Source organism: Caretta caretta, chromosome 3 (genome assembly GCF_965140235.1).
Source record: "Caretta caretta isolate rCarCar2 chromosome 3, rCarCar1.hap1, whole genome shotgun sequence".
Taxonomy (NCBI): domain Eukaryota; kingdom Metazoa; phylum Chordata; order Testudines; family Cheloniidae; genus Caretta; species Caretta caretta.
The window spans coordinates 50,528,573-51,105,288 of NC_134208.1; the positions used below are offsets into that span (position 1 = coordinate 50,528,573).

General features: G+C 41.6%; 2 protein-coding genes and 1 long non-coding RNA gene across 11 annotated transcripts; 2 read left to right on the top strand and 1 right to left on the bottom strand.

Annotated features, from left to right (window-relative positions):
- Positions 1-6,160: 6,160 nt before the first annotated feature.
- LOC125634449 (isoaspartyl peptidase/L-asparaginase) lies at positions 6,161-264,369 on the top strand. Of its 9 annotated transcripts, none has more exons than XR_012667583.1 (12): positions 6,784-7,096; positions 18,660-18,880; positions 75,010-75,152; positions 119,819-119,982; positions 215,892-216,010; positions 238,701-238,811; positions 241,869-241,931; positions 254,067-254,211; positions 256,039-256,827; positions 256,950-257,142; positions 259,453-259,721; positions 263,989-264,071. XR_012667583.1 is itself a non-coding variant. In XM_075126507.1 (9 exons), exons 2-9 carry the CDS (start codon positions 18,688-18,690, stop codon positions 264,064-264,066), a joined length of 996 nt encoding a protein of 331 aa, XP_074982608.1. In that variant the 5' UTR covers positions 6,783-7,096; positions 18,660-18,687; the 3' UTR covers positions 264,067-264,191. The 9 variants fall into 9 exon arrangements, 5 of the variants coding, with proteins under 5 accessions (XP_074982604.1, XP_074982608.1, XP_074982607.1 ...); XR_012667584.1 differs by having other exon boundaries at positions 256,039-256,228; positions 256,739-257,142; XR_012667585.1 differs by having other exon boundaries at positions 256,039-256,228.
- Positions 153,823-156,853, top strand: LOC142071518 (uncharacterized). The gene is made up of 2 exons (XR_012667586.1): positions 153,823-155,320; positions 156,265-156,853. It is a non-coding gene; the product is annotated as an uncharacterized LOC142071518 (long non-coding RNA).
- A 210,933-nt stretch (positions 264,370-475,302) lies between the features above and the next one.
- LGSN (lengsin, lens protein with glutamine synthetase domain) lies at positions 475,303-501,548 on the bottom strand. The gene is made up of 5 exons (XM_048846240.2): positions 501,484-501,548; positions 500,708-500,819; positions 491,808-492,813; positions 479,385-479,563; positions 475,303-476,502 (listed from the first exon to the last, which is right to left on the bottom strand). The coding sequence occupies exons 1-5, from the start codon at positions 501,546-501,548 to the stop codon at positions 475,303-475,305; spliced, it is 2,562 nt and encodes an 853-aa protein (XP_048702197.1).
- Positions 501,549-576,716: the final 75,168 nt, after the last annotated feature.

A 576,716-nucleotide genomic window follows, 5' to 3' on the forward strand; every position in this document is an offset into this window, starting at 1 on the left:
AACTCCTAGAGAATAAAAATGAATGGTACTGGGGTACAGAACATGAGAAGGTTTAAAACAACAACTGATGCAAGAACTAGTGTTAAAGTTCTATGTACCAAAAAGACCTGTTAAAGTTTCAGCAGATGTTTCACAATCTGGGCTAGGTGCAGTGATTTTACAGAGGATTGTTGGCAACCACTGGCATATGAATCCAAATCAATGACTGAGGAAGAAACCAGATACGCACAGCCTCAGAAGATGCTTTTAGGAATATTACTTGCTTGTGAGAGATTCAATCAGTATATTTAAGGACAGATAGTGGAAGTTGAAATGGACCACAAGCCCCTGATAGTGTTATTTAGCAAACCGCTAAATGACTGTACCTTAAGGATTCAAAAAATGATGATAAAGCTGCAAAAGTATGATTGTTTGTGACCTACATACCCGGTAAATTCATGTTCACTGCTGATGCGCTTTCCAGAGCAGTGGCTTCCATGAAACCAGAGAAGACTTCAGAGACAGGGATGCAAGCCTATGTAGATCTGATTGCAAAGTCAATTCCCGTAGCTAACAGGAAACTGCAACAAATAAGAGAGGGAATGGAGAAAGATGAATCATTGGAAATCCTTAAAGAAGTGGTAATTAAAGGGTGGCCTGAAGAAATAAGCAGTTGCTATCCAAGTATAAGAGCTATTGGAACTGTAGACATGAACTTACTGTGATAGATGAGGTGATTTTCGAGTAAGGTTGTAATTCCAATGAGCCTCCAAAAAGAAATGCTACATAAGATCCATGAGGGTCATTTAGGAATTGACAAGTGCAAACAATGAGAACGAGAGGTGCTCATTGGCTGTGGATAAAAACTGGTTTTTATGCTTGAAATACAAGCCATGCCAATAGGCAGAGCCACTGAGACCTCATCCAGTTCCACAAAGGCCTTATGAGAAGGTAGGCACTGACATTTACCTGGCAATCAAAGGATTATTTAATAGTCACAGACTGCTATTCTCTGTATCCAGAAATTTGCACACTGAACAGTACTAATAGGAAGTCAGTGATAGCTGGCATGAAGGAAATCTTCTCCAATCATGGAATTCCAGATGAAGTCTTTAGCGATAATGGACTGCGATTTTTCAGTGCAGATTTTTGGCAATTTGCCATAGATTGGGATTTTCATCACAAAACATCAAGTCCAATCAAATGGATTTGTGGAAAGGTCTATATGGGCAGTAAAGAACCTTATGAAAAAGACTTTTGTCAGTGGGGGTGATTTGTATAAACCTTTATTGGTTTACCAAAGTATACCTCTGCAGAATGGCTTTTCTGCAGCTCAGCTGGTAATGGGAAGAAGGACCCAATCTAATTTACTAATTACTGATAACCTGCTGAAATCTCCGAACAATGAAACTATATGGAAGATGAAATCGCAAAATGGGGAAGAGATGGCCAGCCCTCTGTGGAGATAGAGGTGGTTAGGGACTATTTAGAAAAGCTGGACGTGCACAAGTCCATGGGGCCGGACGAGTTGCATCCGAGAGTGCTGAAGGAATTGGCGGCTGTGATTGCAGAGCCATTGGCCATTATCTTTGAAAACTCATGGCGAACGGGGGAAGTCCCGGATGACTGAAAAAAGGCTAATGTAGTGCCAATCTTTAAAAAAGGGAAGAAGGAGGATCCTGGGAACTACAGGCCAGTCAGCCTCACCTCAGTCCCTGGAAAAATCATGGAGCAGGTCCTCAAAGAATCAATCCTGAAGCACTTGCATGAGAGGAAAGTGATCAGGAACAGCCAGCATGGATTCACCAAGGGAAGGTCATGCCTGACTAATCTAATCGCCTTCTATGATGAGATTACTGGTTCTGTGGATGAAGGGAAAGCAGTGGATGTATTGTTTCTTGACTTTAGCAAAGCTTTTGAGACGGTCTCCCACAGTATTCTTGTCAGCAAGTTAAGGAAGTATGGGCTGGATGAATGCACTATAAGGTGGGTAGAAAGCTGGCTAGATTGTCGGGCTCAACGGGTAGTGATCAATGGCTCCATGTCTAGTTGGGAGCCGGTATCAAGTGGAGTGCCCCAAGGGTCGGTCCTGGGGCCGGTTTTGTTCAATATCTTCATAAATGATCTGGAGGATGGTGTGGATTGCACTCTCAGCAAATTTACAGATGATACTAAACTGGGAGGAGAGGTAGATACGCTGGAGGGGAGGGATAGGATACAGAAGGACCTAGACATATTGGAGGATTGGGCCAAAAGAAATCTGATGAGGTTCAATAAGGACAAGTGCAGGGTCCTGCACTTAGGACGGAAGAACCCAATGCACAGCTACAGACTAGGGACCGAATGGCTAGGCAGCAGTTCTGCGGAAAAGGACCTAGGGGTGACAGTGGACGAGAAGCTGGATATGAGTCAGCAGTGTGCCCTTGTTGCCAAGAAGGCCAATGGCATTTTGGGATGTATAAGTAGGGGCATAGCGAGCAGATCGAGGGACGTGATCGTTCCCCTCTATTCGACATTGGTGAGGCCTCATCTGGAGTACTGTGTCCAGTTTTGGGCCCCACACTTCAAGAAGGATGTGGATAAATTGGAGAGAGTCCAGCGAAGGGCAACAAAAATGATTAGGGGTCTGGAACACATGAGTTACGAGGAGAGGCTGAGGGAGCTGGGATTGTTTAGCCTGCAGAAGAGAAGAATGAGGGGGGATTTGATAGCTGCTTTCAACTACCTGAAAGGGGGTTCCAAAGAGGATGGCTCTAGACTGTTCTCAATGGTAGCAGATGACAGAACGAGGAGTAATGGTCTCAAGTTGCAGTGGGGGAGGTTTAGATTGGATATTAGGAAAAACTTTTTCACTAAGAGGGTGGTGAAACACTGGAATGCGTTACCTAGGGAGGTGGTAGAATCTCCTTCCTTAGAGGTTTTTAAGGTCAGGCTTGACAAAGCCCTGGCTGGGATGATTTAACTGGGAATTGGTCCTGCTTCGAGCAGGGGGTTGGACTAGATGACCTCCTGAGGTCCCTTCCAACCCTGATATTCTATGATTCTATGAAAGAAAATCAGAAGTGGAAGCAGAAATATTATTTTGACAAAAGTCCCCATGATCTTCCATCTCTTAACCCAGGTGACAGACCAGGGATCGGCAACCTTTCAGAAGTGGTGTGCCGAGTCTTCATTTATTCACTCTAATTTAAGGTTTTGTGTGCCAGTAATACATTTTAACCTTTTTAGACGGTCTCTCTCTATAAGTCTATATTATGTAACTAAACTATCGTTGTATGTGAAGTAAACAAGGTTTTTAAAATGTTTAAGAAGCTTCATTTAAAATTAAATTAAAATGCAGATCTTATCAGTTTAGTGCAGTGGTTCTTGTGAGATGCCCTTTCTGGTCGTGCGAGACATACGAGATTATTTTAGAAAGTAAATCATTGAAAACACAAATTAAGCACAGGCACATAAGTACAACTACTTTGTTTAATCAAACCTATGTATTTATTAGCATTATACATTTTTTAACGATTACTGTAATATACAACATTTTTAAGCTTTCAAGTTTTTAAGCTAATTGTAGTGTAATTTTTTATAAGGAGTGAAAGAACATATTTTGAGAACTCCAGACCATCAGCGGGCTGAGCAGGGCTGGATGTAGTCTATTAACTTGCTCCCCATAGGAAAGTGCTACTTACCATGTACTATTTACATCTGCCAGTCCTGATGCTCTGAGCGGCATGGTAAGGGGATGGGGAACAGGGGTGTTTGGATAGGCAGGGAGTCCTGCGGGGGGGGCTGTCAGGGGTCGGGGGTATGGATAGGGGTTGGGGCAGTTAGGGGACAGGGAGCAGGGAGGCTTGGATGGGGCGGTGGGATCCCGGGAGGCAGGGCCGGCTCCAGGCACCAGCTTTCCAAGCAGGTGCTTGGGGCGGCAATGAGAATGGGGAGGCAATCCATGTTCTGCGGCGGCAATTTGGCGGCAGTTCCGCTGCTCTTCCCGCCATGGCGGCTTTTGTGCAGCAGCTCCTCCGCTCTTCTGGGGGTGGTGGCAATTCAGCGGTAGCTCTGCCGCTGCTGTGGCGGCGGCAATTCAGCAGCGACTGCTTGGGGTGGCAAAATTGGTAGAGCCGCCCCTGCCGGGACGGGGTGGTCAGGAGACAAGGAGCGGGGGGGGGGAGAGGTTGGATGGGTGGAGGGTTCTGAGGGGGGCAATCAGGGGGCAGGGGGTCCTGGAAGAGGGTGGTCAGGGGACAAGGAGTCGGGGGGTTGGATGGGTCAGGGGTTATGAGGGGGGCAGTCAGGGGGCGGGAAGTGGGCCGGCTGTTTGGGGAGCCACAGCCTTCCCTACACCAGTGCAGTGTATTAAATTTCTCCCTGTAGGAAAATGCTACTTATGGTGTACTACTTACAGCTGCCAATCCTGCTGCTACGCAAATAGCACTTTCCTACGGGGAGAAATTTAATACACTACACTGGCGGGCAGAACCCCAGACTGGCAGAAGCCCGAGCGACTCAGCCTGCCACCAGTCTGGGCTTCCGTGTGCTGGCTCCTGACAGCCAGGGTCCTGGCCGCCGGCCCCACTCAGCCCGCTGCTGGCCTGGAGTTCTGTCCACCCAGGCCGGCAGTGGGCTGAGCAGGGGTGGCGGCCGGTACCCCGGAAGGCAACACTATGCCAGTAAAAATCGGCTTGCGTGCCGCCTTTGGAACATGTGCCAAAGGTTGCCGACCCCTGTGATAGAGTGTGCCTGAGGAATCACACCTCTAATACTGGGGGCCAAAGGGGTACCATTAAAGAACAGCTGCATCCAAGGTGTTATATAGTCCCTTTGATTATGGCAGGATCTGTCTGGATCTAAGAGTAATTGCAGAAAGTTCTAATACGTTGACAGTAAATGTGGACTTTGGTATTTCCCATCTGACTGATCCTTTATCATCAACCCACAAAGGAGAAACTGTCAAGGAACAAGAGAACAACTCAGACTCTAATGAAAGGCTGATACTGAGAAGAACAGTATCAGATTGAACCTCCTGAAAGACTCATAGAGACTTGCTAACCTGCCTGAAGAAAGGGTGTTTGAGAAAAGTGAGTGGCAAAGACTCACTTAAGAGTGATGTGCTGGTAACCTCTCTTCTCTAGTTTCAGAGCAGTAGCCGTGTTAGTCTGTATCCGCAAAAAGAAAAGGAGTACTTGTGGCATGTCTCTAAGGTGCTACAAGTACTCCTTTTCGTCTCTTCTCTAGCTAATTGGCACATTGTACTACATGGGCTGAAAATTTAATGCATGTGTCATTAGATAGTTGTTAGCTGTTATTTATATATATATATATATATATATATATATATATATATATATACACACAAGAGTTAATTTGTTTTTCTTTAAGACGGAAGATGTAGAAATATGTTTGTAGAAGATTATAATTTTTAGATACTCCCTTATAAGGGACAGTATTATCAACATGGGAATTTGTAGATGTGCCCTGGAGGGGAGGGTTGGGAACATCGCAGGGCTTTGTGCAGCAGTTCACCAGAGATGCTCTCCAGCTTGTTTTATTAAAATTTTATTCCTTTCCCATTCACTGGTTTGTTATTTAATGTACCCCAAGATCATTGCAATTTTGATTTAAATCAATCCACGCTACATCAGCTGTGAAGAACCAGCAGTGCAGAGGAGTAGAGCCTGCCATAAGAAGCACATGAGGATTTTGAGGTTGTTGGGGGATTAGGGTTCCCAACCCACCAAGATTTTCTTGGAATCTCCAAGAATTAAAGATTAATCTTTAATGAAAGATTATGTCATGTGACCAAACATTCAGGAATATACCCAACCAAAACTGGCAACCTTATGGTGGATGTAGCAATGAAAGGGTAAAGGAACGGGCAGGAGCAAGTTAGGGGAGGTAGATGAGGCTCCTGCTTTTCTCCTCCAATTTAGAACTCTGGGCAATTAAACTTATCCTGAAAATACTAAGAGTAAATAGCACTGCTATTTTCATTTATTTATAGGAATTCTGGCATTCTAAAGGTCCACAGAGATTTGCTATTCCTGCAAGTAGGCAGTTTGCAGCATTTTGTAAATAAGCAATGTTAATAATTGATGTCATAATAGTTCTGTGAGGACTCGTGACTTGGGAGGTGAACAGCTCAGAAAACTTCATTTTAACTGTCTGAGTTTTAGTTATACATTTACCAGGCTTTGATAATAGTTAGGAAATACACAGACAAAGGCTGGCATTCAGTTTTGGATTTGGAAGTCTAGGATTAATACTTATCTGTGCTGCGTTTTACTCACATTTATTGTGTTCAGGAGTCTTCTAAGAACTGTATGAGGCAGAGCTGTTTGTGTGACTTGAAGGTAAGTGTGCTTTTTAAGAGTATTGCTATTTTGTATTATATAATCAGGAATGTGTCTCTTCCGTAACGTTAGCTCAATCCGGTTCCTCTAGCTTGTATATCAAAGTTATTTGGTGATTATATTTAAAGAAAAAGAAAACAAATAGACATGGAGGAAATAATGGAGGAAATTAGCTTTCTCTTCTGCTAGGGATTCCTTCTTGCCTGAGTGGGGTCCTGTGCCCTTTTAGCAGTGCTATTCTATGTAGTGCACTCTCCTGAGAGAATAGTTCAGGGCCTATATTCTTTTTGTGAGCTATACAATATGTGTTCTGCCATGCCAGCCTCACGTGAGGTGGATTTCTAGTATCCCTGGTGGTAGCAGTCTTGTGTGTGCTTCTGTCTCTTTAAGGCTGGTCTGGAGGAGTGGCTCACACAGGGCTGTCTTGGCCTGGAAATTGGCAGGAGGAAGCTGTTCTGAGCTGTGGCTGAGGGCTGTAGCTGCCTATTGTGCTGTGCTGCTCACCCCTCCCTTTCACATACACCACTCCTTTTCTGAGCCTTTTTCCCAGATCCGTAGCAGCCTTTCCCGGCTTTGGTTGGCTCACTGCCCACTGCTTCTTTGCTGCAGCTGCGGAACTGCTTATAACTGAACCTCTCCGCTCAGTCACCCTTTAATTCTGTGCCCCTGAGCAGACCCAGCAGACAGTCGGCCTTCTCTTGGGCCTCTGCTGCTGCAGTGCTGTGCAACAACTGCCCTATCTGCTGCTTGAGTGCTCTGGTTCCTACCCCAAGGTAAGTCACAGAGGGCAGCTCTCTTCAGACCTACCTGGGATCAGCTTTTGGAAGGGTGTTATGAGGTAGCCCTCATCTGCAGTATTAACTGAGTTAACTGACCTGGGCCTTTCCCTTGTATTTCCTCCTCCCCTCCCACTATGCTGTATAGGACTTCAGGTAATTCAAGTCAGGTCAATCTGTGCAAAGTAAGTGTTCATTACAACATGATGTTGTAGGTAACAGATTGTTTATACACTGGTGCCAACTTCTTATGGCGCCCGTGGGTGCTTGCGCCCTGCCCCCATTCCAACCTCTTCCCCCAGAGTCCCAGCCCCAACTCCGCCTCGTCCCTGTCCCTATTGGACCCCTCCCCAAATCCCCGCCCCAGCCCCACCTCCTCCCCTGAGTGTGCCACGTTCCCCCTTTTCCCCATTCCCTCCCAGTGCTTGTTTCGCAGTGGCAAACGCTGGGAGGGAGGGGGAAAAAGCAGGCACGTGGCGCACTCGGGGAGGAGGCAGAGGTGGAACAGAGGCGCAGGTGAGCTGGGGCGGGGATCTGCCAGTGGGTGCAGAGCACCCACCAATTTTTCCCCTCAGGTGCTCCAGCTCCGGAGCTCCAGCCTATGGGTGCTCCAGGCCCGGAGCACCCACAGAGTCAGCGCCTATGGTTCATAAGTGTATTGAGCCGAAATTATTGATGTCATAATTAGGATGGTGCCCTGTTATACTGCATGCTGTACAGACATAAATGTAGTTTTTCCTGAAAACCTTACAGTGCAGTTTAAGACCAGGCATGACAAGTGAGTGTAAGAAACCATACTTAAAGGCGTGTGAAAAGAGTGGAGGGTCTATCACCCGCCCCCTGCCCCAAGGTCACTTCTGCTCTGCCAGCCCCCCTTGTCAACTCTGTCCCCCTGCCTGCCCTTTCCCTTAACCTCTGCTCCTTTTACAGCTCCTAACATTCTACATCCACCTCTCCCAGGCCTAGGGGGAGGGTATTGCAACAGGTTTCACTCTCCCCCTTCTTGGACCTGGTATTGCGGGGAAGGCTAGCAGAAGCATAAGAACATAAGAATGGTCATACTGGGTCAGACCAAAGGTCCATCCAGCCCAGTATCCTGTCTGCCAACAGTGACCAATGCCAGGTGCCCCAGAGGGAGTGAACCTAACAGGTAATGATCAAGTGATCTCTCTCCTGCTATCTATCTCCACACTCTGAGAAAGTAGAGGAGCTGTTCTGTTGTTCACAGGAAAGGAGGAGAAAAACAGAGCTTCCCTGATCTCCTGGGCTCTTTCTACTTCCCCTCTCCTCCAGGGCGAGGGACCCGGATGGCTCCTCTGCTCTTCCCCCCTCCACTGGCTCAAGGGAACTCTGGACACTAAGAGTAAAGCTCTGCTGTGCAGGAGATAAAACTTTATCCAGGGGTGGTCCCAGACTGTGGAACTAATGGTCATCACAAACCCGAGTGCTACTGGTTCCAACTCAAGTTTGAGGCACAGTTCTTTGACTTTACCTTCTCACACACACACACACACACACACACACCAGATATTTAAAAAAAAAAACAATCTACCAAAACAAGACAAAGTGCACATGCTCTACTTATCCTCTCCCGCAGGGGGAGGAGAGAACAAAACACACAACAGATGTTAGTCATGTTGCTTAATGACTTTCTTGAAGGTGCTCAGATATTATAGTGATGCATGTGATATAAGGACCTATATAGACTAAAACAGTGTCAATGCCTGAGGGGAGAGAGCTCTACCTGCTTTCCACAGCAGCCCAGGAGGCTTTCCCCACTTGCCCCAAAATATAGGCAAGTGGGGAAAGCCACCAATTGGAGCAGGTTTTTCCTCAGGCTGTACGAAATGTGTGTTCCCCTCCACAAGCCAACTTGCTTATTTGAAATTTTATTTTCTGGGTCAGTGACCTGGAAAGCTTTAAGCACTGACACTGGGAGAAAAGGGGTTAGAAAGAAGAAAGTTTGCTATAAGCGCATGTGGGTACAAAGGTAAGCAACTGCACAACTTTGATTAATGGTGATTTTTTGGAGGATGGAGCAAGGTACAAAGTGAGACTTTGGTGAAAGAGGGAGTTGTCATCAGTTGACGGGTATGTGTGCTCTCTCAGTATGCTGTCCCAGCCCTGTGCAGATAGTTGGTTCAACAGACCGCAATAGTACTCTGACTGCTCCCCACACCAAGGTGCAACCTGGAACTGGGGTACCGCTGAGCCCTGTCTCACCAGCCTGGGCTCCCTCTCATACTGTGCCTGACAAGCTGCAGACCTCTCCCAGTCCTACACTCACACAAACCTTTACACCAGCAGGGACACACTCAGCTGCAGTTACATGAAGGCTTCTCCCCAGTTCCACAGCCTAGGAGCCCAGAGCTGTACCATCTTGCCCTGGTCAAAATCCTGAGCAGTATAAATGTATTACCTAGTCCACCCCTCCCTCTATGTGGAGAGGACAATGCCCCAACCCCTGTGCCTGAGCAGATTCCTCACACACTTCAAGCAAACCATACTATTTTAGGTATAAATATAAAACAAGTTTATTAAATATGGAAAGATAGATTTTAAGTTATTACAAGTAATAGTGATTATAAGTGATAGCAATCAAAGATGGCTACCTAAGAAATAAAATTCCAATCTAAGTCTTATAAACTAGATAGGATTTGAATCAAGCAGTGTTTCACCCTGTTAGATAGAACAAACAGTCCATCAAGCATCCATACATGGGCAGGGCTTCCTTCTTTCCTGCCTGGGACCCTCCCCAGTTCAGCCTTTGTTCCTAAGACGTTGTGTTGTAGGGGAGTGAGGCCCTGTCATGATGTCACTTCCCCCTTTTATATCTTGTTCCAACATGCTGGAAAGATCTTTTGCTGTGACTTGAGTCAAACAGTTCCCATTGTGTAGTGCTATCTCTGAGAGGTTTCTGTTGTCCCCAGTTCCTGGGGTAATCCTTGTGAGGGTGTGTATCTCCTCAACAGGCCATCAACATTGTTTGGCTTTTTTATTGTTGTACCTGAAAGGCTGCTTGTGCGTGTTCCCATCCTCACATGTTTCAGTAGCACATACATAGCAAAAATTTATAACTTCCTATACAATGAGAGCACACACAACTTAACAGGATATTAATGTTCAACATACAAAAACTTTTAGAATGATACCTCACAAGGCATATGTTGTACAAAACATATCAATATCACCATGGTGAATATAAGGTGCAGAATGTCTCTTTGGGGCAGAGTGTCATAAGTACTACCCAGAAAGAAAGACCATGGCACTGTTCAGTGACAAATGCTCTTGGCCAGGTTTATTGCCCTCAAGGCACAGTCCCAATTCCTTGGATCGGTGGTTACAGGTAGGCTAATACACGAGTATCTAATGGCAAGGAGTGGCTCAGTCATGAGGTACCCCAACATTTATAGACTGAGACAAACAACTTACATACCACCTTTTGTATTTCATGACATCTGCTTGTTACCTCCCCTTATATCTTGCTCCAGGTGTCTCGGGCAAAACATCCCTAGTCATCACTTCCGTCAAACCCTCTTATCTGGTGTTAGGTCAGGACGTACCTTCGTTAATCTTTTGAAGTGTGTTCACACGCGTGCCCAGTGTCTGTTGCTTCTTAGGAGTGCCTGTGTTCGAGCAACACTAGCAGTGCCCTTGCCAAGTTCATGTATCAGACAGTGAACCTTGTAAACATCTGCTTTAATACATGGATTTAATATGGTTCAGGCCTCAGATCTTATACCAGGCCCAGTGCTCCAGGCTCTCTCTCCCTTTCTCTCCCCTATAGGAGTATACAGAAGAATAGGACAGGTTAGAATAATGCATTTTTGCAAGTTAGTGGGAAGATAGTGGAAGAACTGTAATAGCTAGCCACACACAAATTCTATTATGCCTTGTTAATTTTCCATCAGTTCAAAGGCCTATAGATGGAAACCTTGCTCAACCGCAAAATAAAGAAAAGTAATTTAAGCTGAGAAGTATTTTCAAAATGCAAGTAACATGTAGAGTGCTGTAAACTCTTTGAAACTATGAGCCAAATATTTAGGGGCAATTTAAAGCTTTAACATACAAACTGCAGTCATAAGAATCCCTTCACTACTAGCTGTGCACCTGCTGCCATCATCAGCTGAGAACATATTTAACTTTAAAAAAAAATCAGAAATAATAGTTTATCTACTGACAGTATAAATAACACCAACTATTACTATAACGAAAAGCAAGGTCAGGAAAAAAAAAACACTTTCTTCTGTTTTCCTCCTCCATTTCTTTGGGAATTTGACTGTGCTTTGTGTCTACTTAGCCTATACTCCTTCCTCCGCAGATTCAGTTTGCAGCTGATCTACATGGGCAGGCACCTTCACTTACTGTAGTTGAAATAATTATTACTGTTATAACCTGCAGGATTGGGGTTTAGTCCACTTCCCCCATTTGTTTGTGGTTTTCACACAGCAATGTGAGACAACACATTTTAAAACCAGGAAATTGTAATTGTAAACTCACAAGTATTGTCAAGTGATTGATAACAAGTGTAACACCTGGGTAGAAGGGTGGACTCTACATAATTAGCCATACCCAAATCTGTTCATAGCCCCTGTTCCAGGGCTCTGTTTATTATCCCAGAAAGAAACGGTAGAGAGACAATATAAAATAACAATCTCATTCTCAAACTAGATTGTGCTCCTCAGCCTTCTGTAGCTTCCCAGTCAGAATCTCTACTCACCCTAGGTGGATCCACTTCATAGTGCTCTGTTGTATTTCAAGGGGAATGTTCTCCTCTAAACCCCTAATTGATATCATCACCTGATTTTGCCTAGCTAGGTTAGATGATTCCCAGCACCTGTCTGCTGGGCTCCTCTCCAAAACAGGATTGGGTGCTCCTCCCACTATTACAATGTGCAGAAACTTTTAACTCATATTTTTGAACTGATTATATCTCATTCTATGCTGTCCTTTTAACATTCAGCTAGAATCCATGGACTTCTAGGACAGCATAGCAAGTTCAATTTATTTTAAACTGTTCAGAACTTTTGGTTGCTTTGAAACATTTTATACACAAAGGTCTAAATTTATGTCTTCCTAGTGAAACCTATCTAGTGTTCAGTTAAATAATTGCTTTCCCATATCTGAGGAGAAATGGTTAAGGAATAAGTTTTGTGCTTGAAAATTACAGAGCGGGTGAATGGGGTGTTAAACAAACCAAGTGCAGGGTTACTGATATGCAGATAAATGGGGAGAGTGACATGGAGAGGGACAGCAAGGGGGTGCAAGGGAAGGGGAAAGAGATGGAGATGGGGAAAGGTCTGCAAAATGAAAAAGACACTTTACAAACTGATTTGTCTGCCTTTCCAATTTCTGCCTATGCAACTCCTGAGAGTTTATTCTAGGTAGAACTGGTAGTGCTACCTACATTTAAGATTTTCCAATACTTCACATTATAAACGTCTGTTTTCAATTTCTTATATTTCTGCCAAACTTCAACCGTTCAGGTTGAAACAACACCACTTTAATTCATTCCCAGACCATTATGTGTCCTGTATGTTGAATGAAGTCCTATGGAAAAAATAGTATGTGATCATGTAATAAAGGCTTTATCATGATGCATTTACAGAAAGGAGGGGAAAATTAAGATTGCCTTAACCCTAGCATTTCCTAACTTTTGAATGCTTGACTTTGTAACCGTAATGTTCTTTTAACATAGTTTGTGTATGTAATTTGAATATATAGGAAGACTGTTTATGTAATATACATTTCATTTTGTCTGGAGTTTTGGATTTTCTGGTCTATTTAACCTCACAGATTATGCAAACTTTGAAACAGTTGGCTGCGACCCAGTAGGAAAATCACGACACCTAATGGGACCCTTCTGATCCACCATAAAAGTATGATAAGGGATAAAACACATCAGAAAAGGACCAGCATTCTAGTAAACATACTGTTGTGACCACTGCTTTGTCAGTTGTCACATGCTTTGAATTATATAGTGCACAAAATTCTGTATAAATGTACATTCTAATAATTACATATTCAGGTATTCACCATTGAATGTACAATCCTTCATTCAGACTATCAAATCAAAATTGTGTTCTCTCCAGGAGTACAACTCAGAATGCAACCTGCCCTCTGGAATTTATGACCTGGGATTAGATCCAAGAAAGTGGGGTTCTGAAATTTGTATTGTTTAGGAATTTTCACTTTTCTCTTTAAGGAAATGGGGGTTTCCCTCCAAAGTTGGGTTGTGAGCGGAAGCCCTAATAAGAATGCTTCTAGTAGACCTAGATTGGATCACTTAAATTGCAGTGCCAGCCTTCAAGAGTTAGTAACCCATAGGAGACAACAAAAGGGAAACGGTTACAATTTTTCAAAGCAGGAGTCAGTATTAAACTAATGGAGAAGCACATAGCTCTGCGATTACACATCTGTGCCCCTACCTACTGTCATGAGTCTTCTAGCACTTTCCTGCTTGAGCCATGCACCCCTGCTAACTACATTCCCTTCTTGCCCATCCTGCTTCACTCTTCCTTCCACGCTTCTAAGGATATGTCTATACTGCAATTAAAATGCTGAACTGGCCTCTGCCAGTTGATTCAGGCTCCCAGGGTTTGGGCTAAGAGACTGATTAATTGTGGTTTATACGTTCAGGCTTGCCTCTGTGAAGTGTGAGGGTCCCAGAGCTTGGGCTGCAGTTCAAAACCTGAATGCCTACACTGCAATTAAACCCCTTAGCAGGATCCCTGGGCGCCCGAGTCGGCTGGCATGGGCCAGCAGCGTATTTTTAATTGCAGTGTAGCTATACCCTTTGTGGAATAATGTCCCTAATCCTGTATGCTACACAAGCTTATTTTTTTTCTTATTTCCTCTCCCACAATAACCCACATTCCTGTCCAAAACATACAGCATCATAATTACAAACAGCAACATAGAGATTAAATTCTTTTCCATTAAAGTGAATGGGATTTTTGCAGTTTACTTCAATGGGGCCAGCATTTCACGCATAATGTGTACAATGGGAAAACAAGCAATCTCTTAGCACTTCCTGAAGCCTTACTTCTCTGTGCCTAATATCATGTCTCTGTGCCATGTCATATTTAGTTTTCCATACTGCGAATAGCACATACTGTTTAGTGTTATGTACATAATAGATTGCAAGCTCCTGAGAAGCAGAGTTGCTTGATTCTTTCTGTAAAGCATTTTAGCCATATGTTGTGAATTTTATAAAGATACTAAATTATTGTGCTGTATATAGCCCACATACGCCTTAAAAATATAAAACTCCACAATTTAAATGCAAAACTTTTGTAAGAGGAAAAACAAGTCCTGACTTTGGTTTTGTTCACTCAGATTGCTATATTGAAACTGCTTTAGTTATAAGAAGTAGCATTTCTGTAGAGGAATGATAATTTTCTTCAGTATGCTTTGACTTAGAAGTAATGAAAATAAGGAAAACTTTTCATAGTATCCTAACAAAGGCCCTGATTCAGTAAAGCATTTAATTACATGATGAATTTTCATCATGCGTTGAACTACTCACATGCTTGAAGTTAAGCATGTGCTTATGTAACACTGACAGACCCTGGTCGTCGTCAGGTGGGATCCAACCTGGGACCTCTGGAGCTAAATGCATGAGCCTCTACTGCAGGGATTGGCAACCTCTGGCACACAGCCTGCCAGGGTAAGCCACCTGGCGGGCCAGGCCAGTTTGTTTACCTGCCGCATCCGCAGATTCGGCCGATCACGGCTCCCACTGTCCGCAGTTTGCCACTCCAGGCCAACGGGGGATGTGGAAGTGCTGGGGCCGAGGGATGTGCTGGCCAGCGCTTCCTGCAGCCCCCATTGGCCTGGAATGGTGAACCGCGACCAGTGGGAGCTGCGATCAACTGAACCTGCGGATGTGGCAGGTAAACAAACTGGCCCGGCCCGCCAGGGGGCTTATCCTGGTGGGTCGCGGACCAAAGGTTGCCGATCCCTGCTCTACTGCCTGAGCTAAAAGCCATGTGGCCCTTAGCTAAGGCTGTAAAGCAGACTCATTAATCTCTAAGTGGTCTTGGTGCCACTAGAGGGGATAGAGCACCACACCCAGGAGCTACGTGGGTTACACTTACATGCTGTGCTGAATTAGGGCTCCAGGGAGGATGTCTAATTTCGTTCATACACTAAAATTATTATGTAACACTTGTAAAGACCAAAGAAAATATTCAACTACTTGAATTGGCAAGTAGTTGGATTGCAGATTAGTAACAAAATTACAAATGTAATAATAGTTTTTAGATCCTTTTAAAAATTAAGATTTAAATTTAAGATCCATTTAAGATCCTTTTAAAAAATACATTAAAACTAAATTTTTCTTGGAGAAAGTTTTGACTCACTTTGTCTGGCTCTCATATCAAAGGTACTGCATAGAAAAAAGAGGTTCACTGTTGTAAAGCATTTGCCATAAATTGTTTGGAAATAAATATAATTAAGTGATTGTAACCATATAATCCTGACACAGGGAAGAAAGGTAAGCAGCAGGATACTGATCACACAAGTCAGGGTAGGAAAGCTATACCTAGAGAGAGAGAGAGCAGGGTTCTCACCGCTCCATGAAGCTTGAATTGATCAGGGGTCCCAGGTGGTGATGGAGCTGAGGGTCCGGAGTGCTGGAGTCGGGCAGAACCCCAGCACGATCAGTCAGGAGAAGATGAAGTCCCAATGAAACTGATGCAGATTTTGGATCCAGGCATCAGAACACTTACTTGTGTATGGATAGGAGTTTTTGTAGAGAAACAACAATGGTTCAAGGGAGAACACTAGATTTGTTTATGTGTAAACAAGGGAGTATACCAAAGTTGTTTTGTTCAGGCTAGTCCATGGGATCTGATCATTCCTTGCTTTGGGCCATGTTCCTTGAAGGGAGCTCACAATGCAATTAGGGAGCTTCACTATTTTGGATACCAATAAAGGATTTATTACTAGAATTGGTCTGATAACAACTGAGCTGGGTGTGTGCAGGCGTGGGTTCATTAACATGTGGACCAGAGATCCCCATCATGCAGTGATTCCCTGCTTTTCTGATCCCAGAATTCCATGCGGTTCTTTCCTTGGAATCTCTGTTCTCGATTCTATATGCTAATGGAGATGCCTCCTTGTCCCATCTTTGATGCAAATGAGGCTAGGGGAGTTTCCTTAATCCTGTCATCCTTATCCTAGGGCTTTATGTGTGTCTCCCACTGCCTTTTCATTGCTTTTTGTCAGTCTTTTTTCTGATGCAGATTTGGTTCAAGCAGAGGCTGGGGAGTGGGAAAGGTCTTTCAGGAGTCAGACAGGCTGGGTACTGTGTCTTGGTTCCCCAAGAACACAGAGCTGCTAGGTAACACATCTAATTAAGCAGCAGTATTTGCCATTATCACTGAGCTTCATTATAGTCTATGAAAACATGCCAATGTTATGATGATGAAATCAGTATAAATGCTTAAATCAGGGATCTCAGACTCAACTCACCATGAGGGCCACATGAGGACTAGTACAATGGCCCGAGGGCCACATCACTGAAACCTTTTCATACAATGATACAAAAGTATAGTCAAAAATGAAAAAAGTGAAGAGTAATATAGTATGCTATTAAAAGTCAACGTATTAACTTTTTAAAATCTGTAATGTGAAGAGGGGTTTTAATAAAATATAAACACTCAGTAATGCACCTCACTCAAATGATACAAATGCATTTACTTTTAGAATTAGTTTGGTTAAAGCCCCCGCCCTCTGCCCCAGGCCCTGCCCCCAATTCCACCCCTTCCATGAGGCCCTGCCTCTGCCCCGCCTCGTTCCATCCCAACTTCACCCCCTCCCTGCCCCTATTCCAACCCCTTCCCCAAATCCCCGCACCAGCCCCGCCTCTTCTCTGCCTCCTCCCCGAGCACGCCGCATCCCGCTCCTCCCCGGATAGTCCAAAGCACTGCCAAACAGCTGTTTGGCAGCGGGAAGTGCTGGGAGGTAGGCGGAGGAGCAGGGACGTGGTGCGCTTGGGACGGGAGGGGAGCTTGGCTGCTGGTGCAGTTGGTGCCTATGGTGGGCTGCAGGAAATAACTCCCTGGGCTGCATACGGCCTGTGTGCCACGTGTTTGAGACCCCTGGCTTAAACTATAGTGGAGTGCCAGCTCTGTTACAGTTTAGAGTTAAGACCAGCTCTCTATTTAAAACTGGACTCTTCTAAGTGCTCTAAAACACTCTGATGTGTCATCATGGAATTACCCCTGAGCCTGCCTAAGCCTGATGACTCATCCCTGTGCCAGCAAGTGTAATAAATCATCAGAGCCAATTACTCCAGTTCTTGTGATAGACCATTCAACCAGGGTTCAGCCAATTCACATGTGAAGGCCCAACCATGTGATCCCACTAAGGTATATAGGCTCCTAAAACAAACTGTCTCTCTAGTGTACTTAATGTTGCTATGTGGTTGGGAATGTTTCAATTGTCTAGTAGTTTTAACAGACAGCAGCTGTGCTAGCTAGTCTCTACTCCTTCCTCACCTGGCTGCTAGACAATTATGTTACAAGAATGTTAGGCTTGCAAGGACCAGTCATCAAAAGTTAGGAATGTTAGAGTTAAGTTTGACTGTGTATGTGAAACAGTAATTTTTAGAGGTTTACAACTCAACCAAATCTGTGTGGATTTCCATGGGGACAACATATGGCACCACTTTGATCCCAGGTATACCCCCATCCAAATTTCATGTTTCTATTCCAAAGCCTGGAGGTAATAGAGCTCTTCAAATAAATGTTTAGGAAACTACTTAATGTTGGGAAAACTACTTATTTCCCTTTAACCTTCTTACTAGAAATACCTGAACTGTCTTCACTGAAGCTTCCAAAAGAATTCAACATGAAGCAGAGAGCAAAGATGGAAACTGTAGGTCTGAAAGGTTAAATTATGGAAAAGTTCCACTGAGAATAGGAGCTTAAAATGGAAAGTGTTAGGTATTCTTACCTAGAGGTATTGCTTCCAATAACATAGCATTTTAAAAAAATTGTATTAGAATTATATTTGTTGAAACCTGGTGACATATTTCACATGACATTTTGTGTCTCAGATTTTGTTTTTCTATGTAATTTGAAAAAAAACCCCTTTTTTTACATTAAAATGATGTGAAACTTTTTATTTGAATTTCAAAGGCACTCTTGCTCCAAATTTGCCTGTCAATTGAGGTTTGATCTCTGAAAGATAGTTTAATATGTTAATAATTCTGTAATTGTGTCAGCCTCAATCCTCTAAGGAGATACACACAAATAAAAGGGTTTGCTTACTCAGAGCTTCCTGTAAAATCTATTTATTGTGTAAAAACAGAAGAAGTGGGGGGATGGGGAGATAAACATTAATCTTTGATACTTATAATGCAAGGAACTATTCAGAAACTATGGGCCTGATCCTGTAACTAGACCCACCAGGTTGGAACTCTACACATGTGCCAACACATACAGAGAAAGTAGGATTTGAGGCCTAAAAGATTAATTTCTTAATGTTCCTGAATGTTGTTCTGATGTGCAATATTAACATTAACATGAAAAGGACCTGCTTGTTTCAACAGATACATCATCTTTGCCAATCTGGTTAAAATGGGCACAAATCCTGTTCTTGTAGTCCATGGTGGAGCTTGGGCAATACCAGATGAGTTTGCTGAAAGAAGCATCCTGGGAGTGAAAAATGCAGTTAAGAGTGGCTTTGCAGTGTTGGAAATGGGAGGAAGTTCAATGAAGGCTGTAGAAATTGCTGTGCGGGCCTTAGAAGATGATACTGTGTTTGATGCAGGTATTGTGATTTAAAAAAAAAACAAACTCTTAAATACTTTAAATCATCTTAGTTTTGATATATCCACAATGTTGCCTCAAGAGTTCTCTCCATTTTGTGTTTATCTTTTATTCTGCTTCTTAAGTGTTGTTACATCTACCCACCAAAGATCTTTATTTACACATTTCCTATGGAGCTGATTCAGTGCTGGATGATATGTTTCTTCTTTGTGCTGTTCAGTGATTGCTATTTTTTCAAAAAGTATTTACTGTTGTATGGGTGGTTGAGAGATTTATAGCTAAGGTTGGATTTTAGCAGATATCCTCTTGCTTTTTAGCAAGGGTAGTGAACAAAACTTTGAGGCTTTTTGATGTTTTCTCTCAATATTTTACAATTCAATTTCAAGGTTTAATCTGTTAAATCAGAGTTCCTAATAATATGAGTCCACAAAACAAGAAAAAATCCTATAGGTTAATAAATGTTTAAACAACTGCCATTACTGTGATGCTTCCCAGGGGTATGCAGGGTTGTGAGGCACCTTGCTACCACCTGACCTTAGCATGAGGGAGCCTTGTCTGTGGAGCCTTGCGTGGATATAAAATTTATATTTGTGGTTACAAAATGGATATCTGCAGGGCTGAACCATGGGGCAAAAGCAGCAGCATGTCAGGCCACTGCTCACAGGAGCCAGCACCCAGCCAAGGCTCCTCTGACATGGTTGTACTGTCCCCAGCCCTGCCCATTGGGGCTGGCACCAAGCTCACAGGCAGCTGTCCCTGGTCATACTAGTGTGTGCAAGTGGCTCATATGCTCCCGGAGAGGAGACGTGGACTGTTGTGTGGAAGGGATTGCTGTTTGGGAGTGTGTGAGTCACTTTGTTTATAGAGAAAGCAAGTATAAGTTTATTTAATGCACAACAGAGATTCAAACTATAGCAAGCAGAAATATTGAAAACAAAGGGCTAAATATAAAATAAAAACTTAACATGCATACTAGAGCCTAAACTTAACCACCAATTCACTGCCGGTATATAGAGCAAAACCTCACCCCAAATCCGGCCAGCCAGGCTTGACTGGGATCTTCTGTTCATGAGACAAGTCGAACTGTCTTCTTGCCTCCTCAGTGGAAAGATCCAGAGTTTGTGCACTTATGCACCTCTCTGCGAGCTTGCACCCAGAGGTCCCTGGGTCCATAGATGCCGTGTTTCTAATCAGCCGGGGTGTGCTCCTCCCCCTGACCCATTTTGCTTTGGTCCCATCCCACTCCACCCCTTTGCCCCAAGGCCCCACCCCTACCCTGATTCTTTGCACCCCTGCCCCACCCCTTCCCCTTCCCTGAGCACACTGTGCCCTCTTTCCTCCCCTCAGTGCCTCCTGATGCTGCAAAACAGCTGATCCACAGCATGAGCTTGGCGGTGGGAGGGAGGTGGAGGTGCTTATCTGTGGGGCCCACCAGTGGGCAGGAGGTGCTGAGAGGAGGGGGAGGTGCTGATGGGGGGCTGCCAGTGGATGCTCAGCACCCACCACTTTTTCCTGCGGGTGCTCCAGCCCCAGAGCACCCATGGAGTCAGTGCCTGTGCCTGGGTCCCAGTTAATTAATCTCTCTGTGAATAATGACAGCCACTTAAAAACACAAGGTACCAGGGACTGCTTCAGCTTGATGGGAAGGATGTTTTTTTTTGCTAGGGTATAGATGATGATGTGCAGTTCCATTCATGGGCTGGGTAACCTCCCACCTAGAGATCATCAACTTCAGGACATCATGGCATGGAGGGGAGGCTGGAACTGGGCCTGAACTGGGAACAGGATTTGGACAATTGCTGGTGCTGCAGTCAGACTTTGGTTGTTCTGGAACCTGCTGGCCACAAGTCCCAGCACGTGCTAAAACAGGCCCCTCTACAGCTGGTGCTCTTCTTGCTGTTGCAGGTGGTCCTGCCACTTACGGCATGGCAGTGGGAGATGCAATGCACAACCATCCTCTCCAACATGCTGTCATCTACAGCCTGATTCTTCCAATCCCATTCCAACACCTCTCTGCAGATTGAAGAGGTGGTCAGATCTCTTGATGAAATCCCCATGCATCTTCATCAACATTTATTCCTTCTACATCCAAGGTTCTGGATCCTGGTGTTGTCCTCCCAGGTGAATGCCTCACTTGCATTGAGAATAGTATATTTTTCTGTCTGGAGGGGATAAAAGTTTTTCCTCTTTAACTTTCTGCATCACAGGCTGGGAAAAATGACAAGGGTTTTCTCCTGGGCATTCATTCTCCTCCATCTCTGCGTTTCTCTGCCTTGAAGCTGCTTGGTCCTCAGGATCCTCCCCAACTTCGCAATGAGAAAATCTGTATTTAAACTTTTTAATTTAAAAAAGCAGTTTGAGGGCTTGGGTGTGTCAAGCAACAGCAGAATGGTACTGGTGATAGGGTTAGCCTGTGGTGGCACTGGAAGATGTGAACTTGCTTGAGATCCCTGCGTGGAAGAGAGAACACTTTTTTTCCCAAGCCTCTGGGAGAAAACCGTCCCCCTGTGTCATTGAGTTGTTCTGTTGTCTGGGGTGACTGATGGGCAGATTAATGACTGGAGGGCTTTCTCAAGGCATAGTATTGCCAGCTGGTCAAGTGTGGCGTTGCATGTGCTTCCTGCCTCAGTTTCTTCCTCCCCCAATTTTTCTTTCTCTCTCCCCGAGAGCTTCATATAGCTCATCTCTCCAGCTGGGTCACTCTCAAAATTCAGTCCCTTTTCAGGGTAACAGAAGTCCAAACAACCCAAAAGTATTCTCCTCTTCAGCCCACCTCTGGACTCCCTGTAAGTGCCTGCACTCTGGGGCAGAACACTGCCTCCCATGCTCTTTCCCTGGAGTCCCCTCATAGTCCCAGCCATTCTGGGTTGCCTTTCAGTCTCTCTGGTTCAGTTTCCCTGAGTCTCAGGCTGCTTCTCTAGAATCTTCCAGCCCCTACTTCAGGTGTCTCCCAGAGGAACCTAGCTTGCTCCCTCAAACTGAGTTTTCGTAGTCCTTTCAAAGAAATCAGCCAGCTGATCAGGACGAGCTGCGGTAGGAGAGAGTAGTTAATCCAACACAAATGTGTCTGAGCCCAGCTACCCTTAAATGACCACTCAACCTGTGACAAGTGGACGACTGAGCTACAAAAAGTGGAAGGATGAAAAAATTTCTCTGCTAAGAAACCTGATAGACCGTTTGGAGTTCCTGCTACATGAGAAGGACTTCTGCATCATTATGAAGGGTGGACTAACATTTAGACCAATTTAGACCTAGTTCATTATCCAGTAGCTTAAAACCACCATAGATTCCATTGGAAGAACTGACATGGATCAGAGCCCTTGTGGAGATGGAGGATGCAAGGTGAGTGATCTCTGGTAAACTTATTAGGATGCAAGTAGGTTCTTTTATTATTTTTAATATGTCTTTGGAGTAAAATATGCTTGCTCAGAAGGAACCAGGTGGTAACATAACATTACATTGTGTACCATCTCTGAGGGGAGAAGCAAAATAGGCCTGCTTAGGCAGACTGTCTTTTTCTGGGAATAATACAGTGAGGGCAGGGAACTCTTCAGCCTTGAAATACACTGGTCACCAGGGAGAGAGATTCAGATCTCCACCCAAGAAAGGCAACAGCTAGGAGGCCGGAAGGCTGAGAGTGCTCATTCTTTTCCCTCCCCTCTCTTTCCTCTCAGTACACATGCTCATGTTTGATTGTTGCCTCTTCAGTTTCAGCCTTGCTACCACTGCTCGACATACCTCTTGCATGGTGTCACAGTTCAGGGCAACTGCACCTGTATTTCCCCTTAGTGGTCCAGCAGGGGCAGCTGGATGTTGGACCCGTATTTCTGACAGACTTTGCAAGTGCTCTGGAACTTGATATTCCACAAGCCAGGAAACAGACCTATTCCCTAAGCCAGTGTTATTTTCTGAAGTTTGGGCTGCCCTTAAAAATGCTAATGCCAGTTTGAGAAAAAGCACGCTGCTATGTATGCCCGGTGTAACTATGCTTGTCTCTGTGTTTGCTGGCCTTGCTTGTCTTGTATTGCATAAATACCCTACCCTCCCGCATACAGTACCCTGCACGACTGTAACAGGCGGTGGTGGCCTTTTTTGTTGTCTATCTCTCTGACCATATCAACAATGTTGAGTTATTCTCTTACTCATCTGAGGCAATGGTTGTCCTTCTGGTCTGTTCCTCCATCTCCTCCCCAAAGGGATTGGGCTGGCTGTATCACAAAATGGTGAGTGTCTGCTCTGCCTTAGTCAAGATTGCTGTGGACAGCCCTAGTTTCAGCTCCTCCTCTGAATCCTCAGTACTTGGTTGCCTCTACCCCTTGCATCCTGGACACGTCAAGTGCCCAGGGTACATGGTCTCCCTGCTTTGGGCACTGCTGAGCACCCAGTGCAGCTCCTGATAGAAAAGGGGAGTTCAGGGCTGGGTGTTGTGGTTCTTTGCCTGGCAGTACGGATTCTTCAGGAATTTTAACTTCTGCTGGCGTGAAGGTCCAGTTTGGTGGATCTCTTCGTCTGACTTACTGGAGATTCAGTTATTAGTCTTGCACTCAAATACATATGTCTTTCTGGCCTCACACTACATGTTCTCAATAACTTTGATGTCTGCCTCAGTCCAAGTAGAAGCATGCTGATTTGCTTTTCTGGATGTCATATGATTTGAATAAGTGCAACAGGAGTACTATACAGATGTTACAGTTATAGAAAGTTGTGTACTAAGGTAGGGTCCAAATACCAAAGCAGGTTTTTTATACTGCCTGGAGTTGACTTTAAGCCTGGTATGATAAACATGCCAGAGAGCGTTCCTTCAAAGTAGGAGACCAGGTCATGGTCTTAAAGGCGCTCCAGGCCCATAAAATGGAAGCATCGTGGGAAGGGCCATTCATGGTCCAGGAGCGCCTGGGAGCTGTTAATTATCTCATAGCATTCCCCACCTCCAACCGGAAGCCTAAGGTGTACCATATTAATTCTCTAAAGCCCTTTTATTCCAGAGAATTAAAGGTTTGTCAGTTTACAGCCCAGGGAGGAGACGACGCTGAGTGGCCCAAAGGTGTCTACTATGAAGGGAAATGTGGTGGTGGTGTGGAAGAGGTGAACCTCTCCATGACCCTTGGGCGTATGCAGCGACAGCAGATCCAGGAGCTGTGCACTAGCTACGCGCCAACGTTCTCAGCCACCCCAGGACTGACTGAACGGGCATACCACTCCATTGACACAGGTAATGCTCACCCAATTAGGGTTCAACCTTACCGGGTGTCTCCTCAAGCTAAAACTGCTATAGAACGGGAGATCCAGGATATGTTACAGATGGGTGTAATCCGCCCCTCTGAAAGTGCATGGGCATCTCCAGTGGTTCTAGTTCCCAAACCAGATGGGGAAATACGTTTTTGCGTGGACTACCGTAAGCTAAATGCTGTAACTCGCCCAGACAACTATCCAATGCCACGCACAGATGAACTGTTAGAGAAACTGGGACGGGCCCAGTTCATCTCTACCTTGGACTTAACCAAGGGGTACTGGCAGGTACCGCTAGATGAATCTGCCAAGGAAAGGTCAGCCTTCATCACACATCTCGGGCTGTATGAATTTAATGTACTCCCTTTCGGGCTGCGAAATGCACCCGCCACTTTCCAAAGACTTGTAGATGGTCTCCTAGCGGGATTAGGAGAATATGCAGTCGCCTACCTTGACGATGTGGCCATATTTTCGGATTCCTGGGCAGACCACCTGGAACATCTACAAAAAGTCCTTGAGCGCATAAGGGAGGCAGGACTAACTGTTAAGGCTAAGAAGTGTCAAATAGGCCTAAACAGAGTGACTTACCTTGGACACCAGGTGGGTCAAGGAACTATCAGCCCCCTACAGGCCAAAGTGGATGCTATCCAAAAGTGGCCTGTCCCAAAGTCAAAGAAACAGGTTCAATCCTTCTTAGGCTTGGCCGGTTATTACAGACGATTTGTACCGCACTACAGCCAAATCGCTGCCCCACTGACAGACCTAACCAAAAAGAAACAGCCAAATGCTGTTCAGTGGACCGGAAAGTGTCAGAAGGCCTTTAACAAGCTTAAAGCGACACTCATGTCTGACCCTGTACTAAGGGCCCCAGACTTTGACAAACCGTTCCTAGTAACCACAGATGCATCTGAGCGTGGTGTGGGAGCAGTTTTAATGCAGAAAGGACCTGATCAAGAATTCCACCCTGTAGTGTTTCTCAGCAAAAAACTGTCTGAGAGGGAAAGCAACTGGTCAGTCACTGAAAAAGAATGTTACGCCATTGTCTACGCTCTGGAAAAGCTACGCCCATATGTTTGGGGACGGCGTTTCCATCTGCAAACCGACCATGTTGCACTGAAGTGGCTTCACACCGTCAAGGAAACTAACAAAAAACTTCTTCGGTGGAGTTTAGCTCTCCAAGATTTTGATTTCGACGTCCAACACATCTCAGGAGCTTCTAACAAAGTGGCTGATGCACTCTCCCGTGAAAGTTTCCCAGAATCAACTGGTTAAAATCGTCCTTGAGATGTGGAAAATATTGTTAGTCTTTATGTACTTGGTAGTATATTTAGAGATGCATGTGTCTTATTAACTCTGTTTTCCTAGAGCTCCAGGAAGAAATCCCAGCCAGTGTTTCACCCTAGCTGAGATTTGGGGGGCGTGTCATAAATATAAAGGGAAGGGTAAACCCCTTTGAAATCCCTCCTGGCCAGGGGAAAGCTCCTCTCACCTGTAAAGGGTTAAGAAGCTAAAGGTAACCTCGCTGGCACCTGACCAAAATGACCAATGAGGAGACAAGATACTTTCAAAAGCTGGGAGGAGGGAGAGGAACAAAGGGTCTGTGTCTGTCTGTAGTCGTCTTGGCCAGGGACAGAACAGGAATGGAGGCTCAGAACTTTTAGTAAGTAATCTAACTAGGTATGTGTTAGATTATGATTTCTTTAAATGGCTGAGAAAAGAATTGTGCTGAATAGAATAACTATTTCTGTCTGTGTATCTTTTTTGTAACTTAAGGTTTTGCCTAGAGGGGTTCTCTATGTTTTTGAATCTAATTACCCTGTAAGATATCTACCATCCTGATTTTACAGGGGGGATTTTTTTTTTACTTCTATTAAAAGTCTTCTTGTAAGGAAACTGAATGCTTTTTCATTGTTCTAAGATCCAAGGGTTTGGGTCTGTGGTCACTTATGCAAATTGGTGAGGCTTTTTATCCAACATTTCCCAGGAAAGGGGGGGTGCAAGTGTTGGGAGGATTGTTCATTGTTCTTAAGATCCAAGGGTCTGGGTCTGTAGTCACCTAGGCAAATTGGTGAGGCTTTTTACCAAACCTTGTCCAGGAAGTGGGGTGCAAGGTTTTGGGAAGTATTTTGGGGGGGAAAGACGCGTCCAAACAGCTCTTCCCCAGTAACCAGTATTAGTTTGGTGGTGGTAGCGGCCATTCCAAGGATAACGGGTGTAATATTTTGTACCTTGGGGAAGTTTTGACCTAAGCTGGTAAAGAGAAGCTTAGGAGGTTTTTCATGCAGGTCCCCACATCTGTACCCTAGAGTTCAGAGTGGGGGAGGAACCTTGACAGCTTTTCTGGATGTCATATGATTTGAATAAGTGCAACAGGAGTACTATACAGATGTTACAGTTATAGAAAGTTGTGTACTAAGGTAGGGTCCAAATACCAAAGCAGGGTTTTTATACTGCCTGGAGTTGACTTTATAGAACTAGGGATAAGTAGGTAGACCCAACAGAGGCCCCAGGGGTAATTTTGGAAAGTTGTGGGGGGATGTGTCCGTACAGCAAATAATAGCTCAAGTGTCAGCAGCACTTGATCTTCAGCGGCCCCAGCTCAAGTTTAAAGCACCACCGCTTGAGCTAGAGATTTTTCTGTGTGGATGGGAGTCAGGTTGGGGTAACACTCAAGTTATATCTTGAGTTAACTTTGCAATAAAGCCAAGGATGTATTCTAAATGTTCATAAGTATCCACCAGGTCCCAGTCCTGTAAACTCAAATGAACATGCTTAACTTTACTATTGTGAATTGTTGCATTGACAGCAATTGAGTTACTCACAGTAGTAAATATAAGCACATATGTAAGTGTTTGCAGGATCAGGAACTAATTTTGGGTGCCTCCATTTTTTAAGCTTGATTTTTTTAAGCTCAGCATCCAAAATCTTACACACTCACAAGAGCACTAAAGAACATTCTTTCCTGACTACCTCATGTAAAATGTCAACTGTTTCTCTTTGCGTTTAATATAAGTTGGAACAAAGAGTTTATGAAGTTTGATATTTATTTTCATTTGATTTTTTTCCTTTACTGTTCTGTAATGTGAAAAAGCCCGTTCTGTTTTGTGACATAGTTAAAGTGAAATTATTCAGTTGTCACTGTGGTGTCTCTAATAGCTGAATTCTGCTGTACTACAAATAACAGGGATAAAAATATTCCCCTTCTTTTCTACTTGCCGGAAGGTATAGTAAGGAGAGGATAGAATTTGACTTAACACAAGGAAGTTTAAAGTTGCCCTCTGGCAGGCAATTCCCCATCAGACACTCTGTACCCTATTTTTCATCTCTCATTTTTCAACCCAATTGATTAGCTAGAGTTATTTTTATTTTTACTTCTGATTGGCAGTAGGAGAGAAACACTGAAGAAATATTTCTTTCTGAGAAGTAGATGGGCATAGATGCAACTGAGGGTAAAATTTGACCCACCATCACTTTCCAAAGTTGAACCAATTAAGTTCCACTAGGAGATAAGCAACAAGATGCTAACAAAATGAAATGCACAACCATTAGTAATAATAATAATGAAACCCCATTCCACTGTTCACCAATCTTTCTTTCCCTAATCCTTATGTGATTTTTTTTTGTGACATTCCCCTGGTGTTATCCGGACTGGTGATCTGCTAGCTCATTCCAATCCTTGACTCTGGGAGCCAGCCTTACCCTGCTCTGCTGTGAGAACCCCCACTCTTGGGCTGTTCATGCACAGCCTCTGGCATGTAAGCTGCTCCTTGGATTGTGCAACCAAATGATACTAGCCAATATCTCCAGTCGCAGACACAACCCTAGGAACCTCCATCTTGCAGTGTCCAGTTATGCCCACTGGACGCTACAAGCTTATATGAGTTTATCAATTTAACAAAGAAATTGATGTGTACCAGGCTTGTTATCCCAAGGGGAGTCTCTGACATGCTTCAAAACAAACTCACGGCTTCAGGTAGAATAAAGAAAGATTTTAAATGATTATAAGTCAAAGCATAAGTCAGATTTGGTCAAATGAAATAAAAGCAAAACACATTCTAAGCTGATCTTAACACTTTCAGGGCCTGTACAAACTTAGATGCTTCTCACCACAGGCTGGCTAGTTGCTCTTCAGCCAGGCACTCCCTTTTGATCAGCGTTTTAGTCGCTTGGTGGTGATGTTTGTAGATGGAGGTGGTAGAGAGAGGAAGAGCATGGCAAACATCTCTCCCTTTTATCATGTTCTTTCTTCCTTCTTGGCTTTGCCCCCCTCCCACCCCCTTCAGAGTCAGGTGAGCATTACCTCACCACAGTCCCAAACTGACCAAAGGAAGTGGAGTGACTCACTCGAGAGTCCTTTGTTGCTGCCTAGGCCAGTGTCCTTTGTTCTTGTGAAGCTGGGCTGGGTTTGTCCTCAGCAAGCCCTGATGAGGTGTGAACTGCCCCTCTGCTCTTGGAGAGTTCTTGCCTGGGCTTGATTTAAGCCATGAGGACACATTTTCAGCCTCATAACTATATACGTGAAATTACAACCTATAACATTATAGGTTATAACAATGCTCAGTACATCATGAGCCTTCCGAAGTCACCCAACATGACAAACTTTGCGTTAGATACCACACAGTCATATTATAAGGATGAACATGGGGGTGTAGGGTGTTCCCCCGAGGTCACATTTATCATTTCCAACTCCCACCCATTTTGCTTTCCCTCCATTCTTTGTTTTCCCCCTTCTTCTCACTCCTATACATTTTCCTCTCCTCTCGCCATGGGCCTTAGGGCATGGCTACACTTGCAGATGTAGAGCACCAGGAGTTAAACCAGCCTTTGGAGATCGCAGCAGGGAAAATGCTGCAGTGTGTTCACACTGTCAGCTGCAAGAGCAATGACGTGGCCACATTAGCAGCTCTTGCAACGCAGTGCATTGTGGTAGGTATCCCAGTGTGCAAGTGGCTACAGCGTGCTTTTCAAATTGGGGCGGGGGAGGGATGGGGTGGATGGAGTGTGAAAGGGCGTGCGTTGTGTGTATTTGGGGGGAGAGACTGTGTTTTGGGGCACAGAGAGTGTGTCAGCATGCAGTCTTGTAAGTTCAGTTGTGGCAGAGGGAAGGGAGAAACCACAACATCAGCCCCCACCCCCACGTCTCTCTCTCTCTTTCTCACACACACACACACACACGCCTGCCTCTGCAGCAGAAGCATTTCACAGTAATGGTTTGCTTTGTCCCGGAGCAAATAAGCATGTCGGCTATCAGAAACGGAGATTTGAAAAGGGGTATCAGGATAACTGCAGCTGAGTTCAAAACAATGACAAGAGTGGTCACTTGACTTCAAGGGATTCATAGAATCATAAAATATCAGGGTTGGAAGGAACCTCAGGAGGTCATCTAGTCCAAACCCCTGCTCAAAGCAGGACCAGTCCCCAATTTTTGCCCCAGATCCCTAAATGGCCCCCTCAAGGATTGAACTCACAACCCTGGGTTTAGCAGGCCAATGCTCCAACCACTGAGCTACCCCTCCCCCCAATTATGGAACATTTCTAGAGGCCATTCACAGCACAGTAAAGCAACATGTTGTCCACACTGACACCCGGGCGTTTCAGCCAGGGCGCAGCAAGCTTTATGCTTCTCGTAGAGGTGGATTACCAGGAATGCTCCAGCTGCAGAGTCCAGGCACTCTACCTGCCTTGCCAGTATGGACACCTCAGGAGTTAGGGTGCCCGGGGCTGATTTAATGCGCTCTAACTTGCAAGTGTAGCCAAGGCCATAATCATAAAGATCCAGATTGCTTGTGTGTAACTTGTAGCTACATTTTTCCTTCCACTCCCCAGTCTTCCATCTCCACACCTCAGTTTCGCTTGTACTCCTTCTTTATCTTCTTTATTTTCCCCCTTGTGTTCTCTCTTTCAAACAAATATTAGGACAGGCCTTTTTTGGAGCTGATTAGGGACTTAATTAGAGAGAGTGCCCAAATTTTGAGGTCTTTTAAAGTTAGTTCAGTTTCAGGGAGGAAAGGCAGATTAACATCAGAGCCAGTGATGATTCATCAAATGAAATTCAGGAATGGAAAAAATGTGACACACACATTCTTTTTTGAAGAGAGCTCTTGGTCTATCACCTAGCATTTTAATTTCTGGGATCACATCTTTCCCTATTATTCATTCCATGTTTCTTTCCTTTCTTGCCATTATCCTCCCTGTATTTCTATTTCTCCACATATCTTCCTGTATATTGTGAGACTTGTGACAAAAGAACAATAGTTAGTAATATTTAATTTTTCTTCTTAAAGACCCTGATCTTGGAGTCATGTTAGTGTGTGAAAACCTCAGCTTTAATTCTTTTTAAAAGAATGTTTCTAGACACTATGGTGGTGGAGAAAAGCTTGGAAATGTAAACCCTAAATGCTCAAAAACTAAAAGGCAAGTAAAGTCAGCTAGTGAACCACCTGGCTGGGTGCAGTCAAAGGTGGCAGTAGAAAAATAAAGGAATCTCTGAGAATATACTTAATTATAAAAGGAATTTGATAATCAGCGTACTTTCAACTCCCAACTCTGGAATAAATAAATAGAAAATGTTGGAACTGAAACGTCAACCTTTTAGACACAATATATGCCTCTATATAAGGCCCTGGATACTGTTCCTTATGGTACCTATAGTCCCAGAAAAAGTATTCCACAAGAAGGAAGCAGACACATTAGAGGAACTGAATGATCACTTATGTTGATGATGTCCTCGTCTGGAGAAACCAGAGAGAGGCATGATGACTTAAGTGAAGATGCTTTGAAATGTAAAAACCAGTATGCCAGGTAGCACATTAGAGCTCAACTGTCTGAGAAATGTTAACTCAAATAAGGCATTAAACAAAATGACACCAAAATAGAGGCTATTTGTGCATGTGCCAATGCCTTAGAATATACAGAAAATGCAGGTTTCTCAAAGTGATCTTTCCTAATTCCTGTCACAAGTGTCCATAGTTATTAGGCCATTTTAGTGCCTAATTCAAAACCTATGAAGTCAGCTGAATTACATTTCAAGGGAAATCATTCATTTTAGCCACAAAATTACTTACAAAAGCAGACCGAGAGTGTCTTTCTATAGTGGCTTTTAATTATTCCTGCAGTAATTCTTTATAGCTTGTTCAAATGCAGTTTGTTTAGTTTAGTTTGCTTAGTAATCTGTACCAACCAATAATACAACATACATTACATAAAATGTGTCTGTTCTGTAAGTGAATGAGTATGGAACCAACTTTCCTGTATATATACTCACAATTTTGAATTAAAAAGTCACTTTCCATAAATACTCCTCAGTAGTCACTGAAAACTAGCCATTTTAGTGAACATGCCTGACAGTAAAACAATTTGCTGGAATAGCTGTAAAATGGATTACAAAAGAGGTTTGGACACAGCTGGAGTGAGTTTGTTTGAATTCATTTAAAATTGTTTGCAGTATTCACCCAGTCCTAGAGGATGAGGATTTATTTGCAGGAGGCCACATCAGCCTACAGAGTATTTGAAGTACTAAGTCACAGAATTATAGAAGGTGATAACAAAATTGATAAAAAGAAATAACCCTTTTCACACCACCTAATTAACCTGTGAAACTCATTGCCCAAATATATCACTGGGGTTTTGAAGGTATTAAAAAAGGACCGCTATGTGGAGAGAGGGTACAGCAGCCAAAAATCCTACAGGGAGCGTTAGGAAGGTTTGCCAGAATAGAAAGCTTTCCAGATGACTTTCTGAGCCCAGCAGCCATTTTCACAGCTGTAGCTCTCTAGGAGGCTGTGGGGAAGACTGCATAGAGCCATAATAGTGTAAACAAGTTAAGTAGATGTTATTGGGAATGGGAGGGAAAAGAGCAGGTAAATATACAGTTAGATAGTTCAGGGCTCCTACTGGACCTCATGCAAAACTGTAGGTGGCTCTCAGGTTCTTTGCATACTAGGTTAAATTCTAATGCACTTAAGGAGTTTAGTGTACAAATATTTAGCTGTGCATGTATGTACATCTCAGCCACCCTTTGAGATACACGTTACTCCCAGGCCAGCTCTGTTGAATAGCAAACTGTCATTTACTTCAATGAAAGCAGGGACAAGGGCTGATCAGAAGAGGTCACAGGATTTCCCCTCCCTCCATTCTGAGATCATTCAAAAATGGCTGAATTTTACTTGCTGAATCTTTCCAGATCAAGTTCCCTTTCTGCAGAGAAATTAAATTTTGGCTTGAAAATTAAAAATTTCAGCAAGTTTGAATAAAAAGAAGGGGTTCTAACAAACTGTTTTATAGCTTTAAATCTAGCGGTTTGTAGGAGAAGTTTAGTAAAAAGAACCAAGAAGAAAACAGATATGAAGCAACAGTTTGTGGTACGAAGAGAGTCTGAGAGTAAGTCTACTTCCAGCTGGGAAGTGTACTCCCAGTTTGATGAGACATACCCATGCTAGTTCTAATTGTGTTAAGGCGCTAACACTAGAGGGTAACTGTGGCAATGCACATGGTGGGAGGGGCTAGCCATCCCGAGTATGTAGGCATCCAACAGACCAGGCACGTAGTCGGGTCAGCTAACCCTCTTGCTGGTCACAGTGCTGTAGCTACACTCTATTTTTAGGTTTCAGAGTAACAGCCGTGTTAGTCTGTATTCGCAAAAAGAAAAGGAGTACTTGTGGCACCTTAGAGACTAACCAATTTATTTGAGCATGAGCTTTCGTGAGCTATGAAGTGAGCTGTAGCTCACGAAAGCTCATGCTCAAATAAATTGGTTAGTCTCTAAGGTGCCACAAGTACTCCTTTTCTTTTTACTCTATTTTTAGTGCACTAGCTTGACCAGAACTGGTGCAGGTGTGTCTCCTAAAGATAGGAATTGCACCCTCGGCGTGAAGTGTAGACATATCCATAGTTATTCTATTCAAAAGTAAATTATGTAGTTCACATTTCTTTCCTTGGATAGCTCTGTGCAGCAGGAAGCAGCAGAGATTCAAAGTAAAAGTTGGACTAGAAATATTAAGATAATTAGTAACTGATTCAGGTCCAGGAACAATTTTTTCGGCTGACCTCCATTTGTACATATAAATCACTCGTGTGCCCAACTTTTTGCCTACTCTCCTTTACAAATGGTAGAATCTAGAGACGTAAAATATATTTATATACATGTAAGCGGGGGAATAGTCCTGTTATCGTGGGGAATTTTCCTGGCTTCTGTACTACCCTGGTGAAGTGGGCTAGCAAAAGGATCTGAGTCCTTGCTCCCACTTCCTTTACCCAGTTGCCTCCCTGCCCTTGAGGACTCCCCTTCCACTCTCTTGCCTGGCAGAGTTCTCGTAACCCCAACAAGGCTGGGCCCAGGATTCCTGGGGGCTCGACCCCCAACCCTGCTGTGGTCACCTAGGACAGGGGCTAGGGTGTCCCTACTCCGGTGTACTCTCTCTGCACTGAGCACTTCTCTGACCCACTGACCATTACATACAAGTTAAAGCAAATGCAAGTTATTCAATCAACAATTAATTTTAAAAAGAATAAGGAAAAATGGGAAAGGTTAAAGGAATCACATCAACCCGCTCTGTGGCAGGCAACATCACAAACAGCGTCTCTGGAATGTCAGGGCAGTTCACAGTCTGTTCCTTGTAAGTCCCAGGCCTTCTTCTCAGGCCCTGGCTGTGCTGCAGGGATGCTGTGGGTTGGACACTTGCTCTGGTGGTGGCCACATGCTCTCAGGCTCTAAGTGGTAGGACCCTTCTTCCCAGTGTTGCCCATGCCCTGTCAGGGTTATGATCCAAGCCTGGCCTGCAGAGCCTCTTGGCTGAGGTGTCTCCCTGTGCTGGGCCTGCTTCCCAGGGTCCCCCTCGCTCTCCCCAGCTGCTCACGACACCCAGCTCCGGACTGCTCCAGCCCTAGCTCCACCACTGTCTCTGCACTGCTGCTGTTGCTCTGCCTGCAGCTCCTTGGGCTGCTTCTTTAACCCCTCTGCCTCTGGTTTCTACAGCTCTGCTCCCAGGACAGGTCTGCTCTGCAGGCTGCTTCTGTGACTCTGCTCCAGCACTGACCTGCTTCCTGGGCTGCTTTTCTCGCCCCTCTGGCTCTGGTTGCTGCAGCTCTGCTCCCAGGAAAGGTCTGCTCTCTCTGGGTTGTGCCTCTGGCTTTGGGTCTGCAGCTCTGCTCCCAGGACAGGGTCTGCTCTCTCTGGGCTCTCTGGATCTGGCCCAGCTCTGCTCCCCAGCTTAGCTTGGGCACCTGCTTTCTCCTTAGCTCGGCCCCACTCTGTCTGACCTATGTAATTCCAGCTCACACGGAGGATGGCACCTCCCTGGCCTCCTGACTCCCTGATTAGCCTGCCCGCCCCGTCATTCAGGCTGACTTGGAGCATTGGCCTCTCCCCATTGTTCCTAGGGATGATCAGTCTCAGGGTCCTGATTCCCCATTGACCCTTCCCCCTTTTTAGTACTGGGAGCTAGCAACTAAGACACCCCCACTGAATGTTAGTAAGGGGGCAACAGTCCCCTTACATACACACCAACTGGAAAATTTGGTCCCCAATATAGCATTTCAACCCCCCTAATAAGACCTACATTACTGCCTTATGCTCAGACACATGACACATTGAAAAGTATTTAAAAGCTGCAATGAACAGAAGCAGGTCAGATACCTCTGAAATGTTCAATTTACACACAAACAGGCAGACAGCCTGTAAACCATAAGTGAAACCAATTGTAAACCTCTCCACTATGGTCTATAATAGCCTAATAAAAAAGTAGCACTACAGCAGAGCTGATAGTGGAGATAAGCCCCTAGCTGTTCTGACAGTAGATGTTATACAGCTCAATTGAATAAAGGATCCCATTTTTGTTTAAGTTGGGAATGTACTGTATGCAGACCGTTTGCAAAGAAGGGCCTGATCTTTTCTTCTTTTAACATGCAGATATTGTACTGTATTAGATTAACCACTTCCTAAATCACTATTTCAACTAATTTGTGTCTAGGCATCTGTCAAGCTTCCTTCCCCACTCTGAACTCTTGGGTACAGAAGTGGGGACCGCATGAAAACCTCCTAAGCTTACTTTTACCAGCTTAGGTTAAACTTCCCCAAGGTACAAAATTATTTTACTCTTTGCCCTTGGATTTCCACTGCCACCACCAAACTTTATCTGGGTTCCTGAAAAAATGGAGTTTGGACACGTCTTTCCCCCAAAATCCTCCCAATCCTTGCACCCCACTTCCTGGGGAAGGTTTGGTAAAAAATCCTCACCAATTTGCATAGGTGACCACAGACCCAAACCCTTGGATCTTAGAACAATGAAAAAGCATTCAGTTTCCTTACAAGAAGACTTTTAATAGAAGTAAAAAAAAAATCATCTCTGTAAAATCAGGATGGTAAATATCTTACAGGGTAATTAGAGTCAAAACATAGAGAATCCCTCTAGGCAAAACCTTAAGTTACAAAAAAGACACACAGACAGGAATATTCATTCTATTCAGCACAGCTATTTTCTCAGCCATTTAAAGAAATCATAATCTAACACATACCTAGCTAGATTACTTACTAAGTTCTAAGACTCCATTCCTGTTCTGTCCCCGGCAAAAGCATCATACAGACAGACACAGACCCTTTGTTTTTCTCCCTCCTCCCAGCTTTTGAAAGTATCTTGTCTCCTCATTGGTCATTTTGGTAATGTGCCAGCGAGGTTACCTTTAGCTTCTTCACCCTTTACAGGTGAGAGGATTTTTCCTCTGGCCAGGAGGGATTTTAAAGGGGTTTTACCCTTCCCTTTATTTTTATGACAGCATCATTGCCTTCTTTATCAGCTATCACAAACCTAAGGCCCCAAACATCTGAGATAAACCATGCATCTATGAACTTTTGTATGATAGGATATTGGATTCTGGATCTCCTTATTAGAGTCAAATGAACAAACACTTGCTCAGTCAGTATGCATAAGTCATTACTGTGATTGAGCTAAAGCTATGCAGACTTTACCATTTTTTTTAGCAGAATTACATACAAAAGTTTGTTTTTCTATGTGATTTTTTTCATTACCACTCCTCACCTCCACTGATTTTAATTAGTAACTGTTTTAATGAAATCAATATTTTATGGTGAATACATAATTTTTTTCTGTACGTTTGATTTAAGAGTCATTGTGGCTTTGACAGTTTCACTCAAAAAACTTGTCTGCATTTGTTCTGAAGGAGGAAGGTGGGAGTGAAAATTCCTGAATTTGGAATGATTTTGTATTTATTTACATGTCTAGTTTAACTCCGATCAGCAGTGCTTTATAATGGAAATTGCTTCATAAATCGCAACATATTTGAAATATGATACCCCTGAGTTGGTCGTTGGCAGCAGAGACAGAAACTAGGATCTCTGAATCTAAAAGTATGGCTTCTGATACCTGAACTAGAAAAGCAGAGATGGGGACAGAGAGCTATGCACTTTCCAAGACTGGAGAAGCTTGGCCCCAGCTTCAGCAGTTCACCCAGTTCAAATTCCCATATGTGCCACCACTTGTAACCTGACATGCCTGGTACACCCTTGGCAGCAGGGTTTTAACCTGAGAACTCTGGATCTTAAAGCATGAGCTTCTGCTACCAGAGCTGAGAGAGACAGCTCTGCTAGCTGAAAAGCAGCATGCTCGTCATCATCTGAGTGTTCAGCCACTAATGGGGGTCTGAGGACCACACTGAGTAAGCGTGGGTTACACTGTGAGAGTGGAGCATGCTACTGAGGGTGCTGATGTCTAGAACTCCACGCCACTTCTGCTGGCTTACACAGAACTATCTCAGAGATAAGCTGAGCTTTAACAAAACATCCTGTGAAAGGTAGAAATGACTATAGCATGGGTTGGGTGTGGTTTTTCCTTCCATTTGGTTAACCTGACTCACTTCTCCCCTTTTGCTTCTCTCAGCCCTACATAGTGTATGCCTTATTATTCTCCATAATACCTGTGGCAGCTCTCTAAAGAATGTCTATTATAGGTAGGTTCTGACAAACAGCAAGACAGATTATAGAGGAAAAAAAAGTGCACAGTGACTGTCTTTATCTACAGCTTGAAGATTGGTCTGTATATACAATATTGCACTGTGAAAGTAGAAAACTGTATGTGTCTCTGTGGGTGCCATTCAAAAATCAATATTTACCAATAGTTAACACATCACAATACCTGAAATATTGATGTTTTTCTTTTATGAGAAGGGCATGCTGCAGTTTCTCAGATATTGCTTTGTGATAACTCTTGGTAAGAATTTACTGTTTATGTCAACCACTCTACTACAATGCATTGCCTGAGATGGTTGAGCTGAAGGTAACAAGTTTGTCTGTACCATTATTCTCTGTGAAGTACAACAGAGGACATATTAAGGCCAGCAAAATAGATTGTGTTTAATAAAAACACAATAACTGATCATTAGGCTTTCTGCCCTGCACTTGGCCATGACCATCTATCATGGATTAAAGATGTTAATGTCCCTGTGTACACTAGAGTTTACAAACATTGTGGTTTAAAAGGTGTCAGCTAGCAAATTTTGTTACACTCAGTTGTCTGATATCGACAGAGATAGAGTGGGACTGCTTTAACCCTAATGTCTGTCTTTTCTTCCTTATTTTAGTAGTTCCTCGATTTGGTGTCCTCATCCAGACATTTACAACAACTAAAATGTTCTGTAAGTTTAAAGTAAAATTACTACTGAGAAACACAGGGAGAAAATAGTGATAGTCATATAATTCTGTCAGGTGGACACACTGAAATTTAAAAAGATCTCCAAGTATAAATTATATGGCTCTGTAGGAGCCCCCTTGTGGTGTGGCAGTCTCCCCTGCCTCCATTTCCCTTTGACGTTCAGGAATAATCTAATTATACTGTCTTTAAAAATGATATACGCCACCCTCCTGAGGAGGTCTAATTTATTGAGCATTATCTAGTTCCCAAAAAGACCCACCCCCATTTTGGTCCTCCTTTGGTTAAGGGCTCCAAGGTCCTCCTCTGGACTGTGAGTTTCTTGGCCTGCCCTCCCTGGTGTGCAAACTCTCCCCTTAATTTCACGATTTCACAGCCCTTCTTTTGGGGATTGTGACCTTGCTGAATTCTTCCTCTCAGTGGACTATTCTTGACTAGGCTTGGAGCCTGCTTTTTAATTCACTTGGCCAGTCATCTAACCATTCCCTCTAGCCTTCCCAGGTGGGTCTAATGACCCAAATTTCTGTCTCGGCTGACTGGGAGAGAGGGGAATCTTGCTCCACCATCCCTAAAAGTCTCCTGGTCTCAGGGCCTGTGTGCAGTCTGGGCGTTAGCAACATGATGCTGTAAAGCAGTTAAAGGAACACCCAAATTGTGTGCTGTGTCACATCACCATGGTAACTATTGGTTTTGATTATTTTAATCTGTTTGTAATACCGTGATAGATTTATTTTAAATGGAAATTTAAACTCCAGATGATATTTCCCATCAGAGCAGAGTATCAGTTTTAAAGTAGGTCCTATTTGGGCTCTAAATAATACATTGCTTTAAACCAATGATTCAAACTTAAGTGTGAAATGTTAAATGAAGGCTATAGTTTAAGATGAAATTTAGGAAAACTAACTGGTTCTCTTTATAGGACATTAAATGCTGAGACAGTCACAAAAATTTATGTGATGATATTGACTCATTTATATAAAGATGCTGAATGTAGTTATAGGAGCAGCTATTAAAATATTCAAAGTCATCTGCTTACGAAAGGACAGTAATAAAAACATTCAATTTCTTAGTGGAATAAAAAATGGGATACAGGTATTGAAAAATGGAAAAGAGCCCCTAAATAAAGCTGAGAGGTCACATTTAATAACAGACTTAATAGAATATAAAACATTGAGAGTAACAGCTCAAATGGTTATAAGAGGAAAAGGAATATATTGGCATACATTTTACTCAAGTATTAAATTTAGTGCTATGGCTCCTAAGATAATGCACAAAGTCAAGACTAAAATTAGGGAACTAAAATTGATACTTAGGGCCAAATTTTATCCTTGGACTTGCATGCACAACTCCTGCTGTCTTCAGTGGGAGTAATTTGCCATCATTCAAGAACAGAATGTGTCTCTTTGTATAAAAAAAAAAAGCTAATTTGCAAATAGCAATGTTTGTAGGGGAGGCGGACAAGTACATTCTTCTAAGGAGTTCATTATTAAGGATTTCTTTTCCCATTTCCTCCCTCTTTTTCATCACTAATGCTAGATCTAAACCCTCTTAGAGTCAGTGGGGTTCCTTGTATTGCCTTCAGCGGACTTTGGATCTTGTTCTAGGACCTCAAGATTATTAAACAGGGGAAAGTATGTTGATGTAATTATAAGAATTTAACTTTTGAACCTTCTGATTCAGTTTTTAAAATCCCCAAAACATTTTTAACCTTGCCACAATAAGTATGTGAGAGAGGCCATATTGGGTTAGACCAGTGGTCCATCTAGCCCAGTATCTTATCTTCCAACAGTGGCCGGTGCCAGGTGCTGCAGAGAGAATGAACAGAACAGGGCAGTTATCAAGTGATCCATCCCCAGTCTTCCAATACCAGGTTCTGGTGGTCAGAGGTTTAGGACCACCCAGAGCATGGGGTTACATCCCTAGCCATCTTGGCTAATAGCGATTGGTGGACCAAACCTCCCTGAACTTATCTAAGTCACCCCATATTAAGATATACAACTAACAGCATATGAAATAACTACACATACTTGTGAGCAAGAAAACATTGTTGCAGGAACTTGGGTCAAATTCATCCCTTGAGTAAAAGTACCAAAATCAATGGGTTTAAACTAGGGATGAATCTGGCCCCTTAAATTTAGAATTTTCTGACTTATTTATGTTTAATGTCTCAAACATAATATTAACATAGAACTTTTATTTCATGTTTTTAAAGACAGAAGCAAATTGAAAGAGAAGAATAATCAAAAATCTTTTGTTAACTTAATTGAGTATCTTGCCTTCCAAAATAGCTGAATAAATGTTCTGGAAGCTCATTATATTAGTGCTCTGAAATAAATTCACTTCTGAACCAAGAGAAATCAAATATGCTACTGAAGATAAAGATGTTAGTCTTGAAGAGCCATTTCAACAATACCAATAAGTGCCTATTATCTATCTTTCTTTCTTTCTTTTCGTGCCTAACACTCTCTTGGACATTATTTTTGAGAAAGTTCAATAAATGGAAAACAGGGGTTTAGAAATGAGTGCCAGCACAACTGTAACCATAGTGCTGCTATAAGAGACTTTTAGATGTCTAATTTAATTATTCAAAACTCATTTTGCATATGGGGATCCATTATGCTAGGCATTGTACAAACACAAAATAAATGTCAGTCACAGTTCTACATTGCTTAATAGCATATCCGTGAAATTTAAGAACTATGCGAACATTTGGTACCTATTGTGGAAATGGGACTAGTCATCTTCAGGTGAATTTAATAACTGGGGGCGAAAGCTGTGGTGAAGGTGAAAAACTGATGGATGTCACATCTGTCACTCTGAGAAACTGAAGAGATCACAAATAGGGCTAAATCTCATATAGGTTTATTGGCAGGACATGAAGGGGATTGTGACAAGTATGGCAATATCCTGGATAAATGTTATTGAATTAAGTTTAATTATTTCAGGAGCTCATTGTATTCAAAACACAAATGTTTGTGTTACTGTGGGATTGTATGTAACTTGTCTAGGAGACATGGCTAATGAGCTTCAGAGGACTCTTTTACACAATAGGCTAAGACAAGAATGAACGTTAGTTGGGAGGGTTTCCTAGAAAATACTTGGGAGGAGGTGAATACAAATGCCCATTTCTGGACCTGATCTTTTGAAGCTTCGCCCTGGGGAGGAAATCTACATCTACGAATTACCTATGCCCAATATCAAAAGGACCAAATGGCATAAAGAAGTAACTCAGATTCATGGGGCTTCTTGTTGTGAGCAAAAGGAGTTATGAACTTCTGATCGCAGGAAAACCCTGAGTGGGGGGGGGAAGGGGGGGGGGAAGGATTTAAAGGACAGTTCACTGGCCAGTGCCTTTGTTGGAGTTAGGGGGTGATCTCTGATAAGGTTATCAGTATGCGTGTAGGTTCTTTTACAGTTTTAATGTTTTCTCCATTATACTCTTACATTAAGAATAAATGTGCTTGCTTATAAAGTGCTGTGTGGTAACTTAATTGTGGTCAATACACCATTACCATCGCTGAGGAGAAAAGTAAAGCAGACCTGCTTAACTGGCCTGCAGTCTGATTTTGCTGGGTAGGCAGGGAATTGTGCAGCCTGAAAATAACCTGGTCAGGAGGAACGGAGTTGGGTGTCTCTGCTCAAAAGAAACTCCAGGCCAGTCAGCCTCACCTCAGTCCCCAGAAAAATCATGGAGCAGGTCCTCAAAGAATCAATCCTGAAGCACTTACATGAGAGGAAAGTGATCAGGAACAGTCAGCATGGATTCACCAAGGGAAGGTCATGCCTGACTAATCTAATCGCCTTCTATGATGAGATTACTGGTTCTGTGGATGAAGGGAAAGCAGTGGATGTATTGTTTCTTGACTTTAGCAAAGCTTTTGACACGGTCTCCCACAGTATTCTTGTCAGCAAGTTAAAGAAGTACGGGCTGGATGAATGCACTATAAGGTGGGTAGAAAGTTGGCTAGATTGTCGGGCTCAACGGGTAGTGATCAATGGCTCCATGTCTAGTTGGCAGCCGGTGTCAAGTGGAGTGCCCCAGGGGTCGGTCCTGGGGCCGGTTTTGTTCAATATCTTCATAAATGATCTGGAGGATGGTGTGGATTGCACTCTCAGCAAATTTGCGGATGATACTAAACTGGGAGGAGTGGTAGATATGCTGGAGGGCAGGGATAGGATACAGAGGGATCTAGACAAATTGGAGGATTGGGCCAAAAGAAATCTGATAAGGTTCAATAAGGATAAGTGCAGGGTCCTGCACTTAGGACGGAAGAACCCAATGCACAGCTACAGACTAGGGACTGAATGGTTAGGCAGCAGTTCTGCGGAAAAGGACCTAGGGGTGACAGTGGACGAGAAGCTGGATATGAAGGCCAATGGCATTTTGGGATGTATAAGTAGGGGCATAGCGAGCAGATCGAGGGATGTGATCGTCCCCCTCTATTCAACATTGGTGAGGCCTCATCTGGAGTACTGTGTCCAGTTTTGGGCCCCACACTACAAGAAGGATGTGGATAAAGTGGAGAGAGTCCAGCGAAGGGCAACAAAAATGATTAGGGGTCTGGAACACATGACTTATGAGAAGAGGCTGAGGGAACTGGGATTGTTTAGTCTGCAGAAGAGAAGAATGAGAGGGGATTTGATAGCTGCTTTCAACTACCTGAGAGGTGGTTCCAGAGAGGATGGTTCTAGACTATTCTCAGTGGTAGAAGAGGACAGGACAAGGAGTAATGGTCTCAAGTTACAGTGGGGGAGTTTTAGGTTGGATATTAGGAAAAACTTTTTCACTAAGAGGGTGGTGAAACACTGGAATGCGTTACCTAGGGAGGTGGTAGAATCTCCTTCCTTAGAAGTTTTTAAGGTCAGGCTTGACAAAGCCCTAGCTGGGATGATTTAATTGGGGATTCGTCCTGCTTTGAGCAGGGGGTTGGACTAGATGACCTCCTGAGGTCCCTTCCAACCCTGATATTCTATGATTCTGTGATTCCAAAGATAGAATCCTAAAAGAGTGGGGCCTTCCTGGACCATAGGGGGCAATACAGGTGCAGTGCCCTGGAGTGAGAGAGATATCTTTTTTTTTTATTTTGTTTACTACCTCTCCAATTCAATGTTTGTTGGATTAAGATCACCAATAAATTACATGAAGAATTAAAGTGCAGGTCCGTTCAGAAAAGTGACCACAGAAGTGGCATTCTGGGATTCCATGTTTATTTTTCTATTGACTGAGTTTAAATTTCCTCGGTTTATAATAACATAAGAATAGCCATACTGGGTCAGACCAAAGGTCCATCTAACCCAGTATCCTGTCTTCTGACAGTGGCCAATACCAGGTGCCCCAGAGGGAATGAACGGAACAGGTAATCATCAAGTGATCCATCCCCTGTCATCCATTCCCAGCTTCTGGCAAACAGAGGCTAGGGAACCATCCCTGTCCATCCTGGATAATAGCCATTGATGGACCTATCCTCCATGAATTTATCTAATTCTTTTTTGAACCCTGATATAGTCTTGGCCTTCACAAAATCCTCTGGCAAAGAGTTCCACAGGTTAACTGTGGGTTGTGTGAAAAAGTAAGTAAAAATATATTTTTCCAAACTGCTAGCCTTGCAGAATCAACCAGGAACCTGAAAAATCTGCTTGGTTCTTTCTTTCTAATACTTCATCCCCGGTAATAAAGTGTCTGAAGCCAGATTATGCCTTCTCTTACACCATTTTCTTGTGATTATGCCCTCCATGTAACCTGTGCTTTCCTATTGCCTTTAGTGGGTGCAAACACTACTGGTGGTTGGCTCTGTGTTTAGAATTTAGAAACAATTCTACTGATGATATGAAAGAAGGAATGGAATCCAGCTCAGTCCTTTTTAAATGGTAGGTAATCCCAATAAAAAGGAGTAAAAGCATATTTTTTTCTCTAAAGTAAGCAGGATCAGCTCTGGATACATGCAGGCAGCAGATCTGATTAATAACAACATGTAATATTCTTCAGGCTCATTTCAGAGTAGTATGGTACTTTTAAATGAAATCCTGTTCTTGGATTTTAATTACATTGTAAAACTTTGCATTTTTCTCCATTGGGATTTCAAAGATTTATAGTTAATTTCCTGGGAAATAGCCCTTAGAATGAGTATTTCTCGTGATGAAATATTTGATGAAGGTGTGTAAAAGAATAAATGTTCATTCATTTGGGGAAAAATAGAAATAGGTGGAAATGAGATGTAAATTTAGGCAAGAATTGGTTAAAAAACTGCTTGAGCCTCCTGGAAAACTTTTGAAAATCCTTCAATTTGTAAACAATTCTACTGTCCTACTTTCATTGCTTGTTACTTAGGAACACATTCTGTCTAAATCCTATCCTTTTGGGGAAAAATAGTGATCTATTTGTGTGTTGTGAAATTTGTGGTGTATTTCCAGAAACTTGCATGTTGCAATGGTGGCAGAATATCCACCGTATCATGACTTTCCTCATATGCAGTTTGGCTATGTGCATCTGTCTGCGTGAGCTTTACAGAGCTACATTTAGAAACATCTGGTCATTCTTCAATCAATAATTAGAATCAGATCTAAAGTTAAACCTAAGTGTTTATATTAAGTCCAGGTACCTTATTCAGCCTTGAAAAGATAAAAGTATGTAGCTTTTAGATATTTTTTAAAGTAAACTGAGAATCTTTGTGACAGAGTTATATTTATTTGAAGTCAATGGGAGTTTTGTCATTGCCTAAATGATACCAAGCTTTAGCATTGTAAGATCTTCCCAATCCCTGAATGACATTGCTGTAGCAATCCAATATATAGTACACCCGTTTTTTCTGCATTGTAATGAAATATTAAGCAAAGCAAATTGCTAAATATTGTGGCATGCTGTGGAAGTTGCACCTGAGGTGGTGCCCTTCCAGCCTTGGTATCAAACCTTTGACATCTTAAATCAGTGTCCTTCCAGATTAAGACTAAGCAAGGGGAGATTTGTAACAGTTTAATGCTGCCCAAACTTAAATGTTGTAAAATGACATGACATGGCCAGCTTCGCTTCAACCAAGCCCTCATTTCTTTACCTAGGTATCAGAAAGGGCTCTAAACATCTCAGAGGTCCTCAAGAGCTACTGAAGTCACATTTTTCACCCTGTGAGCACATGCTTCCCTAAGCCACATTTTTCCCTTCTGAGGGACTAGCATTTATAGGCACATGTAATCAGATTTGTTGGGGGTATATTTTGCTTCCTAGTCCCTGCTATAATTATAGAAATGTAGGTCTGAAAGGGATCACAAGAGGAAATCTAGTCCACCCTCCCATACTGAGACAGGATTAAGTAAACCTAGACCTTCCCTGTTGTATTTGTAACCTGTTCAATAAACCCTCTAGTGACATGGATTCCAGAACCTCCATACATAACCTGTTCCCACAGCCTCCCTTTGTAACCTGACCCCACTTGATAAATCCTCCCAGTTTGACAGCAAACCATTGAAAACTAATCTATCAGGTTGTTTTTTCAACCAAATGTGCATCCACTTTATAGCATAATCACTTCTTTTTTTCTCAGGTGCATAGGTGTATTATTCCTATCTGTTGCCAATTCTTGTGATTTTTATCACAGGTCTCAGGATATTTATTTCTGGAGTAATTTGAAAATGTGAGAATCTAATTTTTCATTTTAAAACAAAAATAGGTTTTAACTCTCATAGTTGTTGTGGGGGAAAAGCTTGAAAATGTGACGCTGGGGTCCCTGAAATATCCCAAAAACCTGAAGGCAAATAAAAAAGAACCATAATGTTCTCTTTAAAAATCTTGTGAATTTTAAGTCAATATCATGATTTTGGGGGGCCTGACTCATGAGTTTTGAACACTTAGGGTTGCCAAAACTGATTGTGGGTCATGTCACACCTAGTGTACGTTTTGTACATGTTGTCAGAAGCAGGGATCCTAGAAAACCTTATGGCACAGAAAAACTTGGAATTTGCATTTTTCTAGAGAATCTTTAGTTTTTAAATTTTGTGAAAAAATAAAATCATATAAGGTAGAACCCCATGCCACCAGCATGCACACAAGAATATGGGATATTGATACTTTAGCCCCAAGTGGTGGGGTTCCGGCTGTCAGCCCCAAGGGGGCGGGGTCCCATTTTTAGATTTCATTTTAATCGCAAAATCAGAGAGTTTTTGTTTTTTTATCGTGGAAAAGTAGGATTCCCAGTCATAAGTCAATTAGGTGTGGTGATTTATTGAAAGATGCAGATTTTAGGAATCATACAGTAAACTACAACCAAAAAGCACATGTGTGAGCTGCCTTTCATTGTATCTTTCAGGACTGGTTCATGCTGCAAAATGATGCAACTCTTTTTAGAAATTTGGATGAACAATTTCAGTTCCATTGGTCACATGAACTTTTACAAAATTATTTTTTAAATGGCATCCTGTTTACTTATCCCAGAAGTTTTTACTGAACATGCAAAATTAATTGCCAGGAAGTTCATTTTTTTCATGCATAGAGAAGTTTCTTTCCATCATAAATGTGGATTCTGGTCTGGGTAAAATGAATACAATTTTCCTTCACATAACAAGCAATATTAGATTAAAATATATTTGCCATTGAAGAAAATCTTTTTGTATCTCTTCATAATCCATTCAGTGGTTTGTAGATCCAAACTTCTTCAAAGAATTTCAGAAATCCACATGATGTCCTTGAGCATTACATTGTTCTTTCAGGTCTCTGATTTAGCTGACAGATGTGTACAAACACATCAGAGTGGACAACACCTTAATGACTATGCAGCTGCAGATACTTAAGAGCACATGCTAATCCTACAAAGCTTGATATTTTATTTATACTATAAATATTCTCCAATATCATGTTTTTCTGTTGATAAGATCTTTTTTCTCCCTGATTTTAACTGCTTTTGTTCAAAGTACTCTTCTTCTCGGTACTTTTACAACACATTTGTGGAACATGTGCAGATAACCATCCTTTTTGGAGGACAGAAATATATCAGTGGATCTTCAATTAAGTCTGGAAGCTGCCCTTGTCCCCCTAAACACATACATAAAGCCAAATTTCAGAGCTCTGCAGTGTCTGCCTGATGGTATCATGTAGCCTTTAGAGTTTATCTTCCCTGCTGATTATTCCCCACCAGAAGTCATAATCCTGTTTGTGATATGATAATCATTTCCACAGAAACCAATTTTGATGCCACAAACAGGAGATTATGACTTCACTCATAAAATAAACAGCAGATGCCGTTTAACTCTTAAGAATTAGAAATCCTGTTTATCTACATACATCTCTAATTAAAAATATTATAAGGCAAGATATGAACCGTTCCCCACCACAAAAATGTATGTATATTTATTATTATTCAAAGTTGTCCATGAGCATGAGTAGTCTAGTTTATAAACCATACAAAAGTAAATTTTACTCCTTTGTCAAAGAAAACTATAATTATGTTAAGCTAAATTATTAAAACATTAATTTTAACTCCTTATTAATTGTAATCTAGAATAAATTTTAATTGAATATAATAATAGTAACAATGATAATTTAAGTACTGGAATAGGTACATAGGAATTTTTCTTTTTTAATATTATATAAAGTATATTAGATACTGTAAATGCCTGAGTTTAGTGTTGGATTTGGGACAGGTTTCAGAGTAGCAGCCGTGTTAGTCTGTATCCGCAAAAAGAAAAGGAGTACTTGTGGCACCTTAGAGACTAACAAATTTATTTGAGCATAACCTTTCGTGAGCTACAGAGCTCATGAAAGCTTATGCTCAAATAAATTTGTTAGTCTCTAAGGTGCCACAAGTACTCCTCTTCTTTTTGCGGATTTGGGACAGGCTCCTTCAATAGTTTATTCTACAGTGTTTTTAGCAGGCAGCTGTTTTATAAATGTAAAACTTGTGAAAGTGATTATCTTGTCCAGGGGTTCTCAAACTTCATTGTACCGCAACACCCTTCTGACAATAAAAATTACTACATGACCCCAGGAGGAGGAATCAAAGTCTGAGCCCATCCGAGCCCCTATGTCCTGGGTGGCGCAGCCAGTGCCAAAGCCCAAGTGCTTCAGCCCCAGGTGGAGGGAGTGTAATCTGAGCCCCGCCAGCCAGGGCTGAAACCCTCAGACTTGGGCTTTGGCCCCGGGCCCCAGCAAGTCTAATGCCAGCCCTGGCGACCCCATTAAAATGGGGTTACGACACATTTTGGGGTCCTCACCCATAGTTTGAGAACCACTGATTTTGTCTGACACTTTGAGTCCATATTCATATAAAATAGAAATTCTCATCACATAAATAGTACAGTGATGGAAATATACCTATGCAAAAAAGTCAATAAGCTAGGTATGGATGTGTTCGTCTTGGAAATGGGGATTTGTAAGAATGAAAGAGCTGATTGGATTAATGCAGCTACTGTATTGAGGGTAACAATATCTGTTTTTATTGCATTCTGAGACAGAATGTTCTTAGTCAATTCAACTTGTGTTCCTTGTCAAAATGCAATAAAAAGGGGTATCTCACATTTATATTCAGTGCATGAAAAGTCTTTCAGTGGGTAGCTCTTTGTTAAGAAAAACCAGAAAGCAACAAATTGTGTTTTGTAAAATATTGATTGACGTGAACTAAATTAGAGATTGGCTGAACCAGTTTGGGTATCAGAATGGGGTGCATGGGCACATTATACACACTTACTAACCACTGCTCACAAACCATCTTCCTGCTGAAGGCAGGTCATTTAGTTCAAATGGCTTTCTAAGCCTAATGCCAATAAAATACAGTTGAAATGGGAATGTGAATCAGGGGAGAAGGGAGTTTTTCTTTGCTTTTGCATGCTCCTCAAACCATTTTTATATCTTTTGTAATGATTCTCACTTTTATGAAAATAAGCCAATCCATTCATCCTGACTATGTTACTTTGTAGCTCATTCTTAATTTTTCCCCATTTATTGTTTTTCATGTGATAGTCACCTGATCAGAATTATTTATAATTTAATATTAAACAAGGCTTCCACTTGTCAGGCTGGGGTAATAGCTGGAGGAGAGACTGTGATGGGTTCCTTCCCACTCTTCAGGGTGCCATCTAGGATTGGGGTACCACTGAGCATGCCTGACCCACCATTCTGGGCTCCCTTTACATTGTATTGCTGAGGCAAGCCAGCCAAGCCCTCCCTCGGGCTTCAGACTGCACTTTACCAGCACAGATACAGCTATGGGCACACCCAGCTGCCGCTATACACACACATGCTGAGATCAGCTCTGCATGGGAAGGCTCAGCTAAGGAATTGTCCAGTACTCAAGTCCACACCCCACTCTAGAGGGTAAACCCAAAATTGTGCTATCTTGTGCTGCCCAGAGAACTGTAGAGCGTAAGCTCATGAAATTCGCTCCCTCCCTCAATGAGGAGAGAGAGATATACACAGCTTTCTGCCCCAAATTGATTTCCCCACACACTTGTTTTAGATAAAACTACAGCAAGTTTATGAAATACAAAAGATAGATTTTGAGTGATTATAAGGGATAACAAACAGCTCAAAGCAGACTACCTAGCAACTAAAACAAACGCACATTCTAAGCTTAATATACTAAAGAGACTGGTTATAAGTAGCAAATTCTCACCCTAAATGTTTCAGGCAGATTGCAGAGGTTTTTGAAGGCAAGCTGCACTTGCTTGCAGCTTAAAACTCCATATATTCCATTCACAGGTTAGACCACCCTCTAGCCTGGGTTCAGCCCTACTCCCCTAGTCCAGTCTTTTTTTTTTTCAGGTGTTTCCAGAAGTCCTCTTTCTTGGGTGGGGAATCAATGAAGAACCCCTAATGATGTCCCTCTCTTGCCTTAAATAGTCTTTGCATATGGCAGGAGTCCTTTGTCTCCCAGTTTGATTCCCAACCCCGGTCAGTGGAAAAACACTAGTGTCAAGGTTCCTTCCTCACTCTGACCTCTAGGGTACAGAAGTGGGGACCTGCATGAAAGACCCCCCTAAGCTTATTCTTACCAGCTTAGGTTAAAAACTTCCCCAAGGTACAAACTTTGCCTTGTCCTTGTACAGAATGCTGCCACCACCAAGCATTTTAAACAAAGAACAGGGAAATAGCCCACTTGGAGATGTCTCCCCCCAAAATACCCCCGAAGCCCTACACCCCCTTTCCTGGGGAAGGCTTGATGATAATATCCTCACCAATTGGTACAGATGAACACAGACCCAAACTCTTGGATCTTAAGAACAATGAAAAATCAATCAGGTTCTTAAAAGAAGAATTTTATTTAAAGAAAAGGTAAAAGAATCACCTCTATAAATTCAGGATCATAAATACTTTACAGGGTAATCAGATTCAAAATATAGAGATTCCCTCTAGGCAAAACCTGTTTTTGTGTCTTTCTGTAACTTAAGGAATACACATTCCCTCCAGCACAGCTTATTTTGCAAGCCATTAAACAAAAGAAAATCTAACACATTTTCTAGCTAGATTACTTACTAACTTTACAGGAGTTGGAAGGCTTGCATTCCTGATCTGTTCCTGGCAAAAGCATCGCACAGACAGCACAATTCCTTTGTCCCCCCCCCCCCCCCCTCCAGATTTGAAAGTATCTTGTCCCCTCATTGGTCATTTTGGGTCAGGTGCCAGCGGGATTACCTTAGCTTCTTAACCCTTTACAGGTGAAAGGATTTTGCCTCTGGCCAGGAGGGATTTTATAGCACTGTATATAGAAAAGTGGTTACCCTTTCCTTTATATTAATGACAACTAGTATTATCATAGAGTCCAGTACCAGGTGACCTGATCACATGTCCCTGCAGCCATAACTCAGAGGCTGTTTGTAGCATCCCCAGGAAGACGTCCGGGTGAGAGATTAGCATCTTCAAAGACCTGTTGTTTTCCCTAATGTCCCTTCCCAACCAGCCATCCAGACTGATTGCATTTTGACTAGTGGGCATTCCCCAGGTGTAAACACATTTGTAATAGATGCATAGACAATATTTCTAACTTCAGATACAAAAATGATACATGCATACAAATAGGATAATTGTATTCAGTAAATCATAACCTTTCCAATGATATCTCACATGCCTCATCTTGCATGAAATACATCATAGTTATGCCATAATCGTATCATAATAATATCTCGATGGAGGTATCTGTGACACTACTCCCCATAATCTTCAAGAAAAATATAAGGCTGTAAAGGACATACTTTTGGTGAATCAGTGGGTGACTCTCTTTTTTTGAGTTGGCACAGTACAAATGTCCCATCATAGTGCTGAGGGAGGATTAGCCATTATAGAATCATAAGACTGGAATGGACCTCAATAGGTCATCTAGTCCAGTCCCCTGCACGCATGGCAGGACTAAGTATTATCTAGACCATCCCTGCCTGGGGTTTGTCTAACCTGCTCTTAAAAATCTCCAATGATGAAGATTCCACAACCTCTCTAGGAAATTTTTTCCCATGCTTAACCACCATGATAGGAAGTTTTTCCTCATGTCTAACCTAAACCACCCTTGCTGCAATTCAAGCCCATTGCTTCTTGTCCTATCCTCAGAGGTTAAGGAGAATAATTTTTCTCCTTCCCTCTTTTAACAACCTTTGAACATGTTCTCTAGTCATTCTCATGGCTCTTCTTTGGAACTTCTCCAATTTTTCAACATCCTTGTTGAATTGTGGACCCAGATCCAGACATGGTATTCCAGCTGCGGTCTCGGCAGTCTCAAATACAGAAGTAAAATAACCTCTTTACTCCTACTTGAGAATGTATTCAAGGATTGTATTAGCTCTTTGGGCTACAGCATCACCTGGGAGCTCATGTTCAGCTGCCTGTCTACCATGACCCAAAATCTTTTCCAGAGTCACTGCTTCCCATCTTGGAAGTAGCTTGTTCCTAGGGGCATTCATTTACATTTAGCCATATTAAAATGCATATTGTATGCTTGTGCCCAGTTTATCAAACAATCCAGATAGCACAGGATCTGGTCCAAGAGGTGAATATAGCTGGACCACTTGGTAATAGTGACAATGATATAATTAAATTTAATATCCCTGTGGCAGGAAAAACACCACAGTGGCCCAACACTGTAGCATTTAATTTCAGAAAGGGGAACTACACAAAAAGGTAGTTGAACAGAAATTAAAGGGTACAGTGCCAAAAGTGAAATCTCTGCAAGCTGTGGGGGAACTTTTTAAAGACACCATAATAGAGGCTCAACTTAAATATATGCCCCAAATTAAAAAACACAGTAAGAGAACCAAAAAAGAGCCACCGTGGCTAAACAACAAAGTAAAAGATGCAGTGAGAGGCAAAAAGGCATCCTTTAAAAAGTGGAAGATAAATCCTAGTGAAGAAAATAGAAAGGAGCATAAATGCTGGCAAATGAAATGTAAAAATACAATTAGGAAGGCCCAAAAGAATTTGAGGAACAGTTAGCGAAAGACTCAAAAAGTAATAGCAATTTTTTTTAAGTACATCAGAAGCAGGAAGCCTGCTAAACAACCAGTGGGGCCACTGGATGATTGAGGTGCTAAAGGACCAGTCAAGGACGATAAGGCCATTGTGGAGAAATTAAATGAATTCTTTGCATCGGTCTTCATGGCTGAGGATGTGAGGGAGATTCCCAAACCTGAGCCATTCTTTTTAGGTGGCAGATCTGAGGAACTGTCCCAGACTGAGGTATCATTAAAGGAGGTTTTGGAACAATTTGATAAACAGCAGTTAAGTCACCAGGACCAGATTGTATTCACCCAAGAGTTCTGAAGGAACTCAAATGTGAAATTGCAGAACTACTAACTGTAGTCTGTAACCTATCATTTAAATCAGCTTCTGTACCAGATGACTGGATGATAGCTAATGTGACGCCAATTGTTAAAAAGAACTCCAGAGGTGATCCCGGCAATTACAAGCATCTACACCTGACTTCAGTACTGGGGAAACTGGTTGAAACTATAGTAAAGTACAATATTTTCAGACATATAGATGAACATAATTTGTTGAGGAAGAGTCAACGTGGTTTTTGTAAAGGGAAATCATGTCTCACCAATCTACTAGAATTCTTTGAGGGGGTCAACAAGCATGTGGACCAACGGGATCCAGTGGATATAGTGCACTTAGATTTTCAGAAAGCCTTTGACAAGGTCCCTCACCAAAGGCTCTTACACAAAGTAAGCTGCCATAGAATAAGAGGGAAGGTGCTCTCATGGATCGGTAACTGGTTAAAAAATAGGAAACAAAGGGTAGATACAAATGGTCAGTTTTCAGAATGGAGAGAGGTAAATAGTGGTGTCCCCCAGGAGTCTGTTCTGACCAGTACTATTCAACATATTCATAAATGATCTGAAAAAAGGGATAAACAGTGAGGTGGCAAAAAATGCAGATAATACAAAATTACTAAAGATAGTTAAGACCCAGGCAGACTGCGAAGAGCTACAAAAGGATCTCTCAAAACTGGGTGACTAGGCAACAAAATGGTAGATGAAACTTAATGTTGATAAATGCAAAGTAATGCACATTGGAAAGCATAATCTCAACTATACATATAAAGTGACGGGGTCTAAATTAGCTGTTACCACTCAAGAAAAAGATCTTGGAGTCATTGTGGATAGTTCTCTGAAAACATTCATTCAATATGCAGCGGCAGTCAAAAAAGTGAACAGAATGGTAGGAATAATTAAGAAAGGGATAGATAATAGGACAGAAACTATGATGTTGCCTCTATATAAATCCATGGTATGCCCACATTTTGAATACAGTGTGTAGATGTGGTCGCTCCATCTCAAAAAAGATATATTGGAATTGGAAAAGGTTCAGAAAAGGGCAACAAAAATGATTGGGGCATGGAATGGCTTCTGTATGAGGAGAGATTTATAAGACTGGGACTTTTTGGCTTGGAAAAGATATGGTTAGGGGGAGATATAATTGAGGTCTATAAAATCATGACTGGATTAGAGAAAGTAGATAAGGAAGTGTTGTTTACTACTTCTCATAACACAAGAACTAGGGGTCACCAAATGAAATTAATAGGCAGCAGGTTTAAAACAAATAAAAGGAAGTATTTCTTCACACAGCACACGGTCAACCTGTGGAACTCCTTGCTAGAGGATGTTGTGAAGGCCAAGACCATAACAGGGTTAAAAAAAACCTAGATAAATTCATGGAGGATAGGTCCATCAATGGCTATTAGTCAGAATGGGCAGGAATGGTGTCCCTAGCCTCTGTTTGCCAGAAGCTGGGAATGAATGACAGGGGATGGATCGTTTAATGATTACCTGTCCTGTTCATTCTCTCTGGGGCACCTGGTACTGGCCAATGTTGGAAGACAGGATACTGGGCTAGATGGATCTTTGATCTGACCCAGTTGGGCCATTCTTATGTTCTTATGTTCTCTATATCCTTGACCTGTCCTCTTCATTATTGACCACTTCCCCAATTTTTGTATTATATGCAAACTTTCAGTGATGATTTTATGTTTTCTTCCAGGTCATTAATAAAAAAAAAAACAACAACATAGGATTAAGAACTGATCCCTGTGGGACCTGACTAGCAACACACCCATACAATAATGATTCTCCATTTATAATTATATTTGAGACCTATCAGTTAGTCAATTTTTAAACCACTGAATACATGCCATTTTAATTTTATATCTTTCTAGTTTCTTAATCAAAATTTTGTGCAGTACCATGTCAAATGCCTTGAAGAAGTATAAGTATATTACATCAACACTATTACTGTTATCAACCAAACTTTTAATCTCCTCAAAAACTAGTTTAGTTTACATTATTTATGATACTTCATATTACACTAATAAATGTTCTGTAGTTTATCTTGAAATAGTAATGAAGTCTAAGAAATATAAAACCTCATTACAGTACCCTGCTATTAAATTTGTGTTGAGAGGAGGGAGATACCACCATTTTTCTGTGAACAACTTCCTCCTCTTGCCTCCTAACTGCCTTTTCTCTCTCCTCATCCTTTCTCGAAATATAAAACCTCATTACAGTACCCTGCTATTAAATTTGTGTTGAGAGGAGGGAGATACCACCATTTTTCTGTGAACAACTTCCTCCTCTTGCCTCCTAACTGCCTTTTCTCTCTCCTCATCCTTTCTCTGTCTGTTATCAGAGAATCTCTCTCCTTTGACTTTTCCCCTCTGTATTCCAGTGCATTAATGTTTTCCTATTTTGAATAAATCATTTTACTCCTCTTTTCTCTTTTACCCTGTCTACTAACTCCTTTTTGTCTGGCTATGCTGGAAGGAGGACAGGAGACACTGGATGTGCTTTAATTGGGTCACAACTTTATTCTTAAATGTCTGGATGTACACCACAGATAAAAGCATACAGTGCAGGTAATCATAGCCACCGACTCCATGGGTACTCCAGGGCTGGAGCACCCACAGGGAAAAAATGGTGGGTGCTGACCGACAGTCCCCCATCAGCTTCCCCCCACCCTCTCAGCACGTCCCGCCTCCCAGCGGGCCCCATGCCTCCTGCTTGCCGTGATCAGCTGTTTTGTGGCATGCAGAAAGTTGGTGGGGAGAGGAGAGGAGCGAGGATGCAGTGTGCTTGGGGAAGGGGGTGGAACTGAGTGGGAAGAGGCCGGGTGGGGGTGGAGCAGTGGTGGGAAGAGGCATAGTAGGGGTGGGGTCTCAGGGGCAGGGTGGAGTGGGGGGCATGGCCTGGAGCAGAGCCAGGGTTCGAGCACCCCCTGGTACTTTGGAAAGTTGAGGCCTGTACAGTTAATCCTATAATCATTTCACTTTTTATACCCAGGGGGGCTTCCATCATCCCTCCCCCTTACCCATCTTGGTCCCCAGCCACACTGCTGCTGGGTCCTAACCCCCCCCCCAATGAGACTTGGGGGGGGGTGGCTCCCTGCTATATCAGTCACAGGAGCCCCGAAACCTGCCCTTCACTATTTCTGCTCCTTTAAAGAATACCTCCTTAAAGTTCTTTGCCAATCCATATTATCTGATCACTCTATCCCCACCCTACGGAGTACCTGCACTGGACATCCACACCACATTTACATAATGAATTGTGACATCATAGCCTAACTTCTATTTCATGTTTGCCCAATTTAGCACCCCCAAATCTGCTATAGTGAAAGTGAAAAAAAAATCACTTTGCCTTGGCAAATCTGGCTGTGATGGAACAATTCATTTCCAGCCCCTGAAGTAAGAAGCGACTAGTGCACAGTGCCCAGAGCAGATCCTGACAAAATCCAGTATTTCACCATTTCCATGGGTGGGAGTGTGGGTGCTTCTCTGCCTGGTCCAGGTAAAAGAGGGCTTTTCCTACACTGGCATTGACCTATATAGTCCCCCCTCTCTTCCAGTTACCCGTGAGGGTGGGATATATCAGCGTCCCCTTGCTAACCTGTTCTGCAGCTGAAGCAGAAGAAAATTAATCCCAGGCTCTCTAGCCCTTAAAGAGGCGCAAACCTTTTCCAACAAGCCAGACAACGGCCCCCACCACTTAACATGCGATAAGGTCATTATCTCTAAGTGATAAAAGAGTGAGTCGATACAATGTCTTTCTTATGCTGTGACTTGCCCTCCTTCACCTATCTCCTTGATACTACCCAGATTGGCTTCTGCTCACAACAGACTGTGCACTGAACGAGGCAGGGGTCCTGTTCAAAAGTAGTATGTGGACATGTAATTAAAGGTTGTGTCATAATGTATAAGCCCAAGGGGGCAGAATTAAAATTGCACAGGAAATTTGGCATTTCCTTTCTTTTGAGTGCTGGTCTTTGCAACCTAAATGTAGCTTATGGGATACAATTTCCTTTTTAAAAAAAGGAAAAACATAAAAACAAATTCTCATATGCACAACTGTAACATTCTATGATGCATCATCGTTGGGGTTTCAACCCTGAATCTTCATTCAGCACAGACTTCTACCACTTGAGCTAGAGGACTACCTTTGTAATCGGTCATCAGAAAAAAACCATTATCCCAGAGGGGGGATATGCTAATGATGCCAAGTTGTCAGTGTAGTCGAAGAAGGCCTGGCTCTGTTACCTTACCCCCCAAATTCATTATCAACCCCAGGAATGAAGGAATGGTATCAGCTAGCAGAAATATGCTTCTATGGTGTAATGATGAAGAAGCTAATCTGCAGTACACTCATAGTAGAACTCTGGCCAGGGCAAATGGTGTTGGACAGTGACATGACACTAGAAAAACTGTGATGATGTCCAAAACCAAAGTATGTCCAGCAGCAGCAAGCCAGGATTAGAAAGATCAAGAGGAAGCAATCATACACTGATGGTAGGTTAGAAATGTTCATGATACTTAATGGAAGAGAGAACCGCAGCAGAGGGAGAAAAGCAAATGTGCTATAGGGCGCACATAGGTTCAAGGAAAGCCCTAAACCTTTGCTGATGCTTTAATAATCCATTGGTCTATCCTATTACAGAATGCCATCCAAGATGCTATTTCCCATGACTGTCAGTGAAACGGCCATTTTTAGAAGTTGCCATTCATTCCCTCATACAAGACAATACAGATACAGTCTCTTTGAGGAGACAGCAAATCATAGTATACAGCAGTTCGTCTAACAGTGACTTAGGCCACATCTGTACTATGAAGTTAAGTCGACTTTATGTAAGTCGACATCAAACCTCTGATTTAAGCAAGTCAATCTTGTGTGTCCACACCACGCTCATTATGTTGGCAGCGTGCATCCTCACTAGCAGCGCTTGCATGAATGCACGGACCACTGCACTATGAGTAGCTATCCCACAGTGCATATAGCCAAATGGAATTCTGGAATTCTGAAATGCAATGCCTTATGTGACTAAAACAGTTGGCGCAGGTGGTTATGGGAACATGGTGTTAGCATCCCATGATGCACTTACCTCCCTGCGTCCCTGAAATCAATGGCAAACCAAGGCTTTTTCATCCCTTTTTTCAAAAGCTTGGGTTAGCCCTGGACACCATAGCATGATAAGCATGAACCCTGCTCAGCTGTACACTCTTGTTGTGAGCATTGCAAATACCTCACGCCTTATCCTGCAGTATTTCCACAGCTGAGACAGGAGCTGTCGCGCAGAACAATGTGATGCCACGCAAGCAGTCCTGCTGCAAGCCATAGAGCAAAACAATTAGTGGTTGCTAGGAACAGTAACGCCTCAGCTGAACACAGTTGAGCACCATTTCTGGTCCTTCGGAAACAAGCACTGACTGATGGGACCAGATTGTAATGCAGCTATGGGATGACAAGCAGTGGCTGCAGAACTTTTGAATGAGTAAGGCCACTTTCCAGGAACTCTGTGCAGAGTTTTCCCCAGCCCTGAAGTTCAGCAATACTAAAATGAGAATTGCTCTAGCAGTGGAGAAGCGAGTCACAATCACTCTGTGGAAGCTTGCAATGCCAGCCTGCTACCGGTCCATGGGGCATCAATTTGGAGTGGGTAAATCTACCATGGGATCTGTTGTGATCCAAGTTTTCAGGGCGCTCAACAGACTTTTGCTAAGAAAGATAGTGACTCTGGGCAACGTGCAGACATAATGGATGGTTTTGTCCCAATGGAGTTCCCTAACTGCAGTGGGGCTATAGGCTGAACACATATACCTATCTTGGCATCAGATCAAGTTGCAAAAGAGTACATAAGCCAAAAGGGATACTTCTCAATGGTGTTGCAAGTGCTGGTGGATCACACGGGCCATTTCACCAACATCAAAGTGGAATGGTCAGGAAAGGTGCATGATGCGTGCATCTTTAGGAACACAAGTCTGTTCAGAAAGCTGCAAGCAAGGACTTCCTTTCCAGAGTGCAAAATAACCATTGATGATCATGAAATGCCAATCATGATCCTGGGAGACGCAGCCTACCACTTGCTTCCATGGCTCATGAAGCCATACACTGGCAGCCTGGACAGCAATAAGGACCAGTTCAACCATAGGCTGAGCAAGTGCAGAATGGTAGTGGAATGTGCCTTGGGGTGTTTAAAAGACCGCTGATGCTGTTTGCTTGCTAGACCTCAGTGAAAGCAATATCCCCATTGTTGTTGCTGCCTGCTGTGTGCTCCATAATATCTGTGAAACAAAGGGAGGAAAGTTTCCATCGGGGTGGGGGATTGAGGCAGATCGCCTGGCAGCCAATTTTGAGCAGCCAGATGCTAGGCAATAGGAAGAGCACATTGAGGGGCTCTGTGTCTCTGTTAGGCTTTGAAGACCAGTTTCAGCAATGAGCCAGAGTAATGTGACAGTAATCTGTGTTGTTCCTTACCAAACATTCCATTGCATTTTCTCCCCTGTAAACTCCACCCTCAACCAACCACCGTGTGTGGAATGAATAAAGAGCCTTTTCTTCACAATCCATTTAGTATTATGATGCACACAGACAGCAAAAAAAAGAAAGATAACCTGGGGCAGAAGGGCTGATAACACTATGAGGGGAGAAACAAGGACAGCTTGCTTACAGATTCACTGCAATAACAATCAAAGGTCTGGGAATGGGTGCCTTCAGTTCCCTGAACCTTCCCCTGGCGTTGAGTGCAAGGGATATCTAACTCTCTCTCCCCCACCCCGCCTCATAGGACATTTGGGGTAGAGGATTGAGAATTGGGCAATGATGACAGGAAGTTCAGCAAGACTGCAGAGGGAATCTAACAGCCAGCTCAACCAGATGCCTCAACATGTCTGATTGCTCCTTCATAATCCTCAGCATCTCATCCTGAGTGGCGTGCTTTTGTTCCCTGCATGCTCTCCTGTCCTCTGTCCATGTCCAGGTTCTCGGACAGTGAAATCCTCCATGCTCTGAGCTCCATCTTTTCAGTCTTGGAGGTGTGCATTAACTCATTGAACATATCCTCCTGAGTCATCCCTGTCCACTTAAACAGTCTTTTTCGGAGAGCACCACCTGCGTAGCTGCAGTGGCCACTGATACCCATTACACTTCCTTTTTTGTTCAGATTAAACATAAAAATAATAGCATGTAACCCCTACCGTTTTATTGGAAATGTGCGTGCACGAGAGGTGCCTTCCCCGGCATCACACTTAGACGCCAATTGGTCCTGTGAAGGGATGGGCTCCAGGGTTAAAAACAGTTCTTGGCTGTCAGGGGTACTGGATCCTCCACTTGCCTGCCTCCCATTCCCCTCCTCCTCCTCTTCCTTGTCAACAAGTCCTCCTTGTTGTTGACCTAGGTGGCCTGGGACTCCTGGGAGGAATCCACTTGCCTTTTGGGGTAGTGGTGGGGTTACCACCGAGAATCGCATGCAGCTCCTCATAAAAGCAGCAAGTCTGTGGGGCAGTACCAGAAAGACTGTTCATCTCACTTGTCTTCTGATACACTTGATGAAGTTCCTTTATTTTCACATGGCGCTGCTGCATGTCCCTGGTGAAGCCCTTCTCTCCCATGGCCTGCTTGATCTTGGCATAGATGTCAGCATTTCTTCTGCTGGATCAGAGCTCTGCCTGCACAGACTCTTCTCCCGACGCAGGGATAAGACCCACCACCTCCTGTGTTCTCCATGCTGGCATGCGTTTGCGGCCTTGAGTCTCTATGTTCAGCTGTGCTGGCGAGCTCTCCATGCTGACGAAACAGGAAATGAAAATTCCCTGGGCTTTAACAGGGGAGGGGCTGATTCCTGTGTACCTGGCTGACGTACAGTGGAGTGCAAAGTGCTCTGCAGAGCAGTCACAGCGGAGCACTGAGAGATACCTCCTGGAGGCCAGTTCATTCTAATTATACAATAAGGTGTCTACACTATCTCCATGTCAATCTGTGGATGTTGAATCAAGCGCTTTACAGGCAACTTAAGTCTGTGGATGGGACTCGGTAGTGTAGACACATACATTATTACATCGACTTAATGTGGCTTCCTAACATGACTCCTAAGCTTGTAGTGTAGACAGGACCTGAGTAGTCTTCAAGAGAGAATCAAATATTCCAAATAACATTTTTCCTTATGACGCAGCAGACCTAGGAAAGGATTGAAACTGTGACTATATACACAAAGACACTTGTCCAAGATCAAAAATACCTACTGCTTGTTAGAGACGAGCCTCTCACCTCCAGAGCGCCTCCATATGTTCAGATGAAGTGTTGCAGGGTTTTTTCACTTTAGCACCCTGTGACAGAATTTACTTCTGTGTTCACACCCTACACACTATTGTAATAACTTTGTACAAGCCATATTTTATCAGATAGCATTTGAAAACTCATAATTCGATGGTCAGTATCATTCTGGTAAAATGTGTGTGGCAACACTGTATATAAAGTTATACAATTTCTCTGTATGATATTATTAACACATGTTCCAAACCCCACAGCCCTACTCAAACTGAGGTTGTAAAACAGGTCTATCCTAAACAGAGGAATGTGTGCTCTGTTTAATTTGCATTTAAGCAGTAAACAGAGTCGTCAAGCAGGAAGCGAAACAGAGAAAGCTCAAATAGATGAGAAAAAGCAGCAGGGAACATCCTTCCACATAGACTGTGTCTCCTGATGCCCATCTGGAAATATTTTTCAAGAGAGGGACTGAAACTATAAAAAAATTAAGGACAGGCATCCCAAGGGACCCCCTCTCTATTCCTATCCATTTCATTCATGGCACCTGAAGTGACAAAGGAAGCATTTATTGGACTCTGGGAGAAGGGGTCCTAATCTACAGAGTTTGGTCAGTAAGACTGCTGTAAGCATGTGGTGAGAAACTTTGCTTGAATTTCTGGAGGTGAGAGGCTCGTGTATAACAAGTTAGGTATTAGTAAATATCTTATTTTATTGTTCTTGTAACTATTTTTGACTTTTATGTGACATTATTTGTACTCACTTAAAATCTATCTCTTTGTAGTTAATAAACTTATTTTATTGTTTTTTTTTTCTAATTCAGTGTGTTCAAGTTGAAGTCTCTCCATTTGGGGTGACAAATTATGTGAATATTATTCCTTTAAAGGAATAATGGATTCAAGAGATCTGTACTATCCAGAAGTGGGCAGGGCAGTACAAGACATAGGTTTTTCGGGGGAAATCTGAGAGAGGGGAGTGTTGGGCTCACTCTGCAGTATACGCAAGGCTGGTATGAGCCAGAATGTATCCCAAGTGTGGCTGGCAGGTTGCAGTTACACGCAGACACTCAGGATGTGGCTTACATGCTGGAAAGCTGTGTTTGAGTGGCCCAGGTGGGAGCTATTTCAGCAAGGCATTGTAAGGCACCCAAGGTTGCAGGGCAGGAATGACACAGCTACTCATTAATCTGGATTGTGCCCTGGTATGTCACACACCTCTTTTAGCCATTCCGGTTCCACAGTGATCTGTTGTTTTCCATGTTATAACCCTTCTGTCAGATCACTACTCAGTCCGTTTCCCCTTCCAGGGAAATAAAAAAAAAGTCCAAAAATAGGACACTCAATATCTAATGGCCTTCAAGTCTGTCTCCCAACATTTATCTGGAACTTGTAATTCTTGGCCTCTTTTACATTTTTAACCTTGTTGCACACACACCCTTGGTTTGGGGGAGAGGCAGGGGAACCCAGGCCCACAGTCTCCTCTTGGTTCCAGCCCAAGGACCCTGTTTTCGGTGGATAAGGACTCCTACACTTCCCTGAGCTGCTCCTAACTTCACCCTTCTTGTCAACATCTTCACCAGCTCTCTGGAGTCTGCTAGCCCTGCCTGCATTTATGGATCCTCATAGCTTTTCCTTGGCCAGCTACAAGGGTACTTTCTCAAAGACAATTCCCACCCCTTTTCTGTAGCAGCTGAGACTGTATTCTGAGCAGTCCCTCTGTCTCTTACCTTTTAAAACCATCAATATCTCCCTTCTGCAAACAGGAGTTCCCATTCAGACCTCCCTTTGGGTCTGGGTTTGTCTCTCAGGCCTCTTGTCTTTTGGATAGCCAGACCTTCCTTTCCTCAAGCAGGAGTTCCCACACAGCCCTCTTCCTGGAGCCAGTTTTTGTGTCTCAGACATCTTGCACTGGAATAGTCAGCTTCCTTCAGCTGAACACCCTTTCTTATTAGCCTTTCAATCTGGAGAGTTCAGTGGCTCATCCTTCTCTTGTCAGTGTCTGCCCTCCCTGCAAGGGAGGGAGGCAGCCTTTATGCTAACCCTTTTCTCCAAAATTTTCAACCCTGAATGGTTGGGGAAGAAGGGAGCCTTGTTCTGCCCACTCTGCCAGGCTCCTAATCCCAGGCCTTTAAAGAAACAGTACCTATCTTTCTCCCAATCTTTGATTATTCCTGGGACCGCTTTTTCTCTAGCCGTATTCTCCACAGGTCCTCATATAATCTTTATTGGGTCTTTCAAAATCCTTAAAGGGCCAAGTGAGTCGGTGGGGTGGGCTGAGCACTCGGCACTAGTACCCTTATGAGGAGGCCACCCTGTCACACTTGGTCTTAGTGGAACGTCCGGACTGTCTTGATGGCCAGATAGCCAATGAGTTTCCTTCATATTAACTTCAAGAGTTTTCTATTAATGGGTAAGGCTGCATTAATAAGGGAATCTGGGCTGGGTGACTCACATACAGCAATGTGGGAGCTCTTCACAAATCATGAAAAAAAATTAAGGAATTCCCAGGGATTGTTTGAGTGCTCAGAAATTTGGTAACCTGGATGCTCTATACGTCCTCAGATACTGAACCAGATAGACATCTACATGTATACACCTGCAATTGGTCAGCTCAGTCCATAGTAAAGGAGTGCTCCTGGATTCTTCAGTGACACTAAGCTATCACACAGCAGCATCCATGAGTAATGCCTACTATCTTTGGCTTGTTGGAAACTTCTGTTCCATCTTAACCGATGATGACCAGACCTCAGTTATGTATGCCTTTGTCATCTCCTGTCTGGAATACAGCAATGCTATATACCCTGGCATGGAGTCATCAGCCTTTAGGAAATTCACACTGTAGTCTCCTAACCAACACAAGCTACTGCAAGCACATCTGGCCTGTCCTCTGTTCTCTACACTGGCTTCCATAGAATATGGACTCAAGTTCAATGTCCTAGTCGTTATCTTTAAAGTGTTCAATGGCTTGATCCAGGCTATCTAAAAAATTACCCAAAACTCCAGGATCAGGAAGCATGGTTGACAGTTCTGCTTTTTGGGCACAATGGGACTCACAAGGTTTAAGCTTATCTGTGTAGTAAACAGAGTTTTCTCAGGGGCCAGTCTGAGACTATTTAATGAACTCCCACAAGAACTAAGGACCATCACAAACCTCTCCTTCTGCCTAAACCAAACACTACACTGAAAACCATTATCCCTCCTGACAAGAGGATGAGAGAGAGAGAGAGAGAGAGAGAACAAACCATGTGACCGATGCTTAATGGATTATTGGAAGGCGCTCAGATATCACAGTGATAAGGGTTGTAGAAGAACCTATTTAGAATATAATTGAATCTACAGTAGGGATAGATATGTCTAGCTCATCAGCTGCCTTTGAGCTTGCCCACTGTCTTTAGTATCTCTCTGAATGTGTATCTCTGACTTCCTGTACTAGCTAGCCATGGGTAACCTGGTGACTGTAACAAGCATCCTGTCTGTAAGAGAATAATAAACCCCAGAGAAGCAATGTCTGCCTCTTTTTAACCAGAGGATCAAGGACTGTTTCAGATAATAAATTTCCATAGGAGAACAGGATGTGGACTAGAGGCTAGCTTTAACACAAGACATGATGTTAACAAAGTGGTTTTCCATGGAAGGAAATGTTTTGGTTAAAAAGGAAACTTGTATACTGTAGAAAAGCAAATGAAGTGTGAATCCTATAATTCTAACAACAATTGGAGAGTTTTTTTGTCAACCAGAAATATTTTAATGTCACTATAGATTCTGTGAACTTCAAACTAATGTCTAATCAGTCAATATCATCTTCCTAAATTATTTAGTAAATGCACAAAGATAGATCGTTTGATAATACCAGAAGCTCAGCAGTGGGTAAAATTGATTGAATGCACTTTGAGCATGAATAAAAGAGTTTATGATTTATTGACACTCTGCAGATTAATCTGAAGCCACACTGAGCAGTGAAGCAGAGTAGTAAGCTTGATTTGTAGGAACTTTAAGAACAATCTGACAGGAAGGAAAAGGAGTTTGATCATGCTTCTTGACATAAAGTATTTTTGGTAGTTTCCAGTGATTTTGTAAAATGTTACATGTAAATGATGGAAATTGTTTTGTAATGAGTCCTTTAATGCAGTGCCTATTGTAGTTCCATTATTCAGTTTAAACTATGAAACCTATCACTTTAAAAATACTAAAGAATGTATAGAAAATTGAAAAAAAATGAGTAATCCAGACTCACCATATACTATTATAAAATTGGTAGTCAAAGTGATATGTTAATAATTACTGTATATGGCTACTAATTGATCATTCATCACTGGTAATACAAATTAATTAGATTTAGCAATCTAACCCACTTTTTCAATTTTATGAACTCCATCTTTAAATTTTACCTTGTAATATTAAAGGAACTTAATCCTGACATGAACGTGAACTAAAAACTCACATCAAAACATCACTGAAATCTGGATTTGAATTTTGTAACTTTCCGATTCCATAGCTTTTCTTTCCAATTTTAATCCATCGATGTGTTTTTCTGTGAATGAGTCTGGATAAAAATTTGGATTATTTCTGTTCTGTCTACATAAATGGGGTTTAGATGACATTGAGAGATTTGTGTCAGTTTCCAGTGACTTTTAGATTTGAGTACTACATTCATCGAAAAATATACAAGGTAAATCCATCATAACAAGTAATATGGACATAGGGATCATGGGGGCAGTCACGCAGTAATAGTTATTAAGTGTTTGTGATAAAATATATTTTTAATCTTTCTATTTTGTTGTTGCATGAGTATGTGAGGCAGTATTGAAATAGTGATAGGTGAAAAGTTATCTTTAGAGAGGATATATATGAGATCCAACAAGAATATCTGGGATTTATTTATTGCGAATACATATTTCTTCACAAAGAGGGATTTCTCAGAGCACGCATGAAGCTTCAAAATACCATGGCAAAAAGACCAACTCAATTCAATTTCTCTGAGCAAGTACCACACTATATAGACAATTAAGTCGTTTAGCTGGGTCTTGTAATTGAAAACAAAAGTTCTATTTGAAAATCCTGCAGAATATTTCCATTTGACGGATCATCTTGACAAATGTAATATTTTCATTCAGAATTTGGTGCTGTTCATTTGCATTATCAAATAATATAGAAGAAAACATTTTTAAATGGAAATATGGAATGCGTTTCGCATTTTCAGAATAGAATAACAGTTGTGAATTTGACACATGATATGTCATAACATGAACTTTATCTTTGCATAGCAATATCCACACAAAATATTAGTTTCATATCTGAATGCAGTCTACCAATGCAAGAAAAATAATGTATATTACACATGGTCACAATATATAACAGAGCAAAATCTCCAGATGTAGAAGGTAAGAATAAACAGGAACACTGTGGATAAGTTTCAAGGAGAATGATTGAACACAAGGAAACTCAGAGGCTCAGGGAGTAAGTCTGATTTTTATTACAAAGGTCAGGTGTCATAGGGCAGAGAGAAGAGACAAGTCTTGAAATAGGATTTTGAAAAAGTCAGGGAGTTAATTAAGCACAGAGAGGCTGTTCCAGATGATAGAGCAGCATGAAAGAAGAACATACCACCAACTGTGAAGAGACGAGAAGGGAAAACAAAAAGAACTGTGATATTTTAGGAGTATATATTGCAATCTTGAATATAAAACAGGTGAGGTCAAAAAACTAGAGTGTGAATCAAAGGAAAATCTTAATGTCTGGGGACCATATTCAGACCTTGTATAAGTGGGTGCAAGCCTGTTGACCTGAGTTTAGCTGTACTGCTCATACCATTTCTGAATTTGGCCTTTGGAGGAAGATTTTGTTTCTTGTTCTGAAAAAGACAGAAAGTTAAAGAGGATATTGGGAAATGGAATTTTACATTTCCATTTTTAAATACAGCAGAGAAAAGACATGACATTTTGTTTCTAAATTAATTGAAATTCAGAAGTGGGGACACAGAGACAACCACAGATAGCTGGCCAACTAATCTAAATATAAAAAGAAAAGGAGTACTTGTGGCACCTTAGAGACTAACCAATTTATTTGAGCATGAGCTTTCGTGAGCTACAGCTCACTTCATCGGAGAGGGTGAGAAAACCTGGATTTGTGCTGGAAATGGCCCACCTGATGATCACTTTAGATAAGCTATTACCAGCAGGACAGTGGGGTGGGAGGAGGTATTGTTTCATATTCTCTGTGTATATATAAAGTCTGCTGCAGTTTCCACGGTATGCATCCGATGAAGTGAGCTGTAGCTCACGAAAGCTCATGCTCAAATAAATTGGTTAGTCTCTAAGGTGCCACAAGTACTCCTTTTCTTTTTGCGAATACAGACTAACACGGCTGTTACTCTGAAACCAATCTAAATATAGTGTCTATAGCACTTGCCATCTGATTGCAGGCACTGAAAATTGTACTTCTATGGTTCAGCCTCACTGGCTTGTCTTGAAATGAAATAGATTTTTTATGTTCTGGGAACTGGGGTTCAAATGATCTACTGTCTTCCCAGATGACTATTATTATTTACATAAGACAATAAAAATGGCCCTACTGGGTCAGACCAAAGGTCCATCCAGCCCAGTATCCTGTCTTCTGACAGTGGACAGTGCCAGGTGCCCCAGAGGGAATGAACAGAACAGGTGATCATCAAGTGATCCATCCCCGTCACTCATTCTCAGCTTCTGGCAAAGAGAGGCTAGGGACACCATTCCTGCCCATCCTGGCTAATAGCCACTGATGGACCTATCCTCCATGAATTTATCGAGTTCTTTTTTTAACCCTGTTATGGTCTTGGCCTTCACAACATCCTCTAGCAAGGAATTCCACAGGTTGACTGTGTGCTGTGTGAAGAAATACTTCCTTTTATTTGTTTTAAACCTGCTGCCTATTAATTTCATTTGGTGACCCCTAGTTCTTGTGTTATGAGAAGTAGTAAACAACACTTCCTTATCTTCTTTCTCTAAACCAGTCATGATTTTATAGACCTCAATCATATCTCCCCTTAGCCGTCTCTTTTCCAAGCTGAAAAGTCCCAGTCTTATAAATCTCTCCTCTTACGGAAGCCGTTCCATACCCCTAATCATTTTTGTTGCCCTTTTCTGAACCTTTTCCAATTTCAATATATCTTTTTTGAGATGGGGCGACCACATCTGCACACAGTATTCAAGATGTGGGCGTACCATGGATTTATATAGCGGCAACATGATAGTTTCTGTCCTATTATCTATCCCTTTCTTAATTATTCCCACCATTCTGTTCACTTTTTTGACTGCCATTGCACATTGAGTGGATGTTTTCAGAGAACTATCCACAATGACTCCAAGATCTTTTTCTTGAGTGGTAACAGCTAATTTAGACCCCATCATTTTATATGTATAATTGGGATTATGTTCTCCAATGTGCATTACTTTGCATTTATCAACATTAAGTTTCATCTACCATTTTGTTGCCCAGTCACCCAGTTTTGTGAGATCCTTTTGTAGCTCTTCGCAGTCTGCCTGGGTCTTAACTATCTTTAGTAATTTTGTATTATCTGCAATTTTTGCCACCTCACTGTTTATCCCTTTTTCCAGATCATTTATGAATATGTTGAATAGTACTGGTCAGAACAGACTCCTGGGGGACACCACTATTTACCTCTCTCCATTCTGAAAACTGACCATTTGTATCTACCCTTTGTTTCCTATTTTTTAACCAGTTACCGATCCATGAGAGCACCTTCCCTCTTATCCCGTGGCAGCTTACTTTGTGTAAGAGCCTTTGGTGAGGGACCTTGTCAAAGGCTTTTTGTCTTTTCAAGTGGCCAGAAATCTTTTAGATGCCTGCCAGACAAGTAAAAACATGATCACAGGCCATAAAGTGCATACCATGTTTGACTGAGGTAATACTACAGTGTCTTAGCAGATAAGATTGGGGGGAAGAAGAGAAACACAAAAAGTAGACAATAAAATGACATGATTGCTCCATTAGGCACATACATCTTGATAGTTAATGATTTCGGTTCTTCTGAAATTATCAGCATTGCCCCGCCTCTGATGTGCAGCGAGTTATATCTAAAGGAGAAAGTATGAAAGGCTACATCCTTAGATTTCAGGCAGTCAGCACGAATAGCACTTAACAAATAATACTCCATAGAAAATATGAAATAAAAGCTCCATTACTAAAATATTAAGATTTTTCTGGTTTTGGAAAGCTTGTTAGAAAGAAAATTAATATCTAATATCATTTACAACCCCCCATTCTGAGAAATCAGGACCCAAGTTCTGTCTCACAAGCTGAGGTATGGTCAAACAGTCTTAAAGAGATGGAGAAAGCATGAGACTGCATTTTGGTCTGACTTTGTTTCCTTACGCCTAATCTTGTCCCCAAGCATCTTGTTTGGAGGACTACATCAGATGGTGAAGAGCTGTACAGAAAGAAAACAAGGCAGTCAGAAAGTGAGGAAAAGACCAAAACATTGAAGGAAATGGAGATTTGGGCATCGTCGGCATTGAATTTATACTCAAGGCTGAATTTAAAGTTAATGTGATTACTGCGGAGATAAAGGAATAAGGAGACATGCCTCGGGGACCTAATTCACCCCGGGTGTTCGCTACGTCCCACCACCCAACACAGATGTAATGAGGTCAAGTGGTGTCCGAATAAGATAAATAAGAACTACTAATTATTCCTCAGGTAAGGTTTTTAATGATTTTCGACTATAATAACAGCATAAACAAAACAGAAAAAGAAAAAGCAAAGACCAATATTGGATAAGAATTCATACAAATGGCAAGTTATATTGGAGACAAGTACACATAAAATTACTATTCATCAAAGAGCTAATGAATGACAACCGTACATGCATTTGTGTTGACAATTTATACTAAAGACAAGCACAAGTACATGTAAAGCTATTATACACCAAGAAGCTAGTGAACAACAACCTCACGTACACTCGTCCTGATAGGTTATACAGAAGACCCTGAAGACCAGCATATCATCCATCCTTTATCTATTGCTAGTTTTATCCTATAGTATCGATACAACTTGAGATCAATTCCGCTCGAGCACTCAGACTTCTTTACTCCATAGACTTAACCTGCATTCGTCCGAAAATACGTTACCCTTCAGTCGGCCATTTTTCGCACTGGCCAGGTACAGACTGTCGAGAAGTGCACGTCCCTTCGGTTCAGGGGGTGTGGGCCAGGTACGTAGTATGCCCAAGACACACACTGGCTTTGTGCCTTCGATTTATCTGATCTGTTGGTCGTGTTTCAAAACAGATCAACCAATCAGGGTGGACCACATTGCTAATATGGTCAGTGTGGTTGCTCCAATTGTATAATTGATGCATACTTATCTCCTTATAGCCAATTGTCAGTTAATCATATAATTCAGGCCTATTTATCTTTTGTAGCCAATTGAGTTTTAAGTGTGGTTAATGTGGGTTTGCTTATTTCATAGGAGTCAGCAAAAAGTTGCCTGGTTGTAGCACATCCTGACCACAAGTCTTAACTTCCTTTTGCAAAGCTTGCTTTTTAGAGCTTCCAGAAGTTTGAGGCCTAACATTGACAGTACTTTTGTTCAGTTTAAGCTTGACAATACAGTTCTTCAAATTATTCACAATTACAGACAATCATAGAGGTAGAGAAGAAGAATTGGTCAAAGAATAAGCACTTGAAGGCACTACGTGGAAATGTCACATGAAAGAGGAGTGTTTAATAACAATCACAAACAACAACAACTACAACAACAACCAATAGTAGTTGGAGGGGTAGAAATGAAAGCAGAACAGCTAAATGCCTGAGAAGTTCAGCAAACGATCCCACACTGGGAATGTCATGCTTAACAGTTGTAAAAGTAAGGTCACCCAAAGGTCAGGATGGATGATAAGGAGGAGTCCTAGTTAGAAAAGCCGAAAAGGTAATTAACTATGCATAGAAGAGCAATTTCAGTATGTTGGAAAGGGAGGAAGCAATCAAATAAGTTGGTTTAGAAGAGGTTTTTAGATATACAAGAACATCATTTTTTTCCAAGACCATACAAAGAGGGAACTCTGGAGATAAGCAAAACTAGTGGAGAATCTTACTACTCTTGAGACATCTGCAAACGTGATAAAAATACACACACATCTAAAGCACATGCTGTGCAACATCAGTCTCTGTACAATAAATTTGCTAAATTCCCTTTCTATCAGTAAACTGCAAAACCTATTAATACATTTCTTCCAACCCTCTTGCACCTTTTGATGCAATAATTTGGTCCCCACTGTAAAGGTTTCCATTTGCAACTATAACAATTTCTGGATATTCTGGGTAATCAGAAGAAAAGTTCATTCCCAGTCACCATTGGAGGGACAAGGAAAAGGTTAAAAAAATCCCACAAATGAAAACACAATGAAGTTACTGAGTTCCTGTTATATTTGCAACTATAACAATTTCTGGATATTCTGGGTAATCAGAAGAAAAGTTCATTCCCAGTCACCATTGGAGGGACAAGGAAAAGGTTAAAAAAATCCCACAAATGAAAACACAATGAAGTTACTGAGTTCCTTTTTCTAGCAACCTTCTCCTTCTCTTTATGGTTCTCCACCAACTCTTTTCCCTAGCTTTTCATGAGACTGAATTCATCCTAAGTGCAGAGCTCTTCTCAGATCTTGGGAGCGGGAAGAGTGTATCTCCACAAACCTGCACCCCATAGCCTTGGCAATATTTACAGCAGCTGAAGGGCTGATACAGGAGGCAGCTGTTCCACCTCCTCAAGCTTTATACCAGTGGAGAGTTCATCTATGCAGAGGGAATTAATTGCTGGTAACCTTCAGGCAGAGTATGTCCACTTTGCACTGGCTCTGTGACTCAAAGGGTAAATCTACACTGTGCAGTAAGCCCAGGCTCTTACTTGGGTTTGGTCTCAAATCCCCCTTCCAGCCACACACAAATTACTATGATTTCAGTCATCACGCAGGACCTTGGTCTTAGGACCCTGCTTGGGGGATAGGTCAGAGCCCCAAGTCCCTCTGTGGCTTGAATGCAAGTCTTATAATTTTGCAGTGTGGACACAGATATAGCTGCAGACCTGAGTCAGAAAGTGAGTGTAGTGCAATATGAATGCTTTGGCACAGCTGTGAGACCTGGATCCAGCAATTGTAAGTCCAGATTTTCAATGCAGCATGGATACTCAGGTGTGGGCTTGGAAACCACAGCCCTGGTCCCACAGATGTTGGTTTACAGTGCAGTGTAAGCATTTCCAAAGTGGCCTGAGTTGACTGGAGAGCTGGCCCTGTATTTTTTAATCATGACCACCATCCTGTCCCCAGTTTCTTCCAATCCATGTGATCATTATTCAATACAAAGTTCACCAATAAAAGTAAATTTACCGAAGTGAAGATGGTAAAAAAAATGTGGAAGAGGTCAGAATACCTGGAACAGTCAAAACTCTGACATGGCTTTTGGAGACGGTTGTGAATCCTGGCCACTGTGTGTAGACCGTAGTTTGGGACACAAGACAACAACCTGTATCCAGCTGCAGCACATCGTGAGAAGTGTGGGGGGACCAGAGTTTTCATCCTGTGAAAAATTTTGCATTTGGAATGTCATGTTTTAAAAAGTCAGTTTCAGCAGCCAGCTCCTTGGCTTCCTGGTCAGCTCACCATCTGCCAACTTGCCCGCCTGTTAAGTGGACAGCCCTGGGAGCCTGCTGCCTGGGAAGCCAGGAAGCCCAAGGAGTTGGCTAGCTGAGTTAGTACTACCCAGGAAGCAGGACAGCTAGGAAGCCTGCAACCCAGGGATTCTGGCCATTTAGGTACTGGCCAGGTAAGTAGCCACCACTGACTGGGCTGGGCAACCCACCCACCTGCAGGCAGACAGCTGGGGAGCTGTCCAGCCTGGGAGCCAGCTTCCCAGGTAGTCTGGAGAACCTAATAGTCCAGAAGCCTGCCAGGCGAGGAGCTGGGCAGCTGGGAGGACTGGCAGGAAACAGGTTAGCCTGCTTGCTGGGTTTCCATCAAAAGTTTATACAGAATCTAATTGACAGAAAGTTTTGATTCTGCAAATCAGCATTTACCAACACGAAACTGTTCTGCTGGAAAATTCTTGACTAGCTCTATTCAAGGTGGGTTAGCATTCAGAAGTTTATAGAGCACTGGGGACCTGGCTATTTTAAGCTCCTTTCCCAATTTTCACCCACAAAGAGTGGTGCCATTTGGTTTCTTGAGCACTTCTTAGCATGAGTGTGGTTTTCTGAATTAGGGCTTCAGAGTTTACTTCTTCCTACTGTGGGAGTTGCATTCCATCCTGAAGTTCATGCTCTCTTGTCCATAGAGTTGGACCTCTTGGTTCAGGGATTAAGGCATTCTCACTAGAACCACTTGAGTCCTGGAATTTCCTCCCTCATGCATTCTGCCCAAGTCCAAGTTTGGTGATTATTATTTTTAAGGGTACAAGTCAAGATACTTTTTCTTAATGGCTTTTTCTTAATTTGTGCCCTTAGCCTGAGGGTATCCCATCAATAAGATAGGTGGCTGGTTTGTGCTAATTGCTAGACAGATGTTGATTTTAATGTCTGTAAAGTGCTCGGCTATCATGAACATAAATAGAATATCAACAACCCAAATAAACAGCTTCATTTGTACTTCTTCCTTAACTTTTATATTTTATTTCCCCCTTGTTGTTACATTGAAGTCCTTTGCTTAACTGCCCAGCTATGTCATGTACATCAAGTCTGGGAAGGATTTGTTTCTCCATTTAATGTTTTACTTATAGGAGTTACACGTTTATAGATACCAGCCCCTAGTGTTATGATACTATTTTAATTTAGAAGCAGATGACCATTATTTCACTGTAAGCCTTTTCACAGATTTATTGAGTCATAAACCTGATGGTGCTTTAGGGATGCTTTCAAAGCAGAGAAATGAGAAACATTAGTGGGAATGTTTGAAAGAAAAGTGTTGCTGGATAGTCTAGAAGTTGTTTCAGGTTTGTAATAATTTTGGGGGTGAATCTGAGTGCTTATGCAAGTGACTGATAGTGTAGGTGCATGGCATATTGTGTATATCTTCCACACAAGCTTTGCCAGTATATCCTGCCAGTACTCCTCAGTTCTGACAAAAAGAAAAATTGTGTATGCAGTAGTGTTGTAGCCACGTCAGCCCCATGATACTAGAGAGATAAGGTGTGTGAAGTAATATCTTTTGTTAGACCAACATCTGTTGGCGAGAGACACGAACATAATGGGAAAGTGAGTATGTTTCCCAGATCCAGAGAAGAGCTCTGTGTAAGCTTGAAAGCTTGTCTCTCTCACCAACAGAAGTTGGTCCAGTAAAAGATATTAACTCACTCATCTTTTCTCTCTAATAAAAAAAAAATCTTGACATTCCAATCTGGGCTTGCCATAAGCAAAGACTAACAATTGTGCCATGGTTTTCCAACATGGGAAAAATGCCCACTGCTGCCTAGATTGACCAAAATCACTACACATGTTAAAGGTTATGGCCCAATTGAAAATAATAATTAATAATAATAATATAGCTCCTCCCTCACTATACAGTACTTTTTTTCACTTACTAATAATATCTTTGTGGGAATTTTAGTAAGGCCCCATTTTACTGTTCATTTTGCTTTACACTGATTTTGCATCTTTATTTTTCCTATTTGGATAGAATTCTTCACAGCCATAATAGCCTGTTTGATAATGATTATGTGTGTGGTTCTATGTTTAAACAATGCTGAAGGGGCTCTGAATCTACTCTTTTAAATGCCCCAAAAGCAGATAGCTTAGAAGCATATTAGAAATGCAAAGTGTTGAAACTTGACAATAGTAATCAGTTTTGCCTTGTCTCTAAAATAGTCATGTTTACCTCAGTAGTAAACATATTTCATGTATTATAAATATCTTCCTACATTACTAGAGTTGCTCTATGATCATCGATACTCTTATCTGATTACCTAAAATGTTGAGAAGGGACAACAGTCAATACCACTGGAAAAATGCAATGCCTAACAGGGTTTATGATTTTAGAAACAAGATAAAAGCTTTATGACTCAAAGAAAACAATCAAATGCTTTTTTTGTAGCCACAAGCATCATATTTACTTAAAGGATTGTGACTATAAAAGCAAATATCTCTTACAGGAAGCCAGGACAAAAGCTGTCAGAGAACAGGGTAGTAAATAGCTCTGAAATTGTTTTCTCTGCTTCATTTCAAAAGCTTAAGGCTAAGAATGTTTGACCTTTTACAAATGGAATGGTTTCCTGCAGGTCATGGTGCTGTACTGAATGCTGATGGTTATGTGGAACTTGATGCAATCATCATGAATGGTAAAACTCTTGCTGCTGGTGCAGTCTCCTGTATCAGGAACATTTCTAATCCGGTGGCGTTTGCTTGTTCAGTCTTGGAAAAGGTAGAGAACTTTTATTTTCTTCATCTGTGCAGTTTTAATTCTAATGTTTCTTGACAGGGGGACAAATAAGATTGTGTAATTGTTAAAAATGCTCCAGAAAATGTAAAGGGGTCAGGGAGAGAAATGTTAAGTTAAACAAACAAACAATCTAATTAATCACATTTGTTGTCAGTCATTTGTCACCATCACAAATTAGTGAAATATGTAAGGTGTTTCAACTGAAAATTATATTTTTATTTTAGCATTAATAATTTAAAATGTTAATGAATTTTTTGCTGATTAAAGGCCAAATCTTTGTCCCACTGAGGTCAATGGAAGTTTTTCTGTTGACCTCAATGGGATCAGACTTGGCCTTAACTGTAGACAATTTTTATTTTTTGGTTTGTTAATATTTCCTATGTAAGCTAATGCTTTCTTCCATACTGCCCCTTATGCATGGAACTAATCCATTAAAGACATTACTTGTCTTCCTTCAAATTCCTCCTGCAGACTCACTCCTGCTGTGAAACCTACAAAAATCAGCCAGCTGATGATGACTAGGTTGTGCAACAGTTAAGGAAATATCTATCTATCTAGCAATTGATCGATCGATTGATTGATCTATCTATCTGTGTCATGACCCCTGTTAATCTCCCATTGCCACTAACCATGGCAGACACCAAATCTGACAATATGCACTGAGAACACAGGAGAAATAGACATAAATGTCATATACAGGGCACCTAAAGTCATCAGTTTCAATGTGGAAGGATTATTTGCAGAGAAGGCTGATGTTCTGTCTGGTATAAAAGCATATATCATGCTTGCAAGAAAGAGAGAGACAGCAGCCCCAAAAATCCCTAGCATGTATATTTCTGTGAACATAAAAAGCAACATCTGTGGCAGCACAATACTTGTACTGGACAAAAGACGGGTGAAAAACACTGCTGTGAAACACTGTGCTACAATGGAACTCATCATGGTTGAACTTGATAAAATAGCAGTAGTTTCTGCTTACAAGCCACCAGCTGAACAGTTGGCCTGGCCAGCCAACTTTCCCCTGTCAGAAAAACCATGCCTCATCATAGGGGTCTTCAATAGTGTCAACACCATCTGGGATACCCCAACAATGACAACAATAAGGAAGGATTTGAGAAGTGGGCAGCGCCAAACAACTTGATTTTGCTCTATGACTTCAGTGACAAATATATCTTCCAAAGCACATGATGGAACAAAGAGTACAATCCCAATGTACCCTTTGTTGTTCATCAAAATACAGGCAACTTCAAAAAGGAGGTCATGGCAGCAATTCCAAGGTCAAAGCATAGACCAATAAGTGCTATTAGAGGCTATAGTACAGCCCAGAAAAACAAAGTATCTGCTAAAAGAAAAGGAGTACTTGTGGCACCTTAGAGACTAACCAATTTATTTGAGCATAAGCTTTCGTGAGCTATAGCTCACTTCATTGGATGCATACTGTGGATGAAGTGAACTGTAGCTCACGAAAGCTTATGCTCAAATAAATTGGTTAGTCTCTAGGGTGCCACAAGTACTCCTTTTCTTTTTGCGAATACAGACTAACACGGCTGTTACTCTGAAAAGTATCTGCTGTGATTCAACTTTAGAAAGGCTGACTGGGAAGGCTTTACCTCTGAATTGGATTTATCCATCTGTGATATTACTCTGGCACATGAGTGTTATGGAGAATTTGTCTCCCTGGTGTGAAAGACTTCGTCAAAGTACACCCCTATGGCACACTGGAAATTATTTGTACCTGGGCTTTCAGAACAGACCAGCCAACAATCTAAAAAATATTCAGAACTGTTTGACTTGGATCTGTTTGGTGAAGAAACCATTGGACTCAGGAACATGCTTATATGAGAGAATAGAAAGGATCAGTGTGACCATTGGAGGGAGATGGTTGAAACAACAAACCTGTGCTGTAATAGGAAACTAAAGCCTGGGCTAACATTTGCAAGCTGAACCCTGATGGACAAAACCCCAAATTCATTGCCACAGTCTCTCACAGACAAGTTGCACACGAACGCACCCTAAATGGTCAGCCAGCCACAAAGCAAAACAGAAAAAGAAACAAGTTAAGCAGGAATGTTGTCCACTCCTCAGACAGCAAAGTGCACAATGAGCAACTCAACACTGAGACACTTATAATAGCCATGAAAACTCTGAAATGTGGAAAAGCAACTGGACTCCATGGTGTATTTAATGAATGATTACTGCATTTTGTCACAAAAGTGCAGAATTGGATGTTTGACTTCTTTAATTCTTGCGTGGAGACAACACAGACCCCCAGGCTGTGGAGACAGGCCAAAGTGATTGCACTATTCAGACCACATAAAGACCGTAGCTCTGGAAAGAGTTATCACCCAATATCCTTTTCTCAACCTAGAAGCTATATGCACAGATGATCATGTGTAGAATAGAGCCAATAGAAAGAGCAGCTGACTGATGACCAAGCCTATTTCAGCCCATCTCATTCATGCTAAGGCTAAGTTGCAACCCATCTCAGAACATCAAAGATAGTTTCTCAATCTGAAAAATTACAGGGTCTGTGTTTGTTCATCTGCCAGCTGCTTACGACACCATGAACCATTGTGCACTTCTACTGAAATTGGCAAGAATTCTGAGAGGAAGCAAAATGGTCCAGGTCATCTACTCCCTGCTTGAGAATCAATGTATTTTTGCTGAGATGGATGTTCAGAAAAGTCAATGGCATACTCAACAGAATGGATTGGCTCAAGGTTCAGTGTCATCACACTTGCTGTTTGATGTCTACAAAAATGACCGACCAGAATTCCCTGATATGTAAAGATTCATTTATGCAGATCACCTTTGCATCACCACCTAGTCAGAAAAATTTGAGGACATTAAGTACACTCTAAATGGTTCTCTGAGTGTACTTGGAAAATATTATCAGACATGGTTCTTGAATGCTATACCTCGAAAGACACAAGTGTGTTCCATTCACCTGAAACACCATCAGGCCATGTGAAAACTTCAGATATCATGGCACGGTACAATCCTTGATCGCTATGAACATCAAGTGTACCTTGGGTTCACATTAGACTGAATGCTGACATTCAAAGAGCACATAAAGAAGCTGAAAAAAAGTGAACTCCATGAATTGTGTACTCCAGAAGCTGGCCAACACAAAATGAAGAGCTGACCCCTGGAAAACTTCGAGCAACCAGTCTCACCTATGTTACTCCGCTTCATAATAACATGTCCTAGTATACTTAAGCCATTCACATATAATTGATACTGAACTCAATAAATCCTGTAGGATCTTCACAGGGACATTGAAACTGACTCCCACACTGTCGCTGTACTGTCTTCGAGGGGTTGCACCACCATTAGTGAGGTAGGGTGCCTTCAGTACGAAGGAGAGACAAAAACAGGTGCATGATCCAAGACATCCACTGCATGGACACATGCCACCACTCAAGAGGCTGAAGTCCAGAAATAGCTCTGTCTGAAAATCCTTTACCCCAAAATACCACTGTGGAAGGCTACATAGTAGCAAAATGGTGGGAAATGCTGATGATCAGTGAGAACCTGGTTCCTTCTGTCACTGTTCCTTCCCCACTCTGAACTCTAGGGTACAGGTGTGGGGACCTGCATGAAAGACCCCCTAAGCTTATTCTTACCAGCTTAGGTTAAAACTTCCCCAAGGCACAGATTTCTTTCCTGCCTTGGGAACCAGTTTAGGTTAAAAACCTGGTAAGCTGCCACCACCAAGTGATTTGTACAAAGAACAAGGAAAGAGCCTACTTGGAGACATCTTCCCCCAAAATATCCCCCCAAGCCCTACACCCCCTTTCCTGGGGAAGGCTTGATAATAATTTCCTTACCAATTGGTACAGGTGAACACAAACCCAAACCCTTGGGTCTTAAGAACAATGAAAAATCAATCAGGTTCTTAAAAGAATAATTTTATTTAAAGAAAAGGTAAAAGAATCACCTCTGTAAAATCAGGATGGTAAATACTTTACAGGGTAATCAGATTCAAAACATAGAGAATCCCTCTAGGCAAAACCTTAAGTTACAAAAAGACACAAAACAGGAATACACATTCCCTCCAGCACAGCTTATTTTACAAACAAACAAAAAAAAACCAAAAGAAAATCTAACGCATTTTCTAGCTAGATTACTTACTAACTTTACAGGAGTTGGAAGGCTTGCATCCTTGATCTGTTCCCAGCAAAGGTATACCCAGACAGACAAAACCCTTTGTCCCCCCCCACCCCCCGCTCCAGATTTGAAAGTATCTTGTCCCCACATTAGCCATTTTGGGTCAGGTGCCAGACAGGTTATCTTAGCTTCTTAACCCTTTACAGGTGAAAGGATTTTGCCTCTGGCCAGGAGGGATTTTATAGCACTGTATACAGAAAGGTGGTTACCCTTCCCTTTATATTTATGACACCTTCAGAACGAGTCCCTCCAGGCACTGATCTCAAATGAAAATACTGATATACTCTCGAGTGAGAGCTGGGATGGCAAAGACTTGTGACAGTGTGACCCAAGTGGAAGCTAAGGAATGACCCAAATGTGAATGTGGAGATTCTAGGGAAATGCTTGAACACTGCCCCCTAACAACATACTATACACCTGAGGAACTATTCACAATAAGTTACAACACTGTATTTTAGCTTGTTGCTCCAAAACTGAAGCCACGAAGATGATCAAATATTTAATAGATAACCAATTCAGTCACATGATCCTTTTTTCATTATCCTCAACCTAAGTTCTTGCCTTCTCTCCTCTTTTTTGATCACACTTCTTTTTTAACAAGTTCTCTCAATTTAGACTGAAAGTGCTTTGGGGAAAGAATCGTGTTTTTGTGTGTGTTTGTACATCACCTGCTATTGGTTTGTCTTTCCTACCTGCTAGGGTCTGAGTCTTAAATTGGAATTTGATTCTTATGTTTCCTTCTCCAATTTGTTTCCTTCAAAAAATCCAGGTTTTGTATCAGGGTGTTCCAAACGATCTTAAGCTCCCATTACTACCATAAGATAATAATCTTGTATGTTCTCAGAGGTTTCATTCCATAGTATATTGAGTTGTTGGAATTAATACTTTTCTTATTTCACATTGCATATTGTATCTTTTATATGAATTACTGTATTGGTTCTTGGAAAATATATACATGTAGATTTTGAGAAATCCAAAGAATGCGATAATGTGAAGATTATATTTATTACTCTATGAGGGGACTAGAAAAACTGAAATGACACAATGGCAAAGAAATAATTCATATAATGTGTTTTATAATAATTTATTTATAGAAAAATACAGAACTATCTGGTGGCTGATGTAAAAAGGATCTACCTAAACAAAGACTTGCTTCAAAATATCATGTGCTGCAGCCTCACCCCAGCCTCACCCCAAGAAATATAGTTCCCTAGACAATTTTTATAATTATAATTAAAGTTGCTCATTACTGTACTAATTACTCAGTATTACTGGTAACACTGCACAAAGAAAGCACTTCAGATAACAATTTGCTGCTTTGATGACTCCATAAGCTAGGGTCATAGTTCACACATCAGATATAAGCATTAGCATGGAATGAATTGCTAGACAATCTTCTTTAACTTTCTTCTTAAATGAGATAGTTAGAGATGGTATTTAAGAAAAAATATCGTTCATACACTTAACAGACAAAAACAATTGTAAAGTAAACAGAGAAAGATTGTCACGAGAACCAAATGGAACTAGTTTCACTGCTCAAATAAAATCAGTGTTCTGGTGGCTGTTCTGTTTCTAAGTTTTGAAAGTATATTGTTCTAGCTCAAGTGCAAGTAAAATATGATCCTTAAAGATTTTATTTTTATTTTTAATTCAGCTTGCCATAAAAGTGGCTCACAGAAAAAACAAAATGATAATTACACCAGCAAAATTTGCATCTCTGTAGTTAAAGGGCTTCCAGCATTTTCATTAAATACTTCTGTTTTCATAGTCTACAAAAAATACATTGTGGTCATAATCTGCCATAGAACAGATCAGAAGAAAAATGCTTATTTTTGTAAATTAAAGTTTGAAGAAAACACATCAGACTCTTTAGTTATAGATCATCAAAAGAATAGAAATGCTTCCCATTCCCACCCCTCCTTTTTTTTCACTTTTTACAGTTTTTATTAGTTTTCAAAATATAGAAATATTTTTTTCTGGCAAAGCAGTCTGATTTATAAGTAAGATGCACCCACTACGGAAGGACCCAAGTTGCTCTGCACAGAAAACACTGAGGATGTTTGTCTTGGCCCATGGAAGTCAATGACAGTTTTGACAAAATTTCACCCGGGGACTTTGTGGGAGCAGGGGAATCCAACCATATTGGGGCAACTGGCAGAACTGAGAACTGGTTTTGGTTTGTTATACATATTAATATATAATAAATTGTTTGTGCTATACTGTTGGTAGCTGAACATTGTATTTATCAATAAAAAAGGAAATGAGAGATGAAAGGAAAAAATATAAAAAGATGGATCATGCTCTGATATTTTATGGGTATATGATTAGAAACAGGATCAAATTATATGAGTTATTGTTATCTTTCTACCTGTATGTAACTCCTACCAGGGGCTTGCAGTTTTTTTCCTTGCTATAACTCAAATCTGACCTTAAAATCATACATTTTAGTAATACCTGTGAGATACATATTTGGCTAACAAGAGCAAGCCTCTTTATGACAGATAACCAAATCTTGCAGTTATTACTCCTTATGCAGGGAAGTTTCTCATTGGCTTAAAAATGAGAAGAATAACCATAAACCATTCTTTTTTCTAAAGTGTACATTATTAGCTTATCATATATGGGCTACAGTATTATAGGTGCTGATACAGTGGTGATGGGCATGGTATAAAACTTTAGTTTGGAGCTATTATAGTCAAGTAGATCAAAATCAGCTTTTAAGAATATCTTTACATTCATAAATGACAAGTGAAACCCATTTCAGTGTATCATTACACTATTTATAAGTGTAAATATATTTTTAAAAGAGTGCCCCCACACATTTCTTTTTAAATCCCACAATTCTGTGGGTTCAAGAACATGTTAGGCTGCTGACCAAAATTACTTGGACCATCCTTCTCTGTGGTGAGGATGTGAGATGCTGCCCATGTGAAGAAAGCTCAGGTGATTAAGCATCTTGCCTTCTGGCTGTTTTGCATCCTGAATTTGTGGAAACATCCACTTTTCCTTCCTATGGGATGCAATCTTCAGGGCTTTATAGCCATAGTATCCTTTCCTGCACATCCCATGGCTGAATCTCCTTTCTGGCAGAACAAACATAATTTTGTCAAACTGTGTGGTAACTAGGAGAAGTGCAGAATAACTTTCTGCCTATCCAAGTGGTAGTTTGTTGGTGAAGCTTCCTTCTCGCCTGTGTTTCCTTCCCTGTTGTGGCCCAACTTCCCCAAAAATGTCAAAGGAGTAATCTGAAAAGGAGAACTGAATCTGCTTCAGGCCTTTACACACAAAGATTCATGAGCTTCCTTGAGGATATGCCCTAATGAATGCCCAGAACTTTTCAGTACAGAGGTCATTCCAGGCCTAATTTTAGGACACCAGGTAATAGAAACTTGGGTGCAGGTCCGTCTCTGTCTCTGCCAAGCTCTGTGCTGCATAGTCCAGTGCCTTTTGGGGAGACCAAAACAAATAAATAAAAAGCAGGATAGAGCCATTGCCATAGCTGGCATCTGTTCTTCTCTGAATAAATGTGGTGGTCCCTTATCCCTCCTCCTCAAATGCTCGACATCAGGCTCTTGTTGAGCCATGACCCATAGCTTTTGAACAGGATTTGCTACTATCCCCCATAAGAACATATTTATCTCCTCTACCATGTTAATTGGACATGTGTTACTAAATAAATTATATAAGGGCCTTGATCCTATAAGCTGTCCAACGTGGGTGGACCCACATGCAATAGGAAGCCCTATTGATGTCAGTAGGGTTCTGCTTAGGCAGACTCCTGCACCTGTGCAGGAAAGCTTGCAGGATAAAAGCCATAGCAACTTTCTGTAAACTAATCTGCTGCTTCTTCTAAGATCTAGGAATTATTTTGGGGAATTTCTATGGCCTGTGTTATACGGGGGGTCAGGCAATGATCACAGTGGAGCCTTCTGGGCCTTGGAATCTATGAATCTATTATTTTTATGTTAAAACATCAGGGTTTTCACTCACTAAGGGAGATTTAAAACCCTAATATATATGAAACCCTATCACAATTTTGCTAGAACAGCCCTGGATTATTCAAACTATTTATCATCAACCATTACAGCAATTCATTCTGGGGTTAAGCTAATGAAGGAGATAAATATAAGACGGGAAAGAGAGAGAGAGAAAGGGAGAACATTTAATTGAATTTCATTTGTCTGACAGTCTTAATTCCTTCATACTTCATCCTTCTCTTCCTCTTGAACATCCATCTCAGCAGAAGCTTGGCCAGCATTGGGACTGGCAAACCTAAATTAATTCTTCATGTCCCCTGGCAGCCATCCTTTATGTACCAACAATTTTAGGAAGTTTTAAAGAAGTGTCAAAGGTTTAGGTCATAAATTAAAGTATTAGCTCAAATGCAGTCTTTAACTATGCCCAGTATAGAAATCCTAGCTATAGGCCAAATTGTGGTCCAGCTGGAAATGGCTACCTACATGAAACTTATCAGCGTGGAAAGGGAAGCAGGCTCTGGGAGCCTCTATGTACTCCTCTTTGTGCAGGTGGGCAGAAGATGATGGGGACTGCGTGGAGCTTCGGATCCCCTTGACAGTACACCAACCACCATAGCTGCATTACCATGCTGGGGAAAGTACATTGTGCTAGGTGTTGACCAGGTACAGTTTACTGACAGCTAGGAGCAGCAGAAGGAAACAAAGATAGATTGTAAGTTGGAGTTCCTGGGTGTTTTAGTATCCTTACCTTTGATTGGGTTGCAAAGCCACAATTGAAACCTATATGTTTTCTTATTAAAACATACAGGGTTCAGGGTTTAATGAAAACCTACAGGTTTGATGGCTACAGGAGCGTGACACTACTCCTCCATATTCTTCATAGGGATATTGTTATGATATGATTATGGCATAACTATGATGTATTTATACCAGATACGGCATGTAACATATAATTGGAAAGGTCACGATTTACTGAATATGCTTATCCTATTTGTATGCCTGTATCATTTTGGTATTTGAAGTTAAGAATATTTTCTATGCATCTATTACAAATGTCTTTACACCTGGGGAACACCCACTAGACAGAATGCAATCAGTCTGGATGGCTGGTTGGTAAGGGCCATTAGGAAGAACAGTAGGTCTTTGAAGATGCTAATCTCCCACCTGGGAACTTTCCTGGGGATGCTGCAAACAGCCTCTGAGTTATGGCTGCTCTGACCCTACAGGGACAAGTGACCAAGTTACCTGGTACTGGATTCCATGATAATACTAGTGTTTTTCCACTGACTGGGTGTGGGAATCAAACTGGGAGACGAAGGATTCCTGCCATATGCAAAAACTATATAAGGCAGCGGAATGATATCATCAAGATTCGTTCTTCACTGACTCCCTGCCCAAGAAAGAAGACTGATCGAAACACATGAGAAACAGAAAGACTGAACTAGGGGGAAGGGCTGAACCCAGGCTAGAGGGTTGTCTAGTCTGTGAAAGGAATAACTGGAGTTTTAAGCTGCAAGCAAGTGCAGTTTGCCTTCAAAAACCTCTGCAATCTGCCTGAAATATTTAGGGTGAGAATTTGCTACTTATAACCAGTTTCTTTAGTATTTTAAGCTTAGGATGTGTGTTTGTTTTAGTTGCTAGGTAGTCTGCTTTGATCTGTTTGCTTTCCCTTATTATCACTTAAAATCTATATTTTGTAATTAAGAAACTTGTTTTTGTTTTGTCTAAAACCAGTGTGTGTGGATAGCTCAGTGGTTTGAGCATTGGCCTGCTAAACCCATGTTGTGAGTTCAATCCTTGAGGGGGGCCAGTTAGGGATCTGGGGCAAAAAAAAAATTGGAGATTGGTCCTGCTTTGAGTAGGGGGTTGGACTAGGTGATCTCCTGAGGTCCCTTCCAACTCTGATATTCTATGATTCTATGAAATCATAATTTGGTACAGAAAGCTGTGTATATCTCTCTCTCTCTCCACATTGAGGGAGGGGGTGAATTTAATGAGCTTATGCTGCACAGTTCTCTGTGCTGTGCAAGATAGTAGAATTTTGGGTTTACCCTCTAGAGTGGGGTGTGCACTTGAGAACTGGACAATTCCTTACTGAGCCTTCCCATGCGGAGCTGATTTCAGTGTCTGTGTGTTTCTGCAGGTGGGTGTGTAGGTGGATGTGTCCCTACCTCTGTGCTGGAGAAAGTGTGAGCCCAGGAGCATATCTGCAGCTTGTCACAGCATTATAGGATGAAAGGGATCCCAGGCTGGTGGGTCAGGTGGCCTCAGTGGTACCCCAGTTCCAAGCAGCACCTCGAAGAGGGGGAGACCTGTCACAAGGAGAACATTTTAAAATCTCTGGGTTCAAGTCTGATTTCTTTGTCAAGAGGGATACAGTCCAAAAGAATGAGAAAAAAGACAGTGGAGGGTGGGTGAGGTAGAAGATAGCTTCTGGAAACTTTGGGTCAATATATGTCCCTCTCTTTTAATGTAGGTGGTCCTCTATTGGGCCATTCAGGAAGTAGGGAAAGAAATTCAGCTAGTAAACATTGTGTGAATAATCAGAAAATGGAAAGATATTAAAAGCCTGTTGTTTGCCATAATATTATGGAAACTCTGTATTCTCCTAAAAGAATTCTAGCAATAAGAGTAGTTATTTGCAAGCCACGTAAAAAGAAAGTGAGATGTATTACTCATAGCTGAAATTTATTTAAATTGAGTTATTGTTTAAATATAGAAAAAATATATCTTTTTATCGTAGCAAAGTTGATCTAAGCTTTAACATGCTGAAGAGCAGTACAGAGCCAATCTGCATTGCATAAAATATCAGCAATAAGGCATTTATTTACTCTGAGGAAGATATTAATTTAACCCTTCAAATAGACATATAGGGGGTGAGATCCATGATTGTGTAAACTGGTATTTTCTTGAAGTCAATGTGTGGAATATGCAAATTTATACCAAGTGAGGATCTAACACTTTTTTTTTTAAATATAATTTTGGTGTATGGTCTTTTACCAGTTGTTTCTGTTTTTATTTAAAGAAATGTGTGCACCTTCTCTCCCAAACACATTAACACAGAGTAATATTTCATAAATCTTAAGAGGCTTTTCTTTCCTTTATTTGACAATGTGGCATTCAGCTTTAATACAGAATGTACTGTTTGGTTGTTCAGGTAGTGCTGAAGCTTAACAATCTAATTGCCAAGCAATTACAAAGAAATCAATGTAGATAATTTTGCAGCTTATCTGCTGTGTAGGGAACTAAAGGAAAAGCTAGAATACTTCAAAGCATGTAGTGCTGTATTCAGCCAGGACACTTTAAACCTGAAAAATGAAATAAGGATGTATTCTAGAGGCAACTATGAAACCTACAGTGAAAGACCTTGGCCTATCAGTGGCCTGACAGATAAGCTTGACTGATTTAGATTAAAAATTCATCAGCTTCTGATCAATTACCCTATCAGACTTCATTCCCCTATGCTCTGTAATAGTAATATGAAGCTAGCCTATCCTGACAAAGAAAAATAGTATTAATAAGCACTTTAATATTTAAAGTTTCATTGTCTTAGTAATAGTCCAGATTTAGAAAGCATTTTTCCCTTGACAAAATGGCAAATCACCATTAAAATATTATTTTCTAAAAATATCATCGAGTCTTAGAAAACATTATTTTGAAAGAATTGGTTTATTGCACAATACTGTCATCAAAGACTAAGAGCCTTACTATACATTTTCTGAAACATAATTAAAAAGTAGAGTACTGCATTGTAGAGATATATTTTTGTTTGCTTATTTCAACTTTATAATTAAAAAAAACTCATGGGAATTTTTATTTAGGTTTTGAACAAAAACATAGCAGGTTTATTTAATTTGCATCAAGAGCAAAAGAATAATTTCCCAAATAAATTTCACAGATTGCCCACTATAAATAATACTGATTGCTCCAGCTTAACTTCCTGAAAAGAGAACCAGGAAGATCAGAGAGAAATGGGTGTGAATTGTCCTCAAGTGCTTTTCATGCAGTAGTTGACTTCTTTTATTTTAGATCTTTTCTCTTTAAATATGACACACACTCTGGTTTCTGTTCCCAAATGCAGTTAAAAAAAATAACATGTTTTTACATGGTGAGATGTCGAAATATGATTTTTAGCTTGCAAGTTATATATGGACACTGGGAAATTTTCTTTATATGTACAAGAGCTGATCTGAAGATAAGCATTTGGATTTTGCATGGGGTATTACTCAAGAGGGTACTCGCAATCTACATAGGTATGCTGCTTCCTCTCAAAACAGCAGAGACAGATTTAATTGCCACATTATACAATCAGACTCCAGCTCTCTTGTACCCATTTAGTCACTTTATTGTTTAATTCTGCCTTCTCTCCCTTTCTTTAAGTACTAAAACTGAACAAATGGAGGAGAAAAAAAGAAAATAAAGCTTTCATTTATTAAAAATGCAGCTCTCCTCCTACTTCTGAGCTGTGAAATCTCCCCAGCCTTTGTATATCTGCAGCCGTGAAGCTTCACTCTAATTCAAATAGCTAAAAATAAAAAATCAGCACATCTGTGGAACACAGGCTTTGGCATATTGTGGCCCTCCCACGCATCCCTCTCTCTGGCTTCTGCACTGATCTGGTTGTTAGGAAGAGCCTCTCATTTACAATACCCACAGTGCCTTTTCATAGTGCTGGCTTTCTCTGGCTACATGACAGGCCATATCAAGTGATGATCATATGTGGTGATCATATCAAGTTCTCACTGAAGTACTGATCATGACTCCATGAGAAACCCGGACCAGAAGTAAATGGGTAACGTAACGTGGAAGTCTACAGTGCTGAGAATTCAAAGACAGTAGCCAACATGAAAGATTGTTTTGATAAAATCTGTGTTCTAGTGTATAAGTCTGACATAAGAATGAAAAAGAAGTTTATTTACTCAAATGTAGCTTTTTAAGATCTAAGATAACTTCTCTGAGCAACTTAATATTCAAAGCATGAGTGATCGTGTCTATACCTAGCTGACTACACAGACATGACCTATCATTTTCCTGAGTTGAACTTTAAGAAGGAATGCTTGCATAAAAGATTAATGTGTATTAAAGGACAAATTTTGCCCCTGCCTCCCTTGCTGTGGAGACGTCCATGTACAGTTCCACTGTCTAAGGGGGTAGTGCAGGTTTCCAGCTTTACAAATGGTACACACTCCGGACATGACATAGAGCTCAATTTGCAGAGGGTAAATGGGCCTGGTGGGGAAAAAAAATTGCTGTCCCCACTCCTGAGTTGCTCCAGAAGTATCTAGTGGAAAGCTTGGAATCTTCCAGATAAATTCACTTTGGAAAACAATCTTGTAATAGCTGCAGTGAGAATTAAAAATTTAGCTGAAGACTCTGTATCAGCATGACCTCTCCATCTTCAAGTCTCCTTGCTTGTGGTGCTAAAAGTAGCAAATTAGGGACAGAAAAAAATAGAGAGAAAAAACTACTTTCTGGTGAAATAATTGTTCAACTGATTTTGTAGACAAGACCTGTGAGCATGTGTAGCACAAACACTGTACTTTAGCAGCTGGTCTTAAACCTCAATTCTGATTTCAGATCTACAATATGGATATCCAAATTTTGAAGAAGTTATTTGTTGGAGGGACATGCCAGACCTCGCAGGCAGAATTGCTCATCTGCTATTGTCCAGGTAGCACAGGTCTCTAGATTTGTATCTCTCCTCTCCAGAGCCATAGGTCCACGAAAAGCAGAGATGGAGCTGAGTTGTAGAGTTTGTCATGGGGATAGGAAGGGTGGGTATGGAACCTCTGTTACAGGTCTGGCCTATCCAATAAAATGGGGATAGGAAGGGTGGGTATGGAACCTCTGTTACAGGTCTATCCAATAAAATGCAACACAATTTCCTTTTAATTAAATATTTCTATCGTGCTGTTAATATGCACAATCCATTACAGAGTATTGAAATTACAGGGTCCCTGCCTTTGTTTGGCTCAACATATTGTATTTACAAACTGCACGTGCTCTTTTTTCTGATTTCTGAAGCATACGAGGAGCCAATTTATTAACCATAATTTATTATAGACACTTGGGAATAAATACCTTGAGTCTTTTCTGATGTGTAGCCAATTGAGAAAAGTCTGTCTGTATGAGGTTTTACATACTGTATCTGTCAGTTAAATCAGAGATCCAAATGCAAAATACAGCACTTAGGGATATAATATTGAATGTGGCATTCCATGGAGGACTCTAGATCCATTAATCAATGAATGGGGGAGCATACTCATCCAGATATGGCAGATCCAGCAGTCCTTACTCATTGTTGTAATAATGATAGACAGTTTACAATTGAACAGTGAGACTGAAGTACATCAGTCACAAAAACACAGTAGGCACTTTTATGTTCATAGGTGGAAGTTACCTATAATGTTTGATGTAGAACATAAATATGGAAAACCCCCTTTGTAGCCAGATTCATACACACAGAGAAAAATCAGTGCTGTAAACTCCACAAACTTTTCAATGCACAGAAATCTAACACAATTTCTTTGCAATGCACATCTTTCCTCCAAAGGATCCGCCTGCACAGCATTTTGGAGTTGCAGGAGCGAGCTTCCCAGCCCAGATCCACAGACTCGGGTTAGTGGGGTTCCCACTAGTGCCCTAAAAATAGCTGTATAGACAGTCCTTTGATGTTGAAGCTTATTCTGGAAGTGAGGCTCTGATGCTCCCCCCCTCTCTAGGTTTCAGGATCTGAGCTCTATGCAGCTATTTTTAGAGTGCTTGTGTGAGCTCCACTAGCCTGAAACTGTCAATCCAGGCCGAGAGGCTCATAAGAACATAACAGCCAGACTGGGTCAGACCAAAGGTCCATCTAGCCCAGTATCGTGTCTTCTGACAGTGGCCAGAGGGAATGAACAGAACAGGTAATTATGAAGTGATCCATCCCCTTCTGGCAAAGCTCCTGTGGGTTCCAAAATGCTGTGCAGACATGCCCAAAGAGGTGACATTTTGCACTTAAAATTTTACCCACCACTCAATTATTTATATTACTTGGGTGCCTGATTTGACCACTGAGATTAGTTAATATTACATTGAAACAATCTGTCCAGTAAACATGAAAACTTTAGAGAGTTATTGGACCAAACCTCATTGAAGTTGGTGGGTGTAACAATCTCTTTCATTAAGGGTAAATGTAAAAAAGCCATTACGTTCCTTTATGTAACCATGTAGCTGAAACAATAGGAGTACTATCCAAAATGCAGGGACATGGCAAGGCTTGGGTAGAAGCTGAATGGCATGACCCAAAGGGTTTCCCTAGGGACCAATGGAGCTAACTATAGAACTGTGTTTGTCTGTGAGGGAAGCCAACAGAGAAGACAGAAAGGAAGCACCACCCTCAACCAAAGAAACACTGGTTAGTGTGGTCCTCAAAAAAAGCTAATTAGAGTGCTTTTGGGCAGAGTGTTGGCTGAAACAAGCTTAGGTCTGTGAGCAAAGAATCTGTCTCCTGTTATTTGATTCCTCCTGTTTCAGGGAAACAAGACTGTGTAAGTTCTTGGAAATAAATAGGATTTCATTAAAGATACCAGACTCCATCAGCAATTTCTCCTCCTAATGGAACAACCCACAGGGTCCTGAACTTGACTAACCGCTTGGTAAAAAGGTGTAATATTATTCACTAAGTCATCTGTGTGGGATGTTTCACAAATACATATTTGGATTCTGTTCTTTGGGTTGTTAAGATCAATAAAGGATCTCTGCTTTTGATTTCAAAAACTTTGAGAAGAAAAAGTATAAATACAACCTACTGCAATTGTCAAAAGTTCTTACTACTAGAAAGCACAACTTAATCTTAGTTCAAATGTATTAGTCCTTCAATACTGTCAAGGTTCCTCCCCCACTCTGAACGCTAGGGTACAGATGTGGGGACCTGCATGAAAAACCTCCTAAGCTTCTCTTTACCAGCTTAGGTCAAAACTTCCCCAAGATATAAAATATTCCACCCTTTGTCCTTGGATTGGCCGCTACCACCACCAAACAAATACTGGTTACTGGGGAAGAGCTGTTTGGGCGCGTCTTTCCCCCCAAAATACTTCCCAAAACCTTGCACCCCACTTTCTGGACAAGCTTTGGTAAAAAGCCTCACCAATTTGCCTAGGTGACTACAGACTCAGACCCTTGGATCTTAAGAACAATGAACAATCCTCCCAACACTTGCACCCCCCCCCTTTCCTGGGAAATGTTGGATAAAAAGCCTCACCAATTTGCATAGGTGATCACAGACCCAAACCCTTGGATCTGAGAACAATGAAAAAGCATTCAGTTTTCTTACAAGAAGACTTTTAATAGAAATAGAAGTAAATAGAAATAAAGAAATCCCCCCTGTAAAATCAGGATGGTAGATACCTTACAGGGTAATTAGATTCAAAACATAGAGAACCCCTCTAGGCAAAACCTTAAGTTACAAAAAAGATACACAGACAGAAATAGTTATTCTATTCAGCACAGTTCTTTTCTCAGCCATTAAAAGAAATAATAATCTAACATGTACCTAGCTAGATTACTTACTAAAAGTTCTAAGACTCCATTCCTGGTCTATCCCCGGCCAAGACAGAATATAGACAGACACACAGACCCTTTGTTTCTCTCCCTCCTCCCAGCTTTTGAAAGTATCTTGTCTCCTCATTGGTCATTTTGGTCAGGTGCCAGCGAGGTTACCTTTAGCTTCTTAACCCTTTACAGGTGAGAGGAGCTTTCCCCTGGCCAGGAGGGATTTCAAAGGGGGTTACCCTTCCCTTTATATTTATGACAAATACTATCTCAATACTGTCTCTTAAAAGTTCATCCTAGCTTGGGTTCTAATAATGTACAGTATTGTTTAATAAGCAATGTCCAAGCATTATTCAATAGGCATTCAGTAAGTCACATCTATACACTAGCTGTAGGCTTCAAAAAATGAATAGAAGCAACTATCAATGGCTCAACCAACCTCAATTTTGACAGCCCAATCCTAAAAATAAATGTTCTGTTTTAGCAGAATGCATTTTAAAACATAAAATATCATTTGGAAAGGGAGGAGGGCCAACCTTGACAATGTCCCTGTAATTCTCCTCAGGTACTGGACATTTATGAGCCATAGCTAACAAACTTCCTAATAATGTTGAATATGAACCCTGAATAACTTTCTGTTCCCTTTTATAGTCTTCACTTAAGCCCCACTGAATTCAATAAAAATATATTCCTTACTTTGTAAGACAACTGTAGCAACCTTTAATACAAGAAATATTTTCTTATATTTTCTAAAGTAGTGTAGGTTCTTGTGCATTTATTACAAGCTGTATAGAAGCAGAGTTCAGTCTGTCAAAGCGGATGTCCATTCTAAACCTCTTGATCAGACACTGTTAGGGACGGCAGACAGTAGGATCTGTCGGAATCTTCCAACAAAGAGAGAAGACAGAATTTGAGATCATTTTCTAGAATGAACGGGTTTTGGTCCTGTTTAGACAATACTACCTGCCATTTGAACAATGTATTTGATGTTGGACTCTGGGTTTTGTCCACTCTACCTTATTGTCAAGAGGCTCTGCATTTTGTTTAAATAGTGTGCTATGTACATTTAAACTTAGAGTACAAGTGATAGTATTAAGGCCAAAATTTCAAAGTTCCTCCTATTTTTTTGAATGTGCAATTTCATACCTACTATTCGCATTGCAAATTTTAAAATCTGGCCTTCAAGTTTTACTTTTCCCAAAGCAAAGCCATTTACTGATTAGCCATAAGTATTGCACAAGATATCATTCAACAAATTAAACAAGATATTGATAAATGCTCTTACAACAGTAGTTCAGAGCTCTCTGCAAAAAACTTCCTAAATAAATACATTCACCATTCAAATGCTTGCTGTATAAATGTGTGAATAAAAAGGAAGTATTTACAGTGAAAAATTCAATCACAGCTAGCTTCACAGCTGTCCATCAACGTTCAGCAATGTTTTCCTACAGAGCTTCTGATGTGTTTGTATGCTTTTCCGCCCAATGAAAGATTTAAAAATGGTACTGTACTTTTTCTTGCCATTCTGGTCAATAGAAGGCAACTACAGTTTTATTGCATGGGTCAAACAGCTATTTTAACACTATGGCTATGTTCTAGTTGGCAATTGGGAAAAAGTGTTAATGATTCCTCCCAGCCCTCACTGAATGCATATATAAGCATCCCATTACAAAAAGTAAGAATAATCAGTGCTGGGGTATGTATGTAAAGACTATTGCCATATCAGGGAACATAAATCAATAAAGATGTGTACCATGCCTCCTTGCTTCTAGTCCGTACCCCAAACTTCTGCAGGCTCTTGACATTATTTTCAGGAGCCATAATAGGGACAGCCAACTTTTCATTGTGCTCCTGCCTCTGCTCTTGTATTTTCAGGCATCCATCAGTAGCACCTGCCAGAATTTGACCCTACATTCCCCCCCCTCCCCCGCTAAGATTCTAGCAATAAAAAAAAAAATCCAAATCCATGATAACCCTTTACCCAATGCTTGAAGTTACGGTACCTTTCTATCCTTATGTAGCTGCAGTATTCCAGACTAAGAGGATTTTCATCCTGCCACGTGAGTGACAAATGGTAAATGGACCAATTACAAAAGCTATAGATTCCTGCCAGTCAAAGGCTCAGTTTGTCCTTCACACTAAATACTCCAGATTGCATTCTGCTTAGGCAAAGTCCAGATGACCTCTCTGTCCTGTGTGAGTTTTCACTCATTGAAAGGAAAATGTAATGGAAAACTCGAAAGAAAGAAAAACAGAAAGAAGTGTCTAACCTGCTTGTCAGGGCTCTTTTCTATCAGCAGTGTTTTTGTCCTGATTGGCAGAACAGACAAAGAACATCACTCACAGACATAAAATGTTTTAGCAGATTCTCCTCTGTGTGACTGAAGGAGCAGGTGAAAAGTAGTTGGGCTGAAGCAAGACACAAATCGGAAAATGTAGGAAACTATAGGAAAGGGTGGCTCCACCTTCGGATCCTGGTCCTACCTGCCCTAGGGCAACTCACAGGACTTAAAACTTTGTTTTAAAAAGTCGTGGCTGATACATGGGTGCAAAGACTATGTCTGTGCTACAGAGGCACAGCTGGAGCTGTGCCGTTGCAGCATTATAGTGTAGACACTTGCTGCAGCAATGGAAAGGTTTTTCCATTCCTGAAGCTAATCCACCTCTCCAAGAGCGGTAGCTAGGTCAGTGGAAGAATTCTTCCATCAACCTAGCAGGGTCGACACTGGAGCTTAGGTTGGCTTAACTATGAGTCTCAGGGATGTGAAGTTTTCAAACCCCTAAGCAATGTAGCTAGGTTGACCTAAGTTTTAGGTATAGACTAGGCCAGGGATTGACAACCTTTGGCATGCGGCCCATCTGGGAAATCTGCTGGCAGGCCGGGACAGTTTGTTTACCTGCCACGTCCACAGGTTCAGCCGATCACAGCTCCCACTGGCCGCAGTTTGCCAATGGGAGCTGCGGGAAATGGCACAGGCCGAGGGATGTTCTGGCCACTGCTTCCCGCAGCCCCCATTGGCTTGGAACACTGAACCACAGCCAGTGGGAGCTGCGATCGGCCAAACCTGTGGACGCGGCAGGTAAACAAACTGTCCCCACCCGCCAGCAGATTTCCCTGATGGGCCGCATGCCAAAGGTTGCTGATCCCTGGAATAGGCCAAAGTAAAGCCCCAGGGCCCTTCCTTTCCCTCATATTTGATTCATTGATATACCTTCTGATGTACATGAAGACAGCAAGCATTGGTCTAATTCCAGCCCAATTAGATGGAAGCAAAGCAAAGAAAAGAAAAGCATACAAATGCTACTGTTTCCTTCTCCTAGAATGAAGAGAGAAAGTATTTATCTTTCTCATTTGAAGAGTCATCCCTAAAAACATTCCATCTAGATGGCATAACTCTCTAATTAAATTGGGTGTTCAGGTTCTTCTTCTGACACCATAAAAAATCTAGAAAAGTTGATAAAAATTCTTTGTGACACAGTACGAACAAACCACGTTTTCACAGTTCTATCTGGCCTGGAAAAACAATTATGGAAAAATCATATACAAAAGGAGAAAACTGAGGTATTGGGGCTTTGTTCTGAAAACTGATTCAGTTGTAGTAGCCTTGCCTAGGAAATCATCCGTTCCCAGAGGAAACAAGGTCTCTCTACATAATCTACTGGAGTGAAAGATTAAGGTTTTCATGTATATGTTATATTTGTAGTTTAAGGGCAGCTTTCATTTTTTTCCTCCTTTTTGTTGGCACAATTCTCTTATTTGGATTAAACATTCTGGGAAACAGGAGCTAGTTAGAAATGCAATAATAAGTTAAATGGAGTTACTGTGGCAGAAATGTTTCATATTAATTCAATTCTTGATCAGTTTAGGAGTGTAACAAAGAGCATAGTTAGTAATGTGCATTGCTAGCCATTTCTGTGCATGTTATGGATGTGACCAGCTCCTGATCATCTGATATAAATGGGAACTATGATAGAAAGTAGAGTATCTCCAGAGAAATATGCTATTTTGCCTTCAGGAAACATACACAAGTGGATGTTTTCACAGAGTCTTTATTAAATTAGTCCTTGTACAGTTTTTTGTGCAAGTTTTCTGGACCTCTTTTATGTGTTTGGTCCAGCATCCTGACTTGAATTAAATAAATATTAGCAAAAAAAGTAAAAGTAGGTTCACAGAGCAAAGACACTATCCTTATTTGTTTCTGTCAGGTTCCTAGAACACTTTGAACACTTGAAAATAATGAAGTAATAGAGCTGGTCAGAATATTTTTGTCAAAAAATAATTTCAGCAAAAATTTGCTTTTTGTCATGAGGGTGTGGGTAAAATCTTCATTTTCAGGTTTGAAAAATCAGAAGTCTAACACCAAAAATATGTTGATAAAATTTTCCATAAATGTCATTGTATTTGTCCTGCTTTACAATCGAAGAGCTTGGTCCTAAAGCCCTGCCATGATGGCCTAGTAAAGTCAATGGGGCTCTTAGCATGAATAAGCATTCCAAAATCAGGACATAAATTTAACATGCTGTGAAATTTGTGGCTATTGATCAGAATGAACTCTGATTGAGGGCCTGATATTGCTGGCAAAACTGCCATGAGTGTCAGTGAGATCAGCATCTCTCTTTATGACCTCTTCTCTCATATTCCTTCTTCCAGCTGCTTTGTAACTCCCTGGCATGCCTTCTGGGTTTTTAATAATTTTTTGTGCCTTCCAAATGGCCATCCCTAGCATGTTGAGTTCCTGCATAGACAGCATCTGCTTTTTTTGGTTTACTTGACCTGGAAGGCCATGGGTATTTTCTGCTGGACCAGACCTTTAGAGATTACATCATGCTCTTAATCATTTAACACTGTGGGGCTTTTAATTACTTGAGGCTTTCTCATGCAATATTTTGTTTAGCTGTTTTGGGGGCTATATACCTTTTAGTTGTAACACAAGTCTGCTGCAACTAAGGTTCTGATATAATGTATTTTAATATGCCACATCCACGTCCCCCTCCATGAATAATATTTGCATATGTTTAGGTTTCAGCTTCTGTTATATTTTTATTACACTGAATTATACCATTTAAAGAAGATTATATCTATCCATTTAATACAGACACAAATGTTGGTGGCCGTATTGCAAGTAACTAGCAGGCAAACTCCAGCGACTGTGTAGCATCACCACACCCCCAGCACCCGGCCCTGTGGCACAGTCAATTGCTGGATCAGGGCCTTAAAACATAATTTTTATTATAGTTTAGTAAATGACAAACCTACAAAAAGTCTATTAGGATGATGAAGAAAACACAAACTATTTTTTAGACTTTATGGCATTGTATATATCCAGAACATAAAAAGTGCACAATCTTGTACATTTGTCATGTAATAAACTACCCCCAGAATGAAAAGAGTTCTCTTTTCTGACAAAACATAAAAATCTACTATAAGTTCTGTGTTTTACTTTTGTTAAATACAGAAATAAACTTAATAGATCATTTCATTTAATTATTTACAAAACCATGACAATCTGACATCACCTTCTATTTGCTGTATAGAAACCATATAATTTATTTATCCTTTATCAGTTTTAAAGTGAGAGGACTAAAGATAATATTTTGTTTTACTGTAGATCAAAGCTTGAATAAATATGTTACAGATTTCATTGTATATAGATAGACTAAAGCAATATTTTTGACACAATCAGTGACAAAGTCAAGCTCATCAATCTGTTTTCAACAAGTAAAAGGTCCATTTTCAGATTTAGGTTGCAATTTAGAATGAGATGAATGACAAACTCTTATGTTTGTGATTTCATATAACCATTGAAGAAGATAAATATGGGACAGTTTTTGGTTATTGGCAGTATATTCTTGTCTTGATGTGCCATACATGGGCTTTTTACATACCTACTTGCCACTGGAGTTAATGAAAATTATCGATGTAACTGTTCTTTTATTATCATAAAACATAGGGTTAGAAGGGACTGCAAGGGTTATCTAGTCTAAGGGTATGTCTACACTACGGAATAAGGTCGAATTTATAGAAGTCGGTTTTTTAGAAATCGGTTTTATAAATTCGAGTGTGTGTGTCCCCACAGTAAATGCTCTAAGTGCATTAAGTGCATTAACTCGGCGGAGCGCTTCCACAGTACCGAGGCAAGCGTCGACTTCCGGAGCGTTGCACTGTGGGTAGCTATCCCACAGTTCCCGCAGTCTCCGCTGCCCATTGGAATTCTGGGTTGAGATCCCAATGCCTGATGGGGCTAAAACATTGTCGCGGGTGGTTCTGGGTACATATCGTCAGCCTCCCGTTCCCTCCCTCCCCCCGTGAAAGCAAGGGCAGACAATCATTTCGCGCCTTTTTTCCTGAGTTACCTGTGCAGACGCCATACCATGGCAAGCATGGAGCCCGCTCAGGTAACCGTCACCCTATGTCTCCTGGGTGCTGGCAGACGCGGTACGGCATTGCTACACAGTAGCAGCAACCCCTTGCCTTGTGGCAGCAGACGGTACAGTACGACTGGTAGCCGTCATCGTCATGTCTGAGGTGCTCCTGGTCGCCTCTGTGAGGTCGATCAGGAGCGCCTGGGCAGACATGGGCACAGGGACTAAATTTGGAGTGACTTGACCAGGTCATTCTCTTTAGTCCTGCAGTCAGTCCTATTGAACCGTCTTATGGTGAGCGGGCAGGCGATACGGACTGCTAGCAGTCGTGCTGTACCATCTTCTGCCGAGCAGTCATGAGATGTGGATGGCATGCAGTCCGTCTGCTGCCAGCCAAAGATGTAAAAGATAGATGGAGTGGGTCAAAACAAGAAATAGACCAGATTTGTTTTGTACTCATTTGCTTCCCCCCCCTCCCCTGTCTAGGGGACTCATTCTTCTAGATCACACTGCAGTCAAGATGCAGCGAGGTAAATCTAGCCATGTATCAATCAGAGGCCAGGCTAACCTTCTTGCTCCAATAAGGACAATAACTTAGGTGCACCATTTCTTATTGGAACCCTCTGTGAAGTCCTGCCTGAAATACTCCTTGATGTAAAGCCACCCCCTTTGTTGATTTTAGCTCCCTGAAGCCAACCCTGTAAGCGCCCCTCCCAGCGTCAGAGCAATGGCAAACAATCGGGCATCTGAGAGTGCTGTCCAGAGCAGTCACAATGGAGCGCTCTGATGGGGCTAAAACATTGTCGCGGGTGGTTCTGGGTACGTGTCGTCAGGCCCCCGTTCCCTCCCTCCCTCCGTGAAAGCAAGGGCAGACAATCATTTCGCGCCTTTTTTCCTGAGTTACCTGTGCAGACGCCATACCACAGCAAGCATGGAGCCCGCTCAGGTAACCGTCACCCTATGTCTCCTGGGTGCTGGCAGACGCGGTACGGCTTTGCTGCACAGTAGCAGCAACCCCTTGCCTTCTGGCAGCAGACGGTGCAATACGATTGGTAGTCGTCCTCATCGTGTCCGAGGTGCTCCTGGCCGCGTCGGCTGGGAGCGCCTGGGCAGACATGGGCGCAGGGACTAAATTTGGAGTGACTTGACCAGGTCATTCTCTTTAGTCCTGCAGTCAGTCCTATTGAACCGTCTTATGGTGAGCAGGCAGGCGATACGGACTGCTAGCAGTCGTACTGTACCATCTTCTGCCAGGCAGGCAAGAGATGAGGATTGCTAGCAGTCGTATTGCACCATCTTCTGCCAGGCAGGCAAGAGATGGGGATGGCTAGCAGGCGTACTGTACCATCTTCTGCCAAGCAGCCATGAGATGTGGATGGCATGCAGTCCTTCTGCACCGTCTGCTGCCAGCCAAAGATGTAAAAGATAGATGGAGTGGGTCAAAACAAGAAATAGACCAGATTTGTTTTGTACTCATTTGCCTCCTCCCCTGTCTAGGGGACTCATTCCTCTAGGTCACACTGCAGTCACTCACAGAGAAGGTGCAGCGAGGTAAATCTAGCCATGTATCAATCAGAGGCCAGGCTAACCTCCTTGTTCCAATAACAACGATAACTTAGGTGCACCATTTCTTATTGGAACCCTCCGTGCAGTCCTGCCTGAAATACTCCTTGATGTACAGGCACCCCCTTTGTTGATTTTAGCTCCCTGAAGCCAACCCTGTAAGCCGTGTCGTCAGTCGCCCCTCCCTCCGTCAGAGCAACGGCAGACAATCGTTCCGCGCCTTTTTTCTGTGCGGACGCCATACCACGGCAAGCATGGAGCCCGCTCAGCTCACTTTGGCAATTAGGAGCACATTAACCACCACACGCATTATTCAGCAGTATATGCAGCACCAGAACATGGCAACGCGATACCGGGCGAGGAGGCGACGTCAGCGCGGTCCCGTGAGTGATCAGGACATGGACACAGATTTCTCTGAAAGCATGGGCCCTGACAATGCATGCATCATGGTGCTAATGGGGCAGGTTCATGCTGTGGAACGCCGATTCTGGGCTCGGGAAACAAGCACAGACTGGTGGGACCGCATAGTGTTGCAGGTCTGGGACGATTCCCAGTGGCTACGAAACTTTCGCATGCGTAAGGGCACTTTCATGGAACTTTGTGACTTGCTTTCCCCTGTCCTGAAGCGCATGAATACCAAGATGAGAGCAGCCCTCACAGTTGAGAAGCGAGTGGCGATAGCCCTGTGGAAGCTTGCAACGCCAGACAGCTACCGGTCAGTTGGGAATCAATTTGGAGTGGGCAAATCTACTGTGGGGGCTGCTGTGATGCAAGTAGCCCACGCAATCAAAGATCTGCTGATATCAAGGGTAGTGACCCTGGGAAATGTGCAGGTCATAGTGGATGGCTTTGCTGCAATGGGATTCCCTAACTGTGGTGGGGCTATAGATGGAACCCATATCCCTATCTTGGCACCGGAGCACCAAGCCGCCGAGTACATAAACCGCAAGGGGTACTTTTCAATAGTGCTGCAAGCTCTGGTGGATCACAAGGGACGTTTCACCAACATCAACGTGGGATGGCCGGGAAAGGTGCATGATGCTCGCATCTTCAGGAACTCTGGTCTGTTTCAAAAGCTGCAGGAAGGGACTTTATTCCCAGACCAGAAAATAACTGTTGGGGATGTTGAAATGCCTATATGTATCCTTGGGGACCCAGCCTACCCCTTAATGCCATGGCTCATGAAGCCGTACACAGGCAGCCTGGACAGTGGTCAGGAGCTGTTCAACTACAGGCTGAGCAAGTGCAGAATGGTGGTAGAATGTGCATTTGGACGTTTAAAGGCGCGCTGGCGCAGTTTATTGACTCGCTTAGACCTCAGCGAAACCAATATTCCCACTGTTATTACTGCTTGCTGTGTGCTCCACAATATCTGTGAGAGTAAGGGGGAGACGTTTATGGCGGGGTGGGAGGTTGAGGCAAATCGCCTGGCTGCTGGTTACGCGCAGCCAGACACCAGGGCGGTTAGAAGAGCACAGGAGGGCGCGGTACGCATCAGAGAAGCTTTGAAAAACAGTTTCATGACTGGCCAGGCTACGGTGTAAAAGTTCTGTTTGTTTCTCCTTGATGAACCCCCCCGCCCCTTGGTTCACTCTACTTCCCTGTAAGCTAACCACCCTCCCCTCCTCCCTTTAATCATTGCTTGCAGAGCCAATAAAGTCATTGCTGCTTCACAGTCATGCATTCGTTATTCATTCATCACACAAATAGGGGGATGACTACCAAGGTATCCCAGGAGGGGTGGTGGAGGAGGGAAGGAAAATGCCACACAGCACTTTAAGCACAGCACTTTAAAAGTTTACAACTTTAAAATTTATTGAATGACAGCCTTCTTTTTTTTGGGCAATCCTCTGTGGGGGAGTGGCTGGTTGGCCGGAGGCCTCCCCACCGTGTTCTTGGGCGTCTGGGTGTGGAGGCTATGGAACTTGGGGAGGAGGGCGGTTGGTTACAGAGGGGCTGCAGTGGCAGTCTGTGCTCCAGCTGCCTTTGCTGCAGCTCAACCATACACTGGAGCATACTGGTTTGGTCCTGCAGCAGCCTCAGCATTGAATCCTGCCTCCTCTCATCACGCTGCCGCCACCTTTGAGCTTCAGCCCTGTCTTCAGCCCGCCACTTACTCTCTTCAGCCCGCCACTTACTCTCTTCAGCCCTCCACCTCTCCTCCCGGTCATTTTGTGCTTTCCTGCACTCTGACATTATTTGCCTCCACGCATTCGTCTGTGCTCTGTCAGTGTGGGAGGACAGCATGAGCTCGGAGAACATTTCATCGCGAGTGCGTTTTTTTTTCTTTCTAAGCTTCACTAGCCTCTGGGAAGGAGAAGATCCTGTGATCATTGAAACACATGCAGCTGGTGGAGAAAAAAAAAGGGACAGCGGTATTTAAAAAGACACATTTTATAAAACAGTGGCTACACTCTTTCAGGGTAAACCTTGAAAGTTAACATTACATACATAGCACATGTGCTTTCGTTACAAGGTCGCATTTTGCCTCCTCCCACCGCGTGAACGGATTTTGGTTGAATGCCAGCAAACATACACTGCAATGCTTTGTTCTACAGTGATTCCCCAGTACGTGTTGCTGGCCTGGAGTGGTAAAGTGTCCTACCATGAAGGACGAAATAAGGCTGCCCTCCCCAGAAACCTTTTGCAAAGGCAGAACCGCAAATGCCAGGGCAAAGTAATCCTTTCACATGCTTGCTTTTAAACCATGTATAGCATTTTAAAAGGTACACTCACCAGAGGTCCCTTCTCCGCCTGCTGAGTCCAGGAGGCAGCCTTGGGTGGGTTCGGGGGGTACTGGCTCCAGGTCTAGGGTGAGAAACAGTTCCTGGCTGTCGGGAAAACCGGTTTCTCCGCTTGCTTGCTGTGAGCTATCTACAACCTCCTCCTCATCATCTTCTTCGTCCCCAAAACCTACTTCTGTATTGCCTCCATCTCCATTGAAGGAGTCAAACAACACGGCTGGGGTAGTGGTGGCTGAACCCCCTAAAATGGCATGCAGCTCATCATAGAAGCGGCATGTTTGGGGCTCTGACCCAGAGCGGCCGTTCGCCTCTCTGGTTTTCTGGTAGGCTTGCCTCAGCTCCTTCAGTTTCACGCGGCACTGCTTCGGGTCCCTGTTATGGCCTCTGTCCTTCATGCCCTGGGAGATTTTCAGAAAGGTTTTGGCATTTCGAAAACTGGAACGGAGTTCTGATAGCACGGATTCCTCTCCCCAAACAGCGATCAGATCCCGTACCTCCCGTTCAGTCCATGCTGGAGCTCTTTTGCGATTCTGGGACTCCATCATGGTCACCTCTGCTGATGAGCTCTGCATGGTCACCTGCAGCTTGCCACGCTGGCCAAACAGGAAATGAGATTCAAAAGTTCGCGGTTCTTTTCCTGTCTACCTGGCCAGTGCATCTGAGTTGAGAGCGCTGTCCAGAGCGGTCAGAATGGAGCACTCTGGGATAGCTCCCGGAGGCCAATACCATCGAATTGTGTCCACAGTACCCCAAATTCGAGCCGGCAACGTCGATTTAAGCGCTAATCCACTTGTCAGGGGTGGAGTAAGGAAATCGATTTTAAGAGCCCTTTAAGTCGAAATAAAGGGCTTCATTGTGTGGACGGGTGCAGGTTTAAATCGATTTAACGCTGCTAAATTCGATCTAAAGTCCTAGTGTAGACCAGGGCTAACCCACTGCAAAGATGCAGGCAGATGGCTATCCAGCCTCTTTTTGAAAACTTCAAGTGAGGGAGCTTCCATGACTTCCCTAGGCAGCTTGTTCCATTGTCGTACTGTTCTTCACAGATAGATTAAATCACAGGAAAAACTTCTTAAATCTGCTATGCTATAGTTTGAACCCATTGCCTCTTGTCCTGCCCTCTGTGGCAAGAGAGAACATTTTTTTCTCCATCTTTTTTATGACAGTCTTTCAAGTATTTGAAGACCACTATAGTGTCCCCACCCCTTTAATCTCCTCTTTTCCAAACTAAACATACCTAGTTCCTTCAGACTTTGCTCATAGGGCTGGCATTCCATCCTTTTGATTATCTTTGTCACTTGCATCTGGATCCTTTCTGGTTTCTCTACTTCTTTTCTATACAACAATGAGCAAAGTACTCCAGCTGAGGCTTAACTAGAGCTGAATAGAGCGATATGGTCACCACCCATGACTCTCACGTTATGCCTCTGTTAACGCAACCCAACATTGCATTTGCTTATTTTGCAACAGCATCACATTGCTGACACATGTTGAGGTTGCAATCCACCACCACTCCCAGATCCTTCTCAGCAATACTGCTGCTAAGCCAGTTATCCTGTTAGCCATTCTGTATTTGTGCATTTGGTTTTTCTTTTGTCTTTGTTGAATTTCAGTTTATTGTCTATAGCCCAGTTCTCCAATTTATCAAGATTCCTTTGAATTTTAGTTCTATCCTCCAAAGTATTTTCAACCAGTGTTTCCAGCCCCCCTCCAGCTTTGTGTCATATTTGATCAGTATGCTCTCTATTCCTACATCCAGGTCATTAATGAAGATGTTAAGTAACACTGAGACTGTATATAGCGAGACTGTAAGTTTATTGCTTTATTTCAAAGACAAGATCAGTTCTAGATGTTAGGGGGCTTATTCCTTCACCCACTTACTTCCCTGGTCCTTCTTGCATGAACAGAGAGCAACAATACCCGAAGTCCAAAGGTGCAAACAATTCAATGTTTATTGAGGTGAACTTCCAGCAAGCATGATTCCAGTTTCCTTCCTTAGTGTCCCCCTTCCCAGCTCTGACACCACAGAGCCTTACAACTGTGTCCCTGTTCCCATTCCTGCCCTTAGCAAAACATTATTCCAATTTCCCCACCCCCATTCCGTGTTCCCATTTCCCTCCCATACCCACTCACTTCCTGATTGACTGCAGATTATATAGTAAAACTTGAGTTCTGCTTAGCTATACCTTAACCAATCATTTTACTGAAATTTAATTAACCAATCCTAACATTTTGTAACATGATTATGTAACCAATTATATCCCATCACCTTAATTAGTTTACACCCAGCAAAATTAATTATACAGCAGACAGAAACAATCACAGAACCAGACAGAAATTATACAGATACACAATAGGGATATGGGGACTACAGTGATAGAACAACAAAGAAATGAGGATTTCACATCCCAGCTATTGATAAGTGAGTTCTTGCCAGACAGGATACTATCAAACTAAGTTTCCTTTTACATTTTCTAGGCACTTCCCTTTCTCTGGAGGCAATAGGCGTTATCAGGACAGGATTGTATTCCTAACAGCCCAATAGCACCTTATTTCAATGTGACTAGTTTGAAATGTGAGGATGTAACCATTCGCTTCCCAGCTTATGGCTGCCTTTGCTGCTTAGCCAAAGGCCTTAGCCTAAGCACAGGGCCTCAAACTGTCACAGTAAGAGAAGGACCTTACGCCGGCAGTGATTTTAATTCTTTCTTTTATACCTCTATAACTAGCTAAGTGATAAGAATTCACCTAAATTCTTAGAGTATAGGCCTTTACAGACAGGTCTGAATATCTATATCCTAACACTAGTGTGGGACACCTATGTTGATATCTTAGTTGCAATTGTTTTTCCTGTAGTTGTTTTAAATGTACAAGTACTGAAAGACTAGAGACATAGAATATTTTATTGACATAATAAAGAAGAACCAAGCTTTTGTCTTCAGAATTCTTCAGTCTGATTATTCGTTCAACTCTACTAATAATGTATCTGAGAATATATTTTTTTCCTTATTGGTAGTACCCATGGGAAACATTAATCTCCAGAATAATTGAGAAACACTGGCTAAAGTGTTAGTTTTAAATGACACATTAGTAGCTGTCATTTAAATTGATAGTTAGAGACATAATTGAGAGTAATGGTCAGAAAGTAACTGCTCTGTCATTGAATTTTTAGTGCTTTGTTAAATTACTGATCTAATGCAACCTGCACCTTGCTATAGTGTATGATCATAAGATATCAGAACCTTTTTAATATGAAACATTTATGGGAACTGGTATTTAAATCTTTTCTATTTTCATATCTTAGTCTCAGATGCTGTACTTCCTGTGTAGAATACTAGATGGATGGATGGATAAACCAATCTTTCAGTGGAAAGCACAATTTCCTGCAGGACCCGCAGTGTAGGACTCACTCCATTGCTGAGATCCTGAAAGGAACCAATAATAGGTTTTTATTACAGTATAGTGTGTCCTCCTGACATACGTCCTTACACGTTATGGCAGAAACCTGGACACTGTTAGGTGTTTGGTTGGTTGGGTTTTTTGGTTTGTTTGTTTTTGTTCCCCTCCCATTTCATTCCAGTTACAGGCATTTGGTGAGGGGGATCCTGAACTCAGGTCCCCAGTAATTGTCAAAATATATATATCTTGGGGGCACACAAATAGGTGCCCTCAGTTAGGTTCCTAAGTCCACATTTAAGTACCTAAATAGCACCTGATTTTCGAAAGCACTCAGCAGCTCCATTGAAGTCAATTGTTCGGAGTCAATAACCTGTGGGGAGCTCAGCATTTTTGAAAATCAACCAGTTTATTTGAATGCCTAAAAATGGAGTTAGGAACCTAACTTTGGACATCAGTTGTTGTTTTTTTAAATCTTTGTCTCAACACCCAACATATGGAGCCATTATGGTCTTGAAATATAGTCATTGCTGATAAAGTCTGCAGTTGACACAGATTGGTGGAATAGTAAATAATGATAAGGACAGATAATTTCTAAAGAGCAAAAAGGATATCTTAGTAAGCTGAGCTTACTCAAATAAGCATTGTTTTAATACAGCCAAATGTAAACTTTCATATCTGGGAACAAGGAATTAGGTCACATACGAAGGAGGACTGTATTCTGGAAAGAAGTGACTCTGGAAATGCCATAGATGTCATCATGGATAATCAAGTACACCCAAGCTCAAGTGTGAATCTGCCTGTAAGAAGGATAATGCGATCCTTGGATGTATAAAAAGGAGAATATCAAGCAGGAGTAGGAAGTTAGTATTATCTCCACATATCACACTGTTGATATCATTCCTGTTATACTGTGTTCAGATCTGGTGTCCTCATTCCAATTTTTTACATCCTTTTAAAAGAGAGTCACAATAATGCTATTAATGACAATACCTGTCTTACAGTGAAAGCCTTAAGAAGCTCTTATATATCTTATTAAAGAGAAGGTTAAGATGTTAATTGGCATAGTCTATAAGTACCTACACAAGGAGAAGATTGCAGCAGAGGGCTCTTTAATGTAGCAGACAAGGGCATAATGAGATCCAATAGCCGTAAGATGAAGACTAGAAATAACATCCTAATTTTTTAGTGAGTTTTATTAACTTCTGGGGCAAATACAATAAGATTTGGGGTTTGATTGATAAATTACTGGCTAAAACTCTATGGCTTCTGTTATGCAGGATGTTAGACGTCTACGTCAAATTGTAAACAGCATTTGTTTTGTGATTTCCTTTTGGATTGCAACCTTCCCTACCACTTTCACTTTGCATTGAAACCTCCATCTTGGGTTAAGATGTCCTAGGGATGTTGAAAAAACAATCAAAACCTGACAAGCACAGTCTATTCTGGACACTGTGTGTTCATGCCAAGAGAGGGATACCTCCTGAAGAGCTAAATGTGAGAGTCGTCAACTATAAAAGACTCTCCTTTACTCCACATTGGAGGGGCCCCTGACTCTGAATGGACTCTTCACAGAAATCTATCTGAAGTGGGTCTGTAATCATGTGTTCTAAGCACATGGCTGAGATAACCACCTCACCCAGAGGTGACTGTTTTTTCTGAAAAGGTTGTGGTTCTCAAAACACAGTGACCCACCTCATTGCTTGAAACAGAAGACCCCTCTGGAGAGAGTGGAGATGGGAGGGAATTTCCATAAAGGACTTGAACCAAACCCAGGGTCTCACAAAGTTGGGGGGTGACATAAGACTGAGGTGGATTGCTTTCAAAAGTTCACTTTCCTTTGATCTGTATTTTGTGTGTCTTTTTAAGTGTAAAATGTGTGTGAATTTAAGAAATTCCTTTGCTAAGCCTGTGTTTCTAGGATTTACTACCACATTGTCTCTGAAGGGTATGTGTTGGCATCCTTTTGTCTGCGAGAGACAGTGGGAATTGCAGCCTATGATGTCGATGGTTTGCAGTGTCTCATGTGATTGAATAGTCCAATCTGAAATTTGCATGATCTGTGGCAGTTATTGCAAATGTATGTATCTTGGTTGGGAGCTGCTTGCTTCCTGTAGGCTCTTTTCTCTTCAGGCTGTAGGAGCTAGCTTCTGTCATGGACTTTGATACCCTGATGGAGACAATGGCGCCATTTTGTTACGAAGGGTATAACTTTGAAGGGTATAACTAGGAAACCAGAACTTCTACAGGAGAACATGTCTAGGCAACTCAAAGGTTCAGGGGGGCAGATGCTCTGGTTCAAAAACTAGACAGCTGGATTCCAGGGTTGCACTGCTTTGTAGAAGGGTGTCGGAGATGGGCTCTACAGTGGGGGGTTTGTGTGGGGGTTGAGGACCCTGAAATAGGAATAGTGATCAGCTATTACCCAGACTTAAAGTCAGACATGTGCTTAAGTAGCTCGCTGGATTGGTGACTCAATCACATTACTAAATGAAGGACTTTGCATATCACAGTATATTTTCTAAAAGACCAATTTCAGTGTCTTTGGTCTCCAGCTTTTATTGTTAAAATTAAATGTAATCAAAGAACATATTAAATAGTTGACTATAATGTATTTTATTAAGAAGAGCAACTTCACATATCAAATGTTTGCCAGAACTCTTGAAAGCAATCCACCTCAGTCTGTTGTCTCAATCACAACAAAACAAAGCTTTAATTTGAAGTACTGTACTTCTGACAATATTAGGACAATCCATAATATTTCAAATGGGACAGGCACCATAGTTGCTTGTAGTTCCACTATTATTACAGATTCCTAGGTATGAAAAGGATTGATGCATAATGATACTCTTTATTAAAAGGCACTTAGGATATGTGTCCTAAAAAATATGTAAAAAATAAATCTAATTTAGTTTGACACAGAAATGGAAATAGCCCTGTGAAGTAAATACACTATATTTGCATATTAACTCAGTCAAAATGTAAAGTTCAAAAATTAAAATATGTAGAAATGCTCTTTCAGTTAACATTGCTACATCTGGCAATGTATTTTTCAATGTGTCATTTAAGACAGATTTTCATCCACCTGCATATGGCATCCAAAATGAGTGTAACACATGGTTTTTGCATAGCAGTTTTAGTGGATGTAGCAGGTGGATTCATCCTTAAATCTTTTTATTACTGTATATAAAGTTTAGTAATTATTAGGGCTGTCAAGCAATTAAAAAATTAATCATGATTAATCGTGTGATTAATCGCACTGTTAAACAATAATAGAATATCATTTATTTAAATATTTTTGATGCTTTCTACATTTTCATATATTGATTTCAATTACAACATGGAATAAAAAGTGTACAGTGATCATTTTATATTTATTTTGATTACAAGTATTTGCACTTTAAGAAAATAAAATAAATAGTATTTTTCAATTCACCTAACACAAGTACTGTAGTGCAATCTATTTATCATGGAAGTTGAACTCACAAATGTAGAATTATGTACAAAAACCTGCATTCAAAAATAAAACACTGTACAATTTTAGAGCCTGCAAGTCCACTCAGTCCTACTTCTTGTTCAGCCAATTGCTCAGACAAACAAGGTTGTTTACATTTGCAGGAGATAATGCTGCCCTATTCTTATTTACAATGTCACCTGAAAGTGAGAACAGGCATTCTCATGGCACTGTTATAGCTGGCATCCCAAGATATTTACATGCTAGATGTGCTAAAGATTCATACGTCTCTTCATGCTTCATCCACCATTCCAGAGGACATGTGTCCATGCTGATGATGGGTTCTGCTCGATAACAATCCAAAGCTGTGTGGACTGACACATGTTTCATTTTCATTTTCATTATCTGAGTCAGATGCCACCAGCAGAAGGTTGATTTTCTTTTTTGGTGGTTCAGGTTCAGGTTGTTTCCACATCAGAGTGTTGCTCTTACAAGACTTCTGAAAGCATTCTCTACACCTACCTCTCAGATTTTGGAAGACACTTCAGATTCTTAAACCTTGGGTTGAGTGCTGTAGCTATCTTTAGAAATCTCATATTGGTACCTTCTTTGCGTTTTGTGAAATCTGCAGTGAAAATGTTCTTAAAATGAACAACATGTGCTGAGTCATCATACAAGAGTGCTATAACATGAAATATATGGCAGAAGGTGGGTAAAACAGAGCAGGAGACATACAATTCTCCCCACAAGGAATTCAGTCACAAATTTAATTAACACATTATTTTTTTAATGAGCATCATCAGCATGGAAGCATGTCCTCTGGAATGGTGGCCAAACCGTGAAGGGGCATACAAATGTTGAGCATATCCGACATGGATATACCTTACAATGCCTGCTACAAAAGTGCTATGCAAATGCCTGTTTTCACTTTCTGGTGATATTGTAAATAAGAAGAGAGCAGCATTATCTCCTGTAAATGTAAACAAACTTGTTTGTCTTAGTGATTGGCTGAACAAGAAGTAGGACTGAGTAGACTTGTAGGCTCTAAAGTTTTACATTGTTTTATTTTTGAATGCAGGGATTTTTTGGTACATAATTCTACATTTGTAAGTTCAGCTTTCATGATAAAGAGATTGTGCTACAGTACTTGTGTTAGGTGAATTGAAAAATACTATTTATTTTGTCTTTACAGTGCAAATATTTGTAATTAAAATAAATGGAAAGTGAGCACTGTACACTGTATTCTGTGTTGTAACTGAAATCAAAATATTTGAAAATGTAGAAAATATCCAAAAATATTTAAATAAATGGTATTGTATTGTTGTTTAACAGAACAGTTAATCATGATTAATTATTTTAACAGTGTGATTAATCAGAATTAATTTTTCTAATCGTTTGACAGCTCTATATAATACTAAATAATAATAGTGTGCCTCAAGTACTCCTTACAAGCTTTCTTCAGTTAGGAGAAGCAAATATCCATTTTACATGAGGTGGAGTAGTTGTAGCTCAGTGCTCCTGAAAACTGCAGGTTTTGTTACTGGTGAAATGCTGTCGTAGAAGGTGATATGATCATCACTGGCTGTCACGTCCCAATTTTCTTGATAGTGACATTTGGTTGATCTTTCCAATGAAATGGGATGAGACATTCTCTCAGGAATAGGTGCTTGGCTCTGACCTGGATTAAGTTATTCTGGGTTGATTAGCCAGTTCATTTTTCAAGATAGTAAATCAAGATTTTGCAGATTTTATAACAGAGGAGAAGAATGTTGCTTGGGCCTCCTTTGTGGTCACAGAATGAAAGTATGTGAACTCCTTCCACTGTCTGCAGGGTTCTGGATCCAGTATCCATTTCCAAGAATTTTCCCTTAAGGGTATAGTTTATTACATGTTCAATTTGCATGGTTTCACAATGATGAAAATTGTTGATTAGAGTGTGAAGTGTGAAGAATGCCATGATTATAGTGGTAGTTGTATGAATACATGTGGAACTCTTTAGCATCCATAATTCCTTGGTCCACCATATGCCCATCAGGGCAGCAAAGTAATGCAAGTATTCATCTGCATGTGCCATGTATTTGTACCATCACATCACTGTATCCTCATGTATATTGCAATAAAGGGACATAATTATAAGGCCCAGATACTTTGCTTACCTATTTTTGTGTGAGAAACAGAGGTTTTTGGATTGAAATAGTAGTACTGATGCAGTCATTATGTTACCAACTCTTCTGTATCTCTTCTGCATGTCCTTACGCATATTCTGCTGACAGCCAGATGGTATTTATGCCACCTGATCTCTGGGTTTAACAGCTGTCTGGAGTTCAACAGCACCCCTTCTATTCACAGTACATTCTGTAACATTTGTTCAGTATGCTAAAGCTGTCTTCTGAGCTGTATTCAAAACTAGATTACTGTATGTATTGGATTTTGATCTGTATTGGTAAAGATTCCTCACATGATTTGAAGGCTGCATTCTTTTTTACATGGCATTTGCATGGATTATTCCCTGTTAATCAAGAGTGATATCCTAAGGCCATGTGATACAATGATGATGAGTGCTGTACAAATATCTTGAAATTGAAATGGATGAATAAATACATAAATGCCCCCTGAGTGCTTAGTTTGGTGTGTGGCAACCTCATCTAGAAGCATTAGTGACATTGCTAGGTCATTACCTACTTTGGAATTAACCGTTGGGTGCCTCATTGAATCTATCCATTATATAAAAGAAGCATAGACTCTGGTGTCATGAACATACGGTGTTTGTTTTCTGTTACATCAATTACACGAAGGCTGCTAACACACTACATCTTGGCTGCTTTATAGTATTAATAACCCAGACACAAATATTGCTGCTTTACATTTCTGCTTTTCTTCATTTTGAGTAATTCCCTTGGAATACCAAAATAATGTTTACAAACACATATGGACATTGTGTTAATATAGTACATGCATTGTAATTGCAAGACATTACAGAGCCTTGCAAGTATCTATTACCAGCTGCACAGTTACCATTTTCCCACTGTGTAGCTGGTTATGCACTTTATTTTCATGATAGCCAGACAGTGAGAACCTATCTTGCACACTTAAATGGAACATGATAGTTATGTTTAAGCCCAAGCAGTAATAATTATCTCCATTGAGCGTCAGGTTCAAATCTTTCTTTGTATTCCTAATATACCTATAGCCATTTTGTTCATTTGCAGAAGTTTTCATTTACCTTGCTCAGGTCATGGCATAAATATAAAGGGAAGGGTAAACCCCTTTGAAATCCCTCCTGGCCAGGGGAAAGCTCCTCTCACCTGTAAAGGGTTAAGAAGCTAAAGGTAACCTCGCTAGCACCTGACCAAAATGACCAATGAGGAGACAAGATACTTTCAAAAGCTGGGAGGAGGGAGAGAAACAAAGGGTCTGTGTGTCTGTCTATATGCTAGTTTCTGCCGGGGATAGACCAGGAATGGAGTCTTAGAACTTTTAGTAAGTAATCTAGCTAGGTATGTGTTAGATTATTATTTCTTTTAATGGCTGAGAAAAGAACTGTGCTGAATAGAATAACTATTTCTGTCTGTGTATCTGTTTTGTAACTTAAGGTTTTGCCTAGAGGGGTTCTCTATGTTTTGAATCTAATTACCCTGTAAGGTATCTACCATCCTGATTTTACAGGGGGGATTTCTTTATTTCTATTTACTTCTATTTCTATTAAAAGTCTTCTTGTAAGAAAACTGAATGCTTTTTCATTGTTCTCAGATCCAAGGGTTTGGGTCTGTGGTCACCTATGCAAATTGGTGAGGCTTTTTATCTAACATTTCCCAGGAAAGAGGGGGTTGCAAGTGTTGGGAGGATTGTTCATTGTTCTTAAGATCCAAGGGTCTGGGTCTGTAGTCACCTAGGCAAATTGGTGAGGCTTTTTACCAAAGCTTGTCCAGAAAGTGGGGTGCAAGGTTTTGGGAAGTATTTTGGGGGGAAAGACGTGTCCAAACAGCTCTTCCCCAGTAACCAGTATTTGTTTGGTGGTGGTAGCAGCCAATCCAAGGACAAAGGGTGGAATGTTTTATACCTTGGGGAAGTTTTGACCTAAGCTGGTAAAGAGAAGCTTAGGAGGTTTTTCATGCAGGTCCCCACATCTGTACCCTAGCGTTCAGAGTGGGGGAGGAACCTTGACAGGTCATCTGTGTGGTTGGGCTACTTAGACGCATCACAGTTAAGACTTTTGTAAGGAGTTAGACTTAGTACTGTATGGCATTCGGATTGAAAAATTAGCACTATACAGTATCAATAATGCACATATTAAATGGAATAAGAACTGGTTGACAGACCTCAAAAAGTAGTCATTAATGGGGAATCATTGAGTAGGGATGTTTCTTGTGGTGTTCCTCATGGATCAGTGCTAGGTGTGGTTGGAATGCTGCATACAGTTCTGGTATCCACGTTTTGAGAAGCATGTGGAAAAATTGGAGCGGGTGCAGAAAAGAGCAATAAAAATGAATTGAGGGCTGGAGAAATTGCCTTACAGTGAAAGACTTAAAGAAATTAATCTGTTTAGTTTATCAAAGAGAAGATTGAGAGATGACTTGATTACAGTTTATAAGCACCTTCACAGGGAGAATATATCCGGTACTAAAGGACTCTTTAACCCTGTATAAAAAAGGCATAAACACCAGTGTTCGGAAGCTGAAGCCAATCAAATAAAAATTGGAAATTAGGCACATGTTTTTAACAGAGGGTGGTTAATCACTGGAGCCAACCTCCAAGGGACGTGGTGGATTTTCCATCTTTTGATGTTTTCAGATCAAGACTGAATGTCTTTCTGGAAGATATAATTTTGCCATACTCATGTTATTTAATGACTGGTGATATACAGGAGGTCATACTTGAGGATTCAGTGGTCCCTTTTGGTCTTGAACTCTATAAATACAATCTACGAGCTCCAGAGGGAGGAGGATTTCCCATGGTCACAGAGGTTTGCCTTGTCAATCTGTGATGTAATTTGTGAGGTGTGAGGTGATTTGCAGTTCTCCACAAAGGGAAAGACAGTGAGTCAGTGTGTTTATGTGTGGACTGAGCTGCCTGCAGTCCTATGCTGCTATGGTGACCAGGAGTCTCAGAGAACAGAGTTCTAATGATAATTGGACTTTGTTGTACAACACTACCTTGTTGTGACATCAGAATAATGAGCTGGTACACCAAAATCAGCTGGCTGCAGCACATAAATGGTATGTCACAAATTAAGTGTGAATCTAACTTGAAAGTGTTACGTTTTTTCAGACTTAGTCCATATTTGATTTGGCTGATTGCTCAATGATTGTTGTTAATGTGAGCCAGACCTGATCTATTAACTGGCTACTAGCGTGTGTGGATCCCTGTTCATCCCAGCATTCCTTGTCCAGGTATTCTATACATGATGCATCACTTCTGGTTGTCTCAGGCTGACTGCCTAATTTATTGTGACTTGTCCTGGATGTAACATGTGTGTTCTCATGTGGATTAACTGGATAAAGAACTAATCAGCTGCTCTGCGTATTGAGCTCCCAACATGTTATAGCAGCTGGCTCAAAGTGTTCATAGTGTCGCCTCTGCAATTTTGAATCTGCCTGGTGGCAGGAGTGCATGTACCATAGAAAGAACCAAATTAGCAAATAGTAAATTGCTTAGGTTAGCCTTTCACCACCATGAATGATGTTTGAGTCCCACTATCAGGACAAAGCATTGTTCGTGTCTGTGGGACTCTTACATAAACCAACTTCCTGGCTATATGGATTCTCCTCTTTTTAAACTATTATAGGCTGCAGCTACAATGGCATCCAAAGATTGTAATCTCATCAGGCCTGTTTCTTCTGCCTGCTGTTTCTACTATCTCTTTCCCTTTCTCTCCACAACCCATTTCTTCCTTCTGTTCTGTAACAGTAATTTAGCTTGTGGCAGTATTTCAAAGTAGGAAATGAGAAAAGGAAATGTGGAGAAGTGATTGAACTTGTTGGCCGGGGAGGTAGGTCGGGGAAGGACTTCAGGCTTCAGATGCAAAGACAAACTCATATTTAAAAAGGAGAAATCCCTATAGCCACTGTGCTAAAGGAAAAGAGAAATGGGGGGAAAGATAGTGAAAATCTTCCTCTCACATACACATTCCTCTTTTTTTTTATTTACATAAGGGATTTCTCTGATTTACTGAGGATCAGATCCTAGCTATGCACCACTGAGAGCCAGTGCACAGTTGTGGTAATACCAGCAAAAGCCCATACAGATCAAGGCTTTGGACAATCACTGTCCATAGCCATAGGTTATTAAAAGAGCCTACAAATGACTAACCTCTTGTAGCTGATAGCTATGTTGTATAGCAGAGAGTCTTGGCATAGTTAGTCCCATTCTTGTGCTTTTCTGTGAGCTTCATAGGGACACATCTCACTTTGCTCTGCTGCCATTAAACCTCAGTCTGGGGGGTGGGGGTGTATCATCCCTTAATTTTGTGGCTTTTATAGAGATCTATTGCTTATAATGTATCAGGCTGTTTCTGAAACTCTCATGTTGCCATAATGCTCATCAAATTATCAATAAGTTGGCTATTGGCAGAATAGTTCCTTTCTTAGGACTGCTGTTGGATATATGTCCTGATTGGTTGTGCCCATGTCCCTTTCCATAGCTAACTGTGGTATTGTTCTACCATCCTCCATTTGTGTCCTCATTGGCACTGTACAATGAGAGTGTCCCTTCCCTAATTGTTCATGTGATACATATTGCTGATGCTCCTACAGTGAAGCAGGTGTTAGTGGAAAATAGCTGCTGTAGAGTATTTAACATGACAAGGCTATGAATTATGCAGATTTTACCCCAATTATCTTCACTCACTGCCCTTCATATGCCCTAGTTATTCTGTGATAGGCAGTGAAAGGAGTATGCAAAGAGAAGACACCCTATCACACTCTGCCTGGGCAGCACATGATATAGGACATCTGCAAACACTTACCTGCAAAACCAATACGCCTTGCGTTTTCTAGGCACAAACTCACTGCCTAATAATTAATGTCAGATGGGATTGGCTGCATTGTATTGGAATATAGTATCAGCATATATTTGAAAAATCAAACCATGGCTAAAACAAACCCTGTGACATCAAATAAACATTCCAGTACTACGAAATGTGAGTATATAAAATTTGCCTGAAATGTTATAATTTGTGTTTGAAGTATTAACAGAATCCACTGTGTTTTAGAGCAATACAAATTCCTCAAACAGTAATAGAGCATCTCTTTAAAATGGATTCAACTTGGTGATGCAGCATGAACATCCAGAATAACAAGACTGTTGTATTACTCTTCTCATTGCCATTCTACTTCTGCCCCAGGAGAGAAATTAAAATAGTTCCTGAAACATATAGCAAAGCTATAAACCATGTGAAGCAATATCAGCATTTCCCAGAAGCTCTATTTATTGCATTACCAAATTTTTTATTCATGAACTTTGTTCTAATTGTGTTAGTATCAAAGTATATTATTTTTATTGATGATAATAGTGTATGAAAGTAATTATGCTAGTGATTTTAGCATATTAGTTTATTTGTAATACTGATAAAATATAAGCTTTAAAAATGCATAACAAGTACAATTTTCATATTACATATGTATACAGTTTTGCTTCCTAGATGTATCGTAATATTGTTGTAGGGCCTGAGCCTGAATTCCTTGTGCACCTAAATGTCATGTTTAATTCAGTGAGACTGTTAGGGTGCACAAAAAAAGAAAGAGTGGGCCTATAACCCACTGTAGTGGTTTTTTTTTATTCCTGTACTTCAGTTGTAAACTCTTTGGGGCAGGGACTGTCTTTTTATTCTGTGAGTGATTCTCCTTCCTATGTGCTACAGTCAGGCAAATTAATAATAATAATGGAAAATCTTTCTGCCAATGAGATGCAGGCTGTACAGTATTCTCTGCGCCAACAGAAGCCTTAGCACTTTGAATAAAACACTGGAAAATATACAATAAGTATTATTCTGTATTGCTAGGGAGATGGACTGGATGATCTAGGAGGTCTTTTCCATCTGTCATCTATGATTCTGTATAAACCTAATCAAAAAATCATTGGTCAGTTGAAAGACCCCAATTTATTTGAATGGGATTTGAATCAGATCCTATAAGCATTTCAGACTTTGCATTGCTTTTTCTGTGAGCATAAATATATTGTAAAATGTTCCAGTTAATTCCAAATAACAAAATGTTTCCATTGTACTGCACGTGAATCTTAGGAGTATTTGATAATATGAACTGCATTTTATTTTTACATATTATTTTAGTACAAGGAATGTTCAAGGGTAGTTCCAAGAAATATGAGCTTGTATTATTTAAAGCAGACTATAAAAAAATCCATAGTACCTTCAAACCTATATCAACAAAAGTGTTATAGATAAATATTAGACTGAGGAACTTGATAAATAAGTTCAGCAACTTGTATTAAATCTGATGCATACTCTCATGGGAAGTTGTTTGACTGAGAAAATTCATGTATAGTAGTACAGTTACAAGTTTAACCACAGATTTGACTCAGAGGTTATGGATTGTGTTGCATAATAGGTAGGCTGAGGTCATTTATCACTTCTCTGTCATGCTCATTGGTTAGCACGCTGGGGCTGTGGTGCTACATATCAAATCCCTAATCCATTTGTGTTAAGAATGACATTTGGGGCTTTATCATAATGATATGTTAGTGTTCCTCCAATACAGTTTTACAAAATGTGACTAGGTTGTTACAGGATTATTATATGGGGCAGAAGCCAGTCAGAAAAAGTATCTTTAGACTGATAAATAATACAGAATTTTCAAAGTGCAGGGTTCTTTTTACCTTCACTCTTTTGAAGTTAAATAAGACTTGTCCTCTAGTGCTGGAGTAAAGTGAACATCTATATTCACCAAAATTTAGTTTTACATCCACACAATACATTGATAGTTTTTGTTTACTTATTTTTATATTTACAGACTTCATTTTCCTATCTAAGCCAGCACATTGCCTGCAAAGTATTTCTTCAGTTGAAATATTTTTTTCATGGGATGATTTGAGAAACAAGTAAAACTGATACTGTTGAAAAATGTTGTTCTTTCATATTTCCAACCAAAAGGAATTTTAATTACACTAATTCTAATTCTTCAACACTTGTGGCTAGGACAAGCATCACCATCCTTTATATAAGTACGTGGGCAGAATGTGACTCCTCCATTTGGGGAGACAGGGCGCGCCTGGACCTAACTGACCTAACTCACTCAAATAATGGTCCAGATCTTTCCTGCTCCTGCCTCAGGCTCAAATCCTCCCTTTTCCCTCAGGGTAGAGAGTAAAAGAAGAGTCACTCTGTGGCTACTGCTGTAGCCCCATGACTGTAGTGGCTGCTGCTTGCCCCACAGGGACCATGTCAAACCTATCTTTCCTTTGTGTTTGGAAAATGCTTAGTGTATTCTGGGCATTACTACAGTCTAATTAGTAAGAATGTATCTTTCCGATCCTGTTGCTCATGTCCCTGATCTATAGGACATGCAGAGAGTCACCACAGAGATTGGATTTATAGTGGACTTGGTATGTGGACCCTCTGTGCAGGGTCCCCACATCCTGCTCCATTACCCCGTGCAGATGAGTAGAATAACACCAGTTCTGCAGAAGGCCATTGAGTAGAGAACAGGATTTCCTTCCATATTTTAAAAAGGGTTTTTTAACTGCTTTCTATTGTACTCTGTGGAGAAACATTGTATACAACCACAGAATAGGAATGTGGTATCTTTTGTTCTCAGAAGTGCTGCAAGTAAAGCACAATTTAATAATGAGAGTAGTTATTAATACCATGATATTCATCTGCTGACCCTGAACTTAAGGAAGAGAAGAAAGAAAATAGTGAGAGAAGAAAGAAAAAAAGAAAAAAATGAAGGCAAAGAAAAGAATTTAAAGGAAAGAAATGGGAAAAATTAGACAGTGAGATTTAAATGAGAAAGGGGAGAAATAAAGAGAAGTGAACCAAAATCATTTTCTTTTTTTTTGGTATCATGCATAATTGTCACAGAGGAAATTAAGTGGGTGACTAAAATTTGCCTTCTTGTAGGCCCCAAGACAAATTAGACTGTACTTCAAACCTTAAGGCTGAGATTTTCAATACTAAGAAATTTACGTGCACCGTTCCCATTAATTCCAGTGGAACTTGGAAGTCCAAATTCCTGAGGCAGCTTGCAATACATCAGCCTAAGAATCTTTTAAACCTACAGTATATTGATTAGACCAAAAATTCTTTGCACAGTGGTCTGTTTCTTCAAATGTGTTTACAGAATGCCTATGAGAATGGGACTGTGATTCTAATTAGGGCCTCTGGGTGCTAAAGGAATAGAGACTTTAAATATAATAATTTTTAATGTATCATGCGGTTGATAGCATTGAAGATTATTTTTACTATTCTGTTTCTCTCTCTGATTTTTTTTTTAGACACCTTATGTGATGCTCACTGGAATGGGTGCTAACCAGTTTGCTGAGAAGCTAGGCATACCTCAAGTGCCTGTAGAAGAGTTAGTAACAGACCATGCCAAAGCTGAATGGGAGCAATACCGCAAATACAAGCAGACTGTCAAATCACTTTTTAACACAGAATTGTAAGTAGCAATTATGGATATGTTACTGATTTGGTTGACACAAATACTAACTTGGATTTATGCCTTTTGAATGAAGCTGCAAATACTAGTATGTCTGGACAAAGGAAAGAAAAATGTAGCATAGATTGTCACATCATATTTGATTTTGTATATTTCTTGTTTTAGAAAAACACATGGAAACTGAAGAAAGTCTTTGCTACCTAGTGATTTCTTAAAAAGTGATTTTGTATTGGATCTACTTAGGGCTAGATCTTGGACCACACTGTGCATATTGGGTTTGATGGCTGAACTGTTTTTCATAATTCACATAGCATGTGTACACGTAAAGTGAACCTTGAATCTTGAAGTACAAGTGGAAGCAAAGAGAGGGATTATGAGATCAGATCTGGGTGATGGTTGAATTTAGGAGTTTGCTGGCTTAGAGATAATCTTCATCTAAGATTGAACTTCCAAAAGCCCTCAAGTCCAAATGTAGTAACCACAAATGCATCCATCTTGAGACGGTAGGCCCATGGACAAGCACTTCATCTTTATGGGACTAAAGATACTCATCTTCTGTAGGAACAAAATGAGACAAAATAGGGAAAGTAGAAATAATTTTTTTATTGAAAGTAGTATCCAACCTGATGATGTTGGCAGTATTTGTCTTTGTTGGAAATCTTGTCTTCTAGTATTAACTGGTTAAGGGGATTCATATATTGTACAGTAAAAGGAAGTTGCTAAATTTCAGCAGTCACAGACAAAATTATAGGACTGTCTCAGTATCTTTTTGATAATATTGCAATGGTCATCAATCATGTTTTAATTCAATGTTTCCCTGATAGAAATCTGACTCATTAAGCCACCCACAGATCAGTTAACTGAGAGTTCAACATCATTATGTAACTAATACAGCTTAATATGATACAATGAAGCCACAGATTAACATTATTATAATGAGAAAGGCAGAATTATTCTCTCTGATCTTTTGTTTTTTTTTTTAAAAATCATCTACGTAATTATCTGAACTAGCCTTTCATGTGTTAAATCTATTTATCAGTCTAAGCAAACATTTTACATTAAAAAAACCCTAGTGTGGTTGCATGGTAATCATTGTTGCTAGGATTTGCATCTGGACAAAAATCTAATATATATTATAGTTTAAAACTGGTATGTTCTTTGATTGACTACTATACATTTTAAAATATCCAATGGAGATATGTAGTTATAATCAATGTGAATTTTGGCTCAAATCATCCGCTTTTCAGGGAAAAAAGTCAGTATAGGGCACTAGATTTCTGTGAGCTCACAGTGTAATACAGAGGGTAAGACAGTAAATGTGGTCCTTGGATTTATAAGAAGGGGAATAATAAGTAGAAGTATGAGGGTATTGTTACCACTGTATATGGCACGAGTGAGACCATTACTGGAATATGGTGTCCTGTTCCTCTGTGGACACAAGATGTTGACAAATTGGAAAGCACTCAGAAAAATGTGACTAGAACTACTCAAGGTCTGGAAAACCAAGTTTACAATGAGATAAAGAAGCTCACTCTATTGATCTTAAAAAAAGATTAAGAGGTGACTTGTTCGTGGTCTAGAAATACTTACATGAGGTGAAGATTTCTGATAATAGAAGGATCTTTAATCTCTCAGACAAACATAAGATCCAGTGAGTGGAAGCTGAAGCTAGACAAATTCAGACTAGAATTAAGCTGCAAATTTTTACAGTCCTTCTCCATTACTTGAAGTTGTTAAATGCAGATTAGAAGTTTTCTAAATATATGCTCTATCTCAGACAGAAGTTACAGGCTTGATACAGGATCCACTTGGTTAAATGATCATAACGGTTCCTGCTGGCCTTAATCTGTGAAGTTCCCCTTGCAGTTTACACTCTGTTCATCAGTTGTAGGGAAGGTGATGTCCATTCTCTTGAGAGCAAGGGTCTCAGATCCACTGAGAGCCCACACGTCTACTGAGATTTGCTGAAGGACAGGGTTGTCTGAACACTGGCCAGGTGTCCTGGGATTACCACTGGGGCCTGCTGGGCGATCACATTCAATGTTACGGTCAATGGGACAATGCTACTGAAGATTCTTCTGCCAGCTGCTGCTGCTGCTACCCCTGGAACTCCACTTCAGTATCGGGAGTGTTGATGGGGTTTACATCAGGCAGTGGGATTGGCTCAAAAATTTAACCTAATTTAGTCTATTTCAGTAATTTGTATCTTCATATGGCTTAGAGGATAAATATGCTTACCCCTTAGCTCTGCCCTGATCCAGCATTCTCTATACAGAAATCCTCAGTTTGACAGAGGAGGACCACTGAATCGGGAGGAAGGAGGTATACTTTCTCCTTCTGTATCCCTGATCGTGTATCTGCAAGATTTTCATGCCCTTCTACCATCGGGAGGCAGAGGGAGGGGGAATGATCTGCCTTTATTTCTTGTCAAAAGCATGTGTGACTCAAATTGCAGGAATAGGACCTTAGCAATGACACTTCTAGGCATAATAGGGTCTCTAAAAAATGCCTCTAGTGAATTTTAGGTTTGACAACCACTGCATGGAAGATAAAGTCCTATGAAGTGTAAGACAGAATAAAGCAAGGATGGATGGTGGTGAGTTATAGAGGACACAGTAGAAAAGAGCAAAAACTGAATCAAAGTTTTCATAAGACTACAGTGTTGCTTAAAGACACTCGTCAGCAAACATACTAACAATGATGTGCTGACACTCAGCTATTGGTCAATTGCCCCTTACTGCATTTGGGATATAGGGCCTTATTCTCATTTGCATTAAAGCCCCTTTACCCTACTCTGGTAGTGCAAATGGGCCTTAAACTGGGTTTAATTTATTCCTACTTTAAGGCCCCTTTACACTTCCAAAGCAATGTACAAGGGCAGAAGTAAATAAGAAGTAGGCCCATAAAATGTAATCTATAATTTTAGACTCACTTGTATTAAAGGCATTAAAGTTCAGTTAAAACTATCCTCTCATCTAGAATAGTGTAACATGTTAAGGTTGATGGAGAATTGCTTTTCTTTGGTTTGGTTTTGCAATGGGCAGCAAAGTGTTTTACCTACCATATATCTAGTTGCTGTTCCCCCGGAGCCAGTCTTTGTTTCTGCTTTACAGTGATCACTGTCACACATTTTTAGATAGTCACCATTTGTTTGTCATAGACAGGGTCTCAAGAAAGTGGTGAGGGCAATTATTTCCCATTTCTTTACTAAAACTGGAGAAAATGTGGGCAATCTTTTGGCAAATGTCATCATTATTCTGCTATCATGTAGGATTCACTGGGATATTCTATGTTATTTTTATTTTCATTACCTCAGAAGCATAAAATTTTCAGCTTTGTTCCCTTCTCATCAGCTTCTCGATTTCTTTCATGTACCTGAAATCAGAGGCAGATGAGCATAGGAGTCTGAAGAGACAGGAACAACCGATGCATACATGCTACAATATAGTAAGAGGTTATTACATACAGCAAAGTAAACTCTCTATACAGTGTAGAACAGGGGCTCACCTGAGCTAATCACATAACATTAGATGGGGTTCTTTGTAAATTGACAGTGCTGGCCAGCCTCTTGAGTTAGTAATGACAATGAGTTGTTTTGCCAAGTGGCAATGTGTTTCAAAATAAATTCATCCCCTATTCCCTTCAGTCCTCTTTTTTTATATCTTCCTTTCTATCTTACAAAGTGGAATGTAGAAAAAGTATCTTTTTCTTCAGAACTCCTTTCTTCACTCCAATTTCCTCTAATTTTCTCTCTCGTTTGCAAAACACTTGCTCTTCTTATCTCCCTTCTCCTGTTCTCAATCCTTTTTTTATCTCCTGTGCTTTCTGCTCATCTCCTTCCCCATCAACTTCCCAGTTCTTTCCCCTTCCAATTCTGATTGCCCAACTCTATTTACATAACTTGTAATACAATAAACTAAACATTTATTTTATTATTCTACAGTAACACTGGGCCAAATTCTCTGCTAGTGCAATTCCCTTGAGTTCAACTGAGCTGCACCCATATACACCAGCAGAAAATTTAGCCCACTGTTGTACAAATGGATAGCACCTTCCCTCCTGCAGGATCTCAAAGCATAGGTGCAGTCACACAGAGTGTAAGGGTCAACAGAAAATTGTTTACCATGGTGATAGACTTTTTAGGCCATTAGTAAGTAACCACTCTCACAACAGTACCATGTACCTCTCAGCTGTATCTCCGCTTTTGGAAACCTGATTGGAGCGGAGACAGCTGATTTTTTTTTAATTCCTCTCCTCTCCTTTCCCCCATCCGGTTTTATCTTTCCATCTGCTAAAAGAAATGCCATGTTTCAAGCTGCCACACCTGAACTCACAGCCTTCCACTAACAGGATTAACAAACACAGTAAAATGGGAAGTTGTTGCTCGTTCCTACATTACTGGGGGGGGAGGGGGAAGCTGGCGGAATCTGGATTTTTATCAAGGATTGTTGATGAATTTGGTATTTTAGGACCAGGTTCAAACACAGATTCCACTGCCTTCTATACAAGCACTGGATGGAGGGGCTGGTGTTCAAACAGTGATAGGTGCTCACAACCTCCACTTTTCCAGTGGGCCTGCAAGCCAGCGCTTCCCCAAAAGCTGGGTGCTCTGGCAAGGGAAGTGGCATGATCAGAGTGTCTAGGAACATAAGTCACAAGTTATGGCTCCCCTGGGAAGCGGAGGACTTTAAACATAACTTTCTCTCCTCCACAGTAGCTTTCCCCACTGGTGCAGAGGGGTGATTCAAGCCTTCCACCCTTTATTTAGCTTGCAAAATTATACATTTGGAGGGATGCTGGGTCTTAGAGAGACATTCAGTTCAACATTCCCTTTCCCCTCAGTTTGTGGGAGGGAGAGAGCGCTAAAACTTATTTTATAGATTCATGCAACATCATGATCCAGCTCCTCTATCTTGCCAAGGCTTCTCCTGCAAAGAAAAAGAGGTTTAAAAAGAAAACCTATTCTGTGTCCATCTTAGAGTGTAAGCTCCTCAATACAGTGACCTATTTTCTTTGTCACAGGTGTGCATGGTATTTTACAGGCAATATAGAAATAACCACCTACAACACCTCTGAAGTGTTGCACCTCTGGTGAAGAGATCAACTGGTGCACAGCACAGCATGCTGTACAACAATGGAGGGACTTGAGTCAGGGACACTATGATAAACCACTATTTTATGCAGAATGCTATGGGATTCTTAATGTCCAAGCACAGCACAGACAACTTCATTTTGTCAGGCCTCCTCTGAAACTTACTCATTTAGCTCCCTCCAAAGATATCTAGCTCAAAAGGATAAAGAATTTTGTGAAGCTGTTGTTCTAGGAATCTAGATATTTCAAACCTAATGCTTATCACTGCAAAGCCATTCCCTCGAGCTATCGCGTCCTTCATGCTGATTGTCCAAAAAAAAAAAACCCCAAACAAAAAACAAACACACACACACACTTTACAGAGAGAGGTATAAGGTAAAAAGAAAAGAAAGTGATACTGAGGGAATGGATTCTCTTGCTCAGAGCAAAGGAGAATAGAATGGTGTTCCAGGCCAGTGGGTTAGCACAAGGGAACATATCACTCCATTCCCGTGTAAAAACATGTCAGAGTGAATAAAGCACTCAAAACCACATGCAGGCTTGACAAAAGTAATGGAGCTCTAGAATCCACAGGTAGCCCACCTACTTCATTGCTGAGCTCCTCACACCTCCTTCCCACATCAGTAGTAAGATAGCCAGCTCTCAGCAGCATTGTCATTGGCTGACAGCCAGTTCCTGCACTCACCTGACCATTAAGAGTGCAGAAGCAGAGTTAATGCTGATTCAAGAAGTATTAAATGGGCCAGATATTTTCATGTGGTCTTTAAAAAGCATGTTCTCCATCACAGTAGACTAGAGACGCAAAGTGGTCTCATGACTAGGGTACAGGACTATCAGTCAGGAGACAGTAGGTCTGTTGTTAGCCCTGCCATTTATCTATTTTGTGACCTTAGGCAAGTCATTTTGCCTCTCTTCTCTCCCACTATTTGTCTGTCTTGTCTATTTAGATCTTTAGGGCAGTGTCTGTCTCCTACTATGTGTATATGCAGCACCTAGCACAATGGGGCCCTGATCTCAATTGGGCACCTTTAGGAACTACTCTAATATAAACAACAGAGACTATTCTTTTGGCCATGACCCCTTTTTGGTTGTATGGAGGTACTGCTGTCTCAAGCTGCATAGCAGTAACAAGAGGGAATATCTGTCTTTCCTTCTGCCCAGCTCCCTACCATTTTTGAGATTTTTCTCTTTTCCGTACTATGTTATAAGGAGGGACTAAGGGCTTGTCTACGCTTAAAGCATGACAGTAGCACAGCTGCACTGCTGTAGCGCTTCAGGGTAGACACTACCTGTGCTGACAGGAGAAGTTCTTCCATTGGTGTAGGTAATGCACCTCCCTGAGAGGCAGAGAATTTTTCCGTTGAGATAGTGCTGTCTACACAGGGACTTAAATTGGCTTAACTATGCCACTCAAGTGTGTGGATTTTTTATACCCTGACAATGTAGTTAAACCAACCTAATTTTCTAGCATAAACTAGGGCTAAGGTGTTCCCCAAAAGATGTCAGAGAATTGGGTTTATAGTGATACTGTTTCTTGGAATGTGCAGTATTTGCTTGAGGTGTTCTAAGCCCGGTTTGAGATTATCAGAAGCTCCACTGAGATCAGAGACCTGTAATCTGAAGTAAGGAATAGGCTGTTTAATGAAGAACATTGAAAGTTTCTCATTAAACATTAATATTTACACAGTAAAGTTTTTCTGATGTTAACTAATACATGCAGCAGGACAAAGATATATTTGTACAGTCATGTTGGACTCTAATCCTGCTGGAGTCACTAAAGATGTCACTTTGCTTTTTAGCAAGATTGAAAGTAACAGTACTGGTAACAAAAAAACACTTCACAGCTCAGAATTAATTCCTGCCTATAGGCTGCACTGAGCCTCATTTAAAGCAAAGTTTTTCTCTAGCCCTTTTTCTTGGGTTACTGCTATAAGTCACATTAAAAAACAAACAAACCACCACCACCACCACCACCACAACTTATAGGAGTAACTTTTCTTGTTCCCTAAGTATTAAAACTAACAAGTTTGTAATAGTTTCAAATATTTCTCATATTGAAATTACTTCTAACTCGATTGTGAAAGTGTACAGCTTTAAAAGGACTTGAGGTTCAAACAAAATAACAAATGTGATGCTTTTAAATGTAGAATATGACTTTTTAAAAGGGAACCTGTTCCAGGAGTCAAGGATATTAAAAGGTATAATATAAGTTGTCTGCCAAAAAAAAAAAAACCCACGAATCTATGCATGTATATGTTGCAAATGGCTCACTGAATTTCTTGTCTCTAATATAGGTATAAAAACTAGATAAGATCTGGAAGATTTTTTTTTTTATTAAAGCATACATTTCAGACAAATTCCCTTTTCGCAAAGTAATGTCCCCAGAGATAGCCTGCTGTGGGCACAGATAAGAATTTATAGCTCCTAGTAAGTCAAATTCAGACTTACAGAAAAAGAGCAAACAGATTAAAATCAGTGGGATTGCACTGGGTCACACCAGTAATGAATCTGACCTGCTGACTTCAAAAGGGATTGAGGCATGCAACACCTTTCAGCATTGGGCCCAGACTTTGTCTTATCAGATACAAATAGGTGTAATACAAAGGTTCAGGAGTCACCGTGACAGGATTGGCAATAAGGGCAAATTATTAGTTGGTAAGAATATTTTCCAGTAATGTCTACAAAGGACTAGGTTCTCTTCCCTACAGAAAAGTAGGCATGTTCTCTGTTCTGAAGAGCTCACAGGCTAAAGACAGACAAATGGGAGGGAGAAGCAGATACTCCTAGGCTGACAAAGGTAGTACTTGACTATGGGTACATCTACGCTGGAGCTGGGAGGTGTACATTCTAGTTCAAAGAGACATACTTTAGCTGTAATTGAGCTCGCTACTGCACCTCTAAAAATATAAATGCATTTGTGGCAACACCAGGGATGGAAGGAGAGAGCCATACTTATGGTCTCAGATGTGGTGGTTAGCTCTCCTGCTATTCGCACTGCCACAGCTTCATGACTATTTTTAGCTGCTAGCTCAGTCAGAATGGGTCTGTAGAATTTACAACTTTTGTAGATATCTTGGCCACGTATAGCGGTCAGCATACGTCTATGGTCTTCTACTTCCTTCCACAGAGTTATATCAATTATTTCTCAAACTTGTCAGTGTAAGTCAGCTCGTTTTTCTGTAGACCTTAGTGCAGAAGTGTATCTTCAGGAGAGGCTTCAGGATAGAGGGTAGAGCTGTATAAATGAGCTCAGAAAGGTCATTGCATGGATAAGGAGGAGCATGAAAAAGGCATGGATATGTTTGTGTGAGAAGCTGGCAAATGAGTGGAAAAGGCAGAGGAATTGCTGAGACAGGCAGGTAATGTGAAGTGAGACAAAGGCGGGGAAGAGTTATGCAAACTTGTGAAAGTTGTGATTTGGTTCTGTGGATAAGTTGGAGCTGATGTAACGATTCCAAGTGGGGGTGGCATGGTAAAATTGGTGAACCAGGAATATCATTTTAGAGAGAGTATTTTGTATGGACTGGAGAGCAGGCAAATGTGTTTTTTGTGAGCCTAGAGAAAACACTGCAGTTATCAAGATGGGAGATGAGAGTCTGAATGAGTGGTATAGTTGCAGGGCTAGGAAAAAAAACCTTTTCAGACACAGATTGTGTATAAGAAATATTTGCAATTCAAAAATGGCTCAAGAATGTACATTTTCTCTCCCTTCTCCCCCTACTGCTTTCATTCCATTCCATCACCAGAGAGGGGTGTCTGACAGGGCCACTCATCTCCTGAGAGTCTCCCATCATCTGGGTGTGGAGCTGCAGTCCTCCACTACACACACACACACACGCCTCAGGCACATTGCCTACATCACTAGGTGGGTCTTTAACAACTCAGCCCTCCAGCCAAATGTCACAGTCAACTGTATGAACCCCTTCCGGGGTAGCAAACACACTGTTTGCTCTCAACAGAGTCTTCAGCCATGTCTCTCAGCCCCTTTAAGTCCTGTCCTTCACTTGGGCTTCCTACCAGAGCCTTGTCTTTCTCAGGGCTTAGTTCCACTTCACTAATAAGCTGATGGGGGACCCAGCCCCACCCACTACTCCAGGTCCCAGCTCAACAACCCAACACACATCAGCCATGTACTGCTTCCTTCAGTTTGCTGCTGCTGTTTCTTGGGCCTTTTCCCATGTAGCCTCTTTCTCTTCATACTTACCTCAGGGCTCCTCTTCCTCCTTGCTGAATGCTTCTCTTCTTGAGCTCCTGCAATGAGTATTTCAATCATAAACATTTTGACTTCTTCAGAGTTGTTTGTTTTGTTTATTTGGTTTTTGACCAAAACAATTCAATGAAGTTGATACAAATTAGCAAAATGTTTTGGTCAACCCGAATTTGCATTTTTCAGAGAAACTAAAAACAAAACATTTTGTCCAAAATATTTCATCCAGTTCTAGAGAAGTGGGATGGATAAAGTATGTTCCATTAAGTTGGCATTCACCCCTTGTGTGTAATATTTTCATTGTATAATTGTTTACAACATTTTCTTTAGTAAGTCCCCACAGTTTCTGGAATTGTCAGGGTCTGAATTGTGAAAAGGGAGTGTTTTGTTATGATATTTACTTTACATGCAAAAATCCTCCCTTGTATTACATTACTCTTCACCTCTAGATTAGGGTTGCCAGGAATCTGGTTTTCAACCAGAACACCTGGTTGTAAAGGGACCTTGGCGGCTCTGGTCAGCACCGCCGACCAGGAAGTTAAAAGTCCTTTCTGTGGCGCAGCGGAGGCCCAGGACTAAGGTAGGCTCCCTGCCTATCCTGGCTCTGCACAGCTCCTGGAAACAGCCACCAGGTCCCCGTGGCTCCTAGGGGCATGGGCAGCCAGGGAAACTCCACATTCTGCCCCCACACCAATGCTGGCTCTGCAGCTCCCATTGACTGGGAACCACGACCAATGGGAAATGCGGGGGCAGCACCTGCAGGCGCAAGGGCAGTGCACAGAGCCTCCCTGGCTGCCCATACTCCTAGGGGCTGCAGGGACCTGGCAGATGCTTCCTGGGAGCCGCAGTAAGTGATGTCAGGAACCCACACCCCAACCCCCTGCCCCAGCCTGGAGTCACCTCCTGCACCCAAACTCCCTCCTGGAGCCCACACCCTGCCCCCCAGCCCAGAGCCCCCTCCTGCACCCCAAACCCCCCATCCTCGCCCGCCACAGAGCCCACACCCCCAGCCAGAGCCCTCACTCTCCCTCCCTGCACCCAACCCTCTGCCCCAGCCTGGTGAAAGTGAGTGAAGGTGGGGGAGAGCAAGTGACAGAGCGAGGGGGGATGGTGCGAGCACAGGTGGGGCCCTGGAGAAGGGGGGCCCTCAGAGAAGGGGTCGGGTAGGGGCAGGGTATGGGTGTTCAGTTTTGTGCAATTAGAAAGTTGCAACCCTACTCTAGATATAGAAAAGTTTTCCCATAAGAATTTAAAGAATTTATTAAATTTAAATACCTAATTGCATTTATAAAATTATGGAAACTAGTTCATCCACATATTTACTTATTTAGACAAATTGGGTTCATCAGTGGCAATATTTAACGTTTACAATATCACTTGTATCCTTTTTAAACTTGATCCATTTGTGTAGATGCATATAATCCTAGAAGAGCATTTGTTTTGCACTGCAAGGTAATTTTCACATAATATAAATGTAATCATAACAAACACACATTAAAAGGGTCTACTTGATAGATCATTAAATTTAGAAATCCATTTTATTGTATGCAGAAGAAGAGGAATGCAAGTGGCTTTGCAGTCATTCTGGTCTTAAACCATAAAAGATGGAAATTCACTCGGTCACTGAAAAGAGATCTGAAGACTTCAGTCTTTGAGCAATTATAGATCTTGCAGTAAGTCATATATAATGGGGAAAAAATCCTAAAATAACAGTAGTACAAGCAGATTTTCATTTTTTCAACATTTAAAAAGTAGCATCTCTGTCCTGAGTGACATGTGATCAACAGGGCCTGCTGGGATAGCTGTAGTGCTGGACCACAATAAAAATGTGCTATGAAATATTTCAAAGATTGTTACCAAGGTACGTTACTTGCAGATCAACACATCAAACAGCATGTCTGCCTGTGACATTGAGCTTTCTTTACCTCCTGCATGATGGAATGGCATTCACATTGAACCAATAGGAAACAAATATTTGGATCAAATTCTACTTCCTCCCTAGGGTCCTCATAAGCCACCTCCACCACTGTCACCCAGCTGCTGTTAGATTTTGCCTTTTTTTATTGCTATTGTGCCAATCTTATGATCTTGTTAATATTATCACAGCCTTTGAATCATCCCTGTTGGAGAATGGAAAAGCAAGACATGGCAATACTGCTTAATTCAGATATTTCAGCATTTTGTTCCTTCCATAAACAGTTGGAATCAGGACACGCTGATGTTTGTTTGATCTTCATAACCTCCATACTGAGCAGATGTGATCCCTTAGAAAATCTGGTAAGAAAAGGGCATGTAATGACAGCTGATGGTAGGCATATAAAACCCACAGTCTATGCTATTATAGCTAATTCATCATAATTCTAATTTACGTCATTTTAAAGAGGAAAGGTACAAAGCAAAATTGAACTGATAAAAGTACTCCAGAAATGACTGAATAAGAAATAAGATACCAAAAACAAGACAAAAAAGAAGGAAAGGAAACCAGGAGGAGAAGGCCAAATCCATATCAAACAGTGTTGCAGATTAAGTCTGCATACTGTACAGCCTCATCAGATGTTGAAGTAGGTGCGATCACTGCCTTCTTGCATCTATCTAGTTTGAGATAACTTCCTGCTGTTAGACTCGCTGAGACTGAAGAAAGAATTTCCCACTGTGAGGCATCCTTGTACAGTTTAATCTGAACATCTGGCGAGCATTGAATCCTCTATGGCCAAATTTAATATTTAGAGACCACAGCTTTTTACACAGCAATATCATGATGAACATCTTATCCAAATACTCCCAGGGAATTGGTCCAATGATTTTTTTTTTTCTGGGTAAGGCTTGTTCCTGCAGGACATACACATCTTTGACCTCAAGCAGACCCATGGTGAACTATGAAACTTTCACTTTCATAGTTTCAATCCTGCATCTGCACATAAATTTGCAGACCTAAAAATTGTGGGAGGTGCTGATATAGCGAAATAAAGAGATTCTATTTCAATGACAATAGAGAATTACACCTCTCTATGAATACCACCATAATCCTCACTGGTTTTGGATTAGTGAACAGACACAAGCCAGATGTACAGTTATTTTGGTATTTCTGTTAACCATCCAGAAATAGTCAAATGTCAAAACACAATGCCTATACATTGCAAGTATAGCAATACATTGTATTTTGTTATCAACCCTATTTAACTTAACATTTAACTGATTTTTAATCAACCTTCCTGGGGAAAAATGGATGGGTTTTGCTTTACTTATCCATTGCTTCACTTAACCATTTTCTGAAAAAATGCAGAGGAAATATAGGGTATCCTTGGCCTGGTAAAGCTCAATATCTAGTTCTGGAACAAACAGCTCTGATTTTCTCTTTAGTTCAATCCCTTATATAGGATGCATGACTCAGTCTGAGTTGCCTTGACTTTTAGCTAACCTGATGAGAGAGAGATCTTCTCTTCCAATTCTTTTGACAGAGAAGACATGGTCTTTGAAGGTTTTTTTGTATTGTAAAATTATAGTTTTAGTATCCCAAATATCTTTATAAAATATATTTCGTTTCTCCAATTCCCCTCCCTGAGAATTACGTGAGAATCACAAATTTATTTCCTTTTCCCTGAAGAAGTAAAATGGAAAATTTATTCCTATTCACCCTATGTTTGAATGAGAACTTTCTAAAACCCCTCTCCCGGGTCCTTTACAGGAGTGGATCCACTAATTGTCATTGCTTTATTTATTGTGTTTGTTATTTTATCTAATGATGTGGTTGATGTACAAGACACAACTAAAGATAGTGCCTGCCTCAAGGATTTTACAATACTGTGGCTTTCATCTCTAAATTTTGAATCCCTCTGGGTGAGGAAAGCTCCCAAAGATTTACTATCAGAATCTATAATACATAGTTTCATCCAAAATTGCAATTAATGTCTTCCTTAAATAATGAATGCCGTTACTTTGGAGAGAGCCTATCCCCGTCCCTAAAGGGTATCTTTCAATCAGACATAATGTTCAGCTGCTTCTTTCAAATAAAACAAGGGAGGCAAGCTTTCAAGTTCTAGTAAATAAAATGGCTGATATTGTGAGATTCTATGGCGACTAGAACCCAGGGCTGTGGGACCATAGACACTGCTGCAATACCACCTGGCAGCCACAATAGTGCTGTGTGCATTATCTGTGGAGATAAGTACAACAGGAAGTACGACCTTGTAAAGCCAAACTCACAGCTTCCCTCATGGCCCCTGATTGGTCAAGGTACCCTACTGAAGCCCAGGAGAAGTTTCAGGAAGTGTCCATGCAACAATGTGGACTCCTCTGCCAGTTGTAGTGATCTTCTTGGACTTGCATTTTCGCTTGCTTTTGGACTCCTGACCCCAGCTTTGACTCCTGGCACTGACTCCTGATTCCTGAATCCGGCTTGGACCCATGGCAATGTTCTTGGCCTCTGACCATAACTGCTTCAACTCCTAGGTCTGATTGCCACTGCTCCAACCATCTAGACCACCCAAGCCCCAGTCATGACACAGAGTGTGGAAAATCTCCCAGGTTCACCATTGTCAAGCACTCAATTTTTAAACTTTCCAGACATCTGGGCATGACAATCCTAGGCCCAGAGCTACAGATAATTGCAAATTAGTTAAGAAGTGATTTATATTTCTCCTTTCTCACTTTCAAAACACTTCCTCTACAGGTAATTTATTGTGCAGATAAGCAATGGAATAGAAGAGAATCAAAGTAATAGATGATAGATTTCATTGAAAGTGAAAACTAGCAGAAAGGTAAGATCACTGTATGAGAGGTGATGAAGATGAAATAAACATGAAAGTAACCTGATTCCAACTGTTTATGGAAGGCACAAAACGCTAAAATACCTGAATGGAGCAGTATTGCCATGTCTTGCTTTTCCATTCTCCAACAGGGAGGATTCAAAGGCTGTGATAATATTGATTTCTTCTGTGCTCCAACACCCCTTTGCTCCTGTGGGCCAGGGAGAAGATAGTAATCTACTTTTGGCCCTTACGAGTGGCAGACTACTTCCCCCCATGTGCCAGCACAGCTGCCTTAGCTGACATGTTAGAGAGCTGGGGCCAAGGTTCTGCCCACTCCATGCCTCTTCCCAACCAGCTGCTTTAAGGAGGGGAGTAGCCAGTGTACATGGCCCATTTATCTCTAAGCACCAGGACAGAAGGACCAGGGAGACTGCAAAGGGAAATGAGGTGTGTGGTGTCTTGCTTCCCTAACCCCCATGCACAGCCATACAGCCAGGGCTACAAACTGGTTGGTTCTAAAACAGTTGTACATTTTAATTTAGTACTGGCGTCCTTAAATATTTTCAAGAATTAAGGAATATGTGCCTGACACCTCTTGATAGAGCAAATATCACATTTTAATGGATTTCATATCTGTATGTCCAAAACCCTTTTTTTTTATTTATATGTTTGAGGGGTGAGCAGTGGTGTTTTTAGGTAAATTGTTTTTTTCAATGAACAGCAAATCAATGCACAAAACAGTGCAGGTATTTACTATCTAGATTGTAAGTATGCTGACATGACAGAGTGTTTCATTGCTAAAGAATTACTGTATTAACAACCAGTAATGTGAGCGAAGATGTAATGTGAGCTAAGAACACTTGACAGATTTCAGGCAAAAAAACAGTTATTGTCTGTTTATAAAAACTAATTGCATTGAAAAAGAAATTGATTATTGGAAGTATTAAATCAATGTTTATAGTATTTAATCAGCAGACAAAATAATTGATAGTTTTATTGCTTAAGTCATTATATGTGTAACTGTTTATATATTGCAAAGCTTTTCTTAACTCTTCAACCTCTGTACTTAATAATCCAGAGGTACAATGAGATAATGATAAAACCAGCAGTCTCGTAAATTTATTTTCCTGTCTGTAGTTACACACAAGAAATGTGCTGGAATAGATCTGCAGTAATATTTAACTGCAATGCCATACGTAGATCAATGTTGCTGCAGACGACTCTGAATTTATTTAAAGGAAACCAGCCATCTCTGCAGAATAATGTTCTCATTTTGACTCCCTGCTAGCATCTTCTTCTGTTTGATCCTGTCCTTACAAACCTGTAATCATCAAGTTTCAGGCAGCAGGCTCTTTAATGTGAAAATTGAAATAGCCTGAAAAGATTACTTCTAAACTCAGGTAACATAGGATTGTGCCCTGCAGTGCAGTATGATACAATGCAGAGAGAGAGAGTTGTAGTGATGCTTAAATTGAGGACATATGGAGTGGGATCGAAACAGTCCAGCAGGTATTGTGGGAATGCTGCCAAGAGGAGAAGAGTGTTTCACTGTCACCTTCACTTCACAGAGATAAAAGCTTAAGAAGGAACAAGTGAATAGTTCTGGTGCCGATTACAGAAAGTAAGATGAGCTTGTGGAGGGAGGCTATAAAAATAGTAGGCTGGAGGTCCTAAGTGACACACTGATAATTTGAAGTCTTTCATCCTCTGTCTAAATTTCATTATCGATGACACCTCTGTGAGTGATGTGTTTATGCAAGAAGCTCTCTCTGAACACTGGGAACTTAATTACCTTCTGTGTTGATACGGGTTGATTAGCTAGTGGCCTTCAACGGGGATGCAATAGCCCTGGTCATTTTTAACATCCCTTGAGGATGGTAGCATGTAGTGTGTGTGGATGTACACATGCTGAAAAAAGTATGCTCAGCAGTTTTCTTTTTAAAAAAGTTAATAATTCAGATATGACAAGTTTCAGTGGTGCACTGTACAAAAATGTTCTGTTTTCAAATGAAAGATTTTAGAATATGTGTTAGGTATCGAAGAAAAAATATTGCTATGCTAATTATTTTATTATATTTATTTTCTTGCTCCCAGATTTCAAGCGTAACCAATTTTCTGTTATTATATCTAATTGGATGGAGTAAACAGACTAGCTGTGTGATGATTCTGAGGGCTCATATTTCTCCTGTTCATGACTATGACTAAATGGCTAAAGGCACTCAGTGAATCAGCATTCAGATTATCAAAACAGATAGATATTTAAAGAGACAGATGTAGACAGATATAGAAATAAAGAACCACATTAACATTTTTGCTTGATTTCAAAGAGAAAATTAATGCAGACCATCTATATTCCCAAACTCTAAATACTTGAGTCATGTTGAATGTTAATATCATTAGGTTAAGTCATCCCCCATCAAATGAGAATGCTCATGTATACTGAGAGCCCTTCATCTTTGGCGTTGGGAAAGGACAGTAAAATAGGCAGGCTGCAAACCTTCCCATTACAGAAGGTTTAATCTAAATAGGACTATACTGACCAGCTTTTTGGATAATATTTTCTAAAGGTATGTCTACACTGCAATTAGACACCCATGGCCAAGCTTGTGGGGTTCAGGCTAAGAGGCTGCTTAATTGTGGTTTAGACACTCATACCTGGGATAGATCCCAAGCTCTTAGATCTTCCCACCTCACAGGGTCCTAGAGCCTGGACTCCAGCCTGAGCCTGAATGCCCACACTGCAGTTAAACAGCCCCTTTCCCAAGGACTGCAAACCCAAGTCATCTGGCACGGGACAGCCACAGGTTTTTAATAGGAGTGTAGACATAACCTAGGAAACCAGTCTGTATATATAATGTATATACCATGTGTATATAACAATAGCAGGTGAAATATAATTTGGAGAAATTCTAAACACACACACACACACACACACACACACACAGAATCATAGAATATCAGGGTTGGAAGGGACCTCAGGAGGTCATCTAGTCTAACCCCCTGCTCAAAGCAGGACCAATCTCCAACTAAATCATCCCAGCCAGGGCTTTGCCAAGCCTGATCTTAATAACCTCTAAGGAAGAAGATTCCACCACCTCCCTAGGTAACCCATTCCAGTGCTTCACCACCCTTCTGGTGAAAAAGTTTTTCCTAATATCCAACCTAGACCTCCCCCACTGCAACTTGATACCATTGCTCCTTGTTCTGTCATCTGGTACCACTGAAAACAGTCTAGCTCCATCCTCTTTGGAACCCCTTTCAGGTAGTTGAGAGCAGCTATCAAATCCCACCTCATTCTTCTCTTCCGCAGACTAAACAATCCCAGTTCCCTCAGCCTCTCCTCATTAGTCATGTGCTCCAGTCACCTAATGATTTTTGTTGCCCTCCGCTGGATGTTTTCCAATTTTTCCAGATCCTTCTTGTAGTGTGGGGCCCAAAACCGGACACAGTACTCCAGATGAGGTCTCGCCGATGTCTAATAGAGGGGAATGATCACATCCCTCAATCTGCTGGCAATGCTCCTACTTATACAGCCCAAAATGCCATAAACCTTTGTCAAGGTTCCTTCCCCACTCTGAACTCTAGGGTACAGATGTGGGGACCTGCATGAAAGATCCCCTAAGATTATTCTTACCAGCTTAGGTTAAAAACTTCCCCAAGGTAAAAACTTTTCCTAGTCCTTGAACAGTATGCTGCCACCACAAAGCCTTTTAAACAAAGAACAGGGAAAGAGCCCACTTGGAGACGTCTTCCCCCAAAATATCCCCCCAAGCCCCACACCCCCTTTCCTGGGGAAGGCTTGATAATAATATCCTCACCAATTGGTATAGGTGAACACAGACCCAAACCCTTGGATCTTAAGAACAATGAAAAAGCAATCACGTTCTTAAAAGAAGAATTTTATTTTAAAAAAAAGGTAAAAGAATAACCTCTCTAAAATCAGGATGGTAAATACTTTACAGGATAATCAGATTCAAAACATAGAGAATCCCTCTAGGCAAAACCTTAAGTTACAAAAAGACTCAAAAACAGGAATACACATTACCTCCAGCACAGTGAATTTTACAAGCCAAAAAACAAAAGGAAATCTAATGCATTTTCTAGCTAGATTACTTACTAACTTTACAGGAGTTGGAAGGCTTGCATTCCTGATCTGTTCCTGGCAAAAGAATTGCACAGACAGACAAAAACCCTTCTCCCCCCCCCCCCGACTCCAGATTTGAAAGAATCTTGTCCCCTCATTGGTTATTTTGGGTCATGTGCCAGCAAGGTTACCTTAGCATCTTAACCCTTTACAGGTGAAAGGATTTTGCCTCTGGCCAGGAGGGATTTTATAGCACTGTATACAGAAAGGTTGTTACCCTTCCCTTTATATTTATGACAGCCTTCTTGCAACAAGGGAACACTGTTGACTCATATCCAGCTTCTCATCCACTGTAACCCCTAGGTCCTTTTCTGTAGAACTGCTGCCTAGCCATTCGGTCCATAATCTATAGCAGTGCATGGGATTCTTCTGTCCTAAGTTCAGGACTCTGCACTTGTCCTTGTTGAACCTCATCAGATTTATTTTGGCCCAATCCTCCAATTTGTCTAGGTCACTCTGGATCCTATCCCTACCTTCCAGCATATCTACCTCTCCCCACAGTTTAGTATCATCCGCGCACTTGCTGAGGGTGCAATCTATCAGACAGTTGCAGTGGCACAGGAGCTAGCAAACACAGCTGTAAACAGGGGAGTTTGAGTGGGAGTTCTGTTGGAGGAGAAGATTAACAGGATTTAGGTGGCAAGGCTATGACAGATAAAGAGGCAGCAGTGGGAGTGACCCATCTAGTGGAAGACACAATGAGGATGACTGGATGTGGAAGCTGTGGTATGTACATGATCCTGGAGGGGGCACCTGGTAAAAGTTTTGTCTGTATGAAATGCCGTCTGATAGAGCTGATGGAGGAAAAGATCCAAGGTTTGGAGATGCAGGTGGAAAGTCTGGTAGAGTTTAGGAAGGGGTTTGAGCAGATTATGGAGGTATCTGAAGGGAAAAGCTCAGACTTGCAGGTGGAATCAGGGCTGGGGAATTCTGAGGGGAGACTGGGTGAGGAAAGTGGTCAGTGGAAGCATGTGACTAAAAGAACCAGGCAGAGGAAAAGACGGGCTAGTGAAGGAGAAATAGAGCTCAAGAATAGGTTTGCGGAGTTGGAAAATGAAGAAGGGGCTCAGCAGGTAGTCACTGAAGGTGGAAGGGCAAGGAAGAAGAGAAGAGCAGCTAGTCCTATAGGAAAAGGGGAAAAGTTAATGGAGATTACACCAAATATGAGCCCCAGGAGGATACAGGATGGGTTAAAGAGGATTACAGGGGAGAATAGGAATGGAAAGACCTTGCGGCCAGCGGGAACAGGGGATAGACTGGAGAATAGCACCGTCACTAGTAAAAGGCAGGTCTATGTGATTGGGGACTCTTTACTGAGAAGAATAGATAGGCCTGTAACCAGAGCTGATCCGGAGAATAGGAGGGTGTGCTGTCTTCCAGGTGCTAAGATACGGGATGTAGACCTAAGGTTGAAAAGGATTCTAAAGGGAGCAGGAAAGAATCCCCTAATTATCCTTCATGTGGGAACAAATGATACGGCTAGATTTTTGCTGGAAAGTATTAAGGGAGACTATACTAGGCTGGGGAAGACGCTTAAGGAAATTGAGGCTCGGGTGATCTTTAGTGGGATTCTGCCTGTTCCTAGAGAAGGGCAACAAAGCTGTGACAAGATTATGACTATCAACAGATGGCTTAGGCAGTGGTGCTATAAGGAGGGCTTTGGGATGTATGGCCACTGGGAGGCCAGAGGACTGTTCTCTCAGAATGGACTTCACCTGAGTAGGGAGGGAAATAGACTTCTAGGATGGAGGCTGGCACAACTGATTAAGAGAGCTTTAAACTAGGAATTTTGGGGAGATGGTTGGGAGATGTCCAGGTAATCTCCATGCCGGATTTTAGCATGGAGAGGAAAGAAAACGAAGTAAGAAAGGATACAGCCGTGGGTAGGAGGAAGGGCAGTGTAGATACCCGTTTAATAGGTTATACTGGTTGTAGAATGACCGTGCCTAATAGAGTACAGAATGTGAGTGAGGCCAAACAGCAAAAATTAAGATGTTTGTACACTAATGCGAGGAACCTAGGTAACAAAATGGAGGAACTAGAGCTACTGGTGCAGGAAGTGAAACCAGATATTATAGAGATAACAGAAACATGGTGGAATAGTAGTCATGACTGGACTACAGGTATTGAGGGGTATGTGCTGTTTAGGAAAGACCGAAATAAAGGTAAAGGTGGTGGAGTAGCATTGTATATCAATGATGAGGTAGAATGTAAAGAAATAAGAAGCAATGAAATGGATATGACTGAGTCCGTCTGGGCAAAAATTACATTGGGGAAAAAAACTATTAGAGCTTCCCCTGGGATACTGCCTGGGGTGTGCTATAGACCTCTGGGATCTAATTTGGATATGGATAGAGCCCTTTTTAATGTTTTTAATAAAGTAAATACTAATGGAAACTGAGTGATCATGGGAGACTTTAACTTCCCAGATATAGACTGGAGGACGAGTGCTAGTAATAATAATAGGGCTCAGATTTTCCTAGATGCGATTCCTGATGGATTCCTTCAGCAAGTAGTTGCTGAACCGACTAGAGGGGATGCCATTTTAGATTTGGTTTTGGTGAGCAGTGAGGACCTCATAGAAGAAATGGTTGTAGGGGATAGTCTTGGCTCAAATGATCATGAGCTAATTCAGTTCAAACTGAACGGAAGGATTAACAAAAATAAATCTGCAACTAGGGTTTTTGATTTCAAAAGGACTGACTTTCAAAAATTAAGGAAATTAGTTAGGGAAGTGGATTGGACTGAAGAATTTATGGATCTAAAGGTAGAGGAGGCCTGGGATTATTTTAAATCAAAGCTGCAGAAGCTATCGGAAGCCTGCATCCGAAGAAAGGGGAAAAAATTCATAGGCAGGAGTTGTAGACCAAGCTGGAAGAGCAAGCATCTCAGAGAGATGATTAAGAAAAAGCAGAAAGCATACAGGGAGTGGAAGAAGGGAGGGATCAGCAAGGAAAGCTACCTTATTGAGGTCAGAACATGTAGGGATAAAGTGAGACAGGCTAAAAGTCAAGTAGAGTTGGACCTTGCAAAGGGAATTAAAACCAATAGTAAAAGGTTCTATAGTCATATAAATAAGAAGAAAACAAAGAAAGAAGTGGGACCGCTAAACACTGAGGATGGAGTGGAGGTCAAGGATAATCTAGGCATGGCCCAATATCTAAACAAATACTTTGCCTCAGTCTTTAATAAGACTAAAGAGGATCTTAGGGATGGTAGCATGACAAATGGGAATGAGGATATGGAGGTAGACATTACCATATTTGAGGTAGAAGCGAAACTCAAACAGCTTAATGGGACTAAATCGGGGGGCCCAGATAATCTTCATCCAAGAATATTAAAAGAATTGGCACATGAAATTGCAAGCCCATTAGCAAGAATTTTTAATAAATCTGTAAACTCAGGGGTTGTACTGTATGATTGGAGAATTGCTAACGTAGTTCCTATTGTTAAGAAAGGGAAAAAAAGTGATCCGGGTAATTATAGGCCTGTTAGTTTAACATCTGTAGTATGCAAGGTCTTGGAAAAAATGTTGAAGGAGAAGGTAGTTAAGGACATTGAAGTCAATGGTAAATGGGACAAAATACAACATGGTTTTACAAAAGGTAGATTGTGCCAAATCAACCTGATCTCCTTCTTTGATAAAGTAACAGATTTTTTAGACAAAGGAAACGCAGTGGATATAATTTACCTAGATTTTAGTAAGGCGTTTGATACCGTGCCACATGGAGAATTATTAGTTAAATTGGATAAGATGGGGATCAATAGGAAAATTCAAAGTTGGATAAGGAATTGGTGAAAGGGGAGACTACAACGGGTCCTACTGAAAGGTGAACTGTCAGGCTGGAGGGAGGTTACCAGTGGAGTTCCTCAAGGATCGGTTTTGGGACCAATCTTATTTAATCTTTTTAATTACTGACCTTGGCACAAAAAGTGGGAGTGTGCTAATAAAGTTTGCGGATGATACAAAGCTGGGAGGTATTGCCAATTTAGAGAAGGACAGGAATATCCTACAGGAGCATCTGGATGACCTTGTAAACTGGAGTAATAGTAATAGGATGAAATTTAATAGTGAGAAGTGTAAGGTCATGCATTTAGGGATTAATAACAAGAATTTTAGTTTTAAGCTAGGGACGCATCAATTAGAAGTAACGGAGGAAGAAAAGGACCTTGGAGTATTGGTTGATCATAGAGTGACTATGAGCTGCCAATGTGATATGGCTGTGAAAAAAGCTAATGCAGTCTTGGGATGCATCAGGAGAGGTATTTCCAGTAGGGATAAGGAGGTTTTAGTACCGTTATACAAGGCACTGGTGAGACCTCACCTGGAATACTGTGTGCAGTTCTGGACTCCCATGTTTAAGGGGGAAGAATTCAAACTGGAACAGGTACAGAGAAGGGCTACTAGGATGATCCGAGGAATGGAAAACTTGTCTTATGAAAGGAGACTCAAGGAGCTTGGCTTGTTTAGCCTAACTAAACGAAGGTTGAGGGGAGATATGATTGCTCTGTATAAATATATCCGAGGGATAAATATCAGAGAGGGAGAGGAATTATTTAAGCTCAGTACCAATGTGGACACAAGAACAAATTGGTACAAACTGGCCACCAGGAAATTTAGACTAGAAATTAGACAAAGGTTTCTAACCATCAGAGTAGTGAAGTTTTGGAATAGCCTTCCAAGGGAAGCAGTGGGGGCAAAAGATCTATCTGGCTTTAAGATTAAACTCGATAAATTTATGGAGGAGATGGTATGATGGGATAACATGGTTTTGGTAATTAACTATTCATGGTAAATAGGCCCAATGGCCTGTGATGGGATATTAGATGGGGTGGGATCCGAGTTACCCAGAAAAGAATTTTCTGTAGTATCTGGCTGATGAATCTTGCCCATATGGTCAGGATTTAGCTGATCGCCATATTTGGGGTCGGGAAGCAATTTTCCTCCAGGGCAGATTGGAAGAGGCCCTGGAGGTTTTTCGCCTTCCTCTGTAGCATGGGGCATGGGTCACTTGCTGGAGGATTCTCTGCTCCTTGAAGTCTTTAAACTACGATTTGAGGACTTCAGTAGCACAGATATAGGTGTGAGGTTTTTTGCAGGAGTGGTTAGTGAAATTCTGTGGCCTGCGTTGTGCAGGAGGTCAGACTAGATGATCATAATGGTCCCTTCTGACCTAAATATCTATGAATCTATTAATCTATCTGTCAAGGTTCCTCCCCCACTCTGAACTCTAGGGTACAGATGTGGGGACCTGCATGAAAAACCTCCTAAGCTTATCTTTACCAGCTTAGGTCAAAACTTCCCCAAGGTACAAAATATTACACCCGTTATCCTTGGAATGGCCGCTACCACCACCAAACTAATACTGGTTACTGGGGAAGAGCTGTTTGGACGCGTCCTTCCCCCCAAAATACCTCCCAAAACCTTGCACCCCACTTCCTGGACAAGGTTTGGTAAAAAGCCTCACCAATTTGCCTAGGTGACTACAGACCCAGACCCTTGGATCTTAAGGGCAATGAACAATCCTCCCAACACTTGCACCCCCCCTTTCCTGGGAAATGTTGGATAAAAAGCCTCACCAATTTGCATAGGTGACCACAGACCCAAACCCTTGGATCTGAGAACAATGAAAAAGCATTCAGTTTTTACAAGAAGACTTTTAATAAAAAATAGAAGTAAATAGAAATAAAGAAATCCCCCCCTGTAAAATCAGGATGGTAGATATCTTACAGGGTAATTAGATTCAAAAACATAGAGAACCCCTCTAGGCAAAACCTTAAGTTACAAAAAAGATGCACAGACAGAAATAGTTATTCTATTCAGCACAATTCTTTTCTCAGCCATTTAAAGAAATCATAATCTAACACATACCTAGCTAGATTACTTACTAAAAGTTCTAAGACTCCATTCCTGTTCTGTCCCTGGCAAAGACCAGCATACAGACAGACACAGACCCTTTGTTTCTCTCCCTCCTCCCAGCTTTTGAAAGTATCTTGTCTCCTCATTGGTCATTTTGGTCAGGTGCCAGCGAGGTTACCTTTAGCTTCTTAACCCTTTACAGGTGAGAGGAGCTTTCCCCTGGCCAGGAGGGATTTCAAAGGGGTTTACCCTTCCCTTTATATTTATGACACGCCCCCCAAATCTCAGCTAGGGTGGAACACTGGCTGGGATTTCTTCCTGGAGCTCTAGGAAAAACAGAGTTAATAAGACACATGCATCTCTAAATATACTACCAAGTACATAAAGACTAACAATATTTTCCACATCTCAAGGACGATTTTAACCAGTTGATTCTGGGAAACTTTCACGGGAGAGTGCATCAGCCACTTTGTTAGAAGCTCCTGAGATGTGTTGGATGTCGAAATCAAAATCTTGGAGAGCTAAACTCCACCGAAGAAGTTTTTTGTTAGTTTCCTTGACGGTGTGAAGCCACTTCAGTGCAGCATGGTCGGTTTGCAGGTGAAAACGCCGTCCCCAAACATATGGGCGTAGCTTTTCCAGAGCGTAGACAATGGCATAACATTCTTTTTCAGTGACTGACCAGTTGCTTTCCCTCTCAGACAGTTTTTTGCTGAGAAACACTACAGGGTGGAATTCTTGATCAGGTCCTTTCTGCATTAAAACTGCTCCCACACCACGTTCGGACGCATCCGTGGTTACTAGGAACGGTTTGTCAAAGTCTGGGGCCCTTAGTACAGGGTCAGACATGAGTGTCGCTTTAAGCTTGTTAAAGGCCTTCTGACACTTTTCGGTCCACTGAACAGCATTTGGCTGTTTCTTTTTGGTTAGGTCTGTTAGTGGGGCAGCGATTTGGCTGTAGTGCGGTACAAATCGTCTGTAATAACCGGCCAAGCCTAAGAAGGATTGAACCTGTTTCTTTGACTTTGGGACAGGCCACTTTTGGATAGCATCCACTTTGGCCTGTAGGGGGCTGATAGTTCCTTGACCCACCTGGTGTCCAAGGTAAGTCACTCTGTTTAGGCCTATTTGACACTTCTTAGCCTTAACAGTTAGTCCTGCCTCCCTTATGCGCTCAAGGACTTTTTGTAGATGTTCCAGGTGGTCTGCCCAGGAATCCGAAAATATGGCCACATCGTCAAGGTAGGCGACTGCATATTCTCCTAATCCCGCTAGGAGACCATCTACAAGTCTTTGGAAAGTGGCGGGTGCATTTCGCAGCCCAAAAGGGAGTACATTAAATTCATACAGCCCGAGATGTGTGATGAAGGCTGACCTTTCCTTGGCAGATTCATCTAGCAGTACCTGCCAGTACCCCTTGGTTAAGTCCAAGGTAGAGATGAACTGGGCCCGTCCCAGTTTCTCTAATAGTTCATCTGTGCGTGGCATGGGATAGTTGTCTGGGCGAGTTACAGCATTTAGCTTACGGTAGTCCACGCAAAAACGTATTTCCCCATCTGGTTTGGGAACTAGAACCACTGGAGATGCCCATGCACTTTCAGAGGGGCGGATTACACCCATCTGTAACATATCCTGGATCTCCCGTTCTATAGCAGTTTTAGCTTGAGGAGACATCCGGTAAGGTTGGACCCTAATTGGGTGAGCATTACCTGTGTCAATGGAGTGGTATGCCCGTTCAGTCAGTCCTGGGGTGGCTGAGAACGTTGGCGCGTAGCTAGTGCACAGCTCCTTGATCTGCTGTCGCTGTATACGCCCAAGGGTCATGGAGAGGTTCACCTCTTCCACACCACCACCACATTTCCCTTCGTAGTAGACACCTTCGGGCCACTCAGCGTCGTCTCCTCCGTGGGCTGTAAACTGACAAACCTTTAATTCTCTGGAATAAAAGGGCTTTAGAGAATTAATATGGTACACCTTAGGCTTTCGGTTGGAGGTGGGGAATGCTATGAGATAATTAACAGCTCCCAGGCGCTCCTGGACCATGAATGGCCCTTCCCACGATGCTTCCATTTTATGGGCCTGGAGCGCCTTTAAGACCATGACCTGGTCTCCTACTTTGAAGGAACGCTCTCTGGCATGTTTATCATACCAGGCTTTTTGCTCTTTTTGAGCATCCTGTAAGTTTTCTCTAGGAAGGGCTAAAGAGGTTCGGAGGGTGTTTTGTAGGTCGGTTACGAAGTCCAGAATGTTAGTTCCTGGAGAAGGTGTAAATCCCTCCCATTGCTGCTTCACCAACTGCAATGGCCCCTTAACCTCACGGCCATATACAAGTTCAAATGGGGAAAACCCTAAACTGGGATGTGGTACAGCTCTGTAGGCAAAGAGCAACTGCTGCAACACTAGGTCCCAATCATTGGAGTGCTCATTTACAAATTTACGTATCATGGCCCCCAAAGTTCCATTAAACTTCTCCACCATGCCATTTGTTTGATGATGGTAAGGAGTGGCAACCAAGTGATTTACCCCATGAGCTTCCCAAAGGTTTTTCATAGTTCCTGCCAGGAAATTAGTCCCTGCATCGGTGAGGATGTCGGAGGGCCAACCTACCCTGGCAAAAATGTCTGCTAGTGCCTGGCACACACTTTTAGCCCTGGTGTTGCTTAGAGCTACTGCTTCCGGCCATCGGGTGGCAAAATCCATGAAAGTCAGTATGTACTGCTTTCCTCTGGGTGTCTTTTTCGGAAAAGGACCCAGAATATCCACAGCTACTCGCTGAAATGGAACTTCAATGATGGGGAGTGGCTGGAGAGGGGCTTTGACCTGGTCTTGGGGTTTTCCCACTCTTTGGCACACCTCACAAGACTGGACATAGGTAGAAACATCCTTGCCCATTCCCTCCCAGTGGAATGACCCCCCCAAACGGTCTTTGGTCCTGTTCACCCCAGCATGGCCACTAGGGTGATCATGGGCTAAGCTCAAGAGCTTGGCCCGGTATTTAGTTGGAACTACCAACTGTCTCTGAGGATGCCAGTCTTCCTGGTGTCCACCAGAAAGAGTTTCCTTGTATAAAAGTCCTCTTTCTACAACAAACCTGGATCGATTAGAAGAGCTGAGAGGCGGTGGGTTGCTCCGTGCCGCCGTCCAAGCTCTCTGGAGGCTTTCATCTGCTTCCTGTTCGGTCTGGAACTGTTCCCTTGATGCTGGAGACATCAGTCCCTCATTGGATTGTGGACCTAGGCTTGGTCCCTCTGGAAGCGATATAGGGGATGGAGCTGTTTCTGTTGACTGTGAACCGCTCTCCGCTGGTGCACTATGTTGGGATTCAGGCTCCGGCTGAGCCTCTTGTGTAGGGTTATCGGCTGCTGCCAGTTCAGGTTCAGTGGGGCCCTCTGGTGTTGAGGTTGCAAGTACTGGATTCAGTGCTGGCACGGGGTCTGGTGTTGGTTGTTTGGCTGGTTCCGGTTCTGGGACTGGTTCCGTCTGGGTCTCTGGGACTGGATCCACTACTGCTGTTGCAGACATTGGCCTGGGGTCCGGGTCCATCACCTCTGACTGGGTCCTGATAGAAGTTTCCGGAACAGAGCTAGGCCTCACGGCTTGTTTAGCCTGGCTGCGGGTGACCATTCCCACCCTCTTGGCCTGCTTCACATGATTGGCCAAGTCTTCCCCCAACAGCATGGGGATGGGATAATCATCATAGACTGCAAAAGTCCACATTCCTGACCAGCCCTTGTACTGGACAGGCAACTTGGCTGTAGGCAAATTGAAAGAGTTGGACTTGAAGGGTTGAATCGTCACTTGGATCTCTGGGTTGATTAAATTGGGGTCCACTAAGGAAGCATGGATAGCTGACACTTGTGCTCCGGTGTCCCTCCACGCGGTGACCTTCTTCCCGCCCACACTCACAGTTTCCCTCCGCTCCAAGGGTATCTGGGAAGTATCTAGGCCTGTGGACCTCTGGTGTGATTCCGGTGCAATGAACTGTAATCTGTTGGGGTTCTTGGGGCAGTTGGCCTTTACATGCCCCAGCTCGTTACATTTAAAACATCGTCCAGCTGACGGGTCACTGGGGCGAGGAGGGCTGCTGGAGAACGGGGTGGTGGGACGATAAGGGGTCTGGAGGGCTCTTTGGGAGGTAGGTGGGGCTTTGGGCGGCCCCCGGTAATAGGGTGTGGTCTGGGGTGGTCCCTTCTGGTCTCCGCTCCAACTGCGACCAGTTTTCTTCTTCTCTGCCACCTCCACCCATCTGGCTCCAATCTCTCCTGCCTCGATTACAGTTTTGGGTTTCCCATCTAGGATGTATCTTTCTATTTCCTCAGGAACACCCTCTAAGAATTGTTCCATTTGCATTAGGAAGGGCAAATTTACTGGAGATTCAACACTTGCTCCTGATATCCAGGCATCCCAATGTTTCACAATGTGGTAGGCATGTCGGGTAAATGACATGTCTGGTTTCCACCTTAGGGCTCTGAACCTCCGACGAGACTGCTCGGGTGTTATCCCCATTCTGACTCTCGCCTTGGATTTAAACAGTTCATACTTGTTCATGTGTTCTTTAGGCATTTCAGCTGCCACCTCAGCTAAGGGTCCACTGAGCTGCGGCCTCAGCTCTACCATGTATTGGTCAGTAGAGATGTTGTACCCAAGGCAGGCCCTTTCGAAGTTCTCTAAGAAGGCCTCAGTATCATCACCTGCCTTGTAGGTGGGGAACTTTCTGGGATGGGAAGTGGTACCTGGAGAAGGATTGCTAGGGTTTGTTGGTATATTCTGCTGGGCCTTTATCTTCTCCACCTCCTCCACATGCTTCCTCTCTTTTTCCTTCTCCTCCAGTTCTTTGGCCCTTGCTTCCATTTCTTTGTCCCTTGCTTCCATTTTCAGCCGCATGAGTTCTATCTGTCTTTCATGTTCCCTTTGTTTTTCCTCAGCCTGAAATTTGGCTAATTCCAGCTGTAGTCGAGCTGAGGATTTGGTCATTCTAACCTCTCTGTTTTTAACTAACTTTACACCCGAGGTTTAGAAATAAACAAACAAAACGTGGCTGTAAAATTTTGCTGTGCTGGAATAGAATACCTATTCTCTGATAGTGACTGTCAGCCTACAGAAAAAAACAATTCCCTTGTCTCTGCTCTGGGCCCAAATTAAAGCAAAAAAACTCCAACTACTTGGAAACCTGCTTACCCAGCCCAAAGAAAAAGCAAATGGGTAGAACACACACCCCCTATTTACTTTTAGGAAGAAAAGAAAAAAAAAACCTCTGGGTTGGAAGACTGTGAATTTCCCTGCAGGAGTTAAGTACCCTGCCTCCAGGCAAAGAAAACCTGCAATTCACAAGATAATCCCCTTTTGTCTCTGCTTGGCCACAAAGCAGAGAGAAACCAAGCTGCTTTCAGTTTCAAAGCTGCTTTCTGGACTTCCTAAAAATTCCTTTTTAAAATCTGTATTTCTAGTTCAAAAAATCTCAACTGGATCTCAAAATGATTTCAGGTTAATCCCACCACTGTGCCACCATGTCAAGGTTCCTCCCCCACTCTGAACTCTAGGGTACAGATGTGGGGACCTGCATGAAAAACCTCCTAAGCTTATCTTTACCAGCTTAGGTCAAAACTTCCCCAAGGTACAAAATATTACACCCGTTATCCTTGGAATGGCCGCTACCACCACCAAACTAATACTGGTTACTGGGGAAGAGCTGTTTGGACGCGTCCTTCCCCCCAAAATACCTCCCAAAACCTTGCACCCCACTTCCTGGACAAGGTTTGGTAAAAAGCCTCACCAATTTGCCTAGGTGACTACAGACCCAGACCCTTGGATCTTAAGGGCAATGAACAATCCTCCCAACACTTGCACCCCCCCTTTCCTGGGAAATGTTGGATAAAAAGCCTCACCAATTTGCATAGGTGACCACAGACCCAAACCCTTGGATCTGAGAACAATGAAAAAGCATTCAGTTTTTACAAGAAGACTTTTAATAAAAAATAGAAGTAAATAGAAATAAAGAAATCCCCCCTGTAAAATCAGGATGGTAGATATCTTACAGGGTAATTAGATTCAAAAACATAGAGAACCCCTCTAGGCAAAACCTTAAGTTACAAAAAAGATGCACAGACAGAAATAGTTATTCTATTCAGCACAATTCTTTTCTCAGCCATTTAAAGAAATCATAATCTAACACATACCTAGCTAGATTACTTACTAAAAGTTCTAAGACTCCATTCCTGTTCTGTCCCTGGCAAAGACCAGCATACAGACAGACACAGACCCTTTGTTTCTCTCCCTCCTCCCAGCTTTTGAAAGTATCTTGTCTCCTCATTGGTCATTTTGGTCAGGTGCCAGCGAGGTTACCTTTAGCTTCTTAACCCTTTACAGGTGAGAGGAGCTTTCCCCTGGCCAGGAGGGATTTCAAAGGGGTTTACCCTTCCCTTTATATTTATGACACTATCCCATCGTCCAAATAATTAATAAAGATGTTAAACAAAATTGGCCCCAGGACTGACCTCTGGGGCACTCTGCTTGATACCGGCTGCCAACTAGACATCGAGCCATTGACCACTACCCTTTGGACCCGACAATCTAGCCAGCTTTATGTCCACCTTACAGTCCATTCATCCAGTCCATACCTTTTTAACTTGCTGGCAAGAATACTGTGGGAGAACATATCAAAAGCTTTGCCAAAGTCAAGATAATCACGTCCACTGCTTTCCCCATATCCACAGATCCAGTTATCTCATCATAGAAGTCAATCAGGTTGGTCAGGAATAACATGCCCTTGGTGAAACCATGTTGACTATTCTTGATCACCTTCCTCTCCTCCAAGTTCTTCAAAATGGTTTCCTTAAGGACATGCTCCATGATTTTTCCCGGACTGAGGTGAGGCTGACCGGTCTTTAGTTCTCCAGGTTCTCCTTCTTCCCTTTTTTAAAGATGGGCACTATATTTGCCTTTTTCCAATCGTCCGGGACCTCCCCGTATCACCATGAGTTTTCAAAGATAATGGCCAATGGCTCTGCATTCACATCAGCCAATTCCTTCAGCAACCTCGGATGCATTAGTTCTGGACCAATGGACTTGTGCATGTCCAGCTTTTCTAAATAGTCCTTAACCTGTTCTTTCACCACTGAGGGCTGGTCACCTTCTCCCCATACTATGTTGCCCAGAATAGCAGTGTGGGAGCTGACCTTGTCTTTGAAGACTAAGGGAAAACAAGCATTGAGTATTCAGCTTTTTCCACATCATCTGTCACTGTGTTGCCTTCCCCATTCATTAAGGGTCCCACACTTTCCCTGCCCTTTTTTTGTTACTAACATACCTGTAGAATCCCTTCTTGCTACCCTTCACATCCCTTGCTAGCTGCAACTCCAGTTGTGTTTTGGCCTTCCTGATTACATCCCTGCATGTTCGGTGTATATGCATGCACATATATATACTTGGTGCTTCACAACAGCTAATTTCCCAAAGCTGAGGAAAATTATGAACAAAATTGTTTTAGAGGAAAATTTTAATGAAAATGGGGAGTTCTTTAGAAGACTTTATTAGATGTTCAAGCAGCCATGATTCCCCAATCAAGGAAGAGGATAACTTTGGCTAAAAGCCCATCCTGGTTTAAGTGAAAGAAGAAATTACAAATATAACAAAAGAAAAAAGGGAAAATAGATAGCAGGTTTATTAACTACAGAATATAGTTTTTAAGTGATTATAAGGGTTAGCAAACAGATCAAAGCAGATTACCCAGCAAATGAAACAAACACACAAGCTAAACGTAATACTAAAGAAATGGTTACAAGTAGTAATTTCTCACCCTAAATGTTATTTTAGGCAGATTGCAGAGTTTCTTGAAGGCAAGTTTCTCCTGCTTGCATCTTAAAACTCCAGGTATTTCTTTCACAGGCCAGATACCTTCCCAGCCTGTGCTCAGTTCTTCTCCCTGCCACCCCGCTTTTGTTTTTGTTTCTTAGGTGTTTCCAGTAGTCATCCTGGGTGGGGATTCAGTGAAGAATGAATGCTGATTAAGTCACTCCCCAGTCTTAAATAGGTTTTACATATGGCAGGAACCCTTTGTTTTCCAGTGTGGTCTGCTGCCCCCTCAGTAGAAAAATACTGGTATTCTCTCATGGAGGCCGGTACCAGGTGACATGATCACATGACCCTGCAGCCAAACTTTCCAGGAAGGTGATAAACATATTCTAAGACCTATTGTTCACTCTAATGGCCCATCCAGACTGATTGCATTCTGTCTGGTGGGCGTTCCCCAGGTGCAAACACTTCTGTAGTATGATTGTATAGTTAATAATCCTACCTTTAGCTACAAAAATGATAAATGCATACAAATAGGATAATCATATTCAGTAAATCATAACCTTTCCAATGATACCTCACATGACACATCTTGCATAAAATACATCTTCGTTATGTTACAATTTTCATATTATAATAACCTTTTCATGAAAAATATGTGGTGTAGCATCATAGAGCCCATTCAAACATAATTTGTTTTAATACAGCTAAATGCAAGGCCATACAGCTATGGGAAAAAATGCAGGCCATATCTAAATATTTGGGCACTGCATTCTAGAAAGCAATGACTGTAAATCAGTCCTTAATTTCAAGACACTTAGGGCTGGATCCTGAAGGGAGTTAGGCGGCAAAGGGCTGCATGATTTAAAGGGTGCATAACCACAGGGACAGAGCAATTCTGATTCTCTCTCTCTCCTCTCTCTGGCCCAATAACTATTCCACTATGGATAAGTAATTACATAGTTGTTGGGCCAGAGAGAGAGAGTGGCTCCACAGCCGAGTGGTTAGAGCACCCAACTGACAGGTGGGATGCTCAGGGTCTAGTCCCCGGTTCCAAACACTCTTGTTATTTAGCCACAGTAGCATAGCTTCAACAGGAGAGATGCAGAGATCCCCAATCAATGTGTCCCATGATTCAGTGGTTAGAGCACTCTTTGAGAGGTGGGTGACCTCTCTTCAAATGGTTTCTCCCTCTCAGATAGAGAAGGAGGAATTGAAACTAGGTCTTCCACATCCCAGACAAGTGCTCTAGCCACTAGGCCAAAAAAAATAAGACCAGCAGCATCATTTCCTCTTCCTCCTAAAATGACATAAAATGCATAAGATGCTAAAAAGGGTTCCTGGCTTCAGAACTGGGAGCAAACCTAGGCACCTCCAAGACTCCAGGCTTAGTTGGTCATAAATAAAAAGGGAAGGGTAAACCCCTTTAAAATCCCTCCTGGCCAGAGGAAAAATCCTCTCACCTGTAAAGGGTTAAGAAGCTAAAGGTAACCTCGCTGGCACCTGACCAAAATGACCAATGAGGAGACAAGATACTTTCAAAAGCTGGGAGGAGGGAGAGAAACAAAGGGTCTGTGTCTGTCTGTATGCTGCTTTTGCCGGGGACAGAACAGGAATGGAGTCTTAGAACTTTTAGTAAGTAATCTAGCTAGGTATCTGTTAGATTATGATTTCTTTAAATGGCTCAGAAAGGAACTGTGCAGAATAGAATGACTATTCCTGTCTGTGTCTTTTTTGTAACTTAAGGTTTTGCCAAGAGGGATTCTCTATGTTTTGAATCTAATTATCCTGTAAGGTATCTACCATCCTGATTTTACAGAGGGGATTTCTTTACTTCTGTTAAAAGTCTTCTTGTAAGAAAACTGAATGCTTTTTCATTGTTCTCAGATCCAAGGGTTTGGGTCTGTGGTCACCTATGCAAATTGGTGAGGATTTTTACCAAACCTTCCCCAGGAAGTGGGGTGCAAGGGTTGGGAGGATTTTGCGGGGAAAGACGTGTCCAAACTATGCTTCCCAGTAAACCCAGTTGGAGTTTAGTGGTGGCAGTGGAGATCCAGGGACAAAGAATAAAATTAATTTGTACCTTGGGGAAGTTTTAATCTAAGCTGGTGAAAGTAAGCTTAGGAGGTTTTCATGCAGGTCCCCACATCTGTACCCTAGAGTTCAGAGTGGGGAAGGAACCTTGACAGTTGCCTATCTCTGTGAAAGGTGTGGTGCTTAGCACATACCCCTCTGGTCAGCTTTGGCTAGTTTAGGCAGCTTCCATTCTAGCATGATAAATTTTATAGATCTCAGTCTGACACCTATCACTCCTCATTCACTATGTAGGAGATTAGGCATCTAACTCAGACTTTGAGGATTGCAGTGATTTTTCTAGGAGCCTAAATGTTAGGTGTTGTGGTGTCACCTAACTCCAAACTTCTTTTGAGCACTCACACGTGTAAATCCTTTTGAGTGTCTGACCCTTAATAATTTAGACCTGAGATACCTAAAAGTTCCTCTAATGCACCAGAAAGAGGTCTGTTCCTCTGGTACAATGGAACTACCTACCACAAGGGACAGAGATTTCTTTTAAGACAGTTCAAGGGGGTGGAATGAACTTCCTCATGATCTTAGGCCTGGTCTACACTATGAGTCTAGGTCAAATTTAGCAGTGTTATCTTGATTTAACCCTGCACCCATCCACACGATGAAGCCCTTTTTTTCGACTTAAAGGGCTCTTAAAGTTGATTTCTTTACTCCACCCCCAACAAGGGGATAAGTGCTGAAATCGACCATGCCGGGTCAAATTTGGGGTTCTGTGGATGCAATTCGATGGTATTGCCCTCCAGGAGCTATCCCAGTGCTTCTGGACAGCACTTTCAACTCAGATGCACTGGCCAGGTATACAGGAAAAGGCCCGCAAACTTTTGAATCTCATTTCCTGTTTGACCACATGGCGAGCTCACCTGCACAGGTCACCATACAGAGCCCATCATCACAGGAGACCATGCAGTCCCAGAATTGCCTAAGAGCTCCAGCATGGACTGAATGGGAGGTACGGGATCTGATCGCTGTATGGGGAGATGAATCCGTGCTGGCAGAACTCCATTCAAAAAGACGAAATGCCAAAATATTTGAAAAAATCTCCAATGGCATGAAGGATAGAGGCTATAACAGGGATCCGCAGCAGTGCCGCCTGAAGAATAAGGAGCTCAGGCAAGCCTACCAAAAAACCAGAGAGGCAAATGGCTGCTACGGTTCAGAGCCCCAGACATGCTGCTTCGACTCTGTGCATTGACTCTGTCCAAGGTGTGGGAGGCAACACGGAAGCAGGTTTGGGGGGGCGAGGAAGATGATGATGAGGAGGAGGTTGTAGATAGCTCACAGCAAGGAAGCGGAGAAGCCAGTTTCCCCAACAGCCAGGATCTGTTTATCACACTGGACCTGGAGCCAGTACCCGGCGAACCTACACAAGGCGGGCTCCCAGACCCTGAAGGCGGAGAAGGGACCTCTGGTGAGTGTACCTTTGTAAATATTATACATGGTTTAAAAGCAAGTGTGTTTAATGATTAATTTGCCCTGGCATTCGCGGCCAGTACAGCTACTGGAAAAGTCTGTTAACATCTCTGGGGTTGGAGCGGAAATTCTCCAGGGACATCTCCATAAAGCTCTCCTGGATGTACTCCCAAAGCCTTTGTAGAAGGTTTCTGTGGAGGGCAGCCTTATTCCGTCCTCCATGTTAGGACACTTTACCACACCAGGCCAGTAGCACGTAGTCGGGAATCATTGCAGAACAAAGCACTGCAGCGTATGGTCCTGGTGTTTGCTGGCATTCAAGCAAAATCCGTTCTTTATCTCTCTGTGTTACCCTCAGGAGAGTGATATCATTCATGGTCACCTGGTTGAAATAGGGTGGTTTTAGTAAGCGGACATTTAGAGGTGCCAGTTCCTGCTGGGCTGCTTGCCTGTGGCTGAACAGAAATCTTCCCCACTGTTACCCACGCGGTGCGGGGAGGGGTGAAGCCATCATCCCAGAAAATTGGGTGTGTATGTGTGTGGGGGGGGTTAGTTGGGTTTCTGCTGCATGTTAACCTGGCAACTGCAGCCCCTCCTTTTAAATTGCCAACCCATTTTAAATGGCCAACCCAGTGGGTGCTTGGTATGTGAAATGAGGGTGCTGCTGTTTGAAACCATTCCCACATGCTTTGAAGGTTAAAGAACGCAAAAGACTGTGGCTTACCATGGCTGCCTGCACGCCGAATTCTGTTGCCCGGCCCTGCGTGAGTGATCTCTCACACCAAACTGGCATACTCTCAGTAAGAGGCAAAATGCGACCTTGTAATGAAAGCACATGTGCTGTGTAATGTTAACAGCAAAGTTTACCATGAAAAAGCATACACATTGTTCTATAAAATCTGTCTTTTTAACTACCACTCTCCCTTTTTTTTCCTACACCAGCAGCGTATGTTTCTCCTTCCCAGAGCTACTGAAGATTAGATGGCGAAAAAAACACACTCGCGATGAATTGTTCTCTGACCTCATGCTGTCCTCTCACACTGACAGAGCACAGCAAAATACGTGGAGGCAGAAAATCTCAGAGTATAGGAAAACACAGTATGACCACGGGGAGAGGTGGCAGGCTGAAGATGGTAGGTGGCGTCACCTTGCTGAAAGAAGGCAGGATTTAATGCTCAGGCTGCTGGAGGATCAAACTCATGCTCCAGCATATGGTTGAGCTGCAGGCAAGGCAGCAGGAACACAGACCGCAGCTACAGACCCTGTGTAACCAACCACCCTCCTCCCCAAGTTCCATAGCCTCCTCACCCAGATACCCAAGAATGCAGTGGGGGGCCTCCAGACACCCAGCCACTCCACCCTAGAGGATTGCCCAAGCAACAGAAGGCTGGCATTCAATAAGTTTTAAAGTGCTGTGTGGCCTGTGTGGCCTTGTCCTTCCCTCCTCCACCACCACTCCAGGGCTACCTTGGCAGTTATCCCCCTATTTGTGTGATGAATAAATAAAGAATGCATGAATGTGAAGCAACAATGACTTTATTGCCTCTGCAAGCAGTGATCGAACGGGGGAGGGGAGGGTGCTTAGCTTACAGGAAAGTAGATTGAACCCAGGGCGGGGGGTTCCATCAAGGAGAAACAAACAGAACTTTCATACCACAGCCTGGCCAGTCATGAAACTGGTTTTCAAATCTTCTCTGATGTGCACCACGCCCTCCTGTACTCTTCTAACTGCCCTGGTGTCTGGCTGTGCGTAATCAGCGTCCCTGCAATTTGACTCAACCTCCCACCCCGCCATAAACGTCTCCTCCTTACTCTCACAGATATTGTGGAGCGCACAGTAAACAGTAATAACAATGGGAATATTGGTTTCGCTGAGGTCTAAACGACTCAGTAAACTGCGCCAGCGCGCCTTTAAACACCCAAATGCACATTCTACCACCATTCTGCACTTGCTCAGCCGAAAGTTGAACTGCTCCTGACTACTGTCCAGGCTGCCTGTGTATGGCTTCATAAGCCATGGCATTAAGGGGTAGTTTGGGTCCCCAAGGATAACAATAGGTATTTCAACATCCCCAACGGTTATTTTCTGGTCTGGAAAATAAGTCCCTTGCTGCAGCCGTTCCCACAGACCAGAGTTCCTAAAGATGTGAGCGTCCCTTGTGATCCACCAGAGCTTGCAGCACTATTGAAAAGTACCTCTTGCAGTTTATGTACTCGCTGCCTTGGTGCTCTGGTGCCAAGATAGGGATATGGGTTCTGTCTATCGCCCCACCACAGTTAGGGAATCCCATTGCAGCAAAGCCATCTAGTATGACCTGCACATTTCCCAGAATCACTACCCTTGATATCAGCAGCTCAGTGATTGCATTGGCTACTTGCATCACAGCAGCCCCCACAGTAGATTTGCCCACTCCAAATTGATTCCTGTAGCTGTCTGGAGTTGCAAGCTTCCACAGGGCTATCACCACTCGCTTGTGAACTGTGAGGCCTGCTCTCATCTTGGCATTCTTGCACTTCAGGGCAGGGGAAAGCAAGTCACAAAGTTCCATGAAAGTGCCCTTACGCATGCAAAAGTTTTGCAGCCACTGGGAGTCGTCCCAGACCTGCAAGACTATGCGATCCCACCAGTCTGTGCTTGTTTCCCGGCCCAGAATCGGCGTTCCATGCCATGAACCTGCCCAATTGACAGCATGATGTGCACATTGCAGGGGCCCGTACTTTGTGGGAAGTCTGTGTCCATATCCTCATCACTCTCATCACTGTACTGCAGGCACCTCCTCCTAGCCTGGTTTAGCTTTTCTTGCAGGTTATGGTTCTGCATATCCTGCTGGATAATGCGTGCAGGGTTTATAGTGCTCAGAATTGCCGCGGTGATCTGAGCGGGCTCCATGTTCCCAGTGCTATGGCATCTGTGCTGAAAAAAGGCATGAAACGATTGTCTGCCATTGCTCTGACAGAGGGAGGGGCTACTGATAACATGGCTTACAGGGTTGGCTTACAGGGAATTAAAATCAACAAAGGGGGTGGCTTTGCATCAAGGTGAAACAGAATAGCCCCCTCAAGGATAGAACTCAAAACCCTGGGTTTAGCAGGCTGTTGATTTCATGGAGGGAGGGAGGCGGGAGAAAATGAATACAAAACAAATCTGGTCTATTTCTTGTTTTGATCCACTTCATCTATCTTTATACATCTTGCTGGCAGCTGACGTTGCAGTACGATGGTAGCCATCATCATTTCCTGGGTGCTGGGCAGAAGACGGTGCAGTATGACTGCTGGCCATCATCATCTCCAGGCTGCTCATTAGAAGATGGTGCAGTATGACTGCCGGCAGGACTGAATCGCCATGAGATGAAACTTAAAAGGGAAATGACCTGGCTGAGTCACTCCCATGTTTGCCCAGTTGCCCCTGGACCAACCTCACCGAGGTCGGCTAAAAGAGCACCCTGGAGTATGGTGATGATGGCTACCAGTCACACTGCACTGTCTGCTGCCAAAAGTCAATGAGCTGCTGCTGTGTAGCAATGCAGTACCATGTCTGCCAGCACCCAGGAGACATACGATGACAGTGAGCTGAGCGGGCTCCATGCTTGCCGTGGTATGGCGTCTTCACGGGTAACCCAGGAAAGAAGGTGGAAAACGATTGTCTGCCATTGCTTTCCCAGAGGAACGAAGGGAAGGGTGGGGCCTGACGATATGTACCCAGAATCACCCACGACAATGTTTTTTCCCCATCATGCATTGGGATTTCTACCCAGAATTCTAATGGGCAGCAGAGACTGTGGGAACTGTGGGATAGCTACCCACAGTGCAATGCTTTGGAAATCGACGGTTGCCTTGGTACTGTGGATGCACTCTGCCGACTAAATGCACTTAGAGCATTTGTGTGGGGACACACACAATCGACTGTATAAAACGCTTTCTACAAAACCAACTTCTATAAATTCGACCTAATTTCATAGTGTAGACATACCTTAAGAAAAAACAAAAATCCCCTACTTCTGTTCCAGGTGCAAGGCACACTTCTGCACCATTAATTCACTAACATAAATAGGTACTACAGTATATTTTACTAAAATTAATTTTTAAAAATCCACATACAGTTTCCCCCAGGAGAGAGGACTGAAGGAAGAGAACCAGATGCAACAGTTTCTAGTCATATTCTTCAGTGCACCTCTGGAGCATGTTCAGATACTGTGGGGATTGGTGTGGTATACGAACCTAAAGAGAATAGAGTTTCACACTTCTCCCCCTTTGTTTCTGCTCTCTCATCCTCTTCCTTATTCTGTTTCTTTTTCGCATCTTATCCTTGATATATTTTGTCATCTCTAGTGCTCTTTCTCTGATTTTTAGGACCTAATTCACCACTTCATTTCTCCAGTTTTACAGAGTTGAATCTCCATTGAAATCAATGTGGTTATCTTGTCATATCACTGGAGTCATGCAGTGGTGAAATGGGCCATTGGTGTCCATTTGTTTCTGTCACTTTTATTTTAATTTATTCCAGTGTCTGTTTTTATTAGTCATTTTTTCTCTCTCTGCTCTTGTGCCAATTTATTTGTCTCTCTCCCTATTCCTCCATCTATCATTATTTTCTTTTTCCATATTCCTGCTCTTCTATTTCTTATTTATGCTTCTTGTCCTAGCACACAGAGTTCCTTCACGGATGGAGGGGAAGGTGTTGCATTCCTAAGGGCCTGAAAGACATCTTCAGCTTTAGCTCTTTTTCATTTGAAAGTTTATTCACCTTTCTGTTTATTTCTGTGTTTTCAAATTGCTTATTCTCATTACTAGTCATCTGTGTAAACAATGCTGTTTTTGATAGTAAGGATGCACTTTGCTTAAACATAACATTTAAATAATCCTCTCCTGAAGGGACTGCTTTAAGACAACGTCTAACAAGAGATGCACAAGAGGATAAGAAATTGAAAATATAAAAGCTCTCAAAATGAAAAAAATTAGAAACAAATGAATAAATATATTGCAGGAAGATCATATATTCCAGTATTTTGGTTTATTTATAGCATTGTCAATTTAATTAAAAAAGATTAGTATATGATAAAGCAATTTATCCAGTTACATTCCTAGTCAGGATTTGGCTCTTTGCTCAAAATAGAAAACTGAGTGGTATATGGCTTAGCTCTGGCAAACAACATGATGCAAATGTCCTTTCAGAATTTGCATAGTGTCATTGAAATAGCCAAACATCAAAATCTCACCCACCAGAATGTTCTCCAAAGACCAAAATGTCCCCACCCTAGAGATGGATGAATTATTTACAGTAAAAAAAAATTGTGCATGATTTTTTTTGGTGAGTAGAGGGTTCACATATGTTCTGTGAATATAATTTGATTTCTGCAGATGTGTTTGTTATTTTAATCTGTTTATTGAAGACTATAAATAACATGGGAATGTATTTGTATTTCATGCAATAAATTGTATGTATTCACTTTGATTATTAACTATTATTTATGTGTGGTAAGTGATTGGTTATCTACTTTTCAGGGAAGTTATGAGTTTTAGTTAATGTTTGTAAAATCTCAGAGCCTCAGATGAGTGTGATCTTTAAGAATTAACCATGCAGACAAGACCTTTTGTGCCTAAATACCTTTGAGGATCTGGGCCTTCACCTCTGTTTTGCCTCCAATTCTTTTTCCCTGCTCTTTTGTATGGTTTTTTTAGGCACCTCTATGTAAGTCTCTTTACAGATCCAGGCGATTATACCCATTTTACTGAAGGGGAAACTGAGGCAAAGGGCAGTCAAGTGACTTGCCCAAGGTCACATAGTAGGCCAGTGGCCAAACTGAGACGAGACCCCAGATCATCTGAGTCCCACTATAGTTCTGTTTCCACTAAGCCATACTGCATTAGTCAATGTCAATTCAATTCAAAATGGTTTTCTAGGTAAAGATAATGCATAATCAGACTTTTCACAGACACACAAACATCACATACTAACACCATATATGTAGAGCTCATCATGAATTATCACTTGAAGTGTTTGGGAGTTTTGTATTTTTGTTTTTGTTTTTTTTACAGAAAATGGCATTTCCACAAAATCATTTTTTCCTATGAAAAATTGTGATTTAGTCAAAAAAATTGATAGTCTGATTGGAAAATCAAAATGAAATTTCAGGAGAGATCAACCCAAATCAAAACATTTTGGTTTGTTGAACCTAATCAAAACATTTCATTTCAGTCTGGTGTGAACCTATGTCCACCTGATCTGCCACACTTCCCAATGGGAGTTGTAGTTTAGGTGCTCCATGCTTCTATTTTCCTCTATAAGCTTTACTCCCTGTCTGAACTACATCTTCCATGATGCATCATGTTCTCTTCTCTGGTTGAACAACTGTGATACATCATGAGAGTCTCTTGACAGTGGTGCATCATGGAAAATGTAATCTTGCTAGGGAGCCCAGTCCACAGAGGAGAATGTAGGCATGAGACACCCAAACTACAACTCCCATGAGGCACTGTGTTGGCTCAGGCAGATGCAATTCAATGTTAAACCGAGCTGAAATGCAACAGTTCAAAATGATTTTTTTCTGAACTTTCTGTTCCTTGAAAACTTTCTGTTCCTTGTTCTGTTCCTTGATTTTTTTTGAGTTTTCACCCCAATTTTGGATAAAAACATATATCAATATCAGAATTTCCATAGGATGGAAATTCCAATTTTTTACCATCTCTACAAATATGCACTTAATAATTTAAAATTATGTCTCATTTTTCATGACATTCACCTGTAATTGTAATGATAGGTTAATTATAACTTTACTCTTACTGTACTGTTGTTCTTAAGTTAGCCTAATCAAATGTTAAAACAAAAGCAGACTTTCTATCTTATTACTAAAAATTAACTGTCAGGCTTCTTTCTCTCTCTTTTTAAGAATCTGTCAGTTTAAAGTGACATCATAAATCATGTGTTATATAAAACATCTGTAGTCAGTAATTTCACTAAGTATCCATGCATGCTGTCAGTTATCTTTTCATTGCATGTAAACACAGCTTCATGTGCTTTGTGCTACTTAGACTCTGAGCTCTTTGAGGCAATGACAGTCTGTGTTTGTATAGTGCCTAGATATGCCCAACTAGAGTAATAAAATTTCCAGTCTCCACATTGTTAGTCATTTAGTAACTCAGCATTATTTCTAGGCAGTTGAGGTGAAACTTTTTAGTGAAAACACAAATTTAAATAATATATAACTGAACCATTGACTGGCCTTTATATAACTGAACCATTGACTGGCCTTTTCACTCAAGTATACCATGCCTAAGAAGTAATTAACTTTAGAATAACCAAGTTTTTCTTGAGTAAGGGAGTACATGTATATAAGTCTGTTTTTGTTGATTATTTATGCATATAGAAACTCTTCAGCACAGTTTTACGTGGACTGGTTTCTTAAGATAGATAGGAACTTGAGATCAGATTGAGGTGTTATTTAAGCTGCAGTCTTGTTACCATAATGCTGTGATCTTTTCCTTGGGGTCTTAAAAGACAGAGAATTGGTAAAATATTCATGTGGTGTCATCGGCGGCCAAGTGATAGATCCAACTTTCCTTCTCTCATCCTCTTCAGATATGGTTTTTGAAGTGGTTTGTGTTTATTTTTGCTTTGGGGAAGTGACTATTTGGGGGCACTGTTCATTTTTAAATACCAGTATGTTGACTGATTCCTTTTTGAAAAGTTGATGTTGGCCAATCAAACTATGAGTTGTATATAATGCATCACATTTTTATAGTCCAATAAAAGACCATGTGGTCTCATTTTTATGGTTTTATGGTTTCATTGTTGTATCTGCACACCGTTACTGTGAGGTTTGTTCCAAGAACCTCAAGTTCATACATATTCACGTGCAAATATCTTGGGACATCCTGGTTCCACTTTCAGATTTGCTGTGGTTTCAGCAACCAATAGGCACGTGTTTGAAACATCCCTTTATGGGATCCTCTGTTTTAAAATGCAAAGCTATGTGGTGTTTGCAAAACTTCAGTAAGGCCCCTCTGTTTGCAGAGTTGTAGCCTCCTTGAGTAATTTGCAGAGCTCTGTGTTCCTTCTCAGGCTGAAATTTCTGCCAGCAATGTCATTCTTTTGCAGAAATGCCAATGTTGAAGTTTCCTGGTCTTTATATAAAGTCTCTCCGCAGGGTTTGATGCTTTATAAACTGATTTAATCAGGTCATTATGTAGCAATATAAAAGTCACTGGAATCATCTGCTCTCCAGTAGCCTTGACTCAGCACCACAAAAATGTTATTTAAAGCTTTAACCTGTGTATCAGTATCTGTTTATTTCTTCTTTAGCCATGAAGTTGGAATAACTTGTGTACATCTGATCTATGAGTTTGTGTACTTCTAAAAACTAATCAACAAGCTTTGTGGGCCTTCAGTTTTTGTGACATAGTTTGGTTGGTTTTGTCTTAAAAATTGTTACTTACAGCACTGAAATCTCAACATAGCAATATACAGTTTCACCTGGTTATTGACCTAAGTTCTTTGATATTAAAACACAATGTTCAAAAGAATGTTAATTAATCCACATTGCTTATTTAAAATAAAAACCTAATATCCTGCTACCCTGTGGTTATGGTCTCCTAGCAACAAAGCTGCTTCTTCTTAATGAGCCTTGTTATTCAAAAGATCAGCATCCGGAATATTTTCTTGAAGCACATTGCTTACAATAATAGACCAAGTGTACTGACGGTGCTGAAGAAATATTAGAAAAAAGGTCATTTCTTTGGGGAATTGAGGGAATTTAGCACTACAGAATAACAGTCCCTTAGATTATTAGTATCTTGGGGCACAGAACATGGGGTTGAGCCTCAGCTCATGTAAACCAGTGTAGTGCCTTTGAAATAATGAAGCTATGCCAGTTTTTACATTAGTTGAAGCTACGGTCCCAAGTCTCTTTGTTTTATCCAATACTAAGCATACCGATGGTTGTCAAAAAAATAATAAAAATTAGGTGTCCTTCAGTTCCTATCTTAATATGTTATGTAGTTTGCCTTTGTGTTTATAATCAGCCACTGGGTTCAACCCCAGAGACACCTGGATCATCCCTATACAATTTGTATTTCAGTTCTGCATGAGTAAGGAATTTCAGGATTTTTCAAGATGAAAGATGCATAATAGTAGTTGGTATGTATTATTAATATTTTATTATAATTTGAAAGAGATTAATTTATATAGTCCTTTTAAAATTAAGAAAAATACATATTAAATTTCTCTTAAAACTGACATTTAAGGTCTAAAGGAATGTTTTTATTAAATTTTCAGTTTGTTCTCCTGTGTTTATTGCCTATCAAGGCTGTGCTCTCTAATGGTAACAGAAAAGACCTGAAAAATCCAGAGAGGTTTCTATTCCAATTGCTGCTGTCCAACCAATACAATGTGTGTGTGACCTTGGGTAAATCATTTGACTTTTTATGCCTCAGCCCAAATGGAAAATTAGGTTCAAGCAGAATTTCACTGATAACCAGGTGCCTCATCTGAACTGAATATTACCCATGCAAATGATGTATGTATGCTAACTGTTGTGCTGTTGGAAAACCTTTGCACTATATAGAATAAGGACTAAAGCTCAGATTTTTAAAGGTATTTAAGTGTTGCTCCATTCAACACTGCCAAGCCTAAGTGACTTAGACCTGGGCTACACTGGGGCGGGGCGGGGGTTTGAACTAAGATACGCAAATTCGGCTACGATATTTGTGTAGCTGAAGTTGAAGTATCTTAGTTCGACTTACCTGGCCATTCTCACAATGGAGAGTCAATCGCAATGGCTCCCTCTTCGACTCCGCTTACTCCTCCTGCTGAGGTGGAGTACAGGCATTGATTCAGGGATCGATTTACCGCGTCTAGATGAGACATGATAAATCGATCTCCAATAGCTCGATCACTACCCACCGATCCGGGGGTAGTGAAGACGTACCCTTAGGCTCCTAGTTTCCTAAATCACTTTTGAAAATGGGATTTAGCCCTCTAAGTCACTTTGGCCAAGATCCTCAAAGATGTTCCTGCGGGATTTAAGGATATGTGTCTTAGGTCTTGCAACACTGAGCAGAGCAACAACTAAAAACCTTTATAGATCTGGGTCTAAATCTCACTTTTATCCCTAATCCTGTGAAGACTTATGTACATGCTTAACTTTAAGTATGTGAATACTCCCACTGAAGCCAATAGGGCTACTCATGCTTGTGTTAAGCATACTCATAAGATTTTGCTGAATGTGACCTTCTTTCTGAATGTTGTGGCTTTTATCAACTGTGGTATGTCCCTCTGAAGACATTTAAGAGCCTGGTTCTTGCTCAGGAAAATTTCCCTCTGAATTCTTTGGGAGTGTTAAGTCAGTGAGGACTGAAGGATCAAACACATAAGGCCAGATTCTCAGCTGAGTCAGGTCAACATAAATTCTTAGCAGCTTTGCCAATTTATACCTGATGATGATCTGGTCCATATTTTCATCTTCTGATTTAAATCTTAATGTGAATGACATAAATTATTCAACAGCAAACTTTATTTAATTTCAAACGCACAGAGACATGTATACCTTAGATATCAAAACATCTTTTCTCAATATAAATTTCCAAACAGAAAATTGTACCATAAAAGGTAAGGCCATAAGTACTCTAATTTAAAACTACATTCATAGAATCATAGAAGTGTAGGAGTAGAAGGGACCTCAGTAGGTCATCTAGTCCAGTCCCCTGAACTCAAGGCAGGACTAAGTTGTGACTTTGCACTCTATATGATTTTATGAAAATATGTTAATGAGTGTGAATATAATGTAACTGGAATATGCTTCATGCAAAAGGTCTCTTGTAAGGTGTCATTACAAAGCTTATAATCTACTGAGTGTGATCATCCTATTTGTATAAATGTATCACTTGTATCTGAAACGAGAAATATGAAATATAACTCTGAGGGCCTTTTGTAGTTATGCAAAGTGTGGGCCATTAATAGTGGTTTGGAATCTTGATGGCTCCCATCAACCAGGACAATTGACTGTGGATGGCTCTGTTTGCTTGCAGGCCTTCCTGTGAGTCAGGCTGGGAGAAATGAGGGCTTGAAGTCTTACAGTGACATGTGAATATGTCACCTGAACTGGAATCCATCTTTAACTTGGTGCTTTTCCATTCACAAGGAGGGGTGGGAACCCAGAGAGGGACAAAGGATTCCTGGCTTGTGCAAAAGATATATAAGGGGGGGGTACAGAACAAAGGGACAGCAGTTATGAGAAATCTCCTAGCTACCACCTGAGCTGGAACAAGGGCTGTACCGGGGAAAATAATTGTGCCCAGACTAGGAAGGCATCCACTCTGTGATAGAAGTGTATTGAAATATCTCTGAGGGTGAGATTTTATCTGTATTCAGTTTTCTTACTGTATTAGGCATAGACTTGTGTGTTTTATTTTATTTTGTTTGGTAATTTACTTTGTTCTGTCTGTCATTACTTGGAACCACTTAAATCCAACTTTCTGTATTTAATAAAATCACTTTTTACTTATTAATTAACCCAGAGTATGTATTAATACCTGGGGGGGAGGGGTGGAAGCTGTGCATATCTCTCTATCAGTGCGAACAATTTATGAGTTTATCCTATATAAGCTTTATACAGGGTAAAATGGATTTATTTGGGGTTTGGACCCCATTGGGAGCTGGGCATCTGAGTGTTAGAGACAGGAACACTTCTTAAGCTGTTTTCAGTTAAGCCTGCAGCTGTTGGGGGACGTGGTTCAGACCCAGGTCTGGGTTTGTAGCAGGGTAGCATGTCTGGCTCAAACTGGCAAGGTTCTGGAGTCCCAAGCTGGCAGGGAAAACATATTAAAATAGTCTCAGCATATCAGTTGGCAGTTCCCAAGGGGTTTTCTGTGATCCAAGCCATCACAAGTAATAACTAGACCATTCTTGACAGGTGTTTGTCTAATCTTTTCTTAAAAACCTCCAATGATAGATATTTCACAACCCTAGGCAATTTGTTCCAGTGCTTAATTATCCTGACAGGAAGATTTTCCTAATGTCCAACCTAAACCTCCCTTGCTGCAATTTAAGCCCATTTCTTCTTGTTCTATCCTCAGATGTGAAAGAGAACAATTTTTCTTCCTCCTTGTAACAACCCTTTAGGTACTTGAAACCTGTTATCATGTCCCCCCTCCTTTTTCTCTTCTCCAGACTAAACAAACCCAATCTTTTTCTATTTTTCCTCATAAGTTATGTTCTCTAAAACTTTAATCATTTTTGTTACTCACCTCTGGACTTTCTCCAATTTGTTCACATCTTTCCTGAAATATGGTACCCAGAACTGGACACATATTCCAGTTGAGGCTTTATCAGTGTAGAGTAGAGTGGAAGAATTACTTCTGGTGTCTTGCTTACAACACTCCTGCTAATACATCCCAGAATAATGTTTGCTTTTTCTGCAGCAGTATTACACCGTTGACTCATATTTAGCTTGTGATTCACTGTAACCTCCAGATCCTTTACCGCAATACTCGTTCCTAGGCAGTCATTTCCTCTTTTGTATGTGTGCAATTGATTGTTCCTTCCTAAGTGGAGTACTTTGCATTTGTCCTTATTGAATTTCATCCTATTTACTTCAGATCATTTCTCTAGTTTGTCCAGATCATTTTGAATTTTAATCCTAGTCTCCAAAACACTTTCAACCCCGCCCAGTTTATTATCTGCAAACTTTATAAGTGTACTCTCTATGCCATTATCTACATCATTTATAAAGATATTAAATCCTGTAGGATCCCCCTTGGTATGCCCTTCCATCTTAACTGTGAACCACTGATAACTACTCTCTGGGAACAGTTTTTCAACCAGTTATGCCCCCAATTTATAGTAGCGCCATCAAGATTATATTTCCCTAGGTTGTTTATGAGAAGATCATGCAAGACAGTATCAAAATTTTTACTAAGGTCAAGATAGACCACATCCACCACTTCCCACCTATCCACAAGGCTTGTTAGCTGGTCAAAGAAAGCTATCTGTTTGGTTTGACATGATTTGTTCTTGACAAATCCATGTTGGTTGTTAGTGATCATCTTGTTAGCTTCTAGGTGTTTGCAAATTTGCTTCTTTATCTTTCCAGGTACACAAGTTAAGATGACTGGTCTGTAAATTCCCCGAGTGGTCCTTATTTTCCTTTTTATAGATTGGCAATATAATTGCCCTTTTGCAGTCCTCTGAAATTTCTCCTGTCATGCATGAGTTTTCAAAGATAATCACTAATGGCTCAGATATCTCCTCAGTCAGTTCTTTGAGTATTCCAGGATGTATTTAATCAGGCCCTGGTGACTTGAAGACATCTAACTTGTCTAAGTAATTTTTAACTTGTTCTTTCCCTATTTTAGTCTCTGATCCTACCTCATTTTCACTGGCATTCACTATTGGAGATGTCCAATTGCTGCTAACCTTTTCAGTGAAACCTGAAACAAAAAATCATTTAGCACTTCTGCCATTTCCATATTTTCTGTCATCATCTTTCCTCCCACTGCTGGTATTTTAAAAAATTGAAAGTAAAGGAGTTCATAAGTTTCAGTTAGTATCCTAGTGGTGGCTGTGTCTTCTCAGTGGAGGGACCTCATTCTGAAAAAATCTTTCCACTTTGGTAGTACAGATCCCAAGTTTGATGATCTTCAGGGAATGTTGCATTTATGCCTGCTCTGGGGCTGCTAAGTGCGGGTATTTGGTGGAGGGAGTTTGGTTTTAATGGTGGAGGTCTTGTTTCCGTGTCCTGATAGTGGTTCATGGATTTGTTATTGTTATTGTAAGTTCACTTAGGGTAAATGTTGAAGTCTTGATAAAAAGTTAAGTACATAAAACCAAATTTAGGAACCTAACGCTAGAGCTGGCTGAAATTTAGCAATCTTGGTTTGCTGTGGATGTTTCAGGGGATATTTATGAATTTGCTTTTGTTCTGATTTGGAATGAAAGTAAATTTACTGCAATTTCTCAGTAATCAGAGATCCCCAAAAATCTCATTTCAGGAATACTGACATATGTTGTTCCTGAAACAAAATGTGGAATTGACATTCTTATCAATTTTGTAGCTGCTGTTCAGTGAATTGATAAAAATGTCAATTTTTTTTAGTTGCTTAATGGCAGGGATTTAGGCTAAGCTTCCTGCTGCAGCTTGGGGGCCAGAGGCTGGCAGTTACTTCCAGAGCTGTGCATCCTGAAACACTGTGTTTGGATGAGACTTTTGTTCAATCTGTAATAGATTCAGCAAAACATTTAGCTACAACCAATTGGCATTTTCCAACAAAACTATGTTTTGTCAGAAATTTTCCAACCAGTTCTACCTCAAACAGTATTTAGGCACTGTGGTGGGGTGTATGAGCCCCACGCTGCTTAACTAAGAATTAAAGAACAACTCTGGACCCAGAAGGCCCTGCCCAGCCACCCTTTGCTGGGCATTGTAGAGAGGTTAGCCGGGGATTTCCTGTCTCTGGGGCGGCGGGGAACCACCCCGCCTCACTAAATTGGGGAATAGGTCTTACGGGGAATTAGTCCAGCCACAGGAGTCATCCTCTGTGGCCTTTGTGAAGGTAGAAATAACACAGTAAGCCCAGGCCCTAGGTCAGGGCGGGGCAATGGTGAGTCAGGTGCTCAGGCAGGGGCTGAGCAATAACATATATAATAGCAGTAAGCCCAGACCCTAGGTTCCAAAGGTCCTGGGAGACGTGGAGACTGCCATCCACGAGTTGGGTGGTGGGGGTACGCAGGCCCTTCCACTCCACTGCGTCCCAGCCCAGGGCCCTAGCAGCAGCAGAAGACCCGCTGCTGCATCAGTGAGGATCCTGGCCACAAAACACTGACATGGGTTCTGGCAGTGCTGCAGCCAGACTAGGGTCGGCTGCCCCCTCGCTACTTCCAGATTCCCCCTCTTGAAGTACTGGGGCAGGATGGTGTCCTCAGGGGGGTCCAGCACCATGGGTTCCTCAGGATAGCTGACAAGGGGTAAACTCGGCAACTCCTTCTGATACCTGGCGCAGGGCAGGCTCGGCAACTCCTCTGGGTAGTTGGCATGGGGCAGGCTCAGCAACTCCTCCAGGTAGCTGGTGTGGGGCAGGTTGGGCCAGTCCTCAGGTTTACCACAGGCCATTGGGGTTTACCAATCGCGAGCTAGGCCAGAGGCTTCTGGCCTCCCCGGTGGCTGCTCTCCCAGTGAGTCCTGAGGTTGGGCCTTTATACTTCCAGGGCGATGCCTGACCCTCTGTGGGGTGGGCTCAGAACTCCCTGGCTCTGCCCATTCTTGTGTCCAGAGGGACTCGTCTCTCTCTGGGGTGGCGGGGAACATGCATGCTCACCCTGAAGGCAGGGCTCAAATGGGAGAAGTTCAACTCAGACTGGGCAGACAGAGCAGAGCAACAATTGTGTCCTGCAAGCTACCTGTAGAGAAGCTGCCAGGACACCAGGCAGCCAAAGCCAAGCCCCGCTGCCAAGCCGCCACAGGCCCTTCACCCCAATGAGTTTATGAATGATGGACTGCGTCTGATAGAGGAAGACACCCTCTCCCCAGAGCATGATCAGAGAGAACTCCAGGCCAATTCCAAAAATGGATAAGTGGCAATGACAGAGGCACCAAAGCTGGAGTAGTAAGTGGCCCACAGAATGGGCATAAGAGTGCTCGCCCCTAGGTCACATGTTTGCACTATTGTTCACAAGTGCCCTGCACTGGAACTAGTGGTGCATGGAGGGTCCATGACCACTGACACTTATTGCTAGGCAAAACAGCCACTCTGGGACTTGAATTCTCCAACAGACAGCTAAATAAATTAGGGCTGTCAATTCATCGCAGTTAACTCCTGCCATTAACTCCAAAAAATTAATCACGATTAATTGCAGTTTTAATCACATTGTTAAACAATAGAATACCAATTGAAAATTATTAAATATTTTGAAGATTTTTCTACATTTTCAAATATTTGATTTCAATTTACAACACAGAATATGAAGTGGATAGTGCTCACTTTATATTATTTTATTACAAATATTTGCACTGTAAAAATGATAAACAAAAGAAATAATATTTTTCAATTCACCTCCTACAAGTACTGTAGTGCAATCTCATTATCATGAAAGTGCAACTTACACATGTAGTTTTTTTGTTACATAACTGCACTCAAACAAAATGTAAAACTTCAGAGCCTACAAGCCCACTCTGTCCTACTTCTTGTTCAGCCAATCACTAAGACAAACAAGTTTGCTTACATTTATGGGAGATAATGCTGCCTGCTTCTTATTTACAATGTCACCTGAAAATGAGAACTGGTGTCCGCATGGCACCACGGCATTGCTAGGTATTTACGTGCCAGGTATGCTAAACATTTGTATGCCCCTTCATGATTTGGCCACCATTCCAGAGGACGCACTTCCATGCCGATGATGCTCATTAAAAAAATTATGAATTAATTGAATTTGTGACTGAATTCCTTGGGGGAGAATTGTATGTCTCCTGCTGTGTTTTACCTGCATTCTCCCATATATTGCATATTATGGCAATCTCAGATGATGACCCAACATATGTTCATTTTAAGAACACTTTTGCTGCAGATTTGACAAAATGCAAAGAAGGTACCAATGTGAGATTTCTAAAAGTAGCTACAGCACTTGACCCAAGCTTTAAGAAGCTGAAGTGCCTTCCAAAATCTGAGAGGGACGAGGTGTACAGCATGTTTTCAGAAGTCTTAAAAGAGCAACAGTCCAATGTGGAAACTACAGAACCCGACCCACCAAAAAAGAAAATCAATCTTCTTAGAAAGCATAGAAAAGGGCCTCAGACTGTCTCAGTAAGAGAAGGCTCTTACACTGGCAGACAGTGATTTTGATTCTTTCTTTTATACCTCTATAACTAGCCAAGAGATAAGAATACACCTAAATTCTTAGAGTATAGGCCTTTACAGACAGGCCTGAATATCTATATCCTAACACTTGGCAGTAGGGGTGGAGCACTGCCTGCTGCCAGAAGTAACCAGCAGCCAGTGTCCTCCCTGTACCAGAGCCTTATCCTCCTCCCCCGGTGGCATGACAGCAGTCCCCTCTAGCTGGATAGCATCCTCAGCCTTGGAAGTCTCCATATGAATAACCTCAATGAATTCCTCATGTGCACGGATGCTCCTCAGCCTGACCACCTGCTTCTATAGCTCTCCCACCTGCTTCCTGAGAGATTCTACCAGCAGGCCCCTTTCACACTGGATCGTCCCCCCAGCCTGGCTTTCTGTGAGTTGGGAAATACAGGCCACAGTCTCTGCAAATCCACACCAGGATCTAGGTGGAGGCATCCATGGTTAGGTTCTCTGTCTTCTTGGTGGCATCTGACTCAGATGATGAAAATGAACGTGGGTCAGTGTGCACTGCTTTGGATCATTATTGAGCAGAACCCGTCATCAGCATGGAAGTATGTCCTCTGGAATGGTGGCCAAAGCATGAAAGGACATATGAATCTTTAGCGTATCTGGCATGTAAATATCTTGCAAAGACTGGGCACAAAAGTGCCGTTCAAACACCCGTTCTCACTTTCAGGTGACATTGTAAACAAAAAGTGGACAGCACTATCTCCTGTAAATGTGAACAAACTTGTTTGTCTGAGCAATTGGCTGAACAAGAAGTAGGATTGAGTGAACTTGTAGGCTCTAAAGTTTTACATTGTTTTATTTTTGAGTGTAGTTATTTTTTGTACATAATTCTACATGTGTAAGTTCAATTTCCATGATAAAGAGATTGCACTACAGTACTTGTATTAGGTGAATTGAAAAATAATATTTCTTCTGTTTCTTTTTTACAGTGCAAATATTTGTAATAAAAAAATCAATATAAAGTGAGCACTGTACACTTTGTATTCTGCGTTGTAATTGAAATCAATATATTTGAAAATGTAGAAAACACCCAAAATATTTAAATATATTTAAATAAACATTTAAGTAGTCTATTATTGTTTAACATAACGATTAATTGTGCAATTGTGATTAATTTTTTTAATCGTATGATTAAACATGATTTTTTTTAATCGTTTGACAGCCCTAAAATAAATAGTTGGCTTTTTAGAGATGCTGAGCAATCACAGCTCTGACTGATCTCACCTAACTCCCTTTCATATGGTCTAAATGAAAAGTAGTATGTAAGAGCTTCTATTATTATTATTATTTTATTTTATTATTATATTATTAGTCAACATTGTGTCCCTTCCTGTTGCAGTTTATTTTGATGTTATTTTTCTATAGATTTCACTGTTTATATTTAGCTTTACCATTTATGCCATTTATTTTTGTTTCAGAGTAACAGCCGTGTTAGTCTGTATTCGCAAACAGAAAAGGAGTACTTGTGGCACCTTAGAGACTAACCAATTTATTTGAGCATAAGCTTTCGTGAGCTACAGCTCACTTCATCGGATGCATATCATCATATGAAGAAGTGAGCTGTAGCTCACGAAAGCTTATGCTCAAATTTATTTTTGTGGTCACTCTATACAAAGTATGAGCAATAATATTGTTCCTTTAGGGCATTTGTGCTAGTAATGAATGCTCACAATTGTTACCCATCATTTTAGTCATTTTTAAAAATCCATGACACCTGTTTTTCATATATCCTAAGTACCTAACAATAATACTGGTCTAATATTTTCATTTACAAATGGTCAATGTATGTTAAAAACTAAAATATACCAGTGAAGGATTTCAGGGTTCAATTTTGCTGCTAAGTAGCTGAAATAATGTACATATGTATGGGAATTTCCCTCCTTCTTAACGTAAAATAAGTTTAAACGATACCCTTGACTAAAATTCTGATTATTTAACATATAATTCTTCCTGACTCACATCAACCACAAATATTTTAAACTCGTAAAATACAGATATACTCTAGGGATGGCTGCTAACAAGACAAGTTAAGGTCATGTCTTTTTATACAAAAAGAAAAAGAGTACTTGTGGCACCTTAGAGAAGTACTCCTTTTCTTTTTGCGAATACAGACTAACACGGCTGTTACTCTGAAACCTCTTTTTATACAGTTTTAGTCTTTTACTAGGTAGAATTGTTCTTCAGTTGGATTACATTTAGCTGTGCCTTGAAAAATTTGGTTCAGATCAATGTTGTAGGCATAATTTTTACAGCACTTGACAGAGTAATAGCAATGTTGCCAGGTTAAATGCACAAGATTGCTTTTACAGGACTAAATGGATAAATACATAAAGAAATCATACCAGTGTTCTGTAACTCTGCATCACTGTAGTTCATCATCATTCTCCTTTTCTACATCCTTTTTGGACCCCAGTTCAATAAAGCACTTAAGCAAATGCTTGTATTTAGGCATTTGAATTATCCTACCCCTATTCAGCAAAACATTTAAGCACATATTAAAGTCCCAGTGGCCTTAAAGTTAAACATATCAGTAAGTGGTTTGCTTTATCAGGCACTTCGAGACTACAGTAACCATATTCCTTTAATCCATCTGTCTATCTATCACTTTCAAATATTTTTTCTGTGTTTTCTATTTAAAATATGTTCAAATTCCAATTAATAAACACATAAGAGATTGCAACACTGTAAAATAATATATTGAAATAAAGGAATATAAGTGTTTCCTCATCTTTATGTCAACAGAGATAGTTGTGCAAATTTCTTTTGAGATATATTGTTCCTGCATCCTTTGAGTGCTTGTCCCTATGTGTATTTAGTCTATTTCACGTTGTGAATGCACTCCATGCACCTGAGATCACAGAATTTCTTCTTAGCAGTGTCTGCCCAGTCCATGAAAGTTCCCCATGCCTCCTCATGCTCTGCTCTGAAGGTATAAGGGATAGTGCTGGATCACCACCATCTCAGATGCTTCTCACCATCGGCAGGCTGAGACAGAACACTGGTGTTAACTTTGCCTCTTCTGGCTCCTACCTGTAAATAGTTTAGAGATAGATATTTCTGGTTAGTTAGTGTTTTTATTTACTACCCTAACCTCTCTGTTCATGCCTGGTGGGGAGATGCCAAAGACCTCTGACTTTAGGAACTGTGTGGGTTGCCTGCACCCCTTCCTGGTAAAAGTGGAGTAAGACAATCATGACTCCTGTTTTTACTGCCTGGGAGAAACCCATATTCCACCCACATCCAGTATTTGTGAGTTGTTTCCTGAAAGGACAAAGAAGTCATAGGAGATCCATGTCGAGATTTTCCTTTTGGACAAATCTATGAGCAGATTCTGACCAGGGAGACACCTCTGTACATCAGCCTAAGGACAGCAAGAGAGCTGAGGCTTTGGCCAGTTACATGGCCCCCTCCCTCCCATTGGCTCCAGGAGGATGAGCAGACTCATGGGAAGGGCATGAAAAGGAAACATAGAGTCCATCTAAATAGCCTCTCTAACTTTCAGAGCCTGAACTCCAGACTGAGCTGCAACATCAAAGTGCTGTCTACACAGTTATTTTTGGATTGCTACTGGAAGCCCCACTTACCCAAGTCTGTCACCTGTGGGCTGCCACAGGCTGTAAAGACATACCCACAGGCAGTCCCAGAAAGACAAAAGGAAAGATTCCCTATTTAAGTCCTCAGAGAAAAAGCAGAGATCCATGTCCCATCCTAAATCAAGTGAGACCCCATGTCCTGGCTCAGCACTGGCTGCTTACACTAAGAAAAAGGCTTTGGGATATTAGCTAAGGACAAGAGCTTGATGACCTCTGGTATTGGAAGCAGCATTTCAGCACCTCCTGAAGTCCTGTTGAGGTCATCATGGTCAGTAATCACCCAGGCAGTACTGGCTGCCCAGACTGTGGGGAAAGAAGCACTTTCTAGCCTTCCCTCTCAGGTGCCAGCCTGCTATTTGGTGCTGGTTTCTGGAACTGAACAATCCATTGCTATCTGGAGATCTGCACCCAACACCAAGTCAACACCCGGTATTGTCCCCTGGATTTCTAGCAGGGGAATTTGGAGGGCCTTTGCCTCCCTTTTCATCATGTCCTAGAAGATCATCAGAGTATGATGGATAATCTGGAATCACTACCTCATCTGAGGAAGATGAAGAGTGGTGCTGACTCTTGCCCTTGGAAGAGGTCCAGGAAGCCCTGAATAAACTGCTGGCCATCCTACACAGGTTGGTCATGAGTAAAGTTGTGCTGATGATTAATGAGGCTATCCTCAAACCAACTTGCACAATCTGGCAGCTGCCAGCTGATATATTCCCCCTCCCCCAAGTAAGCAGGTATCTATCAATAGGCAGGGGGGAGTGAGGTCCTTGCAGCTCTGCATGGACACCATCACCTTCTGAAATTGGTGCACCTCCCCTCCACCAGCAGGTTGCTGTGACTGCCATACACCAACCTGGGGTTCAGAATACCCTGGCCAATTACTTCAGCAGGCACTTCTCCAGGGAACATGAGTGGGAACTTCATGGCCTAACTCTGCAAGTGGTGTTTTGGAATTAGGGTCACCCAACCACGGACCTGTTTGCCTCAATTGCCAGAAATTCTGCTGCTAGGAAAGGTAGGACCCCAGGTTTAATGGAGCATGTTTTCCTAATATGGGGGTCAGGAGCCTTGAGATATGTGTGTGACTCACTCTATATGATTTTATGAAAGTATGCTGATGAGTATGAATATAATGTAACTAAAATATGCTTCATGCAAAAGGTCACTTGTAAGGTATCATTACAAAGCTTATAATCTACTGAGTGTGGTCACCCTATTTGTATAAATGTATCATTCTTGTATCTGAAACTAGAAATATGAAATATAACTCTGAGGGCCTATTGTAGTTATGCAAAGTGTGGGCCATTAACGGTGGTTTGGAATCCTGATGGCTCCCATCAACCAGGACAACTGACTTTGGATGGCTCTGTTTGCAGGCAGGCCTTCCTGTGAGTCAGGCTGGGAGGAATGAAGGCTTGGGGTCTCAAAGGACATGTGATCATGTCACCTGAACTGGAATCCATCTTTAACTTGGTGTTTTTCCATTGAGAAGGAAGGGTGGGAACCCAGAGGGACAAAGGATTCCCGCCTTATGCAAAAGATATATAAGTGGGTGGAACAGACCAAAGAAGAGCCATCCCTAGCTACCAGCTGAGCTGTAACAAGGGCTGTACTGGGGAAAGGATTGTGCCCAGACTAGGAAGGTGTCCAGTCTGTGAAAGAAACTTACTGAAACATCTCTAAGGGTGAGATTAAATCTGTATTCAGATTTTATTACTGTACTAGACTTAGACTTGCGTGTTTTATTTTGTTTTGCTTAGTAATTCACTTTGTTCTGTCTTCTACTTGGAACCACTTAAATCCTATTTTCTGTATTTAATAAAATCACTTTTTACTTATTAATTAACCCAGAGTATGTATTAATACTTTGGGGGGGGGAACAGCTGTGCATATCTCTCTATCAGTGTTATAGAGGGTGAACAATTTATGAGTTTACCCTGTATAAGCGTTATACATGGTAAAATGGATTTATTTGGGGTTTGGACCCCATTGGGAGTTGGGCAGCTGAGTGTTAAAAACAGGCACACATCTGTAAGCTGCTTTCAGTTAAGCGTTCAGGTGTTAGGGGACGTGGTTCAGACCTGGGTCTGGGTTTGCAGCAGGCTAGCGGGTCTGGCTCAAACCAGGCAGTGCACTGAAGTCCTAAGCTGACTGGGCAGGAAAGCAGGGGCAGAAGTAGTCTTGGCACATCAGGTGGCAGCTCCCAGGGGGTTTCTGTGATCCAACCCGTCACAATGTGTTATGCCAATCCCTGAGTTTCCAAGAGTCCTGAGAAAGATCAGGCAGGATGGGGTGCAGGTTATTCTCATAGTGCCAGGATGGCGTCAGCATTCTGGTACCCCATGCTACTTCAGCTGCTGGCCCAACCTCCTCACTGCCTACCTCTTCTGCAGGACTTCCATACCCAGGATGAGGGGAAGACTTGCCATCTTGACCCATCCATACTGTACCTGTCCCAGTTTTTGAAGGGTATAGATAGTGTTTTACCAACAGTGATGAAGCCTTCACTGGTGTGGGACCTGAACTTTGTCATAGCATCTCTGATGGGGGCACCATTCAAACCATTGACACTGTTCTCCCTGCTACATCATTCTATGAAGATGGCTTTCTTAGGATCATCTCAGCAGTAGGGTCAAAGAGCTAGGGGCACTTATGGCAGACTCCCCTTGCATGACCTTCTACAATGACAAAGTGTCAGTGAGGCTGCAACTAAGAGTTCATCCCTCAGGTGGTAATGGACTTTCATATCTCCCACAGCATCTACTTACCCATGTTCTATCCCAAGCTACTTGTCAACATGCCTTGGATGGGCTTAGGGCTCTGGCCTCCTCCTTGCAGAGTACTAGGACATTCCACATGTCACCAAGGCTGTTTGACTGGGGATGGCTTTACCCTTTATGCTTTCCAGAAATGAGACAGAGGCTGTCAAAGTGGATTTCAGGCTGCATAATACTCTGCTGTGATCTGACCAAGGTAACTCTTGAGGGCAGTGTGAAAGCACACTCATGAGAGTCTGGGCAACTTCAATAGCCTTCCTCAGGGATGTCCCTATCACTGACCTTTGCAAGGTGGTGGCGTAGGGCTCGACATATGCCTTCACAAAGCACTACATGCTGGTGCAGGCTGCTGCCTTGGATGCCTCCCTGGAAAGAGCAGTGGGACAAAGCTCCAGGCACCCACATCTTCCAGGGGAACACTGCTAGTGAATCACCTGAAGTGCACTACACACAAGGACAGGCACTCAAAGAAGAAATAAAGGTTACTAACCTTGTAGTAACTGAAGTTCTTTGAGATTTGTTTTTGCTAAGTGTAGTCCACTACCCACTGTCTTTCTTCTCTGTCTCAGATCCCATACTTGAGGTCTGCAGTGGAGAAGGAAATGAGATGGTGGCTGTCTGGTGCTTCCTCTTACAAACTCAGTGTGGTGCATGAGGAGGCCACAGGCACATGTGCAGACCAAGCAGATACTGCTATAAAAATTCTCTGGTTTCAGGAGCATAGAGAACATTTGCAACCTGAAGTGGATATGCATATATTCATAGCTTCCAAGGCCAGCAGGGACCAGAGTGATCATCTAGTCTGACCTCCCGTATAACACAGGTCACAAAACTTCCCCAAAATAATTCCTACAGCAGATCTTTTACAAAAACAGCCAATCTTGATTTTAAATTTGTCAGAATTGAAGAATCCACCATGAACCTTGGTAAATTGTTCCAATGCTTAATTACTCTTACTATTAAAAATTGTCACCTTATTTCCAGTCTGAATTTGTCTAGCTTCAACTTCCAGGCATTGGATCATGTTATACCTTTCTCTGCTAGACTGAAGAGCTCATTTCTAAATATTTGTCCCCCGTGTAGGTACTTACAGACTATAATCAAGTCACCTATTAATCTTCTCTTTGCTAAGCTAAATAGATCAAGCTCCTTGAATTTATCATTATATGGCATGTTTTCTAATCCTTTAATCATTCTGTGGCTCTTCTCTGAACCCTACCCAATTTATCAACACCCTTCTTGAACTGTGGACCCTAGAACTGGACACACTATTCCAGAAGTGATCATACTAGTACCAAATACAGAAGTAAAATAACCCTCTACTCCTACTTGAAATTCCTATCTATGCATCTAAGGATTGCGTTAGTCCTTTTGGCCACAGCGTCATACTGCGAGGTCATGTTCAGTTGATTATCCACCACAACCCCAAAATCTTTTTCCGAGTTACTGCCTCCCAAGATAGAGTCCCCCATTCTGTAAGTATGGCGTACATTCTTTGTTCCTGATATATATTTTGCATTTACCCTATATTAAAATACATATTCTTTGCTTGCACCCAGCTTGCCAAACAATCCAGATCACCCTGGATCATTTTCCTCTTCATTATTTACCACTGCCCCCATTTATGTGCCATCTGCAAACTTTATCAGTGTTGATTTGATGCTTTCTTTCAGGCCATTGATAAAAATGTAAATAGCGTAGGGCCAAGAACAGATCCCTGCAGGATCCCACTAGAAGCACACCACTGTAATGATGATTTCCTATTTAAAATTACATTTTGAGACCTATCAGTTAGCCAGTTTTTAATCCATTTAATGTGTGTCATATTCATTTTATATAATTCTAGTTTGTTAAAGAAGTGTTGTGCAGTACTAAGTCAAATGCCTTACAGAACAGTAAATATTTTAGGTCAACACTATTACCTTTATCTACCAACTTCGTAATAAAAAATCATGAAATAAGATATCAAGTTAATACGAAAGGAGCTATTGTCCATAAACCATTTTGATTTGCATTAATTACATTACCATCTTTTAATTCTTTTATTGAGTCCTACATCAACTACTTCATTATCTTGGTCTATTATCTATGTGAGCTCTTCAGCCATCTCATTTAAAACTCTTGAATGCAAAGACATGCTGATTTAAAAATATCTAACTTTAGTAGCTGCTGTTTAACATTCTCCTGAGTTACTAGTGGAATGGAAAGAGTGTTATCATCATGATATGTATATGTTCCATTGACCATAAATTTATCCTTGTGTCCCTTTGCTTCCCTTATGAATTTCCTACAGTTCCTAACTTTTAATTTATTTTCATTACTATCAACTTTCCCTTTCTTCCATTTGCTATATATTAATTTTTATTTTTTATAGCTGCCTTCACTTCTCCTATAAATCAGGTCTTTTTTAGACTAATTCAGCCTTCTTCCTCAACTGTGGGATTGTGGCTTTTGGAGCATCTAGTAAAGTGCTCATAAACAATTCCCAATTATAATCCATATTTTTCTGATTTTTTTTCCTCCGAGCTGATTTGGCTCACAATTGTTTCTAGCTTTATTAAATTGGGCCTTTTAAAGCACCAAGCAGAGGTGAGAAATTCTTCCTAAAAGTGGGAGGTAATGAGCCCCCTCCCATAGCCCTGGCCCTGCCCCTCCTCTTCTCCCTGAGCCCCCCCCCCCGCCCCAGTCAATCTGGAAGCCAGAGTAGGGAAGCCTGGGCCCCTCCACCTGCCCAGAATGGGGCGGCCCAAAAGCAGCCCACGGCCCACATGCCTGCCCCTGTGTCCCCCACCCAGGGCAGGTGAAGGTCCGTGGTTCCCCAGAGTTGCCCACATGACTCTTACCTCGAACCGGCTCCAGCTTCTGGCCTGGCCTGGCCTGGCTTGGTGGTAGGGCCTGTGGGGGCCGAAGAGCCACAGCAAGGCCATGGTAAGAGATGTCCAGGCAGTTGTGAGGAGTCGCAGACCCTCCATCTGCCCTGGGCAGAAGGCCTGGGGGATTGGGACATGGGCCAGGGGCTGCTCTCAGGCCCCCACCAGGTGGACGGTCCGTGGTTCCTCACAGCTGCCTGGGCTCCCTGGTGTATATATACACCTATATTATTGCTCTGGACCTTATTCTGTTTGCACATTATAAATGTGATCAAGTCACAATTACCTGTACCAAAATTATCATTAAGTTTTAGTACTGTGACCAGTTCCTTTTTATTTGTCAAAATTGGGTCTAATATAGAATTGCCCTTTGCTGGATTCAACACATTTTGAGTTAGGAAATTGTGAGCTATAATATTTAGAAATTTCAAGGAAGCTTTAGTACTGGCAAAATGAGACCACCAACATGTCACTCAAATTGTAGTCCCCCAGGATTACACAGCTTTTTTCTCCTACACAATAGGTGTGTAAGGAGATAGGTATGTAAGGAGCCAGTCATCCTTTTCCTAAGCTTGCTTTGGTGGTCTATAGCACACTCCAATTAATATCCCATCTTGTACTTTATCTGTTAGGATATTGATCCATAAGCATTCAGGATAATTGTCTTCTGATTTATCGGTGACTTCAAATGGACAATGCCATTTTTGACATAGAATACCACTGCCCTTCCCCTTTTGACCACCTGATTATTCCTAAATAGGTTTCAGAGTAACAGCCGTGTTAGTCTGTCTTTGCAAAAAGAAAAGGAGTACTTGTGGCACCTTAGAGACTAACCAATTTATTTGAGCATGAGCTTTTGTGAGCTACAGCTCACTTCATCGGATGAAGTGAGCTGTAGCTCACGAAAGCTCATGCTCAAATAAATTGGTTAGTCTCTAAGGTGCCACAAGTACTCCTTTTCTTTTTCCTAAATAGGTTATAACTATTAATGTTAACATTCCAGTCATGCGAATTGTCTACCAGGTTTCAGTAACACCAACTAGATCAAATTTATGCTCATAAAAGAGCAATTCTAATTCCTCTTGTTGTTAATGAGGATCCTACCATTGGTGTATAGGATAGGCAATTACAGAATTTCTTCTCTTCTTGTCCATTGGCTCCTTAATTAATTTTGTTCTCAACATCATGTGCGGAGTGCTCATATCTTCCATCTTTTTACCCTTCCCTTTTGTTATTAGTTTAACACACTCCTGACTAAACTAGGCAGCCTGTCACTGAAGAGATTGGTTCCACTTCTACTGAGGTGAAGTCCATCCAAACTATACAGCCCTCTCTCCTTATAGAAGGTGGACCAATGTTCCACAAAACAAAAACCCTACACCACTTACCTACCAGAAGTTCACACATCTCAAGGAAATCTAGATACTACAAGATAAGTAACTTCTCCTTCTCTTAAAGCCCCAAATCTTGAAGTGAGAATCACAACTCTCAGGTAAAACAAGTAAATTTCTAGTCCTCATGGTTGCAAAGAAAAGCATGCATATCTGATCTGACTGTACCCTAGAAGCTTAAAACCCAAAAGGCAAATAAACTGAATAATACTAATTAAAAAAATCTCATAATTTTTAAGTTGATCTCATGATTTTTCATCTTGATTCATTATTTTTGAATGCTTAAGGTTGGCAAAACTGGTGATGTAAGTGAAATGAGTGAAAGGGGTGGGTCATAATCGAATATTGCTAGTCAAAGGTAGCGTTAGGCTTCCTATGGCAACTTCACAATCACAGTGATCTGGGTAGCGATGACTTCTGTGCTGAATCTGTGTAACATAAAATGATCAAAGAATTATTTCCCTTTAATTCCTAAATTTTCAAAATTAGTTGCTCACTTACTATTAAGATGAATAATAATACTATACACTATCATGACAAAGACTGTAGTTACAGCCTATGATGGCTTTGTCAATAGTGTAAAGCTTACATTCCACAAACATGATTAATAAAACACCCTGGAGAGGAAAATTCTGCATGTTTGTTCATTTGTTTTAGCTTCCTTTGCTTTTAACAGCCATAGATTATAAATTGTTCTCCATGAAGAGCACAGGCGAGGCTGATAAATTTCATGGGTTTGTCATGGTGAAAATATTAAATGTCATGCTTTGTCACAGATTAATAGGAAAAACACATTAAAACTATGCAGACAATGTATATAACTTAAACAGAATTTCAGAATGCATGCTTATGAATAAAGAAAAATAAAACAATACTTTACATGGAAATGGAAAAGATCTATGAGATAGCATAGTTTAGCAATACAATTTTAAGTCTTATAGGAGTTCTTTTTGTTCAAATAGAATTTAGTATTATATTGGGTCCCCTCCCCACCTCCACCCTCACCTGCATGCTAGGCAGAAGTAGCAGCTCTGTGAAGTCTGCCTTCCATCCCATCCTGTAACCTGTGGTATTAAGTAGTTCATACATGAGAGTAAGGGAAGACCTTCTGTCCCCATATCCTTTTTGTGGGCATGTAGGGGTAAGGGTGATCTAACCCATGATTTTTTTTCATACTCAGATATCACAAAGTCTTTCTACAAAGCACTGCATAGACAGTGGTAGTGTAAACTGCACTAAGAGACTCATTGTAATGTCTTTACTGAACATCAAAATCTCAAGCAGTGTAGCACCAATAGTATTGAAATGAAGGGCATTCATCAAGTAAGTTGAAGTCTTCAGGGAATTGAACTCAAAATCTTCTGTCTCTGGGGTAAGAGTAAAGTATTAACTGAGACATGCAGATGGCACAAATAGTAATGTTGTTTTTTACTCGTGTAAGTAAAGAATCAGGATTTTTCAGACTCCAGGCATATTACATGGAACTCAAGGTAAACTAACTGCACTTCTGAGCAGTAGAGAACATTAAATTATCTGCACCAGCGAACCCTTGAGAGGTCCTCCAGATGGCAAACATTGTATTCCCTATTTCTGAAAGATATAGTGCAATATTTCCTGTTTAATCCATAAAGATTATTGTGTTGTACACTAAATATTTCTTTGTAAGAACCTCTCTTACATCTCATAATGCTCTCCTACAATATATCATGGTGGCTTTTGCTATATCAGGTGTAATCACACTGAAGTCAATACAGGGCTCATATATTTATCTCCCCTTTTTTCTACTGTATTTTGTATTTGTTAAATTTAACATTTTCATCACTTGTTCTCCGCATTACCTTTCTCAAAATACTATCATGCTCATTCTCATCAACTGAAGCAATATCGTATCATCAATTATATCTTCGCCCAGAATATGTCACCAATTATATTTTCTCCCAGAATATCACTACTTGTCTCATTATTCTTTTTCTAAAATATTTCACTGTCATATTTAATCTCAAATGATAATCTGAAAAATCAGTCACGTCTTCATGGCATGTTACATGTATATAACAGAGAGGAATGCTCATCCAATTTCATGTGCCAATATCTATCTTTCTCATCTAGTATTATAACAAGCTGCTTTCCTTCTAACTGGTTTTGTACATCGCCTGGTGTCAGTATAGAATGGCTTTCTGGGATGCAAAAACACTCAGTGTCCATTTTTCTTCTCTGTTACAGCCAAAGTGTTGCAACGTATACGTTGCAAGAGCAAAAAAGTATACTTTTTTTTTTTTTGCAAAGTACCAGATTCTGCCACCCTTACTCACATTGGGTAAAACGTTACTCCATGATTAATCCCATTGACTTCACTGTTGATTTTAGTGGAACTACTCATGGAGCAAAGTATTATTCAGTATGTGTAAGAGTGAAAGAATTTGGACCTAATTTAACAATTGTTTCATTAACAATATTAAAAGATATTTTTCAACAACCACATACAACTGGTACAAAATATCTTTCAATGTAAATATTTTGTTCACTCTGAGACTGTCCTCTTCCTACAAACAGAGCAAAATAAAATGTGACATCATCTTTGGTACTTAAATTTCTAATTCAGTGTCTCACTTTGCTTCAGAGTGTTATAGATGTCACAATAGTTATGAAAAATGATAACTTATTTTTGCTTTCTTTATTGTCACATTCAGATTCATCACCCCTTTTGACTTAATGGAATAAATTATTTGCAGGTATAAATGGGTGAAAGCCAGTGGAGCTGTACTTGTTTACACCAACAGAAAGTGTATTTCAATGGGTTTTCCCACTTTGGTTTCTTCTAACTCTGACTATGGCTACAATACAGAGCTAGTGCAGATGCTAAGCTGACAGGAGTGAACTCTCCTGTCAGCTTAGTTACTCCAGTTCCCGTGAGTGACAATAGCTATGTTGGCAGGAGAAGCTCTCCTACCAACATAGAGCTGTCTACACTGGCGCTTATGTCAGTGTCACTTACGTCACTCAGGGGGTGGTTTATTCACCCTTTGAGTGACGTAAGTTAAGATAGCATAAGCTGGAGAGTAGACATAGCCTCTGAACCTCAGTGGCCTTTTGAGTAGATATAATGGTGTTATGCTTGCCTGACCTCTGGTGCCCAGTTTGAATGTGGTGTGAATATGATCCCAAAGTTGTAGATATAGACATAACCCTACCCATTCTAGCTGTTCCTTCCCATCTGCCTGGTTTAATTTTTGGCTTTAATTTTTGACTAAGGATTCAAAGCAAATTTAAATCCAGTTCAATGGGCCAGTGGAAGATTTCACTGGCATAAGTTATTTCTCCAATGAAACAGAGGCTCCACAGAGTGCAGTAAAGTGGATACTTGCATGTCTTCCATTTTCAGGGAGTTTTACTCCTATTTACATTTGTTCTCCTTCTCCTTCCCCTGGCCTCTTTATTTTATTTTTTATGCAAGATTCTCTGTCTTCAGGCACTACTGCACATTCTGGAGGCCTTCCAGTGCCATGGTATTCCTTCCTCTTTTAAGCAGAGAATCAAGATTGGTTGGGAGTAAATGTTACCTCCAAAGAAAACACACCAGGAAAATGTCAAGAGTCTGAAATGTTCTTTACAAATGTAAATAGCTCGATCCTTATGAATAAGCATACACAAGTAACAATCAGAGAAAGGAACATTCTTCTGGATTTTATAAAGAAATTGGGACTTTCATGCCAATATGATTTGCTTACATACTAGGAATTCTTACTGAGGCCTCGATACACTAACTGTTAGCAGTAGTAACAGGAAGCAGACAATTTATCAAACTTTGTGAATAGTTAATTTAGACCCCATCATTTTGTCTATACAGTTGAGATTATGTTTTCCAATGTGCATTACTTTGCATTTATCAACACTGAATTTCATCTGCCATTTTGTTGCCCATTCCCCCAGTTTTGTGAAAACCTTTTGTGACTCTTCTCAGTCTTCTTTGGACTTAACTATTATGAGTAATTTTGTATCATCTGCAAATTTTGCCACTTTACTGTTAACCCTCTTTTCCAGATCATTTATGAATATGTTGAACAGCACGGGCCTTAGTAGAGATCCTCTATATCAGGGGTTCTCCAAGTTCATTGTACCATGACCCTCTTTGAAGAAAAAAAATTATTAAACGACCCCAGGAGAGGCGACCAAGCCTCAACCCACCCGAGCCCCTCAGCCCTGGGCAGGGGGACCTAAGCCAGAGCCCAATCCCCACTGTTCCAAGCGAGGGGACCAAAGCCAAAGCCCAAAGCCATCAGACCCAGATGCCGGACCTGTAACTGAGCCCCTACACCCACAGGTGAAGCCCTTGGGCTTGGAATTCGCTTTGGGCTTGGGCTTTAGTTTGGGCTTTAGCTCCGGGCCCCAGCAAGTCTAACACCAGCCCTGGCGACCTCATGTAAATGGGGTTGCGACCCACTTTGGGGTCCCGACCCACAGTTTGAGAACCACTGCTCTATATATCTCTCTCCATTTGTGAAAACTGACCATTCATTCCTACCCTTTGTTTCCTATCTTTTAAGTAGTTACTGATCCTTTTGGTGAGGGACCTTGTTGAAGGCTTTCTGAAAGTCCAAGTACACTATATCCACTGGATCACTCTTGTCCACATGCTTGTTGACACCCTCAGAGAATTCTAATAGGTTGTTGAAGCATGATTTCCCTTTACAAAAGCTGTGTTGACTCTTCCCCAACGTATCGTGGTTTATCTATGTGCCTTATAATTCTGTTGTTTACTACAGTTTCAACCAATTTGCCTGGTACTGAAGTTAGGCTTACTGGCCTGTAACTTCCAGGATCGCCTCTGAAATCTTTTTTAAAAATCAGTGTTATATAGCTACCCTCCAGTCATCTGGTACAGAAGCTGATTTAAGTGATACGTTACATACCACAGTTAGTAGTTCTGCAAGTTCCCATTTGAACTTCAGAACTCTTGGGTCAATACTATCTGGTCCTGATGACTAATTACTTTTTAATGTATCAATTTGTTCCAAAACTTCCACTATTGACACCTCAGTCTTGGACAGTTTCTCAGACCTAAAAAGAATGGCTCAGGTATGGGAAACTCCCCCACAACCTCTGCAGTGAAGACGGATGCAAATAATTAATTTAGTTTCTCTACAATGGACTTGTTTTCTGTGAGTGCTCCTTTAGAAGATTGATCGTCTGGTGGCCACACTGATTGGCAGTCTTCCTGCTTCTGATTGTGATGGAGTGTACGAGAGAACCTATTTGGGCCCAGAAGGCCCCACCCAGCTGCACCTGCTGGCTATGCTCACATTGGAAGCAGGGCTCAAAAGGGAGCAGCTCGGCTCAGTTTGGGCAGACAGAGCAGGGGAGCAGTTGTGTGCTTCCAGCTCCTTCAGAGAAGTTGCTGGGTGGCTGACGCCAGGCCCCACTGTCAGCCTTGAGCCCTTTACCTCCTGGAGGCTGGGAACAACACACCACTGCTCATAGAGGAAGATCCTCCAGGGCATGATCAGAGAGAACTCCAGGGAGAATCCAGAAATAGATAAGTGGCAACAATGGAGGAAGTGAAACTATGGTAGGAAGTGGCCCAGGGAGCAGGCATAAAGGCACCTCCCCCTAGGCCATATGTTTGAACTATTATTCACAGGATCCTAGGTTGTCACCTGGAGGAGCAAGGTGGGCCCAGATTCCCCTACCCCGGCCACTGACTCTCGCATCTGGGTGGTGTTGCCTGGTTCAGACTTCAATCCCCCAACACAGATGTACTTACAGAAATAGTTGCTGTTAGTTTTTGTTTCTTTAGCTAGATGCTCTTCAGATTCTTTCTTGGCCTGTATTATACTTTTGCACATGACTTGCCAGACTTTATGCTCCTTTCTATTTTCGTCAGTAGGATTTGACTTCCAACTTTTGAAATGTGCCTTTTTGCTTCTAACACCTCTTTTACTCTGCTATTTAGCCATGGTGGCATTTTTTTGTTTGTTCCTCTTACTGTTTTTATTATTGCTATTTATTTATTGATTGATTTGTTTGGGGTATGCACACAGTCTGAGCCTCTATTGTGGAGCCCAATCACAGAGACTCCATTTTACTTTCCTCCTGGCTGAGGCTGTGTCTTCTGGGAACCAGTCTTCAGGCGTTAAGCAGGAGACATGTTTTACTAGCCCTTGTATGGCCTCCCCTGGAGGATACCGGGTTATAGAATGTTCAGTGCCTCCACAAGGGGAAGCTGTTTCCTTACCATGAAACTAGGTTTTACTCCCTTCCCCCAGGAACCGTGACAGGGAAACTAGAGCACACTAATGTTCTACCACTTAAGCACTAATCAGAGCAATGCTTATAATCTAAAGGAAACAATGAACACAGAAAACTGGATAGTCAAAACACAGGGGATGGGCCATTCACTCTGCCTGCTCTTATTTGAACTAACAAGGAGATAGGAAAACTGAAATAGAAGGTTGTAGTAAAAGGCTGGATAAACAAACACAGTGCTGATAGACTAACAACTTTCCCCAAGGACTCCCAATGAATGGATTTTCTTTATTCAAGGACTAACTCACATCATACTTTATGGGATAGCTAAGAGTGCTGAATACTCAGTGGCAAAATCTTCACTCTTAAGTACGCATATGTTTGCTAGTTTCTGGATGGTGCGGGGAATCACTAGAGATAAGAGGTTGCAGTGATGGTGTTGGAGAGAAGGTACACAAAGCAACAACAGGCTCTAATTAAAATGCTGGCAAATGATGCCCAGTTCAGCCATGATTTCCTTCCTCCTGGCATTTTTTGAAAGAACAGGATAAGACAATCCCTTTATCCTAATAAGGTGTCTGTCTTGTCCTTGGCCTACAGTTTTCCACGAGTTCTTCCTCAGCAGTCTAAAGAGGTCTTGGATCCTCTGTGTCAGCCTCCAAGTCTACCTGACAGTATTACTCTGCTTGGTGCTGATTTAGAAGCTTTATCTGAGTCCTTTGGTCTGCTGAGAATCCACTGGCAATCTGCCTAACTTTAGGGTTCCCTCTCCTCAGCCACTTCTCCAGGAAAAATCTCTTTTCTGATTCATTCAGAAAGGCTCTGATGGTCTTTCCCAATCTCCCTTGGCTACTTTCTAAAGAGGAAGGCTCCCACTGCTCCAGTACAGTAACATTGGGGATTTCACTGATGATAATTTTCAAAGAGGGGATCCATATTGAATAGTTTTGAGGAATGCCGGCAAGTATGCTTTACAGAAATTCCACTGTAGTGAAGCAGAGTGGCCTCTCTCCAGTGCAGAGGGGGTTAACTTCCCTTGGGAAGTGCAGTGTCAGGCCAGGGAGTATATAAGAACATAAAAATGACCCTACTGGGTCAGACCAAAGGTCCATCTAGCCCAGTATCCTGTCTTCCAACAGTGGCCAGTGCCAGGTGCCCCAGAGGGAATGAACAGAATAGGTAATCATCAAGTGATCCATCCCCTGTCGCTCATTCCCAGCTTCTGGCAAACAGAGGCTAGGGACACCATTCCTGCCCATCCTGGCTAATAGCCATTGATGGACCTATGCTCCATGAATTTATCTAGTTCTTTTTTGAATCCTGTTATGGTCTTGGCCTTCACAACATCCTCTGGCAAGGAGTCCCACAGGTTGACTATGGAGTAGGGCCTCGCAGCTCAGTTGTGGCTGAACCCTGGAAGGAGGCAGACATCTTTCCCAGAGAGACGAGCCGTTGGCAAGATCCAGGACCAGCCAAAGAGAAGTCTGGCAACCCACTGCCCCAGAAGATGGAAAACCCCGGGGAGAGACTGAGCAAGCCCATGAGCCAGAGCCCAATGGTGACAGAGTGGCTTTAGCAGAAACTGGTAGGAAGTAGCCCAGTTGTGCTGCTGTGGTGTGAGAGAGAAATCGCCTGTTTCCCCACTGACCCCATGGCAGGATTGCCTGCCACTTCTAGGGCCCTGGGCTGGGACTTGGTGGACAAGGGTGGGCCTGGGTCCTCCTGTCGCACCCAACACTTGAGGTCTGGATGAGCATGATATTGTAGGCCTGAGTCATTGACTGTTTGTTGCTCAGCCCATATCCCAAAGGGGCCTGAGTCAGGAACTGTTTGCTCATTCCACCCCACCCAGAAGGCTGGAGCCCTAGAGACTGTCTCGTTCTTGCCTGTCCCAACCTGGAGATTGAGGCTATAGACTGTTCCATTACTCAGTGCCCACACTTGAGGACCAGAGTCATAGGCTGTTGTTGTGCACCCCAACCACAGGCCTGGTGGAGACGGGAAGCACTAATGGGGCAGTTGCATGGTCACAGGTCAGGCCATCCTGATGAACCTCCAGCTGATGTAACGACTCCCCCAGGTCCACTGGAAGGGAGCATCTAGATCCTGAGAAGGAGGATGCCTACATCCACCATAGTTTTGTACATTCTCTATTCCTGAGATTTTCAGTCTAATGTGTAGATGAAATTAGACCTTGCCTACACTGTCAGTGGCAGTATAGCTTAGATTAAATGTGATGACTTGAATTTTTGCTGACAATTTTCATGTTTCACAACTTGAAAGAGCAGTAGGATTCTAGCACTAAATGCCACCCATCCACATCAATGGGTGGGGGAAATTGATAGGGCCGGCAGTGAAAGGGGGACAATCCCAGTAGCAAGGGAGGGAAACACTCACCAAGGAAAAGGGGAAGGCTGATAAGACTCAGAGAGAACTGAGTCCTGGGAGGTAGGCTGAGGCGATCCTACCCTGTGCTATGGGTTATCTGATAAGGAGCCCTGTAACCTCACACTGGAACCCATTAAATGCCTGATATAGAATCATAGAATATCATAGAATATCAGGGTTGGAAGGGACCTCAGGAGGTCATCTGGTCCAACCCCCTGCTCAAAGCAGGACCGATCCCTGACTAAATCGTCCCAGCCAGGGCTTTGTCAAGCCTGACCTTAAAAACTTCTAGGGAAGGAGATTCCACCCCGTCCCTAGGTAACGCATTCCAGTGCTTCACCACCCTCCGAGTGAAAAAGTTTTTCCTAATAGCCAACCTAAACCTCCCCCACTGCAACTTGAGACCATTACTCCTTGTTCTGTCATCTGCTACCACTGAGAACAGTCTAGAGCCATCCTCTTTGGAACCCCCTTTCAGGTAGTTGAAAGCAGCTATCAAATCCCCCCTCATTCTTCTCTTCTGAAGACTAAACATCCCCAGTTCCCTCAGCCTCTCCTCATAAGTCATGTGTTCCAGTCCCCTAATCATTTTTGTTGCCCTCAGCTGGACTCTTTCCAATTTTTCCAAATCCTTCTTGTAGTGTGGGGCCCAAACTGGACACAGTACTCCAGATGAGGCCTCACCAATGTCGAATAGAGGGGAACGATCACGTCCCTCGATCTGCTGGCAATGCCCCTACTTATACATCCCAAAATGCCATTGGCCTTCTTGGCAACAAGGGCACACTGTTGACTCATATCCAACTTCTTGTCCACTGTAACCCCTAGGTCCTTTTCTGCAGAACTGCTGCTGAGCCATTCGGTCCCTAGTCTGTAGCGGTGCATTGGATTCTTCCGTCCTAAGTGCAGGACTCTGCACTTGTCCTTGTTGAACCTCATCAGATTTCTTTTGGCCCAATCCTCCAATTTGTCTAGGTCCCTCTGTATCCTATCCCTGCCCTCCAGCGTATCTACCACTCCTCCCAGTTTAGTGTCATCTGCAAATTTGCTGAGAGTGCAATCCACACCATCCTCCAGACCATTTATGAAGATATTGAACAAAACCGGCCCCAGAACCGACGCCTGGGGCACTCCACTTGATACCGGCTGCCAACTAGACATAGAACCATTGATCACTACCCGTTGAGCCCGACAATCTAGCCAGCTTTCTATCCACCTTATAGTCCATTCATCCAGCCCATACTACTTTAACTTGCTGGCAAGAATACTGTGGGAGACTGTGTCAAAAGCTTTGCTACAGTCAAGGAACAACACATCCACTGCTTTCCCTTCATCCACAGAACCAGTTATCTCGTCATAGAAGGCAATTAGAGTAGTCAGGCATGACTTGCCCTTGGTGAATCTATGCTGACTGTTCCTGATCACTTTCCTCTCCTCTAAGTGCTTCAGAATTGATTCCTTGAGCACCTGCTCCATGATTTTTCCAGGGACTGAGGTGAGGCTGACTAGCCTGTAGTTCCCAGGATCCTCCTTCTTCCCTTTTTTAAAGATTGGCACTACATTAGCCTTTTTCCAGTCATCTGGGACCTCCCCCGATGAGTTTTCAGAGATAATGGCCAATGGCTCTGCAATCACATTCGCCAACTCCTTTAGCACTCTCGGATGCAACGCATCCGGCCCCATGGACTTGTGCTCGTCCAGCTTTTCTAAATAGTCCTGAACCACTTCTTTCTCCACAGAGGGCTGGTCACCTCCTCCCCACACTGTGCTGCCCAGTGCAGTAGTCTGGGAGCTGACCTTGTTCGTGAAGACAGAGGCAAAAAAAGCATTGAGTACATTAGCTTTTTCCACATCCTCTGTCACGAGGTTGCCTCCCTCATTCAGTAAGGGGCCCACACTTTCCTTGACTTTCTTCTTGTTGCTAACATACTTGAAGAAACCCTTCTTGTTACTCTTAACATCTCTTGCTAGCTGCAACTCCAGGTGTGATTTGGCCTTCCTGATTTCACTCCTGCATGCCCGAGCAATATTTTTATACTCTTCCCTGGTCATTTGTCCAATCTTCCACTTCTTGTAAGCTTCTTTTTTGTGTTTAAGATCAGCAAGGATTTCACTGTTAAGCCAAACTGGTCGCCTGCCATATTTACTATTCTTTCTACACATCTGGATGGTTTGTCCCTGTAACCTCAATAAGGATTCTTTAAAATACAGCCAGCTCTCCTGGACTCCTTTCCCCCTCATGTTATTCTCCCAGGGGATCTTGCCCATCAGTTCCCTAAGGGAGTTAAAGTCTGCTTTTCTGAAGTCCAGGGTCTGTATTCTGCTGCTCTCCTTTCTTCCTTGTGTTAGGATCCTGAACTCGACCATTTCATGGTCACTGCCTCCCAGGTTCCCATCCATTTTTGCTTCCCCTACTAATTCTTCCCAGTTTGTGAGCAGCAGGTAAAGAAGAGCTCTGCCCCTAGTTGGTTCCTCCAGCACTTGCACCAGGAAATTGTCCCCCAGATTTTCCCTGGTAGCATTCCTCCCTGTGTTAATGTTTAATAAAAGTTGCTACCTGCCACTTGACTCCATGCTTATGTCTGTCCTCGTTTTGCTGCTGTGTCCATATCAATTTGGCAGTTTATATGTAATGATAAAGTGGATGTCTCCTATACATTCCTTATCATACATAGATTGCACACTCTTATTTTCCATTCTTTTTTTCTGCTCTGGTAGTCACAGAAAACATGACATGTAGCTGAATTTCCCTCTGCGTTGTTCTAATAACTATTTGGAGTAGATGATAGTGATTGTACTTTCTTTGATAAAGTAATTCATACATTAATAATAACTGATATGATGCCTAGTTCATTATTTATTTATGAGCCATAAGACTGTTGATGTTCTCCAGCTGTCAGTCATTTAGGTAGGGCTCTCATAGATAATATCTGTTGGCTTTCACATTCTATTTCAGATTCTTAGATGATTCAGTAGTTCTCTTGAAATCGCTGGTACATTGATGTAAGTTATGCTTTTACTTCAAATTACAATAAAACATAATTGGTGTTTAGCTTTGCTCCTAAATAATAGCTTGTATTTTCCTTCTTGTTTCTAAAGTTTACACTAGGGATCAAACCTTGCAGTGGTATAAGATACACCTTAACGAGTTGTGGTAGGTACAGTTTAGGAACCTGAATAGGGTAACTGGATGAAGCATGCAGCTTCAGATGCCCGAGCATTCCGTGTTGATGTAAAAGGAGCATAAATAGCCTTCATTTATAGTGGAATGTAGGACCATAAGTTAAAAACCTACAGTGTATTGAGGTCAAAAGGAAGATAAGCCCCCAGACACAAAGCAGGATGTAAGCTGAACCCAGTGGTCATCAGCCAAACCCAACCAGGATGCTAGGGGGAAAAATATCAAGGACCAGTGCAGTCCAAATACCCCAGTTAGCACACACACAACCATGCCCACTGCCGAAGGGCATCTGTCATAGGCCATGCCCACATGAGCCTGGATGGTGTGCCAACTGTATGGGTAAGGAGATAGTTAACTCCAGTGAGGAGCTGGTGGAGTATGGTGCATGACTAAGTATCCACTAACCCAGCCAGTCTCCTGGGATGACAGAAAAATAGAAGGATAGTGGCATAAACAATCTACAGAGATTTTCTGGCTGATGTCTATTTCTGTGGCTTGTATCCATATAGTCTGAACACACCTGAGGCATATTTCATGCAATTTACATTTGCTTCACTGCAGGTTTTCACTTCCGTCTGCTACTTTACATGCTGCATTTTAACTTGCACCCCTTTCCTGAAAGCCTGTGGTTCCCACTGACTTCAGTGCTTTAAAAGATAGATGTGTCTGAGAAATTAAAATATGTGCCATTTGTAATTAAACTATTACTTTAAAATGTGTTCCACTAATTAAATAGTTAATCTCTTTTTGCTTCTTATCCTATTTTCTATTTGGGTGCATTTAATGATTTTATATATGTTTGGCCAAACTCTGCTTAAATAACAAAGTATGACAAATTGCTCTCAAACATAAAAGTAGGCTAAACTTGTAGAATCTACCTATCTGACTATAAAAAGAACAGCTCATCTAACTGTCTTTACCACACAGTAACTGAAATACCACACTCTTTCCTTTTACATAGACTGCAGGTAGTGGTTGGCAGGTAACTGCATGGTAGTGGTTGGTTAATGTTGATGTTTTAATGCCAATCACTGTCCTTTACTTGTACCTTCACTCTGATCAGTATTAGCCAAGGGCCTTGTTCAACGTCTATTTAAGTCAATGACAGTCCTTCCATTGACTTTAGTAAGCATTGAATCAGGCCCCAAATGATTAAGGCCCCAGTATGACAATGCACTTAAAAACATGCCTAACTTTAAGTAGATGAATAGTCCCACTGAAATCAGTTAACCTGAAGCTGAAATGAATGGGATTACACATGAGTTTAAAATTGCTTACCTGCTTTGCTGGTTTAGAGCCTAAATCAGCCACAGTCAGACACTTTCAGATTAGTCTAAGAGCTGCAACTTCTTACAGCAGTATATTTCCAATATTTTATTTGCCATTATTTCGTTTTCTACATTTCTTTTGAAAACAGATTTTTTAAAGGTCAATTCATTGCTCTTTTAAAGGTGAGTAGGGAAGATTTAAATTATATTTTAAAAAATGAAGTAAAATGATAGTGTGATAAGTCTGTGCTGGATATTAACAGAAGCCTGGTCTGTGCATAAATCTTGTTAGCTACTCTTAGCTTAGACCAGCAAAAAGTATTTAACCACAGTTGTAGAACTTGAAGGAGAAAAACAATATCCAATTAATGGAGATAACTGTACTGTAAAACAGAAACATAAGAGGTACAAATACAGGAAAATGAAACTGCAGGGATGGTTGGAAGCTTATGAAAGTAAAATGAGGAAAACTCGCATCAAAATGTAATATTTGGAAAAAAACCAAAACAGAGCCCAAATGAAAAAAACTGCTTACTTCTAGGAAAAAATGAAGGGGAAACAAAAATAATCCATCACAGACAGCACTAGTAGAAAAGTTGATGGTTTGCATAAACAAAATAAGGAAAAAGTCTAAATAAATCTACTTCCTGTTGAGATGAATAGGAAAACAGCTCCACTTATTTTTTTTAAAACTGAGGAAATTACAAAAAATAATGACCCTTAAAACTGACATAAACATTTTTTAAAAAATATCAAGAAAGCAGATTTACGTATAAAAAGAGCAGTTCAGTTTTTCAATCTGCTGAGTTAAAAACCACAGGAGACCAAATAAAGCCATTTCTGAAAAAAATGAAGGAAAATAAAGTAAATATTTGGTGTATTCTGAAGACATGCTATTCTCCTCATATTTCAGGTTGGAAGTAGCCTTAAATTATAATCCTAGTTTTTACACAGCTCCTAATTTTGCCAAAACTCAAATATTCTGTCTGAAATTTCATTTGTGTAGCCTTGGAGGATACTTGCCTACTTTATAAAATTTGAGATCTACAGATGAAAATGGCATATGAGAGTTATGTATGACTGATTGATTAATTTATTTAGAGATTCACAAGCAAAAGTAGATGCCCATGTCACTTTCTAATTGGGTGCAGTTAAATCTGTGGCGGCAAAAAACACTTGTGTTGACACAGAAGGTGAATAAGACACAGATACCAAATGATAGTTTTAATGGAGGTCACAAATTTATTGTCTCATAACAAGCTAAACAGAAAGGGGCTAATCACCTCCTACAAATCTACCCATCAAACAGTTCAGTTTCCATGGTGGACAAAATGGTGTCACATGATAAACTAAGCATAAATCTTTGTTAGCTGCTCTCTGCTCAGACCAGCATGGTAAACTGGGGGGAAAGAAGGAGAAGTGGTGGTCCCCTTGTCTCGCACCTGGATCTGACCCTAGCTGCCAAGATCCCCAAACCCTTTCCTTATAAGAGGGGAATTCCATCCTGACACCAACCCATGGACATTTTGGACTTTGGGGTCTTTGGACTACACTGGCCCTTAACATTCTCTCTGCTCCAACATTTACACAGGCTTTGCACAGGAATAGGATTTGGCCAAATGACCCATAACTCCAGATGAGCACGCAACATAAATCAGTAGAAAACAAGTGTGCTTATGTATACTAAAAAAGTCTGTGTAAGTGTAATCCCCCACCCCACTTGAGTTTGCGAACTTCTGGAGCTCTGAACTGGGGCTATAAGGAGCTCTAGCGAAAGCCAGATTGTTGCCAATCCCCTTTGCCCCATTTCTACTAGCATTCTTAGAACCAGGAGTCGGGGACAGAAGAAACTATACAGCCCTGCTGGAGCCAATAGGGAGGTTTTTGCATGATCCGGACAAACAGTGCACTGGACCAATGGCAAGGTAAGACTACACGGCCCCAAGGCCACAGCCTGGCTTTTACAGAGAGAGAGTTTAGTTTCAGTTTTGGTTTGGAAGCTGGGAGAGAAACAGTGCCACTCAGGGAGTCCCTGCTAAATGCCCATTCTTTCCCAAAGGGAGTTCCTGCACTGCTCTGAGATTCTAGCTATTCAGATCAGACAGCTCCAGCACTGTAGTGACCAGCACCCAGCAAAGAGAGAGCTCTGACTCAGCACCAACTACCAAGAGCCAGCTGAGACTTCAGGAAGATTTCAGACTAGTAGAATCATTGAGCCTGGTTGGAATTAGGAGGGGACCCAGCACCCAAGGGTCAAATGAAAAGAAAGGTGTCTTTTGTTGAAGCTGGCCAACACCACAACACTGCAACATTCCCTCTCTGGACACTCACCCTCAACCTTCATGTGCCTCAGGATGGTGTCAGGGAGATGGGTGGTATTAAAGGAGTTTGTGAGTGTTAGGAAGTACAGAATTGGCTTATTAAGCAATGTTTATTACTTATTGGCTAACCTAAATCCTTTCCTTCTCCAGATCCTATTTTCCTGTTCCCAGTAAAGTCACTCCCTCTGTTATTTTGGGTGTGGCATTCCTTTGTTGGAGTTTGTTTTATTTCTTTTATAGCCCCCTGTATACGAGGTTTACATGCCCTATTACCTAGTCATATTGTTGCTTTTTCTCAAGGGACAGCACCCTGTGTATATGGCACAGTGAGGAGTCACTTTGAATGAAGGCACCAAGAAAAAAAAACCTAGGACCCAACCCATGCAAAGAAAGTTGAGAAGCTGCTCAAGACATTGGTGATAGCAAGCACCAGGGAGAGAAAAGGGAGGAAGCTTAAGCTATGACTTAAGGGAGGGGCTACATAAGAAATGTGTGATTAATCTCAGAGAATGTGCAACTAAAAATTCAGGTTTATACCTCACAAGACAGGAATCTTTCAAAGAGATACAAACTTGTTTTACATAAGCAGACAGAAGTCCTCTTAATGCTTCAGCATAGTTTATGACTGTATGTATCTCCATATGTCTTTTCTAAAATCAACCTCAAAGTGAATGCTAGAATCTTAAATGGAAAACTTAAACTAGTCTAATTCACTTTCTTCTGAAATGTCAATGAATGAACTTTTAGAAAAAGATACTTCAGTTTATGGAAGACCTCCCTTTCAATAGCAGTTAAGTAACATTACTCCTGAAAATTGGCTCTAAAATGGTTATAATCACCTTTTAAACAATCTAACATTATATAAGATTTGGATAAAATGGTGTAATAAAAATATATTATAACACAATACATATTCCATTGTCCTCCCACACTGGAATTATGGTTTGAACTGACCTTGAGAATTGGGGCGAGGGGGGAGGGGAGCAATAGCTCAGTGGTTTGAGCTTTGGCCTGTCTAAACCCAGGGTTGTGAGTTCAATCCTTGAGGGGGCCATTTAGGGATCTGGGGCAAAAATTGGGGATTGATCCTGCTTTGAGCAGGGGGTTGAACTAGATGACCTCCTGAGGTCCCTTCCAACCCTGATATTCTATGATTCTATGATACTGTATGAAAAATGGAATTGTAAAGTCAAGGATAATGAAGAGGAATCGCATGCCATGTAGTCAAGTCTATTATTGTTTCTTTTCCTATTTCTGCTAGTTTCAGGGGCTAATGAGGCCACTGAGTGAAAATCTGAATTCTAAGCTAACAAAGACTACATAGCCAAAATATCGGTAGGTATCCCTAATTGGCCTGCTTGATGCGGGCGTAGGTCAGGGCCACAAAGGTATTTAGACTCCTAACTTCCATTGATTTGAGGATCAGGGCCCTAGCCACTGTGATCCATACATTTGTCACCTCCAGACTGAATTACTGTAATTCATTGTATGTGAAACTGGATGAGAAAATGTGAAACCTACAGCGTTTCTACAAATGCATAGGCCTCCAGTTGGTTCAAAATGCAGCTGCCAACTCTGTATGGTTTGATTGCTGTGAACACATCAAGCCTGTGCTCCAGTCTTTCCATTGGCTCCCAGTCAGCTTTCAGTTTAAAGTCTTCATCCTAATCTTCAAAGCAATTATGGACCAAGCCCAGTTACTTTAAAGATTTAATTTCAGTTGATGAAATTGACACAATTGTGTTCTTCTGAGAAAAGGCAGATTTCAAAGCTCTGGATGAAAGATATGAGAGCTGAGGACCAAATATTCTTGGTCAAGGGGATCCAGCAATAAAAGAAATTTACAGTAATTAGACGACTCCAGAATCAGGCCATGAGTAGTAAACACTGTAAAATCTTCCTCTGTGGAAAAAAAGCCTTTCCATAACAAAAATGACACAACATTATCCCCCCTTCAAAAAAAAAACCAAACAAACAAAAATGAAAAAGAAAAAAAAACAACCATACAAATAAATGAACCAAACTAACAACAACAACAACAAAAAGAAATGGAAGAAACAAACAAAGAAAAAACTGCCCTACCATAAACAAAGCTACTATATCCCATAAAGGCAAAAGATCCAGATTCCATGAAATTCACTCGGCACTTTACTATTAATAAGCAATACTACATGCATGGTGCTCAGACGCTGTGGTGATTGGTGGTTGTATAAAACCATAAAGAGGAAGATAGATGAAAGATTTCTCTGAAGCATCAAGGTGTGGACGGACCAAGGATCTGACTTGCAATTCCTATGGATCTGATCTCTACATTTCTATGAATTTTTTCTCTTCCAGTGTTCTTTCTCTGTGTGTTTTATTTCTATACAGAAAATTGCTTGCTAAAAATAATGGAAAATTGCTAGATACAGGAACAATAGTATGCAATAGATTTATGATTACAAGTGCAAATGTGTATAGACGTATCACTTGATTGGTGTGATTCTTGGTGTATGGCAGTGGTTCTCAACCAGGGGACGTGTATCCCTGGAAGTATGCAGAGGTCTTCCAGGGAGTTCTCAACTCATCAAATCAGTGGTTCTTAACCAGGGATACGTGTACCCCTGGGAGTACACAGAGGTCTTTCAGGGAGTACATCAATTCATCTATATATTTGTCTAGTTTTACAACAGGCTACATAAAAAGCACTAGCAAAGTCAGTACAAACTAAAATTTCATACAATTTGTTTATGCTGCTCTATATACTATACTCTGAAATGTAAGTACAATATTTATATTCCAATTAATTTATTTTATAATTGTATGGTAAAAATGAGAAAGTAAGCAATTTTTCAGCAATATTCTGCTGTGAACGTGTATTTTTATGTCTGATTTTGTAAGCGAGTAGTTTTTAAGTGAGGTGAAACTTGGGATAAGCAAGACAAATAAGTCTCCTGAAAGGGGTACAGTAGTCTGAAAAAGTTGAGAACCACTGGTGTATGGGACCATGTATCACAAAGGTAGGCTCACCTGAGTGGCTAGACAGATCAGAGTACTCAAGGGAACTCTCTGTGACTCCATGTTGAGGCTGTTATAGCAGCTGAGGAGTTTACACTTGATAATTGGTTGGTGAAATCTAAGTATAGAACTCACAGCCAATTTGGGGTTTGTGCCCTTGTTCATAACAGTCTGCCCTGAGGTTGGTACTCACACTCATGAGTTAGTGCAGGCAGCTTGACAAGCCCTATTGAAGCTTTCATTTTATTGTATCTCCTTAAAAGAAAGTAGTATATAGTGTCCCATTGTGTGTATCAATGATGGTGCTTGAAAATAAAAAAAACTACTATCTTTCAGAAGAGGACATGTAAAATCCCCATCAATAATAATGAAATAGTGTCTCTAACTTCCCATTTAGGATGCTCAAAATGTTTCCCAGAGTTTTTTTTAAATAATGCTGTACTTTTAAAATACAGATTTATTTTCCTTTTTGTCCACTGGGTAAAGCTCTGAGATGGATATTATTTGTGCAGTTTGGATTTGAAAAGAGTTTTTTTTTTTATATTGCCACCTTCTGTGCAATACAACAACACCAGCAACTCAAAAGTCAAAGTGAAGCACAGCTACTGTCTTTTCAAATATTTTTTCCTATTCCATTTAAACATCCATCAAGAAATGATGCATAAGGATTAAAATACCAAAGTGATGGCTTAATTCCTTAGAGTGAGTTTAACTCAAATGGTATAATAAAAGTGTTGACATCAAAAGTGAATTCCAAACAAACCTCAAGTGAAAATCAAATAATTTAAAATTTGAAAGACATCTTAAAACCATGAAAGCTCAAGATAAAAGCACTACAAGTGCACAAACTTACCCAGATTTATAGTAAAGTTCTAACAATCTCAGCATTTCAGGGATAATGTCACAAAAACACGTCCATTTTTCAGTGATGCATATCAGAAGTGAGAGCGAACTTACATATTTATAGCAATCAATCTTTCTGCAAATATCATAGCCCAATTCATCCCTGGAGTAAACTACCTTTTTGGTTAGATTGTAATAATTCTTAAGCCACATCCTTTTTGTTGTTCAGTAGTTTGTTTATTCAAATCAGTTTCCTATATGTGCTTCAATTTTATACAGGAAAAGTTCACAAGGCAGGCAGGATAATGTGGAGGTTTTTTCCCTTACAAGCCCCTCCTGTGGGTTTTTGCATGATGGGGAAGTGGGATAACCCCAGACCCCTGAAAAATGCTGATCACCAAAAATTTCCATTCTACACAATGTGCGATGTAGATGATTAGCCGCTCTTGCGATTCAAGATCTTAATTGCAAATAATACCAACTCCAAGTGTTGTGGAAGAAGACCAATATTATTAGTATAACAGATGCTGAGATAGTATTACACATACCTCTGTTACACTTGGTCATGGTGTGGGGTATAATTCAGACCGGTGAGGGGTTGTCACTGCCTACCCTGTAACCTGGGTGTCTCACAATGCTGTGCTGCTGTCACACCCAACATGGGCAATTCACAACAAGCCACCATCATTCAGGTTGCTCTCTGAGTGTCTGTGTGCTAGACAGCCTCGTGTCAGCAGCTCTGACCCCAGCAGCCTGTCTACAGCCTCACAGTGGTTTCCACCAGCCATGGTTACTGCTTGCAGAGTGACCCCAAAAAACTCCCAGTCCCAGATTTTCCAAAAACTGTGTGTTCTGCCATGTCTAGCCATCTTCTGGACAGTTCAGAGAAATAATATTGTTAATTTGTTCCTCTAAAGCCATAAAACCACATCACAACTTATTAGCTTAACTGGGGTAAATATACTCTTCCCTTTAAACACAGCACTAACTAGGTTTATGGTAAAATAAAACATATTTGGTTAATAAGAGGCCATGGGGTTACATCAAATAAAAGTGAAAACACACATGTAAAAGTCTAAAACTTAATCTAGCAAGGTACAGGCTTTGTTCAAGATGGTTTCTTTCATCAGCTATTCCTCTTCCCAGCCCATGACTCATTTTCCTTCAGTTGGTACCTTCCACAAAAGTACAAGGTGCTGGTTTCCCTTGTCATCTTTAATGAAAAATCTTTACCTAAGCAGGTTTCTCACCTATATTCAGTTCCAGAGACTTCAGCCCTCCACCTTTTCATTGAAAGACCCATCTTTCTCACTTGGTTTCTGTCTAGTGATGGATACCAAAGATGGCTTCAGTCTTTGTTTATATTTCCCAAAGTTCAATGAACTTGTTTCAAGTGGCAGGATGACCTCATGCTGTTATTCCCTCTCTGTGGGCATCCCATCCACCTGTATGATTTCTATGTAAATGCGGCTTCCCATTGTTTCTGTTTCCCCCATTTTTAATTTACATAGGGGACAGTAGATAGCTATGCCATTCCCTCTGGTCTGGCCAGACCGCACAATCTAATATCAATGAGTATCCATAATTCCTTACATATTGTCAATACATACATTTCACAATTATGTTAATCACTATTAGCTTTCAGAAAAGATCTCCCTCTATACACTCTTATAATATAGTAATATTGTATACAGTCAGTTGATTCAATTGCTTATCACTTGAGGTTCAGAACCCCATCTTTATAAACAAGTAACCTTTTGAAATGGATTCATCTGGAGGTTTATCTTAGAGTAACATTTATTCAAGCTGTGAGGAAGGTGACATGGAATCTAGTGTGGACGGAAGCTCCATATGATATTGCCTGTATATGAACCCATGGTACACCCGCATCTTGAATACTGTGTGCAGATGTGGTCACTCCATCTCAAAAAAAATATACTGTAATTGGAAAAGGTTCAGAAAAGGGCAACAAAAATTATTAGGGATATGGAACGGCTTCCTTATGAAGAGAGATTAATAACGCTGGGACTTTTCATCTTGGAAAAGAGTCAACTAAGGCCAGAGGATATTTTGAAGGCTAAGACTATAACAGAGTTCAAAAAAGAACTAGATAAATTCATGAAGGATAGGTCCATCAATGGTTATTAGGCAAGATGGGCAGGAATGGTGTCCCTAGCCTCTGTTTGCCAGAAGCTGGGCATGGGCGACAGGGGATGGATCACTCAATGATTGCCTGTTCTGTTCATTCCCTCTGAAACACCTAGCAATTCTTCAACAAAAAAACCCTACAAAAACAGACTTCAACAAGAAACTGCAGAACTGGAATTAATTTGCAAACTGGACACCATCAAATTAGGCCTGAATAAAAACTGGGAGTGGATGGGTCACTACAAAAAGTAATTTTCCCTCTGCTGATACTCACACCTTCTTGTCAACTGTTGGAAATTGGCAATGTCCACCTTGATTGTATTGGCCTCATTAGCACTACAAAAGTAATCAACTGTTGAGAATAGGCCACTTCCACCTTAACTGAATTGTCCTCGTTAGCACTGACCCCCCACTTGGTAAGGAAACTCCCATCTTTTCATATACAAACTGCTTACTGTATTTTTCATTCCTTGCATCTGATGAAGTGGGTTTTAGCCCACGAAAGCTTATGCTCAAATACATTTGTTAGTCTCTGCGGTGCCACAAGGACTCCTCGTTGTTTTTACAAATTGTCTGTTTCTTACCACCTCTTTCCCCTGCTGCCTTGATGGTCCTGTTTCTGCTTATATGTTAATATGGATCTTTGTTGTCTTTGCCTGAATATCAGGATAGGGTCAAAGAATCAAATACACATTAAGATAGGCCTGTTTAACATCTCCCACTGACATACTTGGTTTACACATACTTCAGTCAAAATTCCAGCATATATTCATAACTCAATACACATCACACACAATGAGTTTTTAGTTTCTAATGATACCTCACATGGAATATTTTGTACAAATATTATGATAACATGTGGTAGGGTGTGAATACAGGGGTACTTGGGTGTCACACACTCCCCTTCTTCCTGCACCTCAGGTTAACTCTTTGCTGAGGCACAGCCCAGAGTTCTGTCTTTTCAGATTTTTCAGAAAGTATTACGCAGAATTAAAACCCTGGGGCTATTATAGGTAGAATCCTGTATGAAGGTGTTAATAGTTCCCAGGAAACTTCAGAGAAAAAGTTCTATTCATTTTCTTAGTAAACACACTACATTTAATGCACACACAAAAATGTAAAAAGTTCTTTGAAAATCATGAATAACTTTTAAACAAAATTTGTTAGGCAGTAAATCTACTGGTGGTTCTTATACAGACTTCCCCACTTTGTTGCTATTATATACATTTAAATATAAGGTTTGGACATAACATTTATATTTCTGTACTTTAGCACACACATATAAACACATTCCCCTTTGACCTTCTTTTAGAAATGATATCTAAGTCTTTGTAGAGTAACCATAATATGTAACGTGTCACCTGGACACTTTAGAGCTCAAGAAGAGTGGCAACCTCTCATTTCTTTTCCAAACTCTTCAGAACCTTGTCAGCAAACAGATCTTCTGGGGTCTACACAGCTACCAACATTCCAGCCTTTGGTTAATTATTGACTAGTCCTCAGTTACTGGTGAAACAGTTATCTGTAGTCAGTATCCCAAAGTAGTACAGATTCTGGGATCAGCATTTGAATATCTATTCTCTAGATCTCAATAAGATCTCATTCTACATAGCACTATCTTTTTCCCATAAGCCCAGCTAAGTAAGATGATTTACATACCCTCACCTCAATTAGCTCTCCCTAGTTCTCTTTTTAAACGAGGCAGAATCCAAGTTTAGAGCAGATAGCAGATAGCTAAATGTAAGATTTAGAGGCTCAGTAGTCTTTAGATATAACAAATGCTTCCCTCCCTCTCTCTTGTAAATCCATAAAACACACAGTGGTGGACCAAACATTATTCCATTGGGGAGCGTCCCTAGTAAATAAAGGTGGAATGGCACTCACCTGTGTCCAAAGTAGTACACTGACTGGAATGCAGCCCTCTCAGCAGACACTGTTCTTAGTCCTGCATCAATTAGACACTGAGTCCACAGGGTTGTCTTTAAATTCTATATTTATATTCCTCCATCCCTGAACTCTGATTGGCTCAACTCTCATATAGCGAATGTGCGAGAGTTGCAACACTCCTTGTTCACAAAGAAACTTTCCTATACAGCTTCACCAAACAGCTATTGAGCATGTCTAGTAACTGCCCCACCCTACTTCTGAATGTTTCTGGGCCCTTCTAGCTGAGTTGCCCCACTGTGACATACTTGGGCACAATTCAGATGGGGGGCTGTGTCACCCCAGCCCTGCAAGATTGAGTGCCTTACAATGCCTTGTTGTAGTAGCTCCCACCTGGGCCTCTCACAAACAACCTTCCAACATGTAAGTCACACCTTGAGTGTCTGTGTGTAACTGCAGGCTACCAGCTACACCATGGCTCTTACCAGCCTTGGTTATGCTGCCGGCTGACCCAGAAATGTATTTCCTGAACTGCCTAGCCCTCTCCTGGAAAGTACAAATAAATTAAGTCAGTTATTCCTTGAAGGGAATAATATGCCAGTTCATTACCTTACATAGTTACCAGACCCTTCAACTTAAACACACTGAATGAGATAAAACAATAAAACAAGTTTATTAACTACAAAGAGAGAGATTTTAAGTGAATATAAGTAATGAGTCATAAAAGTCTGAAATGGTAACTAGAAAAATAAAGATAAAAAACTTACTAGTGTCTACTTAAGAAATTATCTTAGCTGCAAAGCAAATTCTCACCACATGCTCCATCAGAATATTGACCAGACTTTCAGGTCAATCTTTGTACAAGAGTCCAATGGCTGTTTCCTTTTATCTTCTCAAGTACAGAGAATGAGGTGGGCAGGAAGAAAGAGGGAGTGGGTCCCATAGGGTGTGTTTTACCCTCTTGAAAAACATTTCCAGCTGAGAAAAGACAATGAGTCTGTGTGGAAGGATGGAAGGATGTTCGCTGCTGGGTTTTCTTCACCTGTTTGAACTTTCTTTGATTTCCTTCCCTGCTGGATGACTTAATTTACTGCTTAAATACAGATTAAGGTAAGCACACATTCCTTTGTTTAGGACAGACCTGTTTGCCAACTTCCACTTGGACAGGGCTGTGGGGTTTGGAACATATGTTAATAACATCATACAGGAGACTCTTATGATGTCACATATAATGTTGCCACACATATTTTATCAGGACAATACCGACCTGCAAATTATGAGTTTTCAGATGATACCTTACAAGTCATACCTTTTACAAAGATTAGGGTGTGAGTACAGGGGCATATTCCATCACACCTGCCCTTCCCCCTGCATGTGTAGAGGTAAAGGGTACTCCAAACAAAAATCCATATCTTCTCCCCCTTTCTTTGGACTAAAATGAATCAAATGCTGCATTATAAAGTGTGTGGGTGCAATAGCACATGTGGAGTTTGTGGAGTATGGGGAGATTTTGGCAAACCAGTAAAGTGCCTAAAAGCACTGTTGTTTATTGGTAATAGTAGTCAAGTTAGCAGGCTGTACTGAACCACTCTGGCTTATTGCTAAAAGTAGCCAATTCAGCAGATCGTAAATTGGTCATGCAGCGGCCTCAGCTTAACCACGCCACGAGAGGAGGGGAGGTTGGATGCCACAGACAAAGCAGCTTGACCCCACATCTTTCCTGCTAAGAATGTTGAAATTGCTGATCTATGTATTTTAGAAAAACAGGAAGTCTGTCTATATGTGCCCCCAGGAATGTTTGTCAGGGCCTGTCATAAATATAAAAGGAAGGGTAACCATCTTTCTGTATACAGTGCTATAAAATCCCTCCTGGCCAGAGGCAAAACCCTTTCATCTGTAAAGGGTTAAGAAGCTAAGGTAACCTTGCTGGCACCTGACCCAAAATGACCAATGAGGAGACAAGATACTTTCAAATCTGGAGCGAGGGGGGACAAAGGATTTTTGTCTGTCTGTGCAATGCTTTTGCCAGGAACAGATCAGGAATGCAAGCCTTCCAACTCCTGTAAAGTTAGTAAGTAATCTAGCTAGAAAATGTGTTAGATTTTCTTTTGTTTAATGGCTTGTAAAATAAGCTGTGCTGGAGGGAATGTGTATTCCTGTTTTTGTGTCTTTTTGTAACTTAAGGTTTTGCCTAGAGGGATTCTCTATGTTTTGAATCTGATTACCCTGTAAAGTATTTACCATCCTGATTTTGCAGAAGTTATTCTTTTACCTTTTCTTGAAATAAAATTCTTCTTTTAAGAACCTGATTGATTTTTCACTGTTCTTAAGATCCAAGGGTTTGGGTCTGGGTTCACCTGTACCAATTGGTGAGGATATTATTATCAAGCCTCCCCCAGGAAAGGGGGTGTAGGGCTTGGGGCGATATTTTGGGGGAAGACGTCTCCAAGTGGTCTCTTTCCCTGTTCTTTGTTTAAAACGCTTGGTGGTGGCAGCATAGGGTTCAAGGACAAGGCAAATTTTGTACCTTGGGGAAGTTTTTAACCCAAGCTGGTAAGAATAATCTTAGGGGGTCTTTCATGCAGGTCCCCACATCTGTACCCTAGAGTTCAGAGAGGGGAAGGAACCTTGACAGGGCCCCAAGGTATGGACACTCTGGAAAAAAAACAACATATCTGGTAAACTGATGACCATACGGAAATCTCTTGCTTGATCTTTAAAAACTGCTTGCTTAGCAAGTTTATTTTAAGAGATATGTCATTACGTTACTAATGTATAAATAAGGGGAAAAGTTTGAGGTAACCGGTCTTCTCAGAAAGGGATTCTTCAGGGATGCTCCCTCTGGATCCATCTTGTGGTCCCCACTGGCAGACAGAAGCTTGGCCAGCAGAAGCCTATTATGGTGCCACTCGAAGGCCACACTCAGCTTCAGTAATTATTGAGGGTTGGAGGAGTTTTACTAACCTGTTGCGGACGTGTGTTAGTGCTTGAGACTAAGTAAAGTTTAGCTTTAAGTGAAAGCACTCTTGCGTTGTCCTGTTTGTGCCAGCTGTCTATCGGTCAAACGGCTGTGTCTCCCTTGATTTATTTCCTGACACCACCTTGCACAGAGTAAAAGTTACCAAGAGCTTTGGTTTGAAAGAACCCTGGGTAACACTTCATATGTAATAGCAATAGATCTGTGACTTCCCATCCTCACCTAGAGCAGATTAGGTAGCAAATTTAAAATCAAATGTCTGGGTGCCTGATAGCCACAGCTGTAAGTGTGCCACTTACTGGTCAGTTGCAGACTATGTTCCTTTATAAAAGTTTACACATGTTGGGTGGAAGAATAGTCCCATGGAAAGTTCAGTGCACAATTAAGAACATACATGTGTCATAAATATAAAGGGAAGCGTAAACCCCTTTAAAATACCTCCTGGCCAGAGGAAAAATCCTCTTACCTGTAAAGGGTTAAGAAGCTAAAGGTAACCTCGGTGGCACCTGACCAAAATGACCAATGAGGAGACAAGATACTTTCAAAAGCTGGGAGGAGGGAGAAAAACAAAGGGTCTGTGTCTGTATGTGTGATGCTTTGGCCAGGGACAGAACAGGAATGGAGTCTTAGAACTTAGTAAGTAATCTAGCTAGGTATGTGTTAGATTATGATTTCTTTAAATGGCTGAGAAAATAACTGTGCTGAATAGAATGAATATTCCTGTCTGTGTGTCTTTTTTGTAACTTAAGATTTTGCGTAGAGGGATTGTCTATGTTTTGAATCTAATTACCCTGTAAGGTATCTACCATCCTGATTTTACAGAGGTGATTCCTTTACTTCTATTAAAAGTCTTCTTGTAAGGAAACTGAATGCTTTTTCATTGTTCTAAGATCCAAGGGTTTGGGTCTGTGGTCACCTATGCAAATTGGTGAGGATTTTTACCAAACCTTCCCCAGGAAGTGGGGTGCAAGGGTTGGGAGGATTTTGGGGGGAAAGATGTGTCCAAACTATGTTTCCCAGTAAACCCAGATAAAGTTTGGTGGTGGCAGTGAAAATCCAAGGGTAAAATAATTTTGTACCTTGGGGAAGTTTTAACCTAAGCTGGTAAAAGTAAGCTTAGGAGGTTTTCATGCAGGTCCCCACATCTGTACCCTAGAGTTCAGAGTGGGGAAGGAACCTTGACAACATGTCGAACGAATGTATAGCATCCTTAATCTTTTTCTTAAACTTAAAATTCTCCATGGATTATAGCTAAACTCATGCCAAGCCATTCAGCCTGGAGAAACTAGAAAATTCTTTGTTGATTTTCACTGAGAAAGAAAAATTTCATTTAACAGGCATGAAAATGTTAACTCACTAACATTACTAAAGGGATGCAACTCCCAAATGCCAGTACTCATTCACCTTCTGAAACACTCCCATAATCAATAGTTGGGGGATATGGGACTCAGGCTTAGCCCCTGCCCCAAAATGATGTCGATAAGATTGAAATGGAGGAGAAAGAGGACCTGGAATTATATAGAAAATTTGGGCATTTCTTTTAAGTGTCTAAGTACCATTTTAGGAGCCTAACTTTAGGCACCCAATTTTGAAAATCTTCCATGATTTTGTGTTTCCTTATTCTAGGTGAGCATGAAAGCAGGAGTGGTGAAATAGCATAATAAGACTATACTCACAGAGCTTCTAGCTCACTTAGGGTCAAGAGGTATAGGTTCACAATTTTGTTCTCAACTTTACAAACACAAGAGGCTAAAAGCAACCCTGTAATAACCCCAATAATCTTCATGGGGTTATACCAGGTATGAAATTGGCCCTTTAAATTTGGTATGTGAAAATACTATGAAAAATTACCAACAAAGACAACCAAGCAAAAAAAGCAGGCCCCGCAGAGTTCAGAATTAGTTATGCTAAAGCCAACATTCTTGAAACCATCAAGCAGGAATAATCACATTAGAAGGCAAAAATATCAAGAAATAGAACAGCTCATCTACCTGAGCAGCACCAGGTTGGCCAATGGAAACCTTAAGAAGGAAGTGACGTCAAGGATAGGAAAGGCATCCACAGCATTTACTAAACTTAATAATGTAGAAATCAAAGATACATGGAACAATCAGAATCGGAACAAAACTGAGAATTTTCAATTCAAATGTAATCTCAGTGCTAACATATGGCTGTGAGATCTGAAGATCTACTAAGATGTTAGTCAAAGAAATAGATGCCTTCAAAAACCAGTGCTTATGAAAAATTATGATCATTGGTTCGAAAGACTTCATTACCAATAAAAAAGTTCTTTCCACCAGAAACAGAAAGAAGTACTGGACATATTTGGGGCATGTACAATACACAGATTCCCACATGATGCTGTCGAGTGGAAACCAACTGGTATGAGGAAACAAGAGCATTCAAGAGAATCCTTAAGAAGAACCCTTAATAGGGAGGGCAGAACAGCTGATCTCAGCACCACTGAGCAGAAGAAAGCAACAGCAAATGACAGAGAGGAATGTAAAAGACTAATTGCTGCCCTGAGCGCCAACACTGGCTCAGTAACTATGTAATGTAAAGCATATGCCATGCCTGTACATAAAGTGAGGCACAAAATATTTAAAGTATTGGTCATTTAATTTATTCATTTATTTAAATTTATTAAAAATTCATAAACCCAAAACTTTGAGTGCATGTACAAAATATTAATAGATGATCCATGAATGTAATGAAATAATGTGATATACAGCTCAAAGCCACAGAAAGCTACTTTGTAAGAGGGGAATTACTGCATATTGTAAGCCCCAGGACTCTCCAGAGATTGTTTTTTTGTTTTGTTTTGTTTTTGTTTCCTCTGACCTTACCTAGTAACAGTAAACCTGTGGAAAATAACTTTTTTCTCAAACATGCAAGGTAGCTTTTTATACACCTTCCCTCCCTCCCCCCAATCCCACACTCCCTTACTTGGCATGCCTAACAGGAGTGCAGTGTCTACTCTAAAATATCTTGTTATTAGGATGGAGCTTTATGGTCCATTAGGTTAGTTCAATGCAAAACACAGATTTATTTGAAGAGGCTTCAATCAGAAAATTTGAAAAGCAGCTTACCATCTCAAGCCTTTAAAAAAAATCATCTGACCTGATGAGACAAATCAAGACCACAGTGGTGATTTAATGGAGCAATCGGCAACATGTCAGATCTGATTGATGTGTCCCTTCAGAAACCTGACAGGTGATTTGATCCTCCTTGGTGCAGACAAATCTTCCCCTGAAGACCCTATCGCTAACACAAGCTGTGGAAAGACTTTTCTAGTCAACTGTCTTTTATTTTGTCCTTGAATTGAGGTGATTTTTTTTGTTCAACCCTTTTGCTTTGATTTGAATAGTATTGTCCAGACCTAAAGATGTTATTTATGACATAGCATAGCACTTACCTTTCAAAATGTCAAATGTTTAGTCAGGTAGTAAAAAGCTGTTTCTCTGTTAAGGCTAAGGAAGTAATAATGTAATTTTCACAAAACACTAGTTTTAATAGCCAAGAATGTGTTTTTTAAAAAATGAAATTTATACTTCGTACAGAATCAAGGAGCACATAGTTATCTTCTAGTCTGGGCTTTTAGCTGAGCTGATATGGAATGACCGCAGAGAAAGGCAGAGTGCAAATAACAAGCACAAATCAATTGGGTGCTCATTTTAATTCAAAAGGGATACAAATCATTCCACTCTAAGTGATCATTTGGTTGTACAAAGTGTGTATTTTTGAAAGCTTTATTGAAAAGTGTCATAAAAATTATATTTTTAGCTTCTGTCAATGTAAACTACATGAGTTTCTTTGTTGCCTCCGAATCTGTATATTTTAAAAGCTCCCAGTCCTCTCTGCTTTCACAGTTCATTCTCAGCCTTCTCTATAGAAATCATTTTCATGCTTAAGTATATATCCTAATTTGATGTACCAGGCTACAAATGCACAACTGTTGTAAGCACTAATAGAGATTGCCCTATTAAGCCAGGAACATCATAAAATATTATAAATAATTTGCCGTATACATTAATATTTATTATACAACATTTTTATATTAATGTTTATATAATACTGGGTATATAGTATAAACAAATATAAATAAACATTTCATAAATGAGCATGTTCCTTAGAATCAAATTAGTAGCATAGATTCTTCCCTGTGTCAGGGCAACTTTGCTTCTCTCCGCTGATGCAAAGTAGCCCTACAACTGGCAACGCTGGGAAGGGAAGGATCACTCCTGTGTAGAGGGATCCTCTGAGGACATAGAATTGATCTAATGGTGACTACACCACCTCCTCTTCCTGTGATTAACATACAAGCTGTTGCTGTGGAAAAGGGGGGCCTGACTCCAGCAATGTCTAGCTGTTCTAGTCATCAGTAGTCATTGCAATTAGCAACCAACATTGCTTAGAGCAGACTGCAGGGACAACTTGGAACCAGTCTGGCATACATATGGCCCAGGGTCAGAAGAGCTCAAAGGTGGATTATTGTTTCATATTCTCTGTGTGTATATAAAGTCTGCTGCAGTTTCCACGGTATGCATCCGATGAAGTGAGCTGTAGCTCACGAAAGCTCATGCTCAAATAAATTGGTTAGTCTCTAAGGTGCCACAAGTACTCCTTTTCAAATTTGCCTCTGACTCTTTGAGTTGACCTGTATGCTCTTTAGCTGCAGCCTGTGACCAGGACCATTGTCTATACTAATATGTGCTCAAAAGCCAGATACAATAACAAGGGTGGTGAGAACCTGTGTATTGCATATATTAATTTCTATTTCACATATGTTTGCAAGGAAGTAATTTCTGTTAAAAAGCCTCATGCTTGTAGAGAGAATTGGGAAGAGAATGCCAAAACACATTTCCTTCTCAAAGTCAGGTCTACATGGTGTTTATTTTTCTTTGTGGAGTATAAGAAAAAGTCTGTTTAACCTCTGAGAAATTGAACAAGGTAATCATTTGTAATGCATTAGCAGTAATATGAAAGTTCATATAAAGTATGCGTGATCTGAATCACGAGCCTGGTAAGGTCACATCTTTTTAATGATGTCAATTAGCAATTAAAATTAACTCAAGGGGGTTATTTGTGGAGGAGGGGAGCTAATCTTTAAATGTACCAGTTGCAGAACTTGCATCCAATCCCAGTCTGACTGCTTTATTAGAATGTGTTTGGTGTGCTTCTCTAACAAAAATCAATTTTAACACCTCTCTGCAAACAATTTATTTTCTGTAATGATCATTTTCATTTTTAATTATAAACTTAATGTATCAGTGTAGCAAGAAACAATTGGAGATTAGAAGAATATGGTTTACTTTGAAAATGTACATGTAATTGAAAAGTGTTATTAATTGAATAATAATGGATTCAAAAATATATTATATTTTACTGTTATTAAAAACATTTATAAGTTACCCATCATCAGAATATCTAGACACACTGTACTGGCTTAAAATGAGTATTAAATATCCTACATAAGAAGAACAAAACACCATGATCCCTTGCTGCCCACATGTTTTAGAAAGAGAATGAATATGGAGCTGATCAGTCAGCTAGAAACCTGTTTACTTCAATAGGGCCAGTATTTCACATCTAAAATTTAGTGTAATCATCTAGAAAAGGTCACAGCAAAGAAAAACAGCTGCAACCTTCTTCTGTTTATAGGGCTAGAGTCTGGAAGATGCTGAGTGCACTCAGCTGTCATGGATATCAGTAAGTGTTGGGTAATCCTCATTTACTAGTGTTGTATCATACAGAACAATTTCAATTTGGATTGAGTATGCATAGAGATTGCCAACATTTTGTGTACAACTAGAAAGTAGAACAAAACCCAAGAAAGTCCGTTGCCATAGTGTAAAAGGACAACATTGAGGGACAGTTATTTAATTTTTGCAAGTTAATTCAGCTCTCACCTTTGTTACTAATGGCATTTTTGCCTTACCTATAGGCAGAAAAGCTCAAAGGAGGACTGCCTTGTCAATACTCAATGTGAGGTATCCTGTCTTGACACCCTGTTGATGTATGTCACATATAGTATAGTTGTGAGGCTTAATGTTTGTGAAGTGCTTTGAGATTGTTTTATGAAAGACACCATAGAAGAGGAAAGTAGTTGTGAGTAACAATTTTGTTAGGAGGGATATTGTGCTAATTCAGGACGTAGTATATCCATCTCACTAAAGCATAGTTACTACTGACAGTTGGGCAAGAAAATAATCGTGGAACACTTGTTAATAGAAAAGCATGAATATGTTTGTATGTAAGAGCAATAACTTGTCCTGATATTATTGGAGACCCCCTCCCTTATAATATTTTATTTTTTATTAATTTTAATTAACATTTTACATTTTATTAAATTTAACTTTATTAAATAAATTTTATAAATATGTTTTATACCTAATTTTTACATAAATATTTAGTATAAATATTTGGTTAATGTAGCTTTGAGTCAAAAAGCCCCTGAAATTGTGCATATAGCAAAATAGGGAGATATGCTCCTATCTCTGTTGTATCTAGTGGTCTAGTAAACTGTGTATGAGACAACTTTCCAGGTATTCCTAAAATTATAATCTACACTCTGACACTGACTCTGTCTTTGGCTTGAGCAAATCAAGTATAGTCTTTGCATTTGGGAACAAAAAGGAGCTAATATTACTTACCTGCCTCCTAGGCACATCACGAGGATTAATTAGTTAATGTTTGTATAGCTCTTTGAAGACGAAAAGCTCTGTTTAGGTACTAACTGTTATTTTTATGTGCTAAATGGTTATTGTATGGTGGTGCTTCTGGCAATGCAGCTGTTCAACTTGGAGTTACAGTATTTTTTTCTCTGTGTTTTAGGGTTCATGACACAGTGGGTGCAGTTGCTATAGACTGTGAAGGTAACATGGTTTGTGCAACATCAACTGGAGGCATCACAAACAAAATGGTTGGACGTGTTGGTGACACCCCAGTCATAGGTATGAAAAGATTTAGAACAATTAGCAAACAATAAAAATATTCAAACACTTTTGGAACGCATAAATGCTGATGGGAAAGCAAACTGGTTAAGGGAAAGTATAGACATGATGATTAAAATTGTGGTGACAGGTTTCAGAGGGGTAGCCGTGTTAGTCTGATCAGCAAAAAAACAAACAAACAAGGAGTACTTGTGGAACCTTAGAGACTAACAAATTTATTTCAGCATAAGCTTTTGTGAGCTAAAACCCACTTCATCAGATGCATGCAGTGGAAAATACAGTAGGAAGATGTATATGCACAGAGAACATGAAAAAATGGGTGTTGCCATACCAACTGTAATCAGTTAAGGTGGATTATTATCAGCAGGAGGAAAAAAAACTTTTGTAGTGATAATCAGGATGGCCCATTTCAAACAGTTGACAAGAAGGTGTGAGTAACGATAGGGGGAAAATTAGCATGGGGAAATAGTTTTTACATTGTGTAATGATCCATCCACTTCCAGTCTTTATTGAAACCTAATTTCATCCAGACCACATCACATGATCCATTGTCTACAGCCAAGCTCTAAGATACAACTGCATTTGCTCCAATCCCTCAGACTGAGACAAACACCTACAAGATCTCTATCAAGCTTTCTTACAACTAATACAACTACAAAACCCACCTGCTGAAGTGAAGAAACAGATTGACAGAGCCAAAAGTGTACCCAGAAGTCACCTACTCCAGAACCGGCCCAACAAAGAAAGCAATAGAATGCCACTAACCATCACCTTCAGCCCCCAACTAAAACCTCTCCAGTGCATCATCAAGGATCTACAACCTACCCTGAAGGACGATCCCTCACTCTCACAGATTTTGGGAGACAGGCCAGTCTTCACTTACAGACAGCCCCCAACCTGAAGCAAATACTGACCAGCAACCACACACCACACCACAAAAACACTAACCCAGGAGCCTATCCTTGCAAAAAAGCCCATTGCCAACTCTGTCCACATATTGATTCAAGGGACACCATCATAGGACCTAATTACATCAGCCACACCATCAGAGGCTCATTCACCTGCACATCTACCAATATGATATATGCCATCATGTGCCAGAAATGCCCCTCTGCCATGTACATTGGCCAAACCAGACAATCTCTACGCAAAAGAATAAATGGACACAAATCAGACGTCAAGAATTATAATATTCAAAAACCAGTCAGAGAACACTTCAACCTCCCTGGTCACTCAATTTCAGACCTAAAAGTCTCAATTCTCCAACAAAAAAACTTCAGAAACAGACTCCAATGAGAAACTGCAGAATTGGAATTAATTTGCAAACTGGACACCATTAAATTAGGCTTAAATAAAGACTGGGAGTGGATGGGTCATTAGACAAAGTAAAAACTATGCTAATTTTTCCCCTACTGTTACTCACACCTTCTTGTCAGCTGTTTCAAATGGGCCATCCTGATTATCACTACAGAAGTTTTTCTTGACTTTAGCAAAGCTTTTGACATGGTCTCCCACAGTATTCTTGCCAGCAAGTAAAGAAGTATGGGCTGGATGAATGGACTATAAGGTGGATAGAAAGTTGTCTAGATTGTCGGGCTCAACGGGTAGTGATCAATGGCTCCATGTCTAGTTGGCAGCCGGTATCAAGTAGAGTGCCCCAAGGGTCGGTCCTCGGGCCGGTTTTGTTCAGTATCTTCATAAATGATCTGGAGGATGGTATGGATTGCACCCTCAGCAAGTTTACAGATGACACTAAACTGGGAGGAGAGGTAGATACGCTGGAGGGTAGGGATAGGATACAGAGGGACCTAGACAAATTAGAGGATTGGGCCAAAAGAAATTTGATGAGGTTCAACAAGGACAAGTGCAGAGTCCTGCACTTAGGATGGAAGAACCCCATGCACCGCTACAGACTAGGGACCGAATGGGTCGGAAGCAGTTCTGCAGAAAAGGACCTAGGGATTACAGTGGACGAGAAGCTGGATATGAGTGAACAGTGTGCCCTCGTTGCCAAGAAGGCCAATGGCATTTTGGGATGTATACGTAGGGGCATTGCCAGCAGATCGAGGGACGTGATCGTTCCCCTCTATTCAACATTGTTGAATCCTCATCTGGAGTACTGTGTCCAGTTTTAGGCCCGACATTACAAGAAGGATGTGGAAAAATTGGAAAGAGTCCAGCAGAGGGCAACAAAAATTATTAGGGGACTGGAACACATGACTTATGAGGAGAGGCTGAGGGAACTGGGATTGTTTAGTCTGCGGAAGAGAAGAATGAGGGGGGATTTGATAGCTGCTTTCAACGACCTGAAAGGGGGTTCCAAAGAGGATGGATCTAGACTGTTCTCAGTGGTAGCTGATGACAGAACAAGGAGTAATGGTCTCAAGTTGCAGTGGGGGAGGTTTAGTTTGGATATTAGGAAAAACTTTTTCACTAGGAGGGTGGTGAAACACTGGAATGTGTTACATGTGAAACACTGGAATCTCCTTCTTTAGATATTTTTAAAGTCATGCTTGGCAAAGCCCTGGCTGGGATGATTTAGTTGGGGATTGGTCCTGCTTTGAGCAGGGGGTTGGACAAGATGACCTCCTGAGGTCCCTTCCAACCCTGATATTCTATGATTCTATGATTCTCCTGATGATAATAGCCCACCTTAATTGATTAGTCTTGTTACAGTTGGTATGGCAACACCCATTTTTTCATGTTCTCCTTGTATATATATTTTCCTACTGTATTTTCCATGGCATGCATCCAATGAAGTGGGTTTTAGCCCATGAAAGCTTATGCTCAAATAAATTTGTTAGTCTCTAAGGTGCCACAAGTACTCCTCGTTTTTTTTTTAAATTGTGGTGACACTTTTATTAGTTATAATTTCTTATTTGCTCACTGGTGACAGTGAGCTCAGCTCCATGCTTCTCTAACTTGCACTCAGGGCAGGGCAGAGAGAGAGAGAACTATAATTGGCTCTGGCATGTCTTCCTTTATCTGCTGTGCCCAGTGCAGGCTAGTTACAGCAAAGAATCTGGGCTACACTGAGCTGAACAGATCATGCTTTTAAACATTTGTATATTCAGACTGAATATTTATTGAAATACACATTTACAGCAGTGAGGGATTAGACCTGAAGACCTTACCAGATGTGAAAGAGAAAGTTTATATCCCCTTGAAATACAAGGAATGTACTTCATATGGAAATTTTACTCAAGATGTGAACCGGGCACCCTGTTTCAGCAACTGACACCTCTGGTTTTAAATTTCTTACCTGTACAATGGTGTTTAAATTTCAGTTGTTTAACAGATTCAGAAAATAATATTGCCACGAACAACTTAGCTTATAAATGTGTTCTGGGATTAATGTATTTACGGGATCACAATAAATTACAGCTGATGGGGAAGAAGCTGAGTAACAAAAAGGGGATGGCAATACCACTCTGAACATTTTGACCTTGGATTGGCTGAACTGTATACTCCTGGTTTAGGCGTGATTAATATTTTATTGGGTTGCTACAGGGGAATAATGAATCTTTGCGGTTTGTTACTACTCTATATAACCCTATGGTACACCCACATCTTGAATACTGCGTGCAGATGTAGTTGCCCCATCTCAAAAAAAGATATATTGGATTTGGAAAAGGTACAGAGAAGGGCAACAATAATCATTAAGGGTATGGAACAGTTTACACATGAGGAGAGATTAATAAGACTGGGACTTTTCAGCCTGAAAATGAGACGACTAAGGGGGATATGATACAGGTCTATAAAACCATGACTGTGTGGAGAAAGTAAATAAGGAAGTGTTATTTACTCCTTCTCGTAACACAAGAACTAGGGGTCACAAAATGAAATTAATAGGCAGCAGGTTTAAAACAAACAAAAGGAAGTATTTCTTCACACAATGTACAGTCAACCTGTGGAACTCTTTGCCAAAGGGTTTGTCCTGCTTTGAACAGGGGGTTGGACTAGATGACCTCCTGGGGTCTCTTCCAACCCTGATATTCTATGACTCTATGATTCTACGTTGTGAAGGCCAAGGCTATAACAAGGTTAAAAAAAGAAATAGATAAATTCATGGAGGATGGGTCCATCAATGGCTATTAGCCAGGGCAAGCAGGGATGGTGTCCTTAGCCTCTGTTTTCCAAAAGCTGGGAACGTGCGACAGGGGATGGATCACTCAATGATTGCCTGTTCTGTTCATTCCCTCTAAAGCACCTGGCATTGGTCACTGTCGGAAGACAGGATACTGGGATAGCTGGACCTTTGGTCTAACCCATTATGGCTATTCTTATGTTCTCTGTTGTTTCAGTGTATTTTAATGTTTGGCATGGGGGCTTAGAGCAGTGGTTCTCAAAGCTGGTCTGCCGCTTGTTCAGGAAAAGCCCCTGGTGGGCCGGACCAGTTTCTTTACCTGCCGCGTCCGCAGGTTCGGCCGATCGCGGCTCCCACTGGCCGCAGTTCGCTGTTCCCCCATTGGCTAGGAGTGGCGAACCTTGGCCAGTGGGAGCTGCGATCGGCAGAACCTGCAGACGCGGCAGGTAAACAAAGCGGTCCGGCCTGCCCTGGGCTTTCCCTGAACAAGCGGCAGACCGGCTTTGAGAACCACTGGCTTAGAGGAAGCGAACTGTAATGCATAGTTAACTAAAACTATATACTGACTAAGATCATAGAAAGTCTATTGCAATTGTCACTGTGTAGGAAGAAAGAATAAGTGTTTTCAAAAACTGAGAGTAGGGCAATACCTTTTAGTTATCTCACTTCTGAAACTACTAAAAGGAAAAAAAACGGTGATGCAAATTCAGACGTGTATTTTTAATGTTACATTTTTAGTTCAATGAAATCATCATAATATTTGTATAAAACCACAGCAAACTAGCTGTCAAAATGCAGCCGGTGCTTGTCAGCAGACTGAGGCTTACACACAGATTGACTGAGACACACAACAGAGAGCGCATGCTGCAAGCCAGACAGTCTGCTTCTCCCAGACAGGGCTTAGCTCAGCAGACAGGAACTTGCAAATCCTTGTGAGGAAAGATTAATAGCTAGGTAAGGGACTGTGTGTAGGATTCTTTGTGTTAGCTTTCTAAGCTGTGTGCTACCTACCTTTGTTTTAAAGAAGCTGTTTTTTTAAGTCACTCATCAGTCATTGTCACAGGCTCCCAGAGCAAAAGGCTTACCAGTGCCAAAATCAGTTGGACCTCTTGGCTAAACATGATTGGGAAACAGGGGGCTGCAACCCAGGGGTCCAGTCTGAGAGTGATTGTACCCCTTGATTTCACCCAGAGGGAGGTGCAGGGAGCCAGGCTTGTCAGCTGAGGGTGAACTCAAAGAGGACAAAAAGGGTTCTAAAGTAACTGTTTCAGAGGAACAGCCGTGTTAGTCTGTATTCGCAAAAAGAAAAGGAGTACTTGTGGCACCTTAGAGACTAACCAATTTATTTGAGCATGAGCTTTCGTGAGCTACAGCTCACTTCATCAGATGTTTACCGTGGAAACTGCAGCAGACTTTATATACACACAGAAATCATGAAACAATACCTCCTCCCACCCCACTGTCCTGCTGGTAATAGCTTATCTAAAGTGATCAACAGGTGGGCCATTTCCAGCACAAATCCAGGTTTTCTCACCCTCCACCCCCCACACAAATTCACTCTCCTGCTGGTGCTAGCCCATCCAAAGTGACAACTCTTTACATAATCAAGTCGGGCTATTCCCTGCATAGATCAAGGTTTTCTCACATCCCCCCCACCCCCATACACACACAAACTCACTCTCCTGCTGGTAATAGCTCATCTAAACTGACCACTCTCCAGGTTTAAATCCAAGTTAAACCAGAACATCTGGGGGGGGGGGGGGGTAGGAAAAAACAAGAGGAAACAGGCTACCTTGCATAATGACTTAGCCACTCCCAGTCTCTATTTAAGCCTAAATTAATAGTATCCAATTTGCAAATGAATTCCAATTCAGCAGTTTCTCGCTGGAGTCTGGATTTGAAGTTTTTTTGTTTTAAGATAGCGACCTTCATGTCTGTGATTGCGTGACCAGAGAGATTGAAGTGTTCTCCGACTGGTTTATGAATGTTATAATTCTTGACATCTGATTTGTGTCCATTTATTCTTTTACGTAGAGACTGTCCAGTTTGACCAATGTACATGGCAGAGGGGCATTGCTGGCACATGATGGCATATATCACATTGGTGGATGTGCAGGTGAACGAGCCTCTGATAGTGTGGCTGATGTTATTAGGCCCTGTGATGGTGTCCCCTGAATAGATATGTGGGCACAATTGGCAACGGGCTTTGTTGCAAGGATAAGTTCCTGGGTTAGTGGTTCTGTTGTGTGGTATGTGGTTGTTGGTGAGTATTTGCTTCAGGTTGCGGGGCTGTCTGTAGGCAAGGACTGGCCTGTCTCCCAAGACTTGTGAGAGTGTTGGGTCATCCTTTAGGATAGGTTGTAGATCCTTAATAATGCGTTGGAGGGGTTTTAGTTGGGGGCTGAAGGTGACCGCTAGTGGCGTTCTGTTATTTTCTTTGTTAGGCCTGTCCTGTAGTAGGTAACTTCTGGGAACTCTTCTGGCTCTATCAATCTGTTTCTTTACTTCTGCAGGTGGGTATTGTAGTTGTAAGAAAGCTTGACAGAGATCTTGTAGGTGTTTGTCTCTGTCTGAGGGGTTGGAGCAAATGCGGTTGTATCGCAGAGCTTGGCTGTAGACGATGGATCGTGTGGTGTGGTCAGGGTGAAAGCTGGAGGCATGCAGGTAGGAATAGCGGTCAGTAGGTTTCCGGTATAGGGTGGTGTTTATGTGGCCATTGTTTATTAGCACTGTAGTGTCCAGGAAGTGGATCTCTTGTGTGGCCTGGACCAGGCTGAGGTTGGTGGTGGGATGGAAATTGTTGAAATCATGGTGGAATTCCTCAAGGGCTTCTTTTCCATGGGTCCAGATGATGAAGATGTCATCAATATAGCGCAAGTAGAGTAGGGGCTTTAGGGGACGAGAGCTGAGGAAGCGTTGTTCTAAATCAGCCATAAAAATGTTGGCATACTGTGGGGCCATGCGGGTACCCATAGCAGTGCCGCTGATCTGAAGGTATACATTGTCCCCAAATGTGAAATAGTTATGGGTAAGGACAAAGTCACAAAGTTCAGCCACTAGGTTAGCCGTGACATTATCGGGGATAGTGTTCTTGACGGCTTGTAGTCCATCTTTGTGTGGAATGTTGGTGTAGAGGGCTTCTACATCCATAGTAGCCAGGATGGTGTTATCAGGAAGATCACCGATGGATTGAAGTTTCCTCAGGAAGTCAGTGGTGTCTCGAAGGTAGCTGGGAGTGCTGGTAGCGTAGGGCCTGAGGAGGGAGTCTACATAGCCAGACAATCCTGCTGTCAGGGTTTAACTTGGATTTAAACCTGGAGAGTGGTCAGTTTAGATGAGCTATTACCAGCAGGAGAGTGAGTTTGTGTGTGTATGGGGGTGGGGGGGATGTGAGAAAACCTTGATCTATGCAGGGAATAGCCCGACTTGATTATGTAAAGAGTTGTCACTTTGGATGGGCTAGCACCAGCAGGAGAGTGAATTTGTGTGGGGGGTGGAGGGTGAGAAAACCTGGATTTGTGCTGGAAATGGCCCACCTGTTGATCACTTTAGATAAGCTATTACCAGCAGGACAGTGGGGTGGGAGGAGGTATTGTTTCATGATTTCTGTGTGTATATAAAGTCTGCTGCAGTTTCCACGGTAAACATCTGATGAAGTGAGCTGTAGCTCACGAAAGCTCATGCTCAAATAAATTGGTTAGTCTCTAAGGTGCCACAAGTACTCCTTTTCTTTTTAAAGTAACTGTGATGCACAATTCTCTGAGCTATAAGTGTAGCTGTGATAAATGTTTATGCATACTTAGGATTGGGAAAGCTTGGATTCTCTTTCATTAAATTTTTGAAAAGACAAATAATAGTGGCCTGTACTGTGTGAAAAACAGACTAGAAAAATCCATCCACTCTGAGGCATTCAAATATCGATCAGAATTTCTTGACAAATTGGGCTTATGTCCAGGCTTTCTTTCCTGGGCATATGTCAGTCAACATATTTATGTCCACTATAGAAATTATCAGGCTGACATTTGATTTCCAGGGGACTGCTTTGGAAGGAATTGTTTTGCCAGTCACAAAGGTATATCTTGAAAGAGCATTTACTGGTCGAAAATATACCACGGCAAGACAAGTACAGAAATAGCTTTAAAAGGCACACAAAGGGATAAAGAATAAAAAAGATGCTTGCTGGGCCAAGGGCGGGAAAGGCCAGAGGTACAGCAATGGGGAAAAAAGTCAGATGAAGCAGAACTGCCTGAAAGGGCCTCATAATTTAAGAAAAAGCATACTGCCAAAACCAAAAGTTCCACCCCAAAGGAAACTGCAAATAATTCTGAGAAATGTTAGGGAGAAAAAAAATGTTATTTTTAAAGCACAAAACTCAGCTAGAGAACTGTAGAAATCATAATACAGGGCTCCTGCTGGTTTGTAATGGCAGAAGAATCACTATGAAGAAATAGGGCACCAGACATTCAAAACTCTGTCTTCCAGCAGCAGAGAAGTACTGCTGTAACTTCTGCACAAAAGCCCCAATTGAAAGACCATCAAAGTCACTGAGTCACTGAGAGCCTTTCCACAGGCTAGAATGAGGTTTGGATCTGGCCTGTAAGGCAGAAGTAAATCTCCATCAGAGGAGCCCTATAGAAATAGCATTGTTATTTAGTAAAGGATTTGAGTGTGTTCCACTTACCTATTATTTTACTATTCTTCTTATTTTATAACACTATCAATAAGTGTGTCAACTTAACACACCAATAAAAATGACGAGCTCCTGTCCCTAAATTTAACTTAGAAAGTAAAACAGTCAGAGATAGTAATGGAAGATAGTTACTGGGAGGAAAAGACTTAAAACAGTGCAAGATCTTCAGATATTCCTATTGTGTTGTTTACTACATTTTATAACTATGCAGTGTTCACATTTTATGATAAGAGAACAAAATATATACCTAGGATAATCACTGACAGGCCCAGGAAAACATTAAGTAATTTTCATAAATGAAAACTTGGAGTATGTTCCCCTGTTCTACAGTTATGTAGTAAATACTCTTTGAAATATTGGGCAAATCTAGTCTACTCTTTTGTGGCCATGGAGTTACACTGGAGATGGGAGGGGTGACTAGATTGGGCAGACAATGCCAAATGTGTACCCCTATTTGGTGTTGAGCCTTGCATGGCTCTACAGCCTGAGGTAGGATTTCTTCTCAGAACCCCATACATCTGCCAAGTGCCTAGCCCAGCTACTTGAGTAGGTTGCTAGGGGCAGGATATGTTCCAAAGGGGTGAAATTCACCTATTCCAGAGGTCCCACACAAGGCCCTCTGAATCTCTTGAGCCCTTTCTTAACATGGCCTTTAACTTGTGTCTGGGTGACAGTTTAGGCCCCCTGCATTACGGTGAAATTCATCATAAGAAGAACTCATATTAAAAGGATGCTGTGTAAAAATATAAACAAGTGCCACAGTAACAATAAAACAGTAATGAAAAAGTGTGTGTGTGTGTGTGTGTGTGTGAAAGAGAGAAAGAATATAAATATATTTGGCAGAGGATAATGAAGACAAAATGGATATTAATAGTTTACTCCATTGATTAATGTATGATGTATTTAATGTGGAAACAATAAATATACTTTTGTTTCTATAATTCTAAACATAGCATTAATAGGCCCTGATCACTCCCAAACCATATGATCATGAAACTTGTTCCTGTATTGCCACATCCGAAAAGCTCAGCTGTTCTCTAGACACCCAAATGAAATGGTCAGATTTACAAAACTGCTCAGTGTACGGCACCTCCCATTGTTTAAAAGGGGAGCTGCTGGCTGCTGAGCATATTTGAAAATCTAACCACTTCATTTAGGTGCCTAGATGGGAGCTGAGGTCCTCTGAAAATCTTGCCTGGCCCATGTATTTTATCAGATCAACGTTTCTTCAAAAACAAGAATGGCTTATTGGTTCATAGACATTTAACAAGCAGAGAGAAACTGTTAAAACATTAGAAACCCAAACACATTCTGTTATACCTAAACTTAGGCTTTCCTTGCTAGGTTAATCAGCGTTTAACTTAGCTCAGACACCACTTCAGAACCAGAGAATCAGCTTGTGTTTCTCCACAACCACTCTCTGTTTCTCCCAGAGTCTCTTCTCTTTGTTTTTCAGGCTGCTTTTATCAGAACCAGACTCTGTTTTAGTGTCCCATCAGTATCTTCCCACTCCCCTGGCATGACCAGCCAGAGCTGAGTGGAGGTGAAACTTCAGAGGTAATGACACCTGGATTGTCTGACTGAGTACTGACTAGAGCTAGGTGAATTTTTTCAGTTTAGTAGTTTATTTGAGAAAAGATGCAATTTTGGCATGACCAAAACTATTCCAAAATTTGAGTCAAATTCAGTAAATACTTTTGTCTGAATAAAAAACGATGGAATTTTTTTTAGGAAGTTAGAAAGGTTCGTTTCAGCATTTTCAGAATGAACTGTTAATACTTCATTCTGAGACACACACCCCAAAACAGAAAATCAGGTTTAGAAACAAAACAATATTTTTTCAAATTCTTCTGCTCAGCCACAGAAAATTCAATTATTTGCTCAGGTCTAGTATTGACAATAGCACTTTTCTTAAATCATAGACTATTTTCTAAATGTAAGTACAGCTAGTCCTTGCAGGACTTAACCCTTTGGTACTTAATAGCCAGCAATACAATAACAATAAAAGAATAATGATCATATAATATTTATAAACATAAAACAGGTATCTCCCTCATTGATCACAGATGTCTCTGCTGACAGTGCCACATATGACAAATGAAACTCGTTAATTTTGTCAGATCTCATAAACTAAACAGGATTAGGTCTGATATTTGCAAAGGAGACTTGGACCATCAAGATGCTTTAAGAAGTGGTTTGGGTGATTCCCTTACGTCTGATTCAGTGAGGTATAGAACAATATCTATGTGTGGTGTTAGGGGGCATGATACTCTTTTGAATGTGATGTAAAACCAAGGCTCTGACCACTTTAAGGTATTAATGATCATGAGAGAGACCAGATGGGTGAGGTAATATTTTTTATTGGACCTACTTCTGTTGATGAAAGAGACAAATTTTCGAGTTCTGAAGAAGAGCTCTGTGGAGCTTGAAAACTTGCCTGATGAACAGAAGTTGGTGCAATAAAAGGTATTACCTCACCCACCTTGTCTCGCTCATATCCTGGCACCAACATGACTACAACAAGACTGCAAACTTTAAATGTCAGTTTCACAGGAAAAGAAATGTTTCCCATTTGTATTCTGGTCAAATTTAAATTCAAGGCTTCCTAAATTTTCTTGTAGTTTATTTGAATTAGTTAATATTCATTATCTTCCCTTAACCTCATAGAATCAGATTTTTGATCATCAAGTAAGAATTCAGGAGAAAGTTTCAGCTTTGTAATTAACTACTTATTCCTAAAATGATATCTGTGAACAGGGAATTGTATTCTACTTGGAGGGTGAAATTTACCTCTGAGCAAAGGGTCAACAAAAGGCCTCTATGTCCAATTAACTCCCACAGGCCTAGGACTGACCCTCTGTAAATGGGTGATTTTCAGAGCTAGATTAAAGCAATCCAGGACCCTAGCTATACCTGCATAAACCTGTCTCCTACGTGACTCTCTCCTCTGTGCTATGGCCCCATGTCTCCTTGGAGTCAAGAGCTACCCACACAAGAGACATCTGCTGGACTGGCTGGGTCATCTCTGGGTACGGTGGAGCTTCCCCTCTGCCTGGACCATCACTCTCTGTCTTCAGGTGGGCTGGAGTCCATCTTGGAGGAAGAAAGATTGAATACTCACCCACCCAATCGAAGTTAGCAGTATATGAGGTGGCCCTATCCACACCACCCAAACAGAGCTATGATGGCAGAGCAAGGACCCCTCCCATAGAATCTATTAGGGGAGTGATGTCATTAGTGTCTACAAACACCATAAAAAACCCAAGCATGCAAAGGTTAAGGTCCTTCCCTGCCTGCAGACAGTCAAACTAGCCAAACCCCAGTTCAGCTGTGAGAAATGCCAATTATGGAGAGAAACACCAACACCTGCAGTAACTAATGAGGGCAAGCCCAACTATAAAAAGAGAGGAACAGGAAGAGAAGGGACAGAAATAAGTGGGGACATGATTTTTAAATGTATACTGATGGTTCAGAAGAGGAAGGAATGAGTAGAGTAGGAACAGCTTTCTGTGTGCTCGCATTCAGACTCAAAGTAAGTCATAAGGCTAAGTAACTTTATGTCTATCTTTACAGCTGAGCTAACAGGGATATTGCTGGGACAACTTGGGCCTTAGATGTGCAGCCAGCTGCCATGGCCATCTTGTCTGATGCCTTATCAGGGCTTCAGGCACTATACAATGGCAAGTCTGACAGCAGAAACAAAATACTTAATGTAATATTATTGCTAACAACCTAATTGGCACAACTGGATGTTACTGTAATAACAGCATGGATCCCAGCACATGTAGGAATAGCTGACAATGAATTGGTAAACAAGGAGGAAAAAAATGCTATTTAGCCTGAACAAGTTGACCTAGAGTTCCTCTTAAGCAAACTGGAATTTAAACCTTTAATAAAAAATGAGCTAAGGAAGGAATGGTGAGAACTGTAGGAATCTATTTATAGTAAAGAAACATAAGGTTGGACTATGTGAAACATGTAAAGACCAGGAAATGATAAATCGTCTCCTATGGAATTGTCAGGACTAGGAGATATTGATATCCATGAAAGGAAATATTTATATGGAAAACTCAGAAGCCTTAGAGTAACAACATTTTCTTTGCAACACCTGGCCAGAATAGAAGGAAAATGGAGCCCAATTAAAAAAGCTATCTATGAAATCCAGTGAATGCCAGTCATAGATTCAAGAAGTGAGTTTATTGCACCACAAAACCCCAGAAGAAAAAGAAGGTGCAGAAGAGGTTGGAATGGCTAAGGAGTAACAACTCTCAGCCAGCAAGCCAGCCAGCCAGTCTCCTTCCCTCTGAGAAACGAGTAACCACCTTCAAGTGCCTGTGGGAGGTAAATGGAAATGAAAGCTCTGAGGATCAAGGGCCTTTTGTTATGTTTATAGAATCTGCCTTTTTCTTGCTGATTTGATTTGAACCCATTGTTGTGCGGGTCAAGGTGAGACCCAGACTGCCCGAACTGAGACTCTTGCACGAGGCTGTGTTCATCACAGCCATTGCAGTGAAGTTTAGAATTAACAACCCGTGAAGATGGATGGGGCATTTCACATCTCAGAGTTATTATTTCAGGCTGCCTGAAGACTTAGGCACACATCAATGCAATGGTTTCACTTAGTTCTTGTTTTTAAATATTGTTGTTTAGGTTTTTTTTTAATTGAAAGCTGAGATTCAAATGAGATCATGTGACTCAATGAGACAGGGCCCTATGCATGGACCTGCATTGCCTGGTGAATGTAGCCCTGGTGATTTTTACCTTGACTGAGGTTTTGTGCTTAGTTTGAAGAGAATAGTTGCCCAGCTTGAATCCTGCATTAACAAACTATACACAAGTATATAGAAAAGCAATGGCTAAGGCAAGAAATAATACCTACAGAAGATTCAATAAAGATGACTGCAATGATTTGGACAGATATCAAGAATGGACCTGGAAAGGATACCATACCTGACGCTACATACCGACATGGCAGGAATTAGAAACAGAGGAAGACAGAGGCTGAGTTGAATAGACACAGTGAAGAATGACATAGAACAAAAAGGTTTAAAGATGAACAGAGCCTTGAAGCCGGTAGAAAGACTACATTTGGGCTCATCATCACTACTGAGCTGACAGATGGGAATAATGATAGAGAATCATTGGCAACAGACCCATGGGAACCCAAGAACATATCCTCTTAGGATGTGTCTACACATCAAAGAAAAAAACATGGCTGGCCTGTGACACCTATCTCCGGCTCATGGTGCTCGGGCTGCGGGTCTGTTTTATTGTGTAGACTTCAGGGCTCGGGCTGGAGCTTGAGCTCTGGAATCCTTCCACCCCACAGGGTCCTAGAGCCAGCTGCGAGTTTTTCTTTGCTGTGTAGACATATCCTTAATAAAAGTCAGATGAATCAATGGCAGCAGTATTAACACTGATCTCAAATGTAAAGTTGGGGTTGGAGGCAGGTGAACTATAGAGGGGGAAGTTTACTTGGTTGGACAAATAACATTTTTCATTCAAGTAACCTTAGTTAAGCCCAGTCTTATTGTGAGACAGTTTAGTCTACATCATACTAAATTTAATAGTATTTTAATTGCTGAGATTTTCTACATCAGTTCCCATTCCTCTTAAAGACTTATTTAACAATGTTTGTGTTTTTTGGTCTTTTATTTAAAGAAAAGCTCTTAAACATTTTGCTCTGATGAACACTATGTTCAATAGGTTTTCAGCATTTCAAACACACATACATATTAATGTAATTTGGGGAGGAATTAAACTAGCAAAATTCAAGTTCAAAGTCTGAGAGCTATGAAGGGTAACAATAATATGCAAAGTACACAATTAATTGTTCTTAGTATTTCCATGATCTGAAGTCACTAAGAAAGCCTACACACTATTTGTATTAAACCACTGTAGCAGATGGACAGTGTATTTAATTGTGCAACTACAGTACAGAAATCCCTCCTATTATTTCACAGCCTTGGTGACTTTTCCATGTTAATGCAAGGACCTAAGGTCCCTGAAGGATCAGGGCATAGGGGCTGCCAATTGGCCAACTTCTGCTGGTTTACATGGAGGTTCAGGTAACACCCATTTATTCCCCTTATGGACAAAACTGTGTCTTTATGACTCCTCTGGCAGAGTACGGGGCAGCAGAAAGATGAATTGCCTCAGTAGGAGTACCTGAAGCCTTCGTGACTGGGGCAGGCTTAATGGACCAGATCCCCAGCTGGGGTAAATCACTGCGGCTCATCTGAAGCCAATGGAAGGATGCTGATTTATACCACCTGAGGATCTGGTCCAGGGGTTCCAAGAGTGCCAGGAAAGTGCTGTTCTCATCAGAAGTCTTCAGGCTGTGTTCTTTAGCTGCAGAGAAGTGGAGAGGATTCAGGGCCCTTCCTTCTCCTCTTCACTTCCTTTGCGATTTCTATTATAAGACTGTGATTGTAAGTATACGCAATCTGGCCCTATGACAGTTCACAATAATGTTCTTTCAATGTTCCACTCTGGCACAATGAATCACTTTGTGATCAATTTACATCTTCTAGGATATAGCAATCTTGGAATTCAGAATCTTCCCTCTTATATTGTAAACACTTTGAGTCAGGGACCATCTTTTGTTTTGTGTTTGTAAAGCGGCTAGCACAATGGAGTTCTGTTCCATGACTGGGATTTTGAAGCACTGCTTTAATACACATTAATATCACCATCATACAGTGGCACACTGGCTGGTTTTTGTTGGGAATTAACTGTGTTACGTGAAAATAACTATTTTGTCAATTTAATGTTCTTGTACTCTTACATTTTTTTCTTACTGTGGAAATCTGTGGTCAGATTTAACTGACCAGATTCAATAATAAGTGATCATGTTACTTCTGCTTGCGTCTGGTAGGATTGCTTCTACAATTTTAAACGTTGGCTGTGAAATTAGTAGTCTTTGTCAACTAATATCAACATATTGGGGTTATTCCTGCACATCTCATGCAGGCAAAACTCCCACAGGCATCCCTTTTCTTAAGAAACATCAACAGTAGCAGGTGATTTGACTTTAATGGATCTTCTTCAATTCACTTTCCATCAAGCAAATGCTTTTTGCTTCATTAATTGTCTACATATATTTATCTTAAATATCTTTTGAGTCACTCTGTATTCACAAAACTTTTTCCAATTTTTTTTGTTTGTAACCAAGTAGAAATCTTTCACGTGCATGTATTTCATACTTCTGCTGCTCTCCATCAAGATGTATGTCTCAAACAGTCATAGGGTTCCTTTTCTGATTTGTTTCTTCATCTGAGGCTACATCTATGCCATGAGCTAGGGGTGTGATTCCCCTGCTCACATACACACATTCAAAGAATCATAGAAGATTAGGGTTGGAAGAGACCTCAGGAGGTCATCTAGTCCAACCCCTTGCTCAAAGCAGGACCAACCCCAACTAAATCATCCCAGCCAGGGCTTTGTAAGCTGGCCCTGAAGAAGGTGATCAGGAACAGTCAACATGGATTCACCAAGGTCAAGTCATGCCTGACCAACCTCATTGCCTTCTGTGATGAGATAACTGGCACTGTGGATATGGGGAGAGTGGTAGACATGATATATCTTGACTTTAGTAAATCTTTTGACACAGTCTCCCACGGTATTCTTGCCAGCAAGTTAAAAAAGAGCCTTTTTATATGGATTGGATGAATGGACTATAAGGTGGATAGAAAGCTGGCTAGATCGTTGGGCTCAACGGGTATGGTCAATGGCTCAATGTCTAGTTGGCAGCCAGTATCAAGCGGAGTGCCCCATAGGTCTCTCCTAGGGCCAGTTTTGTTCAACATCTTCATTAATGATCTGGATGATGGGATGGATTGCACCCTCAGCAAGTTCACGGATGGCACTAAGCTGAGGGGAGAGGTAGAGACACTGGAGGGTAGGGATAGGGTGCCGAGTGACCTAGACAAATTGGAGGATTGGGCCAAAAGAAATCTGATGAGGTTCAACAAGGACAAGTGCAAAATCCTGCACATAGGACGGAAGAATCACATGCATTGCTATAGGCTGGGGACCGACTTCTCCAGAAAAGGACCTGGGGATTACAGTTGACGAGAAGCTGGATATGAGTCAACAGTGTGTCCTTTTTGCCAAGATGGCATATTGGGTTGCATTAGTAGGAGCATTGCCAGCAGATCGAGGTAAGTGATCATTCCCCTCTATTCAGCACTGGTGAGGCCACATCTGGAGTACTGTGTCCAGTTTTGGACCCCCCACTACAGAAAGGATGTGCACAAATTGAAGAGAGTCCAGCGGAGGGCATGATTAGGGGGCTGGGGCACATGACTTATGAGGAGAGGCTGAGGTAACTGGGCTTATTTAGTCTGTCATCCTCCCACCACCAAAAATTATACAAACCTGGTACCCATGCCCAGCGCCCCCTGCATGCCGCTGAACAGCTGATTGCAGCGGGCAGGAGGCGCTGGGAGGGAGGGGAAAGAGCTGATCGGTGGGGCTGACAGCAGGTGGGAGGAGTTGGGGGGGGAAGGGGAGGTGGTGATCCGCAGGGTTGCCAGTTGGTGCTGAACACCCACTATTTTTTTTTCTGTGGGTGCTCCAGCCCTGGAGCACCCATGGAATAATTGGTGCTTATGTATACATATACTCATGGTAGCTATCATTAAGGTAGCATGAGTATAAATAGCAGTGTAGCCAGGGTAGCATCAGTGGTGGGAGCAGATGCATGCCTTCTCCATGCAATACCCAAACATGCATGAAACTGATGAGTACATATTCAGTACAGCTAAGCTATGCCTCTGTTACTGCTATAGAATTGCAGAAATATAGGACTGGAAGGAACCTCGATAGGTCATCTAGTCCAGTCCCCTGCACTGAGGCAGGACTAAGTACTATTAAGACCATCCTTGACAGGTGTTTGTCTTAGACCATAACACAGATTCCACAGCCTCTTGTGGTAATTTGTTCCAGTACTTAACTATCCCTACAGTTAGGAAGTTTTTCCTAATGTCTTCCTTGCTGCAATTTAAGCCCATTACTTCTTGTGCTGTCCTCAGTGGTTAAGCAGAACAATTTATTACCCTCCTCTTTATAACAACATTTTGTGTACTTGAAGACTGTTATCACATCCACCCTCAATCTTTTCTTCTCCAGACTAAACAAGCCAATTTTTTTCAATCTTTCCTTGTAGGTCACGTTTTCTAGACCTTTAATCATTTTTGTTGCTCTTCTCTGGAGTTTCTCCAATCTGTGCTACCATGGCTACACTGCTATTTATAGTCATGCTAGCTCAATGAGAGCTACCACAAGTATGTGTAGGGAGCAGGGGAATCACATTCCTAGATCATAGTATAGATGTAGCCTTAAATTAAGCTCCTTATACAGAGCAGAATACTTTTGTCTGCTTATCCATAAATTCTAGCAAAGTAAAGGTTTTACAAAGCTATTCACTGTGTTCTTAGGCACTGTAGGTAATGGGATTTGACCTAGATTCTGGTCTTCAGCATAATGATTGATGCTCAGCTCATAGGCACCAACTCCATGGGTGCTCCGGCGCTGGAGCACCTACAGGGAAAAATTAGTGGGTGCTCTGCACCCACCGGCAGCCAAGCTCCACCTCACCTCACCACCTCCTCCTGCCCTGAGTGTGCCATGTTCCGGCTCCTCTGCCTACCTCCCAGCACTTGCCACCGCCAAACAGCTGTAGCAAGCTCTGGGAGGAGGGAGGAGCAGGAACGTGGCACGCTCAGGGAAGGAGGTGGAGAAGAGGTGGGGCCAGGGTGGCGATTTGGGGAAGGAGTCACAATAGGGGCAGGGAGGGGGTGGGGACTTTGGGGAAGGGGTTGGAATGGGGGCGGGAGGGGTAGAGCAGGGGTGGAGTCGGGGCAGGGCCGGGGCAGAGCAGGTTCGAGCACCCACCGGCGCCAGTAGAAGTCAGCACCTATGGCTTAGCTGTCCAGCTCTCCTCATGCTCTAATGACCTGTGTATCTAGTATTTATGAGTCCTTTTATGTCCATTCTCTGCCAAAATCCCTGTTTCTGCATACTGAGACACGTATTAAGGTACTTTTGTTTTCTGAACTAGTTTCAAAATTGTGCCATCTACAGTACATGATTAAGAAAGTCAAGTTTTTCCTTCCCAGTCAATTCACCTACATCTCCTAATCTAATCGCCTTCTATGATGAGATTACTGGTTCTGTGGATGAAGGGAAAGCAGTGGATTCTTGACTTTAGCAAAGCTTTTGACACAGTCTCCCACAGTATTCTTGTCAGAAAGTTAAAGAAGTATGGGCTGGATGAATGCACTATAAGGTGGGTAGAAAGTTGGCTAGATTGTTGGGCTCAACGGGTAGTGGCTCCATGTCTAGATGGCAGCCGGTATCAAGTGGAGTGCCCCAAGGGTCGGTCCTGGGGCCGGTTTTGTTCAATATCTTCATAAATGATCTGGAGGATGGTGTGGATTGCACTCTCAGCAAGTTTGCAGATGACACTAAACTAGGAGGAGTGGTAGATATGGTGGCAGGTAGGGATAGGATACAGAGGGACCTAGACAAATTGGAGGATTGGGCCAAAAGAAATCTGATGAGGTTCAACAAGGATAAGTGCAGGGTCCTGCACTTAGGATGGAAGAATCCACTGCACCACTACAGACTAGGGACCGAATGGCTAGGCAGCAGTTCTGCGGAAAAGGACCTAGGGGTGACAGTGGATGAGAAGCTGGATATGAGTTAACAGTGTGCCCTTGTTGCCAAGAAGGCCAATGGCACTGTGGGATGTATACGTAGGGGCATAGCCAGCAGATCGAGGGATGTGATCATTCCCCTCTATTCGACATTGGTGAGGCCTCATCTGGAGTACTGTGTCCAGTTTTGGGCCCCACACTACAAGAAGGATGTGGAAAAATTGGAGAGAGTCCAGCGAAGGGCAACAAAAATGATTAGGTGTCTGGAACACATGACTCATGAGGAGAGGCTGAGGGAACTGGGATTGTTTAGTCTGCAGAAGAGAAGAATGAGGGGGGATTTGATAGCTGCTTTCAACGACCTGAGAGGTGGTTCCAAAGAGGATGGTTCTAGACTATTCTCAGTGATACCAGATGACAGGACAAGGAGTAATGGTCTCAAGTTGCAGTGGGGGAGGTTTAGGTTGGATATTAGGAAAAACTTTTTCACTAGGAGGGTGGTGAAATACTGGAATGTGTTAGGCACTGTAGGTAATGGGATTTGAGGTGGTAAAATCTCCTTCCTTAGAAGTTTTTAAGGTCAGGCTTGACAAAGTCCTGGCTGGGATGATTTAATTGGGGATTGGTCCTGCTTTCAGCAGGAGGTTGGATTAGATGACCTCCTGAGGTCCCTTCCAACTCTGATATTCTATGATTCTATGATTCCTGAGACTCTGCAGCTTTTGGTCATAGGCTTCAAGAGCTTTCTCTCACATGTATTACTGCTCACTTTTTTCTTGTCAAGAAAGCATCATCATCTTGCAGTTTACAGTCACGCACACAATCATCTTCTTGTCAGGTCCCTTGACTAGCACTACAAAAAGCTGCTTATCACAGAAATCCATCCTTTCCAAGAGTGCAGAATTCATGTTCTTCTGAGTCTTTGTAATATTTTTGAGTGAATGGAGTGAATATATTGCTTAAGAAAGGTACCAGTTTGACTGCTGTGCGCTCTATTTAACTGCAGATGAAGTACAGCACAGGCAATCTCACTGCAAATTTCTCCAGACTTCCTTGTCAAAGTCTCTCCACCCTGACTCAGGGGCCACCCAGTAAGAGATGAGACCTCAGTCTTCATGCTCATTCTGGTTTTGGACTTGCTATTGATACTGGCAAAAAGGTTACTAACTACAGCTCCAGTCCATCAAACACTTACATATGGCCTGACTTTACTCACATGTGTTCTATTGACTTCAATAGCAGTAGTTACATATCTAATACTAAGCATGTGCAAAAGCATTTGCAAAAACACAGTGTATTATGGTGACATTTTGATGTGAATATCTGTCTGCAAGGAACTGGACTGATATCACCATGTCATTCCATATAAGCCATCTAGTAGCTAAAATAACATTTTCTTGGAAAATAAGAACTTTTGACTACTTGAAAGAAAAGAAATATTTTGCATCTATAATACATGGAAAAATCACAGTTGGGGATTTACATAAATTATGAAAAATCATTAACATTTCCAGTGGCTAGCAGCACTAGATAGATCATATAAAGGAGTAATGAAATGAGCTGATATGCCTTGTATTTATATTCCAGAAATCTTATGGCCATCATCAGCAACTGTCTGATATCCAGGGCTATTCTGACACTGTAGTTAACACATGGACAATTAGGGTGACCAGACAGCAAGTGTAAAAAATCAGGACAGGGGGTGGGGAGGTAATAGGAGCCAATATAAGAAAAAGAGCCAAAAATCGGGACTGTCCCTATAAAATCGGGACATCTGGTCACCCTATTGACAATATCGTTTTATATTCCCTTCTAGATAATAATGATTTTCTTAAAGCAAGGGAAACAAACTTAGCTTTTTAAAAATATATATCTTGTAAGTTGGAAAATCTCTTCAGTTCAATATTACCTTTATCTTAAATGAACATTCTTTAATAGTTTTAATTATTAAATGAATATTTAAGGCCATATTTTCAACCAGCCTCCCTATATATGCCCATAGATTTTCAGATGCCGCTGTTTGCATATTTCTGCTCAGATTGAATTCCATTTGCATATGCATAAGTTAAGCACACAAATGCAGGTCTTAGTGAATGCAAAAGGATGCACTTGCAAATTTTGTGAGTGTATATATGAGGCCTGCTGATAAATTTGGCCAATTGATTAGACTTCCATTCATACAATAAAAGTCATTTACTTTATGGGTCTTGTGGCAGCGTTGCCTATGCAAGTCTTTTTTCTCTTTACATGATATTTTCAGAAAACACATTCATACTGCTGAGGAAAGCAAAATGTCTGCAGAAAACTTTTGTTTTAGGGAAAAAGACAAATTATTTCTAGACTGCCTCACTGGTGTGCCAGGAGAATACTAAGATATGGTTTTTGCAAGGGGAGGGGGAGGAAAAGCAACAGATTCAGGAAAGATATCAAGGCTTCTGCTGTGAAAAAGAGAAGCACTATTCATAAAGAGTCAAATTCACTCCTGAAATTCACTGACAGTGCAGTCCATGGTTGGCTACAGACATGTAGGAAAGGTTTATCAATGAGCTCCCAAATAATGGAATGAGCTGTGACTACATTTGGGTGCTGGGGGAACATTTACTTTGACTCCTCCCACGACAAAGCACATTAATTACTTCTGTAATGTTCTTCTGCAAATAGGTTCTGAGAATGAAATGTGCATTAAATGTAATTGCTATCCTTTTTCAAACTGTGCACTCGGATGGGGAATTAGTAAGGGAAATTATATCACTTACCAGTGCCCGAGGAACAGAGTCAAGTATCAGCCAAAATGGTGGTGGTGGGGTTCTGGAGAGATAAATGGAGATCAGAAGGGTCCTGTGAAATTCACATTTGAATAATTCACTTATATTAAAGAACTAGTTGCCCTGAAGGAGACTTATATTTTGTTTTGGATGCTTCTGAAATGTTAGCAGCTCTTAGGACCCACTCCTTGAAACCCCGACTCATCTGAGTAGTCCTTACCAAAGTAAGGAGTCCCATTGAAGTACAGTGGCTGTGGGAAACTGAGCCATCAAAAGTATCTGCTTGCTTCAGGGTTTGTAGGCCTTAAATGGTAAGTTCCTATTTTATTTTAGGGGCTGTGCAGTGCAAAATAATAAATGTAAAGTATTTCAAAGCTTTTCTTGTGACAATGACTGAGAGTAAATTTGCTTTGTTTACAAACATTTGTGCCAAAATTGCCAAGCAGATTATACTGGTCCATATTATTTACATGCTGTTTGTAAATAGGTTCAGGTGGCTATGCTGACAACCTTGTTGGTGCTGTCTCTGCAACTGGTCATGGAGAGTCCATCATGAAAGTCACTCTTGCAAGGCTTATCCTCTTTCATATGGAACAAGGTAAGATGACCCTCACATTGATGAATGCATCTGCATTGCTTAAATGACATTTATACAATACTCTTCTTGGCTGTAACAAGTAACAATCGATTCTTAACTGCTGAAAGGGAAGTTTGTTTGCAGTAAAAGATGTGTAAGAGGACACTTTAAAAACTTCTGAACATACAGAGTTCTCTATTTACTCTTAACCCTATTTCCTAAGCTTGACAAATGACACTGTATACAAAACTGAGAAGAATGCTGGATGCTTAAATAATCAGAATCATATGTATGTGCCTTCAGAAGCTTTCAGTATACAAATAATGATTTTGGGAAAAATATGCAAAGTATTTTGAGACCATTGATTAAATTTAGGAAACAGCATAATAAGTGTAGGAACACTAAGGGCTTGTCTACACTTCCCGGGGGTTCGACATGCAGCTATTGATGCATCAGCGGTCAATTTAGCGGGTCAACCGCCAATCATTCTCCCGTCGACTCCTGAACTCCACCTGAATAAGAAGCGCAAGGGGAGTCGAAGGGAGAGCGTCCCCAGTCGACATCGCGTAGTGTAGACTCCACGGTAAGTAGATCTAAGTACGTTGACTTCAGCTATGTTATTCATGTAGCTGATGTTGTGTAACTTAGATTGATCTCCCCACTTACTGCAATTTAGGTTTGTCTACAATATCTTGTAAAAAAAAATGAATGAGTCTGGGCCTGTCATAAAAATAAAGGGAAGGGTAATCACCTTTCTGTATACAGTGCTATAAAATCCCTCCTGGCCAGAGGCAAAACACTTTCACCTGTAAAGGGTTAAGAAGCTAAGATAACCTCACTGGCACCTGACTAAAATGACCAATGAGGAGACAAGATACTTTCAAATCTGGAGTGGGGGGAAACAGAGGGTTTGCCTGTCTGGGTGATGCTTTTGCCTGGAACACAGGAATGCAGACTCAGAACTTCTGTAAAGTTAGTAAGTAATAAGAAAAGGAGTACTTGTGGCACCTTAGAGACTAACCAATTTATTTGAGCATGAGCTTTCGTGAGCTACAGCTCACTTCATCAGATGCTGTAGCTCACGAAAGCTCATGCTCAAATAAATTGGTTAGTCTCTAAGGTGCCACAAGTACTCCTTTTCTTTTTGCGAATACAGACTAACACGGCTGTTCCTCTGAAACCTGTTAGTAAGTAATCTAGCTAGAAATGTGTTAGATTTCCTTTTGTTAAATGGCTGGTAAAATACGCTGTGCTGAATGGAATGTATATTCCTGTTTTTGTGTCTTTTTGTAACTTAAGATTTTGCCTAGAGGGATTCTCTATGTTTTGAATCTGATTACCTGTAAGGTATTTACTATCCTGATTTTACAGAGGTGATTCTTTTACCTTTTCTTTAATTAAAATTCTTCTTTTAAGAACCTGATTGCTTTTTCATTGTTCTTAAGATCCAAGGATTTGGGTCTGTGTTCACCTGTACAATCCTGTGGGTGAGGATTTTTATCAAGCCTTCCCCAGGAAAGGGGGTGTAGGGCTTGAGGGGATGTTTTGGGGGAAGATGTCTCCAAGTGGGCTCTTTCCCTGTTCTTTGTTTAACACGCTTGGTGGTGGCAGCATAGGGTTCAAGGACAAGGCAAAGTTTGTACCTTGGGGAAGTTTTTAACCTAAACTGGTAAGAATAAGCTTAGGGGGTCTTTCATGCAGGTCACCACATCTGTACCCTAGAGTTCAGAGTAGGGAAGGAACCTTGACAGCCACTATTTTACTTGGCTTGTTGTGCTGTATATGATCTCTAAAGTTAATATACATCACTACTCTTGTCTATTGTATGTTTGGGGGCAATTTTGAAATGCAAATTCCAAAGGCCCCACTGAGATTCAGAATGATTATTATGGTTCACATTCACTTGAACAGGGATTGGAATTTTATTACAGTTATAGTAATTGGCATATTTTTATGGATTCATTTTTTAATTTGGCACCCACTCAGACTTCACTGCTCATGCGACAGTAGCAGCATGATGAATTACTGTAAGTTTTTTTTTTATTCATTATTATTAAATTTAATTGTTTTTGCTCATGTACCCAGATGTGAACAGCATTAGTTTTCTAATCTAATATTACAGGCTGTTTTGAAAATATGTGCTGTCTATTAGAGGCATTTTATAATAGAAACGATAAAAAGAATCATTAATGAAAAGTAGTTTGCCTCTCTATGTACTGGTTTCAGTTAATCAAAGGTGCTTTGAAATTGAAATCATTAATTAACTTTGCCTGTTTTTGAACTGATCAAGCACTCTGAGCGCTGCTGAGAAACTGTGAAATGAAGTTCTTCTGAAAAAGAAAACAGCATTAATAGACTCTGTTTTTCCAAATGATGAATTTTATTCTCTCCTATCAATAACATATTCCTTAAAGACTATTGCATTGTTTACCATATTTAAAAGTAAATAGGAAAGAGGATCCAATTTCACGTGAATTCAAGCTGGGTATTTGCATTGCAGGAAAGCTGGTATTAGAGCTGGGCGAATTTTTTTGGATTAATCTTTTTTGTTACCAAAGAAGGCAGATTAGGGTTGACCAAAACAGTCAGCAAATTTGGGTTGATTCTGGTGAACGCTTTTGGCCTGAACATCTTGTTTTTCTGCCAGTATCAAATGAACCATTTTTACAGTATCAAAATGAACCATTTTGATTATTTGGGATAGATTTATGAGGAGATTAAGGAAACATTCACAAAACCACTGGTGATAATGCCAGCCTCACACCCAATAGGCAAGTGGTTAAGGTGCTCACTTGAGATGCTTTGAATCACTGCTCTGGGACTTCAACATAGGTCTCCCCACTCCCAGGCACATGCCTTAACCACCAGCCAATAGAGGTATTCTTGCGGCTATTCAATGATGATTGAAGTATTTTATTCGAAGTGGAACTGCTTTGGCAGGAGAGACTGAGAGCAGCCCACTTCAGAATAGCCAATCTCCTGGTGGTTAAGGCACTCAGATGGCGGGGAGACTTGGATACAAGTCCCTAACTCCAGACCAGTTTTGTGAATCTAATCCTTCATTTCCTTTGACTGCAGGTGATCCAGGTTCAAATTTCTGCCCTGGAGCAGGGACTTGTGCCTGGGTGTCTTGCATCCTAGGTGAGTGTCCTAACCATTGGGCTAATTGGTACAAAGGTTGGGGGGAATGAGGGAGCATTACCACCTCCTCTTGTTTTATGAATCTAGCCCTTTATTTCCTTTGTTTTTATTAAAAAAAACCTGACACAAAATATTTTGTGTGAAACAAAACATTTCATTTGAGCTGAAATGAAACTTTTCTAACATTTTCAATTAACTGAGAATTCCAAAATATTTGGGATTCAGTTTGACCTGACTTGTTGCTGATTTTTCAGAACTGCTGGTGGACCAAAAATTATTTGTTCACACATTTCTAGCTTGGCTAACCTCATGGTACTGCATTTATTTGTTAAAAAAACATATTGCACATATTAAAAAATAACCATCAATCAATATATATACTTTTCTTGTTTCTCTATAACATTATAGACTAGCATATTAGTTGGCTCTAATAAATCTAAAATAATTTAAAAGAAAGGCCCTTGAAAAAATAAATGTTATGGAATAGCCACATGACCTACCCCTGACAGGATGTTGTGAACAGATCTTTGCCCAGAGAGATTTCCTATCTACATCCCCCACCCCTGCAGGATTTACTACAGGAGGGGATGACCTAGATCAATAGCTGGTATTTTGGTAGCTCTCCTTCTCATGCTGTATTCTCCAACCTTGAATTTCTGTTGGTAAGTAACTGGCAGCTGTATTATTTCCCCTACATGGATTTTACTTCATTTAGATAAAACTCTGTGTCACTTCATCTTTATGAAGTGAGTTCCTCCTGAATGTGTTTTTATTTTCTCTTGGGGAATCTGTGCATACATTTTAAATGTCATGAGTTCTTGTTTTTAACGGCTTTGTATAATCTTGTTTGCTTCTTTACAATATCAGTTTGAGAAGGAAAAAGTGAGTATATTCCTCCATTATGTTGTAAAATGTTTAATAAATTAAATTAATGAAGACTCCTTATTTACTAAAGAAATACACAGCTGGGTTAAAACAACCAGGAGTCCTTTTTTTAATTAAAAAGGAAGGGAACTCACAAAGGAAAAGTATCTGTTATAAATGGATGTATGACAAAGTCTAGATTTGTGTCAAATTACCTCTGGCAAATCATGTGATCATATAGAAGTAGTCAGAAAAATTGATCCCAGGGGACGCAATCATTCAGCCCTTACCGAGTAAGGAGTTTCTCCTGGGCATGGCCTGCACAGCTGGGTCCATGGTTAACAGTTGGAAATTACAGAGATCTTCATTTGGGTCCCAGACCTACAAAGTGCTGAGAGCCCTCAACTCCCATTGAAGATAATGGGAGTTGACAGTGCTCAGCTGTTGTGACAAGGAAAATGTGCACCTTTTACTTTTCATAGCATTCTAGAACGATAGCATTCCGCAAGGTCAGAGTTCTGGAGTACAAGATTTTAGATGCTTTTCGTAAAATACAAAACTTTGGACAAAATACTTTTGCATAATTTGTGTTCATTTGAACTGGCATTAGAGACACAAGGTAGGTGAGGTAATATTGTTTATTGGACCAGCTTCTGTTGGTGAGAGAGACAAGCATACGAGATACACAGAGCTCCTCTTTTTCTTCTAATTGTCTCTCTAATATCTTCACACCAGCATGGCTACAACAACACTGCATTACTGCAGTATAATAGTAATAGCCATCACAAAGTAACAGTAACAGATGTTCTCTAAAAATTCCCAAGCATTTACTGTGACTGTATGCAGGTTCTCAATGGGGAATAGTACTACAACTTTGCTGTATGTGGGTAAATCTACAGGTAATAAATATAACACTGTACATTCCTTTGGAGTCTTTCAAGCCAAATGACACCAGTCTTATGGAGCTATCCTCTAGAATTTAATTACATGATAATATTTATATATATTTTAACCATATGATAGAATTTTCTTGTAAGATGGTTTTAAAAAGTCCTATAAAAAGAATGTTATTAGCTATTTAATTCTATAGAATGTTAGAGCAATTTTTATATAATGCTATTACATTTCTATAGACTCCTATTGGTTTCACCCATATTAAATTCTATAGGGATTTTCCATAAAAATGTAAATTATTATAATTCTATATATAGATATAATGTGTGCATGTGTAACACATACAGACTTACACATATGTACATATATTATAGTTTTGAAATTAATTTAATTAGCAAGAGCATAATTTTTACTGAAAGCCATCATCATCTTAGCTATGATATTTTGAGCCATGTCTTTTTTTCCCCATTTTTCACGTATGGTCTATCATTAGGTGACACGACAGCTCCAATTATGTCAGCCTGTCACATTACACAACATAACTGACTGTGTTATGTCAAACCTGACAGACTGAATGAGACATGATCTGCTAATACAGTATAAAAGTTTCTAAATGGTTTTAGCAAATATTTCCTACTATATTTAAAGTCAACAAAAATGAATAGCTGTAAGTTTTATTTAATGGCATAACTTAGCCCTATCCGATCTGCACACTACAAGATCCTCCATGTATGGGTCTCTCCACTACTGTGCAGAAGTGGGAGAACAGCCACCACTGAGGCACCGACTCCTCAAATCTCCTCCAGAACCTGTGGAGGCCTTTCTACAGGCTCTTGGTGTAGCCTTTATTTTTATTTAAAGTTAGTTTTAATGATGTTATGTTACACCATCGAGGGTTTGTCTCTGGCAGCTACAGTTTCGAGTTGAGCAGAGTTACCTCTGCTTATTTCAGATGTAGAGCTCATAGGAACACATGAAACCATAGGCAAGTAACACATACAATCAAAAGAACAAGGTCCACTGTCTGTTATCAATTTTATTAAAGTTACCAACAAAGTTGTGAATGTCACAGCATATACAACTCCTAAATATATCCATGAACCAGTATTAACTATAGAGATATTCACATCCTCCTAGATAGTGTTAGGGTCTGATGGGTCTCCCATTGATTGATCATCAGTAGAGGGATGATTCCTGCGGGAGTTTTCCCATAGGAAGCTTAATTTTCCCGCTCTGAGCACCCCCTTTTTATAATGTGATTCTCTGTATATGTACATTCTGCACGTGTGCATGAAAGTGTCAACTCTCTTTTTCCTTATTGGTGTCTCCTAGAAACCTGAGGGACTCCATTTCCTATAGGTTGTGTATAGTTCCTGTTAGTTTCATTAACATTGATGTACAACCTGTATCCTGCAATGAAGACACATGTTAGAGACAGATGTGACTCTGTCGCATTTTTTGTGATTTAAAAATAATCTTCCAGCTAATTTTTTGCAGCATTACCCCGTGGTACCTCTTTTCCCATAATCTTATGGCATCAGGTTATTCTTCAGTCACTTATGTCAGCATTTCTTGTCTCCAAGGCCTAAAATAGCGAAGGTTAAAATCTTGCAGGCCTCAGCCTACAGGTCTTGTGTTTTCGCCTTCCTTATTTAGATATCTACTACATAATTATTCCTTTTAACTACTGATCAATCTTATACTTCTATAATTCTGCAACTTAACTCTATTCCTGGTTTTGTTACTGTTGAAACAATGTTACAACAGACTGATTGTCTAACACTTGTGTTGTAGTTACACATAGCAAGCAATTGGTCAAATGATTAATTAACATGGCCCACTCTGGAGCCGGGGGAGGAGGAGTGGAAATTAGGTGGCCATAGAGAAGTGCATCCTCATCTGCAGAGAATCCCAGGAGAAGATAGTATAGTTCTCTGTGTTATCACTTCTGTGGAGCCTACCCCTTACCAGAAGACTTGTGGTCTGCAGCAGTCAAGGAACCAGGCAAGAGGGGCTGGGGCTACAATTAGTGAAAAGGCACATGTTCTCCTGCAGATGCGCAAGAATCTTTCTTGTTTAGGGGCATGCCTTCTGGCAAACCTCTCTCCCCCTGATAGTATGATGTGAGGAGAGCTCTACAAAGTAATATATTGCCTCCCAGAGCCCCTTGCTATAGGTTTTATGAGGGGAGGGGACAATCTGGACCATAAATAAGTATAGAGAGAGTGGGGGGGGAGAGACGGACTGAAATTGGTGCATGCTAAAATCGATGCAAACAAGGAAAGCATCATAATCAAGAAGCTGGATATTCACAATTTACAATGATAATGAAATTCTTCTACAACAATAACTGGGAAGGATGTTAAAGAGTAACTGTTAATGTAAATCATATTTTAAATCTGCAGGACTGGATAACTTGGGGAAGTTGCAGAGGACTAGAAGAAAGCACATGTTGTACCGATATTTAAAAACAGCAAAGGGGATGACCTGTATAACTGTAGGTCAGTTAGCCTGACATTGATCCCCGGCAAAATCATAGAAAGCCTGATATGGGATGCAATCATTAAAGAATTAATGCATGGTAGAATAATTAAAGCCAATAAATATGGTTTTGTGTAAAATAGGTCTTGTCAAGCAAACACATTATTGTTTTATGATCAGGTTACAAGTTTGGCTGACAAAGATAACTGTTGACATAACATATCTAGACTTCTATATGGTATTCAGTACTGCATAAAATTCTGATTATGAAAAACCTATACAAAATCAATGTACAAAATCAATCCACATCTTATATGGATTAAAAACTGATAGATATCAAAAACTAGGTGTAAATGTGGAGGAGTCATCCAATTGAGGCAGTTCTGATAGGGTCCACAGGACTGCGTTCTTGGCCTAATGATAATCTTATATCTAGAAGAAATCATAAGATCATTGTTGGCAAAGTTAGCAGCTGACACAAACATTTGCTGGTTTGGTAAATAATAAGGCCAGGTCAGTTCTACAGATGTGGATCACATAGTAAATGGGCTTACGTGAACAACGTGTTTTAATATAGCTAAATGCTGAATCGTAGGTCTAGGAACCAAGAATGTAGGTCACACTTATGGAATGGGGGGCTATATTTTGAAAAGCAGGGACTCAAAAAGGGACTTAAAGATCATGGTGGAAAACCAGCTGAGCTTGACCCCCCGTAGCGTTGTGGTGGCTAAAAAAAAAATGTAGCCCTTGGAGGTATAAACAAGAGAATATTGAGCAGCAGTAGAGAGGTGTGATTACCACCGTATATGGCATTAATGAGACAGTTACTAGGATACTTCCCCCTTGGGGAAGGGAATTTTTGTTTATGTGTTTGTATAGTGCTTAGCACAATAGGGGCATGGTCTACAGTTGGAGTTTCTAGGTGCTATTGCACTACAAACTAACAAAATAATAATAAAGGATGTTGACAAATTAGCCAGGGTTGAGAGAAGAGATACTAGAATGACTGAGGTCTGGAAAACATGCCTGTTATAGTGGAAGACTAAAGAAGCTCAGTCTGTTTAGTTTATCCCACAGCAGTTAAAGAGGTGACTTGATCATGGTCTATAAATACCTTACTGGGAAGAAGGTAGTAGAGAGTTCCTTAATCTATGAGACAAAGGCACTTAGATCCCATAGCTGGAAGATGAAGCTTGCTAAGGCCCCTCTTTTTTAAAAGTGAGGGTTATTAACCATTAGAACCTAGGGATGTGGTGGATTCTCCATCACTTGCAGTCTTTAAATCAAAGTGGATGTCTGTTTTAAAGATATGCTGTAGTTCAAGAGGAAGTTATGGGATTGGTGGAGGAATTCTAAACGGCCTGTATTATACAGGAGATCAGAGTAGACTATGATAATGGTCCTTTTGTCCTTAAAATCTGTGAATCTGTGGACCATTTGAAACTGATGGGAAGAAGTCCATGCTGTCTACCTTCTCAATCTACATGTACACCAAACACTATACAGACTGCATTTCTATTTACAAGTAAAGGCGATATTCTTTTCTCTATTCCACAGGAAAGATTCCTGATTCCACTATTCTGCTGGCATTGTTAATAGAGCTGGTTGGATCTTCAAAACCAAACCATTTTTTGGAGATGTTTCAGTAATGTCTAAGTCGTCATTGGAACTGTTTGTTGCCTCCAGGCAGGAAAGAGACACATGCTCCTGCTCTTACAGCCTGTTAATAATGGTACTGGCCTGGAATTCAGGAGACCCTGGTTCAAGTCTTTGTTCTGCCTGAATTCTAGTGATGTGGAATGATGATTTCTGCTTTGAATTAACCAGAGGCAGGACTTGAACCTGAATCTCCCACATCCCTAACTAGGCTACACATGCACATTTCAAAAACAAACATTTTGATACAATTTTGTTGTTCAAAATGTTCAAAAGATTTTGGTTTTGTTCCACTGAGGAATGAAAATTTCAAAACCTCAATGTTTCTGTGAAAAGAATTGTTATTCTCTAGTTAGCTCTAATTATTAAATATCAGATTCAATATCTAAATCCAAGAAGTAAATTTTTGCCCTTAAAGAGAACTGTTTTCATTCAGATTGTCTCATTAAGGCCCAAGCCAAAGCTCATTTTAGTCAGTGGAAAACTCCAATTGACTTCAGTGAGTTCTGGATTACACCCTTAATGAAGAAAGTATACATCACAATCACAATCCTGTTCAGATTTTTTTCAAATGGAACAATTACTTTTACTAGTAATTTATGTACAATAACATCAGCAATGTCAGCAAGTACTCTAACAATCTATTCCAAAGGTCTGACTGAATAACCTCAATTTAACACTTTAGAAATCTGAGAGGCTCTTGTTGAAGAAATTCTGGTAAACGTGGCATGTAATGGCTTTGCAGCAGGCAAAGGAAAACAACACTTTGTCTAACGACAAAAGACATATCATACTTCAGGCACAGCATAAAGGGTCATGGCATAAAAAACAGGAGATACGAAATAACCTTATCTTTGGATCAAAAATAAAATCTTTTTTTAAAATCTGTAGTGAAGAAGAAAGGCTACTCATGCCTGTTGTCAGCCTGCCAATTCTTAATATTGTAGCCCTTTTCACCCTCATCTAATTTTACCTGTCAAATTTCCTGGGACTTTTAAAAGATACAGAACAAATGGCTTCTACAGCAGGTTAGTAGTTGTTAACAGTTGCAAAGATTTTTAATTTTTAAAATTGAAGGAATTTTATATTCTTATGAAAAATCATATAAATAATCACTAACACAGATGCTTGTAAGCGTCTTGCATTAATATAATTTCACACTGATGTTGGGAAGATTATTCTGTACATGTTATATGAGGTCTCTCTGTGTGTGTATTTAATATATGCTAGTCACATATACAATATGTAGGCATGCTGCTAAATGTAGTGCTGCTAAACGTAGTCTGAACCAGATATAACAGGTAATTTTTTCAGAAGGGAGTTAGGCATCATCCTGCTACTTTAGGCGCTGAAATAAAAAAGTTAGATCCTCAAAACTCCTGCTTAGTTTCTGCCTCACCCTGTAGGCATCTAAAGTCCCAAGGTGCTTATATTTCTGCTGGTAAAGTCCGCAAGGTGCTTGCTGGCAGATTTGTAGGCATACCCACAGCCACTTTTTAGAAGCTGCCTACCAGATTGCGTCCTGCATAAAACAATACTGGTAAGGGTTCCACTGCTCCCACTATGATATTTAGTCCAGTGGTAAAAGCACTCATCCAGGAAGTTGGAGACCTAATTTCAAGAGTCACTTTCACTCTCTCTAGCTCAATGACTAGTTAAATATCCTATACATAGTGGAACAGCTTCAACAGAAGAGACTAAGAAAGACACATGCCAGAATATCACATTGCCTGGTGTTTAGGAGAACTCATGTGGGAGATCTGGGTTTGAGCCCCTGCTCCACATCAGATGGAGTCAGGAGTTGAACCCAGCTCTCCTGCATTCTATGTCAGTGCTCTACTCATTGGGCAATTGCATATAAAAGAGCCACCACCACCTCCCCATTTTGCAGAGAGCCTGAGCTGATGGACCTGCTCTGAAAAGCAAGCCCCACCGGTCAGATAAATTGAGGATCCCACCAGGGTTTAGATGTGTGCTAGGATCCTGGGCATCAAAACATACATGGCAATGCACATGGTCCCCCAGCAGAAGAGTAGTGCAAGGAACTTTACCAGTGAGAAGTTAGGCTCTTACCAGGTTAGGCAGCAGCTGAGTGGGGGTTTTGAGGATCTAAATTTTGGATTTTGTTACCTCAAGTTGCAATTAGGCACATAAATCCCTTTTGTAGCCCTCTGTATATTTCTGTTGCTAATGAGGAGTTTGGGGCATTACTTTGTTGACGCGAGTATACAAGGACTGCCATAGAGGTACCTGCAACATGTAGCCGGACTTTGATTTTATAGTTGCAGCCATGATCCTGCAACAGGATCTTCATGGGCAGACCCTTACACCTGAGTGGCAGCAATGCAAACCTTGCAGCACTGGAAGGAAGTCCAATTAAAGGAAGATGCTATTTTATACCACTCTTCTTAGGAAAAAATCTAGATAACTTTTGAAAATGTTTGTTATTTCTCAGTCTTCAAATCTGATTTTTATTGGTGACACACACACTGTGAAAATCTATTCATGTCCTGTTGGGACTTTTTCTGATTTCTTTTGCCTTGTGATACATACAATTGCATAAGAGAAAGACTATACATTGATTTCTGTTTGTAAGAAATCAGCATAGTGCCCTTTTATTTTCTTTGGCCACTCGATACAAGTCTTTGTAATTGTTATTTTTGATCAAATTGAAAAAAATATTTTTAACATTGAGAGTTAGATCTAAGGTAAAATACTGAAAAGATGCCTAAGTCCTGTTGACTTTTAATGAGACTTAGACTTCTAAGGGCCAGATGTTCAAAGGTATTTAGGCACCTAAAGAGGCAGATAGGGGCCTAGTGGGATTTGCAAACTGCCTGAACAGGACAGCTGCCTAATTACAATTGGCTGACTCCAAAGTGCCTCCTTAGGAGCTTTTGAAAATTCCACCAGGCACCTATCTGAATCTTTAGGCACTGTCACTGTGCCTCAGTGGGTCCCAGCTAAGGATGCCAAATTCAGGACAGACCACTGAGAAACAGGGCAGGCTCACCCCAAACTGGTGGTTTTTCTATCATTAAATTATACCAAGTTAGTAACAAAAGTGAACTTTCATGTCACCTCACTGGTTACAAGAAGTCAAAATGCAGTCTCCTTAGGCATTCCAGCCCTGGGCTCTCCGCCCAGACACTAGACTTTATGATGAGTGGTTACTGAAAAGCAATTTTATTAGTTATAGGGTCCTTCCTATCTGAAGGGACCAGCCACCTAGCCAGGCCAATATATAACTCAGATCTTACCCAATAATAACACTGATGCCAATCCTTTAGTAAAACTAAAAACTAAAGGTTTAATAATAAAAGAAGAGAAAAAAAGAGTTAAAATGGTTAATAGATCATATACATACAAGTGATTGCAAAGTCTATATATCAGGTTTATAGCAGTGATGGAATAAACTGCTAGCTTGCAAAAGTCTCTCTGGAATAACCCAAATGGTCTGTGGGTCATCAGTCCTTGTGTAGAACTTCCTTGTTAGAAATCCAGTCCAGAGAAATGAAGCAGGAAATGGAGATGGAGATGTATCAGGTGCTTTTTTAAATCATCTGCCATGTGCATGGAATTTTACTGTCTCAAAGAAAGCCCACAGTCCAGGTGCATGGAAAATTACTGGCCTAAGATGGAGTCCAGTGTCACATGAGCATATCATATGCCCTTATATGCTTTGATGACTTACAGGGTCAGTCATTGCCCATATTCTTTCTCAGGCATCCACAGGAAAGGCTTACCAGGCTGGATGAATTTCTTCAGTGGCCCAGTGTGAGCTGAGTGTTCTTAATGGGCCATCAACACCTAGCTGTCTGGCCCTTATATACATTCTATCTGAAGGGCATTACCCAGGAGCACAGCATATGTGTACAATGCATGTACATAGCCAATAATCATAATTTCAGATAAAAAGATTATACATGGATTTAACCAGCAGAGTCGTGCTTAGAAAATCATTACTTTTTCATTGACAGCTTATATGACATACTTTGTACAAGATTTGTTGCAATTATATAACGGTGGTAATATCAATGATATAAATGATCATATTCAATCATACAGCATCACAGGTATCTAAATAACTTAGAAAATCTGGCCCTCAGTGCCTAAGTCACTTTTGAAAATAGGATCTAGGCTCCACAGTTACTTAGGCACTTTCGAAAATTTTATACTGAGCCTTAAGTCTCTCCCCAAGTACCTAGCTGCACTGCCCCCACAGGAGCCCTGTTCACCCACAGCTCCTGTGGGGATGTGATTTCCTGCATCCCTCTTTAGGGTACAGCTTACGTTCCCAAAATTTTATTGGCTTATCTCCGTTGGCTTATTAGTTATGAGGGACAAAGCCAATGCTCCTCCTGCTCTCCATCCCACTACATCCTTTCTCTTGGAGTGGAGGATAAGTAACAGCCATACAGTCCCTGCTCTCCCTTCCACACATGATGCAGGGAGTGCTAACGCAGCCACACATGGTCCTTGGGAGCTCCTACTCCCCGGTATTGCCCTTCCATGGATTGGGCCACCATCTGGCCCTTAGACATGGAAAGAGAGAATTTCATAAGCACAGTTCGTGTCATATGCACACACTTTATGAATAACAGAGGCGTGGGACCAGCACCAAGAGAGAACGTTCTAAGAAAAATGAATCGCACATTATATTTTCCTGGTAGAAGTGGAGTAGGCAGAACAAAAAAGCATATTGATGAACACAGCAATTAAGGAAAAGAAAGCAGCTTATTGGAAATGTGAAACAGCATATTAAAAGAGGAGGTTAATGAAAACTAAACACAAATGAAAAGACTACATCGATCAGCAAGTCTAGGACTGTAAATAAAACATCAAAGACAACAAAGGAACCAGGAAGACATATTTTAAATATATAGGAAGCAAATCATCTACAAGTCTCGTGCTTCAAGCAATTAGGGGCACAAGAAGGAAGTTGATGACAGGTGTTTATATTAATATTACTAAGTGCTCAATGAAATCTTTGTCTTCATTTTAAAGAGAGAATCTGATTTTCACTGCTTGCAGGCTAGAAGGGAGAGTTATTGCAAAATGAAATAATACAAAACCAAGGTGCCAAACTCTGATCTTATTTACACCAGTTTTACACAGGTGTAATCTTATTGACTTCCATGGAGTTAATTCAGATTTACATTAGCATCAGATCTAAACCAGAATCTATGGGTATGTATACGCTGCAGCTGGGCACATGCTTCCCAAGTCAAGTAGACAGAAATATGCTAGCTCTGCTCAATCTATCAGGTTAAAAGTAATAGTGTAAGGGGTGGCTTGTGCTAGCCGCTCGAGTACATACCAAGTGGGGGTCTGCACGGGTTTGTACTCTGGCAGCTAATCCAGCTGCAATGTAGACCTACCCTGTGATGTAGTGATGGGAACTGGAAATTAGGGGTCAGTATTCCCAGGTTCTATTTCTATCTCTGTTATTCAGTAAGGGCTGAACTGTCACCTGCCTTTTTGTGGGTTCACATGGAGGTGCACATGAGCAATCACCCCGTGTTGTGCAGCCTCTGCAATGGCTGTCCCTCTGGGATCATAGAATCATAGAATCATAGAATATCAGGGTTGGAAGGGACCCCAGAAGGTCATCTAGTCCAACCCCCTGCTCAAAGCAGGACCAATTCCCAGTTAAATCATCCCAGCCAGGGCTTTGTCAAGCCTGACCTTAAAAACCTCTAAGGAAGGAGATTCTACCACCTCCCTAGGTAACGCATTCCAGTGTTTCACCACCCTCTTAGTGAAAAAGTTTTTCCTAATATCCAATCTAAACCTCCCCCACTGCAACTTGAGACCATTACTCCTCGTTCTGTCATCTGCTACAATTGAGAACAGTCTAGAGCCATCCTCTTTGGAACCCCCTTTTAGGTAGTTGAAAGCAGCTATCAAATCCCCCCTCATTCTTCTCTTCTGCAGGCTAAACAATCCCAGCTCCCTCAGCCTCTCCTCATAACTCATGTGTTCCAGTCCCCTAATCATTTTTGTTGCCCTTCGCTGGACTCTCTCCAATTTATCCACATCCTTCTTGAAGTGTGGGGCCCAAAACTGGACACAGTACTCCAGATGAGGCCTCACCAATGTCGAATAGAGGGGAACAATCACGTCCCTCGATCTGCTCGCTATGCCCCTACTTATACATCCCAAAATGCCATTGGCCTTCTTGGCAACAAGGGCACACTGCTGACTCATATCCAGCTTCTCGTCCACTGTCACCCCTAGATCCTTTTCCGCAGAACTGCTGCCTAGCCATTCGATGGATGGACTATTCAGTCCTTGTTTCCTTTGAAGAATAATCCTCTGGAGAAGGAGGAGAGCTCATGTTTCCCCACCACTCTGCACTGCCCAGCATACTATTGGGTGCAAGGTATGCCATCCTACTAGGGCTTATAATGGAAAGTTTTAGGTAACCTTAAATATATGTGTCCAATACCAGTTTGTCTATAATAATCTGTGAGTTTCATACATAAATACACAACTGGGGGAGGCTCTCTTTTTACTGGAGTTGTTCATTGGAAGTGTTTTTTCATGTTGGCTTCATTGCAAATAATGCAAAATATTATGATAGAGCCAATTCAAAGTAAGCCATGAAAATGAATACACTACAAGCCAGAGTTGGAAAATGCTCAGTAGTCCCCACTGAGGCCAGATTCTGAAAAGATCTCAGCTGTCATTTAGGCATCTAAATGAAGAAGCTGGGCTTTTAGAAGTGTTCTGCATCCTGCAGCTCCCTTTTGCCCTCAGTGGCAGCTGTTGGATGCTGTGCTCTTTTGACAATCCAAGCCTACAGCTCCAATTTTCTGAAAGGGATCAAACATCCAAAAATGTAGTCAAAGGGGAGCTGGGGATCAGAAAGGAACATTGTATGGAACTCCCAGTGCCTTTGAGTTGCCAGTAGAGGGAAAAGGGTTTGGAACATGTGTAAAACCTTTTGGGAAATCATTTACATGAGTTTCTCTGACCTCTCAAGTAGCTCCACAAAAAGGAAACAAGCAGCATAATTTAGGTTTCTCCAAATAGCTATAAAGCAGTGTCAGACTGACAGATGCAATTTCATGTTTCTATTGACACAAAAACCTGACCTTTTGGTATTCTCAGAATGCCACATCTGAAACTTTGCCTATCCATCAGAGATTACCAGAATGTCATCCATCGCTTATCAAATTTCAACCTTTCAAGTGCCATAGATGGGATTTGCAAAACAAATAAATGCGTTACTGTATATAGATTGAGCCAGTCGCATCTACTAGTGGCAGACCAAAATTTTCTACTCCAGGTGACCTAAATCTCCTTTCTTCTGGAATTTCTAAACAAGACCTACTTGCTATGGCTGGATCAGAATTCTTTCAACATTCTCATTGGGAAGTTCTCCTTCTCCTCTTAGAACTTGTGTTCCTCACTTTGTGAAACCCAACTCCTCTTCATCCTTTCAGAAATGAAAGACTAAACATAAACTTGAAATCAAAACATACTGCAGATTAGATTTCTCCTCAGATAACAGAGCGAAACCTCAAAAAGAAATTGAGAAACCTACTTTTCCCTCTTTGAAAGCTCTTACTTGGATGATTTAAGCTATCTTTTCCAGTTAAAACTACCTGGACAATATAGTAGACCTGATTCACTGCATATTAAACATGACAGGATTTTCACAACGTCCTTCCCAGGGATGCTCTTGGATGCTTTCAAAAGGAAAAGGAAAAAGGAGAAGGCAGGGTTTCCCATTTCAGACTGTGGACTTGGAGTGGCTAAAGCTAGAGGAGAAACACATTAAGAGAAACTTAAATTATACCTAATCCAACCAGCGTTTGAACTGGCCCAGCCTGCAGTGGCGTGGCAAGCTGGTGCTTTTTTGAAGGCTGCCATCGTGTGCTCTGGAATCTATGTTTTCATTTAAAAAATAGGTTTCAGAGTAGCAGCCGGTGTTAGTCTGTATATGCAAAAAGAAAAGGAGTACTTGTGGCACCTTAGAGACTAACCAATTTATTTGAGCATAAGCTTTCGTGAGCTACATCAGTTGCATCCGATGAAGTGAGCTGTAGCTCACGAAAGCTTATGCTCAAATAAATTTGTTAGTCTCTAAGGTGCCACAAGTACTCCTTTACTATTTAAAAAATAGTAAGTCTCCAGCAGATATGGTTGTGAAAAGAAAATCAGAATCTTAACTGAGTGCGTTGTTTTTTTTCTGACTTTGCAGAAAGCCTAGAATAATAGCTGAGAGGTCTGAACTACCTCGTCCAACAATCCTTCCCCATGTCTGTCCCATGAGCCAACAGGCCTGAGGGAAGGAGGAGAGCCCAAGGAAGCAACGGACACCACTAAAGGAATACTAATTCTTCAGAGCCCAGTGGGGAGTCCATCCCGTACTGAGCAGGAGCCAAACTTAAGTATGTGTACTGCACCAAACAGGAGCCAAACGCAAGGAAACCAGAAGAGCACATGTGTGTATCCAAACAATGCTGCTTAAAGGAGCCTATCAGATCATCCGATTTTGATCCCTGAGTCTAATAGGCCAAAGTGCTATATTTTCCCCTGGTCCTACTAACCGAATGCACTTTTCTTCACCTGATTCAGGGCCACTCATAATTCAAAAGATTCTTATTCCATTTTTGTAGAGAAGACACTTAAGCATTTGGGGCCAGACTTACCAGTACACTCCATCTGCTTTATGCTGCTCCAGCAATGCAAAGCAGCTGAAAATCCAGCTCCTAAGTTCATTTTCAAAGAAAGTCCGTACCACTGTTCTTTAATATTATGTCCCAATCCTACAACGAGCACTAAGCAGACAGAACTCTGTGCCCACCGGAGTTCATTGCAGGATCAGGATCTTTGTGTTTCTCTTCTAGAAAACTTACCCCAAAGTAGTTGTTTATATTTTTAATATGTTTTCCTGCCAGGTGCTCCAAATGTTGGAGGATGTTATTCACTGCTGGCTACTTCCTTGACCAGATAAGTGGGTCCCAACCTATAAGAGATAAAATTACAGGTTAAAACAATAATTGTCTCTCTTTTCTATTACTGTGTGGTGTGGAGATCGGAGGGCCAGAGGTGTGTTACACAGCTTTATGTTTCTCAGTTTAATTGAAATGATTATTCTCTTTTCTTTAGTGCAACATGCTTTCAGTGGGGGGAAAACAGGACTGAGCACGGCTTGTGCTGCAGAGTTGCCACAGATGAATTGCTTCCAAAATTAGTCCAATTCTGAAGACTAGTTCTGCTTGATACTCCCAGAGAAATATCTATAAAAATAAACCTTGCCAAGGTTTTCTCTTCAATGGCTTTATTAAGAGACAAGCTAAGGGTATGTGAGTTCTGGAATTTCCAGACAATTACAATCCTGTGGTTTTTGTTATACTCCCTCTGAGGAATTTTTTTTTAACAAAGACTGTTGTGAATTTAAAAAGTAGAGTTAATACAACCTGACAATTAGCAAGCCTTTCAGCCTTGTAAAATTGATGTTTTTCCTTGCAGGTGTATCTTAAAGGAACTAAAAGTGACAATTTAAATTCCTTCTGCCTAAAGCAATGTCTTTAAATTAAGGGTCTCATTTAAGTAAAAGTAAAACTATTTAAAAATAGCATCAACTGTTGCATATGACGTTTATTGGGGAGACATAGAAGGCTTTTAAAAACAGCTGATACAATCTGCCGAATTTTACAATAGAATCTAAATGTAAAATAAAATAAAATAAAATAAAATAAAAAAGCCAAAGTGTTGTAGCAAAAAAAAAGCAGTAGAAAGTATCAGTGGTAAATGTTTTCTTTGTTTAAAATGTTTTGTAAGATACCAAAAGGCCTGGTGAGCATAGGATGCCCTATAAATAAAGGCCCGGATTCTGCTATTGATTTCAATAAGGCTCCTTGCAGAGTAAGGTGTTACTCAATCTGAGTAATAGTGGAATAATCTGGGCCCCAAAGCATTACTAGCTAAATTGAACCTTTAGGTTCAGCCCTGTTAAGGGCTGGTCTATGCTTATAGCGCTGCAGTGGCTTCTCCCATTGGCGTAGGTACTCCACTTCCCTGAGAGACAGGAGCTATATTGATGGATGAAGCCGTCCCATCAACATAGTGCTGTCTACACCAGGGTTAGATCAGTATAACTGTGTTGCTCAGGGTGTGGATTTTCCACACTCCCAAGGGACATAGTTATACTGACATAAATGTATAGTGTAGACCAAGGCTTTGATTCAATCTAGCCCATAATGTTTGGGGGCCCAAGGATGAGCCCAGGGAAGGAATTCTTATCCATAGACAACAGAAGCAGGACAGAGCAATCCTTTGTTCTTAAAGTTTTATTCTTTTCACCTACATACCTGAACAAGACACATAGACAAACAGAGACTAAGGTGCTGGCATTCATTACTGTAGAGGCAGAAGATAGTGCATGAAGCATAACAGGAAAACAAGTTAAATATAAGTCAGTTTTCCATAAGTATATACATGTTATATAGCCTAAGGATGCATTACTTATTGCACCCTTCTCCTTTATGGCACATATCCCTCTTTTAAGAGGGGTCTTTTGTGTGATGCTGGCCAGGGAAGTCCTGATAGCTTGACTCCAGTGAAGCCATGCAGACCAAGAGCTCTGGGCCAAATTCTGTCCTCTTCTATACTGGTGTAAATCTGATAAACACCGTTATGGAAATGTTGTTGGCTACATTCTGATAAACAGAAGTGGTAACCTCAAATGACCGTCTCATCTCCAACCTTGGGGCCTCTCATAGCCAACCAGACAAGGAGACAGACACCAGTCCCCATGCAAAGTTCAACAGGAACATGGAAATTAACTGTTAAAAGTGTCAATACATAAATACCCACATAAATGTTTGGATTCTGTTATAAAGATAACTCTTTAAACTGATCAGCAAGAGAAGTTGGTCATTGACCCTATGGCAAAGGCAAATCAATTCCTTATTGAAGACAAAAAAAAGTTCCATTTGTTTTTAGAGATTGGTTTTTCACCTATAATGTGTCAGATTAAATGTGAAATGTTTGTATTTTTCATTTCATTTTTTCCACATCTTTGTATACCGTCTATTCAGGTGGAATGTGATTAAGCTGAACAGTTGACTTGGTTGCCTTGAAATACAGTACCATGAACACAGAGCAGTAAAGAACATACCAATATAGTTTTGTGCCATCTAGGGTACAACTAATCTCCATAACCCAGATTTTCAATTAATGATTCTGTGAATTTCAAATTGCATCAGACCTGCACATTGTAAAAACTGACAGCTGGCTTACCAGCATTTATATGTGCAGGATGCTGCCTTCTAAGAGATGAGTATGCCAGGAGACTGGTAATCTGTGCTTCAGCTCTGAAGAATATCATAAATCATGCAAGAGATTGAGAATGTAAAATAAAATATTCCTTGCTACAAATTCAAGAATACTTGTGGGTGCATCTTTAGAGCTGTGCAAGGGATTTACACACATGAATCATCGATTTATTCCTTACAATAAAATTCAGCAATTTTGGGTTTTGTGGTAACCTAGCCATGTAGTAGCAGCTGGGGCAAATACATCTGTACTCTACTATGGCATTTAAATTTCTGGATCGAAAAAAAGTGACTGCTACAGTGTACTGACTAAATTTTTTTTTTTTTTTTAGAAAGTTCCATTTGTTTTAACTAAACAATCCATTGCTCTAGTGGATTTCATGGAATCATAGACTCAGCCATATGTGGGGTTACTATGTCAAGAAACTGAGAGACACAGTATCTGCTCAGAGGGAAATACAGGAGAGTGGCAGTTCCTTTCCTTGATGATACCAAAGATCCGTGGGATAAGTAGATTGTACTCCCTGCCCCTTAGTTTCTGGAGACGGAGATTGGTCAGAAACTCCATGAGCTGGTCCTTGTGGAATTTCCTGGACCTCTTGTATGTAAATAACTAATTTAATAAAATTGTCACTCTGCTGGGGCTTTTTCCCTTTTGACCTTGGTTCTTTTTCAACAGTTTGTTAGGAGGTAGATAATGATCTGAGTAAATATGATTAAAATTACAATAAGTAATTCTGTACCAGACTCCGGACACTGTATTTTGTTAGGAGGCAGGAGAGTGAAAGGAACCTGGGTATCTGCAGTTTTTAATCTTCTTTTAAACATTCCGGATGGAGTGAGTGAAATCTTTTAATACCCCAGTGATATGGTTTATTTACATCAGAGCTGTACATAACAGACACAGAAATGCTGAATTGAGGGAAAGGGTCATTGTGGCAGAGTGAGAGACCCTCAGTGCACCACTCTGTGCACTGTGGAAGTGTCCCCACGTGGGGCAAATTGATGAGGTAATAGTTCAAGTACTCAATGATTAATTAGCTGGGTGGTTCAGCTTGTTAGCTGGAAATAGTTAAAAGAGAGGCAGGAGTAGGTGGGGAGAGGGGAGTGAAGAGAAGAGTTCAAGATTACAGAGAGCTGTGAGGCCTACCCTTTTCTGTCCAGTGCCTTGGTAGTTGGCAAAGACTTGGGGAAAGCCTTATGCTGTGGGGAACATTTATAAAGCATACTCTAAATAAAGTTTCAGAGCAGCAGTCGTGTTAGTCTGTATCTGCAAAAAGAACAGGAGTACTTGTGGCACCTTAGAGGCTAACAACTTTATTTGAGCATAAGCTTTCATGGGCTTCAGCCCACTTCATCTGATGCATGCAGTGGAAACTGCAGTAGGAAGATTTTATAGACACAGAGAACATGAAACAATGGGTGTTACCATACAGACTATAACAAGAGTGATCAGTTAAGGTGAGCTATTACCAGCAGGAGAGAAAAAAAACCTTTTGTAGTGATAATCAAGATGGGCCATTTCCAGCAGTTGACAAGAACATATGAGGAACAGTAGGGGGGAAAAATAAATATGGGGAAATAGTTTTACTTTGTGTAATGACACATCCACTCCCAGTCTTTATTCAAGCCTAATATAATGGTGTCCAGTTTGCAAATTAATTCCAATTCAGCAGTCTCTTGTTGGAGTCTGTTTTTGAAGTTTTTTTGTTGTAATATTGCGACTTTTAGGTCTGTAATTGAGTGACAAGAGGGACTGAAGTGTTCTCCGACTGGTTTTTGTCCACATATCTATTCATGGGACACCATCATAGGGCCTAATCACATCAGCCACACTATCAGAGGCTCGTTCACCTGCACATCTACCAATGTGATATATGCCATCATGTGCCAGCAGTGCCCCCTGCCATGTACATTGGCCAAACTGGACAGTCTCTATGTAAAAGAATAAATGGACACAAATCAGACGTCAAGAATTATAACATTCAAAAATCAGTCGGAGAACACTAAGCCTCTAGTGAACATTATGAGAGATGCCTCTGTGAATGTCTTCAGCATGGTTGGGTAGGAGTGGGAGTTACGGTAATTATTCTCTCACCATTGACATACTTCAGGTTTCAGAGTAACAGCCGTGTTAGTCTGTATTCGCAAAAAGAAAAGGAGTACTTGTGGCACCTTAGAGACTAACCAATTTATTTGAGCATGAGCTTTCATGAGCTACAGCTCACTTGAACAGTTTTTTTAAAAAAGACCCTAAGACAGATCTGAATTAAAACACATATAAAGCAGATGGATGCTATAGTAAGGGAACAAAATTAGAGGTCTAAAAGCACTGATTCCCCACTTCAATTGCATCATTCAATGTTTCAGCTTTCCAACTGGTGAGAAACACATACTGTCCTAGATATATTTCTCCTATCAGCTGTGGAGACTCCGAGACTCCAACACCCCACCCCATAAAGTCCTCAATGGTGTCTCTTCCTTTTGAAGTCTTCTGGGGAGGGGTATACTACCCAGTATATTAAATATCCCCCAACTCCTTCTCAGCTGCGCTGTGCTTGGACTGGCTGGTTCTCTGCTAACCCCATCTCTCAGGATCAGAAGTCTCAATGTTTGCTCACCCTATCTTGAATCTTTGAGTGGGCTGCATGGTAAGGTCACTACCTCCCAGCTTTCAACATGTCTCTTCTGGATGGTGGGAGGTGGCTGCCCATCCAGAGCACGTTATCGTCATGCTGCTGCTGAAACCCCACTGACTCTGTGGGGCTCAAAGTGCACTGAAATCCTCCTCTGCTTTTCTTAGCTGGGAGCTAAAATCTTCTTGGCAGCTTTGCAAGTCATTCTGATTGTCTAAATAAAGGGTGTGCAGCCTCCTGCTCCCCAGAAGAGATCTCTGATACCTTGGGGTTAAAGAAGTAGCTTTACTATTGACATCGCTACCCAAAATTTCAACATGCAAAGATCCAGGAAAATGGGGTGGGGTAGCACCTGACTCCAAATGATAGCAGGGGCACTGCAATCTAGTAAGCACTTCCTATCCTCTTCCAGAAAATCTGTTCAGATAAGGTATCCAGGGCTTGTTAGGGTAAAGCAGTTGATAGGCTCAGGGATTCCAGTATTGCCGGCAGGATTCAGAGCCAAATATGTTTGGACAGCAATTAGAACAATTTTCACTCCTCAAATGAAGCTGATATTTGGCCTGTTTGGGATATTTTATGCAGTTCATATCTCCTTGATTTGCCCTAGACACTGTTTGCTACCTCTAAGTTGTACTATGAGTGTGATGCATGTACGAGAGGGGCCTGTTCCTAACAATTTTGCCCCTTGTTTCAATAAAGCAGAAGGAGAATTGAGGCTTTCTGAAGAGTTTATACTTTTCTGAGCAGCTTAGCATAGATCAAAAGCAAGGGAAGTGAGACAAAATTGGGTACCCACTAAAATTCCCTATGCTTTGTATATGGTGGTGCTGTAGATTTGCCCTGAAGCTACCTAATTATGTTACACATCAAGAATTTGATTACTAATTATTATGTTTGCAGTACTAGCTACAACATGCTGAGTCCTTTGCAAGCTTAGATAAAAGACAGTCCTTGCCCCAAATAATGTACAATCTTATGTATTTGAGCATGCATTCACTCATGATGAGCTCTCACTGAGTTCAGTGGGAGTGTGAAACAATTGCAGAAGGGTGGTCCCATACCGTGGGTTGGAAAGAAAAAACAAACTGGAAGTAAAATGGAGGTTTGAGCAAAATATTTTTTCTACATCATTGTCAGGGTTCCCTCCCCACTCTGAACTCTAGGTTACAGATGTGGGGACCCGCTTGAAAACCCCCCTAAGCTTATTTCTACCAGCTTAGGCTAAAAACTTTCTCAAGGCACAAATTTCGCCTTGTCTTTGAACAGTATGCTGCCACCAAGTGATTTAGACAAAGAACAGGGAAAGGACCACTTGGAGTTCCTATTTCCCCAAAATATCCCCCCAAGCCCTTACACCCCCTTTCCTGGGGAGGCTTGAGAATAAACAAGATGAGCACAGACTAGCCTTGGATTTTTAAGACCCAAAAAACCCAATCAGATTCTTAAAAAACAGAACTTTATTAGAAGAACAAAAAAAAAAAAAGAGAACAACTCTGTAATATCAGAATGGAAGATAATCTTACAGGCAGTCAAATTCAAAACATATAGAATCCCTCTAGGCAAAACCTTAAGTTACAAAAAGACACAAAAACAGGGACACACATTCCCTCCAGCACAGCGAATTGAAAAGCCAAAACAAAGAAAACCTAACACAGTTTCTATCTAGATTACTTACTAACTTTACAGGAGTTGGAGGGCTTGCATCCTTGATCTGTTCCCAGCAAAGGTATCACACAGACAGACAAAAGCCTTTTCCCCTCACCTCCAGATTTGAAAGTATCTTGTCCCCTCATTGGTCATTTTGGGTCAGGTGCCAGAAAGGTTACCTGAGCTTCTTAACCCTTTACAGGTGAAAGGACTTTGCCTCTGGCCAGGAGGGATTTTATAGCACTGTATACAGAAAGGTGGTTACCCTTCCCTTTATAGTTATGACTTTCATGTACATAAGATGAACTTTGCAGAAATCTGATTGATAAGCATTTTACCCTTCTGAGTTGTTGCAGACCAACTGAAAAATGAACACCATCAAAATCCATTTCTAGCAAATGGATGAAATTATTCTTTTTTGTGCACTGTATTTTCATTTAGCTTATTCAATGTGTTACTTTTATTCTTGAAGGTAAAAGGAAAGCTAACAAATAATGTCAACGTTTAAAGTATACTACTAACTGTCTTTATATTTTTCTACTCTGTGTATAAATAGCTAATCAGATGTGCTCCTGACACTAGGTAAAACTCCAGAGGAAGCTGCAGATTCTTCTCTTCACTATATGGAAAAGAGAGTCCATGGTCGGGGAGGAGTTATAATTGTCAGCAAAACTGGAGAATGGACAGCACGATTCACCACCAAGCGGATGGCGTGGGCAGGCATAAAGGAAGGAGTGTTAATGTATGGCCTAAATCCAGGAGAAACAATTCAAGAAATAATTAACCCCCCCAAATAAACTTTTTTGGGGAGGGGATTTTTACACTGGACGTTATTAGTTTGTGTACACGATTCTTAATGAAGGGTGTATGTATCTGGCATCTTTGGACTAACTTACTTCTTATTCAAGAAGATTCCTAAAAAATGACTTTATTACGTTGAATAAAGATAGTTTTCCAAAGGCATTGTATTTGGTTATTTCAGAACTTTGAGAAAATGCTAAATGCTACATTGAGTCAGTGTTCCATAGGAGTGGTGTTTCATGCAAAATTCAATATCTCAACTGTAGTGAACAAACAAACAAAATGTGTATGATATTCAATGTTTCAGCTGCAACATCCACATCCAACTCGGGTAATCTCAGTAATGTGTGCAAGTTTTTTTCCTTTGCTCTCTAAATGTATCATGTATTCATTGTTGTGCATTTTTAGAAAATTTTAATGACATGGAAAAGTTGAACTTTCAATCAAGTTTATCCAACTAAGTCTTAATAGCAATCTCACAAGTATATTTTAATGTTTTGTGCTGAATATTTACCCCAAGAATACAGAAAGCAGTGGAACTACTTTTATGTCTTCCAAAATAAGCTATAGACTTTATTTTCTTCTACATTTGAAAGATTGAAATACCCTATTTGTTAAACCACCTTTATGGTCCTTTCATTAATTCCTCCCAAACCCAGTGAAACACGTTCTTTCAAGTAGACTGTCCCAAATAAACCACTTTCTGGTAAAAACAGCATTGCTCTCTTCAAGCAATCAAAACAAGGTGGGATTAATGTTCCACATAATGTACAAAATTCAGCATTTAAAAATCAGCTTCACACATATAATTGCATCAATACCTCCTTATAACAGAAACCTTCATGAGAAAAAGAGCAAAGCACAGACTCTATTTGTGCAAAGGATTCATCTCACATAAAATTTCCCTTTGGTCTGTGCAATCTATATATCTTCACAGCCTGCACTGCAGTCTTTTATTTTTCACTGAAGAATTATCTGTCTTACTCAGTAATGAGGTGCACTTTCACAAGTATATTGTATAGATTTTTGTAATAGCATTTCATTGGTTTTGTAATCTTTTTTTCCTAAAAGCAGTCACCCTTTTACAGAAATGTCCAATACTTTGGACTACAGAAATGTTATGAGGCATTCAAGTTTCTTCTGTGATCCTCCATACAGTAGAGTTTGAAATGTTTCCATATCTTACTGGTTATGGCTTGCCGCTCTATGGATGTTTTCCATAAACACTGACAGATAAGATAAAAAAGATACATTTTGCTGCAAGTCTTGGATCACCTAAAAGTAAATTAGCAGTCAGATGCTGTCGTTTGTACTTTAGGTTTTTTCCTAAATTGAATAGCTTTGATGTCAGCCGCAGCAATATAGAGGTGACTTATTCAAATAATCTTGGACAGTAGCAAATTTAGCTTGTGATGTTTTATTTTTGCCACACCAACTTCAAAGATATTGAGGAGGTAAACAATTCTGAGGTGGGCACACTGGCTGTGCACAACAAAGACACATAACTTCATTTTGTGCTCACTTTCATACAAACTCTTTCCTAAAACATTTTTCAGAATTAAACATGGTAATACAATTTAAAAAAAATAGGTATCGGCAGAGTGAAATAAATTAAGAGGCATAGGTAATGGAGAAAGAGATGTTTTCAGTCAAGAAGTGAAAAGAGAAAGTAAGTGAACTCGAGAGATAGTGAAGACTGCACCAAAAAGAAAGAGCTGCAGAGAGCTTTTCCACTAAGCATATCAAGATTGGATGGGAGAACAAAGGGAAGGCCAATACTCAACAAGCTGGGAGGGGAACAGAAAAAGGCAAAGTTTATGAGATAGCATCAGGACTGTGTGAACTGCTTGAAATGAACCAACAAGTTTCTCAGAATTTGCACTGGGTTGTGTTTGACTGTCAGTGGTTTGCTCAAAAATATCCTGTCAGGAGCTCACTGCTAGTCTAACAGTCTCCTATCAGGGACTCCAGCATCCACTATAAAGTGTGTAGCAAAGAGTCCAGACATCAGTGGCTAGAGGTGGGATAGGGAGACAGGAAATGTACTGAAAAAAGACATATTAACTATGTTAATGTTACACTTTCCCCTAGGCTGGAGGAGGTGCCTTATGTTTTTCAGGTGTGACAAAGTTCCTGCTCTACCTTGGTGGGTCTTGCGCTTACTGTCGGATTTGCTCACCTTGGAGCTTCACGGCAGCCTCAGCTTGGCCGTTTTTCTGAATTCACAGTCCAGGTCGACTCCTCCTATGTCTGACCAGGAGTTGGGAGGATTTGGGGGGAACCCAGGCCCGCCCTCTACTCCGGGTTCCAGCCCAGGGCCCTGTGGAATGCAGCTGTCTAGAGTGCCTCCTGGAACAGCTGTGCAACAGCTACAACTCCCTGGGCTACTTTCCCATGGCCTCCTCCCAACACCTTTATCCTCACCACAGGACCTTCCTCCTGGTGTCTGATAATGCTTGTACACCTCAGTCCTCCAACAGTCCGCGTTCTCACTCTCAGCTCCTAGTGCCTCTTGCTCCCAGCTCCTCACATGCGCACCACAAACTGAAGTGAGCTCCTTTTTAAAACCCAGGTGCCCTGATTAGCCTTCCTTAATTGATTCTAGCAGCTTCTTGATTGGCTGTAGGTGTTCTAATCAGCCTGTCTTAATTGTCTCCAGAAGACAATTACCTTGTTACCTTACCCAGGGAAAAGGGACCTACTTAGCCTGGGGCTAATATATCTGCCTTCTATTACTCTCCTATAGCCATCTGGTCCGACCCTGTCACACAGGATAAATTCTCTCTCTGCAGGGAATCTGTTTCAGACACACTATTGGGGCTCCCCAACAGCTGGGGTCATAAAGTCCTGATTCAGGCCCAGCTCTGCCGTTGCTGCCAGCCATGTCCCCCCTGCTCCTCTCCTTGTAAGCGGAACTCAGGAAATGTGAGGTGCTGTACATTTAGCCAGGCCATTAGTCCAATTTTAAACTTGATGGTCCTGTTTTTTTTTTTTAAGGTTTGTCTCCTGTCCAGTATTGATATAAAACCAGATGTGGTTTTGTCTGGTGTTAGGCACAGAGAATGCCATTTTGAAGAGTTTACCACTCCAACCTATCGGTGTGACATCACACACCATGAATGCAAGGTCATGCCAGATGGGGGTGGGCCAGTGCTGTTCCTGGAAGTACCTGGATGTCCGGTATTTTAAAGATGTGTGAGTGGCCACCCTGTGTACACTTTACACAGCTTCTAAAGGTCATCAAACTAGAAGTGGTGTGAGACCCTCTACTCACACACTCACCCTGCTCTCTCTGGTCTCCAGCGATGGACTGGAACATCCCAGCAGAGACCAGGAGTGTGTAATGATAGAGCACCACACTCTTGTTTTTGTTAAGTTTCCCTATTTACCTAGGAGACTCAGACACCTACTTGACAGCCAATGAGGAGACAGTGGAAATCATACAACTTCTGGGGAAAACAGAGCTATAGCAGGGCTGATTTTCCCCTTCTATCTTTATATCTGTGAAATGCATTGATATAATTAGAGTATATTTCATGATCAAATCTGGCTCCTTGGGTAATAGAAGATTAGTCCCCTGGCAAAAATCCTATGGTATCTTCTTAACATTGTTTGAAAAACCTTGTCATGTAAACCCTGTGGCTGAAGCACTAGAAAGGGGGGAGCTGTTGTATTAATTTAGATGGAATAAATGTGACAAGCATGTTACTATAACCCAGTCACTGTCCAACATTAAACAGCATTAAACAAGGTTCGTGGCGAGACTTCAGTCTGCTTAGTACCATGGCAACCACACCATTAACAATTCTTTTAACCTTTAATTAAAGATAAAGAAAAGAAGAAAAAACAACTAAAATATTTGCAATGTAAAGTATTAAGTAAGGTTTTTATTTTAATAATTTTTGTTCCCTGTTCCCTAGCAGAAGATAACTTTTACAGGGAAATCTCCACTTGTTTGACCATCTTTTAGATGGTATTAAAGACACCTGGGAAACTATATGTACCACCCTGAGCACCCCGATAGGCAATACCACCAATTCTCAAGTATTGAGTCAAGGGGGTTGAAACAAAGAACTTTATTTGGGGTGTAGGGATAAGAGAAGAGATATGGGGGACAACAGAATAAACTTGAGACAGACAATTTATAAATTAACAATATTAGTAAGACTCTCCCCAGGATGTCTTAGTAACAGTCCCAACTTCAGACTGCCTCTGGTAGTTGTGAGTAGCTTGATGTGTTGTAGCCAATTCTCTCCCCTCCTCCCCCACTTCTATAGGTCTCTTATAGCTTCTCCAAAGATTCAGCACAAAAGCAGCTTCAAGCCAACCGAGGGCTTTAAGGCAGTGAGTGGAGCTAAGGTGGCAGACAGTGCAGAGACAGCATTGCTTGGACAGTATACATTGTATATGGCTGCATGGTCTTATATTTATTATTTGTCAGTTACTATAAACAGATCTAAAAATAAATAATTGTATCATATAAGTAAGGACTTACATAGACTTTGCAACATTTTCTATCATCTTTAGTATTCTGAAGGTATACTACTTTGTATTTCATATTTGGGTATTTGGCTGTTTAGCTTTTGTGGTTTTATTTTACTTCTTTTCTTCTATAACTATTTCAGTATAATACAGTATATATTTAAACAAATTAAAACCAAATTTATTTTTCCCAGAAATAAAATGAAATCTGTCCCAACTAGAGTTGGGTAAGAATCAAAAATCCTCATCTGAACTTCCACAACTTGCTGGAGTTTGAAATGCAGATGCAAATTTTGCAGCTTAGGATCATTTGTAGTCCTTAAAGAAAAAAAGAAACCTATTTTATAGGTAAAACCCTGATTTCTCTATTGTCATTTTTCTACTTATCTAAGGCTGCAGCCTAAGACATGTTAGTTACATGCATTATTGTACATTCCCACTTATCTGTTAGAATTGTAAACAGCATCCAATTACACTTACTGGTTAGCCCTGTAGAATCTATTTGGCTACTGAGAACGGAGATGGATTCCTCTGTGGCCCATGCATCACTAGCAGGATGAATGTTTAAGTTCCAGTTATGGGATTGGTTTCTGTCTTCATTTTGTCTTGTGTTTTTTCATTAATGACAAATCAGGAGCACAGGTGTAACTGAGAGCAGGTTTTGGCCTATCAAGACTTAATTATAGGAGATAACGCAAGAACCAGGAAGAACACACCTTCATTTGCAATTCCCAGTTGGAGTTTTAAAGGCTGGCAGTTACAACCATCCTTTTATTTGGAAACTGAGTAAATTTGATCCAAAGTCTTTCAAAGGCTACAAGCATGGAACCTCACTAATTCATATTTTTAAAATTACTTTTTAGATTTAGATGTCGGCAGGGTTGCAAGTTGGAAAAGCAGTCAAAACATTTCTTACTGAGATGATCTCTGCTTAGTCAATCATGTTTAATGTTAATATTTATGCACTGTGTTTGGTATTCGATAAGTGGGCCTTAGGAAAGATCAGCAAGTCATATGGTTTCTGTAATTTTAGGAGGCAGGATAACTGCTTCTCCTGGATAAACCCCTGCAGTAGATTCATGGACAGTGGGCTTTCTTTCCTGGATCAACTTTCCAGAGCACTGTGAATACAGAAGATCTCCCCTCTGAATCCTGTCACATTATCAAGAAAATGCAGTTTAGCCTGAAAACATGCAAACAAATAATTCTGAGGGAAAAATCAGCCAAAACACAGATATCCAATGGGAGGTAAAAACCACTAAAGCACTAATGATGCAAGACGGTTGGTCAACAGAGGATATTGAAATAGACATGAGAAGATTGTAATGGAACATGGCAATGTGACTCAAGAACCCCTTAATGACAACTGGCAAGGGGGTTACAGGAATGTCCTATTTCTGGTATGTACATTCTGGTTCACCAAAGAATGTCATTAATATTGTTGTGAAATGTATGTACAGATAGTATGTAAGGAGTTAGGCATATATACTGAAACTCTACTCTAAAATCTGTATCAAGGCAGAGTTGACAAACAGGTTTTTTGTCAGACACCCAATGTTTATTCTCTGGTCACTCTATTGAAATGTAAATTAAGTATTGTTTCATTCATAATGGACCACACATCTAAGATCAATACAGATGATGGATTGTAAGAATTTCAGAAAGGAACTAACAGGTATAGAAACACTGTGGTGGAAGAGAACCTCATCTGGAGATACACTTCAGAGGTTTCCTGGACTACGTTTGGGTAACACTCCGTCATCCTGCACCTAGGAGCTAAACTGACAGTGCGTTTACAGTCATGAAAACCAGATCATAACCAGCCTTGGCTAGAAAAGAAGACTGGGTGAGATACGATTTCTTTAAGCAGGAGGTTAGCCTGTTGTCTCTATAAAATGTGTTATGATTTTGTTTTATATGTAATCATTGGTTGTATTATCATTGCTCATCATCTCTTGAATCTTTGTTATTAAACTTATCCTTGTTTTCATGATAAATATATCTAAGTGTTGTCATATTAAGCAAGGTGCTGATTCTGAGTTGAATCATACAAGTTGGCATATACACTGTTCCCATGGAGACAGTTTATCTCGTATTTCTGTGAGTGTTCAGCAGATAAGGGGCTGGGACACTATAAGGGAAAGCTTCAAAGGGACTTGAGGAGTGAGATGTGACCCTAATAGCAGGGGTGGGCAAACTTTTTGGCCCGAGGGACACATCAGGATTGTGAAACAGTATGGATGGCCTGGTAGGGAAGGCTGCGCCTCCTCAAACAGCGTGGCCCCCATCCCCTATCCACCCCCTCCCACTTCCCGCCCCCTGACTGCCCCCCTCAGAACTCCTGAACCATTCAATCACCCCTGCTTCTAGTCCCCTGACTGCCCCAACCCCTATCCACACCCTCTGCCCCCTGACAGGCCCCCCAGGATCCCAGACCCATCCAACCCCCCCACACACACTCCTTGTCCCCTTACCGCCCCCTCCTGGGATGCCATGCTCCTAACTGCCTCCCCGGGATCCCACACCCTATCCAACCCCCCCTTCTCCCTGTCCCCGACTGCCCCGACCCGTATCCACATCCCCGCCCTCTGACAGGCCCCCCGGAACCCCGGATCCATCCAACCCGCCCACACACACACACATTCCTTGTCCCCTGACCGCCACCCCCTTTCAGGATCCCCATCCCTAACTGCCCCCCCAGGACCCCACACCCTATCCAACCCTCCCCCACTCCCTGTCCCCACCGAACCCTGGGACCTCACCCCCTATCCAACCCCCCCTGCTCCCTGTCTCCTGACCGCTCCCCACCCCGAACCTCCACCCCATCCAACCGCCCCCTGTTCCCTGACTGCCCCCGGGACCTCCTGCCCTCCCCCCATCCCCTTACCATGCCACTCAGAGCGTCAGGACAGGCTTATTTGAAAGCCTGGGAAGTGGGCGGGCACAAGCCATGCTGCCGGCACAGCAGCGTATCTGCGGGGGAGGGGAGACAGTGGGGGAGGGGCCGGGGGCTAGCCTCCCTAGCTGTGAGCTCAGGGGCCGGGCAGGACAGGCCCGCAGGCCATAGTTTTCCCACCCCTGCTAATAGCATGTGAACGGAAGAGGGCAAGGGGCTCCCTGCTATTGGGTAGTGAGTTTCAGCTGGCATAACCAGATCAACATACCCCACTTCACTAATGTCATAAACTGTATCTGATATGTGTTATGTAAGGTATCATTGGAAAACTAACACAGTGATCATTAATATTCTTGAATGATGTATGTACGGTTAACACCCAAGGGAGCACACAAATATGAAGGAAATGTGGAACTAAAATATATTTACCAGGCCAGTCTGCAGCATGAGTAAACAAGTTTCTTCCAGAAAAAGACAAGCCAGGACCTCAAGCCAGGTGTAATCAGAACCGATTAGCAGTCACATGTCATGTGGCCATCCATTTGCATCAGAGAGGGCAGGAACAAATCAGTTTGCATTTTAACAAACACCAGTAGTGGAAGAAACCAACAAGGAACTTCCTTCATCACCAGACTCCATATTGCCTTCCTCACATGTTGAATTAGCTTTATTTTTGGGCAGTAACTTTCAGAAGAATCCATTTCAAAGGTTCACCGGACTATAAAAATCGGGGCAAAGAACCCCAAGTTATCTTTCACCTAAGGAGAACCAGCATCCCGTTCTTCTGTGGAAGGTCCTGACTAGGAGATAGTCAGAAATGCTGGACAAGGAGTGACTGGTGAGAGAAACCATCTTTAAAAAAGGCTGTTTAAGTTTTAGACTTTTAGATGCATGTTTTTCACTTTTAGTTCTTTTTACCCATATCTACCTTTATTTCCTGTATTTCCTTAACCTATGTCCTGTTGTTAGTAAATGTGTTTTATTTTAATCTAAACAAATCCAGTGCTATATTTTAATTGAAGTGATTGTTTTCTCCAGTTAATGTGGCAAGCCGCTAGGCATTGACTCTTTAAAGGTGCAAACAAACTTTATTCTTCCTTTGAATGGTCCAGAAAAGGGCTGGATATTGCAGAGCACATAGTTTTGAGAAAGTTCAGGACTGGAAGTGCATTGAAGTCACATGGCTGGTAGTACACAAAGCTGTTAGATACCAGAGTCTGGCTGGGATGTAACAAGCACGCTGTTGGAATCAGAGTGCTAAGCCAAAGTGGCTTAACACACAGACCACTCAGTGCATGCTTGTCTGCTGGCTGCTGGTGTCCAGGCTGTGAGCCACAGCAGCAGAGCATTTCAGGCACCCAGGACTACAGGGAAGGCAGTGACACAACCCCTCACTGGTCTTGACTGCATCCCAGAATGTGACAGGGAGGCACAACTATTGTTAACCTGCAAGGCAAAATAAGGGTTGGCATAGCCCAGAGGTGAGTGCATGGGTGGCTAATTGGCTGGTAGTGTCAGGGAGCCGACAACCAGCTAAGCACAAGCAAGTCTCCCTTGATGGAGGCAGGGGGTAACAACAAGTGACTCTCAATAGCCTAAGAACTGTTACAGGCAGCAAAAAAAGGTCAGTGCAAATTTGGCTTGCATTTACAGTCTTCTTATTACAGAGCAGGGAAATAACTGTCCCAGTGTATACAACATTGCTGTGATCACACCTGGAATACTGTATTCAGTTCTGGACACCATGATACCAAAAAAGATACTGACAAACAGAAGGCAATTCAGGAGGAGCAAAAAAAATAAGCAGGTGGATGGTCGGGTTACTTAAGGGTGAAAAATGTGGCACCTATCCAGCAAAGCACATTTTAAAGTGTACATCGGACTGCTTACATGCTTAAAAATAAGTATGTGCTTTGCTGGATCGGGGCCAAAATGAGCTAGCTCTTTTTAGATTATCTATGATATTAATAAGGGATGGGTGTGGTAAGAGCCTACAAACACTTAAAGGGTGTTAATGTGAGGGACTTTTTAGGATTGTACAAAAGGGTATAACTAAAGGCAGTTGGCTTAAATTAAGTAAAGGGGAAATAGAGGCTAAATATCTGAGGAAATGTCCTAACAGTGCAATGTTTTAAGCTGTGGATCAGTCTCCTAAGGAAGAAAATTCTCATCTCTTATGACATTTAAAACAGTCTGGAAGAATTGGTAGTGAGAGTGTACTTGTGTTTTAGGCTCATTTGGGATAATTTGCTGAATGTAAAAATACCTCCTAAGAGATGATGTAAGAGGCAGCAGAATGCAGGTTGAGAAACGCTTGGTAAAATTATTTCTGCTTCTAATGTTAGTGGCTCTTTAAAGGGATAATGGAACGTGCATGAGCTGTGACTATGCCTTTATCCTCTCTTTGACAATGTAACTCTATGGGGAAGTTGTCAAATAATATAGATTTAGAGTCTTCCAAAAGAGCTTCTTCTAGGAATGGCTCAAGCATTTTTTACATGTTCTTAACAATTGGAAGAGAAAACTAATACTGTTTTTCTTGTTTGTGTTTTTTACTGAACATAATTGATGGGTAAAATTGAGAAAACAAATTATATTAAAATTATTAACTATATATACTCACAAAAATTCAGAATGAACCAGAAAGTAATAAGAATTGAAGTAAAGATATAATAAAAGATAATTTTCCTATATAGGAAAATCAAAACACTGGAAAATAGCTCTAATTTAGGAGTAGTGGAGTTAGTTGAAAATGTAGATGGAGGATATTTATTTAAGGATATTATTTTTTTACATTTGATCCTCCCTCAGGACTGAGGGTTTTTAATTCTTTCTCAAGGGTTAATGCTGATTCTAGTTCCAAATTGGCAGTTGTTTCAGATATATTTAAAAAATATTTGTGCAAACTCCTATTACACCAGAACCACTGTTCAAGAAGGTTTTAAGATATCTGAGATATTGTAAAAAACGGGAGTTATAGTATTCCGGTAAAATGCTCTTTTATCGGTCTTAACTAGAGTTAACCAGGCTTGATGTAGAACATTTATATTAAAACCCTATTGCTCTTGTATTACTATCAATATGGTTGTCTTATACCTAGCAAAGCTGTATATAATGTTAAACGCAGTGGGTAAAATCCCAGCCTCAATTCAGTCAATGGCAAAACTCCAATTGGCTGCAGTAGGGCTAAGCTCAGTGAGGTAATATCTAATTTAGTTTAGTTGCTAAGACTGGTCATCTAGCTTTTCTGCAATCTAAATAAAAAGAAGACTCAAATAAATGTTGCAATTTGGAATGTTTGGACACCCAACAGATGCTCCAGATCTGAGTATGGAACCACTATATAGAGTATTGGTACAATACAATATGGATGGTACAATATAGATACTGCAGCACTCGGTGAGACAAGACTTGTTGGCAAGTCGCAGCTAGAAGAAGTGTGTGCTGGTTACACCTTTAACTAGATTGGCAAATCTGAGGATAAAGGCAGATGCCCTGATTTGATGTGGTGTGATACTATCCATTCTTCGATTGTCTGCAAATTTGAATCACTGTCAAAAGGTGTTAGCAACAGACTTGTGCTTCTCCGTATCAGTCTTTCTAAAGGTCATTATGCTTCTGCCATCAGTGCATATGCACTGACTGTGATCCATCCAGATGAGGATAAGGAGTACTTCCATCAAACCTTTCATAGTGTCATCAGGGCACTCCCATGATAAGCTGATCATTTTAGGTGATTTTAATGCCAGGGTTGGTCATGACTATGCATCATGGGCTAACATGATAGATCATCACCTAGTTGGTAATGCAAACTTGAATGGCTTTCCAAATGTGCTGAGTACAACCTAGGCATCACCAACACAGTCTTTCAACAGGCCAACAAGTATAAGATGACTTAGATGCATGCTTGTTCAAAACACTGGCACATGATTGATTATGTTATTGTATAGCAAAGAGATCTCTGCAATGTCAGGCTCACTTGTGTCATGATCTGACCATAGACTCATGAGAAATCAAATGTCCCTTCATATTGCTCTCAAGCAACATAGACAGAGGCATAAGCCAGTGAAGAAAATCAATATTTCAAGCCTGAAAAACTGTGACAAACAGTCTGAATTCCGAAAGAAACTCATGGAAGCATTTTCCTTGGTTACAGAATCCTTAGTGGACGCTGAGACAGCCTGGAAACATTTTCAGGCACAAAATCATGAGGGTCTCTTTGGGTGCCCTGAAAAGTTTATTTTTGTATGCAGTGTTGTAGCTGTGTCAGTGCCAGAATATTAGAGACACAAGCTCAGTGAGGTAATATCTTTTATTGGACCAACTTCTGTTAATGAAAGAGACAAGCTTACAAGATACACAGAATTCCTCTTCAGGTCTGTAAAAGGTACTAAGGTTGTCACAGCTATATACAAAATTGAACAGCTAGTACAGCAGTTGCTAAACTTTTAATTTAGTTTAGTTGCTAAACTATCGGTTTGATCTTTTATTTAGTTGTTACACTCCTAGTACCTTTCCCAGACCTGAAGAACTGTGTAACTCAAAAGCTTGTCTCTCTCATCTACCAACCAAAACTGGTCCAACGAAAGATATTACCTCACCCATCTTGTCTCTCTAAGTTTATTTCTGTCATTTGATCCTTCCATGATGGAATGATGGCCAGAGTGGTGGAAAATAGCAAGCTATTGGATATATTTCCAATCACTGATGACACAAACAAGGTTGCATGCTGGCTCCCACACACTTTTTTTCCATATATGGGTATGGATGTGTTTTGTGATATTGGCCAGAGGAATATTTATTCAGTTCCACACTGAGGGGCAGTTGTTCAATCTGCAATATCCATCATTGCATGAAGGTGGCAGATTCATTCATGAAGGAACTTTTATTTGCTGCTGACTGTGCACTGGTTGGTCACTCGATTGATGACAGTCAATTTATAACTGATGACTTCATTCGGGCAGTTAATCACTTTGGTTTTACAATCAGCCTAAAGAAGACTGAAGTACTGTATCAACCCGTGCTGCGAGATGTGCATCTCTACCCAATTATTAAGATCAGCAATGCTTTTCTCAAGTCCATGGAGATGTTTTGCTACTAGGGAGTATGCTGTCACAGAATGCCTCAATTCATTATGAGATTACCCATTGCATAGCCAAGGCCAGCTCTGTATTTGGAATGCTGTCACACTACCTATGGAATGATAGGGGCATCAAAATAAGCACTAAGCTAAATGTCTATCATGCAGTTGTACTCACAATGCTTTCATATGGTTGTGAGACATGGACAAGATATTGCTGCCTCATTAGGAACTTGATCATTTCCATATGTGTTGTCTTTGGTCTGTTATCAGAGTCAAGTGATGGGCTAAAATTCCCAATATCAAAATCCTTAATCATTGTTGGATGTCTGGCATTCAAAGCATGTTCATAAAAGATCAGCCACATTGGTCTGAGCATCTCATTCATATGACCAGTTCAAGAATACTGAAACACATATTTTACGGTCAGCTAAAGCAAGGCATCTGTTTTTATGTGGCTAGTACAAATGATATTAAGATATACTGAAGTCAAACTTAACAGCATATCAGGTTGAACCCAGCAATTGAAAAGCAACAGCCCATGAGAGAGCAAGGTGGTGGCAGATTTGTCATGTTAACCACTTTGAATCAAGGCACACTAATACTTTAAATGACAGATGTGAATGGCACAAAGCAGGGATACAACAGCCTGCAATGGCTCTGGATAATCTTGTCTGTCCCACCTGTAACTGTGTTTGAGGTTCTTGCATTGGTCTGATCTTAGGTAAGCCCCTGATCTTTGCCATTGGTCTGATGTTAGCCTGCAGTGTTTGTTGAGTCCTCGTATGTTGTGTTAGTATAAGACTCAATCACACATACTAAAGAGTAGAGCAGTTCCCTTATATTCTTGTAAAATAGTGCCAATAAGCCCATAACACACTAACACAGAACGTTCTTGAGCAGTTAGTAGTGAATTGTATTAATAATCAGAGCTATGTTATTGACCTTGGCACTACTTCATTCAATATTAATAACATTTGAAATACATTTTGGTATTATCTTCAAGTGAAATCAATATATGTCTATAATTAGAAATAAGTAATCTTATTTCTAATTATAATTATTTCTTTAGAAATAAGTAATAAATAGAGATAAAAAGGTCTTATTAGCTATGCCAATAAATGATTGTATATTGAAACAGCGTTATAAAGAAGACATGTATTGCACGTATGCACCTATGATGCAATTACACAAATTATGCCAAGTACTTGTTGTGTTTCAATTAACCTTTCCACAAAAAACTCTTACTGATGTCAGTAATAATGATTTATATTGACATAGGTATGATCCTGCATGTACTCATTGTCTTCAAAAGGTGCAAGATCAAACCCCTAGTGTCTTTCATTCAGAAGAATCCCATAGCTTAAAAAATATGGAAAGCTCTCCCCTTCTGTTTGTAGCATAATTCAGAGAAGAGAATTTTATTGTAAATATATGCAGTTTGTTGCACCCACCACTGAAATATAGTAATATCTGGGGTAAAAATAAAATACAGTAAGCATTTAGCTGTATTAAAGAGAAGAAGAATGGAGGGAGCAGTGAAGCAGACAGCTGAAGACCTGAGAGCAAGAGGGGTAGGAGGGAGGCTGAGGCAAACAACCAATTGGCAGATGGAAAATAATGTCCAGAGTTTGAATTGTCTAATGTCTAGCACCTGTGAAAGTTTTGGATAGGCCTCACACGTAAACCCATGCCAATCCCCAATTGCTTCAGTTCTGTTTCTTGTTGCTCGGGGCCATTCTGTTCCTGGAGCTTAGGTCCACTGCTGGAATATGCTACTCTGCTTCCTCAGCCCAAAATGGGAGGTGGTGTTGTGACAGGTATGGCAATTTCCTGCAATATCCTGGACAAGCCTTATTAAATTAAATTTAAATACCTTAGGACTCATGGTGTTAAAGATGCAAATGTTTACATACAATCCCACAATAATGCATAATGTCTCTAGGTAGTAGACGTGACTAATGTAAATCCTGTAAAGTGTTATGAGCTTCAAAGATTTCATTGTGCCAGACAAGAATGAACTTTCAGTTGCACGGATTTCCTGGGAAATACTTGGAGAAGGAGAATGCAAATTCCTACCTCCAGACCCAACCTTTTGAAGCTAAGCCATGAGGAGAAACCCATTGTCTGCTGCTATTTGGTCCCAGGGTCCCAGGATCTAAGGCCCAAGTGTCAAAAAGGAGTAAATCACAGATTCATGGGGGGTTCCTGCTCTGAGCAATAGGTGTTACAAAATTGTAATCATGGAAAAATCCCTGGGTGGGGTTTGAAATACTGAATCCTACCAGAAACCCTGATAGAGTTGGGGAGAGGGGTGAACTCTAATAAGTTTATTAGCATGCATGTAGGTTCCTTTATTGTATTTAATGTGTTTTCCCTTTTAAGAATAAATGTGCGTGTTCAGAAAGAGCTGTTTGGTAACTTCTAACTATGGGCAATTATGACAGGTTTCAGAGTAACAGCCGTGTTAGTCTGTATTAGCAAAAAGAAAAGGAGTACTTGTGGCACCTTAGAGACTAACAAATAAATTGGTTAGTCTCTAAGGTGCCACAAGTACTCCTTTTCTTTATGGGCAATTATGTTGTCTATAGGCTCTGAGGAGAAAGCAAAGTAGGCCTACTTTGCTAATCTGACTTTGCTGGAAAACTTACAGTGTAGGCAGGAAACTGTGCAGCCTGGAAATACCCCTGTCAGGATGGAGTGAGACACGTGTCTCTGCCCAAGAGAGGTGATCTGGAAGCCTGAGACTAAGTGCCCTTACTGTACCATGGAGTAGGAATACAGTTGCATTCGCCCCGAACTGTGATAGCTGTACCTGAGGCCTACCTCAGTTGTGCGCCTGACTGTGGGAAAGTGGATGGAAATTTGTAAAATGGTTTAGTTTACACATAATAACAAATTTTAGAAAATGTTGATGGGAAAAGGTAACAGAAGTCCAAATCAGACTATTTGTAAAATTAGTTGTTTGTAAAAATTAGCAAAATTGAAAATAACAAAGACTGAATTAGTCTAAACAAAATTACGTTACCAATATAACTCAAGGACTACAGACCAGTGGAACCAGAAGTTAATGGACTAAACTTGGCATGTTGGATGTAAGGCCTGATTGGTAAACAAAATAATGAAAGGATGCACTATTCCATCAATCACTCCTCTTTCAGGGCCCTTAAAAAGAAACTGTGGGGGAATGGGAATTTGCAAATTGATTGGGGAAATTCCTGGAGGAAGTAGAAGGCTGTTAGGCCTCCATCCCTCTCCAGGGACTTAATCCTTCACCTAGGGATCCTGAAGTTCACTGCATAATCATGAGATCCAGGCCACAACACACCAATGGGGACATCTGCCCATCACCACTACACCAGTGACGACTCCAACCAGGGACACGTGAGATCTTGCTTGGTCTCCCCTTCCCTTGTGTGCTCCTTTCTGCCCCACTATTTTCCCTTCTGTTCTGCTCTCTCTCCCAGCTTTCCATCTGATCTGGTCCTAAGTTCATAGAATCACAGAATATCAGGCTTGGAAGGGACCTCAGGAAGTCATCTAGTCCAACGCCCTGCTCAAAGCAGGACCAATCCCCAACTAAATCATCCCAGGCAGGGCTTTGCCAAGCCTGACCTTAAAAACATTTAAGGAAGGAGATTGCACCACCTCCCTAGATAACGCATTCCAGTGTTTCACCACCCTCCTAGTGAAAAAGTATTCAACCTAAACCTCCCCCACTGCAGCTTGAGACCATTACTCGTTGTTCTGTCATCTGCTACCACTGAGAACAGTCTAGAGCCATCCTCTTTGGAACCCCCTTTCAGGTAGTTGAAAGCAGCTATCAAATCCCCCTTCATTCTTCTTTGCTGCAAACTAAATAATCCCAGTTCCCTCAGCCTCTCCTCATAAGTCATGTGCTCCAGTCCCCTAATAATTTTTGTTGCCTTCCGCTGGACGCTTTCCAATTTTTTTCACATCCTTCTTGTAGTGTGGGGCCTAAAACTGGACACAGTACTCCAGATGAGGCCTCACCAATGCCGAATAGAGGGGAATGATCACATCCCTCGATCTGCTGGCAATGCTACTACTTATACAGCCCAAAATGCCATTAGCCTTCTTGGCAACAAGGGCACACTGTTGACTCATGTCCAGCTTCTCATCCACTGTAACCCCTAGGTCTTTTTCTGCAGAACTGCTGCCTAGCCACTCGGTTCCCAGCCTGTAGCAGTGCATGGGATTCTTCCGTCCTAAGTGCAGGACTCTGCATTTGTCCTTGTTGAACCTCACCAGATTTATTTTGGCCCAATCCTCCAATCTGGATCCTATCCCTACACTCCAGAGTATCTACCTCTCCCCCCAGCTTAGTGTCATCTGCGAACTTGCTGAGGGTGCAATTAATCCCATCATCCTATCCACTTTATAGTCCATTCATCCAGCCCATACTTCTTTAACTTGCAGGCAAGAATACTGTGGGAGACCATATCAAAAGCTTTGATAAAGTCAAGAAATAACATGTCTACTGCTTTCATCTCATCCACAGAGCCAGTTATCTCGTCATAGAAGGCAATTAGGTTAGTCAGGCATGACTTGCCCTTGGTGAATAAATGCTGACTGTTCCTGATCACTTTCTTTTCCTCTAAGTGCTTCAAAATAGATTCCTTAAGGATCTGCTCCATGATTTTTCCAGGGACTGAGGTGAGGCTGACTGGCCTGTAGTTCCCCGGATCCTCCTTCTTCCCTTTTTTAAAGATGGGCACTACATTAGCCTTTTTCCAGTCATCTTGGACCTCCCCCAATCACCACGAGTTTTCAAAGATAATGTCCAATGGCTCTGAAATCACATCCACCAACACCTTTAGCACCCTTGGATTCAGTGCATCCGGCCCCATGGACTTGTGCTCATCAAGCTTTTCTAAATAGTCCTGAACCACTTCTTTCTCCAGAGAGGGCTCGTCACCTCCTTCCCATACTGTCAGGTTTCAGAGTAACAGCTGTGTTAGTCTGTATTCGCAAAAAGAAAAGGAGTACTTCTGGCACCTTAGAGACTAACCAATTTATTTGAGCATAAGCTTTCATGAGCTACAGCTCACTTCATCGGATGCATACTGTGGAAAGTACAGAAGATCTTTTTATACACACCACATGAAAAAATGGGTGTTTACCACTACAAAAGGTTTTCTCTCCCCCCATCCCACTCCTGCTGGTATTAGCTTATCTAAAGTGATCACTGTCCTTACAATGTGTATGATAATCAAGGTGGGCCATTTCCAGCACAAATCAAGGGTTTGACAAGAACGTCTGAGGAGGAGGGGGGATAGGAAAAAACAAGGGGAAATAGGTTACCTTGCATAATGACTTAGCCACTCCCAGTCTCTATTCAAGCCTAAGTTAATTGTATCCAATTTGCAAATGAATTCCAATTCAACAGTCTCTCGCTGGAGTCTGATTTTGAAGTTTTTTTGTTGTAATATCGCAACTTTCATGTCTGTAATCGCGTGACCAGAGAGATTGAAGTGTTCTCCGACTGGTTTATGAATGTTATAATTCTTGACATCTGATTTGTGTCCATTTATTCTTTTACGTAGACTGTCTAGCTTGACCAATGTACATGGCAGAGGAGCATTGCTGGCACATGATGGCATATATCACATTGGTGGATGTGCAGGTGAACGAGCCTCTGATAGTGTGGCTGATGTTATTAGGCCCTGTGATGGTGTCCCCTGAATAGATATGTGGGCACAGTTGGCAACGGGCTTTGTTGCAAGGATAGGTTCCTGGGTTAGTGGTGGTTCTGTTGTGTGGTATGTGGTTGCTGGTGAGTATTTGCTTCGGGTTGGGGGGGCTGTCTGTAGGCAAGGACAGGCCTGTCTCTCAAGATTTGTGAGAGTGTTGGGTCATCCTTCAGGATAGGTTGTAGATCCTTAATAATGCGTTGGAGGGGTTTTAGTTGGGGGCTGAAGGTAACGGCTAGTGGCGTTCTGTTATTTTCTTTATTAGGCCTGTCCTGTAGTAGGTTACTTCTGGGAACTCTTCTGGCTCTATCAATCTGTTTCTTCACTTCCGCATGTGGGTACTGTAGTTGTAAGAATGCTTGATAGAGATCTTGTAGGTGTTTGTCTCTGTCTGAGGGGTTGGAGCAAATGCAGTTGTATCGCAGAGCTTGGCTATAGACAATGGATCGTGTGGTGTGGTCAGGGTGAGGGCTGGAGGCATGTAGGTAGGAATAGCAGTCAGTTGGTTTCCGGTATAGGGTGGTGTTTATGTGACCATCGTTTATTAGCACTGTAGTGTCCAGGAAGTGGATCTCTTGTGTGGAATGGACCAGGCTGAGGTTGATGGTGGGATGGAAATTGTTGAAATCATGGTGGAATTCCTCAAGGGCTTCTTTTCCATGGGTCCAGATGATGAAGATATCATCAGTATAGCGCAAGTAGAGTAGGGGCATTAGGGGACGAGAGCTAAGGAAGCCTTGTTCTAAGTCAGCCATAAAAATGTTGGCATACTGTGGGTCCATGCGGGTACCCATAGCAGTGCCGCTGATTTGAAAGTATACATTGTCCCCAAATGTAAAATAGTTATGGGTAAGGGCAAAGTCACAAAGTTCAGCCACCAGGTTAGCTGTGACATATCGGGGATAGTGTTCTTGACGGCTTGTGGTCCATTTTGTGTGGATTTGTGCTGGAAATGGCCCACCTTGATTATCACACACATTGTAAGGCGAGTGATCACTTTAGATAAGCTATTACCAGCAGGAGAGTGAGGTGGGGGGACAGAAAACCTTTTGTAGTGGTAAACACCCATTTTTTCATGCTTTCTGTGTATAAAAAGATCTTCTATACTTTCCACAGTATGCATCCAATGAAGTGAGCTGTAGCTCACGAAAGCTTATGCTCAAATAAATTGGCTAGTCTCTAAGGTGCCACAAGTACTCCTTTTCTTTTTCCCATACAGTGCTGCCCAGTGCAGTAGTCTGGGAGCTGACTGTGTTCGTGAAGACAGAGGCAAAAAAAGCATTGAGTACATTAGCTTTTTCCATATTGTCTGTCACTAGGTTGCCTCTCCCATTCAGTAAGGGGCCCACACTTTCCTTGACCTTCTTCTTGTTGCTAACATACATGTAGAAACCCTTCTTGTTACTCTTAACATCCTTTGCTAGCTGCAACTCCAAGTGTGGATTTGGCCTTCCTGATTTCACTCCTGCATGCCTGAGCAATATTTTTATAGTCCTCTCTGGTCATTTGTCTAATCTTCTACTTCTTGTAAACTTGAACAGTACTATACAACACCAGTGCAATATGACAAGACAGCCTCTCCAGCTCAGCCTGACCTAACAGGGTCCAGTAAATGAAAGAGAACAGGTCAACCAGATGATGTGCCAGATACCATACCAGGAAAAGAACCAGAGTCCACAGCACTGCTATTGTGGCTGATCTTCCAGCTGGAATCGTGACATCGACAAAAAGCCATATTCCTCCACCTTCACTGTATTGTCTCTTCTCCCCTTTGTGTCTGTCTATTTGTTAAAAGCAGGAAAAGTGGCCCTCTGTGAGGGGGTATGCTCCCCACACTGGCCCTGCAAGAGGTGGGTTGGGCCAGGTAGGCCAATAAGCTAAGTAGGCTGCAAATGTGGGAGCTTTAGGCTGGAGGCAGCTAATTAGAGAGAAGCTCACCTGTGAGGGACAGATGGGGTTTCTACAAAAGACAGGAAATTGAAAGCAGATGGGGAAGCAGGGAGAAGTCTGAAGTCACCCCCTGGAAGAGGCAAAGAAAGGCAGCAAGGTACAGGGAATGGACCTTGGCTGCTGTATAGATAGTCCCTAAGTTGAAACATAGAGTAGAGACTGGGCTTGGGCTCCCTTACCAGCTACTAAGGGAATAGCACTTCAAGGCAGTGAATGGGAAGACTGTCTGCTACTGCTGAATGAAGACGTTGGTATCCTGGAAGGGAGAAACATGTAGAATAGTGATACTCAGACCTCAGTGGTTCAGGAGCCAAATCAGTGATCAACATTACCCAAAAGAGCCACCGTAGTGTGAATTCATTGTTTCACTTACTATAGTACTATATATTCATATTTAAACAGTATGATGGGAAATATTTAGGTTTTATATATAATTATTCTCATAGCATGACTGACAATTATTATTATTTCATCAACTACAATTTGTTAATGACAGTAAAAGCATCCTGACTGGTTAATAACTTAGATGGGTAAATAGTTAAATCAGACAGTGTTTTAATATCATGTGCTGCAAAGAGCCACAGGAGACACATTAAAGAGTCACTTGTGGCTCTTGAGCCTGAGTCTGAGTATCACTGGTGTAGAGTGACCTGGCTGGAGGGCTGAGTTGTGGAGAGGACAGCTGTGGCTCCTGAAAACAAGGGAGGAGCTGTAGAGGAGAAACTGACCAATCCAATCCCCAGAACTACCAGGAGATGGTGCCATCCAGCCGTAATACAAGAAGTCAGTAATGGACTGTGCTGACAAGCACCCTGAGGTGAGGGGCAGAGAGAGAGACTGAAAGGTAGTTGAACCCCACCAAAAGGGCCCATAACGGAAAAAGAACCCCTAAGTAAAGTTGAAAATGGAAATGCTTACAGTACAGACTTTTTTTGCTGAGGGAAATTGTCCCCTAGTGGGATTCTGGAGTTGCCGCTCCCATAAAGGAGAGCTGAGAAGCGACAGGGGCAGGTCCCTGCTACGTGGGGGCAGATATTAGAGAACCAGCAGAAACCTTGGGAAGCTCAAGTGTATTTACATGGTGCAGGTAGCTGGTCAACAGCAGCAGCTGTAGAGAATCCTGCAGGAAAGAATCAGGAGGAGTCATAAAATCCAGGAATGGCAAGGGCGCTCCAGGACCAGGAAGCCAGAGGCTCAACCCCAAAGGTGCTACGGTTGCAGGAGCAGGGAGTGTTAGGGGGCTTATTCCTTCACCCACTTACTTCCCTGGTCCTTCTCGCATGAACAGAGAGCAACAATACCCGAAGTCCAAAGGTGCAGACAGTTCAGTGTTTATTGGAGTGAACTTCCAGCAAGCATGATTCCAGTTTCCTTCCTTAGTGTCCCCCTTCCCAGCTCTGACACCACAGAGCCTTACACCTGTGTCCCTGTTCCCATTCCTGCCCTTAGCCAAACATGATTCCAATTTCCCCACCCCCATTCCCTGTTTCCATTTTCCCCACACACAACCACTCACTTCCTGATTGACTGCAGACCATATAGTAAAGCTTGAGTTCTGCTTTGCTATATCTTAACCAATCATTTTCCTGAAATTTAACTAACCAATCCTAACATATTGTAACATGATTACACCCAGCAAACTTTACACCCAGCATTTAATCCTAATAAATAAATTTAATCCTAAAATTAATTATACAGCCAACAGAAACAATCACAGAACCAGACAGAGATTATACAGACAAACAATGGCAAAGTGGGAACTATAATGACAAAACAATACAGAAGTGAGGATTTCACATCCCAGCTATTGATAAGTGAGTTCTTGCCAGACAGGATGCTATCAAACTAAGTTTTCTTTTACATTTTCTAGGCACTTCCCTTTCTCTGGAGGTGATAGGCATTATCAGGACAGGAGTGTATTCCTAACAGCCCAATAGCACCGTATTTCAGTGTGACTAGTTTGGAATGTGAGGATGTGACCCTTCACTTCCCAGCTTATGGCTGCCTCTGTAGCTTAGCCAAAGGCCTTAGCCTAAGAACAGGGCCTCAGACTGTCACAGTAAGAGAAGGCCCTTACACTGGCAGACAGTGATTTTGATTGTTTCTTTTATACCTCTATAAGTATAGCCAAGTGATAAGAATACATCTAAATTCTTAGAGTATAGGCCTTTACAGACAGGCCTGAATATCTATATCCTAACAGGGAGCACCTGATAAGGGAGTGCTCCTGTTTGGAGGGAAGCAAAAAGCCTTACCAGGAGGCAAGGACTGAGGTCAGGGCCCCGAGAGCTTCACCAAATAAGAGGCATTACCCGCACAAGGAAAAGAAAGGCAGTCAGGAGAAGGGCCAGGGTCTGAGGAAATAGAGAAAAGAAGAGCCAGGATCCCATAAGAATGGCGGAGAACTGCAAGAGGCAGGTAAAGAAAGGTGAGGTGAAATTGAGCGGTGGGGGTGGGGAGAAAATAGACTCCCAAGGAGCAGGCTGTAAAGAAGTAGTCTACAGTCACTCCCTGGGAGGATGGATCCTGAGCTGGCAAACCCAGAAACAGGGGAAAGCCAGATAGATAGGAAGAAGCCCAGGGAAACAGCAGCAAGGGGTTTGACCGTACAGACCTTGGCTGCTTGTTATAAGGTTCCTGGGCTGGAACCACAATGTACCCTATCAGCCACTGGGAAGTGGCACAGGGTGTTGGAGATGCCAGCTGGACAGCTGGTCCAGAAGGACTTTGAATTTCCTGGAAGGGGAGGACCTTAGTGACCTGACTGGAAGGCCAAGCCACAAACAGAAAGCTGCAGCTACGGGAGTGAGAGGGGTCACAGTGTGAAAGAGATGACTGGTAGAAACACCGCCAGAGGAGGGCAGCACTGGCAAGATCTAATCCCCAGAGACACCAGGAGGAGGCACACGTGCAGCAAACGGACCCTGTGACATCACCACTCACATCTGAGAACTGAGCAACAGAACTTTTCCTCCCCGCTAAGAAGGGTTGTCCAACTAAATAAGGGACTCAAATTGATATCCTGTCTTAAAAAGAGGCTTTGTTAGGTTATGGTTAAGTTTGTGTTGCATAATCATTTAATTTCAACTTTAACCTGTGTTATAACCTGTTTTAATTTAGCTCCTTTTACATATCTTAATAAATTCCTAAACTTTGGCATGAATTTCTTAGAGAGATTGCCATGAAACTAACAGACCAAGGTCTCTGTATACCAACTTATGAACTTTATTTAAAACTGTTTAATATTGGATAGTTTCAGGTTCATGTTTTAACACCTGTGACTCTTTGGGCCCATTTATTCCATCTAAATTAATACAACAGAGGATGCCTGTGGAATGGATTCCTTTCTCTTTTTGGCATTGGGTGTGGCAGTGACCCAATTCTCCACCTCAGGTGCCTGTTTTCCTCTTGTCTGCAGTCTCCACCTTCAGGCTGGGCCAGGTTGTGATGTTTTAGGGCCTTGGTCCTCTGGCCAAAGTAGATGTCTTCCCCTGCCAGGGCAACCAAGTGTCCAAAACAATTCAAAACAGTTCAAAACAATTCCTAGGCTCAATTCTAGCCATTCCTGGGCTCAACCATATTTTAACCCATTGTTGCTGGGCTCCATAGTCCTTTGGCCCTCCCAAGCTCAATCTTTTAGCCAGCTGATGCAAGGCTAAACAATTCCTTCATTCCCTCTGGGTTAAATAGTCTCTTACCCCGTTGATACAGTGCTAACCGGTTTCTTAGCTCCCACTGGACTAAATAGTTCTTTCCTTGCCTTTTCTAGGTCACAGCTTTCACTCCACTTGCTGCAGGGGAGTCAAAGGAGACTTATTGCACCTTGGAACCCTGAACAATACTGGTGCCAACGTGTAGCCAATGGTTTTAGTTTATTGTTCACATATTGTTTTATGTTATGATTAACTAACACATTATGTCATATATAATCATTGTATGCTAAATAGAGTTAAATTGTAGGATTATAGAAGTATAAAACTGATCAGTAGTTAGAAGGGATAATTATGTATTAGGCATCTAAGTAAGTAGGGCTGAAATGCAGGGCCTACAGACTGAGGCCTGTAAGAGTTTAGCTTAGCCACACTAAGCCATAGGTTTAAGAAATGCTTGACATAAGTGACCAACGAATGACCCTATGCTGCAAGATTATGAGAAAAGATGCTCCCCTTGACCTGCTGCTCACAAACAGGGAATAATTGGTAGGGGAAGTAGAAGTGGATGGCAACCTGGGCAGCAGTGACCATGAAATGATCAAGTTCAGGATCCTGACAAAAGGAGGAAAGGAGAGCAGCAGAATACAAATCCTGGACTTCAGAAAAACAGACTTTGACCCCCTCGGGGAACTGATGGGCAGGATCCCCTGGGAGACTAATATGAGGGGGAAAGGAGTCCAGGAGAGCTGGCTGTATTTTAAAGAAGCCTTAATGAGGGTGCAGGAACAAACCATTCTGATGTACAGAAACAAATATGGCAGGCGACCAGCTTGGCTTAACAGAGAAATCTTTGGTGAGCTTAAACACAAAAAGGAAGCTTACAAGAAATGGAAACTTGGACAGATGACTAAGGAGGAGTATAAACATATTGCTCAAGCATGCAGGGGTGTAATCAGGAAGGCCAAAGCACAACTGGAGTTGCAACTAGCAAGGGATATGAAGGGTAACAAGAAGGGTTTCTACAGGTGTGTTAGCAACAAGAAGAAGGTCAGGGAAAGTGTGGGACCCTTACTGAATGGGGGAGGCAACCTAGTGACAGATGATGTGGAAATGTGGAAAAAGCTGAAGTGCTCAATGCTTTTTTTGCCTCGGTCTTCACAGACAAGGTCAGCTCCCAGACTGCTGCACTGGGCAGCACAGTATAGGGAGGAGGTGATCAGCCCTCAGTAGTGAAAGAACAGGTTAAGGACTATTTAGAAAAGCTTGACATGCACAAGTCTATGGGTCTGTATCTAATGCATCCAAGTGTGCTGACAGAGTTGGCTGATGTGATTTCAGAGCCATTGGCCATTATCTTTTAAAACTCTTGGCGATCGGGGGAGATCCTGGACTATTAGAAAAAGTCAAATATAGTGCCCATCTTTTAAAAAGGGAAGAAGGACAATCTGGGGAACTACAGACTGGTCAGCCTCACCTCAGTCCCTGTCTGGGATGATTTAGTCAGGGTTGGTCCTGCTTTGAGCAGGGAGTTGAACTAGATGACCTCCTAAGGTCTCTTCCAATCCTAATCTTCTATGATTCTATGATGTACCAGTAGGCGATATTATGAAAAAATAACAGTAAGAGTAATGCCTTGCTTACGAGATACCCAGTAGTCACATTTTTATAACATATGCCCTAACTGCAGGGTGCACTATGTGCATAAATTCTACCATGGTATAGTCAGAAACACATTCTAAAAAGAGGGTGTCCAGATTGGGAAAATTGAACTCCCTATAGGAAACTCCAGCAGGACCCATTCCTCTCCTGATGATCAATCCATGAGAGACCATCAGGCCCTAACACTATCTAGGATGATGTAAGTATAACTACATTTGTAACTTGTAAGAATTTCTATATGCATGGGTAATCATAACTTTAACTGTAACTTTAATAAAACTTGTAAAATTGACTAGACCTTGTACTCGTGAATGTTATGTATGGTCACTACCCTTGGTGTTTATGTACTCCTAGAGACTCTAAATCTGAAGCAAGTAGCAGAGGTGACTTTCACTCTGAGTTTGAAACTGTAGCCACCACAGCCAAACCCAAATATCACATTACAAAATTCGCTTTAAATAAAATAAAAGGTTACAAACACCAAAGCCCACACCATTACTGTGTTACCTCGTGCTTTTTCCTTCACTTGATTTAAACCTCCCCAGTTATTGTTTATTTGTTTTCTTCTTCCCTTGTCTGTCTTTAGGACTCTTCACAAGTTCCCTTCACTACAGCCCACCTTGGGTTGCCTCCCTAACTTTGTTGTTCTTACCTTGTCTCTGGTCTCTTTTCTTTTCAAGGAAGGGTGCTCCTATTGTTCCCTGGCACATCTTCCCCATATGCTTTACAGCAGCCTAGATTTCCCAGTATCCCTCTGCAAACTACATCTCTCAGAATTCCTTGTTCTGTGATGAACCAGGACCATGTCTATAGTTGGCTTTTAGTCACCCTGCATGCCCTATCACAAACTGCAAGGGTGTGGTGTCCCAGAGCTGTCCCTGCTACAAGCCAAGTCTGAGGCCTCAGCTGGGCTTCCTCTTGTCTTGCTGCCAATCTCCCTGTTGTTACTCAAGGAACTCCCAGAGTGAGGAGGCTAAGGTGGAGGGAGAATAGTTTAGACTTTGTAGGTTTGTACTCCATTTTCATCTTATTTAAACCAATAAACTGACATTCAGTAATTCTTTTGCACATCTTGTAATTCTGTCATCCTGAATTCATCCACAGGTGCATTATTTACCACAAATTATTAGCAGGTCCTAAGATTGCACACAAAAAATCCCCCAAATATCTGTATCAAATTACAAAACCAACTCTGCATCCCAGAACCAGAGACAATATACATTATAACTGGAGTGATTGTAAACTGTTGCTATTTTATTTTTAAAAAGTTAGGATTACCTGAAAGTTTAGATGTTATTATTTCTTTGCAGAAATAGAAACAGCAGATTGTTTCCTCCCTGCCTTTGAAGACTCTCAAATACAGTAACACATTCTTTTGCAGGCACACAGAAGGCTGATATTTAGGAATTTACAGTAGATAAATTCTCTGGAATGTTTCAGAGGAAGTATAATTTAAGCTCTCCCCCCAGCTATAGTGCTTGGCCACTTGTTATTGACGTGCTCGTGGCCTGTTGAAGGTTCTCTCTTCTATCAGAGTTAGTACTACAGCCAAATGAAAACTACATTTTAAAATTCTACTTGGGAAACAGATACAGGAATTTTGCTTATAGTTTCTAAAATGTATTGAGGTGTCCCTGATGTTGCTAAAGTTTACCTTTAATGTTACAGATTCTTTGTTAATATGCTTTTAAAGCTGGATTCAAAGGCTACATCTTATTTGGTATATTACAGCTTAGGTAGTATCGGTTCTGCTTTGGAGATTTTGGGGTTTTTTTCCACATTTGCATTCAGGCACACTGTTCATTCACTTCAGCAATGTAAGAAAATAGTGACACTTATGGCAGGAAAAAATGTTTTAAGGGAGGTAAGACTTTATTCAGTCTTTCATTGGACAGCTATTTTTCCGACTGTTTATGCCTGACATGGAGCCCATTGCTATCATTCAAATAAAAAACCATTGAGACCTACATATTCTTATTATTTCAGTAGCATATTGAGACAAGCTGAAATGTAATATATTTTTTGGAACTTCTGTTGCCATTACATTTTTACTTTATGGCTGTGAAATATAATCATTAGAAAGCAGTCTGAAAATCAACTGTTGGATTTCAAGTCAGATATATCAGGGTCAACCCCAGAGGCTGTCAGTATAATGAATACAGTACTCCTGTATTGCTGTTAAATTAAACTTCATTTTAATTAACATTGCAAGCCTATACTTCAGCTTTAATTACTCTAAAACTTATTCCACTGGTCTCTTGGTATCAATTTTGATGTCCTTCAACTATATATGTGTCTGAAGTGGAGTCTCTGGGCTAGATCCTGGCCCACACCAAGTGGGCTTTATGCTTTTCTGATGGTGCAAAGCAAACTTACAGCTGGCATAAGTGGTAGTGAAAGGAATCCTTGCGCAACATAGAGGTAATTTAATTGGCTCTACACTGTCCAATATATAACTGTATGTCAGGGGAAGCAAGCATGGCTGGAGTGCAGTGTGTAATTCCTGGCTATGGCAATGGCCCTGTGCTCTGACTTAACTTACACTGAGAGTTTAGTTGGGTTTGGATTTGGGGACTATAAAGGTGTACAGCTACTTTTGCCAGCACCCTCAAGTCACAGCACAGAATAGGTCATATGTCTATAAATATGAGTGTGTCAAAATTGGATAGGGTATTTTACTAATTAATGTGAAATATTTATAAATAAAGCAATCCAAAAATATTTCTATTTCAAATTTCTGGTTATTTTTATGCGCACTGACTGTGCAAGCGGAATAATATGATGTAATTGATGACTGTCAATGCATATGTACAACGGGCTAAATTAAGGTTTCACAGGCAGACTTACTTCTGGTATTTTCTATTTTTTTGAGTGTTTGACTTTCTTATAATGCGGGGGGAGGGGAGAGTTGTGTGTAATTTCCTAGGTTTTTAAAACAGCAAATAGAAATTCTATCATCTAACTAATCGGGGTTTTTTCAGTCTATCTAATCTATCTTTTTAGTGGACTTCATGAACTCTCTGACACTTCTCCCATTAGGGGGTCAGAACTCTGGTTGAGGTAGCGATTTTTTGGGATGAGTGTGAGGGTTGGGAATTTCCTGTAGGCATTCTGACACTTCAGCAGGTGGTGGGTGTCACTTGAGAATGAAATAAATAGTTCAATGCTATGGCATCTCTCTCTCTCTCTCTCTCTCTCTCTCTCTCTCTCTCTCTCTCTCTCCTGGTGGTCTCAAGTAGGTATTGATGAAGGAATAGTATGCATCCCTGTGGGATCCCAGAGGTGAGGGTCTTCAGAGGACAAGCAGTTACCCGTCACCACTATCTGAGTTCTGCTGGAGAAGGCTGATGGAGCACTGTAGTGCTGGGACAACGTCTCCTATTCTTGGTGTGTTAACGGAAAGGTCCAGAGGATGGAGATCTTACCTGTGTCCATGGCCATTTATGGGATCATCTATTAGTGTTAGTAGAACAATCTATGGACTATGAGGCATCTAGGATGTTGGCTGATGTGTAGGAGCAGGATTTTATAATTGTACTATAAGAATAGAGGTACTAATGTATGTCTTGATTTCATTTTATCAGCTACCCTTTTTGAATAGCAGAAAGGAATGATCCTCTGGGATATCGGTAGGAATGCATCTGACAGACTGCCAGTGTCTGTACTGATGTTAAGGCAGGGACAGACCAGAACAATCCTTATGACTGATTATGGTCACCCTTTTGTTTTAGGTAAGTTATAATGTCTACTATGGTTTCCTATATGTATTACAAATTAGGCACTCTAGTTAAATATACATTTCTTTGTTTTAAGGTTTAGTAAGTAAAAGACAGGATTTTGTATTGTGTTTATGATAAATAGATTAGAGAAATGTTGAGGGCCTGAAGCCCCAATGTGAATTGTTTTAGTTATAAGATTTAGCAAGACTTAATTTACAATGTATTCTGTATACCTTTGAAGGTTTCTGTGAGAGACTGTGTGAATGAGGAATGCATGCATCAGGAAAAGATAAGGTGAAAGCATCCCAAATGTCCAGATGGTCAAGAAAACGTGAGAGACTTGGAAACACCAGGAGACAATCAGAAAATATCCATTGTATACAAGGCTAAACATGTTAGCAGCATTGACGACCTCAGAGGTGAGGCAGGCACCCCCGAAGGTGAGACAACAAATAGGAGGTAATGATGAGAAGCCTATCATCAAATGATAACAGCAGAAAACCCCAAGATTAACACCACTTAAGGACTAATGATTACAGGATGACATTGCAAAATTAATGGACTCAAATCGGAATTTACAACTATAAAGATGGGGTGTTTTGCCATGAAACTCTGGGTTCAGTCCTGCAAAACCTTGGAGCATCAGATCGTGACCAACAGAACCCAGCTCCTCACTCGTGTTCAATCTAACTGGCCATTAGATTGACTCGAGCTACAACAGACTGGTAACTATAAAAACATCAACTGGCAGGACTGTGTGCATGATGTGTATGTGTGTGTGACTGAAAAGCATATGCTAACTGTTGTATTTTCAATAAATATGGCGTATTTGCCTTCACTACTATAAAAGATCCCGTGTGCTTTGTATAGCATAACAGATGTTCCATATTTTTGGAGCTTGGTGGTTACTTTTTCTATCATATTTACACCATATGGATAGTCAGCAGCATTGGAACCTTTAGATCCACAGCACAGACCTCTGTCACTTGAACTGTAGGAGTAACTAATAGTAGTACATGGTTATCATCCTCTATGAGGACCAGACACTATCTGGGGATGAGAGAGAGAGTTTTCCAGTGGGTTACACAGCTATTTGCTGAAAGCAGAAGAGTGTTCAGACTCAGGAATCTTGGGTTCCCTTCCAGGTTCCAGAGGGGTGTGCTCTTGTGATTGTAGACTCTTCTACTCCCTGTCCCCTCCGGCCTTTCACTAGCCCAAATCCGTCTCCTCATCTCAGTCTCCTTGCCCAGCCATCCCCAGTCTCCTCCTCCAGGCAACCTGTCCCAGATACAGCCTTCCTCCCAGCCCCACTCTCTCTCCCTGTGCTCCTCATCCCAGTCTTCCTCACAGTCGTCTTGCTCACCCTTGGCCAGCGTCCCCTCCCCAGGCTCCTCAATGTAACCTATAGGTATAGATATTTGCTAGGTAAGGCATATAAGTTAAGGCAGTAATGCAATGAGCCTAAAAGCCTTAACTCCTGTAAGACAATAGCTTAGCTAAAATAATCAAGGCCTAAGGGTCCAAAAAACCCTTAGCATAAGCAGCTACCCAGGAGTAACCCTAGATCATAAGATATCACAAGATAGAATGTTATAATAAACAAGAATGACTAAACTGCTGACAGGCAACCACAAGATGCCAGTTTATATCAGCTTTAGATATTTTAAGTTAGGAACATTAGCAGATGTCTGACCACAAGAATGCCATGGTAACTTTTTGACATATATGCTAATGAACTTGAGGTAAAGCCCTAGTAGCCTATGGGAAAAGAGTACCCCAATATTAATAGGATAAGGCAAAGAGGATGAAGCCCATACTGAATTTGGATTAGGCATAGTGGACACCTGTCTAACACATTATAAAAGCTGTATCCCAGACGGCGTGCCTTGGGAGATGCCAGGATGCTGGTCACAGGTGATGGTGAGGATGATGACTAACCCTTTGGGTTTTTCTGCAAGGGAGGGTGTGAGTATATGGATACTCAGAGGCAGGACGTTTAGACCATCATATATCATTTATCTACTTTACTCAGTTGGATTGTTTGTAATTTTGCTAACTGTGCCAATAAAATGCCACCGGGAGAGAACTCCTTTTCTAAATGTAATTGTCTCCTTCATGCATCCCAAGGTCCTCATAATAACTTTAATATTTCTGGGGCTGGTCATGAGGCTGAACACTGTCAAACCACAGAATGCCAACTGGGAACTAATATGTAATCTATAGCTCAGGATCAGCTGATCTCAGTCTCCATCTACCCCCTCCCAGCCCCCCCACCCCAGGGCTCCCAAGCCCCCTGGATCCCAGTCCCTGTTTCCTTATCCAGCTTATCCTAGTTTCCACCCCAGATTCTTCCCTTCACCCTGGCTCCATCCCAGTTACATTCTCCTTGCCCAGCTAGTCCCACGTGCTCACTGCCTCCAAGCTCCCCCTCTCAGGCTCCCTTCCCAGATGCCTTGTTCCAATCTGCTCCCTCTGCCTTCCAGCCCAGTCTAGTTTTTGTTGCCTCTACATTTCTCCTACTCTCCCTTGCTGCCTGGCAGCCAGCAGGGGGAGCATTGGGAACAGAGGAGTTACAGTCTCTGTGTTCTCAGTACCAAGCACCACAGCATCATACAGAACCTGGCACCAGTAATTGCTGGGAAATCCCTATTCAGCCTCGACATCCCTGGGCTGGAGCATGATCATATAAACAGAATCTTTGGAGAGTTTAATTTCTAAACTGCACCAAGTCTCTACTGAGCATGTGTGAAGTGAAATTTTTCAAGGTGTATGATTTGGCCAAATGTGAGTATTCTTTCACAGGAACAGCAAAATGCACGTCCCTGACCCCTTTGCCAAATTTCAAGTCCCTACTCCAAAGCAAGGAGGTACTACAGTTTCTCAACAAAATGGTTGTATTCGTTTTTTTAACATGAATAAAACAGCAAATTTTCCACTCATCTGTCTTCAGAACCATTTTTACTGAAACTTTACAAACAAACAAAAACCTGAACATGGACATTCAACTTGGAAAATGTCAGCCCAAATGGTTAAAGTTTGGCAAAGCTATTCACAACTCAAAACAATGTAATGGAAAGTGTCAAGCAATCTTTGCTACAGGTAACATTACCATCTCTGCCTCTAATATTGTGTAACATAGCCAGTTCTTCACTTGCAAGATGAGACCTCGAGAAAAAACTGAGAACCTGTTCTTACACAGGACCTGTGAATCTATCTGAACCAACGTTCAGACAAAAAATCACTTCTTTCTGTCCAAACTTGGAAAGCTTTGTACAGATGTAGATACCACACTGTCCTGTAAGTTTATGCTGATAATTGCTTCTTCTTCTAATACTTTAACATTATTATTATTATCAAATATGTTTGCAGGAAGGTATTTTTTATTTGTAACAGCATTTGTATTCTGAGGTCTGTAATTCAAACAAAGGCACATAAAATTAGTTGTTATATTACAAGTTTCATCAAGTACAGACTGCATGTGTTTGTGCTGTTTATAATTACCAGGCTTACGTTTTCTTTTTTTCATGTTCCTTTAAAGTAATGTCTTTGCTTGCTTTAGAGTTTTTCTGTTCTGCACTGATTTCACTATCTTTTTCCAGGAGGAACTGACAGATGCTTTAATAAAGAATGGCCAGCTGGTTTATAGACAAAGAGGCACAATCAATTTAGGCTACAGTTTAAAAGTACATAAAACATCTGTACCCCACTAATGAGTTTTAATAGTTTTGCATTTTGTGTATCATACCATTCAAAATATCCACAATTAAAGGAACATTTTGTTAATGAAATCTCTCTCTGAATCGTTAAAAGAAACAACTTTTGCATTTCCTAAAGACTTTTCCAGTCATGCTTGACAATCTTCTTTTTTTTAGTTATTTCAACTTTCAAAATATAATTATTCTGTATTGATTTGCCTGACGTACAAAATTACTCCTTTTCAGTGCTGTCACTATCTAGCAGTTGTTAGTTGTTTCCCATTGTAATGCTGCCTTTGATTTCCAGCGAAGCGATAAGCTGGTGAATCACCAAACGATGGCATAGTCATTTAAGTAGATAGCATGCATATTGAGGGATGGGGGTGGGAAGAGAACTCTGTGTGTTGTAGTCTTATAAAAATATGATTATATAAAATTGGTAGGAATAACTGGAGAATGATAGAAGCCTTGAGGTAAACAAACAAATGGAAAATACAAACACAAACTTTTTTTCCAAAAATGAATGATTGTACTCCCCACTAAAGAGAACACTCATGTATTGTATTCCTCAGATCCCAGTCATTCTTGGTGAGTATAGGATTTGCAGCCTCCTATCCAGGTCTTATTTTTTCTTGTGCACATGCACCATGTACAAAAGCAGAGGGAAAGCTTTGAAAGTCACCAGAGGAGATGAATATGCGTTTAAGACTGCAAATCTGCATCTGGATCTATGTTAGGACAAAAGTTTAGTAGGGCTCTGTACTGGTGCCAGGGTCTGCCCATGTGGCTCTTACTGCAGGAGTAGGACTTTTGGACATTGATAGTAATTTAATCACAGACACAAAAGTTAAAGATGAATGGACCTTGAACAAGCTAGAGATGGCTTCAAAATTCTGATCTAGATAAGATTGCCATTGGCATTTCTATTTTTAAATATTTGTGAGAGACTCAGACACATAGCCCCCATCACTGTAGTAAGTACCATAGATTTCAAACATCCCAGATTTTACAGATGTTTCTGAGAGTTGAGAGTTCACCCTACTTGGGAATTAGGCATATCCTTCATTTTGTTTAGTTAGCTATTTAAACACTGTTGATCCCAGACTCGGGCACCCTTGACATACACACAAAAACAATAAACTCCAGTTTAAACAAAAAACAGCAGTCTCCAACCACCGATATTTCTCCACACAAAAAGCAGTCCACAGAACCAAAACTTGTCTACCTGCAAAAACAGAAAATCTGACTCTCCCTAATAAACATCCACATAACCCTAAATTGAACCTCCCCCAGACTTCAGCTCTCCCCAAACATCTGTCCATATAGATGGTGTTTATAGAACACTCTAAAGATATCTGGGATATTTTGGACCAATGTAGGGAATTAATTCCAAAAGTTGAAGGGCCTTCATTGGAGAACACCCTGATGGCAGTTCACTCTTTCTTGTATATCATGGGAGCTCCAGCTTTTGTGTCTTTGCTGATCTCATATGTGGCAGTATGGCATGGGGTGAGTGGCAAGTCCCAGGCCGTGTAGACCTTTGTAAGTCAGAACCAACATTTTAAGCTCCACCCAGAAACCTTCAGACAAGCAATGCAGATTCACACAAACAGTTGTTCATGGAGAGAAACATGACCCCTAATTTCTATGTTGGCTTTTTCTAAGACAATTTAAATGGTAGCACATTATAGCTGTTTTATTTTGGAGTGAAAAGGGCATGGATGATGGTAGTAAAGTCTTCATCATGAAGAACTGTCACAACTTCCCTCTTGGATTAAAAAACCCATTCTGATCCCTATAATGTTGTCTAACACAGGGATCAGCAACCTTTGGCATGTGGGCCATCAGGGAAATCCCTGGCGGGCTGTGACAGTTTGTTTACCTGCAGCATCCGCAGGTTCGGCCGGTCGCAGCTCCCACTGGCCATGGTTCACTGTTCCTGGCCAATGGGGGCTGCAGGAAGCGGTGCAGGCTGAAGAATGTGCTGGCCGCCACTTCCCACAGCCCCCATTGGCCTGGAATGGCGAACCATGGCCAGTTGGAGCTGTGATTGGCCAAACCTGTGGACACGGCAGGTAAACAAACTGTACCAGCCCATCAGCAGATTTCTCTGAGGGTCTGCGAGCCAAAGGTTGCCGATCCCTGGTCTAACAGCTATAAGATTGTCTAACAGCACCTGAGAAGCTAGTGACTCCCAGATTACAAACATGACTGGCAAATAGCACACAAACCCTAAATCAGAGAGGAGAGTAATTATAACCTTTGCCACAAACTGAAATTGCTTCACTTAAAATATCATGATCTCAGTCTTCTCTGGATTAAGCGTCAGGAAGCTTCCCCTCATCCATGCCCCATTTGCTAAAACACACACTATACCTTATGCTCTGGATGAGATAAAATGGAGGTATTCTGGAGCTGTAGCATTACAGATGTAGGAAAATTTGTTGGCCTCCTTGAAGTCAATAGCAAAATTCCCATTGATTTCAGTGGAGCCTTATTTCACCCAGAGTCTTTTCCTCCCAATCTAAATTATTTCTTTTCAATGTAATCAGAAAATGTATCTGCATCCATCTTATCAACTCTTAAAATAGTCTCCCTTGGGAAGTGATAAGAGCCCCATCACTCAAGACATTGAAAAATTGAACTGAACAGAGACCTGAGTGAGATATTGTACATTAGGAAACAATATTGTATTAGAAAGGTGATGGACTTGATCACCTAATAGGACTTTTTCATCTATAATTTCTGTGCTTGTTTTGGCATTACACCCCATATTCTTCATAGAGATATTGTTATGATATGATTGTGGCATAACTAGCATGTATTTTATATCAGATAGGTCACGTGAGGTATTATTGGAAAGGTTATGATTATCCTATTTTTATGCATGTATCATTTTTGGTCTGGAGTTAGGAATATTGTCTATGCACTATTACAAATGTGTTTGCACCTGGGAAATGCCCACTAGACAGAATGAAATCAGTCTGGACAGCGGCTGGAAAGGGCCATTAGGGAGGACAATAGATCTTTGAAGATGCTAATCTCCCATTAGGAAGGCTTCCTGGGGATTCTGCAAACAGTCTCTGAGTTATGGCTGCAGGACATTGAGACCAAGTCACCTGGTACTGGACTCCATGATAATACTAGTATTTTTCCACTGACGGGGTGGGAATCAAATGGAGAGACAAAGGATTCCTGCCATATGCAAAAACTATTTAAGGAAGGGGAGTGACATCATCGTGGTTCATTCTTCATTGACTCCCCTCCCAAGAAAGAAGACTGCTGGAAATACCTGAGAACAAAAAGACTGAAATAGTGGAGAAGAGCTGAGCCCAGGCTAAAGGGTTGTCTGGCCTGTGAAAGGAATATCTGGAGTTTTAAACTGCAAGCAAGTGCAGCTTGCCTTCAGAAATCTCTGCAATATGTCTAAAACAACATTGAGGGTGAGGGTTTGCTACTTATAGCCAGTTTCTTTAGTGTATTGAGCTTAGATTGTGTGTTTGTTTTATTCGCTAGGTAATCTGCTTTGATCCGTTTGTTATCCCTTATAATCACTTAAAAGCTATCTTTTGTAGTTAATAAACTTGCTTTTGTTTTGTCTAAAAGCATGTGTGTGTAAATCATAACCTGGGGGCAGAAAGCTGTGTATATCTCTCTTCACATTGACATGGAGGGTGCAAATTGCATGAGCTTACACTGTACTATTCTCTGTGCAGGGCAAGATGGTACAATTTTGGATTTACTCTCTAGAGGAGTACTGGGCAATTTCTTAGCTGAGCCTATGCGGAGCTAATCTCAGCATCTGTGTGTATAGCTGCAGCTGGGTGTGTCCCTCCCTGTATGTGTGCTGGTAAAGTGCAGTCTGAAGCTTAGGGAAGGGTTTGACAGGCTGCATAACAGTGTAAAGGGAACCCAGGCTGGAGGGTCAGGTGGGCTCAGTGTTACCCCAGTTCCAAGTGGCACCCCAAGAAGGGGGAGGGGAAGCCATCACATTTGTATTAACTTAAATGTCTTTTAATTTTGGGCAGCTAAGCACTTTGAAGGAATAAAGGTAAAAAGAGGCTATTCATACTCTACAAATAATACATATTGAGAAAATAATCAGCAAAAGCTTCTGATAATTACTGCCTGCAGGTTACTGGGATGTAGAAAGAAATAGCAATGCTTTTATAGCCTTAGGATCTGGGGGCAGGGGGGGGGAACTCTTTCAATTTTGTTTATGTTGACAGTTTCATTATTTTTTTTGTATTGAAGTCACATTTTGATTGAAGTTTCTACTGTAGCAGAAATTTTAATTTGTCTGTATTGACCTTTCCTATTAGCAAAAAAGCCTTGAGAAAGAATGAATGTCTTTCTTGAGTTCCACATCTTTAATAGGGTTTATTGGGTTCTGTTGAGTACAAAATGGATACCTATAATATCAGCATAAAAGAGAAAAAATCTTGAGCAAATCAATACTACCACTTTTATCATTTTTTTTCTTTTCATTTCTTTAGAACCAAAAACCTGCTTCGTTACCTTTAAAAAAATATCTCTGTATGTCATCGTCAATGTATCCTTGGTAACAATTGTACATCAAACCAGATGCAAGTTCACACCATTTATTAAGTATGTATTTTCATGACTATTTATACAAGTATAATAAAATAACAAAGAATATGACTTTTGCACAGTGAACCCTCAAAGAGCAATAGAAATGAGAAGCATAAAAATCAATCAGGTTTAACTTTGAAATTCTCCACTTATTTTCATTCATATTACCATATATGTGATATTGATGTGAACTCTTCTAGTTATATGGGAATGTTTCTGAATGTCAAAGATTTAAGGTTTTAACTATTAAAAAAGAGAGGCAAGACCTAAATTATTTTCCATTCAGCATCTTTTTTTTTAAATAAGAGACTGTAGTCCAAATTCATCATCTAGTGACTTTTGGTTGGGGAATTTCAACTGTTGATGAATAAATGGCATCCCTATTATGTTAAACTTAAAAACAATTGTTTGACTTTTTGATGATGTGATGATTGATGATGATGATGAAGAACTATAGATTTTACCTTAGAACAGCTTTGGGCATGTCTGACTTTCAGTAGTTTCTAACAGAACCTGATTTTCTCTCACTCCTAGTCTGCCTGCAGCTGGGAAATACAATTCAGTATCAATAAGAATAAGATGATAGCTCCACTTAGAAAGAGACAACATTGCCATTCCTTGAACTGAAATGCTGATTCGCTGACAGGCATTGATAAAATACATTTTCAAAATTCATTTTCTTTTAATATCCATCTGCCTTTATTCACTACTTACTCATAGAATCATAGAATTGCAGGGTTGGAAGGGACCTCAGGAGGTCATCTAGTCCATCCCCCTGCTCAAAGCAGCACCAATCCCCAACTAAATCATCTCATCCCAGCCATTGTCAAGCCTGACCTTAAAAACTTCTAAGGAAGGAGATTCCACCACCTCCCTAGGTAACCCATTCCAGTGCTTCACCACCCTCCTACTGAAAAAGTTTTCCTAATATCCAACCTAAACCTCCCGCACTGCAACTACTTACTCAGATACAATGCCTACTTAAGTCAATGGGAATTTTGTCTGATAAGGAGTAAGGACTCAGGATTGCATCCTATGGAGCTCTTCCTTATACAGGTGTAAATCAAGAGTAACTCCACAGAAGCCAGTGGAGTCAGTCCCGTGAAAGTGAGCAGTGAATCAACTCCCATATTCTTATTGATCAAATATTTATTTATCTGTTGCTAGAAATCCCAACTGTTTTATTTTAAGGCATTTGTGGTTAAATGACCCTGGAAATTGGGGAAATTCCAAATGTGAATGTTGGCTTACTCTACAGTGTACAAAGAGTGTTCTGCATTAACCCAGGAGTGGCATTTGGGATGAATTGTTTGAATAGAAAGAGTATACAAGAGAGCTGAAATGTACTACCTTATAGTATAAATAATTAAATATGAATTGGGCCAGCCACAGTAATACTGAATTTATAGCCTGGTGGTTAGGGAACTCCCCTGGGATGTTGGAGACACAGGTTCAAATTCATGCTCCAAAACAGGGAGAGCAGGGACTAAAACCTGAAGTCTCCTGCATCCTCACTCTAATCACTAGGATTTTAGCTATACTGGGGAAACGGTCTTGCTCTCTCTGGTTTTCTCTCTGGAATAGCTCCTTCCTAAACCTGAAAAATCACCCCAAAACATAACATAGGAACATAAGAATCAGAAAAATCAGAAATAAAAAAAAATCAGAATTTTCCAATGAATAAATTCTATCCAAAAATTCCTGACCAACTCTCCCAGGAATCCACAACCTCAGAGTGCTGCAGACAGGTGACTACCCTGAAGACTGAAAGAAGCAATGTTCTGTGTTTGTATAGAACCGAACATAATGGATCTTGGTCCATGACTGGGGCCTCCTGGGTGCTATGGTTAGACATATAATTAATAATTTAGATTTAGTTCTGGACGTGCATCTTGTTCTTTGATGCCACCATCCAAGAGCTCAATAAGTAAAACTAAAATAGAAATACAGAGGTAAAATATTTTTTCACGTGTCTTTCATGTTGTATCCTTGTTACTAAGCATGTTTCTCTACATAAATTTCTATAACAGAAGGTCAGCAATGTTTATCATTGTTCCCATGCAGTTTTTTCAGATCACTGTTGGGGCAATTCTATCTTACCCTCAGGCCAGAAGGGACCACTGTAATCATCTAGTCTGACCTCCTGCATAACACAGGCCATAGAATTTCCATGAAAAAAAATGACTTTTTTTGTTTACCAAAAATTAGGTTTTGGGGGAAACTAAACATTTTCATTAGAGCTAATTTGAAATTTCCCGACAAAACATTTTTCTGCCAGTAAATGCTGATTTGTCAAAACCAAAACTTTCTGTGAGAACATGGCAATTTTGACAAAATTCTGATAGAAACCTGCCTGGTTTTCTGACAATTTGTCCACGTGGTTTCTCAGCAAACATGCCTGGTGGGCTGTTGGGGAGCCTGGGAGTCCCTGAGCTCAACTTTCCAGACTCACAACTCCTTGACAGCATGATTTCCAAAAGTCCCTGGTTCCGGAGCAACCCACTGGGCAAGCCGCAAACTGATGACTCCTTGGTTTGTCACCTGGTGGGTTCTGGGGGTTTCCAGGCTCCCCAGCAGGTAGCCACGGTTGGGGACCCCAGGATCCATAGTTCCCAGGGACACACTAATCCCTGGATAATCAGGCAGTCAGTTCCCCTCCTGCCCAGCTCCTTCCTGCCATCCAATGAAAAGTTCCCTGGTTTTATTTGTTCTGCTATGGAATGAATTTGTTTTTCAAAGTCTCCAATTTTTTCACAGAGCAGAATATCCCTTTGCTCTAATTCTGATAATGATTACAATAAAATTCTTAATATTTTTTTAAATCAGATTTTTTTTTAAAAATTAAAAACTCATAAAATGCATGTGTTTCTAACAGTTCAGAAATAAAACAGCTGCAAAGTTTTTCAATAAAATAAGATTTTATTTGTTGACCCTCACTAGTTACCAATAAATGTTCTTCTGTTGCCATATCCAGTGTTACACATACCATATAGCAATTCCTTTTTTTTGAATGGATCTTTGTTTATTCTTTTAATTTCTAACAGAACATCATATCCTTCCTCCTGGGCTGAAGAGGCTCTGAATGTTTCGCAAGTTAAATACATAGTCCTAATTGTAGTGCCAGTCAATAAATTAACTAAGGAACTTCAGCAATAATAGAATTCTCCCTTCATCTGAGTTATTGAAGAGATTATATCCAATGCATGCATCACCTCTCTTTTCTCTGCAAACATGCTTGCACTGTTTCCTTGAGCAGATGTTTGCTAGTGTTTCAAGAATTTTATCTCAAGCACCTTGCCTGTCTGTGATCAAGAAAGATTATGAGCATAAAACATAAACATCTCATTTTTAGGGCAGTTATCACTGATGCATTATGTAAAATGGAGATTAGACCACGATTTTGGCAAGCCATGCACTCCAAAATTCCAAACTAAAATTCTAAAAGATGTAACGAACCTTGAGGACTGCTACACACACACACACACACACACACACACACACACAATCTGGCCCCTTGACTCTGTGAAGCGTACATCTTTTGATGCCAAAAATTAGAAGGGCCCTAGAGAAAAAAGAGAAGTTAGCAGGAATCTGAAGGCGCAAACTTGAGATTTAGAGAAGAACTAAAAGCATTTCTCTTCATTGAAGCTAAGTATTTGCATCTTTTTCATAAACATGTTTAAAGTTCACTTTGTTAGCTATTTCTTCTAATATGAGCAAAAAGAAGACTTCATTTTTAGCAACAAACAAAACACCCAATATGCATATTTTGCAAACAGCAAGGGACCTGGGAAAGCAATGCCTATCATTAGCAGAGGCTCTGAGGTTTAATTTTAATTATTTTGGATAGGGAAAAAATAAAATTATAACATGAAAAAAGTCTTTTTATTTACTTTTATTTTGAAAAGAATTACGGTGCCTAATAGATGAGTGATGCCCTTTCTATGAAATGGGCTGTGAAATGCTGATGTGCAGGAAGGGTAAGGTTTATTGAAAGAGAAAAACTCTGTGACTATTTTTCAGAGTTTTCATGTTGGAAAAACTATATAGTGGAAGAGGTGGGGAGAAAGAAGGAGACTTTAAAGCAATAGCAAAGACACATTCATAGGAATAATGATGGTGCCAGAAGTGGGGACTGGACAACAGGGGATGAATCACTAGAAATTATCCTGTTCTGTTCACTCCCACTGAAGCATCTGCACTGGCCATTGCTGGAAGTCAGGAAACTGGGCTAGATGGACCATTGGTCTGGCCCAGTATGGCTGTTCTTATGTTCTTATGCCCTCTATTTAATTAACTCAAAGGATATGTATACATCAGAGTAGGCAAAACACTTCTAAAGATGGAGGCTGCTGGTGAAGCAAACGAAACTTACCTCAAATAACTGAGACAAGTGACTTATGAGAGCCGAGTTCACATTGAGTGGACAAAGTCAGAGATGCAAATAAAGGGACAAATACACAAAGCTATGCATGCACACCCTCTTTCCCAGTCAATGGATTTCTGACATTGCCTGTTATTGCAGTGGCCATAAATGGAAAAGGGAATTGCAACAACTTTGTTCCAAAAGGACACATCCACACCTCCCCCTTGCCTTGCCAAATTCAACTTTAGGTGCCTGACTTTCAAGAGGTCCTCGGCTGTAGTTTTCCAGTTCTTTTTTTTGGGAGTAGCCCTATGTAAAGTGATGGGTGTTGGATAATGTCATAAGTGTGGCAAAACTGTCCTCTAATGGTAGTGGGTCTGGTAGCCTATTTCCAAATCTTACTTGACTCCCTTGGGGTTGGAGAGACTCTCACACAATCAATTCATTTTTCTGAGAGACACAATGAGATACACAAAATACACAGCTGCTCGTTCCATGGCTTTCCTGTGACTCTGGGTAGATTTAGTTGATCAGTTTCTTCCAGCTACTGCCAAACATCCTCTGCAGGAAGGTGGATATATTGCTGTATATGGGCCAGATCCTCAGTTGGAATAAAGAGAGTCCATCCAGCGAAGACAATGGCAGAGTACCCACATACACCAGATGAGGAGCTGGCCATATGTATCTTAGTGGGTTTTTGAAGACATTCTACTTCATCAGCAAGCTGACACTGTAAGTAAAGCAAACCTCTCTATATGTGAAACTAGAAAATAGATTTTAGAAAGTTCTTGGCCCTGGAACCCTTCTACTCTCCTCTCTTTCCTGTACATATTTGGACCATAAATAATCTGTTGGCACCTCGCATATTTGCTGATAATTGTTTTTATTGTAACAGACCTATAAGATTGGTGATGTTCTCAAACTTCATTCCAGATTAATACTTTTTTTAATTAAGATGATTTCATTCAAAAACTTACTCTTATTTGAACCCTATAAATGTATGTTTGTTTACAGTGCATTCCACGGAATGTACAGGATCTGCTCTTATTCCCACTCTGGTGCCTGTATGCTGGAATGGTATGAAGAAGCTCTAACTGGTCTGGGTCTGGCTAAGGAGCGCTTCCCCCATCATTGGCTGCCTTCCGAGGACCTCCTCATAATTGCTGTACTTCTGGTTGAGGGAGGGCAGCAGCATGTAATGCTACAGAGATTCCAGGCAGTGCTTGGGGCTGTTGTAATTTAGACAGACCATCAGGGTTGTCTAAATTAGGTTCGAGCCATGGAGCATCTCTGAATTGAGAGGGCACAATGGTGTCTTAAACAGAACTCACTGAGAATTTTCCGCTGAATCAGTTTTTTGTTGGTTTTTGATATTAGGTTGGAAAATTTCAATTTGCCAAAACAAAACTTTTTGTGAGAAGAGCCCAGGTTTCATGAAATTCTGTCAAGAAAGGTCCAGAATGGAATGTCTTGTGAAAACGAGAGAGAGGCCAACAGTCTGGTGAGTTAGGGCACCCCCTAGCAATATCGACAGACCGAGGTTCAAGTCCCTGTTCTGTATGGTTCAGGCAAGGATTTGAATTTGAGTCTTCCACATGCCAGATGAACCACTGAATTACAGTCACTATCTCTGGTCCAATGAATATTTAATTATTTATACAAAGTGGACTGCTTCAAGAGGAGAGCATCTATAGCCAGGGGATGGGGGCACTCGCTGTGGTTTTGTGGGGTGTTTCTTCTTCTCTCACCCCGCACCTTCCTGTGCACCACCTTTAATCAAAAGTCTTTGAAGGGTCTCAGTTATGTCTCAGTACAGAATGTGAAAAATGTGCAAAATCTCTTTAAACTCTAGTCTTAAAGGTGCCACAGGCCCCCCCCCCCCGCCCCCGGCAGTGAAGTCTGTGGTGCACCTCTTAGAGGCACAACTCAGAATGTCATCAGGGCTCAAATTCTGTTTCCAGTTACATGAGTGTAACTGACTGCAGAAGAGTTCATTTGGATTTACACCGGTGTAACTGACAGCAGAATTTGGTCCCTAGTGCTTATGTACGTGATTACTACTCGAGCTTACAAAGCCACCCAAGGGAATAGGGGGTGTGAGTCCTACACTTACATGTACACACTCTCCCTTTTGTGGCCAAGCTGGATCACTGCTCTGCAGGGAGGATGAGGGAGAACAAATTCCATAGGGCTTTTACACATCTTCAAATGAGGGATGGGAAAGAATAGAGCTTAAGCAGTACAGGTGAGTCAATACAATGGAAGAAATAATAAGCATCTAATGAAGGGTTGACACAGGTTGCTACCCTCCTGGATCAAGATAGAAAACTTAAGAGTATAAAAACATAAGAACAACCATACTGGGTCAGAACATAGGTCCAGCTACCCCAGTATCCTGTCTTCTGTCCAATGCCAGGTGGCTCAGAGGGAATGAACAGGTAATCATCAAGAGATCCATTCCCTGTCGCTCATCCCCAGCTTCTGGCATACAGAGGCTAGGGACACCATCCCTGCCCATCCTGGCTAATAGCCATTGGTTGACCTATCCTCCATGAATTTATCTAGTTCTTTTTTGAACCAGAGAAGGGAACCAGAGAAGGAACTACAATATGACTCTCAGTTGCAATTCCTTCCCTCATCTACGTACCACCCATTACTCCGGGGGAGAGTTAAAGTATGAACCTTTTCCTGTATTATTAAACCTTTAGAGTAATGGTGACAAATGTTCATCGCTGAATTCATTTTGCTTTTTGAAAGTGAAGCATTAGGGTATTTTGCTGTTATTGACTATTGTAGGGGTTAATTGTTTCGGAAAAACAGAAAATAGTTAATCCATCACGATAAAAGTTATGGAATGGTCATAAATGTTATAAGAACTTTCATCAGGAGAACAGAGTTGACATAAGATGCAGGATAGTTAGACTTTTAAAGTATCTAAAATTTTATTCCATTAAATTACTTGTGATACAAGCCCTTCAACAAGATTTTCAACATAGATATATAAAGATATAAACCTTTCTGCCGGACCAAGGTAGGTGGTATATGCTTTGTACATTTCAAGAGAATGATTTTGGCATAAACCCACCTCTTCAAACCTTCAGATCAGAAGCTATATTAAAGTGCACCAAGGTCTTGCCCTCAGTTATATTTCCTTTATGCAGTGAAGTAGTATCTCAGAAAGCATGAGGTGAAGAGACCATTAAAAAAATCATTTGTCCATGACAACTAGGAAATGAAACAACCCCTCTCTTGACATCCGTCAAGTCATTTTGTCAAGCTCTTGACATAACTACATCCAAGGTGTCTCTTCTGTAAGTCAAAGTCATAAGGAGTAAAGGGAAACACCAGCCATCACCAGAGGTTAAGAAAAGTGCATGTCTGTATTTATATCCTATTTTGTGTGTGTGTAAGGGAAGGGGTTGGCAGATGAATAATAATTTTGTAGAAAATATGATTTACAAAGGGTCTTGTCTCATGAAATCAAAATCTAGACTAGAGCTTTACAAATACTGTATTGCAAGAAAAGCTAAAGAGGAAATCCGGGTGCAGTTTTACAGCTAGTGTGCAAGCAGTTTGCTTTTATATGCAGTACAAGCTGCAGAAATTCTGCTTTTGCTCATTCTCAGGTAGTATGCCTCTTCTAAGGAATAAGAGTAATAACTGAATGTGTCCGATGAAGTGAACTGTAGCTCATTTATTTATGCTCAAATAAATTTGTTAGTCTCTAAGGTACCACAAGTACTCCTTTTCTTTTTTTAAAAGGTTAGTTAGTATTCTGAAAGTCATGGCATCATGAAAGTATTATGCTGGACAAATTTTATACTCTTGGGGCCAAATTCAGCCCTGGTGTAACTCCACTGACCTTAATGGAATCAAGTATTTCCACAACAGGGCTACATTTAATCCATTGATTTCAGTATTATTATATGCTGTATTGCTTGATGCTGTCCATATAGTCCTATGAAAAGAAACAAAATCCCCATATAAATTCCCAGTTAGATGACCTCATGCCATTTTAGAATTGAAAGGGGTATAGTCATCATTTCTGTGCAAGTAAACAGGTGGCATCACTCACTAATGTTAATGGAAGTTACATGCACTGATAGGAGAATAAGCCTGTGATTCTGGCAGACTAGGTACCAGCTCTTGCCAAGCTTTAGGCATCAGCTGAACACCGACAAATTCATTGCTGGAAAACAGTCTGTTTCACCTATGTGCTAATATGGTTAATATGAGTATTATAACAATTTGTTCAGTGTTTAGACTTTATGAAATGCTTGTAAGTTGCTACACGCATTAATCTCACTTACAATAGCTTTATCATGTGCAATAAGGTAATATTTAAGTTTTCACTTTATGACTGTAAAAAATGTTTGGTCTGAAACTGTGAACCCAGTCAGGGAAGATATCTTCTAACCAACAAGAAGCCCTATCAAAACTAAGTGGACCATAGCTGGACATCACAATAGAAAGGCTTGATTAATTGCTGCTTCACACTCATGAAGGGGCTATTCGCAAAAGGGCTAGTCCCATCAGCTTGAATTCTGGAAGAAGGAAATAAAAATAGCTGACAAGAGAATTTACACCTCTCTTTTTCTATTTGGACTCTCATAGGGCTGGAGCTATGAAACAAAAGCAGAGATCCCCAGTATCAGCCCAAAAAGACATTCAGAGCTGACAGATTACTACAACTTTGTTATCTTGTAAAACCATCGACTGTAACTCATTTGAATATATATGTTTACTTGCTTTAGCCTTGTAATAACTGCCTCATTTCTTTTTTCCTCGATAATAAATCTTGAGTTAGTTTGTTATTGGCTGCAAGCATTGTCTTTGGTATGAGATTTGAAGTACAGATTGTCCTGGGGCAAGTAACTGGTCACTTGGGACTGGAAGCAACCTGACTCTTTTGTGATCCTTGGTATATAGCAACATACTATTGCTAAATCCAGCTTGCCTGGGTGGCAAAATAGACAGGAATGCTCAAGGGAACTGTCTGTGACTCCATGGTAGGACTCTGATAGTGCTTTAGAAGTTCATACTTGTTACTGGGTTGGTGAAATCCAATCATAGAACATACAACCTATTTGTGGTCTCTGCCCTGCTTCTTGATAGTCCAGCACTCACAGTCATGAACCACTCCAGGCAGCGTGATAAAGCCACTGAGAAATTTTGCAACCAGAATTGAAGAATTTGAAAATGAATATGGGAACACCAGTATTCTCCATTTATATCTCACCAGAAAGGGTGGAATCAGTTATGGCAACCTGTATTCACACTTATCAGGCTCTGTGCACTGCTTTCAGCCACACAAAGTGGCTACACAGGAGGTGGTCTTCCTTCAAACAGCCACACTGGGTGTCTGCACTCACTCTGTGTGATAAGGAAACAGCCTTTGTGATGGCTTGCACAGGCTTCATGGAGATCTGGGCTTGACAAAGGGAAATACAGTGGATCTGCTTTTCTTCCTACACACAGGAATTCCTGAAGGCTGGCACTAGCAGGAGCTGAAAGCCAGCTGGACTGGAGAAAGTGGTTTAAATCAGCGGGAGTTTTGAAATTAAGTTCAGTAGGGCCAGAATTTCACCCAGGGACAAAAAATTAGGTAAGTACCTGTTCCTCAAAGCCACTTTCACCCCAGTCCTATCAAATGTTAACATTTTCTCCTACACTAAGCCTTCCAGTGATCTTCCAGCCTTGTGTATGAAGTGATTGAGCTAGCCCTTACCAGTCAGCATGATATCAGAGACTCATTCTGACCATGCTGTGAGTGGCTAACCTAAATGTGCTCTCTTGCGCTGCCATCATATACTACTGATCCATCTAAGGCTAACTAGTTTTTTTGCTCACCTCCCAGCACTATAGATGAGCACCAAATTGCGGCAAGGTAGCAAAAATGAGTTATTTCTGAAGGTGGGGGTAGCAAGTGAAGGATTCAGAATAAATGATGGAAAGAGAGTGGCAAATGAAGTGAGATGAGGGTAGAAGAGTTTGGGAAGGAGAACAAAAAGGAGGAGCTGACTGACAGACAGAGAGAGAGAGAGAGAGAGAGAGAGAGAGAGAAATGCCCTTGTTTTTCACTTTGAAACTCTGGGTACTTCAAAGGAGTTTGGAACTCCAAAGCTATTGACATTTTTGATTACCCTTATTACTTAAAGTCATAATATGCCTCAGCTTTTCAAACCTATGTATGGAACTCTTCAAAGAGCACTTACCATAAAAGGAAGATGTGGGTATAGCTGGCTGGGAAACATATTTCATATTTTATGTTGTATTAAAATGTAGGCAAAAATAATGAGAAATTTTATTTTCATTGATGATTTTTGACAAAAACTGAAGCTTATTCATGAAAAATTCCACTTTATCAAAGGCATTTTCATGGGGAGGGAAATGGAGAAAAGATTAAACCAGCTCTACCATCAGGTATTATGAACAATAAAACACACGGTGGGCCAGATTCTCAACTCCCATAAATCAGTGTAGCTCTATTGAAATCAGTTTACACCACCTGAGAATCTGGCCTAGTATATATATATATATATATATATATATATATATATATCCCAAATCTAGTTTAGCACAGACAAATAGCCTGACTTCAATAGAACTACTTATGGGCAAGATTTAGTGCTGAGAATTTATTGAGACTTTATTTGATTCTGAATGAGGTTACCTGCAACTTAGATCTTTTCAAATGAAACAGGTTGTTTGTTGGATTAATTTTAAAATGAAAGTGCTATTTGCAAGTAGCCATGTCTGAGAGAAATTGAAGGAGTATCTAGCAGTCAGTTGTGAGAATTAAAAGAAATGTGTTCTTTGTATTTGAAAGAGAAGCAGAAAATCACAAACATTGATTTCAGAAGAGAAGCTATTCAGTTTATTGTCTGGAGATTGCCCATCAGAGAACAATAAATTCCACTCACACTGATCTCGATACCCAGGCCAAAAAATGAATCTGAAAATAGACTTTTCTTTAGCTTTGAAGCTTGCTATATGTTTGCTGCAGTGTGTAAAACTGTGGCAACAATCTTCCAAAGACCCACAGCTACCTTTACACTGGGGTGATTGTTTGACATGAGAAAATATTTTGTAGAATTAATAAACTGATATTGTAGATTTTTTTTTCTTTTATGATCTTTCTCTTCATGTAAAGCAGTTGGAAACCTAGCAGCTGAATTTATGCAGCTGGACTTCTGTGCTCATGCAGTGCTCCACTGTTTTCAATAGGACCCTGCCTGGGTGCAAAGCTGTGCCCATGTGGAACTGATTACAGGATCAGAGCTTTATGTTCTTGGCAAATGCCAATGTAATAGTGAAGTGAAACTTGCCCCTATTTTAGGTTTTTTCTAGAATTAATGTGGGGGTTTTGTTTGTTTTTTAAAAACAAAATGTGCCCAAAATGTGCCAATCTACCCCATTGCTCTCACGTGGGAAGTGGCATTAGAGCAGGGACTGGGAGGCAAGTCTCCCACACGTCAGGTGACTAGTGCCTAACTATCCGGCTATTCGCAAAAAGAAAAGGAGTACTTGTGGCACCTTAGAGACTAACCAATTTATTTGAGCATAAGCTTTCGTGAGCTACAGCTCACTTCATCAGATGCATACTGTGGAAACTGCAGAAGACATTATATACACAGAGACCATATATATATATATATATATATATGTGTATATAATGTATATACCACAGAGACCTGTGTATATAATGTCTTCTGCAGTTTCCACAGTATGCATCCGATGAAGTGAGCTGTAGCTCACGAAAGCTCATGCTCAAATAAATTGGTTAGTCTCTAAGGTGCCACAAGTACTCCTTTTCTTTTTGCGAATACAGACTAACACGGCTGTTACTCTGAAACCTATCCAGCTATTGAGTATTTGATGTGGGTTACTCTCAATTTCTTCGTTTGGAGCTGTTCCACTTTGTATAAATTAGAGCAGAGCGTTGAGCTTGAGGTGCCCACATACCAGCTGAGTGCTCTAATCACCAGGACACCCCCACTCACAATGTCAATGGCATCTAAATGTTGGATTAGGTGCCTAAAGAGGCAGTTAGCCACCTAAGTACCTTTGTGAATCTAGCCCTGGTTATATCCGCAATTAAAACACAGTTAGTCCTACTCTGAACATTATTATTAAAAGTTAACTGCTTTAAAGCATACTCCCCAAATTTACAACTGGAAGCAAAATCCCGAATCAATAATCAAAGGTATCTTAAGGGCATACCCCTCACTCACTAACCCAGCTCAGCTAAATGCCTGAGGAAACACACACCCTGTCCTGAAGGCTAATAAATGTGGGCTAACTTGGACCAATGGGGGAAGGAGATCACAGAGTTGAAGCCCTCCACTGCAAATACCTTGGCACCAAATCCCACCAACAATTTAGACCTAGCCCTATCATTTTAGCCTCCTCAGTTAGTCTCTTAACAGTGTGGAGGTGCACAGTGAGAGATGTGTCTCTTAAATACCTAGGACCAAAGCTATAGAGGATTTTAAAGATCAGCTCAACATTGAATTTCCCCCAGAACTAAATCCACAGCCAAGGAAATCTCTAGAAAACTGGAGTAATAAACTCCTGGCTTAAGACATAAATATTACAGACCCTGTGATGGGGCTTAACCCCTGTCACCTTCAAAGCAAGGGAAATAATCCCAGTTAGTCATGTTCTGCAGCTGTGGGGCGACTAACTAATTGCCTCCTGCTAGTGGAGGTGGAGCTAGGCTTTATATAGTGCTGAGGGAGCTCAGCTGAGGACAGAATACCTAGGAGAGAGGAGGTAGGGAGTATGTGTTTGGCCTCTGTGGTAGGACTTGGGGGGTAGGCAGGCTGTAGGGACAGAATTGATTGTGGCAAGCCCTGAAAAGGGGGCAAGATCCAGCAAGAGACTCTAGAGGAGGCAGGAAGGAAAGTCACAGGGAAAAGAGAGACAGGGTTTGTAAGTAGAGGGAGAAGCAGATGAAAGCATATGGATTATTCAGATTGTTTGGATTTTTATTCACACCTTTTTGTTACCCTGGAAGGTGTTTAAACTTTATATGTTTTGGCTGAAGGGCTGATCCACAGAAGACCTGATGAGGGGCAGATGGCCTGTGGGAGATATCTGAGCTGAGGATGTTGGTAATAATACCGCAGAGGCAAGGGGGTACTCCAAGGGTGATGTGTCCCCTCACATGCCCCGGTTACTACAGTAATGGGAGAACACTTTTAAACTCTTTTCAAATAAGAAAAAGTTAAAAAGAGAATCTTCCCCCCTCCCTACTTTTCACTACATCCCCTCCTTTTTCCGATGGTGAATAAAGAACAGGAAAGTAAAAAACCTGAGTGTGGGATTTTCCCCACCCCCCTGCTATTCCCAAATGGAAGAGAGTTCTTTTTTCTTTTCTTTTTTTTTTCTGGCATCTTAAAAAACAAAGTCAGACATCTTCCTATTAAAAATGTTTCCAATGAAATTCCATTTTTCAACAGGAAGTTTCTCAAAAACATTTCATAATCTAAGGTAAGAGCCTGCCTCGTACCCCTGATTTGTGTGTAGGAATGCATTATCAGAGACATAGGGCTCTATGAGAGAGAAAATGTTTCTGTGTGGAAGACCCTGGCTCTTATCCTCCAGGTATGGGAGTTGCCTTTCCATGAGAGGAAGGGTAACCCCTCTGCCCCCCACCCCATGGGACACTCAGGAAGAATCTTTGCAAGAAAATCTTTGTGGGGATCCTGCATAAAAGGTTTAAGCTTCCCCCTGCAATTTTATTGTGGAATAGGTCAAAGTGGGCCCTTGTTGTAAATGAATAAGCCAATAAACATTTGGAATACAAAACTGAAAAGTATAAGACTATTTTGGATATTCTTTTTACTTGTGCATTTTAGTAGGGGAAAAAGCACATAAAGAAGAAAATCATTATTTTTCTGTACATCCTCTGGAAACAGTTTGAACAACCTTCTCCAGATGCTAAATATGGTTTATGTTTAACCTGGCCACACAACTTATAGTACTGTGAGTTGATTGAACTCTAGTGTGACTGAAGATTTCTTTTGAAGATCCATCACCATACTGAGAATATTGAACTGAATAAATAAAACAAGAACATCAATAAGGACTAAAACTTGAAATAAAAAGCATTAAGATGTCAGAAGACAACGATAAAACATTCAAATGTGTAAGGTAGGGTTTATAATGAAGTGAAGAAGGGACTATATAGCCACAGAATGTGAAGATATGCAGAAGAAAAATTAGTCTAATTGCTTTAGAAAAGATCTGGGGCCAAAATCTCAACTAGTGTAGGGTTTAGCTACACAATGGAGCTCTATGCCAACTTGTCTCAGTGGAAGCTCTCAGTGACATTTTGTAATGTTCTTAATGTAAGTTTTAATATATGGAGGGGATAGGGAGTGTAGGCATGCAGTCCTGAAATACTGAAATTGAAAAATAACGTGAATGAGTTGTGGCAACCTACCAATGTGTTCCACCCCCAATCTGTTACTGTCCGTCTTTTGTTCTTGCCCAGCAGTATCTGGTACATGGAGTTGGGCTCAGCTTTAATCAATATGGTTTGGTATCTAAATTCTCAGGCTGGCTGTTACTCCCACAGTCTAGCTCAGCCTTCCAACTCTCCATTGAGCATATTGACTAATCTATACTGTCTATTCCTCATGACAACCTCACTACTCGGGTCCTGCTGGTATGACCATGCAAAATTGTTCCAGCTTGATTAATTCTACCACCAAAGATTTTGACTTCAGCCACCATTTGGAAAGATCCTGGGACCACTGAGTTATATAGCTCAAAGCCAAGATCCTGAATGAACTCTTCTGTTCTAAATTGCTGGAGATATGGTTTATTTTGAGTTGATCCAAAATTGCTGGTTTCAGCAACTTGTAATCTTTTGCAGACATACAGTCCTTGCCCACTGAGTTGCTTGAAGTCCTCACATCAGACATGAGCCCACCCTAAGTATCCACCAGTTACTGGGCCACTGCTCTGCTGTTGTGAGACATTCAGAAATCTCCAGCAGTGTCTCTGGTTTGTTGTCAGGTTCCATTTTAGTCCCGTTTACTCCTTCCCATTCAACGGTAGGAGGACCTGTGGCCCCACCGTTCACCCCTGTCCTATTTGTTCCCTGACCTGCAATATCAATTTCTGTTGTGCTTGATGGGGCTGCTACTGCACAAACTGAAGCGGCTCTTGCTTCTGCTGCTTTCTCAACCACTTCAGCAAGCACTCTTGTTTTTCATCATGTATAAATTGTTACTTACAGTGTGACTAATGACATTCTGCACTCCAATGAGTTATAGGCCAGACAACTCCTCATATAGTAAATAGGGGCCACTTCCAGTGCTTCACAGAAGATGAGTTTTCATTTTGAGAAATAACTTGCCTACTGAGCACAAACTGCTGGTGAATTTCACTCTTCCGTTGTGTGATGCTGTTTATATTGAGAGATGGAATAACGGTTACTAGTTACATTGTTATCACTGCAGTAAAGACTGAGGAAATAAAATCTCTTAATAAGCAATCAAGCTATATAAATAAAAGCCTAGACCCCTAGTGTACCCCTGCATCAACTATAGCTTGACTGAAAGAACCAGTCAGGTCTGAAACGTCTAAATTCCAATTTCAAAATTAGTTTTGGTTAAACTCCTTCTAACAGTTCCAGAGCCTTGGATACCTTTTGGTACAAAGCTTGCTTGGTAAATTGATAATGACTTGTACTAAAGACTCATAGTTTTACAGTTGCATTACAATTCACCTCAACAGAATAGTACAGAATTAGAATAAGGTAGCTGTTATATGATAGGTCTTTTGGAACATCTCAGGATTTCCAAGAGACAAAAATAACATAGAATCACCAAGTTCACTGCTAAGAAACAACAAAATATTTTGACATCATAGAGGGATATGTCCAAAAATAGATATAACATCAGTGTAATTGGCTTTGTCTGCCTACAGAAGTGACCTCATCTGGGAGATATAGGGCCTGACTTTCAGTTACCAACATCATCACAGTCTAAAGACCCATAAAATGTGTGAAAGTGGCCCATAGATCTCCCAGCATCAGGTAGTTCCCTGGGCAGACCGAGTTGCCAAAACAGCCCTACACCAGCCCCTGCCCCATAGTCCCTGGTGGAGGAAGCATGCTGGGGGCATATTGGAGAAAGAAAGGGATAGGACTCAAGTGAATTACACTCCAGCTCTTCTTGGCTGATGGGTGACTCATAGGAAATAAGAGCAGCCTGAGTGTAAGGTTGAGCAGCCTTGAAAGTGTCACTAGCTCACAACAGGCAGGCCCATGGCACAGGCAAAACTACCAAGAAGCAGAACCACCTTTCCTTTCTATTCCTGTACTTAGTGCAGGAATGGACAATTGAGGGCCATATATTTTTATACCTGCTGTGAACTTTTTCTTAATTATAATTTTTCCATTGACTTTACTTACTTCTTCCTTGGCTTACAAGAAGATTTGCCCAAGCTCTCAAAATATGTACTTGTCTGTATCCATAATACGTCACTGGAGGAAAATGGACCCAATTCTCTGCTCTCTCACTAGTGAAAATCAGGAGTAACTCCACTAGAGTCTCACCAGTGTGAGTGAGAGTAGAATCAGGCCTGATTGTATTTAATTTCAGGTGTTGCTGTGAAAGACTTTAAAAATGGCAAGGCAGAGGCTTTTTACTGGTCCCGGTTTTATTGCATATGAGTCCTAACAGCCCTCCTGAGAGCAAAATTGTCTATTGCCAATCTTTTTTTGTCAACTCACCCTGTTACAACAGATGAACATTATCTTGACATTCTGTGCATTGTTCTAGTTATTTTCAGTTGTTACTATTGTAGCCTGCTCTGAGGCATCCTGCTGAACACAGATCCAATTTCTGAAGCACCTGAAGGTAGTGTCAGCATGAAGGAAACATGGCAATGGTGTATTCAGGTAGACTAACGCTCAGGAGAATTATACTGAATTGTAAGTCAAAAATCAAGCATCCTCTAAAATGCTTGACAGTAAATAATGCAGCTTTAAGGACTTGCCTAGAGTAAAATACACACACAAGCTAGTTACAAGGATCAAGGGAAGAACATTCTGATTACCCCGTTGCAATTCAGACAGTAGATTTGTCATGTTGTTTTGATTCCTCATTGAAAAACACTTTTTCATTGGTAAATTGCAGTATCTTCCCCACTGAGGATAGATTACATGCACTGGGGGGATGATCTGTGCTTTTTTGGTCTCTTTTTGTTTTTCTTTTCCTTTATGAGAAAAGCTATACAATATAAAAGTGTTGTTGAGTGAAGAGTTATAATGAGGAACATGTCATGGTCTCTGTACCACTGAAGTCCCAAGGTGGAGCTATGTGGGATGTCCGCTGGCAGAGTGAATATGTGGGGGTCACCTTCTGCCTGTACACCCTGGCGGAATCTTTAATATACCTCTGTAGGCTGGCACTGAAAGGCAGACCAGCCTTCACAGGTACTAGGCAGGCCAGTTGATAGGCCATCAGATTGGTGCTTCTGTGTGTCAGGAAGCAGCAGCTCTAGCAGACTCTGGGAAACCTATAGCAGTCTCTGGGAAACCTAATAAGAGCAGCTGGCCTATAGTCAGCTGCTTGCTTGACTATGCTGTTCTACTTGGCTGGAAGGGTCAGCAGACTGGCTCTTAAGCCCAGCAGCAGTTCAGTGGCTGCTGAAAGCATTTACCCACAGTTGTAATCATTTCTGTCTCCTTGGACCCACCCTTGCCTTTCTTTGCTGTGCCTTGTTTAACTCCAAGCAACCCGGACCTGACACTTGGTTCCAGTTCCTGACTTCAGGTCTAGCATCCTGCTTCAGCCTCTGAACTCAGGCTCTGACTCCTGACTGACCCCTGCTCTAACTACTAGATATGACTGCCCATTTCCTAGTCACTGAGACCGTGGCTCCAGTCGCACTAGCACATAGCAGAAGTGCCATGGAGGGGCTGTTGTCAATACTAGTGTTGCCCATAGGTTTGAGGAGTGGCTACAGGAAAGGAGGAATTGTGCTGCAGTCAGGAAAAATGAATCACCTCTCCCCACTTCCAGTGCTTCACCCAATAAACCTTGTCTATGGGGGGGGGAGGAAAGTTGTTTCAAACCTTTCTCACTATGTTCTGCCTAGTGTAGACAAGACACCAGATCTTTAAACAGCATTTTTTTCTAATATCTAATTTTTGGGGCCACTGGTACCCAACTGAGGTCTGCACTGGAACAACCCTGCTGGGTGGCTTGGGGTGGTTGCCCCAGTTAAGTAAGATTGTAAAATAAAGACTCAACCTCCAGATGTATCCATACTGTGATGTCTGTCTCGTTATTTCTATGTCCTCATGAATAAAAACCTTTAGTTGTTTAAAAGACTGTTTGGTTTAGATGACCTGGTTCCCTACTGAGGCACTACAGCTGTAAGCAGCTCCTGAGAGCTGCTTTAGACAAATTAAAAGTGAAAACTTCCATTGGTTTTAGGGGTTGAAGAGCCCTAAATGTAGTAATAGTGGTTATAGTCTTTAGTAACTAAGTAAAAATAGAAAAGGAGTACTTGTGGCACCTTAGAGACGAACCAATTTATTTGAGCATGAGCTTTCGTGAGATGGCATAGGGACATGATAGAGGCTAATGCATCTGACATGCTTGTAGTATAGAGAGATTTTATAGATTTCTTTTCTCACTATTTTTTAATCATTTATGATAGGAGATTTGGGCCCATAATTTTGAATCATATAAAATTTGGAGTCTTAAAATAAGTGAAAGATAAATACCACATATAAAAATTTTGATGTTTATTGCTCAATTTTACATTATAGCTGTAGTACAGATGAACTAACAGAATGAGGCTTTCAGGATCCTGAGCAAAGGTAGGTGGGACTAGTGGTAGGAGCTCAGTAGGTGGGAACAACCACCAGCATTCAGAGTCAGTATCCGGGTCAATAATCAGGCCAAAGGTTAGAACTGGAGACAGGTTATGGATCAAGCTGAGGGTCAATACTGAGTATAAGAGTCTGTGTGGATGTTCCATGGTTTGGTTGGGAGTCAAGGGTCAAGCCAGAACAGAAGTCAATACACATTGCTCAGCAACAGAGAATCCAGGGTGGTCATGGCAGCTAGCAAGTGATTCACATAGTTACCTGAATGCTTCCTGAAATGCCCCTTGGGTTTATATAGGTCAGAGAGCCAATCAGGGGCCCTGAAGCTGCTGTCTGTCAAACCCCTTGAGGCGGACTTCCTGTGGTTTGTGGTGGTGGGTGGTGGGAAGGGGACTGCAACCTTGTTACTGCAGGGTGGCGGAGTGGAGGTGTTTGCTGCCTGGCAACTCTCAGCCTGGATTTGAAACCCACTGGGCCTTACAAAGGCAAAGAGAATTAAACAGAGCTATTTTAGCTTCTCATAAGTGCCATTTATTAGTACTGATAAAAATATTTAAATGAAAAGTCTTCAATTTGAAAAATGAAAAATCTTTCACAAAAAATCATCAGTGCCACAACATGTGGGTTTTTGTTTACTTTTTTGAAAAATTGTGACATTGCTAATTCTTTATTAAAAACATCATAAAATTATTGAAAAAGTTATCAATTGTATTTACTAAAAACAATGCAACATACTAATCATCATTTCAATCACATTTCAATAATGTTGATTAAAAATTTAGAAGAAAACTAAAAAATTAGCTAGTTATCATACTTATAAATATATTGTGTGAGGTTTTGTGCTGCACATTAGAACTTTCCTCTTTGTTAGTCTAGTGTACAGATCCACCTATGGTAGCAAAGATGAAAATGCTAGTATAGACTGTGTACAGGTGCTGTTATCATCTTGTTGAGCCTGCTCTGTATAGGTCTAGATGACATGATGATAAAAACACCACAGGTTGATCTGCCCTAGCTACCACCAGAGGAGTTGCACAGGGCTAAACCAATCTTGTGGGAAGTGCTGAATTCCCAATTTAGATTCAGGCTAATTTATCTGATTCTGTGATGTAAATGATCCATGCTTTATCTTAGTCTACATCAGTAGTTCTCAAACTGTGGGTTGGGACTCCAAAAGTGGGTCGCAACCCCATGGTAATGGGGTCACCAAGGCTGGTATTAGACTAGCTGGGGCGTGGGGCTGAAGTGTGGCTCAGGTTATAGGTCCTCACACCTGGGGCTGAAGCCCTTGGGCTTTGGCCGCCCTGCTTGGAATGGTGGGGCTTAGGCTTTGGCTTTGTCCCTCACCCCCCGCCCTCCAGCCCGGGGCAATGGGGTTCAGGAGGGCTGAGGCTTTGGTCCCCCTTCTTGGGGTCGTTTAGTAATTTTTGTTGTCAGAAGAGTGTTGTGGTTCAATTAAGTTGAAGAACCCCGTTTTACATTTTACATCAGTTCAATCAAAAATACCAAGGCCGAGGCAGGGAAGAAAGGAGTGTCTTTAGCTGTAAACTCCCAGTAACTTTATCTCTCAAACCTACAAGAAATAATAAGGGCCAAATCTTAATTGTCTCCTTTAATGCCAGTTTTTGGTTATGAAACCACTATTTTAGTCACATGAGGTTCTTCCTATGTGTTGGGGGCACACCATGATTAAAGATGAGCAAAATACTCACAATTATTAATTATGAATATTTATTTAAGGGAAAAGGAAAAACAAGAAAGCAGTAAACTTACTTCATTTACAATCTCTTCAGTATGTCCACTTTGAGGAAAGCTTTCAACAGAGATTGCAGTTTAAAGAGTGTCACTTTGAGGACACTCTTCAGTAAATGAAGACCAAAGTATACTATTCCCCAAGTCAGATTTCAGGGTGTCATGGATAACTTTAAAAGTTTATAGATTGGCAAGAGAACCTCATTTAAGGGTTGTAGTCCTATGTAGTATATCATAAATGTTTATAAATGGTCAGAAGTCGGTAGAGAGGCACCTGAGGCCAAGATAGTCCCTGTCACTACTTCTAGGTCACCCACTGATAATTAGGAGATTTTCATGGCTGACTGAGTTTTTTGTTGTTTTTTTTTTCTCTCCGGTTCTCATCCTGAGCCTGAAACTAAGGCAGGATGGATGGAGGGCACCTTGAGATAATGGCAGCAGTCTGGATGCACCAATAAAACCCAAATATAACTTGGGAGTGTACTGTCATTTTTGTTCTTGTTCCTTACTATCAATTTATCTTTTATTGAAACACATATTAATCAGCAAGAAATATTATTGATATGCATTTTGTTACTATTACTTTATTTTGAAACTTTTTATTAAGGGAACATTACAATAAAACATTAACTTACTATATCATATATTACTTATTCAGGATCAAGTTAATACAGTAACTTCTCACTTAACATTGTTTCATTGTTATTTTGCTGATCTATTAGAAAACATACTCATTTAAAGTTGCGCAATGTTTGCTTATAACATTGTTTGGACACTGCCTGCTAGCGAGTGGGGGCTTGGAATCAGGGTGGCCCAGCAGCCCCTGTATCAGCTCCTCTCTACCACACACCCAGCACCTCCCACACACCGGCAGGCCCTGTGCCTCCCGCATGCAGCAATCAGCTGTTTCGGAGCATTCTGAAGACTCTGGGGCAGGAGCGGGGAGGAGAGAGGGTGTGGCACACAGCGCCCCCTCCCCCTGAGCCTCCTGAATGCTGTGAAACAGTTGATTGGTGCAGGTGGGAGGCGCGCAGCCTCCCTGTCTCTCCCCATGCCTCCTGCCCACAACAATCAGCTGTTTTACAGCATTCAGGAGGCTCGAGGGAGGGAGCAGGGAAAAGCGAGGAAGCGGCACACTCAGGGAGAGGGGTTGGAGTGGGGGGGAGCCTGGGGCAGAGCTGGGGTTGAGCACACTCCAGCACTTTGGCAAGTCAGTGCCGGTGCAGCCATGCATGTGCCATCCAGAGAAGGGAGTGGTGCACTCCAGGGGGATACCGTGGGTTCATCATCATGTTCACTCCCATGTGTCTATTGTGTCTTCTCCCTCTTGCCTCCCTTGGTGCTGCCTTGTAGAGTGTGAGGCTACATTAACAACAACAATGTGTTAACCTTTGAGGACTCAGCCGAGTGCTCGTTCATAATTTAGCAGCAAGACATTCCCTGGGAAGTATCCCCCCTGATATCAACATGGTCCGGAGAAGCTCCGGGAGCCCATGAGCAGGTCCCCGGACAATCCTCTGATTAGAACTTCTTTAAAACGTATATTGTATGTGTATATAATGTCTTTTGTCTGGCAAAAAAAATTCCCTGGAAACTAATCCCCCCTATTTACATTAATTCTTATGGAGAAATTGGATTTGTTTAACATCATTTTGCTTAAAGTCACATTTTTCAAGAACATAACTACAACGTTGAGCGAGGAGTTATTGTAGTAAAGGGACCTGGCTAAAGATTCTGTCTGGGGTGCCATCCTCCTCTGAGTATGCTAAAAGGGTCACCAAATTTCTAATACCTGTCCTCTTTTGGGCACTTATTTTGTGTACATATGTGGTGTGAAAGCTTTTTCCATCACAAGGAAAAGCCATATTTTACTATACCAAAATTCCACAGGAGGAGGGGTCATATGCATTTCCAATTACATGCATTACAAAGTCTAGCTGCTTACAATAAAAAAAATTGTCACTTTGTTTAAAAGTGTCATTACTTACTGACTTACTGTCATTTTCAGATGTCCAAATGAAGCGTTGCAATGGAGTGTCAGAACAGCTCTCAGGTACCATAGTTCAGCCTGAGCTACTTATTCAGCAGAGCTGAAAAGAAATGAGACTTTTTTTATTGTCCCCCATGGACTGACTGTTTTTCATCTTGGAGTCTCTCATAGATCTTCCTGAAAGGGCAGATGTAACAGCATGGCAGTGTGGGGAATACTTGAAGGTCTGAAACTTATGTTGCATCCTTTGTCTTGCAACTTGTTTTTCAGGCAGCTAGCTTGGATAGAAAAGCCAAGACCAGGAGCTGGTAGAAGCTAAATTGGCTCATCCCACAACATGACAGTGAGTTTAGGGTGAAATATTTGTCTGACTGTGTGTATAGTTCACCCCTGTGCTGAAGGCTAAGCCAAGTCTCATGCACCACTAAGTTTTGTTGACTCCTGTTTTGAGGGCACAAGCAGGACATTCGGGATGTATAGGCCTTTTGCTGGCCTTCAACTCATTGCAGCACATGTCATGTTTCAAGCATCAGATTAAATATAGGCTCAGGCAAATCTGATATATGTTATAGGGACTGGCTATTAAGGTTGCATGACACTTCCCATTATAAGACCCTATTTTCATTTTTTTATAACCTTGGAAAAAACATTGATTTTCTGGGCTGATTTTTTCCCTGTGTTAGGTGTCTGCCTCGGGCTCAATTTTATTGGAAAAATTCAGCTATTTCCAAGAATGAGACAAGGGGAAAAATACATCATTTTGCCCATGTTAAAAGTGTCTTAAAATCTTTTCTTTGGAATGCTCTAGCTTCTTCCGTGGGTTAGAGTGGGAACTTGAAATTTGGCAGAAGGTTGGTCTTTGTGTTAGGGATGTGCCTTTTGCTGTTCTTGTAAAAATCTGTCCAAATTTGGTCAAGTTATAAGACTTTCAAAAATCAGTTTGCACATGATCAGTAAAGACTTCTTTAATTTTAGCAGCTAAAATACCTGAAGATTCTATCATCACTGAGCATGCTCAAGCCTCTCACAGCTCCTACTGCTGACCATAGCACACATGTGCCATTCCCATGGAGTGACTAAGCTTGCTCTAGCCCAGCTCTACAGGGGCTCAGAAAGACTTTCCCTTTAATGGCTATTCCCATCTGTTCCAAGCTGGGCTGAGACAGGACCCTGGAACTGAGAGCAGGGTCATAGACGCTGAGTTACTAATCTGCCGAGGGGTGCTACCCCAAGCTTTGCCCAGCCCCGCCTCCCCTTCACCTCTTCCCCCAATGCCCCACCCCCCCACCCTGTTCCTGCTCCACCCTCTTCCCACCCCTTCCTCCATACCAGCACCTCCTGACACAGCAAAACAGCTGATCTGTGGCATGTAGGAGGCGCTGGGAGGGAGGGGAAGGCGCAGGAGGCATTGTGGGGAGGTGGGAGGTTATGATGTGGGGATGCCGGTGGGTGCTCAGCATCCACCATTTTTTCCCCCTGCATGCTCCAGCCCCGGGGCATCCACAGAGTCAGCACCTAGAAGCAGGGTGCCTGGCTCTCCTTTCCTTTCACTGACACACCCCACTCTCTGTTGGCACCCATGCAACATAGAGGAGGAAAGTGTCTGATTCAAATGCAGAGAGCACAAAAGCCAGACAGGAGGAGGGAAGTGAGTAGATTAGAACTAGAGTCTGGTGAGACAGGAACTAGTTGAGCCAGGAGCCTGAAACTAGGAACCATGAGACAGGGGAGGCTGGGACTGAGAGCCTTTTAGACAAAGAGACTCGGACTAGGAACTAGCAGAGAAGGGAGAGGGAGATAGGGTGGGAGGGGAGACCAGTCTGACAAAGAGCTGGGGCGGGGTAGGATGTAAACTGGCTGGACAAAGAGAGTGGGAAAAGAAACTAGGTAGGTGGCGAGGGGAGACTGAGATTGATGAGGATCAGAGATGGGAAGGGAGGGGAGAGACTGATCAGACAAGGAGTCAGAAGTGGGGGATCTGGGACTGGCTGGGCATGGAGCCTGGGGATGAGGTATTGGGGCAGGACAGGGGAGCTGAGACTGGCTGGAAAGGGAACTGATATTGGGCAGAGGAAGAGACTGAAAGTTGGGAGGGAGGTTAGGGCTCAGATTGCAAGCCTGAAGATGGAGACTGGAATTAGAAACCTGAAGAGTAGAAACTGGGACTGGAGACAAGGAGAGCAGAACTGGTGCAAGCAGTGGAGAAAATAGGATGTGATCATGTCATTAAAGCTTGTATCATGATGCAAACACACAAATGGGCTGAACTAAGGTTGCACATGCAACCTGAATTCTGGCATTTTTTAAATTTTGAGTGCTTGAATTTGCAATCTTAATAATGTTCTTTTCACATGTGTATCACACAAAAAAACCCTATATTTATATATATTTATAGTCAACAGTCACCAAATGAAATGAAATGAATAGGCAGCAGGTTTAAAACAAATAAAAAGAAGTATTTCTTCACACACCATAGTCAACCTGTGGAACTCTTGCCAGAGGATGTTGTGAAGGCCAAGATTATAACAGGGCTCAAAAAAGAACTAGATAAATTCATGGAGGATAGGGCCATTCGTGGCTATTAGCCAGGATGGGCAGAGACGGTGTCCCTAGCCTCTGTTTGCTGGAAGCTGGGGATGGGCAACAAGGGATGGATCACTTGATGATTACCTGTTCTGTTCATTCCCTCTAAAGCACCTGGGATTGGATACTGTCGGAAGACAGGATACTGGGCTAATTGGACCTTTGGTGTGACCAAGTATGGCCGTTCATATGTAGATTGAAATGATCTGAGAACCTGAGCTAGTAATTAATACACTTTCTGATGACTAACTATAATAAAATGCAGTAGAACAGAAATGCTTTTTTCTATTTTTGGTTTCCTAACAGCTTTGCACTTTATATTTTTTTACCATCCAAAAGGGCATCTGTACACTGAGAATAAGGAAAATTTCACAAAAAACTCCTATCAGAAGCATCTTGTTACAATCAGTGTCTAGAGAAAATGGCTGCATTTTCTTTCTGTGATACAGAAAAGGCTCTAGGTTCATGCTGAAAGGGCTTCTAAGCACCTTGCGAAGAGCACTGTTACATTTTCTGCATTGATCTTACAAACTATGGGGATGTATAAACAATAATTCAGGGTTACTTTTTGTACCAACATGATTCTCTCATACTTGCAACAAATCTATTCTGCCTTCTGCTGATCCTTGCATTTCTCCCTGGCTTTCTAAATGAAAACCTTTCCCTCAGTGGCCAAAATGACCACTTTGTATACTGCATGAGTGATGCTTTTAATTTCTCTGTTACTTCAGACATGTATTGGAAAACAAATGGGTAGAACTGTATACGTATGAAAACATAAATAAGTGTGTAGGCTCCGCTGAGAGCATCCAAAGTGAAGTAATGCTTAGTAAATTAGGTGGATCCTTGTGACCTTGGCAGTGACTACTGAACCATATAAGCTAACATATGAGAAATGATGTTAACACCTATATATTTCCAGCTCATCCAGAAAGCAAAAGCTGATCATTTTAAAAGCTACATGTCTTACCCTTTCCTCTTGCACTTTGAACATAAGTGTACAGTAAAAAACATAGTAAGATCCATAGTTATATTACTCTCTCTCCAAGCCAGCAAAAATGGAAAGGCCATTCCTTTATTTAATTTGAGTAATTATTGCTGAAAATGTTTAATTATGCTGGCAACGCTTCAACAACTCTAGCAGAATAAGAGTTCACTCTAACACCTGGAGCATGATTTGGAGTGTCTAGAGTTAATTGGAATGCAAAGAGGATTAAATAACTGCACTCCACCTGTTTCCTTGACTACAGTTATGAAGGCCGCATTATGCACTTTGATACACATACACAACTCCCACTGAAATCAAAGAGTCAAATTATTCCCTCAGTAATATCTGTAATCCCCCCATGCTTTCATTTATACTGCTATAATCTTACTGGTTGCCTTGACATAACTGAGGCAGAATTTGGCCCATAATTTTGACTCTTTATTTAAAGATATTGGGCAGAATTCTGCATTTATTTATATTCATGCAGCACCTTCTGGTTGCATTTTTGAAGGCAGATTTTGAATGTCATTATTGCAGATACAGCTGCCATGCTTCCTCAAATTGATATATTTCAGAATCTAAGGCCTGGGCTACACTGGGGGTGAGGGGGTTCGAACTAAGATACACAACTTCAGCTACGGTATTCGTGTAGCTGAGTCAAAGTATCTTAGTTCAACTTACCTGGCCATCCTCACGGCGGAGGGTCAACCGCAGCGGCTCCCCCATCGACTCTGCTTACTCCTCCTGCCGAGGTGGAGTACAGGAGTAAATTCAGTGATCGATTTATTGCGTCTAGACAAGACGCTATAAATCGATCCCTGATAGATCTAAGCAAAAAAACTAGGTGGATAGTGAAGATGTACCCTAAGGGATCGTACAGATTGGCGGGTAGTGATCAATCTATCAGGGGTCGATTTATCACGTCTCATCTAGACGTACCTGTACTCCACCTCGGCAGGAGGAGTGGAGGTGGATGCCTGTACTCCACCTCGGCAGGAGGAGTAAGCAGAGTCGATGGGGGAGCTGCCGCGGTCAACTTGCTGCCATGAGGACGGCCAGGTAAGTAGAACTAAGATACTTCGACTTTAGCTACGCAAATAGTGTAGCTGAAGTTGTGTATCTTAGTTTGAACCCCTCCTCCCCCAAGTGTAGCCCAGGCCTTAGATACTCTTAACTGCACTGAGGTACTAAACAAAGAAACTAGGTGAATTAATGGATCACGTACATTTTATACTAGTGGGTATTATTGCTTGATATTTCTGTAAACCCTACATCTGTTGCATTGTAATCTACCACGAGTAACCAGATGAACTCTTTTTACTAATAGAGAATGTCAGTCACTTTTCACAGAACTTCCTTTGTTAAGGGGAAAAAAGGGTCAGTGATCCACCTTGTTTCAGTGTATCCAGGTACATGTATAATTTAGTGGAGCTGTCAAAATGCATTACTGGGAGACTGTACCTTGTTTCTTCATTTTCTAGACTTGCACCAGAGGTGCAAAGACTAATGCTGTCACAATACAAGGATAGGAGACTGGTAGAGCTGTTTGTAAACCTAATCACCAGAAGGCAGTATAGCTGACTACATAATAGCACTGACTTTAAAATGTTTCTCTAACACTCTCGTCTGTTGGGTGACAGAATGTTAACTGCACATAGATTAAATATCACTTTCTCACTTTCAAGTACTTGCTTCAGCACATGAAATGTCACTAATGTATAAATGTGTTATTGAACAATAAAGATTTCCATAGGGTCTGTGATATCAATGATTTAAATTGTAATCATGCTTTTCCCCCCTATCTTATGCCTCTTCAGATTTTAGGTGCTTTATATTTTTGCTTCTCTCTGCCATTTCCACATTTATGTAGTTGCCTTACCATTACACTGGAAAAATAAGACCAAGCCATATGTTTAGTGATAATGATTCAAAAATCTGCTTTCTGCAATTTTGAAGACTTCCTACACAAGCTCAAAAAGTACATGGATTTTGTTTCATGATTTTCATAATCTTTATCTGACTCGGGCTGTTGTTAGATCCATACTTCTCCTTAGACTTTACTTTGGGTTTTAATAACTGAAGGCACATTTACTGTATACGGATCTACACAAACAGTTTTTCTTGAAACCAGCAGTGTACTGTAACTTACTTCTAGGCTTCCACCAGGACACTCCGTAATTTTTCATTGGGCATAACATAAAAGAGTATATGAGTAGGGAATTGCAGTATCAGAAGCTCACTGATATTTGTCATTTAGAAAGTACAATCTATCTCTACACTGATTGGGTTTAGATGTGAGCCATGTTCTGTTGTACTGTATCAGTGATTTAAACATGATCTTACAGTATGTAGCTGGGATAGCATGTAGAATATTGATAGCTAGGGAAAAATTTCAACAGCTGAGGATTTTGCAATGGAAATGAACCATGATCTGATGCACCTTCCAGCAATGTCACAGAAAAACGATGAAAGCCAGTTATGAATTTCAGTCATCACCTATACAAACACTTCGCATTGGTGGACAGCGAAGGGCAAAAGACTTTCTGAATTATATCCACATGGTTCGTAATAAGGCTGCACGTCTGTGTAGTCTTGTGCACAAATTATTCCACATTAGATCAGTGGTATCTTCTATTCCAGGGGTGGCCAACCTGAGCCTGAGAAGGAGCCAGAATTTACCAATGTACATTGCCAAAGAGCCACAGTAATATGTCAGCAGACCCCATCAGCTCCCCACCCTGCTCCCAGTGCCTCGCACCCACCGACAGCCCTGCCAGTCAGTCGCTTTCCCTCCCTCCCTGCACCGCCCGATGAGCTGTTTTGTGGCATGCAGGAGGCTCTGAGGGGGAGGAGCGAGGGCATGGTAGGCTCAGGGGACGGGGAGGGAAGGGGTGGAGTGGGGACAGGGTCTGTAGAGGAGCCAGGGGTTGAGCAGTGAGCACCCCCTAGCACATTGGAAAGTTGGCACCTGTAACTCCAGCCCTGGAGTCGGTGCCTATACAAGGAGCCGCATATTAACTTCTGAAGAGCCGCATGTGGCTCCGGAGCCACAGGTTGGCCACCCCTGTTCTATTCTTTCTACTGGAGCAAGATCGATCTGCTTCAGATACAAAGATACGAAAAGCCAGCTACCCAGATAAATTCACCTACTTTGTGTAAAACTACATTGGGTTTTTGTTTGTTTGTTTGTTTTGGGGAGGTTTTCAGACATTTACAGTCTGTGATGAACACACTAATCTGGTGTCATCTAGCACCCTGGCTTGAGCATGGAAGAATCAACAGAAATTGATTGCAGATTCCCAAATGTAGTGGCCCACAAATTTAGATTAGTGAAAAGTCCCCATGGGATGTATTGGCAGCTGGCTCTCCATTTTCCCCTTGCACCATGACTTGGCATCTGATTTTTCCGTCAATTTTATTGTTTTTGTCTCTCTTTACTTTTTGTCTTTTTCTCTTTTCTGATTGTATTTTTTCTCTGATGTGTTTTTTGACTCCTCAGCTCTTGTAGCTCCAGGCCCTGGCCTCAGAAGGCTGCATGCCACTCAAGAATGAGTTGAGTGCTTAGGAGGGAAATTTGGACTGGCAGGCTGTTCCTAGAGTCTGCAACCCTGGGCATGAAAGCTGCTTCTACAGACAGCTACATTTGTGGCCACAACAGGAGCCCAGGGAGAAGGCTTCCTCCAAGGACCAACAGCACTGGTATCTTCAAACTGAACAGTAGATTTACAGTGAGTGGCAAGGAGTAGTTTGGATGATGTGGCTTATTTTACCTATACAAATCCTATCCTCTGCCCTGCATACCTGCCTGAACTGGTTGTGTGCCTCTAGGTTAGTAAACATTGATCTAATGCAAAAGGACTTCCAAAGTCTAGACCAGTCGTTCTCAACCAGGGGTACGAGTACCCCTGGGGGTACGCAGAGATCTTCCAGGGGTACATCAACTCATCCAGATATTTGCCAAGTTTTACAACAGGCAACATAAAAAGCACTAGCAAAGTCAACACTAACTAAAATTTCATACAGACAATGACTTTTTTATACTGCTCTATATACTATACACTGAAATGTAAGTACACTATTTATATGCCAGATGAGTTATTTTATAATTATATGGTAAAAATGAGAAAGCAAGCAATCTGTCAGTAATAGCATTCTGTGACACTTCTGTATTTTTATGTCTGATTGTGTAAGCAAGTAGTTTTTAAGTGATGTGTAACTTGGGGGGATGCAAGACAAATCAGACTCCTGAAAGGGGTACAGCAGTCTGGAAAAGTTAAGAACCACGGGTCTAGACTACTACAGAACAACTCTGGGGAGACAAATGAGCTCTTTGATTTATATCTGTGTCTGTGAGTTAATGCTTTGCAGCGTGAATGCAGCAGCACATTTTCCAGGCTCCATTCATTCGACCGAGCAGTGCAAAGTACTTTCCGTCTCCCCAGAAAATGTACCCTACCTGAAACAGAAGTCTTGGCTGTGGGGGGTAGCCTCCCGTCAGCCTAACTAATTGTCAGTAAAGCAGTCCAGGGGGTACTCGATACATGTTTGTGCTCGGACAGCAGGTGATGACACTGTGGGCTAGATCCACAGGGGGATTTATGGCTTGTCTGTACTGGAAATGCTACAGCACTTCAGTATAGATGCTACCTTCACTGACGGGTGGGGTTCACCCAGAGAGGTAGGTAATCCACCTCCTTGAGATCAATGGACAAATTCTTCCATTAACCTAGCACTGTCTACATTGGGGATTAGGTCAGTTTTACTATGCCATGGATTTTTCACACCTCTGAGTTAAGTATTTAAATTGCCTTAATTTTGTACTGTAAGACCAGGCCTTAGACTCAGTGGGGCTAAGCCTAACACTTAGGCAGCCTGCCATCTAGTGCAATCCACAGCCCCAAGTTAGATGCCCAGGCTTCATGTACAATGCATGGGAAGAGTTAAGCACCTAAAAATGGGATTCACAGAAGCCAGCACCCAGAGGAGGAAGCCATCTAAGTTTGCCAACAGAAAATACAAAGGGGAAGGGTGTGGGGCCTAAGCCTGGCCCCTCAAAGGGAGTTAGGCACCTACTTCTGAGCTGGAGGGAAGCGCCTCCCTCCACTCAGGATTCTCAGCCATGAGCACTCTGCTGGAACTAAGGGCATAAGCCAGGCCATCCCTTTCTCACCAAAAACAGGAATATGGTGGGGTTCCCTCCTCAGATATTCTATAGCCCACTGTGGGAGCACTCACGCATTATCTGGGAGACATGGGTTCAAATCACCGCTCTGCCTGATTCAGAGCAGGGAGTTGAAGTCAGGTTTCCCACCACCCATGTGAGTGCCCTAGCCACTGAGCTAGAGAGTATTCTGGAATGGGGCAGGGATCTCCATCTCTCCTGTTAAAGCTGTTAAACTTTGTGTAACCCTTCTGCCCGTCAGAGCTGGCAGCAACAAGGGCCGGGTTCAATATCTAGGGGATCCATTCCAATAACACAATGCAAACCGGCTTGAGCCCCCACCCAGTGACCTGGGACAAATATATACCCTCCTCGCTGGGCGCCTCCAAGAGGCAATACTTCCCCTCTCGCAAGCACATAGTCTGAGTGTAGCAAAAAGCCTTTTAATAACAGAGAGAAACAATGTGGCATTATGTTGGGGAAACACCACCAACAGGATTCATAACACAACCCATGAGCAAAAAAAAACCCACCCCAAGCAAATTGGGGCATGCCCCTTTCCCTTTGGTTTTTGAGTCCAGCAACCCCAAATCACCCGAAGTCCCAAAAGTCCAATGACCCAAAAGTCTCTGTCCCTGGTCAGAGCAGCCCCAGAGTTCGAAAGTTTATCTGCGGAGTTTTACCTCCCAACCTGGGTGGAGATGGGACAGGGGTAAGAGGCACCTTACATGATCTGAAGCTGACCGCCCCACAGCTCCATAGGCCTTCACTCCGCTCCGCCAGCCGCCCCACAAACTCCTTCGCTCAGCTCCGCTCCGCTCCGCTCCGCGGCCCACAAGCAGCTCCCGCCATCCCACGAACTGCTCCACCAGCTGGTCCACAAACTGCTCCATGTCCCACCAGCAGCTCCCGCCGTCCTACAAATTGCTCCACCAGCCTGTCCACAAGCCACTCCAGCCATCCCGCAAACTGCTCCACAATATATCTTCAGGTTCCCCCACTACTTAACACAACACTCAGTGATTTCAGCTCTTAGTCAGTTCAGCTCTTTGGTGAATTCAGCTTGTTGTAGGGGAGCCTCAGTGCTGGTGCACTATTAGCCCAAAGTGAGCTCAGCAGCCTGTAACTAGACTTCTAATGAAATCAAAATTAGCTCTGATATTCCACAGTGGAGAGAGGAGGAAGTGCAATTAGCATGTAAGACCCTCACCAAGGGGCCCATGCCACCAAGTATTAATACTTGTCCCCAGCCTCTCTCCATTCACAGAGTTTTAAAACCCATGACCCTTGCCTAGCGAGTGCTACTTAGTTGATGGTGAGTCCCTCCATCATAACAAAAGGCCAAGTACAGTTCCAAGCACAGTTCCCATAATCAGAGTAATAACAATTTATTCTTCCTGCCCCAATAACAGAGACACTGGGGATCCCACAGCAGCCAAAGTGACCATTTGGGCAGCTATGACCTCATTCTAGATGGGGTGGGTGTGTCTATGCAAATGAGATCAGCCCCTGAAGTTCTTTTCCACAACTTGCCACACCTCACCACCAGATGTCAGGGTGGAGCTCATCCTGACACTGCTTACTTTGGCATAAAATTCTTTAAAAAATCATTGGGCCAGAGAGAGTGAGAATGACTCTACAGCCTGATGGTCAGGGCACTCACCTGGGAGACTCTAGTTCCAATACTGATTCAATTTTTTAAATATTTATATTTAAATATTTCACAAAAGTTGAACAGTTCCAACAGGAGAGATTACAAGACATCTACCCAGAACAGTGGCTTGGGCACTTATATGGATGGTAGGAGACTTTGCATTCAAATCCCTCCTCCACAGCAGGCAAAGCATGGATTTTAATCTGTGCCTCCTACATCCTGTGGCAGTGCACTAACCACTTGCCCATGGATGGTTGTAACACCACTACTCCTTCCTCTGTCTTTTGTTCAGGCCCTGATCCAGTACCTTGCCTCTGATCCCACCTACAGGATTGGGGTCCGTGGGGGACTTGGTTGGGGTATGCCTAGTTGGAGGATTCTTCAAGGGCTTAGGCACCAAGCTGCTTAGTGGCAGTCAGATTAGGAACCTTTGTGCATGCCCACTAGCAGAAATTTAAGTTATGGGATTATGCATATGGGATTTTACTGGCTAATATTTAGGCGCATAGAGAATTTAGGTGCCTACAGGGTTAGATAGAAGCTGAGCAGTAGTTCTGAGGATCTGAATTTTGGATTTAGGTGTCTACATTGCCACTTTAGGTGCCTAAATCCTTTTGTGAATCTAGCCCTTAGTCACTGTGATGCAGCATCATGACTTAATACTGCAACATGAAGCAAACATCTCACTGCAATTTTAAGGCAGTGCACAGCGATAGTTTGTAGCTGATTCTATTCTCAGTTTTGTTTGTTCATGTGGTGCACATCTAGCTCTCTGAGGCTGAGTGCCTCAGGTCTAACATGGACAGGCAAAATTCTCCTAGCATTGTTTGGACTGCACATAGGGTGAAGATTTCTTTTAGCAAATGGGGCAGGGATTGTGTTGAAACAAAACGTATGTGTGGATTAAGCACCATCATCTCTCCCACAACAAAGCAATTTTAATATACAAGAGAGACACCTAATTTCCATTGAATTTCCTTAAAAAGAGAAATGAAATTATAAATCTGTCCTCCAGGTAACAATCTGTATAAATAATAAGAAAAGAGGGAACTATTTTTGCATATGATGTTGAAAAATGTGTTTTTAAAGCCATCTTCCATACAGAATTATTTATTGTAGAAATGAAAAAGATCCTATTATGGAGCAAATCCCGCAATTTGAAAGGCAATTAACATCTTTATGTTGGGGACTATTGATTCCCTGTAAGAACATGATCCAGAATCAATGATGACCTCTTTATGCTGACTTCCAGTACATAATTCTTTGGTGCCTAAAAGGAATTCATTTAAATGACACAAAAAATATTGTCTTTTACCAAGTAAGGTAAACACAGCTAATTTTCAAGACCATGTTGGACATTTAGAGCAAAAAGTACACAAGGTAAACAAGTACCTCCAGACTATATATGTCACTTTTTGTTTACACCATGTATATCCAGAATTTCAATCAAATGAAGGTCCTGATTCTGCCATCCACGTGAATAGCCTTTCCCACTTTTGTGTACCTCCTTTCATGTCAGTGAGTCCTCCAAAAGTATAAGAGTGTCTACCCAAGTAGCCAGTTCCTGAGCCAGGATTGAGGTCTTAGCTAGACCGTAATCATGGTAAAGACACAGACCAGAGTTCAGAAACTGGATTTCACTGTTAAATGCTTTTTTAAAAAGTTTGTCATCCAGACTTAAATTCTTCATATCCATGTATTCCCTAAGAGGAATTCACTGTCAAGGATGGACATGGGATCAAACACAACTGGATGTGGAAAGAAGCTGTTTAATTTTATGACCAATAATAGCATTAGTAGTTATACATGTCAAAGTGAAGTTTGCAAACCTTCATGATACTGTTCGAAGATGTGTACGAAAATGCTAAAATATTTTTAATTTGAAAGGACAGTGTAACTTTTTAAATATTTTTCTTATTTTCATGGTAAGTGCTTGAAAATAAAAATTTATTTCATCTGTCTTCTATTTAGCATATTTTCTCACATGTTCCAAATGGAGTTTACGTTAACATGTTTTGTTAAGTCCTTGTCACTGTATCATCTTCAATGATATTGGGACAACTTTCAACTTGTCTACATGGGGACACTCAGGAAAGGTAATTTGAATTAACTACAGTGTGAATTAAAAGTGGATTAGTTAAACTTCATTTAATCCCTGTGCTGACACTCTCATTAAAAACTAAAATGACCTTAAATTAAGTGAATTAAATTAAACCAAATTAAGGCCACTTTAATTCTGAATGAGAGTATCAATACAGCGATTTAATGCAGTTTAAGTAATCCACTTTTAATTCACACCTTTGGTTAATTTGGATTAATTTTCCTGAGTGCCCCTGTGTAGACAAGCCCTTTGTCTAGTGTTTATTAGATAAATCTTGTTACTCACTAAGGTTAGGTAATTGTCATGGTACAGAAATGATCATTTTCTTTATTATTCTATCAACAGTTCCATTCAGAGGTTTTTATTATTGCAAGAGCTACTCTCTGAGGTCTAATTCATTCATATTGTAACAAAGGTCAAAATTTACATTGCCACCTATTAAAGAAAAAGTAGAGCCGGTCATAATCTCTGTCACATGAAACATACAGTGCTCACTCTTTATATATGTGTTGTATTTTGGCCTTTGTCTGATTTACTGTTTTACTGGTGACAGCAAAGTCTCCATATTAATTCAGCAAACCAGTAGCCAGATGAATTGAAAGAGAATAGTTAGTCAGGCTTCTCTAGCACTAACCACTACAATATGGGAGAGACAAAATACTCTTTAACAAGCATTTCAGCTTGAGAAAATATTCTCAAGGCAAATAATATTTTGGCAACAACCATACAATAAGAGGGCAGGTCCTTGAGTCCATATTGAGACCTCTTGACTTCTTTGTGACTCCACACTGTCAACAATAACACTTAGATTCATAACTTATAATGCAAGAAGGTTCTATTGTGATCATCTGGTTTGATCTCCTGTATAATACAGGCTGTAGGATTTACCTGAATTAATTTCTGTTTGAACTAGACAAATCTTTTAGAAAAACATCTAATACTTATTTTAAAATTTCCATTTATAGAGAATCCATCATAGGATATTTCCAGTTATAGAGAATCCATCATGATAGGCTGGTTAAGTGGTTAAGTACCCTCATGGTTAAACGTTGTGCCTTATTTCTAGTCTACATTTGTCTAACTTCAACCTCTAGCCTTTGGATCTAGTTTTGCCTTTGTCTGCTACATGGAAAAAGGTTCTATTATCAAATTACTCTTAGGGTTAGATGGCTTATTGGGCCATTTAGGTACTAAAAGACTGTAGTCAAGTCACCCCTTAACTTTCTCGTTGAGAAGATAAATAGCTTAATCTCCTTTAATCTATCACTATTAGACATGTTTTCCAATAATTTAATCATTCTCATGGCTCTTCTCTGAATTCACTCCAGTTTCTCAACATCCTTCTTGAATTGTTGACAACAGAAATGCACACAGTATTCCGATAGTGACCACACTAGTGACATATATAGAGGTAAAATAACTTCTCTACTTATATTTGATATTCCCCTCTTTATACATCCAAGGACTATATTAGTCCTTTTGGCCACAGAATTGCATTAAGCACTCAAGTTTAGCTGATTATCCACCATGAACCAAAGTCTTTTTCACAGTCACTGTTTCCCAGAATGGAGTCCTACATCCCATAAGTATGGTCTGTATTCATTGTTCCTTGAGGTAAAGCTTTACATTTGTTTATACTGAACCACATATTGTTTGTTTTTGCCCAGCTTACAAAAGTGATCCAGATCTCTGTCTATCAGTGACCCTTCCTGTTCATTGTTTACCAATCTTTGTGTCATTTGCAGACTTTCAGTGATGAGTTTATGTTTTCTTCCTGGTCATTTATAAATATGTCAGACAGCTTAGGGCCAAGAACAAATCTGTGCAGCACCCGACCAGAAACACACCCATTGTATGATGATGATTCCCCATTTACAATTACATTTTGAAACCTAGTAGCTAGTCAGTTTTTAATCCATTTAATGTGCGTCATGATGAATTTGTATTGCTCTAGTTTCTAATCAAAATATCATGATGTACCGTCAAATGCCTTACTGAAGTCCAAATATATTATAGCAACATTATTACCTTTATCAACCAAGCTTGTAATCTTAAAAAAAAAAAATATCAAGTTATTTTGACAATATCTATTTTCCATAAACTCATGTTAATTGGTCTTAATTATAGTACCCTTCTTCAATTCTTTATTAATCAAGTCCCACATTAGCTGCTCCATTATTTGTTCCAGGAATGATGTCAGGCAGGCAAACCTATAATTACCCAGGTTATCCCAATTACCCATGTAAAATATTGGCATCAACATTAACAGTCCAGAAAGCTTCCCAGCCCACTTTTTAAATATTCTTGGATGCAAGTTGCCTCAGAGCCACTCCCACACAAATGCACATTGGGCACAAAAACTTTTGCGAGGTGGATCTAACAACATTTTCAGAACAAATTCCATGCATGTCTATAACTGTAGAAAATGACCATTACATTTAAGTGCTGGAGAGAGCCTCAAGCCTGCAACCTCCTAACCCCATGTCTAAAAGCGGAAGAAACATGAACTGTGTGAAGGAAGTTACCCAGTCGGACAGACCAGCTGGAATGTGTTAGCTGTCCATCAGCAGAGGTATAATGCTGTAAGTGCATTTTAAGGGGAAAGTTAGAACTTGGGATAGGAAGCCCTATAAAGAAATAGACATCCCAGGCATGGGCTAATCCGGGTTGTGGTATTTTGAACTGTTGTCTTTCAAGACTTTGTTCTTTTGAGTTAAGTCTTTAAAAAGGCTGCATACAAGCAACCACTAGAAAAGCAGTGAGATGCTTCTCTTTAGTGTGCTCTTTTTTTGCTATTGGGAGGGAATATCACCTTTTTATAAGACCAGTTTAGCAAGACTGTTTTGTGTGGTACCAAGAGGAGTTAGTTCACCTCCTTTATCTGTTCTGCTCAGTTAAGAACATCTTGATATGATAAAGATGTCTTATTTCCTCAAACACACTTCACTTCAAACATATGAAAGCCTTCCCCTCCCTCAGAACTCTGGGAAGCTGACTGCAAGAAAGATTCAGAACTATGCCCTTGTACAGACTCTGATTTTTCTGATCAGATCCACCCAAGCTTGCATTTGACACATGCAATCACTGGGTCCTTAGCCTGCTCTAAAACACTCATGCTAGCAGAATTACTCCCACTTCTTCTGGATAGGGAGGAACTCTCTGCCGTCAATACCAGACCCTCCTTTGACCTCAACAGATCAGAAAGGGGAAAACTTCTTTCCCCTGAATGGCCACTCTAGGAATACAAACAAGTTTGGAGAACAAATTCTCCTTTAGATACATAATAGTTACAAACTGACTTCCAATAATCTGAGAATTGGAATGTCTTGTAAAATGCATAAAAGAATAATAAAACTTTGGATACAAAACTTCACTTGCAACTTTGCTATCTTGAATGTACCCAAATAAGCATGATAGACCAATAACTAGTGGCATGTTTAAGGTATTTCTGAATGTCACTTATGTTCAACTCTTTATTTAAAACATCCTTTGGATAAATTGGTACTTTAAAATTAGTTGCCATAAAACAAGTACTATGGTAAAAACATAAGATTTGACAGCAATACAAGTTAAACAATCCTATGGGCTCTATTTTCAGTTCCCTTATGGACCTCTTAATGCCAGTGTAAAGGGGTTGTGTACAGGACAAAAATGGTATCTGGAGATTATTCTTGATATAAGCATTGTCCCATTATCTGAATCTTAAATTCAGACGAGTGTCAGAGATGAAGACACTAACCCCCCAGGAATAGTAATGTATTTTGGAGTTTTCTGGGCACTAGGGGTGTGGGGAATAGTATATTAATATATTTTTCTAAACCTTAACCAAGTTTAATCACCAGAAAATCCATTAGGGCTACAAACAAGTCACTTATTCTAAGTCTACTGTTACTACATTGTTGGTGCACAAAAACATAATTCAACTTAAATGGAAGGATACATACAGCTCTTTGTGCATTAATGACCTGGGAAAAGACATTTCTGGATGTCTTAGCTGTCCAAAATATCATTTGCTGAATGTTCTCCAAACTTTTTTGGGACAAGATTGTTGAGCATGTCATCAGACCAGATATGGACCAAAACTAAGTCCTGCTTTTATTAGTTTAATCTTTCCAAGTCCCTGGTTGGGAGTTAAGATTTAAATTCACACTCTTTGATTTTTGTTCCCCCCACACACCTTTTTTTTTGTTTCCTTCCATAATCCTTAATGAGCATGATTTATTCATGCTTTTGTATTGGCATAATCCATATGATTTTGAGGCCTCTTTGTTCCCATTATGTAATAAGCTCTACATGGAATTTACAGGTTTCAAAGTATAGCAATTTGCTAATGGAATTCCTTGCATGGTTTCTAATGCTTTGATTTACATAATGTGCCTTTTGTATAAACTATTGTATTGATCTTTGGAAAAGTAATTTTAAAAGTTTTAAAGGGAAACGACTTAGCATGTCTTGTCCTATGTGTTACAAAAGCAGTATACTTCCATATATCATTTAGGGCTTTGTCCAGTTTTGTTTTAAAAACTCCATTGATGTGGCTTCTACCATTTCTCTTGTGAGACTGTTTCAGACTCTGAGATCTCATCTGTTCCTTACTGATATTCAACCTGTATTTTCATTTGCTCAATGTAATAAGATTGCTAATTAGTCTTACTCCATGTCACTCTTCCCCATCATTGGTGTTTACATCCTTCAAATATTTCTATCTAGGCATTTATGAGGCACCCATCACCATGTATCTTGTAGACATAGTGTTTCACATGTTGACATCTATCACAATCAGCATCAACACAGTGGTGTGCTGACATCCATGCAAACAAAGCAACTTCTACAAAGCACATTCCTAGTGACATAGTCTACAGTCTCTGTGGGAGCTGCTCCTTGGGTTTCAGGAAAAAGTTTGCTTTATCTCTAATTGAATTTTCTTATGAGTTGTGTTGGAGAAGTTCTCATTGCTAGCGGTGCTCAGTGATTTGATTTTTTTTAGTTTAGTTTTCTTTATTGTGCTCCCTAATATAAGATTCAATCAGTTTCTGTTTTACACTGATCAGTATGGTCATTAGAAAATGGCTAGATCCACAGATGAGACATAGACTCAGCATTGCAGCACCTAATGTTTACGTGCACTGCCATGCAATGGATTCCACAGTCCTGAGTTAGGTGCCCAGGTTCCTATATAATGCGTGGCGAGAGTTAGGTGCCCAAGAATGGGATACACAAAAGCCAGCAAGCCGAGCAGGGAACTGTCTAAACTAGCCAATAGGAAATGCTGAGGATGTGGCCTAAACCCTATCCCTCAAAGGAATTTAGGCCCCTAAATCCAGGTCAGAGGGAGGTGCCTATCTCTGCTTGAGATTCACAACCATGAATCCTCTTCTGGAGTTAGGTACCTGTGCCCTTTCTCATAAAAACTAAGGCGAAGGTACCCTCCTTCTTATAACTTTTAGCTCAGTGGTTAGAGCACTCACCCAGGGTATGGGACACCTGGCTGTGAATCCCCATTCTGGGTGATGTTGAGAAGAGGTTGAATCCATGTCTCCTACCACACAGAAGACTTCCCTAAGCTCTGAGCTAAGGGATGGATTTGAGTAGGGCCCTCTCACTCTCTCCTGTTGAAACAATTCCACTTCATACCAATACTTAAATGTTCATTATAACATGGATACTAGCCCCCCCACCTCCCACTTGAGCACCCTAACCGCTGGCCTACAGAGTCATTCTCACTCTTTCTCTAGACTAGTGATTACTGAGAGGGGCTTTAGGTGGGTTAGGCAGCAACTGAGCAGATGTTCTGAAGTTCTACATTTTGGATTTAGGCACACTTTGGATTTCAAGAACACTTTTCCACAACAGCAACAGACCAATCAAAATCATGTGACAACTTTCCAGCTATTAGACCAATAGCTTTTGGATCAAGTCAGAAGGCTACAGCATTACACACTGAGCTATCCATATGGACTCCTGGCCTTGTAGGGATCCCTGTTTACTTCAGTTGGGCTCCATTCAGGCTTAAGAGTCCATCTACATGAATCAGCTTGCAGGACTGGGAGCAGACCCTCAATGAGTGTAAATTGGAATAGCTCTATTGACTTCAATACAGCTGCACCCATTGAAACCAACAAGACCCATGTTATCTAAGGCCTTCATCACATAAAGACTTATGCACATGCTTAACGTTAAGTGCTAGTGGCTTTATCCAAAGCCAATGAGTTATTCCAGAATGGGACAACTCACATGCCTAAAGTTAAACATGTGTTTTTTTGCAGGATCAGGGCTTTTGTTCATAATTTAAGTTAAAGCAAAGAATTTTCATTTCTGAAAACTCTTTGTTGGATACAAAGAAAACCTTTAAAGGATATTTCCTACCTTTTTAAGTTTTACTCTTCTCTGAAATGTACTTTATAATTGCCTGGAATAGTCAATATAAACATTGACAAACTGACGTGCAGTTAACCTCCAAGGTGCAAATCCCTTGCAGTGTCTTATTGTGATCTTCAAATTCCAAACAAACTGTTCAAAGTGAGAAAATACATTTAAACTTGATGAAATAACGTCTTGGATTAGACACAAGGTTGAAAGAAAATAGTCACAAAAAGTTTAGGAGTTTTAATAATAACCTATTAAAATTTTAATAATGTTTTATAAATAATAGATGAATCTATCATTTATTAATAATTAACAAATCACTTTCTCTCTGTATAGAACAATATAGTGGCCAGCATCCTTTAGTCAGCTGGAGACAATGTTTCAACATTAAGGTGATTGATCCATGCCCTTCTTTTAAGACTTTACCACATTATTTCTTGAAATTAACTTGTATTTCTTGCACAAGCTAGGAATCCTCAAGATCACAACACTTCAGCAGATGAAGAATTTGCCAGCAATACTGGCTGTAGATTTCAATGTCCTACAGAAAGTATGGTAGTTTATTAAAGATTTCTTGAAAAATAAGCATCTGCAAATAGAAAATTTAATAAAAGCCCTTTTATTCATTTATACTAGCTTCTCTCTGAAATTAGTTTTGTGATTTTACTTGAAAGAAACTATAACAAAAAGAATTGAATAGGACCCATAAAAGAGAATTTTTAATTAATCATTTTAACCTAACCATCTAGTAGAACCATCTCTCTCTGTGCAGACATTTCTGGTCATTGCAAAACATGACCTTTTCTGTTCTAATTATACTTACAAAGCTGGTAGCTAAATTTAACTCTTTAATTTGGTGCATTTTTATTAACATGAATATTAAAACCCCTCTTAGAGTTTCAAATATTTTTTTCTAAAACCTTTGCTAAAAGAATATTTTAGTCCCTCAAGGCTTTGACACACGTCTTCAACAACATAACATGTCTCTGATCTGCTCTCTTTCAGACAGCAACAGGACACATGGCCTCAGGGTTTGATATCCCCTAGACTGTATTGTTCATCAGCTGGCACAATTTCCATAATCCCCAGAACCATCAGAAATATGTAAATAATGATTTTTAAGGAGTTTTGTCACTGTTTGATTTCTACCACAGTATTTCTGGATTCCTGGTAAAAAAACATTGGTTCTTATTGGAACCGACTTAGCCCTGGTCTACACTACGAGTTTAGGTCTGATTTAGCAGCATTAGATCGGTTTAGCCCTCCACCCATCCACACTATGAAGCCATTTTTTCTGACTTTAAGGGCTCTTAAAACCTGTTTCTGTACTCCTCCCCAACGAGTGGATTAGTGCTGAAATCAACCTTGCTGGGTCCAATTTGGGGTAGTGTGGACCAAATTTGACGGTATTGGCCTCTGGAGTGCTCCCAGAGTGCTCCATTGTGACCACTCTGGACAGCACTCTCAACTCAGATGCACTGGCCAGGTAGACAGGAAAAGCCCTGTGAACTTTTGAATTTCATTTCCTGTTTGGCCAGCATGGTGAGCTGATCAGCACAGGTGACCATGCAGTCCCAGAATTGCAAAAGAGCTCCAGCATGGACCGAACAAGAGGTACTGGATCTGATCAGAACTCTGTTCGAAAAGACAAAATGCCAAAATATTTGAAAACATCTCCAAGGGCATGAAGGACAGAGGCTATAACAGGGACCTGCAGCAGTGCCGTGTGAAACTTAAGGAGCTCAGGAAAGCCTACCAAAGAACAAGAGAGGCAAACAGCTGCTCCGGGTCAGAGCCCCAGACACGCTGCTTCTATGATGAGCTGCATGCCATTCTAGGGGGTGCCCCTACAACTACCCCAGCCTTGTGCGTGGACTCCGTCAATGGACTCTCACACAACAGGGATGCGGATTTGGGGGATGAGGAAGATGAGGAGGAGGAGGAGGAGGTTGAAGCACAGCAAGCAAGTGGAGAAACTGTTTTCCCCAACAGCCAGGAACTGTTTCTTACCCTGGATCTAGTACCCTCCAAACCCACCGAAGGTGGGCTCCCAGACCTAGAAGGTGGAGAAGGGACCTCTGGTGAGTGTACTTTTGTAAATATAATACACAGTTAAAAAGCAAGCGTGTTTAATGATTAATTTGCCCTGAAGACTTGGGATGCATTCAAGGCCAGTACAGCTCCTGGAAAAGTCTGTTAACATGTATGGGGATGGAGAGGAAATCCTCCAGGGACATCTCAGTGAAGCTCTCCTGGATGTACTCCTAAAGCCTTTGCAAAAGGTTTCTGTGGAGGGCAGCCTTATTCCGTCCTCCATGGTAGGACACTTTACCATGGCAGGCCAGCAGCACATAGTCTGGAATCATTGCATAACAAAGCATGGCAGTATATGGTCCCGGTGTTTGCTGGCATTCAAGCAACATCCGTTCTTTACCTCTCTGTGTTATCCTCAGGAGAGTGATATCATTCATGGTCCCCTGGTTGAAATAGGGGAATTTTATTAAGGGGACATTCAGAGATGGACGTTCCTGCTGGGCTGTTTATCTGTGGCTGAACAGAAATCTTCCCCGCTGTTATCCGCGCAGTGTGGGGAGGGGTGAAGCGATCATCCCAGAGAATTGGGTACATGTGTGTATGGGAGGGGTGATTAGTTGGGTTTGTGATGCACAATAACCTGAAAACCTCAGCCCCTCCTTTTAAATGGCCAACCCATTTTAAAGGGCCAACCGAACGGGTGTTTGGTATGTGAAATGAGGGTGCTGCTGTTTGAAACCATTCCCACATGTTAGGAAGGTTAAAGAAGCCAAAAGACTGGCTTACCATGTCTGCCTGCAAGCCGAATTCTGTTGCCCGCTGGCCCTGTGGGTGTGATCTCTCACACCATACCGGCAGACCCTCAATATAAGAGGCAAAATGCGACCTTGTAAAGAAAGAACACGTGCTATGTAACGTTAACAGCTTGATTCACCGTGAAAGAGTATACCCATTGTTCTCTAAAATGTTTCTTTTTAAAGACTAATCTCCCTTTTTTCCCTCTTGCAGCTGCAAATATTTCATAGCTCCAGGTATCATCTCCATCCCAGAGGCTATCAAAGATTAGAAGCCAAAAAAACTCACTCACGATGAAATGTTCTCTGAGCTCATGCAGGCTTCCCACACTGAAAGAGCCCAGCACAATGCGTTGAGGGAGACAATGTCAGAGTCCAGAAAAACACAAAATGAACGCGAGGACAGGAGGAATGAGCGAGAGGAGAGGTGGCATCAGCGTGATGAGAGGAGGCAGGATGCAATGCTGAGGCTACTGGAGGATCAAACTGATATGCTCCGGCGTACGGTTGAGGTGCAGGAAAGGCCGCAGGAGCTGAGACCACCACTGCAGCCCCTGTGTAATCAACTGCCCTTCTCCCCAAGTTCCATAGCCTCCCCACCCAGAAGCCCAAGAATGCAGTGCGGGGGCTTCCAGGCACCCAACCACTCCACCCCAGAGGACTGCCCAAGCAACAGAAAGCTGGCATTCAATAAGTTTTGAAGTGCAGTGTGGCCTTGTCCTTTCGTCCTCCCCTCCTCCATCAGCCAACCCGGTGCTTCCCTCCTCCCCCACCCCCGGGCTACCTTAGCAATTATCCCCCCATTTGTGTGATGAATTAATAAAGAATGCATGAATTTGAAACAACAACCACTTTATTGCCTCTGCAAGCGGGGATCAAAGTGGGGAGGGGAGGGCGGTTGGCTTACAGGGAAGTAGACTGAACCAAGAGAGAGGGTTTTCATCAAGGGGAAATAAACAGAACTTTCACACTGTAGCCTGAACAGTCATGAAATTGTTTTTCAAAGCTTCTCTGATGCGCAGCACGCCCTGCTGTGCTCTTCTAACCGCCTGTTAGGATATAGATATTCAGGCCTGTCTGTAAAGGCCTATACTCTAAGAATTTAGGTGTATTCTTATCACTTGGCTAGTGATAGAGGTATAAAAGAAAGAATCAAAACCACTGTCTGCCAGTATAAGGGCCTTCTCTTACTGTGACAGTTTGTGGCCCTGTGCTTAGGCTCAGGCCTTTGGCTAAGCAGCAGAGGCAGCCATAAGCTGGGAAGCGAACGGTCACATCCTCACATTCCAAACTAGTCACATTGAAATAAGGTGCTATTGGGCTGTTAGGCACTATCAGGACAGGATTGTATTCCTATCACCTCCAGAGGAAGGGAAGTGCCTAGAAAATGTAAAAGGAAACTTAGTTTGATAGCATCCTGTCTGGCAAGAACTCACTTATCAATAGCTGGGATGTGAAATCCTCACTTCTGTATTGTTTTGTCATGATAGTTCCCACTTTGCTGTTGTTTATCTGTATAATCTCTGTCTGGTTCTGTGATTGTTCCTGTCTGCTGTATAATTAATTTTGCTGGGTGTAAACTAATTGAGGTGGTGGGATATAATTGGTTACATAATCATGTTACAATATGTTAGGATTGGTTAGTTAAATTTCAGGAAAATGATTGGTTAAGGTATAGCTAAGCAGAACTCAAGTTTTACTATATAATCTGTAGTCAATGAGGAAGTGACTGGGTGTGGGTGGGGGTGGGCATGTGGGTGTGTGAGATGGGAACAGGGAATGGGGGTAAGAAAATTGGAATCATGTTTTGCTAAAGGGGGAAATGGGAACAGGGAATGGGAGTAAGGAAGTTGGAATCATGTTTGGCTAAGGGTAGGAATGGGAACAGGGACACAGGTGTAAGGCTCTGTGGTTTCAGAGCTGGGAAGGAGGATACTAAGGAAGGAAACTGGAATCATGCTTGCTGGAAGTTCACCCCAATAAACATCGAATTGTTTGCACCTTTGGACTTCGGGTATTGTTGCTCTCTGTTCATGCGAGAAGGACCAGGGAAGTAAGTGGGTGAAGGAATAAGCCCCCTAACATCTTGGTGCCGTGACTCGGATGCATCGCATTGGATAGGTGAGTGGCAGCCTGTAAGTCCCCCTCCCCAACAGTCCGCGCAGCTGCTTGGAGGGGGTATCGCGAACTCTCGTGATGGTAGTTGCGGGTTCTGGCAAGCCAGGGTAAAGGATTTTTTGGATAAATGGATAAGGGAGGACCAGGGCCCATACCAGGTACAGGGGTCAACCTGGGATAAGATTAAAAAGGAAATGGAGGAAGTGTTAGGGGACCCAGAGGTATGGGGGGTGGCTGAGGAGCCCACCCTCCTTGGTATATGGGTAGGGGAAGAAGGTCCCTGCCCATGGGGACTGAATGCCTCCCAGGGAAAAGAGGCACTTCAGTCTGCTTGAGAGGTTTGAAGTAAGGGCAGCATTATGGGAAGCTGCCAGTAATCTTTCAAGTTTGGTGCTGCTTCAGCAAGGGCTGCTGAAGGGTTGTAAATTAGTTAGGGGTAGTGAAAGATGATTTGGCACAAAAGGGTTTAAGGTCAAAAGCAGAGTTAACAGACCACCTTTAGAGACTGGATCTGAGACTTGGTCCTGGGGGAGTAGAGGAAAAAAAAAATAAAAGTTTCAAAGTGCAACCTGCCTTTCCACACTTTTGTTTTTCTGAAGTTTTAATGGAGGGTACTTTGGATACTTATGTGAGATGTCAAGAAGGAAGTTTTTGTTTAATGATAAAACCCAGTTATATAAATGTAACTGTATGTGCAACTCTGTGCAGTCACATTGGATGGAAGCTTGGTCATTAAATTTTCCAAGGGGGTCAGGTAGAGTGGCTACTATCACCACTACGCTTCTGTCCCCAGAAGCCTTTATAGCTATTCTGAGGGAAAATGGGCCCTTTTCCCACAGAAATGGTCTATAAGGGACTGCTGCAGGCAGCAGGCAGAGAGAGAATCTGAGCAAAATTATTTGACTATTGGGTAATGTAATCAAAATCACTAAAGGATGGAAGAGGTTTCTTTTGGAACTTAACTTGGCTGCCCCTAGTTGTGTCTAGTTGTACAAGATGGAAGTGTAATCGGGGTACAGTTGTGTAAAAAAGAGTAATCACAGTGCAAGGGATGTTAGGCAAAACAGAATTTTGTGTGTGTGTGCACAGGTAAAAGAAAAGGAAAAGGGGAGGAATGATGGGAACACTGAGCCTTGGGATGGCTCTGGGGGATTAGATTGTTGCTTTGGTGGGTTCTGCATGAAAACTCTGTAGGCATGGGGGAGGCAGTTATACCTTGTGTAAAATTAATTTGGCTAATATGATGTTATGGAGGTTAAACTATATGGAAGGAATTTGCATTTTCCCAGGACATGTGCAGTGTATATTGGAAAAGGAGTAAAAGAAATGCAAATAAAACATGGTACTTCATTAAAATCCTAATAGGGCTCCAAAGGAGCCACAATAGGTTGTGCTTTCTTTTTCAGATCGCTGTGTTTTGGAGCAGGAGATGAAAGTGGAAAGTAATCAGAATTCTGGTGGAAGTAAAACGCTTCCCTTTTAAGACAGTGTCTGAGCTGCTAACAGCTTTGGATCCAAAAGCAAGCTAGTAAGCCTCTGTGTGTAAATGCAAATTACCTAGCTGATGGGCACAAAGGAGCTGCAAATAACTGAATACATCTGGTCAGCAAACAAGCTACTAGAAGACTCAGATTATGGCCCTTCAGGAAAGGGAGGTGAAAAAAACAAGTCAAGCCTGACAATAAGGGGGACAGGTTAACCTTAAGGTGTGTGGGTGTGTGTGTGTGTGTGTGTACAGTGCTAAAATCTGAAGCTGTGTCTCAGCTATTACCTGAGAATAAACTTAAAGCTTGGTACAGCAGAGAAACTATTGCAAACTTGGTCTGTTGTACAAGAGGGGAAACTGAGGTACACCATCTCATGAATTTCATAAATGACCAGTGAATGAGGTAAATCACTAGCCTGACTATAGAACAAAATAAGGACAGTCTGGAGGTAATTCTTCTGTTTTTCCTGCAAGTAGCAAGGACATTTGTAAAAGAAAGTGGTATTATTATTAAGCAATAATCTGTCCCCACCATGGGGAAGGAAATTGTTTCTTTTGTTTTTCAGACACTCTACAAGCAAGCTGGCGCCAGCGGGAAAAATAACCCGGAATACCATGGATCTATGTTTTGTGTTGTTTGTCTGTGGTGTTTGTCTTGTTGCTAGCATTGTTGTGTTTTAATGAACAGAAAACCTCATGATGTGGGTGGGGGATGGCTTCCAAAGGCTGGCCTTGGGGGGAAGATGTGTATGGGAATGCAAATTCTCAACTAGGAGGCCAGCACCTGTGTAATAGCTACCGTGGTACCTGGAAATGGAATGGCAACTAAGGTGGCCCCCACAAGCCCTATGGAAATAATGCAGGGGAGGAGCTCACTGGGAATCAATGGAGGGGTGTGTAAAATAGTGTAAATCAATAGAAGATGTTTGGATGTGCCCCTCTCCTATGACTATAGAGGAGCAGGATCAATGGCCTATGCAAGGGGTGGACAATTGGATGTACTGTGTATAAGGTGTTTTGCTGGGAATATACATATTACTGGGGGCACAATTACACCAGCCCATAACCAAACTACACCCATCTACATGCTGCTATATGGACTTTGGTGCACAAATGGATCTGTGAATCTTATTGCTGTGAATAAGCCAGGGCTTACTGCCTGATTCCATACCAAGTGGTCAAGCTGGTTTGGACAATATCCCATTTCTCTGTGAACATTCAATGGACTTATGATATGGACAAAAGCATACAAAACTTGAAGGAGCAGCTTGTTGCAACTGCCAGCAACTGGACACAAGATCGTGACCTCATCGAAGGAGGAGAGGCAGTATTTTGGGGGTGTCTCGGATGTTGGACCATACTGCAGTGGTCAGGACTCGGTGTTGCTGTGGATTTTGTATTGTTAACTGTACTTGTGTTACGTTGCATAGGGAGATAACCTATTAGGAATGTAATAAGCCCTCCAAACCCTACAGTGTACTAGACAACCCGGACCCAACCTTCTCAGGCCCACTCTAATGGGAAGTCTGGAACACTAATTGGAATAGGTGTGGTATGCCCGTATGAGAGAAGGTGCAGGGCACAATACTACACAAGGGGCAGTGGGACAAATGGAATATCGACACCTTCCACCTTGATGCCTGGCCCTATCAGGAAATGTGTCGCCATATGTCCTATGCTTTTCCAGGGATACCTGGGCAGGAGGATCCCAAAAGAAAAAGAAAAAAAAAGGGGTGGAGTGTTAGGATATAGATATTCAGGCCTGTCTGTAAAGGCCTATACTCTAAGAATTTAGGTGTATTCTTATCACTTGGCTAGTGATAGAGGTATAAAAGAAAGAATCAAAACCACTGTCTGCCAGTGTAAGGGCCTTCTCTTACTGTGACAGTTTGTGGCCCTGTGCTTAGGCTCAGGCCTTTGGCTAAGCAGCAGAGGCAGCCATAAGCTGGGAAGCGAACGGTCACATCCTCACATTCCAAACTAGTCACATTGAAATAAGGTGCTATTGGGCTGTTAGGCACTATCAGGACAGGATTGTATTCCTATCACCTCCAGAGGAAGGGAAGTGCCTAGAAAATGTAAAAGGAAACTTAGTTTGATAGCATCCTGTCTGGCAAGAACTCACTTATCAATAGCTGGGATGTGAAATCCTCACTTCTGTATTGTTTTGTCATGATAGTTCCCACTTTGCTGTTGTTTATCTGTATAATCTCTGTCTGGTTCTGTGATTGTTCCTGTCTGCTGTATAATTAATTTTGCTGGGTGTAAACTAATTGAGGTGGTGGGATATAATTGGTTACATAATCATGTTACAATATGTTAGGATTGGTTAGTTAAATTTCAGGAAAATGATTGGTTAAGGTATAGCTAAGCAGAACTCAAGTTTTACTATATAATCTGTAGTCAATGAGGAAGTGACTGGGTGTGGGTGGGGGTGGGCATGTGGGTGTGTGAGATGGGAACAGGGAATGGGGGTAAGAAAATTGGAATCATGTTTTGCTAAAGGGGGAAATGGGAACAGGGAATGGGAGTAAGGAAGTTGGAATCATGTTTGGCTAAGGGTAGGAATGGGAACAGGGACACAGGTGTAAGGCTCTGTGGTTTCAGAGCTGGGAAGGAGGATACTAAGGAAGGAAACTGGAATCATGCTTGCTGGAAGTTCACCCCAATAAACATCGAATTGTTTGCACCTTTGGACTTCGGGTATTGTTGCTCTCTGTTCATGCGAGAAGGACCAGGGAAGTAAGTGGGTGAAGGAATAAGCCCCCTAACACCGCCCTGGTGTCTGGCTCCGAGTAATCAGCGGCCAGGTGATTTGCTTCAACCTCTCACCCCGCCATAAACGTCTGCCCCTTACTCTCACAGAGATTGTGGAGCACACAGCAAGCAGTAATAACTACGGGAATATTGGTTTCACTGAGGTCTAACCGAGTCAGTAAACTGCGTCAGCGCACTTTTAAATGTCCAAATGCACATTCTACCACCATTCTGCACTTGCTCAGCCTGTAGTTGAACAGCTCCTTACTACTGTCCAGGCTGCTTGTGTATGGCTTCATGAGCCATGGCATTAAGGGGTAGGCTGGGTCCCCAAGGATAACTATAGGCATTTCAACATCCACAATGGTTATTTTCTGGTCTGGAAAGTAAGTCCCTTGCTGCAGCCGTTCCCACAGACCAGAGTTCCTAAAGATGCAAGTGTCATGTACCTTTCCCGGCCATCCCACGCTGATGTTGCTGAAATATCCCTTGTGATCCACCAGTGCTTGCAGTACCATTGAAAAGTACTCCTTTCGGTTGCCTTGGTGGTCCGGTCCTAAGATAGGGATATGCGTTCCGTCTATCACCACACCACAGTTAGGGAATCCCATTGCAGCAAAGCCATCCACTATGACCTGCACATTTCCCAGAGTCACTACCTTTGATAGCAGCAGGTCAGTGATCGCATTGGCTACTTGGATCACAGCAGCCCCCACAGTAGACTTGCCAGCTCCAAATTGATTCCCGACTGACCAGTAGCTGTCTGGCGTTGCAAGCTTCCAGAGGGCTATCGCCGCTCACTTGTGAACTGTGAGGGCTACTCTCATCTTGGTATTCTTGCACTTCAAGGCAGGGGAAAGCAAGTCAAAAAGTTCCATGAAAGTGCTCTTATGCATTCGAAAGTTTCACAGCCATTGGGAATCATCCCAGACTTGCAACACTATGCAGTCCCACCAGTCTGTGCTTGTTTCCCTGGCCCAAAATCGGTGTTCCACAGCATGAGCCTGCCCCATTGCCACCAGGATGGCCAAATTGTTGGGGCCCGTACTTTGAGAGAAGCCTGTGTCCATGTCCTCATCACTCTCCTCACCACGCTGTCATTGCCTACTTGTCTGCTTTTGCAGGTTCTGGTTCTGCATACACTGCTGGATAATGTGCATGGTGTTTAGAATGGTAATAACTGCCATGGTGATCTGAGCAGGCTCCATGCTTGTTGTGGTATGGGGTCTGCAGGAGAGCAAAGTGGCAGCGGAAGCTGCGGGTGGATGACAATGCTGACAGCAATATGGCGCCCGCACGGAAAAAGGTGCAAAACGATTGTCAGCCATTGCTTTCACGGAGGGAGGGAGCAAGGGGTAGGCTGGCAGCAGATGGTGCAGTACAACTGGTAGCCATCATCGTCTCCTGGGTGCTCACCAGCAGACAGTGCAGTATGACTGCTAGCTTTCATCATCTCCTGGGTACTCGCAGTGCTGCTGGCTGGGAGAGCAGCCTGAGGCAGAATGGCCCCCTCAAGGATTGAGCTCAAAAACCTGGGTTTAGCAGGCCAATGCTCAACCCACTGAACTATCCCTCTGCCAATATTCCAGGCAGGACTGAATCTCCATTAGACAAAACTTAAAGAAGAGAATGACCTGAGTCACTCCCATTTATGTCCAGATGCCCCTGACAGACCTCACTGAGATCTGCCAGGAGCACCTATGTCTGCCCAGACACCCTGACCGACCTCACCAAGGCCAGCCAAGAGCACCCAGGAGACAACGAGGACGGCTACCAGTCATAATACACCATCTGTTGCCACAAGGCAATGAGCTGCTGCTGTGTAGCAATGCAGTCCCGCATCTGCCAGCACCCTGGAGATGTATGGTGATGGTGAGCTGAGCGGGCTCCATGCTTGCTGTGGTATGGCGTCTGCACGGGTAATCCAGAAATAAAGGTGCGAAACAATTGTCTGCCATTGCTTTCACGGAGGGAGGGAGGGAGGAAGGGGGGGCCTGATGACATGTACCCAGAACCACCTGTGACAATGTTTTTTGCCCCATCAGGCATTGGGATCTCAACCCAGAATTCCAGTGGGTAGCAGAGACTGCAGGAACTGTGGGATAGCTACCCACAGTGCAACACTCTGGAAGTCAACGCTAGCCTCGGTACTGTGGACTCAGTCAGCTGACTTAATGGTCTTAAGTGGGGACACACACAATCCACTGTACAAAATCGTTTTCTAAAAAATCGACTTCTATAATTCGACCTAATTTCATAGTGTAGACATACCCTTCGTTGCTGTAGGGAAGTTTGTTTCTGTACTGAATAATTTCTAAGTTTAAAAATGATGAAACCTGTATACCCCACCATCCTATCACATGTTCTGTATGTTATAGGTGGAGCTGGTAGTTCTGCCTATAATTTAGGTTGCCCATCACCTCCAAACTATAGGGCCCTATTTTCAGTTGCTTATACCTTTGCCAAACAGACTATTCAGGCTGAAATTTTCCATGCTGCATGTCTTCCTTAAGCTCTTCCTCTGAAAACTTTTAAATGGTTCAGCTGTTTCTGAGAACAAGATTAGGGGAAAATATGTTGCCCTTTGTTTGTTTGTTTTTAAAAAGCCAACTTGTTGGGAAGCTCTGGCACGTTCATGCTTTGGAGCAGGGACTTGAAATTTGGCAGGTGGGTTATAACAACAAACCTGCTGTCTAGCACCTTCTCCTCTGAACTTAGTCCTTCTAGCCAGCTGCCGAGCCCCTTTGGGCTTAGTGCTCACCCTCCCAACACACCCTCTCCCAAAAATCCACCTGGAGGTGTGAGCCTTCTGATTTACAGTTTGATTTTCTCGGGAGGCATGTGGTTGTTGTGAAGACATAACATACAGACACTTTGCACAGAAGTCTAACATGTTTTTATGTTTGCAACATACAGACAAAGAAGTTAGATTCAAAACATAAAACTCTTGCAGGATGGTTGCTACATAACACTACTTTTTCTTATGATTTCAGAATAAGACACAAGAAGCCAAAACAAAGAGAGAAAACAAACTGTTCTCAAAAAGAGACACGTACGTTCACTCCACCTTACTTTAGTCTGGCAGTCTGCAGAAGGTTGCTGCTCCCAGAGGCTTCTCTACAGAGACCACTATCCTGCAAGCAAGACCAGGAACCCCCACCTTTCCCCCAACATTAAAGTGATAGGTTACAATTCCAACACAGTCCTCAATAAGTAAGGCAGTAAAATCCATTTATTTATGTCTGAATATTGATGATATCACAACAACATTTTCAGAAGCATGTTTGATCCAGTGCTATCTTTGGGGACTCAGCAGCTAAGCTCTGAATGACCTGCCACACTTCATCTATCCATCTTCTTTCTGGTCATACGCTGCCATGATAACCTGCCACCATTCCCTAAAGGATAAATTTCTCAAGATTATTTCTATCTCTATGCTTGATGTGACCAAAGTAAATAAGTTGGCACCAGTTTATTTCTGACAGCATGGTCTGCTTCTCTCCAAAAATATTTCTAACATAAGTAATTGTCAACCTTTCCATCCAGAAGATAGGCAAAAGTCAGCTCAACCACCATATCAAAAAGGCTTTAATTTTCTCCTTTTCAGCAGCACTAATTTCCCACAATTCACATCCGTAAATTGATATGGAAAAAATTAAGCTTTTCACCAAACAAACATTTTGAGATGTCATTGTGTTTCTCAACTTTAATAAAAGATGCCATCGTTGAGCAAGCCATTCCTAGTCTTCCTCTGATTTCTTTGGAACAACCTCCATGAATAAATATATTTGACCCCAGATAATCAAATTCATCTGCTGCCTCTGCAACGTGACTGTTAATCATGATGTCCGCTTGCAGCTTGGTTTTTGTTAATGATGCCAACATGCCGGCATTTTGTTTTTGCTTCATTCATAGGTAGTCCATATTCCTTGCTAACTGTTTTAACAGACTCCAACATTCATTGCATTGCATCAGCGGTTGCAGCAATGAGCATCATGTCATCAGTATATCTGATGTCAGTTAAGAGTTGTCCACCAATGGAAATCCCAGTTCTTTCCATTTTGTCAAAACCTTCCGGGGCTTGTGTCATAATTAATTTGGTGTACATGTTGAAAAACGACTGGGGTCAGAACACACTCTTCTCATACCCTGCCCAGTGGAAAAATCAGTCAGCGTTGCTTGCTGCTATTCGGACTATAGTCTGTTGTTGACAGTAGATACTTGCAGTGAGTTCTAAGAGATGTTTTGGTATCCCCATGTCTGCTAGTATCCTTCAAAGACTGTCATGTTGTGTGGATTGAATGCTCTGGAGTAGTCAATGAAACACATGATCAATGGATGATTATACTTCCTGCATTTTGCAATGATGTGACATATGTTCATAATTTGACCTTGTGTGCCTCATCCCCCTCTGAAACCAACTTTTTGTGATGGCAGTTTTACTTATGCTATTTGCTTCATGCAATCCTGAATTATGTAGAACCAAACTTTACTTGTGTAGAATATTAGGGAGCTGATACAATTGTTACTATACTCAGTCTTCTTTCTTTGATAAGGGCAGAAATATTCCCTTCCTCCAGTCATCGGGCCAATTTCTAGATATCTATACGTTGCTGCACATTTTCTACATGTGATCAATACCACTGTCTCCAATCACTTAACAGTTCTTCTAGTACATTATCTACCCCAATTCTTTCCCAGGCTTCATTTTCATAATAGCAAACACCACTTTCTCGCACAGGATTGACAGCTCCTGCTCTGTACTCTCCTTCCTGTCTCTCGCTATTGTAAGTGGTTCTGATGAGGCATACAGATTGACACAGTAATCTCTCCACTGGCACTTGATATCATCACCTTCAGTGAGGATTCTGCCATCATGATCTTTTATTATGTTCAATCACAGAGAAAAAAATTGGTAAGAAGTCTGACCACTGTGAACCAAACTTCTGTATTCTTTGTAATTCTCAAAGTCCATTCATTTTGCCCTTATATATTCATTCTTATCTTGTCTAGTCTGCCTTTGGATCTGTCTGCTTAGATCCTTGTACTCTTGCCTACTTTCTTCTGTCTCCAAGCCAGTCTTTGTCATTGTCATTTTTTCACTAGCTCAAACACTGTCTCCATTAACCATGGTGCAGTCTGACACTGACTTTTCAGAATGTGTTTGGCGGCTTTGAGCATAATAGTTTTCATTTTATTCCAAAGTTCATACAGGTTGTTCACCTCTTTTACCTGCGACAGTACCTCAAACCCATTCTGGACAGAAATCATACAGTTTTTGCAAAACTGCAAAACTCATTTGCAAACTTAACACCATTAATTTGGGCTTGAATAGGACTAGAAGTGGCTGGCTCAGTACAAAAGCAATTTTCCCTCTTATGGTATTGACACCTCCTCATCAATTATTGGGAGTGGACCTCATCCACCCTGACCAAATTGGCCTTGTCAACACTGGTTCTTCACTTATAAGCAATGTTCCCTCTAATTTTTGACAGGCCGTGTGCGCCAAAAATTTCTTCTGTGTAATTTTTTGAAGCAGAGTTCAAATTTGTGCGCCATGAGGCAAATGCACCCAAGCGAGTAAAAAGCTTATACATTTAAAAAGTTTTAATTTTCAATTTGTGATAATGATAGTTTTACACCATGTTATTTTATAAATATAATTTTTAAATACTTAGAAAAAGGAAATTTAACCATTCTTCATGAAGCAGAAGTTAGTTTTAAGCATTATGCTTTATGATCTTTTTATGGACAATCACAAGCGTATATCAAGCACATATTAACCATGATCATTATCAGTCCATAGGCTTCTGACCGTGCGTGTCCACTTTCACCTTTCATTCTATACACAGGTCCGAAAAGATTTTGATAAACATATAATAAAGACAATTTAATAAGTATGCCATTATGTCAATTTATATGGGTTTTCAGATAGAGACATCATAAGTAAAAAAAGAAAAACAAGAGTTTGTGTTTTAAATTTAAAATTTTCCTAAAAAATATCAATAAATGATTATCAGCCAAGAATGATATGTAATTACAAATGCATTTTAATTTCCTTATTGGTTGAAATGTCAAAGACTGCTAAACTAACCTTACTGTTTTTCCCTGCAATCTTTTTCATTTGCCCATTCAATATAAACTCTGTCCAGATCTATCAGTCCTCCATCCAGCTGGTAACTCTTAATACACATCAGCATGTCCAAATGATCTACTTGTAAATGATTCCGTAGTTTGTTTTTCAGAGTGTTCATTAAGCTAAAGCCATGCTCTCAGTCTGCACTTGATGCTAGGAATGTTTCCTCCAATATCCATCAACTTTGCAAGATCCTGAAACTGTTCATTCTGGTGAGCAAATGTCACCATATCTGGAAAACTTAAAACAATTGGCTTTTGATTCTTTCGGCTACTGCAAACTTGAAGTCATTGTACTGACCGACTATAACAATCTCTTCAGCAAGAAAGTCTTTGTATTTTGAACATAGGGATTTGACAGATGACGCTTTAAGAAACCCAACTCCCATACATCGTTCCACATTCTTCCTGTTGAAAATTCTCCCGAAGCTCTGGCATCTCGACAAAATACACAAACCACTCCATTGTCCTCATCATATGTGAATATTTCACACAGTTTAACAAGCGTTACACAATGTGACTTCAGTGTAACCGTCTCTATAGTCTCATCCAGCCATCCAGATTTAAATGAAGTCGCTGTTCTTTTATGCTTTAGACCTCTAGATTGTAACATTTTGGGATTGATTTTTTACCAGATTGGTTAATTTAAAATTAATACTTCTATTATATGGCTACTATTTCAATGTGCTTAACAGCATGACTCGACAAATGAGCAAACGGGAGATCATTCAGATCAGGATACCAGAAGTTTGTGCATAGCTCCGATCATGTCCATGCATCTGTGGCAAAAAAAGCAGGAAAATGGAGATGTGTGGGTCCCGACCTTCCCGACATGATCAACATTCCACGTTTGAAATGCTGGCAGAGAGAGGTACGATTCATTGCCCTCCTTTCCCTTCCCCCCTTGCCAGCTAATAGAATCTGGCTGTGTTGATAGATGGAGGGTGAACAATGTCAAAAGTCCCCCTTAAATGATATTTCAGCCTGGTTCCAATGTAGTATTTCATTTTTTGTGCACACGGTGTTTCGCTGTTTGTGTGGGGTTTAGGATCTGTGTGTGCGCACGCACACATGCATAGCTTAGAGGGAACAGTGCTTGTAAGGTAACTTCCTTCTCTTCATGTGAGAGTATATCTATGCCTGTAATTTTCACTCCATGCATCTGAAGAAGTGGGTTTTTTACCCACGAAAGTTTATGCCCAAATAAATCTGTTTGTCCTTAAGGTGCCACCAGACTCCTCGTTGTTTTTGTGAGTAAAGACTAACATGGCTTCACCTCTGATACTTGACATTTTTTGTTGATTCTGAACAAGTTCAGTGGCAGTGGACCTGCTGAAGGTCTTATCTGTTTTAAGTTTTAATTTAACATTAATTTTATATTTGAGGCTAACAATTGATGGTCTGATCTGCAGTGTCAATACACCACAGCTATTGCTCTTTTATACTTAACAGACAAAGCACAAGACAGTACAGCTCAGATATCACATAATAAACATCCCAAATGCAATGTCTGTCACTAGCCCACCCTTCCCTGGGAAGTTCTTGGGAGATCATCTGTGTCCAGGAAGGCAGATAGGGAGTCTTGCCTCATGAGACTGCTACATGCCAGGCTGCTTCTCCCTCAGGGAGACTTCTTTCCCCACTGCTTTGAACTTCCTCTCTGCTCCCAATATTTCTTCTTCCTGAGTTTATATGTCTCTTTCTAATACCTGGCTTTCTTTGTTCTATATTTTGGTAACTTTCCATTCTCTCAACTTGCCCCCCCCCCTTTCTGAACAGAGGAGGAAGTATATTTTCCCAGTTTGAGCAAACCCCCTTGACATCTTTATTGTCCATTCAAAGCACCATCATTAATATTAACATAGTTCCCATTGTGGTTAGATGTTGATAGATGTTTGGCTGCATGTGTGTGTTCCCTCTGTGTGCCACCCCAGCCCTGTGCAGACAGCTGGCATGGCAGACCTCATGCGAACTTCCCAATGACCACAAGATCCATTAAGGGATGAAGGCACCCAGCCTGGTTTATTGTTGACAAAGCACGGTACTAGTATCCCACAGACTCTACCGGACCACTTATACATGTATGCCCGTAACAATGGACCAGCTCAGTGAATGGCAGGACTTTCTGTTCCTCCCTAGGCCAGACTAAGATACTCCCTTTGAGATACATTTTTATACCCCAATACAAACAAGTTAACATGCCCCTTTAACATAGTGAGTTACCACCCCCTGATGTCACTAGTTATCACCAATCATTTTGTATATGTTGGCTCAACTAAAACATTTTTATTATGTACTGTCATCCTGACCTTATCTTTTAGGGGGGGGTCAGTGTGTTCCTGTTATCCTTGTGGAATGTTTTTGTACCATCCATGATATCAGGATATTCTGGTACCACTTGATATTGAGATGTGTTTGTGTGAGCACGCTGTGACTAGCGTTTCTTAGGAATGTGTATTTTTGCAATATCAGCCCTGTTTTTGCCAAATTTTGTGAGCAGATACTGCCCCATATTAGTTCTCTGATAAAAGGGCTTATGTCTCAGGCTCCCTTCCTACTACACCCATTTTCTCTGATCTGGGGAAGACAGGGTTTTCATGCTAGTAGGATATGGTGGATACACATACAGAGGCACATTCGTGATACAGGAGTTTCCATAAGAGCAACTCCATAATATTAACTAGAATTAATAAATTGTACAGAGTGATATTAAAAACCGTCATACCATATGGTCCCACATGATTAAATTTCTACTTTTTTCCAATTTTTTTAGTTAAGAAATTATGAAATAAGAAAAAAAGATGTTATAAGAACATTAAAGTTGGAAAGTCAAACACTTAGAGATTAGAAAATGTCTCCTTGTGCACATGCATTATAATACCGGATCATGATCACATACTGTTTTTCCACAGGACCCCTTCCTCATTCAGTGCACAGGATGGACAGTGCACTGGGAAAGAATCAGGGTTGTGCTGAGAATAAGTCTGTTAGCTGTAGAACTTCTGCTTCATTTGTTTGAGAAGTTGGAAGGTATGTAGTAAAAGAGGCTGGAGATTGCAACTGAAGTAGACTGGAGCTGTGCTTTGAACACATACTGTGCTATAAAAATACTAAGTACTCTGAAAAATTAGCCCTAGATATATCAAGATGGTCAGCCAAAATTAGTGGATACTTTTGTAATTTTGGCCTTAATCTCTCTCTCTGCCTCAGTTCCCCAGCTGTGAAATGGAGATAAAAATATCACCTGAACTCACAGGGAGATTATGAAGATAGATACTATGATAAGCACATCATAGAAGTGCCGATGAGGAAATTATTAATTCTGTATGCAGTGCACGGTTTGGGTGGTGTGCTACACAGTGAATGGGGAGAATAAAAAGGAAATTTTGAACAATTACCTATTTACTGAATGAGGCAAGGGTGCTGTGGAAACAATAGTGATCATGTAGTTAAAGATTGTATCATAATGCATACACACAATGGAACTGAATTAAGATTGCACAGGCAACTGTAATTCTTGCTTTTCTATCTTTTAAATCTGGTTGATTTTACAACCTTAACATTATTTTAATGAAGACACTTTGGATAGAATCATACAAAGAGATACATCTGTATATAAAATCATCTATTTGTGCACAGATATGAACACAGGTATCTTTTATAATGATATGAGGCTATTTCTAGCCCTCAATGGTCACAACTTATCAAACTTTAAACTTATCACTAATTTGATTTTCAGGGTAAATACTACATTTTTGGGGGAAAACCCAGCCAATTTTGGCAATTTGATCATTAAAAGAGAATGGTGCTGTCTGTAGCTGCTCAGAAGTTGGAATGTTAGAATAAGTCCTGGAGGAGATGAATTATTGGGCAGAGAGCTGGTGAGATGGTCAAACGCAATTTACTACATAGTTCAGATGTTTCTCATAGATATCTCGACCACATTAGTAGTGTCTATAATATTATGTATATTATAACACAACTTATATAATCAATTAGCTATTAATAACTCCAAGCCATCAAAACTACTTGCAATAAAAGCCTGTTAGAATTTTAAGCCCAGCACTACAGAGGTGATAGCTTCTCTAATCCCATCCTTAGGCAAAAGGAGAATTTCTACTATATTAATTTTAACTGTGTCATGCCATCTGCAGTGGCTCAAAAACATGACTATCAACCTCTGTTAGGCAGACTGTTAGGAAGCAGGGCTCAAACTCCAACCTGGATTGTAAGTGCTATACTTAGATTTCATCAACAAAGTATCGAGTGTGAACTCCTTAAGCACTATTAATAGCCTTAATATGGAGTCACAGACGGACACAGTCAGTCCCCCTGGGTACGCCTCTTGCCACCCAGGCAAGCTTGCCTTTGTGATAGATGGTTCCTTACACCAAAAATCACAACAATATTCAGTTTATTCCCAGTCCCAAAGGACCAGTCACTTACCCCAGATCAATTCCTTCTGAGATCCTACACCGAAGTCAATGCTTGTAGCCAATCCTATAATAATTTAACTAAAGATTTATTAACTAAGAAAAAGAAATGTGAGTTGTTTACAAGGTGAAAGTAGGTAAACATACACAGACACAAATGAGTTATAGTTTTCGGTTCCAAAAGGTAATAGAAGCTTCTATATGTCCTTTAGGGCTAACTCAAGCCAACCACTAGGGAATTTTTGCTTATATTTATAAACGTTTGGCCTTCTGAGTTCAAGCAACATAGAGACGCATTTCTGTCTTGTCAAGGATTTGTATTCCCTTCCCTCAGAACCTGACCTGATAGAACAAGTCCACTTGCACGTCTCCTCTTCATGGGTTTGTGGGGGAACAATCAACAAAGTGTTTTGTCCTTTGATGTTCCACAATGGCTTGGCTGGTATCTACGGGCCTTTTTTTGTTGGGTACGAGGTGACACCTCTTGTGGAAAACTAGTATTTCACACTTGGTAATGCTTCTCTCCTGATTGTGAGGGTTTAGAGTTTCAGAGGAAACACTTAAATACTATCTGATAACATGGGTTACAGCTATAATAAGTGAAATTAATGCATGCAGCAACTCACAAGTTTCATAGAGGCTGTGTCTGCCATGGATATAGGTTGATGTGAGTTTAGAAGGCATTACAGACGCGATTTCCTAGTGATCTGAGAATGAAAGCTAGGGGCAAGACCAAAACTTCAAGAAAATGCTGTGGATTTTTAAACAGACTTAAAGAAACTTGGTACTGACCCTCAAGAATAGGAAAAATACAACAATTCAGAGGATCCACCCTCTTAAACAACCATATTACTTACTGGTTTCAGAGTAACAGCCGTGTTAGTCTGTATTCACAAAAAGAAAAGGAGTACTTGTGGCACCTTAGAGACTAATCAATTTATTTGAGCATAAGCTTTCGTGAGCTTATGCTCAAATAAATTGGTTAGTCTCTAAGGTGCCACAAGTACTCCTTTTCTTTTTGCATATTATTTACTGTCACTTTTACTACAATACATACATTTAACAGACAACTGAAAGGTTGACTTGATGTTTAAATTGACTATCTGACGTACAAAATGACAGTCTATTGTTCACCTTGAACCTAGAGATTTGATTAATCTTGTTTTGGAATCATTGTGTGCTAAAAGCCAAACTTTTAAAAGGTTGCTGACTGGTGTCCGCATTTGCATGTACACTTACGTTTTGCTGCGTGCACAAATGCCTGATCTACTCACAGATATGGGCATTTAGATATTCAAAGAGGAAAGTGAGGTAATGGAATCAAGCTGTCATTTATGTAAATAGAATTATTGCTGCTCTTTATTAGTGCTTGATGTATTTGTTTGAAGTAAGATTATAGTTTTCTTAATAGCCTCCTCCACAGAGAAGAGAGGTAAACACAGTTGAGTGTCTTGTGGGAATTCAGAAAAGGAGAACTCTGGTTAATTACAATGTAAGATAAACAGGGTATAGCCAAGAACCACAAGGAAATCTAGCCAGATTTTCAATTATTGATCTCAGTTGTTGGCTTAGTTTTGCACCCAAAATAACTTGCACTTAGAATTCAGCACCCACAAAGCTGGAGGCCTGAATAAGACCAGGCTGAAAATTTGCCTATTAGAGTCAAGTTGAGTGGGGGTCCTAAAGCAGACAACTCTCCCAATAAATTGGGGAAATGAAAAAAAAATCAATTGTTAAAAGCTAACAGATACACAATGCATAAATGAAGGATGGAAATATCATATGCATAACTGTAATAAATAAAACAGAGGCCTGAGGTTTGTGGGCAACTGCATGCCTAAATTTGAACCAGTGGCACCATGCTGGTGGGATTTACTGTACTCAGGATCATAGGCACCGACTCCGTGGGTGCTCCAGGGCTCAAACACCCATGAAAAAAAAATAGCAAGGCACCAGCACCCTGGAGCCAGAGCTTGAGTGTGGAATGTGATGAGTTCTGCGCTGCTAACCACTTCTGCCCTTGGGGCAGGGACTTTGTTTATAAACAGAGGCAGAGTGATTAAGATAACAAAAGGCTTGTCATTAAATTAAATTAAGGATCATTAGATGATCCTGAAAGCATTACCAGTCACTCCAGTTAAAAGATAGAAAACAAAGGGTTGGAATAAATGGTCCATTTTCAGAATGGAGAGAGGTAAATAGTGGAGTCCCCCAGGGGCTTGCACTGCAGTGCTGTTCAAGATAATTAGAAGGGATCAGAAAAAAAGGAAAAACAGTGAGGTGGCAAAGTTTGCAGACGATACAAACTTACTCAAAATAGTTAAGTCCAAAGCAGATTGCGAAGAGTTACAAAGGGATCTCATAAAACTGGGCAACAAAATGGCAGATGAAAGTCAATGTTAAATACAAATAAGGCAAATGACAAAATATAACTGCAACTATACATACAAAATGATGGTGCCTAAGGGCTTGGCTACACTTGCGAGATAGAGCACATTAAAGCAGTCCTGGGAGCCCTAGCTCACTACCCATCCACACTGGCAAGGCACGTAGAGCGCTCTGACTCTGCGGCTAGAGTGTTCCAAGTACTCCACCTTGGCGAGAAGATTAAAGCTTGCTGCATCTTGGCTGAAAGACCTGGGCGTCAGTGTGAATGAGGTCTTGCATTACTGCTCTCTGAAATGTCCCATAATCCCCTTAAGTCAAGTGGCCACTCTTCTCATTGTTTTGAACTCGCTGTAGGAATGTGGATATGCCGTTTGAAAGCTCCGTTTCTGACAGCCGGCTGCTTATCTGCTCCGAGACAAAGCAACCATTAGTGTGGAATGCTGTGTGTGTGAGAGAGGGAGGCAGGGGCGAGGGGGGTCTGCTGCTGTCTGAACTTACAAGACAGCATGCTGACATGCTCTCAGCCCCCCTGCAACCCACTCTCTCTCCCCAGGCATACACACAACACACTCCCTGTCACACTCCACCCCCCGAACTTGAAAAGCATGTTGCAGTCACCTGCATGCTGGGATAGCTGCCCCTAATGCATCACTCCCAATGCCGCTGCAAGTGCCGCAAATGTGGCCACGCCAGTCCGCTTGAAGCTGTCAGTGTGGACAGACTGCAGCGCTTTCCCTACTGCGCTCTCCAATGGCTGCTTTAACTCAAAACACTCTACATCTGCAAATGTAGCCATGCCCCTGAGCGCAGCGAGTTTCAGGGCTGGAAAGCGCCAGTGTGGACAGTGCACCGGTGCTGGTAGCTATGCCCCTTGTGGAGATGCCTTTTTTTTAGATCTGCGACCACACAAGCCACGTTCAAGCAGTGACACAGCAGCGTGCTACCGGCACCAGTGTAGACTAGCCCTTGGAGCCATCTGCAGGACTCCGGAAGCACTATGGTTCCAGAGTACTTCATATTCATAAGAACCCTTCTCACTGTCCCTGTATCATCCTGAACTCACCCTCCAGCTTCAGAAGACTTTAAAATTATTTCCAGTCCTCAATGAGATAGATGCAATAATATAGCTGTCCTTAACGTACATCAGGACTACACCAGGGGACTAGATTGCTGACAGTTTCATCCTGAAAGCTACTGTGAGATGTCTTTCAGAGTAGCAGCCGTGTTAGTCGGTATTCGCAAAAAGAAAAGGAGTACTTGTGGCACCTTAGAGACTAACCAATTTATTTGAGCATGAGCTTTCACGAGCTACAGCTCACTTAAACTGGGATGTCAGTGAAGACAGCTTGCAGGTGTTTGCAATGATTTTAACGTACTGTAATTCATGATAATGTAATTATGTCGTTCATAACAATGTAACCATTATTGAAACAGTAAAGATACCAATGATAGACACATTCAATAACTAGAATATGAAAGAAGTGTGTAAATATGCTGAAAATAGCCTCTCCCAAAACTAGCAGAGTGCCCCTTCCCCCACCCCAGATACACACACCTCTTCAAAAGCCCCCACTGGCAAAAACAAAAGCTGGAGCCTATGCTCAGGATATTTTAACTGCCCAGATTCCTGATGGATAATAAACAGCCAAAGGTGAATTATGAAGGGAGTTCCTAAGACAATGCATCCAACTAGAATAGAAGCTGTCCTAGACTCATCGCCAAAAGGGAAATGAACTGAAAGTGAGAACACTGTATAATAAAAGGTTGATAGTGGATAATTTACTACCAGAAAAGTTGTTAAATTCCCTGAATACATTAGTTGTCAAGAATTCTTTGCCCAGTTGTCATATGGAAAACAATAAGGGAATTCCACTGTACTTGCCATTATTTAGGTCTCATTTGGAGTAGCACATTTAGCTTTGGCCACCACACTGTTAATCAGGCATTGACTAACTGGGGAAAGTTCAGAAGAGAACAATAAAAATCATTAAACACTTGAAAACTACGACCTATGAGGAAAGGTTAATAGGACTGGGCATGTTCAATGTTCATAGGACTGGCAAGAAGATGGATGATGAGAGGCATAATAACTGTCTAGAAATACATTAAGTGAAGTAATAAAGTGAATGAAGATCAATTATCTTTACAGGCAGAGAGAAAAGAACAAATAGTAATACACTTGGTCTGCAACTAGGAAAAAAACAGATTAAATAAGACTACCAGGTTTGGCAACGGAGAAGGCTGCCAGAGGAATCTGTGGTTTTACTACCCTTGTAGATATTCAAGTTTAGAAAAGGCACTCATCCATTAGGTTTGTTTAGAGATAACTAAATTATGCATACCATGATGCAGAGAGAAACCCTCCACAGGAACGTTTTTTCCATCCTCCCCACATAGTTCTGTGATTGCTGGATTATAAATTACATTGCTGCTTGGATAGAATTCCTATGTTTTGATATTAATGGTGTTGTATTATACTACTTGACAATTCAATGCCTGACTGCTTCTTGTGAGCAATCACAAATTCTATGCTTAAGTCCCTATATAAAATGAACAGTGTCCTATATTCAGAAAATGGTGTATTCATTGCTTTTGCTTTTGTTTCACCATAATAGATGCTCAATTTAAATGTATACCCCAAATTAGAAAGCATAGTAAGAGAACCAAAAAAAATGCCACCGTGGCTAAACAACAAAGTAAAAGAAGCAGTGAGAGGCAAAAAGGCATCCTGTAAAATGTGGAAGTTAAATCCTAGTGAGGAAAATAGAAAGGAGCCTAAACTCTGGCAAAAGAAGTGTAAAAATATAATTAGGAAAGACAACAAATAATTTGAAGAATGGCTAGCCAAAGACTCAAAGAGTAATAGCAAAAAAAAATTTAAGTACCTCAGAATCAGGAAGCCTGCTAAACAACCAGTTGGGCCACTGGACAATCGAGATGCTAAAGAAGCACTCAGAGATGATAAAGCCATTGTGGAGAAACTAAACAGAAATAAGTCACCAGGGCCAGATGGTATTCACCCAAGAGTTCTGAAGGAACTCAAATGTGAAATTGCAGAACTACTAACAGTAGTGTGTAACCTATTATTTAAATCAGCTTCTGTACCAAATGACTGGAAGATTACTAATGTGACACCAATTTTTAAAAAGGGCTTCAGAGGTGATCCTGGCAATTACATTACCTGACTTCAGGATCAGGCAAACTGGTTGAAACTATAGTAAAGAACAAAATTGTCAGACACATGGATGAACATTATTTGTTGGGGAAGAGCCAACATGGTTTTAGTAAAGGGAAATCATGCCTCATCAATCTACTAGAATTCTTTGAGGGGTTCAACAAGCATGTGGACCAAGGGGATCCTGTGGATATAGTGTACTTAGATTTTCAGAAAGCCTTTGACAAGGTCCCTCACCAAAGGCTCTTTTGCAAAGTTAGCTGCCATGGGATAAGAGGAAAAGTGCTCTCATGGACTGGTAACTGGTAAAAAATAGGAAACAAAGGGTAGGAATAAATGGTCAGTTTTCAGAACAGAGAGAGGTAAATAGTGGTGTGTCCCAGGCGTCTGTTTTGGGACCAGTCCTAGTGAACATATTCATAAATGATCTGGAAAAAGAGGTAAATAGTGAGGTGGCAAAATTTTAAGATGATACAAAACTACTCAAAACAGTTAAATCCCAGGCAGACTGCGAGGAGCTACAAAAGGATCTCTCAAAACTGGGTGACTGGGCAACAAAATGGGAGATAACATTCAGTGCTGATAAAAGCAAAGTAATGAACATTGGAAAACATCATCCCAATGATATATATAAAATGATGGGGTCTAAATTAGCTGTTACCATTCAAGAAAGACATCTTGGAGTCATTTTGGATAGACGTCTAAAAACATCCACTCAATGTGCAGCAGCCATCAAAAAAGCAAACAGAATGTTGCTAATCATTAAGAAAGGGATAGATTAAAAAACAGAAAATATCATATTGCTTCTATATAAATCTATTGTATGTTCATATCTTGAATACTGCATGTAGATCTGGTCACCCCCTCTGAAAAAAGATATATTGGAATTGGGAAAGGTTCAGAAAAGGGCAACAAACATGATTAGGGGTATGGAACAGCTTCCATACGAGGAGAGATTAATAAGACTGGGACTTTTCATCTTGGAAAAGAGACTGTTAAAGGAGGATATGATAGATGTCTATAAAATCATGACTAGTATGGAGAAAGTAAATAAGAAATGGAGTACTTGTGGCACCTTAGAGACTATACAATTTATTTGAGCATAAGCTTTCGTGAGCTACAGCTCACTTCATCGGATGCAAGTAGTTCACGAAAGCTTATGCTCAAATAAATTGGTTAGTCTCTAAGGTGCCACAAGTACTCCTTTTCTTTTTGCGAATACAGACTAACACGGCTGTTAGTCTTGGCATTTGCTCAAGAAAATCCCTGAAAAAGCACAAAAACAAATCCTCACAGACACACCCCTGGAACCCTGACCTGGGGTATTCTATCTGCTACCCAAGATCCATAAACCTGGAAATTCTGGACGCCCCATCATCTCAGGCATTGGCACCCTGACAGCAGGATTGTCTGGATACGTAGACTCCCTCCTCAGGCCCTACGCTACCAGCACTCTCAGCTATCTTCGGATACCACTGACTTCCTGAGGAAACTACAATCCATCGGTGATCTTCCTGAAAACACCATCCTGGCCACTATGGATGTAGAAGCCCTCTAGGCCAACATTCCACACAAAGATGGACTACAAGCCGTCAGGAACAGTATCCCCAATAAAGTCACGGCAAACCTGGTGGCTGAACTTTGTGACTTTGTCCTCACCCATAACTATTTCACATTTGGGGACAACATATACCTTCAAATCAGGGGCACTGCTATGGTTACCCACTTGGCCCCACAGTATGCGAACATTTTTATGGCTGACTTAGAACAACGCTTCCTCAGCTCTGTCCCCTAATGCCCCTACTCTACTTGCACTACATTGATGACATCTTCATCATCTGGACCCATGGAAAAGAAGCCCTTGAGGAATTCCACCATGATTTCAACAATTTCCATCCCACCATCAACCTCAGACTGGACCAGTCCACACAAGAGATCCACTTCCTGGACACTATGGTGCTAATAAGCGATGGTCACATAAATACCACCCTACACTGGAAACCTACTGACTGCTATTCCTACCTACATGCCTCCAGCTTTCATCCAGACCACACCACACGATCCATTGTCTACAGCCAAGCTCTACGATACAACCGCATTTGCTCAACCCCTCAGACAGAGACAAACACCTACAAGATCTCTATCAAGCATTCTTACAACTACAATACCCACCTGCTGAAGTGAAGAAACAGATTGACAGAACCAGAAGAGTACCCAGAAGTCTCCTACTACAGGACAGGCCCAACAAAGAAAATAACAGAACGCCACTAGCCATTCACCTTCAGCCCCCAACTAAAACCTCTCCAACGCATCATCAAGGATCTACAACCTATGCTGAAGGATGACCCATCATTCCCACAGATCTTGGGAGACAGGCCAGTCCTGTCTCCTGTCAACTACCTGAAAGGGGGTTCCAAAGAGGATGGCTCTAGACTGTTCTCAATGGTAGCAGATGACAGAACGAGGAGTAATGGTCTCAAGTTGCAGTGGGGGAGGTTTAGATTGGATATTAGGAAAAACTTTTTCACTAAGAGGGTGGTGAAACACTGGAATGCGTTACCTAGGGAGGTGGTAGAATCTCCTTCCTTAGAGGTTTTTAAGGTCAGGCTTGACAAAGCCCTGGCTGGGATGATTTAACTGGGAATTGGTCCTGCTTCAAGCAGGGGGTTGGACTAGATGACCTTCAGGGGTCCCTTCCAACCCTGATATTCTATGATTCTATGATTCCTTGCCTACAGACAGCCCCCCAACCTGAAGCAAATACTCACCAGCAACCACACACCACACAATAGAACCACTAACCCAGGAACCTATCTTTGCAACAAAGCCCGTTGCCAACTGTGTCCACATATCTATTCAGGGGACACCATCATAACGCCTAATCACATCAGCCACACTATCAGAGGCTCGTTCACCTGCACATCTATCAATGTGATATATGCCATCATGTGCCAGCAATGCCCCTCTGCCATGTACATTGGCCAAACTGGACAGTCTCTCCGTAAAAGAATAAATGGACACAAATCAGATGTCAGGAATTATAACATTCAAAAACCAGTTGGAGAACACTTCAATCTCTTTGGTCACTTGATTACAGACCTAAAAGTTGCAATTCTTCAACAAAAAAACTTCAAAAACAGACCCCAATGAGAGACTGCTGAATTGGAATTAATTTGCAAACTGGATACAGTTAACTTAGGCTGAATAGAGACTGGGAGTGGATGGGTCATTACACAAAGTAAAACTATTTGCCCATGTTTATTCCCCCCCCCCCCACTGTTCCTCAGACGTTCTTGTCAACTGCTGGAAATGGCCCACCTTGATTATCACTACAAAGGTTCCCCCGCCCCTCCCGCCCCCCACTCTCCTGCTGGTAATAGCTCACCTTAAGTGATCACTCTCGTTACAGTGTGTATGGTAACACCCATTGTTTCATGTTCTCTGTGTATATAAATCTCCCCACTGTATTTTCCACTGAATGCATCTGATGAAGTAAGCTGTAGCTCACGACAGCTTATGCTCAAATTAATTTGTTAGTCTCTAAGGTGCCACAAGTACTCCTTTTCTTTTTAAGACTATAACAGGGTTCAGAAAAGAACTAGATAAGTTCCTGGAGGATAGGTCATTTTTATGGCCATTAGCCAGGATGGGTAGGGATGGGGTCCCTACCCCCTGTTTCTCAGAAGCTGGGAACGGGCAACAGGGATGGACCACTCAATGATTGCCTGTTGTGTTCATTCCCTCTGAAGCACCTGGCATTGGCCACTGTCAGAAGACAGGATACTAGGCAAAATGGTCCTTTGGTCTGACCCAGTGTGGCCGTTCTTGTCTTTTATGTTAGATATGTAATTTTAGTTTGAAATGTAGGTTTAATTTGAAGTCAATATTTTCCTGCTGAAAACAGATTGCATAAATTGCATAAATCTGACCCTCTTAGACTAGAATTGACTTTTTATCCCTGGCAGTCATAAATTTTCTTAATTGTGTTCAGTATACATTGATTAACACATCCAGCCAAGAGGCAATGCTATAGAATTTCTATTCTTGACATAGTCTTACATTTCTGGTGAGAATGCAATAGCAAGACCAACGTTTCCTTCTAGCACTCAGTGCTTCCCTTAAAGAATATTGTTAGTTAATAACAAGCAAAAAAAGAAAATAAACTGATATTTTGGACCCTAAACAAAAGAGCAAACTAGTACCTGTCATAAAGATTCTGTTCTGAGATACCTATTTGTTCAGACTCTGCCACTAGAGGCTTATTGCTATTATATGTAATGTTTCTGCACTATGTAATGACAATTGCCCTAATGCTGCAACTGTAATATATATTAAAGACTTTGCTGCTACAATATTATTTAATGAAATACAATTTTAAAATCTCCAAAATCTAACTGGCTATTCATTCAGTTAAACAAGATTTATAAACACATTTATAGTATTGCCATCTGGTGATTACTCTTAGAATTACAAGATATAGTCTCATTTCTTTTTCAGAAGTAGCAAAATAACATGTGAGAATCAAAACAACTATTTTTAAAAAAAAATAATTAAATTCTGTTGGAACTTTCTAAGTGGAATGGATAAAAAAATCATCATAAACAATCTGTTTATTGGATTTGTGTCAGTTTTCTGTTCATAAACTATCTGTTAATTCATTTTTAATTATTCATCTTTTTTAGATTTATTGCTTTATATGTACATATTTAGGCCTATTTTCTGTGAATGGCTCATAGTGACTGCATAAACTTAGGATCAAGAAATCAGGGAATGGGAAACAAGAACAGGTGACTTAGATGATCAATCATAGAGACTGGATGCCTAAGTTCTGTCAGCCTGAGGAGCGCCTGACTCAGAGACAGGGTAGAGAGAAGTTTCAGGAGAGTAAATTGGCAGCAGATGAGCAGGCCTCTGAAATTTTAGTACATAACTTAGCAAAAGCCACAGCAACAATGGCTCACCCTTTCCCCCCTGGCTGGAACTACTGCTTACTGGCTCCTTTGATGGCAACATGAATGATACCCTCATGCCTTTAGGCAACGAGAGATGGCCTTCTGGGTCTGTCAAGTCCTTAGACCCTCCTCTGCCTGCCCACACCTGGCTATCCTCAAATTAGGGCACCTAGAATATTCAGTTGTCTTTCTCAGCCTTTTCCTTGCTGGGAGTGCCCTGGGAAATGTAAACCAATTGCTACGATTAAACCCCTGTCATTGATTATTTTTGTAAAATCACAGATTATTCAGTTACCCTACATCCTTGCTGGGTTAGCCTTGGGGGGGGGGGGATGTGTCCAAGAAAACGTGCTCACAAGACCCTCCATTTTTGGAAGGGCTCCAGATCTGTCTGCAACTGAAGGGATAACGCCACCTGGCTTGGCACTTAGGCTGTTACAAACTCACAGTTGGCTGCCCACAGCTGAGTCACCACTGCTGAATATGCAGTGCTTGCTCTGATAATAAAGAGGGGCATCTCAATAATATGGGAGGAAGAATGTGTAGTCCACTAAACTGAGGGCTTGTCTACAGTGTTTTAGTTTGGACTAGCAAGTCACACAATAACTGGCCTGTGTGGACCCTGCTGATGTGCACTAAAAGTTCTCTAGTTCGTGTTAGTGTAGTCCTGTTTCAAAGAGTACTGTATTAACACACACTAGAGAACTTTTAGTGCACACCATCAGGGTCCACATGGGCTAGTTAGTGCCTGTCACATTAGTACATATTAAATCTTATACCCTTCTAAAGCACTGTGTAGACAAGCCCTCGTGAGAGTAAGGAGCTCTTGTGTTTTCATCATGACACTCTCTCCTGTGACCTCTATCAAGTCACCTAATCCTGTCTTAATATTCCATCCTGTACAACGGTGATAATGATGTTTAACTCTCACTGTGAGGTTGTGACAATTAGCCAGTGTTTGTAAAGTACTATTTAGCAGTATGGTCTAAAAATCGCCAAAATGTACGCCAACCTTCCTGTGGTTCTAGCACCCCCAAATGCTCATCTTTGGGGACATTTGTCCTGTGCATGTATCTTTAAATGATGGTAACCATGCTTGGACCCCAGGTCAACCTCATGTGCAGCACGTGCCATCACGCTGCTAAACTGACAACTGACTGCCAAAGCCAATATGCAGTCATTGTTGATCTTTACTTCATAGCAAAACAAATACCCTAGGATTCTTGAAACTGTTCAATTATATTTACTGTCAGCAACTACTGTTTAGTGGAGTACAGTAGATATTGTAGGCATTAAACAACGTACAATCATATGCTGGAAGGGAGCCCTCTCACACCTACTGCTTCAAGAAAGAGAGGGTAAGAGCTTTCACTTGTTTTCCCTGCTACCCAAAATGACATTGGCTTGCTATTGAATGTTTAAATACACAATACTCTGCAAAAGAGATTATACTAGTAGCTGGAAATCAGCTGTTCGGTGATTCTTCATCTACAGGTTTGAAACCCCAAGTACAAGGTAAACACTGAGGTTATAGAACACTTCTTCTACAGATTTTTCTCTTTCTTTTTAACACAGTGCCTAGACACAAATTGTTTATCAAGATCAATATAATTGGCAGATGTGTTTGTGCATTAATAGATTGACAGTGCTATTCATTTACACATATATTGTAAATATACATTTTTGTACTGTTCAGGAACAAAATCAGTCAGATCTATTTAGTTGTACATGACAATCTTCAGTCACTGTAGCTAGCGCAAATTATTTAAGGAATGTTTATATTTCACGTACATATATGGAGCTTGATTCTGTGTTCCTTGCAGAAATCAATGGGAGTCATCTGTGTACAAGATATACAAGATGAGCAATATGTTGGATAGTATGTCAAAACTGAAGAAAAATTTTTATCTGGTCCTTTATTTCCCTGTCCATTACTTCTCCAAACTGAACTTCAGTATACACCAGCCTGGAAGGAAATGTGTTTGTGCAAAAGACAGTCTGCTCTGCCTATGTTGTTGTATTTTAATATTATTGTTTGACTTGTAAATACAGGCTGGAGCCAATTTTACTCCCCTCAGTATTATTTATGTTGGACCATGTAATAGTGAAAATTAAAAAGATAATTACTGTGACAGTAAATACTGGAGTGAGTGTCTGACAGTGGCATTGTTCATTAAAATTTTTAAGTAAATAATGACAATTAATGCTGTTTTCAAAAATAATTTTCTACAAGTTTATTTGTGTGATTAAGTTCTCTTACCTGCCTTTTCATAGATCTGCTTCGTCCTCCTTTGTGAAAAAGTTTCCTAGAATTTACTAGGGATAAAACCAGCAGGGTTCTATCAAATGACTCTGAAAAACCTATATAAGTTAAAAGAATGACATCCTTTTGATAGATGCTCTAATCCAGCCTGTAAAACTACATGTTGAAGTCTACAGCATGGATGCCAATTTCTAAATTGGTTTTAAAAATCTATAGGAAGTTTAGAATTCTCTAAAATTCTGTAAGATTTTCCTTATGAGTTATTGCTTAAGGGCATAATTTTATATTCCCTAAAGTAGGCACTTTAGGTTCACAAGGAATGTAGTAGCATACCCAAAGTAACCGACAACTAATAATCAATGTGTTTGAACGTGTCATTACTAACATATGGCCACACTATCCAAGAACTTCTAATACAAGGGAAATCCTGCCCTAATAAAGTAAATGGTAAAACTCCCACTGATTTCAGTAGGGTCAGAATTTCTCTTAGAAATTCCTTCTAATATTTCTTAATTTTTAAATGCAACAGTGTAAACTATAAGTATTACCTTCCAAATTGTGCCTATAGTTTGGCCTATACACATTATTGCACCTGCCCACTTTTCAGATGTAAATGTCAAGAGTGTAACATTTCCTTTTTCCTCTTTATTGTATAATAAATTACAAGGTTATAGATTAACCAGTCTGATAAAGCCACTAATGGTTTTGTGTTTCTGTGATAAGCGTGCAAAGATTTTTATAGCTCAGTAAAACTAGGAACAGGTTTATGTGAGACTTTCCCTGGTATAAAAGGGAAAAGAACAAATAGGAACACACTTTTAAAAAGGTTTCAAAGTAGCAGCCGTGTTAGTCTGTATCTGCAAGAAGAACAGGAGTACTTGTGGCACCTTAGACACTAACAAATTTATTAGAGCATAAGCTTTCATCGGCTACAGAAGATTTAAGGGTGGCAATTTTGCAACAGAAAAGCTTCAAACATTTATAAAGGAATCTTTAAAAAGCCCTTGTAGTCTGGAGAGATTATTTATATTAATGACACTTAATAAGATATTAAAACACCTCTTTCACTAAATGAAAAGAATTAAGAAATGAATGTAACCTGCTGCTTACAAGAAACACATTTCCTGAAATGTTGCTAACTTGTCTTTGATTAAATAGGAAAGTGTGTCAAGTGAGTGCCTGCATCAACAGGAGCTTCTGAATCCAAATGATAAAATATTAAATGGTATATGATTCTAAGGCATCTGCAGGTGTTGAAAATAAAGAGGGAAGATAGTAAATGAATACATGAAAGGACTGTGTTACTCTAACATCACTGATATGATGAATGTTTGAAATGTTTTCAAAGCTATTTGTCATCAGCTATTACAGTTCTCACAATGTGGCTTGAAAAATGAATACTGAAATCATTTTAAAATATGTATTGACTTTATTGCATGCATCCATATACATATTCCAACAAATACACTATTCACTTTCAGTATATTTTTGGCTGTCATTGTTATAATAAACACAGAGCCTGTATTCGGAGATAGTAGCACACACCATACAGTGTTTTAAACTTCTGTGGTTTATTACATTAGGACACATCTATAAGCTTGTACTAATGGTGGGGTCAGGGTTAGTCCTTTAGCACTTACAATATGGTCTAAAAAATAAGGGTGGGAGCATAGGTGCTGGAACTAGGGATGCTTCCGCACCTCCGGCTTGAAGTGGTAATAACCCAAATACAAGGTTTCTGCCTTCAACACCTCCACTATAAAAATTGTTCCAGCACCACCGGGTGAGAGGTAATGCTAACTAGAAATGTTTCAATTCAGGAGTCATATTAATTCAGGAGTTGTGTAAAGCTTGTCATAACATCTGATTTTGAGATTATGGAATCACTCTGAAAACAGTTATAGCTTGCTGAATGCATTAGACTCCCACAACTCCCTCGGAAAAAATGTTTATCACATTTTGGAATATTTGTGAGATAAACTGTAGCCTAATGAAATCAGAAAGTTATTGTACCATCAGTCTACAGTGGGTTTGGTGGAACACTGAAGATGCTTTCATTCTACACTGCTACTGCTTAAATAGATTATCTCTAGGTATAGGGCTAATTAGCAATAGAATGTGAACCACTTGCCTGCTTAAAATAAGGCTGAATACACAACATTTTTGGACGAGGCTACTTAGGCATGCTGAGGATGATGCACACTTAATGTGCCAGTGTTAAATTATAGCCATGCTACAGTAGATCGGTAGCACATCACTTCTTTCAGAGCCACATGGCTGTACCCAATAAGCAACTCACGCGTGTACATCTAACCATATTTGTGCAGCTACTACAAATGTGATGTAGTCCACTGTTAATTAGCTGTTCTGATTATCTTCTCCCAAAGATCATACGGTAAAAACATGTGGACCCAATTCTGAAATCCTCAATCTTGCAAGTAAACCTTACGCACAAAACTAGTTCCATTATTTCCCCCCACTACTACGAATGAGACCATTTGATTCACTACTGACTACACAAATGTTTAAAGAGTTGCAGGGTCAGGATGTTATATTTTCAAAATACTTTTCCAATTTGACAACATAACAGTTATTATAAAACTGCCACCTTATATATGGAACATGAAATGCATGTGGTTCACACACATATATGGTCATTTACTTGACAAAATATAATGGTCAGCTATACCTACAGTAGGCAAAACACATGAGATCAAGAAATGATTAATACACTGGTCAAATATTTGAAATGTAGGAAAGTGATGTGCAATGTGAACTTCGCCCTTCCATTACCTCCTCTCCCCTTCCACCCTCCAAAAAATGCTTTGTTGGATTTTTGTCCCTTGTGTTCTCAAAGGTGGGAAGAAAAGGAGGACTTGTGGCACCTTAGAGACTACAAATTTATTTGAGCATAAGCTTTCATGAGCTACAGCTCACTTCATCAGACGAAAGCTTATGCTCAAATAAATTTGTTAGTCTCTAAGGAGCCACAAGTACCTCTTTTCTTTTTGTGTATACAGACTAACACGGCTGCTACTCTGAAAGGTGGGAAGGGATGACATACGCCTTTATTTTTAGTTCTTCTTCATAGAGGACTCATGCCTCCCCATACGGGGGTGCACAAGCTAAAGGGGAGGACATGTGACTACCCCACATGTCTCCTGTGCCCAACAACCCCTCCTGCCCTGTGGCCAGCCCAGGACTGCTGTCCCATGTTATCTGCAGGGGTTGAGGGGGCTCTGTTCTTCTCCTGCTGCACCTCCGCCCCAGCACATTCGGCCACTCTCCCTGGCAGCTGAGCCTTGGTGGGGAGCGGGAGGGAGCCACTTCTCTCGTGGCTAAAGCTGGCCGTTCCTGGTTGCTGCCTCTGTGCAGTGTAGCAGCTGCCTGAGAGAGTCTGACTGGGGTGGCAGCGGTTGGCTGCCCCAAGCCCAGCTGCCGGGGACAGGAGCCAAGCAAGCCGGAAACTTGCTGGGGGGTGCAGGAGAAGGGGATTCCAGCTCGCTCAGCCACTGTCCCTAACAGCCCAGTCTGGGTGGGAGATGGCCCACCACCGCCTCCACAGCCAGGATCTCTCAAGCAGCTGCTGCATTGCGCAGAGCAGCAACCCTGAACAGCTGGAGTGAGAAGTGGCTGGTCCCATGCCTTCCACTCCCCGCCTAAGCATGGCTGCTGGGAACAGGGGCCCAACATGCCTGGGGTCACTAATCTGGATACAATGTTCGTTGCCCAACGGCAACGTTGGTCAGTAGGATGCTTTCAGGATGCTTCAGAACTTTTACTTAAGGAAAATGAGAAAGAAGCTATAGTTGGCCAGATTCAGGATCACTTAACCAATGCTGAGAATTAAGTCATGTATTATGAGAACTTCCAAGGAATTTAAAACAGCTTCATGCTGCTAGTGATATATATTCATATTATGAAGTCTTGGGCCCTGAAAGTTAGACCTTGGTATAATCCCTGATGATGTTTCATAATATATATTTTGCCAGGGTTAGCATAAGATGAGAAAAAACTAGGGCGAGGAATGCCTTAAATATATCAAACAGAATAATCCAAAAGCTGGTACTGACCAACCAATGCAAGGAAGGAGGGCAGCAGCTCCTCAGAGGGCATGGCACAGTTATGATTCTTGCACTCCATCCTTCAAGGAATAGCACAAGGACTTCTCTGGACTTGTTCCTCTAGCAGTGCCAGCAACCTCAAAAGAGGCAGGAAGGAGACTGGGTTATAGTTCTACTTCCCACTGTGGCTCATAGAGATGGAGAGTGGAAGGATGTTTAGTGGTTAGGGTTGCTAGCCAGGGCCTTGTGATACAGGGGTTTAGTTCCCTACCCTTCCCCAGAATTGTTGTATGACCTTGGGCAATTGACTTAGTCTCTTTGTGCTTCAGTTCCCCATTTATAAAATAAAGATAATAGCACTTCCTTAACAAGGACGTCGTGAGGACAAATATGTTAAAGATTGTGACACACTCAGATGCTATAGTAATGGGGTCAACATAAGAAGTACATAAGGTAGATAACTGCTTTCAGGTTCTGCAGACTTATTGTGTAAGATATTGAACTCAGACACTACAGTAATTGGAGGTAGTATAAAACCCTACGTTAGAGAGTACACATTTTATGTCCTTATGGGATGTAGCAGCATGTATCCTTTCCCTGAGCACCTAGCTGTGAGAAACCTTCTGTGATTGTGGCACAGAATGCCCTACCATAACTCCTCAGCAGTGAGAGTCTAGCACACAGGAGGTTGCCTCTTGGGTTGAGAAAATCACAACGCAGATCTGAGTAGTTAAGTCACCTTGAGGATATAGGAAGTAAAACCTCATTAACCAAGAGAAGTCAAAGCATTTTTTGTATATCATTCAAATTTTGTAAATTGTTTTTTAAAAGTGTATTTTCCTGTTCGAACTATATATTACATTCCATATATCTGGAGTAATTTATGGTACAAAGAAAAGGCCTCTTTAATTTCTATGTTTGCAGATTGCTAGGCAATGTCTCATGAACCAGAATCATGGATGAGAATTAAAGACTCATTAGGGTAACTAGCTCAAACTGCAAACAGTAATTACACCAATTTTGTGAACATCTTTTAGTAGCTATAATGGTAAGTGGCATGCAGAAAAAAGCAAATGAAGAATCCAAGAGGTATAAGTACTGTAACATGACAGAATGAGATGTACAAAGAGAATAAGAATTTGAAAACAGTGGTGAACCAATTCATCTGATCGACAAATGTTTGGCCTGTGAAGGAGTCATACATTACATCTAAATAGTAGTGGTAACTATAGAACTGAGAACGCTTGAGGATGTAAACTTGACATCAGGCCTCAGGGGATATTCGTTGTTGATGTCACTGGGAACCACATATATGTGTCAAGGCCATTATATCGTCCTAGAAATCCATCTTGATAAATTCAGACTAGTAAACTGAGCCAAATTCTAGTTAAAGTCAATGGGTGAAGGAAAACTAAAAATATAAAGTGCTAGGCCCCTGAAAGCAAAACAGGAGACATCAGAGGCCTGATTCTACAGTGGCTGCAGAGCAGAGCTAGACTGATTCCTCCTGCTAATCAACCTACAGAAAAGAATTATCATTCTCCGGTGCTAACGTTCCCTGCTCCAGAAGGTACCAGAGGATCAAAAACTAAATGTAGATGAAAAACACAACCTACTCTTATATATGTCATTGCTTCCTGGTCTCAACAACTTTAACTCCCTGACCACTCGAGCAAACAATTCCACCCAAAGCCAAAGGGTGTTCAACATGTTAGATCAGTGCCTAAAACATCATTATTATACAAGTTACTGGGAAGACTAAATCCAACACAGCAAAAAAGTAGGCAGTTACAGATCCCTGCCCAGAACTGTCAGACCAGCATCCTACCTTACCAAAATGAAATGTGCAAAACTAAGACAGACTTTTGCTAAAAACAGAATTGTTGACCACAGCCTAGAGGTGGAAACTGTCAGATACAATCCAAAGTGTAAAGGCAAACAGGACAGATTGTGTAGACACTGTGACAGTAAAGAGATGGAGACAGAGAAACTTTCTACTCCAGTGTCTGAATTATGAGAGTGTGAGACAGCAACTCAGATATTTTGGAATTATGAAAGATAACTCATCAAAAAGTGATGAGAAACTGTCTGACCCTGGGAGAAAGAAGAAAGAAGGCATTGTGCAACATAGTAATCTGTCACCAGGTCAGGAGTGACAGTAATGGCAAATAGACTCAGGATCAAATCCCAAACTTACTGTGTAATGTATTCTGGTAGGTCAGACCTATCTGACTGACAAGTGAAGAGTCGTGATTTTTTTTTCTTAGTGTGGCAATTTGTATAGTTTGTCATCACTGATTTGAACTGAAATTGAGAAAAGGGACAAGAGAGAGATTGTTATGGGATTTATGAAAGGGAATTACAAGAAGGCTACATAGGTAACCCCAGTTCTGTAGTTACACAGAATAATTTAACAAATTTACTTTTCTGGCCATGTTGCCAAGTAGTTTGAATTGCAGACATAAAAGAAGCAGGAATGCAGAGGGACTAACCGGAAATAAGAATATTGCTTTTCATCTATTTAGGTTCTTTTACTGTGCCCATCACTGTGGTATCTGAATGCCCTCTGCCAAAAGCTGATGCTCTTAGAAAAATGGTAAATAATGACACTGTATCCTTGGGCAGTAACTTTAGAAACAGAGACTAACCCAGGAGGAAAAGCTCACAAAAAACAACTTTGATTGGGACATGCAGGTGAATGAAAGACAAACACAGGGATGGATTTAAACAGTCTGCCACCACTTTATAACTTAACAATGGGGTATGGGTGCTATACACAACCCTCCTAACATACCAGCCATTTAATTGAGTCCAATATGGCATTACAAGGGATCGCACCATACAACCAATAATTCGGGGCCGATCTTTGTCAGCCAAACCCCTAGGACTCAGCTTGCTCCTGAATCATCTCCCCCTCCCTTTTGCCCTCATATGAGGGGTACAAGATACCAAAGGGGAGACTCCACTCTGTCTCTGTCTCCACCAGCCATAAGTTGCAACAAACCTTCCTATCTTATTTCCTATCATTAAAATTCCTATTCTTACTCTTTTAGCCTAAACTGGGCCTGCACGATACTGCAAGGAAGGTGAAAAACCCTCTGGACCTCTGCTAATTTGGTTTAAGGGGAAATATTTCTTTCTGACTTCCAAAACAGGAAATTGGTCGGACCTACAACATCCTGGAAACACAGCTCAACATACCTCAGCTACAAGGAAGGAGGATGAGAAAGCAATATGGCAAGATGGGCACCTGAGAAGGCTTTAAATTTAAAATGGGCTGAGAGAGCCAATCAGTTCCTCTCATTTCCCTCTTCTCCCCTCATTTGGCAAATATGAGGTGGAGAAGTCCCTTCCCCCAGGTGCGCTCCCATGGGTACTCTGAGGCAGGAGAAGGGACTCTGCTCCAGTATGTCCAGGCATGAGCTCTCCCCTCCCATTCCTAGGAGTTGACCATCTTTCCTCCCCCAACAGAGATGGGAAAGGACCAAAGTTCCTACCAATGTGCAGTTTCTAAATATCCTGAAAGGCAATGATTCTCTCTGGGTGCAACGTTTATCTACTTCAATTTAAAAAGATAGGAAAAATCTTCTATTTTTGTAAAGCAATGTCAGCAGAGGAAAGGAAGATGAATATGTACTGCAAGGTGTTACTACTGCCACATTTAAAATAGCCATGTTATAGTGTGGGAGGAAAATCTGCACAAGGTACATCTTGATGTATGTGAACAGCCACTGTAATCACATGACAAACATTTTCACAGGGGATGTAACGCATCTCTCAAGCATACATGATGTGGAAGTCAGAATAGCTTATATTTAATTACTTGTGGACTGTGGCCAGGATATTACCTGGGTCAGGTGGTTAATCCTCATGCTGTGTATAACATCAGTACAGTTTGTCTTTTTAATCTGCAGCTGGTCATTTTTCTTAATTTCAGAGCCAGATTTTTTTTTTTTAGATGGAATCTTGATCATAAGTCTAAATGCTAAATAGCTTCTTCCTGTTTAATCAAACTGCTTTCAACATTTACTGTATTCCTACAATTAAAACTATACACTGTATAATGCCTACTGCATGCACAAACTTAAGCCATAGGCATTGTTTAAAAAGCTGTCAGGGGTTAGATTTTCACAGCGATGAAGTGCCCTTTCTGACATACTGCAGAGCCCTCTGAACTTCTCTGTACTACCTATTTTAGAGTGATCTGATGCTGCTCAATGAAGCAAGAAACTGAAACTTTGGATCCTACTCATAAAGGAATTATTTTCAAATTCTGCTCAATGGCTCATCTGTCTTGAACTATTCAGCTGTGGTCAGGTGTGTTCCAACTACTTTCAGCAAACTCTTCCCATATATTTTGGCAGTCAATCACCAACATAAACAGTCTACTATCAAAAAGAAAAGGAGGACTTGTGGCACCTTGGAGACTAACCAATTTATTTGAGCATAAGCTTTCATGAGCTACAGCTCACTTATATTCTGTACAGGAGACAGAACACTCAGCCAATGTAGTGACATTTAATGCAAAACAAACGTGTCTGATAACCAAATATTTTGCTACAAGATAAAACCCATATGATTGTAACGAACTATGGGCAATACATGGCACTACAGATCAGTATTTTCTAAGTACAAGAGAGGCACCGGAGAACTGATTCTAAATACCCCAAGGCTTGTCTACACAGAGAGTTATTCTGGAATACCTATTCCTGACTGATTAATTCCATTATGGAGGTGGATTCATCAAATTCCAAATAAGGCATTCCTATTCTGAAATGAGAGTGTCCACACGTAGAATTAATCAGGAACAGTTAAACTGCTTTAAAATCACATCCTATCATCTTCTGAATTAATTTTCATATTTAGACAAGGCCTAAACTCACTTTACACTGTTCCAGCAGTATAAAGGGTACTTAAATTGTATCAAAACCTTGATATTTAATATTTTGGTTTATTAAATGTGTTTCCACTACTGTGCTTGTGGTTGCTATGGATTTGTTATATGTCTTATTTTTGCTGCAATTTCAGTTCACAGTAGTTAATATGCAATATAAATTCTCTTTCAAGAATGTTTTCTTTTTGGGATGCTCCACGGATTGGACATCACTACAGTCCTATCATGTATGCATAGTGTTCTCTTCTATCATAAAATACATGAGATCTATAATTTCAGCTTTGATGCATGGCTGTAGAAGTACTAAGATTAAAATGCCTTGAGGTGATGTTGAGTTCATTATAGGAAGCTAGCAGGGCTTTTTCCACTGGATAAAGGGAATTTAATTACTGGCATCTATAGGAGACAGTTGTGTCTCCTTTGAATGTTATGATTTCTTTTATAACCTAGCTAGTTATAATTTCTGAGCTGTAATTTCTCCCCAAGTGGAACTAGTACTTCAGTCAAGCTTTTCAGCAAGAATTCATCTTAACAGAAATGTCTTTTCTTTATTTCCTTATCATAAAATTAAATATTGATCTCCTGCTTGAAAGGCTTCTGAAGCCTGATGGCAGATTTTTCAAAGGTCTTCTTATTTATTTGAAATTTTCAACAAAACTCTATGTTTATGATGTTGTTCACTGAATCTGTGGCTAACGCAGAGAAGGACAGAATTCAAATTTCTGTGGCAATTTGATTTTATTTATGGTGTTCACAGAGTTCTTTATGATAATGATCCTGCAGCTTTTAAAATGGTTGTTCTTAGGGGTGTTTTTTTGTTTGTTTGTTTTGCTCTGGATGTGTCAGGCACAATCAAGACACACCTGCGGACAAACTGCATGTCTGCTAAATTAAATGTAAAGAAAAATGCAATCTGATATTTTACTTTTCCCAAGTGAATTAGATTGACTTTATGATATACACGTTTACTGCACTCTGTCTCCCATGAATAAACACAAATAATGAAAGTTGCATCCCAATAAAAAAAAAGGGTTGATGTTCAAAAACTATAAAATTTCCTCCCAAACCGTAGGGTGCAGGGGGAATAAGTTTTCAATGTATTTCATTGTTGACTGTGCATATCTGAATATACTTTTCGTTTCTGTAACACCATCTGAGGATGTCAAAGCATTCTTTGGGCTTGGTTTACAAAATGACTTTGGTGTTTTAAATAGGGATGAACTTAAGCATGTGTTTACATTTAAGGATAACGCTTTGAGTTGTGTCTTTTGTGAGTGTAATATGTACATTGACCAGATTTAAGTTATTTTAGATATTTAATACAGGAATTGAACTGTGACAATCAGAATGGAATTTAAACAAAAGCAGCTACTCTATCATAGTCTTGGTATATGCATGGACAGAGACTGCAGAGCCTTCACAGCTGTGCGTCTGATCTTCCAGCCATATGCATGCAAAATGCCAGTTGACTTTTGTGACCAGGGTCCTGGTGGGGGTCAGCTGTGATCACTCAGTTAGGATGAATTGCAAAGAATGGGGCAGACAATCCCCAAAAAGCATACCTGCATAACTGGGATCTCAGCCTTGCAACTCAAACTTCCCCTGATGAAGTCTAAGCAGATCTGAGATAGCAATTATGCTGGTACGCCCTGAATATGTTATGTGGACATTGGACTATAACCTATAAACTGTTTCTAAAAGAACTCTTTGCAACTACAAAGCTCACCATCTCTGCTATGAATATGCAGCTCAATGAATTGAACTCATGTCTCTATGTATATTGATCTTTAACCATACTCTCTCTCTCTCTTTTGTTTTTTGATAAAGTTTAGTTTAGTTAATAAGAATTGGCTGTAGTGTGTATTTGGGTGAGATCTGAAACATTCATTAACCTGGGCAGTAATGTGTCCTATCCTTTGGGATTGGTAGAGCCTTGTCTTTTATATGATGAAATAAGACTTTCAGAAATCATCATATTTGACGTGGGTACCTGGATGGAGGCCTGAGGCTGGATCACTTTAAGGGAACTGTGTTGTTTGGACTTCTTAGTAACTACTAAGGTCATAAAGAAGCTGTTTTATGCTGGCTTGGTAAATCTAAGTATTGGAATATCCACCAGCTTTGGGGAGTTTGTCTTCCCCATTCTTTGCAGTTCACCCTGATTGAGTGACCATAGCTGGCCCCCCACTGGGACCCTGGTCACAACTTTAATGGGAGTTTTGCTTGCACAGGACTGTAGAATCAGGCTTTTATGAGTTTGTGATGGTTGGCAAACTGTGTAATGAATTGTGTTAGTCAAACTTTATATATACTAAACAATGTTAGAAAATGAATATTATAGGAAATATAAACGAGTTTTGCTTTTGTATGTGTCGTTGATGACATAGCAATCCAGAATTTAGCTGAAAAAGCTTCAGGTCTGCATAAACCATGAAATTTGCCTGTGTATCTTACTTTGTAAAACGTTGGTCTGCGTATATAGCCAGGTAAAACAGAATGTCATGAGGGAATTGTTAACTTCAGGTGCTCCTGAAGACAAGCTAACAAGAAAAATCCAAGGCCACAAAAACAGACTTGTAAAATGAAACCAACTGGATGTAGCCAGTGGGATTAACAGCAGAGTATAGATAATAAAAGCAGATAAATAAAAGTAACTTTTAGTAGTGTAAGCAAAAATATATTAGTTTAGGTCAGTGTTTCCCAAACTTGGGACGCCGCTTGTTCAGGGAAAGCCCCTGGCAGGCCCGGCTGGTTTGTTTACCTGCCACGTCCACAGGTTCGGCCAATCGCAGCTCCCACTGGCCACGGTTCACTGTGCCCGGCCAATGGAGGCTGCGGGAAGTGGCGCGGGCTGAGGGATATACTGGCCGCCACTTCCCGCAGCCCCCATTAGCCGGGCACAGTGAACCGCGGCCAGTGGGAGCCGCGATCGGCCGAACCTGCGAATGCGGCAGGTAAACAAACCGGCCGGGCCCGCCAGGGGCTTTCCCTGAACAAGCGGCATCCCAAGTTTGGGAAACACCGGTTTAGGTTATTGTTATTTATGCATAAAACTATTTACTCAGGGGGTTAGAATGGATAGGCACACACATGAGGTTACTGAGTACTGAGTCTGTGTAAAGTTACAGAACAAGATATCAGAGATGGGTGACTAACAGCAGGAAAGGGGAGAAGACACAGTAGAAGAACATAGAGACCGGACTTTGAAAAAAGGTCACCCTATACCCAGGAGAGGTAACTTATCAATTACTTTTCTTGCCTTTTATGTTTTTTTTTTTTTTTGCATTTCTATGTAATTCAGAGGTGGTATTAGCATTTTCTTAAAAATGTACAAAATAAAGGCTACAAAAAACTATTTAAGCCTGAAGTAGAGTGGATCTCATTTGTCACCCAACAGGATGATCTGGATATCCCCAATTGCTTTAGACATCAAAGAAACCCTGGGAAAGCCTATCCCAACAGGTATTCACTGAGGTCTAAATTCATCCTTGTTGTAACTCCATTCACTTCAATAGGGTGAAATTAGTTTTAAGATTGTCTTGGTGTAAATTCCAAGGAAGGAGAGTAAAGAGAAACTATAACGATAATTTGAGTATGTTTTAATTTCTTAAATATTTAAGTCACATTGCTGGACAATAGCGCACAATAATACTTGCGTTCGTAGGTTAGATATGAGTGTGGTATTATCATGACATTAGTGAACTACATTATAAGTTATTATCACATAACATATATGAGATTATTTTACTGTGCTTATTAAACCTATCCTTTTATAGAAATTGAGCTTCAGATTTTCCAGACTCCTGCTCAACCCAGACCAAACTGACCACTCAGGCTGTGGCTTTGGACAGCCAGTCTCCTAAGCCAGTGGCTCTCAACCTTTCCAGGAGTCTGATTTGTTTTGTGTACCTCCAAGTGTTACCTCATTTAAAAACTATTTGCTTACAAAATCAGGCATAAACATACAAAAGTGTCACAGCACTTTACTACTGAAAAATTGCTTACTGTCTCATTTTCACAATATAATTATAAAATAAATCATTTGGAATATAAATATTGTCCTTACATTTCAGTGCATAGTAGATAGAGCCGTATAAACATCTCTTAGAGGTGTGGCAGGGTGGAGCCGACTACACCCACAATAGCTCAGTAACCTGTGTTGCCCTGTGTGGAGTTTGTAAACCTCATGACACCCATCTATGCAGTAATCCAACTTCCATTCACCATAATAGAAGTCAAGCGCAGAAAATGTGATGTAGATTGTCAAATCTCTCAGCTCTCTGTTACCCATGGGTCTGCACCATTCACTGCCTACATTTTCTCATTTCCTCCTGCTGCCTATCCTTCTCCCACTCTACCATTCTAAACACACACTCATGTCCTTCTCTCACGCTCATACTTGCCTCTGCTTCCATGCCACCCACTGTGTATCAGTTTGCAACTGGCATTTTTACAACAGCATAAAGGTGCTTTTGCCATACAACTTATTTCACTCGGGGAACTGGTACAATCAGTACTATTGAAAGCATATTGGTGGTAGAACCTGCATCTTCACTCGAAGAGTTTGCTGGCATAGGTCTTTCCTGGTGTAGACTAGGCCTCTGATATTGATTCAGTATTTATTGAAACAGAGGAGGGCCACCTGCTGAACAATCAATATAATTTCCTGAGGCCCACAAGTGTTCCTCAGAGATCTCCCATCCAAGGGTCAACCCAGCCCGCTCCTGTTTAACGTGTGATAACTGATTGGGTGACAGCACAAGGGGTGGTGTTGCCAGTTCCAGAGGGGTAAAAGAAATGGGTGTTTGACTCTATGGGGAGTTTCAAGAGCACCGTGCCCAAGGGAAAATATGCTTCCTGCCTGCTTGCCCCTATCAGGCCCACATGTTTGACTCAGCACTTTGGACAGCTCCACCTGCTGGACGCAGAAAATGTGATGTAGATTGTCAAATCTCTCAGCTCTCTGTTACCCCTGGGTCTGCACCATTCTTCAAGTGATGTTCCACATGCTACAACGAACAGCGGTGTATGCCACTCTTCCTCACCCCTACTAGGACAATGTGCGCCCCTGGGGGTAGATAAAGGGAGCTGATGGTGCACTTCCATGAACACAGGTACTACAGTGTGGGGGTACTACAACATGGAGGATCCTTGAACTAGAGTTGGGAAAAATTTTACTCACAAAACCTCTTTTGAGGGGGTGGGGGGATGTATATTTGTCAACACGAAAAAGTGTCATGAATTCATGTCAATGTTGTCATATTGTTTCAGAACAACAACAACAACAAAATTGAAAATGTTTTGGTTGGAAATGACTTCTTTTCAAAAAATGCCTTTATTTACATTCTAAAGAAATCAAAAACATTTTAAAATGGTCAAAACCAAAATGAAACATCTGTGCACCCAAATCATTTTTTCTTTTTTACTTTTTGAGTCACCAAAAAATTAGAAAATGCAATATACCTTCATTTGGCATACCCTAAAGTGCTTTACAGAATGAAAAGATGAACAATCTACAGCAAGTATTCGTATAATGAACAGAGGAGGAAAAACGGAGAGGCATAGATCAGGCAAAATTCAGCTTAGCAGAGAAAGTTGATGAGGGGAAGAGATACAGAAGGCTGCTTTAGATGTTAGGAACATCGTGGAAGATTATCACTCCGATACTTAATTGTGAGTTTGTGGGAAGGGGAAGAGGTTGGTACTAAATGAGTCCTATCCTGGAGGCTGCTACAAGTTCATGAGACTTTTGGAAAAAGAAAAGGCATTTTTGACTAGATCTTGAAATAAATGAGTAGCCATGTGAGCAATTTTTGAGGAGTGTTATGGAATTTCCTGGAGGCAACAACATGTGCCAGAGTGCCTATAATTGGCACTTGCAGAGGCTCAGGAAGGAGTTGCAATACGATGATGGAGTGTAAAGTCAGACAGTTGTGTAGATAAGCAATATGGCAGATATAGCTAGTAGGCAGAAAAGAGGTGGGAGAAGAAGAGATCATTGTCAAGGTTAAGGTGGAGGTGAAGACAAAGTCTGAATCAAGAAGGAAGACGGTTCTAATGGAAAAACAATGAGAAGTCCTTGTGGCACCTTAGAAACTAACAAGTTTGGGCATAAGCTTTCGTGGGCTATAACCCACTTCATCAGATGCGTAGAGTGGAAAATACAGTAAGCAAGTATAAATATACAGCACATGAAAAGATGGGAGTTGCCTTACCAAGTGGTGGGGGCAGTGCTAACAAGGCCAATTCAATCAAGGTGGATGTGGCCCATTCCCAGCAGTTGACAAGAAGGTGTGAGTATCAACAGAGGGAAAATTATTTTTTGTAGTGAACCAGCCACTCCCAGTCTTTATTCAGGCCTAATTTGATAGTGTCAAGTTTGCAAATTAATTCCAGTTCTGCAGTTTCTCGTTGAAGTCTGTTTTTGAAGTTTTTTTGTTGAAGAATGGCGACTTTTAAGTCTGTTATTGAATGTCCAGGGAGACTGAAGTGCTCTCCTACTGGTTTTTGAATGTTACAATTCTTGATATCTGATTCGAGTCCATTTATTCTTTTGTATAGAGACTATCTGGTTTGGCCAATGTACATGGCAGAGGGCCATTGCTGGAACATGATGGTATATATCACATTGGTAGATGTGCAGGTGAACAAGCCTCTGATAGTGTGGCTGATGTGATTAGGCCTTATGATGGTGTCCCTTGAATAGATATATGGACAGAGTTGGTGTTGGGGTTTGTTGCAGGGGTTGGTTCCTGGGTTAGTGTTCCTATTGTGTGGTATATAGTTGCTGGTGCGTATTTGCTTCAGGTTGGGGGGCTATCTGTAAGTGAGGACTGGCCTGTCTCCAAAGGTCTGTGAGAGTGATCATCCTTCAGGATAGGTTGTAGATCCTTGATGATGTACTAGAGAGGTATTAGTTGGGGGCTGTAGGTGCTGGCTAGTGGCACTCTGTTACTTTCTTTGTTGAGCCTGTCCTGTAGTAGATGATTTCTGGGTACCTTTCTGGCTCTGTCAGTCTGTTTCTTCACTTCCCCAGGTAGGTATTGTAGTTTTAAGAATGCCTGATAGAGATCCTGCAGGTGTTTATCTCTGTCTGAGGGATTGGAGCAAATGCGGTTGTATCTTAGGGCTTGGCTGCAGACAATGGATCATACAATGTGGTCTGGATGAAAGCTGGAGGCACGTAGCTAAGTATAGTGGTCAGTAGGTATCCAGCATAGGCTGGTGTTTATGTGACCATCGCTTATTTGTACTGTAGTGTCCAGGAAGTGGATCTCTTGTGTGGACTGGTCAAGGCTGAGGTTGATGGTGGGGTGGAAACTGTTGAAATCTAGGTGGAATTCGAATGGAGTTATGGGTGAAAGATGAGACCAATCAACAGGAGAGGGGAAGTCAGTAAGAATAAGAGGTACATATTTTAAGGCACTGGATAAGATCAGGAAGATCCAGAGGGAGCAAAGGATAGAAAAGATGATGAACCCAGGCCAGGGAATGAAGGCAACATTTGATGTTATTATGAATTGAGGTAATCTTAATTGAAAGAGAAATTAACCTTACTCACAATAATAACTGGAGAAAAGCAAAGTGGGGGAGAGTGTTAATGATTCTGAAACAGGAGAATTAATTGCCAGCATCTTTGGAATGCGGGTGGAGTAAAGAATTAGAATTTGCCTCTCCATATTTCTTTTATGCATAGAAAATATCTAAAGGCTTTCCAATAAGTGACATGTACATTCCCCTTCAGCCTTTTTAATCTCTTGTTGCATCATGATCTGTATTTTTTCCCCTCTGGTTTTCTTGTGCTATCATATCTTTTATCTTTCAGTTCTTTCACTTCATGTTCAGTCTCCCTTTGTCTTATCTTCCCATCATGAGGTTTCTTTTTCTTTCCTCATTTAAATATCCTGATTCCTTTCTTCGTCTAGTCCAGTGTTTCCCAAACTTGGAACACCGCTTGTGCAGGGAAAGCCCCTGGTGGGCTAGGCTGGTTTGTTTACCTGCTGCGTCCGCAGGTTCGTCCGATCGCGGCTCCCACTGGCCGCGGTTCGCTGTGCCCAGCCAAAGGGGGCTGCGGGAAGTGGCGCGGGTCTGAAGTGTCTGCTGTTCTTCCTGTCCTGCTGATTTACTTTTCACTACTAACTATCCATGGGTCAGGTGGACAAGAGAAGGGGTTACCATACAGATTGTACTGCAAATAACTATTTTAAGTTTAAACACTCAAAGGGTGGGATTCTCGAAAGCCCTAAGCATTGGCCTAACTCTGTTCCCATTAAACCAAGTTTAATATTCCTGTTGATTTTAATGGGAATAGAGTTAGGCCAATGCTGAGAGCTTTTGAAAATCCTATCTTCAGTAGATAGCTCTCTTTGGTACTTCTTTCCCTCCCTCCCCCCCCCGTCCAGCCCCCCCACAAACACATTACCATATCTGAGCATCTCACAATCTTTAGTGTATTTTTTATCCTCACAGTACCCGTGTGAGGAAGGAAAGTGCTATTGTACTAATTGTACATGGTCGGAACTAAGACACAAAGAGAGTGACTTCCTTAAGGTCACACCAAGTCTTTGGTGCAGCAGAGATTTGAATTCAGTGCTCCCAAGTACCAGGCTAGTGCCACACTCACCAAACCACCCTTTCTCCCTATTTGCTTACTGCTAATTGGGAGCAGGTGAACTTTGCAATATTCAGGTTATGTGTTCTACAGAATTAGATCCTACATGGTCCATTTGCAGAAACCAGGTCCATAGCATAGTAAAAAAGTAAATTATCCAATCAACTGCTTCTCTGCAAAATGTTTTTGATGGTTTGACCTAGTGTTTAGCATTTATGGAGGAGGTATATATGGGCCAGGGCGGATATTGTCTTAGAAATAATTGCTGGGTGTTACAGTTTCCTTTCGAGGAGGTGTAGAAAAGGAAACAATCTCTGAATGAGCTGAGGCACAGTGATTCTTTCTCCAACGTTCCAGCCTGGATTCTGGGAATACTGTGGAAAGCTTTCTGGCTTTTCCTATGAGAGTGATGCAATAGGGAATACAGTTTAATGATGGAGCTGAGTTAGACAAATTCAGTCTCTATGGGGAAAAAAACTGCAGACAAAAGCAAAACAGAAAGTCAGCTAAAATTCTATTTTATCGATGCTACCTACCATAGCATCTGTAGATTAGAGCTAGGCAAACAATTTGCAACCAACCATGTAGTCAGTAAATCAGTTGTCCTCAAATAGACTGTTCAGGGTTTTGAACTATATTACAGTTAGCTAAATATTGCTGAACATTCACCAGGTGAACTATATTACAGGTAGCTGAACATTCACCTGGTGTTGAAAGCAACAATTCAAAAACAGGTCTACTTTTCTCAAATCTGATCTGCTAAATACAATAGAAACAAAATATCCAGCATGAAAACTTCGTGATGAACTTCATGAACACACTATAATTGATAGGTTGAGAGTGTAATCATTCCAGGAAAGGAATGGAAATTTAAAACCATTGCCAAGAGGTCAGGTCTACTACTGTTCTTGGTTCAGAGTGGCTTTTGAATATGCAATGCACATATTGACAATAAATTGCGTTCTCAGGACAACAATGCACCAGGACTAAAAAGTGAGAATGGACAATGAATTGTTTCTATGCCTTAAATATATGGAAGTTCCAGTTTCTCCTAGAACAGAACCAGCTGGTAGCAATAAAGGAAATTGACTTGCCAACCTGTGGGCTACATTTCACTATCCAAGGAGGTAGTGACAGTCTTTCTGCATATGTCTGAAAATCAGAATTCTACTCAGAACAGAATCCAGAATAGGGGATGAGTTCACAGACTGGAAAATGCTACCAAGTTCCCATGAAAACGTGCTTTGGAATAGCTAACCTGGTTAAAATGTGTTCCTCAACCAGGGAACAGAATGATCCCCTGATTGTGTTTACAAGGTGAGTATCTACACTGATAGGATAGACAAGCTTTAAATTAAAAAGAAAAGGAGTACTTGTGGCACCTTAGAGACTAACAAATTTATTTGAGCATAAGCTTTGGTGAGCTACAGCTCACTTCATCGGATGCATGCAATGGAAAATACAGTGGGGAGATTTTATATACACAGAGAACATGAAACAATGGGTGTTACCATACACACTTTAACGAGTGATCAGGTAAGGTGAGCTATTACCAGCAGGGGAGGAAAAAACAAAACAAAAACCTTTTGTAGTGGTAATCAAGGTGGGCCATTTCCAGCAGTTGACAAGAACGTCTGAGGAACAGTAGCGGGGGGAATAAACATGGGCAAATAGTTTTACTTTGTGTAGTGACCCAACCACTCCCAGTCTTTATTCAAGCCTAAGTTAATGGTGTCCAGTTTGCAAATTAATTCCAATTCAGCAGTCTCTCGTTGGAGTCTGTTTTTGAAGTTTTTTTGTTGAATAATTGCCACTTCTAGATCTGTAATCGAGTGACCAGAGAGATTGAAGTGTTCTCCAACTGGTTTTTGAATGTTATAATTCCTGACGTCTGATTTGTGTCTCTTTATTCTTTTATGTAGAGACTGTCCAGTTTGATCAATGTACATGGCAGAGGGGCATTGCTGGCACATGATGGCATATATCACATTGGTAGATGTGCAGGTGAACAAGCCCTGATAGTGTGGCTGATGTGATTAGGCCCTATGATGGTGTCCCTGAATAGATATATGGTCACAGTTGGCAACAGCCTTTGTTGTAAGGGTAGGTTCCTGGGTTAGTGTTTCTGTTATGTGGTGTGTGGTTGCTGGTGAGTATTTGCTTCAGGTTGGGGGGCTGTCTGTAGGCAAGGACTGGCCTGTCTCCCAAGATCTGTGAGAGTGAAGGGTCGTCCTTCAGGATAGGTTGTAGATCCTTGATGAAGCGCTGGAGAGGTTTCAGTTGGGGGCTGAAGGTGATGGCTAGTGGTGTTCTGTTATTTTCTTTGTTGGGCCTGTCCTTTAGTAGGTAACTTCTGGGTACTCTTCTTGCTCTGTCATTCTGTTTCTTCTCTTCAGCAGGTGGGTATTGTAGTTGTAAGAATGCTTGATAGAGATCTTGTAGGTGTTTGTCTCTGTCTGAGGGGTTGGAGCAAATGTGGTTGTATCACAGAGACTAACATGGCTGCTACTCTTAAACCAAGCCTTAAATTGTGCATTTGTATTGTACTAATGCCTAGAAGTCCTAGTTAGGGATCAGGTCCTATTGTGTTAGATGCTGGATACACATGTGATGATAGTCCCTGCCCTAAGCGATATACAGTCTGAGTTTTTAATTTGAAGGGATCAAGTATGTCATGCGATGATATGTACATATATATCAATATTTTTAAATGTGGGATCTTAAAGTTAAGTTCCTAAATTCATATTTAGGCACCTAAATAAAGATGGTCTGATATCCTGGTACCACAGAAGGGCACAAGAGAGATGGGAGGCCACTACCCCTCCTTCTAAAAGACCACAAAAGTCAGGACGGGGTCTATGGGAGACAAGCTGTCTAGGAGGATGCCAGAGGATCCATGGCTGGGCAAATAATCCATAGCTGTGCAAACTCAATCCTTGATCAAGGATTTGGGCTGATGATCAAGGTTGCCACAGAAACCTGATTTCTGGTGACCCTGGAGTTGTTTGTAATTTTTTTTCATCGCCCTCCAATTGTCTCTTTGCATGGTAGGAGAGTCCTTGTGAATTTTTCAAAGTGTAATTCTTGGTTGCGTTTGGGGACCTGTGACCTGATATTTTATTGTTGCAGCAGTGCAGGCTTAACAAGCAAATGTAGTGTGAAATAGAAATTTGACTTGGATGAAATTCTGTAATGCAAGATCAAAATTTATCCTAGAGATAGCCCAGAGAAGATAAACAAGCAACTGATGCCTTAAACTCAAAAGTGTGAAAGCGGGTCTCTAAAAATGGTCCAGAAACTTAAAAGTCCCCCGAGTTTAGGGATAGTATTTCTACTGAAACAGTTTACTTATTACTAGTTATAAAACTAGAAACCGTACTATCAACTGTGAAACTATACAATTAGTTTCTTTATGGACCTGCAATTTTTGCTAGATAAAATAAAAAACTGCCACCAAACACAGAGTCCATTATGAATATGACAGGTCATTTACAGAAAAAAGGTTGTGTAAAAGTAACATCTGATAATTTGTTGGAAACATTAGCATATAGATGGCTGCGGGAAGTGTGAAATATTATCAGAAGAATTCTAATCTAAATTGCTGCAATATCCAAATAGGATTTTGTATTTTGTTTCCATAATGCTAGTAGCAATTCAGACTTAAACAATTTACAGATATAGCACTCATCTGTGAACAGAACCGTGCATTGCTCCTTCTTGTTAAAATATTGAGAGCTGTTGAGCTGAGACCATAGATTACTTTTATTGTCCAAAGATAGGTAATTAAGTGTTCAAGGATGACTAATAATCCTGGGGGAAAATACTGTACAATTTTAGAGCAGTATAGATTTTTTTTCTATGCCATTTGGCTAAAATTAGTAGGACAGCTTTTCTGAAACAAACATGCAGAAGATCAGGTGAGCTTTTTCTAAACCGAACAGATTCCCCCCTGTCGTCCCCCTCTCCCCACCGCCATCTTTCAGTATGTGTTGCAGTAAGGAAGAGAAATTGAATATTGATCTATAATGCTCATTTCTGTACTACCTGGGCACTAAGATGAAAAGTAAAGGGTGAAAGGTAATTGTTTGTAAAGCCAATGTCTGAAAGATGAAAAAGGAAACAGAACAAATTACACTTCAAGTGGAGTAAATAGTTGTGGATTAAGGCAGGATTTATGGATCTGCAAATCCAGTTCCTTAGCTGGAAAGAGGCCTGTTAACCCAGAGTTTGGATCTAAGGAGGAGTCCACCTCCAGAGAGAGCTGGAGTTTATCACAGGGGGCTGGGAACAAAAAGGTAACATTAGTAGGGCAAAGAGCCAGGAGCGCCTTGGTTTGTTATACAGGAGGAGGCCTTTGGTTGGATTGGATCTGCAGCCTATTTAGCCTTTATCCCAACTCTGAGCAACAGGGAACAGAAGCTGGGTGTCCTTCCTCTAAGTAGAATTAATATATATATTAAGGCTGCCAAGCGATTAAAAAATTAATCGTGATTAATCACACAATTAATCACACTGTTAAACAATAATAGATTAGCATTTATTTAAATAGTTTCAGATGTTTTCTACATGTTCAAATATATTTATTTCAATTACAACACAGAATACAAAGTGTACAGTGCTCACTTTATATTTATTTTTATTACAAATATTTGCACTTCAAAAAACAAAATAAATAGTATTTTTTCAATTCACCTAATACAAGTACAGTAGTGCAATTTCTTTATCATGAAAACTGAACTTACAAATGTAGAATTATGTACAAAAAAACTTGCATTCAAAAACAAAACAATGCAAAACTTTGGAGCCTACAAGTCCACTCAGTCGATCACTTAGGGCATGTCTGCACTTACCTCTGGAGCAATCGATCCAGCAGGGGTTGATTTATCACACCTAGTGAAAACGAGATAAATAGACTGCTGAGCACTCTCCTGTCTACTCTGGTACTCCGCCGGGGTGAGAGGCACAGGCGGAGTTGATGGGGAAGCATCAGCAGTCGACTTACCGCAGTGAAGATACCACAGTAAGCAGATCTAAGTGTGTCGACTTCAGCTAGGTTATTCATGTAGCTGAAGTTGCATAACTTAGATCGATCCCCCGCTCCCCCCCCCCCAGTGTAGACCAGGCCTCAGACAAACAAGTTTGTTTACATTTACAGGAGATAATACTGCCCGCTTCTTGTTTACAATATCACCTGAAAGTGAGAACAGGCATTCGCGTGTCACTGTAATAGCCAGCATTGCAAGATATTTATGTGTCAGATGCACTAAAGATTCATATGCCCCTTCATGCTTCAACCACCATCCAAGAGGACATGTGCCCATTCTGATAACGGGTTCTGCTCAATAATGATCCAAAGCAGTGCGGACCTATGCATGTTCATTTTCATCATCTGAGTCAGTCAGATGCCACCAGCAGATGGCTGATTTTCTTTTTTGGTGGTCCAGGTTCAGTAGTTTCTGCATCGGAGTGTTGCTCTTTTAAGACTTCTGAAAGCATGCTCCATACCTCATCCCTCTCAGATTTTGGAAGGCACTTCAGATTCTGGCCAAAAACGTAAATGAACTGTGATCAATGTTAAAAAAAAAAAAGAAGAAGAAATTGCTGAAAGACTGGATAGAGGCGAAACAGCAACTATATTAGTGCAAGAGTTTGGTGTAGTGTAATCCATGATTTCACAACTAAAGAAAAACGAAGACAAACTTTTAAATTTTGTTTCGTAAATGGATCATGAAAGTAGAAGCAAGAAACATAAAACAATGAAAAAAATGGAGAATGCCACACTAGAAAACACAGTCTTTAGTTGGTTTTCTCAGAAGAGAAGTCTTGACAAACCAATTTCGGGGCTGTTCCGGTGTGAAAAGTCTTTGGACACGATCAAGAAATTGAAAGGTGATCCTGATTTCAAGACCAGGGGTATGTCTACACTACGGAATAAGGTCGAATTTATAGAAGTCGGTTTTTTAGAAATCGGTTTTATATATTCGAGTGTGTGTGTCCCCACAGAAAATGCTCTAAGTGCATTAAGTGCATTAACTTGGCGGAGCGCTTCCACAGTACCAAGGCTAGAGTCGACTTCCGGAGCGTTGCACTGTGGGTAGCTATCCCACAGTTCCCGCAGTCTCCGCTGCCCATTGGAATTCTGGGTTGAGATCCCAATGCCTGATGGGGCTAAAACATTGACGCGGGTGGTTCTGGGTACATATCGTCAGGCCCCCGTTCCCTCCCTCCCTCCGTGAAAGCAAGGGCAGACAATCATTTCGCGCCTTTTTTCCTGAGTTACCTGTGCAGACGCCATACCACTGCAAGCATGGAGCCCGCTCAGGTAACCGTCACCCTATGTCTCCTGGGTGCTGGCAGACGCGGTACGGCATTGCTACACAGTAGCAGCAACCCCTTGCCTTGTGGCAGCAGACGGTACAGTACGACTGGTAGCTGTCATCGTCATGTCCGAGGTGCTCCTGGCCACGTCGGCTGGGAGCGCCTGGGCAGACATGGGTGCAGGGACTAAATTTGGAGTGACTTGACCAGGTCATTCTCTTTAGTCCTGCCTGCAGTCAGTCCTATTGAACTGTCTTATGGTGAGCGGGCAGGCGATACGGACTGCTAGCAGTCGTACTGTACCATCTTCTGCCGAGCAGCCATGAGATGTGGATGGCATGCAGTCCTTCTGCACCGTCTGCTGCCAGCCAAAGATGAAAAAGATAGATAGAGTGGATCAAAACAAGAAATAGACCAGATTTGTTTTGTACTCATTTGCTTCCCCCCCTCCCCTGTCTAGGGGACTCATTCTTCTAGATCACACTGCAGTCACTCACAGAGAAGGTGCAGCGAGGTAAATCTAGCCATGTATCAATCAGAGGCCAGGCTAACCTTCTTGTTCCAATAAGGACAATAACTTAGGTGCACCATTTCTTATTGGAACCCTCCGTGAAGTCCTGCCTGAAATACTCCTAGATGTAAAGCCACCCCCTTTGTTGATTTTAGGTCCCTGAAGCCAACCCTGTAAGCCGTGTCCTCAGTCGCCCCTCCCTCCGTCAGAGCAACGGCAGACAATCGTTCCGCGCCTTTTTTCTGTGCGGGCGCCATACCAAGGCAAGCATGGAGGCCGCTCACCTCACTTTGGCAATTAGGAGCACATTAAACACCACACGCATTATTCAGCAGTATATGCAGCACCAGAACCTGGCAAAGCGATACCGGGCGAGGAGGCGACGTCAGCGCGGTCACGTGAGTGATCAGGACATGGACACAGATTTCTCTGAAAGCCTGGGCCCTGCCAATGCATGCATCATGGTGCTAATGGGGCAGGTTCATGCTGTGGAACGCCGATTCTGGGCTCGGGAAACAAGCACAGACTGGTGGGACCGCATAGTGTTGCAGGTCTGGGACGATTCCCAGTGGCTGCGAAACTTTCGCATGCATAAGGGCACTTTCATGGAACTTTGTGACTTGCTTTCCCCTGCCCTGAGGCGCATGAATACCAAGATGAGAGCAGCCCTCACAGTTGAGAAGCGAGTGGCAATAGCCCTGTGGAAGCTTGCAACACCAGACAGCTACCGGTCAGTTGGGAATCAATTTGGAGTGGGCAAATCTACTGTGGGGGCTGCTGTGATGCAAGTAGCCAGCGCAATCAAAGATCTGCTGATATCAAGGGTAGTGACCCTGGGAAATGTGCAGGTCATAGTGGATGGCTTTGCTGCAATGGGATTCCCTAACTGTGGTGGGGCTATAGACGGAACCCATATCCCTATATTGGCACCGGAGCACCAAGCCGCCGAGTACATAAACCGCAAGGGGTACTTTTCGATAGTGCTGCAAGCTCTGGTGGATCACAAGGGACGTTTCACCAACATTAACGTGGGATGGCCGGGAAAGGTGCATGATGCTCGCATCTTCAGGAACTCTGGTCTGTTTCAAAAGCTGCAGGAAGGGACTTTATTCCCAGACCAGAAAATAACTGTTGGGGATGTTGAAATGCCTATATGTATCCTTGGGGACCCAGCCTACCCCTTAATGCCATGGCTCATGAAGCCGTACACAGGCAGCCTGGACAGTAGTCAGGAGCTGTTCAACTACAGGCTGAGCAAGTGCAGAATGGTGGTAGAATGTGCATTTGGACGTTTAAAGGCGCGCTGGCGCAGTTTACTGACTCGCTTAGACCTCAGCGAAACCAATATTCCCACTGTTATTACTGCTTGCTGTGTGCTCCACAATATCTGTGAGAGTAAGGGGGAGACGTTTATGGCGGGGTGGGAGGTTGAGGCAAATCACCTGGCTGCTGGTTACGCGCAGCCAGACACCAGGGCGGTTAGAAGAGCACAGGAGGGTGCGGTATGCATCAGAGAAGCTTTGAAAACCAGTTTCATGACTGGCCAGGCTACGGGTGTGAAAGTTCTGTTTGTTTCTCCTTGATGAAACCCCCCGCCCCTTGGTTCACTCTACTTCCCTGTAAGCTAACCACCCGCCCCTCCTCCCTTCAATCACCACTTGCAGAGGCAATAAAGTCATTGTTGCTTCACATTCATGCATTCTTTATTCATTCATCACACAAATAGGGGGATGACTACCAAGGTAGCCCAGGAGGGGTGGTGGAGGAGGGAAGGAAAATGCCACACAGCACTTTAAGCACAGCACTTTAAAAGTTTACAACTTTAAAATTTATTGAATGACAGCCTTCTTTTTTTTGGGCAATCCTCTGTGGTGGAGTGGCTGGTTGGCCGGAGGCCCCCCCACCGCATTCTTGGGCGTCTGGGTGTGGAGGCTATGGAACTTGGGGAGGAGGGCGGTTGGTTACAGAGGGGCTGCAGTGGCAGTCTGTGCTCCAGCTGCCTTTGCTGCAGCTCAATCATACACTGGAGCATACTGGTTTGGTCCTGCAGCAGCCTCAGCATTGAATCCTGCCTCCTCTCATCACGCTGCCGCCACATTTGAGCTTCAGCCCTGTCTTCAGCCCACCACTTACTCTCTTCAGCCCGCCACTTACTCTCTTCAGCCCGCCACCTCTCCTCCCGGTCATTTTGTGCTTTCCTGCACTCTGACATTATTTGCCTCCACGCATTCGTCTGTGCTCTGTCAGTGTGGGAGGACAGCATGAGCTCGGAGAACATTTCATCGCGAGTGCGTTTTTTTTTTCTTTGTAAGCTTCACTAGCCTCTGGGAAGGAGAAGATCCTGTGATCATTGAAACACATGCAGCTGGTGGAGAAAAAAAAAGGGACAGCGGTATTTAAAAAGACACATTTTATAAAACAGTGGCTACAATCTTTCAGGGTAAACCTTGCTGTTAACATTACATACATAGCACATGTGCTTTCGTTACAAGGTCGCATTTTGCCTCCTCCCACCGCGTGACTACCCCCTCAACCTTCCCCCCTCCCTGTGGCTAACAGCGGGGAACATTTCTGTTTAGCCACAGGCAAACAGCCCAGCAGGAATGGGCTCCTCTGAGTGTCCCCTGAAGAAAAGCACTCTATTTCAACCAGGTGACCATGAATTATATCTCACTCTCCTGAGGATAACACAGAGAGATAAAGAACGGATGTTGTTTGAATGCCAGCAAACATACACTGCAATGCTTTGTTCTACAATGTTTCCCGAGTACGTGTTACTGGCCTGGAGTGGTAAAGTGTCCTACCATGAAGGACGCAATAAGGCTGCCCTCCCCAGAAACCTTTTGCAAAGGCTTTAGTACTACATCTACGAGAACCGCAAATGCCAGGGCAAAGTAATCCTTTCACATGCTTGCTTTTAAACCATGTATAGTATTTTAAAAGGTACACTCACCAGAGGTCCCTTCTCCATCTGCTGGGTCCAGGAGGCAGCCTTGGGTGGGTTCGGGAGGTACTGGCTCCAGGTCTAGGGTGAGAAACAGTTCCTGGCTGTCGGGAAAACCGGTTTCTCCGCTTGCTTGCTGTGAGCTATCTACAACCTCCTCCTCATCATCATCTTCTTCGTCCCCAAAACCTGCTTCCGTATTGCCTCCATCTCCATTGAAGGAGTCAAACAACACGGCTGGGGTAGTGGTGGCTGAACCCCCTAAAATGGCATGCAGCTCATCATAGAAGCGGCATGTTTGGGGCTCTGACCCAGAGCGGCTGTTCGCCTCTCTGGTTTTCTGGTAGGCTTGCCTCAGCTCCTTCAGTTTCACGTGGCACTGCTTCAGGTCCCTGTTATGGCCTCTGTCCTTCATGCCCTGGGAGATTTTCACAAAGGTTTTGGCATTTCGAAAACTGGAACGGAGTTCTGATAGCACGGATTCCTCTCCCCAAACAGCGATCAGATCCCATACCTCCCGTTCAGTCCATGCTGGAGCTCTTTTGTGATTCTGGGACTCCATCATGGTCACCTGTGCTGATGAGCTCTGCATGGTCACCTGCAGCTTGCCACGCTGGCCAAACAGGAAATGAGATTCAAAAGTTCGCGGTTCTTTTCCTGTCTACCTGGCCAGTGCATCTGAGTTGAGAGTGCTGTCCAGAGCGGTCATAATGGAGCACTCTGGGATAGCTCCCGGAGGCCAATACCATCAAATTGTGTCCACAGTACCCCAAATTCGAGCCGGCAACGTCGATTTAAGCGCTAATCCACTTGTCAGGGGTGGAGTAAGGAAATCGATTTTAAGAGCCCTTTAAGTCGAAATAAAGGGTTTCATTGTGTGGATGGGTGCAGGTTTACATCGATTTAACGCTGCTAAATTCGACCTAAAGTCCTAGTGTAGACCAGGGCCAGATCATAGTGACTTCGACAATTCCAGTTTTGAAACAGAATATGCCAGCTCAACACTCAAGAGACTGTTTGCCAGTCAACCAGCAGCTTACACCATCAAGAAGAAATTTGCAGATTGTATACAAAAGGAAGGCTACAATGCTGATAATATTTTCAACACAGATGAAACTGGTCTGAACTGGAAAGTCCTGCCAAGCAAAACACTTGTTTCTCATCAAAGAAATTTAGTGTGAAGTAGTTATGGAGTTCCTCATCCTCCACAGTTCCCAGAGAAGATCAAGATGTGTTGTAATACGGAACTTAATAAAAATAGGAACTTCCTGGTCAGGGAGTTCTCTATTAGCTGCTAAAGGCATGGATCTTGTGCTTATATCCTCACACTAGGTGGTGTGAGGGAAGTGAGGGAATCCCTCTCTCTAAAGGAGTAAGGGGATGAAAAGAGAACTCCACATTGCCAGAGTGGTGAGTGAGTGGGGAAAGTGAAAAACCAGGGAGGAGACCTGAGAAAGCAGCAGCAGGAGTGAGGCACAGTTCTGTCTCAGGGCACAAATGGAGCCCAGCAAGCAAATGGCTCAGTTAGAGGAATTTTATTTTGGCAGCTGAGGCAGCTGGCCTGCTGGATCTGGAGATTTGATTGATCCTGGGTGGCTTTTAGTTTAAAAGAGAGAACAAGAATACCAGGTAAATGCTCTGATATTTGCTATTGGTGATGCTGATGATGATATCCTATTTGTCCTGCCCCGACTGATAAGGGCCATCACGTAGGCAGTCAGAATATTATATATGAAAGAGGCAAATACAATAGGCAGTGCCAGGAACATAGGGAAACAGCTGAGGCTTTTATCACTGCAGTTCACAGTCTTGCTGAACATTGCAAATATGGAATGTTAAAAAGAACTAATAAAAGACCAGACAGTTGTTGGTATAAGACACACAAATTTCTCAGCGCAGCTTCAGTTTGATCCAGAGCTCACACTAGCAAAAGTGATAGCAAAACTGGGAATGCAAGAAATCATAAAGAAATAGCAATGTGACTTACATGTTAGCAGCATAGGGGAGACTGCATCAGGCAATACTGACATACGAAAGAGAAAAGGCACAAATGTGAAAGAAGCACTCTAAACAAACTTACAGCATAAGAACAGTGCACAGCTCGAAAGTGGAAGACCAACGAACCCTAATAAGAAGGAACATTGCAAAAGCTGTGGCAAGTCACCAATGCACAGCTGGCAACAACGTCCAGCAAAAGATGCAGAATGTAGGAGTTGCCACAAAATGGTTCATCCTGCAATACCATGCAGGTCACCAAGAGCAGTGGAAACGATCCAAGAGGGAGTGTTATCATCCTTTGACAAAGTCCATACTTCTAGGGATTATATTTTCAATATAACAAACACTTTGGTACACAACCATGAATATTAACAGTCAAAACCTTAAATTTAAAATTGATACTGGGGCAGCAGTCACTGTAATTCCAAATATATATATATATATATATATATATATATATATATATATATATATTCAGTCCCAGGATGGATATCTACAGCAGAACTTCTGAAGAGAAGAAGACTAAGGTTGTGTTTACCTAGAACTCAGCAGACCCTCCCAGATCCCACCTAGTGGTAAATCCAGAAGGACTTCTCTGGAGGATTGGGGTTCATATTCAGTATTTCCCAACACAACAAAGAGACTCTGGGACCCATGGGTGCTCTGTCACGCAGTGAGCTGCTTTCACAGGATCACCACATGCAAACTCAACAGAAGAGAGAATCATAGAATCATAGAATATCAGGGTTGGAAGGGACTCCTGAAGGTCATCTAGTCCAACCCCCTGCTCGAAGCAGGACCAATTCCCAGTTAAATCATCCCAGCCAGGGCTTTGTCAAGCCTGACCTTAAAAACCTCTAAGGAAGGAGATTCTACCACCTCCCTAGGTAACGCATTCCAGTGTTTCACCACCCTCTTAGTGAAAAAGTTTTTCCTAATATCCAATCTAAACCTCCCCCACTGCAACTTGAGACCATTACTCCTCGTTCTGTCATCTGCTACCATTGAGAACAGTCTAGAGCCATCCTCTTTGGAACCCCCTTTCAGGTAGTTGAAAGCAGCTATCAAATCCCCCCTCATTCTTCTCTTCTGCAGGCTAAACAATCCCAGCTCCCTCAGCCTCTCCTCATAAGTCATGTGTTCTAGACCCCTAATCATTTTTGTTGCCCTTTGCTGGACTCTCTCCAATTTATCCACATCCTTCTTGTAGTGTGGGGCCCAAAACTGGACACAGTACTCCAGATGAGGCCTCACCAATGTCGATTAGAGGGGAACGATCACGTCCCTCGATCTGCTCGCTATGCCCCTACTTATACATCCCAAAATGCCATTGGCCTTCTTGGCAACAAGGGCACACTGCTGACACATATCCAGCTTCTCATCCACTGTCACCCCTAGGTCCTTTTCCACAGAACTGCTGCCTAGCCATTCGGTCCCTAGTCTGTAGCGGTGCATTGGATTCTTCCATCCTAAGTGCAGGACCCTGCACTTATCCTTATTGAACCTCATCAGATTTCTTTTGGCCCAATCCTCCAATTTGTCTAGGTCCTTCTGTATCCTATCCCTCCCCTCCAGCGTATCTACCACTCCTCCCAGTTTAGTATCATCCGCAAATTTGCTGAGAGTGCAATCCACACCATCCTCCAGATCATTTATGAAGATATTGAACAAAACCGGCCCCAGGACCGACCCTTGGGGCACTCCACTTGATACCGGCTGCCAACTAGACATGGAGCCATTGATCACTACCCGTTGAGCCCGACAATCTAGCCAGCTTTCTACCCACCTTATAGTGCATTCATCCAGCCCATACTTCCTTAACTTGCTGACAAGAATACTGTGGGAGACCGTGTCAAAAGCTTTGCTAAAGTCAAGAAACACGGTCTAGAAGACTGATCAGACCTACTCAAAGACTTGATCTTTAAAATACCACTCACAACTACTTAAATGGAATTGATAGGCGACACAATAGCATAAGCAGTTTTAAGTTTATTTTGAATTGTTGTGTGTAGATGTGTTGCTTAATAATTTAAGTTTTAAACATTTAATATAAAGTCAGGGAGATGTGAAGTGGTTATAGAGTTTCTGGTCCTCCACAGTTACCAGAGAGGAATAGGATGTGTTGTAATGGAGAGCTTAATAAATGTCATAATGTCCTGGTCTGGGAGTTTTCTAGTTGCTTCTTAAACCATGGCTCTTTGTGTTTATATCCTCACACTACAGTTAGCAAGGAGCATATCTTCTCCTTGTGAAAGGCCACATTGCTTTAATACATAACATGAATGCTTTTTCTTTTAGCTACATAAAACAAAGAAATACATTATTAGTTTCTGATGTTTTCAAACAGCAATTCTCTTCTGTGTTCATCCCACCTGTGAAGAAACACCAAACTGAGACAGACAATGAAGGGAAAGTTTTGCTCCTGTTAGACAATGTTTCATCTCTTGAAAGTGAAGCTGGCAATGTGAAAGTCTTTTTTTTTTTTTTTTTGTGAGAAGAAACATGTTGGAAAGTGATTAAACAGGTCTAGGATTTCAGATCCTTCTCTTTCCCAGGTAGTTAATAAACTAGACTATATATTTTAGAGAGAAAAAAAATCTAATCTTGATTTAAAAAATTGTCACTGATGGGAGAATCCACCACAAACCTTGGTAGGTTCTTTCAGTGGTTTATTGCCCTCACTATTGAAAATTTGCACTTTATTTCCAGTCTGAATATGTGTAGCTTCAACTTCCAGCCATTGGATCTTTTTATAGCTTTGTCTGGTAGATTGAAGAGCATATCAATGTTTTGTTTCCCACATATGTATTTATAAACTGTGATCAAGTCCCCCCATAATCTTAAACTGAATAAATTAAGCAATTTGAGTCTATTACCATAAGGCATGTTTTCCATTCCCTTAATTGTTCTTGTGGCTTGTCACTGAACCCTCTCCAATTTATCAATGTCAATTTATCAACTGTGGGTACCAAAACTGGACACAGTATTCCAGTAGTGGTCACACAGGTTATTATAACCTTTCTATTTCTACTTGATAGTCCCTTGTTTACACATCCCAGGATTTTATTAGCCCTTTTGGCCATATCTTTGCAATGGAAGCTCCTGTTCAGCTCATTACCCTCATTACCTTTTTTACAATCCCTGCTTCCTCAGATGGAATACACCCATCTTGTAAGTATGGCCCATATTCATTGTTCCTAGATGTATGGCTTTACATTTGTTTGTATTGAAACACATATTGTTTGCTTGTGCACAGCTTACAAAGTGATCCAGATATTTCTGTATCAGTGATCTGTCCTTGTCATTATTTAACACTCCTCCAATCTTTGTGCCATCCGTGAACTTTGTTAGTGATTATGTTATGTTTTCTTCTAGGTCAAATGTTAATTACCTTTGGGTCGAGAACCACTCCCTACAAGATCCCCCTAGAAACAGATCCATTCAATGACTATTCCACATTTATATTTTGAAACCCACCACCCAACTCTTATTCCATTTAATCTGTGCTGTTTTAAGTTTGCATCATTCTAGTTTTGTAATGAAAATGTCATGAGGTACCAATTCAACTGCCTTACAGAAGTCTAATTACATTACATCAACGCTATTACCTTAATCAACCAAACTTGTGATTTCTTTTAAAAAATCAAGTTAGTTTGACAGGATTAACAGGATTAATGTTGATTGGCATTAATTATATTACCTTACTTTATTTTTTTTTATTTATTGAGTCCCATATTTATTGAGTCATTCAGTTATTTTTCCAAGGATCGATGTCAGGCTGACAGACCTATAATTACCCAGGTCATCCCATTTACCCTTTTTGAACGTTGGCACAATATTAGCTTTCTTTCAGTTCTTTGGAATTTCCCCAGTGTTCCAAGAGATACTGAAAATTTACATTAGTTTTCCAGCAAACTCCTTAGCCAAGTCTTATAAAACTCTTGATTGCCATGTATCCAGATCTGTTGATTTTAAAAAGTCTAACTTTAGTAGCTGCTGTTTACCAACCTCCTAAGTTACTACTGGAATGAAAAGTGTTTCATCATCTTCATATGATATGACTTCATCATCTGCTATTTCCCAAATAAAGAAGAGAAATTTGTATTGAACACTTATGCCTTTTTGGCATTATTAATGACAATTCTACTACTTCCATCTACTCCTAATACCATTGTTAGGAGTCTTTTAGTTCCTTATATACTTTAAAAACTCCTCCTTATTGTCCTAAACTCTGCTGTGATTTCTTACTGCTCACTGATACTACACTATTATGCTATATTAAAGTGCCCACTAACATACAGGAAATGCTCCAGGGTCTCAGGAGTATTAGACTCAGTTTTTCAAAGAGAAGAATAATCACTGTTGTTCAAACCCAGAGCATTATTCATGAGTCTGGGGCTGAAAGTGTTTTTTTTCTTTCATTCTTTTACAAGATCAACCAAATTTTTAATGTACAAGAACAAGTGGGAAAGAAATCCAACAGCGGATTTTGATATTGAATTTGAAAAGACTACAGTCAATCAGTGTTGAAAAGAGGACAGCATAAAAAACTGAAAAATAATGTTATTTGGATGATACATTCTGAAAAAATAGCACCAAATCGCCTTTCATTGCATGAGATTGTTAGGAATACTGGGATGATCCAAGTATCTCTATAAACCTCCAGACATTATTTGATGCTCCTTTCATAGTCCATATCAAATGGATCATATCAGATAAGTATCACTGTGTCCTGTGGTGACAGAGAATTAAATAATCCCTTTAATTCCCCAAGAGCTCTGGCTTTGCATCTATCAGCAACATCTCACTGATTTTACCATAGTACCTTGACCCTCTTACAGCTGGAAGATCTTGTGTTGAAGCTATGTACACACTACAGCTTACGTTGGTGTGAGTTATGTTGGTCAGGGGTGTGAATAAGCCATTAATAACTACTGTTAATTTAGCACAAAAGAATCTGGGCTCATACTTGCATTAAATTATTTACTTCCTCTCAGCCAATCTCTGCTGACCAGTGATGCACCCAACCAATTTTAAGTATACCATAATTATTTTCCCCCATGAATGAATACATACTCAGATACATACTCTTAACCACCATTCTGAGAACTCTGGAATAAAGGGAAAACTATGTTGATTTTTCTATGCATCTCCTTACGTTTCTTTTCATCTGAGTCTTTAAGTATTCCCAAAGAGAAACAATGGCTGTTGGCTGTTCTTCCCTACTAACTCAAAAGGGATCTATCTAATTAGTCTGTCTACTCAGCATATATAATGTGCCCATCACTGTAATTATTTTATTATTATTATTATTATTATTTATTTGCACTGCAGCAATGCCATAAAGCCCCCTCTGGGGATCAGAGCTCCATTGTGCAAACATACAACAAAAATATGGTCCCCACCCGGAAATTGCTTACAATCTGTGTAAGTATAAAATGAGAGAACAAATGGGTACAATAAACAGATGGATGAGCACAAGGTAACAATGAGACAATTATGATGTAGGTAATTAGCAGTGGCAATCACTATAATTGTGATTACACCAACTGTAAAACCTAGAAATCCTATTGCAAAACTGAAATCACACAAAATCTACACAAGGGAGGAAAGCATGAGTTCAGGTCTTACTTTGTTTTTAGTCTTCTTGTTTTTTTCAGTCCAAGAGGATGTTGTTGGAACCTTATTCCCAGTCCTTTACAGAAGAAACCCTGCATAAAGAGATAGATCTTGCAGAATGTTCTGAATGTGGCAATACTAAGACTCAGGCTGATCTCTGGTGACAGTTACTCCCCCTATAGCCTTCTGTCAAGAAAGTCTTGGATATCCATAAGTGTCACCATAGGATATGTCAGCTGTAGTGTTCTGTTTGCCAAAGTGAATTGCTGCAGGAGAGGTCGTCTCTGAGGTACGTAGTCAATCTCATTGAGGATTTTAGAAGATGGGGGATTGTATCTTTAAAATGAAGTGGAACAAAACAAGGAAACAGCCCAGGATTTGAAGCACTGTAATTATGTGCTCCATCCAACAGGGTCCATTTAGTAGATAAACTGTGGCTTCTAGAACAGTTGTAATTTTTTCATTGCCTTTGATTTTATTCCTAGGTAAAGTATGTTAATCATACACTATTCATCACTCTGTAATAAGAACAAAAAGAAAAGAAAAAGAAAACTCTTGTACAGTATTTTTTCAGCTAATTTGGATAATATTATTACATCATTGTATCTAATTGAGTGACAAGCTTGTAAAGGGACTTTATCACACACTGTGCCTGCAACCAATTAAGAGAAAAAAGACGTTTGTTCAGCTAATTGTCTGACTGTTATCAAAATGATCCTTCTGGGCCCCATTTAGAAGTCTAAATACCTCTGGCAGTTGAAGTATAGTGCATGTAAATAATTAAAATTATAAAAATCACTAAACAAACGAAAATGCTAGTGATCTGGTGGTTTGCCAATAAACTCTTGTTCACTGAGCTGAGAACAACAAAGAAGTTGCTATATTCGGACAGCGTGTGACAAAATTATGTTTTAAGTTTTCGAGTGGTGTTCTTGTTCTGATTCACAACTAAATGATGTGCTGTGCAAACAAACTCCATCTGTGAAAGGAGACAGATGTTCTAGCCACCTAAGACATTAAAGAGAATGCTTCAAGTATTGGACTTTTTATGTTATCTTTTTATTTATACTCCCCTAAAGTAATAGCACAAATGTTGAATGTAGGTTTTTAAATAGTTTCTTGATATGTTATTTCAGTGGTCTTTAATATAACAAATTTCTTGTGTAAACTATTTTAATGACCTGCATAAAACAGAGACGGTATAACTGCAAGGTCTCATTTCACTTTAGTTTATGCACAAAATAAATAATGATGATTTTATTATACTTAAAAAGATAATAATATATAATACACAAATATATACGTGTATTTATATATCAATAATAGCCAGAGCTGTAGCAAAATAAAAATAAAAAACACCCCAGCTTTACATGAACAATTTGTGAACCCATTTTTGGTGACTTTTTTGCCTGTATGAAATTTTATTGTACTGTGAATTTGGGAAAAATTGATTATTTTTGCCATTGAAGGAAGTGAAAATTCAGTTTCACCCAAAATGACATGCTGCTGTGGAATCTCAAGCTGAAGTGAAAGCGATACATTTTCTTTTTCTTTCTTTTTATGAAATTCCTCCTAATTTGTCATCTCTGTGTAAAACTGGGTGCCATGCAGGATATGCCCCATTGGCTGAGGCCATGATCCCGGGAGTAGAGGGGAACTGGTCACCCACTCATCTATCACTCCCTTCATCTTGTGCAACTATGACTTCATGTAGTGTGTGTTTATGGAAGTTAAATTTGTAGTGTCACAGATCCTAGGGAGCACCCCCTCTTGGCCTCCCAATACAACTGCTCTGAGGGGAATATAAGTAACCAGAACTCAGCAAGCTGCACCACGGGTTCCTCCCTGGGCCTCTCCAGCACGTTTCCTGGGCAGTGACTCTCAGTCTGTAACCCCTTCTCAGTTATGGAGCTCCCCAGCCATCTGCCCTAGGCCTAAGAACCAGCACTGACATTCAGGATACCCCAGTTGCTTAAACACACCCATCTCCCAGAACTCCACCCCAAAGGTGTGAAACTTCTGGTTTGCAGATTAACTTTTAGGGTATGCCGTAGTTGTGAAGCCATCAACACACATACATGTTGTGCCTTTATGCTCCTTTGTACATTTTAATTTCTTTGGGGCCCTCTGGGCTCAGAAAAAAAGGCAGGACACCCTGCCCCATGAGGCTGCTACATGCTGGGTGACCTCTCCCTCGTGGAGCCCCTTAACCAGCTTCTGTGGCCTTGCTCTCTCCTGCCCCATTTTTCTTCTTCCTGTCTGGCCCCTATTCCTGTGTGTTTGTTTTCAACCCATCCTGATCACCTGGCCTCTTTTGTTATCATCCTGGTAACTTTCCACTGCTCCGACCTTCTCCACTCCCTCCAGAGGAATCAGCTAAATTGGTTTTCTAAGGATGCAGCTGGGTTATTTAGCATAATCTTTGTGAGGTCTAAGTATCATCATTAACCTTAAGTATTTTCCTCTGTATCTGTCTGGGGTGTACATGCTACAGGGCCTGTCAGCCATGGTGGAGCCACATACATATAGGCATTCATAATACACGGTTTTTCAAAACTCTGTGATGTCAATCAGAAATCATAAGCAGTACAGATATCACCCCAATTCATCACAGCGTCATGCTGCATTCTGGTAGTACAGCCCCTGTCCTCCACTTCCAACTTTCCTCCCCACAACATAAGAACATAAGAATACTGGGTCAGACCAAAGGTCCATCCAGCCCAGTATCCTGTGTACCAACAGTGGCCCCAAAGGAAGTGAACCAAACAGGTAATGATCAAGTGATCTCTCTCCTGCCCTCCATCTCCACCCTCTGACAAACACCATTCCTTACTCATCCTGGCTAATAGTCATTAATGAACTTAACCTCCATGTCCAATATATCAAGATGGAATGAGCTCTTCAACCAGTACTTCCACGGACCTCTTTTCCTCATCAGTGCACTATTGCTGCTATTCACTCTCCTCACTTGTGGCTAAGCTTGTCTGCTTCCAGATCATCAGAAGAATCCAAATTCAGCATCCCCTCTGGAGAATCTGCAATCCAGCCACTGGCTCTGATGGGTGCCTTCCTGCTCATTTAGTGCTCTGGCTGCAGTTGGTCATTGAGACCTATGTTTTCAGGTGGTGGTTCTGTGAGGTCAGAAGGCAGCACTGACTTGTTTTCTAGATTGAAACAGGGTGCTGGTAGCTTCTTCAACTGTGGATTCTGTAATATACAATGGACTATATTGTGGCCAAGCATCCTGAATGGTTCTGCAAGAATGCACGGGGGTGCAGCTGCACCACCCATTAATGGCCTGTTCTAAGCTATGCCCATCCTACACCATCCAGGGACTTCCCCTGGCTGGGGGAATCCTCAGCTTCCCGATTATAAAGTTTCTCAGTCTTTTTACATCCTAGACCTGCCCTGTCACTTCTCCTTTATTTATTACAATTAATTTCTTCTACCTTTGCTATTGTCTTTTAATTTAAATTTGGACGTGCACTATTTAGTGTTGTGTCCATTGATTCCAAAGGCAGTTTGTCTGAAAGCGGTTACCCAAAATAAATGCCCAATCCTTCCCTTAGCTTTACTCTTGCAAATTTTTATTCTAGCAATTAGTCCTGACTCAGGTGATGAGACTGTTTATGTGAATGTGGGCTTATAGGGTCAGGCCTGAAAGTTGAAAATAAGAACGTAGCATAGAAATACTGGCAAAACCTTAGCTACAGTAGTGCTTTTGTGTCATTGTGAAAATAGAAATTCAAATGATATACTGCAGGTATCCCGATATCAGTACTTTTAGCGCTGTTGTTGTTGTTGCTGTTGTTTTAAAGAAATAGGATAAGAGCTGACATTTTGCACATGATGCTCGGATTTTATTCTGAGAAGAGAAGCTTTTCCTGGCTGATACATTTTTAAAAGGTCAAAATACTGATTTTTTTTTCCAGAAAGAAGACTGTACACGCCATCCTGGAATACAAAGGAAAAACAGCTCACTGCAGAAGACAAATAGCACTGAAAAATAACTTCCATGAGAAATCTTGGGGGTGAGGAGCAGGGCTGGATTTTGGGGCAGGAGATCCAGGTGACTGCCTGGGTACCAAGCTTGAGGGACGCTGGGCTAGAGGTGCTAGGGCAGGTATTCAAAAGTTTAACAAATGGAAGTTGGGACACCGAAGACACTCCTCGCTTGGGGCACTATTTGGTCTCGGGCCAGCTCTAGTGAGGAGCCAGGGAAATACTGATGTCATAAAATTGCATCCCCAGATGTCACATCAGATGATGGAATGTAACTCAATATGAATTGTATAATGCAGTTTATCTGCCTCATTTCATCAAAAGTTGAGATTTTTAAAAATGGGTAACTGAAGTTCAGCTCCTAAATGTATAGAAACCTAAATAAAGGCCAAGTCTTGTTTTGTGGTCTACATGGGTGCCTAAGCAGATTTCCCACAGTCTTCCCATGTGGCTCATGATGGAGGTATTGGGGAAACAAAGGCCTGTTTTTCAAAAAGTGCTGATGACACACTTATCAGTTCCCACTGAAATCAATGGGAGTGTCTGGGTGCTTAGCACTTTTTTGAAAATCATGTCACTTATTTAGAAATCTAAATCTGGTCTTTCAACCCTAACTGTAGGTACCCAGTTTTGCTAATCAGAACTGAAATTGGAGCAGTACTCAGGTAGGCAGAACATATGGGAACCTGTGTTTGTGGTCTACCTGAACATATTTTAAAACTGTCCATCTGTATCTACACAGTATTTTCATTTAGATTAATAATTTTTAATATGAGAGTCTGCCTTTTTGCCAAATACTGTTTTCACTCTCCTGATCTAAATTGAACTGTGTGATGCAGCAAAGTATATTTCCTCAATGATAAAGCTGGACTTACAATGATCTCACATCCCAAGGTCTAATGTGAAGGATATATCATGAAGTAATATTACATTTATAGACGAGAAAATAATATTAAGATAAAAATTCCATTACCTTACTTCAGAAGAAAATGTAATTGCAAGGGTTGAAACTAATTTGAATACTGTTTGAAAAACTGGACGGTGATGTGCTGAACACGCTGCAGAACATGGTTGGTACACTTGTTACTTTCATCCCTTTGTAAGAATAAAAAGGAAATAGAAATTAACCTTAAAATGGAAGGGTCTCTTTTATTTTTACATGTACTTTTAGAGCACTGATAAACTGAGCAAAATAAGAGCAAAATAAGAGTAAATGGTTCACTATCTTCCCCAAACAGAGTATGTGGTCTCCTTTAAACCAAACCTTTGATGAGCAGGCGACTCTGATAAAGATATTCGAGCCATAAATAAAGAAAAAAGGTAAGGCAGCAGATAGGAAGTCAACATATCTAGTTATTCCTGACCTATCAAACTCTGCATCTTAGCTATTTATATGACTGCCATTAACATGGTATTTGAGTACCTCACAATCTGTAACATATTTATCCTCACAACACCATTGTGAGGTATGGAAGTGTTTCTTAGCCCCATTTTACAGATGAGAAACCCAGGCACAGAGAGGCTAAGTCACTTGCCCATGATCACAATGAAAGTCTGTGAAGGCACAGGGACTTCAGCCTAGGTTTCTCAACTCCTAGGTTAGTGCCCTAACAACTTACAACCTCTCTCTGCTCTGTTTCCCTTCCTTCCATTTGTCCTTCTTCTCTGTTTAGGCTGCAAATTCTTTGGGTTAGGGACTGTTTCTTTCTGTGGTAACATCTACACTTGCATGAGTTCTCAGGTAGTTGTCTATGTATTGGTAGAGCATGAACCCTGTACTGCACCAATTGTCCACATATCCTGTGCTGGGTACAGGTATATGCTATGTACATGCATATAATTACATCCACACTGCCTCTTGTTGATATGTGATATTATCACTATCATTTCAGGGGTAGTATCCCAGAGTTCTGTGCATTACAGGAGACACTCTAGGAACTGGCTTGCTACAGGTTTCCAGCGCTGCCTACCACCTTCATATATTTGGTGATGGCAGCTACTGGTCAGCTCTCCCTTCTGCCCAACTTGATGGAAGACATGGAACAAGTCCAGGATGATATGATTCTGCTATTTCTTGCGAAATTCTCTAGTACCTGGTGAATGTTCCTGCTGCTCCGGGCAGGGGTGAAAGTAACTTAAAGGATTTACGGTACTGCAGAGTCCTGAGCAGGGGGTGTGGCCTCGACCAAAAGAGGCCTGGCCTCAACCGTAAGAGGTGGGGCCTTTAAATCCCCGGGCTTTAAATCAAGATTTAAAGACCCCAGGGCTTCGGCTGCATCTGGGAGCCCTGGGGCCTTTAAATCACTCCCAGATCTCCCAGCTGCAGAGGCAGCTGGGAGCCCCAGGGCTCAGGGATGATTTAAAGGGCCCCGGGCTCTGGCTGCCGCTACCGCAGCGGAGCTCTGGGCCCTTCAAATCACTGCCGGAGCCCTGCCACCACTAGCCCTGGCTGCAGCAGCAGGGCTCGGGTGGTGCTTTAAAGGGCCCAGGGGCTCTGGCCACTGCAGGGAGCCCCGGGGTTTCCGGGGGCGGGGGGAGGGGAATGCTTTAAAGGGCGTGGAGCTCCCTGCAGTGGCTGGAGCCCTTGGCCCTTTAAATCAGCACCGGAGCCCTGCCAGCTGCTACCCCAGGACTCCAGCAGCGGGCCTTGGGGGGGCACTTTAAAGGGACTGGGGGCTCCGGCCCCTGCGGGGACCCTGGGGCCCTTTAAAGCACCAGCCTGGGGAAGCCGGTCCGGTCCAGCCGTACCAAACTGGGCCAGCTTACTTTCACCTCTGGCTCCAGGCGAATTCATGTTGGACAGTGTAGTCGAACCACACACAGATGATTACTCCACAGACCACATGGCTCAGAACATGTTGCACATTAATCTGCTATACAGATCAAGGGTGTAGAAGAAAACTGTTCTGAAATGTTCAGCACAGCTTGTTTCTGCCACTGACAATGGGGGTTGGCGACAGAGACATTTATATGTTGGGTTAGGGTCAGGCAGAAAATGGTTCAAAGCAGTGTGAGAATGGGCCTGGAGGACTATTGAAACTCAGGACTTGTTACACGCTCCTGGCCCCCATCCACTCAAAGCTGTCGCATGGGTACAAGACCATGCCACATCAAAGTCATGTACATGCCACACCCACTCATGTGTGCTAGCTTTCTCACTGTGTGCTCTCCTCCATTCGTGTGCTTCAGGGGTTCAGATGTGGAAAATAGGGGGGTTATGGCACAACTACATGCATGAAGGGATGTATCATCGCCATTATAGATGTAGCCTAAGTGTTTGTACTGGGCCTAACACAATGGGAGCCCCCATCTCAGTTGGCATGTTCAGGTGCTATTGTAACACAAATAATAAATAACAAACTTGTCAATGTGTGCATGTGGTGGGAGCAGGGTTCATGAAACAAATTGTAAAAGCTTTATTATTTGTGTTACAGTGGCACCTAAGGCGCCAGCTGAGATTGGGCCCCATTGTGTTGAGCCTAGAACAAATCAGAAGAGGTGGAATTTTCCCACTATTTCAAAACTTTTTTTTTTTTAAATTAGAAAATATTCCATTTCTAATATCTTTTTAAAAAGGGAAAACTTTGCCAACATGAATGTTTTTGCAAAAAGTTTCACTTTCAATGGAAACACATTTTTCCACACAAATCTTTTGTTAAAAAAATCAACTAGCCCTAATGAATAACAATAATAAAACCAATTTCGCTACAATTGGCTCATGTAAGTTATTGTCAAGTATTGTACTTAAACAGAGTTCAAATCTTTCCCACCTCCAAATTCAAGGGCTTGCTGTGTGTGATGAGATTAGCCATTTCTTTTTTTATAGCATCAAATGTGTGTTTGGTGCTTTTATAAATAAGAAAGAAGACACAGCCCTCTGCACCAAAGATCTGACTTTCTAAAGAGCTGACATGTGGATGAGATATGGGGAAGGGAATGAACAATAGCAGGCGGTTGACCAGTGAAGTCAGGCATGTTATGCTCCAGGATTTACTGGTGAATTGTCTTCTATTATTTAACCATTACTTGGAGCAGGGGATTAGTATTTATATTTCTGTAATGGTCTCTATTTTTAATTTCTTTTACCATGTTGATCCACGCTGTCTTTGGTTGAAAATAACTTTGTCAGTCTGAGTATTTCAGATTTATTCATGGGGAGTACAAGGAGGATGGAAAATTGAAATTGAACCCCCCACAACTCAGGCCAGGGTGCAGAGCTACTCCACCTCCCACCCCGCAGCGTCTGATCCAGTAGAACAGGACTGTAGCAGCTTCTGTGATCCCTCTGTGCTAGCTGCACAACATGCTGGGGTTAGGGCACCAAAGCTGCACTATAATTTATTGCTATTTGTAAAGCTGAAGCACGAGGAGCCCCAGTCATGAACCAGGCCGCCATTGTGTTAGGTGCCATGCGAATTTATAACAAAAAGATGGTCCCTGCCTCAAGAAGCCTAAAGTCAAAATATAAGATAAGAGGCAACAGGTGGAGAGACACAGGCAGGGAGAGGAGCACAAGGAAACAGTGGACAATACTGGTCAGCATGATAGGCCGTAGTCTCAGCACATCAGCTGCTAACCTCTGTCAATTGGTTTGTAGACAAAAACAAGTTTTGCATCTGCAGCCCTTCCCATAGCTTGCCCCTAATATAACTGACCTTTCACATCAACACAAGCTGATGTGGTGACCACTTTCATGACACACAGGAGCTGAACAGCCTACTCAAGCTCACCATTCCCCAGAAGCCCTTATGTGAGGCTGAAGTGGTGAGACTGCAGTTTCTATGGAAGACTAGAGAATGAGACTAGATGTGCCTCTCTCCGATTCTGGAAACACCTTTAACAACAAAACTTGGGTTTCCTGTTTGAATCAGCGGTGAGTAAAAATGTAATTGCATGTTTATTTTGGTAGTAGAGGGAGTGTCTGGTTTATTTAAAGAAAAATGACAAGACCCCTCCCTCAACTTTTCCCTTTGCAGTATGGTGGGAGAGAGGTAGCCTTCAATCGAGGAGACCAGGATGGGTAGCCTCAAAGGGTTACTGGGAAATCTCATAAATTGACCTGAGACTGTGTGTATAGAACAAGAAGCTAATTATGACGCTGTACTGTCAGTCATGGTGTAAAGAGCTTTGTGGCTTTGGTTAATTATAATATCACGCTTCCATTTACTTCTGCTGCTCATGTTTCTGTTTTTCTTCTCACTTTCTCTACTCCTGGTATCGTTTCTCTCCTCCCCATATTAGTTTTTCTCACTCTACAAAAAGCACCATAAACAACACCATTCAGAAAAAGAAAAGGAGTACTTGTGGCACCTTAGAGACTAACCAATTTATTTGAGCATGAGCTTTCGTGAGCTACAGCTCACTTCATCAGATGTTTACCGTGGAAACTGCAGCAGACTTTATATACTGTCTCCATTACTATTCAAATTAAACCGGAAGGTCAGCTCATGTTGCTGCATCCTCTGGCCATATGAAAAATAGTTAAAACCAAAATACCCATTAAATAAATGTTTAAGCTGTAATTCTATTTAATACACATACTTTTAAAATTTCATAAACATTCCTTTACTACAAAACAGTAAGTGTCTGCAAGGATCAAACAGTGGTCTAACGTAGCCTCAAATAGTGTTTCTAAAGCCTATTATGAAACTGTAGATTTTCTACAAGGGTCACCAGCTGTCCTTCTTGGTTCCTAATAATGATGATTTACATGAGTGATTTATAGCAAATTTCTTTTCTTTTATTCCTGTCCATCTCAGTTAACTGTTCTGTCTTACTTGTCAGTATGAGAGCCATTGTCTTCAGTTCAGAAAAGCTTTATCTCATTATTTTATTACCTCCTGTAAAGTGCTTTGTGGTGGCTTGTACGAAAGGTGCTATATAAAACTAAATTGAATTCAATTGATCATATTATTAAAAGGAAGGATTTAGGAATGCAGAAAGATGGGTTCTGTGCCAATTTTAAAAGGCTGTAATATGGAAATTCAAAGTTATGGACATCTTTCAATCACTCTATTTTACTAGGTGTGGAAATGGGCTCAGAACAGTGTAATAAATATGACACCAGATGTGCTGTAATGCTAAGGCCCTGTGAGATGAATTCTGGAAAGTCTGAATTTTCATACTTTGAACTTAGAAACGTAAGATTAGGTTAATTCAAATGGTTGTTATTGATTATTTTCCATTTTCTGTTAAATTCAAGTCAGTGATAAGAGATTGTTACATTAAAAGTCTTGGGCCCCGATCCTGCTCTTATTGAAGTCATCTGGAATATTGCCACTGACTACAATGCCAATAGGATAGAGCCCTTAGTACTGATACTTTCTTAGTCAGAAATATCATTACTGATGTTTGTATAATCCTGTGAGCATCTTAAGTGGTATACAACTGCTAGGTATTAATATTTATTAGTACTGTCAAATGTATTGTTCAGTGCAGGGGATTTGCGAATGACACAAGATTTAGAAGCATGCCTCTTTCTAAATCCGTGCAAGAACTTCCTACCTGCTTTGCTCAATTTCAAAACCCCAACGCTATCATCTAAAAAAAAAAAAAAAAAAGCCGGTCGCTCTTTTCATCTGAGCACTGCATTTCGCAGCCACTTTCATCAAAATTCTGTTCAGCTCCAATAGTAAATTGAACTTGTGTATCCCAGCAGACCCATGGGCTTCTCTCTCTCTCTCTCTTCAATATATTAAAACCCTGTGTGATGACAATTCTGAAAACCCAGAGCTAAATTCACCTCCATTGAAACCAGTGGAGTTACACCAGGGATGAGTCAGAATCTTGACATATATCCTTTTTATGTTGTATGTTTTAATTGTTATGCTTTAATTACATTATAGTTGTGGAGAACTACATAGTCAAGGGGGAAAATCTCATAATTTCACTAGTTTAGTTGAAGTAGAGAAATAGGGGGTAAATTCTCACTCTGAACTGGCAATCATTACACAGGCCAAATTCCCATTAACTTTATTGGGGGGGCGTTGAATATTGGAGGCCTGCAGGATTGGATCTGTTGTTTGATTTTCATGAATTTTTCAGGTATATACAACCTGGTATGTATATGGAAATACCGTGTGGAATATACTTTGTTTTTTTAACTTATAGTACTACTATCTTCATGTTGGTTATAGTCATGGGACTTTATAAGCTCCTTCAGTGAATATTTTTTATTCCCTTCCCTGCTAAACTTTCTGGATAGTCTCGTGGATCAAACAGATGATGTTTTATGATCCTCTTGTTAATACAACTGTTTGGGTTCTCTATGTGATTTTGATAAATACTAGAACTGGGTCCATGATGTCCAGATCCAGTTTGGAGATGATCAGACTTCGACTTTTTGGCTTTGGCCACTATAAAGAGAGAGGTCATTTGGGATTATCATAACTGGACCCATGTTCAAATTGAGAACATCTCCCAGAATCTCGGGGGTGTTCAGGGCCAGAGTTTTAGTTTGGACTCATAACTAAAAAACAGGTTCTCAGCCCTGAGGGTTAGATCATCCCTGTTAGGCAGCGCCAAAGCCAACAGTACTACCTCAGAAGGAGCACCAGGAACCATTTCTGCACAAAGAGGCGAAGTATTTACTACTGCATCACCTCATGGGCCAGCCCAGTGCAATGTCAGGCACCAGACAGCCGAGTACAGTAGGAAGGCAGTAGTCCTTGCATTAGTCTTGCTGGCCCTCACACAGGCCCTGCACATAGAGAGAGACGCCTCTGCCACCTCTCCTGTGGACTTGTGGCTAAGGAAACAGACACAACTTGGTAAAAAAGGGGTACCTGAAATTATTGCATGTGTATGAAACCAGCTCTTAATGCTGTAAAACCACCGTTACAGTACACGCCAGGAGCTTGTTCAGTTTGCCCCAAAGCGAGTGTTATGAGTAGATAGTGACCAGAGACATGGTGCCAGAGCACCATGCCTGTTCACTTCTCAACTCTTCTGATTCTAAAAGCTTCAGTGCTGACCTGATCCCACAGTCTGGATTATACAAAGTCAGAGGATTTCAGTGTGAGTTAACCCGGGATTAAGACTGCAGAATCAGGCCCACCACTGTCACTGCAAAATGCTAAGTGACAACCCAATCAGGTAAACGACATGTCTGTTTACTAACCAGTAGAGCTGTACAATATTTTGTCTTACGTTTGCTTTTAGCCTGTCCTAGCAATACAGATGGTGTAATTAAACAGTCAGTTTTATCATCCCTGCCTGCTCCTGCACCCTCAGAGCCAAAATATCCCTGACCATTTTAGTTGTGGAACATTATTTTCCAACGGCTAGAAAAGAGTTTATCGTGGTTGTATCCCACTTCTAAAGCAATGACATATTCATTGATAGGATTTTAGGATCGCTTTTGCCTTTCCTGATGTGAAGGGGAGGATACCATATGCCTTTTACCAGAAGTTGGGAAAAGATGCCACAACATGGTGAGGGAAACAAAATTCCACCTCACACACAGATGGTTGTGCTCTGTGAGCTCAAAGGAAGGCTACAACGATAAAGACAGAAGCCAGGAATTGAAAATCACTTGCGTTTTTTTTTATTTAAATAGAATTTGTATTACAAAAAAAGATGCACAGAGTGAGAGGGTAAAATGCATCTATTGCTGCTACTGCTTTTTAAACAAGTGCCTTTATTTACTCAGGATCCAGTGGCATCCCCTTGATTCCCCCTTGTCCCCACACCAATACCAAAGAGACTCTTGGCATGTGGATGGCCCCTCTCCCTTTCAGAGGAGAAACAGGGAATTGACCACCTTCAGAGTAGCCTCCCTTTGCTTGCCTTGGACTCTGGAAAGGGTGTGCTGCAGGGCAGTGATCCATAGAAGAGAATGGTGGGGAGGAATGAACAGGCCAGGGGTTTGACTTGCAAGGATAACACAGGAAAGTTAATCCAGTCCCAGGCAGCATTTGCTTCCTGAATCACCAATAAAACTAGGGTCACTGAAGGCTCCAGGGGGTTGTGGGTGAGTCCCATGGCCTGTTCACATGCATAGAGAAACCCCTTGCCTCTGATGGAATGATTGGGATAAATCTCCATGTGAAAAACTTGCTGAGATTTCCTCCTCTTTATGTGCAGAGGGGAGTGGAGTGGGTTGGACAAAGTGAGGAGAATAGCAGAGGAGTGTCTAATGGATTCACTATTGCACAGATTCACAGGCTTAGCCTCCCAGGAGAGGCATATAGGAGCATTTGTGTTTGAACACAAACAATAAAGAAGGAATGGCAAAGCACCATCAGCAATTCAGCAGTGGTCAGGCACGGGTAAAAACTAAAGACAGAGGCTTATGAAGGTTCCAGCAGATGTCACCACTCCTTGTAGTCCATTGCTAGGAAGGCCAATCACACCAAATTGCCGTGGAGCTTTGCAAACAGTAAGGACCCATCTACCTACTTATTAGCTTTCCTGAGAAAATACATATACCATCTTTTATATGTTACCAGGTTACTGAGAAGCTAAAAGGTATTTGAGCCATTGTGGCTTCCCTGAAGAGATAATGGACTTAGGTGTATTAGTTTTGAATTTCAGTGTTTTGCTGAGGAGTATGATTTCAAGCATATAACTGTGAGCCCTCATTACCCAGTCCAAGATAGCTGCCAAATGGAACAAGCAGTTTAACTTGAAAATAAGTTATTACAGCAGGAAGATCTACTGCCAGCTCTGAGGCAGAGCCACTCCTATGGCAGTCCACGGAGCTAGCCCAGCACAAATATTAATGTGAAGTTAAACCCAAACTCTTCTCAATCTGAAAGAGAATTTACAAGATAAAGGACTACTGAATTGTCAGGCAGAAGGACCAAGAATCTGAGTAAAGCTCACTGGTTTTTATAAGATGAGTGAGGCTGAAAGTCAAGGAGGAGAAGGCAGAGAAGAAATGGAAGACTTTAGATGTTATGGGAAAAAGTTCTGTCCATGGCCATTCCAAATGAAAACAGAACAAAATTTCAGGGAAACAGGTGACATCTCCAATTGATCCAACACCACTTCACAGAGCCAATGATATTCCATATCCTGCAACCCTTATATTGAGAAGCATAGGACTATTCATATGATTAAGGAGATACTCAATATGAGTAAAGATTGCAAAATTGGTCCTTAACAAAACACTTTCTTCCATAATATAATCACCATTCATCAGGAGGATGCTTTGAGGAAGTGGGAAATGTTCAGAGGTTCATATAATGAGACAGAAATGTGTTGTGTGATTATCTTATCACACACATGTTGCTGTAACTTGAAGCGAGACTGTCTCTGCATCCAAAATAACATTTTTAATCTAACTGCAGCAGAATCAGATGTGATTTATAGTCATAAAGAGTGAAGCTATCTGCTGCCAATCATGTGACAAAGTATATTATGAGACCTGTGACAGGGACATAAAGAATGCATATTAGAAATCACTTCGTGTCTTTCATAAAATTTGACTTCAATAAATACAACAGAATGCTCAAAAGTGAGGGTTTTTAAAAACATTAATGTCAACCCTTTCTACCAAGTAATTACCAAAAATGCTTGCTTTTATTTAGTACACAATTTCCTACAGTCAATCGCAGAGAAAAAATATATTCTGTAATCCAAATTTTTCTTTTCTGTCATTTTAGGCACACTACTGTTCATCAATAGATAAAGGATCTATTCATTGCTTAATGTATTCCAAAAACTTAGCCTGACCATCACAGTTATTTATTCCATCCGTCCTTACAATCTAGGGATATTATAATTAATTAGTGATGGAGGAAGATCAAATAGTTTGAAAGAACAGTGAGGTTCAGATAGCACATAAAAGGTTTGGAGTTTAGTTGTTGAACTTTAAGTTAAATATCCAGATGTCTGGGATCTGCACAGTTGGATTGGAAATCTTCTGTAAACAGGCACTTCATGAGACTTCCAATACTTCCAGCTTCTAGTTAAGCTAGAAATACCGTGAGAACAGCTTTCTTAGTGGTATTTTGGCACCTTATTTTGATGGGACTACTTGCAAGAATAAGTGCTAGGCAACAAAAATAAGAGTTGCTGAATTGGGCTGTTGGTTTGTCAGCATAAGATAGTAATAAGGTTTCCATCTCCAGTCTCATTTGGGTATTTGCTTCAATTTTAGGAGGAAAAATAAGTAAAACAAGGAAATCAACCTTTTCTTTAACAGGCTGCATTGCAATGTTTTTAGTATAGCCTGTGAAAAAAATGTTTAAGTGTGTATACTTTAAATAAGGTCTGCATAACTAATGTCTTCATTAGCATGTTGGTCTCCATCCCCTGGGGAGCATAAAAGGAGTGCAGAGATTGATACTTTGGTGTGTTTGGATACTAAAGTGACAGATTTCAGAGGAACAGCCGTGTTAGTCTGTATTCGCAAAAAGAAAAGGAGTACTTGTGGCACCTTAGAGACTAACCAATTTATTTGAGCATGAGCTTTCGTGAGCTACAGCTCACTTCACGAAAGCTCATGCTCAAATAAAGTGACAGAGAACTTATTAGAACCTAGACAACAAGAGGAAGGTGCAAATAAAATTCTAGACTGGGATGAGAGAAACAAATCTGCAAAAAGAATGAATTCCTCAATGGTTGGTCTAAGTTTTGAGAACCCATAGATACAGAAAAAAGGATTTTCCCATATAGCTTTGTGTAGCTTGGAGTTTGTTCCCATGAAACAGATCTGCAGAGAGGAGAGTGGAATACTAAATACCAAATTGTATCCTGCACCATAAGTATAGTGAAACTCCTCTGATAGCAAAGTCAAATGAAATTCCCAAACTGTTTCACTTAATTACAGCGTAGTATATAAATTGCAATTGTGATTACAGGGATTTGAGACTTGCCAGACCACATCTAGTCTAGTGTGCTGCTTCAGTATCCAATTCTTTGGAGAAAAGAGCATGGCACCCTTCTAAGGACCATAGAGAAGGTTTCCTCCTAAAACCAAGAGTATTTGACTTATGAGGGGGTTGCACCCCTTATTTTTATATGTATTTAATGTAACTATAGATATTCTCATTATCCCCATAAATGTCTAACACTTATTTTGAATCCTGCTAGATTTCTGGATTCAATATTTTTTGGTGGTGAGTTCCACATGGTACGTGGGTGTGAGTTTAGGGGGAAAAGTCTTATCTGTTTTTAATATATTGCCTTTCACTTTAATTGGTTGTCCCCTTGTTCTTGTATTATATAAGAGTGTAAATGGGCATTCTCTATACTATTCATTATTGTATGCATTTCTATCTTGTCCCCTCTTATATATCTTCTGCCTTAACTAAAATGTTCCAATCTCTCCTCATACGGAAATCTCTCATAACCTTTTTCTGGACCCTTTTCAGTTTTGCTATTCCATAACATTTGTGATGAGGTGGCCAAAACTGAAGCCATTATTCAAGGTGAGGGCCTACTATTGATTTACTATAATGTAAAAAATTGTCTGTTTTATTTTCTATTCCATTGTTTATACATCATAGTATCTACACCCTGCACCATTATGGTTCCCATGTCCCTGAGTATAGAGCATAGCAAATATGGAGTTGGTCACTGAGTTAGCCTGATCCCAGAGAGTTAGTCCCTGAGATAGCTGGTTAAGGTGTACTAAAATTAGACAATTGTGAAAGGTGTAAATGTTGAATGGGAATCAGGGGAGAGTCCTGGGGTCAGGAGAAGGATGTCCAGCATAGATGGTTTGCCCATAAAGCAATATGGTTTATGTCTCATTCTGCAACTGCAGAGAGGGAAAAGATATAAGGAGAATGAAGTGCAATAACATTGCCATGTAACATTTTACCACGTCATGGTATACTTTATGGGAATATTTGAAAGCAAAATATTATATATGTACAGTAAGATTTCATTTTGAAAAGCCTTTAGATCAATCCTTGTCTCGGATTCCCTGAAATAAGTGGAGATGTATGTTTTTCCTACGTCAAGAAAGTAACTTTAAATTTATTATTAGAACAGCTCTACCACCATTTTCTCTTGCTAAATTTGAATAATAATTTCACTGTCCACCTAATGATAATGACGGTTAAATACTTGGAAAACATACATCATAATAAAGACTGTCCTCAGAACACTCTTTGCATAATCCACCTAGCTCCTTTCCATTTCCCTTAGCATAACCTAATGCCAAGCTCTGAAAGTTTACTTGTTTGAATTAACAAGTTGTAATGCATCCTGACAGAACAAATAGAACAGGTCACCTGTGCGAAGCATACATTATAGTAACCTTAGAAAAAGACCTTCAAAACTTGAAATGTATCTTTCGTACTTGTGAAAAAAACATTATAGTCACCCTTCATGGGTGAAATATCATACATTTATAATGACACAGGCCATACTCAAGCATTCTGGAATGGCTGAGGTAACGGGATTTTTTTCCCAAGTGCATGAGAAAACAGAGATGAAACATGCCAAGCATGAATTATGTGATAATTTTAAAAGAGAATTCAATAACTACATTCCAGTGATGTTCTGAGCACCCTGACTTTAATTAGGGAACAACAACGTGCATATTACATGAGTTTTAGATCTCTTTGTCAGCTTTTGCTTTAAAGAAAAGAATTTAGATTTTCCATTAGGTTTTATCAATTTATTTCATGTTCTAAAAAGAAAAGGAGTACTTGTGGCACCTTAGAGACTAACCAATTTATTTGAGCATAAGCTTTCGTGAGCTACAGCTCACTTCATCGGATGCATACTGTGGAAATTGCAGAAGACATTATATACACAGAGACCATGAAACAATACCTCCTCCCACCACACTCTCCTGCTGGTAATAGCTTATCTAAAGTGATCACTCTCCTTACAATGTGTATGATAATCAAGTTGGGCCATTTCCAGCACAAATCCAGGTTTTCTCACCCTCCACCCCCCTCCCCCACAAACTCACTCTCCTGCTGGTAATAGCCCATCCAAAGTGACCACTCTCTTTACAATGTGTATGAAAATCAAGGTGGGCCATTTCCTGCACAAATCCAGGTTTTCTCACCCCCCCCCTTTTCCAAAAACCACACACACAAACTCACTCTCCTGCTGGTAATAGCTTATCCAAAGTGACCACTCTCCTTACAATGTGTATGAAAATCAAGGTGGGCCATTTCCAGCACAAATCCAGGTTTTCTCACCCCTCACCCCCATACACACACAAACTCACTCTCCTGCTCATAATAGTTCATCCAAAGTGACCACTCTCCCTACAATGTGCATGATAATCAAGGTGGGCCATTTCCAGCACAAATCCAGGTTTTCTCATCCCCCCCCACACACACGCACAAACTCACTCTCCTGCTGGTAATAGCTCATCCAAACTGACCACTCTCCTTACAATGTGTATGATAATCAAGGTGGGCCATTTCTGATGAAGTGAGCTGTAGCTCACGAAAGCTTATGCTCAAATAAATTGGTTAGTCTCTAAGGTACCACAAGTACTCCTTTTCTTTTTGCGAATACAGACTAACACGGCTGTTACTCTGAAACCTGTGTATATAATGTCTTCTGCAGTTTCCACAGTATGCATCTGATGAAGTGAGCTGTAGCTCACGAAAGCTTATGCTCAAATAAATTGGTTAGTCTCTAAGGTGCCACAAGTACTCCTTTTCTTTTTGCGAATACAGACTAACACGGCTGTTACTCTGAAACCTTTCATATTCTAGTGAACCCAACTACAGATATGGGGGTTCCCTAGTGTGTGGGGTATTCAAACATTGAAAGAAGAGATAAGAGAGGTTAAAAAACACTTCTTTTCCTAGCACATTTCCTAGTACTCGTCAGCATTGTTAGTATGACTTTTCATAACATCCCAAACTCATTTAACTCTTATGAAGTAGAGTCAGAAAGATGTACATGCAGATTGCCAAGCAAACGAAACTACTGGATATTGGTGATCAATTAATTGTGTGATGTTGTGAGCTATGCTGTGAGGATAATTTCTTAATCAAGACCTTTCTGACTATTATGAAAAAAAGAGTGCATTGGATATTCCTTACCCAGATTAAAACTTGGGCATTTCAGTTTGAAAATAAGTAGATTTTCCTCTAGCTATCATGTCTGGTTAATGCCTTCTCTGATGGTTTGACATTGGGTTAAATAAAGTAATACAATGAGACAAGTACAATTTAAAAACAAGCATTTTCTTTTAATTACTATTCTGGGTCCAAATATCAGGTGTCCAGTCTGAATATATTTTGGGGTTTTTAAGTAAAGTTATAGCATAATATGTATGTCCTTGATAATTCAAGAGGCATAGAGAGTTCACTTATAAAGTGTGCAGATGATACCAAGATGGGAGAGCTAAATATGGACATTAGGAAAAATTGCCCAGAGGGATTGTGGAGATTTTTAAGAGCAAGTTAGAAAAACACCTGTAAGGGATGATCTAGATACTACTTAGTCCTGTCATGAGTGCAAGGGCCTGGACTAGATGATTTCTCGAGGTCCCTTCCAGTCATACGATTCTATGATTCCAGACCTGGAAACAGAGGGGACAGGTGTTTGAGAGAGCTGGCGAGAACTGAAATAATAATGGTGGAATTTTTACATAGTGCTTTACATCACCAGTTCACTGTACAAGCATTATCCTCACAATGCACCTATAAAGTAGGTAAGAAGATATTATTTAGCTCCTCTTTATATATGGGGGGAGATGGTTAGAGACAGCCCAATCCTGCCAGGTGTCCTCAGTTTCCACTAGCTTCAGTGAAGCTGATGGCCCTCAGCACTTTGCAAGAAGCACTCAATATGTTTCAAGTTCAATCCCACAGAGAGGTGAGGTGATTTGCCCAAGGCTATCAGCTAAATTGGTTAGGACTAGAATGGGGAATCTCCTGTGTCTCAGCCAGTATCCAAGGATAACCCGAGATCTGAAGGAATTTGGAATTGATCCTGACCAATGGGAAATCTTGGCAAGTGATTGTAACAAGGGGCGCCATCCTCTCCATCAGGGTATCAAGGTCCATGACAGGGGCTGGCTCCTACAGCTTGAAGAGGAAAGAGCCCATAGGAAGCAAGCAGTTCCCAACCAAAATACATACATTTGCAATAACTGCCCATGAACATGAAAATCTCAGATTGGACTATTCAGTCACATGAGACATTGCAAACCTACATCATAGGCTGCAATTCCCACCATCTCTCATAGACAAAGGGATGCCAACATCCAAAGACTCAAAGAACCGCTATGGAAAGTTGTAAACTAGGGGAAAAGAAGCAAGTAGGCAGTGGAACAGGTGACATAGCCCTGGTCTACACCATGGGGTTAGGTTGAATTTAGCCGTGTTAGGTAGATTTTTAAATGAATGCATCTATACAACCAACCCCATTCCGTTGACCTAAAGGACTCTTAAAATCGACTTCTGTACTCCTCCCCAGAGAGGGGAGGAGCGCTAAAATCAACCTTGTGGGGTTGAATTTGGGGTAGTGCAGACGCAATTCGATTGTATTGGCCTCTGGGAGCTTTCCCAGAGTACTCCAATGTGACCGCTCTGGACAGCACTTTGAACTCCGATGCACTAGCCAGAGACACAGTAAAAGCCCTGGGAAATTTTGAATTTCATTTCCTGTTTGGTCAGTGTGGTGAGCTCCGCAGCACAGGTGACCATGCAGTCCCCCCAGAATTGCAAACGAGCCCCAGCATTGACTGAAAAGGAGACACTGGATCTGATTGCTGTATGGGGAGAAGAATCTGTGCAGGCCGAACTCCAATCAAAAAGAAAAAATGCTAATATATATGCCAAAATTGCATGGGGCATGGTGGAAAGAGGCTACAACAGGGACACACAGCAGTGCCGCGTGAAAGTTAAGGAGCTCAGGCAAGCCTATCAAAAGACAAAGGAGGCAAATGGTTGCTCCAGGTCACAGCCCCATACAAGCCACTTCTATGATCAGCTGCATGCCATTCTAGGGGGGGATTCTACCACTACCCCACCACTGTCCGTGGACACCTGCAAGGGGCGACTCTCACACAACAGGGAGGAGGATGTTGTGGATGAAGAAGAGGAAGAGGAGGAGGAGGAGACTGCCCAACAGGCAAGCAGTGAATCCGTTCTCCCCGGCAGCCAGGAGCTTTTCATCACCCTGAAGCCAATACCCTCCCAAGGCGGGATCCCCGACCCTGAAGCCAGAGAAGGCAGCTCTGGTGAATGCACATTTGTAACTACAGTACAGGGTTTAAAAGCACTAGTGTTTAATGTTTGATTTGCCCTGCAGAATTGGGATGCATTCGCGGCCAATGCAGCTACTGGAAAAGTCTATTAATATGTCTGGGGATGGAGCGGGAATCCCCCAGAGACATCTCCATGAAGCTGAAAGCCTTTGCAAAAAGTTTCTGGGGAGGGTTGCCTTATTTCATCCTCCACAGTAGGGCACTTTACCACGCCAAGCCAGTAGCAAGTAGTCTGGAATCACTGCAACACAAAGCATGGCAGCGAATGATCCTGGGTTTTGGTCACATTCAAGCAACATACAGTTTTTATCTTTCTGTGTTTTCCTCAGGAGAGTGATATCATTCATGGTCACCTGATTGAAATAGGGGAATTTTTGGAAGGGAACAGTAAAAGGACCCCATTCATAATGGGTTGTTTGCACTTGGCTAAAAGGGATCATCCTAGAGAATAGCCACGAGGCGGGGGAGGGGTGAAGGGATAATCCCAGAGAATACCCATGCGGAGGAGTGGTGGGGGGGTGTGCTGCACATCCACCGGAAAACTGCAGCCCCTCCTTTTAAATGCGAAACCCAGCCAGCATTGCTTGCTATGGGAAAGGATGGCGCTACAGTTTGAAATCATTTCCACATGTTATGAAGGTGGAAGAAGCCAACTGCGTATACTGAAAGACTTACCATGGCTGCCTGGAAACCGAATTCTGTTGCCCAGCCATGTGTGATGTGTCACCATACCGGCAGGCACTCAATATAAAAGGCAAAATGCGACCTTGTACCTAAACCACATGTGCTGTCCGCTGTGAATTGCTTGATTCACTGTGAAAGAGTCTCCCTTTTGTTCTCAGAAATGTATCATCTTAAATTTTATTCCCCCTTTTTATCTACCCCCAGGTGCAAATGGTAGGGTGTTCCCCCATGATCTCCGTCCCTGAGGTTATCGCAGATTAGAAGGCAAAAAAAATGCACTCGCGATGACATGTTTTCCGAGCTCATGCAGTCCTCCCGCACTGATAGGGCACAGCTTAATGCATGGAGGCATTCAGTGGCAGAGGCCAGGAAAGCATTAAGTGAGCGTGAAGAGCAGGCACAGGAGGTGATGCTGAGGCTAATGGGGGAGCAAATGGACATGATGAAGCATCTGTTAGAGCTGCAGAAAAGCCAACAAGAGCGCAGACCCCTGCTGCATCCATTGTATAACCGCCTGCCCTCCTCCCCAAGTTCCATATCCTCCTCACCCAGACGCCCAAGAACACGGTGGGGGTGAGGCTCCAGGCACCCAGCCATTCCGCTCCAGAGGATGGCCCAAGCAACAGAACGCTGTCATTCAAACAGTTTTGATTTGTAGTGTGGCTACAATAAGCAATGTGACCTTCTCCTTCCCTTCTCCTGCACCCCACCCCACCCAGGCTACCTTGTCAGTTATCTCACTTTTTTTTTAATTAATAAAGAAAGAATGTATGGTTTCAAAACAATAGTTACTTTATTTCCTTTGCCAGCTGTGATCAAAGGGGGGAAGGGTGGTTGGCTTATGGGGAATTAAAATCAACAAAGGGGGCAGGTTTACAGCAAGGAGAAACACACACGGCTGTCACACCATATCATGGCCAGTCATGAAACTGGTTTTCAAAGCCTCTCTGATGTGCAGTGCACCTAGATGTGCTCTTCTAATAGCCCTTGTGTGTGGCTGCTCAAAATCGGCTTCCAGGCGATTTGCCTCAACCTCCCACCCCGCCATAAACATCTACCCCTTACTCTCACAAATATTATGGAGCACACAGCAAGCAGCAATAACAATGGGAATGTTGGTTGCACTGAGGTCTAACTTTGTCAGCAAACAGCGCAAGTGAGCTTTTAAACATCCAAAGGCACATTCTACCACCATTCTGCACTTGCTCAGCCTATAGTTGAACTGCTCCTTACTACTGTCCAGGCTGCATGTGTATAGCTTCATGAGCCATGGGAGCAAGGGGTAGGCTGGCTCTCCAAGAATAACTATGGGCATTTCAACATCCCCAACGGTAATTTTCTGGTCTGGGAAGTAAGTCCCTTCTTGCAACTGCTCGAACAGCCCTGAGTTCCTAAAGATGCGAGCGTCATGCACCTTTCCCAGCCATCCCACGTTGATGTTGGTGAAACATCCCTTGTGATCCACCAATGTTTGCAGGACCACTGAGAAGTACCCATTGTGGTTTATGTACTGGTTGGCAAGGTGATCCAGTGCCAAGATAGGGATATGTGTTCCGTCTATTGCCCCACCACAGTTAGGGAACCCCATTGCAGCAAAGCCATCCAGTATGACCTGCACATTTCCCAGAGTCACTGCCCTTGATAGCAGAACCTCAGAGATTGCATTGGCTACTTGGATCACAGCAATCCCCACTGTAGAGTTGCCCACTCCAAATTGATTCCCGACTGACTGGTAGCAGTCAGGTGTTGCAAGCTTCCACAGGGCTATAGCTACTCGCTTCTCAATTGTCAGGGCAGCTCTCATCTTGGTATTCCGGCACTTCATGGTGGGGGAAAGCAACTCACAAAGTTCAAGGAAAGTGGCCTTACACATGCGAAAGTTTCACAGCCACTGTGAATCATCCCATACCTGCAACACTATACAGTCCCACCAGTCTGTGCTTGTTTGCCGGGCCCAGAAGTACCCCGCTCCTAAGTCGATGCTAGCCATGGTATTGAGGACACACTCCGCCGACTTAATGCGCTTAGTGGGGACATACACAATCAACTGTATAAAATCGATTTCTAAAAATCGACTTCTATAAAATCGACCTAATTTCATAGTGTAGACATACCCTTAAAAGTAACAGCCCTGAATTCTGCAAATAGCCTTGTGAATCCTTTGAAGCCAAGTTCTGAAGCTGAGTTTTGAATTAATATTTTACTATTTTTAAAAAAATTGGATTGATAACGAGAATACACCCTGCATCATTTAGCTTCTAAACAGCATGTCTAATCAGGCTCGAAGCTCATATTAATCTGCTATCTGAACCTTGTATGAAGGGCAATCCTACAAAATTTGAGCTTTTACTGCACTGAAGAAATGAGGACCAGATTTACAGATGGTCTAAGTCTGTACAGCTTCACTGGACCAAAGTCATCTCCACTCTTATTATATTTAATAACAACGATTGATCTGAGTATTTCTTTGTGTGTTGCCAAATGTCTGGAAAGATATCTGGCTAGGTAAAGAGACAAAAGGATCAGCACAGATTTGTATGTGTATGTGTATGGTCAGTAGGACCACTTCAGCTTGCCAGGATTGGTAACATCAGGTCCTGGATTAAGTCCATGATGAGGCTGGCTGGATGTGATTTGAATAAATAGGGGACTCATTTACTCAGCGGAGCATCTTTGTCTCAAGCAATGAACAGGAGAGTGAATCTGTCAACAGTCTTGGCAGCAACAGCTTGGTCTGGAGTGAGGACATTCATGAGATATTATTGGAGGCCAACTGATCTGGATAAATATAAATTGGCTCTTAGCAACATGAAGGATGTTATGGTCCATCTGTAAATCAAGTTTTTAAAAAATCAGTACTTTTCCCATTTGAGATAAATGAATTACCCTGATAGTTATTTCAGAGTTTCTCTCTTTTAGGAAGCAATACTGACTCACCGTTCTATATGCACACTACAAAGGTTAGCAATTGAGATACAAATCACTGGGCATTTTTGCTCACACAGCATGTCATGTTCCAAGACAGTTCTTCAGGTACAAGTTGTGTGCCTGGAGCTACATAACAGCATTCTACAATTCATTTTCAGAGCCCACGATGATCTCATCAATTAACGAAGGTTTAATTGATAGAAGGTACACCTTTAAGGAGTGTGGGGATATCTGAATGCCAATTTCAGTTTTAAAACTGCTAAGGACCAGATCCTAGAATTTTTACAGGTAAGTAGTCCACTGAAGTCACTGTCGGTATGTCTCCTGTGAATAATGATTACTCATGTGATTAAAGGTCTGCAGGACTGGGCCCTAAAATTGATATATAGGTTGCACACAGTAAACAATTCATAGTTTTAAAATAACAATAGTTATATATTCAGTTTATTATTTATTATGTAAACATGTGTCTTGATCTTGGTCCTTTGATGTCAATGACAAGATTGGCATTGATTTCAATGGGAGCATTGGATTCTGGTACATAACTTTACTGCAGAAATCATTAGCTTGATTCTTGCAGTTATTTAAGCCCTGGTCTACACTAGGACTTTAGGTCGAATTTAGCAGCGTTAAATCGATTTAAACCTGCACCCGTCCACACAATGAAGCCTTTTATTTCGACTTAAAGGGCTCTTAAAATCGATTTCCTTACTCCACCCCTGACAAGTGGATTAGCGCTTAAATCGACGTTGCCGGCTCGAATTTGGGGTACTGTGGACACAATTCGATGGTATTGGCCTCCGGGAGCTATCCCAGAGTGCTCCATTATGACCGCTCTGGACAGCACTCTCAACTCAGATGCACTGGCCAGGTAGACAGGAAAAGAACCACGAACTTTTGAATCTCATTTCCTGTTTGGCCAGCGTGGCAAGCTGCAGGTGACCATGCAGAGCTCATCAGCACAGGTGACCATGATGGAGTCCCAGAATCGCAAAAGAGCTCCAGCATGGACCGAACGGGAGGTACGGGATCTGATCGCTGTTTGGGGAGAGGAATCCGTGCTATCAGAACTCCGTTCCAGTTTTCGAAATGCCAAAACCTTTCTGAAAATCTCCCAGGGCATGAAGGACAGAGGCCATAACAGGGACCCGAAGCAGTGCCGCGTGAAACTGAAGGAGCTGAGGCAAGCCTACCAGAAAACCAGAGAGGCGAACAGCCGCTCTGGGTCAGAGCCCCAAACATGCCGCTTCTATGATGAGCTGCATGCCATTTTAGGGGGTTCAGCCACCACTACCCCAGCCGTGTTGTTTGACTCCTTCAATGGAGATGGAGGCAATACGGAAGTAGGTTTTGGGGACGAAGAAGATGATGATGAGGAGGTTGTAGATAGCTCACAGCAAGCAAGCGGAGAAACCGGTTTTCCCGACAGCCAGGAACTGTTTCTCACCCTAGACCTGGAGCCAGTACCCCCCGAACCCACCCAAGGCTGCCTCCTGGACTCAGCAGGCGGAGAAGGGACCTCTGGTGAGTGTACCTTTTAAAATGCTATACATGGTTTAAAAGCAAGCATGTGAAAGGATTACTTTGCCCTGGCATTTGCGGTTCTGCCTTTGCAAAAGGTTTCTGGGGAGGGCAGCCTTATTTCGTCCTTCATGGTAGGACACTTTACCACTCCAGGCCAGTAACACGTACTCGGGAATCACTGTAGAACAAAACATTGCAGTGTATGTTTGCTGGCATTCAACCAAAATCCGTTCACGCGGTGGGAGGAGGCAAAATGCGACCTTGTAACGAAAGCACATGTGCTATGTATGTAATGTTAACAGCAAGGTTTACCCTGAAAGAGTGTAGCCACTGTTTTATAAAATGTGTCTTTTTAAATACCGCTGTCCCTTTTTTTTTCTCCACCAGCTGCATGTGTTTCAATGATCACAGGATCTTCTCCTTCCCAGAGGCTAGTGAAGCTTAGAAAGAAAAAAAAACGCACTCGCGATGAAATGTTCTCCGAGCTCATGCTGTCCTCCCACACTGACAGAGCACAGACGAATGCGTGGAGGCAAATAATGTCAGAGTGCAGGAAAGCACAAAATGACCGGGAGGAGAGGTGGAGGGCTGAAGAGAGTAAGTGGCGGGCTGAAGAGAGTAAGTGGCGGGCTGAAGACAGGGCTGAAGCTCAAAGGTGGCGGCAGTGTGATGAGAGGAGGCAGGATTCAATGCTGAGGCTGCTGCAGGACCAAACCAGTATGCTCCAGTGTATGATTGAGCTGCAGCAAAGGCAGCTGGAGCACAGACTGCCACTGCAGCCCCTCTGTAACCAACCGCCCTCCTCCCCAAGTTCCATAGCCTCCACACCCAGACGCCCAAGAATGCGGTGGGGGGGCCTCCGGCCAACCAGCCACTCCACCACAGAGGATTGCCCAAAAAAAAGAAGGCTGTCATTCAATAAATTTTAAAGTTGTAAACTTTTAAAGTGCTGTGCTTAAAGTGCTGTGTGGCATTTTCCTTGCCTCCTCCACCACCCCTCCTGGGATACCTTGGTAGTCATCCCCCTATTTGTGTGATGAATGAATAAAGAATGCATGAATGTGAAGCAGCAATGACTTTATTGGCTCTGCAAGCAATGATTAAAGGGAGGAGGGGAGGGTGGTTAGCTTACAGGGAAGTAGAGTGAACCAAGGGGCGGGGGGGTTAATCAAGGAGAAACAAACAGAACTTTCACACCGTAGCCTGGCCAGTCATGAAACTGGTTTTCAAAGCTTCTCTGATGCGTACCGCACCCTCCTGTGCTCTTCTAACCGCCCTGGTGTCTGGCTGCGCGTAACCAGCAGCTAGGCGATTTGCCTCAACCTCCCACCCCGCCATAAACGTCTCCCCCTTACTCTCACAGATATTGTGGAGCACACAGCAAGCAGTAATAACAGTGGGAATATTGGTTTCGCTGAGGTCTAAGCGAGTCAGTAAACTGCGCCAGCGCGCCTTTAAACGTCCAAATGCACATTCTACCACCATTCTGCACTTGCTCAGCCTGTAGTTGAACAGCTCCTGACCACTGTCCAGGCTGCCTGTGTATGGCTTCATGAGCCATGGCATTAAGGGGTAGGCTGGGTCCCCAAGGATACATATAGGCATTTCAACATCCCCAACAGTTATTTTCTGGTCTGGGAATAAAGTCCCTTCCTGCAGCTTTTGAAACAGACCAGAGTTCCTGAAGATGCGAGCATCATGCACCTTTCCCGGCCATCCCACGTTAATGTTGGTGAAACGTCCCTTGTGATCCACCAGAGCTTGCAGCACTATCGAAAAGTACCCCTTGCGGTTTATGTACTTGGCGGCTTGGTGCTCCGGTGCCAATATAGGGATATGGGTTCCGTCTATAGCCCCACCACAGTTAGGGAATCCCATTGCAGCAAAGCCATCCACTATGACCTGCACATTTCCCAGGGTCACTACCCTTGATATCAGCAGATCTTTGATTGCGTGGGCTACTTGCATCACAGCAGCCCCCACAGTAGATTTGCCCACTCCAAATTGATTCCCAACTGACCGGTAGCTGTCTGGCGTTGCAAGCTTCCACAGGGCTATCGCCACTCGCTTCTCAACTGTGAGGGCTGCTCTCATCTTGGTATTCATGCGCTTCAGGGCAGGGGAAAGCAAGTCACAAAGTTCCATGAAAGTGCCCCTACGCATGCGAAAGTTTCGCAGCCACTGGGAATCGTCCCAGACCTGCAACACTATGCGGTCCCACCAGTCTGTGCTTGTTTCCCGAGCCCAGAATCGGCGTTCCACAGCATGAACCTGCCCCATTAGCACCATGATGCATGCATTGTCAGGGCCCATGCTTTCAGAGAAATCTGTGTCCATGTCCTGATCACTCACGGGACCGCGCTGACGTCGCCTCCTCGCCTGGTATCGCGTTGCCATGTTCTGGTGCTGCATATACTGCTGAATAATGCGTGTGGTGGTTAATGTGCTCCTAATTGCCAAAGTGAGCTGAGCGGGCTCCATGCTTGCCGTGGTATGGCGTCTGCACAGGTAACTCAGGAAAAAAGGCGCGAAATGATTGTCTGCCCTTGCTTTCACGGGGGGGGGGGGGGAGGGAGGGAAGGGGGGGCTGACGATATGTACCCAGAACCACCCGCGACAATGTTTTAGCCCCATCAGGCATTGGGATCTCAACCCAGAATTCCAATGGGCAGCGGAGACTGCGGGAACTGTGGGATAGCTACCCACAGTGCAACGCTCCGGAAGTCGACGCTTGCCTCGGTACTGTGGAAGCGCTCCGCCGAGTTAATGCACTTAATGCACTTAGAGCATTTTCTGTGGGGACACACACACTCGAATATATAAAACCGATTTCTAAAAAACTGACTTCTATAAATTCGACTTAATTTCGTAGTGTAGACATACCCTAAGTCAAAGTGGCATTGACCTGACTAATCATGACTTATGGTTAGACAGACATTTTGTCCTACCTTTATACTACAGCCTCTTAGCTGGTCAGATTCAAGGAGTGCAGATTATCATACAGTATATGCCAGAACCTAGTGTTAGTCATCTGCTTTCTCTTCTTGTCAATCTGTGACTAGACTTCTGGATGGCAACCACATAGAGCTTTTCTTTTATGATTACCTAAAATATTAAACACAGTGCAGAACATACCATCAGAAACACAGAATGTTCCCCTTCCGTGGAGAGAAATTGCAACAAGGTAGAAATATTTAGAATCTGCTTTTGTCATCTTCAACACTTTACATTCCATTTGCTGTAACTCTTGCTTTATAGTCTGTCAGTCTTGTTTACAGAACCATCTCCCCTAGGTAAAGCAGGGTAGCTAGAGCTAACCAATGCAGAAGTCGGGGCAAGAAAATATCTCAAATGTTAGATGGGGATACACAGAGTGAACAGTACTTGTACTTATTAACAGTTCTTTGGGGGCAGTGGGGACTGGAGAGATGGGACTGTAGAGGCTCTCCCCCCCCCACCTCTGAATGGTTTAGCCCTACAGGCATGTGAAATAAATAGCTGACTTTGCAGACTAGACCACTGAACGCATCAGAAAAAAGAGAAGCACACATGGAAATGTAGGAGAAATGGAGCCCTCCCACTTGCTCAAGAATTCTTTATTTGGAAAAGGTGTCTCTTTTTTTGTCCGCCTGCTCTTTTTTTTGTGCCATCTGCCCCCTACTTGCTCTATAGGCTCAGTCTGAGCCAGTCAAAGAAGAAGCCAGCTGGCTCCAGACAAAGTCCCAGGTCCATCTGCCTCCTGCCTCAGAGAGATGAATTGCTTAATCACATCTACATCTCTCAGGCTTTTTTCAGTGCATGTGCATAACTTTATGGGACAGGCCTATAGAATGTAACAGATAACTTTTTAATACGTGGATTTTTGAACCATTCTACAGAATTTAATCAATAATTATAGCCCTTCACAAGACTTAATGACATGGCTTAAAAAAATCAGTTTCCCTAGCCCTGTCTAGCAGTTGGAAAGGCTATAATTTTCTGAGTAATTTCTATGGGATGCTATTAGTTTCATCTCAATTTACTTGTATAGGTATTTTCTATAAAGGAATCCAAAAGCAAACAAAACTGCATCACCGGCCTTAAAACAAAAACAAACAATACAACTTCATGTTTGAATTTCATGTTTTACTATGAAAATCTTAATTTTATTGGGAAATGAGTCAATTTCACATTTTTGTAAAATAATAGATGACTGCAGAAGTAATTGAGCCTAACTTTCAAATGACAAAATTTACAAAAATGATACTTTTTTATATAATATTAGGTTCTTGTCTCTCTATCTAGTCTCTCTGCAACATAAAGCATAAAAAACATGTTATGACTACAGAACATTTTGAATGCAAATAGTAACACTGAAGAAAGTTGCTTAGGAAAATATTTGTAATGAAAAGGTCTATGACTATATTCTAACTAGTGGGGAGGAAAAAGGCAGGGGCAGAAAAAAACATATTACTTAAGGCAAAGTAATATCTTTTATTTCATTTTAACATAAGATCAAACACATAAGGTACATACATTTTCAACCTGTTATTTCTAAACACAGGAGACCTATGTGACTCCATAAAACCCTGTATGTTCAAATTCCCGTGTTAGCACAAAAAAGCATCAGGTCTCTTGCTATAACTGTGATAAAAGAAGCAAACAGGTCATGCTAGAAGCTGCACCATGATGCATAAAGTCCCCTAGCTCTATCTAGTGGCTAAAAAGGAATATATTGTTTTCCACTGAATAGCTGGTTTATGATATAATTATGATTCAGAGCTAAATTCTTCTCTCTTCCTATTGTGTATGTAGTTATGACTATGTGTAAAGGAATCAAATGAACCCACACTGACTGTTTCATTTAGTGTAATGCTTGGGTTTTGATTCTGTTGCACAATGCCAGCAATTATAGTTGCTCAATACATAATTAATATTTATACCATATGATCATAAGCATGGATTTGTGCTAAAAAAATGTAGCAGTCTTCTCAGGCACTGCATCATATTATGTATTCCTCTGTATTAGATATTGGTACAAGGGTTGCCAACTTTTTAATTGCAGAAAACCAAACACCCTTGCCTTGCCGCTGCCCTACCCCTTCTCCAAGGCCCCGCCCCTACTCACTCCATCCCCCTTCTCTCCGATGCTCACTCTCTCCCACCCTCGCTCACTTGTTCATTTTCATTGGGCTGGGGCAGGGGGCTTAGGGTGCGGGAGTGGGTGAGGGCTCCGGCTGCAGTTTCAGGCTCTGGGGTGGGGCTGGGGATGAGGGATTTGGGATGCAGGAGGGGACTCCGGGCTGGGATAGGACGTTGGGGTGGGAGAGGGTATGGGCTCTAGGCTGGGGGTACAGGATCTGGGGTGGGGCCAGAAATGAGGAGTTCATGGTCTGGCAGGGGGCTCTGGGCTGGGGCAGTGGGTGGGTGGCAGTTGCAGGATCTAGGATGGGGCTGGGGATGAGGGATTTGGGGTGCAGGAGGTGGCTCCAGGCTGGAGCAGGGAATTGAGGTGAGGGAGGGGGTGCAGACTCTGCGAGGGAGTTTGGATGTGGGAGGGGACTCAGGGCTGGGGCAGGAGGTTGGGGTGCAGGAGAGGGTTTGGGTCTTGGGGCAGTGCTGACCTCAGACAGCTTCCAGAAAGCAGTGTCGTGTCCCTGCAGCTCCTAGGTGGTACCAACCAATAGGAGCTGTGGAGCTGGCCCTCAGGGAGGGGACAGCGCATGGAGCCCACATGGCCACTGCCAAGCCAGAGGGACATGCTGTCCACTTCCTGGGAGGCACATGAGCAGGGAGCCTGCCAGCTCTGCTGTGGCCCTGCCAACCAGACTTTTAACAGCCCAGTCAGCAATGCTGACCGGAGTTGCCAGGGTCTCTTTTTGACTGGGTGTGCTGGTTGAATGCTGGCAATCCTAACTGGTACACAGAGTTAGCATATATAAAAATAAAATAATTCAGTAGAGGAAAAATGTTTTAAAATATACAAATGCTGATAGTAATGCTGCATACTTTAAAGGTATAATCAGTCAATTAACTGTCTCAGCAAATAGTACTTGTCGGTGAAGGGTTTTAGATTTTGATATACTCTCCCTTACTTACTGTGCCCCAAAACCAACATTTTCACAGGTGGCCACTGATTTTGGGGTACCTCCAGTTTTGGATGTGCAGACTGAAACACACAGTAGATGAGATTTCCAGAAGTGCTGAGCACCCACAATTCTAGCTAAAGCCAATGAGAACTGCAGGTACATAGTGCCTGTGAAAATCAGGCTCAAGGTGTCTTAACCTGAATAACCAAACTTGAGGCACTCAGAATCACTGGTCACTGAAAATGAGTCTGTAAATGTCAACCCAGACCACCATCCACTGGTTGTGGCACCTTTATGGGTAGGTACAGCAGACCCTCCAATTTCCTTTTCCACTGACCTTATATGTCAGTTCACTCCTTTGGTTCCTCTTCCTTCTGGGATGGTAGAAGAGCCTTCACTCCCAGGCAGCAGCTACACTGCCCAAATCAGACAAATTCCAGTGACAGTTCTGTTTTAACAATAGTTTGAGAAACAGAGGTCAAACAAACAAACCAACCTGTTGGTCAGCACTGCACAGTCATTGGTCAGGATAACTTAAGTTGCAAAGGTCACAGACTGTGATTCTTATATGCTGTTATTAATACAGTATTGCCCAACCCCAAACATTCAAAAGTCATGAGTCAGGGTCCCCAGAATAATGAGACCAGCTTTAAAAAAATAATTATATTATAAAAATAATACATTTGTGTTTCTTATTGTTTCCTTTTGATTTTTTTGCCTTTAGGGTTCATGTTCTCAACCTTTTTTCTCTGTAACCATGAGGACCAAAACCATTTTTTTAAATGAAAGCTGAAATTGTCCCATAATCACATGACTCCAAGAGCTCAGGCTTTAAGGAAAAACACTCAGGATCATGAGACTCCTGATATAATAATGAGAATTGACATCACTGCCTATCTGAGCTTGTATTTGTCCTTTTCAGCTGATCGGCTTGTTGGGTTGATGCCTAAATATTTCTCTCTGTCTTTCTGGCAGAGATTATATCTCAGTGAAGTCTAGGTCATCATTCTTTCCGCATGCCCCTCCAATGCAAATTTGTGGTAATATAACCAAACCTGATTCCCCTTTTGAGGAGCAAGTATGCACACACACAAAAAAAAAAACCTTGAGATTCTTTTTAATGTGACATTATAAAGAAGAAAATGTATCCATATATATAAAATACATAACATAATGTATATGATGAGGCACAGCTATTGGTTATAACAATATATAGTGAAAACATGTTTTCTGTCTTTCCTCTTCCATCCCGCCTTTTGTACATACTGTTAGTATAGAGGAATATATTCCTTTCTTATGCACGACTAACACAGAATTCTTGGGTTTTGGGGGGGTAATCACTAGAGATGGGCATAAAGCTGAACACTAACCCAAACACCCTGAATATTGGGTGTTGACATCTGTATCTGAACCCTTTGCAGCTCAGGACTCTCTCTCAGGAAATCAGGTAAAAGCTCTCCCAACGGCATTCTCTGCATGTGACTTTAGCATTCATATTCCCTGCCTTCAATTGCCATAGGAATATATTTTTACCAGACTTACCTAAGCATAGACATATTAAATATGATGAGCTCATTTCTCTGGTAAGCCAGCAAGGCACTGAGATGTTTTGTGTGCATTGGATGACATTGCCAGAAGAGAGCAGAGAGTGAACAGAATAGACTCATTATTTAATCACACTGAGTGTTTAGCTTCTTGTTGTCTCTTGAAGAAACGTAGCCAATGACCATTAATGTGCTGAGCAATCAGCTGGGGGTGTGCAAAATTTTGTCAGGAAATATAATCAAACCTGCAGAAGAAACCTATGTATCATCTATCTCTGAGCTATCTGGCAAGAAAATTAGCAAGAAGACATAACAGCTGGGTCACATTTTAAAAAACTGTTGAAAGAGTACCTTTGAGATCACTTTACACAGACATAGCCAAATACATTTCCTTTTACCTAACCCAACACTGAAAAAAGGGGATAAGGATAGGAAGTTCTCAATATTTTTGGATTTACTGCATCGGTTCCTTTGCCTAATTTAATCTTGCTACAGTTATCTGCAGGTTTGGGGCTTCTCAAAATGAATTAATGCAATGCTTGCCACATGGGCTACATTTGAAGACTATGCAGAATCTTCAGCTAGTGCTAGATGTAGCAGGCAACTTGCTTAGTGAGGTCAGTCATAGGGAATTTAAAACCCATTCTCCATAGAGCTCCTGTTCTCTCCTGCATATTTTGGGTGTTCGTTCTGATCTATAAATTCTAGCTTCTAGCACCCTGGTCACAGAAGTAACTGTGTAACAGAGAGGATTACAGATTTAATTTAAAGGGCAATTAACCTGTTATGGTGGAGATTGTTGACACTGCAGGGCGATGAGTGGTCTAATGAGGTAACTAACTCAGTAAGGCAAAAAGAAAAGGAGTACTTGTGGCACCTTAGAGACTAACCAATTTATTTGAGCATAAGCTTTCGTGAGCTACAGCATCCGATGAAGTGAGCTGTAGCTCACGAAAGCTTATGCTCAAATAAATTGGTTAGTCTCTAAGGTGCCACAAGTACTCCTTTTCTTTTTGCGAACACAGACTAACACGGCTGCTACTCTGAAACCTGTATAAACACATCCTGTCCCAAAGAGATCAATCTATTTAGATTACAATCTAAATCAACAAGACAGACAATGTGCGAGAGGAAAGAGTGGGGCAGAGAGGTGAAGTGACTTTCATAGGCCTCATTTACAGTAGAAATTATTTGCCGGTATAGCTATATCAGTAAACCCTCTGAGTGTAGATGCAGCTTGTGACAATTTGGAATCTGCCTGTACAACTTTTGAACTGAAACTCTATGTATCTGTCAGGCTGCAAATTCCATGTTGAATGTGTAGTTTGTTGCCTTCTCTGTTGTCTGTTTGCCTCTATGATGGGCTGAAGTCTCAAAACACAGAGATATGAGGCTGACAATAGAGGTTAGTACCCATAAGTTGGAAATGTAGTCACTCTAGAAAAAAGACTGCTTCTGGCTCAGAAGAATTGGCTGGGGGAGGAAGGTGAGAATGTCACCTTGGCAACAAAAACACCTGGCAGGGGTTTGTGCTCATGTGAGGAACCTGGCCAGGAGTGTCACCTGACACGGGCTGAAGGTTTTAAAAGGACAGAAGCTGAGCTGCTCAGGGGCCATTTTCCTCCAGTCCATGAGGGAAAAGCATGATGCAACCCATGAGTCATTCAATGAAGCAGAAGAACTTGGGGTAACCCAAGGGACTTTGATACCGGCCCCAAGAACACTCTGGCGTGGTAAGGATAATGAGACAGGGATACGCATTTAGTGTTTAGTGTTGTGGTGCTTTATGTGTCCAAGTATAAAAGAGCATTAATGTGTTAGGGCTTCTCTACACTTAACATACTACAGTGGCACAGCTATAGCGCTTCAGGGTAGACATTACCTATATTGATGGGAGGCCTTCTCCCATCGGCATAAGTAGTCCACCTCCCCGAGAGACGGTAGCTAGGTCAGTGGAAGAATTCTTCTTCCTAGAGCTGTCTATATGGGGACATAGGTCATCTTAACTACACTGCCTGCAGAGTGGATTTTTCACACCCCTGCGTGATTTAATTATGCTGACCTAATTTTATGGTGTAGACCACACCTTAGATTTTGTGCAAACTATGTGTTAACTGCTTCACAACTACTGTGTGCGCCTGAGAGAGTTAAACTGTAACCAGAAGCTTCACACCTTTAGGGTGGAGTTCATGGAGAGGCTGTGTTTAAGTACACAGGAGTCTGAAGGGTCACGCAGAGGGACTAGGCAGCTGGTGCCAGCTCTCAGGATGGGTGCTAGACAGCAGGTCTATTGGAGCAGTGGCTGTAACCCTTAAAACACCCCAGGAATTCAGAGCAGCCTAAACTTGGGTCCCCTCATACCAGTCCTAGTGACTGGCTAGAAAGCAGCACTTGCTAAGGTCTGTGACGCTGCTTATACCAGCAAAAGAGTGCTTTTGCCTCTGTAGCTTATACAGTTCCCCAAACAAAATAAGCTGTGCTGACAGAATCACCTTTTTGCTGTTGTAACTGTATCTACACTAGGCCTTTTTCTGGTGTAGAATGTCGTGGGAAATTGCACCCCTAACCAACATTACCATACAAGCAGAAGCTCCAGTATAGAATTGGCCACACGTTCATCAGTTTTAAGGCTAGAAAAGATCTTCATCATCTAGTCTGACCTATTTAATGCAGACATAGAATTTCACCCAGTGGTTCCTACATCAAACCCAGAACTTGTTGAAGGTCACACAGCAGCTCAGTGGCAGAGTGGGAAATAGACTCTGCAGTCCAGTGCCCTAGCTGCATACCATATAAATCTCATCTATTCATTCATGCTTCTGTCTGGGGGCAAAGGAAGTGAGTATTAGCTCTACCTGTTCCCCATACTGACTCCATATTGGAGAGAGAGGCTATTTAGTTAATGTTAGAGAGTTGCGTGATTTAAATTTTGCAAATGCACTTAGAGATTATTGACTCAACTCATTTTCTAAGGGTTTGTCTACACGAACATTTAGTCTGCAGCAAGTTGGCATGTAAATCTACCCCACGCTAGCCTGCTGCACACTAACTGTCTGTGTGGACCCTGCTGATACATGCTAACAGTTCCTTAGTAAGCTTTGATCTACCCTTTTTGACATAGGACTAGATTAAAGCACACTAAGGAACTGAGAGTGCATGACAGCAGGGTCCCATGGGCAGTTAGTGCACAGCAGGTAAGTGTGGGGTAGATTTACACTCCAGCTTGTTGTAAACGTTTGTGTAGGAAAAACCTAAAATAGAAAAATAAATATATGTGCATGCAGACTTGAGGAGATTATATAAGAAAGTTAATTAATATTTAACATTGGAATGAAAAAACAAGGTTATATCGGAGATTTGCAATTCAATGATTTTACAGTTCTTGCAAGAACTGTACAACATGGGGAAGGGTTATCAAGCCAGAACCATTTGAAACTTTCTATGGTGAACACTCGCAAAATTCATAAAGGCTTTTTGTCCTTTGGTGAGATTTTATGGATAATTTGAAAACTTTAAATGCATGTGCATGTTAGTAATTTATTTTGCATAGATTGTCATTTAATTGAATTGTAACTAGCATAGTTGTTGCGACTACACCCTCAGGACCCTTTGGAAATGAGAAAAGAATGCTTCAGATTGTTTCTTCTTGATTAGAAAGAAAAAGGTGAGAGCTCTTTACAAATTCTCAAATGCTGAATCCTTTTGCTGACTGCACCAAGTATCTGTGTGTAATGGATAGGCACTGATTAGAAGTTTATTAGATATGCTGAAACATGGCAGTTAAACACCTTGCAATGTGTCAGCTACCTGAATGGCGTGCAGGGGCTAAAATGTATGTCTAATGGAAAACAAAAAATTTCCTCATTATGAAAAATTACGTTTGCAAATTTACAAAGAAGTTAAATGCTTTCAGTCTGTAGTTGAGATATTTTTATGAAACTGCAAAATAAATCATAGGAAGAAGAAATATAAATTTCTCTGTTCTGTTCTATGTAGCTTCTTCTACCACGCTCATTACTGTCTGAACACCTTCCAATAGTGCATTAAGCAGTGCGACTACACATCTGTCACATTTGTTCTCTCATCCTCTCCCAAAGGGGAGAAGGACATGCAGTGGAGAGTCTTGTTTTGGTAGGGTTTGACAGGGGTTGTTTTTTAATATATATACGCTATATTGCTAAATATTTGTTTGTTAGAGCAGGCAAGGTCAAAGAACAGTGCCTCGTACTTAGCACAGAAAGTGGTGAGGTTTGGGATACCTCTTAGTTCCTATGGGAGTTCATTCTACAGCTTGTACCTCCCCCCAGGGAAAGTTCCGTCTCCCACACAGGCCAGCTTTGCCCTAATTGTTGAGAATTCCATTGTGCCAGAGAGGTGGAGCAATCACAGTCTTGCTCCAGAAGCTTTAGATGGTCTTTTATATATCCTAGGCCCATACCATGGAGTGCTTATGTGAGCAGGGTCTGAATTACTCTCCCCTGACATCTAGTGGGAAAAAGACTTCAGGAGCAGATTGTTTGCCTGGTCTGCCTAGGTGTGCAGCATGATGGAGTAGGTGATGCAGAAGTGTGCTTAGCAGAAGCTCATTGAGGGAGTCACCCTAAACTGAACCTTTCTTGCGAAACAGGGGGTAAGGATGCCAAATCCCAGTGAAGATGAGAGTGGATGGGGACAGGTGTTCCTTCCTGGTGGCGTGGACTGTGCCTAAAGAGTGCTAGACACTATTTGACCTGCCCCTCTCCGGAGTCCTTGTTTCCAGTCGGTGAGTCCTAGAACTGTCCTCACTGCTTAGCAAGTCTAGGGGCTAAGCCATAGACTATGTGTGGGAACATTGAAAGACAACATAGAAACTGCACTGTCTGAAATCACGGAGAGCTAGGTTAAGTGGTGGAGCCTCAGAATGTGATGTTGCAGCAGTGGGGTCAGAGGAAGTGGCAGCTGTGAGCCAGTTGCAGAGGTGGCTGCAGGAGCATTGCTCAAAGCTCTTCTCCCCACCACCACACCTGACCAGTGTGGGAGATAAACCCCATGAACACACCTCTGAACTCTGGGTTTTCTCTAACTAAGGACAGCCAATTATGAGCAGGACGCAACAGAGGGAAAAGGGAGTGATATGTTAAAGCAGTGGTCCCCAAACAGTGCACTGTCCACTGCGGGGGCACGCAGGAACATTTGGGGGGCATGGCAGGGCTTGGGCCAGCCCACACAGGGGGCAGGGAGGGATTGCTACCAGCCCCATTCCCTCCCCAGCTCTGCTCCGGCCCCTGCTTCTGGGGTTGGGTGGACAGGGCTAAAGGGGGGCGTGACTCTGAAAAGTATGTTAAAGTGCTGTTTGTTTGTCAGACTTTCCCATGGCCAGCTGGGAAACTGACGCAAAGGACACAGCTGAATGCGCTGAGAGATCGAGGTTGCTTATGGTCACATGATTTTGAATGTGATTGTGATGTTTTCCCTAATGAATGCTAGGTTCCTTTTCCCTTTTAATAAAAGTTCTCTTTTGTTATACGCAGAATCAGTGCTTGCTCATTGCTTCTTAGTAGAGCCCAGGGATGGTGTTAAGTTTTCTCATATTACTGGGGACCTCGAACCGCATCTGTGTTGTACTGTGAAGAGGAACCCCTATTGAACCTGGCCTTTCTTGCTGCCGATTACACCTGGCAGAAGGGTTCCTCTGAGACAACAACCAAAACCATGAACTTGCTTTGATATTCTATGGGGAGCCAGTGTAGCGAACAGAGGAAAGGATGCGTTCACATTAACCTGTGTTGCTGAGGAGACACGTTGCAGTCAAAACAGATTTATCCAGGAAAGTGGCAAGTTATTCCTTGAGAAGATTTATGAATATTCATGAGTTTGGCTAAGGGATTGAATTTCCCCACTTTTCTTTACAAAAAGATTTTACTTAGGCCGTATCTACACTATAGGTATAACTAAGGTCACTGAGGGATGTGAATAAGCCACCTTCTCCACTGAGCAACATAAGTTACAGCAACCTAGGTGCCAGCATGGACAGCACTATGTCAGTGGAAGAGCTTCTCCCACCAACATAACTATCTTCTCTCACAGAGTTGGTTTTATTATTGTCAAGGTTCCTTCCCCACTCTGAACTCTAGGATACAGATGTGGGGACCTGCATGAAAACCCCCTAAGCTTATTTTTACCAGCTTAGGTTAAAACTTCCCCAAGGTACAAACTATTTTACCTTTTGCCTTTGTACTTTATTGCTGCCACCACCAAGCGTCTAACAGATATATAACCGGGAAAGAACCCACTTGGAGATATCTTTCCCCCAAAATATTCCCCCAAGCCGTATACCCCCTTTCCTGGGGAAAACTTGATAAAAATCCTCACCAATTTGCATAGGTGAACACAGACCCAAACCCTTGGATCTTAAGAACAATGAAAAAGCAATCGGGATCTTAAAAGAAGAATTTTAATAGAAGAAAAAATAAAAGAATAACCTCTGTAAAATCAGGATGTTAAATACCTTATAGGGTAATCAGATTCAAAACATAGAGAATCCGTCTAGGCAAAACCTTAAGTTACAAAAAGACACAAAAACAGGATTATCCATTCCATTCAGCACAGCTATTTTCTCAGCCATTTAAACAAAACAGAATCTAATGCATATCTAGCTAGATTACTCACTAAGTTCTAAGACTCCATTCCTTTTTCTGTTCCCGGAAAAAGCATCACACAGACAGTGAACCTTTGTTCCTCCCCCCCTCCAGCTTTGAAAGTATCTTGTCTCCTCATTGGTCATTTTGGTCAGGTGCCAGCGAGGTTATCCTAGCTTCTTAACCCTTTACAGGTGAAAGGGTTTTTCCTCTGGCCAGGAGGGATTTTAAAGGTGTTTACCCTTCCCTTTATATTTATGACAATTATATCAACAGCAGAGCTCTCTCCCATCATCATAGAGCGTCTTCACCAGACACACTGCAGCGACACTTCTAGATCATAAGTGTTTCAGGGCAGGGAGCATCTTACGGTTAAGTGTTTGTAAATGGCCAAGCACAATGGGGCTGTGAACCATAATGAGGGCCCACTGTAATACAAATAATGCATAATAATGAAAAGCAATATCAAGTGTCAAATGGGGGTCCTTGTGCACTTTGCTAAGGTGGGTGCAAGGAGAGGGCTGGGCTTCTGCCAACCTTGAAAAGTACAAAGGAGTTGAGGGTTCCTCTGTATTTATAATGTGCCCAACGGAGATCCACATCTGATGTATCTTAAGAGCTCAAAAGCTGAGGAAGCTGCAAAGCACCTTTGACAGGTATGTGCTCCTAAAATTTGCAAGAGCATTTCTTTTTCCTGTAGCCCTCTTGCAATGTGCAGGAGATGGGCTCCATGCTGAGGGCCATCCCAAAGGAAATTGGAGGGAAACACTAAGCAGGCCTTAGCTAAGGAATGTGCAGCTCACATTAGCAGCGCTTGCAATTTGGGGAACAAAGAGACTGTTCACTCCTGCAAGTCACTGGGAAGTAAAATGTCAAAAAGGGGGGCAAAGAGGAGGCAGGACCATGGCCCCTCATCTATCTAAACTGGCTAATGCAGCAGGGTCAATGCACGGTGGGAAGCAATCCTAACGGGTGAAGTAGAATACGCTTCGCCATTAACATGGAAAAGGACTGGAATATCTATCTCTAAGGCAAAATCTACATCAGGGATCAGCAACCTTTGGCACACGGCCCATCAGGGAAATCCGCTGGCGGGCCAGGATGGTTTGTTTACCTACAGCATCCGCAGGTTCAGCCGATCGCAGCTCCCACTCCCACTCCCATTCCAGGCCAATGGGGGCTACGGGAAGCAGCGGCCAGCACATCCCTCGGCCCATGCCACTTCCCGCAGCCCCCATTGACCTGGAGCAGCGACCTGCGACCAGTGGGAGCTGCGATCGGCCAAACCTGTGGACGGTGCAGGTAAACAAACTGTCCCAGCCCACCAGGGGGTTTACCTTGGCAGGCCGCATGCCAAAGGTTGCCAATCCCTGATCTACATGATAAGTTCTTTGTCTGGGTAGCTATACTGGTATGCTATACCAGCAAATAGCTCCTAGTGTGGATATGTAACCCACAAGCTTTATACTGTAGCATTTGACATTTTTCTTCAGGAGGGGAGACCTGGATCTTAACTGGATTCTCTGCACACATGCAGGGCTGGGTAACTCAGTAAGACCCAGACACTTCCTGAACAGGATGTGGTAGTTCCATGGCATCGTCAGTAGCTGTTTTTGAAGCTACATAGGAAATTTTCATTGTGGGCAGTCCATCTGGCAGGTCATCCCTAGTCACATTCTGACAGCTGAGTGAATCAGAGAGCAAGGCGGATGGATAGGGGAGTTAAAACAGCCTTTTGGAGTCCAAAGTTTGGACTCAGTGGTAAATTTATGAGAACCAGGAGATGTCTGCTATGACGGCTGGGTCCCAATCCCTGTATGATGTTGAATACAGGTCAGTGTTCTTCCGTCTTTATTGACTAGGGAGGCCCTCCATTAAGATCATGTTTAGTCCACGTTGGTGTAGTTTATCAACCTAGAGGGAGAGCTGGAGGAAAACATTGGTGACCCCCTAGAGGCTGCAGGGCCTGTGGAATTTACATTCAGAGATCAGCTAACTGCTCTAAACTGGGATTCTGCCTCTGTTAAAGAGAGAGTGGGACAGGACTTAGTGAGGGGACGGTTTGTAAATTCTCTCCTGACCTAGCTGGACTCATGGGGAGAAGATGGCACCCTACTGAATGAGAGCCTTGTGGTGATCCAGGAAATGGATATTTTATATGCTGATCCCAATCCCTGTATTACTTTGGATACAGGCTGTAGATTTCTCTTTCACCAGCAGCTAAGAGGACCAGTTAGCTAGTAACTCAAGGTCTGGAAAGCTGCTAGCTGTGGAGATCCCCAGACTGTTTGTTTGCTGATAGGGTTCCAAAGTGTTTGAAAGGACCGAGATGCTGCTATTTCTCTGGCTCTGAACAGTCCAGGTGACACACACTGCGTACTACGCTCGCACTGTAATGTCTGAGAAATCATCTCTGAGAAAAGATCAGAGGAGAAAGTGTTTTGATGTGTGTGCTAAAGTATAGAAAAGGTTATGTTGAAACCTTTCATTTGAATGTTTATAACAGAAACAAAGGGGAGGGAATCTGTATAAGGAACACCCGTAGACTTACTGTCTAATAGTTCTTGTTTAAAAGTCATTCATAGAATGCTACATAGTATTTACAATGTTTTATACTAGTTAAATATATGCATTAAATGTTTGTTTTAATAAGAAACATATGGTACTCTCTCTTTTGAAGTTGACTGAGAACTATTAACATCCATTTATCAGGGTATAACATACAATAGGCCTAAGGTTTTAATTCTGTGTAATGCTTTCCAAAAAGTCCTGGAAAGACAAAAGTCTGGTGTGTGCTTCATCAAAGAGGTAAGCTGAACTGCAACCATCAAGGGGAGTGTAATAGTTACACAGAATAGTGCTTGGGAATCCCCTGCCCTTCCCCACCCCTAACTCCACCCCCACTCTCACCCCCATCTCATTACAGATGCAGCTTATCCTGCCAAAGCTTCATTTTTGCCAGCATACCTTCTTCTAAACCCCTCTTCTCCCTCTGAATGAAATAAGCTGTAGCAACAAAAGTGCAGTTTGGCTGGTATAACTGTGTCTACGCTAGAGGCTTTTGCTAGCACAGCTATGTCAGTCACAAATCATGTCTCACCCCTGACATATCTATGACAGAAAAGGTAGTGTAAGACCTGGCCTAATGCACTTTTTAAAAAAAAAATTGTAATGCTAATCCTGAGGTGATGTGGCTCTGCGCTGGCCCTCATCACAGCAGTGGCTTAAAAGCCAAAATCCATACCATAAAACACAAGGGTACCAAAATCTGCCCTCTAATTATACTCATGCACTGCAATGGGATTACATGAGAGTAATTAATAACAGCATTTGATCCACAGTACCTGACACTAAATGCTAACCACGTAACTTAGATAAATCTAATGCACTAAATAACACGGCAGATGCAGTTAAGTGCTGTGATGTTGGGCCCAATACAATTCACAGTGGTGTAGCTCCACTAAATTGAAGTGGATTTGCACTGGTATAAAATGGACACAAGTGAGACCATAGTCAAGTCCTGCTATTGAGGAAATCAATGGAGAAGTGTTGCAAACACTTATGATATTGTAGGGGGAGTTTGAAATGGGCGGTGCTCCTTGCACAGATGAAAGAGGTTTTTCCAGGCATAATAGGTGGCATGAAAGAGGGCAGAAAGCTGAGAGAAGAGTGCACTGCACTGGAAATTATTCTTTAGTCATCAGTCCATTAAATGATCTAAAGCCTTTCCAACTCTAATTCCTATAATTTTATTATTCACATAGCAAATTAAAAGCAGTGTGTTTAGTCTAATGGAACAGGATTCATTGTTTTTTCTTGCACTTACATCTTTAAAAAACATCATTAAAAACCTGACAGTGCAATGCTGTGGCTCAGAATTTTAATGCACAAAATCAACGAAATTAAAGTTGAGGTAACTCAGCCTCATTGCACACACATATTACAATGTATACACAAAGGGGCTGAGTTATGGTTGCTGTGAGAACCTTACTTTTGCATTTTCTAAGTCTTATATGTACATTTATATCATCTGGGAGGAAGAATTTAATCAGAAAAAATGTGAATGATAATTGAGTTTCATTTAAGAACACCTTACTGGATGGTCAAAAAGCTGCAATTGAGAAAGAAGGCCATGCTGGCTAAAAACCAACCTGATTTAGAGGGGAGGTAAAGGCAGCTATAAAAAATAAATATAACAATTGGTAGAAAGTGGAAATTGATAGTAATGAATATACTTTAGAAGTTAGGTATTGTAGAAATTGATAAGGGAAGCAACGGGACACAAGAAGAACTCTATGACCAACAGAGTTAAGGACAATAAGGAGTTTTTAAACTATAGTAGGAATAAAAAGAAGCCTGACAGTGGTATTGATATTGGTATTTCCACTAAATGGAAAGGGTAGAAATAACAATAATAATACAAAAAAGGCAAACATGATCATTAAAATATTTCTGTTCTGTATTTGGGGGAAAAGAAGATATCTCATCATATACTGTTAACTACTCTTTGCATTCCACTAGTGTCTGTGGAGGATGTTAAACAGCAGCTATTACAGGTAGACATTTTTAAAATCAACAGGTCCATCAACTTGAATTCTAGGGTAACAAAAGGCTTGGACCAAACATGATCCACGGCCATCTTGTGTATGGACTTAGCATAACCCACAACCATCTTGTATGCTTGGCCAACCTAGGTTGGAAACAAAAGCTACAGAGTCAGGAAAATTTGGCCTTGGCTTGAAAATCCAGCTGCATCTGCAACATTTTTAACAGGGGTAGATACAGTAAAATTAGATTCATGGAAATGGAAGGAAGTATGGAGAACTAACATTGAGTACAAAATATAAGATTTTGCTGTTGCTAGAGAAATTGTTTAACCCCTTTAGGGTTATTTTAAGAAATTAGTTAGAGAGTGTATTTTGGAGGAGCAGGGAGTCATGATCTACAACTGATTAAGCATTCCTACCCTGAGAGTGTATTCCACCAACAAGTCACACCAACAAGTCACAAAGATAAGCAGACCTTGAGTTGTTTTTAACAAACTTTGAAAAACAAAAGATATGAGTAGGCAGATCCTAGGCTTGTGAACCCCTGTATAGTGATATATTAAGTAGAATGATTGCTTACTATTTTTGCATAGCTATGCTTTACGTGAAATAATTGGTTAAGGCATAGATAAGGGAAATTCTCATTTTAACTGTATCATGAAGGTCAGAAGAGAAGCTAGTTGGAACCTTTCTCCAGGACACAGCTCAAGATAAATGCTGCCAGAACTCTTATGCCCTGCACAACCATACCGTGCAGCAGCCAGAGCCCCATACGATACGATCCTGATTGGCCATTGGGAGAAGTCCGTCTGCTTTTCTGGGAATGGTGAGCATTGGATGCTTGGCATGTGTATTCTGCTGATCAATTGCTAATAAATATAGATTAAGGATATTACTGTGTAAAGGCTCTTTCACTGAGAAAAGGTCATGTGAACTTGCAGACGGTTACACCTCGACCCCACAGCTAAATAAAGGTAGATTCCCTAAATTATGCAAGTAACATTAGCGTTTCAAAAGAGAGGGTTAAGGGGTGACGTGATTACAGTCTACAAGTACCTACATAGGGAACAAATATTTAATAATGGGCTCTTCAGCCTAATAGAGAAAGGTATAACAGGATCAATGGCTGGAAGTTGAAGCTAAACAAATTCAGACTGGAAAAAAGGAGTGCTCTAAATGGTGAGAGTAATTAACCTTTGGAACAATTTACCAAGGAACTCTTAATGGTTTTTCCATCAATGACAATTTTTTTAATCAAGATTGGATGTTCTTCTAAAAGCTACATTCTAGGAGTTATTATGGGGAAGTTCTTTGGTCTGTTTTATACAAGATTTCAGACTGTATGAGCACAATGGTCCCTTCTTGCCTTGGAATCTATGAATAAATTCTCAACCATAATGTCAATTCACCAGGGGGGTTCTTACACTGAATATAGAGAAGTGCATAAGATCTGAATCTGTACAATAACAAGTGAATGCAAGGATTTTCAAAAAATAAAGCAGTATCCATCTCAGTCACCATCCATAATACATATACTGCTGTATACTAGAGTGAGGAAAGACAAGAAATTAATTTTTCTAAAATCCTGAATCATGATAAAAGTGTACCTACTCGTTATGTGCAGAGTTAGCAGAGCAACACTCAAAAAAAGGAAGGACAAGAAAGCATGATATCTAAAGAGTATTTTAAAGTTATTTTTACATTAATAAATTGTAACAGGCATAATTGGTGATCATGATGATATTAATTAAGAGCTACAGTTTTTGATTAGTATCACAGCAGACACTAAAAATACCAAAAAGTCACATTCCTGAAAGAAAGATTACATTCTTAAGGTCTTCTTCTTTCATATGGCATTAAAAAAAGCAACAGGTTGGGATTATAATTGAATTTTGAGATTAGAAAGCCATTCTAGATGGGGTAGCTAGATGAATCCCCCTTGTACCACTGTAAGTGTGAATGGGGCAGTCGTCCATGACGTGTTGTATGGTTTATATTTCACCACAGTCACAATTTGGTGAGTCTTTAATTTTCCATGTGTTGTCTGAACACAGTTAATGCACTCCACTGCCTAAGGGGTAGGCAGAATCCTGGGACTTCTTTCATTAGATCTTCAATCAGGTTTTTATTGGGGACATCTCCAGCTGCCCACAATTTGAGCCAGCAAGCACTGCCATCCTTTCCGTTGGCATGTAGCACTGATGTGTATATCCTAGATTTGACCTGGGAGAGTGGCAGTGAATTGAGGTCTTCGAGTATTGTCAGGTCCAGAGTGACCAGGATCTTGGTGTATTGGCAGGATCCAGAGTGACCAGGTACTCCTAGACCACAGCAGCATCTCGCCTGACGTGGCTGACACAGTGCCCACCAAAACTGGAAGCCACATTATTGGTGTTGATTTTATAGAATCATAGACTCATAGGACGGGAAGAGACCTCAAGAGGTCATCTAGTCCAGTCCCCTGCTCTTATGGCAGGACTAAGTATTATCTAGACCATCCCTGACAGGTGTTTGTCTAACCTGCTCTTAAAAATCTCCAATGATGGAGATTCCACAACCTCCCTAAGCAATTTATTCCAATGCTTAACCACCCTGACAGTTAGGAATTTTTTCTTAATGTCCAACCTAAACCTCCCTTGCTGCAATTTAAGCCCATTGCTTCTTGCTCTATCCTCAGAGGTTAAGAAGAACATTTTTTCTCCCTCCTCTTTGTAACAACCTTTTATGTACTTGAAAACTGTTGTCATGTCCCCTTTCAGTCTTCTCTTTTCCAGACTAAACAGACTTCCCTCATAGGTCATGTTTTCTAGATATTTAACCATTTTTGTTGCTCTTCTCTGGACTTTCTCCAATTTGTCCACATCTTTCCTGAAATGTGGCACCCAGAACTGGACACAGTACTCCAGCTGAGGCCTATTCAGCGAGGAGTAGAGCAGAAGAATTACTTCTAGTGTCTTACAACACTCCTTCTAATACATTCCAGAATGATGTTCGCTTTTTTTGCAACAGTGTTATACAGTTAACTCATATTTAGCTTATGGTCCACTATGAACCGCAGATATTTGAGAGAGCTGCTAACAATCCTGAGCATGGCATTAATTTCATTGTTAACAGATTGGTCTGGGAGCTGTTGCACTAAATTGGCATGTGATAATTTTCTGTTGGGAAGACCAGGACTTGTACTGATGTTCGAAGTGTAAATGCATCACATCCCCAGGATGGGCCAGAAAACTTCTGCATGATGCTAACCCTTGTCTTTATATTCTTTTTGGTGTTGTCAAGGTGCTGACAATAGCTCAGGGTACAATTGAGGGTAACTCCAAGGTACCATGTATTGTGGTCATGTGAAAAAGTAGACCACAAAATCTCACTTTCAGTGGCACTTTGGCCTCATGGTTATTCTTAATCACAATGAATTATAGCCAAGACTACAGTAGAAAAATGTTGTTATCCTTTCCAAGAAAAAGAACCATCCAACTGAAGGGAAATGAGTGACTATAAAAACAAACTCAACATTATTTTTTTCCTTAGTAGGTGGCGATTAGGTTTTATGATTGTTTTAGGCTTGGCACTCCATTGCTTAATCATACATTTCTTCATGTTCTCATCTCCACTCTTATCATTGCTGTAGTTAAATATATATATATATATTTTTATGGTTCTCTCCTAAACATACTAACATGAATAATTTTGCATTTCTACTCATATGCCTATAGTTATTGGAGATACTTTTGCAAGTCAGCAAAAGATGCTTTTCACATTAAACTTTGGACTAATTTTTCCATAACTCAGCAATCTTTACAAAATAGGCTTTTTGCTTTTCTATCAATTCTTTGATGGGTTAGTAACTCATAAGGCCATAAGATGGACAAAAAGTTGAAGCCTGGGGTGACTGTATGGTTGTGCACATGCAATTGCACAACTCTTTTGTGTGTACAGTCACTATGATTGTAGTTATTTGTGCACATAATTTGGTAGTTAGCCCCCAGGTCTAACATTGCTTGAAGTTTTGATGAAAAATGCCCCACATTTTCTGGGGAAGAGGACGAGGTTTCTCCCTTACTCTCTAACTCTCTGTCCTGGAGCCATTTTAATATTAGGAGAGATCAAGTGGGTCTTCCCTGGAGCAGACAAGACCACTGATGGGAATGTTGTTGTATTTGTACTCTGTGATCGAATCATAAGATTCCTCCGCCCCTCCCCCCCCGCACAATTTACAGGCTTTGAGGGTTTTTCCCTTCTTGGCTGCCAGTCCTAATTCAGGTTCAGGGGAGGGATCAGAGGTGGGGCAGGGATTGATGGAAAGACCCTCCCTGGCCTTCCAGACCTATAGAAGCTGTAGCTGATAAATTTGGGTTTTTCCTTTTTCTAGAAGCCAGACTTCATAGTTGACAAGATTTGCCTTTCTAACCACTTCGAAGGGCCCTTGCCAGTGGGCTAACAGTTTGGATTCAGAGTTTGGTAGCAGTAATAGTGTCTGGTCACCAGCCTTAAAGTCACGTGTGTGAACTCCATGATTCTGGAATGTTTGTTTGTGTTAGGCCTGCAGAAGGTTTCCTCAGACAAATACCTCCTGCTCTTTGAGTTGTCTCTGTAACTGGAGGACATATTGGATCACATTGGACCCTAGAGGGGCCTGTTCTTTAAAGGACTCTCGCAACAGATTTAGGATGCTATGGTGTTGCCTCCCATATTAGAGCTCAAAAGGTGAAAAGCCCATGGAAGACTGAGTGACTTCACAAATGGCAAATAATAGGACCAGGAGTAGTTGGTCCCAATGTTCAGATCTGTGATTGCAAATTTTCTTAACATTTCTTTTAAAGTTGTATTAGAATGTTCTACCAGGTTGTCTGTTTGCAGATGGTAGACCGATGTTTGCAATGTCTTGACTTTCAATAGGTTGCAAAGTTCTTTCATCTACTGGGACATGATAGAGCCTTGATCCATCAGAATTTCTTTAGGGAGTCCTGTGCTAGAAACAGTTTCATGAGCTCAATTGCTATGTGGCTGCATTTGTCTATCATAGCAAAATAGCCTCATGGTACTGAGTGGCATAACCTAGGATGACCAAGATGTGCTGAAAGCCAGGAACACTCTTTTCAAGAGGCTCACCAAATCTATTCCTGTCCTTTCAAAGAGGAAGAGGGTTGAGGGTGCCTTGGAGATGCCCCTGAGCCCTGTCAACTGACAGTCTAAGCAGGATCCACAGTAGTTGCTCATATCTTCATGGATGCCAGGCCAAAAAAAAAATGGCCCTCAATTCAGTCAAGTGTTTCCTCTCTTCCCAGGTGTCCAGAGCATGGTATTTCATGGGCTAGTCTCATCATCTCCTGCCTATATATGGCAGGGACGAGCAGTTGGGACCTGACTTTGCACATCTGTTTGTCTCTCTTGATGTGGTAGATCTGCTCACCCCGGAGTTTGAAATGAGGCCACTGATTCAGCAGCTGGTGTTCCAGAGTTTCACCATTATCCACAGAGAGCTGATCAAAGGCACAGATAAATGGGGGGTCAGCCTGCTGTTCCCATATAAAGTCAGTGTTCCAGGTGAGAATGTCAGCACCCAGGTTGTCGGTCCCTATAAGGTCATCAAGACCTGGGGAGATGGGTAGTGGGGTCCCATGCCTGAGGGACCTTCTCCTGGGTCAGATTTCTCACTGAACCCAACCAGTTCACAATGGCTCATCTTTGTCTCCAACTAACAAGAGGGACTGACATTCTCACGGGCAGTCTCGGTTAGAGTTTCTCGAAAATATTGTCAGTCTCTTCGTATTATAACCTGTTATGTCAAGACAGGGTCTAATCTGATGAGAAAACTTGCTGTAAGGTCTCCACCATTAGTTGTATATTTCATGTTTGGGTAGGGTATATTTCACATCTCCATGCATACACTGGAACATGACAATCTCCCCAGCCTCACCTTATTGTCTGACTGATTGTTCCTGTACCAGGATCTGCCCATAGCTGGAGTCTATTAGGCCACTGACCCTTTTCCCATTGACTCATATGGGCCCCATTCGCTTGACAGGCCTCTTCTTCTGAGCTAGAACCTTGGCTGTCCATATTTGGCCATAATTACATTCTATATAGGGACAATCTTGGCAGAAGTGTCGCAGCTCCCCACATGAAAAGCATATCTGTGAGGCTGCAGAGGCACCAGGTTCTGTTTAATGGTTTTGCAACTGGGGAGACACACAAAATTCCAGTGACATTGCCAACATGCAGAACATTTCAATTAATTCCTCTTTTCCAAGCAGAAGATGTTTCATTTGAAATTTTTCAACCAGCCCTAGTCAGCAATGATATAAACATGCCCAGAATTATCTGCAGGAGCCCAGTGTTGTCATCATCCAGCAGACCTTTCCTGCGACTATTGAAGGAAGAAAAAAATATTTTGTATGTAACCCAAGAGCCTATTACTGAATGCTGGTGTTTGACCTTCCCCCTTTCTGAGAGCCATGTACTAAGTGCCAAGATATTCAGTGCCATATTCTCAACTGGGATAAATCAACATGGATCACTGGAGGCAAGAGAGGTATATTGACTTACACCGTTTGAAAGTGTGGGTCAATTTTTTTTCCAAAACAAATATGCCAGAGCCCTGCTGATCAGTGAAACCAGCAGCACAGTATCTCTTTGAGTGATGTGAGGGCAGGAAGGTATATTTGGGAGCAGCCATCATGGGCTGGTCATCTAACCACTGATTACAGGTCTATGAGTGCATACTTTGTCAGCTGTAGCAATAGACATAATAAGATTATATGTTAGCATGTCAAGTTTGAGAACCAACACGCTTCCAGTGATGTATAGGGCACACTCTGTGTCATAAAAGAGTAATGTTAGATTTTGTCTCTTCTTCCAGGATATGTGGATTCAACAACAAGCAAAGTGTGAGGCAGACAGTGTGTGATGGTCCTTTCCCCCCTACAATTTGCTTTTCACAGCACCTTAAGGTGATATATAAGTGGACTGTGTTTCTAACACAGCCTGAAAGTTCTGCGATCACTTGTGGTCTTTTGCTGCACACCATATTTTCTGAGAGATTCAGGTGAAGGATCAACTTCCTTGACACTGTCTGAAGTAGGTGGTGGTGATGCAGAATTGCACATTCCATACGTTAGACTAGCTCTACAAATGGTCCCCTGCATGGTTCTACTCTGGCCCAGCACTAACTGACTCATTTTCACATCCCAAGGCTCTTTAGTGATGCTACAAGGCTCATCAGTGAAGATCTCACTGGCATTTGCCCTCTGGCCTGTGTTATACAGGAGGTCAGACTAGATTATCAAAGTGGTTCTTTCTGGCCTCGTATTTGATTAATTCATTGAGTGGCCTATTAGAAGAACAGTGTGTATTATGGTTGAGTGGTACAAGAAAAAATGACAAGGGAGATCAGCCATTGGCACAAGAATTGCTGGGCATGCCGCTGTGTAACCATCACCTCAGGGGAAAGGGCCTACAAAAGCATTATATTGTGGTTATCTGTGTAACTCTCGATTTCAAAATACCATGAAATCTTTTCTCCTGTGAATGAGAGAGAGAAATAAACTACTGGAAGCAAAGACTAATTGTTATTGTGACTGAGTACATTTGGCTGGGCCCTGATCCAAATATCAGGTAGCATTGTAACTCTTGGAGTGATGCACAGAGGCAAGAGGATGAAAGCAGCATTTCAGAGGCAAGGGGATGCCTGTGAGACAGTGTAGAGGACTGTGAAGTTGTTAGCATTGCCCCAAACTTCAAGAGGATTCTGCTGAATCTAGGGCTGAGCAGATGGATGACTGGTATCTGCAGCATACCACTGCTGTCTGCCTTTACAGGCCCTCTATTGTATTGGCAGGGATGTGTCACAGGCCCTGTTTTATGCAGTCTCCATTTCAGAGCTTAGTCCCAGAGGCTTTTTAGAATGGCAGGTGGATTATAAAGTAGCCATGTTATGTTGTAAAAATTAAGTTATTATTTATTATGTTTCTTTATCATAAGCTTTTATGAAGTTGATACTTAAGAATTAAGTTCATTTCTTTGTTCCTTTGGACTTGATTGCAGGGAGGTTGACTGCATGCATTCCTTGCTGAAAATACTCAATGACTGAACTCTGGGTCTCCAGGTGCTTTTTGATGTGAGTTGGGTTATTTTTAGCCACTAGAGAAGGGCAAGGCAGTAAACCCTAGCCCACCCAAAGGTTACATGAGCAGGGCAAGATATACATTTCAGATAGGCCACATAACCCTCTTTAGCTTCACATATATCATGGCTTTCAAAAGTTTTCTTAATTAAAAGTTTATTGTGAGCTGGAAAATTAATTGTTAGCAGCATTTTAGACAATGAAACTTAAGTTCAATTTTGTCTAGACCAGTGGAGGGCAACCTGCGGCCCGTGGACCACACATAGCCCATTAGGGTACTCCGCTGGTGGGCCACCAGACAGTGTGTTTACATTTGCACAGCCGCCTGCAGCTCCCCAGTGCCCAGGGTTCGCCATTTCCAGCCAATGGGAGCTGAGGGAAGCAGTGACTAGCAAATGTAAACAAATTGTCTGGTGGTCTGCCAGCGGATTACCCGGACTGGCCGCAGGTTGCCCACCACTGGTCTAGACAGACACTGGGTGGAGATATTCTTGTACTTGCCCATAATGTGCCATTTTCCTTAACTTTATCTGCTGCTGCTAAAGGATTCCCTCATATCCTTACAGTAGAACCTCAGAGTTACAAACACCACAGTTACAAACTGACCAGTCGCCACAGATCTAATTTGAAACTGGAAGTACACAATCAGGCAGCAGCAGAGACAAAAAAAAAAAAAAGGGGGGGGGGGGGAGGGACCGGGGCAAAATACAGTACAGTACTGTGTTAAACTTAACCTAATAAAAAATAAAGGGAAAGAAGCATTCTTCTTCTGCACAGTAAAGTTTCAAAGCTGTATGAAGTCCGCGTACAGTTGTAAACTTTTGAAAGAACAACCATAACGTTTTGTGAGAGGTTACGAACATTTCAGAGTTCTGAACAACCTCCATTCCCCATGTGTTCATAACTCTGAGGTTCTACTGTACTTTATTTATTATTATTTTTTCTATAACGTGTTTGATGGAGCTTGCTGAAACTCAGTGATTTATCATGTAATACATGAAAGCTTAAAGATGAATCTTAGTGTGAATATCCATTGATTTAACATATAGTACAGAGAAGCTTAGCATATTTTTCTGTTGTAAAATTATATTGATTTACTGTACAATATACAGAAGCTTGCGGTGTTGCCTTATTGTGAGACTCTCATTCACTTGCAATACCATGAAGCTGACTGTGTAAGTTTGCAGTGAAACACTGATTTACTAGTGAGCATAGTGGATTTCATTGTGCGGCTCTGTTGTGAAACTCTAATTTACTGTGGTGCGCTCACTGGGCCCTGCTGTAGATTAAGGTTGGACTTTAACAAACTATCAGGGCTGCCAAGTGGTAAGAAATGTCTGCAGCCAATGAAATATCTAAATACAAAAAGAAGCCTCCAGAGCATATTATCTAGTTCAGTGGTCCCCAAACGGTGTGGTGTGTCACCCCCATTTCAACTGAATGGACTCTTGTTTTGGGGATGTCTTGTTACCTTAGGGCATGGCTGACATGCTGAGGAAAGATGTGCATATCCAAAATTTTGCTATCTGATTTATAAATAAGTTGGTAAGCATCAGTTTGGCGCCCATCCTACATCAAATCAAAAGTTCAGGAAGCAAAGAGGTAAAAAAGTAGCTGTCGCACTGGGAGACATAGCTATATGGCAAACAATTCTCCTCTTTTTCCTTCAGCTCCTCATTTCTGCAGGAGGTAATTCTAACCCTGCAGGTGAGTTTAAAGGATTGTGGGCTCTGTATGTTTCAATGCAAGTTTTATATCCCTCTTGCAGATAGCCCCAGTAGCAGGCCTTGCACCAGTGAGGTGAGGTTGGGGCAAGGTGCATTGTGAAGTCATAAGGAGGCTTCATTGAGCCTCTAAATTCCACTAGAGGATATTCAGCTGCAGTCTTAACATGCTGGAAAAGTTTATAAACTGGCTGAGTAGATTTTTCTCAATGTTTCCAGAGAAAAAAATGTACCTCTGTACTGAAACCACACGGGAAAAGTTTCACTGCAAAAAATATTGTTCTTCAAGATAATTATAAGCATGTGGCAACAGGGGGGATATACACTTATTTATAGCTTGTGTAGATGTGAAACTATTCAGAAGGTGCCATTAAAATCTTGACATTTACCTTGACCGCAATGTTTCCAACACTTAGAATGGGTAATTAATAGCACCCAGTGTAGATGCAATTATCTATTTATGTAACCTCCCCTCTTGCATATAAAACCTGCCCAACGAAGTGCTTGTGGTACTGTACAACACAATTTTAAAAATATAATATAATAAAAAATATAACATTCTGTCCTTTTAAAATACACTTTAAAGCTCACGGAGAGGTCATTTTTTTAATAAAAGGAAAGAGATGGATTGGAATTATATTCTATACAGGTTCTTATACTGCCCTTATCACCGTACTGCACCTTCCAGTAGTGCATTAAGCAATGTGAATAACATCTGCCCTGTGTTGCTCATTCTTTCTCTGTCTCCCCAGGGGGAGAATTGTGTGTTCTGTGAAGTGTTTTGTTTTGGCAGGGTTTTGGGGTGCTTGTAGTTTTAAATGTTTAGGGTGCTATGTGTTAGAGAAGCAAGGTCAAAGAAATGCACCTTGCCCTTAGAATGGAAGGTGGTGAGGTTTCTGATGGTCCTGTAAGAGTTTGTTTCACAGTCTCGGTTCAGCTCCCAAGGAATCTTTGTCTCCTGCACAAACAAGTTTTACCCTTAAGGTGGAAAGTTCTATAGTGCCCAAGGAGTGGATTTGTTGACCCCGGTCTTCATCCCAGAGCTTTATACAATTTCTTAGATTTGCTGGGCCCCAGACTATTGAGTACCTTGAAGATAAGGACCAAGACTTTGAGCTTGACTCATTATTCTATGGGAAGTGTGTGAAGAGAGCGGAGGACCTGTCTGATGTGCTTGACATAGCCAGAGTTGTTGAGGAGACAAGATGTAGTGTTTTATAGAAGATGGAGTTTCCTAAGTGGTGAAGGCTTTGTGCCCAAGCATACTGCATTGATGTAGTCTGGCCGAGAGGTGACGAAGACATGAATAGCTGAGGTCAGTCGTCATGTACCAGGGTAGGATGAAGTCTCCCTAGCCAACCAGATATTTCAGAAAGCTTTAGTAGTGGATGCCGCTATGGCGAGAATTTAGTAAACTACGGACTGAATTGACCAGTAGTGGGGATGGACCTTCAATCACAGGTCATGAGAGGCATCAGTTGTTCATGACTTTTTCATTAGCCTGAATGGGTATGGGTCAGAACAGAATGTAATAAATATAGGCTCAACAGTAGTTCATGTTTAAAACAAAAACAAAACACTATTATGAGGGGGGAAAGAGTTTAAGGTGTATATAAAAAATGTGGAGGGATTTCAAGGAAGAGAAGTTCCAAACCTTAGGATCCTTCACAGCAAAAGTGTGATTATGACATCAGCAAGCACATAATGGAAATAATCCTAAAGATCAAGAGGGCTGTGTGAATACAGAAGTTAGGGAACAGGTTTGGAACATAGCCAGGACCAACACAACTGAATGCTTTAAAAAACACTAGTGCTAATCTGAAGTCAGTGTGCCATCTTTGAGGTAGCCAATGTACAGCATACAGGGCAGGCCTTATATCAGTGGTTCTCAAACTTTAGAAACCCAAGGACCCCTATTTTGATTTACAATTTTTCACGGACCCCCAAGACACCACTCCTGCCCTGCCTCTTCCCGCCTCCGCTCCACCCTTACTCCTCCTCTTCCCCTGCCTCTTTCAACCCCCTCACCAAAGCACAACCCATCCCTGCTTCTTCCCCTCCCTCCCAGCGCCTCCTGCATGCTGCTGAACAACTGTTCCACAGCGTGCAGAAGGCACTGGGAGGAAGGGGGAAGAGTTGATCAGCAGGGCCGGCAGACCCAGAAATGACTTGCAGACCCCCTGGAGTACTCTTGCGGATCCCCAGGGATCCACAGACCCCAGTTTGAAAACCCCTGCCTTGTATGATCTAATTCAAACAAGTGAGAATGCCTACCACTGCATCTTTAACAGGCTACAAGCAATAGAGCAGATTTATTGAGGGTGCTATAATATGGAAATTACAAAAACTGAGCTTTTTAGTCACAAGGACATGTGTTGTTGCAAGCCATTACAGAATAAATGAAGGCACAGTTGATATAAATTTTATATATATATGTATATCAATTGATATGTGTGTGTGTGTGTGTGCATATATATATATACACATACACAAACATGTATACATATTTCATTTATAGGATGTACGGTTATCATCTTACCTCAATATACAGGGGTGTATGAATTTTAATATAATAATTACAGTAATACTTTGAGAAGCCTTCAAGTACTACTTTGTATCATACAGTGAAAAGGTTATGCAATCTCAGCAGCAAACTAAGCCGAACTAATCAAACGTCATAAAACACAGATATATATTAGCTTTGGGATTTCAGGTTACTCATTTTCAAAAATGAATTTATTTTATAAAAAGTGTCATTTTCCAGTACATCATCAAAGCCTGCAATGAATGTTGAGTTACCACAGGAATGATCAGTTTTACAGTACACTGCTGCCCCCTGGCTTGAGTATAAAACAAGACTTTGTTTACTATAGCACATGGTATCAGTAACTGACATATTTGAGAAATATTATTTATAAATCAAATCCAATTTTCATTACTCATAAATCAAAAACTGTGGTTAGACGTATAGTATTGTCAAATTCAAAATGAGTTACTGTGTGCAGATCATTGTAAATTTTCTTTTTTTCCTGCCATTTTATATCACAAAATAGATATAATAAGCAGGTATAAAATACCATTATTGTTCACTGCACATCAGCAAACTTACTTGTGCAGTCATAACACAGTCACACAATATGATTTCAATGCAGCCTTGTATTTCATTACTGGATGTCTCTATTCATAACTGTGCGCCAGTTGTTCAGTTTTGCTGGCATTTTTTTGCCATTAGCATGTCTTCTTCCCCTTCTCTTTAATATTTTTACCATTTAAAAATTTAAAAAATTCTGCAATTTTTTTATCTTTTAAGACAATATTCCAGATATCAAATAAAAAATCTGATGATGAAAAAATCTACACAATGCCAAAGTCTGCCCTGACCTTCAGCCCTTCTCATCCTACTGACTTCAGAAGGCTTATATGTGGTGAACATCAGCCTATAAATTGTCTATTAAACTTTGGCTTCCTACTGGAATATTTTGTAAACAAAACCAAACCCCATTCTCTGGGATGTACTGAGGGAAGCCCAGATTGCTTGTTGTCCCCAGCTGAATGCCAGTTTTCTTCTCTTCAAAGAGACAGATGAAGGACTATTACTTTGGTAATTATAAAATCTAAGAAATCAGAGTCAGAGCTCTGCATCTTCCTAAGCAATTAAAAACTTTGTTAGTATATTATCACCTTTACTGCAGGTTACCAGTTCAAATCCAGTCAAGGCTAGTACTGCATAAAAGTTGTTACCATCTAGTGGCTCATCAAAGGTCTCTGTGAAATGGGCTGGTGGTCTCATTCCACTATCAGAGACATCTAGGTCGCAATAGATACTATTATTGTCAGATCCAGAAGAAAGGCCAAAGACTCTAACCTGTCATTCCTAGTGCTGGTTTTCTGATTAGCATGAACTCTGTTGGCATGGCAGTGCGAGGAAGATTGCACACTGCTTGTGCTGTTGGTGGGTGTTGAGCTTTTTTATAAAGAGAAACCTGAAGTCTCTGCAGCTGTCAGCTTGCCATCTTTCAAGAGCAACCTGTTAGCACAAAGACTTAAAGCTGCTCTAAGTGAACAGCAGTTGAGTTTTTTCCAGAGGCGGGGCAATGCTCAATTGCCATGAAGCTGGTGTAGACTGCTTGCTGGGGTGGAAGGAGATTGGCCAAGGTATCTTGTGCTCCAGCTATTCCTGCCAGTGTGGTGACCCTGAGGGGTTTGTCACAAATGACTGTAAATTAGAGCAGCAACTACGAACTGAGCCCTCTGTATAGTGGGAAAAACTGAAATCCAAGACTTGAACACGCTCACATATAAGAGAAGTTTGAACGTGTATCCAAACTGTGTGGTTTGGGCCTATTTCTAATTTTAGCTTTAAAATGGCTTCATCAAAGAGCACCACAAAATGTCTGAACGTCTATATACTACGTATTTGCACTTCAGTATATTATTTCAGATTATAACTTGTGCACATTTTTCATACATTGCAGATAATTATGGTGCACATGAGTTTCAATATATACTGTATATATATTTCAGTATGGAGTATGTGTTTCACGGCAGTTGCTCGCAATTTCTGATATATACTGCACAGAATTCTCATTAGCACCAATGTGAGTTACCAATCAAAATTACTGTGCAAAATCTTTGTCCATCGTTGAACAGCTAGGGGCCAAAATATGCTTTATATTACGCTGGTGAAAACCAGTCATTGACACAAATTTGGAGTTTCCTCAGATTCCAGTATAACTGAAGGTAGAATTTGCCCCCTCAGATGTTATAATATTTTGCATTGTATAATGCACAGCAAGTGTATAGGATATACATATGAACTAGCTATGAGGGCAATAGCAGTAAAATACAGCTTGAGGGAGAGTTGACTAATAGGAAAAACATTCCCTTTGACTTGAAAAAGTAGCCTCCAGTTTAAAACTGACATAGGGAAAGTGCATGGATATGATTCCTGGTCAGTGAAATAGTATTTTGTGTTCTCCAACAAACAGAGAGATCTGTTCCCATTAACTGCCAAAGATCTGCCAGTGGGTCACTCTCTCTCTACTTGTGGCACCTTAGAGACTAACCAACTTATTTGAGCATAAGCTTTCGTGAGCTACAGCTCACTTCATCGGATGCATACAGTATGCATACAGTATGCATCCGATGAAGTGAGCTGTAGCTCACGAAAGCTTATGCTCAAATAAGTTGGTTAGTCTCTAAGGTGCCACAAGTACTCCTTTTCTTTTTGCAAATACAGACTCACATGGCTGTTACTCTGAAATCTCTCTCTACTAAGTCAGATCTCCCACTAAGTCGATGGCTTGTACATACAGCTTCAGGTCAAAGTTTGCCTTCCCCGACTGTAATAAAAACCAGTCATATACACTGCCTTCCTGGGTTCAAATACACTTTAAAAAAGACCTACTGCCATGGGATGGTCAGACAAACAGCTAAAAAAGGTTCAAAAATGGTTTTGATGTTTATATAGATATAAATTCTACTGTCATTGAAGGCAGTGGGAGCTTTGCTGCTGATCACAACAGGAGAAATATCAGGGACCTAGCATGTATAGATATGTAACCAAGAATACAAATTACTCCATCACCCTTGCTGCAGCAAGAGCATAAGATGATCCTATGACAGGGTGAGGCAGGACTATTGCTCTTTTGTTGCAGTATTGTACAATTAGGGACAGATTACAAAAGCTTATGTTTCATCCAGCATTTGTCACTGTCAAAGAAAGGAATCTGTCCCCATTAAAGTGAATGGTAAAGCTGCTATTGATGCAGAATCAACCCCCAGTTCACTGATGTATTCTAGTAGGTCAATGTCTGTATTCTTTGTATTTATTTTAGATGCTTTTAAACATTTCAACATGTCTTTGGGCACTCATGCTTCCAGTCAGAAGTATTTTAAAAGGTCCTTTAAAAAAGGTAGACTTTCAAGTATGGTTCGTTTAAAGAAAGTTAGATCTGCCTAGAGGAACTGCCATCATCAGGTTTTCCTATCTCTTTCTGGGTTCAAGGTAGAGTAATGGTCCCTTACAATATGTGCTAACTACTTATGTTAAACAATCTGCTCCACCTTGTATTTTTAGCTGTGACACTCTGAGTACCTTTCCCAGACCTGAAGAAGAGTTCTGTGTGGCTCGAAAGCTTCTCTCTCTCATCAACAGAAGTTGGTCCAATAAAAGATATTACCTCACTCACCTTGTCTCTCTTATAACCTGGGACCAACGTGGCTACAACTACACTGCATAAAGAACTCGTTTCAGGTAAAGCAGATGCGGCCATTTTTGTTGTCTTTCTGAAGTAGGTGCGTGAAAACTTGGTCATGAGAGGTGAAGGATTTAAAATGCAAAATAAGACTCCATTTGGGAGAAACGTATCAGATTTTTAAAATAGTTTAGAACAAGCAACCATCACATTATTTTTCATACATTGTACATAATGTACAAAATTTATGAAGTATTCAGTGGTTTATATTGCTGTTACCCTTTACTTCAGCCTGCATTTCTGGACTTTCTGTTTCAAAAGGGAAAAAAGGATCATCAGCTAAAAAGCTTGATGTAAATTCATATGTAGGGACTTTTCTTTTATAGACTATGCCATTGAGGACAACTTGGAAACTCCTTAGTATGCAGATTTCATACATACAAGATACACTGTAATAACTCCTTTGGGTATGTAAATAATATTTTCTATTAACTGAATTCTACTACGTGGTGAGAATTAAGTATAAAAGCAATGTGTCTGTGGTCACAGGAATCTGTTCTCTTTTTAACATTGTGGCAAGGAAGCAATATAAAGTTAAATTCATTATAGCCTGTCTCTTGGGAATTCTGTTTTTGGCCCGCATACTCAATGCAATGTTATGTTATTGCAAAATCCATTTTAACCCACCAAGTGCATCATAACTAATTTTCTTTTTGTAGTTATTACAGGGTAATAATAAGGTAATGTGGTGTAGTGGTGTGATATCATACTGAATGTGGAACCACCAGAATGAAAAATCCATACTTCTGTTCTGAACTTTCCCAAGTTCTCACATTAGGAGGCCGGCCCAGTGATGAGTAGCACTGTTGTGCTAGGGACAAGAAAGAGAATGAAACCAAAAGAGTCTCTGCACAGCTTTGAAGTGAAAAATGTGGCCAGTGTTGTGGCCAGACAGCTACCTATGTACCAGAGGAATGGAGAGAGCAACTAGGCCCAAATTTTATAAGGGTTTCATTAGATGGGCTAACAGAAAGTTGTGTTCATCTATGGGCCTTTTAATGTGAATAGTTTAGCCTGTTACAAAGATAAGGATCATTTGCAAGATGTAGATCCAGATCTGACTTCAGATTTTGAAGACTTCCAAAATTTGTGGTTTTCACTTCACAGCTATCTCCCATTTAAACTTTTTAGGATCACTTCTCATTTTAGAGCTTAAATAAATGAAGCAAAATCATTCCTAGTGTATCACCATTGGCCTATTGCATTTACTTTAATATAAATGTTGTATCACATTATATATGTAATTTAAAATTTGAATCAATATAATTAATACATTTGTTGATAAAGTCATTAGCACTACACAGTTGCAACCTTCTAGTACAATGTTACTGAAGGAAAGGGAGAGAGGGTAACCCACCAGTAGTAAATAAAGGCATGCATGTGTCGACCTTCAAATCAAACTGTCAGGAGAGACATTGACAGAATCTTCGCTCTTCCCCATAAAATTTCACTTGGGAATTTCTGCCACAATTGTGGCAGAAAAATGTGGTTGAACTAGAGCACATCAGAAAGTGGTGATTAGTGCCGTATAAGAGCTTGCTAAGTTCAATTTGGGGTTTAAAATAGAGGACAGCCATGATATTGAGAGACACATGAGAGGTATGCACAGGAGAGATAATACAAAGAACAAAAGTAACTCCAACCACTGCCATTTCCAGCACTTTGCTTCTCCCTCACATCATCTCCCACTCCTTGTCCTCAATCAGACTCTATTCCTCTATGTTATCACTATCTACTACCCACTGTCTCCTCTCCTTCGACTATCCTCTCTGGTTTTGACAATGCCTCTCCCTCTCTCTTCTCACAATTTCCTTCTCTTCATCCTTGGTGACTTCAACTTTCACCCTATGTCCAGTCCCACTCTTTATCCTCTTGCCTCATTACCATCATTTCCTCAGTTGATCTTCAATCCTGGATTAGCTCCCTCTCTCAGGAAAATTGCCATTCCTTCATGGGTGGCATGTGAATTGCCTGTTGGGGAAGGCTAGCCCCCAGCCCTTCCCCTTCTACCCAGGGCCTCACCCCTCCCCACCCTGCTGGAGCCTAGAGTACCCTCACTGGAGCCATCGTGCCCCCCACCAGTCCCAGGCTGCCCCAGGGCCCCCAGGCACAGACATCCCCAGCACCGGAGCGCCAGGTAGGTCGTGTGACCCAGCCACCCCCAGCACTGGGCCCGTCCCTTGTCCCAGCTGCAGGCCAGCCCTCCCCAGCCAGAGCCTCAGCAGAACAGTGGGGAAGCAGGCAGGAGGTGGCCTGGGGGTGAAGTATGGGTGAGACCACCCTGTGCTGTTTGCGGAAGCTCATCCTCCCTTGGCCTGCAATACCCACCACCCATGCATTCCTCCAACCTCATCCTTATTGAGTACTGTTTTAAACCTGCTGCCTTGTTCTTGATCCTTCTGCTCTTGTTCTTTCTACCTACCATTTCATCTCCTTTAACTCAATCTGCTTACCCCCGCCCACTCCCCATCAATACACCTGCCCCTTCTGTAATCTCCAACCTATCAATACCCCTAATTTATACATGACTCTCAGCCCCCTTCTCCTTGCTCTCAACTTCCACCTCTCTGATTCAGATGTTGGTTCCTTCTACTCTACACTGTCCTCCACCCATAATGCCTTTGCTTTGCTTTTCCACCAAAATGTTTATGATTCTAGTCCTCCACTTTGGCATTCACCCAGCATCTGATTCCTTGGCTCCAGCTTTCAGGCTACACTGCATACTTCTGAGGAAAATCCCATAACCATGCAGAAGGGGAGGGAAATAGAAAAATAGGAACAAGATCTTCCCTCCCTGCTATTCCTGTTTTCTTCCATCTTCCTATTACTTTTCCTTATTTTGACCATTGTCCTTTCACCTCCTCTTCTCATCTTTTCTCTAGCAGGATCATTCTTGGTTAAGGTGTTCTTAGAAATTAGAATAAAAATTAAAAGCCTCTTAGCTCTAGTTCATGAACACCAGTTCTCCAGTCTGTTGAGTCCACCCATACAGAAACATGCAGTCACCACCTACTATATTAAAAAAATAGATGGTGGGGGAGAAAACATTAGTAAACATTTATAAATAGTTCTAATTTCCAATTATGTTTTTCTATTAATCTTGAAGCATTTACACAGCATTATTTCAGATTTAATTTTTTCTAACAATTAAGATGGGTTTTCTTTAATTGATTCTAAATAAAATATTCTAAAAATTTATTCCGTTCTGCATCCGTTTGTTCAGTTTCCAACTCATAATGTTTCATGGCAACAAAGTATCGAATAAAGGTATCACCCAGTGCTTCCCTAAGGCACAAATCTTCCTCAAGTGCAGCAAGAGCATCTTCTAGTTTCAGAGGGATTGCTGCAAATTTCAACTGAGCAGTGTTCTGGTTCTCTTCTGACAAATCCTGGAAGTTAAGTTTTCTCTTTACTCCATCCAGGCCTGCCGCAATAGTAGCAGCAAGCACCAGATAGGGGTTTGCTGTAGCTGAACCTAGCTTGTTGTCTATCTGAGCACCTTTTGCACCATGACATTTAATGTTAAAGGCACAGCTATTATCATTAAATGCCCATTTTGCAGTCACAAATTCTTTTGATTCCTTACCATATTTGGAATAGCGTTTACGGCAGCTGACCGTAGGAGCCATCAGGCAGCTGAGAGCTTTGGAATGTACCAAGAGCCCTGCCAGCCAATTCTTTCCAACATCGGTAAGTGCCTGAACCCCCCAGTCAACAGAAAACAAATTCTTTTGGCCACTGAAATCCCACAGACTATGTGACAGAATCCCCGAATTGTAGAACCCGTTCTCCGTGAAAAAACTTGCAATGTAGTTGTACTTTTTTGCCACTTCTTTAGTGCCTGTTCTGAAGGTGAAGGCAGTGTCAGCGGCACCTATGCCAAACTCTGGATGAAAAGAGATCTCCATCTGTCCAGGCCAAGTGGAAGAAGAGAAGCTCTCAATGTTGGCACCAGCGTGATACATTCCTTCAATGAGTTCCTGAATGAAAGACTGGTCATAACTATTGAGTATGCTTGCTGTAGGAAAAGATATTGTCTTTGAATTTACAATCTCAGCAATGCCATAAATGCAAAATTCATAGGTGAAGGCAGAGCGCAATGACAATCCATTGTCCTGAAGTTGTCTCAGCTGTTGTTTGGCAATGTGCCTGGGTGAGGTCAATAGAGGGGTTCCCAGTATAGTGAAGGAATCACATATCACTCTAGCAGTTTGTTCAGTCCATGGTAGAACTCTAAATGTTGATAAATCCGGGCTCAGGAGTATGTCACAATTAAAATTGGTTGCACTTATGTGGTCCACTTCACTGTCCTTAGGATTCAGGGTCAGTTCGAGGTATCCTCTGGGCATGGACACACCATAGATTGCCTTTTCCTAAACAAGGGGAGAGTAATGGATTACTGAGTCTTTGACAGCTGAACTTTAGTAATATTTTACATATATAATATAATATGCCCAAATCTTAAGTAAAGATTTCAGCATTTGCCCATAGGACCTTTCTCCTCAAAGAATCAAAAAGTGCTCCAGAAACTATAGATTGTGTGTTGAGCATCATTATCATGTAGCTACCTCTGGAGGGTGGCAACCAGCTGGTGCATAAGTGTAAGGAGGGAAAATGTTGAGCAACGTTGTATGCAAATCTCTGCTATGTTTAAAAAATAATAATAATAATCATTAATAATGTCTGTGCAGAACTGACAGGACTTCAGGCCCCATTCTCCACTGTTTTACCCTTTATCTAGTCATTTACACCTGGGCAAAGCAAGTGCAAAACTGGATGTCAAAGGCTGGCGCAAGAGAATTTTCCGAACATAATACTGGCATTTTACATCCACTTTGCACAGATGTAAATGACCACACAAGGCAGTGGAGAATCTGGGGCTGGGTTCCCTTGAAACCCCATTACACTCACTTTGTCTACCTTCGGTGACAAACAGCTGCACCAGCTCTGCCAGGATGTGAACTTGTTACAGGAAATATGGACTTTTCACACCTGAAGCTTAGATTTATACTTAGCTGACTTTGTTTCAGTAAAAAATAGGAAACAGCCTCAAAACGTTAAATAATTCTAACACCTCAGTGCCTTCTTTAAACATCATGCAGACAGCTGGATCAACGAATTGCTACTTCATTTGCATAGGTCACTCCTATTGACATGCATGGGGACAATGCATAAATCAAGTGCAGACAAGACTGATATGGGAATTATAATAACTGTATCTTTGATGAAGAACCCCCTGAAGGTATCTCAGAGCCAGATCTTCAGCTGGTGCAAACTGGTATAGTTCCACTGGAATTATACCAAATTACATCATCTGAAAATCTAGCTTAATATTGTGCTACAGTTCTATGTTGTGGAAACCCATGCAAGGCCAATACAAATATATTTTTGTGAACCTGTTCTTTTATTTATATATGTATATGTCTATAGAGAGAGAGAAAGCAGAAGAACAAGTGAGCCTTTTTAGCAGTGTGGAAGCCAGAGAAAGTTTTTATACAGTTTGCCTGTGGGAAGGCCACAGATAGTCTGGACTGAAACTAACCCTAAATTTTTAGTGAATCGTCTCCCACTGCCCTGAGAAAGGATCACTATCTAGGTGGATTGACTGACTGGAATGGAACTGCTGAGATTTCAAGACTAAAGTGAATGATACAACACTTTCTCCCCTGAAGTGGACAGAAGTTTCTTAACTTTTCCCTTTACCAAATATTAAAATTAGCTTTGATTGTAAGCAAATAATTCTTACCAAAATTACTGATTCAAGGTAGGTAAGGTAATATCTTTTATTGGACCTGGGGCTCTGTTACTGGAAGGTACAAGTCTTCAAACTACATAGAGCTCTTCTATTTCAAACTATATACATTGAGAACCATATTTTTCCTTTCTTTTTGATAACTAGATAATGTTACCACAGTAGTCACAAAATTCCCTATATAGTCCCTATACTATGTGGGGGGAGGAATAGCTCAGTGGCTTGAGCATTGGCCTGCTAAACCCAGGGTTGTGAGCTCAATCCTTGAGGGGGCCATTTAGGGATCAGGGCAAAAATTGGGGATTGGTCCTGCTTTGAGCAGGGGGTTGGACTAGATGACCTCTGAGGTCCCTTCCAACCCTGATATTCTATGATTCTGTTATCCCATCACCTGTACGAAGCAATATGGTGATCACCATGGTAAGGTTATCTAGTTATCAAAGGCAACACTGAAAAATTGTTGAGGGTGACCACTTTACAGCCCCATTCATAAAAAGCTACATGATTTCTCTTGAAATATAAAAGTTTTTTCTGTTTTTAAAATGCTTGAGGATATACATGGAGGTCAGTGAATAATGTGAGTGAAACAGATAACTTTGAATAAGCTGAGATGGGCACCTGTATTGTGAGTTAATGATTGAAAAAGATGGTGCTACTACCCACCGCCTTTCAAAAGCATTACACTAACTGAAAAAAGTTTATTTCTAATAACATCAAATGACATCAAGAGTAAATTGCATCTAAGTGCTAGAGTTAAAAGGTTGCAGCAAAACCTAAAAGCAAAATAATGAGAAAATGGTGTTAGCATCAAAAGATGCTTGAAATAAAAGCATTAAATTTTCTGCCACGTTGATTTCTTTTTTGTGATTGTGCAGTAGAATGTGAAATATTCACAGTAATATGAGAGTGGAAATACAGCCTTAATCACCCACGTTAAGGATCAGAGGGAAAAAAGGTTAAAGATCAGGATATATATGCATGCTATCAAGAGCTTCATAATTTGACTCTTATTTGACTCTTATTTCCTCTATCAGTATAGGAAATATTACTAAGCAATCATGCAACCCTATAATATTTTCTTATATGATGTGATTGTTGAAAAGAGAATACTTCATAACTGAAATGATTTTCATCTAATCATTTTTGCTTGTTTTGATATTTTCTCTTGGGTCTTGTCTTGCAATCTATTCGTGTCAAGTAAAACAGAATCTTTATAACTGTGGTAAATGTGAAAAGATAATTCCGTGGAGGGAGATTATTGGATGTGGAAAGTACTGAAATTACCATCTTAATTAGATTTGTATTTCTGCAGGGCAGAGAAATGATGCTTCAGGGTAATGAGAAAAGCCCAAATCCTTGGGAAGTACTAATCGGGATGGGGAGGGGAGGAATGTTTGATTTGTTGCCGGTTTAAATTGGTGCACAAATTATGAGGAAATGTATCACAGCAATAAGGGCAGGGCCATGAGACCTGATAAGAGTATGAGAGGCAGAAAAACTTACATGAAAAAAACGAGAAGGAATGCTCTTGGATCTTGACACTCCATGCAGGTCAGTTGCTTCAAATCTAACAAACTGAATATTGTCTCTGTCCATCTGTTGTTTAATGTGTTCAATAAGCGAGACCAGGCGAAGGGAAAATTGACTTCCAGGGTTGTTTACGTCAGGCTCTCTGCTGTGATCTTTAAAATAAAAAGCAGTGTTCATGTCAGACAAACTTAATAATGCTGTCATTACAAGCTGTTTCACTAAAAAGCATTAGAAGGACAAAATGTGATATAATAATAGGATTGGCCTGGAGTCTCCAGGAATTAATTAAAGATTATGTCATGTGATTAAATCTCCAGGAATATGTCCAACCAAAACTGACAACGCTTGATAGAAACTTGACTTTTTTTCTTTCAACTATGAATTACCTACTGGGAAAACAAATGGGAAGAAGGTTTGCCACTTGCGAACATTTTGGAAGAGGACAGTCTAGATAATGATGTATACTTTTGTCCTGGAGAACCAGTACAATGACTGTTATTTTCTGCAAGTGTTTTATAAATCCACTTACATGGTCTCTGTGCATAGTCCGATAGTCATGGGGGGAGCATGTGCTGCAGTAGAGAACTTCTAAGTGTGGAGCCTATTAATCTAATGAGGGAGATTTTCAATCGCACAAAGGACAGACAGATACCTAACTCCCAATGAAAGTCAATGGAAGTTAGGTGCTTTACTTCCGCTTGTGACCTTGAAAATCACCTACCTGTTGCCCTCCCCACCCCAACAATCATGCATAGGTCTGGAATTGTAGAGAGAAGACCCCAGTTGTCTTCTAACCCCTTCCAAATACAGCAGGATTCTGAGGTGGCCTGTAATCTCTCCCTCCACAGAGAGAAGGACTGTGAAGGCATGCTCTCTAGATTTGCCACCTCTCCCTGGAGATAGTACTGGGCCTCATTCTCCTCTGTTACACTTGCTCTGTGCCTTTGTAACCCTATCGAAATTAATGGTGTTATACTCATGAATAACTGGTGGAGCAGAGAATCAAGGCTAGCAGCTTACTCTGACAGATGTCCTGATCCCTGCCAACTGGCTTCCACTTCCACTCTCTAAGTTTTATTTATTACTATTATTATTATTCTGTATTTAATTAGACTCTATAAACTGTGAACTTCATTTGGAATTAAAGTGTAACTGAGAACAGAATTTGATGCTAAGACTTCAGTAGTGTTAGAAAATAGTGTTCCTTGTCCATAGGAGAGATTTTTTGAAAGTCCAACATCCTCATAGGGAGATAGAGATGGCAGCAGCCATCATGACCACAGGCTGCTCCGAGCGCTCAGATAACAGTGGATCAACCTTTGGTCAGTTTCTGACTGGAAAGCAGCAAGTATCATTATTATTTGTATTACCACAGGGCCAGGAGCCCTCATGAGGGACTAGAACCCGACTGTGCTAGGTGCTATATTACCAGACATAATGGGGGCATGTGGTGCATAAAATTAAGAGGGAGGTGATATGTTTTATTGGGGTATTGTGGGAGAAAGGCAACCAAAAACATAGGCAGGTGGTTAAACCAAAATAAAATGGTAGAAAAAAATAAAATAATAAGAATGAAGGGAAGGAAAAATAGTAATAAATATGTTCCATCTTTTTCCCCTCATGCTGTCTTCGTGTTTTTTGTGTATTTCAACTGTAAGCTCTTCAAGGAGGTGACTTATCATTTCTCTGACTTTTAGGAATTGTAGGGAATAAGAATACTGTAGTATGTTTAATTAATTTGTGACTTCTCTAACGTTGGTCAGCATGTTCGACTACTTAGGAGCTGCCAGAACCTCACTTGAACAGAAGTGTGTATATGTAGGAAGGCTTTCATGTTGTGTATCTTCAGTAAAGAGTTAATCGGACCCCACATGTCATAAATATAAAGGGAAGGGTAACCACCTTTTTGTATACAGTGCTATAAAATCCCTCCTGGCCAGAGGCAAAGTCCTTTCACCTGTAAAGGGTTAAGAAGCTCAGGTAACCTGTCTGGCACCTGACCCAAAATGACCAAGGAAGGGACAAGATACTTTCAAATCTGGAGGGGGAGGAAAGGCTTTTGTCTGTCTGTGTGATACCTTTGCTGGGAACAGATCAAGGATGCAAGCCCTCCAACTCCTGTAAAGTTAGTAAGTAATCTAGCTAGAAAATGCATTGCGTTTTCTTTGTTTTAGCTTGTGAAATTCGCTGTGCTGGAGGAAATGTGTATTCCTGTTTTTGTGTCTTTTTCTAACTTAAGGTTTTACCTAGAGGGATTCTCTATGTTTGAATCTGACTGCCTGTAAGATTGTCTTCCATTCTGATCTTACAGAATTGTTCTCTTATCTTTTTGTTGTTGTTGTTGTTGTTGTTCTAATAAAGTTCTGATTTTTAAGAATCTGATTGGGTTTTTTGGGTCTTAAAAATCCAAGGGGTTTGTGCTCATCTTGTTTATTCTCAAGCCTCCCCAGGAAAGGGGGTGTAAGGGCTTGGGGGGATATTTTGGGGAAATAGGAACTCCAGGTGATCCTTTTCCTGTTCTTTGTCTAAATCACTTGGTGGTGGCAGCATACTGTTCAAGGACAAGGCAAAATTTGTGCCTTGGGAAAGTTTTTAACCTAAGCTGGTAAGAATAAGCTTAGGGGGTCTTTCATGCGGGTCCCCACATCTGTACCTTAGAGTTCAGAGTGGGGAGGGAACCCTGACACCACATTTCTGGTTCCTTTGTACAGTGTTTGTTGTGTAAAGAGCAAAAGTCACAAACAGGTACCTAGAACATTTTTGGATTCTTGATAAATAATAAAATAATTATGGAGAGGCAGTGCTCTCTCCATAGTTAAGGTCACAACCAGTTTCCATTATAAACCTATTTTATTATCCTATAAATTTGCCTTGGAACCTAGATTTTTACTGAAAATTACTAGGTTTGACTTCTGTGTGAGCATCAGCACGCACCATGTGTTTATTATCGTTACTTCATATTGCGTGGTTGTAACTTAAAAAGAACATAAGAGTCCTTCTATATATGACAGCTAAAACATTCTCCTTTATCTCAAGTGGTAAAAACCCGTTTGTTTGTTTTTTCGTGTGTGGGAGTTTGTTGTTTTTTTGTTTTGTTTTTGTGGCTGTAGGAACAGGGCTCTAGCTCTGGCTCTATAGCTGTGCTTTTATTCCTCAGACATGGTAGGTTCTCACTAGTTAGGGTTCAAATCATAGTTCTCTTAAAAGGCTGTTTTTCCCATTTTTATGAACTAAAAAAAATCCTCTTTCTCTCATATTTTTCAGGTAAACTTTAACTGACAATTAGAATGTTTTCTGAATTTTTGGTTTAAACTCTGTAAACACTTTTTGAGATTCAGATTTTAAAATAGCTTCTGTCTGAAATCTTGTATGTCACACATAATAAACACTTGTCAAGTATAACTATGTGTGTAGTTCATCACAATGCAATACACTTAACTTTGATCCAAAATAAATATTATTCTTTCTTCTGTAATCCCAAAATATAAACACAACACAAAACCAGTCTGAAAAAGAAACAGATATACTGTACGTACACTGACATATAAAACAGCTTTAAATGCAAAGCCTCATACATATGTAATTTTACCATAAATCAACACTTAGACGCTTTTCCAATTGAATATAACATAATGGAGCTCAAAAACAAGACCTAAAAGTTCTTCACCAACAATATATATTGTTTACTGATAATTATATGTAACTGAAGTTTCCCATTGACTTAAGTGGGTTTGGATCAAACCTCATATGATCAGTTTAACTTTTATTATGTCCTTTAACTATTCATTTTCTTTTTTTGAATTGCTTGGATATTGTAAATTATATGATACGTAAGAACATTGTTATTGTTTAGCCATCTTAATAGGATTTTAAATTGAAGGACTTTTTTGTTTCTGAATAATTAATAAATAATGAATAACAATAATTCTCCTTCTCCCAAAGCATATTATCTTTCTGTGTATTTTGTAAAGGAACATGTACAATTTTCACTATTTGCTATATGTAAGAAATAATGGGCATCATTTCAGTAGGCCTAGTTTGACATCAGTAACTTGCCTCATTTCTTAGTGGGCATGACTGGGAAGGTGAATGGAAGGTTAAGTTGTAAATAGGGGCTTACTAAGCAGTATGCTGGAGTCAGGATGTCTGTACTAGCCAAGATAAACAGGAACACCCGGATGCTAGGGAGAACACACTGATGCTAGGGATAATGCACAAGATAAACCTGGAATGTAAAGAGCCAATCCTGAAACATGTGATGCAATGTATATTAAATGCAATATAATGTGTAAACATATATAAAGGAAGAGGTTTTCTGTGTAAGTTTGGATGTGTGGTATGTCCTATACTCACCCACGATGCTTGAGCCTGATCAACTCAGTATAGCTTTGCTGTATGCCAAATAAAGGAACCTGAGTGATAAAATCTGGAGTCGAACTCAGTTTTTCAGTTCCCAATTCAGTTTCCAATTCAAATCTATTTTGTAAAATCTATTTATGTAAATATATATGCAAATTATTCATGCCTATCATGTTCTTGGCAAATTATCAAGAAATATAATAATTAAATTAAAGGAACTTTGGATTTCCCTTTTAGATTTGATTCCTTAAAAAAGCAAATGAGTCACATTGGGCAATTTTTATGAAGCAAAACCACATTTTTTCACGTTTATAATAAAGCAGTAGCATATAGAAAAGCATTCACTACTTAGTTTTTCCTTAGTCCTTGCTCAGGCAAAACTCCATCTCCTACTGAAGAGAAAACAGAGTAGGGACTTTGCAATTTGGCCTATTAAATATGCAACCCCAGCCCCCCTGCTATTGGCTTTGAATCACTACAAAATATTTCTAAGAAAATTCTACTGCCTAATCTGTTAACATCAAGAAAGACTTGCCTATCTTATCCAAATCATTAGTATTGGACATCAAGTAGGATGAAAGGATTTGAACATATCAGTTGCTCATGTGCCTAGAGTTTGTGTTGGATTTGGTTTTCTCAGTGATCAGGAAGCACCTTGCCAGAAGACAATGCCCACATCCAGTGTCAGTGAGTCATTCTCTGGTTGTTCAAAGGAATTTCTATCCCATGATTGCTAACATCTAAGTGAACACATAACATGATTGCTAACATCTAAGTGAGCACATAACATCTAAGTGAACAATTTATTAGCTCTTAAGTAGTTAAGTGCTGGACAAATGAACAGAACAGAAGGACCACTTTACTACCTGTTGGATAGGAATATAGCAAGCATAAAGAAAGCTGACCTAACAAATGTACTGATACTGAAAACTCTGTTGGGTCATATGGTATCATGAAAATCTGATATAAAATTAAGGACCTTTTTTCTTTACATGACCTGAAGTAGAAATATAGCTTTAGGGGAAATAAAAATAAACCACAGACCACACAGGAATTGTCATACCACATCAGATTAGTGATTCGTCTAGTCCAGTATCCTGTCTCTGACAGTGGCCAGTACCAGATGCTTCAAAGGAAGGTGTGAAAAATCTGCATGGAGGGAAATTTTCTTCCTAATACCTGTTACTTAGAGGTTGTCTTATGGTCTGAAGCATGATGGTTAATATCCCTTCCAAACTTTTGGGGGTTTTGTTTTACTTTTACTTTTTAAACCTTAGTAATCTAAATCTGGATGTTCTTATTATCCATATGAAAGTTAAATCCTGCTAAACTCTTGGCCACAATTATATCCAGTGACAATGGATTCCACAAATTAATTGTGCTTTGTGTGGGGGCAAAAAAAGTAAGTGTGCATTCTATGAAAAAAAGAGTATTTTCTTTTTAGTCTTAAATTTGTTGCCTCACTTTCATTAAATGTCTCTTCTCATTGTAGGTAGGGTAGATTGGGTGCTTCTATTCAAACTTCTCTATACCAGTCATTATTCTGTACACCTTTATCCCCTTGTTCCCTCTCTGAAGTAAACAGTTTCCCTGGCTTTTGAATCTCTCTTCAAATGAGACTTTTTTCCTGCCATTAATTATTCTTATTTCCATTATCTGAACTCCTCTTTTCTACTATAGTCCTTTAAAATAGGGTTACCAAACAGGACCTGGATTGTAACTGAAGTAGTGTTATTGATTTGTGTAATGACTGCACCCAGTTTAAATTTCTGGTTTTTTTTATGAGAATGGCTTTTTGATTAAATGGGACTTTGTACAAAAATTTTCAGAGTTTTGATTGTTGAAAGCAAAACAAAAATGGTTTGAGGTTTTCAGTTTTTCAACAAATAATTTGCACTGCTCTGACACCTTGATGGGTTCTAAATTAACAACAAAATTCAGGAAAAAGTCTGAACCTCATTGTGAACAGTGCAGTGAAAATCTCTGTTCCATGTGCAGCAGCAGTCAAAAATGAAAACAAAATATTAGGCGACAAAGAACGAACATATTGAAAATATTAAGTCATTATTAGAATGTATCAGCAAAAAATTCCCTGCCTCTATCTAGCCCCCCACCCCCATGGAAGGTGATACTATCATGGAGAACCAAGAGAGTATAGCATAGTACCATATAGTGAACAAGAAGGAAGATAAGGTCTTGATTAGAGTTTTTGCTGTCTAAACTGAAAAACAGGCTCAAACCTTACAGATAGTGTGAAGGAAGAAATGTCAGAATTTGTATGCGGCCTGAACAGGAGGGACAAGGAGAAGAGCCTAAGTAACAAGGAGTATAATGGTTTTCTCAACAAAGAGGAGCTGAGTTTTGACCATGTAAGTTAAAGATGACAACAAGATATTGAGGAAGAGATGTCAGAGAAACAGGCTAAGATATAGATTGGTTCAAGGGAGACATGTTAGCGATCCAACAGTAGGATTTCTAAATCATCAACAGAGGGAAGACATGTGAATAGATCAGATGACACAGGATGGAGAGAGAAGAAGAGTAGGCCAAGAACATAGTCCTGAGGAACCCCCACAGTAAGAAGGAGATACGCTAACGTAATGGCAAGAGAGCTAGGTCATATAAAGTCTCCGGAACAACCTCTCTGTGGCTGCCCAAGCATGCATGGCAGAACCATTATTATCAGTGCTTTTCAAGCTGTATATGAATGCAGGGCTGAGCAGAACTTTCGTAACCAACAGCAAGCTCCAGCTTTAATTGAAGTCAATGGCATAACTCCTTAACATCAACGGGAGTAAGTCCTAGATGCTGAATACTTTTCATACTTCAATCCTTAATTTAAATACTAGATAGGGTTTGTGAGTGATTTGTTACTTAGTTTCATACATAGTAATAAATGACTTAATATAAGGTCATTTACTAAGGGAGAAAAAACACTTGCAGAACTGACAGACTCCATACTTTAATAATTCATGTATTCAGTCATCCATTTTACATAATGTTCATTGAAATGAGAACTTAGCAGAGGAACTTTTAGTAAATTTAAGCATTTTTTAATTTCTTAGGCTACTATTTTTAGGCATTTTACATAATTGTCTGAAGGGCTCAATCCTCCTTTCCTTGTGCACCCCAAATTCCCACTGAAGTAAGTGGGTTTTTAAGAATGCATGGAATTGATCTGAAGAATAGCACTCTGTTCCTTTAAGAATGTCCCAAACTGCTAACAATGGGGTACTGGTCACACATACAGTACCACATTCTCATTGGCGTGTCTGTAAAGGCACAGTATGGTCAAGAAACCTGGTCCTGTTAATTGGGACCTGTGCACTAACTGCCCAGTTCTACAGATCCAGTCCCACAGTCTGCAATCATGCAAAATATCACTGACTTGAATGAGATTTTGGCCTCACTGAGGACTATGTGGGAAGTTTGGTATATAGGGCTAAAGCCTGCTCCTAGCACACTACCCACCTAAAACAGGCTGCATGGTGGAGAGGTCCATGGTGACCAGAAGGATGGGATTCTCTCTCAAACTGTCATATCTCTCAACAGCACCATTTTCAGGGGACTGGCCTGTTTTGGCCCACCTGTCCCGGTTGAAGTTGAACTTTTCCAACATTTAGTGGCACCAACAGCTGTATACACATTACAAACTGTGCACACCGTTGGCAGGAGCAGAGCTAGGGAGGGCAGAGGCTTCAGCAGCTCCTGGGCATGCTTACTGACTACAGCGGAGCTCAGGGATAGTGAGTGACACAGCATCTGGGAAGGCCAGGCTGCAAAGTGGGGCCTTAGTGTGGTACAGATTTGATGGGTGAGGTGCTGAGGCCATCGGCTGCAGCAGGTCAGTGACCAGTTGTGTCCTGCTTTAGCTACTTGAAATGTTGATATGTGTGTATCTGAGATCAATGGGAGTGTTGCTCAAATAAAGATTGAAAAAGTGAGTAAGGACTTCCATAAGTTGTCATTATTAATAAACATTTTAAAGTGAGACAAGTGAAAGGAAGTGGTCATATTACATTCCAGACTGCTATTGCCTATGGACTGGTTTTATATTGTATACACTAAATAAATTTCATCTCTTCAGTGTCAGAGGCCTCTCTTTCTACCTATCTCCCTAGCGTCTCTGAAAAGCCTAGGAGGCTTTTGATTACTAATGTCTAGCTTGGAGTGAACTCTATTTGCATAAGTGCATGCTATTATCATATATAAGTGCTTATGCAAATGCATAAACTTATGTAAATGAAAATGTTTGCATAATTACCAGCACTTGACACCTTCCATGTTTCTACGGTGATGCACTGTTTTCAAGAAGCTGTCGTTTCAGATCTGGTCTAACTGACAATACCCAAGGAATAATTTCTCTAGCTGGCTGAAACATCTTGCTTCATTTTCTAGGTCAAAGTATTTTTTCCATATAATTGACTGTGAATTTGAGCACTCTTCTGTTGTCTCAGTTCTGATTTTTTTTCTGTGCGGTGGAGGGAAAGGGGGTCGATGATGAATGTGTGCAGGACAATAACTGTGAGGGGAGAAATACAGTGGCTGGCTGTATTATGCAATTTGCAAAAATCTTTAAGGGAAGGATGAGTAGACTAGTTATTTTTAGAGGGTTATTAGGGCTTGGCTACCACTTGCAAGTTAGAGCGCATTAAAGCAGCCCCGGGCGCCCTAACTCCTGAGGTGTCCACACTGGCAAGGCACATAGAGCGCCTGGACTCTGTAGCTGGAGCGCTCCTGGTAATCCACCTCCACGAGAAGCATAAAGCTTGCTGCACCCCGGCTGAAACGCCCTGGCATCAGTGTGGACGAGGTGTTGCATTACTGCACTGTGACTGGCCTCCAGAAACATCCCATAATCCCCTGAAGTCAAGTGGCCACTCTTCTCATTGTTTTGAAATCGTCTGCAGGCATGCGGATATCCCCTTTCAAAGCTCCGTTTCTGACAGATGGCATGCTCATCTGCTCCACGACAAAGCAAACCATTAGTGTAGAATGCTGCTGTTGTGAGTGTGTGTGAGAGAGAGAGAGGTGGGGGGATGGAGGGTCTGCTGTTGTCTGAACTTACAAGACAGCATGCTGACACACTCTCTGCCCCCCAAATCACACTGTCTCTCCCCCCACATACACACAACACGCTCCCTGTCACACTCCACCCCCCGCCATTTGAAAAGCATGCTGCAGCCACTTGCACACTGGGGTAGCTACCACAATGCACTGCTCCTTGTGGTGTTGCAAGAGCTGCTAATGTGGCCACGCCAGTGCGTGTGCAGCTGCCACTGTAAACACATGGCAGCGTTTTCCTTGCTGCGGTCTCCGAAGGCTTGTTTAACTCCCAGCGCTCTACAAGTGCAAGTGTAGCCAAGCCCTTAGTGAAGTGACTAGTGTGGATGTATCTCATTCCTCTCTACTGAATGGAATAAGAATTTTGATTGCCGAAGGAGGTTCTCCTTTATTCAAGTGATAGAACCCTCTGCTTTTAGAACAGTAAGATCTGAGTTCTATCCTTGCTCTTGTCATTAAGTTCTGAAGTGTGTTGTGTCCAGCATAGTAACAAATCAGTTCCTAGAAGGCAATGGATATGTTATAGTATTTAAATTATGTAACGTGTTTGACTCCACATTAAAAAATTAGAGGTGGATAGAAGACACAATTTGGTTCCATATCTAGATTTTGGCACCCCAAACTTTGGGAAGGTTTTGGAAGAAAGCTTTTGATTTGACCCACTTGAAGTATATGAAGCATTTGCAAAATATGGATTTGAATAAGGGTTTGCATTTCAAGACAACCCTCCTCCCCCTCTAATTTGTGTTCATTTCTGAGGTTTTGGCTCAGGCTGTTAGCTAAATAAAATCAAAATGAATAATAATTTAATTATAAAATAAAACATTTTGGGATAAATCTAATACTCTTTAAACTAACAATGCTCCTGCTGGTGCCAGTAGGATATTGGTTAGGAACTGTGTAAAGACTGCAGGATTTAGTCCGTTATGAATACGTTGTGAGAGTAGGTCAACTACAATATTTTGGATTTCGTTTAACTTTTTCTGGTATTGTAAAACTTTTCTCCCTTAATTTAAGCTGCAGTTTTTCAGTGAAAATCAAATTTCAAACTACATATTTCTAACTAAATGAAAACCATTGTTATGCTTATGTTTTAAGTAAGGCTTACCCTATCTCTGGGACAGCAGTATCAGTGCAAATGTACAAAAAATATGCAGGAACTTCGAACTTCTGCTTCACCAAAGGCAAATGAAACCTGGGTTCACAAGAATTCTGAATTGTGTTTTTAAATCCAGGTGAGTTCTACATTTGGCAAAACAAGCTCTCCCTTTCCTTATAGCTTCCTTACATAGGTTTTGAACTATAATTCACATAATGGTCAATGATGCAGCTGAGACAAGGTGGGTGAGGTAATATGTTTTATTGGACAAGCTTTCAGTCTTACATAGAGTTGTTCTTCAGACCTGATCTGCGTAAGCTCAAAAGCTTGTCTCTCTCTGACCAACAGAAGTTGGTCCAAGATAAGATATTACCTCCCACACCTTGTTTATCTAATATCCTGGGACCAATGCACCTACAACAACATTGCATACAATGATGCAGTTGGAGTTTAAAACAGCACATATTTATGAAGCAAAAAGGACTATGGAATGCTGAAGAAATTATTCCTATTCTCATTTTGCAATTTAGGAATTGGCTTTATGAACTAAGGGGAAAATAGTGGCAATCTGAAGGATTTGGTAATGAATTCCACTGGCCTTTCATTAATGCAAATATGTAAAATAATCTAGAAGGGAAAGAGGAAATAGTCTATGCAGAAAAAATCCGCTTGGCTGTCTACTGATCTCATACATTAAACATGATCACAGTGAAAGCTGGCCGCAATATGTATTTTCATTGTTCTATACTTCTGAAGCATCCTCTCTTTAAAAGATTACCTTTTAGGATTTAATTCACTCAATTAAGAATAGCAGCACACAAGTATTTATGCATCCACGTGTCCTGCTCAAAACTTAACTTGGGTGATTACAAAAATTCTTCCTGTGGCTTGAATTGTTTGGCATCTGCAAACTTGCCTGTTTGTCAGAGCATCTTTAGCAAATCCTCAACACCTCAGAAAGCAGATTTTTTAAGATGTTAGGTAGCTTTACAATGAGTCACATGATACTAAATCATGGATCTAGTTATATCAACTATTGACAAGGGTAATAATGTTTTCTAACATGGTTAAAAGTATATCATAGATGGAAATTATTTGCCCTGTCTTATAAGCTAGTAAAGCGATCTGAGTATCATCCTCCTACATTCGTATTAGCCTGTGACCTAACAGTGCCCACTAACAATATTGTTTGTGCTGTTGACCACTTCCCAGCATAACAACTAACCTGCTCAAACTCATTATAGCTAATAATAACTTTCCGTTTACTGATCCTGCTAGCCCAGTAGTTTAATTTTTATTACTTCGAAGAACCCACAGTCTGTTAGTAGCAATTAATTGGCTTTACAAACACACTTTCCAGATTGTCTTATTGAACAGCATGAAGATATGTGTACGCTTTCTGTTTAATTTGCTTTCCTGACACTATTCTTCCTATTAGATGTTTTGGCATTCCAGTCCTCTTAGGACTAATAATTGAAAACATCATCCCTACATGGAAGCAATTTTCACTGCTGGAAATATTAACAAAAAGGAAATTTCAAGAAACTCAGAAGATTTCAAGGCTTTCGAGTGACTAGCAGACCTATGGAAAATGTTGCCTATGTTCAGTGTAAATGAGAAAATATTTCAATTTTTAGTGAACAAGACATGACCACTTGTGCATAGCAGTTTATGGCAGGCAGTCAGGCTTTGTAAGCACCTTGCTATAGAAGAAGCAGGCTGGAAGTACTGTAAATCAAGTCCAGTCCAGTCACATGTACAGTAATTGCTATTGCCAATTGTCTAACATGAATGCTGACAAGAGATTTAGGGTTTTTCTAAACAATTTAACTGCGTTCTTGAGTGGTACAGTAGGCGATAGTTTAACATCTTACCAGTCTGGTCAGGAGAAGGGTCGAATTTAATTCCTGGCATGCTGCCTGTGTTTTTATAAGCTGGTGGTTGCCTCCTACTGGGATGCTCCATGTTGCTGCCTTCTGATTGTTGCTGATCAGACCCAGCAGAGCTGTGAACCAAGAGGGGCTTGTTTGGCAGCCCTGCTACATAATTGTCTATACAGTGGAGCTTTCGATTCTCCCCTCCAAAATTAAGAGAAAGAGACTCAAAGGATCTACCCTGTTTGTCAACTGCTTTTTCATTGGGTTTTTGCAGACGTATATGGGAAGAAGTTCTGCTCTGCTTGCCAGTGTATTTGGCCCTGTTACCAAGCAGAGGACTGCTTCTGAGTAGGTTTTTCAGCTCTTGCAATGTTTGTTTGGAAACTCGAGACCCCAGCATGAAAGATGCTTCAGTGCTTTTTTCCTGGATTGCTAAATTATTACCTTTATTCTCTTTCTCTGTTGCATCCTCCTCTTCATCTTCTGTTCCCCCACATTTGTCCTCATTACTTGCTGTCTCTGTCACTCCAGATTTATCTTCTGTGCTTGCTATATCTGAACCCCCAGATTTTTCTTCTTTGCTTTCAGGCTCCATTCCCAAAGGCTGATTCCCTTTGCTTGATGTCTGTATTCCCTCAGGTGTCTCCACCACTCTTTCTACCACTCTTCTCCCACCTTCATCATCTTTGTGGACTTCTGTTTTCCTCAATATGTTGTCTTTCACAGTGACTTCTATAGGGAAGCTCCCATTTCTGCCCCCCTTTTCATCTTGTGTGTTAGGGAAATTAGATGGTTTTTGAAGGGATGGACTTGCAGGTAGTTCTACATGACCAGTTGCTCTTTGCAGATAAGAATGATCTGGGGTGTTTGTAGGGCGGGAGATCTCCATTTTCTCACATTCTAATGGGAGAATGTATTTTGCAGTGACTTTGACTCCTCTTGTCCTTTTTAAACCACATATACTGCCGCCATCATCTTCATCATAGTCATTTCCAACTGTGTTCTGTAATCATCAACAAAATATACAGCCAAATAATATGCATGAATGAAACAAGGGTAGAGTAACACAAGACAGGAAGTAACACCAACAGCTGCATTTTATTATCACATGGGACTTCTGTTATTTCTTGCTGAAAAGGAGTTCTATGGGGGAAATTACCTATAATTTCCATATAATTTTCATGTAATTCAGCTTCTCTGAAGATATCCTCTTGAAGGATTCTCATTTTGAGGTTTTAGCTCCTTTAGAGCAAGACTGGTTCAGATCCCTATTCTTCAGGTATTTTGACCATTGAGGGCAGGTTTAACAGGGTACAGTGCAAGCTGGATTCTCTGCTGCCTAGTATGTGCCACCCCTTGCCAAGCATAAATGTCCTTTAAATGTGAACAAAATGTGTTTTTAATACAGCCAAATGCTAAATTAATACATCTAGGAACAATGAATGCAGACCATAACTACAGAATGGGGAACTGTATCTGGGAAAGAATTGACTTTGAAAAGGATTTAGGAGTCAAACCGGACAAGTAACTGAACATGAGCTCCCGGTGTGATGCTGTGGCAAATGGGCAAATGTGATCCCTGGATATGTGTATTCAGGGGAGTAGAGAGGTGATTTTACCTCTGTATATGGCATTGGTGAGATCAATTTGGGAATACTGTACAATTCTGGTGTCCTCATTTTAAAAAGGATGTGGAAAAACTGGAGTGGATTCAGAAAAGAGCCCCCCAAATTATTTGAGGGCTGGAGAAAATACCTTGCAGTGACAGACTTAAAAAACTCAACCTGTTTAGTTTATTGAAAAGAAGATTGAAAGGTGACTAGATTAGTGTGTGAGTAACTGCAAAGGGAGAAAATACCACATTTAAAGGGCTCTTTAATCTGGTTGAGAAAAGCATAACAAGAACCAGTGCCTTGAAGCTAAAGCCAGACAAATTCAAATTGGAAATAAGGCATACATTTTTAAGGGTGACCAACCACTGGAACAAACTACCAAGGGAAGTGATCCATCTCTTGATGTCTTCAAATCAGGAGTGGGTGCCCTTCTGGAGAATATGGCTTAGCCAAACACAAGTTATGATACTGGGCTCAATACAGAGGTAATTAAGTGCAATTTAATAACCTGTGACATATAGGAGGTCAGACTAGATGAAATAACAGTCCCTTCTGGCCTTAAATTCTATGAAATCTATGTTCTGTTCAGTTTCTCCTACTTAGCACAGGCAAATCACCTAGAATGAAACACAAATTTGAAATGATCAAAAATGTGCCTCAGGGAAAGACAAAAAAAGGTGTGAGAGAAAAGCCTCATGAAAAGTAACCTTATCAACGGGAGGAGTGAGAATCCTGCAAGATGATAACTTCAAAGAAACAGAATTACCAGGCATATAATTTTCCCTTCTCTAAAGATGCCATCTGGGGAGCAAGAAACTTTAGGGATGTCCTAGCAGCAAATGAGGGTAAAGCCGCAACGAGCAGTAATAACAAAGTTAAAGCCAACAGTTCAAACAGCTAGCTTGCTTTTTTTAAATAGCATTAACAATATATAGAGGATTTTACACATGCAGCACCACACATGACATTCAAGTCTGTAGAAATACATAGCATTCAGTGGGGGGGAAGCCGGCTGGAAATTAGGAACATCCCAAAATAAAACTACACTATTATAACAAACAACAACAAATATGACACAATAGCAACTTTTACTTTAAATGTATATATGGGACTAAATGACTTAGCCAAGGTCTCCTTGGTTTGCTTGAATCAGGCTTGAATGTATAGATAAAAAGCTACTGGGAAATCATTAAATGTTCTGAGTTTGAGTTTTATCAATATACTGAAGACATTCAGATCTATGCCATCAAACTCTCCAAATTTATATTCTGCACTTTCATTGTTTTCTGTGGTGTCTGAAAGAAATAGGGGGCTGGACGAAAGCAAATTGGATACTAGTCTAGATAAGACAAACAAGTTGTTTATTGGCAGATGGAAACATTTAGAACAATAGACAGTGGTGTCTGCAGCTCATATTGTCAGTAACATTTGCCTATCTTCTGCCAACATGAGTAATGGCTTGCTTTTATCTAGGATCCCTCACTACTCTTTGATTAGCAATGATGGCCCATTGTACCTTTGTACAAGCACTGTCTGGCCAAGAGGTGTGACTTGTCCTCTCCTAAAACAGACCTCATAATAGTCTTTCAAACCTCTCTCCTCCTCACTTTAGACTACCGTAGTGTGCTCTATTTAGTACGACCTATAAATGCCATCCTGAAGCTTCTGCTACTATAGTATACAGCTGGCTGTCAACCTTCTAAGTAGGACAAGCCACTAGAAGCACATAACACCTGTGCTCAGATCTCTACACTGGCTTCCTTATGATGTCCAGGTGCAATTAAAAGTCTTTAGTGGGAGCATTCAGCACAGAAGTTTTGCTTACCTGAATTTTCATTTAAAATATACTGTTCTCCTTTAATGCATCTGTCTGTCAAAAAGTTACTATATTTTTTGCTCGTTTGACCCCCAGTAATAAACAGGCCCAGTTCTTAGAGCTGTGCCAACATTGCAGCTGCTGGAAACAAGGAAGCAAACTAAAAAGCCACATACATTTAAACTTCCCCATTAGCGATAGAGGAAATTGACTGGGGAATATGAGGGATGATGTTTGCCAAATGGGAAAAGGCACAAAATCAATAGGAAATAGAAAGATGTTTTCCAACTTTCTAAGGGGATTCTACGAATAGAAAAATTTTCTTTGAAACAAAAAACAGAAAAGAGATCAAGCTAAGAAATGTTCTTGACATGACTGTATTTTTAAAGAATTTACTGAAACGTTAGACCCTCTTTCCCTGGCAGAGCCTGACATCATAAAAATATAATCTTTTCTAAGTGATTTCTTTGTTTAACTCAGCCTTTAAAATTCCTTTGTTTTCTGAATAATTTGAAACCGTTAACTTATTCATAACATCTGTATTTCTCTTCTGTACTTCCTAATGCAGTCCTATACTGTTCAAGGCTGTCCGTTTCAAAAAACTTTAATCTACTCTTGGATATGTCAGCTGAAGCAGAATTCAATTCTAGCATGATGTCCACAGTACTGATCTCTGAAAAGTATATAAATTGAATGTAACTATGGTAGTGATGCTGACAGCAATCAGGAGATCTGACCATGTACTTTCAGTTCTGTATGACAACACATTTGTGTTTGCTAGACATAATAGGATCACTTCAGATCAAATATACAATATGAGAAAACCATCCATCCACAGTAATGCATTCTAAACATTTTCATAAACACAAGTTATAATCCGTACTGCAAGGAATAACCCCTTCCAATTAATAGATATGAGGGAAATTGCTGGCTACATATATTTCTACTAACAGAAAGGTCCCAGTGCAAGATCTAAGATCTTACAGATCTGGGGACTGTGTCAAGGATTTTTATTCCACAAAAGAAACTGGGACCTTGGGACAGATATTTACCAGTCTTTGAAGGGAAACTGTACCCATTTCCCTCAAAGTGGCACACCTTTTTTTAAAAAAAACACCCCACTCACAGGGTGAAATTTTCTATGATGCTGAGAACACAAGACCTAGCACTATTCAGGTCTCTAACATGAGGCTCCAGAGGTACCTTCTCTTGTCCCTTTGCACTGGGATGAATGTCACCCCCTATGAATAAACTCAAAGATATATGTATATCCATCTATCTATACATAAAATATGGAAGTTCATTTGGAAAGATTTTTAAACTTTAGATTTCTGCAATGAAATAAATGGACCTATTTTTCTTTCCATGTCCTAATGCAGCATTCTCTCATATTAAACATTGAAATGTTCATTTGTATTTATGAGAGGGCTAGGGCTATGAGAGAGTTTAGCTGTCCAGGGAAAAGCTATACTCCTTCTACATGAGACCAAATTCCAGACCAGGTCATGTCTACCCTAAAGATTGGCCCCAATTACAGCTTTTGGTATAGCTGCACCTCTGCAACCCCTAGTGAATAGTTGATATTGACACTGGTGGCACTTACTCCAGTTTCAAGCAGGGATAACCTTCATCAGTGTGAACAGGACCTTTGCCCATCTACACTATAGGTTTCCTCCAGTGCAATTATTCTATTGGCTGGATACCAATGGCTGCAATCAAGGCTAAATCCTCAATGCAAATTCCCAATTGCTACCCTCAAATAGGTATATTGCGGCATAATTGTAGGGTAGCATCTGAATATCTAGCATCCTCCTGTGCTGCCTTTCATTGCTCTTGTTGCAGGAACATATAGGAAGTGGTGATGAGTGCAGAAAGTGTCATCAAATACAATTTTTGACATTAGAGCATGTGAAATTGCCACCTCTACCCTGGGCAGTCCAATTGCATGCCAGTTCTAGCATACTATCAAGCTCCAACAACTGACACACACTTTATGCTATGCAGTAAGGTAAGGCACTTAAATCGGAAGAAAATTTTCTTAATCAATGTAGGTTATTCTTTAAACATTATAAAAGCTCTGAAATGGGGATTAACTGTACTATAATATACAGCACTGCAAAAAAGGCAATCCACAAACTGCATCCATCAGTCTGAAAACATTTGGAAGTGAACAGTATTGCCTTTTGGGGTGGGAATGGTGGGGAGACACCAACTGCTGAGAATTGTATTGTGTTAGGCAGGTGAAAATTCAAGTAAATTCTTGAACTTTTGCCCTAAGAAACATCTACAGCAGTTTAATAATATGTCTGCAATTTTATACAAGACAGATTTAATGGCTGGGATGAAGGAAGCTTGTATTTTTCTCCTGCTTTCCGTTTGCTTTGTGACCTGATGTAAGTCTCTTAGTCAACCATAGGATTTATATAAAATTCCATCAAAATGCATTGGCAAATATATATATATGAGCTTCTACTGTGGCATTTGAGAGGAAGAAGGTGGGGAGGGAAAATAAAGTAGTTTAAGAAGATTCCCCAGCAGTTATGGATGAACAATTGTAAAAGGGTCCTTGTTATAAATATAAAGGGAAGGGTAACCACCTTTCTGTATACAGTGCAATAAAATCCTTCCTGGCCAGAGGCAACATCCTTTTACCTGTAAAGGGTTAAGAAGCTCAGGTAACCTGTCTGGCACCTGACCCAAAATGACCAAGGAGGGGACAAGATACTTTCAAATTTGGAGGGCGGGGGGAAGGCTTTTGTCTGTCTGTTTGTGTGATACCTTTGCCGGGAACAGATCAAGGATGCAAGCCCTTCAACTCCTGTAAAGTTAGTAAGAAATCTAGCTAGAAAATGCGCTACGTTTTTCTTTGTTTTGGCTTGTCAATTCACTGTGCTGGAGGGAATGTGTATTCCTGTTTTTATGTCTTTTTGTAACTTAAGGTTTTGCCTAGAGGGATTCTCTATGTTTTGCATCTGACTGCCTGTAAGATTATCTTCCATTCTGATCTTACAGAGTTGTTCTCTTATCTTTTTTGTTGTTGTTGTTGTTCTAATAAAGTTCTGATCTTTCAAAATCTGATTGGGTTTTTGGGTCTTAAAAATCCAAGGGGTTTGTGCTCATCTTTTTTATCTCAAGCTTCCCCAGGAAAAGGGATGTAAGGGCTTGGGGGATATTTTGGGGAAACAGGAACTCCAAATGGTCCTTTCCCTGTTCTTTGCCTAAAACACTTGGTGGTGGCAGCGTTTTACATAATCCAAGGGCAAGGACTTTGTGCCTTGGGGAAGTTTTAACCTAAGCTGGTAGAAATAAGCTTAGGGGGTCTTTCATGCATGTCCCCACATCTGCACCCTAGAGTTCAGAGTGGGGAAGAAACCCTGACAGTCCTGTATCATGGTGAAAGGGGAGAGTGGCAATGGTGTAGCTCTAGCAGGAATTATCGTATGTCTAATTAACAGGGGTAATCTAATTCACCTTCTACTGGACTATCCAAAACAACAACAAAAAAGATGCAAACCCACCACTAGCATACACTTAGTCAAATGCACTTTTGACCAACTCCAGTTTGTCTCAGTCACTCTTGGTCCCTCTTTTCTTCCATATAATGAAATTGGGATCTGATGGGGGATCCAGACTTCTGTTGTGACCACCCCAGTCAGGAAAGAGTTAAATAGCTCTGCTGGGCATAATCAGCCCCAGCCTGGTGCAGCTGTAAGGCCTGTCAAATGTGGAGAGGAACTTCTCCTTAAAAGGGAGGATCCAACCCCAGTGGAGGGTGGCATTCAGAGGGAGGCAGAGCTAGAACTCCTTGGCCTCACAGAGCAGGGGCTAATTACCCATATAGTTGCTGAAGAGCTGCTGCCACCTGGACCCTCTTGAGAGGTGGAGAGACCACTTTTGCTTTGCTTTGTTTTTCATTAGAGCCCAAGACGCCCAGCCTGAGCCTCTCAGACACTCGGGGGGTTAGAACCCAGCCCCCTTCACAGAGACGATTTACCTTTGTGCTCTTCAAGGAACAGTGGGATGAACCCAGACTGTGGGCTGCAGGATTATTTTGTTTGCCTTTTCTTTTATTTCAGACTGCAGCCATACCCATGAGGGGGGAAACACATCCCTAAGACTTGCAGCTGAAAGATTGCACTCGAACTCAGTGCCACAGTGACACCTAGAGCCAGAGAGGGTCATTGGGGATGAGAGGGAGGCCACCCTCATACCAAGGGGATGCACTAGTGGTACCACCTTGGACACCAGGACTGTTACTTTACTTCATGTGGAAAGGCCTGGCAATTAATGTAATTCACATCTTCAGTCCGTTTATTTTCACGTACCTCATTGCCATAGTCTTACTCCCATACTAAGGCTTCGCATTAAACATGCAATTATCAGATTAGCTTCCGAAGGCTTTTAATTCTGAAACTGCTCCCATGCAGCAGGCTTGTCCTTGTAAAGCTGGTAGCAGTGCACGATTTCTTGTAAGCACTTCCATTTGTATATTGCCACCTACACCATGAGGAAAGTGCTCTGTGGCGGTATGAGTTCCAAATGAAGGACCCAATCCTGCCTTACCAGTGGTTTTTACACCAGTATAATGTCGTTGTGGTACAGTTACTTCCAACTTACACTGGTGTAAGTGAGAGCCAAACCAGGCTCCAAGTCTAGCATCAATATCTGGAAGACAGGGGGATGGACTTAATGATCTAATAGTTCTTTCTATCTAACTTCTGTGACTCATTTAATATATGGGCACAGAGAAAGTCAGTGACTCAGACAAGGTGCATCTCTGGCAATATTGAGTATCTGATAAGAGTCCAGCAGCCATGGGAAGGCTGGATCCACCATGACATCCAAGCCATTTTAACTGTTTCTCAATATCTTACTGAAACGCAACTTTTTTCACATTTTCTTAATAAGACTTCCTATAATCTATTCAAAATAACATGTAATATATATATTACTCCCCTGAAAGCACATACTGCAGTTCCTGGGTCAGATTCTGCTTTCAAATACACCAGTATAAATCCTGAGCGACTCCACTGATGTCAACAGAAGTGCTCCAGATTATCACGAATGTAACTCAGGTCAGTTCTTGGCCCAGGACATGTAGTAACTCCATGACATCAGTGGTGTCACTCTGGATTTACACGTGTAAATGGGATAAGAATTTGGCCCTCTGATTCAGGGGCTTCTGATAAAGAATAGAAGATGTCAGATGCTAGAATAAACAGACCGAATTTCAAAAAGCAAGTTTGGGGGGGTTATTGCCTGGTACTAGAGACTCTGTTCCCTCTCCCTGTGTCTCTCTGACCCACTGTTAACTCAGAACACAACATGTCCCTTGTGTATAGATCAAAAGCTCTGCACTAAAAATAGGATGAGATGTTGTTCCACTCACAGCCAGAAAATAACCAGAAATAAGAAAATATTTTGTATTGACAGGTCTGTGTGGAAACCATTCACAATCAATGTCTTACCTGATGAGTGAGCTCTTCCTCCTTGTCCATCTCCAGCACATTCTGGTTCAAGTCACCATGAGAAATGGTAACTGCCTTGTAATAAAATTGCACCCAGTATTTATAGGTGCAGCTACAATAAAGGTTAGTTTGAACAGAATTTCTATAAGGTTCTTTTCCCAGAAATCCAGGGCAGATGATGAAAGATAAAAAGCAAACCCTCATGTGTCATGGCAATTTTCTGGAATAGTGTTAAAGTAGTAAACTGACAAATGCACATTTCTAGCTGACTGCCTGAAAACAAAAGAGAACTGAGCATAAAACTGTTTTGCTCAACTTTTTTTCCCCACAAAAGGTTTTTGTTATGCAATGAACCATTTTTATTCTGGAATAGAATCTATTGTTAGATTCCTTAGAGGTAAAACCTTTATTGGGCATTAATAACAACAATATGTTGTTGAGGCACATAGAAATTTGAAAGGAAAAGCACATTGCAAGAACAAAGTGTAGCACCAGATTGTAATTCTGAGTGCTTGTGTCACTCATTAATGTTGAAGCATTTGATTATTTCTGCTTTCCCCCATAAAAAGACTTCAGAGATCTGGCAGAATTCAGTGCTTGCTCAGCTACCCGTTTGCATGGTCTCTTATTCACAACATACACACAGTTCTTTCTTTCCCCATGTGTACCTTTAATCGTTGGATTCCAGCATGGCAGAACATAGCACAGGCATTGTCAGGAGGCACCTTCCACTTAACTATCTCCACTACCCCCAGCTCAGTAAGTGTCCCTCTTACTTCCTGTTCCAACCAATCACATATCTTTCTCTGACTGAGCGAATTAACTCATTAGGTCCAGCCATTGCTCCCAAGTGTCAACAATCCCCACCATGACAGGTTAATTGATTCCAATGAAGCTTGTAACCTTCTCTGTTATTAAATTCCCTACGCGACCAAGGTGCTACAAGTGCTCTGAGCTTGTCTCTCTCACCTACAGAAGTTGGTCCAATGTCAGATATTACCTCGCCCACCCGTGTCACACTTGTACATAGATTTTTCTGTATTGTTTATTAGGGCGAAAAGGAATTCAAAGGCTAATGTTTAATTGGAATTTATGCAAGGTCCTCTAGCTGACTCAACATCAGAGAAGAGGAGAATATTGTAAGTGGACAGTACAATACAAAACTTTGCTGACTACATGCCTGCTGACAGCCACTCAGTAACCTGGTTTCATAGTGTGTAACCATCATGCTTAATTCAGATTTACAATTCAATTTAACTGATTTAAGATATTCTTTTTATAAGTGGAACTAAAACTGTATTTGTAAAACTGTACACAGAGACAACCCATACTTGTGGAAAATGGGGGGTGGGAAGAGTAAGGGCAGCAGCTTCAGCAGATTTTACTGAGCATGCTCAGTACATGGGAGCATGCTCAGTACAAGCCAAGCAGCAACTTTGGGGGAGTGGAGGGTGCATGCCCCCCTGAATGCATCATCTCTGACTGAACCCATAAAAATAGTAACTAAGGTCCTGATCAAGCAAAGAATTTAAGCACCTACCTAACTTTGAGCACATTGACTCTGATGGGATTATTTATTTGCTTAAAGTTAGTACATGTTTTGATACATCTGTGTCTGTCCAATGTAATTTAAACAACTTATTTAAGTAGCACTGCACAGTAAGATTCCACCCCACCACCATTTCTTATATGTGTCCCCAGTGCAGTGTGCATCCCACTGTGTACTGGGGTCAGGGGAAGATGACTGCTGGGGTACAGGAAATGGGTCTGTGAGCCTCTGAATGTGCCACAGCCCGTGTCTGTGGGGCTCGTGAGCTCCACCCTGTGTGCATCCATTTACACCTTAATTTCAAGTGCTACAGTAAAGTGCTTACCTGGCCCTGCTTAGCTTGTGAGATGTGGTGGGATCCACAGCTCAGGGCCTAATTCTTTTCTCAGGTAAACTGGTGAAATCCATATGCATTCAAATGATAGAGCTGTTCTGGTATAACATAAAGCAAAATTTGCCCCACAATGGTTTGGCAGAAGACTTAGCCATAGTCTTTATCTGTTCTTTCTGTATATCCCTATTGATGCATGAATTCTATAGCCAAATAATTATTCATCAAGTCTTCTTTTCCATGCTTCCCTTAGGAGAAGCATTCATTTTCTCATAGAATTGTTGTTACTGTGTAAGTATTATTTTCCAGATTGGATTTATGGAAAGTGCCCAGAGTGGAGTGGAAGAAATGCAGAAGACATTCTGATTCTCAGAGGTTGTCTCCTGTAGTGCATCTATTTTATTACCAGCTGATATACCTCTCTAGTTTATAGAATTGCAGAATTCTTTCCCTTGGCCGGTAAAGTAACATTTTACTGCACGACAGCATTCCAACAGTCTTCTGACTGCAGGCAGGAGAGAAGCAGCCTTGCTGTAGAATAGCATAGGAATTCCTTCCATTCCAGAGCCACGCATTTTAGTTCATGACAGCACTTTTGGAGGTAGTGAGCATTTTTACCATATTTTTGATATACATAGATGACATGGCATTGATACTTGCCTAACAGGAAAAGGAAATTATTGGTGGTTGGTTGGTTGTTTATTTAGGTGTTTACACTGTGCTCAAAACCGTAAAGGAACAGATGGGATTGTGTCTGCCCCATAGAGTTTACTAAAGTCCCATTCCTGGAAACATGATCACTACTTTCTATTGAAAGTAGTGCCACGATTTCAGTGGGGTGTGAGGGGTCAACCATTCTCGTATGTATGTCAGCGTCCTTCAGCCTCTCCCACAAATACTATTTGTTTTCCTGTTCAGGTATCCTGGGAGGGGAAAAGAAGAGAAGGGTAAGATTCTTAGCTGATGTAAATTAATTTCAGTGGAACTATGCTGATTACACTAGCTGAGAATCTGGCTCAGAGACTGAAGAAAAAGCCTCTGACGTGGACCATGACAAATATAGCATACCGTATTCATTAATTTCCTTACCTATGTTACTCACAACATTATGGATAATAAAAACTGAAAGAATTCCTAATATATTTTCCCTCTTTATGTTTGTTCACCATTTGTTCTTCTCTTCTCTCCCCCCTCAAATTCCCTCTCCCCCAGCTCTGACAAAAAAAAAAGGAAAGTAGTCCATTTCTAGGTCTGACAGTTTCTAATCAGGGGAATACAGTATTTGGAAAGTTTCCTTATAAATAAACACTGGAATTTATATACTGACTCATGGAAATACTTCTGTTGATCTTAGGTTTTGTCAAAACCTGCTTTCACATGAATTTAGGGTTAGTGCCCCTTTACAACTTTTTTTAAACATTTGTTGGAATTATTAAAATTTGTTACTGTTTCAACAGAAATGCCAGTGGTTCTTCTATGAAATGAACAAATTAGCTCTCCTAATGGTCTTTTTCATTTCCTTTCTGGTTCTGGGAATCAGATCCTTGGATTGCTTTTCTTGAAACAAAATTACGATATTGAATGCACTGAAGGAATTAGTCTTATATAGAGAATCACTGGTAAAAAGATCAGATCAGCTGTTCATTTGAGACCTGTAGAGAATTCATTTAAACAAAATGGAAGTTGAATAGCTCAAATGATGCATACTGAAAAGCTGTCAGCTGCATTAATTGTGGAATTTGGGTATTAGAGCAATGGACACACTAAATCCAAGTAATCATTACAAAATTGAAGCTGATATCTAACAGTACTGGGGAAAAGACCTTAACTGGACTCCATTTCGAAACAAGTTGTTCCCACAGAAAGGGTGAACTGAGAGAATTAATGAAGAAATGGACTTTGACTTATAGTGTTCTAACTTTCCTTCTAGTAGACTATCCAATCCTTTAAAATAACACTTTCCGTTGAATACAGTTCTTAAATTTCATTTTGTAATATAGAATCATAGAATCATAGAATATCAGGGTTGGAAGGGACCTCAGGAGGTCATCTAGTCCAACCCCCTGCTCAAAAGCAGGACCAATCCCCAATTAAATCATCCCAGCCAGGGCTTTGTCAAGCCTGACCTTAAAAACTTCTAAGGAAGGAGATTCCACCACCTCCCTAGGCAACGCATTCCAGTGTTTCACCACCCTCCTAGTGAAAAAGTTTTTCCTAATATCCAACCTAAACCTCCGCCACTGCAACTTGAGACCATTACTCCTTGTCCTTTCCTCTTCCACCACTGAGAATAGTCTAGAACCATCCTCTCTGGAACCACCTCTCAGGTAGTTGAAATCCCCCCTCATTCTTCTCTTCTGCAGACTAAACAATCCCAGTTCCCTCAGCCTCTCCTCATAAGTCATGTGTTCCAGACCCCTAATCATTTTTGTTGCCCTTCGCTGGACTCTTTCCAATTTATCCACCTCTTTCTTGTAGTGTGGGGCCCAAAACTGGACACAGTACTCCAGATGAGGCCTCACCAGTGTCAAATAGAGGGGGACGATCACGTCCCTCGATCTGCTCGCTATGCCCCTACTTATATATATCTTATATATATACACTTATATATAATATATTATATATATTATATCATATAATGCTTTAGTTTGTGTGCTCAAGCTGACAGCTGTCAAGAAAATAATAGCTTTAAATAAAATACAGTGAAATAGCTATTATTCAAGAATAATCATTTTAGGGGAATAGGCACTCTGAAGAGATGCTGCTTTTGCTATTTAACTTTCCCATCTTTAAAGTCATACATATGCCTTGCAACAAAGCACTTTTACGAGGGCATCCATATAAATTAGTGAAATCAAAAGATAGGGAAGTATCAAGCTCACCTGATCTTTCTGTTCTCACATATTACATTGGGCACTATTAAAAATAAATGACTGATTTAAAAAAGAACTAGATCAGTTCCTGGAGGATAGGTACATCAAGGGCTATTAGCCAGAATGGACAGAGATGCAACACCATGCTCTGAATGTCCCTAGCCTCTGTTTGCGAGAAGCTGGGCATGGATGACAAGGGATGGATCAATTAGTGATTGCCAGTTCTGACCATTCTCTCTGGCATTGCCCACTGTTGGAAGACAGGAGGATACTGGGCTAGATGGACCCAGTTTGGCCATTCTTGTTTTCCCAGTGTTTCCTATATTAAGAATGTATAGATCAGCAAAATAGTTACATTGTACTGCAGTGACAGCCAAATCCTGCCCAAGGCAAATATGCACAAGTGCCAAGGAAAAGGAATTCACTCCCTTTTGTCATGAAGCAGCTTCACTGAAGCAAATGAAGTATCCCAGTGGAGTTTCACCATGGGTGGGAGGACAAGAGGATCTGTTCAGAGGCAGGCTGTTTAGCCCTATGCTCAGCTTTCCCCTGAGTGCACTGTCCTGCAGGGAGCCCCATGGAACAAGGTTCTGCACTGGCCCTGTCCTGCCCCTGGCCCCAGATCCCTCTCCTTTTGAGCAGGTTTACAACCCCTGCTCTGCTGCCAGGGGAACTTCTGCAGCTGCAAAGGTGAGGTCTGGATTTCCACATGTGTTCACTTTTTAACAATGCCCTATGTGCATCCCACTTTTTTTCTTTGTTTGTTGGCAGGGACTGATTTTATTCCTTGGGTTGTCAGGCAGTGGAATTGCTGGTGAAATTCAGGCCTGTGCAATTATATAAAAGAGAACCTCTTGTGTCAGATATGGCATTTTTCTACAAAGTATTTGAGAAATCTTACTGTATTAAGTTTATGTATCATTGTGGGCCAGGAATTATATGTAATTTTGTGTGGGAGAGAACCACAGTTCCTCCAGGAATTAAGAACAGTGGGGGATGATTAGGCAAATTCACTCAGGTTATGACACCTCCAGAGAGAAACCACCACCTGGAGAGGCCTGCATATACGGGTCTCTGAAGGATCCAGTTTGAACCAACAAAGAAAATACTTGGGTAAATAGCCTGAACTTAAATTGACTAAGGGCCTTCTTTCTGATCCAGCAAAGGGATAGGACCTTCTGGCCAAGGGGGGCCATAATGCTTCCTGGGAAGGATTGGAAGGACTTTAGCTTAGTGAGTCCCCATAAAACTGATGGATGACCTGTGGTAATCTTTTAGCATGCTTATAGGAATTTTTATTATTCTTTTTATGTTTTCTCTGTAATGCTTCATGCTTAGAAAGAACTGTATGGTAACTGATAACTGTTGGCAGTTACATTGTTTACAGCCTTTCAGGAAAAAGGAAAGTGTAGATGCAGTCTGACTTGCAGTACTCCTGGGGGAATTCTGCATCTTTGCACAATGCAGAATTTTGCAGATATTAATGTTGTGCATGCAGAATTTCCTTTCCCTCACAGAAATGGGCTGCAGTGCTGCTGGACCCAGCAGAGCCCAGCTCGCACATAGAAGACACTGCTGGGAGGTGGGGAAGGGAGCTAGACAGTTCCCGGCAGCTGTAGTTACCAGCACACCCACACAAGCCTGGGACCGAGCATCAGGCTGTTTCTCCCTCTGGATCCCTGGGCTCTGAGAGGTAGGGGGGAAGATGTTTAGTCTGAGCGTGGCACAGCTGGGCTCTGGGGGGGGGGGGGTATAAGCGGAGTGTCTGGGGGGCCCTGCGGCTGGGTTCTGTGGAAGGTGCAGGTATCTGGGCTGGAGAGGGGGACATGGCTGGGCTCTGGGTGGGAGGGGTTGTGAGTGTCTGCCCCATCCCCCCACCCCGGCTGCACTCTGGTGGGGGGAGGGGACAGAGTTGTCATAACTCAGGAACTGGGTTGTCATAACTCTCTTTAACTCTTTATTCCTGGGGAAAATTTTGCGTGTGTCTGTATTGTTACTTGCTGACAGGTATTTTGAAATAAATTGCCAAAATAATTAAAACTGGTGTGATTATGTTGTGTTATTTTGTCAAATAAAATCTGCAGAATTTAAAAATATTGTGTGCAGAATTTTTAATAATTTGGTGCAGAATTCTCCCAGGAGTATTCCTGGGCGTATCACAGTGTCGTCAGGGAACTGTGCAACCTAGAAAAATCTTGGTCAAGAAGCAGAGAGATAAGGGTCTCTGCCCAAGAGAGGTGATGCCTTTGAGGGGCCACAGAGGGAGAATGCAGGTGCAGTTGACTTGAATTTGAGACCCTTCACAAGGCCTGTGCACCATTTAAGCATTTTTGACAGAGTCCATGGCTTGGGGCCTTACATAGGATCTAAGTGGTGAATGTAGGCCTAATACAGGGGCTGTCTGCACAGGGGTAAATTTCACACTCTTTTTCATAAGGGGGAGGTAAACGTTTCATACAGAGTCCTCCAGATGGCCAAGGAGCAGCTTGGGCAAGTTCTGAATGAAATCTTATCCAGTCTGCCTGAGTTGGAAGAACAGTTGCCACGGTCTGGGACCCGAGGGTGTGAGCCCTCTGGACTCCTACTGACCTGCAGAGATTTCTCTTCATGCAGAAGGAAGCATGAAATGTTACTGTGTTTTTAATAGTATCCCTGTTAAGTTTGGGGAAAATGAATGTGCTTTATTATTAAAGTTTAAAATTGCATTTAAATATTTGTATTGCCTGTATTGCAAAAACTACATATTAAAATAAAAAAAATCTTTACCTCTACAACTTTCTGCTCTACAAAATTCATTAAAATTTTAAAATGCTAAGATTCATGATCTAGCCTTTATCCATTAGCAATTTATAAGGTGGAATTGATATTCATAGAAACTTTATAGTTCACCAGTAAAACCATAATCCTTTATTCTGTCGTACACTGTGCTCGTTTAACTCTTCAGTCGCTAGTTGCGTGATTTCTGTGTAAGAAAAATTATCCTTCCCATGGAATTTGCTGTGGAGCCATTCCAACGTTTTTCATCTCAGCATTTGCAGAGCTCGATTTGGAAGCCAAAAGTTACTGCAGTATCCCCACTAGCCCCTACACTAACTAGTCACTAAGAATCACAGGATCTGGATCTGGATAACCATGACCAGCTGACATGATTTTAAAATTGACTTGCCCTGGTCTGCACTGACTACAAAGTCACATTTGGCATTGCATTGGTTAACATGTGTTCTAACATGACCTAATATTTGAGTGAAGACATGCCCTTTGTGATGTCTCTAGAAGGATAGCCACAACAAACCTATGCAATGTGCCATAAAGGGGATTCTCTGTGATAGCAAAAGACGACTGATGTAAAATAACTGCTTTCTCTTTGGGAGGTACTGCTTATATTGTGAATTTTATATAATTCTTTGAGTATATTTAATTTTTCTCAATGTATTCCAGTTCATCAAGCACTAATCTAAATCCCTAGACACTTCACAGAATAGATAAAGACATGACCAGATGGCATGCAAATGATCAAATATTACTTTTATTATAATATTTATATCAAAAATAGGTGAAGAATGTGGTGGTGGTAGTGTGGACTGTTCATTATCCCATTAGTGGCTCTTCAGCAACTCCAGCAATGGTACAGCCTTTCCAGTGGCAGCTGCTACACAAAAAAATGTCCCTGCCAGGAAATTTCCCTAGTGGGTGCCTGTATCCTTTTTCTATAAATTGCACCATCAAGTTGACCTACAAACGGTATTAGTAGTCAGGCCCTGACTGCTAATTTCAGTCTCAGAGAGAATATTTTTTGGTCCTACACATCTAGTTGCTACAAAAGCAGTGAAAATGCTCCCTCTCCTCTTAAGTGCTTTGAGATCTATGGACGCAAAATACTATACAAGATAGAAGTTTTATTATTATTTTTATTATTACTTGAACTGGTTTTACATGGGGGATGCTGCATAAACGTCAGTGGAGTTACTCTTAATTTAGACCAGTATAAATGAGAGGAAAATCAGGTCAACATCTCCATCTGGGAAGTTTTTTTCAGAGAAGGACACCACTGGGCAGGTTACTGCCAGTTTTTTCTTAACTTAAATGGATCGCCAGAGACTCCTGAGCTGTGCTAAGAAGAAAAATGAGAGTGCTGACATCATATTTGGGAAAGGCTTCCTGTGATGCCTTGGTTTCCCAATTTAGGGGATGAACAAGATCTAGATCCTGCATTCTGCTTGGGAGTCTAAGTGAAAATGTTTATTCCTTTTTTTTTTTTTCATTATTTTTAGGTTCATGTCAGATGAAGACTTACTTCAGGAAACCTAAGTCTTGACTCTACAAAAATTCATGCTAATCCTTAAAGGCTGAGATTTCAAAACCACCTAAGAGACTTGGTCATCCAATTCCCATAGGAAAATCCCACTCAAAAGATTCATCATTAAGTGCATATATTTTCATCTTTTTTCACAACTCCCTGCCTTATTGTTTTATATACCATTCCTCTTTTTTTCTTGCAGGAAGTGTCTTTTTCTTCTCCATATATTTTATAACAGACATTTATTCTCCACCAGAGATTTCAAAGGACTCCAACCAGGCAAGTCTCAAGACTTCCATAGGTATGTTGCTGCCTAAAAAACTATAAAATCAGAAACATGAGCAGGGCGTGGTAGTTGCAGGTTTCTACATCCAGCTACTGCAGCCATCCTTCTGCTAATCTTCCCTCTAGTGCTGTTGCCACTCTACCCCTACTAAAGCTTTTCAACAGTGGTTGCTGTGCTTCCTCCACATACTTCCCCCACTCTTGCTGTTGCTGTTTAGACAAGACTCCATTCACTGCTGCTGCTGGTGGTATCGAGTCTCCATGCTTCCGCTGCTTAGTGTCTATACCTTGATTTGAACCACAATCAGGTAGTTAGATATGTAAGTGCACTCTATTTTTTGCAAGTAAACAAACTGCAGGCACAAATGGCACCCACGAATAAGAGGGCTGAGCCACTGAAAAACTGACCTCAAAGAAAGTTAATGAAGTAAAGCTATTGTTTTGAAATTGATGCCTTATATTCCAATACTCATCAACAAAAACTATAAGCAATTATTTTATGTTCATAAGAACCAAAGCTGTCACGTGCATGTTATTAAAATCTCTAACATCATTTATCTTTGAAATAATTGCTTAATGTGAGTTCCCTATAATTTAAACATTAAAACAAAATGCCAGATAATGTGATACATTTCACACCTCTTAGTCATTCATCTGCACAGTGTGCAAACAATTTATAAACCCTTTATTAATGTTACTTATTGAATCATTTGTGATTTATTTTCTGTTCTTCAACCTATTAAATACTTTTTAAATGATAAAGAACTACTGATTAGGAGATAGGGAATATCTGCCACTCCTGTGTTAAAGTTATATCATAAGCAAATATTTAAAACTTTGTGGGGTTTTTATCATTCTTTAAAGGAGAAAATCAAGTCATTTTAATTTTTTGGGGGGGATTGTTGTTGTTGTTTTTTTTGTTTGTTTTATACTTTCCATTATTTCCAGTATTCTATTAGGTAAATTGTTGGGGTTTTTTTGTTTGTTTGTTTTTTTGTAATCTTTTGCTTTTTTCCCCTTTGCCAAACATTGAAGGGTTTTGGGGTTTTTTTACAAGTTTTGATGTTAGCATAGGTATTAAGCATATATGATGTAGTTCCTTGTGCTCTACCTTTTATTTACAAGCCACACTACTGAAACTCCAACATCATTTCCTGTAGCACCTTGCATGTTCTTCATAGGTCTCTCATCCAAATACTGACTAGTCTTGACCTTGCTTAATTTGCATGCAGTCATAATGCAGCTTCTTGTGCTCCATGAATCCAAGTGGGAGGGTAGCCATTAGCCCTGCCAATCATGTTGTACACCCCAAAGAGGACAAGTCTGAGTGTGTAGAGTGAATATCAGGAATCTTCTTTGCACTCTGGGACAATGTTCTTGAAGCTGACTGTTGAAAGGTGGTGGGGCCAGTCAATAGACTTTGAAAAGGCTGAGTTTTCAAGTTAATCTGAAATAGGTTTAGTCAAAGGTTTCACGTGTCCTCCAAAATCTTTGAAAAACTAGGTTCATACCGTATTTTTATTAGCCTGACACATATGATACCTGTTGTTAATTTAGATTTAAGGAGCAAAACCTATTTCCTTTCTAGAGAGAAAGGGCCCTCAGCATGGTTCCATTGCACAAGTGTGAAGTTGGGAAGAAAATTAGGATGCTTTTAGGCCACAAAGAGGATTCACATCCCTTGCATGTGTAAGTTGAGTTGGCAGCAACAAGGGCCGGGTTTAGTATCTAGGGGTTCCATTCCAATAACACAATGCAAAACTGGCTCAAGCCCCCACCCAGTGACCTGAGACAAATATATACTTGCCTCCAAGAGGCAATACTTCCCCTCTCGCAAGCACAGAGTCTGAGTGTAGCAAAAGCCTTTTAATAACAGAGAGAAACAATGTGGCATTATGTTGGGGAAACACCACCAACAGGATTCATAACATAACCCAAGAGCAAAAAATCCACCCCAAGAAAATTGGGGCATGTCTTTTCCCTTTGGTTCTTGAGTCCCGCAAAGTCACAAGTCCCAAAAGTCCAACAACCCAAAAGTCTCTGTCCCTGGTCAGTGCAGCACCAGAATTCGAAAGTTTATCTGCAGAGTTTTACCTCCGAACCTGGGTGGAGATGGGGGGAGGGGGTTAAGGGGCACCTTACGTGGTCCAAAGCCGATTGCCCCACCTCTCCGTGGGGCTCCGCTCTGCTCTGCCAGCCGCCCCCATGAGCTGCTCCAGCCATCCCACAAACTGCTCTGTTCCACCAGCCGCTCTACTCTGCCAGCCATCCCCGCAAACTGCTCTGCTCCAAGAGCTGCTCTGCTCACCATCCCATGAGCTGCTCCAGCTGTCCCATGAACTGCTCTACAGTATATCTTCAGGCTCCCCCACTACTTAACACAATACTCAGTGATTTCAGGTCTTTTATGATTTCAGCTTGTAGTAGGGGAGCCTAAGGGCTGGTACACCATTAGCCCCAAGTGAATTTAGCCCAGCAGCCTGTAACTAGACTGCTAATAGAATCAAAATTAGCTCTGATATTCAACAGTGGAAAGAGGAGGAAGTGAAATTAGCATATAAGGCCCTTACTAAGGGTCCCATACCACTAGATATTAATACCTGTCCCCAGCTTCTCTCCTCTCCCTGGATTTTGGAACCCATGACCCTTGCCTAGCGAGTGCTGCTTAGTTGATGGTGAGTCCCTCCATCAGAACAAAAGGCCAAGTACAGTTCCACTGTCCTTGATTCACATAATCAGGATAATAACAGTTTATTCCTGCCCCAATAACAGAGAAACTGGGGCTCCTAGTGCAGCCAAAGTGACCATCTAGGCGGGGTGGGTGTACCTATGCAAATGAGATCAGCCCCTGAAGTTCTTTTCCACAACCCACCACGACTCGCCACCAGATGTCAGGGTAGAGCTCATCCTGACTCTGCTTACACATGCTTGTGCTCTACAGAGGCTCTAAGAAGGGCAATAGCAATGCAATGCAATGGATTTGACTATGCAAAGCCACCACCTCCTACCAATGGAGAAGGCAAATGAATAACCCCACTGTCACTCCATGTCCTGGGGTGAGGATTCTTTCCATCCAGTCTCTGCAGAGTACCCGTGCTTAAGTCATGTACTCAGCCTTGGCGTGTGGGGACAGGATTTGCATGTAAATATATATTTGGAACCTTAATTTTACTTTTTTTTTAGTTCTTCAAGGAAGAAAATTGCTTATTAATCACACTATTGTTATTACATTTTATATATTATCAGAGTCTACATAAATTACAGAAAGACAACCATTGAGATTACACAGCACAGAATTACTCAGGGAGCCAAGTTAAAGTAGCAAGTGATATACCATATAATGCCTCTTGTCTATTCTGTAAAGCAAAACAATTTAAACAAACAAAAGACCAAGAGACAAGACAGTAAATAAAGGAAAACAAACAAACAAAAATCCTCACACAGGTGTGCAGAAGGAACAGTGGATAATATCGCATTTTCCTGAAAATGTCACCATTTTCTGTACATCTCATAGATTCTAGTCTGACCTCCTTTATAACACAGGCCATAGTACCTCCCTGAAATAATTCCTAGAGCAGATCTTTTTTATTTTAAAATTCTCATTGATAGAAAATCTACCATGACACTTGGAAAATTGTTCCAAAGGTTAATTATTCTCACAGTTAAAAATTTACACCTTATTCCTAGTCTGAATTCATCTAGCTTCAATTTCCAGCTACTAGATCTTGTTATACCTTTCTCTGCTAGACTGAAGAGCTCATTATTAAATATTTGTTCCCTGTGTAGGTACTTACACACTATAATCAAGACCACCCTTAACTTCTTTTTTAAAATTAAATAGATTGAGCTCTTTAGGAATGTTTTCTAGTCCTTTAATCATTCTCATGACTCTTCTCTGAACCCTATTTGCAGACCCCCATCCATCTGAGAGTCCTGGTTGAGCCAGCTTCCCATCTGATCCAGTTCACTCAACATGAAAACCAAGATTTCCTAAATTAAATAAGGAGGCCATTTTATACCACTTCATTCATATTACATTAACATTTGAGATTCAGGGCTGTGTTGCTAATGTAACCCAGACACCTCCTGGGTGTGGTGTTCTGTCCCATCTAGTGGCACTGAGACCACTTAGAGAGACAGATATTAATGAGTTTGCTCTATAGCCTTAGCTAATGGCCATGTGGCTTTTAGCTCATGCAGTAGAGGCTCATGCATTTAGCTCCAGAAGTCCCAACGACCTGGACTGGTGTTCCACTAACACCAGTGCAGCAGCTCTTCTGAGAGCGGTCCTTGAGTAGATCAGGCACCAGTAGCTGCCGGTGCTTTAATATTGTGTAGATGTGCTAGCTGCAGCCTGTAAAACATACCCTACTTTACAATGAATGAATAAATAAATAAATAAATACCATTAAAAAACTCTCATAGTTGTCCAGTAAATTTGAGTATATTATGATCTGTAAGCAGAAAAAATGAAGACTGAAAAATCTGTCGTATGGTTGTGCCATCCCCAGCCTCCATTCCTCCCCAACTACTGATAGATGGAGAAAGAGGCTAGATTCATCAGATAAATTAATTGCTGAGAATTATTCATTCACATCTAATTAAAAATTATTGGTAAAGAGTACAAAGGTTTTCTTCCCCTACAGTTGGATCTAGATTGAGTCAAAAGATTCACAATGTAATGTAAAGTCCAATTATTCATGTCTCAATACTGGTAACATCATAGCAAAATTTTCAGAAACCTTCTAAGTCCACCACTAACTTTGCACACTCAGTAGCTGACCTCCAAGTGATCTGCTGCATACAATCTCTCCATCTCCTTGCTAATCATCCCCTACTTCAATGACCCACCACCATTCCTTCTATTATAACTTTCTTGAGGTTATTTCCATCTCTACTGCTAATGTGACTCAAGTACATAAATTTGCTCTTGTTGATTTCTGACAACAGAGTCTGCTTCTTTCCAATAATATTTCTAACATAAAGACTTGTCTTCTTTTCGATCCCAGAGATACAGAAGAGTCTTTACCAGCACCACATCTCAAAGGCTTCAATTTTTCTCTTGTCAACAGTACTAGTTTTTCAGGATTCACATACAGAATTCGCTATGGAAAAAATTAAGTTTTTCACCAGTCGAACCATGTTTCTTCCACACTTTCATTAGGAAGTCCATGTCTGGGCAAGCCATCCCTAGTCTTCCAGTTTCTTTTGAGCAGCCTCCTTGGCTGGATATGTATGATCCCAGATAATTAAATTAATCTACTGCCTCTAGAGTTTAACCATTGATTGGGATGTCCACTTGCATCCTGTTGTTATTGATCATGTCCATGTACATGCATTTTGTTTTTGCCACATTCAAAAATAGTCCATATTCTTAACCACTTTTATGGACTCCAACATTCATTGTATTGCATTTGATGGTTGCAGCAAAGAGCATCAAATCATCAGCATATCTGAGGTCAGTTATAAGGTGAAAATGAAAATCCCAGCTCTTTTCACTTTTTTCAAAACCTTCTAGCACTTGTCCCATCATGAATTCTGCAAACATGTTGACAAGACTTGGGGACAGAATGCATTCTTGTCTCACACCCTACCTCTCCCTCACCCACTGCTCTTTACACCGTGGTCTGTTGTTGACAGTAAAGAATTGTGGTGAGTTCAATGAAAGGCTCTGGAATCCTCATGTCTGCCAGTATCCTCAAAAGATGGTAGTGTTGGATGGTATCAAATGCTTTGGAGCAGTCAATGAAACACGTAATCAATGGGTGATTACAGTCCCTGCATTTTTCAATGGTCGGACAGATATTCTCTATTTGATCATGTGTGCCTCATTCCTCTCTGAAGCCAGCTTTTGTGGCAGTAGTTCTGCTTCCAGCATTCACTTCATGTAATTCTGAGTTATATAATGCAGCACTTTACTTTCATGTGATACCATAGAGGTGATACAATAATTACTGCACTCTGTGATATCCCCTTTCTTTGCTAAGGGCAAAAGATTCCAGCTAATTTCTAGTCATCCATATATCATTGCAAATTTTCCATGTGAGATCAATACCATGGCCACCACTTGCTTTTATCAAATCTGCTGGTACGTTATCTACTCCTGATGCTTTCCCAGGCTTCATTTTCATAATAGCACACACCACATCTTCTTACAGAATTGATGACTCTGCTCTGTACTTTTCTTTCAGGCTTCCTATATTGTAAGTTTCAGAGGAACAGCCGTGTTAGTCTCTAAGGTGCCACAAGTACTCCTTTTCTATATTGTAAGTGGCTCAGATGAAGACTGCAGACTGGCACAATAGTTTTACCACCCGAGTTTGATATCGCCTCTAGTGAGAATTCTGCCATCATGATTTTTTATGATGTGTGGTCACAGGGAAAACTTTTTAGTAAGAAGTCTGACCACTGTGAATATACCTTTTGCAATATTACTCTTTACAATTCTCAGATTCCTTGCATTGTGCCCTGATTTATTCATTCTTGTCTTATATATTCTTTCTTTGAAAATGTCTGCTCAATTCTCTGTATTTTCTCCTATGTTCTTCAGTCTCCAAGCCACATTCTTTCACTCTGCCTTTTTATTTTATTTTATTTTATTTTATTTTTGGCCAGCTCAAGCACCTTTTCCATTAACCATGGTGTGGTCTGTTACTGACTTTTCACAGTGTGTGCTTTGGTGACTTCAAGTATGATAGTTTTCATGTTACTCCAAAGTTAGTTCAGGTTGTTCTCTTCTTTCACCTCTGACAGTGCCACAAACCTATTCTAGACAGAAGTCATGTAATTCTCATTGATTATGGACAAGTCCAGATGCAGTGGACCTGTCGAATGTCTTATCTATTTAAGTTTTTATTTTATGTTAGAGGCTAGCAGGTCTGATCCAAAGCCTGTGCTTTGGAAAGTGAACATCCAGTGGACAAAGAATCTCCAGCATATCATTGATTTGGTTCTTTGTCACACCTGTGACATTCTATACCTTGGGGGAGCGTATTGTAATCCCCATATTCTTCATTTTCATATAATTGTGATCTCACATATAAAGCACGCCTTGTAAGTTATCAGGGGAATGGTTATGATCTGCTGAAAGTCATTTCTCTATCCATATATGTGTATCATTAATGCATATGAAGTTATGAGAATTGTGTTGTATGGTGATCACTAAAGCACGCTGTAAATTGGGGAATCAGCCAGATATTAGCTCCTCAGAGGCAACAGCAAGGAAAGTAACCAACGCCCGGGCAGGGTGTGAAACAACCCATCAACAGCCATTGTCCAGCAAGGGAGCTACAATGCAATGACTCACCTGCATGAGGCCACACCAGGGGAATTGCTCAACCTTGCTTGTAGAGATTCAGCAATGCCCCACAGACATGGCTGGACTTGTGCTCCTCAAGCACGTGGACTGAGAGTATAAAACAGATAGAGTGGACACATGCCCTTCTCCTGCCCCCATCTCTGCTGCAAGCAACCAAGACATTGAGAAGAAGACAAGACTCCAGCACAGGCAATTGGCCCAGGTTTAAGGAATAAATCCTGTATATTAAGGACTACAGTATCAAGTGGGGTGAGAAAAACTGCTAGTTGCTGCCCAGTCTAATAGGTTTGAGAGTTTAGGCTGCATGCTTATGTTTTATTTTCTTTTGGTAACCCCTCTGACTTGTTATGCTTTGACTTATAATCACTTAAAATCTATCTTTATAGTTAATAAATTTGTTTGTTTATTCTACCAGAAGCAGTGCATTTGGTTTGCAGTTTGTCAGAGGCTCCCGTTGGGATAACAAGCCTGGTACATATTAATTTCTTTGTTAAATTGACGAACTCATATAAACTTGCAGCGTCCAGCGGGTATAACTGGACACTGCTAGACGGAGGTTCCTGGGGTTGTGTCTGGGACTGGAGATATTGGCTAGTGTCATTCAGTTGCAAGTATCTGGGAGCAGCTTACTGCCAGAGACTATGCGTGAACAGCCCAGAAGTGTGGGTTCTCACAGCAGAGGAGGGAAAGGCTGGCTCCCAGAGTCAAGGACTGGGGTGACCTAGCAGATCACTGGCCCAGATAACACCAGAGGGGAAAGTCACAACACCATCAGGTGATCTCTGTGTATATAAAACCCTAGGATGCTAGATTAAGATGGTGTTTGTAATGACCAAATGATTAGAGCAGTAGAAGTCCCAAGTTCCAACTGAAATGATTCTAGAACTGTTGCAGGATATTATTGTTGGGTCCAATTTTTTTCTCCAAGGGGGTGGTTTGTATGTGTGTATGAGCTATCTATTAGAGGGCTTTCCCTCAACCCTCCCACTTCCCTGGTTCTTGTCACGCAGACAGCAAGCAGCAGAAGACCAGAAGTCCAAAGTGCAGACAATGCAATGTTTATTGGGGTTAGCTTCCAAGCAAGCATATTCGGAAGCCCTTAACACCAGTCGGGCTTATCTCTATATTCCAATAGAGCCTGTTCCCCAGTGTTCCATTCCCAGCTCTGACGCCGCACAGCATTTACCCCGTGTCCCCCTTCCCAGCTCTGACGCCGCAGAGCCTTGCTGGTGTCCCTGTTCCCTATTCCCTGTTCCCATTCCCACCCCCCCTGCTCCCACTTAGCAAGCATGATTCCAGTTTCCCATTCCCCCAACTTCCTGTTTGAGCCCAGTTTATATAGTAATATTCTCAGCTATACCTTAACCAATCATTTTACTGAAATTTAACTAACCAATCCTAACATATTGTAACATATCCCACTACCCTAATTAACTTACACCTAGCAAAATTAATTATACAGCAGACAGAAACAATTAGAGAACCAGACAGATTAACAATAGAAAAGTGGGGGCCATAAAGATAAAACACTCAGAAATGAGGGTTTCACAGCCACAACCAATGATAAGTGATTTCTTGCCAGACAGGATGCTATCAAACAAAGTTTTCTTTAACCATCTTTCTCTGGTGGTGATAGGCACTATCAGGACAGGATTGTCTTCCTAACAGCCCAATAGCACCTTCTTTCAATGTGACTGGTTTGGAATGTGAGGATCTGACAGTTCACTTCCCAGCTTATGGCTGCCCCTGCTGCTTAGCTAAAGGCCTTAGCCTAAGAACAAGGCCTCAGACTATCCTAGTGAGAAAAGGCCCGTACACAGGAGGACTGTGATTTTGATTCTTTGTTTTATACCTCTATAACTAGCTAAGTGATAAAAATACACCTAAGTTCTTAAAATATAGGCCTTTACAGGCAGGCCTGCATATCTATAGTCTAACACTATCTATCGTTCATGCATAATTTTAATGTGGTTTGGAAGGGAGGAGGAGTTGGTATTTCAACTTCTGATTGAATTGAACTACTTTGCAAATAGTCACAAGTAGGTTTCGATTTCCACTAACATAAGTAGGTGAAGAGCTAACTATTATTTAACTATTTAATAACTAACACTATTATTTAAGTGCCTATGGAACATATGCTGATCTCAGTCATGCTCATGAAACTCAATGAAACCAGTAGGCTTGCACCTGTGTAACTGGGAGCATGTACATAACCATATCCCAGATCCAACAGGCTGGACGTTTTAATAGTCAAGTAAAATGACAAAAATAGGGTCTAGCTGACGTCTCTTCTAGTGTCTATAAACTTACATCTGAAAAGAGTACGGGGAGGAAGAATGTCATCCTAACTGTGTTTTGTTTAACTTGGCCATTTGAACTGGGAATGCTTTCCTAATTTGAGGCAAGAGAGGCAACTTGACCTTAAAGACTTAGGGCCAAAGTTTGTTCTCAGCTTTCCACTGAGGTAAATGAGACCAGAATATGGCACTTAACATAGTGGAAATGTATTTTCCATATCTGAAAATGTAAAATGCTCCAAATCTTGAATATTACAAAAAACTCAGTAATAAGTAAATGAGCAGTTTGCCATAGTTGCCTGTGGGGAACAATATAGTGTAACACATTGTAGACAATTCTCACAAAATTCTTATGAGTCTCTAGGTAGCTATTTTTTTCTTAAAAGCCTGCCTCCTCGAGGCAAGTGATTATGTGAGAATTGGGGCTGTCAATTAATCACAGTTAATGCCTATGCTTAGCTGAAAGCAAAATTAACACATTAATTTTTTTAATGCATTAATCGCATACCTGTGGGTGGGGCTTGAAACATCACTGGGGGGTGGGGGGGGGAGGCTGAAGCCCCAGCCCACAGCTCCAGAGGTAGTGGAGGGGCTGAAGCAGCCCCAGCCCACAGCTTCTCATGTGGTGGGGGGGCTGGAGAAGCCTCAGCCTGCAGCTTCCCGGGTGGTGGGGGGTGCTGGAGCCCCATTCCCTGATCCCCAAGATGGCTGAAGCCCCGAGAGCAGCTGGCGCACAGAGCCCCCAGCCCTGACCTTATATTTGAAAATATAGAAAACCTCCAAAAATATTTAAATAAATGATATAATATTGTTTAGCCGTGCGTTGTTTTAACAGAATTTTTTTAATCTCAGGATTAATCACAATTAATATTTTTAATCCTCTGACAGCCCTAGCAAGAATCTCCACTTCCATTGTAAAAATAATAATAAACTGTGTTTTTAGCCCACATAGTTGTGAGAAAAGTTTGAAAACATGAAGCAAGTACACCCTAAAGGCTTCATAACCCAAAAGTTAAATATAAAGAACCCAAAATTGATTTTATTTTTTAAATGTGATTTTTAATTCAGCCTCATGGTGTTTTGGGACCTGACACATTATTTTTAAATGAATGTGTTTGGCACTACTTAAGTGTGCAACAAAGAATCTGCTTACACTGCAGATTCTTCTATCTAAAGTAGTTTCTTAAAGCTGTCGTGAGAGACGCCAGTATTCCACACTGTTCATTAGTGAGTAAAAATTGTATACAACTACAACAAAGATAAACTGTATGTGAAATTATTTTGCCATTTATTTTTACTGTTTAGAGTGAGCTTTGCTCCTATTATTATTAATGATGTTATGTTCTTGACTCTGATAAAAGCAGGATTGGCTTTGTGGTGGGTTAAATGAAAGGTGGAGTAGCTATTCTTAAGAGTATTTTCAGCACCTTCACTCTCGATGACATCAAATTGTTGGCTTTAATAAGACAGAGATGAGGGCACTCAGCAACTTGCTGGATTGGGGACCTCTTGGGTGTTAGGCTGTATGAACAGAAAGGTCTCAGCCAGTACAGTGTTCTGTCCCAACCTCCCCCTAATTGAGGAATCGGTTAGAAGGTCAACAGTAATAGGGCATATCTCATAACAAAGTGTGTGGTAAAATTATTCTCCACAATTCTATAGGCTGATCCCATAACTGTCTCTTTTCCACCAAAGATTGCTGAATTAGGGAGTGATTTGTGTATTTTAAGCAATATATAAACCTCTAGTCAAGCTGGCTGTTTTTCTTTCAATAAAAATGCTAATATCTTTATGTGATCTAAAAGTATAGCTTCTGTCTACTTGCCATGAATATTAGCAGGTTCAGTGAATAATAAAATATAAGGGTCATGGCTGTCTCAAAACCTCTTTTATCTAATGTCTTATAGCTATAGCTGCTACTGCACCCCTTTTATCTGCCAGCTGCACAATGACTGGATTTTTTGGCTTCTGTAATAAGTGGTCTGAATAATATTCCTATATATCCCTCTTCACATGTCTATAAAGGGATTCTTGACCCAAGGAATATAAATCTTTTAGGCTTATACTAATGCAGCACATTAATTAATATAATTTCATTCATATAATGTACATTTTGATCATATGAGACAGTGTTTGTTCCTGGGACTGTTAAAAGTGCTCTTGTCAAGGTTCCTTCCCCACTCTGAACTCTAGGGTACAGATGTGGGGACCTGCATGAAAACCTCCTAAGCTTACTTTTACCAGCTTAGGTTAAAACTTCCCCAAGGTACAAACTATTTTACCCTTTGCCCTGGGACTTCCACTGCCACCACCAAACTTTATCTGGGTTCCTGAAAAAACGTAGTTTGGAAATGTCTTTCCCCCCAAAATCCTCCCAACTGTTGCACCCCACTTCCTGGGGAAGGTTTGGTAAAAATCCTCACCAATTTGCATAGGTGACCACAGACCCAAACCCTTGGATCTTAGAACAATGAAAAAGCATTCAGTTTCCTTACAAGAAGACTTTTAATAGAAGTAAAAAAGAATCACCTCTGTAAAATCAGGATGGTAAATACCTTACAGGGTAATTAGATTCAAAACATAGAGAATCCCTCTATGCAAAACCTTAAGCTACAAAAAAGACACACGGACAGGAATATTCATTCTATTCAGCACAGCTATTTTCTCAGCCATTTAAAGAAATCATAATCTAACGCATCTCTAGCTAGATTACTTACAAAGTTCTAAGACTCCATTCCTGTTCTGTCCCCATCAAAAGCATCACACAGACAGAGACACTTTGTTTTTCTCCCTCCTCCCAGCTTTTGAAAGTATCTTGTCTCCTCATTGGTCATTTTGGTCAGGTGCCAGCGAGGTTACCTTTAGCTTCTTAACCTTTTACAGGTGAGAGGATTTTTCCTCTGGCCAGGAGAGATTTTAAAGGGTTTTAGCCTTCCCTTTATATTTATGACAGCTCTTGTTCTTAGATATGGGGATAAACAGTAGCCTTTAAGTTTTCAAGGCTGAGTTCAAGAAGTTAGCTTCAGTCTTTCCAGTGGCTTTATTGGAAGTTGTGTGACTAAAATCACAAGCAACTCTATGAAACATCATTCCTGAGTCTTGGGGAAGCAAGAGTGAGATAGATTCTGTGAAAGGATGATGCAGTTCACTGGCCACTTTAAATATTAAACTGTGGTCATTAGTTGTATCCCTTCGTCCTTCATATTTCCCCCCTCCACCCATCTGGGTTCTGAAATGGGATCTGGGATCAGAAGTTAATGAGAACAGTTTTTCTCCTTCCTCCTTGTAACAACCATTTATGTACTTGAAAACTGTTATCATGTTCCCCATCAGTCTTCTCCTCTCCAGACTAAACAAACCCATTTATTCAGGTTTCAGAGTAACAGCCGTGTTAATCTGTATTCACAAAAAGAAAAGGAGTACTTGTGGCACCTTAGAGACTAACCAAATAAATTGGTTAGTCTCTAAGGTGCCACAAGTACTCCATTTTTTTCAGTCTTTCTTCATAGGTCATGTTTTTTAGACCTTTAATCATTTTTGTTGCTTTTCTCTGGACTTTCTCCAATGTGTCCACATCTTTCCTGAAATGTGGCACCCAGAACTGAACACAATACTCCACTTGAGCCCTGCTCAACTCAGAGTAGAGCGGAAGAAATATTTCTTGTACCCTGCTTACAGTACTCCTGCTAATACATCCCAGAATGATGGGATTGTTTTGCGGGGGGGGGGTTGTAATAGTGTTATGCTGTTGATTCATATTTAGCTTGTGATCAGATATGACCCCCAGATCCCTTTCCACAGTACTCCTTCCTACGCAGTCGTTTCCCATTTTGTATGTGTGCAACTGATTGTTCCTTCCTAAGTGGAGTACTTTGCATTTGTCCTGAACGAATTTCATCTTATTTACTTCAAGTCATTTCTCCAGTTTGTCTAGATCATTTTGAATTTTAATCCTATCCTCCCAAGCACTTGCAACCACTCCCAGCTTGGTATTGTTCAAAAATGTTATAAGTGTACTCTCTATTACATTATCTAAATCACTGATGAAGATATTGAAAAGAACCAGACCCAGGACTGATACCTGTGGGACCCCACTCGATATGCCCTTCCAGCTTGACCATGAACCACTGATAACTACTCTCTGGGAATGGTTTTCCAACCAGTTATTCACCCACCTTGTGGTAGCTCCATCCAGGTTCTGTTTCCCTAGTTTGTTAATGAGAAGTTCATGCAAGACAGTGTCAAAAGCCTTATTAAAGTCAAGATAGACCACATCTACTGCTTCCCTCCTATCCACAAGGTTTGTTACCCTGTCAAAGAAAGCTATTCTTTTGGTTTGAAACAATTTGTTCTTGACAATTCCATGCTGACTCTTACTTATCACTAAGGCTACAAGTATGTCACAGAGGTCACAGAAGTCATAGATGATGTCTGAGATAGGGGCAAATCCCCAAAGTAGATAAAGCCTGAGACAATAGGTGAGTAGCATGTCAGAGAACATCTCTTGTTTAGGTCTTTGTCTGAGTTGTTTTTCCCCAAGTTTGTTCATTGTAAGCCTGAGTTGACACTGTGCCTACAAAATTCTTCTGCCTCTCCTACAGCTGTATTAACTGAAGTTCACAGGTGAATCCCATTGATGTCACTGGGATTGCATATAATTAATCCAGCAGAAATTTTGGCTCAAAGTGTTCATTATATTTTAAATCCCTTTTTCTACTAGAGTAGCACAGAATTTGAATATGAAAAGAGACTTGTATAGAATAGGTGCATTCGGAAAGGAAGAGGCCCTTTCAATCAGCCTGCTGCATTCCCTTGTGGAAGATGGCCTTTCAGATAATCAGGCAGATGGGAGGTCTGAAAGGACTCCCAAACACAGACAGTTTCCACTTCAAAACTTGATAGTTGGCAACAAAATGACAGCAACTGTATGGAAGATGCTGTCATGTTCCTTACTTACAGTAGATGGCACCATCCGCACAGACTAATGCTTCAGATCAAGAAGAGGTATATAGGGGATCATCCTGAAATGCAGTGTGAAATATAAGCACTCCCAAACCTACTTATTTGTAATAAATAGTCACAAGTAGAAACTTTGTAGACAAACAAAAGGATTTGCTTTCAGTTTAACAGAAATCTACATTAATATAGGAATACTGCTGGGAATAACTAACAGAGGCCTACAGACTAGTTAAACCTGCATTATATCCCGGTCCCTGAACATCTTTCTGTTCCCTGAAACTAAAGGCCAAAACTCTGTTAAAATTCAAATTATTTTGTTGCACACTCTGATAACAACCTATCAAGCTTCTTGCAGATTTAAGTTAACAATGGGAGCACTTCAGACTTGTACTGTCCCGAGATTAGAACTGACCAGATGATGACAATTCTGTTGTGCGGCAACTTTCGAGTGTTTGACATTTGGTTTTGTTCCACAGTGGAGCAGATCACTCCCACGTCCCAAGTCAGTGCCCTACCCCTTCTCTCTCTTAACCTTCCCAACAAAACTTTGTTGAAACCACCATGTCTCCAAGCAACGTTTCAGCTTTGAAACAGCATTTGTAATGAAAATGGTCTGATCCGCTCTAGTCCTGACTATTCTTATTTCTTCAGCCTGCAAAACTAGGAGGAAACTATCCCGAGACAGACTTTCTTGCCAGATTTCTGATACCACTGCTTTTGGTCTCAGCTGGAAATGCCAGAAGAACAGCATTTTGGAATGTCCACATTCAGAGTTGGCCAGAATTCAAAAGTACAAATGCAAGTAAAATAGGGGAGGGAAGGTTCTCTAAATACTTCAGAACCTCAAAACAGATGTGGTGAGAATTTAGATCTAACTAAAAGGTGAAGGTTCTTATAGCAGATAGGTTCTTATGTGGTTTGCCCATCCCCAATTTAATGTCCTGCCAGTTCACAAGACCAGAGCAGGTAGCATCCCTTTGATGAACCAGAGACTTGGGGCCATATTTTTAAAGCTATTTGTGTGCCTAAAGAGGCAGAGAGATGCCTAGTGGGATTTTCAAAAGTGCCTAGGTGCCGAATTCCCATTTTTTTCACACAACCCCTACAGGCCTCCACACAATCCAGACCTGTCGCACCTCATCTAGCGAGACAACCGGATGAGCTTTTGCCTCCTTTACTTGGACCACGGAGGATGATCAGAACCTCATACAACCATGACCCAGACAAATCGGTAAGGCTCTGGTCAACCAAAAAAGTCCCTGGTGCAGGAAATAGCACAACTGAGAAGGCAATATGCACAAGACCTCACAAATTTGCTGGAGCACACTGATAATTCATATATGTGAGCTGCGCAAAGCTGTGTGGATGAAAGAGGACACTTCTATTTTGCACAAGAAACAGGACAGTCAGCCTGTAGCTCTGAATAAAGTAGCAGATTCATTGACACTACTGATTATCCTGCACCAGTCAACGCACAATTTTCCCCAGACATGCACATATATGTGCATGGTCTCTGTACCGAGGGCATGATCATGCTTGGGACAGTTACCTCTGCTATTCTTCCTAGAGCTTTTGTTATGAAGAATCCAGACAGTACACTCCTTGCCATAGCAATGTCCATAGCATTATGAAGAGATAGAGTCTGAGAGACATAGAGATGCCAGTACTATTTCCATTACCCTATTCCTTTCCTTCTTCCTATGCATCCTCTCCCTTCTCATGTCCTCCTAATGACCTAGCCCCACAACCTGAACTTCCTCCATCTCGTGCATACAAATTAGAAGATGAACACCCTGGTACCCCAGCCTGAATAGTGCCCCTCTCATTACATCCAAGTCATGTGCCTACACTCCAGGTAGGCTCAGACCTACCCACTTGTACAACACAAAAGGAAAAAAGCTATGTTTTTCCCTCCACCTGCAAAATGCACTTCCCCACTAAAACGCAAGGACACTTTTTTTAAAACCCTGCACTATCATCCATAAATCTCACTTCTTTAGGCAATTCTAACTTATATGTTTCACTTACATTTTCCCCCAAGAGGTACCCTCACATAGAGTGCTTCCTGCAGGAGCCTGAATCTTAGGCAGCTCCAAGTGGGGCTCTTAGCTCTGCGTGGCCCTGGGAAGCTCGAAGTGTTCCTTGGACTATATCCTCTTTGTGGACACTTTGGTAGTTCATCAGCTACCACCTTTTTAATGTCTATCCCCTCAGAGAGAGGTATTCCACGTGGCACTGCTATATTAAGAGGTATGCTGTATGCCAGGAATAGCCTATTAACGCTTTTAAGTCTATATTGAAGTTTGCCACCTAACAGATGGAGCCACCTCCATCACATCTTTAGGATGACAAAGGTGATCCCTCTCACCATTCCAGTGAGTTTATGAGCATGACACATTGTGAGGACAGAAAATTGGCATCAATAACCATTTGGAGACGGGCACTCTCTGTCTCCTGTGATTGGGAAGTGTCCAGTCAGAACACATGTAATTATTTATTTGGTTTATTACAGCCACTTGGAGGGAAAGTGTAGTGGAATGGTCTGAACAGTAAAATGGTAGTAAAATGGGATGGTGGGATTGATGCAGATTTACATTGAAAAAGGGAGATAAAGGATTTTTTACCTAGCAGCCCACCCACCTGGAACTGCCCATTGATGAAGCACCTGGAGGTGTAAGACATCAGCCAGATGTAGGCACCCATGGCACGATCCTGTGAACTTGGCCACAACATTCATCCATATGAGTCTAATATTGCAGATAAGCATCATGTTGAGTAAGTAGATCCTTTGCCTATTGTTGTAGGTTGGACTCCCTACTCTTCCCCCTCCTGTGAGCAACAACGTGTATCCTCTTCTCTTTCCTCTTCCCCTCTCCCTCCCTGTAGTCCCCAGCCTGGGAAGCGGAGAGGAACCCTGCTTCACCTCCCCTAGTCCCGGGAGTGGGGTGAAGAAAGAACCCTGGGAGCTGCAGGAGAAGCAGAGGTGAAGCTGGGAGAGCAGAATTGGTGGAGGGGCTGGAGGTGGCAGAACTGATGGGGGCAAAAAGCAGAATTGATGCAAGTGGGGAAGATGACTAATTGGAGAGTTGGGGTCAGAATTAACTTCTTGGCAAGGGGATGGGCAGATGTGGGGTGATGATAGACCCCCTACGTTTTTTCAGACCACTTCAAATACTTCAGTCTCATTAAAATATATTTATTTCAGTAACAATGCCTGGCACTTACCATTTTCAATGCCCTGTACAGTACATTGATCCTGTATAGCTCAAGTACAGAGTGTTATGTGTATTAGTACAAGGTAAAATGTGATTATAAGGACAGGGAGTGCAAAGGAACCTTTACCCTGTAATAACAAGAAAGTTGCTGCACAGCTGCCAAGCTGCTCCTGCCTAGTAACAGAATTAAAGCCTAAGAGAGAAACAGGTATGTCAACACCTCATTAGCACAATGAATATTAGCATACTGTCCACTCTTTACCTTGCAGACCTGGGAAAGGGAAAAGAAGCACAACAGTGATTCTGCTCAGCACAGAGGACACCACCCAATGTGTAACCATAATTGTCCCAACTAAATGTCTCCACTCCCATTTGCAGTGGAGTGCAACAACTTAGCCCACCCTGCTGCACATGATGCAAGTCCTTACAGGATCAAGGCCCAAGTACAACACAGGAGAGCAGAATACAGAGTCTTGCACTTTGTGCTCACTGGTTCTAAGGGTGGAAGTGTGTTTCAGAGACCATCTTTTTGTTCTATGTTTGTACATCAGCTAGCACAGTGGGATTCTGGACTATGACTAGGATTCATAGGCACTATGGTAATGCAAATAATAATAACAATAATGGTATTGAGTGTGAGGGATTGGGGCCTATCCTATAGCACCCCCCCTCACTCGCTAGGGTAAATCTGTCTGAAGCTCTGCTGACAGAATCTGAGGACGCAGTTTTCAGTGGGGTTAGGGGTGTTTTTATTATTGTTGTTTTTATTTCTCTCCTTCTTAACAAACCAATCAAAACCTCAGACTCTTCTCTCAAGTCTGTGCAGGCTGAACAGTCCTGCTCCCAAGTCTTCCCCTCACCAGTAAGTTCATCAGCCCAGATTTCCTGGCTCTTAACTCAGAGCCTTAGTAATACAGTTACTCCAGCAGCAATCCATTGGGTGCACAGACACTGGTCCCTCAACTTTCTGGAGGGTATTGCTGACTCCACCTCCATTTCCTGCTGCCTTCTTTTGTGAGGATCAGCCATCTCTCTCTCCCAGGTGCAGTGGGTGGGACTAATCAGCCAGCTAACCAGCCAGTGAGCCAGGTGCATCCCCAGAGGAATAGAATCCTTTTTCACTTTCACCTACCCCCCCTCCCCCCCGCATCCCTGTCCATCCTTGAGTGGGCCTGCTAGGACACTCACCACAGAGTCCCTCGTTTTCTTTGGTTCTTGAAAAGAAATCTGCATTCCAGTGGTCCTTCCTGGGCTGATACTCTATTCAAAATCAAAAAGGCTGTAAGGCTAAATACCAATGTGTCACATGGGCATTAGAGTCCTTCATGGTTTGGAGCCAGCTTAGTGCTGCATGGTCAGGCATTTTTTCCCTCAGCAGTCAGGAGTAAGGGGAATTTGCCAATAGCCCTTAGTTAGATCTAATGTGATAAAGTGGGCTTTACCAAGGTGATCCAGCAGATCATTGGCTCAGGGTATCAGATATTCATCAAAATCAGAAATGGCATTTATCTGGAATCTATACAAAATCGGATGGTCCCATCCAGCTTTGGTTCCAAAACCACCGGACTACGCCAGGGGCTACGGGTCTCCTGGATTATTCCCAATCTTAACATTTCCTGTACTTCTTGAACTAACAGAGAGTTTACACCTTCTGGGATTTGATTTGATTACTGAATGGGCTTGGCCTCCAGCCCAATACAGATGTGGAGAGTCACCAAGGAGGTTCATCCCAGTAGTGGAGAGAACATTTTATAGGCTCTCAGGAGGTTGTTTATTTGTCTTCTTTGCCCATTAGACAGCCCTTCCCCAGCTGGCACCTGCTCTATTGCAATTTCAGATGGCTTAGAGAACTGAAGCTCCAGGTCCTCTTCTCCCTCCTTTATGTGGATGAAGAGGTGCTCCTGTACCTTCCATGATTTTAACAGCTTTATGTGATAAATCTGCTTTTGTTTTTTTCCAGTCCAGGCAATACATTTTGTAATATACCAGCCCCACTTGACGGAACACTTCATGTGGTCCCTGCCATTTAGCCAGGAGCCTGCTATCTCAGCTGGGAAGGAATAGGAGCATTTGGCTGAAATTCCTAGGCTCTAACCTCTTTATTATATTGTTGCTTCTGAGTCTCTTGGAACTGAGATAGGTTAGTTTGGGCAAAGTGGCCCAAGTGTTCTAACCTTTCCCTTATTTGAATGAGATAGTTTCAGACACAGGTAGGGTGAGCTTCCCAAGACACCCTAATCAAGTCTAACATTCCTTGAGGCTGTCTGCCATAAAGAGGCTCAAAAGGGGAGAAGCCCATGGAAGCCTGCAGTACCACCTGCACTACAAACAAAAGATAGGGGAAGAGCTGGTCCCAGTGTTCCCACAAACATTTTTAACATTCTCTGGAGGGTCTCATTTAGCTGCTCCATCAGACCATCCATCTGGGGATGGTAGACTGAGGCCTAAAGCAGTCATTCTTTCACACTTACTGGAGCACCTGGGACATGAAATTCATCCCTTGATCAGTAACTACTTCCGATGAAAGTTCAACCTGGAAAACTCTTGGAGTAGCTTTCACTCTAGGGTGGAGGTAAAGGTGCTTCCTAAGGTAATTGCCTTCAGTGGTTGGATGGCATTGTCCATAAGTACCAAAATGAATTTGTGACCTTGGGTACTCTTCTCTGGAGGGCCTGTTATATCAATCCCTACCCACTCAAAGGGGATTGCAATGAAGGGTGGCGGGATGAGAGGGACCCAGGACTGCCCCTTTGGGGATACTTTTTGGCAATCAGGGCACAATAAGCAAAAATTGGTGGCTACTTTATATATTCCTGGTCAAAAGAATTGGGCCAACAATCTTCCATTGGTCTTCACCTTACCTAGTTGTCTAGCCATGGGAAGAGTATGGACTAATAGTTAGAGCTCCCTCTAGGTGGGCTGGGGGATTAGGAGTTGATAACTGGGTTCTTCAGTTTGGGGATGTACAAAATCTCATCCTGTAATTTAAAGCAGGGAAACTGGTGAGATGCATCTTCAAAGGAAACAACCCCATTGACTGTGGAAAATTCCCAGAGTTTGATCATCATGTTGAGTTGCAGCCATGTCAAAGGTGTTACTCAGGATGCTGTAGGATGGAAAGGGGGCACAGCTGTGTCAGTGAGTGGGAGATAACCAACAGACTATTGGGATGTTCCCTCCCCAAGATCTATCTTTTGGAAAGATTCTTCTCCAGGATCCATGGAGTTGCCTCTGGCAGAGGCCCAGGCTCATCTTCATTTCTGAGATGTCTTTCGCAGTTTCTGTGAGCTCTGGGCATCTGTGAGACTTCAGAAAGATCAGACTAAGTGATGGGGAAAAGGTCCCAGGCATCCTCAAGGGACTTCGTTTCTTGCATCTGAAGGGGGTCTGGGCTGAAGGGAATTAATTCCCCTCCCAGGAAGGTCCAAAGATGTTTCCAGCCACATCCAAGGATCACTGGCCAGAGTAGGCAATCTGCCACTCCTACCCTATCTGATCTGTTACCTGCAAAACAGCAGAGGTCATTGGTACATACAGATTTCTCAAAGGAGGCAGGAAAACTGAATTGATCACTCTGGATCCAGGGCTTTGAGAGAGACTAAGTCCCACAGAAGAGAGTTTGCCCATAACTCAAATCTATCAGTCCCTCCCCTGAATTTAGACCTATTTATATCAGAACCACAAAGGGCCTCTGAGTCAGTTCTCTTGGTCGGTTTGTATTCTCCCCCACTTGGCCAAAGAGGCATCCTAAATAGTTGTATTCCATCATAGGGCATTCCTGTTGGATGTGTCTGGGTTGCCCACAGCGATTACATACCACTGGCCCTTCACATGAAGGAAGTGGAGGTCCCTTGAAAGTCTGGGACTTTGGGGCCCTTGTTCCTGGTATGCAGGCCCATGATGGGGGTAGAGGTTTGGTTGCTTGAGGTTGACCAATTCTGCGGCCCTCACTGGAAAAATTTAGCAGCCTGTTAAAATAACTAAATGCACAAATATTCTGAGACCAGGATTGTGCTGCAGCATTATGGGAGTAGAGAGCTGGGCTGGTCCTCTCCCTTCCTTTAGGTTTGGCACATGACCAATGCTACCTGGGGGCACCACATGGGGCAGGAACCAGGCAAGGCTCTTCCATCGTAATAAATAGCCACCCCCAGACCCTACCCTCCTTGGGGCCGCCACATAGGGTGGGTGGTCCCCCAGCTCCCATGTGTGAGACAGAGAGAGAAAGGGTCAGGCCAAGAACTTCCCAGACACTCCTTTGATACAGGATGTGACCTCCACAGTCCATGCACCATCTGGAGGCACCACATGGGGCAGAGATTGCAGGGGATGGGGAAAGAGAGAGAAACAGGTGGGCAAGGGTGGGCTTCTTCCTCCAAGAACCAACCCAGGATGCAGAATGTGGACCCAGCAGGCCTTCCCCTCACTCTTGAATAACAGGTTTCAGAGGAACAGCCGTGTTAGTCTGTATTCGCAAAAAGAAAAGGAGTACTTGTGGCACCTTAGAGACTAACCAATTTATTTGAGCATGAGCTTTCGTGAGCTAAATTGGTTAGTCTCTAAGGTGCCACAAGTACTCCTTTTCTTCTTGAATAACAGCCTTTCCCAACTGCTGAAGCATGTAATTAGTCTTCAAGTGGCAGCAAGCTATGTGGTGGTGCTGGAGGTTCAGGGTTCAAACACTGATGATGACGGTGCATAATTTGGAGGTTGTTACAGATGCACATAAGATAATTTATTTTGACCTTTTTTTCCTTTTAAAAAAAAACCCATCTTAAAAATATTATTTAGGTTTGCAAAATAAAGTATGTGGAAGTTAGGAAACACCAGATTTATGATTCTCCATGCAACCTTAATTCTGCTCCCTTGTGTGTTTGCATTCTGATACAGTCTTTAACTACATGATTACAAAATATTTTCCCCTCAGGACTCCTGCCTCATTCAATGCAGAAGATGGATGCACCAGGAGACAGAAATAGGGTTGCACAGACAACCATAAATCTGGCATTTCCTTACATTCAAGAGTTTAACCTTGCAATTTAAACAATGTTCTTTTCACCTAGTTTTCTGTATATAATTTCTGCATAGAATGGTAACACCATAACAATCTGAACTTTGAATGTGCTCTTAGCACAGTTTTGCAAATGGAAAACATAGCTGTGCCTTCTGTTTTCTGTGAATCACAGCTTGGATGCTGATGAATGTTGCAAGTAGTGCTGGGTGAAAATATCCCATCAGAACTGGTTTTCTGCTCAGAATTGGGGGTTTGACCAAACAATTTTCTTTCAAAAAGTGTTAGCTTTCTGCTGAAAACTTCAACTTTTCATTGAAAAACCAACCATCCAAGAACAAAAATTGGAGAATAGAGGCATGAAGCACTGAACTAGAACTCCCACGAGGCACCACAGCAGTGTTTCCAAATCCACTTTTTTGGTTTTAAACTGAAAGTTTCTCGTTGAACATTTTCAGCTTTAAATTTTTCACCAAAAAAAAAAAAAAGTGGGAAAAAAGCCCACTTTCCTATCAGCTCTAATTTCCAGTAGATTACTTCCTAATAGTAGCCAGCACTGCGATTGAACATAGTAGCTGCTTTCTGACATTCCATTGGTTTTGGAATGTTACTGGACACCAGCAGGACAGCAGAGAATGGGATCCAAGAAGATACTTTCCTCAATGTGCTTGAACTTGAAACATGGATTTTTGAGGGAAGAGACTGTTCACATTTTTGCTTTCCTCACCTGGGTTAAGGCTCTGGGTTTATATTCTATGCGGTTGTGGTGACACAATGTATCCCTGCAAGTCCACGACGTATTTTCCCCTATCAGTCAAATTGCTCCTAGGATTCACAATTTGTAGTGCTATCTTTTCTTTCTTAGTTATTTAGTTAACTTTGAAAAATATCTTTGTTTAAAAGCATGTAGCTAGCCAAATATTAAAGCTTGTTTTATTATCCTCATGAGGGTCTATTCTTTTTATATATGTATGCAAGACCCTAGACATTAATGAGGTTTCCGTACACCTAGGAACAGAGCTTAGGTCCCTAATATAGTTGAAGCATGGGCTTGTTTCTTCACTAGACTGGGTAGATAGTGACTCATTTGTCAGCAATACTCATTCTGTATTCCCTTCATGTGATTCAATCTGTTTTCTCCCATTTTTCATTTCCAAGGGGGTGTGTTAGTCTTTTGGCAGAGGCAGCCCTCTTAGTCTAATAACTAGTCCTAAAGTGGGAACATAAAACAAACTGCATTGCCCCCAATATGTGAGTGAGTTTTAGTTGAGGTGGTTATATTCATGGGCAGTCCCTTCGTAGCTGTGTGTTAATTTGTGGGCTAGACTGCCTAGTGCATAGCATGGGCACCTATAAATACTTTGTTTTATAGTTGAAAATAAATAAAAATAGTTGGTTTCATGTATTCAGATTAATGATTCTGAATGCATTATCTATTACTAGACTTCATTGGAACTGCTGTTGGAAATGGCTCCTTTCCTTTTAGAGAACTACTGCTGTCTCATGGAAAACTTTGAAAAACATTCCATGTAGAAACCATTCTCTTTGTGTGAAATAATTCCAAGGGGTTTTTTGTGAGGTTTTTCTTTATTACAATGGATATTTGCATAAAACTAGTATCTTTAGTCCTTAAGTATTAGTAAAAATTAGTAAATTAAAATTAGTAAAAATAATACTCTTCTAGTGCTTTTCATCTTCAAAAGAGCTGTGAAAACATCAATGAATTAATCCTCCAATAACACTATAAAATGAAGAACTTTGCCAATCCTCAGAACACCGCTACAAAGTAGGTGAGGTATTTTTAACCTTGTTCTATAATTTAATGCTAATTCACAATTTGTGCAACCCATGCAATTCCACTGACTTCAGTGGGGTAGAGCAGCACAGAATTCAAGCCAAAATGTTTTACAAAGTTGGATTATGGTCGCATCTCCAGGAAAGTACATCTTTATTTCCGTACAGTTGATGCTGCAGTTTGTTTTTGTCTTTCCACCTGAAGTTAACCAATTCTACTATTATTCCACAATAGCAGATTGGGACTAGTGCCAGTAGGTTCATCTAGGACACTGTAACTCCCCTAACTGCTCTCAGTCCTCTGATGTCTCTGACAGACTATTGATTGAATTGCAGGTGTTCTTCCTGAAGTCTTGCTTTAGCGCTCCCTACTGCCATGTGCACAGTGCAGCCTGGTGTGCGGGAGCCCCAAGTAGGTATTGCTTGTGGTAGAGATTGAGATGAAAATAGATTTTTTTTATTTGACTTTTTTCTTATTTCACTGAGTGGGATGGTGCCCCAACTGGCAAAATAACATTACAAAAATGCCTCTGTCTTTGACATTTTGTGCCAAATGAAGCTTCAGAGACTTAATATTCATTTACATAGATATGATACAAGTTCACTAATCAACAGCTATTGTCATTTTATTCTGAGCTTTTCTTCATATTAAAGGTATAGAACACTACCTTTTAATTTCAAATTCAAATCTGTTCTCTTTCTGAATACAGACCTCGTAAGATGTAAGGAAGGCTCGTGGGCAATATCACATGATATAGTCATGATGTTTCATATCACAGAACCCAGTCATACTTGTTACTATCATTTAGACCTCACCTGAAATTAACTTCAGATAGCTATTGGTGCTGACAGGCACAATGAATTCAGCATTGTAATTTTACTCTTATTGCCTTTTCCATACAGTGTTTCACAGTGCCCTAAAAATATATCATTTTACATACAATGTGTACATTTTACTAGCCCTTGTTTATGCTCCTTCCTATTCCTTCACCAGGGCTGGATTTTATTTTATGAAGGATTCCTATTTGACTCGAATAACCTGTTGGGCCATGTTTGAAATAATCCCTCAAAACCATGTTTATTTCTGTGCCAGTAGTCTAATTCCATTTTCATGAAAGTGGCTCTTCTGTATGGGCTCTCCTTTTCCTAAAATGTTCCCAGCAATTAATAAATTAAAAACCTTTCTCTATCCTCCTCCATGTATTTTGAGAATCTGAAGTTGCCCCTGACTAGCAGGACTGCACATGGAACTAGAAAATGACCATAGCGTCTTCTTCGTAGTAATCTAAAGTAAACTTCCAGACCTCTCCCCTATTGCTTTCTAGAAATCTGTCCATGACTCATCCACCACTTTAGGTTGGCCACTGAATGGTTCTGTCAGTCACCACATAGTCAGAAAATCTGGTTCGGAATTTTCCATCAAAATGACTTTTTCATGAAAAATGCAGTTTCTGCAAAATCAAAATTTTCCACAGGATGCAACACAGCCTCCCATCTGTACCTTCTTGTTACAAGAGTGATGATCACCATCTTTATCTCTATTAAATGGTGGGTCTCATTCAAGGGAATATTTCACTCTATTCCTTCTTAGTACCCTCTCATCACAAGACTAGCTGATTCTGAGGTGGTCCCACTCTACAATTATCTCATATGCAATCCTATAGATAATTCCATGTTTCTCTGCTCTTCCAGCTTGGGTCTCAAGATGCTGTATGTGGACTTTGCAGTCCATAAACTGTTCTTATGCATATGCACCTTGGCTCGCATGATGGGGCAAAAATGAGTCATGCAAGGGTGACTGGAAGCATGGGGGTCAACTTCCCAGTTTGCAACTATCTCCATCCCATAATGTCATCTGTATCCCATAATTTTTGCACCCTTTTGGCAAAATCCCACAAACCCATGCAGCCCTCCTCACTGTCTGCCATCTCTAACAGAATCATGGAGCCTGCACAGCTATTCATTATTCTCAAGAGCATTGCAAGCACAGGACGCATGATCCTGGAGTATTTGCAGAGCTGCAAGAAGAACCAAATGAGTGGGGAACATGATTTCTTGGAGGACAGATTGCTGTGGGACATAGCAAGAACCAATTCAAGGTTGTTGGTGGCATTTACAGAGCAGCTGCAGAGGGCGGAGTTTCTCAGTTCTGGGTCTGAGAAACAAGCACTGAGTGTAGCAGTAGCTGCAGAACTTTCAAATGCACAAGGCCACATCCCTGGATTTGTGCACTGAGCTTGCCCCAGTCCTCGAGTGTGGGGACACCAAAATGAGAGCTACACTGACAATGGAAAAGCAAGTGGCAGTGTGGAAACCTGCAACACCAGATTGCTACCAGTCAGTCAGAAATCAATCTGGAATTGGGAAATCCACCATGGAGGCTATTGTGCTGGACCAGTAATCATTGCCTGCCACACAAGACTGTGACTCTGAGCAATGTGCAGGAAATAGTGAGTGGTTGGGTTTGCAGGAATGATGTTCCCAAACTGCAGTGGAGTGATAGACTGCATGCATATCCCTATTTTGGCCCCAGAACACCTTGCCACAGAGTACATCAACAGAAAGGGCTACTTTTCTATAGTTATGCAACCACTGGTGATCACTGGGGATGGTTCACTGTCATCAATGTGGGCAGGTCAGGGAAGGTTAATGACACTCGCATCTTTAAAAATACAGGGATGTTTAGAAAACTACAAGCAGGGACTTTCTTTCCTGACCGGCAGATTACCATTTGGAATGTTGAAATGCTGGTACTGATCCTGGGGGACCCAGCCTACCCTCTTCAGGCCTCAACCTACAGGTTCTTGCCTTTCAGATTGTCTTACTCATGTCTAACACTTGGTTCCTTTAAATACTGATCAATCTTATACTTTTATAATCCTACACATTAACTCTAATTAACATACAATGAATAGATGTAATATAACATATTGTTTAATCATAACATCACACAATAAATGGATAAATAAACTAAAATCATTGGCTACCCACCACAGCAACCAGAAGAGCTATTACTACCTGGCTGAGCACATTCACTGTTCCTGCTCCTCTGATGGAAGCTCTGGTTCTGGCTCTTCTTCATTACTGTGCAGAGCTTGCCCACAGCAAGGAGCAAAGCTAGGGTGACCAGATGTCCTGATTTTATAGGGACAGTTCCAATTTGGGGGTCTTTTTCTTATATAGGTTGACATCCCCACCCCACCACCCCCGAGCTCCCTGCACTGATGCCAGGGGCTGGGGCTGGGCACAACCTCCCCCCACTGAGCTCCATTCCTCCTGGGGCTGGGGCTGACTCCCCAAGCCCGCTGCCTGACTCCTCACGTTGCCACCCCACACACACACATTCTTCCATGTCCCATTATGGGGGCTGCACCCGGACTTTTTGGTAAACTGAGCATTTGTTCATTTGCTCTTGCCAACTGATTAGCAAACGGGACAAATGCCCGTTTTTGTCAAAAAAATCGTGACAGCTGGGACAGAGCTTCAAAAGGGAACTGCCCCAGCCAAAATGGGACGTATGGTCACCCTACCTCCAGGCAAGTGAGTCTTGAGGGAGCCCGGCCGAGGGGGAGGCAGACCCTGGCCTGGCTGATCCTGCCACTCCTGAGACGCCAGAGTGATTCCCCACCCTGGCACTGGACCGGCACCAGCCGCACTGCCAGTTCAGCTTGGCAAACGCAGTCACTTCCCAGCAGGGCCAGTGAGTGTGGCTGCGGGGCAGGTTGTGAGGGAGTGGGTCTCTGGGGGGTTTGTGGAGTGCTGGCCTGTGAGGCGGTGGGGGCTGCTGGGCAGTGGGGGAGGTTTGTGCGTTTTGGGTGCTAAACTGTGGGGGGTCTGTTGGGGGAAGGTGAGGGAGGGCTGTGTGTTGGGATGCTGGGCAGTGGAAGGGTCTGAGTGGGGTGCTGTGTAGTTGTGGTGGGGCTGTGGGGAAGTGCATTGGGCAGTAGTGGTCAGGCTATGAGGAGGGATGCTGGGAAGGGGGGTGCAGGGCACTGTGCATTTGTGGTGGAGGGTCTGGGGGGGGGCCTGCTGGATATAGCAGTTCCGGGGGGTGCTGGGCATAAGAAGTCAGGGGCTGTGTGGCACAGCATGGGCCCAGCCCCGAAGGTAAGAGGCATGCTGGCAGCAAAGGGCTGGGTGGGCCAATGTGCGTCTGGCAACTGCCAGTTTGTGTACAGTGCCCTTGCACTGGGCTGGGCAGAGCAGGCCGCCCCCGCCATGCCATGCCCCAATGCCCCTGGCGGGCCCCTCATTCCAGAGACCGACCTCCCTGCACCATGCTCCATTGCCCCCGGGGGGGCCCGGAAATATGTTTGGCACTGGGCCCACAAAAGGTTAATCTGGCCCTGCACTGTCAAGGTGGCGAGCGGAACCCAGCCCCAAAACTTCCCCACAGCCTCCCGGGGTGCAGTGGGGGCAGGGATATGGGATCCCCATTGGGTTGCTGGAGCACACTGCACCCCATACCCTGGGGGTGCACGTCACCGCTGTGCAGCCAGCAGCAGCCAGGCTGGGGAGTGTGTGTTTTTCCTCTGAAATCTACATTTTATGTCAAACTTCAAAACAAACAAAAACAAATAAAAAAACAACCAAACAAAAATTGAACGTCCCATTCTAAAAATGAACGTCCCATTTTAAAAATTTCATTGAACGTCCCATTTTAAAACTGAAGAATTGCAAAGTTTTATTTTAATAGTTTGACAGCCCTGGAGACTGATGTCTTGATTATCCTCATAACAGGTGCCCATGGGGATTTTCCTGCCGATGTTGTACAGGGAGATTTTGATGGACCAGTAAAAGGCCAGGGACCACTACCAATAGGTAATATTGATTATCATACTTGTTGCTAACAGCAAGCCAAAACTAATAGGCCTTTTTGCAGGCCTGTGCAGCCTTAGTATATCTAACCCGGGAAGACTAAACCTTTTGCTCAGCCTTTGCCTGACTCTGTACCGCTCCCTGATAAAATCTCTGTTGGATGTGCTGGGGTCTGTGTGTTACGAGGAAAGCAAGAAGCTTATCTATATTTGCCTTCTGGGATCTGTGAGAGCCTCAAGACACGCAGACCCTGTAGGAACACATCTAGCTAATTAGTAATTTGAGGAAACCTCTTGCTTAGCTTTTGAAACTGTTTGCCTAACAAGTTTTTTGATTGATGTGTCATTGTCTACTAACATAAATAAAAGGGGAGAGGTGTGGAGTCTTCGGGATCATGGACTCGGTTTAGGGCCCCCAACAGCTGCTGAAAGATGGGCCAATCCCTCTGTACTACTCGAAAGTCACACCAAACTTTGGTAATTACTGGGGGTTGGGGATGTTTTACTAAGCTGTTGTGAACGTGTATAAGTGCTTGAGACTAAATAAAATATAGCTTTAAGTGAGAGCACTCTTGTATTGTACTGTTTGTGCCAAACATCTATCGGTCGGACAGCTGTGTCTCCATTGATTTATTTCCTGACACCACCTCCGACAGAGTGAAGTTACCAAGAGCATTGGGTTGAAAGGACCCTGGGTAACAATATAAACGAGACTCAGTCTAGAGGTAGAGAGCCCAGTTCTCAGATTAGATAATAGTTCAGTATAAAGCCTTCTCAAACTACAGTCATTTTACTGAGACAGCCACCAAAGGAGCCAATTATGCAGTTTATGTACTCATATGGTCCTTATGGGCACCTGAGTTCCATCAATAGAGCCACCACAGTTAGGAACCAGGAGGGCAGTAGAGTTTTACCGCAATTCACTATGTTCATAGGGTTAGAGTGTTAACATTGTGAGGGGGAGGACTTGACTCGGGTTTGTGCACTGCAGTGTGGATGCCAGAGCCCTAGGTTCACGGATGGATTAAAAAAATTTTAACCTAGGGTTAAAATGCAATGTGGAGATGCTCAAGACCCAGGGTTCCCTGACACGGGTCTGTTGACTCAAGTCCCACTAACCGTAGGCTTACATTGCTGTATAGACACACCCTGAGAAGCCCCATTATGTCCTGGTACATCTCACTCTCCTTTTCCTGCTGGGACTCCTGAGTCTTTCTCCTCTGTACTCTTTCCTTCTCCAGCCTGTCCGCCATGTTCATCCTCCAGGCCAAGTGTTTATGGTCTGATGCAGCACAGACTTGCAGGATTTCACTGATATGTCATCCTCTTCTTTATAGTCCTTAACTGGCTCATGCATTCTGCAGGTGTGGAGGGGGAGAGCCTGAAGGCCGTAATGGCAGCAGCTGAGGATAAAACACACAAAGGCATCATTGTGAGTGTATTCACTACAGAAAGTAAAACTTAAGGACTCACTTCCCTGGGTCGCCTAAAGTATTAGGCCATGTCTACCCTTACAAGCTTGCAGTGGCACAGCTGTACCCATAAGACTATGCCGCTGTAAGAGCACTCATGTAGCCACATTATGCCAACATAGAGAGCTCTCCTGTCGACATAATAAAACCAGCTCAACAAGGCAGTAGCTATGTCTTCAGGCGAGCGTCTACCACTGACATAACGCTGTGCACAGGAACGCTTATTCTGGCAAAACTTATGTCGCTTTGGGGAGGGTGTTTGTTTCACACCCCTGAGCAACAAAAGGTTTGCCAATATAAGTTCTAGTGTAAACCTGGCCTTAAGCACTACATTCTCATTTCTGTGTGGGCTTGCTTGTGCACAGCACCAACCACAGCACCAGCCATGGTGAGTCTGACCCGGCGGGGGCGGGAGGGGGTTGGGAAAATGAGGAGGGAATTGCTCAATTTTGATAGTATAGGGCAATGTCACTAAATACTGGCAGCATCTCTCACAGGCGGTGGTGATTTTAGCTGATATCTCACTCCTGAGAGTAACAAAGGGAGAGAGAGAGAGCACACAGCTGTTGCTGGCATCCTGAAGCCAGCCAGGCTCGTATGCTGCTAACCTGTGTACTGCAATGGTACCTGCTGAAGTTATAATTGAATGGCTTGGGAAAGTGTCCTACCATGGAGTAAGAAATAAAGAAGCCCTCCCTAGAAACTTTGTCAGAGAATTGCAGAGTACCTCCATGAAAGTTTCATCGACATCTCTCAGGAGGATTCAAAGGACATCCCTGTGTATATAAACACACTGCTCCTCATGCTCCTCTGCTGGCACCTAACTCTAGAGAGGAATGAAAAGCAGATAGCAATTCTGCCTCTCTTGGTTGTACACCTACCTCTTGTAGCACAGGGAAATTGCTGAAAACAAAAGATGTGTCCTGCTACTTTGGGGGTGTCATCCCTGTAATTGAAAATTTATCTACAAATTTATCTAAGGTTCATTCCTCTGCATTGGACTCGCCCATGGTCAACTGGCTGGACTGAAGTAGAGACAAAAACAGGCCCCGGCTCACTGTGCAGCTAGATCCCCTGTCACCTGTCCTCCATATTCCTCCTCCTTCCTCTCTTCCTCCTCCATCATCTCCTCCTCCTCCTCACTCTTCACAGCAGTGGCCTGTGACTTGGACTCCTTGGAAGTATCTACAGTGCTGGGGATCTCCACCAAGTATAACATGCCGCTTCTTGTAAAAGCAGCAGGTCTGCGCCTCCGCACCAGATCAATTGTTGGCCTCCCTGGCCTTCTGGTATGCATTTCCTTCATTTTTACATGTCACTGTGGCTTGTCCCTCTTGTAGCCCTTCTCCTGCAACCTTGAGCAATCTGCTCAGAGAATTCAATGTTTCTACGGCTGGTTCAGAGCTGTGTCTGCACACCCTCTTCTCCCCACAGGCTGAGGAGATCCAATATCGCCTATCTGTTCCAGGCAGGAGCACGTCTGGAGGATGTAACTGGCATTGTCAGCTGGCCAGTTGCATTCAACAGTGGAGAGCTGCTAGGTGTGCTCACCAAGTCAGGAAAACAGGAAAAGATATTTCAAAAAATTGTAGGACTTTAAATGGGAGGAAGGTCTCTGTGACCCCTGGGCAGTGGAATTCACAATGGTGACTAGAGTGGTCAGTGTGGAGCATTGTGGGACAGCTGCTGGAGGTCAGTTAAGATCAACATAAGTAACTCAGTGTCTACCCTTGCACTGCTTCAACCAAACTACATTGATCATGGCTCTATGACGCTCAGTGGGGTGGTGTTACTATGTCGGCATAACCGGGTGCTTCCAGCAGCAGGAGACCAATTTAAGGGTAGACACATGCATAACTAGGTCGCTGTATGCTGCCTTGCATTGATCTAACTGTGTAGTGTAGACCAGGCCCAATTTATTAACATCTTCTTGAACATCACACACCAGAATAGGACACAGTATTCTAGCTGTGGTTGCACCAGTGCCAAATGCAGAGGTAAAATGATCTGGCTACTGCTGCTTGAGAGTCCCCTGCTTATGCATCCAAGAGCCACCTTTGTCCTTTTGGCTACAGCATTGTACTGGGATCTCATGATCTTCTGATTATCCACCATGATCCCCAATTTTTTTTCAAGAGTCACTGCTTCCCAGTAAGGATGGCTTATATTCTTTTTTTCCTAGATGTATACCTTTACGTTTAGTCATAGTAAAACTCATATTGTTTGCTTGTGCTCAGCTTACCAAGCAACCAAGACCACTCTGTATCAGAAACCTGTCCTCTTCATTATTCACCATTCCCTCAATTGTTGTACCATCTGCAAACTTCATCAGTGATGATTTTATGTTTTGTTCTGGGTCATTGATAAAAATGTTAAATAGTATAGTGCCAAGAACCAATCTTTGCAGGACCACACTAAAAACACACCTATTCAATGATTGTGACGTTGCACTCTATATGATTTTATGAAAATATGCTAATGAGCATGCCTATAATGTAACTGGAATACAAAAAGTATTAATGCAAAAAGTCTCTTTTAAGGTATCATTACAAAGCTTATAATCATGTTCATCTTCTTTATATAAATGTATCATTCTTGTATCTGAAACTAGAAATATTAAATATAACTCTGAGGTCCTATTGTAATTATGCAAAGTATGGACCATTAATGGTGGCTTGGAATCTTGATGGCTCCCATTAATCAGGACAATTGGTTGTAGATGGCTCTGTTTACTTGTAAGTCTTCCTGTTTACCTGTGTGCTGGCAAGTGGTTAATGAAGTCTTATAGTGACATGTGATCATGACATCTGAACTGGAATCCATCTTTAACCTGGTGCTTTTCCATTTAGAAGGAGGGGTGGGAACCCAGAAAGGGACAAAGGATTCCCTCCTTGTACAAAAGCTATATAAGGGGGTGGAGGCGTGGAACAGAACAAAGGAGGCTGCAGTAATGAGAAATCCCCAAGCTACCACCTGAGCTGGAACAAGGACTGTACCAGGGGAAAGGATTGGGCCCAGACTAGAATGAGGCTAGGCTGTCAAAGAAGCTTATTGGAACATCTCTGAAGGGTGAGATTTACCTGCATCTAGTTTTTACTGTATTAGGCTTAGACTTGCGTGTTTTATTTTATTTTGCTTGGTAATTCACTTTGTTCTGTCTGTTATTATTTGGAACCACGTAAATCCTACTTTTTGTATTTAATAAAATCACTTTTTACTTATTAATTGACCCAGAGTATGTATTAATACCTGGGGGGGCAAACAGCTGTGCATATCTCTCTATCAATGTTATAGAGGGTGAACAATTTATGAGTTTACCCTGTATAAACTTTATACAGGGTAAAACAGATTTATTTGGGATTTGGACCCCATTGGGAACTGGACATCTGGGTGTTGGAGATAGGAGCACTTCTTAAGCTGTTTTCAGTTAAGCCTGCAGCTTTTGGGGGATGTGATTCAGACCTAGGTCTGTGTTTGTAGCAGGCTAGCGTGTCTGGCACAACCAGGCAGGGCACTGAAGTCCCGTGCTGGCAGGGAAAACAGGCTCAGAGGTAGTCTCAGAACATCAGGTAGCAGTCCCAAAGGGGTTTCTGTGATATGACCCATCACAATGATGAAAATCCCCTAAAATCCCCTGATCCCAGCAAACCTTATAGTTCAAATAATCATTCAGCACCATTCACCAAGTGTTCCAGGATCTTCTACCAAGTAAACACCACCAGCATTCATCCAGCATCCACTATCCCAGAACCCAAAACTAACCATGGTCTCTTGCCATGACAGGAAACCAGCCCAATTTTTGATTCTTGGATTAAGAAACAATGTTCTAGAAAATCAAGACATTTTCAGTTGCTAATAATCACATTTTTGCAACCTGAGGGAATGAACAGAGGTGCACTAAATCCAATTTCTTTGTTTTTGTTTTGTTAAATTGATTGTTAATTCACTAATATCCACAATCCTCAGGTGATATGCACTATGGTATGTCATAGCATGTATTTCACAGCTGAATAGCCACTGTTTAAGTTACCCTTCCTCTCTCACTGCTTTATGGTGTTTTCAGCTTTGCAGTTAGTCTTTGCTCATGCATGTCAACTGCCTTTACCCCTCTGACTCCGTCCCCAGTATCATCTTGGCATCTAGTTGAGGAGGTGGAATAATGTCCGTAGTTTCAGATATGGAAGGAGATTTACTGCCTCATATACACAAATGGAATCCTCACTCCCGTGAGCCAGTTAATTACAACTTTTCATTTTCTGCCACTGAATGTATGTAACATTTGATCTAAAAAAACCTTGAGAGATGCTTCAGAATTAGAGATGCTGGCAATGCAACTAAGTGGCAATCACTCCCACCGCCTCCAAGAATTCACATTCTGCAAAGCGATTTTCCTCTAATTTAACGCTGAAAACATTCCTAAAAGGAACAGTTTGTCCTCAAGCTGGCATAATGTTGTACTAAACATTTGCCACTTATTGCTCTGCAAGCTGTTAAGTTTCCTGTGAAAGCATTAAGATACTGTAGAAGCACTCTTTTGTAAGCAGAGTCCAATATCATTTTATTAAGGTATTGCAGCAATACCTATCTGGGAACTAAACAGAGAGGAGTTGCATCATTATGTGGGCAGCAAATGGGGCAGGGGGAAGTCTTATCTTAAATATACACACAAAAATTAAATGATATTCAACCATGAAGTCTTTTACCAGGAAGAATCTGGGAGGCAAAAAATACAGCTGGTCAGTGATGAGGACAGACAGACAAACACAGGACAGACAAGCAGCATAGGGGTGGATATTAGGAAGTAGTTGTAAGGTGCAATTATTGAATATGGAAAATAAAAAATAGGAGAGGAAAGAGGGCTGAAAGAGAGAAGGTATGGAAAGAAGACGATAGATCTCTAAATAGTGTCTAGAAATGAGTGAGAAGTAATGAAGAAGATCATTTACTATTGGGGCAACTTCTGGGACAACCTCTATGGGAGCACAAAGTAGAAGGGCACAAGTTGATGTTTCTGCCTTTCACTGCATAGGAGCATCAGAATCTCATAGGGGAGAATGGTCCCTGCACTTGTTTAATTCCTCTGTGGTTAATACCTGTCCAAAAGGAGTTAGGAAAAGGTAGAAGAATGAGGGCCATATCCTCACCAACATCACCATCACCTGCATGCAGAATTGATTGTATGCTGCACCTTTCAAACCCCACCCCCACCGCATGCTCTATAGAAGCCACCAGAAGGAGTTCTGGCTGGTGCCAGAATTCCTCCTGGAATTTCTGCCCACAACATGCCCCCAGCCCACACCTTCTTTCCCATATGTGACTGAACACGCCCATGGCAGAATGCTGGCCTGTATTGTTAATACTGAACAATAAGAGCCAAACTCCAGAAAAAGGAAGAAAGCCCTAGTAAAAGGACTGTTATGGAGGTTATCTTTGGCAGCCAAGTCTTTGATCTATGGGCAATCGCAGACCTTACTGAAGCTGAGGGGACTGCTAGCTGCCATTCTTCTGGCTAAATGGAAAAAGCAATTAAGGTCCTTTATGGACTAAGTTAGTTGAAATAATAGAAGCCATGACCCAAAGCACTAGCCTTATGAAAAGCCCAAGTAAGCTCTAACAGAGGGAGAAATAAGGGAAAACAGATTACAACCACAGGGCTAGGCACTGATTGGATTGCAGCTGTGTATGTCTCTACATGTCAGAAGCAGAAAGCAGTTGAAATAGCCAGGAGAAAGCCAGAAAAGCAGTGGATAGTGTGACCCTGAGAGGAAACCAAAAAATAGAACTTCTTTTTGGCAGAGTGCTGTCTGGAAAGGCAGGCTTAGAACCGTGAGCAATGAAACTGACTCCTGTTGTTTGTTCCTATTGCCTCCTGTTATTTGGCCTGCTACTCCCTACAAAGCAAGACTTGGTCTTGGTGAATTTGTGCTGGTTGTGAAGCTGCTGTATTTGGGCCTGAAGCAGAAGCCCTTTCAGGATTGGTCCAAAAAAATTTTTTTTTAAATTAGTTTGCACCCAAGTTAAGATTCTGGGTATCTTAAAAGACATCTCTAAATACAATGTATCAAGAAAACAGAAGTAACATGTTTTAGTTAATATTCAAAGCAAAGATAAAATAGCAGAATTCCAACATGCCCTTTTCCCTGTCTCCTTCCCCCTGTAAATTTACTTGCTTTCTCCCTTTACATTTTGGGCTTCTTTCTGTGACTTCTGTCAGAAACCAGTTACTGATTTACACCCCAATCTGCTTTAACTTCTGATTTAATGCAACTCCACAATTCTCCACCCCTCAGTAGATACTAAAGGATGGGCCTGATCCTAAAGCCCGTATTCACATAATTTGTCCTTTTGTAGTCAACATATTAATTATGCCAACCTGAAAACTGACCTTCCCCCACCCTAATTTTAAACAATAGATCCTGTAATATATCTCATTGTACAGCAGAAAAAATCAGGAGTAGATCTTTTGAAGTCAATGGAGATATAGAATTTTTTTTCCTTTTGTGTTGACTTGAATGATATTTGTGCTTCAAAAAGTACCTTAAGGGCCAAGTTCTATTCTCAATTACCTAGTGCAATAACCTTACTCCAGACTTACATTGATATGGATCTCAATCTCAGCCTTTATGTATGTGTTTAAAATATATATATGGCTATAGCCTACAACAGTCTAAATTAGCATCACTCATTTTGATTTCAATGAAGCTGAGGAAGATCTGGCCCAGAGTTTGTTAATAGCTCTTCTACCTCTCTGCTGAGAAACCAGGCATACCTCAGAAATGCTGGCCCACATGTGGATTTTTGTGCCTGTTTGTGGAGAACAAGCTGTAGGAATGTTTTTTCAGCACTTCTTCCACACTTAGCTAGTAACCCAGCTGAGCTCAGGTTCTCAATACAGTGAAGCTACCGCAGATTTACACCCATAGAATGGAGATCAGAATATGAACTAACATCTTTTGCTGGACAGCATTCTTGCTGTCTTTCAAATAAAACCACTGAGCCCGACTCTAATCGCATTCACAGTACTATAAATCCAAAAGACCCCTGTTGAAGACAATGGAGTTAGCCTGCCTTTACAGTGGTGTAACTTAAAGCTGAATTTGGCCCCTCATGTAGAAAGTGACACTAGTACAAACACTCACAGCTTTATAAAAGGTGTTGCTAAGCAACAAAAGTAACTATGGTTACCTGTATCTTAGAACTGAGCTACAGACTTGTGTGGTTATTTATTCATTTGGAAAACACATTTAAAATGAATATATCACAGTACAAAACTGCCACTTCACAAAGATTGTTGTGATATTAACACATTATAATTAAATGGATTTCACCTCACTAGGTTCTGCTTGCTTAGCCTCAGACCCAGCAAGCTGTAGCTTAGTCACTTTCAACCATTTTGTGCACCAACATGGTTAGTAAAAACAGCCCTACAGTTCAGGGGACACACATTTATAAAGCTTTCATTAGAAAAATATTCGCAGGAAGCTTTGAAAGCTACACCAAGGCAGGATTGTTCCTTCAAAGACAAACATGAAATCTCCCTTTGAGACTATTTCATTCTCAAAAAGACAGGTAACAAAGTACTGCATCAGTCTCACTTGCTACCTATTACATTCGATTATTTGCTGAATAATACCTAAATGTGACACCAATCGTTAGGCCCACACTAATGGTCTAATACTTGTGTGATATTTTGGGGTTCACACAGGCCACTGAGGATAACCACCAACTCCAAGTCCCGTACTTCAAAAGAGCATTTACAAGCATGTGTATCATGCCACACCTTTTGGTTAGTTTGGCTATGAGGGAGGTTAGTTTGAATCACCTTCATCATTTCCCTTAACTCAGTGTTACTCAAATGAGGCCACCAGTGGATTTTTTGTGTGGCCATGACAGCGTCCAAAGCTTGGGCAGAGACTAGAGGGGGACAAAGCAGTGGCCACTCCCCGCAGTGCCCAGCTGTTGGTCCTGAACAGCTGTTCCCAAGGGCAGCAATATGCACCACCTTGGTGTTTTCACTGGTGCCAACACCAGGGATCAGCGCCCTGCACCGTGCAGCCTCCTGGGGGTTCTGGGCAGTGCCTCTGGAGACATGTGGGGCCAGGGTGCAAGGCACCAGAGGTGGCTTTTGTCAATGGAGGTGTCATGCTTCAAACCAAACGTACTGCTTCAGGTAGAATAAACAAATTTATTAACTACAAAAGATAGATTTTAAGTGATTATAAGTCAAAGCACAAGAAGTCAGAGTTGGTCAAATGAAATAAAAGCAAAATGCATTCTAAGCTGATCTTAACACTTTCAGTGTCCTTACAAACTTAGATGCTTCTCACCACAGGCTGGCTGGTTGCCCTTCAGCCAGGCTCTTCCCAGTCATCAGCACTTCAGCCGTTTGGTGGTGGTGTCTGTAGATGGAGGTGAAAGAGAGAGACCATGGCAAGCGTCTCTCCCTTTTATCAAGTTCTTTCTTCCCTCTTGGTTTTGCTTCCCCCCACTTCAGAGTCAGGTGAGCATTACCTAATCATAGTCCCAAACTGACCAAGAGAAGGGGGGTGACTCACTCTAGAGTCCAACAGATCCTTTGTTGCTGCCTAGGCCAAGTGTCCTTTGTTCCTGTGAGGCTGGGCTGGGTTTGTCCCATACATGCCCTAATGAGGTGTGAACGGCCCCTCTGCTCCTGGAGAGTTTTGCCTGGGCTTGTTTTAAGCCATGAGAACATATTTTCAGCCTCATAATTATATACATTAAATTACAACCTATAATATTACTATAACAACAATGCTCAGTGCATCATGAGCCTTCCAAAGACACACGACATGACAAACTTTGCATTGGATACCACACAATCATATTATAAGGATGAACATGGGTGTGCAGGTATTCTCCTGAGGTACAGAGTGTCACAGGCTTTTGCTACAGGGTCAGCTTCTACGTTAGAGTTATTACCTCTGGATATCTAGTGCCAAAATCCATTACAATGATGTATCTATTTCATATTTAGGTAGGATGTCCTACAATGTCCATTGCTAACCTAAGAAATATGTCTCATGTCACAGATAAGGGGTTTAGAGGAACTTTTGGGGGGTTCTGAAAGTTTCTTTCTCTTTTGACATAAGTCTCAAGATCTGCAATAGTCTTTTACATTATTCTGTATCCCTAGCCAGTGAAAATTCTTCTTTAACCTATCATAGGTTCTCTATGTCCCCAAATGACCAGCAAAATGATAATCATGTGCTAGCAACCTTAAGTGTCCATGATGCTGGTCAGACACAACCAGGTCTGGATTTAGGGGCAGGGGACCTAGGGGACTGCCTGGGGTGCCAGGCTTGGGGGCGCCAGGCTCAGGATGCTGTAAGGTATTCAAAAGTTTAACAAATGGAGGGGGAGCACCAAAGATGCTCCTCGCCTGGGGCACCATTTGCTCTAGTGCCAGCCCTGGGCACAATCAATTGCTTGTAAGGTTTTCCAGGACTTTTATCTTTCTCCCATGTGAGTTCCTTGTACAATCTCCCTTTCTCTTCAAAAAATCTTTCCCCATTTTCCCTCCCAGATGTACCACAGATGCTTTCTAGCATAGGTTCTGCTCTCTGTTCATTTGCAAACCCCTGGCTGCAGACAGTCTGAACAGCCTCTCCAGTCACAGGGGATAACTCCTCCTCCTTCAGATCTGTATGCTCACTACTCTCCTCTGCTATGCAGGAGCTGGCCATGGCCCTTTCAACATCTGAAAGCAAATTGCTTTCTCTTGCTTAGCCAGGGCTGAGGCTGTCCCCTCTCCCCACAGTTGTCTTTTTGTCTGCACAAATCTCCCCTTAGATTACAGCACAATATTCATTTTTGCTGCAAGTTACTATATATTTTCCACTTTACACAATGTCAGTATCATCAACAACAGAACTGCTGTTGGAATACAACCTGGCAGCCCAACTTTTAAGATACTCACTAAACCTTCAACTGTGCCTGTGATGGGGCAGCTGCCCCTCATTGGTAGGTAAGGGGTTAAAGAAGGGGCTGCTGAGCAGAGGAGCAGGCAGTCACTCTGTGAAGGGTAAGGGAGGAGGACTGGCTGCTTAGAAGGCTGAAGCACTATGGACAGAGCAGGGCAGGGCAGGGTCAGCAGAGTAGGAGAAAGCTCCAGTCTGACAGCTGTCAGACTGAGGCCCTGAAACAAGGGTGGAGAAGGTGCTAGGGCTGCGGGGAAGCAGCCCAGGGAAGGAGATGGCAGGGTTAGAGGAGGGGCAGTATGTGGCTGTCAGCTATAGGGTCCCTCGGAGTGGCGGGTGGGTGGGGAAGGGGAAGCCCCTTGCCCTGATCCCATTTCCCTGGCAGGAGCGCTGGGAGGGGCAGGGGGACTGCAGGTGGAAGGGGTGGGGAGGGGCCCCCACTTGCTCTGCCCCAGAGCCCCACAAACCCCTAATCTACCTTTGCCTGTGGGATCAGCCCCTGCCTGTTAATTATGGTATAGGTATACATCCTTTTCCTCTCTTTTTCTTGAGCTTCCTTCTCTTTCATCTCCATGGCCATAGGTGCTGGAACTAGAGGTGCAGGGGGTGCTGCTGCACCCCCTGGCTTGAAGTGGTTTCCATTATATACAGGGTTTACAGTTTGGTCCAATGGCTCTCAGCATCCCCACTATAGAAATTGTTCCAGCACCCCTGTCCATGGCTTGTTTGTGTGCAGCTGCTTCCTTCTCCTCTTTCTCCCTCTCAGTTTCTAGCACCTGCTGGTGGTGGTCTTCTTGCTGCTGCTTTTCTGCTTTCCCTCCCCTTGGCTGTCAGGTCAGCTTCACACTTTTGGCGTTCATGCTTTTTTTCTACTGTGTCAATCTAGTGAGCTCTAACTTTGTGGTAACTTCTCTGATGCTCATGTTTATGCTTTACTTTTGTTCTAATCCCCTTATCTAAAACTAACCAACAGAAAATAATAAACCTGTAACCAGCCTTTAACCTGTTCCCAACCTTCTCACTTGTGACTCACTTAAAACCAGTTTATAAGTGCTGGAAATGTGAACCTCAGTTAACCAAGAAATGGTGTGTAAATCCTGGTTCAGCTATACCAGTGTGACCAGTAAGGGGTTCAGTCACCATATGCTGTGTTACCCAGGGTGCCTTGTGACTGTAGCTTTGGTCCAGAGCTCTGACCCACCATAGCCTGCCAGCAGCCTACAAGCCTCACCCTGGCTATACCCAACCTGGTTCCTCCTTGCAGGCTGACCTTAGTAAGCTTCCAGCCCTGAATTCAACCCATAATAGTCCTACTGCAGGAACCTGTCCCTCTTGCTGACCCTCACAGAGAAAGTGTTAGGTTTGTTTCCCTTACGTGGGCAGTAAAACTATATTCTGTTAACTGTCTAGAAGCACTCACTTTACTGAACTTACACAGCACTGATAATTTATAATGAAGGTAAAATAAATTTTATTAACTAAAGAACATGAATTAAGTGATACTAAATAAAAGAACTAAAGGAAGAAATAGTTACAAGCAAATAAAAGCAAAAACACTCATCCAAAGGTTTAAAACTTATAAGTTTTAGCAATATACAATATTTGTTTAAGATGGTCTCTTGTCCAGCTTTTACTGGCCACCCTGGCCAGGACCCATCACTGAAATCAAATTGTTTGTTCCTTTGTCTCCTAAGGTGAAGGCTAAAGATGGAGTCTCTCTGTGTTCCTTCTATCCCCAAAGAGATAGAGAGATAGAAAGTGAAAGAGAAAGAAATCTCTCCTAAATGCCCAAAGCCACTTCTGAAATGAGATTGAGGCTCTTAAATCAGCTAGGAGCTTTTTTGAAAATTTTACCTTACATGAGCAGTTCTACAAGAAATGGCATGTTAAATCTATGAGTGATCAAATCTGAGTTTTGGTTTTGCCATCAACTTGTTTGAGTAAAGATTTGATGATGGGAAAATATTTGCTACAGTCTAAAATATTAAGAAAAATATCTCTTTTCCTGAGAACACCTTTCTGAATCTTTGGAAACCCATAACCTGTCTTCATGGCTCAAAAACAACTTTGCTTCACATTAAAACAATGGAAAATTCAAACCAGCTGACTTCTCAGTGTCAGATACTGTACTTTTTTTAAAAAAAAGAAGAGGAGTACTTGTGGCACCTCACTCACACCTTCTTGTCAACTGTTGGAAATGGGCCATCCTGATTATCACTACAAAAGGTTTTTCTCTCCTGCTGATAATAGGTCACCTTAATTGATCACTCTCCTTACAGTGTGCAGTGTAACACCCATTGTTTCATGAGGCTTTTTTTGCCTCTGTTTTCACTAACAAGGTCAGCTCCCAGACTGCTACGCTGGGCATCACAAAATGGGGAAGAGATGGCCAGCCCTCTGTGGAGATAGAGGTGGTTAGGGACTATTTAGAAAAGCTGGACGTGCACAAGTCCATGGGGCCGGACGAGTTGCATCCGAGAGTGCTGAAGGAACTGGCGGCTGTGATTGCAGAGCCATTGGCCATTATCTTTGAAAACTCGTGGCGAACCGGGGAAGTCCCGGATGACTGGAAAAAGGCTAATGTAGTGCCAATCTTTAAAAAAGGGAAGAAGGAGGATCCTGGGAACTACAGGCCAGTCAGCCTCACTTCAGTCCCTGGAAAAATCATGGAGCAGGTCCTCAAAGAATCAATCCTGAAGCACTTGCATGAGAGGAAAGTGATCAGGAACAGCCAGCATGGATTCACCAAGGGAAGGTCATGCCTGACTAATCTAATCGCCTTTTATGATGAGATTACTGGTTCTGTGGATGAAGGGAAAGCAGTGGATGTATTGTTTCTTGACTTTAGCAAAGCTTTTGACACGGTCTCCCACAGTATTCTTGTCAGCAAGTTAAGGAAGTATGGGCTGGATGAATGCACTACAAGGTGGGTAGAAAGCTGGCTAGATTGTCGGGCTCAACGGGTAGTTATCAATGGCTCCATGTCTAGTTGGCAGCCGGTATCAAGTGGAGTGCCCCAAGGGTCGGTCCTGGGGCCGGTTTTGTTCAATATCTTCATAAATGATCTGGAGGATGGTGTGGATTGCACTCTCAGCAAATTTGCGGATGATACTAAACTGGGAGGAGTGGTAGATACGCTGGAGGGGAGGGATAGGATACAGAAGGACCTAGACAAATTGGAGGATTGGGCCAAAAGAAATCTGATGAGGTTCAATAAGGATAAGTGCAGGGTCCTGCACTTAGGACGGAAGAACCCAATGCACAGCTACAGACTAGGGACCGAATGGCTAGGCAGCAGTTCTGCGGAAAAGGACCTAGGGGTGACAGTGGACGAGAAGCTGGATATGAGTCAGCAGTGTGCCCTTGTTGCCAAGAAGGCCAATGGCATTTTGGGATGTATAAGTAGGGGCATAGCGAGCAGCTGGAGGGACGTGATCGTTCCCCTCTATTCGACATTGGTGAGGCCTCACCTGGAGTACTGTGTCCAGTTTTGGGCCCCACACTTCAAGAAGGATGTAGATAAATTGGAGAGAGTCCAGCGAAGGGCAACAAAAATGATTAGGGGTCTGGAACACATGAGTTATGAGGAGAGGCTGAGGGAGCTGGGATTGTTTAGCCTGCAGAAGAGAAGAATGAGGGGGGGTTTGATAGCTGCTTTCAACTACCTGAAAGGGGGTTCCAAAGAGGATGGCTCTAGACTGTTCTCAATGGTATCAGATGACAGAACGAGGAGTAATGGTCTCAAGTTGCAGTGGGGGAGGTTTAGATTGGATATTAGGAAAAACTTTTTCACTATGAGGGTGGTGAAACACTGGAATGCGTTACCTAGGGAGGTGGTAGAATCTCCTTCCTTAGAGGTTTTTAAGGTCAGGCTTGACAAAGCCCTGGCTGGGATGATTTAACTGGGAATTGGTCCTGCTTTGAGCAGGGGGTTGGACTAGATGACCTTCTGGGGTCCCTTCCAACCCTTATATTCTATGATTCTATGTTCTCTGTGTATATAAATCTCCCCACTGTATTTTCCACTGAATGCATCCGATGAAGTGAGCTGTCGCTCACGAAAGCTTATGCTCAAACAAATTTGTTAGTCTCTAAGGTGCCACAAGTACTCCTCATTCTTTTTGCTGATACAGACTAGCACAGCTACTATGAAGTGAGCTGTAGCTCACGAAAGCTCATGCTCAAATAAATTGGTTAGTCTCTAAGGTGCCACAAGTACTCCTTTTCTTTTTACTCTGAAACCTGTACTTTTAAAGTGACAGTCAGTTGCATAAGGTATTTCAAGACAGAATGATGTGGTAACAGACATTAGTGTTTTTCCTATTCAAAGGAAAAATATTCCATGACACAAGTCAGCTCTGAAATAGATCACTGAAAAACATCTTGCGAAAGACTTGTCTACTCTGTTCTGTATGTTTGGCTTTGACTTGAATTGGTAGACTGTGTCCTGGGTTTAATTTGTCTAAGTTGTTCTCCTTTGTAGGAATTTTTATGGAATTTGAAGCTTTTTCAAGTCTGAACTGATCTTTCCTTTCTAAGTAAAGTGCAAAGCAAAAAAAAATGGGTTCGGTACAGATTTCTGTTTTTAATGCTTTCATTAACTGGGCTTTTTTCTCTGTGAAATCTTCTTGGTGCTTCCAGATTCAATGACAATAACATAGAATGTAGCATCACAAATAGCAGACATGTCATTGCAACCCATTCAATCCTTGTAATCTGTGGTATCCCATAATGCATCGCTGAGTGATATCTTCAACAAACAGAAAATATAAAAGGAATATAATAAGGGGAGAAAAGAATCTTTTACAACAGTTGTTTAACTCATATTTTTGTGCTGATTGGGATTCCATTGTGTGAGGTACTATACAAACATGTATGAAGCCAGGATCTCAGTGCCTAAGAGTTTATTATCTAAGCAGAGGAGTGATGCACAAACAGGAGAGGGATACAATCAAATGTATACAATTTGAATACACAGATGCAAAACAAATGTACACGTGTACATGCAAATTGTGTGTGTGTGTGTGTGTGTGTGTATTGTGATACAGCGTAGCCAGAAGGCAGCAGGAGAGTGATATAGGAGAGATATGTAAGTCCCAGGATGAAGAGAAGCCTTATTCCCTATAGCAGGAAGAAAGGTTTCTATAGATTAATTAAAAGCACCTGAAGCCAATTAGAGCACCTGAAGCTAGTCACCTGATTAAAAAACCCCTGCTTCAGTCAGCCAGGGGAAGGAGTTGAAGCAGAGAGCAGTTTGGAGAAGTGCTGTGGCTGGCTAGAAGACCAAGACCCTAGGTAAAGAGACACCTGGCTTGTGTAGAGAGAGGGCAGGAAGCCCCACAAGCTGAAGATCAGGAGAGGGAAGTAGCCCAGGGGCAGGAAGCATGAGTTTAAGTGGTTTACCACTATCCCTAGGGAACCCTGGGCTGGGACCCGGAGTAGAGGGTGGGTCTGGGTCCCTCCCTCTCCACTACCATTCTCTGGGTTACTAGTGGGACAGTAGATACCCTAGTTCAGAGGCAAGAAACTGCATCCTGAACCCTTCCCAAGAAGAGGAAGTGTGGGACCCATTGTAATATTACTGGCAATTTGCCACAGTATGTATAGTATGTAGGTGTATACTAATGTGCACACACATAAGAAGAAAGAGTAATAAAATGCTGTCTATCCTCATCAGACACTCATTTTACTTATCATAAATTGGCTGATATCCTATAGATGTCATTTTAGTGATGGATCTTGATGAGAAATTTGAAGGAGGAGCTACTGGTAATTGGCATTTACTCTCATCAGATTGAAATATTAAACAGTCCTCAATTTGAACAGTTTAGAAGTCTGACATGGTTGCTTATTTTTGTGTTTAATTCACCTAGAAAAATGCAGCTTTTTATAACTGTGTGTTCTCAGTGACAATTCCAAAGACCTGTCTTACTCACCTCCACCAATTTTTTCTAATGACCACAACTGTACACATTTGTTTCTCTACATTTTTACCAAGCCTGACCTTACTTTCACCCAGATCATTTTTAGATGTGCACGAGGCATGAAAAATGTTGCATTATAGGACCAATACAGTTCTCCAAGTGGTGCCATTCAAGGTATACTTTGCCCAAATTTAAAATGAGTCTGAGCTTTTGGTATATAGTAGATGCCTTGCAGTAGAATGGATTTAGAGTTGCTTTCAGGAGCTAATGAAGAAGATATTTTAAAAACACAATGTATGAGTATGATCACCTCCCTTTTCAGTTAACTTTGGTGTAGTTTGATTAGCTCTCTTGAGCGGAGAACCAGAAAACACTTGTAGAGGACGCAGAAATCTGAGTGAAGAAAATCTTCACATCCTTGGACCAGATCCTGGGCCTAAGCTCTGTCCCTTTGTACTGCTATGGTAGGACAAAGGGGAAAGAGCTACTCTAACAGGGCACCCAGGAATTCACCTGACACAGAGGAATCCATGGGTAGTATAAAGCCACCATAGCCTTTTCCAGGCCCTCTGCTCAACAACCCCACCCCTGCCTCCAACCCAGGTGTAGGACACAGAGGGAGGAGACGGTGGCAGACTGGGTGGTGTTACAGCAGAGCCCAGGCTCGCAGAGTGGTTCCTAAAGGAATACTATAGCCAGCATAATTTACAACAGGGACTGGTTTGCTCTGCCCCACCCCAGTCAAGTCCATAATCAGAGAAGCAGAAAGGTGACTTAAAGCCACTTTCACCTGCCCTCCTCCCATCACACACACACTGGCTTAGGCACCCAGCACAGTTTAGCCAGAACTAGGGATTGGAAGGCTCCTGGTCTTCCTTTTGACTACATTCTCAGTCATTAACTTACTCGGAATATATTGAATGCTTCAGGTCAAATTCTACCCTCCTCCTGCTCATCCTACAAAAATTACAACTCCTTGCAGTGGAGACATGACTTTTTATACATGAGAGTTAAAGCTGGGCAAAAAACCCACCCCACAATGTACACTGCCAGAAAAGCCAACAAAAGCTCCTGGACTCACGGGCATGCAAAAATCAGTGCATTTTTCATTCTCTCCTTGAATTTTCATGGAAACAAAAATCAGTTTCTGCAGACAGAAGGCTGTCATTTCACTTACAATGTGCTCTTTCCATTGCAAAAATGGCAGATTTCCCTCTTGGACAAAATTCACCATTTTCACTTAGAAAATCTCATATCATAGCAGAAATGGAAACATTTCACCCTAGATCAAATTGACAAAGGGTTCAACAGCACTTATCCACATGAATGGGCCTTACTCATGAAAGTAATCCACGCAGTAATGGTATTGGGGCCCAAAGACTGCACCAAAATATGTGGTTTTGTATACAGATCATAGAATCATAGAATTTTAGGGTTGGAAGAGACCTCAGGACAGAGGTGAAAGGAAGTCTAGGGACTTACCGGTACGGGGCTGGGCTGCGGCCGGCTCTGGCCCCCAGAAGAGGCAGGGCTGGGGATCAGAGCCAGCCCCACCCACCCTGTACCGACAAGTGCCTCCTTTGCCCCTCCTGGGGTAACAGCAGCAGCCGGGGGCTCTGGCAGTGGTTTAAAAGGCCCTGAGTGGTAGCGGCAGCCGGAGCCCTGGGTCCTTTAAATCTTCCCTGGAGCCCCGCCGCTGCTTCCCCAGGGCTCCGGCCGCCACTACTGCCCCGGGCCCTTTAAATCGTCCCCGGAGCCTGCTGGAGCCCTGGGGAAGCAGCAGCGGGGCTCTGGGGACAATTTAAAGGGCCCAGGGCTCGGCCATCACTACTGCCCTGGGCCCTTTAAATCACCACCCCAGCCCCGCCGCCACTACCCCAGGGCTCTGGCTGCCACTATGGCCCCGGGCCCTTTAAATCATCCCCGGAGCCCGCCAGAGCCCTGGGTAAGTGGCAGCGGTGCTCTAGGGATGATTTAAAGGGCCCAGGGCTCGTCCGTTGCTACCGCCCCAGGCCCTTTAAATCGCCACCCCAGCCCCACCGCCGCTACCCCAGGGCTCCGGCTTTTGATGTACCCCTAGAAGGCCTCTAGGTACCCCCAGTGGTACATGTGCCCCTGACTGAGAACCACTGCTCTAGTTTCTTCTCCCACCCTCTGTCTGTCATGTTAAATTAGACTATAAACTCTTTCGGGAAGAGACTTCTTTTGCTATGTGTATGCACAGTGCTTAGCACAATGTAGCCCTGACCTCATGGCCTTTGGTAGTTTCATGGTGCAGATTATAAATAAATAGCTAAATTTAGAACTGATTAAATAATACAATAAGTGATTCATTATTTTTTGTTAATAAACATGAGTTCCTTCTTTCGTTTTACATGGGGTCATATTGTTCTGTATGCATATTTAAATGATGGCTCATTGAATCATAGGAACATTTGTGAATCATGAAAGTTTCAGTAATTTGTTCATTAATTCATGTTAAACTCATACTGGAAGTGTGTGATTTGCTATTTGTTACTGGCTATTTCTCATTCATTATACTCCTATTTAAAAAGTTTGACTTCCAGCCAGGTTTCAGAGTGGTAGCCATGTTAGTCTGCATCAGCAAAGAGAACGAGGAATCCAGTGGCACCTTAGAGACTAACAAATTTATTTGGACATAAGCTTTCGTGGGCTAAAACCCACTTCATCAGATGCATGGAGTGGAGTCTGAACATTCTGAATTCCACTAGCTGTCACCTTCAGCCCCCAACTAAAACCTCTCCAGCACATCATCAAGGATCTACAACCTATCCTGAAGGACGATCCCTCACTCTCACAGACCTTGGGAGACAGGCCCCCGAACCTGAAGCAAATACTCACCAGCAACTATATACCACACAACAACAACACTAATCCAGGAACCTATCTTTGCAACAAACCCTGTTGTCAACTCTGTCCACATATCTATTCAAGGGACACCATCATAGGACCTAATCATATCAGCCACACCATCGGGGCTCGTTCACCTGCACATCTACCAATGTTATACAGTATATGCCATCATGTGCCAGCAATGTCCCTCTACCATGTACATTGGCCAAACCAGACAGTCTCTATGCAAAAGAATAAATGGACACAAATCAGACATCAAGAATTATAACATTCAAAAGCCAGTCGGAGAACACTTCTGCCCCCCTAGACACTCAATTACAGACCGAAAGTGGCAATTCTTCAACAAAAAAACTTCAAAAACAGACTCCAACGAGAAACTGCAGAACTGGAATTAATTTGCAAACTGGACACCATCAAATTAGGCTTGAATAAAGACTGGGAGTGGATGGGTCATTACACAAACTAAAAACTATTTCCCCATGCTAATTTCCCCTACTGTTACTCACACCTTCTTGTCAACTGCTTGAAATGGGCCACCCTGATTACCACTACAAAAGTGATTTTTCCTCTTGCTGATAATAGCCCAGTTTAATTGATTTGTCTCGTTAGAGTTGGTAAGGCAACCCCTATCTTTTCATGTTCTGTGTGTGTGTATATATATATATATATATATATATATATTCCTACTGTATTTTCCACTCCATGCATCTGATGAAGTGGGTTTTAGCCCATGAAAGCTTATTCCCAGATAAATGTGTTAGTCTTTAAGACCACCTGACTTCCAGTGGGGGAACAGAAACAATATTGAGCTGTAGCTCACGAAAGCTCATGCTCAAATAAATTGGTTAGTCTCTAAGGTGCCACAAGTACTCCTTTTCTTTTTGCGAATACAGACTAACACGGCTGTTCCTCTGAAACATATAACTTAGGTAACCAATCAAACACACAAATAGAAAAATGCCAGATACATAGTTAGAGGAAGTATTTCAGCTTTTGGGTTGCTGGCAAACTGTTTTCTTACACTATTTGTGAAATATTTGTGAAAACTAAATACATTGGTAGAAATTAGGATCAATTTGGTAACAGAAAAAACACTAATTTTGTCAGATAACTTCACTAGTTAGCATCCTGCTATTCAAAATTCTTAATTTATTGGATAAATCAAATGTATATGCCTCATGAGAATTGCTCATGAATTTGAACTTTATTAGATCTCAGTATTTGGTTTTGACTATTCTTAGTGAATAGATTATTCACTATTCTTATAGTAAGTTTCTATCTTACTTAACAACACTTTAAATCGTATGTTCAAGTACACATAAAATTAGATGAAAAACTAATTCAGCTAATAAAGCCCAAGAGGCAAATATATTTTAAAATATTACTATAATGAGGCTCCAGGGGTTCAACAGAGTTCATGAAATTGAAGACTAAAATACCAAGACTTCTTTATGCTTGTTTTATGCTAGATTGTTGATTAAAATGGACTATAGCTTTACAGCATATTTACATTGGTATGTACTTTGTGCTATATGTAACAATGAGTTCCTACCTGTCTATAACTCTTCATATTTTTTATTTTAATTGGGAATAGTGTTAAGAACATACCAGTAACAGATGCTTAAAAGTAATATGTTGATTCCTATAATATACCATCCTTTATAGCGCAACCCTCCCAAGCAATGAGATATGGAGCCTATCACCTTTAAGTCACTGGTTCAACTCCAGTCCAAGTCAGGCAATGATCAAAAGTCATTACCATTTAACAACTATTACATCATAGGAATTGGTGGGCTCATTCTACTCATGGAGCTGAGGTAACCACATCATAAAACCATCATCACAGGAGTTGCATGCCTGGTAAAAAGTATCCTGGTTCAGCATACAGCAGCTTGCCTCGTAGACAGGGCTGGCCAAGTAGGACACATCATAACAGTGCTCTGCACTGACTGCCCATTAAATCCTGGGACCACTTCAAGATCTTGGGATCCAATTCTGCAAATCCTTACTCTTGTGAGTATTCCTTCTTGATGGAGTAATTCCACTGAAATCAATGGGGCTACTTATTTGAATAAGAACTATTCCTAGGAGAGAGAATTTGGAACCTGGGATTGGGGTCTTGGTCCTCAGCTTTTAAACTCTACATGAGTTAGGCCAGTGTTTCCCAAACTTGGGACGCCGCTTGTGTAGGGAAAGCCCTGGGCAGGCTTGCTGGTTTGTTTACCTGCCGCATCCACAGGTTCGGCTGATTGCTGCTCCCACTGGCCGCGGTTTGCTGTGCCCGGCCAATGGGGGCTGTGGGAAGCGGTGGCCAGTACGTCCCTCGGCCCGCGCCACTTCCCACAGCCCCCATTGGCCAGGCATAGCAAACCGCGGCCAATGGAAGCCGTGATCAGCCGAACCTGGGGACGCAGCAGGTAAACGAACCAGCCGGGCCTGCCAGCGGCTTTCCCTGAACAAGCAGTGTCCCAAGTTTGGGAAACACTGAGTTAGGCCATGAAAATCTCAGAGGCCACATCTCCCACCACACTCTACCACAGCAACTCCATTCAACAGGGATGCTTCAGCTGACAGAGTTAAGGTTTGAACTTTGGGAGCTAGCTGCACTGGAATTTATTGGGGCCTTGCCTTTGCAGGGCAATATGAGATATTAATTTATTCTGAAAAGCATTCTCATAACAGTTAAGTAAACATTTTTACTATTAATAATGGGGAAGGGGAAGAGGGCCAGAGATCTCTTCTCTTTAATAAGGGATATGATGCACTAAATTCATGTAATGACAGCTAGATGTGGTGGGGAACTTAGAAATGTGTGTACTAATTATAATAACTAAAGGGGAAAAATGCAATATTATTTCTAAATTGTTTGGGCATTTTATTAACAATGAAGTATTACCATTTTTTTTAAACTATGCAGCTATGCTTTGGTTTTGTTTTGTTTTTTTGTTCTCTGTCTGTGTTTTCCCCTTTGTCTTCTTATGGTAATTTAACTACCGGAAGCATTATTTTATCCATGTTTTTCACCTGTTCTGTTTCAGGTTTTAAATGTCAGCCAGGGAAAGAAGCAGATCAAATTTAAATGATTATACCTGTCACAAATAAGTTACCTCCCAATCCTAAAACAATGAAAACCAAACCTGTTTTCTAGTAGTTCAGCATAGTTGAGTTTCTAATTTATTAGGAATAGATAATTACCTCATGGTGACTGCAGGTAAAATCCAAATCTGGTTGAAACATGATCACATGCATTTACTGACACAGTCATTCTGTAGCCAGATTACAAAAAAGTTTCAGTAGGATTCAGGTACCTCATGGTTATAAATATACCAATACCACTAAATATTCATTTACTACAGAGAAGGGTCTTACATAGTAAGTCTAGGGTTCAGAAAACTGCTTGCCTGCAGCCGTGATGCTGGGGACACATTTTACTGTGATCAGCATACTCAAGTTATCAGCATACTACTAATTATCAGTAAATTACTGTATTTACCAGTTTACAAGGACAAATTCAAACCTATTTAAATTCAAAGATATTTAAATTTAAATATGCCATTTAAGCAATCAGACAGAATTGAAATTAAATCTGTTAAATTATAGCTTTCCCATTACAACAGCAAACTCATAAATAAATGAGAAACAATAGAGTTCCTCTGATGTTTTAATTGGCTGCTTCTGCACTAGGTCATGTTAACTCAAGCATTCCAGCCTTTAGAGAGACATCCAGAGCTGGACACTATACCAGGAGAGGAATCTCCCCTGAGGCAGGAGAGAGGCTGTTTCCATTGCCACCTTCCTTGCAGGTTCAGCCAGTGCTGGGCTCCATATAAGCCCTGCCTATGGAGGCTGCAGTGGGAAAGCACTGAATCAGTTATGTCCTGGCCACAACACCCTGTGGCCCGCACCACTGACTCTTCAGGCTGTGCTGGCCTCCTAGTGGAGGGAAAGTTGCAGCCTTTTTACACCATAAGCAGCCACCCCTCAAAGTAGACTGTCTGCTGTTGGAGCTCTGGGCCTGGGACTTGATGCTCTTGGTGATCTGAGAATTAATCTGACTCTGAAGTTTCCAATCACTGTTATTTAATTCAAATATACTTTTTATTTTTCTTGGTTACTAACAGCAACTTAGAAACTCACAACTGAAATCTATTTGTAAACGGAGGTGATCTCTCTCCCTCTGTGCTACTTGTTTGTTTGCTAACAGCTGTGAAATTGGGTGTCATTTGTTTGCATCCTGTTTCTATTTCCTGGTCCATGAGTACCAGCATATTGACTTTACCATGCTCAGGCACTGCACATTTTCCTTTGCTCTGCAAAGGAATCCGTTTTGTCACACTTTGCCCTTGCAGTATTTCTATTTTGTCTTCCACAGCTACAGAGACATACACCTTTACATGTCATGCTTACTATTTAATGCTTTTAAATAACATATCAATGTTAACACAATACATGTTTCCCCTTGTTTCTCTATTATGCTTAAATTTTTCCCTACATACAATATGAATTTGTTCATTCACAGGGGTGGCAGTGGACGAGAAGCTGGATATGAGTCAGCAGTGTGCCCTTGTTGCCAAGAAGGCCAATGGCATTTTGGGATGTATAAGTAGGGGCATAGCGAGCAGATCGAGGGACGTGATCGTTCCCCTCTATTCGACATTGGTGAGGCCTCATCTGGAGTACTGTGTCCAGTTTTGGGCCCCACACTTCAAGAAGGATGTGGATAAATTGGAGAGAGTCCAGCGAAGGGCAACAAAAATGATTAGGGGACTGGAACACATGAGTTATGAGGAGAGGCTGAGGGAGCTGGGATTGTTTAGCCTGCAGAAGAGAAGAATGAGGGAGGATTTGATAGCTGCTTTCAACTACCTGAAAGGGGGTTCCAAAGAGGATGGCTCTAGACTGTTCTCAATGGTGGCAGATGACAGAACGAGGAGTAATGGTCTCAAGTTGCAGTGGGGGAGGTTTAGATTGGATATTAGGAAAAACTTTTTCACTAAGAGGGTGGTGAAATACTGGAATGCGTTACCTAGGGAGGTGGTAGAATCTCCTTCCTTAGAGGTTTTTAAGGTCAGGCTTGACAAAGCCCTGGCTGGGATGATTTAACTGGGAATTGGTCCTGCTTCGAGCAGGGGGTTGGACTAGATGACCTTCTGGGGTCCCTTCCAACCCTGATATTCTATGATTCTATGATTCTCCTTCTCAGCAATGGCTGTTTGGTGCCTGACCTCTAAGCAAAAGTGTGATCCAACCACCCTTCAAATCACATCTCTTCTTTGGTCTTGTTCATGTCCAGGTGTTTGCCTGCCACAGACTGAGGGCAAAACACCTCACTGGGAGAGAATAATTCTACCTGTGTCCTTCGACTGAGGCCAGGTCTGTGCTTGAAAGGCATTGCTGGTATAGCTATACCAATATACTTCTCATGTACAATATATAATATTCCTCATGTGGATGCAGATACACCAGCAAAACTGTGCTAGATAATACTTAGTTCAGCCATGAGTGGAGGGGACTGGACTAAATGACCTCTCAAGGTCCCTTCCAGTCCTTTGATTCTTTAACTGGGGGCTGGTATAACCTGGCACACCTCTTCACACGCTTGACTCACATAGCGGTGCTGGGAAAGCTTGTAGTACACCTGGCCTGAGGCTGGCTGGGTGGTTTAAGTCCCATGAGTTCTTTATCATGTAGTATCTCTCTCCTTTAAAGTTGCAGGGTTCTTTTCTCCTTGGAGTCAGATTGCTTAAACCCCCCCCCCCCCACACACACACACACACACACAACAATTCCTTAAAAGAAGACTTATTAAAAGGAAAAAATGGATATAAAACAAAAGAAAGGGCTTGCACAACTCTTCTAAATTACATATCTCCTAAACTAGATGAGGAGTTTCTTTTCTGTGACTAAGGTGAGAATGCAAGTTTTACATGTCCAAACAGCAAGCCCTGGCTCTGACCTCTTCTGTCTGAGGCCGGGTCTACACAGCAAATTGGTGCCAGCATAGCTATATCCGTCAGGAGTGTGAAGAGGTTGTGATCTGTGACTTAGCTGTGCTGCCAAAGGCCCCTAATATAGAAGTAGTTACACTGGCAAACTGTGTTTTTGCTGGTATAGCTTACTTTGCTTGGAGGGAGGGGAGGTCTGGAATAAGCTATACACTCAAAAGCACCGTTTTCCCGGTATAGCTGGATATACACTAGGAGCATTTGGCTGATATAGTATACCATCAAAGCATACAAGTGTAAACCTGACTGAGATCCAGACCCACACTGTAGCAAGAGAGACAAAAAGCCCCTCCAATATGCAACCTGTCCTTTCAAGTCTACTGCTGTTAGATCCCTACCTGAAATGGTAATGAACTCTTTCTCCCCAAAACCAGATCTAACTCCTCAAGCTGAAGCATCAGCACACCACACTAATTTGAGTTTCTCTATTTCTGAGACTACGGCTACACTACAAATTTTGATCGATGCAAGTTACATCAGCATAAAGCTGCTGCAGTTAGTATATCGCTCATACACATGTCCGTGCCATACATACTCACTAGGAATTCATGTTGACACAAAGTGCAGTGCACCAGTGATAGGTATTCTAGTGTGCCACGAACCACCCACTGATGCAATGCCTTTTAGGGAATTTTCCCAATGTGTTGTGGGGCACAAGTCACACAGGGAGAGGGGAGTTGGGAGCAAGAGGTCAAGTTCCCAACTGTGACGTGTTGCCCCCACTTTCCAGGGTGCCACTTGATGTACTGGGGTACCACTGAGCCCAACCCCTGTTCCACCAGCTTGGGCTCCCTTACACTGTGCTGCTGAGCCAGGCCCTCAAACCTCCTACAGCACACACACAGGTAGGGACACACCCAGCTGCAGAAAGACACAGACACTGAAATCAGCACTGCATGGGAAGACTCAGCTAGGGAATTGCCAAGCACTCAAGTGCACATCCCCTCTGGAGTGTAAACCCAAAATTGTACTGTTTTGCACTGCACAAAAAACTATACAGTGTGAACTCATGAAATCCACCCCCTCCCTCAATGTGGAGGAAGATATGCATAGCTTTTTTCCCCTGCACAAACTGATTTAGAGAAAACAAAAACAAGTTTATTAACTACAAAAGATAGATTTTAAGTGATTATAAGGGATAGCAAACAGATCAAAGCAGATTACTGAGCAAATAAAACAAACACACAAACTAAACTTAATATATCAAAGAAACTGGTTACAAGTAGTAATTTCTCAACCTAAATGTTGTTTTAGGCATTTCTTTCACAGGCCAGATACCTTTTCCAGCCTGGGCTCAGCTCTTCTCTCTTCCTCACCCCCACTTTGGTCTTTGTTTCTTAGATGTTTCCAGCAGTCATCCTGGGTGGGGATTCAGTGAAGAATGACCCCTGATTAAGTCACTCCCCTGCCTTAAATAGGTTTTACATATAATAGAATCATAGAATAATAGAATCATAGAATATCAGGCTTGGAAGGGACCTCAGGTGGTCATCTAGTCCAACCCCCTGCTCAAAGCAGGACCAATCCCCAATTAAATCATCCCAGCCAGGGCTTTGTCAAGCCTGACCTTAAAAACTTCTAAGGAAGGAGATTCTACCACCGCCCTAGGTAACGCATTCCAGTGTTTCACCACCCTCCTAGTGAAAAAGTTTTTCCTAATATCCAACCTAAACCTCCCCCACTGCAACTTGAGACCATTACTCCTTGTCCTGTCCTCTTCTACCACTGAGAATAGTCTAGAACCATCCTCTTTGGAACCACCTCTCAGGTAGTTGAAAGCAGCTATCAAATCCTCCCTCATTCTTCTCTTCTGCAGACTAAACAATCCCAGTTCCCTCAGCCTCTCCTCCTAAGTCATGTGTTCTAGACCCCTAATCATTTTTGTTGCCCGTCGCTGGACTCTCTCCAATTTTTCCACAACCTTCTTGTAGTGTGGGGCCCAAAACTGGACACAGTACTCCAGATGAGGCCTCACCAATGTCGAATAGAGGGGAACGATCATGTCCCTCGATCTGCTGGCTATGCCCCTACTTATACATCCCAAAATGTATAATAAATATGGTGGGAACCCTTTGTTTTCCAGTGTGGTTCCCCACCTCATCCCCCAGTGAAAAAATACTGGCATTCTATCATGGAATCCAGTACCAGATGACTTCATCTCATGGCCCTATAGTGTCAAAGCAGCCATGAGTCAAAGGTTGTTTGTAGCATCCCAGGAAGCTTCTCAGGAAGGTGGGAGATTAGCATCTTCAAAGTCCTATTGTTCTCCTTAATGGCCCATTCTGACTGATTGCATTCTGTCTGGTGGGCATTCCACGGGTGTAAACCCACTTGTAATTGTTACATGGTCAATATTCCTAACTTCAGATACAGAAATGATACATGCATACAAATGGGATAATCATATTCAGCAAATCATAATGTTTCAACTGATATCCCACAAGACCCATCTTGCATAAAACACATCTTAGTTATGTCTAAGGCTGCGAGTTTGTCACAGAAATCACAGATTCTGTGACTTTCCATGACCTCTGTGATTTCTGCAGCGGGCCTGCCAACCCCCCACCACCACCACCCCCAGCACCAATGTGGGTCCCGGGCCATGTGCCTCTGCCCACACCCCCACCCAGCACCAGCCAGGGTCCCGGGCCACGCACCGCCACCCACTCCCCTCCTAACCAGCCATGCCGCCCTCCCCCAGCTCCTGCGGTACCCCCGGGCAGCCCCCCCCTCAAGTTTTATTCACTGGTATTTTTAGTAAAAGTCACGGACAGGACACAGGCCATGAATTTTTGTTTACTGCCTGTGACCTGTCTGTGACTTTTACTAAAAATTGCCATGACTAAAACATAGCCTTAGTTATGCCACATTCATACCATAACAATATCTCTATGAAGAATAGGGTGTGTAGCATCACACCCATCAGGCAACTTTTCTCCATTCTATAATGCCATCCCAATCTGTAATTTTTGTGCCTTTCTTTAAAATCCCACAAACACACACGGCATTTGTTGCTGTCTGCCATCTCTGACAGAAGCATGGAGCCTGCGTGGTTCTGCACTATTGTCATGAACATTGCAAACCCAGGACAAAATGATCCTCTGATATTTTCAGAGCCACATGAAGTACTGCAACAATGGGGGACATGATTATACTTTTAGAACTGATTTCTAAGGGACAGAGCGAAAAATAATTCAGGGTTGTTTGTGGTGTTCATGGAGAAGTTTCAGATAGTGGAGTGAGAAATGAGCACTAACTAGAGGGGATCAAATCATAATGCAGGTTTGGGATAAGAAGCAATAACTGCAGAACTTTCAGCTAAGAAAGGCCACATTCCTGAATATCTGTGCTGAGCTCATGCCCGCCCTGTAGTATGTGGTCACCAGACTGGGAGCCGTATTGACAGTTGAGAAGTGTGTCATGATCAGACTGTAGAAGTTTGCAACACTAGATTGCTACCGGTCAATGGGAAATCATTTTGGAGTTGGAAAATCATGGAGTTGGGTATGCTGTCATGCAGGTGTGTAGGCTCATTAATTATATCCAACTATGCAGGACTGTGACTTTAGGCAATGTGTAGGACATTGTGGCTGGATTTGTAGCTGTGGCATTTCTGAACTGTGGTGGGGTGATAGACAGCACTCAGATACCTATTTTGACCCCATCCCACCTTCCCATAGAGTACATCAACAGAAAGGGCTACTTTTCTATGGTTGGGCAAGTGTTAATGGATCAGCATGGATGCTTCACTGAGATCAATGTGGGCTGGTCAGGAAAGGTGCATGATGCTTGCATCTTTAAGAACACAGGACTTTTTTTCCCAATCAGTGGATTACAATTGACAATACTGAAATGCCAATTGTGATCCTACCCCTTGTCCCCTGGTTCATGAAGCCGAACACTGGCCACCTTCACAGCTTCAAAGAAAGATTCAACTACCAGCTCAGGAGGTGCAGAATGACAGTTGAATGTGCTTTCGGCAGATTGAAGGGATGCTTGTCAATGTTTATCCACTAGATCTCTCACTCAATGAGAAAAATGCTATAGCTGCCTGTTGTGTCCTACATAATATCCATGAGCCAAAGGAGGAAAAGTTGCTTCTGGAGCGGAGAGTGGAAATGGAGCAGCTGTCTGCTGGCTTTGAACAGACAAACACAAGGGCCATTAGAAGAGCTCAGCGCAGAGCTATGTGGCTGAGGGAGGCTTTGAAAGGGCACTTTAACAGTCAGTTACAGTAATGTGCTGTGCTGGACAAGTGGATTACTTGGTCTTCATCCTAAAGTTTTGGGGATCATTAGGAATGGCATAGTGCATGGTGTACGTTTATAAATATCACAGTCTTTTAATGAACCTGTGAATTATGTGGTGCTTACTGTATATTTATAATTATTACACTGTATTTTTAACTGAACATATGAGTTCTGTGCCCCTGTTCTATAACAAGTAATGTGTGCTTTGAGTAGCACTAGGCATTGTGCAGTATATGTTATCAAGTAATAAAGATGAATTTATTTACCAAAAATAAAAATGTATTGTGTATCAAAAGCAATGAAATCTCTTAGTGTGCAATTAAAAACCAGTACAGTGCAAACTTATCAAATAAATTACCCAACAGAACTTTAAAATTAGCATAGTAGAAAACATCTGTGTTGATTTCAGTCCGTTTCTCCCATACACTGACCTGTGAGAGCCACAGCTGGTATATGTGAAACTGTAGTTTTCCTTACTGTTCCCTGGCATGGAGTAGTAGGGGTAGGATGTGTCCCATGATGCCAGGTGGAATGTTGGGGGCTGAAATGGAGTCCTCCAAAGCGTCATGAGCCCATGACTGTTGGAGCTGTAGGTCAACAAGAGTATGAAGCATTTATGTTTGCTGCTTGAGAAGCCCCATTATGCCCTGGTGCCTCTCCCTCTCCTTTTCCTGCTGGGACTTCTGGGCCTTTCTCCTGTCCACTCTTTATTTCTCCACACTGTCTTCTACATTCACCCTCCGGGCCCTCTGTTCATGGTCCCATGCAGCAGTGGCTTGCTGAATCTTGGTGAATATGTCTCCCTACTCCACTTCTTTCTCCTCCTCCTTCTAGTCCTCCTCCTCCTCAGGGTAAGATGCTCCATGGGTGTGGAGGGAGCACGCCTCAAGGCTGCAATGGCAGCAGCTACAGATAAAACAGACAGATGTGTCATTGTATTTACAGTCTCACCAGAAAGCAAAAGGTAAGTTTCAGAACTCTCTTCCCTTATTCCCATAAGAGTTTTAAATAAGACATGCTTATTGACCCTTCAGCTTTGGCGTGCCTCTGCACAGCACAATTCTTCAGCTGAAGCCATGGTGAGTATGGCCCTCCAGGAGTTGGGGGGGGGAGATGATGAAATAATTGTTCAGTTGTGATAAACGATAAAATTTCAGCCCCTATTTCCATGAACACCAGTACTATTTTTCAAAGGCGGTGATGATTTTAGCTGATATCTTACTCCTGAGGGTCAGAAAGGCACAGAGCGCACAGCTGCTGTTGGCTTCCTGAACTCATCTGTTCACGTAAGCTGCTAGCCTGTGTCTTCTGAAGTCATAGCAGAGTCGTGTGGGAAAATGCCCGACCACAGAGGAAGAAATAAAGCAGCCCTCCCTAGAAACCTTTGGGAGAGGATTGCAGAGCACCTCCATGAAAGTTTCATTGAGATCTCTCCGGAGGATACAAGGGAATTCCCTGTGTACGTAAACAAACTGCTCTGCATGCTCCCCCACACCTGACTCTACAGGAGGGTGAAAAGCAGATAACATCTCTACCATTGCTTGTTGTACCGCTACCTCTTCTCAGAGAGTAAAACAATGAAAATTAGATGCCTGTGTCATGCTAATCTGGGGATGGGCCAGGCACCATCTTCACATTTAAGCATTTTAAGGGAGAATGCATGCATACCCCTGAGTCTCCTTCCCCTGACTCAGGCTCATCCATACTTGGTTGGCGGGACTGGCTAGACTGCAGTGGAGTCACAAACAGACCCTGGCTCATGGCATAGATGAAGTCCTGTGCTGCACGACCCTCCTCCTCTCTACTCTTCCTCATGTTCATTACAAGGGTCTCCATATTGGGGTCCACAGAGGTATGCACAGTGGTTTGCAGGGAACTGGAGGGGTCACCACCAAGTCTGGCATGCAACTGGTAGTAAAAAGGTCAGGTCTGCAGCTCAGCACCAGAATGATTGTTGGCCTCCATGGCCTTGTGGTATGTCTGAAGCAGTTCCTTGATTTTCACATGGCACTGCTGCTGATCCCTGTCAGACTCTTTCCTCTGTATTCCCTGTGCAATCTGTCCTTAGATGTCCACATTTCTACAGTTTGCCAATAGCTGTCCCTGCACAGTCTCTTCTCCACACAGGCCCAGGAGATCCAATACCTCCTGTATGCCCCAGGCCAGAGCATATCTACAGGGGGTAGCTGGCTGGAATGGTGAGTAGAGCAGTTACACACAACAAGGGAGAGCTGGTAGGAGTGCTCATCAAGCTGGTCAGTCAGAAAAAGGCACTTCAAAAACAAATAGGAGTCTTAAAGGTGGGGGCTTCTGTTCTCTCTGATTCCTGGGCAGTGGAGTTCACAATTGTGAACAGAGCAGTCACTGTTGGGCATTATGGAACAGCTGCTGGAGGACTGTTAAGAACAGCATAGGTCATGCTCTGTTGATGCTCACACTGCATCGACCACAGTACATCGACAATGGCTCAATACTGTTTGGGGAGTTGATATTACTTCATCACTGTAATGGAACACTTATATTAGTGGGAGACAAACTAGAGCACAGAGATGTGCCCAAATTAGTTGATGCAAGGTAATTTACGTTGACCGAACTTTGCAGAGTAGACCAGGCCTTGGTTATTAAAAACTAATTTAGTGACAAACCATATTGAGTCTGTCACAAAAGAATTCCTTCACCCAACATAACATAAATTTTCACCAGCCAAAAATAATGATCTTTCGTTTTCTTAAAAAAATTGAGGCTAAAAAGGAAAATAATTTTCATTTGCATAACCCTGTGGGAAATTATTTCTCTCTTTGGCTGGCTTGCCAATGTTGAGAATACTTTTCTCATACTTGACACTTTCAGCTTTTCTTCCTGTAACTGTTGAACAATGGACAGTTATGATAGTTGATCACTCTGACATTATTATTTATTTGTCTTTCAAGATCTTAGGGGCCCATCTGAAACCAGGGACCTTATTGTATTAGGCACTGTACAAATACAAAGAGACAGTCCCTGCCCTGAAGAGCTTACAAAAAAAGTAAACAAAGAAGACAAAGAGTGGGAGAATAGTAGTAGTATCCCATTTTACAAAAAAAGTAAAGCACAGAGAGATTAGGTTGCCTTCCAATGGTCACACAGGTAGTCGAGAATTGAACCCAGATTTCCTGAGTCCCATCCTATCACCTTAACCACAGAACCTCTCTTCACAGAGATTCCAAAAAGTGTCTACAAGAAAAGATGTTTCCAGAGAGATGATCAATTGTTATGTCACAAATCCAAGTCAGTTCCTACATCACAATAAAGCCCCAAGCCTGTCCCATTTGAAAGTTAATGGAACCTTTTCAATTTGTCTACAGGAGATCAGGCCCTAAAGGAGTGCTAGGTGGCTTTGGTAAACCGTTGGGATTTAAAGTCACTATCTTTGAGTCTACGGTTGTGCCAAGTGAGAGGTTTATCAAAATATGCATGTGTGAGGCTTATAGAAATGTTCTGCCATCCAGATTCAAATAAAATCCAATATTTGGGGTCAGCATCTCCCAAAATCTCTCTAAGCTGCTCCAAATAAAGATTAAACAAGACTTTCCCATTCTCTTTGACCATAGTCTTTCTCTGACCAAGATTAATCTTCTGAGAGAGCTACAGTCTCTTCCTATTTACGCCAGTTCTACAGTGGCATATCTCCTCTGATTTTAATGATATGGTTCCTGATTTATACTAGAGAATCAAGCCCCTTAGACATTTTATTTCTGTCCCAAATTTGACTTAGTAATTAGTACTGAGATTGAAAAGAAATTGATACAGCCTGTAGACATGTTTTTGGGCAAGGGAAGAAAGCTTCTATTGAAATCATTGTTATAACTGGGAATAAAGGTTATGGAAGGGTTATACAACCTAACTGGAAATGCATAATTAGTCACTATTTGTAATGTTTGTAAAGTAAAGATATAAGTAGTGATGGCCTAACAGTGTTAAAAAAACGCAGCAATTCAATTCAGAGAAGTGTCCGACATTTGGCTGCTTTTCCCAAAATTTATCTAAATTACCTTAACCTCAAAACTCTCATCAGAATATGTTTCCTTACAACTTTTCTAGTATTTTACATGCTTCTGGTAACGCCATAGCAAAGGAGAATAGCTTCTCACAGTATCCCAAAATTTTCTCACCTGGCCCCAGTTGGAACATGGTTCCCAACCGTTAAATGAAGTTTTACTATATAGGTATTAATTTTTACAGTAACTTCCAAAAGTTTATTGAATCCTTGATAGCCAAGAATTTGTGAGATGTGCATGTTAATAACTGAAAATATAAATATTAGATTGTAAGCTTCCTTATTTACTTTCTCTATACCAGTCATGATTGTATAGACCTATATCATATCCCCCCTTACTCATCTCTTTTCCAAGCTGAAAAGTCTCAGTCTTATTAATCTCTTCTCATATGGAAGCTGTTCCATAACCCTAATAATTTTTGTTGCCCTTTTCTGTACCTTTTCCAATTCCAAAATATCTTTTTTGAGATGGGGTGTCCAGATCTGCATGCAGTATTAAAGATGTGGGCATACTATAGATTTATTCCCAACAAAATCATTAGGAAAGGGTAGATAAGTTTTAAGAAAAAATGAACACATGATCTTCCTTTTTTTCTTAAATGCAGATACTTATACTCACCTTTTCTTGAGATGAATATGTGCACAAAGTACTGATTCTTTAAGCCATTAGCCTGCAAAGTGCTTAGTCATGACTCACAGTAGCTCTGTTACAAACAGTTGATGATGTAATGTCCTGTTAGATAATAAAAATTGAAGAATTATTTGTGGTAGCTAGAAGTCTGGCTGTATGTGCAACAGCTGCCTGTGAATATTTCATAACCTGACTTACTCACTCTACCTCCTTACCATTGTGAATCATCTGAATGAACTAAGGTCAATATTGTCAAACTTGCATGCTCGAAGTTGAGTGTCCAAGTCCATAGCTAGGCCTTGCAGATTAACAATAGGTGCACCCTGTCCCCAAGTCCTTTTGAAGCATTCCCCCGTAGTGTCCAGATCCTTAACCACTGAACAGTCACAGGAATGCTGTCCCAAAAGTAACAGAGTATACATCAGCTTGTATGCGTCAACTCAGGATCAGCTTCTTGCTTAATACCACAGCAGTGAGAAAAATTTATAGTAAAAACAACAAAACGTTTATTTCAACGATTCAAGACTCAAGGGATATTGAGTAAGGATAATAAAAAAAAGGTTACATATAAAACAAAATCATAACACAATTTCTAGAGACTCAGTTTAACACGCTAACCTCTTGTCTAATGAAGTTTATCTCACCCAAAGCCTTTTGCATCATCCTCAACCAAGGCCGGTTGTAATCTTGTTTTCATTAATGTAAATATACTGCCTATTTATTTCCTAGATACAAGATGGCGGGATGTCATCTTTGTTCCCCAAATATAGTCCAGCAAACCTTTGAAGTGTAACTCGAAATAAGGTTATCTTCCCTCCCTACCCCCACTGTATTTTTATACCTATTAGGCTAATCTACACTGGCAATGCTAAAGCACTGCCGCGGCTCTAAAAAAATCACCTCCACGTGGGGCATAGTTCCCAGCACTGAGACACTGTCTATACTGGTGCTTTACAGCACTGAAACTTGCTGCGCTCAGCTGGGTGTTTTTTCATCCCCGAGCAAGAAAGTTGCAGCACTGTGAATTGCCAGTGTAGACAAGCTCTTAGTTCCTTTCTGAATTTCTTATAATCCTCCACCTTTATTCAGCTTACACAGGTGATGGGAGACCCATTGTGAATGTGATAATACTTAACTTACATTTCAAAGAGACAGGTGAATAAACATCTTTTGTCTGACAGGAAACCTGTTTGTCCACCTTAGCTGTGATACAGAATCTAAGAACATATTTTCAATACACAGTATACTCCCAATTATCCAAATAGCTTGGGGGACACAGATATTATCTGAATAATTGGGAGTTGAGATAATCGAAAGGGCAGGAGCAGCAGTGTAGGGATCCCTCTGCAGCTCCTCTGTTATGGCTCCAGTCACCCACCTCCATGACAGCAGGGCTGCAGAGGGATCCCTGCACTGCTGCTCCTGTCCTCTCGATTATCAGCAGCACTGTGGCCTCCACTGCAACCCTGCTCTATTATTCAAATCTCTGCATGATCAAATCCCTTCTTTATCCCTGTCAAGGTTGCTTCCCCACTCTGAACTCTAGGGTACAGATATGAGGACCTGCATGAAAGGCCCCCTAAGCTTATTCTTACCAGCTTAGGTTAAAAACTTCCCCAAGGTACAAACTTTGCCTTGTCCTTGAACTGTATGCTGCCACTACCAAGCATTTTAAACAAAGAACAGGGAAAGAGACCATTTGGAGACGTCTTCCCTCAAAATATCCCCCCAAGCCCTACACCTCCTTTCCTGGAGAAGGCTTGATAAGAATCCTCACCAATTGGTACAGGTGAACACAGACCCAAACCCTTGGATCTTAAGAACAATGAAAAATCAATCAGGTTCTTAAAAGAAGAATTTTAATTAAAGAAAAGGTAAAAGAATCACCTCTGTAAAATCAGGATGGTAAATACCTTAGAGGGTAATCAGATTCAAAACATACAGAATCCCTCTCAGCAAAACCTTAAGTTACAAAAAGACACAACAACAGGAATATACATTCCATCCAGCACAGCTTATTTTACCAGCCACTAAACAAAAGGAAATATAACACATGTTCTAGCTAGATTACTTAGTAACTTAACAGGAGTTGGAAGGCTGCATTCCTGATCTGTTAATGGCAAAAGCCGCACA

Excerpts from the sequence above, each read along its gene's own strand:
- LOC125634449 (XM_075126503.1), top strand. The coding sequence starts at position 18,688 with ATGGGCACAAATCCTGTTCTTGTAGTCCATGGTGGAGCTTGGGCAATA. Across the intron at positions 238,812-241,868 it reads CCTCTTTCATATGGAACAAG|GTGATCCAGGTTCAAATTTC; the intron begins GTAAGATGACCC and ends CTTTGACTGCAG. Across the intron at positions 241,932-263,988 it reads CTGGGTGTCTTGCATCCTAG|GTAAAACTCCAGAGGAAGCT; the intron begins GTGAGTGTCCTA and ends TCCTGACACTAG.
- LGSN (XM_048846240.2), bottom strand. The coding sequence starts at position 501,548 with ATGGCTGGACCTAATGAGTTAATTCGCTCAGTCAGAGAAAGATATGTG. Across the intron at positions 492,814-500,707 it reads AGGAAGAGCTCACTCATCAG|AACACAGTTGGAAATGACTA; the intron begins GTAAGACATTGA and ends TGATGATTACAG. Across the intron at positions 476,503-479,384 it reads TTCCTTCTCGTTTTTTTCAT|GAAAAGGCAATCTATGGTGT; the intron begins GTAAGTTTTTCT and ends CCCCTTGTTTAG.